Source organism: Triturus cristatus, chromosome 12 (assembly GCF_964204655.1).
Source record: "Triturus cristatus chromosome 12, aTriCri1.1, whole genome shotgun sequence".
In the NCBI taxonomy this organism is placed as follows: domain Eukaryota; kingdom Metazoa; phylum Chordata; class Amphibia; order Caudata; family Salamandridae; genus Triturus; species Triturus cristatus.
Window position 1 is genome coordinate 297,743,026 of NC_140595.1, and position 471,797 is coordinate 298,214,822.

A 471,797-nucleotide genomic window follows, 5' to 3' on the forward strand; every position below is an offset into this window, starting at 1 on the left:
TTTGTGGTTTAATTCCGCACGGTCATCTTTTACTGTAGACCTTTGGCCTTTATGCAAGTGATCAGGATAAAATAGCAGGATGATAACTAAGAAAATACTTTTCATGCAAATACTAATATTTAAGGTACATGTGATCGCGAGCAGGGACAAACCACACAATGGAATATTCTGGCGATCGGGTCCTAGGAACACAGTAAAGTCATATCTAGGTTACAAGCAGAGATCCCCCCCCCCCCAACTTCATTAGCATTTAAATAGCCAGGGCCCCAACTGCCCAAGGCCCAGGCAGTACTCTACCTCCAGCAAGCTGCTGCACCACCTCCAACAGCTGGACCTGCAGGTTCTTCGCCATGCTCACTGCATGCAGTAGGCTATCGGAACGCACTTCACAAAGATTCATTCAGGGGGATGCCAGTCGTGCCCCAACAGCCTCACAGCAACAGGGGGATTCCAAGCCGAAAAGTCCAGGGCTCACAGCAGCGCCAGCCTTGTGTGATCAGTCGCTTCATGCACAAAAATAGCCCAAAAGTCATAGGGCTCCACAGAGGCTGAATTGGAAGGCCTGCTTCTGAGTTGACGGGCAGTCAGCAATTAATTCATCAAGCTGCCACCATACCTACAGTGGGCAAAAGAGCACATTTAGTGCTACAGAGGTCCATTTCCCAGAGCCATCTTGCAGGATGTTTAGCAGGCCAGGGAGTGGATCTCCCTAACTAGTTAGCCATGGTAGCCAGTGGTTGGCCACACTCATCATGCAAGATATAGACCAGAACACTAAGTGCCGGAATATGTGTTGACCTTTTGCCTCCGACTTCTATAGGCATGAATATTTCTAGTTCACTCCAAAGACCTCTCGAACTGCACGCAGAACTGGTCTTGAAATGCCAAAAATATGAACAGTTAGCATTAAAACGATAAAGGACGCCAATTATGGGCTTTTAGGACTTACATCTCGCAAGAGGTACAGCACTGCAGGCACAGATCTGGTGCAATGGATCCCCTCATCAAAATATGAAGTGAATAAACTCACATAATGCACAGTTTTAAAAGGACAACTTTATTATATTAATATACAAACAGAAATAATGGTTTCAGAGACTTTATCAAAATATAAAGGCGAAGGCCGGGAAGTAGAAGAATGAGTGGGTACTGGGGTAGTCTGGTGTTACAACTGAAGAATAATACATCACCTGAAATTACAACAAAAAACATGTAAGGCGGACTACATCGAGATATAGCTATTACATCACTAAAATCTAACAAGATAATAATGGGGTTTATATGCTGAAGGGGCATGGTGCTCTCTGCCTGAAGATGGTGCTTCTATTGTCAGATTCCAGTGGGATAAGGATGAATGCCTGTGCCAATTAGGGTTACAAATGCTAGGTTATGTGCAAATAGTCAATCTGCAAAGGGCGAGGAAAGCATTCCATCCTTGGCGGAGACATTTCAGAAGTATGAGTCTATATTCCCATGTGCTCTCTTGATTAGTGAGGTTGCTTGCCAGCGGGTCTCAGCGGTCACTCCAGTGGTCCCTTTGTCAAGTGCTACAATGGCTGACACCATCCCTGCAGCATAGAGTGGCACAAATCTAAAATCCCAGGAACAGGCAGACATTCCTCTTGTTCGTCCACTATCAACTCCTAGATATAGGAGACAGTAGTGGACTTTTGTGCAGGATGATAAGCAATCATAAGCAAGCCTTCATATTTGTTTAATTTGTGGAAATAATGCTCTATGATGACATCAAACGGTTACATTTGGTGACGAAACAGCCTGCAATATGCATCAAGAAAGAACAAATGACTGGCACCAACATGCTCCGAGATTGTAGACAGGGAAGAACCACAAGCTGAAGATAGGCAAACAAAGATCTCAAGCGACAGGCAGCCACCGCTCATGGCAGGCAGAGACCACTAATGACAGAAGAGCAGGAACCACTAGGGCCAGAAGCAGGTAGGGAAAAGATTGACAAGCAGCCCAACATAGGCAGGAAAATTCTCAAGCAATCAGAAGCATGCAGAACAGTCGCAAGCTGGAATGCTGAATGACCCTTTCGTTCCAGCAGGTTCTTTTGTATCCTTTCTTTGAGAGGACAAGAATTCGGTCTTAAACCACATTGAGTATTTTTCGCTACACAATAGCAGAGGACGGTTGACACTGTATATTTACTTCTGTTAAATGCAGACGAGTTATCTGTATAAAGAACACATCTAACATGCTCGAGAGGATTCTGGACTCAAGACAGGCACTGCTTTTACAGTCAAATACTGCAAAACTAAAAATGGGGACAGGAGATAAAACCACAAGAGGTGGATTCATCTAATCCCACCCATTGTTTCCCAGTCTCTGTTGCAAGTTCTGATTTATTTGTGGTGTAAGAGGAACCCCAGTGGTCCATGGGCTGTGGGGAGGAGTAGAGAAATGGCCTTCAGGGAAAGCAAGGGAGTAAAAAAACAAAAAAAACAAAATAATAATTATATAATAATTCTGCAATAAAACCGGAGCAGTGGTAGGCTCTCCTCAGAAGATCTTCCCTTTCTTTTTATTCTTCTCCATCGTTCTAAAATAATAAGAAAAAAAAAATAGTTAGTCGTTGTGCAGCCAGGAAGACCGGTTTAAAAAGGAGAATCGGTGAGAAACGAAAGGCACTTAAACCTCAGGTATTACAACAGAACTCCCCAAGCAGAATTCCCACCTGGCCCCCTGTAATACTTCACCACTCTCAATAATCCTCAAAATAAATCCAACAAATGCTACAATTAGTCACTACTTGCCTAAACATGCCTCAATTCAGGCATCTACTTCGACAGTGTGAGAAGGACCAATCTCCTTGATAACTAAAATTGGGGGAGGATGGGCTAGCTACTGTATTGGAGCTGAGCTACAGTTGCAGATTCAAAATAATGTTTAACTATGTTGGCTAGTTTTTCCTAAATTTCTCTTCAGAAGTTTTTGACCCTCACCTTCTCTTGTTCCAGTCCTCCCTCTCTTTATCCAGTGAAACCAACTCTTGATGGGTCAATGTGAGAATTCCCAACTCAACATCCTTCACTTTGGCATGCGTTCGGGCCTTTGCTTTAAGGAGGGCCATTTTCAACTTCTTACATGCTAAAGCTTCAGGAAGTGTAGAGCAACCCAAAGTAGGGAGTCGCTTCATTGTGGAACCCTACTAGCTACAGAGCATATGTGAAAATGATACACTGACAACAGATTTTGAAAGTATTTAAGTCTAGTAAACTATAATTCTGGCCTTCACAAGTCCGCACAGCTTTTGTAACCCAATGATAATTAGCACTATTCACGTTGTGTGGTGGAAACACAAATCGCAGAGTGATCCAAAGGTAATGAAGGTGCACAAACTTAGCCAAATTAATTGAGTGATGTTTGGGTGTAGTAATCATAACCTCTTGTGTCTCCGGCTGGGAAAGAAGTTGGTGATAGGAAACTTAAAAACTGCTCTGGGCCTTCAAGAACACCCTGTTGCCTACAATAATATCCAACCCCCCACCCCCAGTACGAACAGGTATTCTGCCTCCCTTAATGCTCCCTTTTTCAGTGACTTCTTACTTGGATGCATCTAGTTTCTGTTGCTCCAAGGCGCGCTGCTGGGACTCCCATGAGGCCTTGTCTTCTTCAAATTGCTTCCTTTTCTCCTCCAACTCTTTGTACTGAGCCTCCAGGTTCTTCTTCATTTGTTCATGCCGGCGCTCCAGCTGAAAAGAGACGCAGTGTCAGTAAAGGGCTTGGGCACATTTGAGAAGTCATGTGGGAGTGAGGGCGAACAGAGTCAAAATAGGCAGTCCAAACAAATTAACACGATGAACATGTCAATATGTCTCTTCTGCCTGAAGTATTGAACGCTAGGATCTTTGCCGATCCTGTGTTGAACATCTCTCTAGTAGAGGAAATAGTCAGGAGTCCGACTTATCTATATACCTCAGCTGTAGGTCGGTGGTCACCTACCCTCCAAGCTCCCACCACCTTAGAATTATTTCGCTGTAATCAAATCTCTTGTCCTTAGAATACCTCCGTTTTGATAAAGATCAAACAGGTGTCTTCGGTCGAAGGCCACTGTGTCTTATTTAAGGGTCACGTCAATCTCTTAAAAAGGACGCGCCCCTGACTTGTTCTGGTCTTAAGTTTCCTAATGAGATTATTCAAGGGCCAAACATTTGCATCGAAAGGCATTGGGGAGAGGAGTAAATTGAAGGGCAAGGGTACGTCACACCTCTTACCTCTGCCTCAGAGTCCTTCAATTTCTGCTTCTTTTCTTTGACCTTCATCTCAAAGACCTGCTCCATTTCAGTTTCCATTTTCTTCATTTTGGAAACGTGTTCCCTTCGCTCCTCCTCCATCTGGGCAAGGGGACTTCTAAGAATTCGTAAACAGTGGAGAACAACAAAATGAAGATTAATAGCTCAGAAAGGCACACTGCAAAATGTCCAAGAAACAATTTATTTAAAAAAATGTCAAACCGCAGTAGGATTGTAACATATACATGGCCCTTCCCTTATGCTGCAAGTTAACTTTAGGTTGACGTAATTGTGTTTAGCTCCAATGTGTTGTAACAGGTTTTACTGTACCTAAACTCGTTACCAGTGTGCAAATGGCAGAGAAAGAAAGACTGACGAGAGTGAGGGCTGATTACGCGGGATTAAGAAAAATTATCATTAATCACTAGAGAAATCTACATTCTCAAATTCATTTCGGCGACACAAAAGACTAGGGATTGTCACCTTACACTAAAGACAAACAAAATCAAATATTTTTTCATTCCCCCCAGAGCTCGTAACTGAGTTTTTACAGAAGGAAAGCGGTTTGGGCCATCAGAACCAGTCTCAGCAACGCAAACGACGTTGCCTATCTCTAATAACGTGTCAACACCCAGAGATGACACAAACTGCATAGCAAGCCAAGGTGCAAGACAACTTAGAGGAAACATTTCCAGTGATAGTCACGGTAAATTGTAAACCAAGTGGAAGGGATTATTCAAGAATAAACCATACATTGAAATTACAGAGGGCGGACAACATCCAAAGCACTTAGAATAAATGTCAGACAGATCTCCTGGAAGCCTGAGGGGGAATCTGGGGTTGACCCTCAGTACCAACTAATTTTTGTGAAACACTAGTCCTAGTAACATTAGATACAAAAGCCTATTTCAGGTCTTTACTTTCTTCCTGAACTTCAAGTGGTCTTATATGTTTATTATCATGGCTTATGGGGAGCATTCACATTTTAACCACCAGTACTGAGAACAAGGTTTCTAACATGCTCTTCGTCTTGTATGAGAAGAAGCACAATCACTATCTTCTGCATAAGATGTGCAAACGGTGACGAAAAATCTCATCTGACTCATTCCAATTTATCAACGCCCTCAGGATTTAATCTGAAGATAGGTATGTGCCGTATGATGAATCGTACCAGAGGCTGAAACAGCCTCTGAGAAGTAAAAATTGTTCTTTTCAGGATCAAACACTAGCTTAGGAATGTGCAGCGCATGCAGATCTACAATAACTATCTGCTGTAGACATTCGGCTCATCCACTACACAAATGGGGTCTTTACTCTGAGAAAAGTGAAAACTACTCATTCCTCATTCCATGTTGAAGCTTTGCTGGAAGAATGATATGGTCGAGTTGGAGTGTCTAGCTGCAACGGTGGCAATGAGAACAATTCCACATTTACAACTGGATTTTAATGCATCTCTGAACTAGGACATGACCGTGTGCAGTGCCTACAAGAGGCAGGAAAGTCTCTCCGCAGCCTCGGTTATGACTGACAGTATGAGAGCGATTAGCATGCTCTCATAGTCCTTTCCTTACAGTAGCACTAGGTTTCTTTCAGTTTCGCTTCTCCACAGGAAGCCTGCCAAAATTCTAAGTTGACGCTGGATGTGCCAGGGATTCAAAGTGATAGAATATTGGCAATGCTCATTTGTGTAGACTCAAGTCTTTAAACCATGTACACTGCTTGCAAGAAGGAGCCTCGCCCTCAAAAAGCTAACTGTTTGTTTTGGTACAGAGCCAGCTGAAGCCTGAAGAAAAGTCAGCAGTTGCTGAAACATTAAATAACAGGATACTGCACAGAAGAGAGTTTCAATGAAAATGCAAAGTTCAGACGTCCTACCTTTACAGACAGAAAATAACATCAGACTGGTGTTCCTGGTGCTGAGCATACCAGCAACTCAGGGACAGCTTCTTCTTGAGTTTAAAGTAAGAGGACCTTTTTCATTGAGCATGCTGCTATGCAACTTTACCATTTTTGGTTGGAACTGTAGTTTTTAAAGAAACGTTGCCTATTTGTATTTTTTTTTTTTAAAGTAGGTGCAAACGTATTGAGATATCTGCTTGCAGAATGATTTCAATAATATAAGACACAAAGCATATATCATGCTAATACTGTACACCTCTTGTAATGCATCCTTTAATTTGAATTTCAAAAATAGTTTTAGTGCACAAAACTAGCAAAAGGTGAGTGAACTGAAACCTGTGACGGGCTATAATGCAGCTATAATGCATTTGCCATTGACATTCGTGAACGGACATGAAAGTGCAAATCAATAAATCTCAGACCAGCTCCAAGTGCATTGTCGATGATATGGTCTGTGAGATCGACCACTAGTGAACACCAAAGTGCATTGTAAACGGAACAGACATGGAGGGTACCAAGTATTCTGAAAAGACAAATGCTATCAACAGATTTTTGGATAATTATTATTATTTTTTTTTTTAAACGGCCTATTTTCGTGCTCATCCTCCAAAAGGCTTGACACCAGGCTCCTATCCAGTGATTAATCGCACAAATGCTCTATAATGGGAGTCATCAGAATGTCTCAAGATGGCACAGATTAAAGTGGAATTGATGTCCCCACTACCTCTGTGACATGGATAATGTAATGGAGAACGTGATATAGCTCTACAACTCGGGCGATAACAAAGCTGTTGAGTCTGTATTCCAACTACTTTCGCAGTCAGAGTGTTCAGCCTGAATCCCAAATGTTCTGCCTCCCCAGTCCACATCTGGCAAATAGTCTGGCCTATAGCTTAGAAGTAAGTCAGCTATGTAGACACTGCACCCTTCCACTCTACCATCAAGCAACAAATATATCAACACTGTCCCAAAACCCTCAAGATCGACGGTAGCTGTCAAATGTTCCTGACTCCAACACTGGAATTTACTGGAAAAAGCCTAGTGCCATTCCAAAGCATTCCCGTTACTACTTGATGAACAATTCATGTACAGCCCTTAACACCATCTGCATTTGATGAGTAATCCTTCCAGTAATTCCTGCACCCCCAGCTTTCAACTTACAACACTACCCAATTCAACAGTACAGTGATTCATACTTGGTGAGTTGTCCCTTAGATCTGGTGCTCTCCACACCGTTGCAGGTGACTGCCGTTAGCTTCTTGCTTCGATAGTTTTCATAGTGAACATTGTTGGTGACATCCTTCAGGTCTTGCATGTGTGTCCTAGACAAAAGAAAGATAGACTGTCAGGTTAGTGACACAAACTCCCTCACATACACCAAACTAGTTAAATAGTGTTTGACTTACCTATGGCTGGAGATATCAAAATAACAGACATGGGAAAGTCTGAACAAAAAAGCTCTATTCTACATGGTTCCTACGAGAAAAGATGGTATCAGCTATACAATTGACTGCCATCTGCTAGAAAAGGAATGCAGGACTAAAGCAGGTTTCTGTGGGGACAGTGTAGGATGGGAGCCATGCTTTAACCAGCTGGTCAGAAGTGCCTGGCTCAAACCTAGAAAGACTTTTGGCTCTTGCTGTACTGCGAGGAAAGGTGTGAAAGCCAGTGTCAGTAGCAGAGTAAAATGCAATGGAAAGACTTGAGGCCTGATCGAGAGTTTGACCGTTGTGAGGGAGTACCCTGTTCACCAACCTTTCAGTCTGCCGATCCTAAGTTAGCCAAACATTCAGCTCTGTCAACTGTACCCTTTTTGGCTTCGTCGATAGAAAGCTTAATCAGACGGACAGACTACTGTACGCTGGCCTTTGGAGTAAGGGCATCACATGACCCTCACTATTTAGAGAGACCGTCTGATGTCCATTTTTAGGTCTCGCCTGAAATAGCGCACACACACACTTGCAATAAATATTGTAACAAGGGACTTGTAGTCTGCCTATTGCTTAGCATTTATTGGCTTCATTCTCACTCTTATTTGCTGCCTTCTAATTTACCAGCATGTGCAGACTTCACTTCCTAAGTGCGCTAATTGAGGTAGTACTTTTATTTTTTCATCTTCCCTGTTGCACTCAACATTTGTAGCTTTGTTTTACTATGCCACACGCATTTCAAGGAAGCCCTTTGCTCCTTTGAAATGGAGGTTTACTGTGACAACAGATAGTGAAAATACATTTGGAAGCAGATACTACTAAGACATGGGCGCAACGTAAGATTTTTCTCAATTTTTTCTTTTCCACGCCTGGGGACAAACTTATTTCCTCAGAATCATAAGAGTGCTGTGCTGACACCTAAAAAGCATTGGCAAAGACAAAAGGTCTCACCTCTGGAACTATTGACTCTACAACTGCTGTTTATTCTTGCCATACAGCATGGGCGCATTTCCAACTTCGGCAATGATTTGTAGCCTTTTTGTATAGCGTGGCTGCTGTGTAGCATGGCTAAAAATATTAATAAAATAAGTAGTAAGATGCATCCAGTGCAAAAAGAAAAGAAAAGAAAAAAAAAAAAAAAACACCCAAAGTCATTAGCCTGGCTGCGTCATGAGCTTTAATATTAGGTTTAGTCACACTGCAATGCATCAGCGCTGCTGTACAGCATGGCTACAAAAAACTGCCAAAGCTAATAGTGCTCATGGGTGAGACCCATTGACTTTGCCAATGTTGGTTTTGATCAGTCACTGCCATGGAAAACCTGGGGGCGTTGAACAGAAAAACTAAAATAATGACCCGTTAAAAAAAAAAAAAACGTACGAGGATAGTGCCTGTGAAACAACAGATCAACCATGGGCTGGCAGGAATCTCTAAATATGGCAGTCCTCTGTATCAGGGTGGCCGAGGTAATGTCATCTGCCACCCCGATGGTCACAGTAAATCCTGCCAAACATTAAATTAGGACCTTAGTGCCAGAAATGTATATAAGGGAGCTTGCTGCATAATATTTCTGCAAGAAAATGGATTCCTGTTCTCCTAGGAGAAGGAGTATTTCGCAAAAGACTTCCTCATGAAAAGGGAGCAAAATAAGCGGGACATTCAAGGTGGAGGACGAAACTGAATGGAATGAGCACAGGTGGTGTGAGGGAATCCATATTCTAGCACCAATAAATCAGCAACTTTCTTATCCACCTTCACTCACCTGATCAACATGTTCCGCAGAATTGTGAAGTCGCAATGCTCGCCATTCTCAACTAAGAGATAAAGTCAAGAGTGAGGTTAGTAAGGCACAGAACAAACCTGTAAAAAAATCTTTTGTATTTGACTCTTAAACCTTGTGTTCGCAAACACAAAAGATTTTACAATTAGCAGGCAGTGACAAACAGAAATACATAGCAACAGTTACTAGACAGAGAATATATCGGGAAAAACGGGGGGGGGGGGTTGAAAAAATAGGCCTCATGGGAAGAGGAGGAACACATGCAGCATAGTGGGCAAGAGCAAGAAAAGAATGGGGGCAATGAGGAGAGCAAGAAAAAGACAAATGAGAAGAAGACCATGAACAATAAAGTCTACATAAAAGAGTAAACGCGCACAGTGGAAGAAACTCTACAGTCTTGCAAAGCAAGAAAATAGCCAACAGATTAAAAAGAAAGAAAATGAATGAACAGATCAACTTAATTTTAACACACTCGCAATACAAAAACTAAATACAACAAAGCACTTACTTTTCAGTCAGAGCCCTTAATCAAAGTCAATCAGGTCATAGTTACAACATGGAGATCATCCAACCTTGCACATGCAAAATGCTTTGCGTCTTTGCAATCAAGCCACCACTGACGAGGAATATACTGACGTCCCTCACTGCCTGCAAGACTAGGTCCAAATACCAACCCTGAGCTCCTTACCTTCTGCTACACCCCAGGGGTACTGCCGGCCTCGAACCTTTTTACCGTTCACCTCAATCACAGCATTGCTTCCAACCACAGCCAATGGCATCCGTTCCTGCAAAAAACGAAAGGGTATAAAGTCAGATACTCCAGAGCACATGATCACTGTGACCAGACAGATTGGAAGTAAGCGATATACAATAATGCTACATACGTAACTTTGGCAGTTTTGAAGCAAGTGTGGATAGGAAGGAGAATGCCAGAGCTCCCCTATAGTTTCCCAGATATTTATATACATTATGCATAGCTGTGAGGGTCATGTATGTGCACCTCAATCTTTACATTAATGAACAAAAAAACACAAATCCTTTGCACATTCAACTCGCAGTACGTGAATACAATTTTTGGGATTCTCAGATTTGAACAATGTACTCGCGTGTATCATCACTGACCGAGGTAGAAGCCTGCTTCATGGAAGAATCTTCTCGAATAGACAGTCTTCTACGGGTCAAATCTCTAAAGAGGCTTCTGTCCCTCCCTCAGCCTGGCCAGACTCCTTCGGTGACATCCCCACGCCCAAGACAGAAATTAAAACACTGGGCTTCTGGTTGGAGCAGGACCTTTCCATGAAGACCCAGGCAGTCAAGACCGCGGGGACATGCTTTGGTCTTCTCCGCTCAATTCGGAAGATCCTCCCCCTCCTGCCCCCCCTGTCCAGGAAACTTCTGGTACAGGGGCTCATATTAGCACGCCTGGACTACGGCAACGCCGCATTCCTCGGGGCTCCTGAAACCACCCTGACCAAACTTCAGCGTGTACAAAATGCCGCGGCGAGACTCATTCTCAACCTTCCCCCCAGAGCCCACACCACACCGGCCCTCAAATCTCTTCACTGGCTTCCGGTCCGCCAGCGAGTGGAGTTTAAGGCCATGTGCATCACGCACAAACTCATCAATGGGGTTGGACCCGCCACCCTCAAAGATATGATTACACCCTATAAAGCCCACAGAAACCTCCGCTCGGACAGCGAACATCTGGCCACAGTCCCAAGATTCAAGAAGTCGCGCACCGGTGGACGCCGCTTCTCGGTCAAGGCCTCCTCCACGTGGAACGCACTTCCTCGTCTGCTGCGTCTGGAACCCAGCCACACACTTTTCCGTAAAAAACTCAAAACCCTCCTCTTCCCCAAATAGTTCCTGGTTTTCGTCCGTCCTGGATTTTACAGTACTATAGCGCGGGGATGCCTTCGGGTCACCAGGCGCTTTACAAATCTCAAAATAATAATAATAATAATAATAATACTAGTAAAAGCCTAGCTAACCTAATTTCCTTAGCACTCAGAGTAAACCGAGCACCCTTGCATACCAGATGAAGTCACATGGGAGGCCTGGGAAATGGATCGCAAAACCACATCAACCTTGAGTTCTGTTTAAAGCACTCAAATGATACTTCCCAATAATCCGAAAAAAAATTATCTTGGGAAACAAGGCTGATAACCCTGCCCCAGATAAAAGTCCAGTAGAGTAGCAAGCAGCTGCTGTGACTTCTGAAGATCTGTCAAAAGGGACCAGGTGGTCTCCTGCAAGAGAGACATTATCAGCAAAAGAAGGATCAACTTCATTCGTCACTGTTGGCCCATGACCGCTAGCCCAAAATCAGAAAATTTCTGCATAATAGCTAACCTCGTAAATGGGATACATGTATAACTATTTTTTATTAAACTCAAAACTTACCAGACGTGAAAAGGTAAGTTAAACTGAACAAGTGCCTTAGGATCTGCAATCCATGTATGTAAAGTAAACATAAGTTTCGAGTGACTGGTTAGAGAAAGGTTTGTCCTTTGAGAGATTCAACTTCTGCCAACGAGGAGTTCATACATTTCTTCTAATTTATCAAATGGAATATGTATCACACAGCAAAAATGATATTTTATCTCTTTTCCTATGGAATTCCAATTGATAATTATTATTTTATTATTTTAACATATATTACCCCCAGCAAAAAAAGGCCTAATCATCGCAGATAAAACCAGGATCCATCCATAAACCAGAGTTGACCATTCCCTCTAAGACCACAGTACAGTCTACAAAGAGCTTTCTAAAAACGTCAATAAAAAACAAACATCAAGCAGCAAGCCGTTAACGGGCGGAAAGAAGATCATGTCAACCTCGTTCTACAAACATCCCGCTGGTTCCAGTTGGAGGTCAACCAAATACAATGATAGAAGTAGAATCGAACATGGGAGCAGGGAATATGAAGACACGCAAACCAATATCTGCCAAATGTGAACTGCCTTCTCTATCAATGCACAAACCATCTGACAATCACAGGGACAGAACCATGCACATACAGACCCAAACCCCTGTAATTCTTTCTCTCAGCTTTGAGGGTGCAGGAGAATTAGCTATGTGGTAAAACTGAAGACAATCATAGAACAGATAGAGTCAAAGAAATGTCCACCCAGGACACCAAATCTCCACGGATATTACACTAGTCTCCACAGTGCAAACTGATGGACTGCGTATTGCTGATCATTGATTGGTCAGCAAGTATTTATCTCCAACGTAACCGATAATATACATCCATTACTATACAGATACTAAACACCATTCAGCATAGCTCGCTCCATGGGAACAGTAAATAAATAAAAACAACAAAATCGAAAATAAGCACAATCCAAACATGGCTATATGGGAAATTAGATGAAATTAGCTATAAATTGTCTCTAAAGTGTAGAAATGTTTGTCATTTTAACAGTGTATTCTGAAATGATCAAAACGGTGAGTATTGCAGTTTTGTAGTTCAAGCTTCTGGGTTTCACAAAACAAGCATTGGCAAAGCCAATAGGCCCCACTTTTATAATGCAAGTGCCAAGCTATTGGCCTTACAAAAAACAGTGGAAACGCAAACACATCTTAAAGTATTTCAAAATGCTACAATGACAGTTTCTTTACTGAACAAAATATGCTATTCACACAAGATTTGAAGCTGAAACAAATGAGTCAGCCATTTGAAGCTTTGCAGCAGCCCAGAGAGCAGATAAATCGGCCTCGAGGATAAGAGACACGTCATTTCCATTTGTTGTTGATTCACTTTAATCCTCAAACACCAGCTGAGTGAGCCAAAACCTGGATTTCATGCTACATGTGGAACACTGAAGACAAAAATTTCTTTAATCAAACCTCAACACAAACATGTCTCTGTGCTTTATGGATGAGCCGTGTGAGATTGGCAGCAACACAGAACATGAGAGACGATAGAAGGGGAAGCAGCACAGCAGGAACACATGCATTCTTATGGAATGCCCAAAGAATAAGGAAAAAAAAAGTAATGCCCGGATGTAAGCCATGGAAATATATAGAAGGTAGGATGCAGGGCAGGGGAGGGACAAACACAAAGAGGAAGGAAAACCATTGAATAAGAAGAAAGCAAATAAGAATGACAAGAAAGCCAACCAATGTGAAACAGGGGGCTTACCCAAAGCCCCACTCCAAGTATTGGCCTTTTATACAACAGGACTTTGACTACAGACAGGTCAAAGCTAATAAAAAGCAGTTGCCCCCCTACATTACCAAACCAAGGATTGAAGTTAGAGTGTATCTGTGACCAATTCGAGCCAAATTACATGCAAGAGTTACAAGGCTGAGAGATGTGGGGAAACAACTGACAGGAAGTCATCCAGGAAAGACTTTCAGCAGGAGAGTCATAACAAGATACCCACCAATGCTCCACTAGTTTAGGTACTTAGACACCATATATGGAGGCGCTAAAGTTAAGAGATTTAAACCATTTTGCATGCAGTGCAACATAAATGTTGTTTAAAAGTGAAGCAGAATGCAAAAGAAATTCCCCCTTTCCCAAACTTTACTATAACAGACTCCATTACAGCACTGTGCAAGAAAGGAAAATACTCACCCTGTAAGCATCTGTTTGAGCAATAGAGTGCTGTAGATTCACATGCTCTGCATACTCCTGCTATCTAGTGTTGGGCTTGGACATTTACAAGTTTTTCTTCAAAGTCTTTCGAGCCACAAAGTATAGTGACTCTTCCCATGACTGGTAATGTGCATAGATCGTTTTACCACACGGCAAGTAGGATGGAGATGGAGCACAAAAAATTAATTAAAATGGCAATGCAATAAAATAAGTAGCAAAAAAGGAAAGTAAAAGAAATAAGGCATCTGCAACAACCGAAGCCTTCTGGGGAGGAAGGAGGACACCATGCGACTCTACAGCACTACATGCCATGAACAGATGCTTATAGGGTAATATTTCCAGTTCATGGCATGTGTAGTTATAGATACACATACTCTGCACAGAATCAAAAGCACTTTCCCCCCCAAGCGGAGGCTAGCCGGAGGATGCTGCAGAAGGTTTATAAGTGTATGTAGTACAACATGGCCCACTTGAGATTTGGGATGTGCTAGGACATGGACACATTCTTGTTTAATAAAGGTTTGTGGTGTGGGCCAGGTAGCTGCCGTACAAATACCAGCTTTTATGTTATTACCCAGAAAAGTCACGGAGGCTGCTTTTTATGGGTAGAATGCAGCCTGGGTACAGCAAGTAGCAGTCTTTTGGCCTTAACATAGCAGGTTTGAACACACTTGACTAGCCAGCGAGCTATCCCTGCTTTGGAAATGGCAGTGCCTTTGTGTGGTTTAGCGTGGGCCACAAAGAGTTTAGTTTCACGAAAAACTTTGGTCCGATCAATACAGTACATGAGGGCCTTTTTTATGTCTAGTGTATGGAAGGCTCTTTCCTCTACTGAATCTGGATGTGGAAAGAATACTGGGAGTTCAATTGAGATACCACCTTAGGCAGAAACTTTGGGTTAGTTTTAAGTACTAGACGGTCAGCGTGCACTTTGAAAAAAAAGATTTTTCCAGCATGAGAGCTTGAATCTCCCTCAATCACCTAAGGGAAGTAACAACAACAAAAAAATGGGACCTTTCAAGACAAAACCTGGAAGGGGCTCAAAAGGGGGCGTCATGAGCCTAGTGAGAACTACATTAAGGTTCCAGGAGGAGGCTAGGGTGGAAAAACCATCTTAATTCCTTTCATAAACGCTTTAGTGACTGAAACTATGCATAATGAAGAATGTCTAAGGTAATGGAAGGGTATGCCAGTCCTGAGCATTGTAAACAAAGTAGGTAGTAGACAATGTCTTGCATGGTGGACTTGAGTGGCTCTATGTACTTGGAGAGGCAATAGTTGACAAAACCCTGCCACTTTGCTGCATAGCAGGCTCGAGTGATGGGATGGAGAGCCTCTGAGGATGGACATGCCTCAGTTGGTATACTGAGATATTCAAGCTCTAGGGCCTCAGGAGTTAGATAACTAGGTTGAGCTGCCTGAGATTAGGATGCCTAACTGTGCCCTGGTGTGGAGTAAGAAGGTCCCGCCTGTTGGGAAGCCCCTTGTGAGGGACTACGGACCACTCAAGGAGGGTTGTGAACCACGGCTGCCTGGCCAATGGGTGAGCCAACAGTATGATGGTGAGGGAAGTCTGCCGCAGCCTCCGAACCATGTATGGAGAGGTAGAGAAGCGTACGCAAATATCCCTGACCAGTTTATCTATAGTGTATTGCCCATAGACTGAGTGCAGAAACCTGGAGGTAAAGCTTGGGTATTTGGTGTCTTCGGCAGTTGCGAATAGATTAATGTAGAGAACCCCTAACGTTGGAAGTAAGAGAGCAGGACTTTGGGGTGGACTTCCCACTCGTGGACTTGCCGCATCCTACTAAGCAGGTTTGTGAAGTCGTCCGCTCCTGGAGGGTATTCCGCTAGCAGATGCACTCTGGTGAATTACCAAACGCCAACTGCTTTGCGCTAACGGCAAGAGCTAGGGAGAGTGTGTGCCCCCCCCCCGCTTTTGCAGGTAGTACACAGCAGTCATGTTGTCGGTTTTGACCAGGGCTGTTTTGTGATGTGCATGGCAGAAGAAAGCCTGAGCCAAATGGATTGCCATTAACTCCAGATAGTTGATGTGTAAGGTCTGTTGAAGGGGTGTTTACAAGACCCTGAACGGTCATTTGCTGTATTTGTAGGGTTTGGAGATGGGACTTCCCCATGTTGCTGATGAAATCTAGATCATGGAGGAGCTCTAAGGTGATGTGTGGACTAGACACTGCTGTTTGCTGTACTCTATCAGCCAGTCGTCAAGGTACGGGAGAACATGGATGCCACTACTGCAAGGCATTCGGTAAAGACTCTAGGAGCTGTGGTTATGCGGAAGGGCAGAACTTTTAATTGAAAGTGCAGTTCACTTACAAGAAACTTGATAGCAGTGATCTTCAGGGTGGATCGGGATATCAAAAATAAACGCCCTTCAAATCGAGGGCGATCATGAGGCTGTCTTGCTGCAATAGTGGAATGACATCCCGGAGCACGACCATGTGGCTTATTAAGGGGCCCGAGGTCTAGTATCTGCTTAAGGGACCAGTCTTTCTTGGGAATTCGAACGTACAGAGAGTTCACCCCTTTGACATTTTGTTCTGGTGGCACAGACTATTGCTTTGAGAGCATGTCTACTTCTTCCTGGAGGAGGTGCTGGTGTTCTGGTGAGGAGTATTTGCAGGAGGGAATGTGGTACCCCTAGTTCCAGGGAAAAACCCTGCTCTACAATCGAAAGAAGCCAGACAGGTATTATAGGATCGGGGGGAAAGGGAGAGTGGGGTCCCTGTTTAAGGGCATCTTCCTTAGTTGCTTCACCTCTACCCTGTTCCCCATATATGCACCCCTGAAATTACCCAGGGAGGGTTGCAACTGTTTCCTGTGGTAGCAGATGAAGGCCCCTCTGGAGGTGGCTTTGGCACCACCATAGAATTGGGTGCAATGAAAAGTCATACAGGTGATGGAGACTGAAGAGCTCCCATTGCTTTGGCTGTGCCAGTGTCTTCTTTTTTCGAGCATCTAATCAACTTAAGGCTCAAAGAGGTGTTCCCCGTCAAAAGAACATGTTGATCAAATGCTACTAGACTTCTGGCTTAAAGCAAGAGACATGGACAGTAGCATGTCTGCGGATCAAGACACTCGAGTTAACGCCTCTAGGGAAGGTGGCAGCCACGTCTAGAGCACATCTGATAGTGGTATTGGCGATGGTTTGCCCTTCTGCTACAATCTCTTGTGCCCATTGTTTGTACTGATTCAGGAGTGCTGGATCAGGTCTACCATCTCGTCCCATTGGGTTCAGTCGTACCCAACTGAGTTCGCGATTGGCCAGAGGATGGCATTTTGTGTGGTAATTAATTACCCTGCAGCATCAATTTTCTAACTTTTTGTCTGGTGGCGGTCATCCTCTGTACCCTGTGGCTTTGCCTGTTTACAGGCGTGTGCACAACCACTGAGGATTAACATAAGGTGTCAGCTCCCATCAGATTCAGTGTGACTATCCTAGTTGACTGGGTCTTTGAATACAAATTCCTTAGTCTGAACCATAGAATGAGGAGTGTGTGAGAGCGTTTCTACCAGGAAGACATCTTCCTCTGTAATGGTGTGCAGGTATACCTTGTGGAAGTTGTCCGGGTTGCAAATCACCTCTTGATAAGAGGTAGTATCGTCTGGAGGAGAAGGCTTAGCAGGGTAGAGGTTGGGGTTCGCTGTCACCAGGGCTCTGGGGTCATCATAAGGGTCTATGTGTTGAGGACTCCTCTCCCCATAGGATGAATGTGTGGAGCCCTGCGGAGAAACAATCGGAGGAGGCCCATGTGGTGGAGGAGGTAAAGCAGGTTAAGAGGACAGCGGACTGATGCACCAATCTTGACGCTTAGGAGGAGGAGCCTCAAATGCCAGCTGCTCCTCAAGGATAAGTTTTCTCTTGCGAGGACAGGTCTCCTGCACATTTGGTGGTAGATTTACTGAGCTATTCCCTGTGTTTAGGGGGGGGGGGGGGGGGGGGTATAACAGTCTTTTGCAGAATGTCAACTCCTCTTGGAAACGTTGCAGAATGGGTAGTTACTGATCCTTCGAGTCAGCCACGGATGGTCGACTGAGCACCAAAGGCTGTTTCAATTTCAAAGCCAGTTTTGACATCAACTGCTGTTTCCACTTCGAACAGACCATTGGTGCTGGCATAAAGACCGCCCAGAGGGCATCTAAGGAGCAGTAAGCACTGAGGCGAGCTGGGTATTGAGCGACTGTCTCAGTTCCAAAACATTATGACAGTGTCAGCCATAGCTGCGATGCAGTGGCATACTGAAGGCGGTGTACACAATTGTGGGCTCGACGCCCGATCCCTGGAGAGGCGGTGGGTGACCTGATGGAGGGTGTTGGTATTCTCTGCTGCTGTCTTCTGACGTTGGCCTGCATGGGCCGTGGGCCTGTTCCCTCAGAGTCAGAGGGTAAATCAGGTTCCAGACTGAAAGCTGCTACCTATTCGAGATACGCCTCTCCTTCAATGTCCTCCCAAAGATGTCGAAGGTGTCGTCGTCTCACAGCCGTTTCATGGTATGTTGAGCAAGCAGATGATCAACTGTTCCGGATGGTCTTTTTTTAATGAAAGGCAAGGCGAGCAGAAAGTCTTGTTATGCTCCGGCGATAAGCAGAGTTTACAAACTGCGTGTTGATCTGTCCAGGAGTACTTATAGTGGCACTGTGGACAGTAACGAAAAGGTGTTTTTCCATCACAGTGCTCAATTTGTCAAGTGCGAAACCCAATAGAACAAGCACAAATCCAATTGAAGGACCACGACAGACAAGAAACGCGATGCATAAACAATTGTATGAAGCTAGCAGGAGAGGAAGACTTGAGGCGCTACGGCGAAGAGTACCACGGACCGTCAACTCTGAATCAGAGCGATGCAAATCAGACCCAAACGACAGAACAATCTAACCATGGAGCAGATACCCAGGAGCATTACTATTCATAGGAGGAGTCACTAAGCTAATGACTCGGAAGAATTCTTCGAAGAAAAACTAGCTGTGCACATCCAAGTCCAACACTAGATGGCAGGAGTATGCAGAGCATGTGTATCTACAGCTACACATGCCACGAGCAGAGACTTTTCTATACAATCCTGAACTTAAGAAAAGCAGAAGCTCACTTTTGCCTGTAAAGAGGGGACTCAACATAAATGTATTACTACTTAATAAAAAGCACAATGCACAGAAGCTGAAATTCACTTGAAGTTGAATTAATTTGAAGGAGAGAGGTGCAACATCAATAGTTTACTATAGGAGTCCAAATATCCAGTACTGTCTGTCTAATACAACAGTACTTCTTTGTCTTATGGAAACTAGGTGGTTCGCATCTTGGGAGGGTAGGATCAAGAAGATGTGGAGGTTGAGCATCGGGGAGCACTGCATGCCTCAGAGACACAGAAGTAAGATTTGAAGTATTTACATTGCTCAGACCATTGAAAACCCTGCATGTTCACACATGTACCCTCAAAAAGTCACCAATACCTTTATCCTTCGGATTACTTTACTGTCTTCATCATCCTCCACTTCTGGAAACTCATAAATCTTTATCTTGTGCTCCTGGATTTCCTTCATTATCTGGAAAAAAATATACAAATTATATTTGTATTTACACAAAGGGAACGCTGGAATATCCTTTAAATAAGCAGGAAGAGAAGGCACTGTAGAGGTCTAGGAGTGAAAACCTTTATGCCTTTGAATGAGCAGCAACTGAATCCCTGTAAAAGGGGGAACATGAACAATGCAACAAAGGAGATCATATGGAACAAATACTAGCACTGTGCCCCAAAACGAGCAGATAAAAAGGTGAGGATTCCACCAGGTTAAGATATCTGCAGGCATCTGCTCCAAGTGGGGTGTATTGTAAAGTTAATATTTAGGTTTTGTAAACTGGTTAGTAAAACTGTTCTGCCAAGCCTTTCCAATTTGAAAATGCAGCCCACAATAGAACATTTACTTGCATTGGGAGTGTTAACCCGTGTGATTTTAGCTGCACAGGTCATGAAAATAACACTATGTTAACTCGCTGTGTGATTTGACAATGTTGAGCACTGTTAGGTTAATGGCAAGCTTTTTTCAATTCAATAATATACTCTGTACTTATGCTTTGTTACTTTATTGGTAGCATTTCTTGGTAAAACACATTTTTTGTTTCGGACTTGCCACTTAGTAGTGCTGACAATTAGTTACTACTATCTCATCTGATTGAATTCAGAAGGCCGAAAAACCAAGCTGCTACCGCAATGATTGAAACCAATAACATATTAGAAAAATACCATTTGACTGTACGGTCATGCTTGCATGTGCAAATGACAAAGTTACTTACCTCCTGTAACAATTATTCTGGTGGATATATTATCCTACTGCAGATTCTTCGGACTGGACTAAGTTTCCACAGCAAAGCCTCTCAAACAGGAACGATGCGGCTCACGACAACACCCAGTATATCAGGGTACAACTGGTGTGCTTGCCTTACTTTGACTTTCTGTGCCATTGCGAGGCGTGGAGAGAGGAAACCAAGACACTAATGACAGCTAGAAATGCAACACAAAACATGTGCATATCTTGGCACCTTACAAGTAACATCACTCTCTCCTTTAGGAAGGAGGGCAGGTGATTAAACAGTAGGAAGCTTATGTATCCATCAGAAATCTATTAACCAGAAGTAACTTCTCCCGATGGATATGTTGTCCACAGATTCTTCACCTTACGAGAGAGTCCCAAAGAAATACCTTCCTATGAGTTGGGATGGAGTAGTGCCAGTTTAAACTAAGCTATGCAACATAGCTCTAGCAAAGTACCCATCACTATGTGTCTGAGACTTAAGCGAGAACATGCTTCTTAAAAGTATGCAAGGATTACCAAGTAGCTGTCTAGCAGATGTCAGTAAGCCACACACCTTTGGAGAAAGCCATGGAGACATCTATGGCTCAAGTGGATTAGGCACAAATGCCCTCTGAAGAATATTTCTTGGCCAAGGCGCTGCAGATCTTGATACAGAGGATGACCAATGCAAAATGTAGTGTTTGGTCGCCTCCTTACTTCCAGGAAAGCACAGAAAAAGCTGATCGACCACTCTTTTCTGACAAATGCAGTCTATGTTGTAAGACTCTGCCAAGTCTGGGGACCAGCCCATAAAGTCGCTCCTCCTCGTTGGATGTGGTTGAGGGAAGAATTATAAACTGAGCCATATGAATAGCAAAAACCAACTTTGGTAAGAAGGATGAGCAGGTGCACAAAAGCAATTTACCCAGGAAGTAAGCTGTGAAAAGGGTGGACAAACTGATAGGATCTGGGAAGTTTCCCCCTAAGCGTTGATGTTATTGCCACCAATAACACAGTCTGAAAATGAACTGGGCACCTGGGTATTAGCTTAACGAGGATGCCAATGAGAAAGTTCAGACTCCTCACCCACGCACACAAGGCCCTCCATGACCTGGGCCCCAAGCTCATCAACACCCGCCTGACCGTCCACACGCCCACCCGCCAGCTCCGCTCCGCCAGCCTCGCCCTCGCCGCCGTTCCACGCATCCGCAGAACCACCGCCGGAGGAAGATCCTTCTCCTACCTGGCTGCCAAGACATTTAACTCCCTCCCCATCCACCTCCGGACAACCCAGGACCACCTCGCCTTCAGGAATCAACTCAAGACCTGGCTGTTCGAGCAGTAACGCCCCCCCCCCCCCCGCGCGCGTCTTGAGACCCTACGGGGGAGTAGTGCGCTATTCAAATTCCATGATTGAAAGTAAAATAGAGATTGAAATCCCACCGAGGAACAATAAACGAAGCAAGAGGCAACAAGCAGAGGAAACCGTTCAAAAAACTGACACTGGGAAGGTTGATCAGGCAAGCACATGAAGGCATACAGGGCCACCAGATAACCCTTACCTGAAGTCGCCTCTAGAGACTCGGAGCACAGGATAAGAAACCACAAGATGTCGGTAAGACAAGACTACAAGGGGTTGATGCCTACAGATCCATACCACTGAACAAACTTATCCCAGTGACCTGCATTGATTTATTTGGTAGCTAAATTCCTGGCTGCTAAGATCTGTGACTAAATCAGGAAGGCACAAGAACTAACATGCACTGCTCAAGCTCTACACTGCAGCTGCAGCATTTGAGAATTGAGGTGGAAAACCTCACAATCCTAAAGCAAGAGCAGTCCTGCTCTCCACAGAAGAGGAAGGGATGGCCCTGTACCTTGTGCCAACAAACGTCAGTCTGGGCTGCTCCTACTGAACTTTCTACAGAATTTTGTACAGAAGCAGAAACGGCAGAAAAACAGCTGATACTTGCTGTACAGCAGATACAACAGCTGGCTTCCTGAGACTAATTGAACATTAATGGAGCCCAAAGAGAAGTGTATAGCACAAAACAGAGGACAATTCCTGTCCTGTGGTGAAGAGATGCACTAACAGAAAAACCAATCTGGAGAGGATCACCTCGGTCACGTTGGGATGCAGCTCCCACTCGTGGTCTTCCAGTTAGGGAGGACAGAGCATCCATCTTTACTTCGAGGGAGTCTTTTAGATGTGGCACTACCCGGAAAATTCCTGGTTGCTGACCCCACTCATACAGGCAAATCACATACCAACATAGGGTTCATGACTAATACGTGGTCTGTTGATATAATTGGATAGTAGTGGTGCCGTCTGACAAAATGAACATGGTACTCCCTGAGACGGAAAGGAGAAATGCATTCATGGCAAGATGGACCACCTACAGCTCAAGCACATGTATGTTAAAGTGTTGCTCTGTAGCCAAAGACCTTGTTTCATTCAATGAGTCATAAGCCACCCAGATGGGCACCTAGCCTGGTGAGGAGCAGCCTGTAACTACAGGTAGCCTGAGCATGGGAAGCGCGGAACAGACTCCTCATCTAAAGGTTGGAGGGGTGCATCCACCAGTACAGATATGTAAGAACATAGTGAAATATCTGCACCTAAAGTGTGAGACTCTCCTGATGCTGAATTTAATTAGACCCAAGACACCACTGACGAGCCCTAATTCACCATCTGGCCAGAGTACCAACATGATACACAAGGCCATGAGACCAAACGGACTCAAAACCTGTAGAACCAGGATACAATCTAGAGTCAGAAATCTCAAAATCATGTTCAAAATATCTGCGCTTCTCTGACAAGGAATCATCTTAATGTGGATTGTGTACAGGATTGCCCCTATAAAGCTTAAAATCTGCCACGGCGAAAGGTGGGACTTTAAGGTGTTGATGATTCTTCTTCTCAAGTTGGTCTTTACCTTCATCTGCTGAAGGAGATCCCTGGCCAGACACCACTTTCACCAGCCAGAAATACATGGATATCTTGCCACTATAGTGAAGTCACCACAACTATAAGCACTTTTACAAAGACATGGCGAGCAGTCGTAAGCCCGAACAGTAGAAATAGGAACTGCTAGTTCTAGGATCCCCGTAAACCGCAAGTAATGCCTTCAGACATAAAAAGAAAATACAGAAGATATAAATAGGGATCCTGAAAACACAGGGATGCCAACCAACTGAAGGACTGTTGTGTGACAAGGGATGGGGGTTTGTCAAGTATTTAAAAGCCTTCCTGCCTACTGAGAGAGGGTAGGAGAGTGCCTGGTCTAGCTGGACGAGTGACTGTCCAAGAAAAGCCCAGCCTCTTCCAGGTGTGGGGACCAACTGAGAAAGCAGACAGCCCTAGAGAGCTAAGCCAGCTATTGCGAGGGACTCTTCTGGTTTCTCTTTGGGATTCCTGGGCTGAACAGCATTAAGGCTTTACAATCACAAGTAGCTTGTGTCAGCTATCAGTCTCTGGTGCTGCACCTGCAAACACCTGAGAAAAGGAGCCATGTTTCTGTTGAAGTGGAGCCTTGCCGGACATAGACACATCGCAGTTGATGAATTGGCCTGGAGGTTATAACTGCCTTGTCTGGGACCCTGTCCCCACTCAGCCGGAAAGGGTGCAACCGGCGAAGACAATGTGCTGCTATGCAGGCCCTGTGGGGCCAGTTTCATCCAGGAATTCCTGCTCTGAAGAGGAAGCCACCACTGAGGCCCCCTACAGTAAGGCGAGGTAAATTAAGGCCAGGGATGCAGACTGCACCCACCACAAAATGTAGTCTGCAACACCCTCGGGCAGGTGAAGCAGAGCTTAGTCTTTGATCAAACCAATGGACAGTATGGGAGTCGATGACTGTCGCAAAGATGTGTGACTTTACTCGAGCCAATACCTGGGGTGAGAACATGTGAACCAAGTTATGCATCTAACCGGTGGATGTAAATGTGACGCAATGTACACCTGTGCCTCATTCAAGCCTATACCTACAGTATACCAGATACTATAGCTATTAGCTTAGCAGAGCAGGGAGAGAATACCGGAAGGGGGGCCCAACTGGAAAGTGTAATCAGGATTACAACAGTATAGTTCCAAGTTCAATTGAACTGAATAGTATTTAGTAATTTAATTATACATAAACGATGAGCATTGGACTGGAAATTTTTATTATGTCTGCCATTTGACTGTTGAGTTTGGAGCTTTTGCCCCCACACTATTTCCCTAAAATCCTGTGACTGCTCACCCTCGGTACTTTGATATTCAAGTGTGCAAGCGTTATTCTTAGCCAGTTTTCAGAGCCATAGTAGAACGCTCCCCTGGACATAGTGGCAAAGGACCACCACTAGAGATGGGGCTCAGTAGCTCCTGTGGGCCTGTGCCCCCTCAACCCCCCAAAACAGGATCTGATATTTCGGAATTCCCAAGGGCATGACCATAGAATCTAGGATGCAGATGGAATTTCCAGTGTAGGGGACAAGACTGTCCGATACGAACGCCATATGGCCCATGGAGTCAAGCTTCTTCTACACTCTATAGGTAGTCACAGGGAGATAGACATTTGCGTTCTGGTTTGAAGACGACGCTGGGACAACCAAATGTCTAGATATTGGTCTGTGAACTCCTGGGCTTAAAAGGATTTCCCACACACAGCCATGGCAGGGTCTAAGAGGGTACTTGAAAGGAAGAAAGGGATCCACCACTTATGAGGAGGGTAAAAAGACATGATTCACATGCTTTGAATTGTTCGGAGATATAGTGGTCAGATATGGAATTTTACCTAGCCGGTGTTCTAAAACCATATCAACCTTCACATTGTAATATAAAGTGTGCCTCTTTATGCTGTAATCAAACAAATGTCAATGGGGTTGGAATATTTCCCTTGTTCAGGATAAATTGGTCACAGATTCAGCAGCAACAAAAGGGACTAAACATATCTGCTCATGCTGCTTGCTTCAAAAATCAAGGAGACAATGGTTTACAAATTACGCATTAAGCACCATGTGGCTGCTTCCATCTCCCGTGGATGTCTGTTAGTTTGCGCCACTAACTGCTTCACCCGTGTGCAATTAGTCTTCTGCCTGGTTGAATATTTGGTAACAGTTTAAAGTACAAAAAAAAATGGTGCACAAGATCTGTCAGCACTTAATGTCAACATTTGAAGAGCTAAAACTTAGTGATAAGAGCCTTCATGGATATTAGCATATAGAATTTAAAGCATGCTGCCATATCCTACACATTTATGCTTTAGACAGCAACATCTAATTGGGCAGGGGGCCTATGGCAGCGACTCTAAAATGCTAAAAGATTTAAATGATTTTCCGGTGTTGAAACCTGCTTAGAAATCAGCTTTGGCACTCGCACACATCTCACCAATCAAGGCTCTTTTGGTGGCTTCTTTTCTTCTCCAAAATCCCAATGTAATGTTTACGGCCCTATGGAAATGAGCCAAGGTGAAAGTATGGATTACTGAGGCTCAAGAGCAGATGAACCTCTTTCGAAGCTGAAGGCGCACAGTGCAATGGGGCCGTGTACGTTTCATAGGGATATCTTTTCAGACATGAGGACCTTCCCTTCCTGGTTTTAGGCATGAAGGGGGAGCACCCATAGTATTTCGTTGAAAAATAATCTTCTTTGCAATTAAGTTTGAAGGACTTGATATTATGTAGGGATTTTTTAAGGCTCCAAAACCTCTTACTTGTCAGGGAACACTTCTCAGACTTATTACTGCTACAATTAACACGAGTCCCTTACTTCTCACAGGCTGAACAGTATGCTCCATTGTGTTCCATGGAAAGTCATTTATTGCTCAGCAGTTACAGACTGTTTCAGAACCCTAGACAAAACCCAAAAGGGATCCTAGTCATCAACATAAACATCCAAATGTGGTAGAAAGAAAAAAAATTACAGTTCACATTCTACCAGACTTTTACCTGAAACACAAACCAATAACCATCACTATGTCCTTTATCAAAACCAAGGAGCATTAAAATGTCAGGAGCTGCAAATTTTCCAATCCTATCATGAGAGTAAAAAAGAAGTCTGAAGAAGGTGCAGAGTAAAAGGGATTCTGTTATGCTCTTCAAGAAGCGCTCCAACGTTTAAGCATCATGGTACTACAGAACCATAAAAATATCAACTGTAGAGAATGATCAGCAGCTACAGGGAGCTAAGCCACATTTTAAGTGCTTCCTAAACAGACGACTGTGAATGACGATAAACAAGTAACGTTTCCCAAACCTGTCTAATAATTTTAACAGGAGCCCTTTATCACGATCGGGCCTTAATATTAGTAGGAATATGCCAAATAAAACTCATTTGCTGATAAAGGGAGGAGTTTGGACTATACTCAATCTAAAGGCACGAAAAGTGGAAGAATGGGAAAAGATTGTCTTATGAATAACTGTTAGAGATAAACTGAACTGACCTCACCAAGGGGCTAATGTAACTGGCTAAATGTAGGGGAAATAGGTTTTAATTTGTTTCCAGCCAGTCACCAGACTTGCCGCCACATTTTGGATTAGTTGAAGCCATCTACAATTTTCTCAGCTGTAAACCTGTTCCCGGAGTCCCATCGGGATCCAGCACAAAGTTATGGAAGACATCCGATTTTCCTGAATCCGCAGCTAGAATGATACATTTTTTTATATTTATATATATATATATTCACTGAAAAAACCAAAGGTTTCAGGGGCGTTCTAGTTAGCTGGACATTTCCCTCGTACAAAACCATTGAAATTCACCCATTATAGTTAGTTCAGCTAACTATAACTCGCGCCCCCGCAATGCACTGCTGATGACATCACTCATGACATGGTCAGTGACATCACTGATGACATCACTGATGACATCACTGATGACGTCATCCATGTGATAAATTAGTGCATCTTCTCACACCCTTTGATATACTCAATCAAAATTTCAAACGTCCATTCTCAAAACCATAGATACTCCAATACCAATAACTACATACTCATTGACTCGTAGATCTACACACACATCCACTCACTCACCTGTACAGTCACTCATTCTTACAGTCACTCAGTACAAGACTATCATATGCATTTATACACCTACATAGACACACCCCACCAATCATCCATAGAGGTACTCTCACACCTAGTCAGTCATGCAAATAATTAATCACACTCCCATTTACTCACCTATGCAGTTATACACACACATGTGCACTTACTCATAAAAATAGTACCACATTCTTATGCTCTTATACAATCACTCATACAAGCACACTCATCCATACAGCCACTCACAATCACATACTCTTGCATATACCCACTTATATACTCTTACACACATATACTGCCTTTCACATATGTAGTTACTCACACATGTACCACTGAGATATACATTCAATCACTAACACACCCATACATACACTCACCCAACCATACAGTCCATCACAGATGCACTCTTGCAACCATGCACCCATAGAATCACCCACTTACACATGTATGCACAGAGTCACACACATCCCACCCACACAAACACCCAGGCACCTATACAGATACTCAGACAACCAATCAATAACCCAGAGACACTCATATAGCTATTCACAAAATCATGCAGCCGCTTATACACCAACAGACAGACAGATACAGACATTCACACAGTTTAGTCACTAGTCTGCAGTAAGATACATTTAATGACTCAATTATGGTCAGTCACGCACCTACTAAATCATCCATTCACACACTTATACACCCACTCATTCTTCCATAGGTTTTTCCCTAAATATATATATATTAAACATATTTAAAATTTACAGAAACACACTCACTGGATGACGTCATCAGTGATGTCATTTCAGATGTCATCAGTGATGTCTCGGACCATGTCATGAGTGATGTAATATGGGACGTCATCAGCAGTGCATTGCGGGGGCGCGAGTTATAGTTAGCTGAACTAACTATAACGGGGGAATTTCAATGGTTTTGTACGAGGGAAATCTCCAGCTAACTAAAAGGCCCCTGAAACCTATGGTTTTTTCAGTTAATTTCTAAGGTTTTTTAAATGCCAATTCCTAACTATAACACCCCTGAAACCTTTGGTTTTTTCAGTGAATTTCAAAGTTTTTTTAAATGCTAATTCCTAACTATATCAGGCCTGAAACCTATGGTTTTTTCAGTGAATTTCAAAGGTTTTTTAAATGGTAATTCCTAACTATATCAGGCCTGAAACCTATGGTTTTTTCAGTGAATTGCAAAGGTTTTGTAAATGACAATTTTTAATGTATTAATTGTTATACTGATTTTTTTTATACTGATTTACTACATTTTTTAAACTATTTATTTTTAGATATTTTTTTTAATTACATTATACATTACAATACAAAATATACTTTCTCAGAATGAATTACTTTAGTTTAAATACTTGGCAAATAGGCAACAGACTTTTAAGTACAGTAGTTACAGTTGTTGCAATGGCCAACCCAATTTCAAACACAAAGCAACATTGAGCTCAATGTGAATTTCTAGTTAAATGAAATTAGTTACTTTATGGATTACTTTTCTAACCACAGGACTGGATCCTAGATTCAGTCATTGGACATCTCCTGTAAATAGTTGAGTAAAAACGTTTTGGTTACAGTAGTTATTTTTAATGAATATTATTGTATTTTAAAAGTGGCCACTTAAGAAATTTTTTCACATAGAATCACCAATGTTATCCTATGGCAGAAAATTCACTTAGCAAGTAAGTAGTGTTATCGTTACTTTTTCTTACTCAGTGGTGGATCCTGGATCCAGCACTGGCCAACCTCCTGTAAACAGTTGAAAGAATGTGTTGGTCATACAGACGATTTTTTAGGAATATTTTTGGTTTGTGAAAATAGACACTTAGAAACCTTTCTGCTGAAAACCACACAATGGATTCCTATGGAAGGAAATACAAGTTACTGGTAAGTACGCTTAGAATTACTTTTCAGAGTCAGTGCTGGGCTAAAAGATGCAGCACTGGGTTCTCTCCTGATTACAGGCGAGTAAATCGGAATTCGTAGTTTGGCTGATTTTAGAGGAGTATTTGTACAATGGTGAAGGAAGGGGGCTGGGCCTGAGGTGATGTGTGCAAACACACCCTGTGGCGCGTTTTAAGTTGGGGAATTAATTGCTCTTCAATCCTGAGGTCCCCTGGGGGCCAACTAGCCCACCAGATACCTCCAGTATGCGCCAGGGGGCTGCATTGCAGAGAGGTGTTCAGAGGCCACGCCCCTATTTACAACACTCCGCAACGCAGCTCCGTGGCGCTTAGTGGAGGTATCTGGTGGGCTAGTTGTCCCCCAGGGGACCTCTGGATTGAAGAGGAATGAATTACACAACTTAAAACGTGCCACAGGGCATGTTTGCACAGTATCACCTCAGGCCCCGCCCCCTACCTTCACCACTGTGCAAACGCGCCCCGTGGCGCGTTTTAAGTTGGGAGATTAAGTCCCCTTGAATCCTGAGGTCCCCTGGCGGCCAACTAGCCCACCAGGTACCTCCAGTAAGTGCCACGGGGCTGTGTTGCAGAGAGGTGTAAAAAGGGGCGTGGCATCATTACACTTCTCTGCAACGCAGCCCCCTGGCGCATACTGCTGGAGGTTCCTGGTCGGCTAGTTGGCCCCCAGGGACCCCCAGTATTGAAGGGGAATTCGTTCCCCCTCTGCCAACGCGCCAGGTGGCGCGTTTGCAGAGTGATGAAAGGAGGGGGCGTGGCCTCATCCCGATCCAGTTTAAAAACAAAATATATATATATATATATATATATATATATATATATATATATATATATATATATATATATTTTTGTTTTTTTTAAGAAGGGGGGCTGTGAAGCTCCCTTTTTCTTATTTTTTGGCCCTGGGGACCCCATTCCCTAGGGCCTGCCCCCTATTTTTTTTTTTTAACTCCCCTTTCTGAGGCCTTAATTTGCCCCGGGGACCCCATCCCCGGGGCATAGCCCTTTTTGGGTTTTTTTTTGGAGGGGGGCTGCCTTGCCCCCCTCCTGTGGCCTCTTTTGGCCCCGGGGTCCCCATCCCCCAGGGCCGTTTAAAAAAATATACATTTTGGGGAGGGGGGCCACGTGGCACCCCTCCCGGGCCACTACTGGCCCCGGGGACCCCATTCCCCGGGGCCTGGACTCCGTTGGGGACCGTGGGGGGGGGTCCCCAATCCCCCCCACAGCCTGCCGGCTCCCCGCCTCCTGCGGGAGACGGCATTGCTTTTCCACATGGGGAGCAGCTAACATGCTGCTCCCCATGTGGAAAAGCAATCTGCTTTGCTATTTGGAAGAGAGCAGGTTTCCCTGCTCTCTCTTCCAAATAGCAAAGCAGTTTGCAATGGCAGGGTGGGAGCCGCGAGGCTCCCGCCCTGCCATTGCAAACAGCAGTGTCCTGGGGGTGGGCACCCCGGGACACTGCAGGAGCCGGCCCTGGGGGGTGGCGGTCCCCAGGGCCACGACAAGGTTTCAGGAGGGGGGCCGCGCGGCCCCCCTCCCAAGTAAATGCCCCGGGGGGTGGTGGTCCTCGGGGCTCCGTATCGGACCCCCTACTTTAAACATGTAGTGCCCTGGGGAGGTGGCGGTCCCCGGGGCGTGTGGGGGGGGGGCTTGAGCCCCCACACAGGTTTTTTTTTAATAAACAAGCCCCGGGGGGTGGCGGTCCCCGGGGCTGCGGTGGGGCCATGAGCCCCCCCGCATACATTAAAATAAGCCCCGGGGGTGGCGGTCCCCGGGGCTGGGGGGCCCCTCTGGGCCCCCCATGACTATGAAAAATTGCCCCCGGGACTTGTAAACGAAGCGCGGGAGCCCGCGCTTTGGTTTTCTTTCCCTCAGCGGGATGTGCGGACCCTACGCGCATCCCGCGATTTAAACAAAAAATATCTATTTATTTTTTGGCCTTGGGGGTCCTTGTGGGACCCCCTGAGCAGGCCTAGGGGGTCAGGTTGTTTCTACCCTGCCCCCTTTTCGCGTTTTGCGATTTGTTTGGGGGGCTTCTTGTGCCTCAGTTCCACCGAGGCACAAGATGGCTGCCAACACTTTCTGATCTGGAGTGTTGACAGGCAATTAGCATTCAGCTCGTGCACGGCAGGGTGTGCGCTGGGGGCGGGGAGGGTCCGCGGATCCTCCTCGACCATAGATATCACTAACTTTAAACTCTAATTTTCTCAGGAACTACTGCATAGATTTACACCATTTAAGCAAAAGGCACGAGTCTGAACTGAGGACTAGCTCTTTGCCAAATTTGGTGTAATTCCGTTCAGCAGTTCGGGCTGTAGCTACGACATGTCCTATGGGAAATTGCATGGGGAAAACGCGTTTTGGGATCCCCCTTTTTTGTCGGCCCCCGCTTGACGAATCAGCGCGAAACTTTCAGGGTAGGAGCGGAGCTGGCCAAAAGTTTGGAAAAATTTTGCGAAGATAAGTCAATCGGCGCCAGACTTATTGGGAATAGAATGTTGCGGATTTCCTATGGAAAATAGGTCCTAACTATAACTATCTACTGGCGACCACCAGTAGAGAATATATTTTTTTTTTAATATGGACATTTCCAGATCGGGCCACTAGATGGCAGTAAAATGCAAATAATGTGAAACCGGCAAAAACTGCCTAATCTTAAATCATTAGCATTGTGTCACGGTAAGAAGTTGAAGGCTTGAAGACAGCATAGCTCCGAATGATATCAAAACAACAAGTTCTCACAATTTGTTTAAAAGAAAGTGTGGTCCCTGTGGGGGGGGGGGACGTGTCAACCTCAACTTCCTTGGTAACCTTACGTAACCATTAGAGAGATTGGTTTTTAGCAAAAATATCAGTTTTTATTATGTTTATGCAATGTCTTACTACCAGAAAGAAAAGACAATTACAGAATACCAGTTACACTTCTCTTTGGACAATTCAAAATAGCAAGGTGCTCCCAACAATGTAACGGCGCAGTGAAAGTCAGATAAGTTACTTTAAAGTGTGCAATTGCTATACAACAAACATGTACAAAGATAGTGACGGACTTGAATACATTGGTTGTCAAATTGTACTCTGAAAGAACAAAATGTTCCAAACCAATTTAAATAGCAGTCCACTGGTGTTCTGTCGACGTTTCAACCCCGTAAAGTTACTTAAAAAGGAGTCATCATCAGGATGAAGGGAGATAAATGGAAGCACCCAAAGGGTAGAGGTACTCCTAATGAGTAGAAGATCCCTGGTGTAGTAATGATTCAATCCTAGAGGTGGGGGTGCAGTCACTCAATGCTAAATGAAACAAGTGAGAAACGCCTTTCCAGTAAACATCACGATTGTGGTAATTGATTTTAGGATCAGGTGGATCAATAGCAGAACTCAAGCAAACAGTATTTTCCGTTGCCGCCATGTCCTCGTAGAGTGCGCTATGACTTTAAATCTCCGGGTCCTGCCAGCTTTGACATGAGAGTAAAATATGCAGGGAGTAATCCATATAGATACGTTTTGCTTCGACAGAGGACAACTTTATTTGAAATTCAAAATGGGAGAAACAACTGGTCCATTTTCCAGATTGTTATTGTCTTGCTATTATAACATTGTAAACATTTTTTAAAGTCAAGTGAGTGTAGGGCTCATTCAGCCACTGTATATAGTTGTGGTTTAAAAAAAGTAAGTAAATTAATATTTTCATTGAGGAGAAAAGATGTAGGAACTTTTGAAATAAACTTTGGATTGGTTGACAAAGTTGCCATGCTTTAGTCAAATTTAATACATGGTGGCTTTATTAAAAAGGCCCGAATTTCTCCTATCCTTCTGGTGGATGCTACAGCCAGTACGAAGGGCGTTTTCCATTATAACATTTGAACAGATGCTTTATATATTGGCTCAAATGGCTCTCTGATGAGTTGGCCTAAGACCGTATTTAATTCTCATGATTGTGGACCCCCTGGTAAGGGGATGATCGATTTTAAGCCAACCTTGCATGACCTTTACTACTCTAGTGGTAAATAAGGAACCCTGGAATTACCTTTGTTGGTGACACACCAGAACAAGTTTCCTTAATCAGGGGATCGAAAATGCTTCTCCCACTGAGTTGGGGTACCACCACCTGCCTGCAAAGCTTCGGCATTTGGTGCTGGTTGGCAAAAAGATTAAATTGGAGTTAGCATGACTTCTGGAATCTTAGATCTAACTGATCTGAGTTCCACTCAATCGTGGCAGTCAATGTATTTCCTGCTGAGGTTCCGCTCTCAAACAGTGGGTGTCCCACAGGACCTAAAGTCTTAACTTTGGTGCTTCTCAAGAAAAGTGTCTGATTTTGATCCCCTTTGTTTTCAGACAGAATATAACAGTCATGGTGCCCATTCTTACCACAGCGTCCTTTTGCTGTAGAAGGGATAAAAGTTCTTTCAGAGCAAGCCTCACCGCTCTTAACACTAGCATATTTTTGTGTAGCTTTTGTTTCTGCAGATACCATAATCCACTTGCAAAGAGATTCTTTAAATGTGCTACCCAAAATTTCGTGGAGGAGTCTGATGGCAAATAAAAGTAAGGTTTGGCCTCGTAGAACTTCTGACCTAAATAGACATTTGCTTCATCTTTCCACCAAAGCATGGCATCTCTGATCCTGCCTGTATCTTGAACACAATCGCTCTAGTGGCCATTTACTTTCTCCACTGTAGGTCTAGTTCTTCTTGCAGAGGTCACAGTCTTAGACGACATTGTGGTATGAGAAATATAGGATAATACGATCCCTAGAAGGACTTTTTCCTTACTTTTACCCAATGCCTCGTGATTATCTCTTAAATGAAGCAACTCAACTTTGTTTCTCACTCGAGAGAGAAGCCTTCAAGCATAATCTAAACCAATCTAACCCTCCAACATACCCCACTACTTTTTCACTCCAAACTAACCCCACTTCGATCCATTCCACTTAGATTCATCCCACTCTACACCCCTTCTCCGCCCCCCACTCTACTTTACAACCCCTTCTCTGCCCCCACCCCTCGCAGCACCCACTACTCTTCCCCCCCTCTCCGCCCCCAATCTACTCTACCCCCCTCTCCGCCCCCAATCTACTCTACCCCCCTCTCCGCCCCCAATCTACTCTACCCTCCTCTCCCAATGTATCACACCCAACTCAAACGTACCCCAATATACCCCACTTCACCCATTATATTCTAGTCCACCGTAATCCACCCTAATCTACCCCTGGTCAATCTACCCCCTTACCCCACTGCATCCAATTCCACTCCAATGTACCCACTCTACTCACTACAATATCCCTCAATCTATCCCACTCCACCTACCCCAACCCACTCTACTTCACTCCTATCTACCTCACCCCACACTTTTAGATATGCTGATCAGCAGCCACACTGGTGTACAACAAGACTAAAAACACATTGCAAAAGACAATAACTCTTGCAAGGGCGAGACCCATTTGCCTTGCCAATGCTGGTTTATATATGTTCATTATTCTTAGAACTAGAATGGATCTCTAATCTATATTATTTTTCTGAACGAGGATAAAACCTGGAGTAGAACGCCAGGTTCCTTCTGTTGTGGGGTGCCGTTTCTACTATGGCTTAACAATAATTTGTTTAGTTCCTGTATGAAGGCTTGCAAGTGCCTGGAGGTGCTACTGGTGGCAACGATGCAATCTACCCAATGGCTGTAATTGACTGTATCTAGTAAAAACACCTATTCAATGCTATTCTTCGCCATGCCTGGAAGAATTTCTGCACCTTTCCTGCTACCAGCGTGGTGAATGAGATGAGCAGTGTGGCTATCAACAATTTCAGAAAAGTCCCAAGACACACAGCCTCCAATTAGCCACAAAGGCTTGTTTTTATAAAGTAAATATCAAAGTCAACATTTCATCCAAACTTAGTTTACTTTAATGAAATCAGTGTATTAAAGCATTCAAATGCTCAACAGCTCAAAAAAAAAAAAAAAAACACAGACTAAAGAAATATCTCCATATTTCTTAGGGTTTCCAAGTGTTTTCATACGAGCATTCTTTATCATGGTGTTGCCAATTGTCAACTTAAGTACTGAACCCTGTCCCCAATGTGTTTCGGGCCTTTCAGATCCTTCCACTGGGAGAATGTACAGTAAACCGATTAATATAAATTGACCACTAATCAAGCATTAAACAAAAACTGAGAGTATTAAATAGTTTGAACCAAACAACCAGAAAGTGTAGTAACTCAACTTTCCTTCTGTAAATGATCTGATACCAGTCTATCTTATCCACTTGTGAGGACCTGTACAGACCAACTTCCAAGCCAATTTGGAATCTAAAAGTTAAGAATTAGTGAAGTCACCACCTGTGTGCAGTGACTTCATGCATCCTGCGTGTCAAATACCAACAAAGCCACAGAGTATCTATGAAGTGAACAAAATACTATCCAAGTGTTGAAAATCGCTACAACTGTTTTATCAGATCAGGAAGGAATTGACCTGGCGGTTCTGGCAGGACTGTTCCTTCTGAACCCGGGTCAAGACAGATTTGCATATGGCTGGGTCCAAACTGAGGCAGCATGGTGTGCAAAACAACAACGGACTGGGATGCAGCCTGAGTAATTATCAGTGGCTGAGATTAATTCAAGCACTCCATCCATCACTTTTATGTATAAATCAGAAGCTACATTGCAGCGTTAAGATCCTTTGAGAACCAAGGATGGAGAATGCCTTATCCTGAGAACACCAAAAGACGAGATGGAATTGCTAAATCTGTGCAATTTGTGTACGTGATGTCCCATACTTTAGAGATGTGTTATGGAGACCATGAGTTATGGAGAGGACAAGACAAAATTCTCGCTGTTAAGGCTACAAATAAGACGCAATAATAAGTTTACTTTTATCACAACATTTTGCAACATAAATCCTACAGCCATCTTTTTCCATAAATAAACGCTTTTGGTTTTACAGGCTTCTGTACAAAGAGGACACCTCCAAGAACTAACAAACAGCTTGATGTGAAAAGTACAACAATTAACTCTGACTTCATGCGCATGCCACGTCTCTTTTGGCAAGGTGCTGCTATCCACAATTAGACAATGAAGCACTTTAGAAATGCTGCTGCAAATCCAACTATCAAAGTCCCATTCCAAGGCAGTTGTGAACTTGCATCTACAGAAACCTGCACACCAGAGGATTGAACCACCAAGCCAGAACAGATTTAAAATTTTGAAAATTGTTCAGAGCCTGTGGATGATACAATGCCATCTTTGAGGCTTAAATGAACAAAGAACAAATTGGGCCACAGAGGGAGGGCTAACAATCACTATTTGGAGGTCAGTGAAGGCAGTAGTGTGGAAGGCAGGCGATGGGCAACCAATCATATAAGCAGAGAAATAAGAGAAGCATTTGGAAGGGACACTGAGCAGCATCACATCGGATTATACCACAAACATTTCAAGACAAATCATGGAGGCAGAGCTCTAAACATGCATGAACGAGAGCAGTGAAATACGAACACCCAGGCCCTGAGGATGGAACACTATATGTGCTTCAGTAAATTCAATGTCATAAGTATTCAGACTGGCTTTTGATAGACTACAGAGCAGGTGGTGAGGTTACCACGAGCGATGGACAGCGTACTATTAACCCCCCCCCCCCCTAAAAAAAACAAAAAAAACAAAAAAAGCACATTTGCAGCCTCCAATAGGCACATTTTAAAAGTAGTAGAGCGAAATCATATAATTTGTTTTAAAATGCATACAATTTTTGAAATGCCTGAAGAGTTAACAATACAAAATAAGCTGGATACTTTTCACAGTCCTTTCTCCAGAGGAACGATGGTTATGATGGACCAGAACAAGCAAACCATAAAAAGGCAGGCACTGGTGGTGGATGGCAGAGGCAATCTTACATTTGTGAAGGCTTTATTTTAGTGGCCATTAAGAGGGATGTGCAAACTCCATTAGATCTGTGCTTTTTAGCAAAGCAATGCTTTAATGAATCTCTTTGGTATTTATTTCTGTTGTTTAATAATAGACGAGTTAAACCCTCTAATGTTTTTCTGATTGGGGACTAAAGATAAGTAAATTTCTAAGAGTGGCATTTAAAAGCATCAAATTAATCAAAATTAAGCAAAGGTAAAAATTGCAATATTGACAAATACTATTTTCAGTTATACACTTAAAATAAGCATTGTTGATACCCGAAAATATTTAAAGAAAAAAAAAAACACCTTAGTAACTGAGGGCCTTTTAAAAAGGTCCAGGGTAGAAAGAAATAAAGTGACTGGTTTCAAAACCCCAGTGACCTAACTCTACCAAGGAGAAACCTATTAAAAGACCTAGAGTGGCAAACCAGAGGTTCTGTGGAAATCTAAAAACACAAAAAATATATAGCATGAGAATATTAAAGTTTTTATGCTGCTCGAGATTCCTCTCCATGCCAGAAATAGATTTAAATCCCCATGACTCTAAGATTCAATACATCAGTATGTCTAGGCGGACAACAGGCCCAGATGTGGGAAGGTCTAACGGGCATGGTAGAGGAAAGGGACGCAATGCAAAAGTATAGTCAAACAAAATGTGACCTACTCAAAACACTTTATAAAAGGAACTCAACCACACAGTTAACACTCTAGAAAGGACACCAGAGTACAATACCACTGTGTAATGATGGGAGGAGGAATAGGGTATGGTGGGGTGAAATATACACAGTGGCAAGGGATGAGACCGTGAGACTTTAGACCGGCAGATGCTTTATGGTAGATACTGTCCAATAAAAAAGCTACTTTCAAGCACTAACTGGATGGCGCTGGACAGAGTAATTCCCCAATACCTGCACACTTTCTCACAGTCTCAATATTTGAGGGTTTTTTTGTTTTTGTAATTGCTCATTCGTGATGTTTTCTCCTATTCTCCTGGCTAGTCTTAAAATTCTCATTCAACGCACACTGTAGAATGTCAGTCGTCAAACCCCTCCAACCTTTATCGGTCCTCCACTATCGCCAGTTTCTTTAAACCCCCATATTCCAATTGTATCCGCACCTCCTCCTGCTCACCTGTTTCTTGAAACATGCACACTCTTCAGGTGTCATTGTATCAGCCTTTGCGATTAGCGGGATGATGTTCACCTTGTCGTGAAGCCTCTTCATAAACTCAATGTCCAACGGCTTCAATCTACAGGGAAAAAAGTACAGAAACATTTCCAAATTGAAAATGTACCACAGACTAAACAACATAGATATATGCAGGATTAGCAATGAACTTACCCGTGTCCTGATGGTGCAATGAAGTACAAGCAGCAGTGCACACGTGTGTCTGGGATCTGTCTACGATTCACACGAGATTCTGCATTCAGGAAGTCCTCAAACTTGCTATCAATGTGGTTAATAACAGGCTGCCAGCTGTGGGAGTGAAAAATATGTAAACATCTCAATTAACAATACTGCATCAATATATATGAAAATTAAAAGAGACAAACTGAAAGAGAAAGTTGAATCATAACGAGATAAGAGGGGAGGAGTTCCTCACTGTACGAGACACACAATCCGAGGACTCACAAAAAGGTGTTCCTAAGGAGCCAACCCCCATCGATAGGTCTTAAAAAGCACAGGGGCAGGATCTGCAAAGGCCTACTCAGAGTATAAGTTGGACACAAAACAACTTAAATAAAAACTTTACAGAGGATCATCCAAATTTACAACACAGTCAGCCAGCAACACTAAATAAGGACACTTAAAGGAGGAAGTCTTATTGGTACATAGGAGATGAACCGGCAATGGATTGGCCTATATAAAAAGAGCCAGAAAGGTAGAGTTAAAATCAATAAGAAACTTCATTGCATGAGCTACAGATATGGGAGACCAGCTGGTGGGGACAATTCCTTGCAGGCCAGAAATCTGATGGCTCACCAGTTACTGTTGTCCACTGCATCACCAAAGCCGGGAGTGTCTACAATGGTTAGCGTCAGCTGAACTCCACCTTCTTTCACCAGAACCTTCGACTGCTCGACCTGCACAAACAAAGTGGGACTAGCATCAGACTTCAATTATCCTCCAGAGAGAAGGCCCTTTTGGTACTAGGTGACCGGACGTGTGGAGCGGAGAACAGTCACTAGACACACGGCAAGAAACTAACACTATGCAAGAGGGTATACAGGTATTTTATAAAGGACAGAAGCCAAATCCAATGGAAATAGATTGGTGCAGGAAAGTGTCACACAGAAGGGCAGTAATGAGAAAGGATGCAGCAACAATGGGACAGCAAATGGTGGTGCACTGGTCAGCCCATGTTTAGAGTCTGTAAGAACTTGTCAAATGGGGGTCAGAATGGGGTCCACAACAAAAAGGATACATTTTACAACTAAGAGTGAGGAGGTGAAGCAAGAAAAGGGGGAGGAGAATAAAGCGGAGGAGAATTAAGCAGAGGAGAATAAAGCGGAGGAGAATAAAGCGGAGGAGAATAAAGCGGAGGAGAATAAAGCGGAGGAGAATAAAGCGGAGGAGAATAAAGCGGAGGAGAATAAAGCGGAGGAGAATAAAGCGGAGGAGAATAAAGCGGAGGAGAATAAAGCGGAGGAGAATAAAGCGGAGGAGAATAAAGCGGAGGAGAATAAAGCGGAGGAGAATAAAGCGGAGGAGAATAAAGCGGAGGAGAATAAAGCGGAGGAGAATAAAGCGGAGGAGAATAAAGCGGAGGAGAATAAAGCGGAGGAGAATAAAGCGGAGGAGAATAAAGCGGAGGAGAATAAAGCGGAGGAGAATAAAGCGGAGGAGAATAAAGCGGAGGAGAATAAAGCGGAGGAGAATAAAGCGGAGGAGAATAAAGCGGAGGAGAATAAAGCGGAGGAGAATAAAGCGGAGGAGAATAAAGCGGAGGAGAATAAAGCGGAGGAGAATAAAGCGGAGGAGAATAAAGCGGAGGAGAATAAAGCGGAGGAGAATAAAGCGGAGGAGAATAAAGCGGAGGAGAATAAAGCGGAGGAGAATAAAGCGGAGGAGAATAAAGCGGAGGAGAATAAAGCGGAGGAGAATAAAGCGGAGGAGAATAAAGCGGAGGAGAATAAAGCGGAGGAGAATAAAGCGGAGGAGAATAAAGCGGAGGAGAATAAAGCGGAGGAGAATAAAGCGGAGGAGAATAAAGCGGAGGAGAATAAAGCGGAGGAGAATAAAGCGGAGGAGAATAAAGCGGAGGAGAATAAAGCGGAGGAGAATAAAGCGGAGGAGAATAAAGCGGAGGAGAATAAAGCGGAGGAGAATAAAGCGGAGGAGAATAAAGCGGAGGAGAATAAAGCGGAGGAGAATAAAGCGGAGGAGAATAAAGCGGAGGAGAATAAAGCGGAGGAGAATAAAGCGGAGGAGAATAAAGCGGAGGAGAATAAAGCGGAGGAGAATAAAGCGGAGGAGAATAAAGCGGAGGAGAATAAAGCGGAGGAGAATAAAGCGGAGGAGAATAAAGCGGAGGAGAATAAAGCGGAGGAGAATAAAGCGGAGGAGAATAAAGCGGAGGAGATTAAAGTGGAAGAGAATAAAGCGGAGGAGAGGGGAGGATGAAGGGGCAGGGCGCATGAAACAAGTTAGCAAAGCCAACAGTTCTACAAGCTTTTCCAATGCTGTTGAATATTAGCAGCAACAAAAAGGCACAGTGGCATGAATACAAATGTACATGTCAGGATGCAACATTCATTCCGCAGGCACATGTATATGTTGACGTGCATGTTCATCACCATAGATGAGTGTGCCTACAGAAAATTGATACGTAAACAAAACATTGGCTCACTTGGAATTCATTTATATGCTTCCACAAAAATGACAAGAAGGAAATGCTATTAAGTAAATCTGGGAATGCCAGTAGTGTTAGGTCATTTTAAATGTTCCAATTGCTTCGTCTGTAAAGTCCCTGTAAACTCTCAAACATTTCAACAAGGCACAGTGTAGCAAGAGCCGACGTTTATTTTTCCAACTGTACATCAGACATTTATTGCGTTTGGTGGCAATGTAGACTAATTTATATAGAGCAAACTACACATCAGGTAAAAAAGGCGTACATGCCAACACAGGAGATGGATCAGATGTAGAGTTTCCTATGCCCCTCGTGTCACATTTTGTGGCACACAACCACAGTCCTCAAGAAATTAGATGAAAAGTAAATCGCCCGAGCCTTGTTTTGACTGAGGAGAAAACCAGTGTACAATCATGCAACGTCTAGCCTGCCAATAGATAAGGCGGGTATGACTCAATTTCTAAAAAAACTGAATTCCATGGGGGGAGTAGAGAAATTACATGTAGTCTTGTGAATAAGGGACTGTGCGTTCCACTTGTCCAGATGCCCATTACTCTTAGCTGATGGTCAACAGAATGGTTATGGGGAAATGCAATTAGTTTATGGGGTATGCATTGTATGTGTTCCTGGCTTTAATTTGATAAGCACTGTAATTGTGTCCTTCCAATTACCTTTGTAACATTCTCTACGGATGTAAGCAATTTACTCTGCCTTGGTTTAATACCGTACCACAAGTATGATTTGGGATCAGAGAACATGAAAATCTTGCACTAGGCACGGATTCACTGCCTGACTGAAAAGCAAGTCATTTTTCTTGGCTATTTTTATTTGCTTTTACACACTGAAATAAAATGTTTAGGTTTCTATTTTTTGGCCTTTTCAATTTTTCAATTTCTCTAATTTTCATTCATTCCTGCACTTCCACTTTTATTTCTAGTATCCCTCTGCTGTTTTTTTGTTCGCACAGAGCATGGCATACCTGCTTCCATAGCAAGCCACATTCCCACGAGCGGCCATCTTTAAATAACTCAGCCCATCCCGGGCCGCACGCTCATGTGACCGGATGGGCTGACAGGGATGGTGCCCTGTTGCCCACGTTTAAGAGTCGGAACCTAGTTGGCTGGATTGTACATCCACCTAACGGACTCTGTTGTAGTTTCTAGGCAAAGGAGGCTGCTCAAGGAACGCCTGGTGCACACAGAGCCGCTTCCTCTTTTTTGATCAACCTCTTGAGTCGTAAGTGATGGTGGAGCATATTTTTCCTATCCTCCTAGCTACAAAATATAATTGGTATAACATTGTGGTGTATATATTTTTCAAGCTATTCTAACACCCCCCCCATCCCCCCCCAGATCTTACCCTCTAAAAAAAAAAATATGGAAGAGCTGCATCTGTACCCAGGGCAAGAAAAAAAATCTCTAAAAGAGTCCTGCCACTTTAAAGGGCATCCCTTCATAGTGGAGGAGGGAGAGCTTCTTCACTAAGTAACAGTGTCCTCATCAACAGATTTTCGCCCTACTCGGTCATCCTGCCTCGTCCACTTCCCAAATGGTTGTCCGGCCGATTCATGGCTTGTAATACTGCGAGGGGTAAGACGACAAATGCTCAGCCAGGCTTCAAGTAAAAAAGTGGGCCATAACATACTTTCCTATTAGACGGTAATGCTCGTCAAAGCATGTGGAGTGACAGAGGTTACCGCACTATAAATGTCTGCTATGGGAACGGGTCTTCGGAATGCCAATGATGTTGTCTTTGTCTGAGGGAATGAAGTCTCAGAGGACCCGTAATTCCCCTGAAATGTTGGGCTTTGAGATGCACGAGACTGCGTTCTTGGCAATGGAAGCATGCAATGTTTTACTGCCTCGTGAAAGGGACGCATGTCAAAATTGATAAAACTGCAACGTCCACTGTTGCAATAAAAACAAAAGGATTGACATGTACAAAGTACAAAAAATTAATAAATATTTTTATGACGATAAAGTCTAAGAAACATAATGGATTAAAGTTCAATATAAACACAGCACCCTACCACTCCCTGAGGCTAAGCCAAATGCTAAACTTGTGACTAAAGATAGCCCCGAGATGAAACCCAATATTAAATCTACCCCTACCAACGCCAATATGCATATTGCTAACCCTGAAACTTACCTTTGTCCCAAACTACAACTGTAAGACGATCTCTAACCTGAACAGCTAAAACGAACCATAATGCTCACCATATGGTCACCATATGATTAGTCCTAGCCCAGAACCCAATGCTAAACCCTGGGCCAAACTAAAGTCCTGACCCAAAGTCTAATGCTAGCCCCAACAGTAATAGTCCTCTGCTGTGATCCGCAAAATGTAATCCCAATACAAAGCTGTGAACCGAAAGGAAGCCTTTTGACATTTTGGCAATTTCAGTTTAAAGACAACTTACTTTAACACTTCCAGGCGTGATGTTTTAGTTGTTTCTGCTTTATTTATAAAGAATGCAAACCTTATAGAGCTTTGGAGACGCTAACTGAATTTGCCATTTTCATGTAAAATCTAAACTCAAAAGTCATCTAGATTGCGTAATGTTTCTTCAGCTGATAGCAGCATGGGGTTTAGGTCAAATCATCGGAAGGATTGCCACTAGATTTGAATGAAACTACATTGGGGCCAATGGAATGAAGTATGTAACCGTCCGAAGAACCACCATGTCCTGGTAGAAGACATGCCAGATTTTCATGATAATTACATTTATCTAAATGTGGAGATGCTAAAAATCTGGCATGGATCCAGCCATGCATGACCGACACAGAATTCTGACCAAGGCCAAAAAAAGATGCAAAATCTACTTAAGCACACTGATGGGAAAAATTGTGAAAACAATGCTTACCACCCGATTAGAAAAAAAAAAAAATATATATATATATATATATATATATATATGAATGATCAAGACAGTAGTTTACTGTCGAAACGCGTAATGCTGCTACTATGCCAAAATTGCTGACAACTTGAGCAATAAACTGCACTGAAATCTTCAACACGCTGTGGTCTGTACCTGTTTTTTCCGGGACTCCGAGATCAGACGGGACGGTGAATAATATATATATATATATATATATATATATATATATATATATATATATATATATATATATATATATCATTGTACCAGACAAATAAAAAAAAAAGTCAGAAATTTGTGAAGCAAAGTTGTTAATGGGGTTAAATTCACAGCCATGGCCAGAACAGCATCACACCCAACTGCCCCCCAGTGAAATTCTTCATAGCCAAACACATGGTGGCTACATTTTACCCAAGATGCCCAAAACAACCTAAACTAGAGATTCAGCATAAACGCCCTCAAGTTCAGCAAATGGCAAGAAAAGGACAAGAATAAGCCCTCCTAGATGGAATAGAAGATCAGGAACCACAGGAAATATCAGAAGATTGCTAAGATAAAGGAGCAGGAGCTGCCTAGCAACAGACCCCTCCTGAAATAAGAGAGCTAGCAGGGTAGAGAAACACTCTCTAGTCATCGTCAAGTTCAAATACGGTCTTGGCTCATCAGGGGACAATAAATCTTACAAGTGATAAGAAGCACTGTAAAGCACCCCCACCTAGACAACCCCACCTACCTTTGGAGTCATTCCCCAAGTATTGTTAGGGTAGCCCCGATCTGATAGTTCTTTGAAAACACTCTGGGAACCTAGCTAAGCCTCAAGGGAAGGGGCCATGAAAAAGGACTAGATATACAATACGAGAAGTGTAGAACAGAAGCCACAAACATTTGCATGTTAATACCTAACCAGACTGGCAGATCAGTAAACATATAAAACCTTTATAAGGTGGTTAATCAAAACAGCGATGGTCTACAAACCACTTCCCTCAAAGGACCTCTGAGCTACTCCGCACTCACCCATTTTACTAGGCGGTGCTCCTCCTGGGCACAAAGCTCATCGTGACCTTTAAGGACAAGTTTCTCTGCCATCTGCAATGGCGAACCACAGACCCAGATGGACAGTTCATCTGCCAGCCACAGCTCCAGTTAGCTACTAACTCTCTCCTTACTCAACTTTCACCCTACAGTCAATTCTAAACAAGAACAGAAGCAGTTGCCCAGCAGAAACCATGAAAGCAAGCATTAGCAAAAGCAATAGTTGTGGCTTTAACGTAGCATATGTGGTCTTCGGGTGTAGCACACACAGCACCAGCGCAAAATTCCCTCTAACAGAACAGATGCAGCCCAGGCATACAGCAGTATACTTGAATATGCACACAGGGCATGGAAGGTATAAGCTATAGAGTAGGCCTGGATGGAGTTTCGTGTACAACAAAAACCTGGCGTTTGTCCCTCCCTGTAAAATCAGTGCGAATGGCATCACGCACAGCGCAAGAGGGCACTGCTTTCTGCCGCTCGAGAATAAGTTGACGAGCAAGGGAAAAAAAAAAAAAAAACTCAGCTAAGCGTAGTTTTTCGGAACTTCAAGGAGTGCGGAAAACTACACAAACTCCGCGAATGGAGCGGAGTTCACCACCCAGGACTACTATAGAGGCATTGTAACTAAACAGAGGTCACTGTTACAGCTTCTCCATCGGACACAACTGTTCTAGAACAGTATCAGCAGGGAAATCTTCAGACACGTTACAACACAGGCAGCAAGCTTCCCCCACTTACGCTAAAAAGGTAAAGCACAAAAAGCATCAGTACAATCTTCAATACCAACTCACATATAAAAAGGTTGAGCACAGAACACTCGTATTAACCGAAGCACAGAAACACAGATACAGCACATGCAACAGCAGTACAAGTTTTCTTACAACGTCCACAACGTGTATGACATTCAGGAGCTGGGCAAGATTAGCTTTCAAACACACGACGTACTTCGCAGTCAGTGGTCCCATAAGCTCCTCTTACAGAGAAAAGGCAGACCTTATGCAGAAGGACTACACGCACCTCTAGCATAGACACCTAAACGCGCAGCATTTAAACACTAAAATACGAAGTAGTTAAGTTCCACAATCTGACAACAAATTGTTGTAAACAAAACGAGGTAAATAGAAAGTTTTCTTTAATTCTTAAAAAGGCAATATGACTATCTTGATTTTAGGCGTCATTTACTGGCACAACCAGGCACACATTCATGTTTTTCAAAGACCAATTTTTGACCTATTTACATCTAGAAATAACATTACCTCTAAAGATAATGTAGTGGCTGATGATTCCACTCTTCCAGTTATCAGAGGAGAGGAATCTCCAATGACAACAATAAACATTAGATCATATTAGTATGATCATCTCCAAGAAAACTGGGGTCTCAGACCTGCAAGAATTGAACCCTGAACAAGCCTATAACAGATTAATGACAGACATTCAATTTAGTAAGAAGAGACTGACCACCAACAGGGTGCGACCTTTTGACAGTGCTAAAGGGCCTTACTACTAAAAATAAGGAGAGGGAATAAAACATATGTAATATATATGTGTCACCATCTACTTTTTAATGACCCTTTGCTAACCAACAGATGTGATGGAAGCAATAACTTGATGTTCAAGGAGAGCCATGCTTAGGGTACAAATGCAACTGATGGAATGCTGTGGAGAATTAAAAAATAGTTTAAAGAAAAAACACAAAAAACAATGTTCTTGCTGGCTGACTTGGCAATGAAATGCCTAAGAACGATTTATGCTATCCAAAAACGAGAGTGAAACACATTGAGAGCAAACCTGAGAAAACAGATCGTCCCAGCAAATCTTGTAAAACGGGGAGCTGAAGCAGATCAGCGTCTGGCCTTTTTGGACTATAGTCCAAGAAGTGAAACAGAGATTGGGAAACTTGGAAAATTAAAAATATTAATGTCTCTAGTCCAACAGAACAGGGAGACTGTTCAAAAGAATATTACTCAAAGCTATATATCTCAATGGAAATACAGGACTGGATGAATACCAGCACTGTCCCCAAAACCATTAACCCCTTCGATGCTGCGCAGATTCCGCCGCTGTGCTGACGGAATCTTGCGCGGGCGTGGTCATGACGGAATAGTTCCGTCATGAGCACAGCTCAACCGTGGGTCATGACGGAACCATTCCGTCATGAGCACCGAAGGGGTTAATAAAATGGTCATCTGAAATAAAAGTCCAGTATTTATAACCATTTATTGGAAGCATGTGTACTGCTAGTCATAAACTACATTCAATATCCTACTAACTCGGAGATTAAACAAAGAAGACTACAAAAATAAAAAATAAAAACATAGACCAACCTTAAATTAGCATTCAGTTAGAATTTACTCAACTGGAACTTTGAGATAACTAAGAGTCTGAAATGTTAGCATTTTTAAATTTTAAGGATTTAACAATCAATCCCAACATGCCTCTAGTCAGAAACCACCTACTTAAGAGTGGCTAGTTAATTCAGGAGCAAAAGAATAGATCCATAGGAAAATATTGAGACATCATGCAACAACGTCGATCAAGAGCTTGGTAACATATGTCCAAACCCGACAGCGGAAAGAAAACAATATAACAATGGAGCCGATGCCCATGGGCACTTCCAGCAATAAGTGAAGTTACTGTATCTTGTAATTTAGACTTTTTTTTTAGAAACACAACTTGCACACATCCAAGCCCAACACTAACAGGAGTATTCACAGCATGTGTATTTACAGACACACATGCCTCTTACTAGCCTCAGTTCCGAATAGACTCCTCTAGCGCAACCCAGCTTGAAGGACATTAAAATGTAATAATTATTCCTATTAATATTAAGTCCAAACAATTCACTGTTTTTTGGTAAAAAAAATACTCGATGTGAAGCAATTTAACTTCACATGCCTGTAGTGACACAATTACTCCCATAAACATCAATATATCTACACATATTTAGTAATATAATGTGCTGGTAAGATTATATATTTATTACAAAATAAAAAGGAATACAGTATTAAAAAATTATCGCCCTTAGTTATACTCAATGTTCTAATTGTTATTTATTAATAAAATATTAATTTTTAAACTTGGACAAGAAGTTAAAACACGGATCGCAAGGTAAAGAGGAAATACACCAGGCACAAAAATGAACTGCAACCCAAACACGCTGGGAAATACTAGCAATAGATGCAAGTCACTAAAAACCAAACAAATCTAATTATAAGAATCTCAATGTGGGCATGCCGATATCATGCGCTACATCAGCTGCTTATGAAGTGCATATGGCCATGTCTGAACTGGGGTGGCAGAGTGGGCTAAAGAACGGTGATGGATCAAAACCAGATCTGTTGACTGGGTGCGAGTGTTTGATTGGTTCTGATGCTCCGTCCATCACCACCCCCTTTTGTACCGCTTTGTTCGCCATAAGTTGGCAGGGTATGCTCAGACGCGAGTCCCTTGCTCACTTTGCCACTGGATTCAAGCAAGCCTGGCTGAAGACGGCTGAAATGCCAGAAACCGGTCCTAGGAAGCTTGTTTCCGGTCCAGGGAAGGCATGGCTTGGCAGTTCAGGCTGGACTGTTCCCATGAGGCATAGGGTCAGACTGATTTGCATATGATCATGTCTGAACTGGGGTGGCAGAGTGGGCTAAAGAACGGTGATGGATCAAACCCAGATCTGTTGACTGGGTGTGAGTGTTTGATTGGTTCTGATGCTCCGTCCATCACCACCCACTTTTGTACCGCTTTGGGAGAAGAGGAACAGCATTCTTTGATGATTTTACTTTGCTGTTATTTTTTCAGCTCCAAGCAAAAATCTTTAGGTTTACCATAATACCTCAGTATCAAGGGAAAGATTGGTAATCCATGCTAAAAAGTTGCAGTCCATACCCAATCATATCTTTTTCAATCTGTTGTGGTTTACGGAGTTAAACAATGAGCTGTAGTCGAAAAAAATACAAATTTGTACACATGGGCCATTTGGAACGTAAAACCTGGAGGGCCACTACATTTAAGGCTGAAGTATTGGAATTTGTGGATGACACATGGCGAAAACTAGTTTGGCTAATGAAAATTACATACTGTTTATACGAATCGTTTGACCCAAGTTTGCAACTTGATAGATTACAGAGACTTCCACTATGCAGATGGCATTATAGAAAGGAGTTTGCTTAACATAGTTTCTTAAAAAGCAGGTAAAAATACTAACTATACACCATGACCATGAGCAGGATGCTACTAACTAAAGCTCCTGAAGAACAAATCTACTACAACCAACATCAAAATATCGTGACCCTTTAATCCACCATCACTGACATGGTAATGGGTTATCCATTTCTTCCCGCAACAGTAGCTGTATTTAAGAATATTCTTTATTTAAGAACAGGGCTCGAATTCCACATACTGCTAATCATAAAGACCGGTTTTGTCATTATGGTCATTACAATAAGCTTAAGGGCTGAAGAATAGAACTAAAAGTTAGTGGATACAGTGCTGTGCTAGATTTAATGACTAGTCTAATATTCTTATCACTATCCCCATGTCAACAAAAACAACCGGTTTTTCGGTCAACAACAGCAACAAGAATAAGTGTGGAAGGCGCTTGGAAAAGCCTTAGGAAGCCCTCAAAAAAGTAGCAGTAGGGGGAGGAGCCTAGCGCGCAACCAAGATGGCCGCGTAGGTGCGAGGCTCCCGAGGACCTCCGTGACCTCCTACATAAATCCTGACAATATCCTGTCCTAGATGAGGGGACTGTGTTGGTGAGCCCGAGCTGAGGTGTCACCCGTTTTCCGCTTCCAAATTGGACCTCGGACACCGGCGGGAGCACCGATTGAGGTTTGCGGCCTTCTCCACGCCGGCCCCCCGGATTGGAGTTGTGGGGCGATCCGGAGACAAAGTGAACAACAGCGGCGGGCAGGGCTGGGCGACTCGCGTACCCCGCACTTTCACTTTCGCTTTTGCACCCTCCTTGCGACTTAGGCGAGGTTGGGTTGCTGGGCGGGGTGCGGTGGTGTGGCCTCGTTGGGGTGCCCTGCCGGCCCGCCGGCTGTGATCCGTCCTGCGGACCTGTGATTGCCCCCCCCCCGGAGCCCGTGAACTGGTTTATCGGCCCTTTCCGAGGTGATTGGCACGATTTGGAGACTGAAACCATGTCCACAAAGCAAGACGGCGACCGGGCAAAGGTGAAATCGACCCGCCGTGGCGCAGCCCATCAGTCCAACAGCATGGACCGCTACACCCTCCAGAAGGGATCTCCCGAGGTGCCACGTAGGTCCCCTGAGGGCCCGACTGATGCTCCTGCTCTGCCCGCGGATCTGACCCTGCGAGATGTCATGGGCGCTATCGCCGAGATGAAGGCCTCGGTGGACCAGCGCTTTGACACACTGGCGCAGAAGATTGACTTGGTCCTCGTGGATGTTGGCCTGGTGAGGGCCGATCTATCCAAGACCAATGACCGGGTCGATTCTTTGGCCCACACCACCTCGGGCCTCACAACGGATGTGGCGGCCCTCCAAAAGGAGGTGCGCCGGCTTGGCCAGGCGAGCGCCCTGATGGATCGTCGACTGGAGGATTCCGAGGGCCGGGCCCGGAGGAACAATGTCCGCATTGTCGGGGTGCCGGAGGGACGTGAGGAGGCGGCGGCGGACCTGTTTGTGGAGAATCTTATTCTCACCAATCTCCAGCCCCGGGGACTGAGTAAATTCTTTGCGGTGGAACGTGCCCACAGGGTTCCCGGAGGAAGACCTAAGGCCGGAGTCCCTCCGAGGCCTCTCATTGCCCGGATTTTCAACTTTCGGGACAGAGACGCTATCCTGCAGACTTCTAGACTACAAGGACCGGTCAGACTCGATAATATGGACGTAAACTTCTATCCTGATTTCACCCCAGCGGTCCAAAAGCAGAGACTTAGCTTTCTCGGAGTCAAACGTAGTCTACGGGACCTGAACCTCAAGTATGCGATGCTTTTTCCAGCTAAGTTGCGGGTGGAGGTGGATGGTGGAGGTGGATGGCCGCACGCACTTTTTTGATCGTCCCGAAGCGGCCGGGGACTGGTTGGACACTTTGTCCGGGGATCGGGGCCGGGGGGGTGCGCGGTTGGAGGGGAGGGATCGCCGGATCAGGACTGAGGGACTAATAGTAGGCCTCGCTCTGGACAACATTATCGTCACTTTTGACTGTTCGTGTAAGTAGACCTGTGGAGGTCGTACGGGGTCTCTTGGGGGCTCTCCCTCCTCCTCTGGGGGACTAGTTAGTTTAATCATCTATGGGGCGACAGGCACACTGCACTTTGGGGGGGCTGTTTGGGCTCATGCAGGGGTGCAGGGAGGGGGGAGTTTTGTTGGGATGGGTGGGTTGGGGTGGGGTGTTGTTCGTTTTTACCGCAAGGCAAACCCTTTATTGTATTGGTGTTTTTAAGGTGCTCTCGGGGGGACGAATGATGCCTTCTGTAGGTGATGGGGGGTAGGGACCTGCCTTTGTTGTCTTGGAACGTCAATGGACTGGGGGATAGGATCAAGCGAGGTGTGGTCCTGCAGTATCTGAAACGAATTTCGCCAGATGTGGTCTTTCTGCAGGAGACACACCTTATTGGTAATTCTTTGTGCCATGAATCGGCGTGGCTATCGTTTGGTGGCCCACTCGGGCTTCACGTCGGGCTCACGGGGGGTGGGCATCATGGTGAAGAACTCGCTCCCGTTGGAAATAGACGAGGTGCGCCATGATGAGAGGGGACGCTACACTGTCTTGGTGGGGAGAATGGAGGGCAAAGTAGTTGTCTTGGTATCAGTGTACGTCCCACCGGGGTTACAGTCTACCACTTTTGCGGACCTGGGGCGTCTCCTCCTTGACCTTCCGGGGGGGCTTCTGGTGGTTGGGGGGGGGACTTTAATGCGGTGGTTTCTGGGACTGTGGATCGTCACCCCCCTAGGGACCTCCCCCAGGCACAGGCGTGGCTGTCCGGCTTCTTAGATACACTGGGATTGGTGGACTGCTGGCGCTTAAAACATCCCACGCAGCTGCAGTACACTTTCCACTCGGGTGCCCATGGTAGCCTCTCACGGCTTGATTATGTCCTTGTCCCTGCGGCCTATGTTGGGAGGGTAGGAGAGGTGCGCCATTTGGCGCAGGGTATTTCAGATCACTCCCCGCTCCTGTTACACTTTGATGTCTTCCCGAGGGGGGAGGGCAGGGTAGCTCCAATCAATGCCTGGTACCTGCGCGACCCCACTATTCGCTCTGATTTGATTAAATCCTTGCAGCGGTATTTTGATGAGAATGTGGGGTCCGTCCCTTCGGCTATCTCCCTGTGGGAAGCCTTCAAGACAGTTCTTAGAGGGGAGGCCCTCTCCTTTATCTCCCATGCCCGGAGGCGCGAGCAGGAGGAGGCCGAAATTGCTGAATTGGAGGGTGATCTAGAGAGTGGGGTGACGGATGCTGCACTCCATGTCCTACAACTTAAGCAGGCGGCCTACAGGGCCCTCGTCACGGAGGCGGCCAGGGGCCTCAGTAGAGAGCAACAGGGGCGACTGTATGATGTGGGTGATAAGGCTGGTAAACTGCTTGCGTGGTTGGATAAAAAGGAGAGAGCGAGTCGTGTGGTCCCGCTGATTGAGAGGATGGATGGTGTGCGTGTCACCGAGCCAGAAGACATTGTCTCTTGTTTCGCGGATTATTTCCACGAGGTGTATTCCCCGGTTTCTCCCTGCTCGGAGGAGGATTCCCATGCCCTGCTTAGGGATATCGCGCTGCCTTCCCTTTCGGCGGAGGACAGGGTGTCGTTAGATGCCGCTCCCACCTCCGACGAAATTGCCCTCGCCATATGCTCGGTCGCATCCGGCAAGGCCATGGGCCCGAACGGCATCCCTATCGAGTTGTATAAGCTGCGACCGGATGTACTGGCACCCCACCTCCGCGCGATGTTCCTGGCGGCCCACTCGCTGGGCTCCCTCCCGCCGGACCAGCGTCTGGCTACAATCGTGGTGATGCACAAGGAAGGGAGACCCCGAGACCGGGTTACATCCTATCGGCCTATCTCGCTCTTGAATGCGGAGCCCAAAATCCTCGCCAAGGTGCTAGCCAACCGGCTGGTCGGCGTGGTGGGCGATCTGGTCCACCAAGACCAGTCCGGCTTTATTCCCCATCGCAACACGGCCCTTAATCTGCGGCGCTTGCACGGGGTGCTCGCGCGTGTCCCGTTTGTGCGGGAGCCGGCCATATTGGCGTCCTTAGACGCCACCATGGCGTTTGACACGCTCGAGTGGCCATACATTTGGGCGATGCTGGCGAAGTTTGGATTTGGCCCGGGGTTCATCAGCTGGGTCAAATTGTTGTATTCGGGCCCATTGGCGCAGGTGGTGGTGAATGGAAGAGTATCGGTCCCATTCGAGCTGGGACGGGGCACGCGACAGGGCTGCCCCTTGTCGCCGCTCCTGTTTGCGCTGGCCTTGGAACCCCTAGCGGAGTGGCTGCGGTGGCACCCTTCCATCCGTGGTCTCCGTTGGACCCCCCCCCCCCCCCCCCCCCGAGTATGAGGACCGCGTGTCCCTATACGCTGACGATATCCTTTTGTATCTAGCCTCCCCGCGTAAATCACTGATTGTCCTGGTTGATGTTTTGCGCTCATTCGGCCGCAACTCAGGCCTTGTCATCAACTGGGCTAAATCATGTGTGTATGTGCTTTCCGGGGAGGCTCCCGTCCTCCCGCGGGGCTGTCCGATCCAGATTGCCTCTCAGGGGTTTCGGTACCTAGGTGTCTATATTACTCTGGACCCGGAGGCCCGCTACGAGCGGAATTTGCTCCCCCCCTCCAGCGCTTGAAGGAGGACGTCGCGCGCTGGCGGCGCCTGCCGCTTTCGCCGCTCGGCGTTGTTTAAGATGATGTCGTTGCCACGCTTCCTGTACGCTCTCCAGAACACTATGGACTTAGTCCCGGCGCGCTACTTCCGTGAGGTGGAGAGTTTACAGCGCCGCCTGTTCTGGGACGGGAGGCCGCGTATTGCCCTGGCGAAGTTGACGCTCCCATGGTACGACGGGGGGATTGCCCTCCCGGATATTAAACGGTATTACTGGGCCTCCCAGCTAGCTGCAATTAATCATGGCCTCTACGGGCCCGCCTTAAACCCGGCATTTGAAATGGACAAGATGCTCCTGCCCGGTGGCGACTACAATCGAGCGCTCTACTCTGGCGCGCCCGACCCCCGCCTGACGGGACCTACGCGTGTCATGGTGCGAGTATGGCATGCGGCTAACGCAGCTATGGGGTGGAAGGACCGTTTGACCCGTGCATCACCGTTGTACGCGTCTGAGAGGTTGGGCTCCCTGTGGACCTCGAAGGGCTTCGAGAAGTGGGACACGATAGGCATCAGTAAAGTGGGGGATCTCTGGACGAGGGGGGGATTTAAAACATTCGAGACGCTGCAGATGGAGTTTCAGCTGCAGGGCAGTGAATACTTTCGGTACTTGCAGGTCCGTCACGCACTGGGCTCCGTCTTCCCAGACGTCGCCTCCATCCCGGAGTCTTCCCCCCTGGAGGATAGAGTGCTAGATGGCCACGTCCCAGACAGCACGATCTCACTTATTTACAAAAAACTGATCAATGACCGCTCGGGCTTGCTGACTGGCCTCCGCGAGGCTTGGGTTGCCGATGGGCTGGAGTTGGACGACGAGGACTGGATTTCCGCGGTGGCCTCTCCGAAGGAGGTGGCCATACCGGCTCGCCTTCGCTTCGTCCAGCTTAAGATACTCCACCTGGTTTACATGACGGGGCCAAGGCTTCTGCGTATGGGTTATGCTGAGGATGGGTTGTGTAAGCGTGGGTGTGGTGCTTTGGCGACTTTTTTGCATATTTTGTGGGAATGCCCGAAGGTGGAGCGATTCTGGCGTGGTGTGCACGAGGTCCTGCGAGTGGTTACGCATGTCGCGCTGCTGCCTGAAGCGAGGAGATGCCTGCTGAATGTGTGGGAACCAACTGACTACTCGGTTCCGCAGACGCGATGGGTGACTCTGGGATATATGATAGCTAAGCGTGACATTGCTCAACTGTGGGGATCCCAGAGGCCCCCGGCGGTGTCGGCCTGGCCTGGAAAGAACACATGGATTGGTGCATGTTCCGAGAAAAGGTGGTGTATGTGGCGAGGGGTAAGCCTGGGACATGGGTGAAAGTATGGGGCCCCTGGAACGCCTACCGCGGGGGTATCTGCGCGCCACCACTGCTGCCTGCTGCCTCACCAGCCCCGTCCCCTTAGCTGACTCCTTTCCCCAGCCCCGGGCACAGGGTTCCCCCAGTCCTCGATCTGTTCCCCTTCCCCTCTTTAGACTCCTGTGGATGGCTGGGGTCCCCCATTTGGGGAGCACGTGCTGTTATTTTCGATTGCGGGTTGCCTTGCGGGTGTGGTTTTTCGTGTTGTTTGTATAAAATGAAACCGTATTGTGGGGTCAGAGTGATGTGGCCCACGACGTTGATACCTCCTGATTTTGCTTCTCTGCAATGCCAAGTGTTTTTGAACGTATGTCATATGCTCCTGTCATTCTAGCGGCCGGCCGGAAGGTTGTAGGCCCATACTTGTATATTCTTGAGATTGCAATAAACGGTTTAAAAAAAAAAAAAAAAAAAAAAAAAGTAGCAGTAAGTGCCTTTCGTTCACCTCGAAAAAATAATTTGGAAACCGAGAAAACCCACTTTTCTATGAGACCGCAGACCCCTTCTATATACAATCTAGGCTACTTCGATATTAAATGAGAAAACACCCTATACATATCGATATCTTTTAAAAATAAAATTGTCTCCTAGTAACCCTGCACCCCACAAAAAGGGAGGAAAATCGCATGTCGAACTACACATACTAAAGGGGAGACAGAAGGAGACCGAGCACAATTGAACTGAATGCTACCCATTTTCACTGCTCAAATGAACGCCAGAAGTTGAGCATCTTCGAAATCTACTGGTGAGAGCTTTCGGTTTAACTTTATTTTTATTGGCATTCAGCGATAATATAACATACATTTCCAGAAATCTGCGCAATGTTTCCACAGTACAGATCCTTTTAGAATACATATGCTTTCTTAACGGGCAATAGATGGGCGCCCCCCCAGTATGGCCCAGAGGGGGCCTCCTATAGTGTCTGTAGTGTCTCTATACATTCTGGAATCTTGCACTGACAGCAATGCCAAAGAATAAAGAAAATACAATGAAAGGAGACCAACCCCCCCCCCGAACTGGTGTGCTTGGGTTCGGCTGATCTAATCGCTATGATCGACGCAAGCAAAAATGTACTGCAGTTTTACTGGGTCTGTGGTTCAGGGCCTGTGAGGCGGAGGAGGCGCAGGTATCTAGGGCATGTGATCTCGTTCATTTCAGTTGACAAATGTGAGAGCAGCGGTTGCCTGATTTCGTTAAAGCTTGTCATGGAGTTGGTAAGAGAGGCCTGTATGCGTTCCATACCTAGAATGTACCATAGCCTTTGCAGCCATCCTAAATATGTCGGTTTTACCTGTGTTCCCCAATGCGATAAGATGTTTTGGAGAGCCGCCACCAATGCTAGCCCCATTGGTTTCCCCTTCCGGGATCTTAGTGGATACGTCAACGGATTAGGCAGACCCAACAACACGTAAACTGGGAATCTCGGGATCTGCGTGTCAAATTGGCAATCTACATCGTCCAGGATCGCTCGCCAATAGCCCGCCAATTCTGTGCACTTCCACAGCAAGTGTAGTAGCGTGCCATCTGCTCAACACCAGAGCCAGCAGGTTGGGCTACGTTCAGGGTTCCCCTTATTAAGACGGACCGGAGTCAAGTACCAATACGTGGCTATCTTAACTGCCGTCTCTCTGCTAGCAATATTGCGCACGGTGTGGGTAGCACAATAGTAAATGTCAGTCCATTCCTTTACTGTGAGGTCTCTCCCCAGTTCTCTCTCCCATCTTCTGTCCTGTCGTGGGTTCTTTTGGGGCTTGAGGGCGTTGCACCTCATAACTCAGATCATTTTCTTATCTGTCTTCTTTGTATAAAGCCATTTTTTAAATTTCGTCAGCTTCTGAGAGGACTTTGGTAGCACCTCTGCATGGAGTAACCAGTGCCGAATTTGCAGATCGTGAAACCGTTCGGTCTCCGGGAGGCCATATTCTGCGCTTGTCATGGAAAGAAAGTATCCTCTCTAGGCCAAAGAAGTGCCCTGCTGACTTGCAGTCTGTCTCTCTCCATCTCGGGAACGCCCTTTTGTTTGCCCCCAGGGAAAAGTCGTCATCAAGAATGGGAGTTATGGGCGAAGGGAAAGAGGACAACCGCTGTTTGATAGCGACCCCGTCCCAGACCCTACGCAGTGAGTGTGTGATGGGAGCCCCTGAGAAGGGGGGGTTAAATCTTCTCGTTTAAGGAATGGGACCGTCCAGAACTATAGTTTGGCCAGCGCTCTATCGTGGAACAGCCTTCTCTTTTCTGATCCAGATCTGTTCCACTCCACCAGATATCAGAGCTGTGCTGCTCTGAAATAGTCTAGGACGTTCTGGATCCCCAATCCCCCCCCTCATCAGGTCGTAAATAGCCCAATTCTTTCCGCAGCCGGGGTCTAGCTCCCGCCCATGCAAATTGTTGCATTACCTGCTGCAGTTTCTGAATAGTACCGGGTGGTGGCCAAATCGGTATAGTCTGGAAAAAATATAGTGCTTTAGGGAGGATGGACATCTTGACCGCTGCCACCCTTCCCAGGAGGGATAGATGGTGATGCTTCCACTGGTGCAGGTCCTGAGAAATTTGAGAGGATAGCTTGGAATAGTTGGGCGTGACCATTAGGGACACCGACGGGGCCAGCTCAATGCCCAAGTAGGGGATAGATGTCATTACCTGTATACCCGCATATGTTGTTCCGCCCGGGGAAAGCGAATATCCTGCTTGACCCATAGGATCATAGACTTCCCAAGGTGAACTCTGAAACCAGAGACCTGGCCGAAGGCCTCTAGTTCCCGTAAAAATGCTGGGACGGAGCGAGCTGGTGTTTCAAGGGAGGTGATAAGGTCGTCTCCATAAAGACTTATTGTGTGCCGTGCCTCCTCCCCCCCCCCCCCCGGACGGGATGCCCAATATGTCTGGGTTCTCTCTAAATCCTCTAAATCCTCTGGGCAAGCGGCTTACCATAGAGGGCAAAAAGAAGGGTCGACAGCGGGCATCCCCGATGGGTCCCCCTTTGTATCTCGAATGGTCTGGATGTTACCCCATTTACCCTAATAGGCGCCAAGGCTTGCTATAGCAACTCGCCACCCATGCTTGGAACCTCTCCCCCAGGCCAAAATGGATCAGGGATTTATCTAAAAAATCCCAGTCTACACGATCGAATGCCTTCTCGGCATCTACCGATAAGAGAAGGGCATCCATATCAGTGCAGTGAGCCTGGTCTATGAGGTGGAATATGCGTTTGGTATTGTCACCGCTTTGCCGATTTTGAATAAAGCCGGACTGGTCGGGTTCAATAATGCCCGGCATGAGGGGACCCAATCTAGCTGCCAGTATGCCCGTAAACCGCTTCAGATCAACATAAAGCAGCGACACCTGTCGGTAGGAGCCGCAGAGGGATTTATCTTTTCGCAGTTTCGGTAGTACGACTATAGAAGCCGCTAGAATGTCCGAGGGAATCACCCCTGGCCCAGTAAAGGAGTTAAAAAGTTGTCTGTAACTGGGCTAGCACTGCGGTCTGGTCCCGGTGACTTCAGTGGTTTGAGACGCGAGATCGCCCCCATTACCTCCTCTATGCGTATGGGGTCTCCCTGCTTTAAGCTCAGCATAAAATGTTAGAAAAACCTGTGCTATCTCCTCATTGCTTTCGGCCATGGTCCCCGAATTAGATTTGAGAGATTGTACTTTGGATTGTAAGGTGCGGGCCCGCAGCTTGCTCGCGAGCATACGCCCGGTCCTGTCGCCCCCTACGTAGTAGGAGTGCTTAAGCCGGAGCGCTGCATACTCGACCCGGTCGAGGTAGAGTCCCACTAGCTGGGCTCGCCCGCTTTCAATTGGCGCCAAACCCTGGGTGCCCCAGTCCTGCTGTGTACCCTCTCCAGCTTCAGAACTTGGGCTGCGAGCTGTTCGCGTTTAGTCTTGCACTCTCGGTTATCGGCTGCAGAAATCGCTATCAGTTCCCCCCTCACCACCGCTTTAAGAGCCCCACACAAGGTGGACATGGAGACATCGGGGGGAGTCGTTTGTGCCGAGGTAGTCTGTGATGCATTTGAGGATCTGCTCCTGCACAGCTGGTTTGTGTAGCATGCCCTCTCCCAGTCTCCAACCCCCAAAAGTCCTACGCGGCTGTGGTACCCACAGGGTCGCTTGTACCGCGTCGTGATCGGATAAGGCAGCCGGCGTAATGGTGACATCCCTCACCAATGTGTTCACTTCTGTCATATCCAGCAAATGATCTAGACGGGCATGTGAGTGGTGGGCGTGGGAGTATTAGGAGAATTACGAGGTGTGGGAGTGAGCTGCCCGCCATATGTCTAAGAGTCCGCTGTTCTGCAGCCACTGCCGTCTCTCCGCGGAGATTGCCCCTGTTCGAGTGTACCTGTGGCTAGACCGGTCTGCTGACGCATCCATAACTAAGTTCAGATAGCCTCCTACCATTACCCATCGCTCCTGTGCACCTAGTACGTCGAACAGGGCCACTTTGAGGAACTTCTCTTGTCCAATGTTGGGCGCATAAATAGATGCCACTACCAGGGGCGAACCCCCCACCCACAGCTTGTAGGCTAAAAGCCGCCCTTTGACTTCCGCTACCTTGTCGCCCACTTTCCCTGAAAAGCATTTAGCCACCAATATGGCCACCCCTGCCTTTTTGTTCTGTGTGGAAGAAAAAAAAATAAAACTGGGGGGAATGCTCTGGACCAGTCCTTGGACAAGCGATGAGTCTCCTGTAGGAGACACACATCCGCCCCCGAGTGCTCGAGATATGACAATATAGATTTCCGTTTGTTAGGGCTATTCAGGCCTCGCACATTAAGAGTGAGAATATGTAGCTTTGAGTGTGTCATGGGATATGGTTGGGAGCAATCAGCGGTGTCTGCCCATGGGCCTTCCCTCGCTGCAAGTCTGTGCCCCCCTCCGCTTGGCCCAGAGTTAGTCCTCTATGCCGCCTACGCTTGTGTGGTCCCCCGTTTAGCAAACCAGTTCCCCTGCCCCCCGAGCCCCCAACTGAAGTTACCCAGCCCCCACCAAGAGTCCAGAGCCCGCAGGGCCTGATCGCGCACATCTGGAAGAAAAGGTAAGCAGGGACACTTCGTGGCTTGAAAGATGAAACACCCCCCCCCCCCCCTTTACTGCACGGTGATTGGCATCAGTCTGCATTTCAATCAGGAACTATCTTGAGACGCTGTATCTTTGAGCACTGACTTCAGCGCTGCCTATCGCTCCTGGGCCATAGCTGCGAGGTCGGGCCCCAGGGAAGATCCCAAGTGACTTCTCTTTCCAACTCTCTGCCAACGCTCCTGTGGCAGCCGCTGACTGGTATTGAGGTGCTCTTCTGGGCTGTGGAATGGCAGGCCCAATAGCTCACAGGCCTCTTGCAGTGATCTAATCTGGTGTAGCCTGCCTTCCCATTGAAATATTCGGAATGGGTGACCCCAGGAATACGCCACGCCATTGTCACACAGGTGAGAGGTCACTTCTCGAAAGTCTCATCATTTCTGGAGGGTGATGGCTGCAAAGTCTTGATAGAGCGCTAAGGAGTGGCCCTGGTATTGGATCGGCTGTTTCTCTCTGGCCTCCCGGAGGATGCATTCCGGTGGTAGTCCGGCAAGAAGGCGAGGTTATCTGGTGGTGGCACCGGGGCCCTCCGTCGCAGTCCAACTCTGTGGTCCCTATCAATGCGGATCTCCAAGTCGGACGAGTCCCCGAGTATCTCTCGGAACATGGCCTGTTGGTATTGGACCATATCTGTCCCTTCTGCGTCCGGTGGGAGACCCCCGTACGCAGATGTAGTTCCGCCGAGAGCAGTTTTCAAGATCCTCCGTATGGACCTGAAGGTTGATGTGTTGTTCCCTCAAGCGGATTACCTCCTGTTGGAGTTGCGTCATCTCCAAGCCAGAGATGAGGTCTTGATCTTCGATCGCGGCCACTCAGTCTCCCACAGTATCCACGTCCCTTCGCATCTCTCACTTCCCTCGCCACTTCGCTTTGTCGTCTCGGAGGGTATTGAACAAGGTCTCTAGAAAAGCGCGAGTAATCGGGGCCTCGGCGCCCTCTGGGTTGGGGCTCGCTGGCGTGGGTTAGCGAGCTTGTCTTTTAATGATCGGTCTTTCTTTGCTCCTTGCGTGGTCATGCCGGCCATAGTTAAGTTGAGTCCCTAGGTGAGTGCCCGCTCCAGCAGTGGCGTAGGCCTGCGTATGTCTCCTTTAGCTCCTGTGCCTGGCGCGTAGTAGGGGTGGTGTCGTGTTCGGTCCCCTAGGTTTCACCACGCTGTTGCCAAAGGCCTCTCATGTGGAGGCACGCAGCGCCTTCCCACATCTTCAGAGGGTCAGTGTTTGGGTGGTCTTCACTTTGATTAGACCCAGGCCATGCAGTCAGCGTCGCTACTCGAGCCCGTTCGTCCCGTATAGCGAACCTTCTAGTTTGGTTAGGGTCTCTTGATTTCCCCGTATTCTGAACGACTGAGAGGAATGCTCCCGCGGTGGTGCGGCTATACAGTGACCGATATGCGGTGTGCTGTCTTTGGGGAAATCGACCAGTTCCCCTCTTCCTGATCGAGCTGACTCTCTGGGGTCCCGAAAGCCCGTGGTCGCCAGGCGGTGGTCCAGGCCGCTGTCCCTCTGCACTAGGTGGATGCCCCCCGATAGCTACCAAGCCCCGGCTGTTCTATCAAGCCTGAACCCCCTCCGTGAGAAATGCCCGTCTCACCAATGCTCCAGCTCCCGGGTCGGTTGACCTGAAGGCGCGGGGCCCCTCTTCCACCTTGGACTCGATCACATTCCACGGCGCAGGACCGCCAGTCGTGCCGCAGGCCCTCTATATAGGCCAGGATTTCCCTTGTGTGGCGGGGCCGCAATCACCGCTTCATGCTTGGGCCCGCCGCTTTTTGGCTGTGCGTTGTCAGAACGCTATGGGGCCTGATTACTACCACCTGAGATCTGCCGCACCCGTCTGGTCTCTTTGGTCTCTCCGCCGCTGGGCACCTGCAGTGCAAAGCCTCCGGCTCCCCTTCGGCAGGGAGTATTTCGCAGCTCCACGGGTGTCTCGACTGTGGCGGGCCCTAATGCTCCCCAACCCGATCTGCCCGGGTCAATGACGGGCCCCCATTGCAGCCAGAGGTATGGTGTATGTCACTTTCTCTTGGACCGCTGCTGATAGCTGTGCTACTAAGCAGATTGGGCGCCAGCCGGTCCTTTCTGGCTGATGCCCACTCCTTGCGGTAGTGCACCGTGAGACCTACCACACCACACACTGTTTACGGCCCCGATCGCCTACACTGCTCTCTCCGCTGTTAAGCTCCTGCAGCGCAGGGTCTCTGGCTGTGCTCTGTCAAGAGCGTGCTCTTAAGTGTGGTATGGTCTCTGGCTGCAAAAGGGCCTTAATGGCGAGTCCCCCAGCGGCCGGAGAGAGACGGTTTGTGCCTCTGTCTCTGGAGCAGTCCCTTGTGAGTACGCAGCTACCTTGCTCGGGCGCCAGCCTATAAATCTGACCGCTGCCCCCCCCCCCCCCTACGCTGCGTACTTTCTCCGCCAGCCGTCCCAGTGCCGCTCGTAACGCTACATGGGAAGCCTGTGTGCCCCTTTGGATCTTCGATGCAGTCTGGGCCCCCAGCAGTGCGGCACCGATGTATCTGTAGCGGGCTGAAGGCTAGCCTCGGTCCCAATGATGTTACAGTGGGGGGCAAGCCAGTCGATACACCTGGCCGAGGCCCCCCGCTGACGGGCCTTCACCTCCACTGCTACTGTCCAGCTACGGATGGCGTGGGCTACGCTCGGCCTTCCAGGCTCCTCTCCGTTGGCCAACCCTAGTCTCCCGCCTCCAGTGCTTCGGCGCTGGATTTGATATGGGCCGCCCGCCCGCCTTCTTTCATTGTAGTGCGGCCGCCAAGTGGCTCCGGGCTGAAGTTCCAGCGCCTGCGATGTTCCCAGCGCGCCACAATTACCTCCGAAAGAGTGGCTGGGTCCGGACTCCATTTCCAGAGTGCTGAGTCGTGGTCCACCACATGGAGATTAGTTGATCTCTCTGGCTCCCCGCCACATTACACACGGATTCAAAACTGCGGGGTGTATTCCTCCTGCGTCTCTGTGCTTTGAAGGAGAGTTAAACACAAATTTGGGCAGAGTTGGGCGCTCGGGAGTGGGGAGTCGAAGCAGAACACGTCTTACCCGCTCGCCATCTTGGCCACACTCCCTCTGGTGAGAGCTTTAACGTTTTATCAAAGTCTTTCTGTGGATGTCAGATTTCACCTTGTGCCTTCGTCATTCTTCCTCACCCTTTTCTGCGTCTACTCCGGGAACACAGTTGTGTATTTTCTTAAGGGTGTTAGACATTCAATTACGCATTTACATGAGCTTTGAATCATAATTAGGACTAGAACGCAGTAGGATTAAAATGTGTAAGAAATTAGAACAGAAACTGTGCGGTCTTGTATGAGCCACAGGAAAAATCATTTTTTGGCTCACAGAAGTGAAATGTTAGTCTCCCCTGTCCTTATGCGGAAATTTTATAACCCTATTGAGCTCTAAACTACGGGAATAAAATACTTGCAAGAACCATCCTCCGTTGGCTGCCAAGGCACCAAGATGGGATATTAATTTGTGGGACTCTACAATTGTGACATTAAGGAGATTAGCTCACTGCGGTCAGAAAGGCAAACAACAAATGCATTCCAAATAAATATAGACACTGACCACAGTCTCACAATGCATACTAGCCAACTAAATCCGAACGCCCAACGTTAGGCAGATGGAAAAAAGCCAGCTGAAACATTAGAATACAAGCATTTACAATGCAATGGTCTCGGCATTAGAGTTATTGGCATTGCTCAGGTCATTATTTTTGTTTATGTTTTTTTTAAAACATTTAAAGAAACGGCATTGTTATTTGCAATGTCAATAGCTTAATCACTCTCAAATGCGAGACCTATTGCATTTGCACCCACAGAGAGCCACACACAAAGCCACCCACACACACACACACAGAGCCACACACAAAGCCACCCACACACACAGAGCCACACACAAAGCCACCCACACAGAGCCACCCACACAGAGCCACTCACACAGAGCAACCCACACACACACACGCAGTCACCCACTGACCTATTTACATTATGTGGTTTTCCGCATTTCTAATGACATACCGGCCTGCCCTTCATTCTAATTATTTCTCAACAATGGCGCACCTGGAGAAGAAAGGATGCAGCCTCTCTATGGTGTTGCTTCCCAGGATTCCTCCGGGCACCTGCTGAAGTGTACAGATTCAGGGCTTGTGGATTGTATAGAGGAGATTTGGTTGCTGTGGCGCGGAGAGGGTGATAACTGCTGCGTGGGGCGCTGGGTGGGGGCAGGTTGGGATCGGAGGTTCAGAACGGACAGCGTATATGGGCCAAGAACGAGCCCAAGGTAAGATGGCTCAGGGAGCGCAGTTGACATCTGCTATAATGTGCAAGGCAAAGGTTCAAATTTCTGCAGGCTGCTCTGCCTGCCGCTCTTTTGAGGCCAGTAATAGGAGTGCAAAAAAAAATTGGGTAATAGCAACACCTGCCTTTTACAGTGCTGAGAAGCAGTGGAACTGTGGTATGGAGGGCTATACATAGCATGTAAAATGTATATTTTTTAATGACCATGCTTCTAGACCAGGATCAAACAATTCAGGTCTTCAAACACCCCCTTTCAAAGAAGTCCAAAAATTTCTGCCAACAGAGATGGCCTGGTCAAATCTCTTCCAGGATTATGGAACTCCTTACCAGCAGCCCTTCGAGGTGAGCTCGCCCTGCTTACATTTATAATTGAACCTCAAGCTCCCTTCATTTCAGTGTGCTGCCCATCCTTCCACCTTCACGGAGGGGAGGGGATGTGGTGCGTCGGCTGCGCTGCCGCCTCTGGTGGAGGAAACCAGAGTTCGAGCCTCAAGGTCGCGTCCACATTCTGTGATTCTAGGCAAATCACTCAAGTCTCCCCGTGCCTGAATGTGTAATGTAAATACGGTGCTATGTAAAGCGCTCCAATACCTTCGGGTCCAGTTCGCGCTATATGAATATGCACAAAAAAAAAATCCCTATGGCTTACAGGTTGCACCGCCCATTTAATCACCCATCCCCCAATCAGGGTGTGCCCCCTGAATATCAAATCAACAGTATTGGTGGTACAAAATATCATACCTGCCAACAAAAATCTTACCATGTGAGGAGGGGAGGGGCATCCTGGCAAAAAGTACCTAAGAGGCACTTTTGAACCCCACCCTGCCCCCAAACCCCTTCCTTTAATAAAAAAAATGGTGTTGATGTCCTGAGGGGTTTACACACCCCTCAATGAATGTCAACTGTTCAAAGCCTCAGAAAACGAGCTGGAAAACCACAATTTACAGCTTTTCCTGGCCAGCGTGTGGCATCGGGTCCTCACTAGGTGGCCGTGTCATGGGAGCCGATACCATGCGGCACCGTGTGAGTTGGCACGCATGAAATCTAGAGGACAGAATATCGAAAAAGAATATCGACAGATAATCTAGATTTTTTTTATACCTATCGCAACATATGCACGCATGCAGTATGTATATCTTAAAGGTACGCAGATATGGAGTAAGGGATAGTAAATTTGTACTTCCCCCATATGCACTTTCCTCCGATTTTGTGCCCCTCGACATTAGAATGCCACCATAGTGTTAGTGTCCATATTCAGCAGTACAATCTCCGATCACGTGCTTAGAAGCTGCCGTTTCTAACTGAAGGAGCACGCTACAAATGCCCAACAGAGAGCTCCTTTCTACACATTTTAACTCGGACCCTGGAATGAATCACGTAACATTTCTCCGGCCTGCACTCACCCATCGGTGATCCAGCCATGTCAAGCTTTGAGCCGTCTCCATACTCGAGGCGCTAGATTCAGAACCGGCAGTGGGCAGTTTCTCTCCTTATGACGCATGTTATTTGGAAGTGGGGTTCACGTACATCTCACTTCTTACAGCTGAGGAAGAAGGCGCCTTCCTGCCTTGTCTGCGCTGATATCTTCCTAGCCACGGGCGGTTTTCACGGCTGACCGAACCGCTTCCAGGCGCAGACACCTCTGGGAGCTCCTCTGTCAGGTCATCAGCCGGACAGACATGTTTGGACGGCTCGTCCACACGTTCACTGGGGTGAACGTGCGAAGAGGCTGGTCTCTGGGGCTGCCACGGTCCGACTGCAGTACAGCTGCAAACAGTTTCAGCTGCAGAGTAATCTGTATAGCGCACCACACAAACGCTGGCAAAATATAGCGCCCGAATATCCTTCAAAAAAATATGGCCCCGTGTGGATAATAAAAAAAATCTACACCCAACGAGATAATGTTTGTCAGACGATATTTCTCCTATATGTGATAGTCTGACGTACAGCCAAAGAAGCCACGTCACTCTCATGGACGCAGTTTCACCAAAATGCCACAGATGCATACATTAAGGGACTTTACCAGACAGGTTTTTTTCCCACTGTTTTCCCACTGGCATTTCGCTGGTGGGATGGAGGCCGGTTTGGAAAGGCCTGGATAAACAGAAGGAGTGGGGGCAAAGATAGAGAAAAAGCGACGAGAGGCGAGAGAGGATGGTTTCAACGAGATATTGGGCCGGGGGAGGGGTAGAGAATGTAGTGTTCGGGCCCGAGCTGTACCTTTGGAACTGGGGAACCCAGGTACAAGTTTCGCTATCTTCTCAAAATCCTGCGATTGTGGATAACCCCCACCCCCTCCAAATACAAAACCAGTTTCGAATCCGATCCAGGGCTTGCTCAGTTTCTTGTCGGTCTTAAAAAAAGAAAAAACAAGGCAGAGCAAAAGGCACACCACTGCCTTTCTCCGAGGCGAAGCAGAAATGCCTCGGAGAAAGGCAGCGCCATTTTCAGATTCGGGGGCGTGTTTGTCTTTTCTCTCCTCCAGCCATTGGCTGGAGGAGAGAATGAGACTTTCTGAAAAAAACACGCCCCTTGATCCGAAAAGGACGGGGCCTAAAGGGAATGACGGACCTCTTCTCCAATGGCTGGCCAGCATTCAAGAGGCCAGCCAATGGAGAACAGGGGAGAAGAGGGGCGGGTTCAAGCCCCTCTTCCCCAAGTCATTAAATATCGGATCGAGACTGCGCAAGCGCAGCCTTCGAGCAGAGACCTAAAAATGCATCAACAGATGCATGTTACGGAGGGCCAAATATTTAAAATATACCAATTTTGGGTCCTAAAATCAAGATGACGACAGAATGGGAGGGGTATGCAGACAGAATTTAAAAAAAAAAAAAAAAAAATGGACAACACTGTCAACAGGGAGACAAGGAAGCCATTTAAACAAAGTTACTAATCAATATACAATGTATGTTTTAATTCAACTAAGGACTTGCTTGATACCAACTGCCGGACTTGTGATGAAAAAATATTTTGCTTTGGAGAAGGGTGGGAGACTTGGAAAAAATCAAGGGAAACTGACTAAGTGAGACAGGTAGGGTGGCAAAAAAGGAGGCTCGAAAGAGGAATAAAAGGTAAGTGACGTATCGGAATGAGTTGCCAGTTGGGGGTTCATAGAACTGCTGGAAAAGTATGGGGAGGGTGATTGTATGTGGAACTAAAATTAGCAAACCTAAACAAAAAACATTCCCACTAAACATCTACCATTAGCGTTTTAGCGTTTTGCATGACATGTTTTGTGCATATTTGTATGGGAAGGCCAAAAAATTGAAGGGGCTTGTCTTTGCTCTGCAACATAAAAAAAATGCTAAACGCAATTACACCCAACTTAGCATGAAAGTAAAACTTTACTCAAGAAAATGCTCTCGCTTGCTGTAAATTGGTTAAAGTAGTTGCGGAACCAGAGTTGGAAAAGTGACTTTTGTAGGCCTCAAATTGAACCAAGTTGTCGATCAGGGTAGTGAATTTGGACCATCAGCTGGTCCACAAACCAACAGGCTGGCCTTTGGCCAAAGGCGGTTTGCAGCGGGAGTTGGGCGCAGGATACCACTGTATGTAGTATATGATCGAAACAATCCCCAAAACGGACGAACAACACAAAGATTAAAGTGTAGTTAAAGTTAGCTTGGGTTAAAACATCTTAACATAGGTTTAACAATTTATTAAAAACAAACTGCTAAATGGTTATGAATTTAAAAAAGAAAACCACTAAAAAGTCACATGTTAAGGTTAGGAGTGCAATCCATTCCTTGCACAATAGACATGAAAACAATAACTCGCACGGATTATGAGCACACGATATTTATACCAAAAAGTAAATCCTAAAAGCAAAATGCCATTAAATATAAAAACACAAACCAATAAATATTACATCAATAGTCATATTTAGAGTGCTAATGGTAATGCGATATGAAATCCCAGCTGTAAGATTGATCACATTTGTAATTGCATCTGTTGCATCAAGGGCGAGGCCATGAGCCCCCCTTAATGAGTTAGGGTCTAAGAAGCTGCACGACTGCTGTAAGAGTTCTGGCCTGTGGTCAACCATAATTTGGGAATATGGCTTTTCCGTTTCAATATGCAAGCATAACTACAATTTAAGACTGGAGTTTTAATTGGATTTCGCAGTTTTTTTCTCTAACACATGTTAAGGTGTCCTAAGCAAAGCTAACCAGAAAGGAGGAGACTGCTAATTAAGTGTCACAGTAACAACAACTGGTTTTAGACGCCTTGAATGATTCTTACCTGGACCGTCTTTTTAATGCGGTGTGAGGGTCCTGGATACTCCTTCGAATAGAGGTCCGTTAGGAAAAGGGAGTTAATGAGAGTAGATTTCCCTAGACCGGACTCGCCTGTAAGGAAAATGGGACAAAACATTATGAGAAGCCAAGTCTTACTCTCCCAAGCATTGAAACAGCATCAACAGTAATGATTCTTTCCCCCAGGTGCCCGACATTATCCAGCTGGCAAGACGACACAATACAATGGGGGAAGGCTGAAAGCACAGCCCTTCGGAGGGAGGAAGAGCAAGGGTTACGGAAACATCCCATCTCCATGGCATGGGATATTATGTTACACGACTTTGAACTACTTGATTTAATACCCCCACTGTGTATCCCTACACCATGACTCACGATGTTGCTCTGTGATCGCCTGCCTCGATTCTCCCACACCCTGAGCTACCTACAACACTACACGGGTAATGTAGGTCCCCTAGCGATAACCCACTAGCTCCCTTAGGCCATTAGTAAAATTAGCATCTTCAGACCAGGAGTACGGGTTTGGCGGGATAGGGAGGGTGGGGGCATAGATAGGATTGTTTGGTTAACTGGAACTATCTATGTGCTTCAAGTTCATGATATTTAGGTGACATTACTTCACGATTATCAAAAATCATAGATATTATTCGATAGTACATGAAATTAGTTTTCGGTCATGATATGTGAACACTGGACGGTGGATTCATGCAATCTTATTGTTGAAACTGTATAAAAAACAAATGACCTGTAATTATCTTTACATTGGATGTGATGTCAAGGTCCTCAATAAAGTATGTTAAAAAAAAAAAAAAAAAGTAATGATTCTTAAGCCTTCCTCGTAGAATGGGCGGCGTACCCATGACCAGACCTTTGACAGTCACAAAAGGGGTACATTGTACCTCTTGCCTGATATATATATATAGATATATATATATATATAGATATATATATTAGTCGCTAGGCACGTGTTGATGCGCAGATAAATTCACACCTTGTAGAAAGATGTCGCTACACACAAATCAACTCAACAACCTTCATATTATATACCCATTGGCCTAGTGGTGCATCATGCATTATAGGAATGCTAATTCACACGAGATGATTGATCACTAGCGGATAAGGAGAGAGAAAAGGGAAACTGAATCTTGAACATCTCTGAGAAGCCCCCCTTTAGACACCTCAGTTAACACAATAAACCCTAAGATTCTGGGTGCTGTACTAGAGAAGGCTGTCCAGGTGACTTCAGATTAGATCTTTCATTGGCCCAGACAAAATGTTCATTTTTAGGTAAATAGGTCTATCACGGAGTGTAAAAATGTGCACAGTTCGTCAGACAAGCCCAAAGGGTGGCAAACAATGCCTGCAGAAAGCACTGGCAAAGCCAATACGTCTGATGTTGGTTGTAAGCTTTTTGGCTTTATTAATGGCAGTTTTGTCACCCCCCCACACACACACACATTTCCAAAAGCAAAACGTTTTTTTAGGTTACTAAATGCAGATATATAAATAATAGTCTCTGGTACTGAAGGAAATTAATTTGTGTGTGGATGTGCTCTTGTGAAAAAAGCAGATTGACATCACTCACAGTCAAGTTCGTCACAGGCTGAAGTGGAGCAAGCCCAATATTGCCCCCTGCTGGAGGAGGTGGAAGAAAAATGTGAATGAAACAACAGCAGACCAATGAATGAAGAAGACTGGCTGAAAGCCTGTGTACGTCTATTATTTAAACTATTTTCATAAAATCAAAAGGTCTTGGCTGATGCTAGATCTGAAAAGGTCTTGAGAATATGCCGTAAACAGTTCCAGAGAAAAACTCCCTATTGCACTGGAGAATTCATAGCACCGTGTTACACCCATATCAATGAGCAACAGACCTTGCCCATGACTGCATGAAAGAATGACAATTCTGGCAGAAAACGCATTTACTCTATTTTGAGCGCGCATGACACAGACACCAGACATTTTATTATTTGGTGGGGTGTAGCTTTTTGAGGGGCAGGACAACTATCGGACTGCTGTTAGGCACTTAACTTTTAGCAGGGTGGAAGGCATAAGTTCACATAACGAATAGACTTTCTGAAAGAAGTAATGCCAATTTTTTTCTTTTTAGAGCAACACTTTGTGTTACAAAAAAGGAGTTGGATGGAATGCTCTAATTAATCTCAGCCACTGGTAATTACTCGGGCCACATCCTAGTGCATCTCTATTTTGCACACCATGCCACCTCAGTCTGGACCCACCCATATGCAAATCAGTCTTGACTTTGCTCCAATAGAAACGGTCCAGTCCGAAATGCCTGGGAAGGTCCACCCTGAACTGGAACACTAGCACCTAGGACCAGTTTCCCCTAGTTAGGGCTCATCAGCCTGGTAGAACTTAGTTCCAGTAACAGTGTGCATAGGACCCACGTCTCGGAAAACCCATCCCATCCCTTTTAGGGACACACTAATTTACGCACACAAAAAAATGTGACGGATGCAATGCTTGAATTAATCTCAACCACTGGTAATCACTTCAGGATGTATCCCAATCCATTGTTATTTCACATGGAAATTTCACATTTTTACCCACTATGGCTACATTCGAAAAATATCTCCAACTAGCCAGGCTTGTACAGGTCAGCTGTCAATTCTTGGTAAGCGTAAGTGTTTAACTGTCAGCCTTCAAACTGTTGGTTAGTGCAGCGAACCCTTGTTGGCCTCAGGCAACGGATAGACACCAAAAAGCTATGTGGATGTATAATCAATGTTAATGGTGTTAAAAAGCACTCTTCTGCATCACAGGGAGAGGGCGACGAGCACAGATGCAGCAGCTGAACATGGGAAAAGAATTGTGCCACAGAGAAACTAGTAATCACCCAAGCTAAGGAGCTGTATCAATATGGGTACTTAGTTGCTGAACGAATGCAAACGAAACGCAAAAGCAGGTGAACACAAACTGCCTGAAAGCAGCATCTGCTTCTGAACAAACCATTCTTCAATAAACACAGACAGCTCGACTCCGGTTATGAAAATCCAAAAACCTTATGAAAAGAGCAAAATGACTTCAAAAGTGCTACAGGGCCACCGGAAGGGAAGATATGCACTACACAAATGCTAGCAGCATAACATGCACCCCTACAGAAGCAAATAAAACAAAACTAAATGTGGATCATACGAGAGTCGAAGGATGCACAGAACTAGTGTGAAAGTCGGGATTCAAAGATGGCTTCTAAAACATTTCAGGGCACTTTCAGGAGGACAAAAGTATAACAAGGATTGACAAGACCAATAGGTTTCGCCTATACGAGAGCTATTGGCTTTGCCAATGGCTTTTAGCCATATTGTACAGCAGAGTGGAGTGGGGTGGGGTGGGATGCAGAAGCGCAAAGATGAGCGAAATGGCACAGGTTAGACTGAGGCGCTAAAGTGGTGTGGAGTGGCGCAGAGTAGACTGCGGCACGTGGAGTGGCGCAGAGTAGACTGCGGCGCGGCGCAGAGTGTAGTGTAGCAAGGCACAGAGCGGCACACAGTGTACAGTGGTGCAGAGTGACGTAAAGTGGTGAAGAGTAATTTGGGAATCGAACAGCTTGAGGGGGGGGGGGGGGTGCTCTGTTTATTCGCCAGTTTTAATTCATTGAAAAATGAAAAAGTCTTAATCCTTTATGTATAATACTTTGTTTATTTCGGATATTTATTTTTAATACTGCATTTACACTGTGTGGAAAGCCGTAAATGAACTGCTAAATTTTGTGCTTTACCTGGGGCTCGTTTCTTAGAGCCTTTGCCTGGACGGATTCTCTTTGTCCTTGTGACGGTCCCGCAGTCTTTGGGCGGGCCGCCATTTTGTGAGGTTAGCACTCTAGCAGCTGAGTGCCTCCATCCACGCCACTCCATAAAGGGCATGCTCTCGTGACCTCGCCAGAGGCAAGCCCGTCTGCGCCCGTCCACGGCCGTTCTGCGCCTTGCGCCATTCCCCCTGGCCAAAATCATATAATCAAATATGAAAAATCAGCTCTGTTGATTTTTCAGCACAAAGGTGAGGGAATCAAATGTCGTCCTATTCACCTTAACAATGTTTCACAGGACGTTCGTTGTCCTGCGTGTTTTGTTTTAAGAAATGGTCCTCATGTTTTCCACCCTCCAAACAACACTGATCACATTCAGTCTGACATACGTTTCGGTAAAAATCGTGCCTTAACGGCTGTCCTACTGAACACTAGATCTCTTCCCAAGCATAGGTATGAACTTGCTGACTTTCTTAATTCACGTATGCCGGATATACTGTTTCTCACTGAGACCTGGACTCACAGTGCCTCTGAACCGGACCTAAATGTGGCCATGCCTTCGGGGTACGACCTATTTAGAATTGATAGGATAGGTCAAAGGGGTGGCTATTGCCCATCGCTCACACATTAAAGCAACTTTCTCTGATATTCTAATTTCTCGGTGTTGGGTGATTTCAATTTTCATTTAGAATCCGCAGATAACGCCGATACTAGGGAGTTGCTGGATCGATTTCTTAGTTTAGGTCTGAAGCAAATTGTCACCAGCCATACACATACGGCCAATCATACCTTGGATGGTATTTTCACTAATCATCATCAGACAAAGTTTGTTAAAACACTACCTTTGCCTTGGATCGATCACAGTGCCGTCTTTTTTGAAGTTCTTACTAACGGACTCCAAAATAGAACCTTGGGTTTAAACAGAACAGAGGCTGTATGCCCCTGGAAACAAATAGGTAGTCTTGATCTTGAAGCTGCATTGCAGTTACAGAGCCCTTTAATGGACTCTGATTTTGACACTCATCCTGACCAAGCAGCAGCGCTTTATTACCGCTGGATTGAACAGGCGGTTTCAAGGCTAGCCCCGGAAACTTGTACACGAATACATAATAGACAGACATCAGATCTTTGGTATAACTAACTTAACGAAAATCTGTAGAGCTAAAGAACGACTCTGGAGAAAGGAATACTCAGAGTCCGGAAAAACACACTATAGAGAGGCGTTCGCAGTATATAAAGAAGCCATAAATGAGGCAAAATCTAAGTATTTTGCTGAGAAAATTATGGCCTCTAAAAATACTCCCCGAGAATTATTTAAGACAGTCAATAAATTAGCCACCTTTGGTAATGTAAAGTCAGTCAGCACAACAAAACTGTTTTGTGATAAACTTGCCACATTTTTTCATGATAAAGTGATCAAAGTCTACGAAGAATTTTCTACTGCCACGAATGCTAGACAAGATGTTTTTAAGATGGATGAACCTAGTATACAAGTTTCTTTAAAAGAGTTTTGTCCCCTTACACAGGATAGAGTTGAAAAAACTATTCTGGCAATCAAATCAGGTTCTCCTTTGGATCCATGTCCAGTTACGGTCCTTCATATGGTTGCCCATACCATAGCCAAACATCTGACACCCCTACTGAATAACATTCTTAACTCAGGACATTTTCCAGTGGATTGGAAAAACTTCTTGATAAAACCTATTTTTAAAAAACCAACTCTTGATCCCTTGGAAGTCGCTAACTATCGTCCTATTACCTGTTTACAATTTCCGTCTAAAGTACTTGAAAAGGTACTAGATGAGGAACTGCGGTCCTTTATAGAATCCAATGACAAACTGGATGCAGCACAACATGGTTTTAGGCCACAGCATAGTACTGAATCTGCATTAATTGCAGCCACTAAAAGTTTACGTATGCATCTCGACCAGGGTGGAAAGGCCATACTGGTAAAGCTTGATTTATCCGCCGTGTTTGATACGGTGGACCACCGCACACTTCTCCAGCAGTTGACGGATATAGGGATTACTGATAAAGCTGCAGATACTCTTTGTTCCTATTTGATTAACAGGCAACAAGCTGTTATGTTAGATGAGCACAAATCTTCCCATTTTGTTATGCCATGTGGGGTGCCTCAAGAATCAGCACTTACGCCTACCCTATTTAATATATATATGTTACCCCACTGGCTAAACTTATTCACTCTTTTGGTTTCAAGGCCATTTGTTACGCGGATGACACGCAAATTGGTGTCTCATTAACCGCCAATCCAGAGACTCTGGCAGAACGTTTTAAACTCTGCATGAGCCAGATTATTTGCTTGATGCAGAACAATTGTTTAAAATTGAACACCGGGAAGACGGAAGTGGTCATATTCGGAAGGGACATTTCACTTTGGAACTCAATTGGTGGCCCGCGACAGCAGGGCCATGCCCCCAGCCCGTAAAGAAGGTAAAAAAAATCTTGGAGTCCTGATCGATGACCATCTTTCCTTATCTGACCAGGTCAACAGCATTACCTCTTCTTGTTTTTATACACTTAAAATTCTTAGGAAAATTCTTCCTTTTATTCCTATGTCTCTGAGGAAAATGGTTGTTACGGCATTGATCCTGTCAAAAATGGACTACTGTAATTCACTCTACATTGGAGCAAAAAAAAGTATGATTCATAAACTTCAGACCCTGCAGAACGTGGCGGCCCGGTTATTATTAGAACTACCCAAATTTAGTTCCATTAGTCTAATTACTCAAGAACAACTACACTGGTTGCCCATATCGGATCCAGTTTAAGTCTATGTGTATATTACACAAGAGTCTGCATGGAACGGGACCCGCGCAGATTGGTCAATACTGTAAGCGGTACACTCCACAGAGATGTCTCCGTTCCGCTTCAGCATATTTGCTTGTGGTCCCAAGAGTAAAGACGTTGAAATGGGGGGGCAGAAGTTTTCAATACTTGGCCCCAAAGCTATGGAACTGTATGCCTCTGCATCTTAGAATTCAAAACAACCTGCTACAATTTAGGAAGAGAAGCGGCGGAAAGTGATGCAAAGTGCAGTCGCGTAGAGTGCTGAGGTGCACAGCAGAGTGGTGCACTGCAGAGTTCAGTGGCATGGAGTACAGGGTAGGGGAATGGGAGGGAAAAGAAGCAACATGGGAGTAAGGCGGATGGGAGGCAATAGAAGTTACAGGTTTGGGAATTTGGGAGGCGGACTAAAAAGACAAGCACTCATAGGGTGCTTGAACGCAAAACAATTAGCTAAAAAAAAACGGGAGCAGTGGATGGGAACAATTCTAGTCAATGCTCCAGGGGAGGGTCAACCAGAAGAGGAAGGTTATGACAGTCACATGTCAAAACAAACGGGAGCAAATCACATCAGAGCAACACTGCAGCTAACAAACGGTAAGCTATGGATGGGCTGTAAAAAAGTCTCGCAAATATGTGATGGATGGAAGGCTTTAATTAATCTCAGCCACTGATAACAATGGATTGGGATGTATTCCGGAGGGTTATTTCCACCTGTAAATTTCCCCTTACTACGACTACCTTCGGAAAAATATCTTCAACTAGCCAATCTTGTACAGGCTGTGTGTCAATTCTTGGGTAAGCATACGTGTTTGACTGCCAGGCTTCAAACAGTTGGATGGTGCAACAAACCAATATCGCCCTCGGGCAGCTGACATCTGCACAAATGTGGCATTGAGAAATTAAGAATCACTCAAGCTAAGTAGCTGAATCAATATGGGAACTTTGCTGCTGAAAGAATTCAAGCACTCCGGAAGACCAGGTGAACACAAACAGCTTGCAGGAAGCATCTACTTCTAAACAAAACATTCTTTAACAACTGAACACAATGACAGACAGACAGACTGACTCCCGTTGATGCAAATCCCAAAACCTTACAAAAAGGGTAAAAAGAATACATAAATGCTACAGTGCCATTGGAAGGGAATACATGCACTATACAAATGCTGGCAGGAAAACATACACCCCTACATAAACAATTTAAAAAAAAAAAAACACATAACTAAACGTAACTCGTAAGCGAGTAAAGGGATGCACAGAACTAGGGGGCAGCTCAGAACTTAGATGGCTTTTTTAAATTATGGGCACTTTTAGTGGACAAAAGTTTAACAAGCATTGGCAAAGTCAATAGGCTGTCTATATGAGAGCGGGAGCCACAGATGAGAACTGAAAGAGTTTTTTGCTTCACCGTAGTAAGAATAAAGTTTAATTTTTTTTAAATTATACAATTTCTATATGGCACACCTGGTCACTGGGAAACTCAGTTTCAATCAATCATACGTTACTTAAAGTGCTGCTTATCACCCGCGAGGCTGTCCAGGTGCCGTGCTGCGGAGTCAGTGTAAGAGCCAGGTCTTCAGTCCCGACCTAAAGTGGGTTAGCGAGACTGAGGGGTGGAGTTGGAGGGGGAAGGGTGTTCGAGGACTTGGCAGCAAGGAGGGAGGAGCATCGTCTGGTGGAGCAGCAGCAGACGTTCGGTACCTGTGTGAGTGTGAGGTGAGCACAAGGCTCCTGGGAAGTTGGTGAAAATTTAGGCAGTGGCTCATGTAGGCGAGTCCTTGGTCGTGGAAGGCTTTGTAAGCATGGGCCAGGAGCTTGAATTGGCATCTTTTCTGGATGGGGAGCCAGTGGAGGTATTCCAGGTGCTGGGTGATGTGGGTCCTATTTAGCAGGTGGAGGATCAGTCTGGCTGCTGCATTCTGGATCATCTGGAGTCTCCTCATGAGTTCGGTGGTGGTGCCTGCATGGAGTGCAGTGCAGTGGTCAAGCTAGCTGGTGATGAGGGCGTGCATCACAGTTTTCCTGGTTCTGACGGGGTGGCACTTTAAGACTTTGCGGAGCACACGGAGTGTGGAAGCAGGTTGAGGAGACCGCATTGATCTAACGGTACAGGGAGAGTTAGTTGTCCAGGATGAAGCCGAGGTTACGGGTGTGGTCTTTCGGATTGGGAATGGGTCCGAGTTCCGATGACCATCAGGAGATGTTCCAGAGGGAGGAATGTCTGCCGAAGATCAGTACTTCAACTTTGTCCGGGTTGAGCTTCAAGGCAGATGTTCTTCATACAGGTGGAGACGCTCTTCATACAGTAATGAAAGTTGGTTTTCGTCGTGGTGGGTCCACTGACAGCGAGAAGGGCTGGGTGTCATCAGCGTAGAAGACTAGGTTGATGTTGTGGGTTCAAACAATGTCCGCAAGTGGCATCATGTAAATGTTGAAGAGGGTTGGACTGAGGAATGAACCTTGAGGGACGCTGCAGACCGTATGCTTGGGTTGAGAGGTGAAGGGAGGAAGATGGATGCTCAGGGTGCGTCCAGAGAGAAAGGAAGCCATACATTTGAGCCAGTTTGTGATTCCGACCTGGTGCAGTCGATCGATGAGTGTGTGGTGGGAGACAAGTGTCAAAGGCTGCAGACAAAGTAGGATAAGGACGGCTGATTCTCCTGTTAAATAGGGTGCGCATGTGGTCTGTTGTCTCGGTGCGGTGATTGGCTCTGAATCTTGATTGGGAAGGGTCCAGCAGGTTGTTTCTCTCCGGGTGTTGGGTGAGTTAATGGTTGATGGCCTTTACCAGTGTTTTGGAGGGAAACAGAAGCAATGAGATGTTAGGGTAGTTCTGGAGCTCGCTGGGGTCTGCAGAGGGTTTCTTGCAGAATGTTCTGATCTCTGCGTGTTACCAGGTGTCAGGAAAGGTGGATGTGGCGAAGTAAGTATTAAGGATGTTGGTGAGCTGGCGGCTGATCTCACCTCTTCCAAGGTTGAAAAGTCGGTGGGTGCATGGGTCTGTGGGTGTTCCCGAATAGATTAGTTTATTACAGTGTTTGTATTCAGCGTGCTGAGCTGTTCCAATGTGGTGGGCCAGTGGTCGGCTGCAGTGGTTGATGGGAGGGTGAGGTCAGTGGGTTGGGGATCAAAGTGTCTGCAGATGGTTGCCATCTTGTTGAGCAAGTGGGCAGCGAGGGCGTCCCACAGTTCCTGTGAGGAAGGAATCGAGTTTTAGGTGCCTGACTCGCAGGTGAACTCTGACAATGGCGTGGTTGGTGCTTGTCTCAATCCGGTCGGTCACGGCCTCCTTTTTCATGGCTTTGAGCTGGTAGTGATAGTTGTGGAGGGCCGACTAGAAGGTGACTCAGTCAGTGTTGTTCTAGCTGGTCCGCCATTTTCTTTCCAGTTGTTTGCATCAGCGTTTCGCCGTACTATGTTCCTGGGTATACCAACGGTCTTGTTTGGTGGATCTGTGCATTCCGGGTGGTTTAGTGGGACCAACTCAGTTGGCAGAGCTAGTGATCCAGGCATTGAAGTTCTCTACTGCCTGGATCAGGTCAGTGGCTATGGTGGGCTGGGTGAAGCGGAGGGTGTCGGTCCATTGGTCCAGCTGCGGCAGGGGGCGCAGAGGCGGTTGGGGGTGGTGCGGGAAGGTCTGGCAATGGTGAAGTGTATGATGGGAGTGGTTTGACCAGGTGAGTTCTGTTGTGTGGCTGTACCAGGTTCCTGCTTTGTGCGTGGGGTCTGTGACTTGCTGCTTGAGGCAGATGAGGTCCAATCGTTCCAGGAGGTCGGTGGTGTTCGTGTCGGTGGCGTCGTCCAGGTGGAAGTTGAGGTCTCCCAGGAATACAACGTGTTCAGATTTGATAGCAAGCGTTGTGATGAATTCCACAATGGCATCGCTGAGGCCGGTTGGTGGTCCTAGGGGTTGTATAGGAGAGGATACCTTTGATGGTGGTTTGGTCCTCTGTGCGGAACTGAATTCAAGTTCTCCATGATCGGCGCAGTCTCGTCAATGGTGATGGAGCAGGTGATTGATTCTTTGTGTACAATGGGGATGCCGCCCCAGTGTCTGCTGGTGAGGTTGAGGCGTTTCATCTTGTAGCAGACGGGTGTTGTAGTGGCTATGTCCATGGCGGATGTAGGGTGAGCCAAGTCTTGGTGATGGTCACGTCAGGGGTGGAGATGGTGTCCCCGGACTTCGGCGTCATGTTTGCAGAGGGATCTGGCATTGATCAGGAGGCAGGGGAGTAATTCCGGGAAGGTCTTAACTGCCGGGGCTGGCATGGCTGCAATGATGGTGGTTGGCGCTGGGGTGGAGGTGAACCGGCATGGGCTCCCGGTGAAAGGTCCAGCTGTGGAGCGAGGCAGCAGTGGTTGTTTCACCTGGGGTCCAGGGGATGGAGATCTACGGCGGAGTACCTGTGGGAGAGCAGAGGACCAGGATTCGAAAGCCGGACAGTGTGCCAGGGCTCATGAGGGATTTTATTTAATTACAACTGATGAAGTTACTAAATAGAGTTACTAAGAAGGAATTAGTGCAATTCTGGCAAACCAAGCTTAAAGGCTGGTAACACCCTTACAACATATGCACTTAAGTATCAAAATAAAATGCTGCAAGAAAGCACAGGTGCAATTTCCCCAGTCAAATTATAATTATTATTAACTGCAATTTCTTTAGATTCCAGGAGGGCACACTACTAGGCACTGCAATTCAAGACAACAGCACCTCTCTGCTCACTCATGCAGTATACCAAAATGCTTCCCAAACAGGATCACAACAATGACAACACTCTGCCAACCATGCGTTCCCCAAGGTAGACATCCATACTGCAAGGCGCTACCTCGAGTGATGGTCTCTTGAGTAGCTGGTGTAGTCCCACAGCTCTAACCAACCCTTTTGGACAGGATGCTTTTCACGTTGGTCACTTACTCAATTGCAGACTCGCCTACTAAATCTAATCAAAAACCACTTCTTAATCCCCTTAGAACGAGGTCACAACATCAATGCTCCTTCCACACTTTGCTCTCCCATGCACAATTTGGTGGCTTCTTAAAATAGCACCCAACTAATCCACCTTGCCCTCATCTTAGTTTTTTTGTTCTTTAAAGCAGTCAGTCCACAGACCGGTCTCTGCTTTCAACTGGACTGGCTGATAATTGCAGCCCGCCGTGCATCAATTTAATTTAAGTACAGTGTTGATTTTATATGGATACAACTTAATTGTTCAGAATGGAATCGGTTTACGATAATACAATAAAAGTATTTTCTTAGAACTTTCATAAACTTCAACTTCTTAGCCTTTATTAGCATTTCATATCACAATGCGGTCTGAAAAACAGATTCAGTGCATAAGAAAGGAATCAACTAGGATTAATCATATTGCGATTAATAAGCAATAAAGGCATATTTGGTAGTGCCTTTAAAATCACTAAAACCAGGCTGCAACGGTCAACCTCCCCAGCCGAAAGCAGAGACTGCTATGTGGATAGTCTGGTACACCTTCTACAAGCAGGAGGGCCTCATCAGGCAGTCTCCCTCTGCTTAAAGTCTGTGGGACAACCTTCAGCCTGGAAGCAGAAATGTGGTTGACAGATCGCATCTGAGTCAGGAATCTGAGACCTAAATAAAAGCCTGGCTCAGGAGCACTAGACAGGGTTAGAGCGGAAGAAGAAACGTCCAGCAGCCCTTTGGCATCAGTGACTTCTCAGGCTACAAAATACATCCAAAACATAGCAAAGTTAGACAATTTGAGTACTATACAGATGGCACGGTATGATCCAGTCTAGAGGCAGACACTAATTGCTCAATGCACTCTGTGCAATTAGCTAACCGCAGGCACAATATACGGCCGGTGCAATGCGGTAAGCCAACTTTTTAAGAGGGCGGTCAGCTGTCGCAGAAGATGCCCATGTTTCTGCCCCGGCTGAAGTACTGGACTTACCCTGTTGTAAGGGCTTACTCCAACAGCTTTACGCAGCAAGTCAAATTCACTGTTTAACCAGGATGGTCAGTGCTGCAAGTGGAGGTTCGAGAAAGGCTACTCTACACTTAACTGAACTATTTGTCACCCTAGTCCTCAATGTTTCGGAAGACAAAAAACATACTTTCCTCTATCTCTTTTGGAAAACATCCTATTGATAAAATGCTAGAAGGCATATTTAATAAGTAAACGAGTCCTTGCATGCTCTCTGCTCTTTTGTTTCTACAACACAGTCCGGTAATGATTAACTTTGAACATATTTAGTGACCTCCTTTTTGTAGGTCCCTGGAGAAAACATAGAAAGTTTAGTACTCTGAGGCATCAATTAGCGATGTGACCAATGGTTTGCAACCCTCCCGGCACCCATCTACTTTAAGAGGGCTGGGTACCATGGAAGAAAACATTTGTTAGGCTGCCTATCAACTCTAGGATCATGATGTACAAGGAATGGGGTATGGCTGCAGCACAAGAAAACTTATTAAAGTATTTCGGTGAAAACTTTGTGCCGGAAATGCAGTAGATGTTGGTACATCCTATATACCAGCCCATCTCCCCAGAGCCTTGGCCTTGAATAGTGCCTAGTTTAAACGTTAATACAATACATGTAAAACTCCTTCCAACCAAGGAAATTCATCCTACGGAAAACTATTCATACATATATACACTGCGGTTAGGAAGCAGAGCCAAAAACTGGAAAGCTGTTCTTTCCACCAGGAACGGTAGCTTCTGCCATGTTTGGAACCTTGGCCAGGACAACATCCCACTTAACAGGTGGTCTCCGACACTGGAAGTCTCTTGAGAAACTGAATGTTGGCTTTGCATCAGTTCTGTAGACATTCAAGGAAACATCCAGGTATGCTGTGAACAGCAGCACATAGCGGGATTGATGCCAGTTGCCGGAAAAAGTGAAGTAGTTCTTGTGACGGTGTTCCCCTCACCCCTACTCCTTCAAGCAGTAGCAGCATAGTCCAACCCATTAAAGAGAACACTTGTTTTTGCACACAATGAGACTTATGCAATCCTTGCCAGCCCACATACTGTCCTGGATAGCATGTGTGATGTCCACTGGTCTAAATGGTTTGAAGCTGTGTATGAAGTTTATGCGCCGCATCAGGCATTTCAACACTTACAATGCGAAGGAGTTAGAGACGGGAAAAAGATTACTAACCCATGGCAAGGAGGCCAATATTATGCATATAACACTAACACACACACACAAGTTTTAGAACATTTAAAAGAGTATAAATGTGTCCCGTCCCCCCCGTTAGCCATCTTTTTTCTTGGTTGCTGCTCCCACATCAAATAAGTTATTTGTATGAACTCACAAGTATGTTAAGGGAAACTTAATTTCTTTCAATTTAATGAGTGGACATGTTAAAGTGAATTATGGTTAAGAATATGTAAAGATGGATTTTATTCACCAGGAAAAAGGTTATACATTGGTATTTTTCTAAAAATGAACGCAATAACGGTTTATATTTTGACATATTGGATGTAGTTGGTAGGTTTCAGTTCTTTTCTTTTTTTCATCAAATAGTGTTAGTTTAAGCTATGTTGGAAGAACTTTTGAAAACATTCCTTTTAATTTGGATTAGATTGCAGATAAGCGCAGCATTAGCATTGAGGGTTAATGTGAGCCATAGAAGTCGCTTAGATCGTTTTTAACAAAATATTGCATATTCCATAATTTATTATTTTTGTGCTGGTGGTATATATGAATTAATGTTATTCAAAATAAGCAGAGGGGAGCAGCGGAGCTAATGGCAGACAGCACAAGCATCTGCTGAAAGCAAGGCATCAGAGGAGTCCAGCGTTTGCAGACTTCTTGCTTGTCGGCAGCGCATGACTCTAGCCACGTGAGCCGTTCGTGCAAAGTTACTGCGCCATAGTGGGGGGGCCTCCCGTTCAGCTCCTACTCAGGGCAAATTAAGACAAATGAAGATATGCACGCAAATTAGACAAAAGGAGAAAGTTTTTTTACCTCAGCACACTTAGTAAAAAAGGCAGGCGGCTAAGGGCATTTATAATTTGGCACCTTTGGTTTGCGGTAGTAGCGTCTAGGACGCCGGCGGACATTTTTAATTAGGCAATTTCAATTATAGCATATTACATTCAGGACAGCCGTATTTAACGTTAGGAAAAAGTTGTTTTTTTCCAGTCAGAGGCATCGCTTGAGGTCATTACTTGAAAGATTGTTTTGAGAAGGTGTGTTTTGGGTAGTGTGGTTGTTGTGAAGTTTGGTTGGAATAATTAGATTAATACATAGTGAAATTCCTAGAATCATCACAGCTTGGTAAGAGGTTAGATGAGTGTATGGAAAGGATGTATGGAAAGGATGTTACCCAAGGTTAAGAGTAAGGAGTCTCACATGGAGGAGGAAGAATTTTGGTCTGTGGAGGAAATTAAAGTTAAAGCTTCAGCTTCCAATAATGCCCTTAAGGCAACAAAAAAGGAATTGTGGAAAATAAAGATTTGACGCAAAAGAATAATGGGAAAGAGGGCCCTCTGGTTAAGAGGAAGAGGGCAACTCATGTGGAGCTGGAAGAGAGAGTGACTATAAAAGTCAAAAAAGTGAATCACAAAGCAGTGACTAGCGAGAGGTCATCTACAAGTGGGGATGTTGAGGTAAGTTGCTCCTCGGATTTAGAGGAATCCGATATGGAAGAAACGGATGTAAAGAAAGGTAAAAAATAAATAATTACATTTTTTTAAAAGCACATAAAGAAAGAGGGACTGTTTGCCCAGCCAGGAGGAAACATGTTTGATCCTCACATGATACAGCACCCCTTGTCTCCTCAGCGGACCATATGACAATATGTGGGGTATTGGGTGAGGTGCAAGATGCCTAAAGAGATCCAAACAGAATGCAGTCCGAGTGTACTAGAGCTTCTTTAGATAAAATAGCATACACTCTAGAATTGGATGCAAAGATGGTGGCATTTTTAAACAAATCTGGGGAAGAACCTAGAAAGACGGGCTTGGCTAATGGCCTGAAAGGATGCAAAGTTAGACTTCTGGTCGTGTTTGGTCCTTTGACCAAAAAAGTTATTTTCAATCTTAACAGGAGTATTTATAACAGGATTTTAAAAAATGATCCATGATTTATAAAGGTCATCATGCAAACTGTGCTTTCTTTGTAGCTGAAAGAATTAAATAATTGTTTTGCTTTAAAACTTCTATTCAGATCAGGTACCGAAAATTGCAATGAACCACGTACCACTCCACCGCTGATACTGCTAGAGTAGTTTAAGTAGGCGTTTTGGCAATTATTTCGGCACTTAATTTCATATTACTCTTTTTGTAGTATTTGCCTGACGAACAAGTTACTTACCTTCAGAAACACCTTATCTGGTAGAGATCGAATCTAGCCGCAGATTCCTTACCTTTGAATTCTCCCCAGGCGCCAGATTGGATCCGGAAGTTTTTTCCAGCAGTACCTCTGCACGACAGAAGGCATCATACAACTCCATAGTGACGTTGACCATCAGATGCAACGTCGACGGAGTCCATATATAGCCCCACACAACGCGATAACGTCAGTTTCTTCGGTAACTACATTCCCCGCCAAAAACGCAGAGCCACTTACAGAAACTGACCATGGAAACAATGTGCCAATAAAGAGCTATCGCTCGCTCTGTCAATACAGACATATCTCCAAGGAGTATCCTAATATCAAGCAGGATATTGTAGGTAGGAATAAATCCGTTCACAGTACAAGAACGATGGGAGGGTCGGTAAGGTATCTGCAGCTAGATCCGGTCTCTACCAGATAAGATAGACAGAGGTAGCCCCTCTGGAAGCATTCATAAGAAACTCATATGGCGAAGACAAAAAAGGAGAACACTGGTAATTGTAAGAAAAGAAGAAAGGAGATAAATAGATACATTCATATGGACAAGGACCCAATTAGGACATGATAATGTCAGAGGCAACAAATGTACTAGCCTGAAATGAGCCACGCAACTAGAAAAGAAAAGTGAGAGTGTGAGAAGCATCACACACAGAAGGAAAAGCATCTTCAGTGACACGGAATACAAGGCCAACTGACCGGTGCAGCTGCAACAGAGAGAGGGTAATATCGTGAAGGAATACGGCAGGTTGAAAAACCTCGCTAGAGAGAATTCAAGACTTGGATTCGTGATCATACAATGCTAACACCAGGAATATTAGAGTAGGAATGCCTCTGAAACATCCGATAGTAAGCTAGTCAGACCGAGGAGGACCTGGCTGGGGTATCGGAGAAGATAGAGGATACATCATGTAACAAGGGCAGAGTACCTAAGAAGCAAAATTGCAAATAATAGCATACAATAAAAGCTGAACCCAAAAGGGTTGCAGAACATACAGGAACACAAGCATGAAGTCCAGTAAAGAGTGTCTCTACAGGAGACAGGGAACAGAAAAAAAGTGCAGGAAGTATAAATCTATTGGAAGAAAAATCCTGCAGAATACCACACATCGAGAGCACAAAAAGCCCTCAATATACCACCGTATATGTAGAAAAAACTACTCCACAGCTTCCAAATGGAAGTAAAGATACAACAAGAGGAAGGAACTCTCAAGAAGAGAGTACGAAATCAAAGCAGGACTGGTACAACTAATCCTGAATGGGCTAGAAGGATAAATATGTTCTGTGTCGGGGGGGAAAAAAAATAGAGAGAAAACCATTAATAAAAGAACAGTCGAAAAAAGGAACCAAAATCCTGATGAGTCACTAAGAGAAAAAAGGAACCAAGGGTCGAAGACCCTCGCTAAAAGAGTTAAACAGCCAGTCCACAGAACAAGGAGTATTTGGTGAGGACTGAAAAATAAGGAGATCAGCAGATAGAGGCCATGGGCAGACCTCAAAGAGCGGTGTGGTAACAAGCAGGGACAAGGTAGGTCTCCAAAGCAAGAAGGACATCGGTCTGGAATGATTGAGCAACCAAAAGAGTACAAGGGTGCCGGTACAAGAGAGCAGGCCCTTGAAATGGACTCGCAGGGGGGAGTCCGAGAAACAGCCACAATCTGAACACGCACCAGCAGAAAAAGGGAGGAAAAAATGTTGTCCCATGGTTATATATATATATATATATTACCTACTGGTTAGGACCTATTATCCATAGGACCTATTATCCATAGGAAATATATATATATCTGTATTTCAGTTGAGGAGTATAATTTTCCGGTTTCCCCCAAAACAAACAAACACCACGGGTACCTAAGAAGGGAGGGGCAAAGCCATCCACTCAGGAATATCAACAGCAGCATGCTAAAGCAGTGCAAGACACACTGCCAGGACACTAGATACCACAGGTAGAGCGCAATACTATGTGTCCCAAAACTCTGGTAGAAAAAGGTGTGTGCGTGTCAGGAAATACTGATTAACACCATAATAAAGCAGAAGGAAAACTCCATGGATCGAAGGGAGTTTGGAAGAGAGCTACACCCTAATAGGGCATAAGTGCAAGGCGAAAAGCACACGCACAATGGTTCCAGTGTTACAATAGAAAATTCCCTATAATGGAAACTAAAATATCATAAGCCTACCAGGAACGTCTATGAAGCATACAGAAGATGTTCTACGAAGAACATGGAACAAGGCAATAGTGCATCTGCACAAAGAAAGCAATGTACCATAATAAGGATTATGTGCATGAGTAGGCGAAAGACGGCTGTGTCAGACTTGTGTTCTTCAATAAAGATTTTTGAAAAAAAAAGATAAGAAAAAAAAAAGATGGATTATGTGCATGAAGCCTGAAGGTTAAAATGAGGCACAGGGTAAACCCGCCAGCGTTACGGCTCCTCTCACTTCTTGGCGGTTCAAGGGCGCTCCAGAGGAAGGTGAAGACCCAAAGATAGTATGAAAAGAATTGTAATATTCTCCCATCTGGGTCAGAGTTGCTCCGCCTCCAGGAAAGGTAGGAAGGCCCGGGGAAGACTTGTGCACCAACTCTTCTACCAAAGATCGGGAGCAGGCTTTATGCAGCGAAGTCGGGGGGTGCAGCGACTTCGACTGCCTGACTCATGACTCACCACAGGACATTGATTGAGTGTGAATCACAGGAACGACTCCTGGAGCAGGCACACATGTGATCCATGGAGCGTGAGGGGCAGAGATTAACGGGAAGCCTTGGAAGACAGCAACATCCGCGCAGCTAGGAGCTTCATTCAATGTTCCTTCAGCGCCTTCGGGTGAAGTTGGTGACACGAGTGGCTCTTCTCAGAGTCAAGGTGCTCCTACAGGCATCACATAGAAATAGAGGGAGGATCTGTGGCAGACATTTATCGACCACAGGACCCACAAGGCTTGAACCCAGAGGACATGAAAGATTGTTCAAAAGCAGACTGATCCGTTCTATGAAAACGTCAAAGTAGGCCTAGAAATGGCCTGAAAAACTGCTCACCAGATCAGTGTTGAAAGTGCAGAAAACAAGAAACGGATGTCAATGCATAAGGGGGGGGGGGGGGGGGGGCTATATGTGGACTCCATCAATGTCACATCCGATGGACGACGTTACTAAAGAGTCGAACGCCGCCCGCAGAGGTACTGCTGAAAATGTTTCCAGGCCAAGCGTCACGCCGGGGAGAATTCAAAGTAAGGAATAGGCAGCTAGATCCTGTCTACCAGATAACGTGTTACCAAAATTACCTTTTCATCGGGCAAATACCACAAAAAGAAAGGAATATGAAGTAAGGTGCCCATATAACTGCCAAAACTTCCACTTTCAGTACTCTAGCAGCATTAGCACAGGAGCGGTACACTGAGGTGCATCGATATTGCTACCTGATCTGAAAAGAAGCTTTAAAGCGAAAAATGCATTCTTTAATTCTTTCAGATACAAAGAAAGCACTGTTCACATGATAACCCTTTAAAATCATGGATAATTCTTTTTTTGTTTTATCCGCTTATAAATACTCCTGGAAAGAGTGAAAAGTACTTTTTTGGTCAAAGGACCAAAAGACATCCAGAAGTCCACCTTACCCTTCCTTTCTTCAAGCCCAAACATGTGGGTGTCCGGGGCTGGACCAGGACACCTGTTAAAAATACAAACAGAAAAAAAGGGAGAAAGGAAAAAAGAAGGGAGATTATATAAACATAATCTATATATGATCAAGATTGCGGTGGCGATCGAAACGCGTCTGGGGCAGACACTCGTCCGTTTCATCGTGGTGATAACATGAATAAAGAACAAGAACCTGTGCTTTTGATTCTTTGGAGAACCTTGCTGGTCTGTACCTGCTGTGTTTCCCCCGCGCTGCCGAAGGTGGGACACTACTTTGGAATTGATTTTTTTTATCCGAATAAAGATTATTGAATTGAATATATATATATATATACACATACATACACACTTAATATTTACTGTTCCTGGAAAGGACCTCCCCATCATGCCCTTCATGGGCTAATTTACATATAATTTTGCTACAATGGTGATGGCCCAATCTGGGCAGGGGGACCATCAATAGGTTTTCAAATGTTAAGGGGCTGCAACCCCCCAGAAATACTTTACAAATATTAACCCTATGTTTCCTAGGGTCGATAGAACATGACCCCAGGAAAAGCTTGTGGTGTATTCAAGCATTCCCGGAGCTAGAGCTTTTGTTCTGATTCGGGACTGCAGGGACCCCTTGTGGTTGGGCTTGAGGCGGCATTGCGTGGCCTGAGGACTGTAAAAGAAAAACTGACACGTCTAATGTTTTAATAGAAACGCATTTTTTAAAACTGTTGATTGATAAACATTACAATACTTGCTATTAGTGATGAATATCTTCAAATAGGTTATTGGAATGTATTGGTTTTAATGACGATTCCCAACATGACAAACTTGTTTTGCTGGTTTTGTATGGTATGTTCACGCAGTCACCTCTTCACAAAACTAACAGATCTGCCTTTTATAATATATTGTCAGTGAAAAAACTAGAAAGATAATAAATAAAAAATAAATACTAACAATAAAATAATAACTATATATATATATATATATATATATATATATATATATATATATATATATATATATAAATATATCTCACTAAAAGCAAAGGTTAAAATGATGTTATAGTTAAGTGAAAATGGATGGTAGCACACCATGGCTTGGCCCTTGTGCTAGGACAGGTGATCCAAAATAGCACCACACACACATTATCCCAGGCACTTAACACAGGATAGCTGACAACCAAAGAACTGCCCTCTGGAGATAAAAGGGAGAGAAAACAGGGGATATTTATCCAGCGACTGAACTGCTCAATGTGCAACTTAGAATCCACATGTCATGCCAGCATCCCCAACTTGACCAAACAGTGTGATCCCAAGCAAACTGCTTTACTTGGCGGTGCCTCATTTCGATTTAGTGTCAAAACTAAGAGCACCTTCTATCAGTTCAAGGTGTGATCAATAGAAAACCTCACCTGTTTCCGGATTAATGATCTTTAATGTTGCTTCAGATAGACTAGCAGGACATGTACACCACCCAAGACAAACTGACATCTATGTTTACTCGTGGCAGCGTCATCAGAGTTCGGGGGGGGGGGGGGGGCTTTTGACGTATATCAATGAAATGATTTAATCTAAGGTACTAAAGTGAAACACATTCAGTATATAACCAAAATTTAACTTGAAAGACTATCATATTTTTGCATTAGGTGTGTTGCGTCATTTACAGGACAAATGTTTGATGGATCTGCCCCTGCTTAGGCTTTTACAGAACAAGACAGAACACTGACATCTTCAGGTAAGGAGCATGCATGCTGCTGAATTTTTGGTTCATTTATTCAAAAGAGCACTGTAAAGCTGCATTGCTAACGGCAAAAGTGTTTGATCTTCCGGAACCAATTCTACTCAAGTTGTGCGCAGATGTGAGCACAACATTGCTTTACTGAGAGGTTACTTTTTAGGATGCATCTTTGATCAAATGTGAAAATGTGAGTTGATCCGACGGCTTCCTTGGATTTCATAACCGACGAGCTGCAAAAACAGGCTTCCACAGAAACCTATTTCTTGTGCCATAACCAATGGTATTTGTAGCCATGTCCAGAGGCCCCACCGCAGCCACTGAACTGACATTTTGGTACCATTACAGTCATGTGTGCTTGGCGTGGTAATGCCCGTGCATGGTGAATCGTGTTCCTTTGCCGCAAGTGCAGACTGATTGTGAATCTGGCTAATCTAATGTATGTGCAGAGGCAGAGACCTGTCCTCCCAGGCACTGAGTCCTGGAGTCGTGCACATAGTGTGCCCACATAGTGGACAGATGACTATTTACCCTGTCCTGGAGCACAACAAAACCCCTGGACCTCTAGGTCAAAGCCCACTGAGCTGCATTCTTCCGTTTCGTAAGGAGGTTATGCACACTAAAGATGCGGACTGCGCTCGACTGCCAACCCTTCATCATGAAAACACGCAGGTACCACAGGCACCAGCCTACTGTTGGAACACAGAACTGTGTTGCATAAACTCAAACACAAGGCCTGGACACCGACCGCCCACAAACACAACAAGAGTAAATATCAAAGTGACTGACTGAACCTTAAACCCGTGGGGAAAGTTATCTGCACCCGATCATAATAATTGGATTTGATAGAGACTGCTGATATAGAGGAAATAAGCATTCGATTGAGTAGAGGAGGCATGGAACGCCCACGTGGGGTGGAAATCGTAATCAGGGGTAACACACTGTATTCCCAAAATGCACTGTGTAAGTATTTAGTTCTGCTTTGTGGCATAAAGTGCATTCTTTCGCAAAAGAGACAAGCATTGGGCTGGACGTTGTAATTATTGTGCCTGTTTATCGAGGACTGCTGAGCTCTTTCTACCCGAGTAGCCTTTGACTGCTTCCCCCCCCCTACCATAAGAGTCAGGCTGCTGCAAAGGCCGTGTGTGTCCTTGGCCCAGTTTGCAGAGCCAGAGTAGGACGGCCCCCGGGTCAAGAGTGGAAAACTACTCCAACCACCACAGATTAAGGGGGCCTGTAGCTACTTTCAGCCCGCCAAGCCCCACCTTTCACCCAAACCTCCTCAACGGGGTCTGACAGTGGCCGTCATTTCCGGCGGACCCTTAACACGCAGAGAGGATTGATCTGACCGGGATTCCATTAGCGTGTGCGCGTGGAGGAGGGGCGCGTTCCAGCTTTAGAGCGCTCAGTGCATGCACTCGGCGTCCAAACCTCACCCTTGCAATCAAAGAGCAAACTGGAAGTAATATGTTAAAAGGGCAGGATCCCTGCAAAAGGGAAGGGCTTCGTGTCATGCACTGGAGTTTTTGGCAAATCACAGTGTAGCGTGGCATTCCCACAAAGCATGAGCGAGCCAAAGGGGTAAAAATAAACACTTGCACATTAATGTATATCCACAAATCCTTTTTGGGAAGCCTGGGAAACCAACTCTAGCAACTTGAGGGCGTGTTTAATCGACGCTGGTTACAAGGAAGAGAAATATTTTTAACTGAATAATTATTAAAAAGTACTATTATTGCATGAAACATTTAACGCATTTAATACAGGATAGGGAATTAAGACAACATGGAACAGTCCTTACAGCAAACACCGATCCCAAACGCATCACGTAATCCTTATTATGACGTTTTTCACCCCAGAATCAAGGCACAAGCATTCTTAACTGTTCAAGGGGTAACGGGAAAGGGGCGGATTCCTGAAATTCTTACACTTGAATGCAACCACAGGAACGTGAAACTTAAAACTACAATAAAACCTACAGCTGTTGGGAGTGACACAAGCCAAGAGCATGCTTCCTGCCCGCACTTAACTCAGCAGGCCAGGAGGAAAGACTCAAATACTGCAGAGGAAGCTAGGCAAAAAAAAAATAACAACCTGAAACGGAACGTCGGGTGAGAAAATGAAAATGACGGGGCTGCTGTAAAGAAATAAGTTTACTCCAGAGATGGGAAAGGCACTATAGACTCGAGCAAGTTGCCCGGCGCTGGCTCAGCTCGATGTCCCCATGGACTCTGAAGACCAAAACAAGCCGAGCTTTCGTGTGGCTCTGCCTGCCACCCACACACTAATCTCACGCGCCCAGAACGGAAGGCACGGTATTACTAGGATTAAAAATAAGAGCGCGAAAAATATACCCATTTAGCCGTTGAATTGCACACTTCGAAACCAGAAATCATGTGATAAATCCCAGCATCCACGCTTGATCAAATGGGCACCAGGCAAATAGCTCTCGTGTTTGATTTGATAGACTAGAATTTTGTGCATGTCAAATTAAAATCTAGACTACCTGTAGGGTGCACATAACTGAAGAAGTACCTCATACTTCACTAATGGCATTGCAAAGATATTGCTTAAAAACAACCACTTGGAAAAAATGCCTCCCAATGCAACAATATAATCTACATAACATAACGTGCATTTGTAAAGTGCACGTTCACCCAGAAGGGTATCTTGGCGCTGAATAAATCAATCATTTGTAAAGCGCACTACATACCCGCGAGGGTCAAGGTGCAGGGGGGGGGGGGGGGGGGGGGGGGGAGGGGGCTGCTACTGGTCGAACAGCCAGGTCTTGAGTGTTCTCCTGAAGGTCAGCAGGTCTTGGGGCTGTCATAGGCTCAGTGGGAGGGTGTTCCATGTTTTGGCGGCGAGGTGGGAGAAGGATCTCCCGCCGGTGGTAGTTCTTCGGATGCGCGGAACGGTGGCTAGTGAGAGGTCGGAGGAGCGTAGCTGGTGGTTGGGGGATGTAGAAGGAGAGACGACTGTTGAGGTAGGTAGGGCTGGTCTTGTGGAGAGCCTTGTGTGCGTGGATGAGGAGCTTGAAGGATATCCTCTTGTTGACGGGAAGCCAGTGCAGGTTTCTCAGGTGGGGGGAGTGATGTGGCTGTGGCGTGGAACGTTGAGGATCAGTCATGCCGAGGCGTTTTGGATGCGTTGTAGTTGTTTGATGAGCTTGGTCGGGGCTCCCGCGTAGAGGGCGTTACCAAAGTCGAGTCTGCTGCTGACGAGGGCCTGGGTGACTGTCTTTCTTGTATCTGTTGGGATCCATTTGAAGATTTTGCGGCGCATGCATAGGGTGTTGAAGCAGGAGGAGGAGACTGCGTTAACTTGCTTGGTCATTGAGAGCGTTGAGTCTAGGAGGATTCCCAGGTTGCGTGCGTGGTCTGTGGGTGTCGGGGCTGTCCCCAGTGCAGTCGGCCACCAGGAGTCGTCCCAGGCTGAAGGGTTGGAGCTGAGGAGGAGGACCTCCGTCTTGTCAGAGTTCAGCTTCAGGCGGCTGGCCCTCATCCAGTCAGCGACGGCCTTCATTCCTTCGTGGAGGTTGGCTTTGGCGGTGATGGGGTTTTTGGTGAGGGAGAGGATCAGTTGAGTGTCTTCGGTGTAGATTATGTTGAAGTCGTGCTGTCGGGCGACGTGTGCAAGCAGGGTCATGTAGATGTTGAACAGTGTCGGGCTGAGGGAGGAGCCCTGGGGTACGCCGCAGATCTTGGAGGCTTTGGATCGGAATGGGGGTGGGGGGGGCAGGAGGCGGAAGCTCTGGGTTCTGCCGGAGAGGAAGAATGTGGTCCATTCCAGAGCCTTGTCTCGGATCCCTGCGGCGTGGAGGCGTGCATGTAGTGTGCGGTGGCAGACTGTCGAAGGCAGCGGCGAGGTCTAGGAGGATGTGCTGCGGTCTCACCGTTGTCCAGCAGGGTCGTGGCGGCAATGAGGGCGGTCTCGGTGCTGTGGTTGCTGCGGAACCCTGACTGAGAAGGGTCCAGGATTCTTTTTTCTTCGAGGTATCGAGTTAATTGTTTATTGACGATCTTCTCGATGACTTTGGCCGGGAACGAGAGCAGAGAGATGGGCCTTGGGTTTTTTGTGTAGAGCGCTGATCTCAGCATGTTTCCAGCTCTCTGGGAAGGTCGCGGTCTCGAGGGAGAGGTTGACGACATTGCGCAGGTGGGGTGCGATGGAGCTGCTTGCTTTGTTGAAGACGTGGTGCGGGAATGGGTCTGATGGAGAGCCGGAGTAGATTGTGCTCATGGTCTTGATGGTGTCATTGATGCTGACGCTGGCCCAGGCTAGCAGGGGGTCGTAGTCGATGATGTGAGGAGAGTCTGTTGTGTTGCTGTCTGTTGGGGATGTCTGGATGTTGAAGCTGTCATGGATGTCTGCTATCTTGCGGTGGAAGAAGGTGGCGAGGGAGTCGCACAGGGCTTGCGACGGCGGGATGTCGGTGTTGGAGAGCTCCTTCACGATGTTGAAGAGCTCCTTGCTGTCGTGTGCGTTGTTGTCGAGGCAGTCTTTAAAGGAGGTCCTCTTGGCAGCCTTGAGGAGGTGGAGGTGGTGGTGGTGGTGGTGGTGGTTGCGGATGGCGTCCTTGTGAGCTGCGAGGCTGTCCGGGGTCTGTTCATTGTGCGGTTTCTTCTCTAGCTTCCAGCAAGTTTGCATGGAGGCTAGGAGTTCTGGGGTGAACCAGCTGGCCTTCTTGCTGGTGACTCTGTAGGGGGGTTTCTTCAGCGGGGCATGGGTGTTGGTGCAGTCCTCGATCCAGCGTCTGAGGTTGTGGGCAGCGTCGGTGTTGGAGGGTACGGTGGGTAGGCTGAGAGCGAGGTTTGCATGAAGTTGATCTTCGTTGATTTTGCTCCAGCAGCGGCGGGGGATCGGCTGGGTGCGGTGGTGTGTGGTGGGTTTCTGGAAGGTGAAGTGGATGCAGCGGTGGTCGGTCCAGAGGAGTTCGGTGGTGTGGTTGAAGGAGACGTGCGGGCTTGAAGCGAAGACTGGATCAAGCGGGTGGCCGGCAAAGTGGGTGGGCGTGGTGACGAGTTGCCTCAATCCGAGGTTGGCCAGGTTATCGATCAGGGTTGTGGTGTTGCTGTCGTCGTTGTTCTCAAGGTGAAAGTTCAGGTCTCCGAGGAGAATGTAGTTGGTGGGGGTCAGGGCGTGCGTGCGCGCTGATGAAGTCGGCGATGGAAATCGCTGAACTGGGGGCGGGGTCCAGGGGGTCGGTAGACTAGGGTGGAGTTAGGGTCTGTGTGGATCTGGAAATGCATGTGTTCGGCGGTGCGGAGGGGGTTGTTGGTGCTAGTCGAGACCCTGATGCTGTTCTTGTGGACGATGGCAATTCCTCCTCCGACGGTGCGGTCTCTGCGGGTGATCTTGTAGCCGTCTGGGATGGCTATGGCGATGTCGGGTGCAGAGGAGTCATTTATCCACGTCTCAGTCAGGAAGGCAACGTCCGGGGATGTTGTGTCGAGCAGGTCCCAGAGCTCGACGGCGTGTTTGCGTGCGGAGCGGGTGTTCAGAAGTATGCATCGGAGGTGGTTGAGGTCTTATTTGGCGGGTGGTTCGTCGGTTCCGAGGCTGGTGTCGCTGCAGTTCCGGCAGGTGAAGGGACCGTGTGCGCATTTCGGGGCGGCTTTGAAGCAGGTGTGGGTCCGTCTGGGGTTGAGAGCATGCAGAGTGCTAGCATTGTAGTGGCGGCGTTCCTTGTGGCGGGTACGGCAATCAGGGGTTCTGGCGCAGTCCAGGCACGGGCGTGCCTTCGGCGCGCCCGCTGCGCGCTTCCGCTGCCGGCATATATGGGGAGGTGGGAGGGAGGAGCAGGTGGGAGGGAGGGAGGAGCAGCGAATGGGCAGTCAGGGGAGCGGGGCCACAGTGGGACGACGAGGGCACAGAAGGCAAAAGGCACAGGTAAGGGGGCAGCGAGTGTTACAGAAGGCAAAACAGGCACAGGGTTACCGGGGCAATGGGGGGGGGGGAACAGAACGCAAAAAAGGCAGAGACACACGGGGCAGGGAGGTGAACAGAGGCAAAAACCGGGCAGAGGGACACGGGGCAGCGAGGGGAACAGAGGGAAAACAACGGGTAGAGAGACACGGGGCAGCGAGGGGAACAGAGGGAAAACAGGCACAGAGTAGGTACAGGCAGCGGGGGGAGGATAGAGAACAGCAGTAACGGGCACAACAAAAACAAAAAACAGTACAGGCAATACAATGAGAAACCAACCTAACTCAGCAGTGGCAAACCCACAGGCGGTGCTGTGCGGCGGGGGAGCGACCTACCAGGTAGGGTCATGGGACGCTCTGAATAACAGATGTTTATTGTTCCCCAACTCCATGGTACTCATTTTATCGACCTCAGGAGGATGAAAGTCTGAGTGGGCCTGCTGGGATTTGAACCTGTGACAAAGAGGTCGAATACAGGCCCCTTAATCTAATGAAATAACGGGAAACACTTCTGTATGTTAAAAAAAGAAATCCACTTTCCCACTTTATCATAGTTTTACATGATGTCTGTTGCTCGAATTACCTGCCAAACATTTTCATGACTTCTCTCGCACATTAGCTCTTCGAGGCAAGTCAAACCCTTATCTCGCCTCTGGTTCACTCCCTCCCTATTAATTTGCTGGCTCGACTAGCTCTTGGTTACTCTAACAGATTTGCTTATATTTGGTCACAGAATGTTCTGGAAGAAGATTTGAGGTACAGGATTAGGATAAAGCTGGCTTGGTAAACATGGCTAGCCGGTGCGGTCTGCGAAGACTGAAAAACACGGTGATCCCATTACGAATTTTTGCATGGTACTGAATAGTAGGAGGAGGTGACGCCAACTCAAAGCTCTCGAGTGGAACCCAACTACACAGTTAGACAGAGTAAGTCCTGAAAAGTGGAACAGGACATGTGTCAGACCAGAAATCAAGAATAAAGAGCAGGATTCAGGGCCAAACATACTTATGGGCTGCACTGGCCCACGGAGACATACTGAGTTGAAGTCTGAGATGTGGCCCTCCAAATCGAGATGTACTATTTAGACGACTCTCCAAACCTTGTGGGTATTCTAAACCAGCACAAGACAAAGTGACAGCATGGCAACCTCTGTCCTGCGAAGTAAAGAGGCTATGAAAACAAAGAAGTGGCTCAATGTAAAAGGCTATGGGTGGAGGAGAGCAAAGCCATCATTGAAGAATAGAATTATAAATCATATGCAATATAGGACAAGTGTATAACACAAACTTCTAGATTTATTCGGTTTCATTTGGTACCATTGTTTCCACATAATGAAAGGGTTTTTTTTTTTTTAAACACAGACTTTAACAGTGAAATTGTCCATCTTTTTGATCTTATTTTAAGGCTCCAGTAAGATTCATCCATTTTGACACATTCGGATGATGACCTAAAGTACCCATGAGTAATAGGGTCGAAATACCGTCAACAATGAAGTGCTTTTAGGGGACTGACACTGTCAGCCAGCATATCAAACCTTTGGCTTTGCCATCAATTGTCTAAAATATCTGTATAGACTAACACTTTTCACATGAAGCGAGACTTCACAGTCATATTTTTGTACATATCTGATATATCAACTCAATAGGCATTAGTGAAACGCTTGCTATTTTGTTAAAGGGGATATGCAGGGTAAGGAAAATAAACATTTTCCCGGTCTTGTATCTCTAACAATCATCAAAAGCTGCTATTCTAGAAAACTGCTTTCAACTAAGAGTTGCATTTTGAAATCATTCCCCGGATGGGCTTTTTAAATCGACTGGAAGCTAGTTCTTCTAGCAGCTCACTGTCAATTGTCTTTCATCTGATCCTACTGATCGGAAGCAATCTGCTGCTATACCGAAGTAAATCAAATATTGCTAAATACAAGAATGAAAATCCCCATAAGCAATACCAAATCAAACATTATTACTTTAACACATGTGTCCAGGTTCCATATTGGTTTAAGGAGGAACCCCATTTCTATTAACACCATTCAAACCTGCTAGACTTTTTCTACTAAGAAAGTTATGACTGGAAAATTTCGATGCTGCACTTTATCTGTCAGATATGATTATCTTGCTCCTTTAAGACAAGATGGACAACACCTTTGGGTTCTAAACATCACTCAGACCGAGAATGGCTAGATTCGCTTTATAAAACTAGTCATTAGATGGAACAGGGCCACAGAGGTTCTGAATGCAACTAAACATCACTGGTGTGTCTCCTTTAAACTTGGATTTAAAAGGGAATGGACAATTTCTTCAAGCCACTGGTGTAAAGAGGTGAAATTACTTTCGACTTGATTGAAAACAGCACCTTGGTTCAACAAGCTCAGAACATTTTAAAAATCTCCGTTTTAGGTCACATGCCCCGACTTGACATATCACCCAACAGTCATCGCACATACTCCGCATCATTACATTAAAAACAGTACTTACCCAAACGCAACCAACACACTTGATACCCCATATTCTGGTCTTACCAGCTTTCAAAAAACACTCTCCACTTGATCCTATCACACAAACTCATTCCATACATACCTTTAAGTGGCAATTTCAAATAGCACATGGTTAATAGTACATATATGCCACCATCCGCATAATAGAGCAACCTAGCCAGATGGTTGAAAAGAAGCAGCCAAATCAATTGCACTGCCACGAACCACAGTAACAGATTTATTGAGGTGATCCTACAGGCTAACAAAAAGCAGAGCACCATCTCATGCAGAAAACACAATTACCGTCCTGAACTGGAATGCACAGGTAGAGAACTCTGCACTCTTGTCAAGTAATGGACAACCATTCACCAAATGCAGACAAAAAAAACAAAAATTGGACACACTCACCTAATCACAAAGGCTCTACAAAGACCTTAACCCTGATTTACCTTCGCTGCTAGGCCTTTCCCCCCACCGTGCTAAGCCATTTTTGGGCTATTTGGGGTAGTGCGCGCTTAGGCCCCTGTAACTTTTTGACCACATAAGGTATCCACGCCAAATTTGCATCCTTTTCTTCCAACATCATGGGGATTCTAAAGGTACCCAGGGTTTGTGGATTCCCCTGGAGGGGTCCCAGAAATTAGCCAAAATACAGCAATTGTTTTTTTTGTGAAAAATTGGAAAAACGGGCTGTAAATGAAAGCGTCTGGGTTTTTCTCTGCAAATGGTAACAAAAACGGGTTTGAGGGGCTGAAATCACCATTTTCCCAGCTTTTAGGGAATGACAGACTTTTGTCAGAAAACCAACATTTTTTACACAGTTTTGCCATTTTTCTGGAACAGCCTATTTTTGCTATTTTTTGTGCTTTCAATCTCCTTCCAGTTAATGGTAGAAATGGGTGTGAAAGCAATAATGGATCCTGGACAGCTATACATTTTAGAAAAGTAGGCAAAATTCTGAATTCAGCAAGGGGTCATTTGTGTAGATCCATCAAGGTTTCTTTACAGAAACTAACAGTTAAATATAGGAAAAATTGAAAATTAGTTGAGAAAAAAAAAAAAAAAAAAAAAAAAGCTTTTGTGTCAACGTTTTCACCTGTAACTTCTTTCAATTATGACAGCTCTTTGAATGCAATATACCGTTACATCCGCTGGACCTTCCTGGTTGTGGGGATATATAGGATTTGTAGGTTCACCAAGAACCTGACGAACCCAGAGTCAAACTGAGCAGCAATTTGCAATGGTTTTTTTTATTATGTTCCGGGTATATAGCAATTATTGTGGGAAAATGAATACATGGAAAAATCGGTATGAAAGACGCCTATGTATTTCTGAAATGGGAATAAATTATAGAGTTTAGAAACAGTACATATTTGCACATTTTTGAAATTGTGAATACTCATACTAGCATGAGAATTATCGGTCACTTTTCAAAATGACTTTTTTCTTTTTTTTACACAATGTCTCATTTGGAAGGCAGAAATGCATCAAAAATCAATAGGTAATAACAGTTGCTTTACAAATCTGAATTACCCTAAGTCTCCCGATAAAAATGGTACCTCACTTGTGTGGGTAGGCATAGTGCCCACAACAGGAAAAGGCTCAAAACCCAATGTGAACACACCACATTTTCACAATGGAAATGTACCCTTTTTTTGCGAAGTGTCTAGCTGTAGTTTTTGAACACTAGCTCTGCCGGCACCTAGGGAAACCTAGCAAACCTATATATTTTGGGAACTAGACACCCAGGGGAATCCAGGATGTGGTGACTTGACTGCCTCCCACCAGGTTCTGTTACCCAGAATCCCTTGCAAACCTAATTTTTTTAAAAAACAAACAAAAAAAAAAAAAAAACATTTTCCCCACATTGCTGTGGCGGAAAGTTCTGGAATCTGCGTGGATCCACAAATTTCCACCCACCCCGCGTTCCTCAAAGTCTTCTGAGAAAAATGGTACCTCACTTGTGTTGGTCGGCCTAGTGCCCGCGATAGGAAACGGCGCAAAACGCAACGTGGTCACATTTTTTGATAGGCAATGTTGATGTCGCCTCACTACGTTTTGGGCCCTTGCCTGTCGCGGGTACTTGGGCCTCCCACACAAGTCAGGCACCATTTTTACCGGGAGACCTGGGGGAACGCTGGGTGGTGGGAAATTTGTGAGAGCCCGGTGATGCCACAACTTTCCCACCCCAAAATGTGTGAAAAAAGTGATTTTTTCAGCTAAAATTGAGGTTTGCAGGGGATTCTGGGTAAGGAAACGTTGGGGGATCCACGCAAACCATACCTCCCTGGAAGCCCCCGGGTGTCTAGCTTTCAGAAATGTATGGGTTTGGTAGGTTTCCCTAGATAGCTGCCGAGCCCCGGGCCAAAAACTCTTGGGACCCCCCCCTGCAAAACCAGGTTGGTTTGCGATAGGTAATTTTGATGTCGCCTCAATAGGTTTTTGGCCCTTGCCTGTTGCGGGTCCTTGACCCACCCACACAAGTGAGGTACCATTTTTGTCGGGAGACCGGGGGGGGGGGGGAACGCTGCGTGGGAGGAAATTTGTGGATCTACCCAGATTCCAGAACTTTACACAGAAATTTGCGGAAAAAAATGAATTTTTAGGCAAAATGAGGTTTCCAGGGGATTCTGGGTAGGAGAATGATGGGGGACCCACGCAAGCCATACCTCGCTGGACTTCCCAGAGTGTCCAGTCTCTCTAAAGGTTTGGGTTTGGTAGTTTTCCAAGATGGCTGCCGAGCCCGGGGACAAAAACCCAGGTGACCCCCCCCCCCCTTATAAAACCAGGTTGTTTTGTGATAGGTCATTTTGATATCGCCTCAATAGGTTTTGGGCCTGGGTGTGAGGAAATTTGTGGATCCACATAGATTCCAGAACTTTCCCACACAGAACTTTAAAAAAAAAAAAATTGAATTTCAGCTAAATTTGAGGTTTGCAGGGGATTGTGGGTAAGAAAACATTAGGGGACCCATGCAAGCCATACCTCGGCTGGACTCCTTCGGGTGTCTAGTTTTCAAAAATGTGTGGGTTTGGTAGGTTTCCCTATGTGCCGGCTGCGCTAGGGCCCAAAATCCACAGGTAGGCATATTGCTAAAAACACTGTGCCTAGTCGGCTTTCTGCCACCCTGGGGGGGGGGGGGGGGGGGGGGGGGTAATCAGGGGGTGGGGGGCTATTGCCCAGATTTGCTTCCAAGGGGGGCAGAAACACTGTGGCTGGTTGAGGGCTACTGGCCCTATCTACCCCACAGGCGGGGGGGGGGGGGGGGGGGGGGCAAAAAGTCCACTAGACACAGGGAGTTTTTTCGGCAAATTTCAATTAGGGTGGGGGCTGCCCAAAACGGGCATGCCAATGCCCCCACCCTATTTAAAATTTGCCTACAAAAAAATCCCTGGCGTCTAGTGGGCTTTTTGCCACCCGGAGGGGGAGATTGGGGGCTACTGCTCCATCTGTCCCCCACGGGGGGCAGGAAGGCTGTCCTTTTTGCAGGGAGGCGGTGGGGGCATGGGCATGCCCGTTTTGGGCAACCCCCACCCTAATTCAAATTTGCCCCAAAATAATTCCTGGCATCTAGTGGGCTTTTTGCCCCCCCCCCCCCCCCCTGGGGGGCAGATTTGGGGCTACTGCCCCATCTGCCCCCCGGGGGGGCAGGAAGGCTGTCATTTTTGCGGGGGTGGGTGGGGGCATGGACATGCCCATATTGGGCAGCCCCCACCACAAATTATAAGTTTTTTAAAATCCCTGGCGTATAGTGGGCTTTCTGCCCCCCTGGGGGCAGATTAGGGGCTACTGCCCCCAACTGCCCCCCGGGGGGGCAGAAAGGCTGTACATTTTCCGGGGGGGGGCATGGACATGCCCTTTATGGGCAGCCCCCACCCTAATAATTTATGCGGGCAAAAGTAAATATCCCTGGTGTCTAGTGGTCTACTGCCCCCATCTGCCCCCTGGGGGGGCAAAAAGACTAAATCACACGGAAAACATTTGGGGGGAGCAAAAGCTCTTGCCCAAGGGGCCACTCCCCCCTCCCTGGGGGTCTAGTGGGTGGATCCCTGCTTAGGGGCGATCCCCAAGCAGGATCCCCTTTCCAATGATACCTCTCCCATCTTTCTACGTGCTCGGGGTGCTGAGATAGCCCCCTGTGCAGATACAAAGTGAAACTGAAATGAGCCTAAAGACTCATTTCAGTTTCTGTGCAAGGACGACAGCGCGACGTGCGCGCTGATCATGATTGCACAGAAACCAGGGAGGGGGCCTTGGGAGCTGGGGAAGCTCTTCCCCAGCTCCCAAGGTCACAGGGGAATAGTAGAAATCCCTCTGCTATCTGCAGCAGAGGGATTTCGTGGCCCTGGCCTCATGACGGAATGGTTCCATCATGAGTACAGGGGCACCGATGCTCATGACGGAACCATTTTGTCATGCATCAAAGGGGTTAAAGTCGGCAGCTCTAGCCGTTAAGCCACATTCTCTAGCGTGACTATTATTTGGTGGGCTAAAAAGAAAGTGCTGCAGTGCCTTTGCAAACACATAGGATGCAAATTTTGAATGGGAAAAAAAAACAAATTCTCGGAGAATGTACTTTCCTCATTATATGGGTTCAGAAGATACATAGAACAGGACTGCTCTTCATCAGGAATAAAATCACCAAACACAATCAACAAAGGAACCTCTAGAGTGGCACCTCGCCTCAAAAACGCAATGTAAAAGGAAAAATCCATGGGTGGCACATCCTTCTCTGTTCAAGCAGCCAAACTACGGGGGTCTCACCCCAACCCTCAACATCAAATCAACGGATAACCACCTTATCAGAAAAAATACTCAAGAATTGGCTCTTCCCCCCACATACGTAAACAAATGTACAGCATAACCCTCTGCATATAAGCATTTATTTGCACTGTAGATACGTACCTATATGTGTACTGTTTTGTATAAACATGCAGAATAATTGTGTTTGAAAAAAAACTATAGCTATTCACTAGTTCTGCTTAATAAATGTACATATTACTGATAGTTACAGTATTCTATGTTTTTAACATTTATACAAGTGACTGGATAAATTAGTAAATCTTTTATAATAACTATCTACAATTGCTTCACTATTGAATTACAAAAAATATATATAATTTAAAGGTCAACAGCACTTGAAAGCTAGAGTTCATTTATTGCATCTTTAACCTTCATACACTACCTTCCTTTATGCATCTATATACTTTACATGCACTTCTGGATTTATATATTTATAAAATTTCTTCTAATTCAGCGTATTCAGTTTTTCACCCTATACCGCTCTCAATACATCCTCTACCTCAACTGACTCATCTCAACACTTTCTACTGATCTTTCCAATGCACTACCCTATGTCTCACCTTATACCTCTATCAATATATCCTCTACCTCCACTCTCATTCATCCAAAACCCCATACCAGTACTAAGATCCCCAAAATAACCCTTTCTAGACTCTTCCCTACTCTACCCCTCCTTGCATCATCTCATACCTCTTACTATTTCAAATCTCCCAAACAAGCCTTTCTAAACCCATCCATCTGACTCTTCCCCCTCCCTTTTACTCATCCCAAGCTTCCTCCTACTGCTACAAGCTCCAAAACAAACAAAAAGAGTTCTAAATCGTTCACTCTTCTATCCCTCCACTATCTTGGCAATCCAAATGAGAGTTACATGTCCACCACTCAAATTAATTTCATATTTCAATATACTAACTCACCACTAATCCTTTATGGGCTCCGGAGTAGTGTGCTACTAGACATAAAAGCGCTTCAACACCCCATCAGGGGTAGCAAGCGCTATATAGGTTTTCACTGAAAAAAACATAGGTTTCAGAGAGGTTATAGTTAGTTGGACATTTCACTCACAGAAAACCATAGAAGTTTCCCTGTTATAGTTAGTTGAGCTAACTAGAACTCGCGCCCCTGCAATGCACTGCTGATGACGTCACATATTACATCATCATGACATGGTCAGTGACATCACTGATGACATCACTGATGACATCTCAAATGACATCACTGATGACATCATCCAGTGAATGTGTGTTTCTATAAAATGTAAATAGGTTTTATATATGCCAAGGTGTATTGAAGAATGAATGGGTGTATAAGAGTCAGGATGGATGATTAAGTAGGTGTGTGACTGACTGCATAAGTGAGTGATTAATTGGGTCTTGCTTAATTCATGTGTTAGCGACTGATACAAACATTCACACAGTTTAGGTTGTCAGTTGGTGTGTAAGCAGTTCCATGGTTTAGTTAGCAACTCAATGAGGATCTATATGAGCTATTGATTGCTTGTCTGAGTACCTGTATGGGTGCCCGAGTGTCTGTGTAGGTGGGTGGGGGGTGCGGCTGTGCATAAATGTGAGTGGATAATTCACTGGGAATATGTGTTCAAGTCTGTATCTGTGAAGGGCTGTATGGCTTGGTGAGTGTGTGTGTATGAGTGTCTTGGTGAGTAAATGGATGCCTCAGTGGTACATGTGTGAGTAAATCCATATGTGAAAGGCAGTATATATATGAGTGTTGGACTGTATAAAGGACTATATGTGAGAGGGAGTGATTGTGAGAGTGCCTGTATGGATCAGTGTGTGTTTGTATTAGTTATTGTATTGGAGTGTAAGTATGTGTTAGTATATGTTTAAATAAGTGATGTGGTATGTGTATAACTGTACAGGTGAGTAAATGAAAGTGTGATTGATTATTTCCATTACTGACTAGGTGTGTGAATAATTATGAATGAGAGGCTGTATAGATATGTGACTGGATATGATAATGCTGTATTGATGGCTGACTGTATGTATGAGTGACTGTATGGGTGAATGAATGGATGTGTGTGTAGACCTAGCAATTAGTGAGTGGATATGTACTAACTGGTATTGGTGTGTTCATGGTTTCGAATATCATAATCTGTATTTTAGAGTGGGTGTATCAAGTGTTATATTAGGGTCTGATAAGGTGCATCAGATTTTGACTTGGATAAGGTCATCAGTGATGTCATCCGTGATGTCACTGATCAGGTCATGAATGATGTAATATGTGACGTCATCAGCAGTGCATTGCGGGGGCGCGAGTTATAGTTAGCTCAACTAACTAACAGAGAAACTTCTATGGTTTTCTATGAGTGAAATGTCCAACTAACTAGAACATCCCTGAAACCTATGGTTTTTTCAGTGAATTTCAAAGGTTTATTAAATGCTAATTTCTAACTATAACGTGCCTGAAGCCTATGGTTTTTTTCAGTGAATTTCAAAGGTTTTTTTAAATGCTAATTTCTAATTATAATGTTCATTAAAACGATCTTTTTTCTGTGTTTTTTTAATTATCAACCCATTCTCAACTTGGTGAAAACTGCTAATCTCACCACTCTTCCATCGACACCTTACGCCAACAAAATTGCCACAAACGAGAGCCACAACTAACGCTAATATAAATGCAAAGTAGGCGTTCCCGTGCACAAACATTTTTTAAAAAAACACTTCCCCATATTTTCAACGACCAGCCAAATCTGCAATGCGATCCAAAAAAGCAGGCAATAAGCAGAGTTAGCAGTAACAAATTAACATCAACCTCTAACTGGTGTAAGGAGGATGAATATCTACTCCGTGAATTGGACCCAACTCACAGCCAGATCTAAAGACCAACACGTGATAGAGCTACTGATCATGCAGGTCCGACACGCAACAAAACTATAACACCCAGCGCCGCCGCCACCACAACCACCAGAACCTCGCCTTCCCGCACTGTGGAAAATGTATTCTTTATCTTGACACTCGCTCAGCCATTTTGTACTCTTTTCCCCCCATCTTGTTTCTGCATACAACAGCTTGTGTGCAGGAATGTTCACCCCCGTTTGCCCTTTCTGTGCCTCACGAGTCATCTGACTCCTATGTGACTTTCCAAAACTGGAAGTTTCTTAGATTTTGCAAAAAGCTACGTTCTTCTTTGTTGGCTGTGGCGATCATTCAACCGTCACATGGAACATCTGCTGATATGTTCTTCACGTACACCTCTCCTGACTTTGTCTTCTTTGTCAGCTCGTGCGCAGAGGGAATGGGGGGGGGGGGGGGGGGAATAAGGGTATAAGAACTATGAAGGCTCTGCTGTGACCAGATTTGCCTCCTCAGACAACTACGGGTGTCTGTTGCCGATGCTCTCTCTCTCTCATGAGATTAAAATAAACGTCCTTTCTCTGTGCTCCAGTGTTGGTCTCGCATGGTTTCTGGACCTGAGGACGAAGGGTGGGTCTGCACCTTTGTGTGGGCCCTCGGGCCCTCCCCCCAAATCCACAGCACCACCCCCCCTACTACCACCAAGCCAGCACAAAACAGGACAACAGACCTTCCCAAAACACCATGCCGCTCAGCCACACAATAGCTGAATGTTGGGAGATGTGGCAACCAACTATATATGAAGGAGGCAAGTCACCCTTCAAAGCACACAATGCCCAGTGTAACGCTGATGTGCTGCACATGCCTCACTATGCAATGCACAAACCTCTCCATGTGGAGATATACTGCTGATACTTGTAGTGTAGTGCACAGGGGACGCAACCATGTTACCTCAGGCAGTGGGGAAGATCTCGGTCACGTAGCTCTGTTGTCCCCCCACCCCCCCTCCCCCCTGGAAGCGGAAGCTGAGTGGGCTGCTCCAACGTAAGCCACTCCAACGTAGCAGTATGAATAAATAGGCCAGGCCCTAGGCGTGGTTCACTTGAGGGAAGACCAACGAGTGTCACAGCGGTAGCCCTCACCCTGGCACGTGGCTGCCACCATAACCGCGGGCCTCCTCGACACAGGCCCCCTGTGAACCCAGCGGCACAGCACCGCAGACTTATGTCTGTACCGACTATTGCCTTCGATCTACACTGCGGATAGCAGCGCTCACCATTCAGATGCAGTGGCGATTGCACATGTTGCAGTCCAGTTCGCAAGACACTTTGCTTCCAGTGCGGCCCGCCCAGACCACGCATCATCGCACGGTGCGCACACGCTGTGTGCTTCAGGTGCTACTAACTCACTGCACCATAAATCATCGCCACGTAGCTGTGCTCCCATCCGGACCGCTGCCTCCGCCCTACACTGGGGTTACACGGTTCACAATTCAAGATAAAGTAGCGACGCAAATTGTGTAAGACACAATAATTGGTTAAGAAGACCACATGCTCCCAATCTGTGCAGCTCAAATCAACGTCACCTCCCTGTGGGCCTTTGCGGACCGCTGCCTCTGGCCTACACTGTGGAAGACCGACGACACGTGGTGCCAACTAACCCTGTTCAACACAAGCTGATCCCACATGTGTAAGTGTGTCCAGAGTCCTGAATTGCAGCGACCACAGCACCAGACTCCCTTCGATCAGTGAGGGGTATTTCCATATGGAATGCTGGCGACACGTGGTGCCACTGAACCTGCACTACGCAGGCCGGTGGGGCCACCAACGTATGCACGTGGCTGTGGGCCCTTGCTTACCGCTACCTCTGGCCTACACTGTGGAAGACCGGCGACAAATGCTGCCACTAACCGTCTTGAACACAAGCCGATCCCACATGTGGAACTATGTCCTAAGTCCTGAATGGTAGTGACCCTAACTCTGAGAGACAATCACAGCACGAGACTCCCTTCGATCAGTGAAGCATATTTCCATATGCAACGGCGGCGACACGTGGTGCCAATAACTGTTCAACACAAGCCGATCCCACATGTGTAACTGTGTCCTGAGTCCTGAATGGCAGTCACCCCATGTCTGTGGCAGCAACCACAGCACCAGACTCCCTTCGATCAGTGAGGCATATTTCAATATGCAAGGCCGGCAACACGTAGTCCCACTAACCCTCTTTAACACAAGCCGATCCCACATGTGTAACTGTGTCCTGAATGGCAGTCACCCCAAGTCTGTGGCAGTGACCACAGCACCAGAATCCCTCTCATCAATGAGGCATACTTCCATATGCAAGAACAACAGCACGTGGTGCCACTAACCCTGTTCAACACAAACCGATCCCACATGTGTAACTGTGTCCTGAGTCCTGAATGTCAGTGACACAAACTCCGTAACAGCGACCACAGCACCACACTCCCTTCGATTAGTGAGGGGTATCTGCAAATGGAAGGCCGGCGACACGTGGTGCCACTGAACCTCCACTACGCAGGCCGGTGGGGCCACCAACGTATGCATGTGGATGTGGGCCTTTGCTCACCGCTACCTCCGGCCTACACTAGGGTCAACACGCCTCACAATTCAGATAGAGTACTGATTCCACATGACGCAGTCCAGTAGCCAAGAAACATTGCTCTCAGTGCGGCCCGTCCACACCAAGCATCATCACAGGCTCAATACTTCTAGTGTCACTAACCCTCTTTAACACAAGCCGATCCCACATGTGTAACTGTGTCCTGAATGGCAGTGACCCAAAGTCGTGGCATCGACCACAGCACCACACTTCCTTCGATCGGTGACGCATATTTCGATATGCAAGGCCGGCGACACGTAGTCCCACTAACCCTCTTTAACACAAGCCCATCCCACATGTGTAACTGTCCTGAGTGGCAGTGACCCAAACTTCGTGGCAGGGACCACAGCACCAGACTTCCTTCAGTCTTATTTGTTGTTCTTTTCTTTAAATAATTTTTTTTAATATGTAAATCTACACATGACTAAGATTCTTCTTTGTCCAACAGCACAGGGACACTTCCAGGCCCAAGAAGGTTGTTGGGGGTATGATGGTAATGTGGGAAGAGGGTAAGTTACCTGCTGATGTGGGGAGAGGCAGCATCAAAGGGGTATCTATCACAGAAAGAACTCCGATATGTTTTCACAAATGCCTAGGACAGATGCCAGCTGACGGACTGAATCACAAAATGGTTTTTCAATGCTGATGTAGTGAGAGTTATAAACAGTTCGCACCCAGGCTCGCAGAGGGCCAGCTGCGGCCCGTCCGCTCGACTCACAGACGCAGTACTACGAGCCATCCGCGTTATTGTAGCTATACCTGCCCTGATCCGTCGTACGCCACGCCACTGCGATTACGTTCCGACGTTGGCCCCACATAGCTACCTGTCGCAGGCGTACTCGCTGTTGGCGTGCAGGTCAGTGGTCTAGTTCTCAACATCTCACGGCCACTCCCTCAGGGCAGGTTTGCACACACACCACACCCATTCCGCACATGCATCACAGGCCATGTGACCAAGCAAATATAATAGTTCAACAAAGTCACATCCTTTATTGCCGGTGCTGACTAGATGGCGGATGCTCCACATGTCTCAACCATAAAGAGTCTTTGAAAAGTTGCGCAGAAGGTTAGTCGCACCCTGATCTGTATAGCCATCAGGGGCCTACCACCCCCTTGGCGCAGACTTCAGATGCACAGGGTTAGTACCACCCAAACCTCATATGGCCATCAGGGTCCTACCACCACGTGCACACACTTGAGTTCCACAGGCTTAGCGGTCCCAAAAGCTGATGTGGTCTCCGCCATCGATTACTCAGGACTCCGCGACATGTGTGAGATCTGCCGGGCCGCGGAGAAGCTGATGTGGTCTCCGCCATTCAGGACTCAGCAACATCTGTGAGATCCGCGGAGAAGCTGATGTTGTCTCCACCATTCAGGACTCAGCGACATATCTGGGATGCACGGAGTTTTGACGGGCACGTGGAGTGCCCACTGCTGCACACTCCGGTGGCACCAGGTAATTATTTGCTCATGGATGCGCAGAGGCGGCAGTGTCTCTCTCTCTCTTCCTTCTATCTCGCTATCTCTCCCTCATCCTTCTCCCTTTCTCACTCCCTTGCTTTCTTTCACTCTATTTTTCTCTCTGGCTTTTTTTTTCCTTCTGTTTCTCTGTGCCTTTCTCCTTTGATATGCCTATTACACACGTCCTTATTTGTGCTTTATTTTCCAGGCTCTGTGGTCGACATCCATGGTCCCCACAGGAGTGTTTTGCCTTCTTGTTTTCTATTATTTTTGTTACACATTTGTTTATTAGTTTATCATTTATATATATATATGTTAATAAAAAAAAACTAATTTTGCAAATGGTTTTTCGTTTATATAGATTTATAAAAAAATAAAGTTTAAAAAAAAATTAATAACGTTTTTGGTTGTTCTCTTCACTGCTGTGTGACTCTTCCTTGTTCTTATTACTGTTATTTGATGGAGTCCACCATGGTGTTAAATTTTGGGGCACTTATCGTGGGAATACTGGTGATGTCTGCAGTTTACACCAGCTTCTGAATAGTGCGTTAGATTTATCTCAACTTTATTTCCATTAAAGTGCTGATAATGAAATGCAGACTAGCCGTTCCCGTACAAAAAGACACGAGGTGCTCCTTTGCAATTTATTCTAAATACTAAAATCCTGTATTGAATTGCACTGAGGCAGTGACTGCACTTACAGTGTACACACAAAATCAATTAAGAACTCTCATTGTATTTATATTGATTGGAAATAGTGCGTCAAGTGCTGGATCTTGACGAGATACACTGCTCCGTTTGTATATTGTTCTGCACATGAAAAAAATCCACATCACAACTTTCCCACCAACTGCAATGCGAAACAAATTCCGGCGATAAGCCACGTTAGCACCAGGTATTTTACACTTGCTTTCTGCTCGTGTAAAGCAAGACGATTACTTGCACCATGAAACGGAACACAGCCAAGAGCCACACCTGAACACCCACAGGTGCCATGGAATCAATGAGCATGATGCAGGGATACCCATGAGGGCCACAAGACTCATCGCAACAACTCCAGGACCGTCGACGCCCCCCAAACCCACATCTGAGCAAGTGTGTCCCTGTGGTCATTGTCTTAGCAGGATAGGCAAGAGCCCTGCAACATCACAGTGTGCTGTCACCTCAGCGTTGGCAGTGAGCCTGGACATGTAGCTACGCATGGATCCTCCTGCATGCACAACTGGCATGTGCTGGTCTGGAGTACACAGGTCAGCGCTGGGGTGTGCCTATCCGGCAAGGGGAACAGGGTGTCTCAGACATGTCCGTGTACAGGAAGTGCGGTAAGTGTGTCTCTGTGTTCTGGTGTGGCCTGCCACAAAGGCCGCAACACTCGATGTTGTAAAGTGCCATGCACCACCTTCAAACGGCACTGATGGTGTAGTTTGAATGTAGCAGAACAAGCGCGAATAGGTATTACAATGGTGTGCCATACGAGTGCACGAGATACAACAGCGCACAGTAGAAAAGTGTGGGGGCTCGTGGGAGGGAGAAGCAGCTGTTTGGCAATGTAACACACAGTGAACTCGCCCATGTGCCACGTGCTGGGCATCTCATCCATGATAACCACGGTCGCAGACATCCCATAACACCAACGACCGGCCTTTGTACACATCCAGTATGAATGCAGCGTGATTTTCACTTCTATGCTCGTTCAGTGGTGTGATGTTGGTGGGTTGTGTGACTTGTGCTCCTTGTTGGTGAGTTTCATTTTGGCCATTGTTTGTCTATACTTGTGCTGTACTTAATTGTGCATGTGTGCCATTCTGCCCATCTCCCCCCGTCCCCCCACTCGCTGCTTCTTCCTCTTCCTGGTGTGTCTATAATTTTGTTGCTCCACACAAACACATGTAAAGAACAAATTAGAATAGTTCCTGGATTCTTTTAGGTTTCAAAACTTCTCTATTGGTTTCCTTTTAATTTTCCATATAAACCGTTTTTTTTTATATTCAACAACACATAGAAGTCAGAAGTACAACGTATTCTATAAACACACTTTCTACAATATTCTACAACACGTGCAGGTTAAAAATTCATGCATTTTTTTTTTAACTTATCGATATTTTTTTGGAACATTTTCTCAAACATTTAACGGCACGTGCAGGTTAAAAGTTCACGATTGTTTCAAGTTCAAACAGTGCCTTCCAAATGCAAGTAGCAGCTGTGGTTCAGTTGAGCAAATTTTATCCTATGATATGTACTCCACGTTGAAACTGCTTTTTCTTAACCAATCACAAAGTTGTTTTTCCACAAAAAAAATGTGCACCCTACTTTTAAAAAAGAATGCTTTCCAACTCCCAATCATATATCGTTTTGTATGGCAAAAAAAAGTACTTCCCGAATCTTTAAACATATCTCTTAGTCTACCAAGGAACTGCATGAGCTACAGACATCTTTCCATACCTTCCAACCATACCTTCAAAATGCTAGTGTGGATCGTAGGACATAGCTATATTTACAGGTGCAAGAGGTATACAAAACACAGACTTAGACCTAGGTTTACAAAATGTGGACATTAAATGGTTTACGCAGAGAAGATTGAAGTTGCACCAATTGCTACCTTTGGTTAAAACCCTCTTTGCATCTTCCACACGCTGACCTCATGATTGTGCATGGTGGTGGAAATGACCTAGGCACATTGACTGGGGTAGGTTTGGAAATGCTTATGAAGGACACCTTTGGACACCTCAGCTCAGCACCATGTGACTCTGGGCAATAGCTCACTTAATATTTCACATAATTTCCAGGCCGGCCTCGAGGGCCTTCCGACCCATAGGGGTGAGTAGTTTGCGCTTTACAAATACCGTATTGATTTGATACACGCAAATTTACCTACGCACTCCCTGTATAACACCCCCTAAGCACCATACACAAGTTACAATGTTCAAAACAAAAGTTCCTCCAAGTAGGTTTAACTACATGCTGACACTACTTGACAGATGTAGCACAGCGGCCAGAGCACATGACTTCACAGCATATGACACAGTTTGGACTCACGCTTTCATCCCTGACTCCAGCAGCACCTCAGCTTAGCAGCATGAGACTCTAGACAATACCTCACATATTTTCCATACCCCAGGACTTTCAAACCAGTAGGAGTCAGTAGTTCGTCCTAGTAGGTATAAACACATGCTGACACTACTTCCACAGGTGTGTTGCAGCGGCCAGGGCACGACTTCACACCATAAGACACACAGTTTAGGCTCACACTTTCATCCCAGACTCCAGCAGCAGGTCTCCTTAGCAGCATCAGACTACGCAACACCTCACTTAATTTCGGTACCCAGCACTTTCAGACCAGTAGGTACGAGAAGTTCGCTTCGCCCCCCCCTCTATAACACACCCTAAATACCCCACAGAGGTTACAGTGCTCCTACCCTCCTCTTTCCCACATTTTTCGCCCTTTTCCCCCCCTTACTCGCTTCAACGGAATCACAAAATGGCGGCCAACACTTCCTTGTTGCAAACACTCGCAGCCAATCAGCAGCAAGCTCGTGCTCGTAACGCCTCAGCCAATCAGATGGCAGAATTCCCAAATATCAATATCTGTAAATTTCGATATTTCTCAAAAACTACTGAACGGATTTACACCAAATAAACAAAAGCGTGCTTTCTAGACCAAGACCCTTCTCCCTGTCAAATTTGGGATAATTCCGTTCACCAGTTCGACCCGTAGCCTTGTCTAAAGTTTCCTATGTAAATTAACATTGAAAAAACACCTTTTGGGACCCCCCTTTTTTTCTCTACCCCCCCCCCCCCCTGACGAATCACCCCCAAACTTTCAACATAGGAGCTGATTTCAACAAAGAATTAGTTTTGAAAATTTCACGAAGATTCATCAATCGGCACCAAAGTTATTGCGAATTAAATGTTGCCATTCTCCTATAGTAACTAGGTCCCAACTATAACTACCTACTGGCGACCGCCAGTAGGTTATTAAGATCAAGCTACCATAGTGCACCAGGATATCGGATCACTCTCAGGCGGGTGCTTATACGCGGCGGTGCCCCGCGCAATATCCAATCTTCCCAAACTCTGAAATTTTGCTCAAAACATAGTACAACACTCCCGGGGTAAAGTTTTTTATTCAACAGACGCGTTTCGGAAATTCCTTCGTCAGTGTCCGAGTTTGGGAAGTGTGGATATACATCTCCACACATATACATATACACACATTTTTTCCTGTTCTCTCTCCACTATACTTCTCAATTCAAATAACTGACTAACATATCCACCGCTCAAGTTACTTTCATATTTCACTACACTAATTCACCTCTAATCCTTAATGGGTTCCGGAGTAGCGCGCTACTCGCCGAAAAAGCTCTGAATGCCTCATTAGGGGTAGTAAGCGCTATATAATTACAAAAAAATAAAAAAACGTATAAAGTAAAAACTGAACATACCTACCAACGTATGAAAATCCTAACCCAGTAAACATCAGACAGATGACCTTCTCACCTACCTAGGATACAGCACGCTGTGTGAATGCGCTCCGATGCCATGTGCTCATGAGAGCTACACAAATGCGATCATATCACCACTCTAAGAGGGGCCCTGCAAACACTTTTCGGTTAACAAAGTGAAATATTTTGTGTTGTCCACATCGTACGTACGCCTTTTATCTCAAGGACAGGGACAACCGATCAATCAAAATTCTTTATTTTGCAAGGTTTCCAATGCATATTAAGTACACAAGATGAAAACTAATAATAAAATATGTACATGTCATAAAATGCATCATGGAGACAATTAAAATCCATATTTAAAATCCGTAAGTTAAAAAGAATCATCGTGGAAATACGAAAGGAACACTCAATAAAGCGTTCTATCTTTGCCATTCTAAAATCTCTCAATATCAGAAACTTCGTATAAAACACGTTTTAACAAAACAATCTACAAAAAAGGGCACAAGACAAGTATGATGAATGTTGTTGGCGTTAGAATATATACATTTCATAAAATGTGCAGATTGCATTTTTTGCAGTGCATTTATACTGCGTCATTCACCCAATGTTAGCGTTGTTTTAAGGTGCTTTGATGAAACTTTTGCAACCGTTTTTAGCAGGATGCTAGGCTTCGGTCTGACAGGAAGTGTGTGTTGGGGCCGAGGGACGGACATGGGTCACAGGAGGCACATCTGCTGCTCACGTTCACAGCAGCGCATCCCTCACCTAGCCAGACTATTTCCGGTTTCCTTTGCAGGTCAGTATACATACCTCCTCCTCCTGTACATGGTCTTAAAAAATGTTATTTTAAAATCGACGCACTTTATTGGAGCAGTGAGAACACGTTATATATCCCTTGAACTGAGTGTTCAACAAATGTACGTGTGGTAAGTTTTTTTTTTTTTTTTTTTTTTTTTTTTACAGTGACAACTGAAAATATGTTGCTTCTGCACAAACACGATATGCAGATATAAATGTGGGAACACAAGGTCATCTGCTACAATGTACAATCACTGCAGGAACAGAGAAAAGAGCACAGCACGCCTTGAGCTAAAGAATAAATCCATGAGTAGTGATATTTCTGGAGGAGGATATACGATCAAGTGAAACATTAACCGTGTTAGCCGTTTCACCCCTTTCCTAAACCATATTCTCACTACAACCGGTTTAAGGTCAAGTAAGGTAATGTCAACTGATTACATCATCTCTGTCGGCATTTGATCACATCTGTCAGAAAAGGAAATTTAGGTATGTTTACAGGTGAAGGGAAAAATATTATTGCCTTTACCTCTCCGGAAGAAAACCGATTTACTTGTGTAAGTGGCAAGGAAATACTTTGTCTAGGTTATGCCTGGGTGTTTGCAATGGGGTGTACCCAAGAGCAGACAGTCTTTTTAGGAATTACTCTATCAACAAACCAGACCTTTTATCATTGGTACAATAACAAGTCGCACAGGCATACTTCAATACGAGGTACTCCAGGAAAACCAGAGAACAATTCCTAAAACAAGCATTTACAATGCAATGGTCTCGGCATTGGTAAAGTTAGAGCTATTGGCATTGCTCATGACATTATTTTTGTTTATGTTTAAGACATTTAAAAAAACGCCATTGTTATTTACAATGTCAATAGCTTAATCACTCTCAAATGCGAGACCTATTTCATTTGCACCCACACACAGAGCCACCTACACACACACACTGATTAAGCTATTGACATTGTAAACAACAATGACGTTTCTCTACATGTTTTAAAAACAAAAACAAACAAAATCAATGTGATGAGCAATGCCAATAGCTCTAACTTTAACAATCCCGAGACCGTTGCATTGTAAATGCTTGTTCTTTTTAAGGTAGGTTACTGCCTAGTGCTGAACAAATGCAGCCTATTACCAAGGAAGTGGAAAAGCTTGCGCCTGAGCAGTAACTAAGGGATTTTGCAACGTGCCAGATTCCACCTATTCTGCAGGGTTGAGGAAAGTAGAATTTTGAACGGGGGTTCATGTCCCACGTCCCAGTCTGGTTATGGCTCGGACCCAAGCCAGTCTGCCACCTTCCATATGCGAGGGCGAGCGTAAAGCACTTGGTAGTTGGTGCCCTGACAGTGCAAGAGTGAATCAGTCTGCCTCGTGTTTCCCTTATGTTCTCACACCTCCATGTCAGCCCAAAACTTTCTTTTAGATACCAGGGACCCTTTTGTTTTTTTGCTGAGTTTTTATATAGCGCGAACTTGACCCGAATCCAATCAGGTATCAGAGCGCCTTACATAGCACCTGTTACGTTACATTAGGACACACAATCATTCTTTGTTAGGCACGGGGAAGATTAAGTGAACGTACACATCTAATTATTACAACTCAAGAAAAAGGACAAAGCAATACATATTATATACAAAATGCATATATATTCTAAGCTACGCTTTATCACGTTCATTTAATTGCCTTGTGATGAAGAGGATGTCCGAAACTAGAGCCTCCCAATACTCATCTATGAGAGTCAATGACACGTAACCCAGTCTGCTGGTGCACCCCTCTTCTCCTGCCATGCACCCCCTGACACGGCCAGCACTCACCCCCGCAGCAGACCCTGCTTCGGCCTTTCCTCCCCGATTCAAGAAGGTTCACATGGCTCCCTGGAAGGCGGGGCTACAGCTGCTTCCCCCGGGCTGCTCGCTCTGCTGCCGGTTGCCGGTGATACCGTTGTGCCTGGCGGCGGCGGCGGCGCTTGCTCGCCCCCACCGCTGGAAGAACCGGGCTAACGGCAACCCAGCACTGCGCATGCGCCCAGACCTTCGCCGCTCAGGACCAGGAGTAGGGGGCGTGGCAAGACTGCCCGACCGGGGTTGGGGGGAGGTGGGGTGAATAACTGTCTGTTTCGAAAGATAAATCAATCAGCGTTTAAAAATCTGCGCTCTGAGGCGGACGTGTTGCTGTTCTCTTGGCGCCGCTTCTATTTTGAGCATCCCCAGTTTATGAAATTTCGTGTTTGATGACGGTAAAGTCGTTGTTCCTTCGCCTTCTATTAATAATTACTTGCACCCCTCCACCCGCCACTGGTATATAAGCGCGCACCTCACGTTAGGGAGCGGCATTCTTGGGTTGCTGATCACAGGAGATCAGGTGAGGGAGCAACGCCGGGACACCACCGCCTTTCTCCGAGGCACAGCAGAAAATGCCTCGGAGAAACGCCACGTCCTTTTCGGATTTGGGGGCGTGTTTTGCTGTTGTCTCCTTCCTGAGACTTCTCGCAAAAAACACGCCCCCCGATCCGAAAAGGACGGGGCAGGATTAGAGTGATGGGACCTCTTCTCCAATGGCTGGCCAGCATTTACTAGGCCAGCCAATGGAGAACAGGGAAGAGGGGCGGGTTCAAGCCCCTCTTCCCCCAAGTCATTATGTCTCGCGAGCGAGACTGCGCAAGCGCAGCCATCGCTAGCCGAGACCTAATACAGGTTAGTAATCCTGCCAGCCATTCCGCATCTTCCACCCTGGCAGAGGGGGAAAATGTGGAAACACATGCAGACTATGTGGGAACGGCACTGAAGATATGGAACACCTAATCTGCTCCAGCATCAAATTAAAGGAGGAAAGGGTAGGATTACTCAAAGCACACTTCAACGAACAAGGGAATAGAACCCTGAGACAGGCTGTGATTGCATGCTTTGACTCCAAGGACCCGCAGTTAAATGGTAAGCAAGTGAAATTCCTGTCACTAGCAGAATCCAAGCAAGGAAGAGCTGCGCCCCGTGTAAATGCAAAAAACACAAAGTTTTAACCTACACAACTGAAAACTTTGAGCACAGACCTTTGAACCTCTTCAGAAGAAGCAAACAAAGGTTCTTTTACATTAGAGGCTTAAGTTTTTAGAATCGTATTTCTCTAGTCTTAGTACGTACGAAACCTTTGACGTGTATTTTTGTAATGGTTTTAATTAACCAAAAAGAATAAAACAAATTACCTTAAGTGGGCGTGCCACTCCAGCTGTTATGAACTACAGTGAAAAATAGCTTTGAAAGGTAGATATGAGACTCTGTATGAACGTAGCATTGATGTAGAATTCAGTAGTCTTCAAACTTTAAGCTGCGCCCACCCTCCAGTATTAAAATAAAAAAATCATTGGGGCCCCCCCAGAATTTTTCAAAATTATTCTATTACATTTGCAATGTTTAACTATGTCTAGACTTATTTAACATTACAGTTATATCAAACCATTTTAAAATGCAATCAAATACATGATTGCCAAACATACTGTCCTGGTTAGCTAGGCCTTACTAACGTGTAAAAGTATTCACAGTGTGATTATCTGAAAAGGGGGCAGGGTGGTTTGAAGAATATTTTGAGTCCCTTCTGTTTAGACACATACTCCCAGCCAGATATAAATGACAAAAGACGTTAGTAATGGCCAATTACAGAATAGCTTACTGCTGATCTTTTGTTTTAAGCTTAAAACAAAGCCCTGCTATCAGCATGATGCTTCTTTCAACCAGAGCCTGGCGTCCCCCTGCATCAGTTAAGGTCCCCCCTAGGGGAGCCCAACCCCCAGTTTGAAGACCCTGATCTAGATTGAGCTGAGTGAGTAGGAAGCTTGAGCAGAGTGAGCAGGACGCTGTACAGGGTCCAAGACTAACATAATGGGTTATTCGAGGGCTAGCTGGTTTCAAAGTGTGAAAGTGGACCGCTAATTCATCATGGTCGAGTGTTTTTTTTTTCTTTTTTAAAAGAGTCGCATCTTCAGCTCTGCCTTGCAACAGGGTTGGTGCAGTCCAGATGGATACAGGATGCAGGACTGATGGATTTCGGGGTGGTCATTAAAGTTCATGGGTGAACAGATAAATATAGACTGTTGCCTTTATTACTTTTGCACTTGAAGATATTTTTGCTGCATGTGTGCCAACAGCCACTGGAGATGGTGAGAGTGTCTGCCTCAGAAGCAGGGGGGGGGGGGGCTGCAGTTGTGATGGTTTGTAGCTAAGGCTTCTGGTTTTAAAGATAGAGCAAGCCGGCCCAGGAAGCCAGTGAAGTTCCATCAGGATGGAGGTGATGTCACCATGTGTGTTCAGGGGCTTAATCAGGAGTGCTGCTGTGTGTGGGATGTCCTTGAGGTGGGGCAGTGTGGAGGCCAAGCAGCAGGATATTGCCACACTCTAGAATAGATGTTGGTGTATGAGAATTTGAATGGCAGTTCTGGGAGGGATTTTCCACTTTTAGTGCAGGGGCTGGCACCAGGTAATTCTACTTTTCTTGGTGGTGATCCTTGCAGGCAAGACTGGTGTTCAGAGTGAATCAAAGAAACATTGCATTTAGTGTAAGTTGAGGTTTGACTACGACAGAGTTCAGGTTGTTGAGCCAGTACTCGCACACTGATATTTGCCACCTCGAATTAAATGTATTCAGTGCAAACTAGCTAGGAAAATTTCACAAGTCATCAATAATATAGACCAATGCCTCAATTACACAAGGAAAGGCACATTCAATACACCCAAGCCTCCTAGCATGAAAACAGCCACACATAATGGATTCGGACACTGCCATCAATTAAAATGAGCAAGTCCAGTGTGCCAATTCCCACCAGTTGTCTGAAGAGTGAACTAGAACACCAGCGCGGCTATAATTGCTAGGCACAAAACTAGTGTGCAAATTAATGAAAATTAAAGCCAACAAGCATTAACAAAGCCAATAGGCAAGGCCTTGACACAAAAGAAAACTTTAAATTACAAACATATAAAAAAAAGGCAACCATATAAAAATAACGAGTAGCCCTGGAGGCTCAGGAACACTTGCCCTTGATACTGTAATGTTTGGAAGCTTTGCATGTGTGATCAAGGCAAAATAACTTCGCTCTCGGAGCACGACAGCCAATAGATGCAGAGAACTACCAGTCTGCCCCATATTGTGGGGGTGGAATCAAATTGTCAATAGCACTTGCAGATCAACAGATGAAGAGGGGTGCCAAAAAAACCCTGGTGAGGAAATGTGTGCATTTTTAGTACGAATGTTTGTGAAAACACTCAGCTGGCAAGACCACCAATGTGGTCTCTAGCCAGACTTAAAGGAAGCCTTATGTTTCTACTGCCACCAGGTCTGAGCCACACAAACATGTACCTGGTTTGCAATAAAATGGACACTGAGCTATGGAAAGACACCTCTCATACATACAAAATCATGACACATACAACAAGGTGGCATGTATGACAAATGCTACAAGCGACAACCTCAAAACAGAGAACAGGGCTGAAAATGTACTTCCATGCCACTTTTCACAATTATAACCTAAAATGCCATTGGCAGCATCAGTAGGTTAACAGGTGGTGTTTTTACACTGGAGAGCTAGAGGCTTGGCACGGTGCTTCTCCAAAAATATAGGTAGTAAATGTTTTGTACAGTTTATTGAATGAAGAATATGTAGGAAACAAGTTTACAATTCATACGTTTTTAAAGTCACAGACTTCTTATGACAATTGTCTGAGGCATAAAACAGCCAAATGGGAGAGTTTGACACATATGAACACTAGGTACTGAGCCAGCTTGACATACAATTTTAGTTATTCTAATAAAAGCTGTCAAACAGAGTAATTCTTGGGTACCTGGTAATTTGTAATAGTGGCCATCTTAGTGCCACAGTGTGTCTACTCAACAACATACCAATCCAAACACCTCAAAATATAGAATCACTGCATCTTCACAGCAACACCAGAGACCGCACTGGCAACTTTAAGTCATATAAAAACATCCAACCTACAGAAGTAAAGCGGACTCCATCCCACAACCCAGTGCTTCATCAGCACCCGCACATCGGTCCTTCAGCACACCCTCCAAGTCTCAGCAAACTAAAGGCATTCCCGCTTTAATTCAACCATGCTTGCACGCATTACTCCATATAAAGATAGCAGGTGACTCGATGGAGCTTATCCAGCAATTCGTCGAGGTTCCTTCCTCAGCCCCTGTGCCCCCATCAACTATCCCATTGGCTATTTAACTCTGGCTGAAGATGAACAAGTGCTTTGTGTGTTACTTTCACTCTGATATTCACATGTAGTGGCAGAGGGAGACCAGAGACACAGAATCTACTCTGCCCATCACAGCAGCCATTCTGCTCCTCAGATGAGCTTGCTTCTACGAGAATTAAAGGTCACTCTGCGAGTGACACAAATGTAGACACGAACATCACACTCGACTGCTGTGGACTGCGAGGATGGTGCTAAGCTGCGTCTGGTTCCAAGCAAGGCAGGGGAGACAGCCTAGTTTCTGCAGCCTGACAGCAAAATCAGTAAGCCTCGAAGCAAAATGCGAATTACTGTCATATTTACACGGTCATTACACAGGCATTACCAAAGCTGCTCCAAAGGACAGTCAAAGCACAGGCACCCCTTTGTATTGAGTTCAATCAGAGAAAGGCAGTTAGTGTCCAAAAGGTGGCCCAGCCAAGCACCTCTTCGAGGGAGCTCAGCTTAAGGGAAGACCCGTCCATTCACAAGATTTTATTAATCAAAGGACTCAAGTGAGCAACCAGTCCATTCCCAGAACATGAGGTTCGGCAAACTGAGGTAGCTGCTTTACAAAAAAAAAAAAAAAAAATTATATATATATATATATATACTTAACCACAAGGATCCACCACCCTTTAGGATCACAAGTTTCATCAGTGGAGTTACAGGTTCAGCCATGTGCAAAGGTAGCATCTGCAGGTAGCCAAGTACCAAATAAGCTAGGCCACTGACCTCAGAGCGAGTAGCCAAAACCTCCAAACACAATAGTCTGCAGCCGGTCGGTCGGGTTGCGTTCTCATCAAAACAAGGTTGGCAAACACTCAAATATAGTTAGCTAAAAGTACAGGTCAATGAAGCAAAGAAACTAAACATTTCGAACAGGATGTAAAGGTTAACCCCCAAGTGTCCTCTGACTCAGAAGTAAAAGGCATAAACAGTGCCAGAACCAGTGGGGAAATTATATGCACTGGTTATCAAATACATTACACTTAACTTGTTTAATCAAACAAGTGACCCTTTTCACTAAAACATCATTTGGCATTGTATGTATACTGCTGCTCTACTTAGTAAACATCACAAGAGTAAATAAAAGTCTACATGAAGATTTTTCAATACGCAAAAAAAAAAAAAAATGTTTTTTTGTGTGTGCTAAAAAACGTTTTTCCTGTCATGCGCTTGACAGGTGCAGTATCCATTCCACAGTGGAATTTTCTGCATTGACAAAATGGCGCACAGAATCGATTGTAAACGACACGTCACTTATTTACTGCTACCAAAAAATGGCACTACAAAGGCCCTGGAAGCCATTCACATGGAACCACAGGGGAGGGGGGGAAAAAGTACAAGTAGGATACCGACGGGCAGTGCAGGGACCCGAGAGTTCTTGAGCTTCTGCTTCCAGACTAGAAAGTCCTTCTCGTGCCACAATTCAAGCTGCTCCTCCTGGCGCTGCATAGCAACGGTTGCTAGACAGCTAAACCCACGCGCCAACCTCTCTTCACACCTGTACTGGCGAGCTGACAATTCCAACAAGGATGCGCTTCGGTCGTTTTTGCAAAACCTGCGGTGTGCTTTTCAAAAATAGCGAACGAGAACAGGCGGACATTTTGAATCACGGCTGTCCCAGGAACGACACGATACGGGGCCACGTTTTGTTAGTCACCCACACACATCTGCGTGCCAGGCCCAGTGTTTGCGTTTCGCGCAGGGACGGTTTACGGAATAAACTTCACAGTTTGGCAGCAATAGTTTACTTTGTCTCATCCGTTTGATATTCACGACTCCCGAAGAAGGCAGGCTTCATCTTTGCACCGGGTTCTGGCCACATCCTGGCTTAAGGTTTTTCAAGTACCTTGAACTCAGAAAGGCAACAAAAAGGCAACAAAAAAATAGCACATTTAGTATTCGCTTAAAAGTAAAATGTCACAAACTGCCTTTTAGAGATGACGAAATAAAAATGTAAAAGCTTCCCCTCTGTAAAGGCTGTAACCAGCTTGTCCCAGCCACGTGTTCACATTCAATATGTGACAACCATGAGCCAATGTTTAGCTCCTGCTCCCAAATCCATATTACACGTTGTCGAAAGTCTCTGTCAAACCAAAGTCACCCAACGGTTAATGTTGGCACCACTTCGGCCAAAGAAAGGAGATAAAAAGGAGGACACGGTGAAATTCATAGAAAAACCCATTCACAAGGGTCTCTAAGCAAGCCTGTGACATTTGATACAGGATGTATGAGACCATTTCCTTTATACGGGGGCGAGAACTCCGATATTAAGGGTTTGTTCAACTCCCTTCAAAGTTCACCAAAGAACTCGACTTGGCTCAAATTTCGTTGTTACTGATTAAGAGGGGCTTCATTTACTCAACAGCCACCATGTAACCTCAGCTTCCACCCCAGCATGAAAGTGTGCCGACCCTACAAAAAGGACCAGTGTGGACAGTGGGAATGGGGCTGACCAGCTCGTGCTACGAAGCCCCAGCTTTCGTTCAACTCTTCATTCACTGCCCACCCAACCCCGCTCGCCCAATCACGTGCTCGGCACTGACCCCGCACATGACCTTCAGGCAAGAGCCGACTGTCTCGTCCTGCTGTCACGGGCTATGGGAAACTGTTACCCTCCCCGGGGAGGCCCCATCTGTCTCATGTCTGCTTCTGGGTTTGTTTCCAGAGGCCGCATTCACCCCCCCCCCTCCTAGGAGGGGGTGGCTCCTTCCAACTTTTGCAAAATGTAAAACAGCTGCATCCCATTACCGGGGCTTCACAGCCTTGTGAGCTGCATGCCTGAGCCAGCGAAAGGGAACGGGGGAAGCGAAGCACCATGAAAGATATCATGTACCCAGTCCCAACCAACAGCACTCCCCCTCCTCGAGCTATCACTAAACACGATACCACCAACGCACGCACCCCGCCCTAGCACAACCAAGTGACCAAGATGTACTCCGACATCTACACACCACCTGGATACACTCACTATAGCCACACCAACTACCTACCGCCAGCCTCCCTCTTCCAGTCAGCCCTCCACCCCACCACAAATTCAAGCGTTTCTTTCCTTGAGCTCTCCCTCCTCTCGATTCTACCACCTTTTGAAGGTCTTTTCCGTATCCTCGTGCAATCACACGCCAGCCCTCTTAGCCTTCACCAAACTCAACTCATCTTTGATAGAACTGCTCTTGTATCAGCTCTCACAGCATCTTCACCAGTATAACCTTCCCCACTCCAAAATCTTATAGCGCACTACGTGAGCCATCAACTACCAGTGGTTAGTAACATTAAACATTCAACATCTCCAGCCATCCTTAACCTAAACACCCTAACCCCACCAATCCTCTTCCCGTGAAGAGGATCAGCTTCCCCACCTTCCTACTCTACAACCAGTCCACTACAAAGGGTGCGCCCTGCCCACCACAAACTCCTCGCTGGTTGGTCTGCTAGCCTGTCTTTACCCTGGCTTTGCATTCACTCTGAGCGGATCTTCAATCCCTCACCACATAGCCACTAACTCGCATCCCCCGCTGTCATATTACCAATCCTCTTCTTACTTCCTCGTTTTATGAAAACACATAAAAGTCTTGGCCGTAACTTACCCACCACCATCAGCGTGAACTCAAATCCTCGCTTTACTGACTTCCGATACACCTGGTTGGGAAGGTTTGCGAAGCCCACATAACCATCCAGATTCCGTTGCTGTTGAGAGAAGAGAGAATACGTTAAAAACAACACATTTACCAACAGGTCCTGTGTGCCCAGTCAGACTCCTTGCACCTCCCCTATCTGCAATAACCTGTGCAACATGCACCTTCTGGGCGAGAGGCTTAGTGGCTTTACATGCTTCAACCAAAGGTGTGAAAAGGCTCATGTCCACGTTCTGCCATGATTAGCAGTGAGCGCGCACGCGCGTCCCCTTAATATACTCAAAAATGTTACAACGCTAATTTTGATCATGACTAGATAGTCTTACGACACTTAAAACTGAACAGCAGTTGATTTATTTACAAGAGGTACAGAGCAAAAAAAGAACAGATCTTCTGCACTGAGGAGTTGCAATCCAGTCGACAACAAACTGGAGGTTCAAAAGTCAATCAAAAATGTATACAGAAGGAAAGGTTCAACATCCAAGTCGTCACCCTAAAGATTTAGGCTACAGTGCAGAATACTGCAACCCCGCCATTGATCAAAAAAAACTAGGAGGATGAAGAAAAATGGGGTAAGCCTGAGGTATCTCATGTAGGAGACGTCCCACCAATGGATACGCTTTCCATTCGGCTAGGGACACAACACATAGTCGTCAAACTCTGCAACAGAGTAAGAATACTAGGGAGAGTCGGACCAAAGAACATGAAATTGAGACACAAACCTAAAAAAGAAGTGTCCGATGGGTTAGGAAAATAAGAGTGAACAGCCTGTCAACAGAAAGAGGGATAATCGCATCACACTGTAGATGATCAACAAGTAAAGTATTCTTAATTTTCAGAATTTAAGCGTATTCCCCTGAGGTGGAAAAAACAGAACCTACCACATTCATCAACACCATATTTACAGGCTTTAATTATTTTTTGGAGCACTGAAAAAATAAAGTCAATATAGGTGGACAGGATAGTCAAGTGACGATGGGTAGTTTGAGTTTAGTTGGATGCCAGGGGATCCCATGGCCAGTATTCTTCTGAACCAACCAGGAGTGGACTTTAGTTGCATACCATTTAGAACAGCTCAATTTTCTGGGATTTTCTCAAACATAAGTGGTTAGTTTCTACCCGGAGCAGTGGCTGCAACTTGTTTCACATTTTGGGAGCCTGCTTTCTTAGAAACCTGTCCCATGTTTTAGCCGCAGGAAACCCATGTTGAAATAGCCTGAAAACACCTATCAAAGATAACTGGCAGGACTGTACTGAGCAGTCACTTTATGTAAGCATTACAGTGTTGTGAGCTGCAATTTGTTAAAAAGAGTAGACTACACAGCGCCAGGAACCATGGACCTACACCTGTTCACCGCTACAACTCCGCCTTTCTCCTTGTACTCAACCCCAGAACCCACACCGACTGCCATCAGGCCTCATCTATCACAACCCACGGACAGTTCTCCTGTCTTCACTGCCCCCAGACCTTCACCACCACCACCTCGGGCCCAACACAACCGACGCCAGCACCGACCACACCCTTAGATGCATCCTCCTCAACGTGCGCTCCGTATACAAACACGCCATGGAAATCTGGAACCTACTCGACTCTCTCTCGCCCGACATCGCCTTCTTCACAAAGTCCTGGACCAATGCCCCCTCTGCCCCGACAACACCGCCATCCCGGTCGGATACAAGATCCATAGGAAGGACCAGCCCAACCATCCCGGGGGAGGCCTCGCCATCGCCTACAAGAGCACCCTCCGTCTCACCACCTCCAGCGAAACCTTCCCCTCTGCCGAACACCTGCACTTCCAAATCAAGACCAGCCCTAACACCACACTCCGAGAAACCCTCATCTACAAATTACCCCAGCCCCGAACTCCCTTCGCCACCATTACCGACTTCATCACAACCCACGCCATCGCATCAACGAACTACATACTCATTGGAGACCTCAACTTCCACCTCGACAACCCCAACTCCACCATCCTCCGCGACAACCTCACCAACATCAGGCTCAACCAACTTGACACCACATCGACTCACAGAGCAGGACACACCCTCGAACCCATCTTCGCTGCAGGGAACAGCGTTCACTTCAGCCACACATCGCAACCACCATGGACCAACCACCACTGTGTTCACTTCACCGTCGACAAACCCAAGGCACCACAACCAGCCCCTCGCCCACCACGAAGGAACTGGAGCAAGGTCACCGACGAGCAACTGAACTCCACCCTTGCCAGAGACACCCACAACAGGGCATCTGACAAAAACACTGCAGCCAGAGGACTCAACACTTGGATCTCCAAATGCGCAGACAAGCTCGCCCCACTACTCAACCCCGGAAAACAGCTCCCAGGGAAAGCCCGCTTGGTTGACCACCGATCTCCAGGAAGCCAAACGCAACTGCAGACGCCTGGAGAAACACAAAGACAACTGATAACTACTCCACCTATAAAGCATGCCATGACGGACTACAACAACCAAAATGAACTTCATCCAAAACAAAATCCTCGCCTACTCCAAGGAACTCTTCAGCGTCATCCAGGAATTCAACAACCCTCGCAGCAAAGTCACAGACATCACCCCGTCCCAAGACCTCTGCGACAAGCTTGGAACCTACTTCCAACTCAAGAATAGGAACTCTACGACAACTTTGTCAACCACCCTAAAGACGCCACAGCCGACCAGCTGGCCCCTTAGAGATACCAGCCAGCCCACCATCTCCAACTGGACACCGATCACGACCAAGGACACCACCACAACCATGAAAGGCATTCACTTAGAGGCCCCCACACATCTACAACAGAGCCGTGGAAACCATCGCTTCTGAACTGCAACACACCATCAAAACCAACTTCACATCAGGCACCTTCACATCAGGCACCTTCCCAGACGACTAGAAGCGCGCAGAAGTCAAGGCCCTGCTCAAGAAGCCCACAGCCAACCCCACTGACCTCAAGAACTAACGGGCTATCTCACTCCTCCCCTTCGCAGCCAAAGAGGCAGAGAAAGCAGTCAACAGGGAACTCACGCGATTCAGCGAAGAGAACGCCGTCCTCGACCCATCCCAATCCGGATTCCAAAGCAACCACAGCACTGAGACCGCCCTACTAGCAGCCACAGACTATATCCGCACCCTCCTGGACCATGGCCACACCACAGCCCTCATCCTCCTCGACCTGTCTGCCTTCCACACCACACACTAATCGGCAGACTTCACGACACCGGCATACAAGGAACTGCCCTGGACTGGATCCGATCTTTACTCACCGGATGATGCCCCAAAAAAAAAAAAAACAGACTACTGCCCTTCCTCTCCGCCCCCACGGACATCACCTGCGGAGTCCCACAGGGGTCATCTCTGAGCCGACCCTTTTCAACATCTACATGGCCCCCCTCGCAGCACTCATCTGACAACACGGCCTCAACATCGTATCCTACGGCGACAACACACAGCTCATCCTCTCGCTCGACAGAGATCGCACCACCGCAAAGCTCAACTTCTAGAGAGGAATGCAAGACGTCGCAGTCTGGATGACCAACAGCTGCCTAAAACTCGACGCCGAGAAAACAGAAGTCCTTGTCCCTGGAGCCACCCCTTCAGCATGGGACAACACCTGGTGGCCCCCAGCCCTTGGAAGCCCACCTATTCCCCTGAGACAACGCCATGAACCTCGGCATCGTATTAGACTCATCACTCACCATGAACAGACAGGTCAACGCCGTCACCTCCAGCTGCTTCAACACCCTCCGCAAGACCTTCAAATAGATCCCCCCTGAGGCAAGGAAGACAGTCACCCATGCACTCATCACCAGCATACTGGACTACGGAAACGCTCTCTACGCCGGCATCAACAAGTCCCTACTCCGCAAATTCCAAGCGATACAGAAAACTGTGGCCAGACTCATCCTCGGCATCCCCTGGCACGAACACATCAGCCAACACCTATGGAAACTCCACTGGCTCCCCATACAGAAGAGAGTCACCTTCAAAATCCTCACGTACGCCTACACAACAACGGACCCAAATATCTCAATGACAATACACTTCCACGTACCCAAAAGAAACCTCCTATTCTCCAATCTCACACTGGCTGAAACTCCACGCATCCAGAGCCAGGGCAGGCGGAAGATCATTCTCCCACATTGCGGCCAAGATCTGGAACGAGCTACCGGCAGACATCAGACACACCCCCTCCCTGAACACCTTCAGGAAGACGCTCAAGACCTGGCTCTTCAGCTGAACAGATCTGCTTTACCCCCCCCCCCCCCCCCCAACAGCGCCTTGAGACCCTCACGGGTGAGTAGCATGCTTACAATTCCCCGATTGATGATTGACAAGTTGTTGTCATCAAAACGCAAGATATGTACTATAGTACACAAGAGCACTACCAAAGCATGTCCTGGATCTGGCAACACCAACCATCAATCTGGCTACCAAACACTCAAATTGATGTCAGATTGAATGTAGAATTATCATGGACTTCGCCCAGTAGGCATTGTGCATGGCGTACAGGATTTTTCATTTAATGCCTTACTTCTGTGGAATTGTTTGAATTCCAGTTTCACATGGTCTTGTGCACCAAGATTGACAGAGTCTAGCAGCCCGATTCTGCGCTTTTGCAACTGTCTATAAGGCTCTTGGGAATTCCTGCGAACAGAACTTTACAATAGTAAAGGGGTGACCTAGCTATTGTCTGGCTCAGGTTCACTCTGTGCTGGGACGGAAGAACAGGGAGGATGTTTTACAGCGCGGAAAACTGGAAGTAGACATTTTTTACCACTGCACTGATCTGCGATTATTGATGGGAGTTCAACTGAGGTCTAGCTCCCTTACACGAAAGGAAGGGGTTCCTTCCACTCGGAAGGCATGAGCAAATCGCACATTAGAAAAAGAACATGGTATTTCACCAAATGGTAAATCTATTCCACTTGTAGAACTGTCACACCATAGAGGACCTCCATAACATCCACTCAGTGTTCTAGAAGATTGAGTTTTTCATATTAATTTAGCAATTTTCATATTTATTTAGCAATTTTCTATATTGCAGACTAGAACCAGAGGTGTCTGAGCAGTTTACATACAATTAGGATGTAAACATGATACAGTAGAGCATAAAAGAGAATACAATGAGCTCTGACACAGAAACTAATACATATCTAAAGAAAAAGGGTACCAAAGTGTACAGGAAAATAATAGGACTGAGTTTGTCTATGGGAGACAAAAAGACTTGAAGCACGAGAGTGTCAGGCTTAAGGGAGCAGTGCCATCAGAGGTATGTGGAATTTAATAAAATACCTTCTTGTCCATAGGACAGGTTGCTAAATAAATCCACTTGTCCTTTAAAAAAATCCACTTGTCCCTTTGTTGCCACGTAGTGCAGCAACAAATTATGGCAACAATCTCATTATGTAAAAGCTCCGATATTAGCCTTTCTGGTTATGCCAGGGATCATACAATAGTAGGATTTGAATTATAGCTATTTCCTTATTTTGCCACCTTTCCACAGAATTACATACTGGGGCTGGAGGTTGTGTTAAGCAATACTTCCAGGGATGGAATGCCCTTTTGAGTCTGAGCAAACCTACTAAAACTGCATGTTTTAGGGTTTTTGACTTCGCTTCTCTAATCTTTTCCCATACTGAGAAAGGTTGGAAATTTACTCCAGACAATGGCAGAAGTAAGACTTCTTCCAGGGTAGGGAAAAAAGTGGTTGGAGGGAAAAGTGAACTTGTAAACTCTCAAAAGATTATCTCATGAGCACATCTACACCTGCATATTTGCTTGTGCTAAAAAAGCAATTCACAAATATTTTCTAGGAGTACAATTTCCAGGCTTTTGTACATTTTTGTGAATTCATATAAGCCATACATCTGCATTATTGCAAGGACATATACCATGGGTGCAGATCTGTGACTTTCTTTAAGAATTAGAACCCTAATTAGGTTTGGAGTTATCCATGACGTTTTGATTTTAATAAAAATCTATCTGCCCATTCATCCATTCATCCATCCATCCATTGACTGGCTTCTACTCTTTCACAAGGAGGATATCTGCACACAAAGTAGTTTTGTTCAGTGCCAGGGACTAATGTGGCAATGTGTGCTTTTTTGAGACCAAAATAATATTATTGTTTGTGGTCAATGTTTGTTATAACGGTGAGGGTCTGGCAGCTCCCAAAAGGTTTTGCACAAATCATAAAACAAGACACATATTGACAGAACCTAAAGGCTAACCACCGTCAGACCTATTTGGATTAGCCAATGCTTGTTTTTTCACGTTTCCCATTGTCTTGTTGAAACTGGTTGCACTGATTTTCCATTATGAATATTTTTGGGAAATACTAGCATGCATCAACACATTTTACTAAAAGATGCTTCAAAGAAAGTTACCTACTATTTCACTTTAGGAAAACCTATTTTTTTCCTAGTTCCATTTTTTGTGGACTTATTATTTTGAAAGCAAAGGATCGTCAATCTTGCTTTCAAGCTTCTGCAGATACTTGCATCTAATTAGAGATCATTCTGGTAGCAATGTTTGTAGCATCACATTGTTAAACTTTGCAAACATGTGTACACATTTTTACACTGGAACAGCTATAGTAGTGCAGTCTAAGCTTACAACATTTCCTTAGAGCACTCACCCTAATAAGAAAGGCTTTGTACTGATAAACCATAAATACAAGTTTGAACAAGAACAGCATTAACATATGGACACAAAAATGACCTTAGCTGCAGACAAGGCCTTCCCTGATCCATAATGTGGCACTGTCAACTGGCAGCCAAAGGGTTTGTGCTGCAGGGGGTGGGGGCCTACTTGTCCCTAGGACAAAATAAAAATGAAAACATGTCGTCCTTGTCCCCAAACAATATGTCTAGGGAGTCAGTCAGGCTATAGGAATTCCACACACCCCATAGAGAGCGATGAGGGAGATCTGTTGAATGTTTCGGAACTAGTTAACCCCGAGTTTAGGAGTGCCATTATAGGTTCCCCTCGCTCTGCTGAGTTTCAGACTCTAGATTATAAGATTTAAAATAATTGCAATTCACAATAACAGCATACGTGCAGAGTATCTACATCCACTTTGGCAAGGAGGTCCAATACAATAGGTGGCAAGGAGGTCCAATACAATAGGTGACTTGATAATAGGAACCTGGAAAATGTGAAGAAAGTCGAATACAAGTCTTCTTTCTCACAAGGCGGAACGAGGACTATAGTGCCTTCGATAACTTCAGCATGTGAAACCTTCTGAGAATCAGAGACTGGGAATCCCAACGTAACTCAAAGGGCTTTTTCATGGTGGAAAACTGCTCTATTTTAGTCACATCCAGAATCATGTTCGTTGTGATGTAGTAGGCAGAGTTCCTACCTGGCTTGTTGCTTTCCTCCTCGGAGATATTCTGCTGGCCGTCTTATCCAGGGTTAAATTGTCATTTATACATTTTAAGCCCTGCTGTGCCTCCCGGTCCCTACTTTACACCGTTTTTGAACCTCAATGAATTTCATTATTCATACTGTGCCTTCTGATCCTCCTGTATAGCCCAAAGCATTCCCTCTCGTGCCAAACCCCTATGAGCTGCCCTTGTCCAGACACCCATGCCTTCATCCTACTCACTCCTTGCTGCGGTCTTCCTCCTGTGCTTACAATTGTGTTCATCTCTGTGCCACCGCATACCCTATGCACATTCCCAACTGCTTTCTTATTCCTTATGCCTTCCTGACACAGGCCCCTCCTGTGCCTGTATGCCACAAGTGCCTCCTTTTGGGTACCACTTTCAATGCTACACCTGCACCAATGCACAGTTCATACTCGAAAAGGATTCACACATGCCTAGACCATGAGCTGAATCAATTATCCATTGAGTTAAGCTGCGAGATTGAAGCTTGCACAGACATGGACCATGTTCTACCTGCTGTGAATATTACTAAAGGAAACACTCATAACTATACAGAAGCCAAACGACTGCTTAGTACATATTTCTTTTAAGTATAAGCTGGCCAAGACAGATTTACCAAATCTGACAAGTATTAATTTCCCGCCGATTTAATAGAATTTCACGGCAACTTTAGGGTTGAGGAAAACCAGGAGCCCGGAAACAAAGCGAAAGACTACAACACTGATTCACCAAACTAGTCAAGCAGTCCACCTGTCATTGCAAGATACTCTAGAGCAGGGTGTGCAACTTGGGTCTAACAGACTGTGATCCATGCCGGGTTTTCAACATATCCACATAAAATAAATCTACATGCATTGAATTTTATATAAGTGGTCTAAACTGTTCATTTATCTCCTGTGCACTTTGTCGTGCTGTACGCAATTATTGTACAGGTGTTTGGTTTCAACTGAACTGGAGCAGAAAAACCTGGAGGATTATGCCTGGCCAACTCAAGAGAACTAGGGCAAGAAAGGGCCACTGGGCTAATGGATAGAGAACACAAACACTGAAAGCCATTTACTGGCTCTTGGAGATGAGCCCTGCTGCGAAGAATCCTCATGGGCAGACAAAAATAGCCCAGCCGCAGAAAAAAAAATCCCCTTTCCCACGACCTAAAATAACAGTAATTGTATTCGAAAGTGCTTTGCATATTTTTCCTGGTGCTTTTTTCCCCCCTTTCGGAGTAGTTCGCGGTTCGGGCTTTGGGTGTAGCTGTGCGGGTTCGCATTTTCCATCCCTCTCAGTCCTTGGTGTTTGGCTGCCTGCGACATTTCCTGCCCCAGTAGGCATGGCTGGAAGTCTGGCTTCGCCGCCCGAGACGCGCCGGGGCCCCTGCATGAAATGAGTGCGTAACCAATGTTACTCAATCAGGCCAGGACAGTATGCGCGCGACCACTTTCAGTTAAAACTGAAAGCAAGATTAAAGGTGGATAGTCGCCCACTCTGCGGGATAACTTGTCCTGCTGCAAACACCAAGCACGTCAGCCTTTTTACCTCAAACATCATCCATTATTGAACTCACATCCGCATTGTTAAATATCACGCGTCACAACAGCTGCCCACACACTGTTTTAGGCCAGGACAATGTGTTGCAAGTTTATTAATCCTTTAATGACGCACTGATAGGAAGAGCTAACTTACTGTGGGTGCATGGGTTTAGAATCAGCACTGTTAAAACTGTAACGGCGGACATCCACCCGGAACACTAAGCCGAGCCACTGGGAATAACAGAACGTTTCGCACTACTTCAATATCCCTGGCTCACGTCTCAAAGGTGGGGGCGGAAGGCCAGTATAATTCTTGAGTTTCAGTGCCTATCAAACTCAGGGCGATCAAAAAACCCAACTCCCCCAGATGTCAGGACACCAAATGTCACTTTTAGGCTAAAGTAGTCACTGTTGAGTTCATCTGAGAGACCCCCGTGGAAGAAGGGCATAGAGTTTGAGGAATGGTCCACCATCCGTGTAGTGTTTTGTAATTTATGACAAGATCGTGCAGCAAGTAGCTCCATCAAACGCTTGGATTAAAATACCATGACCTCTGGATGATAGTGGGAAAATAAAAACTGAGAAATTAGAGGCTGGTCGTATGTATAGATTAAGAATGCAGAGGAAAGGGGGGCGTGGCTTGGACGGCAGCGTGGATGGCTGCTTAACTCCGAGATCCACCGTTACAGAGCAGCAAAATGGCCTTCCCGAAGGGTTTAAATAGCTGAAATCCTTCGGAGATACGTCGGAACCTGCCCTGGCTGCATGATAGTCTTTGTTTTGCCCCGAATGCCGTTTTTGAGGCAGTTTCAGCCCTGTTTTTCTCCGACTGGAAACTACGGGAAAACTAAGATGGCGGCGTTCCGAACGGGGAAATAAAGTTGTAAACGGCACAGAAGGTATCGGGCTTGCCACACGTTATTTTCTTATTACCGGAGGTCTGAGGACACTCGAGATTAAATTCATCTGGACAGTTTCCTGCATTGTTTGGGTCACCCACTGCTTGCCTATATGAGCGCTATTGTAATAGTGCCTACACAGGAGTCTCGGTGCGTAGCGACGATTGCAAGAGCACTGTGTTTACTGAGACTGAGGTTCCTGGAAGAACGACAATGGTTTTGGTGAGTGCAGCAACGCATATTATTATTTAATTGTGCAAATATTTACGGCTCACTTAATGACTGCCTACGGAGGTGGCTCCACACATTGAGAGTGTGCAAGGTACTTTATGTATGAAGTTGCGCACCCTTGCATTTACTTTATAACTGAGATGGCACGTTTTGCTGGGTCAGAACACTGATTATTTCGTGTGGTGTGGGTCTCTCTCTTACGAGGCTCCTATCCTACCTCTATGTAGCTCGCTCATACAGAGAATTGGGCTCCATGTACGTTGTGCCTGACATGCTTCCACCTGATTTCTGGACTCCGTGTTATTGTGCTGCGTTCAGTGGGGCTGATGAATAGTGGAGATTCAGGTATGAGGACGCCACTGGATGTGCCCGTCCAGACTGTAGTGATGTTGTTTTGATGGATTGGGTGCATGTCTTGTCTTACGCCAGCAGAGGTGGATATACCTGCTTAGTCTGCTCCCTGAGATTCTTGTGCTTTGGGATCAACGGATTTTCTAGTATGGCCTCTATGTAGCTATATTACATCATAAACTGGTGGTTGTGTACGCCACTTATCTTACTCATGCTCCTTTCTTGAATTTGGATCAGCCAGGCCACCCCTAGGAGATAATCAGATACAACCAATGTAGGTGTGGCCTATCTCGGAACCTCCAGTCATTAATCAGATCGCTAAGTGACCGTCGCTTTCAGTGACAGATACTACAACGCTACAATCTTTAAAATGTCTGACCGCGATTCCAAGTTGATGCACAAAAGAAACAAAGGCGAACCCTCACAGTCAGAATCACCCATCAAAGTACAGTACATTGGACCTGATCCTTAAAAAGCTGGCTGATGTCCAGGAGTTGGCCAAATCAACCAAACAAACAACAGAGACTATACAGCTGGAGATAACAGCCATTAGAGCAGATATGAACACTGAACAACAGACTTTCTGTAGCTGAATAGAGGATCAGTGATGTTGAGGACATTGTAACCAAGTCATGTAATGAAGCAAAATCCTTGAAGAATGTGTCGTCTATGCTCATGAGACAGACAGCTGAGTTGGAAGACCGTAATCGAAGAGGCAACATCCGATTCCTTGGTGTTTCGGAGGGATCGGAGGAGGCTCTAGGCTCTTGTTTAGCCTTTGAGGATTGGATTCATAAGTTTACTGGCATAACATTTGATCATCCTTTTGAATTAGACAGAGCACACAGAATCCCTTCATTTAAATCCTCATCACGGCAGGGGGTCCGCCCAATCATCTGTAAACCTGTGCGATTTCAACAGGTAGAAGCAATACTTAGCTATGCCCGGAAAAACCATAAACTCATCTGGAAGGGTCAAAAAATTATTTTTACCCAAGATTTTTCGAAGCCAACTGTTGATACACATAGGGGTTTCCTAAACCTAAGGGACAAGTTGAGGAGCAAAAATATCCAGTTTACTTTTGTTGGCCCTACTAGGTTTAAGATCACGGATGGTGGAAGACACCTTTTTTTTCAACGATCCCAGAGACCTTGCGAATTATCTAGAAGGCCCTCCTACTCCGGACATGGATTCATCACAGCTCTCTGCCAGTAAGAGGAAGTCCTCGCCAGGTCCGGCGTAATGCGAGTGTTGATTCCATTGTACCTTTTAACATTGTTCCCTTTAGAAGATACGGTGTATTGTATCTATTCATAAGTAATTTGATATTATGTACACGTCCTTCATTGGTTGTGATGGTAATGGTTTCTATTTAGGCTTGTATATTAGCCGAAGGTTGGTGGATAGTTAGATATTGGGAAGGTCTGCATATGATCTGATTACGTTGTTTCCTCTGGAGTGCGGGTGGACACTCCTGTCGTCGCACCTCCCACATGCTAAGTATTCAGGTTGGGGTGGGGAGGGAGGGGAAGGGGGGTGATTGGGTTGAGAGCGCCCAAGATCTCAATAACGTTTTCACTGATTTTATATTTGATCCTTTGGCTGCTCTCCATCTACTTTTCTTTCTTTTTCTCCTTTTCCTTCATTCTTCTCCTTTCCTGGCTTCTTCTACTCGCTAGACATGTCTGGTGCCCTGGATCCCTAGTACAATTTTCGGGATGTGAATATCTGGCTTTCAAGTTTATTATGCTGTTGAAGATATATGATTTTGATGGCCGTCATATGAGCCCTGCTATGTGGTATTTAAAATATTTGCATTTGTTCCTATGTCAAGACCCATACTTATTGAGTTCACCATTTGAAACCGTTCCTGATGGCCACTAACAAACAATGTGCCCTATCGAGCGATTTGAAGCTAGTGTCTCTAAATGTTAAAGGTCTTAATCACCCTGTGAAAAGACGTAAGGTCTTTGAGTATTTAGCCAAGACAAAAAGTGACATTGTGATGTTACAAGAGACAAAGCTTTCCTAGGATGACAAACTCATTAAATGTAACTGGATTTCGCAAATGGCATGCTCTCCAGCTGATAAGAAGAAACGAGGTGTTATTACCTTGATTTCGAGATCAGCTAACATAACGCTAGAATCCTATACACACGACGATGAAGGTCGTTTTTTGATCACTCACTTGAGGAGAGGCGAGGATTTATTACACGTGGTCAATATATATGGTCCTAACACGGATGATCCCTCCTTTTGGTCCAGCGTTTCAGACAGGTTAGATAGTATACCTCAGGAAGATCTTATAGTAATGGCAGGAGACTTTAATCTACCCTTGGATCCGATAATTGACAGGCAGTCCAACTGCCATTATCAACCCACGAGCTCACACGCAGTACTCACAACTATTTGCTCTAAACTTAATCTCAAAGATCCCTGGAGACTCCAGCACCCAGACACAAGGGATTACACTTTCTATTCGGCCCCTCACAACTCGTACACTAGGATGGACTATATCCTTGTTTCTGGGGCATACACCTGCCTCATCGAGTCTACTGATATAGCCCCAAGGTTGATTTCTGACCATTCTTGCATTTCTCTTAAATTAACGGGAAGTCACAAGGAACAAACTGCTAAAAGATGGCGGTTTAACGACGATGTCTTGTCAGACCCTGAGGACAGAGAGAAGATTGCGGAGGCCATTACAGACTATCTTGGACATAACAAGGTGACTGATACTAATATAAATATACACTGGGATGCATTGAAGGCCACTATAAGGGGGCTAGTCATTGCAATAAAAACAAAAATAAATAAACGCATGAACCAAGGACTACTCCAGCTAGAACGAGAAATTAGAGATTTAGAGACTGCCCACATTGCTTCCTTAAATGATTCTAGTCTATTGCTGACTTTGACACAGAAGAAATACGAGTACAATAAGATATTAAGTGAACGTGCGGGGGTGTGGATTAATAAATTTAAAGCTCTGAATTTATGTGAGACCAACAAGGCAGGGAAACTTTAAGCTTCATACCTTAAACATAGACAAAACCAACATGTCATCTCTTCAATCAAAGATGCCAATAATCAAACTCATACGACACATAATGGCATTCTCAGTACTTTTAAACAATTTTATCAAGACCTGTATTCAAATAATCAGACTTTTGACAGTGAGAGGTGCACTGATTTCCTCCGTGATCTCAATCTGCCACAACTCTCAGAAGTGGATTCTGCCATGTTAGGTATGGAAATCAATAGCTCGGAGATAGAAAAGGCGGTCAGATCCTTGAAAGAGAATAAAGCGCCAGGGCCAGATGGTTTCATGGCAACCTTCTATAAATCCTTTTTAGTTCAATTAGGTCCTACTATGAAACAGGTCTTTAACCATAGTGCCACCACAGGACACACGCCTGACAATGTCCGAAGCTAACATGGTCGTTATCCCCAAGGATGGGAAAGACCGTGTATATCCAAAAAATTATAGACCTATTTCACTTATAAATGTTGATTGTAAAATATATGCCAAAATTCTTGCGGTTAGGCTCAATTCGGTCCTTCATAAATTGATAAGCAATTCCCAGGTGGGGTTTCTCCGGAACCGTTTATCCAATGACAACACACGTCTGTTATGCCATGTATTAGAAAATGCTGCAACTAAAAATGAACCCTCTGTTGCCATCACGTTAGATGCCGAGAAGGCCTTTGACAGAGTCTCTTGGGCGTTCTTGGAACATTGTTTGCATTTCTTTAATTTGGGTAATGATTTTATTAAGATGGGTATGTCACTGTACCTAAAACCGACTGGCCGTATAGCTGTTAATGGGTCACTTTCGGAGGCCTTCCCTCTTTATCAGGGTACCAGACAGGGATGCCCTTTATCTCCATCACTTTTTCTCTTGGCATTGGAACCTCTTCTTCAGGCCATCAAACTCAACACAGATATTACAGGAGTTGAGATCAATGGCGTGCGAGTCAAATTGGCCGCATATGCGGATGATATTTTGATAGTTACAGAACGCCCGGATTCTTCAATAACAGCCCTGATGGAAACAATAGCATTATATTCTATACACTCCGGGTATAAACTCAATAGAGACAAATCGGAAGTTAAACCATTAAACGTGTTTTGCACTAGCGATATGTTGGGGGACTCTGGTTTAACATGGCAATCGGATTACATTAAATACTTGGGGATTGAATTTGGAAACATTATGGACACCCTGCATCAAAATGAGAAGGTGCTTCTAGAGAAAATTAAGAAACTTTTGGATGCCTGGTCCCCAAAATTTATCACGTGGTGGGGGAGAATTGAGACTATCAAGATGATGGTTACCCCTTTAGTTAATTACCTCATATGTATGCTTCCACTTATACTGACTGACTCCTTTCATCATAAATTAGATACTCTTTTAAAATCCTTCCTTTGGCGCGGGAAAAAAGCTAGAATTAGCATTCAAAAATTGAGGCTCGATAAGACGCTGGGAGGCGTTAACTTGGCTGACTTTCGTCTCTACCAATATGCCTTTTTGGCGAAACAATGCCTATTTTGGGTTTCTCCTCCTGTTAACTATATACCAGTGTGGTTGGAAGTGGAAATGGCTCTCCTCAATAATATAAACCACCTTTCGATTCTCACGGCCAATCGTCTTGTCGCCACCCATTCTAGGTCCATCTTTAAGAACACTAAATTAGCTCTCTTGAAAATAGATAGGACCATGGAAGTCAGTATGAAGGGTTCCAACATGGAATCGCTTTGGCTAAACACCAAAATTCTTTATAATGGTAAACCCCTATTCCTTGACTCCTGGTGCAAAAAAGGTGTTCTTTTTCTCCATCAATTGGAAAATACTGCATACCCATTGACGTTCAGGGAACTTCAAACTAGATATCAATTAGCTGATATAGAATTTTATAATTTCCTGAAAGTGAGGGCTGCCATTGCGAAATCCAGACTGTCCCCTAGTTCCCCACATTTGTAACAAAAATTAATAGGCTTGGCCATCAGGTCTCCCAGATCTACAAACTTCTGCGTCCAAAATGGAACTTGCTTTCGTCTACTCAGTTAACCGAAGACTCGTGGTCCTCATTATGGAGTTCAGTTTCACACAATAAGATTTCCCCAGTTCCATCTCAAACTAAATTCTGGCTATTACATAAGGCTTTTTGGACACCGGCTAGGCTGTTTTCCATGGGGATCCGGGAGGATGACATGTGTTGGAATTGTAATCAAGGCAGAGGAGATTTGGCTCACCTTATTTTACATTGTTCTGTAGTGAAACCCTTCTGGGATAAGGTCTACTTATTTTTGAATAAACTATTTAATTGTGTACTTCCCAGGGATTTGCCAACCGTGGTAACTGCTTTTTACAGGAGGATTTGCAGTCGGAGGATGACCGAGCTCTTCTTGATCTATTGTTGATTTCTGCAGTTAAAATGGTACTCACCAATTGGAAAGATACTAGCAAGGCCTCCTACAATTGCTGGATGAACTGGGTCATACACCTCAGGGGGGCAAATAACATTGTCTTGCAAAATTCGCCCTGGAAACCCTCAACGAGGAGAATGTGGTCTACCCTGGACGAATACTTTGCTTCTCATAAGCCGCCATGAACTCTTTATTTTGAACGATAATTTCTATGTGGGCTTTACATTTATGAAAATTGTGCTTGCCAGATATTTGCTGTATTACGCTATGTTAAGTATAGGGCTCGAGGCTCTGGACAGTCTCTGTCTTTTCTCTTCCCCCTTCTGGTTTTCTTTTCCTCTTTCCTTTACTCATTCTATCTTTTCATCCTCTCTTGAGCTGGTGATTAAGAGGTTATTTTATTGTCAAGATGTACATCTATTGCCTGTAATTGCTTTATGATCATTTGAAATACCATTTTATGTACATTGTGATACTTGACCATGTTACCACCTCCTGTTATGATCCTCTTATTTTCTTCTTTTTTACCTTCTTTTTCATAAAATTCAATAAAGATAATTTGAAATTAAAAAAAGAATGCAGAGGAAAACGGAGGAAATGTAGCTCTGTGTAACGAAAAGGGAGAACGAGTCCACCCCCCTGAAGCCTGTGAACAAAGCTCAAAGGGGTCAGCCAAATTATCATTTTCGTCTGGCAAATACACTAAATATTAAAAAAATAGCAAAAAACAAGCAATTACAAGCCTGCATCTTTTAGTTTTCTGGCAAAGTTATGCCATAGACGTTACAAGTAAAAACATTTTTTTATATAATATATTTTTACTAATATTGATTTCGCCACCGAAAAGTGCGGCACATTGTTAAAAATACAAAAAAGCAAGTAAAGATTGAAAACGAAATGGGTCGCGCGCCCGCTGCCACTCCTCCTAGAGGTGGCGCACAGGTGTTTTCGGAGGGCCTTGTTCCTCACGCGTGCTGTTATCCCGTATGCGCCGGCGATACCACTTGAGGGCTCCCCTGGTGGAGGAGGGGTGCTCACGGCTCACATGCTAGCGGACTGGTGGGGGGCCGACGTGCGCACGTTGGGAGACCTCTACCGGGAGGGCGAGCTGGTACCATACGAGACCCTGGTATCGGAGGACGGGCTCCCGCCCGGGGGGTTCCTGCAACACCGCTCGCTGCTGGCGGGCATGACTGCCCGGTGGGGGGATATGACATCGGAGCCCGCCCTGCATCTGACCATGCAATACCTGCATGTCATGGGGAGAGGAGGGCATTTGATACGCTGGTTTGCAGCCTCACTGAGGGAGCTGACGTCCGTCAGCCTGGACCGCCTCCGCGCTTAGTGGGATCTAGACCTGGGTAGACCGCTAGAGAACACGGAGTGGGAAAGGATACTCAAGGGCCCAGTGCGTATACCCCGAAACTTGCGATTCCGCCAAATCCAGTTATTTATCGTGCACAGAGCTTACCTCACGCCGGAGCTAATCAACCGGTACTTTCACCGCACAGATGCGGTGTGCCCCAGGTGTGGAGAGCCGGGGGCGGGTTTTCTGCATATGCTGTGGAGCTGCACACGGTTGGGTGTCTACTGGAGATCGGTCAGTGGGCTGCTGCTAGAGAGTGTGGGTCGTAGCATTCCATTTGACTGGCCTGAACACATATTGCACCACTTTAAGCGACCGCGCAAAGATAAGGTGGCGTCGCGGTTCATCGACCTGGGGCTGGTGGTGGCGGCGCGACTCATCACGAAACGGTGGAAAGCGCATGACCCGCCGCGCGTGCAGGCTTGGATCGCCTCGTTTCAGGCATGGGCCGGGGCTGAGGGGACCGCCATCCAGAGGGAGGAAACATTGGGCCTGCGGAGGGAGCCCATGGCGGACCGCTGGAGGCAGCTGCTGGGGAAGCTCAGGCAACTGGGTGCGGAGGGCGATGCGGAGTCGCAGGGGGCGGCGGACGGCGCTGGCGCGGGTGGGGGTGGACCCGGGGATGCCCCCCTGCAGTGCTGACATGCCCTGGCTACTTCCTGCCTCTCTTGGCGCCACGACACCCACACTTGCATAATGCCGGTCGCAACAGGGGCACGCGCACACACACACACACGGGGGTGCCGGGGGGGGGGGGGGGGGGGGGGGGGGAGTGTGGAGGGGCGGGGGGGCTAGACGACAACCGGGAGGGTATTGGGCCTGTCTGTACAGTTTATGCTGCCATTGTTGGGGGTTTTGTTTTGTATAATCTTTGGGCCTGGCGGGTATTTTGCCTGTTCTTTACTGTCTGAACGAGGCGGGTAGCGCCCACGCATAGTCACGGAACCCAGTTGAGGTATGGTTAATGCCGTTACTCCTGTTGAGACCAATACGAGACTGTCAACGAGACTGTGGCTGGCTCCGCTGAGGGCGGCGCTCGCACGCAAGACTGATTGCAAGTCCTAGCGCAGGGGTTGGGGGTTCTATTGCGGGGCGCTCCCTTGCCTATGCTATCAACTCTCTGCTTGCCTATTGCGTCACATGCCAAAGAATGTTTTTCTTTTTTGTTTACTTTAAAACAATAAAAACAGATTTAAAAAAAAAAAAAAGATTGAAAACGAAATGATATAAAGGAATTTACCTGCAAGCACTGGCACTGAAGTGGACTATGTTTTAGGAGGATGCGTACATGTGCAAGGGCAAAGTACAGTCACAGTGAAGAGAAATACAAAACGGTTGAGAAGTCGTTTTTAGGTCCCGCCTAGCGTTGTAGCGCACATGTGCTGCTCGCCCTGCGAGTGCTATTGTGATAGAGGAGATTTCTGAAGGGGACTTGAAGCCCTGCCCCTCATTTTCATTGGCTGGCGTCATCGTTTATGTAAAATGGTGGCCTCCGATTGAAACGGAGGCTTTTTTGTTTAGGCCCACTCTCCTTTTCGTCCAGCCCATCCCGACTGGATTGTCTGCTTGCAGGCTGTCGTGACTGAATTTCTTATCTATAGGGGGCGTGTATGTTTACGAGTTAGTCTGTGCGTCTGAGCAACTTTTTAACATAGCTTTTAACCGCTAGCAACTGAGCAAAGTTTAAGCCGTAGCCATTTTCTGTCGTATTTCCTGCATCTGCTTAACTGTAGAAGTTGTATTGAGAAGTTACATGTTGTCCCACTTTCTGATGCGAATGTGCACTAGTTTCAAATCTCAAGTGTAAGTTGTGGGAGGCCAGCCCTCGCCGGTACAACTGTGTAATACTAATACACATGTGGATGTCAAGGGGGTTGACTGCGGGGATCGGGTTACAAGGAGCCGATACAGAGTGTATCACGGTGAATAATTCACGGTGATGTGGACGCGTGGGCTCCACAGTGAAGAGAACAGGTACGGCAGAGGGATTCCTGGAAATATAGTAGGTCACCAGATCCTACGTGGGGATAAATCACTGAGCGCCGCCATGATCGGTCAGCCCGGTCATGTGAATTTTGAGGGCGAAGAGCAGAATCACTCAGTTAGCAAGGTCCCGAACGCCGTGTACGTGTTGGTTCAGAGTTTATTCACCGTGATACACGGTCACGGTCCTTGGCCCCTACCTCCTACTCGTCCCCCTGTCCTGAGGAAGACCCCCTTCAAGGTTCACTGTTACCTGGCACTTATTGGGTGTCGAAACATTGACAACCTTCGAACCTGCCAGCACACGCCTCAGTTTGAATACATTCACTATGGCTGTTAATACATGGCTTTATAGAAATTGTTAAACATGCAAGGTTTTGATTGGGGTTCCATGTGGAAGCCAGCGATTTGTGTCTGTCTACAGAGAAGAGTTGCTTGACCAGCACTTTCCTGAATACCTTTAATTCTGCACGCAATCACACTGACCCTCCCCCCCCCCCCAACCACCTTCCCTTTCACTTTTTGGGGCACTAATGTCGTTTTGAACAATAATGCAATGTTATGTAAGACATAACCCCCTGGTCTATTGTGATTAAATAACAGTGTACCCGTCTGACTTGCTTTATGTTTTCTCAAATGTTGTCCCCAATTTTTCCTTGTTTTTAATAAATATGAACTGGGACCACTTCTCAATGTACTAACTCTGCACCTTAGACAGGTAATACATAGTAAAAAATGTTAGATAGCACTTCAGCAATTTCTAGGAGCTGTATACTGCTGGTGTTACAAATATCCAATCTAAGGGTAAACACTGCTCCGAAATGAAGGGAGTGGAATTCGGTGTTGGCCCTACAGAGATTCTAAATTGGGACCTGAGGATCAGAGCAGATATTAATCAACCAAGGCTTCTTGTCTACTTTGCTACACAAGCAAGATCTACTTGTTTCTAGCATGCAACCAGTATTCTTTTGGAGTTTAGCAAGCGTAAGAGCTCTTTTGTGAGCAATCGTGATTCCTAGGCCATGTAATGTCACTTCCTGTGATGGGATGAGTGTCATGGGATCGACAAAGGTCACATGATGTCACTTCCAGTGTTGTCTTCAGGTCAACGGTCTTGTAATTTCCTGTTACTTCAGCTGGGTGGTGAAAGGGTATGGTATGACAACTTAAGCTACCACTGGCATTTTGGCTAAAAGACGTCCATGAGATGACCCGCTGTTCAAAGGTGGTGAGCAAGTTGGGTGCTCTAGCTGAAAGGGCCAAAAGCCAAAACTCAATGCGAAGCAGCCACCGGCAGAAACTACAAGAGGAAGCGACAGACCAGTGCGGCATTAAAGGGATAAAAAATGCAAATGAAAGAAAGGCAGAGTGGCGAAAGAGTACAAAAGGGGACCTTTTTTCCCTACACATCCAAAAAGGATGGCTTGGACATTGGTCGTTAACAAAGATAGTGAAATTAGTTTTTGGGGGGGGGGGGGAGGAGAGAAGGGGGCGCAAATTTGCAACTGGATTATTATGTAAAATACTATAAGGAAAAAACAAAATGAAATACGCATGTAACCAGCTTCCAATCCTAAACTGGTCTGTTCGATGTACAACTTGTGCGCTTGGTCTGAGCTGATAGATGCTGTTTAGACTAAGCAAGCAGTCACACAGGAAGAAGTGCTCATCTTCACCAGGTTAGTACTACGTTACCTCCAAACAGTACAGGCCGAAGGCAGCCGTTTCAAGTACGCAGAAGATCTAAGTAAGGAAGGGGGTTTAAGCAGGTGACCCGGAAGAAGTTATCAATGTGCAATCAGTCCTGGCTATCAGTGAGCAGAATATCCCTGGTCCCCCCCGCCTAAGTATTTACAGTCCCTGCCTTGTGGGTTGGAAAACAAATGCCTGGCTCTGGCCTAGCGTCAGGTCCCAGTTAGAGAATGAACCACCTGACTGCTGCATCTCCCACCATCCTTTATGCAGCTTTGTAACAGAAAAATAAACATGCAGCACCGAGAAAACTGAAGGCAACACAGTATGAGTAGGAACATAATACAACAAACACTGCTTATTTTGCCTTACACTCTTGCCTGACAGCACCACCGTCTGAAACACCTGTTGTTGCCATCTCTTGCTATTCGCTGTTTGGTACATCATTCCGCTTCCTGTTGAGTGCTTGCATTACAATGGATGAAGGACTATTCGACATCTCAAACGTTCACACGTTAAATTATTTATCTTATAGATGCATTGTTCACAGAAATCATCCGGTATGCTAATCCGGTTTTCTATTAGTACGCACCTTAATGAAAATGATGCCTTTATTTCTAAGGAACAACGAGCGGCAGCAGTAGGATTGCTTATTCTGGCCTGACAAGACTACACAACAGCACGAGATCTTGGCCAACCAGAAAAGCAACTAAAACAGCTAGAGTCAGAGAATCAAAAAGGCACTTCTAAAATTCAGAGCAACTGGTGGCGCTAAAGGGATGGCAGAAAGATTGCTTGGAGGATAACCACCAGGCACCATCTTCTAGGCCTTTGGAACTAAACAAGCAACTTACTCTGAGCCATCGCCAAGTTCATAGACCTTCCAGTTCTCGGTCAACAGCAGATGAAAGCTCAAGATTCCAGGTCTGCTTCAGTAACTGCAATACAACATGTGAGAGTTCCTACATGGGCGGAAGCCCTTTACGATCTTTTGCTGTGGCCACAGGCTTTGGGTTTAGTATAAAATAAAGGTCTGAAGAATGCAAAGTTTTAGGACATTAGAGCAATTACTCCAGCATGGTTCCAATAATCAGGAAAATATCCACATATCACCACTGTATGGTCAGATAATGCTTGGGTACAAGATGGCTGGGACCTTAAGAAGGGCAGCAGTGGGGCATGGTCGAGCAGTGCAAGATGGCAGTTACCATTTAGTAGCGCTTCCGCACCCAAACTGAAAATCCTACCACATTCGGACGCAGCCGGCCTCTAACAGATACTCCCTGCAGCTGGGAGCCAGATGGGGCTCCTGGGGGACAACGAGGGAGACATGTGGCCCCAGGACAAGACCTCTTCCGGGGACAGATCCCCGGAGACACTGCAGACCTAAGATGGAAGCCGAGCGGTTCAAGCGCTCGGGCAGCTGAGTGAGGAGACATGACACAATGAGGTGTGGCTATCGGAGCTGCAACGGGCCAGTCTCGCAGCCGATATGACCCTGCGAAGGAGATAAGGTGTTCTTGCTGGGATCGCATCCTACCGCCTGGGAGCACCAAGAGCCCCATGTGGCATCTGAGGAGTGCTGGAGACCCAAACAGAGGGCTGAGCGGGGCCTTGGTGTCGCTCCCCCGAGGCTACAGAGAGCCCACAGGTGTGATTGAAACTGAGGGGCCTTCCTGAGCCAGCGAGAGAGAGGGTGCTGGACAGGCAGCGGCGCACCTGAAAACCACACGCTGGGCTTGCCCCCAGGAGACCAACAACAAAACAATGCTGACAACTGCGGCAAATTTGCCATGCCTCTGGTACAACAGCCACAAGGTGAGAAGATCTGGCCGGCGCCATCGCCCAGCAGACAAAAAGCCTTACTCCAGGACAGATGGTATTCTTCGAGCCATTGAATCCTCACGTCACACCCTTGAGACTACAATTGGGGACGTTGGTGCGGATGTGGCACTACTCAGGCAGGACATTGGAAAACCACGGGACGGGGGACTGAAGCCAAAACTCACATCGCAATGTTGGAGGGTACGGAGTGAGACATGAATCAGATTGTTTAAAAGCGGAGGGGCATACCTGGAGAACTGGTGGTCTGGGTTGGGTTCAAAACGTAGAGAGGTGCTCTCGCCAAAACAACCTGCAGTTCATTGTGCTACCTGAGGGTGTGGAGGGCTGCCGCCCAGAGCACTTTCTGGAGAACTGGTTGCGGACCTTCCTTCAGCCAGACTACCTTCCGCAATGTTTCCCGATAAGAGAGCCCAAAGAGTTCTGGTGCAGGAGGCCCCCTCCAGGGGCAGCCAAAGGCTGATGATTGCCTGGTTTTTAAACTACAGCAACTGAGACTTGGTGCTCTGTACAGTCCGAAAACTGGGGGAGATTAAACACAAATCCAGATGAATTCTTATATTTCTAGATTTCACCAAACTGGTGCAACAGAGAAAAACCTTACGAATCAGTAAAGCAGAAACTGCGGACCATGGTGCTCTAACTGAACAATCTAAAGGTGATCTTCAAGGACAAAGCCATCGTGTTTGACCACCCGACCACGCATGGAAGTGGATAGAAGAATGACCGCTGCAACAGTCAGAGCGTCCAGCCGAAAGGTGGGTACAGCTGGGAGTCCTGGAATTTGAGAGTTAGTTGTGAGGTAGCAGGATGGCAAACAGAGACACACCATGACATGAGCTACAGGGCGTAATCCACATAGATCAGCCAGGCATTATAGCAGCACCACAAATACTAGAACAGATTGCTGGACAAGGTTCAAACCTACTGATAGTTATGTTTCCTGCTTGGGCTGTAAAATCAAAAGAGGAGGAGTGGTAATACAATACATTCATAGGTACACCCCAATCTGGCACTTATGGAGGAGACACACTTGTTGGCAAACAGCTGCAATTGTCTACATAAAGGTAAATGCAAGGTCCTAGCCCATGCATGGTACACAAGGGATTCTAGAGCGGTTGCAATTTTAGCCAAGAAGACCCCTCTTTTCAGGTGAAGAGGAGATGGTTCGACCCGGATGGCTGCTATGTAGCCATAAGGGGCAGGTGGAGACTGAGAGAAGTGCTGAACCTTGAATTGTATGCCAAACACCAACAGGATATATGCGTTTCACCCACGCAATGGGACTGGGTGACATATGGAGAATCCTTCACATGAGAGGGAGACAATAGTCACTTCTCCCCGGCGCTCATGGAACCCCATCAAGACTAGACTATATCTTTGTCCCATAGACAAAGATGTCCTGGGCGAGGGACCCTCATTACCTGGCTGATATCAGAACACTCACCTCTGTGGGTCGCACTGGGTGTTTGACAGCCTGCAGTGCACACGGCTGGAAGCCTGGGCTCTGGGGGACGCACAAATAGTGGAAACCCTGGGAGCCGACACCCAGCTCTACTTCAAAGAAAATGAAGAGTTGGTGGCCTCCCGGTTAACCTGTGGGAGGCGTATAAAACAGTACTTTGGGACAAAGCCCAGAACATACTCGACATAAAAAAACCGAAGTGTAGGGAGGTGAAGAAGCAACAGTTAGAGCGCAATCTCCTCCACCTAGAGCGGAACTGGATGGACACCGGGATGAGGCATCTCGCCTACACCCGGTGGCAAAGCGGGATCACTACCGCAATCATAGACAAAAGGCAGCCGCCAACACAATTTCGGATTCCAGAAGAAACTACATGATATGGGAGACAAATAGGGTCGCCTCCTCATGTGGCTGGAAAGGAGGGAGAGAGGTGGGTGGCAGACAAGGTGACACGGGGGAAGTTGCCAGCTCTGATGTCGACATTGCCAGAGTGTTCACTGAATACTATTATAGACTATGAGGCCTGAAGGAACTAAATAGATCAGAAGATCGAGGAATTCCTGGGAGCAGTGCCAGTCCTGATCTTGAAGGCTGTAGATAGGGACACGCTTGAAGACGACTTGACATTAAAGGAAGTCAGAGAGGCAGTAAAAGTTATGCAGTCTGGGAAAAATACAAACACAAACAGCTTTCCAATAGAGATCTATAAAAGACTGGCTTTCCGCCTTAATCCCCATCTGTTGATGCTGTTCAGAGCAGCATAAGAAGACAGGTGTGTACCACTGGACCTCAACTATGCCATTAATGTAGTGATTCCCAAACAAGGCAAACAGCCCAACCTATGCTGCAGCCCATTTTGCTGCTGAACACCAAAAGTAAGATCGTAGTCAAGCTCCTTGCCACAAGACTGGCCGAAGTGATCACAGAGTTCATGCAGGTGGACCAGTCTGGTTTCATTACGGGGGGGGGGCACAAGACTGAATCTTGGGCACCTACACCTGTGGCTGGATAGGCTACAGGCAGATGGTATACCCAGAGCGATGCTGTTGCTTGACACTAAAAGTGATGGATTCTATTGATTGATTGATGATACCTAGCCGAGACCCTAAGGCATTTTGGCCCAGGTTCTGTAGCTGGGTAGGCCTCTTCTACCATATGGTGTCCACCACAGTGGTATGAGTGAATGGGACGGTCTCAGGAACATTCACCCTCGGAAGGGGCATGAAAGATGCCCACTAAGCCCCTTCATGTTTGTCTTAGGCCTCAAGCTGCTGGTCTGTTGGGTGCAGTGTAGAGCGAGCATCCGGGGCTTTCCCCAGATAACAGACGACACAAAGAAAATATCACTATACGCCGATGATGCCATGGTGTATTTGAGATTTACTTTGAGTACATCATAAATTGGGACAGATCCGTCCACTTTCAACTGGGGGACTGGAGAGTTTCACGAGGCGTGACAGTAAACATTCGATTGACGAACTTGGGCATCAAATTCTTAGGGATTGAGATTACACCAGATCACGAGCAGTTCTTAGAACAAAACCTAGACAGGGTCCTGAAAGATTTCAAGGACAGCGCAGAAAGGCGATGCAAATTCCCACTTGATGATCATAGGGAGAGCAAACCCTTTATAAAATTATCACCCTGCCTAAGCCACTATGTTTTGCAAAACACCCCATGCGCTACCCGCAATAAACACTTCGACAATGTAGATAAAACGCTTTAAAAAAAAAAAAATTAAAATTTTTTTTTTTAAAAAGGAAGAACACCACCCATGCTCCTGTGTGCTTTCTTTAAACCTGTTGGCCTTTATGTTTACTTCCTCCGACACCCACTCCTCCATTGGACCCTCCACTCCCCCGATCATATCTTTTTCCCCCCCTTTTTTTTTTGAGGGCCCGACAGCTGCAGTTTGCTTTCAGGCCACTCCTTTCTTCAAAGGCACTTTTGCGTACATTGTATTAATATTTTTCAATTTACCACCCTAGGAACTATAAATTGTAATAGTATGTGTGCATATACATCACGCACGGCTTCCATATCGTCACGCCAATCTGCTCTTTTAAGAAAAAAACAATAGGTTTGCAGTGGCAAAGCCAGAGGGTGAGACCTTTTGACTTTGCCAATGTTCATTTTTTGAATGTATACCAGGTTATGTGTATTCCTCGTGACATTCCTAACACACTACCAAATTCTTAGGAAATGTTGTGTATCAAAGCCATTGAGAAGCTGAAAATGCAATACAAAACTTGGGCTTTCCTACCTCTCCTTGTGTTTGATCCGCCTCAGGTGGCTAGCTTCTTCACCATCCTTTTGGCTTGATAACTTGTATCTCTACCGATCACGTTTAGGGAACTGCTTTTCATGGTTTGGCTTGCAGAGCAGCTGTTGCCATATAATTAAGTGAGAACCACCAGGACAGTACATGTTTTGACTGGGCAGAAGTTGTGTGCTTCCACAAAAAAGTGCTGTGATCATTTTAATTGATTTATCCAGCTGCCCGAGTTTGAACTTTAAGGAGCGCACACATGCCATTATAATGCTATTAAAATGCCTTAGATAACTAGATAATTGATGGCGTTTTCCTCTGGCAGTAGCACAGATAGGAGGAGGCAACATGGATTTTTAGGTCTGGCTTGACAGTGCATTCATAAGTCAGACATATTGGCACTGGCGGTTCTATTTTGCTTTAGCACTCTATGGGAATGCATGTTTAATCAAGCCCTCTTCCACGTGTGCTGAATCCCCCTTCGATCCCTGCCCTTGCTCTCTCTATGCAGCCCCCTTTGGCTCGTCTGTGGCTTTTCCTGGCCTTCCTAGACCAGTCCTGTTTAAAAAAAACAAAAAATAATAATGGTCTTGTGTGTGGGGGTAATCAAATAACATTTGTTGCCTCACAAATGTAGAAGTGCCTTCATGAGACCACTCAGAGCGACAGGTCAGGTGAAGTATACCAACTACTAGACCTGAAAACCCTGAAGTATCAGGTAAAAGAACCTAGCCGAAGGAGAGATTTTTCCACTCACAGTTTAAAAAAATCAGCAGGAAAGAAACCTTTCTTTCTTGAGTCCCCTCACTCACCAGGGTTTCCCCATGGTGACATGCTTCATCATAGGGAGCATCTCAGTCCTCTACGGACTGAGGCGTGCTACGACTTGCGGAATTACTTAGGAGCACTGTTGTGGAGACTATGTGTAGTGCTGGAAGTGTGGTGGAGTGGACAAGTGTGAGTTTAAAAATACCTAGCTAGTGGGCGAAATAATTTTATTCTTGCTCCTAGTTGGTATGATCTAAAAACGGGGTAGAATACTGGAAGACCTAGCTATTATGGGTTAGGTGCAAGAATAAAATTAATTCGCCCACTAGCTATGTATTTTTAAACTCACACTTGTCCACTCCCACCACACTTCCTGCACTACACATAGTCTTCACAACAGTGCTCCTACGTAATTCCGCAAGTCTTAGCACGCCTCAGTCCGTAGAGGACTGAGATGGCCCTTATGATGAAGCATGTCACCGTGGGGAAACCTTGGTGAGTGAGGAGACTCAAGAAAGAAAGTTCTTTCCTGCTGATTTTTGAACTCCGATTGAGCGGAAAAATCTCTCCTTCGGCTAGGTTCTTTTACCCGATATTTCGGGTTTTTCAGGTCTACTACTGTCATTGGAGGGTGGACCTAGCTTATACCTCTACCTCACCCACTTTTGTTTTGATAGTATTCCAACAACTGACATTAACCAGTAGTTAACCAAATATACTACTTTATTCAATAAAAAAAAAAATGCGGTGCTACCCCTTAAATTAAAAAGGTCATATAAGGTAATGAGTAGTTATCAAATTGTTAGAGGGAAGATGAAGCTGCGTTCTCTCAACCTCACACAGGGATTATGCATTTTCACATTCTGGGGTACAATAATATACCCTAGAACAGACCTTAGCCTTAAGATTTCACTGTCAATCCCTTCAATAAATATGATGGAAGCAAATAGCACAGTAAAAGCAAGACATTTTGCCCTAAAGGTACTAGTCACTGGAGTCCTCTCACTGGACTCCTGAGCCGGATTCACACACCGCAGCAAAACACTCCGCTGACAACCGTTCGGATTTTCAAACCAACTGTTTACGGAAAACGGCAAATACTAGGGTAACGTCAATGTTTGAAAGTTTACACCGCTCATTTTAAAAAAACTAAGTTCTCCATTATTTGCAAAGAGTTGCTGATTTTCTTGAACTCAGACTGCTGCCACAAACAGAGACATGCGTTTAATTTCATTTTCTGGATAGAATCTATACCAGATTTCCTCCCCCCATAAAAGTAGGCGGAATGCAGCAGAAGCAGCCATGACAGTCTACTTCGCACACAACATTTGCATACGTCCAGAGTTAAAATTACAATCGTCCAGTTATTCCGATCTATTGCTAGCAAACCAGAGCTGACGGCTGCATGCCAGCTTTTACCGAGCCACCTATTCAAATGACACAGGGGTTGAACATTCCCCAGAAGGCAAGAATAGAAATGCATTCATTTTTATAAATAAACAGATCAGCACGATTCTGCATAATAATTTGTGGCGGTTCCACAGGATCAGCATAAAGAATGGCCGGTGGAATCAAACCATGCTAAATTCCCCTCAATGTCGATTTGTAAATGCAGAACTGGTGAATTTCTCAGGAATTAAAATAAGTAAACTATTCTAGCATTTGCATCACACACTGGATTTGAAAGTCACACTTAACGCACCTGCGCTTCGCTTTAACCATCCCAGTATTAAAGGTACATACAGAACAACGAGTGATGCATTAACCAGAGGAAAGGGAAGGCATGATCTTCAACATTGGCCATGAATTTTGGTAGGTTCACAAGCAAGAACATAAATATATATTATATTTTTTTTAATACTTAGGCATTTCGCCTACTGGAGTGTTATAGATAATGATTGGGGTCTTGCTGAACGCCTGCCAGGCATCAAAGTCTGCACCTTTAAACATATATTAAAGTTAGTTTCTCTGGCTGAAGGGTATCCAGCAGAGAAGCACTAACTACCTGCATGCCAAACGTACCGTAGAAACGGGATTCGAAGCACTGCAGTGTCAGACATCGTGCTTCATAAAGACTTCAGTGTCGCACTGCAGTATCAGACATCGTGCTTCATAAAGACTTCAGTGTCCTCTCTGAAACAAGCATTTGCAATGCAATCAGTATCGCCTTTGGGACCTTTATGTATTTAGCTATGCAGCACTTTAGACTGGGTGCTGAAATATCTACTGTTTTTTATGATGGAGGGAAAGTAAGCATCAAACTGCATAACACGCCAGGTATGGGAACACTAGAAATATTGCCTTTCAGCCAGAAATTGTATAGTCCAAAGCTCTGCTTTTAATATAAAATCAGGGCCTTCGGTGGTCATATCACTGAAAATGCAAGATTTGACAAAATAATACGGGTGCTCGTGGAAGACAATTTCTATGGACTGGAATCTAGAGAAGGCTTAAGTGATTCTGGTATTTTACTGACCTCTGCTGGTCGTTTTCTATAAAGAAAGTTAAATAGAGGCAGTTGCCTGAAAAATAAAGAAAAGAAAGTCCCTCAGCAGAAAGCAATTCTAGGATTTTACTGACCTCTTCTGGTCGCTTTCTATCAAGACAGTTGAATAGAGGCAGTTGAACAGAAAAAAGTCCCCAAGCGGAAGCAGACAAGTTCTAGTGCTGATCTCCAGAGCCCACAAAGTACATACACATAAGTAAATACTAAAGTATATACAAGAGGTCTCGAAAGCTCGACCTAAAAAGCCGTAAGGAAAGAAGCATTTCATGTGACTGTTCTGCAAATTAAAGATCACTTGGAGTAGGGAAATGTGTGACAAATGCAAGTTCCGAAATGAAGAAGGGTCCCACTAACACGCCAATACACCCAACACAGTGTTAACACCGTGATACTACACTTTACAGGGTTTGTGGAGGATAAAGAAATTGCCGAAACAAAAAAAAAAATAATAATAATAAAACACATGCAGGTGTGTTATGTTCAAAAGCAATATCATTCGCTGTTCACTGTATCAGAATTATATACGATTAAGGGTTTCGGGGAACATTGACGTTAACTGGGTGCAATCCCAAGTTGTTTTGCATCAAAGTTGGTCTGCAGGAAGGAAAAGTACAGGAGAAATAATATGCTCTTTTGAAAATATATTATATATACACACACACATGCGCTTTACAACTTTGAGGTGTTCCCTATGCCCTTATAGTGGACTCAATGCTATGCAGGCCGACAGGTGACCAGGGTTGCGTCCAAGGTAATATCTCCATAAGACCCCAACAGGAGGTTAAATAATCACAAAAAGCTGTGGGATCCACTTTAACTTCAACCTTATGCCTCAATCCTATGCTGCATGCACTGCAGTCCCCAATGAAGGATATCCTGGTACTGATGACAGCCTTGGAGGACAGCTCCAATTATTTCTCCCCAATTGACAGTAAAGGTTAATGTATTCAGTTTGTTTGACATTGCCCTGGCCATCTTAAAAGCCACCTCTCCTGCCTAATTTCTCCAGTGGTAGCAAGGCGACTCTTTGGATCAGAAGAATGGGAGGAACAGATACTTTCCAAACGGCGCAATACAAATGATTCGAGACAAAGTCTGAAGCAATTAATTAATCAAGCCGTTGAAGGTACAAGGCGGCACTTCCTTTCTGTCTAGTCAGATGTGCCCCTCCCCTCCTATGTACCTTCCTAACTCTTCAAGGGGGGGCATTCTTCTCCACTACTACATCACTTAGTTTATCCATGTTCCTTGAAATTTTATGGCAAGACCGGAGGCTCCTATTATGCTTTCTTTTCTTGCTTTATTCCAATAGCAGCAAGATAAAACTACTCTTCCCAGAAGGCTTGGAGAAACAACTACCAGCCAATGGGAAACAAAGAAGCAAATACTGACCAATCACATCATAGATAATAGTATAAGGTGTATCGTGACTGCAAACAGCCCTCTTTTCTTGCTGCTCGCAGTCAAGATAAGTACCTTTTGACATTTACGTTGTTTATATGACTAATGTTAATGAATTATGCTCTTTCTGTAAATATATTTGGGGTTTTCCAGCGAAGCTTCGCTGTTTCTGTTTACCTCGCGCTCATACGCGCGTACATGAAATTTCCCTTCCGCTCCCCCCCCTGCTCTGCACGCTTAGTCTGTTCCGCGCGCGCCCTTCTCACCGGTCGCTGGCTTCCTCAAACCGGTGGCGCAGCGCTTCACACCGTCTTTCAGGTTTTTCGACGTCTCCGCTTGTGTTTTCTCCACACGCTTTATTGCCTCAGCCCTCGTGCTACCGTCCTCTGCTTCACACGCCCCTAGAAGGAGGGGTTTCCTCCTTTTTACACGCCCACACTCCTTTCTGCAATTAACCTTTTATAGTCTGGTTTGTGGCACATTTCCCAGCTTTTCTTCACCATGCAGGTTTCGGACGGGCAAAATGATAATGAGGGTGAAGAGTTTAAAGAGGACTTGAGTTCATTTATTAACTCCTCAGTAGAAACTGCGGTTGAAGCTTCAATGAAGCGTTTTTCAAAGACTATGGAGAATTCCCTCTTAAGTTTAATGACCAAAGCAATGGCCCAATCTGCGGGGGATAGCAGAAAGCTTACAGTGGTACACTACAAGGTTTCTTCTTTGGCGTCAAGAGTGGTTGGTGAGTCTTCCTCACATATGACAGAGGACGTGGTTCCTCCCAGGCCTCCTGTTCAGGAGGGGTTAAAAAGTTTATCTGGTAAACGCAAGGTTAAGTCCAACAACCCGGAGGTACCACAGAAATTGGTCATTTCCACAATTCACGACACAGATGATGATATGGATGACGCCACTGACCTTGATGACATTTTTGATATTGTGGGTCCTTCCCCTCCTAAGAAATTGAAACTCGACGCTTTTGCGTCGGAGCCGGTGCTGGATCCTGAAGGTACCCCTCTCTTTGACCCGGCTTCTATCAGGCATCCTAATTCTACCGAATGGTTCCCTATTGACCATGTCGGAGAGTATATTACCTCCAGACTTCGTCTCCCTTTGGACAAAACTGTCCGGGCCAAATTAAAGTCAGAGTGTCCTAAGCCCTCTCTTCCTTCTCACATAACTTCTACCCCTGCCATTGATCAACCTCTCCTCACTTTCTTCTCGAAGTTTGGTAAGGACCCGCGCAAAGGCGTGGATAAAGCTTGGTCCTCCTGCCAAGACAAACTGCTTGATTTGGTGGGACCACTGGCCCGCATCTTTGATTTAGCTGAATCAGCTCGTCTGGATGGGACAGACCTTAACCCAGAGGAGATTTCGCTGTGGGTCCAACGCGCTTTTTGTCTCCTGGGAAACACTAATGCTGCCTTGACTCATGAGCGCCGCAAGGGTCTCTTAATAAAGTTAGATCCCAAGCTTGCCAACCTTGCCCCCCTAGATCCTGGCGTCAAGGCTGATGGTCTTCTCTTTGGAGATTCGTTAGTAAAGGACTTAAGTCGGTTTGTCACCACCTTTGCCTCTTTGGACAAGGCGCAGCAGTCCATCAAGAAGGTCTTTCCTTCTCGGGTTTTTGGCAGGGCCGGAAGAGGCAGGAGCCGCTCTACCGGCCGTGGTTTCCAGTCCCAAGGCTCCCGTGGTGCCTTCAACTCCAACCAGCAGGATTTCAAGCCCCAGTTTTACCCCCAACGAGGTCGAGGTTACAGGGGCAGGGGCCAACGTGGCTTCCGTCACAACAACAACAACTCCAAACAAGGTGAGTGCAGTTATTCCTGTGGGGGGTCGTCTAGCCCTTTTCCTTCACAGATGGCAGACTCTCACTGCGGATCCTTGGGTTCTCGACACCGTCCAGGGTTATCGTATCGAGCTTTACGCTCCTCCTTTTCAACATGTTCTTCCTTCCCCTCTAGTGTTCTCAACAGAAATGTCACTGCTGGTCACCTCGGAAATACAGGCCCTTCTCTCCAAAAAGGCTATTCTGGTTTCCCCCTTCGATCCCTCCGGCTTCCTCAGCACTCTTTTTCTTGTTCAAAAGAAAAACAAAAAGATGAGACCAGTGATCAATCTCAGATTCTTCAATCAGTTCGTGGTTTATCGCCACTTCAAAATGGAGACGATTCTTCACTTGCGAGACACTTTGCGTCTAAACGATTGGATGGTCCGCATAGATCTCCAAGACGCTTATCTTTCTGTTCCTATTCACGAATCGCACACAAAGTTCCTCCAATTTCAATGGCAAAACGTCACTTATCGTTTTCAATCTCTGCCCTTCGGTCTTTCTTCAGCACCCTGGTGCTTCACAAAGGTAATGAGACCGGTCGTAGCTTATCTACGATCTCTGGGGATCAGACTCATCATTTATCTCGACGACATTCTCCTCATGAATCTAGACAAATCGGCATTATTGAACGATCTCAACACTACACGTTCTCTTCTTCTCGAATTGGGGTTTCTCCTCAATTTAGAAAAGTCCTCTCTCGTCCCGACTCAGAGCATGGAGTTTCTGGGGTTCCGTATAGATTCCCCCCTGGCTTCCCTGTTTCTTCCTCAATCCAAGATCTCCACAATTCACACGGAGATTTCCCAGGCTCTGCGCCGTCCACTCATTTCTCTCAGAACCCTTGCGAGAATAGTCGGCCTTTTATCAGCCTCCATTCAGGCCATCTTCCCAGGTCCCCTCCATTATCGCGCTCTTCAGCGCCTAAAGATCAGGCATCTTCGGCAAGGTCTCGCTTACTCCGATCAAATAGAATTAGATCTCGAATCTCAGCTGGAACTGCAATGGTGGTTAAACCACTTGGAGGCTTGGAACGGCCGAACCATCTTCGCTTCCGCCCCAGATCTTGTATTAGAATCCGATGCCAGTCTGACGGGTTGGGGCGCCCGTTGTGGACCAATATCGACTGGCGGTACATGGTCAAAAGAGGAGTCCAAATTGCACATCAACTGTTTAGAGATGCTTGCAGGTTCCTTTGCAATCCAGAGTCTGGCAAAAGACAGAGTAAGTTGTACCATCCTTCTACGCATGGACAATGTTTCTGCGGTTCGTTATATAAACCATCTCGGTGGCACAAAATCGAAGGCTCTAGCAGATCTGGCAAAAAGCCTTTGGGAGTTTTGCCTTTGCAACAGACTTTTGCTCTCTGCAGAATATCTCCCAGGAGATCTCAACGCTGTGGCCGACTGGCACTCTCGCTTCCTCCGGGATTCCAGCGACTGGAAGCTTCTTCCCTCCGTGTTTCTCTCCCTCTCTCAGTTGTGGGGTCCTTTCTCAGTAGACCTTTTTGCTTCCCGTCTCAATGCCCAGTTGCCTCATTTCTTCAGTTGGCGTCCGGATCCTTTGGCTCTGGCGACCGATGCCTTCCTCCAAGATTGGTCCCTTCACCTCAATTATGCCTTTCCTCCTTTTCTGTTGATCAACAGGGTTTTATCGCAGGTGCGTCGCCAAATGACGTCTCTGGTAATAATAACTCCCTTTTGGCAGTCCCAGATTTGGTTCCCGTCTCTCCTGGAATTGGCGGTAGACTTCCCCGTCCTTCTTTCTCCTTTCCCCTATCTTCTCTCGGATCCTCAGGGCAACCCCCATCCTTTAATGGTCAACCAGTCTCTGACGTTGTCCGCCTGGAAAATTTCCAGCCTTCCTCTTCTGATTTCGTCATTTCACAGGAAGCTTCAGTCTTTATTAGTCGAGCATGGGCCCCTGGCACCTCCAAGGCTTACAAGTCCGCCTGGTCTCTTTGGTCAAGCTGGTGTCTGCAGAAATCTGTCGATCCCGTTTCAGCCTCTTTAAACTTTATGGTTAACTTCTTAGCCTCTGAGGCTAGCTCGGGTAAATCCTATCGTACCATCAATCTCTATAGATCTGCCATTTCACTCAATCATTCCCACATTGATGGAAAACCTGCGGGGGCGCATCCCTTGGTATGCAGACTACTAAGAGGAATTTGTTTTTCAAAACCTCCTTTGGCTAAGTATTCTAGTTTATGGGATGTCAATTTGGTTTTGCAATTGTTTTCTACCTGGCCTGATAACTCTGCTCTTTCATTAAAAATGATCTCAGCCAAACTTACTATGTTATTATGTTTAATTTCCATTAAACGAGTATCTGATGTGAAGGCCTTAGATGTTTCTTCTAGACAATTTACTCCTACTGGTGTAATGTTTCATGTTCATAAACGTACCAAGACCAATTTACAGTCTGTGTTCTATCCCTATTTTCCCTCCAATCCCAAATTGTGTGTAGGCCAATGTTTAAAAGTTTATGAAAGTAAGACCTCTGCTCTCAGGACTTCCTCCAGCTCCCAACTCCTTATTTCCTTTCGTAAACCCTTTCATCCTGTTTCTGCTGCTACCTTGGCCCGTTGGGTTCGTTGGGTCATGTCCCTGGCAGGTATTGACGTCTCCGTTTTCGGAGCTCATTCCACTAGAGGAGCCATGGCTTCTAAAGCCTTTTGGGCTGGCTCCCGTCTGGAGGATATCCTGAAGTCAGCAGATTGGTCTAATGATTCAGTGTTCCGTACATTTTATTGCAAACCTGTTCTTACTGCTTCTTCTATGGTGGTTGATATGCTTTAAACAAGCATAATAGGAGCCTCCGGTCTTGCCATAAAATGTAGATTTTCCTAATAATTTATGACGGAAAGTCCTAATTTTATTAAAGACACGGAGGCGAGTATTATCCCGCCACAACACTTCTAACTGGTGTTCTCCCTCCCCACAGGAACTCCAGCGCTGCCACCGGCATCATCCTGAGGTCCTCATGGGTTCTATCAAGATCATTCCTTCTGATACGGCACCTTCTGTTCTTGGACTGGATCTTCTCTCCGACTCTCCTCTGGTGGTCTTCGGAAAAGAACTTTTTACGTGGACTTTGACTTTTTGCATTTTGTTCTCTGTTTCTCCTTTATTTTTCCATACTCTATGATTGCTCGCATAAGAAAAGAGGGCTGTTTGCAGTCACGATACACCTTATACTATTATCTATGATGTGATTGGTCAGTATTTGCTTCTTTGTTTCCCATTGGCTGGTAGTTGTTTCTCCAAGCCTTCTGGGAAGAGTAGTTTTATCTTGCTGCTATTGGAATAAAGCAAGAAAAGAAAGCATAATACTCGCCTCCGTGTCTTTAATAAAATTAGGACTTTCCGTCATAAATTATTAGGAAAATCTACATTCTCAGGCAATTCCAAACACAGAGAGGGAATGCAGTCTCCAATGGATTCACGGGTGTCTCTTGAACCTCAATTTCAAAGTAGAACACTTAGACACTGCCAAAGCAGGGGTTTCAATCACCAAACTCTTTTTTGGTCTCCACTACTCTCTGGCTTCCTACTCAGAAATATAACACTTCAATTGACATAGACTCATGCACAAAAGGCTTCACCTGAAGCCTACTGACAGGCCTGTCTTGTCCCAGTGGAAGCAGGGCTCCCTAGACTTTGAATCCCAGTTCTGGTCACTAAATCCCCGACAAGGTGGCTAAGGGGTAAGCCGCTTCTGTACCCAGCAGGAGCACTCAACTATGCTTTTCAACGGAGGACAAATTGATTTTTAAACCCTAGCAACATAGCTAGGGTTAATATCAAAGACAGGTACCCTTGAAGTCTGTTAAAAGCCACCACAGAATTCCCACTTCCCAAACTGCTGTTCTACAGATATGCCACCACAGAATTCCCACTTCCCAAACGGCTGTTCTACAGACAGATCTGCCATCGATTTGTATACCCTGTTGTGAAAAAATTCACGAACAGGAATCATTTACAGCTAGCGACCAACTGGGTGCTGGATCCAGTGCCGGCAGGAGCAGTTGCAATAATGACCCCTTGATTACCTTTGTCCCCCAACTTATATTTGCATCCTGGTGGTCCTCGGCAGACTTTAAAAGGAGGGCTCTTAGTCATGCAGATAGATCCTTTCAGACCAACGAAATCTTGGCAAATCTTCTGTAGAGATGTTAGTGGCCTCAAAATGGATCATTTCTCAAACAGTCCAGACCTCAAGTAGCCAGCCTTTTATCACAGTCCATATTCCATGGGTTCCACTGCTACAAGCGTACTGGCACGATTCTCCCTCTTGTGTCCTGTGACTCTTTGGGATTCTTGATTTCTTGAGGAAGGGTGCTCCTTATGGGACTGTCAGTTACACACACTGCGGTCTGCTAGCAGTCATTAGTGGCTCTCCGGCTTCACTATGTGCCTGCACATTGAGAGCTTACAATGGTTGAGCACCATTTTGGGCTTTATATAGTTTATGACTAATTAATGTCAACTGCTTGCTTGTCAGCAGTGATAAGAACAGGAATGAAGCGGCAATGACAGGACTACTTACTAGTAATCTTGACTGCACGGGGCGCTACTATTCCTTGTAAGAAATGCTGCTTGGTTGCCTCCCTCCACATGACTGAGGTCGCATTGATCCCCTACGACTTTTATTGGTTAGCAATGTTCAGGCATTTCTGTAGGACAGTGACTTGATTTGCTTTAGAAGGAGTTGGGTAACTTTCACAGAGGAAGACTGTAATGAGAAAGTAAGATTCAGTGTTCAGTGAGCACAGGGCCCACTTTTGGATATGCTCCTCAACATAGGGCCTCTCACTTACAAAAAAAACACAAGGGCCCATGGATCCAGTGCCACAGCACTCAAGCAGTACCTCGCTGTGCGGGCTAACAAGGCCAAAACCAGTCTGGCGCTGCTTGAGATTCCTTCTGTGAAGGACAGGGCCTGCCAGCTGGACTGATCAGACTTGGTCCTGCACCAGTCGGATTTGCACATTGCTGGTAGCCATCTGGAGCAGTAGAGTGGGCAAAGAAACACAATCAACTAAAGTTCGGCTCTCAGAAATTAACCTGGATTATAAAAGCATCCCACCATAAATTTTTTGTTTTTTCTAAGTGAAACCCCCAAATTGCTCCGCAAACCCAGACAAGCCCAACTACTAAATAGGTTTTTCAGGCAGATACCAGCAAATCACCGACTATTGCAAAATATTTCATTGCCACTTGTTCTAAATACTCCAAAGAAAACACAGCACACGTTTCTTGGTATGATGACACCTGCTACCAAATTATTTGCCACTGCCACTAAAAAAACAAACCGGCTGTGATTCCAAAAGCATGCTCTGTGATTAACTCCAAGGTGGCGGACCCTTTGCTAGGGTCACTCCCAACCATTTATATATTCTATGCAAAGACCAGTGCTTAGCGTGTACACAATATTCACTTAGAACAATTCTAAACCGTGGAAATTTGGAAACCATATCAAATGTTATTTTGTGCAGCGCATACCAGGGTAGCTGAGCATTTATGGATAGCAAAGGTACATAGTTAGGTCAAGAACGTATGCCCCATACAGGACAAGTCTCCAAGAGCAATAATCCAGGGTATCCGTTTCTAGGCAACCTCAGATGCCCTTTGAAGAATAAGCCAAGAGAATGGGTTCCATCACACTGTAGGTCTCAACTTCAAGCAGCACAACATATTGATCCTCAAAAAGGCTCATCGCAAACTCAAGACAGTTTACCCTTAATCAAAGATGCGATGGTGTACCCTGCAACATTCCCAAGTGGAAGTGTATTTGGAAGAGCAGTGTTTGCAGGTCTGTTTTGAACGAAATGGACTCACACGGGGGTGCTGAGCCTCAGACTAGGTTCACTCCCTGAAAAAAAAGTATTTGAGAGTACACATTGTCTGCAAGGTTGGTCTTTCCAAGAGGAAAGAGTGTGCGCTTGAGAGTGATCGTGAGATATCGGAGATGATCAGCTTACTAGACAGACACAGTGGAGCCCTCAGGCATAGGTGGTTCTGAATGCAAACTACTTTGATTAACGCATGTTCCTATGTTGTTCTTAGGGTGTTCTAATATACGCTTGTTATTACTATAAAACAACAGTTCTTGGAGAAACAGTCACTGAAAATATACATACAGATACACAAACGGCAACTTATGCTTACATGGCCCCCATAGGGGCAAATGTCTGGATGGGGCAGGTCAGAATCAAGCCCCAAGGAAGAGGATGTGGATAGAGCTCCGAGGGGTAAGTAGAGTGGCATGTCTTGATATAGCACGAACAAAGGTGGGGTAGAAAAACATTTGTGGGTACAGCAAAGAAACACAGGTCAGGATAGAGCACCCAAGACAGGCAGGTAGGGTAGAGGAAGCAGTAGCTAACAGAAGAGGGGGCAGGTAGTGCTAAAGCAGCCAGGTCGTCGCAGAACTGCATGTCTGGTTAAAGCAACCAGGTCTCCGGATACAGTCGTCATGTATTGTGGTAGCACCCAGATAGGCAAAGAAGATAAACAGAGCACAGGGCAAAAGGTCACGTCTGTCCAACAAAGAGGAGCCAGGGCAGAGAATCGGGAGAGCGGAAGGAAGTAGCGGGGGTTAGGACTAGCCCGGGAGACATGTATATGAAATAGAGAAGCCGAATAGAGCTTGCAGGAGAGGTCGGTGGAGATGTGGTCTCGATAATCCAACAGAACATATGGGAGCGATCGTGCATTGATATCCCATAAGGGGGCGTGTCTGAATTGATAGCACTGGTGTGAAAGGGCAGGTATTGACAGATGGGGAATGGAGAACGCTGCTGGACGGGACGGCCTGCTAAGATAGTGCGGAAAGAGGAAAATGTACCGTTAAAGATAATCAGAGGTACAAGTACAGTTACAGCGCCGGGAGTGGAGGTTTGAATAGAGATCTCCTAGCGCCGGAGTGGCGGCGGCCCATCCCAGCCTAGATCCGCCCGCCTATCCCACCCGCCACTCACCGCGATGGCAGCTGCCACGGACTCGGGTTTCTCAATCATACTGCAGGCTGGGCTACGGTGCGCGGCACCGCGGAGTCCGGACCGCGGTGCTGGTTCCGATTCGGGAGTTGTCGCGTCCAGAGAGGATGGGCGGAGGCGCGCGCAGGCTCAAGAGGAAGAGGGGAGCGCACGGTGACAAGTGGTCCGCGAGACAGACGTACGCACACGCACGCCAGAGGAAGTGGGCGTGGTCGTTTCTCCAATGGTAACTGACGATTGGCCTGGAAACAGGTCTTCGGAGGCCTCTTTATGACGATAGACGAGACTGTTTCATTGATTCCAGTTCGCGCCTGCGCCCTGGCCAGTGAGGTACACTGGGAGTTGTAGTTGATATACCAAGCTCAGTGAGGCTGTTCTTGCTATTAAAAAAGAGGAGAAACTGTGCATGGGTTGAAGCGAAAGCAACTTCTAGTAGCGCTTTTACTTTGGGCGGGGAGAGGACATAAGAGGAGAGAACACAACACCAGTTAATGTCATAATAGAGGTATTTCACTTTAGAATAAATATCAAGCCTAAACATTTCCATTGCATTGCAAAGTTTTTACGGTTTTACATTTCATATAGTTGGGTGTTATGTATGTATAAAATAGTTTTAATGTTAGTTCTCGCGGACAGCTCGTGAAGTGTTTATTATGCTCGTGCTTATGTACTTATTGTTATTTGAATGTGTTGCTCGTGCGTGATTCCAAGTCACAGGGGGGTTCTATTCTGTTACTGGACTTGGAAGCAGGCTGGGAAAGGAGGCAGTGGGAGGTCTTCTACCACCTGCATTGGTGTTTCATTTGACAAATAAACTGCTTGCAATTACATGAATCTTTGGAGAATTCATAATTACAGTGGGCAAACCATCACATTTACAGGCAGGGGTTTCAGTGGGATGAAAGAACTGTGTGGAGGGGGTCTCTCAAAGCGGCGTGGTCGAAGGAATTAAAGGCATGGCTTAAACACGCCTAACCTGTGCTTAGCATAGTGTGCCACAGGGCTAACATTTTGCTTCTTCTGTCATTGCATCCACATATATAATACATCACGTAACACTACACCTGCAAAATGCCAGGACTATTGGCTTTGTCATTGGTTGTTATTTGCATAAGATAAATAAACAACAACAATGGCTTTGTTCTGTATAATATTGAAAATGCTTCAGTTCTGAAATGAGACTGAAATAACTAGAACAAGTCTTTTTGAAGTTACATCAAAGGAAGGGAAGGATGGTAGTGCTGCAGAGTTAAGATTTTTTTTCACCCTGAGGGGAAGGTCAACAAGCATGTGCAATGCAATAGGTCTCGCATTACTGATAGTTTGAGGTATTGGCTTGGCAATTAATAATTCAATGCCAATAGCTCACACTTTCAGTAATGCGAGACCTAGTGCATTGCAAATGCTTCTTTAGTGAGCCAGGAACCAGCATTGTATGTCTCAGTGCAGTACCGCAAGGTGCTCCTAAAGGTCCCGAGACCTAGTGCATTGCAAATGCTTCCTTAGTGAGCCAGGAACCAGCATTGTATGTCTCAGTGCAGTACCGCAAGGTGCTCCTAGAGTTCCCTTGTGAGCAAGGCACCAGCACTGCATGTCTAGGTGCAGTACCGCAAGATGCTCCTAGAGACCCCTAGTGAGCAAGGCACCAGCACTGCATGTCTCGGTGGAGTACCGCAGGCAGCTCCTACAGGTCCCTAGTGAGCCAGGCGCCAGCACTGCATGTCTAGGTGTAGTACCGCAAGCTGCTCCTAGAGGTCCCTAGTGATCAAAGCACCAGCACTGCATTACTAGGTGCAGTACCCCTAGCTGCTCCTAGAGGTCCCTAGTGAGCAAGGCACCAGCACCGCATGTCTCGGTGCAGTACCGCAAGCTGCTCCTAGAGGTCCCTCGTGAGCAAGGCACCAGCATCACATGTCTAGGTACAATACCGCAAGCTGCTCCTAGAGGTCCCTCGTGAGCAAAGGCACCAGCACTGCATGTCTACAAAGTTGGAGTTATTGGCATTATAAATGGCAATGTTTTTTACCTAGCAAACGCAAGGAGATGATGGAAGTAACGCTGAAACTATTCAGACTCTCACCCCCAGTCACAGATCTGGGTTGAATCCATCATCATTCTTTAGCTCACTTAGCCACCTCAGTTCAGACCCAGTCATATGAATCAGTCTTGACCCTGTGCCTCATGGCTTTCAGCGGTCCGTCCATCATCTCCTTGTGTTTGCTTTATTCGCCCTTAGTTGGCAGGGTATGCCCAGACGTAGGTCCCTTGCTCACATTGACACTGGATTCAAGCTAGGCTGGCTGATGAGGGCTGTTAGCCTGAAACCGGTCCCAGGATGCTTGTTTCCGGTCCAGCGAAGACATGGCTTGGCAGTTTGGGCTGGACTGTTCCCATGAGGCACATGGTCAAGACTGATTTGCATATAGCTGTGTCTGAAATGGGGTGGCGAAGTGAGCTAAAGAACGCTAATGGATTCAAGCCAGATCTGTGACTGGGGGTGAGTGTCTGAAACTTTCAGCTCTCCGTCCATCATCTCCTTGTATTTGCAATGTTTTTACCTAGTCATGTTACAGGGTGCAGTACCATAAGTGGCCAAAAGGGGATCTTTTTTGGTCACATATGGTAATGCACCTTGCAGAAGATATGCCCATAATGCATTACATGCAAGACAGTACTACGAGTACATTCAAAGAGCGATATCCATACATACAATTAGTATCTTTGAAATGTGACAAAATAATTATTACATTAATTTTGGGTTGGGTTGTACTCTGTGTGGGGCTGATGAAGGGAAATTTATAGACAGTTTCATATAAATGTGAGATGTTCTAGTGAGTGAAGTAACCACTGCCAGCCTAGCTTAGAACCAAGTGTGTATCCTGCTTGATGCATTTTATGAAAATAGTGCCTTGAGGCTGTATGTAAAACCTAGGGAGTAACAACATATGGAACAGGGGCTGTCCTCATAGAAGGTTACAAGAAGAGACAAGGTGGTACTAAGGAGGGACTACTAAGCCTATTGACCAATGAAAAACCACCATTTACAAAGGACAGGGACAGGAGCCAATAATAAAGATGGGCGGAAAGTGGGCGGAGCTTTATGCTCATATCCTGAATACAGCATGTCACTTAAAGACAGCGCAAGCTCTGCCTAGGCGAGACCTAAAAATTGAGAGTCCAATAGGGACCCGCGTCAGCACCTGCTTTTTAAAACTGCCGGTGCTGAGCACTGGCAGGGCGCGGCCCACTTAAAGCCCTGTTTACAGGGATATCCGAGTCAGAGCCGTGCCTAGAGTCTGGCTTGGCTTTAAGAGCACGTGCCCGAGCTTAGTCATGACAATTGTTTGTATGTATTGCTTACTACCCCTGCAAGTTTTTGAAATATTTGGTAAGCCAATCATGCAACAAATATCACGTAAACATATGATAAAGTCTCCGCAAAATTGCGAAAAGTGAATTTCTTTAACAGGTAGAAGTATTTCACCTTATTACGTACGATTATATCCGGTGCTTGAAGTGGAAATACAGAAGTGCAGACACTCCTTGTCCCAGATTACCTGCTTGCTGCTGAGAAGTGCTGGTACTCTCATATTAAAAACACTGGAGCAATGCTAAGAAAAGTTGGTACTATCCCTAACAAATTAAAGAAGTGCAGGTAATGAGTACCTGCCCATTTAAAGCACTGATTAAATCATAGGACTGCAAGGCATATGCAAAACGAAATCATTTACAAACCAACATGAACTTAGATTTGTTTTTAAACAAATGTTATTGGAAAATGTTCATACAGTGCTTACATCCGCCATCCAAGAAGTGTCATATATCATTAAACAATGCAATTAGGTTGTGGAACAATATGTAGATAAGAAAATATGAAATGAAAATCCTAAATCTCAACAGGGATCGACTAGTAAGCGGCTTCTTGGGGTCGACAGCTTGATCCACCCATTCTGCAGCAAACATACAACAACTTTCTGTTATAGGAAAACCCTCTTCTCTGCCCCTACCCCGCCAGTTGTGCCTCGGCCCATTCCGTACCCCTCAGAAAGCAGAGGCCACCTCAAATCTGAACAGGCGGTACTATGAATATTTAGTGCCCCCTAACCTCAGGATAATACTACGATGTCAGACCACCTGCTGGGCATCCCTCAGGGCGACTCCAAGCCCATGTCTGTTACAGTCATTATAGGGAACCAAGCATCTCATCAGGGGAAGGTGGGTCTGGGTGCTGGAGCTCATCGACCAATGCCTCCCACGCCCTGGCCACTTCTATCGATCCAAGGCCTCTCTTGGCCTCCCGGAACAGCACCTCTCTCTCGTAACCCACCTATGTCAGCAACTCTTTTTTCCAGCACTCCACTCAGGGACCTCTTGGTGCTTTCCAGTTCCTAGCAATCTCCCTCTTTGCTAGGAGAAAGGCTAAATCTTGAAACCGACTCATGACTTTATCCTTGGCCATGTGTGGGACCCAACATAAGAGACAATGACCCCAAGTACACAGGACTTCCTTCTCTGTGAGCTCAGCTGGTACCCCTGAGATCTCCTCACAATATTTTTGGAGCTCTGGGCAATTCCAAAACATATGAAGGAACTCTACCTCCCTCACCGCAGACATTTTGGCTCGCCTATCACAAAGTGTCTGTTAACCCTCCCAGGGGTGAGGTATGCTTGGTGAAGCACAAAGAAATGAATAAGCTTAACCCTTGCATTCCAGGAGACCTTGGGTATACATTCCAAAATGGATGTCCAATCTTTCTCCAGTATGGACACCCCCAGATTCTCCGCCCAAGTGACCCTAAGATTATCTAGAGGTAGTAGTGAGTCATCCCTCAGTATTTTATATAGACAAGTGACAGTTTTAAAGGTCCCCGAAGAGGTGACCAAGTATTGACAGCTTTCTGCTTGTGTGTTGGTTCTGCCATGCTCGTCCCCCAGTGTCTGGGGACTGTTGTCGTCGCCACACCATGAAGAAGAAAATGGCCCTGTGGTAGGTCATATTATGATCAGAACTCCTCAATCGGAAGTAGCATATCAGCGTAACAGAGGAAGGTTCACACCGTTGTTGAGCCTCGAGTGTAGACCAAAACTCAGTGCTAGAGCAGAGAGCCTGCAGAGACCTCCCCACATTACTCTCCAGCAAGTCCATGGGAGCATGATACACCGTGAGCCCCCAGGTAAGGCAAACATCTGGACTCCCATTTTAAACTCCCTAGTGTTGCCGGGGACTCCCTTGCCGCCAGTGTTGGAAAGATGCAGGACTTCTGGCAATTAACATGTGGGTCTGAGAGGGACCCAAAAAGCTCCAGTAACTGGTGCACTCCAGTCAACTCCCTAACCATGTCATGCAGAAATAGCAAAAGGTAATCCGCGTATCACGCAATGTAATGTGTTTGTGTGTCTACTGTAATACCCCCAAAAGGACCCCCCAGCCCTGGCATTTCAGTCCAGAGGCTCCATCACCAGGGCAAACAAGCATTTACAATGCAATGGTCTCGGCATTGGTAAAGTTAGAGCTATTGGCATTGCTCATTACATTTGTTTATGTCTTTATTTTTAAAACATTTAAAGAAACGGCATTGTTATTTACAATGTCAATAGCTTAATCACTCTCAAATGCGAGACCTATTGCATTTGCACCCACACACAGATTAAGCTATTGACATTGTAAATAACAATGCCGTTTCTTAAAATGTTTTAAAAACTAAAACATAAACAAAAATAATGTCATGAGCAATGCCAATAGCTCTAACTTTACCAATGCCGAGACCATTGCATTGTAACTGCTTGTTCTTAATGAATGGTTGTCAACTAAGGCCCTAATGACGTTGCTCGGTCTCAAATTGTTTGGTTTGCACCTAATCGCCATGTTGGAATTTCCATATTATCCAACGTTCACTGGATGTCAAAAGTGAAACACGCTTTGCCTTGATTCAATTTGAATGAAAGAAAGTGCTGTTTTATTTCCTTAAAAAACACAGCACTTCCTATTAAAATGTTAGTTTTAGCAACATCGTAACATATCTCAAAGCAATTACAAATAATTAAGAGCATCGCAGAGACCTTGTTTAAAGGGCAAAGGGCCTGTGCACAAACCCACCTGTATTATAAAGAATATAATGATCAATACAAGTGAATGTTTACCGATTTTGGAAATGTCGCTTTCTTAGGGTTTACTAACGCTAGCTGCTCATTTTCCAGCCAGGCTAAGGAAAAAGGGGAGCATGTATGCATGACTGATAACAAAAAAAAAAAAAGAGACACAGTGAGCTGTATATACTCTGACAATGGAGAGAGAGTCACAGGGCAATCTTAGGAATTTATACTTCTATCAAGAATTAACTGAAAAGTGTTCCACCCCCACCAGGGTAGTTTGGTTTCTGGGGAGAGGGCACTTACATAATTGCGTTCTAAGGCAGAGGGTCCTCGTGTACATAGGGTTATGGGCTAGAGGGCCCGGGTGTATTGCTGTTTGCCAGACACAGAACCCTCAAAGAGTCTGGGTTCTTTGTGCTGCCCTTCGGGGAGGATATGGCTGTGAGGTTTTCAAATCACAACTGGAAGGAGTAAGGCGCACTGGTAAGACTTCTTTATTGAGGTTTACCAACCGGCCCTTTCATAAGCACGCAGTAATGTTTACGTTTGACCTTAACAGAACCATTCGTGAAAATGGAACATTGGTGTTTTCTAAAACTATTTGTCATTGAGAACAGCTGCTCGAGGCTGTTGCAAGGAAGACCGAGAACGAACACTCTTAGATGCTAAACAAAGATTCTTCTACTGACGCTGCTTCTAGCAAAACACTGGTGAGAGGCAAGTCCATAAGGAGGGAGTGCAGCACAGCAGTTTTGTTTGTAAGCCACTGAACCCTTTACTTCCCATACACAATCAAGACAGAGACACGCAAAGAGGGAGGTTTTGCAACCAAGATTGAAAACATGGATTTTCACCCACCAGCTGGCTTTAACCCTTAGTTACTAAAGCATTTCTAGCACCAGAAGGCCCCGTTGCGGATACAGGGCACTCTACAAAACCCCAAAATAAATAAATTGAACAATCCTCTCTACTAGGTGGGCAATGCCGACCTCGCTGAATGGTAGCGGAGTAGTGGTGAGAGCTCTAGCCAGCCACTAATAGTGGGCTTCCTGTGCAAGAACGATACCCTAAATGGCACTGGGCATTCATACAACCTGGTGTGCAAAGTAGGTGCGGCGCAGTCAAGGGCTTACAGCTACGGGCAATATGCGCATATATGTCACCTATATATCCGTTGAGGTGGCCAACTCACCCCCTCCCATGGCCACTGTCAATTAGGTCCCTACAAAGAACCCAGAATCCCTCTAAAGCTACTTATTCTGGATGCAGGCCACCCCCAGCAAAAAGTACGGAGCTTTCGAATGTAGTTTATATCCCTTTACACAACTCTAGACAGAAACAGCACTCCCAACGTTGGACTCTCATGATTGTCATTCATGAAATGACTCGAACAGACCCTTCCCATACTTGCTCACTGCACGCCGCCTGCATTATTTCAGTAACAAATCCGATGTCCTTGCCCCTTCACACACATGCCGAGCATGTATTGTTCGAGTCTCTAAACACACCTGGGTCTTAGGAAATGCCTCCCGACTCACAGGAAACAGGAATTAGATGTATATGAAAGTGCTGAAGTTTACAGCGACCTATTTCCGAAGTCTTTCATACAACCAGTGTCAATGAAGGTGCGCGCAGCGCACATGCTAAGTAAGCATCCTTCCGAAATCAAAGGGAAGTAACTTTTATGCAGTGCCTGGGGTGTTCGATAATCAGGGTCGAATTCACAAAATGTGTGAACCCGTCTCGGACTCAAAAACACTATTCTTCTTTTGCAGGGCTGCAGGAAATGCGAGCAGCCTAGTTTGTAATATTCGGTGTGGTTGTTGGACCCAGTAACACTTAACTTGCGAGGAAAGCCATTGAAAACGTGCCATGGACGAATGCCTAATATTGCTGCTGAAGGTATGAATGAATAGCGGACAAACGAAGGAATAAGTGTTTGGCGAAGTACATAGACGGATAAATGAGGGACTCGAACCCACGTTTGAAGCAGGATTATGACGATTTAATGAGGTAACGTAAGAGATGTACCGCTACACGGGTGTGGGTACAGGGGGAGAAGGGGGAACAGGTGGGTCGAAAGAGGGCAGGGGAGAGATCGATAAGGAAAGAGGCATGTAAACAAAGGCAGACATGAACGACTGGGTGAATTCAACACTGATCAAAAGAACGAATACGCGAACTGGATGGCTTAATGTGAGAGCAAACAGCTTAATTAACAAGTGGACCGCTGAATTACTATGGGTACAGACGATTTATTGGTTCAGTGAGTGAACAGACAGGAGACCAGGCGAACCGAGGAGCTGAACACAGGGTAGAGTCGTGAATAAATAAAAGATCAAGCGGTGCAAACAGTCGCAGAAGGTAACCTTATGTGTGTACGCACGAAAAGATCGATACATAAACGTATAGGTGGATACGCAAGTGGATCAATGGAGTAAATAAGTGTTGTAGCAAAGTGAAGGATAAATTAATGGGTGGACACAACAGGTGAATAAACGGGTGCTTGGATAGAAGGATTGGTGGGAGGACTGAGTAACTGGGTGGATAAATTAAACGGGTGCTTGGATAGAAGGATTGGTGGGAGGACTGAGCGCACATGCTAAGTAAGCATCCTTCCGAAATCAAAGGGAAGTAACTTTTATGCAGTGCCTGGGGTGTTCGATAATCAGGGTCGAATTCACAAAATGTGTGAACCCGTCTCGGACTCAAAAACACTATTCTTCTTTTGCAGGGCTGCAGGAAATGCGAGCAGCCTAGTTTGTAATATTCGGTGTGGTTGTTGGACCCAGTAACACTTAACTTGCGAGGAAAGCCATTGAAAACGTGCCATGGACGAATGCCTAATATTGCTGCTGAAGGTATGAATGAATAGCGGACAAACGAAGGAATAAGTGTTTGGCGAAGTACATAGACGGATAAATGAGGGACTCGAACCCACGTTTGAAGCAGGATTATGACGATTTAATGAGGTAACGTAAGAGATGTACCGCTACACGGGTGTGGGTACAGGGGGAGAAGGGGGAACAGGTGGGTCGAAAGAGGGCAGGGGAGAGATCGATAAGGAAAGAGGCATGTAAACAAAGGCAGACATGAACGACTGGGTGAATTCAACACTGATCAAAAGAACGAATACGCGAACTGGATGGCTTAATGTGAGAGCAAACAGCTTAATTAACAAGTGGACCGCTGAATTACTATGGGTACAGACGATTTATTGGTTCAGTGAGTGAACAGACAGGAGACCAGGCGAACCGAGGAGCTGAACACAGGGTAGAGTCGTGAATAAATAAAAGATCAAGCGGTGCAAACAGTCGCAGAAGGGAACCTTATGTGTGTACGCACGAAAAGATCGATACATAAACGTATAGGTGGATACGCAAGTGGATCAATGGAGTAAATAAGTGTTGTAGCAAAGTGAAGGATAAATTAATGGGTGGACACAACAGGTGAATAAACGGGTGCTTGGATAGAAGGATTGGTGGGAAGACTGAGTAACTGGGTGGATAAATTAAACGGGTGCTTGGATAGAAGGATTGGTGGGAGGACTGAGTAACTGGGTGGATAAATTAAACGGGTGCTTGTATAGAAGGATTGGTGGGAGGACTGAGTAACTGGGTGGATACATGGTGGCTGAACACTAAATCAAAGATTCGGGGAAGGTGATGGAGTGGACGAGCTCGTGGGGTTCACTTCATGTCTAGCCGCCCCGTACCTCCCCACGCTGGTAAAGCTTGCCGAGGGCAGCCCTGGGTGCCAGGAAGTCCCGGTGCCGCAGATTCTTGGCGCTGCTCTCCTTGAACCACATGCCGGGCACTGGAGAGGCGCCACCAGGACGTAATGCGAGGCTGAGTGCCCTGAGCGTATCTGACACTCGGAGGCCCTTGAGAAGCGAGTTTCCGCCCACCGACTCCATTGTAACAGTCCCCTGGTGGCCCGGGAGCGGCTGCGGCAGCCGTACGACTGGGAATAGTGGAACCGGTAACTATAGACCTGAGAGGCTAGAGCGGCTCACCCATAGAGTCTGAGGGTGCCCAAGCGGATGGAGCCCATGAAGAGGCGAGAGCGTCTCAACCAACTGTATCTCAGGACACCAGAGCGAATAGAGTCCGGGAGGAGGCTAGAGCGTCGCACACAACGGAGTCTCAGGTTCCAGAACGCACAGAATGAGAACGTAGCGTAGCGTGCTTGTCACTGATGATGTGTCTGGGCTTTTGGCCAATCAAAAGCCACGTTTTAATATTTGTAATCGATTCTACGTCCCCGGATTCTACTACTTCCCCGGTATACTTTTACATTATTTCCTCTGCAAACCTTACTACGTTTTAAATAAGGGGATCGTAGAATAGGAAGTGACTTGTATTATATTCTTAGCTCTCGAAAGGAGGGAATGGAAGAAAACGTGTAAAGGGGAGAGAAAGCAGGGCACCACCGCCTTTCTCCGAGGCAGAGCAGAAATGCCTCGGAGAAAGGCATCGGCATTTTCGGATTCGGGGGCGTGTTTGTCTTTTCTCTCCTCCAATAAAGAGAGGACTTTTCCCTTGTTGATATTTTTCAAGAAACAATACGTTGTGTCATGAGAGAAGTATTTTATATCTAATGTTTATTTTGTTTTACTGCATTTATATAAAAGAAGAATATTTAAAACCACATGTTTATCTATACAAAAAATACAATTAAAAATCATTACATGTTACATGCATTCGATCATATCAGTTAAAAACATATTACAATACATGTCATATGCGTTTCCAAACAATGTGAGACAAATTATAAGAATCCTTTTATGACCAGCATAACAAGGAGACAGACGAACAACAAGATTCAAATTACTCTTTTCCTGTGCATATCAAAAAAACCTCAAATACAGCTTTTCACACATTAATATATTGGTGCGTTATTGAATCTGTATTGGGACTTTGATTTATGCAGATCCACTGCGTCGACGCGTTTCGATGGTTTTTAAGGATATGACCATCTTTATCAAGACCAAAATTTGTGCTGTCTCCGAAATACGAGAGATTCCTAAAACAGATCAAAATACAAACAATTACTTTTACTATTCAGGTTTGTTTTGTGTCTTGACCCTAGGGTTTATTTTATATAAAAATTGGCCCAATCTGGATCATATCTTTGACATTATCCTTGATAGGTTATAGTTAATACAACAGTTCAAAATGGTAACCTATTCTATGAATGTTCTCTTTTTTCTATATTTGAACCAAGGGATTCTGTTGTTATAAGTTTATTTATTCTATGTCATTGATTTCTCCTTGTCCTACATAGGTTCCCTTTTTATAATCTTCTAGTATGATTTGGCAGGTCTTAATTTCGTTATATGCTGTTCCTCACCTCGAATAAGCGAGACCCTTGTGTTAGCTCCTGGTTCAGTGGACTTTGAGCAAACACCAACTCTCCATCTATTTCTGTTCCGGTATATGTTAGTTAGCTAGTCGCCTATTCACTATAATGAAAGGAAAATATAACTCTAGTTAACTTGCGTTTCTGTTACTACGCTTGCTGAGTCCTGCCCTTTCCCTCATTCTGTTAACAGGGTTACCTTTTTAGGCGGTATTGGAGGTGTAAGTCGTGAACCTTCTTTCTCCTTAGAATATCAGGACCAGATGGTCACACCAAAGGAATTGGTATTATTTAATTTTCTTCGTTATCGGCAGCGTGTCTATAATTAAAAGAAAAGAGCGGAGGGATGTCTTAATAAGTCTACTCCGTCTATGTCCGTCATACTGTTCAGGACCCTACGATTCATTGCCTGCTCTTACCTCAATTGCGCTTTCATATGTCCGTCGTGTTTTCTTACTGGATCGGAGCCATCTCACTAACTTTTTCGGCCGTGTCTTATTTATTTTGTGTAAGGTAGATTCCTATTGGTCTGAAATCAACACGTGATACTGGTCGTACTTGTGAACATTTCTAAGCCGCGCCGTTATTGGTTGTTCATTAATACAGCTCACCTGGTGTGTGTTCTATCTTGTGCCTCATAGAGGTATTCAATAATTGGGGCAGAGAGGTCACATGAACACGCCCTTCCCCTTAGTGGATTTTTTTAACTTTTTCACTGTCATTCCTCGTGTGAACTTTATTGTTACAAAAATGTCAACAAAATGTTACCACGATCAAGAGACTTGTTTTTGTTAAACTTACTGTCACTTCTTGAGCGTTACTTACAACCTTCTCTTTCTTAATAAATGTCATATTACCGCATCTTTTGTGAATTGCTACTTTCTGCTCCTTAATTTTTAGTATAGAGTTTCTGTTTATATATTGCGTGTTATCCTGTCAAATTTTTGACCTTTTTGTTTTCTTGTCCGATTTTTTGATCTTTTTGTTTACACGAATTGTCTAAGGGCTCTAATTGAAATTAAAGATATTTTTCTATCTTAGTGCTCTGATAGCGATTGCTACTCTCCATCGCATTTTGACATGCATCTTTTAAACGTATAAATGCTGCAGGAAAAACATTTTTTGTTACTCTACGGATAAAAGTTTCATCCAATCTTCTCTTGAATTAAGGCCTTTTTCTACAGTATTCAGGTAACAAATAAACCATTGTTCTCTCTTCTTTCTCATGTAATCTATATTGCCTCCTCTCCTGTTTGTCGTGATCTTTTGCAATATAAACCACTTGAAATCGTTACAGTCATGGTTGTTTTTTACAAAATGGTCTACCAGAGGAGCATTTTCTTTTTTGGTTCTCAATGCAGATCTGTGTTCTAACAAGCGTACTCGCAGTTCTCTACCTGTCTCTCCTACATAGCCTAACCCACATGGGCAGGTTAGGAGATAGACTATGTTTTTACTGCGGCAATTGTTTAATGTGGTAGAGGTTAGATTTTTTCCGGAGAAGATGAAGTTTCTCCCTTCAGCGCATTGTGCGCATATTGAGCATGAGCCACACTTGTAATTACCTCTCGCTTTGTTGCCTTCTACTGTATTTTGTCTCTCTAGATGTCCTGGATATGTTCTCACCAAAGAATTTCTTATCGTTTTGTTTCTTCTAAATGAGAATAGAGGTTTATTGAGGTGATTTTCCATTTCCTGATTTAAAATCATCCAATTCCTATTTACAATATTTTTGATTTTGTTACTTATGTTCGAAAACTGGGTAACAAATACCACTCTTCCAGCTGCTTTGTTTTCCTTCTCTTTTTTTGTATCTAACAAACTGTCTCTATCATAGAACCTGGCTCTTTTTAGTGAGTTCTTGATTAGTTTTTTGGGATAACCTCTTGCTTCTAATTTGGATTTCGTAATCTCTGCATGATGGTAAAAGTCTGCGAGACTTGTGCAATTTCTCCGCAGTCTTAAGAACTCCCCAAAGGGTATGTTGTTCTTCTGTGCCTGGGGATGGTTACTCGTATATTTGAGGAGGGTGTTCTTGTCTGTCGGTTTGGTAAAGAGTTCCACCTGTAGTTCTCCCTTCACCTCTTTAATCTTTATATCAAGGAAGTTGACACTGTCCTCACTGTAGTGAGCCGTGAATTTCAAGTTGGGGTCTCCTAAATTGAGCCATTCCAAAAATTCCCCTAGTTCTGTGCTGGCACCGTTCCATATAAAGATGATGTCATCTATGTAACGGTGCCAGCACATGACGTTCTCATAAAACGGGGCGACCTCATTGAAGATGTTCCGGCGTTCAAACTCGCCCACATACAGGCAGGCCAGACTGGGAGCACACGTGGCTCCCATGCTGGTCCCTTTGGTTTGTAAATAAAGATCTTCCTTGAATAAAAACATGTTGTTTTTCAACACTGTGCGGACACATGCCATAATAAAGCCTTTGTCACCTCCTCTTAAGTTCTCATTTGTTAGGACTGTTGAGACAACCTCTATCGTGTCCTCCTGAGGTATATTAGTATACAGGGCTTCAATGTCCAGGGTGACCAAAATTTGGGTCACCCTGTTGAAGCCCTGTCCCTCAAAAATGGAGATAGCATGGGCCGTATCTTTGAGATACGATCTCTGTTTTTGCACTATGGGTCTAAGGAACACGTCTACATATTTGCTTAGTGGTTCCAGCACTGAGCCAATGCTACTCACTATAGGTCGCATTGGTGGATCTAGTGCATTTTTGTGGATTTTTGGTAATCCATAGATGGCTGGGATTACTGGATGTGTGTTCATTAAAAATTTATATTCATTTTCACAAATCCAGCCTTCTTCCTTACCCCTCTTGAGGAGAGTACCCACTTCTTTTTTTAAAACTTCAATTTTGGTAAACTTCATGGGCTGGTAATGTTCTTTTACCTTGAGGAGTTTTTTCATCCTGTCGTCGTAATCTGTGGTGTCGAAAATTACGACTCCACCCCCTTTATCTGCAGGTTTTATTGTTATTTCCTTGCAGGTTTGTAAGGTCTTAAGGGCTTTTCTCTGCTCCAATGGCATATTATTTTGATAATTATTTTGTGTTTTTGTATGGACGTTTTTAATTTCCATTTCTACTATTTTCTCAAAAATCTCCACATTTTTATCCACCTGTGCCAGATTCGGTGTAAACGTAGATTTTGGTTTGAGTCCAGATACATTGGGAGGGGATACATAGGTTTTATTCTCAAAAAACCTATTAAGTCTTATTTTACGAAAAAACTTCTTTAAATCTCCTTCTAACTCAAACATATCTTGTTTGTTACTAGGTGCAAAACTAAAACCTTTCTGTAGAACTTCTTCCTCATCTTTACTTAGTGTCCTTTTGGAAAGATTAATTATCGGGAGTTCATTTATCTCCAATATTGCTTGTTCCTCGTAGTGAGGTATTCCTGTCCTCCATTTTGAGGTAGATGGTTCCTCTGGGGTTCCTGTCTGTTGTACCCCCTGTAACCCCTGCGCCCCTGATTCTGGCGTCTTCCTAAAAAATTCTCACGTTCGAATGAAGGCATTCCCCTGTTTCCCTGTGGTCCCTGTTCTTCTTCTTCGCTACTCGAGCCTGTCGTATCTGAGAATGTAATACGTTTTTGCCCTCCTCTAGAGTATAAGGGTCTCTGCATTTGAGGTCTTTCCCATTTTAAATCTTTTTTGTTGTCGAAGTAATCCTTACTGGTATATGGATATACTCCTTCTGTGCTATATCTCTCTATGTCTTTTCTCAACTTTTTTGTTTTTTTATTCATTAAATATTCCCTATAGCTTTGAGTTTCCATTTCCAATTCTTCCATTTTCTTTTTAGCTTCTTCGAGGGCTGTACATTGTTTAAATTGTGTTTCTTGCTCATCTATTTCCCTCTTTTCTAAGTCTATCAGTTCTTGTGCTGTTTCTATAATTAAAATAAGCCAATCCCGACTGCATCTGTTGGCAATATGTGTCCAGGTCTCGATGAATTTAGGATTCTCTATGAATAGGCCAGGTTCATTTCTGACCTGTAACCCTATCGGAATTACACCTGCTTTTCTAATTCTGCATGCAGTTCTGTGCGGATGAGTTTCTTTTTCAAATTGAGGATTTTAACCAATTGCTCATGGCTTGAATTATTGAAACTCCTTGAGTTGCAGCTACGGGGATTTTGATTTATTAATTTGTTAAATTGATCCTCCGTAAAGCCGAATGTTTTTAATCTATCCATGATAGAAGGCGTATACTATTTGGAAATGATAGACCAATATAGACGCCAAAAAAGGTTGTTTAACCAAACGACCTCTCCAACCAACAGGTTGTGCAATTAATATGGGAAAAAAAGAGTTTGAGAGGAACCCCTTGAGACTCAAGGGAAATAGGGTACTTTAGACCAATAAAGAGAGGACTTTTCCCTTGTTGATATTTTTCAAGAAACAATACGTTGTGTCATGAGAGAAGTATTTTATATCTAATGTTTATTTTGTTTTACTGCATTTATATAAAAGAAGAATATTTAAAACCACATGTTTATCTATACAAAAAATACAATTAAAAATCATTACATGTTACATGCATTCGATCATATCAGTTAAAAACATATTACAATACATGTCATATGCGTTTCCAAACAATGGATAAAAGTTTCATCCAATCTTCTCTTGAATTAAGGCCTTTTTCTACAGTATTCAGGTAACAAATAAACCATTGTTCTCTCTTCTTTCTCATGTAATCTATATTGCCTCCTCTCCTGTTTGTCGTGATCTTTTGCAATATAAACCACTTGAAATCGTTACAGTCATGGTTGTTTTTTACAAAATGGTCTACCAGAGGAGCATTTTCTTTTTTGGTTCTCAATGCAGATCTGTGTTCTAACAAGCGAGTCCCAATACAGATTCAATAACGCACCAATATATTAATGTGTGAAAAGCTGTATTTGAGGTTTTTTTGATATGCACAGGAAAAGAGTAATTTGAATCTTGTTGTTCGTCTGTCTCCTTGTTATGCTGGTCATAAAAGGATTCTTATAATTTGTCTCACATTGTTTGGAAACGCATATGACATGTATTGTAATATGTTTTTAACTGATATGATCGAATGCATGTAACATGTAATGATTTTTAATTGTATTTTTTGTATAGATAAACATGTGGTTTTAAATATTCTTCTTTTATATAAATGCAGTAAAACAAAATAAACATTAGATATAAAATACTTCTCTCATGACACAACGTATTGTTTCTTGAAAAATATCAACAAGGGAAAAGTCCTCTCTTTATTGGTCTAAAGTACCCTATTTCCCTTGAGTCTCAAGGGGTTCCTCTCAAACTCTTTTTTTCTCTCCTCCAGCCATTGGCTGGAAGAGAGAATGAGACTTTCTTTAAAAAACACGCCCCCCGATCCGAAAAGGACGGGGCATGATTGGAGTGACGGGACCTCTTCTCCAATGGCTGGCCAGCATTTACTAGGCCAGCCAATGGAGAACAGGGGAGAAGAGGGGCGGTGTTAGACCTGTCAGCCCTTTGGCGGTTCCTTCCTCATTTTATTATTTTTGTCCCTTCTCCCCTCCTCATTTTTTCTGTCTACCTAACTTTTTAGGTGCTAATGTAGAGGTTCTGGGCGCTTTTCTCTCACTACCTGAGGGAAAGGCGCAAGGTGCTCCTCTGAGGGAAACTAGGGAAGGGAGGTGAGATTCTAAAATGGTGGCACCAACTGTCACCTCAGCACCTGGACCATGACTGCCATGGGGGTTTCCAGAACTTTCTGGGCCCTTCTGGCAGGTCAGGCCCAAGGTGATAAATAGAGGTGGCAGGTGGGCGGCCATTTTAGAAGAAAGTGGAGTAGCCAGTTAGCCAGGAGTAAGGCACCTGAGGAGGGAGGTGGTTGCACTAGTCAAGGAGGGACAGGTCTCAGGGCCTGCGGAGTTTCCCTGGCCGGTGATAACACCCCCAACCAGCTGACCGGTCCCTGGAGGCTGCCAGCGATTTCAGTTACCCCAGCCTTGGTGGAGAACACAAGGAAGAGCAAAACCCTGAACCCTTCATGCGGGCGGTGAGCCATTGCCAGGGCCACCCCCTTCTAACGCTGTGATTGCCAGGACTACCCTTCCCGGAACCCAAGGAAAGTTACAAGTGCCGGGCCCTGAGAGCTCCATCAGGCTCAGCTATGGTGTGAGACGACAGAACCCCTCCCCCCCCTCTTTCTTCAACCTTCCATCCCCCTGAGAGCTGCCTTCGAAATCGGGCCGCTACCCTCGTACCAGATCGCGGGACTGCCTGGTGATCATCGGCGGTGATCTGTGGTGAGGAGTGGCCGAGGAACAGGGACGGCACCAGTGACAGCGGGGGTAGGAGGGAGCGACGCGTCAGACAGCCGGGTAATCCCTAGTCAGGAAGTGCCAGCCGAAGAGCAGGGAAGCCGCAGGCCGAGTCACCTGACCAGAGCGCCGCCCCCCTGACGGTGGTGTGAGAGCGGAGGCTGCGCACACACAGGACGCGCTGCTTCATAGTGGTTAGGCGGGAGCTGTGGGACGGCCGACGAAGTAGACTTCCTGTCAGCTGACTGGTGAGCGAGGGGCTTGGCCTCCGGGGGCGGAGTAGGCGCCCCGTCGTCAGCGAAGGAACGAGCTGGTGAGAGGAGTTCTGTGTGAAGAGTTTATTTCCCCCCCCTATTCCCAGCTGTATGCGAGGACACACCCCTCTCCTCCCGGCCCCGTAACTAAGGAGGAGAAGCCTGTCCTGCAACGTGGTGAGCAACTGGATGGCAACCTCCTGTGAACAGTAAGCGGGGCATCGCTAAGCAGGCGAAGGGGTGGAACGGTCTCTGGTAGCGTGTAAGCGGAAAGCCCTAGGGAGCGCTTGGTAGTGACTGGCAGTATAGCGCCACCTTGCACGTGACTCCAGAGAAGGAGTAGAGGAGACGCAGGTTGCTGGGAGAGAGGGGTAATGTGGAGCTGCTCCGTTGAAGAGCTGGGTAGCATTGTATAACGGAACAGTAAGGGGGAGAGTAGCTCATTGGTTGCCAACAACTGAACTAAGGCACTGTAACCGAGAATAGTCAGGATAAAGAAGGGCATAGTGGGTAACTGGGGGTCCAGCTTTGCAGGGGTTAGTCAACCCCCCCCCCCAGTAACCAGGAGCCCTGACCGGTAGGAATATTCCTGGCCTGAGATTGTTCTGGTACTCTCTGGAATTGCCGATTTGATTGTAAGATGTTCTTAATGAAAAGTTTAATGTGAACTGAACTGACCAGTTGTGCCTCCAGATATTGGGGAATGTTAATTGTGGAAGTGAATTGAAATGTACCTGTGTTTTAAAATTTTTAAACAAAACAAAAGAACATTAGATGAAAAGTTAATGATGATCTGTAAGGACCGGTTGTGTCTTAAGTGTTAAAGTGAACATCTGATTTAAATAAGATAAAGTCTTGGAGTAATCTTCAAAGTTTATTCGGTGTAGTGTCTTTATTTTTGGATGGCGCTGCGCAGGATTGCGAACTGAGTAGGATGGAAGCACGAGAGGCCAAATGGAGATGTAAGTCTGTTGACCTGAGCCAAGCTACCCCTAGGACCTAGGTCCAACAAATTGGTGCTCAGCGGTGGGATCGTTATTCAGTGCTTGCATCCGCTTGGTAGCAGTTTTGCGCGCATCACCACCTACACTGTATTGTTTTGACTGGAGTTTTCTCCAGATTGTTTCTTAATTGGAGGTTTTTAAAATTGTCCTGTGGATTTTTCTTCTTGAGTAAAGTTCTTGTTAACTGTGTTGGGGTCCCATCTGGCAGGATGGAATTCGAAGTGGGTAGGCTGGAGGAGTATACAGCGGCCCAATTGAGGGAGTTCTGCCAGGAACGGGGGGTATTCTTTAAGCAGGGGGCGAAGAAGACAGAGCTCCAGGCAAGTTTAAGAGCCTGGGTTATGGCCCACCCTAGCGGGAAACGGGAAGAAGAACCAGGACTAGATCTCCAAGAAGAACCGGAAGTCCTTCTTCCCCCTGGGAGCGGAAATATGGACATTGGGTCCAGGGCCCCATCAAGAGTGGGAAGTAGTGCCTCAGGGGGGAGCCTGTCCTCTGCTGACCTAGTTGATCGGAGGGAAGAGAGACAGCTTAGAATGGATCTGGCCCGGTTGGAAAAGGAGAGGGAGGAGAGGAGGTTCCTCCACGAGCTTCACTTAAAAGAGTTAGAGCTCAAAGCCCTTCAACTTGGAACCCCCAGCAGTCCAAATGGTGGCAGCATACAGAGAGAAGTCCCGAGAGAGTCCAGGCCCTACTTGCCCAAAGATGTGGTTGCTAGCTATGGTATAGGGGATGATATTGTAAAATGGCTGGCTGCCTATGAGGTCTCTCTAAGAGCCCATGGGGTCCCCGAAGCCCAGTGGGGGGGTGGCCTGTATAGGTATATGCCTCCGGTGGGGAGGGATGCCTTGCTAGCGCTAGAACAGCCAGACCAGACCCGGTACCCCGTTATGAAGATAGCCCTAGTGAGGAAATTTGGGTTGACCCCTGAAAAATTCAGGCAGAGGTTCCGGGGTAGTCAGAAGTTGTCCACTCAGAATTGGGTGGACTTCTTGGACTATGCCCGGAAAGCCTTAGAGGGCTGGGTGCAGGGTAGTGAAGTCAAGGACTATGAGGGACTGTACAATTTAATCCTAAAGGAGCACCTCCTCGAGAAAAGTTTTCCAGAGCTGCGTCAGCACCTAGTAGACAGCAAGCTCACCAATCCCAGGAAGCTTGCAGAGGAGGCAGATATCTGGGCCAGTACCCGGGTATCCTCAAAAGGGACTGGAGGGAACTTCCAAGGGGCTGGACAGGGCGCCCCCCAGAAGAAAGGGGGGGAAGACAAAAAGAGGGAGTTCTCTAAAGGCCCCAAAAAGAGTTCACCAGGGAAGGGAGTAGGATTCCCTCCTAAGGTTGTTCCCCACAAACCCCCTTATCCTGACCGTGGTCAGCAGCCTAGGGTTGTCCGATGTTACGAGTGTGGTGAGGTTGGGCACTATAAGGGGGATGCCAAGTGTCCCAAGAGACCACACCCTCCCATTGGAGGAAAGACCCCTGGGGTGGCGAGTGTAGTGCTCGGGGAGGAGTTGCCCCTAGATAAGGGAGGTGAGTGGGCAGGGCTAACCCTAGTGTCCTTAGGGGATTGTGAGATGGTTCCTAAGACCCAGATGCCCTCGAATACTACTAAGTACAGGCAATGGGTCACCATCAATGCCCAGAGGGTGGAGGCTCTGAGGGACACAGGAGCCAGCATGACTATGGTAAGGAGTCAGCTGGTGTCCCCAGAGCAGGTGGTCCCCAATGTAGTCCACCCGGTTGTGATGGCTGACAACCGAGAGGGTCACTATCCGGTGGCCCAGGTTCCCTTTGAGTGGGGAGGGGTTGCGGGTCCTCTACGAGTTGCGATCAGCCCTGCCATGCCGGTCGACTGCCTGTTGGGAAATGACCTTGAACACTCGGCGTGGAAGGAGGTTGAGTTCAGGGCCCACATGGAAATGTTGGGGACCCCTGAGTGGACGTGTGCCCACACTCGGTCCGTGACCACCCGTAGAGGGGATTCACAGAGGTTGGAGCCTGGGACAAAGGCCCAACCAGCTGCCGGAAAGGGTAGACGGGGACGGGGAAAGCCTGCCCCGGCATCTGACCCTCCAAAGGTGGATGGGGCAACTAAGGTGGTCCCGGAGTCTACGGAGGGGGATGTAACGTCCCTGGAGGCCTTGCCTACCCCTGCAGACTGGCAGGTGGAGGGAGGACCTACTAGGGAAGAGTTTTGTCGGGCCCAGAAGGAGTGCCCTACCCTTGAGGGTTTACGGCGGCAGGCCGAAGCCCAGGCAGCGGGTAACGATTCAGGGAACTTCCATATATACTGGGAAGATGGACTCCTGTATAGCGAACCCAAGGCTCCGGTGCATGGTTCTTCCCGGGCCTTGGTAGTTCCCCAGCGTTACCGAGCCTTCCTATTAGGACTGGCTCACGAAATACCCTTGGCAGGACACTTGGGACAAGACAAGACCTTTGCTCGACTTGTCCCTCATTTTTACTGGCCTCAGATGAGGATTACGTCCGATACTTTTTGTAGGACGTGTGTAACCTGCCAAGCTAGTGGGAAAACAGGGGTGAAGCTGAAGGCTCCCCTGGAACCACTGCCTGTCGTTGGTACCCCCTTTGAAAGGGTGGGCATCGACATTGTCGGGCCATTGGATCCACCAACGTCGGCCGGTCACAGGTTTATCCTGGTTCTGGTGGATCATGCCACACGGTACCCAGAGGCTATACCTTTGAGGACCATTACTGCACCTGTGGTGGCACGGGCCCTTATGGGAATTTTTACCCGGATGGGATTCCCCAAGGAAGTGGTGTCGGACAGAGGTACCAACTTCATGTCGGCATACATGCGGGCTATGTGGAAAGAGTGTGGAGTTACCTACCGGTTCTCCACTCCTTATCACCCCCAGAATAATGGTCTGGTGGAAAGGTTTAACAAAACCTTAAAGGGCATGATCCGGAGTCTGCCCGAGAGCCTGCGGAGGAAATGGGACGTCCTCCTACCTTGTTTGCTGTTTTCGTACAGGGAGGTACCACAGAAGGGAGTGGGCTTCAGCCCCTTCGAGTTGTTGTACGGGCACCCTGTGCGTGGACCCCTCAGCCTGGTGAAGGATGGATGGGAAAAGACTCCCAGAAAACTTCCCCCGGATGTGGTGAGCTACATGCTGGCATTTCGTAGCCAAATGGCTAGGTTGTGGAAGCAAGCTTCTGAAAACCTAGAAGCCAGCCAAACGGTCATGAAGGAATGGTATGACCGTAACGCTCACCCGGTGGAGCTGGAGCCTGGCCAGAAGGTGTGGGTGATGGAACCTGGAGAGCTTAGCGCCCTCCAGGATCGCTGGTCAGGCCCCTTTGAGGTGGTTGAGAAAAAGGGCAAGGTTACCTACGTGGTAGATCTTAAGACCCCCAGGCAGCCCCATCGGGTGCTCCATGTCAACCGCCTCAAGCCTCACCAAGAGAGACCCGAGGTCACGTTAATGATGGTGACTGATGGGTCAGAGGAAGAGGAAAGTGAACCTCTTCCTGATCTGTTTGCGTCCCGAGAGAAGGATGGATCGGTGGAGGGAGTGATCCTTTCACCGTCACTAACTCCTGAACAACGGAAGGACTGTCGCCAGGTACTGGAGCAGTTTGCTTCCTTGTTCTCCCTTATTCCGGGAAGGACTCATCTGTGTACCCATGATGTGGACACAGGGGACAGCCCACCTGTGAAGTCCAAGTCCTACCGACTGTCGGATAAGGTGAAGGCTAGCATCCATGAGGAAGTTACCAAGATGCTAGAGCTAGGAGTAATTGAGCCTTCAGGAAGTCCCTGGTCCAGTCCGGTGGTACTGGTACCCAAAGCTGCCCCACCGGGCACTACCCCAGAACTCCGGTTCTGTGTGGATTACAGGGGACTGAATTCAGTGACAAAGACAGATGCTCATCCTATCCCGAGAGCGGATGAGCTCATTGACCGGTTGGGAGCTGCCCAATATCTCAGTACCTTTGACCTCACATCTGGGTACTGGCAGATTTCCCTGACGGATGGAGCCAAGGAAAGGTCAGCCTTCTCCACACCCGAGGGTCACTACCAGTTCTGTGTGATGCCCTTCGGGCTCAAGAACGCCCCTGCTACGTTCCAGCGATTGGTGAACCAGGTCCTCTCTGGAATGGAAGCCTTTTCAGTTGCGTACCTGGATGACATTGCTGTCTTCAGCCGCAACTGGGAGGACCATCTGAGTCACCTGCAGGCCGTTCTTCAGGCTTTGCAGCAGGCAGGTCTGACGATCAAGGCCAGTAAGTGCCAGATCGGGCAGGGGTCGGTAGTGTACCTCGGTCACTTGGTGGGTCGGGGCAAGGTGCAACCCCTCCAGGCCAAGATCGAAACCATCATGGCCTGGGAACCCCCCAAGACACAGACAGAGGTTCGGGCCTTCTTGGGCCTCACTGGTTACTATCGGCGCTTTGTCAAGGGATACGGTACCATCGTAGCCCCCTTGACTGAGCTCACTTCCAAAAAGCACCCTCGACGGGTGATCTGGACCGAGGGATGTCAACAAGCTTTTGACACCTTGAAAAAGGCCATGTGTGCGGCACCTGTTCTCAGGGCCCCTGACTTCGCCAAGGAGTTCATTGTCCAGACGGACGCGTCGGAGCACGGTATTGGAGCAGTGCTGTCGCAACTTAATGATGAGGGTCTAGACCAACCGGTGGTTTTCCTATCTAGGAGACTACTCCCCCGGGAGCAGAGGTGGAGTGCAATTGAGAGGGAAGCTTTTGCGGTGGTGTGGGCTCTGAAGAAGCTGCGGCCATACCTGTTTGGCTCGCACTTCCTGGTTCAGACCGACCACCGGCCCCTCAGGTGGCTGATGCAAATGAGGGGCGAAAATCCCAAGCTGTTGAGGTGGTCCATTTCCCTACAGGGGATGGACTTTAGGGTGGAACATCGCCCAGGAGTAGACCACGCCAATGCTGACGGTCTCTCCAGGTATTTCCGCCTTAGTGAAGAGGACTCCCAAGGGGTTGGGTAGCTCTCCCCACTTTCAGCTGGGGGGGACGCGTGTTAGACCTGTCAGCCCTTTGGCGGTTCCTTCCTCATTTTATTATTTTTGTCCCTTCTCCCCTCCTCATTTTTTCTGTCTACCTAACTTTTTAGGTGCTAATGTAGAGGTTCTGGGCGCTTTTCTCTCACTACCTGAGGGAAAGGCGCAAGGTGCTCCTCTGAGGGAAACTAGGGAAGGGAGGTGAGATTCTAAAATGGTGGCACCAACTGTCACCTCAGCACCTGGACCATGACTGCCATGGGGGTTTCCAGAACTTTCTGGGCCCTTCTGGCAGGTCAGGCCCAAGGTGATAAATAGAGGTGGCAGGTGGGCGGCCATTTTAGAAGAAAGTGGAGTAGCCAGTTAGCCAGGAGTAAGGCACCTGAGGAGGGAGGTGGTTGCACTAGTCAAGGAGGGACAGGTCTCAGGGCCTGCGGAGTTTCCCTGGCCGGTGATAACACCCCCAACCAGCTGACCGGTCCCTGGAGGCTGCCAGCGATTTCAGTTACCCCAGCCTTGGTGGAGAACACAAGGAAGAGCAAAACCCTGAACCCTTCATGCGGGCGGTGAGCCATTGCCAGGGCCACCCCCTTCTAACGCTGTGATTGCCAGGACTACCCTTCCCGGAACCCAAGGAAAGTTACAAGTGCCGGGCCCTGAGAGCTCCGTCAGGCTCAGCTATGGTGTGAGACGACAGAACCCCTCCCCCCCCTCTTTCTTCAACCTTCCATCCCCCTGAGAGCTGCCTTCGAAATCGGGCCGCTACCCTCGTACCAGATCGCGGGACTGCCTGGTGATCATCGGCGGTGATCTGTGGTGAGGAGTGGCCGAGGAACAGGGACGGCACCAGTGACAGCGGGGGTAGGAGGGAGCGACGCGTCAGACAGCCGGGTAATCCCTAGTCAGGAAGTGCCAGCCGAAGAGCAGGGAAGCCGCAGGCCGAGTCACCTGACCAGAGCGCCGCCCCCCTGACGGTGGTGTGAGAGCGGAGGCTGCGCACACACAGGACGCGCTGCTTCATAGTGGTGAGGCGGGAGCTGTGGGACGGCCGACGAAGTAGACTTCCTGTCAGCTGACTGGTGAGCGAGGGGCTTGGCCTCCGGGGGCGGAGTAGGCGCCCCGTCGTCAGCGAAGGAACGAGCTGGTGAGAGGAGTTCCGTGTGAAGAGTTTATTCCCCCCCCCTATTCCCAGCTGTATGCGAGGACACACCCCTCTCCTCCCGGCCCCGTAACTAAGGAGGAGAAGCCTGTCCTGCAACGTGGTGAGCAACTGGATGGCAACCTCCTGTGAACAGTAAGCGGGGCATCGCTAAGCAGGCGAAGGGGTGGAACGGTCTCTGGTAGCGTGTAAGCGGAAAGCCCTAGGGAGCGCTTGGTAGTGACTGGCAGTATAGCGCCACCTTGCACGTGACTCCAGAGAAGGAGTAGAGGAGACGCAGGTTGCTGGGAGAGAGGGGTAATGTGGAGCTGCTCCGTGGAAGAGCTGGGGGAGCATTGTATAACGGAACAGTAAGGGGGAGAGTAGCTCATTGGTTGCCAACAACTGAACTAAGGCACTGTAACCGAGAATAGTCAGGATAAAGAAGGGCATAGTGGGTAACTGGGGGTCCAGCTTTGCAGGGGTTAGTCAACCCCCCCCCCCAGTAACCAGGAGCCCTGACCGGTAGGAATATTCCTGGCCTGAGATTGTTCTGGTACTCTCTGGAATTGCCGATTTGATTGTAAGATGTTCTTAATGAAAAGTTTAATGTGAACTGAACTGACCAGTTGTGCCTCCAGATATTGGGGAATGTTAATTGTGGAAGTGAATTGAAATGTACCTGTGTTTTAAAATTTTTAAACAAAACAAAAGAACATTAGATGAAAAGTTCATGATGATCTGTAAGGACCGGTTGTGTCTTAAGTGTTAAAGTGAACATCTGATTTAAATAAGATAAAGTCTTGGAGTAATCTTCAAAGTTTATTCGGTGTAGTGTCTTTATTTTTGGATGGCGCTGCGCAGGATTGCGAACTGAGTAGGATGGAAGCACGAGAGGCCAAATGGAGATGTAAGTCTGTTGACCTGAGCCAAGCTACCCCTAGGACCTAGGTCCAACAAATTGGTGCTCAGCGGTGGGATCGTTATTCAGTGCTTGCATCCGCTTGGTAGCAGTTTTGCGCGCATCACCACCTACACTGTATTGTTTTGACTGGAGTTTTCTCCAGATTGTTTCTTAATTGGAGGTTTTTAAAATTGTCCTGTGGATTTTTCTTCTTGAGTAAAGTTCTTGTTAACTGTGTTGGGGTCCCATCTGGCAGGATGGAATTCGAAGTGGGTAGGCTGGAGGAGTATACAGCGGCCCAATTGAGGGAGTTCTGCCAGGAACGGGGGTATTCTTTAAGCAGGGGGCGAAGAAGACAGAGCTCCAGGCAAGTTTAAGAGCCTGGGTTATGGCCCACCCTAGCGGGAAACGGGAAGAAGAACCAGGACTAGATCTCCAAGAAGAACCGGAAGTCCTTCTTCCCCCTGGGAGCGGAAATATGGACATTGGGTCCAGGGCCCCATCAAGAGTGGGAAGTAGCGCCTCAGGGGGGAGCCTGTCCTCTGCTGACCTAGTTGATCGGAGGGAAGAGAGACAGCTTAGAATGGATCTGGCCCGGTTGGAAAAGGAGAGGGAGGAGAGGAGGTTCCTCCACGAGCTTCACTTAAAAGAGTTAGAGCTCAAAGCCCTTCAACTTGGAACCCCCAGCAGTCCAAATGGTGGCAGCATACAGAGAGAAGTCCCGAGAGAGTCCAGGCCCTACCTGCCCAAAGATGTGGTTGCTAGCTATGGTATAGGGGATGATATTGTAAAATGGCTGGCTGCCTATGAGGTCTCTCTAAGAGCCCATGGGGTCCCCGAAGCCCAGTGGGGGGGGTGGCCTGTATAGGTATATGCCTCCGGTGGGGAGGGATGCCTTGCTAGCGCTAGAACAGCCAGACCAGACCCGGTACCCCGTTATGAAGATAGCCCTAGTGAGGAAATTTGGGTTGACCCCTGAAAAATTCAGGCAGAGGTTCCGGGGTAGTCAGAAGTTGTCCACTCAGAATTGGGTGGACTTCTTGGACTATGCCCGGAAAGCCTTAGAGGGCTGGGTGCAGGGTAGTGAAGTCAAGGACTATGAGGGACTGTACAATTTAATCCTAAAGGAGCACCTCCTCGAGAAAAGTTTTCCAGAGCTGCGTCAGCACCTAGTAGACAGCAAGCTCACCAATCCCAGGAAGCTTGCAGAGGAGGCAGATATCTGGGCCAGTACCCGGGTATCCTCAAAAGGGACTGGAGGGAACTTCCAAGGGGCTGGACAGGGCGCCCCCCAGAAGAAAGGGGGGGAAGACAAAAAGAGGGAGTTCTCTAAAGGCCCCAAAAAGAGTTCACCAGGGAAGGGAGTAGGATTCCCTCCTAAGGTTGTTCCCCACAAACCCCCTTATCCTGACCGTGGTCAGCAGCCTAGGGTTGTCCGATGTTACGAGTGTGGTGAGGTTGGGCACTATAAGGGGGATGCCAAGTGTCCCAAGAGACCACACCCTCCCATTGGAGGAAAGACCCCTGGGGTGGCGAGTGTAGTGCTCGGGGAGGAGTTGCCCCTAGATAAGGGAGGTGAGTGGGCAGGGCTAACCCTAGTGTCCTTAGGGGATTGTGAGATGGTTCCTAAGACCCAGATGCCCTCGAATACTACTAAGTACAGGCAATGGGTCACCATCAATGCCCAGAGGGTGGAGGCTCTGAGGGACACAGGAGCCAGCATGACTATGGTAAGGAGTCAGCTGGTGTCCCCAGAGCAGGTGGTCCCCAATGTAGTCCACCCGGTTGTGATGGCTGACAACCGAGAGGGTCACTATCCGGTGGCCCAGGTTCCCTTTGAGTGGGGAGGGGTTGCGGGTCCTCTACGAGTTGCGATCAGCCCTGCCATGCCGGTCGACTGCCTGTTGGGAAATGACCTTGAACACTCGGCGTGGAAGGAGGTTGAGTTCAGGGCCCACATGGAAATGTTGGGGACCCCTGAGTGGACGTGTGCCCACACTCGGTCCGTGACCACCCGTAGAGGGGATTCACAGAGGTTGGAGCCTGGGACAAAGGCCCAACCAGCTGCCGGAAAGGGTAGACGGGGACGGGGAAAGCCTGCCCCGGCATCTGACCCTCCAAAGGTGGATGGGGCAACTAAGGTGGTCCCGGAGTCTACGGAGGGGGATGTAACGTCCCTGGAGGCCTTGCCTACCCCTGCAGACTGGCAGGTGGAGGGAGGACCTACTAGGGAAGAGTTTTGTCGGGCCCAGAAGGAGTGCCCTACCCTTGAGGGTTTACGGCGGCAGGCCGAAGCCCAGGCAGCGGGTAACGATTCAGGGAACTTCCATATATACTGGGAAGATGGACTCCTGTATAGCGAACCCAAGGCTCCGGTGCATGGTTCTTCCCGGGCCTTGGTAGTTCCCCAGCGTTACCGAGCCTTCCTATTAGGACTGGCTCACGAAATACCCTTGGCAGGACACTTGGGACAAGACAAGACCTTTGCTCGACTTGTCCCTCATTTTTACTGGCCTCAGATGAGGATTACGTCCGATACTTTTTGTAGGACGTGTGTAACCTGCCAAGCTAGTGGGAAAACAGGGGTGAAGCTGAAGGCTCCCCTGGAACCACTGCCTGTCGTTGGTACCCCCTTTGAAAGGGTGGGCATCGACATTGTCGGGCCATTGGATCCACCAACGTCGGCCGGTCACAGGTTTATCCTGGTTCTGGTGGATCATGCCACACGGTACCCAGAGGCTATACCTTTGAGGACCATTACTGCACCTGTGGTGGCACAGGCCCTTATGGGAATTTTTACCCGGATGGGATTCCCCAAGGAAGTGGTGTCGGACAGAGGTACCAACTTCATGTCGGCATACATGCGGGCTATGTGGAAAGAGTGTGGAGTTACCTACCGGTTCTCCACTCCTTATCACCCCCAGACTAATGGTCTGGTGGAAAGGTTTAACAAAACCTTAAAGGGCATGATCCGGAGTCTGCCCGAGAGCCTGCGGAGGAAATGGGACGTCCTGCTACCTTGTTTGCTGTTTTCGTACAGGGAGGTACCACAGAAGGGAGTGGGCTTCAGCCCCTTCGAGTTGTTGTACGGGCACCCTGTGCGTGGACCCCTCAGCCTGGTGAAGGATGGATGGGAAAAGACTCCCAGAAAACTTCCCCCGGATGTGGTGAGCTACATGCTGGCATTTCGTAGCCAAATGGCTAGGTTGTGGAAGCAAGCTTCTGAAAACCTAGAAGCCAGCCAAACGGTCATGAAGGAATGGTATGACCGTAACGCTCACCCGGTGGAGCTGGAGCCTGGCCAGAAGGTGTGGGTGATGGAACCTGGAGAGCTTAGCGCCCTCCAGGATCGCTGGTCAGGCCCCTTTGAGGTGGTTGAGAAAAAGGGCAAGGTTACCTACGTGGTAGATCTTAAGACCCCCAGGCAGCCCCATCGGGTGCTCCATGTCAACCGCCTCAAGCCTCACCAAGAGAGACCCGAGGTCACGTTAATGATGGTGACTGATGGGTCAGAGGAAGAGGAAAGTGAACCTCTTCCTGATCTGTTTGCGTCCCGAGAGAAGGATGGATCGGTGGAGGGAGTGATCCTTTCACCGTCACTAACTCCTGAACAACGGAAGGACTGTCGCCAGGTACTGGAGCAGTTTGCTTCCTTGTTCTCCCTTATTCCGGGAAGGACTCATCTGTGTACCCATGATGTGGACACAGGGGACAGCCCACCTGTGAAGTCCAAGTCCTACCGACTGTCGGATAAGGTGAAGGCTAGCATCCATGAGGAAGTTACCAAGATGCTAGAGCTAGGAGTAATTGAGCCTTCAGGAAGTCCCTGGTCCAGTCCGGTGGTACTGGTACCCAAAGCTGCCCCACCGGGCACTACCCCAGAACTCCGGTTCTGTGTGGATTACAGGGGACTGAATTCAGTGACAAAGACAGATGCTCATCCTATCCCGAGAGCGGATGAGCTCATTGACCGGTTGGGAGCTGCCCAATATCTCAGTACCTTTGACCTCACATCTGGGTACTGGCAGATTTCCCTGACGGATGGAGCCAAGGAAAGGTCAGCCTTCTCCACACCCGAGGGTCACTACCAGTTCTGTGTGATGCCCTTCGGGCTCAAGAACGCCCCTGCTACGTTCCAGCGATTGGTGAACCAGGTCCTCTCTGGAATGGAAGCCTTTTCAGTTGCGTACCTGGATGACATTGCTGTCTTCAGCCGCAACTGGGAGGACCATCTGAGTCACCTGCAGGCCGTTCTTCAGGCTTTGCAGCAGGCAGGTCTGACGATCAAGGCCAGTAAGTGCCAGATCGGGCAGGGGTCGGTAGTGTACCTCGGTCACTTGGTGGGTCGGGGCAAGGTGCAACCCCTCCAGGCCAAGATCGAAACCATCATGGCCTGGGAACCCCCCAAGACACAGACAGAGGTTCGGGCCTTCTTGGGCCTCACTGGTTACTATCGGCGCTTTGTCAAGGGATACGGTACCATCGTAGCCCCCTTGACTGAGCTCACTTCCAAAAAGCACCCTCGACGGGTGATCTGGACCGAGGGATGTCAACAAGCTTTTGACACCTTGAAAAAGGCCATGTGTGCGGCACCTGTTCTCAGGGCCCCTGACTTCGCCAAGGAGTTCATTGTCCAGACGGACGCGTCGGAGCACGGTATTGGAGCAGTGCTGTCGCAACTTAATGATGAGGGTCTAGACCAACCGGTGGTTTTCCTATCTAGGAGACTACTCCCCCGGGAGCAGAGGTGGAGTGCAATTGAGAGGGAAGCTTTTGCGGTGGTGTGGGCTCTGAAGAAGCTGCGGCCATACCTGTTTGGCTCGCACTTCCTGGTTCAGACCGACCACCGGCCCCTCAGGTGGCTGATGCAAATGAGGGGCGAAAATCCCAAGCTGTTGAGGTGGTCCATTTCCCTACAGGGGATGGACTTTAGGGTGGAACATCGCCCAGGAGTAGACCACGCCAATGCTGACGGTCTCTCCAGGTATTTCCGCCTTAGTGAAGAGGACTCCCAAGGGGTTGGGTAGCTCTCCCCACTTTCAGCTGGGGGGGACGCGTGTTAGACCTGTCAGCCCTTTGGCGGTTCCTTCCTCATTTTATTATTTTTGTCCCTTCTCCCCTCCTCATTTTTTCTGTCTACCTAACTTTTTAGGTGCTAATGTAGAGGTTCTGGGCGCTTTTCTCTCACTACCTGAGGGAAAGGCGCAAGGTGCTCCTCTGAGGGAAACTAGGGAAGGGAGGTGAGATTCTAAAATGGTGGCACCAACTGTCACCTCAGCACCTGGACCATGACTGCCATGGGGGTTTCCAGAACTTTCTGGGCCCTTCTGGCAGGTCAGGCCCAAGGTGATAAATAGAGGTGGCAGGTGGGCGGCCATTTTAGAAGAAAGTGGAGTAGCCAGTTAGCCAGGAGTAAGGCACCTGAGGAGGGAGGTGGTTGCACTAGTCAAGGAGGGACAGGTCTCAGGGCCTGCGGAGTTTCCCTGGCCGGTGATAACACCCCCAACCAGCTGACCGGTCCCTGGAGGCTGCCAGCGATTTCAGTTACCCCAGCTTTGGTGGAGAACACAAGGAAGAGCAAAACCCTGAACCCTTCATGCGGGCGGTGAGCCATTGCCAGGGCCACCCCCTTCTAACGCTGTGATTGCCAGGACTACCCTTCCCGGAACCCAAGGAAAGTTACAAGTGCCGGGCCCTGAGAGCTCCGTCAGGCTCAGCTATGGTGTGAGACGACAGAACCCCTCCCCCCCCTCTTTCTTCAACCTTCCATCCCCCTGAGAGCTGCCTTCGAAATCGGGCCGCTACCCTCGTACCAGATCGCGGGACTGCCTGGTGATCATCGGCGGTGATCTGTGGTGAGGAGTGGCCGAGGAACAGGGACGGCACCAGTGACAGCGGGGGTAGGAGGGAGCGACGCGTCAGACAGCCGGGTAATCCCTAGTCAGGAAGTGCCAGCCGAAGAGCAGGGAAGCCGCAGGCCGAGTCACCTGACCAGAGCGCCGCACCCCTGACGGTGGTGTGAGAGCGGAGGCTGCGCACACACAGGACGCGCTGCTTCATAGTGGTGAGGCGGGAGCTGTGGGACGGCCGACGAAGTAGACTTCCTGTCAGCTGACTGGTGAGCGAGGGGCTTGGCCTCCGGGGGCGGAGTAGGCGCCCCGTCGTCAGCGAAGGAACGAGCTGGTGAGAGGAGTTCCGTGTGAAGAGTTTATTCCCCCCCCTATTCCCAGCTGTATGCGAGGACACACCCCTCTCCTCCCGGCCCCGTAACTAAGGAGGAGAAGCCTGTCCTGCAACGTGGTGAGCAACTGGATGGCAACCTCCTGTGAACAGTAAGCGGGGCATCGCTAAGCAGGCGAAGGGGTGGAACGGTCTCTGGTAGCGTGTAAGCGGAAAGCCCTAGGGAGCGCTTGGTAGTGACTGGCAGTATAGCGCCACCTTGCACGTGACTCCAGAGAAGGAGTAGAGGAGACGCAGGTTGCTGGGAGAGAGGGGTAATGTGGAGCTGCTCCGTGGAAGAGCTGGGGGAGCATTGTATAACGGAACAGTAAGGGGGAGAGTAGCTCATTGGTTGCCAACAACTGAACTAAGGCACTGTAACCGAGAATAGTCAGGATAAAGAAGGGCATAGTGGGTAACTGGGGGTCCAGCTTTGCAGGGGTTAGTCAACCCCCCCCCCCAGTAACCAGGAGCCCTGACCGGTAGGAATATTCCTGGCCTGAGATTGTTCTGGTACTCTCTGGAATTGCCGATTTGATTGTAAGATGTTCTTAATGAAAAGTTTAATGTGAACTGAACTGACCAGTTGTGCCTCCAGATATTGGGGAATGTTAATTGTGGAAGTGAATTGAAATGTACCTGTGTTTTAAAATTTTTAAACAAAACAAAAGAACATTAGATGAAAAGTTAATGATGATCTGTAAGGACCGGTTGTGTCTTAAGTGTTAAAGTGAACATCTGATTTAAATAAGATAAAGTCTTGGAGTAATCTTCAAAGTTTATTCGGTGTAGTGTCTTTATTTTTGGATGGCGCTGCGCAGGATTGCGAACTGAGTAGGATGGAAGCACGAGAGGCCAAATGGAGATGTAAGTCTGTTGACCTGAGCCAAGCTACCCCTAGGACCTAGGTCCAACAGGCGGGTTCAAGCCCCTCTTCTCCCAAGTCATTATCTCTCGCGAGCGAGACTGCGCAAGCGCAGCCATCGCTAGCCGAGACCTAAAAAGCAAAGGCGACAGAGGGCAGCCCAGGTGAGTCCCACGCTCCACACTATAACCACTCGAGATAGCTCGACTCGTCCAAACTCTGGCTGAAGGTTCTGTATACAATACTTTTATCCTCGCTATAAATCCCTGTTGCAGCCCAAAGCAATTCATTACACCATAGAGGAAGGCCCATTCCAGGCTATCAAAATCCTTTTCAATCCTTGTCCACCAAGAAGACACTGGAATCGTATCACCACGGAACAGCTCGCATCAACCCTCTCCCAGAACCAACCCACCAGCACCACCAACCCCAACGTAGCCGCCAACAACCTCACAAACTGGATCTCCGACTGCGCCAACCTCCTGGCCCCCCTGAAGACTCAAGCCAGCACCAACAACCACAAGAAAAACTCCTGGTTCACCCCCGACCTCAAGAACTCCAAGAAAGAATGCCGCGCCCGCGAGAAGACGTGGCGCCTTAACCAGACCGAAGAGAACATGTCAGCTCTCAAGGACGCCACCCGCCAACACCACCGCGCCGCACGAAAAACAGCCTACCGGAACAGACTTGACAACAACGCCCACAACAGCAAGGAACTATTTGGCATCGTCAAAGAGCTCTCCAACCCGGAAGCAGAAAACAACTCCATCCCTCCCTCACAGGACCTCTGCGACTCCCTCGCAACCTTCTTCCACCACAAGATCACCGACATATACAACAGCTTCCCGACCGCCGACACAAGCCCCCCTCCGGAACCCGCCACTGACACCACCACCATCCTCACCTGGGACCCTACCACCACCGAGGAGACCACCCGCATAATGAACTCGATCCACTCCGGATCCCCATCGGACCCCTGCCCGCACCACATCTACAACAAGGCCGACGTCATCATCGCACCGCACCTCCGAGACGTCATCAACGCCTCCCTCACCGCCGCCACCTTCCCGGAGAGCTGGAAACACGCAGAGCTCAACGCCCTCTTAAAGAAACCTACAGCAGACCCCACCGTACTCAAAAACTTCCGGCCCATCTCTCTCCTGCCGTTCCCCGCCAAAGTGATTGAGAAAATCGTCAACGCTCAACTCACCAACGCCCTGGAAACCAACGACTCCCTCGACCCCACACAGTTCGGTTTCAGGGCCAACCACAGCACCGAAACCGCTCTGATCGCAGCAACGGACGACATCAGAGCCCTGACCGACAAGGGAGAGACCGTGGCCCTCATACTCCTGGACCTCTCTGCAGCCTTCGACACGGTCTGCCACCGCACCCTGATACGCCGCCTCAGCAACGCCGGCATCAGAAGCAAGGCCCTGGAATGGATCGTCTCCTTCCTCTCCGGAAGGACTCAGAGAGTCCGCCTTCCCCCCTTCAGATCCACAGCCACGGAGATCATCTGCGGCGTACCTCAAGGATCCTCCCTCAGCCCCACTCTCTTCAATGTCTACATGACCCCCCTGGCGAACATCGCACGCAAACACGGACTCGACCTTATATCATACGCCGACGACACCCAGCTCATCTTATCCCTCACTAACAACCCCACATCAGCTAGGACCAGACTACATGAAGGAATGAAGTGGCGAACTGGATGACAGACAGCCGTCTGAAACTGAACACAGACAAAACGGAGGTCCTCATCCTCGGCCCCACTCCCACCGCATGGGATGACTCCTGGTGGCCCCCCGCCCTAGGCAGCACTGCCCAACCCACCGACCACGCGCGCAACCTCGGCTTCATCCTGGACTCTTACCTCACCATGACCAGACAGGTGAACTCGGTGACCTCGGCATGTTTCAACACCCTCCGCATGCTCCGCAAGATCTTCCGCTGGATCCCCACTGACACCAGGAAGACCGTCACCCACGCCCTCGTCACCAGCCGCTTGGACTACGGGAACACCCTGTACGCCGGCATCACCAACAAGCTGCAGAGGAAACTCCAACGGATCCAGAACGCTGCCGCAAGACTCATCCTGGACATCCCTCGCCACCACCACATCTCCGGACACCTGAAAAAACTCCACTGGCTACCCGTCAACAAGCGGATCACCTTCCGACTACTCACCCACGCACACAAAGCCCTTCACAACCTCGGACCCAAACTCATCAACAACCGCGTCTCCTTCTACACTCCCCCGCGCACTCTGCACTCCACCGGACAGCCCCTGGCAGCTGTACCCCGCATCCGCAAAGCCACCGCCGGAGGAAGATCCTTCTCTTTTCTAGCAGCGAAGACCTGGAACTCTCTGCCCAGCCACCTTCGCGCCATACCTGACCACCTCTCCTTCAGAAGGCAGCTCAAGACCTGGCTCTTCGAGCACTGACCCCCCCCCCCCTCCCAGCGCCTTGAGACCCTTGATGGGTGAGTAGCGCGCTTTATAAATGCGATTGATTGATTGATTGATTGATATCCATTGCAATACTCTCCGCCTGTCTCCTGTCATATAAGCTATCCTCCAGTAGTGCAAGGAACCTGCGGATGTTAAGTGCTGTGTTGCCGCCCGGGATAAATCCCACCTGGTTTGCATATATGAGTGTGGGCAATTGGCCAGTATCTTATGAAGTATTTTATAACAGATGTCCATTATCGATAACAGGCGGTATGCATTTTTGACGTGAACTGGTTTTCCTGGCTTCAACAGCGGCATTATAAGGGCTTCTCATGTGGAGAGCGGAAGCAAGCCAGTGCCCCTAGCAGTGTTATAGAGCTCGACCAGCTTGCGGGCCAGGTTCTCAACATACACTGAGTTAAACTCCACCGGTAGCCAGTCTGTGCCATGAGTTTTATTCCGGGCCATGGACATTATGGCTGCACAAACCTCTGGGAGTGAAATGTCCCCGGCCAGCTCCTCGGCATCTTCTGGGGTAATTGTAGTGAGGGTCAAAGGTACCAAGAATGCCTCTACAGCGACGGATGAACAAGTAATAGAACTGCGGTACAAGGTGGCATAATAGTTATAACATTCCCGGTTAATGTACTCTTGGCGGTGGAGCTTCGTACCCTGTTCGGAGTCTAGCTCCACAATAACTGAACCCCTTTTTACTGGGTTGGCAAGCCACACCAAGAGTGAGCCAGCCGGCCCCTCTCCGCCTGTGCCCTCACCATATAATTCTTATAGTCAAACTTACGCAATCACTCCACCTGTTCGGCTACTTTTTCTTGGCACTATATAAGGTCCGGTTGTAGGTCTGGATGACCCAGTCTGTGCCTCGTCTCTACAGCTCATAGGGCCTCCTCGGCCTCCGGGACTTATAACAACAATTTCTGACGGACCGTGACTGATCCAGAGATGCATTGACCTCTGACCACTGTTTTAAATCCGTCCCACTCCACTTGGGGAGTGGATGCAGACCCTGTGTTTTCCTCAAAGTAGTGACTAATAGCAGTGTCTACTGTATTTCGGAAAACTTCGTCTTCTAACGCTTCTGGACAAAGCACCCAGGATGTACAGCCGGACTCTCTACCAGCCTAGGCTTACCAATAGGGGGTTATGAATGGAGATGGTCTGGGAGAGGTTATGTTCTGTTACATATTTTTTTGTAAAGCGCTGCAATTACCTGGAGGCATCTCGATGCTGCAGGATAAGGAGAGGTGCATACCTATTAGTTGTTAAAGAACCAGGTTTTGAGAACCTTTCTGAAGGTTAGTAATTCAGGCAGATACTTAATGTGCAAAGGAAGGGAGTTCCAGAGTTTCGTGACCCCTACTACAAAACTTCTCCCGCCCCAGAAGAAAGCCTAAAGGTCGGGACGACGATATTCAAGGCAGTGCTTGAGCGTAGCTGCCTTTATGGCTGATACCATCTGAATCTTTCTTTGAGGAATTTGGGGCCTGAGTTGTGTAACGCCCTATAAGTAATGCATAGGGCCTTAAAACTCACTCTGTGTTTTACGAGAGCTAGTGTAGCTTCTGGGAGGCGTGTTTGACTGACAGAGTTGTAGGAATTCCCAGTAGCAGTCTGGCTGCTGCATTTTGTATAACCTGAAGCTTGTTGGCATATTGGAAATGTGGATTCAGATATAATTTGTTGCAATTATCAAGTTTGGCTAGAGTGAGCGCCGTTACTACGATTATTCAAAGAGATGGGGGGATGAATGGCAAGAGTATTTGATTATCTTAAGGGTGTAAAAGGATGCTGATGTGGTTGCATTCACGTGTACACCAAAAGCATGTCTGTTATGTATAATAACACCTAGGTTCTTAACCTTGCTATCTGGAACAGGTAGGGCTTTCAACACGGGAGGCCGGCAAGAAGATGACCAAAATGAAGTATCCTTCCTGAAGAGAAGTACCTCTATCTTGCTGGAATTCAACTGAAGACAGTTGTGATCCATCCAATCATAGATGGCTAACATGCGGGTATTAAATCTCTGACAGGTGTCATTAAAAGGGTCAGAGAAGAACACAACTATTTGGGTGTCATTGGTGTATGAGGTTAGGGAGAAACCAAATGATTTAATCAGCACTGCCAGGGGTGTCACATATACATTAAACAGAGTCTGACTTAAGGAAGACTCCCTGGGGAACGCCTTACTGCAGCTCAAAAGAATCTGACTCGGCTTCCTTCAGGGGAACCGTTTGCTCCGTTCCAGTAAGGAAGAAGCTAAGAAGGGACTGTCAGGGTTTGAGGGCCAGGGCGCCTACGTAGTTACGCAGATAATTCCAGTGGAACTACATGTCCCAGCAACCCCAGACAAGGGGAGGGGCGAAAGACTTTATCAACACGAACAACGCGTCAGGACGTTGTTCGTGATTCTGGAACCTGGGAGCAGCCGACGGCTTTCGAGCGGCTGTTCAACTTTCTGCTCTTCAGGTGTTGGAGGAGAGCCTCGAGACTAGGTGAACCGTTCCCGGTACTGCCCTGGGTGATCGGCAGGAGTTCCGAAGAGGGCGCAGCGGAGCAGGTCTCATCGGCGTCGCGAACTGCGGGACGGAGCATGCGAGGTGAAGAAGCCGGTGATTCTAATTTTTCACCGTAACCCCGCTGCACGCGCAGCATTGCGCGGACACCAGCAAACAGTTGCAGGTAAGCCGTGAGGGATTGCACGGCGGCCCAGACAGTGGCAAGTGCCTATTCATACTTTGTGTAGGATCGTTCCTGGTTATAGCTGGATTCATGTTTACGGCCATCTGGCAGCCATGTAGGTGGAGCCGGCCATTTACTTTCTTTTGGGAGTTTTGATTTCATCGGCCCTCTGGCAGCCAATTAGGTGGAGCCGGGCCCAACGCTAATGGGGTACGAGACATTCTAAGAGTGTGGCGGACATTGGGAACTTACTTTAAGAGACAGAAAGTGATTCCTCATCTGACAAGTAGAGGAGCCCTGACAAAAAGGGTTCTCTCGTCTTCTTTCTTTGAACCTCTCCTTCCTTCATCAGTTTCTGGATAAAAGAGAGTGGGGGGTAGGAGTTGGTACGTATGTGGACGAGGGAGTGTGGAATTCTTGTGGGCGTGAATCGTTAGGTGATCCAGTGTTAACCTTTTGCACCTTTTGGTTTTGGCATAGATTCATGCGCAGCAGTCTCTGAGAGACGACTGGTATCTGCTAGAGGAACTATCGTCAGGGCGACGCCTTGGCAGGTAGGAGGAGGAACTAGTGAGACCCTATGAGAGTAGATAGCATGTGAGAGGTTATTAATTGCATGTACTTTGTTTTTCAGGTGTCCCTTCCCACGCTGCCCCTACCCTATCCTTCCCTCGCCTGATCGCCTCAACACTCTGGGTGTCTTGAATCAGAGTTTGGGGATGTCAAGAGGTAGACCCCTTTGAGCATCGCCCTGATCCTGAGGAGAACCGGAAGACCGTGACAGAATCACGAACCCACGATATCTTCTCCTCCCGGTCGGGGCTATTCACAAAGATGGCAACGCTCGAGGATGTGCTGCAAGCCTTAGCTGCGGTACAACAAGAGTTGGTTGCGTCTCGAGCTGAGACAGCAGCATTGCGGGAGAGGGTGGATAGACAGGCTAGGAACCCTTTTCACGCTGCTGCTGGTCCGCCCCAAATTCAGGTCACAGTACCTCCGCCCATTCCTTTGGCTAGTCCCGAGAGGTATGCGGGCGACCCCTTAAAAATCCAAATGTTCCTGACCCAGATCACGCTTCACTTCTCATGTCATCCGTCGTCGTTCCCTACTAATCTTTCTAAGGTGGCTTTTGCGATCTCGTACCTGACCGGGGCCGCCGCCGAATGGGCGGTTCCTCTGGTTAGAAACGACGATCCGCTACTGACCGACTGGAACGCTTTTCGAAAAGAATTCGAAAGGGTGTTCGACCGCAGGGCTACCACTCTAAGCGCAGACAGAGAACTGCTAGGATTACGTCAGGGCAAGAAAGACTTGGTCACGTATATGACTACGTTTAACCGGCTGGTGGTCGAGACGGCCTGGCCCGAAGAAAAAAGAATGGCCTTGTACTATCAAGGTTTGAAGGATGACCTTAAAGATGTGCTGGCGCAGATAGACCCCCAGCCCACGAACTGCATGGATTTAATCAATCTCACGCTACGCCTTGATCACAGGTTATCAGAGAGAGGGGGGGATCGGAGAAAAGGCGAGAGGTCAGGAGTTGGAGGGGATCCGGACAGCCGCGCCCCGAATGTCGTGCGGGAGGCTGGTCCTGAACCTATGGAAGTAGAAGCAATCCGACCCCCATTGTCTAAAACCGAGAGAGAAAGTCGCAGAGTCCTGGGACTTTGTATGTACTGCGGGAAAAAGGGACACTACGTGAGGGAGTGTCCCCTAAAGCCCAAGAAAAGAACGACTGGATTCGCGGGGAAAAGGGTGGCCATCACAGCAGTGGAAACGACTGCCAGTGGAGGCGCACATCCGACAGACACGGCAGAAATCGAGGTACGTGAGACGGAATGGAGATTGCCGTCGCTGGCGGGGGGCGAAAAATTGACAACAGAAACCCATATAGTACTACCCATGCTCCTTAAGAACGGTCCAGCCACACATCCGGTTCTCGCAATGGTCGATTCCGGAGCCACTGGCAACTTTATGGACGATGGGCTGGTGCACCGGTTGGGGTTGGTTCGGGTCCCAGTGACCAAGCCTGAGACGGTGTTAGCTGTGGATGGAACACCATTGACCTCCGGTCCTATCACCGAGCAGACGGAGGCGGTGGAATTGGTGGTCCGAGGCGAGGCTCAGGACCACGTGGAAAACATCACTTTGAATATAATCGAAGCCCCACAATACGAGATCATCTTGGGGATGCCGTGGTTGTGGAGGCATAATCCTACCATAGATTGGAGACACAAAACCATAAGTTTCACCTCCAGAGATTGCATAGAGCAGTGTATGAAAGATAGGGGGTCCGTCTCCCACACGCTCGCCCTAGCTCAGACGTGGCAGGTGGCCACGGCGGTCGAAAAAGAGATCGAGCTACCGCCAGAATACGTCAGGTATAGGGGCGTATTTTGCGAAAGAGAAGCGGAGACCCTGCCGCCCCATCGCGAATATGATTGTAGAATCGACTTGGTGGATGGGGCGGCTATGCCCACTTGTCGGGTGTATGCCTTATCCGAGCCCGAGACCAAGCACCTGCGGGAATATTTAGATAACTTCTGTGCATTGCGGTTTATTCGCCCGTCCCGCTCACCTGCTGCTTCTCCTCTTTTCTTTATCGCAAAGGCAAACGGTGATCTTCGAACGTGCATAGATTATCACATGCTGAATAAAAACACCATCAGAAATCGGTACCCACTGCCGCTCATCCCCGTGTTGGTGGACCAGGTGAAAGAGGCCACCATTTACACGCGACTCGACCTACGAGGGGCCTATCATCTGGTCCGCGTCCGCAAGGGGGATGAATGGAAAACCGCGTTCAAGACCAGATTCGGTCTTTTCGAATATTTGGTGATGCCGTTCGGGCTTTGTAACGCCCCGGCAGCGTTTCAATATTTTTTGAGCAACGTGCTGAAGGACTACATCGACAGATTTGTCATCGTATATATCGATGACATTCTGGTTTTCTCAGTCTCCCCAGAACAACATGTGAGCCACGTCCTACTGATTCTGAGAAGATTGCAAGAACAGCGCTTATACTGCAAGCTTAGCAAGTGCGAGTTTGGGGTCACAGAGGTGGAGTTCCTGGGAGTAATCCTGAGTCCCTGGGGTTTTAGGATGGCTGAGAGAAAGGTGAAAGCTGTACAGGAATGGCCGGTGCCGCGCTGTGTGAGAGATGTACAGTGCTTTCTTGGCTTCTCCAATTATTATCGGAGGTTCATCTCTCATTTTTCTCAACTAGCTTCTCCCATCACTAGGTTGTTGAGAAAGGGGGCCGTCTTCCTATGGACACCAGAAGCCATGGACGCTTTCATCCATCTGAAAAAGGCATTTTGTACCGCCCCCATCTTGCGACACCCGCAACCCGATATCCCATTCATTGTCGAGGCTGATGCCTCCAACATCGCTGTGGGGGCGGTGTTGTCTCAACGAGACAAACTAACCGGACAGCTACACCTGGTGGCTTTTTTGTCGAAAAAACTAAGTCCTGCGGAACTCAATTACTCAGTCCCAGAAAAATAACTATTGGCCATCAAAAAAGCCTTCCAGGAGTGGAGACACTACTTATGGGGGGCCCATCATCCGGTCACCGTGTACACCGATCACAAAAACCTACAATACATGAAGACCACCAGGCTTCTCTCGCAGAGACAGATGAGATGGATGTTATTCTTCGCAGAATACGAGTTTGTAGTTACGTTTCGTCCCGACTCAGATAACCGGAAAGCAGACTCGTTGTCGAGACTTGGAGAAAGCGAAGCCGCCCAGCAACACCCTCTGGAAGCTATCGTCCATCCTGAGAAGGTCCTGTGTGTGATCACAGCGGAGATGTTCGTGGACCAGGTCAAGGACAGCCGCTCGCTTGTGCGGTGGCAGCGCTGGGCGAAGCAAGACCCCTGTCGGGTCTTGAAACACGGAATACCTCTCCACAAGAACAAGTTGTTTCTACCCACGCAAGAGCTACGGGTACAGGCTTTCAACTGGTGTCACAATACGGTGCTAGCAGGACACCCCGGAAACCAGAAGACCCTCCATCTGGTGCAACGACATTTCTGGTGGGATGGCATGATCGCCGATGTAAAACACTGGGTGTCGCACTGTGAGACCTGTGCTCGGGCGAAAGGAGAACACAGCAAGGCTAGAGGGAAATTGCTGCCGTTGCCAACACCGCCACAACCCTGGCACACGATAAGTTTGGATTTTGTTCTCGGCCTACCCCGGGACCAAGGGTTTACCGCCATCTTGGTGGTGGTTAATAGCCTGACGAAAATGGGGCATTTTATTCCCTGCAACAACCTTTCCACGGCAGGGCAAACAGCGCAGATGCTCTTGACGCAGGTGGTGCGTTTACACGGCCTCCCCCGGGTTATCGTTTCCGATAGGGGCCCCCAATTCGTTGCCCGCTTCTGGCGCATGTGGTGCAAGGCCCTCCAAGTGAGTGCCGCTCTGTCCACCAGTTTTCACCCGCAAACTGATGGGCAGACCGAGCGCTTAAACCAAACTCTCACGAAGTATTTGCGCTGCTTTTCCGAAGACGCCAAGGACTCCTGGGTTTCATTGTTATGGTTGGCAGAGCTGTCGTACACCGTTCAGAGCCAATCATGGCATTCATGCCTCTACACTGCCGTTGGTCGTTCCAAGAGAAGTACAAAACCAGCCCACAGTGATGGAGCAAGTCGACCGCCTCCTACAACTCCATACGAAACTACAGGCCAACTTGCGGCGAGCCAAGCAACAGTACAAGAAATGGGCCGATCGCCACAGGCACGAAGGGCCTAGTTACCGGGTGGGAGACCGCGTATGGCTCTCCACGAAAAACATCAGGTGGCGCAGTATATTCCATCCCAGATACATTGGGCCCTATACTGTGGTGCGGAAAATCAACCCAGTGGCTTATCAGTTGAAACTGCCTGCTTCCCTGCGAATACATCCCGTGTTCCACTGTGGACTCCTGAAACCAGCAAGGAACGTCAGAAGCCGAGCGACGCCTCCAGTAGTGCGGGATGGCCAGTTGGAGTACGAGGTGAAACGAATCCTGGACTCGAAATTTAGACAAGGAAATTTGTGGTACCTAATTTCCTGGAAGGGGTACCCGTCCGAAGACGACTCGTGGGAACCCTGCACGAATGTACACGCCCCGCAGGCGATACGCCTGTTCCATGCCCACAATGCGGGGAAACCAGGGTCAAGGAGGCGCTGGGGTGGGGGGCGTACTGTCAGGGTTTGAGGGCTAGGGCGCCTACGTAGTTGCGTAGATAATTCCAGTGGAACTACATGTCCCAGCAACCCCAGACAAGGGGAGGGGCGAAAGACTTTATCAACATGAACAACGCGTCAGGACGTTGTTCGTGATTCTGGAACCTGGGAGCAGCCGACGGCTTTCGAGCGGCTGTTCAACTTTCTGCTCTTCCGGTGTTGGAGGAGAGCCTCGAGACGAGGTGAACCGTTCCCGGTACTGCCGTGGGTGATCGGCAGGAGTTCCGAAGAGGGCGCAGCGGAGCAGGTCTCGTCGGCGTCGCGAACTGCGGGACAGAGCATGCGAGGTGAAGAAGCCGGTGATTCTAATTTTTCACCGTAACCCCGCTGCACGCGCAGCATTGCGCGGACACCAGCAAACAGTGGCAGGTAAGCCGTGAGGGATTGCACGGCAGCCCAGACAGTGGCAAGTGCCTATTCATACTTTGTTTAGTATCGTTTCTGGTTATAGCTGGATTCATGTTTACGGCCATCTGGCAGCCATGTAGGTGGAGCCGGCCATTTACTTTCTTTTGGGAGTTTTGATTTCATCGGCCTTCTGGCAGCCAATTAGGTGGAGCCGGGCCCAACGCTAATGGGTACGAGACATTCTAAGAGTGTGGCGGACATTGGGAACTTACTTTAAGAGACAGAAAGTGATTCCTCATCTGACAAGTAGAGGAGCCCTGACAAAAAGGGTTCTCTTGTCTTCTTTCTTTGAACCTCTCCTTCCTTCATCAGTTTCTGGATAAAAGAGAGTGGGGGGGGTAGGAGTTGGTACGTATGTGGACGAGGGAGTGTGGAATTCTTGTGGGCGTGAATCGTTAGGTGATCCAGTGTTAACCTTTTGCACCTTTTGGTTTTGGCATAGATTCATGCGCAGCAGTCTCTGAGAGATGACTGGTATCTGCTAGAGGAACTATCGTTAGGGAGACGCCTTGGCAGGTAGGAGGAAGAACTAGTGAGACCCTATGAGAGTAGATAGCATGTGAGAGGTTATTAATTGCATGTACTTTGTTTTTCAGGTGTCCCTTCCCACGCTGCCCCTACCCTATCCTTCCCTCGCCTGATCACCTCAACACTCTGGGTGTCTTGAATCAGAGTTTGGGGATGTCAAGAGGTAGACCCCTTTGAGCATCGCCCTGATCCTGAGGAGAACCGGAAGACCGTGACAGAATCACGAACCCACGATATCTTCTCCTCCCGGTCGGGGCTATTCACAAAGATGGCAACGCTCGAGGATGTGCTGCAAGCCTTAGCTGCGGTACAACAAGAGTTGGTTGCGTCTCGAGCTGAGACAGCAGCATTGCGGGAGAGGGTGGATAGACAGGCTAGGAACCCTTTTCACGCTGCTGCTGGTCCGCCCCAAATTCAGGTCACAGTACCTCCGCCCATTCCTTTGGCTAGTCCCGAGAGGTATGCGGGCGACCCCTTAAAAATCCAAATGTTCCTGACCCAGATCACGCTTCACTTCTCATGTCATCCGTCGTCGTTCCCTACTAATCTTTCGAAGGTGGCTTTTGCGATCTCGTACCTGACCGGGGCCGCCGCCGATTGGGCGGTTCCTCTGGTTAGAAACGACGATCCGCTACTGACCGACTGGAACGCTTTTCGAAAAGAATTCGAAAGGGTGTTCGACCGCAGGGCTACCACTCTAAGCGCAGACAGAGAACTGCTAGGATTACGTCAGGGCAAGAAAGACTTGGTCACGTATATGACTACGTTTAACCGGCTGGTGGTCGAGACGGCCTGGCCCGAAGAAAAAAGAATGGCCTTGTACTATCAAGGTTTGAAGGATGACCTTAAAGATGTGCTGGCGCAGATAGACCCCCAGCCCACGAACTGCATGGATTTAATCAATCTCACGCTACGCCTTGATCACAGGTTATCAGAGAGAGGGGGGGATCGGAGAAAAGGCGAGAGGTCAGGAGTTGGAGGGGATCCGGACAGCCGCGCCCCGAATGTCGTGCGGGAGGCTGGTCCTGAACCTATGGAAGTAGGAGCAATCCGACCCCCATTGTCTAAAACCGAGAGAGAAAGTCGCAGAGTCCTGGGACTTTGTATGTACTGCGGGAAAAAGGGACACTACGTGAGGGAGTGTCCCCTAAAGCCCAAGAAAAGAACGACTGGATTCGCGGGTAAAAGGGTGGCCATCACAGCAGTGGAAACGACTGCCAGTGGAGGCGCACATCCGACAGACACGGCAGAAATCGAGGTACGTGAGACGGAATGGAGATTGCCGTCGCTGGCGGGGGGCGAAAAATTGACAACAGAAACCCATATAGTACTACCCATGCTCCTTAAGAACGGTCCAGCCACACATCCGGTTCTCGCAATGGTCGATTCCGGAGCCACTGGCAACTTTATGGACGATGGGCTGGTGCACCGGTTGGGGTTGGTTCGGGTCCCAGTGACCAAGCCTGAGACGGTGTTAGCTGTGGATGGAACACCATTGACCTCCGGTCCTATCACCGAGCAGACGGAGGCGGTGGAATTGGTGGTCCGAGGCGAGGCTCAGGACCACGTGGAAAACATCACTTTGAATATAATCGAAGCCCCACAATACGAGATCATCTTGGGGATGCCGTGGTTGTGGAGGCATAATCCTACCATAGATTGGAGACACAAAACCATAAGTTTCACCTCCAGAGATTGCATAGAGCAGTGTATGAAAGATAGGGGGTCCGTCTCCCACACGCTCGCCCTAGCTCAGACGTGGCAGGTGGCCACGGCGGTCGAAAAAGAGATCGAGCTACCGCCAGAATACGTCAGGTATAGGGGCGTATTTTGCGAAAGAGAAGCGGAGACCCTGCCGCCCCATCGCGAATATGATTGTAGAATCGACTTGGTGGATGGGGCGGCTATGCCCACTTGTCGGGTGTATGCCTTATCCGAGCCCGAGACCAAGCACCTGCGGGAATATTTAGATAACTTCTGTGCATTGCGGTTTATTCGCCCGTCCCGCTCACCTGCTGCTTCTCCTCTTTTCTTTATCGCAAAGGCAAACGGTGATCTTCGAACGTGCATAGATTATCACATGCTGAATAAAAACACCATCAGAAATCGGTACCCACTGCCGCTCATCCCCGTGTTGGTGGACCAGGTGAAAGAGGCCACCATTTACACGCGACTCGACCTACGAGGGGCCTATCATCTGGTCCGCGTCCGCAAGGGGGATGAATGGAAAACCGCGTTCAAGACCAGATTCGGTCTTTTCGAATATTTGGTGATGCCGTTCGGGCTTTGTAACGCCCCGGCAGCGTTTCAATATTTTTTGAGCAACGTGCTGAAGGACTACATCGACAGATTTGTCATCGTATATATCGATGACATTCTGGTTTTCTCAGTCTCCCCAGAACAACATGTGAGCCACGTCCTACTGATTCTGAGAAGATTGCAAGAACAGCGCTTATACTGCAAGCTTAGCAAGTGCGAGTTTGGGGTCACAGAGGTGGAGTTCCTGGGAGTAATCCTGAGTCCCTGGGGTTTTAGGATGGCTGAGAGAAAGGTGAAAGCTGTACAGGAATGGCCGGTGCCGCGCTGTGTGAGAGATGTACAGTGCTTTCTTGGCTTCTCCAATTATTATCGGAGGTTCATCTCTCATTTTTCTCAACTAGCTTCTCCCATCACTAGGTTGTTGAGAAAGGGGGCCGTCTTCCTATGGACACCAGAAGCCATGGACGCTTTCATCCATCTGAAAAAGGCATTTTGTACCGCCCCCATCTTGCGACACCCGCAACCCGATATCCCATTCATTGTCGAGGCTGATGCCTCCAACATCGCTGTGGGGGCGGTGTTGTCTCAACGAGACAAACTAACCGGACAGCTACACCTGGTGGCTTTTTTGTCGAAAAAACTAAGTCCTGCGGAACTCAATTACTCAGTCCCAGAAAAATAACTATTGGCCATCAAAAAAGCCTTCCAGGAGTGGAGACACTACTTATGGGGGGCCCATCATCCGGTCACCGTGTACACCGATCACAAAAACCTACAATACATGAAGACCACCAGGCTTCTCTCGCAGAGACAGATGAGATGGATGTTATTCTTCGCAGAATACGAGTTTGTAGTTACGTTTCGTCCCGACTCAGATAACCGGAAAGCAGACTCGTTGTCGAGACTTGGAGAAAGCGAAGCCGCCCAGCAACACCCTCTGGAAGCTATCGTCCATCCTGAGAAGGTCCTGTGTGTGATCACAGCGGAGATGTTCGTGGACCAGGTCAAGGACAGCCGCTCGCTTGTGCGGTGGCAGCGCTGGGCGAAGCAAGACCCCTGTCGGGTCTTGAAACACGGAATACCTCTCCACAAGAACAAGTTGTTTCTACCCACGCAAGAGCTACGGGTACAGGCTTTCAACTGGTGTCACAATACGGTGCTAGCAGGACACCCCGGAAACCAGAAGACCCTCCATCTGGTGCAACGACATTTCTGGTGGGATGGCATGATCGCCGATGTAAAACACTGGGTGTCGCACTGTGAGACCTGTGCTCGGGCGAAAGGAGAACACAGCAAGGCTAGAGGGAAATTGCTGCCGTTGCCAACACCGCCACAACCCTGGCACACGATAAGTTTGGATTTTGTTCTCGGCCTACCCCGGGACCAAGGGTTTACCGCCATCTTGGTGGTGGTTAATAGCCTGACGAAAATGGGGCATTTTATTCCCTGCAACAACCTTTCCACGGCAGGGCAAACAGCGCAGATGCTCTTGACGCAGGTGGTGCGTTTACACGGCCTCCCCCGGGTTATCGTTTCCGATAGGGGCCCCCAATTCGTTGCCCGCTTCTGGCGCATGTGGTGCAAGGCCCTCCAAGTGAGTGCCGCTCTGTCCACCAGTTTTCACCCGCAAACTGATGGGCAGACCGAGCGCTTAAACCAAACTCTCACGAAGTATTTGCGCTGCTTTTCCGAAGACGCCAAGGACTCCTGGGTTTCATTGTTATGGTTGGCAGAGCTGTCGTACACCGTTCAGAGCCAATCATGGCATTCATGCCTCTACACTGCCGTTGGTCGTTCCAAGAGAAGTACAAAACCAGCCCACAGTGATGGAGCAAGTCGACCGCCTCCTACAACTCCATACGAAACTACAGGCCAACTTGCGGCGAGCCAAGCAACAGTACAAGAAATGGGCCGATCGCCACAGGCACGAAGGGCCTAGTTACCGGGTGGGAGACCGCGTATGGCTCTCCACGAAAAACATCAGGTGGCGCAGTATATTCCATCCCAGATACATTGGGCCCTATACTGTGGTGCGGAAAATCAACCCAGTGGCTTATCAGTTGAAACTGCCTGCTTCCCTGCGAATACATCCCGTGTTCCACTGTGGACTCCTGAAACCAGCAAGGAACGTCAGAAGCCGAGCGACGCCTCCAGTAGTGCGGGATGGCCAGTTGGAGTACGAGGTGAAACGAATCCTGGACTCGAAATTTAGACAAGGAAATTTGTGGTACCTAATTTCCTGGAAGGGGTACCCGTCCGAAGACGACTCGTGGGAACCCTGCACGAATGTACACGCCCCGCAGGCGATACGCCTGTTCCATGCCCACAATGCGGGGAAACCAGGGTCAAGGAGGCGCTGGGGTGGGGGGCGTACTGTCAGGGTTTGAGGGCTAGGGCGCCTACGTAGTTGCGTAGATAATTCCAGTGGAACTACATGTCCCAGCAACCCCAGACAAGGGGAGGGGCGAAAGACTTTATCAACATGAACAACGCGTCAGGACGTTGTTCGTGATTCTGGAACCTGGGAGCAGCCGACGGCTTTCGAGCGGCTGTTCAACTTTCTGCTCTTCCGGTGTTGGAGGAGAGCCTCGAGACGAGGTGAACCGTTCCCGGTACTGCCGTGGGTGATCGGCAGGAGTTCCGAAGAGGGCGCAGCGGAGCAGGTCTCGTCGGCGTCGCGAACTGCGGGACAGAGCATGCGAGGTGAAGAAGCCGGTGATTCTAATTTTTCACCGTAACCCCGCTGCACGCGCAGCATTGCGCGGACACCAGCAAACAGTGGCAGGTAAGCCGTGAGGGATTGCACGGCAGCCCAGACAGTGGCAAGTGCCTATTCATACTTTGTTTAGTATCGTTTCTGGTTATAGCTGGATTCATGTTTACGGCCATCTGGCAGCCATGTAGGTGGAGCCGGCCATTTACTTTCTTTTGGGAGTTTTGATTTCATCGGCCTTCTGGCAGCCAATTAGGTGGAGCCGGGCCCAACGCTAATGGGTACGAGACATTCTAAGAGTGTGGCGGACATTGGGAACTTACTTTAAGAGACAGAAAGTGATTCCTCATCTGACAAGTAGAGGAGCCCTGACAAAAAGGGTTCTCTTGTCTTCTTTCTTTGAACCTCTCCTTCCTTCATCAGTTTCTGGATAAAAGAGAGTGGGGGGGGGGGTAGGAGTTGGTACGTATGTGGACGAGGGAGTGTGGAATTCTTGTGGGCGTGAATCGTTAGGTGATCCAGTGTTAACCTTTTGCACCTTTTGGTTTTGGCATAGATTCATGCGCAGCAGTCTCTGAGAGATGACTGGTATCTGCTAGAGGAACTATCGTTAGGGAGACGCCTTGGCAGGTAGGAGGAAGAACTAGTGAGACCCTATGAGAGTAGATAGCATGTGAGAGGTTATTAATTGCATGTACTTTGTTTTTCAGGTGTCCCTTCCCACGCTGCCCCTACCCTATCCTTCCCTCGCCTGATCGCCTCAACACTCTGGGTGTCTTGAATCAGAGTTTGGGGATGTCAGGAGGTGGACCCCTTTGAGCATCGCCCTGATCCTGAGGAGAACCGGAAGACCGTGACAGGGACAGTGCAAGTCCCTTCATCCCGATACTATTAAGGCAATCAACCAACAAACTCTGGTTGACCGTATCAAAGGCCGCGGACAGATCTAAAAGAATAAGCGCGTCACACCCCCCTTTGTCCAAAGTCTGTCTTATTTCCTCTCTGCAGAGCAGTTTATGTGCTATTGAAGCTCCTGAAACCGTATTGTGTGTGTTGTCCAGGATCACATGTGTGAATTAAGGCCATCAGTTGATGATTTAAAGTTTTTTTCAATTAATTTAGCAGCAAAAGGAAGTCTTGATATGGGCCGATAGTTGTTAGGGTCACTGGGGCCGAGGCTAGATTTCTTTAAGAGAGGGAGAATAGATGCTTTTTTCCATCATGTTGGAAAATGAAATGTGGAGATAATTTTATTGAAGATTGCCTTAAGATGGTTGGCAATGATCTCCGGGGCCATTGCATAATGAAGGCAGGACAAGGATCAATTGGTGAGCCTGATTTGGTGCCTTTAATTAGAGTAATGAGTTGTTCATTGGTCAGAGGAGTGAACTCCAGCAAGGTGGGATTTGCACCCTTGTGATGGCCCAACCTGATTTCTTCAACAGAGGGAGTCACAGATGAAGAGAACTTGTTAAAAATTTGTTCCACTTTGTTTCAAAGGTGAGAGGCCAAATTATTACAGAAGGAGAGACTGACTTTTCAGGAAGTGTTGGAGGGCACCTTGGAAAGCTTCTTTACTGTCAAAAAAAGTTCTTTAACTGATTTGTTTGCTTTCTGTATTTTCTGGTCGAAATAGAGGGGGTTTTCCTCTTTGATCATAGTTTTATAGACTGCAATCTCCTTGTTTTATTTAGCTTGTCCATCGTGATTGTTGTCTATCCTCCAGAGCCTTTCATACCTCCTATATGTCTGTTTTTGTTGTTTCAGTCTTTCGGAGAACCGCTGGGCCGATGGTTTACAACGTTAAGAAGAGATTGTTTTCGCAGGGACTAGTGAATGGGCAGAGGAGCAAAGCCAATTGGTGAAATTAGTGGTAAGGTAATCAAGATCATCAGCCCAAGCAGGCTGTGAGTCAAATAATAGCATGTTGGACAGGTCAGTATCAATTTTGGTCCATTGGCGATATGTATATGAAGACCGAGATAGAGTGGAGACTGGTTTATTAAGATTAAACAAAAAAGAATGATTATCTGACCAGCCTAAAGGTAGAACATCCGCGATGGTCAGTAGCGAGTTGTTGGTAAAGACCCCATCCAACAAATGGCCTGCCCTATGAGTGGGCACTTTCACCAATTGCTCAAGGCCCAGGCATGACAAGGTATCCAACAGGAAGTTAGTTGTATTGTCAGCCTGTGCCTCCAAGTGGAAATTAAAATCACATAAGAGAGTAAATCTGGATGAGAGCAATCTGGGTTCTATGAAGGAAGTGACCTCATGGTTAAAAGCATTCCTTTGACCAGGCGGGCCATAAACAAGCATACCATTCCATGTTTGAGTGTTGGATAGTTCAAAATTAAAAGACAATGCCTCAGACACCTCGTAGGGGACCACTTGAAACTTGGCAGAGAGATAATCTCGATAAACTATAACTAAGCCCCCACCTTTTTTTGTGTATTCTATCAGCCCTGAAAATATTATAGCCCTGTGGGATGGCTGAGACCAGTTCAGGGCCAGATGCAAGGTCTGCCCAGTTTAGAGAACTATGTCAGGTTTGTAGTGATCGAAAAACAGGCAAAAATCTATTTTGTGTTTAATAAGTGACCTTGCATTAAGGAGGGCACATGCACACGTTCCGAGTTTGGATAGACCCTGTGCTGAGCCTTTGAGCTTGTTCATCGAGAATATGAGACTGGGGACAATGCCATAATCATAAAGGCTTTCCGTGAGTATGTTTCAGCAACGGCAATTTGAGTTAGGGGAGGTGATCAATCTATCCGTCTTAACTTTGGTGCAATTAGGGCTTTTACTGGCGGAATTCAAAGCAAGCAGGGCCTCTCAGGAGTAGCATCTTCTTGAGGGGGCTCAGGAAAACAGCCTGGACGTATGGCGCTAAGCGCAGTCCAGGCTGTTCAGGTATTCTGAAGATCGAACTAAGGCACGCAGGTCAGGCTTACAGAGGAGAGCATCCAATATAACATGCAAGTCATGCACATGAAAAAAAAAGAATAGTCCTGTTCTCCTGGGTGGTGCAAGTGCCATGAGTCACTCAGTCCCCACTCCCTCTGCCAAGCTGGGGAATCTGGCAATAGCGGATGGGATCGATTTGAGACCTGGATCAGCCACACAATTATAATCACCCCCCAAGGTAAGTGAGCCCACCAGATGAGGGGCCAGTATTCTAGAGAGTTCCGCGAAAAATGTCTCCTGATTAATATTCGGCCCGTAGACACTACCTATAGCAATATCACGTCCATCCAAGCGCCCATACACCACTACATAATCACCTGCTGGGTCTATGAGATGGCCCACATGTTGAAAAGGGACCCCTGCACATATCCCCTCTTCTGTAAGCGGAATAAGAAGTGAAGTAGGCCTGCCCTCTCCACCTGTGCTGAAGCACTGCTCCTTCTTTGGCTGTTAGATGTGTTTCCTGGAGGAGTGCGATTTGGACCCCTTGTCTGTTACGATATAATAAGCCTTTATGCCTCCTAGCCGTAGTATGCATCCTCCTTATATTCCAGGAGAGAATTTTATAATTTCCGGGGGCTGGCATTGAAGAATATAATGATAGAGTGGGTGGCACCAACTCAGGGAGGCATCACACCCCCAAGGACTACCTGAAAACCTTCAAGAAGCTGAATCTATATCCAGAGCACGACTTAGCAACACCCCCAAAACAAAGAACCAATGAATGCCCCAACACCCGCACCCCAGGACAAGCAGGCACACACCACCCATCCAACAGTAAACCAACGCATAAGCAGTTGTGGGAGCACCCACCAAAACTACAAGGAATAAAAAGCTTACGAGAATGACCATCCCAGCACTCCCACCCAGGCTGCCCCCCCCGACTGAAAAAGGAGTAAAGAAGTGATTACCCATGGAACTCAACAGTGATGCAAGGTAGACATAGATTAGATTATCAAACAGATAACTTGCAGTAGACAAGAAATAGTGCTCCCACAAGTATTATACTTCAATCAATCAATCAATACATCACCAGCTTCAAATGAGTTCATAAGCAGTACCAGGGGTGATCTTTGAAAGTTCATTATAAGAGTCCTCGGAGGAGATAGTGCCCTGGGACATGTCCGAGTCCTGAACCCTATCAGCCCCCACCGAAGGGGCCGGGCTCGTGGGTTGCCACTCATCGCTGCCATCACTTCTGCTGCTTGCTGCTCATATTGCAGCCTCCTCAAAGAATCATACGACTGGACATGCGCCCAGTGCAGTGCTAGGCTTCATGCAGGGGGTAGCAGCCAGGGGAGGGGCACCTTGTTCCTCGGATTTCTTCGAGGTCCTGTGGTAGCATGTTGGATCCCGGTGGAGGGGTTGCTCCACCACGTAGACACAGGTCAAAGAAGCCCGCAGACCCACTCGGGCACCATCTTGCATGCACTGGCATGAAGCATGCCCAAATTAGTGTTCAGTGAGGGTCAGGAGCCAGGATCCGGCCACAGCCCCGGGGGCCAATTACCAATGCCTCCAATATCTGTGGGTTTGCCACGCCTCACTGGGCATTCAGCGCTATCAGGAGCATCCCAGCCGGATTTCACCTCCTGTGAGTCACGCGGTCCCAGGTCACCTCACTAGGTCCACGGTTCCTTCAGATCCCGCAGGCTCTGAACCGGGTCTGCAACCCGCTGACGTCCCAACAGGTGCTGGTCCCTTCCCACTGTGTAAGGTGCACTGCCTCTCTAAGGCTAATAGTCAGGCCCAGCCGTTGCAGCACTCACTGGGCAATAATGTCACTGCTCCCAGCGCTGCGTACTGGGCCGCCTCTCCCATTCGTCAAGGGTCCGGCGGCTCGGGGGACCAGTTCACAAGTTCCCCACCACTCGGTGCACACCCCCACTGCACCTCAACAAAGTCCTCAGTGGGCGGCAGAGCCCAGCTGCAAGCCCGGGCCGGCGCAGAGCTTAGCACACAGCGGCCACCATCTTGCCGAGGCCGTGACACCAGGAGCCGCATCTGCAACAAAAGGTGTACAGACAGGTTTATTGCATATGTCAGAGTAATACACCTGGGAGAGCGACGTGCTATAAGAAAAGCACAAGTCAGTCTCAACTTACACACACTTCGAGTCTAGTCTTATAATAATAATTTTGGCTAACTTCCATAACTCTAATACAATATGAACAATAGAAAAAACTTACAGCTTTTCCGTTATGTCCCACCCAGATTACATACATTTCCTGCATTTTCCCTGTGTTCGTGACTTCTCACGCCACACTTACAGACTACAATTAGAACATTCTTGTTGCTTCGAATTTTCTGTTATACGTATTTAACACAGGAAATTTCTCAGCAAGCATACAATGGGAAGAAAAACCACTTAAGCCAGACCGCATTTAGACCTTTTTTTGAAAGCAGGCTGTGGGTTATTTCCAGATCAAATGTGCAACTTAACATGCACGTTTAACCACACATTTTAACAACATTATACTGTTTTTCTTTTTTTTACATAATATTTCACAGGTTGTGGGCAAGTGACAGATAAAACAGAATAATTAGGGCCTAAATCTAAATGAGATTTTTGATTCCTACCAATCCCCTCTCTAGTCCTTTCTTCGACTACTTCCTCACTACCCCTGTGCATTTCTTCCAATTCTATATTTTGCATCTCTTTATTTCTTATTATAGGAAGCATACCTCCCACTTTAGCTGTAACCCTCAACATGCTAAGATAACCTGAAATACTAGGCACATCAATAGCAACAGAACTATTATAGGCAACAAGGCCTTAGGCAACCCCGACATCCAGTACGGCAACCAATCAAACCAGCCAGTGAACCACTCATCTGGAGCACCCCTTCTCTCTTCATCTGCGTATGCAAATTATGCAAAGTCAATTTCGCCTGAGTTAGATTTCCTTCATCTTCATCATTTCCAGGTATGAAAGTACAGCATATCAAATTCATTTTTCTACATATTCCTCCTTCGATTTCTCTCATTAAGTCTGTCTCATCACCATATGCTTGATTGAATGCAGCTCTTCTTTAATTGCATTAAAGCCATCTTCAGTAGCATTTATTGCTTTCATCAATTCCCACCAGGTGATTTGAAGCCAGCAAGCAGTTGTTTTTGCTTGAAAAATAGGTATCAGACTCCCAAAAAAGCATCATTGAACAACCTATACTCTTTGGGCACATCCTGCCACACTGAAGTTTCAAAGTACTCAGACATCCTTTTACTTCTGTGATGATGCAGCAACGTTGATGCTTTACTCATGGAATGCAAATGCAAATCTTTTATTTCTATTGCTGGTATTACCATAGATGGGGAATGCAAAGTTTCCAGAGAGCAGATTCCACTCCAGTCGGGGGGTAATCGAGTGTATATTCAAACTCAACACTGCCAGAAAAAATCCATAAGGCTGGAGGTACCGCCCTGCATATTGGCATTGTAAATAGTTGAGCTGCAATTGAGATTCCGTCCCACTTTAACAATCCCATTTTCCTGAAAGCAAAGAAAAAATCTCACTACTTTCACAGCCAGCTTAGGATGATGTTTAGTTCCAGCCCAGGTATATCTCTGTATGTTTTCATCCCATACTTGCTGACATGATGCTTTTATATCATCAAATCTCAAATGATTTTTTGTTTCTGTGCCATTCCATAAATATATGGCCCCACATGAAATCCTAGCTCCAGTAAACCATTTATTATTGGCAAATACTGATGATTCAATACTTAATACTGGCCTGGCTGCGCAATCTGTGGGCAGTGGTTTGGCAGAATAATTATTACAGGTGGATGGTGGATTAGATCACCCTAGAAAACCTCGTTCCAATACTGCTTCCTCCCAATTTCCATAACTATATTTCTGCCCTGCTCCCTTCATTCTGGATATCTCTTTCATTATCTCTGTTTTATCTCTTAAAGTTGCAAAATTTCAGGGGTTGTATCAAATCTAGTTGTATTAACTCTGGCAGTCATAGGACTAACATGAGTTGGCTGTAACTGTGCTTTTATCCTACACAAGAAAAGGTGCAATAAACACTGTCATATTTATAGGCACTTCTTTTGGATACACTAAAGGTGGTGTTTCTATGGCATAGGGAATTAGAGAACATACATAACTATCATTTTGTATATTGGTACCTATATCATGCATGCTTTTATACCAAAAATTATCAAGTAAAGAATCATGCAGAGGATGTATATCTGTTTCATTAAAAACAGCTCTACGAAAGCATAATATTTCTTCCCTATGGGTGTGATCTTTTGCATCTACATAACACATAATACAATAGCAAATTATCAGAGCAATAATCATAACCACTGAACTCATTATACTATGAAAAATATCATTTAACTGTCTCTTCATTGTATCATTTATTCCTGGACCCTTGCCTCCTCCCCTCTCTGCGGGAGTGAGGCCAAAAATGGAATAAGGTCCGTTACGTGCACCCAGTTCCGCATCCCCTCCACTTTTACTGCTGTTGGCGTGCTCTGTGTTACTTGGTAGGGGCCTAGAAACTTGGGGTCTTTCCATGTTCTCACGAAGTTGTGCACTAAGACCCAGAACCGATGCTGATGGCTGTAGACTAGGGCAGGGGTGGTGCAGTACTGTCGGCCTGTTGCAGCTGAACCTGTGAATAAACCTGTACAGCTTTTGCTAAGGCAGACATGTATGCATTCATTTCTTGCCAAATTCTTTCTGATGCAGATTTAGTATCATAACGAATCATTTGATTTTGTTTAAAAGAAAAATTAGAATACCTACCTGTTACGACTTGGTGGGGGGATCCTTTGAGGGGGCATTTCTCAATGCATACAGAGCAAGAGGAAGGCAGTAAAGCCTATTCTTTTTCAGTGTCTCACACATTTTTGACATTTTGCTTTTCAATAATTCATTCATCCTCTCAAAAATATCCAATACTCTCTGGGTGGTAAACTGGTGTTCCACTCCTAATAGCGCAGTAATTTGCTGAAATACTGGTTAGCAAAGTGTTTTCCATTATCGCTGCGTATCGCCGCCGGAACCCTCCACCTTGGTATGACCTCTCTCACCAGGAATTTGGCTGCCTGGTCAGCATCATACCTGGAGCAGGGTCCTGCTTCAATCCATCTAACAAATACTGATATCCATTACATTTTTGTATCATATCTACAAAGTCTATATGTAACTCTATGAAAGGACCTATTGGTCTTGGAATGGAGGATGAAGGCATTTTTGGGGACCTCTTATTAGAGTACTGATAACACATATGCCATGAAGCTAGGAATACATCAACTAATGGTCCTAGATTAAGGATAAACCAGCTTTTATTTAATTCATCCATTATTACTCTTTTAGAATTGGGTGTTGGTAAATGAAGTTGTCAAAGGGCTGTTATAAGTAGTGACTGAGGCATTATAACTTTACCTGAATTTGCTGATCTATAAAGGAGATCTGGAAATCCAGTCACTCCCCCTCTTGATTTCCAGATATCGTTCTCATGTTGTGGTGATGAATTTTGAATGTCTAATAATGCCTCTGTAGAAATATTCTCATAGTGTTGTATCTCAACCTCATCATCTGCATCTAAAGTGTACATACTGCATGTTTTCATTGCATATAAACTAGCTTCCTTTGCTGCTGCATCAGCAGCTTCATTTCCCTTAGACACCAAATCTGTTCCTTTTGTGCGTGCCTGGCACTTAACCACCGCTACTTGACATGGTATTTGCAATGCAGCAATAAGGTCAGCTAAAAGATGTTGGTGCGCTACTGGTGTCCCATCAGATGTAAGAAATCCTGGCCGTTCCCATCTCTTCAGTCCTGAATGAACTGTGGAAGCTACATATGCTGAATAAGTGTATATTGCAAAAACAACAGTTGATGGACAGAATGCAGAACAATGTCATACATTCACCCCAGTACAGAGATCTGGGCCTAAATCCATCGTTTTTTTGCTCACCATGCCATTCCAGTTGGAACCCAGCCATATGCAAATCAGTCTTGACCCTGTGCCTCATGGGAACAGTCCAGCCGAAACTGCCAAGCCAAGTCCTAACTGGACTGGAACCAAGCATCCTAGGACCGGTTTCGGGGTTTCACCCCTCTTCAGCCAGGATAGCTTGATTCCAGTGGCATGGAGAGCACGGGACTCACGTCTGAGCATACCCGTCCCACTCGGGGTGACAAATGCAAAAACAACAGTTGATGGACAGAATGCAGAACAATGTCATACATTCACCCCAGTACAGAGATCTGGGCCTACATCCATCGTTTTTTTGCTCACCATGCCATTCCAGTTTGAACCCAGCCATATGCAAATCAGTCTTGACCCTGTGCCTCATGGGAACAGTCCAGCCCAAACTGCCAAGCCAATCAGTGTATATTGTTACTGGCTGACTCTGACAAGCCTGTAGGGCTGTTATCAATGCTTTTAATTCAGCCACTTGGGCTGGCATGGGTAAGAGGTGCAATGTGTGTAAGGTATAATCAGTAGGTGTACCAATAGCCTCAACAACAGCTGCACCTGTATGTCTTTTGCCTGTCTCCTGGTCTATCCGTGAGGAACCATCAATAAACATTTGTCAGCCATCAGACAAGGGTTCCTCATGTGCCAGGTCCTCCACCAATGTTACCCTACAGTCATGATCAGTGGACTCTAGTGGGTGCACTAAAAACGTTGCAGGACTGACTAAGGGTACTCTCTCAATGCAGATAGAAGAGTTTGACCGTTTTACTTCATAACCTGTCGCTCTTTGCGTGATTAATGTACTTTTACTTTTCTGCAGCACAGCGAATGGAGAGTGCTCGACATACAGTGTCACAGGGCATCCTGCTTTAATAGTACTACTCTTTTCTACTGCAAAAGCTGCTGCTGCAAGCGCTCGCTCACAAGGAAAGTGACCTTTCATTACTGGATCTAATCATACACTAAAATAGGCGATGGGTTTGTGACCCATCGGGTATTTTTGAGTAAGGACTGATATCATGGAATCCTCTGTGGTAGCAGAAAACAGGAACAATCTCTTTGTATAGTCTGGAATTGCTAGCACTGGGGCTGAAGTAATTGCTTCTTTCAATATCTGAAATGCACTTACACTGTCATCGCTCCACTGTGGGCCTGTGTTGTCAGTATTAGCTTGCTTCATTGCATATAATAGTGGCTGTATGATGGTAGCATTATCAAATACCCCCTGACGTGCAAAATTACAAAGGCCTAGAAATTAATTTCTGCATGTCTTTTACTGTCTTGGGCTGAGGCTGATCACGTATAGTTTGTATTCTAGAACCTGCTATCTTTTTGCCTTCTGCAGACAACACTTTGCCAAAATACAGCACTTCTTTTTGCACAAACTGTAATTTTTTCCTGTCCACTTTGTATCCTTTAGTAGCAAGTAGCGTGAAAAGATTGACTGTGTCCAAAACACATTCAGATTCTGTTTTACTACATATTAGTAAACCATCTACATATTCGAAGACTGTACTGTCTGACTGGAAATTTAACAAATCATCTCTCAATACTCTATTAAACCCAGATGGAGACTCACAATAGCCTTGTGGGAGTCTAGAGTACTGGATTTGTTCGCCATCAAATCTTAAGGCTGTCAAATAATGACCGTCAGGATGTAAAGGTATGCTCAATAAAGCATTCTTTAGATCCACTACAGAAAACCATTTGCTGTCACTTGGTATATTAGTCAATATCACAGATGGGTCTGGCACTATGGGGTACTCTGCTAATACTATAGCATTAAGGGGGCGAAAATCCTGAACCATCCTCCAAGTATTACCTGTAGATTTTTTTACAGGATAAATTGCGGTGTTACAAGGTGATGGACAGGAATACAGGACTCCCTGATCCTTCAGTCTTTGTATTGTTCCTCTAATACCTTCTTTTGCTTCTTTAGACAGTGGATACTGTTTTACATGTGACAATTGTGCACCGGGCTTCAACTTTATCTTAAATGGTTCTGCAGATAGTATCAGTATTACCTCATGTGGAGCTGATGTCCAGAGACAAGGCGGGACTGCTGCTACTGCTTCAATATCATAGGAGGGGAATGGCACAACTGGTAATGTGGTCTGTGCACGGTAAACATGCACTAACAAGGGTGCAGTGTGTGTATAAACTATCTTAGTCCTGGTGGGATCGTCTGAAAAAAGTTCTGAATCAGAAATGTCCCGTGGTCTCAGACCAGGCATAAGAAAAATCAGGACCTTCCCTTCCAAATCCCTCCATCATTATCTGATGCCACCAGAGATCCCCACCTACTGGATATTTCCATGCACTCAAGGTAAAGGGTATTTACCTGTCCCAGTTCATCACCACCAGCTTGTCTCCTGAAAATTAGTCTAGGTGGCAATTCCATCCATGTCCCTAAAAGTTTTTCCTCTTTCTTCAGAACCGTAAATACTGCATCTGCTAGCAATTTATAATGCAACGGCTCTGCCCTTCCAACCACATTTCCCTCTGGTATTCTTTGCAGATGTATCTCACATTTCACTTGCCTTGGTATTTCAAATGTGATGGACCCATCAGAGGAAAACCTTATTGTCGTGTTTAATTTAGACATGATATCCCTTCCTAATAAATTTGCTGGTGAATTTGGAGACTAAAGAAGACACTCCTGCGTTACCACTCCTGCCACTTCTATGGGCACATGTATTGTGTATGGAATGCGCTGTACTTCACCAGAAAAGCCCTGCGTATCCATGGTGGCAGAGGACAATGGAACATTTCCTTCTGAGAGGCAAGATTTTGTTGCTCCTTTATCAACCAAGAAAGCATACCTCTTTCCCATTATATTCATTTCTACCATTGGTTCTTCCTCTGGGTCTAGTGTCCTAGCTACCACAGAACAACTGGGATTCCGGTTGTATGATAAAAGAGGTTTCCACCTAAAACAATCACCCCCCCTTGTCCTTGACTCCCTGTGCTCACCAATGCAGTAATGGATTGGTGATACATGAGTATCTAGGATAGTGCGGTCTTCACAAAGCAAATACATAAGGACTGCTTCTTTAGTGACAAACTTGCATCTGTATCAACGGTGATGCACATCAAATTGAATAATTAGGAGAGCGGCAACAATATTGAGTGCAAAAGGGTCGTTAATTACAATTTTCATATCCTATGTTGAAGAAATAGTGATAGTATCCCCTGGGTGTAGAGATACTGGTCTGTTACCTGGCGGGTCCTGATGAAGGTGGTGCTCATCCTTCCCTCAAACCACCGAAACGTGTTGACCAATGCTATTCAGATCCTGCTATATGCAGTTACTTTAAATGGTCGTGGAGATTGAAACCATTTCTATGTCTCCTACTTTCCAGATATATGTAGTTGTGAATGAAGTATGAGTGTAGTTAAAGAGGTATGAATGTATGAAAGTCTGTTGGACTGCCTTTGTTTTGTTGTTTCTCTACCTGGGGGTGTATAATGTTGATATATGAAGATGTCATCATATTGTAAAGTGATGTGTACATGTTTATAATATTTATTTGAGATGTTTAAATGATAAAAGATAATATAAAAGTAATTTTGATAAAAGAAAGAAAATGAATAAGCAGAGTTAAGAATTACAAATGTTCAGATGTTTTTGGATTTTGTAATGGCTTAATTGTATGTACAGCCCATGTTAAATTCATATGTGAATCGTAGAAAAGAAATATAGGTCACGAGGGAGTATTCTTAGTGTGTTTTGTTGCTTTTCCCCTCTTCTCCCTGACCTCAAAAAGTGTTCCTTTTAGAGGGGGTACCTTTATCCTTTGCATAGTACTCACCAATGCAGTAGTCTGCACCTGATGCTGGCCTCCTGTCTGTTCAACAGGTGCCGGTGCCCCTCGACCAAGTACATTAGCAAATTGCTGTTGTGGCATATAAACCTGTGGTAGTGGAGTTATTTGTTGTTGAGGATAGGGGACATACTGATTAGGACCAGATTGAGGGGATGGCCCTGAAGTATTTACATTTGTCTTCCCCTTCCTCTCCCTATTCCTATCACTCCCTGCGCTTCATCACTCTTCTTAAAGCGGCATTCAGCAATAAAATGTCCAATGTTATCACAGTAATGGCATTTAAAATTTCTTCTTCCTTCCTTCCTCTGTTAAATAGATGAATCCTTAAAGGAAGACAGAAGATGAGGATATTCTGTCTGGATGTGTATTCTTTAGTTTGTAGGTTTAACAGCTCAGCCACCCAACAGCCTCTGGCTCAGCTCAGATCAGTCTCTCGAGATTCCACTCATGAGCCAGGGCAACACTACAGTTCTAGAATACATAGATGTCAGCACAGAGGGATATATATGATGAAGTAACATTACAACACATCTCCCTCTGTTACACAACAAAATAGGAGAGAAAATGGAAATAAAAAAAATGTGAGTGAGAAAGGAAGTAATACAACAAAACAAAGGTATACAACATAGTCATTCAAGTATGAAGGAGGACGAGTCTCCCTTTTAGATCTCTTTAAAACTCCAGGAACACTTTTGTCACAACCATCATGAAAATGATTACCCAAGTGATCCTTCTTTCCCCATACAGCAACCCTGACTAGATTCAGAACTCTATGGTCAGAGGTTCTCACAGCATTATCAAAAACTTTAATGACTTTCAAAGGTCTTGAGAACTTAGCACCAGAAACACTAAAAACAGGTTTTGATCATGACAAGATCACGAACAGCAACCTTGGTTGACTTGACCGCATGCCTCACATCATAATTTTCTTTACTTTTCAAACACTTTTGATCTTCTTTCTCCTTCCAGGAAACTAAATCAGGAACACCACGCCTGTCAGATAGAAATTTATTGACCCATGGTGGTTCTAAGAAAGTGTCAAGTTGTCTACTACGAAACAAAAGAAAAGGAGTTTTACCTGTAGTAGAGTGAGGCGCAAAGCGATAAACACCAACTCTCTTTGAAACCACCTCCTTCCAATCAAGGCAGTTTTGCTTCGCTAGTGAAATGGTTTCCTTTATAACTCTGTTAAACCTCTCAACAGTACCATTAGCCTAGGGGTGATATAAGGCACATTTCTTGTGAACAATCCCACAATTGATAAGAAATTCCTCCATATCCTTAGAGACAAGTTGGACACCATTATCTGTCAATAAAGTTTCAGGTATTCCTTCTCTAGAGATTAATTTTTTAAGAAAATCAATAATAGTTTTTGTGTTCACATTTCTTACAAAAGCTATTTCCGGCCACCTGGAGTAAAGATCCATCACAACAATTACATAAGTATCAGACCCATCACCATGCACAGGTCCCAAAATATCAATAGCTATGTCTTTCCATGGACCACTGGGGTGAGACCTCATTTCCATCGGTTGAGTCCTGATCTTTAGACTTTTCTCACTAAGGGGACATTGGACGCATTCCCTAACAAGACGCTCAACCTGTATATCCATACCAGGCCACCAGTAGGTAGAGCGTGATGGAGCAGGGGAAATAAAAAAAAATGTTTGTACCCCTTCAAAGTTAATGACCTCATAACTTTAAAAACACTAACTGTTTGAATGCATGTATTAATGAACAAATGCACCTTTAATTAGACACTACACACAGGAAACTAACTGGCATTGCAAAAATCTAATTTATTTACAAATGTGAAATTAAATTAACATAGGTTTGTGATTTGTGTAGAAAGTAGACGTAAATTGCATGTATTTCGTTTGTAGTAAAATTATATTGTGGCAAAGAATGCAGAGGGTAAGTAAAATGGCTTTAAATGTCGCTTATGCTAGGTAACATCTAACACGGGTCATTAGAATGGTGGGTGGTAAACAGAAGGGCTTATTTTCTATGTCTCATTTCTGCTATGTTGTTTTCATATTAGTTCCGTTCGGGCCTGCTAGGCCTCGCTTAGAAAATGGCCGCTGTCGAGAGACGTGATTGCGTGCGCCGAATGAAGATGGCCCTGCGCATGAGCAGAGTGGAAGTTCCAGTCCCGAGTGTGTGGTCTATGCCCGGGTTGAGAGATGTCAAGGCCAGGCTGACCTAAGACAAGAGTTGTGCCAAGAGTTTAGCATGAATGCATGGGAACGGATGGGAGACTCGAACTCCAGAAGATGAACTAATTCATGACTGTCGAATAATGTTGCAAATATATTAACAAAGTTAAAGGACATTTGGACTTGATGAATCACGAGGAAAACTGTATGAATGAATTGTTTGCGGAACCAGTTCAAGCAAGGAGGACAATGAGGTGACCATCACCACCCCTCCAATGGACCAATCAGAATGAATGTAGCCCCTAAAACAGTGGTTCCCAAACTTTTTTGACCCATGGCTCCCTTGACCTAATTGACAGTTGGCCGTGGCTCCCCAACATTTTTTTACGGGTGGGCTGGTGGGGGGGATGTAAGCCCGACCTCGGGAGTACTTCCTGTTGTCTTCCTTAAATTAATTGGGATGCAATGATGGTAGTATAATCATATTTGTAACAAAATACGAAGATAACAGCTGTTTAATAAAACTTTGTTAAGTGTGAAACGATACAAGATTAATAGCCAAATATGTTTCCATGTAACTTTTATTAACCACACAACAATAGTTCGCAAATTTCTATATAATAAAATATCTTTTCAATGAACAGGTAAAACAGAGTCCGAAATTCACCTTACAAATCCTAGTGAGATGGATGTGCTTGTTTTTCCTTACATAACTCCTGAAATCTTGGAGTTATTTTTGAGATTGCAACACGCATTTCTTTTTCAAGGTGAATTTTTGCCCTATATTTAGACTTTATCACTGCAACTGCTGAAAAACCTGCTTCACAAAGGTACGAAGTTGCAAAAGGGATCAAAACATGCAGGGCTCTCTTGCTAATCATTGGATATTCATCTCCAGCTTGGCACCAGAACTCAAGCAGTGACTGAGACTGGAACCTTACTTTCAATGTTGAGTCACTTGAAACATCAATAAGCTGTTCTGCTTCCTCATTGTTGAAATGCTGAGGTATCTCAGCGTTGAAGGGGTCTCTCACCCATTTTATTGGCTCCACTTCATCCTCTGGAAAATATTTATCAAGGTAAAAACGCAGTTGAGATAAATACAGAACAAAAACTGTCCTCAGTTCCTCCTTTAACGCCATCTCATTCTCCTGCAGGAACTGGTCCAATGAAGGAAAACATTTATAGTCACCTTTGCTTAGACTGCTTTTCCAAAGGATCACTTTCTTCTTAAAGCCTGAAACTTTGTCTGACAGTTGCAAGATGTTAGTATTATTGCCTTGCAAGGACTTGTTCAGTGCATTCAGTTTTTCAAATAGATCAGAAAGAAAAGCCATTTGTATTAGAAAGTCTGCATCAATAAACTTGTCAGCAAAACAATGTTCATCGCCATGTAGATATGAGTAGATTTCATTCCTCAGTTCATACACCCTAAGCAGGGAGTTACCTAGAGACAGCCACCGAGAACTGCTATAGAACAAGAGACATGAGTGTTCCGCACCCATGTCCTCACACAGTTTAGCAAAAAATCTTGCTTTCAATGGTCTTGTTTTAATATAATTTATCACTTTGATGACAATTTTCAGAATACCATGCAGTTCTTCACTGAGGTTTCCTGCTGCCAGTGCTTCTCTGTGAATTATGCAGTGTGTCCAAACAGCATTAGGAGCTTTAGATCGTATGCGAGCTTGAAGTCCTTGGTAGCATCCTGCCATTGAACGGCCCCCATCTGTACAAACTCCAACACATCTCTCCCAGTCAATTTGATTCAGTTGCATGAAATCATCCACAACCACATACAAGTCTTGACCTGTGGTTCCACCTTTGATTTCTTTACAGAACAACAAATCCTCAACAATTTGTTTTTCGTATAGAAACCTGACATAGCAAATAAGATGGGTGTCTTTGTGGTTGTCTGTTGCCTCATCCAACTGGAGTGCAAAGTCTTTGCCTCTTAGATTACAGATGAGCTGATCGTTAATATCTTCAGCCATATCATTTATCCTCCGGCTGATAGTATTATTAGAAAGAGGCACTTTCAGCAGCTGTTTACCCGCATCTTCGCCGATCATGATTGTTACCATCTCAACAGCAGCAGGCAAAATCAGCTCTTCTGCAATTGTGTGGGGTTTTTTACTCTGTGCAACTAGATAGGCCACTTTATATGAAGACAGGAGGGCGTTACTATTAGTTTTGGTTTGTTTTGAGAAAGTGGACTTTTGTAGTTTGGCTTCTGCAACTTTTCTTTCAAAAAAATCCCTTGGCTTTCCGACCACATTTGGGTGAAGACTTTCAAGATGTCGCTTAAGTTTACTTGGAAGCATGGATTCCAGAGCCAAAACTTTTAAACAGATTGCACATTGAGGACGGTCCTCGTTATTAACCCGAACACAAGTGAAACCATAATCCAAATACCTGTCATCGTACTTTCTGTACTTGGCCTTTCGTTTCCCGTCGTCTTTTTTGTCAGAAGAACCTGCAACTTCACTTTGCTCAGATGAACTTGAACTTGGCATTAGAAATCTCTTCATTGTCAATCACAAAGATGGGAATCAGTTCCTCTCGTCTTTCTATCTGTAAAGTCCCTGGTCGTCGTTTCTTTTCCTTTGCTGAAGTATTTCCAGGTTTCTTCCAGGTGTCATCCACAGTCTCCACGGAATAATAAGCCTGAAGTACAAAACATCCAGGTAAGACAAGTATAAGTAGAACTAAAGTTATTCTCTGCCTAATGATGGATCTATTATTTCTGTTAGTTTGCAATAGTAGCCCATGATGATGGTGACCATTTGGACTTATTATTCTTATTGGTACCCCGCACAGACAGAAAGAGCATTCAGTTTTCTAATGAAGTCTAAGGTCAAATAAAATGGCAAATTGTAAGTTTGCTGCAATTTGGCCCAGCGGTTGGAACCAACAATAGAAAACATGAGCAGCTCTGACTTAGTTCATATAAGCAAGGTTTAAACCAGCGTGAAATCAAATAGAAACACATTTGGCCTCTTTGGGAATGAAAACCTGAGGCATTGATGCGCTTTTCTTTAAAGACACAAATGTCATGGATGGGTGGAAAATAATTTAGAAAGGCTGCCTACTGTGCCAGGAGGAATAAATGCGGCTTTGGAAGGCTGACTTGTCCGTATTCTCCTCCGCAGAACCATTTAGCAGGCTCAGAAATGTATAAATCAGTACGCGGGTATAAATGATAAAACAGCACAGGATTCCTGGGTGGTCCAGCTTTAGAACTGGTGGTGCCCAGTGCGACAATGTTTGCGCCCCACAGATTCCATCACTACCACCCTTTAGCAGTGCCCCCCTCAAGTCTCCATGACCACTCTCTCTCAGATATATTGAATCAGTTATATAGTGCCACCTATACCAGTGTAAGGTGTCAGGGCACTTATCACACACACATTACACAGAGCAGAGACAATCAATCATATGTGTGTAAATTAGTGTATAGGAAATGTTTCATAAGCCAGAGGACTACAAGGTAAGTCACAGGTCATCCATACTGGTAGACAGTAAGTGTGGATTTTAACATTCTACACTGCTTTTAACCAAAAGATCTGACAAAGGCACTGACCTATTTAAACTAGCTTCACTGTGTGACGTGCATGGTACACATTCTTTGCAGCAGGCACATTAACACATTCATGGTCAGCACTCTCAAATAAACACAAGCAGGAGCAGCACCACACATATGCTCATAGAGTTGTGTTATTCACAGTGCACATGTTCTACATTATTTAGGAAAAACAGGACTTTGATGGTTCGGTTTATTTACCACTGTGGGTGATATTTAATGGAATGTCTCCAAATCCAACTTATTTGTGGCTAGTACACAAATGATTTGCTGTAGTTCCCTTTTGAACTAAGAGGGTATCCAATGTACGCCAGGGAGGGGCGGGTGTTTACCAGATTTTGATGATATCTACATGAAATAAATTGCCCTACAATGAACCTACATGGAACTCATTTACATATCTAGTGGTTTTCTTTGAAACTTATCGCAGAGCCAGTCCTCCTGAACCTCTGTTGGACCTCAATGCTTTAAAGTGGGACTGTCCTTGTTTGCGTGTTTAAAATACAAAACCACGAGTTAGAACCAAACAAGGCCCAGCCTTTACCCAGCGCCCTGCTGAATCCGACTACAATCGGTGCAATAAATAATATATAAAGAAGGTGCATCTTAAAAATAGTAATGCATAACATAAACAAGTACCTTAAAAGCGCATAGTAGTGAGTGCCACACAAGCCGTCTCCATCTGAACCTCAATCAAACAGCAATGTAAACAGACCTGAGTAACGACCCATCTCTCTTTAGTGGTGAAGTTGGAACTTTCCCCGAGAAGAACAAGCCATCTCATGTAAAAAAGAATTACCCCCTTTATCAACTTTGAATTTGCTTTAGGGAACAAAATTAAAGTTGTGTGCAGCACGGTGTAAACACGCACAGGAACCAATAGCACCTGCTATTGGTTTCATGTGCTTTAGAGAATATATATTTTTAACATGCCACACTAGTACAGCAGAAGGCAGGAGTGACACATTAGACGCGGAGCTGAGTCTTTAAAACATTTGAAAGAAACTTCAGGAAAACTGAAATGCTCAGGACGTAAATATGTACTTCCGGAGCTTAAACACACATGGGAAATGCATAGGCTGGCAACCACAGAGAAAAAACAGCATGCCTCCTCCTTCTGTTGGTACGGTCTCAACTAAAGGACATCTACACAGCAATAAATACACCTGTCCCATATTACTGGCAAATAATACACCATGACATCCCAGAGAAATAACACATCTTTTGTGGACACAAGTACATACTGGACTTTTCGAGCCTCTTCTTACAATGTTAACTCAAAAACTGGAAGTCTCAAAATGCAGTGCTCTGTTAGTAAAAATACTATGAATGGCTGAAGATGTTTCACAAGAAAAGGAACTACTTTAAATATATTTAACAATGCAAACATTACAACCATATTCATTTTTAAGGCTTTTAAAAGTGCAGTCAAATACATGACTGACAGCATGCTACTGGTGGACCGACAATTGGCAGTGCCTGTGTAGTGTTACCCTTCTGCCCTAAAAGTGTCCACAAAGTAATGTTTTCCTATCAGAAATGAGCGGATGAGGATGAGGTATTGGGAGGTGTTTGAAGACGCCCCTTTGACACCTACTCCCAGCCTGGACATGACTAAAGAGAATCAGCCATGCGGCTCGTCTGCACCATTTTCTTTGTCTAAATTGCAGTGATTTTTCTGTAGGATGTTTATTTGTGCGCCGCAACCGGTCCTAGGATGCTTGTTTCCACTCCATATTTTTCACTGTCACCCATGTGCTTTGCCCTGCCCCCCTACACGTTGCACTCCCTGTTATTTCTGCTCCTCACCCTCCACTCTCCATGCTGCTTCCTTTCCTTCGTGCCCCTCATGATGCACACCCATGATTAAAAAAAAGCTTTATTGTATTTTTTTTTCTTTTTATTTGTCGATCCAACTCAGGCAATAAAAAAGAAAAAAAAAGCTGCCTCATTTCTTAAGTGTGCGAAAGCATGGCTTTCACGTGCCTACAAAATGACGACAAGGCCAGCATCGTAGACTTTTTGTTTTTCTTATTTACCCATGCTGCACACTATCGGGGATGCTGTCAATCATGGCGAAAAACCGTGGACAAAGCCAATATGTGTCAGAGGAGAGACTCGTTGGCTTTGCAATGCTTGGTTCATTTTACACGTTCCCCTTCAATGGCCTTGAACCCCAAGCGTGGGTCGGCACAGTTCATTGCTGTTTGGAAGCCATTCGGTCGCCGTGGAAAGGGGTAACGCAGACACTGGGGTAACGACTTAATTATTGTCTCACTCATATTAACTTCACTCTTACCTTGGCTTATGTGGGAACGGCAGAAGACGGCCGGCGGTAGAAAGCGGCGGGCGGCAGAAGACGGCAGCAGTTACTCCTCTCGAACGCCAGAGCTGCCTACGTATGGCATGCGTATGCCAGTAATGGAGACTACCTCCAATGCCTGAGAATGCACGTACGACGCGTATACGTACGTACGCACGTATCGCGACAGTACGCCTCCAGGAACAGACCATGTTTTGCCTTCAGCTCGCTCTCGCTTTATTTTTTCAGGTGGGTCGGGACATCGCTTCATTTTTCAACAGGACATCGCTTCATTTTTCAACATTGTGGTCGCGGCGCCCCTGGCTCGTCATTACGGCGCACCGGGGTGCCGCGGCGCACAGTTTGGGAACCGCTGCCCTAAAAGGTTTCAATTTTGGGTATAGCAAGTTAGTGAAAAGGGTATAAAAGAGTTTGTGCTTACAATGACGTGTCGCACTCGCTTATTCTACATCGATCAATTCAACACAACACACTGTCTGTTGAGACGATTTTTCCTTCCGATGCTGAAAAGACTTTGACAATTTTGGACTTCGAACGTTGATGGGGAAAAGGAACGAGACCGTCGCGGGATTCTATCCTGGGAGGGAATACGTCCGAGGAGGTTAGAGGGATAGTCAGTCAGTTTTGGGAACCTATACTGTGATCTTTGATTCATGTTCTGGTGAATCATTCTCGTCATCGCCCTAAGGCTAAGGGTAATGAGTATTTTCCGTTTTCTATCCAATCTTATTTAAATGCTTATGAAAATAATGTCTAGAATATTTGTCTAATAAAACTTTACTTATTCAATTTATTCAATTAATCTAGATAACATTTCATGCTAACTCAAAACTGAGTCTGTGGTTATTAGAATTAAAGTTATTATCTATAATTGTTAAAAGGTTTTAATTGTGAGCTGGACTTAATTGCCATCAACTGCTTCCTACTAGTTGGTCCATCAACCGAAATAGCGGAGTACCTTGATGTTTAGAACCGACAATTCCAAAATCAAATGTATATAATGTGTACATAGTTATTAGTTAGGTAAAGTTTTAACAAGGTACCCCGTATGCCTTGCAGCTCGTCTACTTATCACTGATCCAGAAAACTGAGTGAATGTTTGTTTCGGTGTCATGGGCCCCACCAATGAACAAATGGTGTAAGGGTTTTTCTTTGTTGGTGTCATAAGGAAAGGTTTTATAATAGCCGCGCTGCATCAGTTTTCTTGGTAGCAGAGTTATGGTTTCTATAGGTCAGTTTAGGGGATTATTGATTAATAATTTTCTATGTTTAACACTCCATGTTGAGTTTGTGTTACGTTATATGTAGTCGGAATTTTGAAGCATCCGGGAATTAGGAAGTGGATTTATTGTGACAAGAGAAGTCACATGGAATTGTGAATTTTCTGATTTCAATTTGGTGATAACACAGGACTGTGTTATGTTAGGGAAATTCATGTGTGAATTGCGTTGAGTGGAATAGCAACAGGTTTTCTTGTGAAACTCTGGCCTTAATTCTTAGGAGCAGTATAGTCTCCACATGTGTTTTATCCCCAGAGAAACGGGTTTACCTCTTGTTTGAGAGAAGGGTAAGGTAGAGGGAAGTGCTACACTTATCGAACGAAACAGTATTCTTGAATGTTTGAATAAACTATCTCTTTTGTTTAGAGAAACAGACAATGGAAATGTGTTTTACGTTGTAACTAATCGATTTAGTCAAACAAACGAGTTAAGAATTTGTGCCGATAATTTTTGTAAAGGAGGGGTCAGCAGGAGTAGAGCTGACGTCAACAAGGACCGCGCTGGGATTGGCCAGTCGTGGTGGAACGTAAAGCTTTCCGATTGGTGTGTTAGTGTGATTCGCGCTGGGATTGGACTGTCGCGGAAGTACGAGGAGCTTACTGATTGGTGCGTTATTGTGCATAGGTCAGTGTGAAAGTGACGTAGAGCTTTCTGATTGGTACATCAGTGTGATTCGCGCTGGGATAGGACAGAATAATTGAGCAGATTAAAAGAGAGTTGTGTGAATTCATATCGACAAACAATAGTGAAATATGGCTTATTACGATGAGTGAGGTAGAGAGAAACCGTCATGGTTTGCGAAGTTAAAGAATCTTTTTAAGAAAGACAAAAAGGTTGTAACGAGGGAAGGAGAAGTGCTTCCTCCGCCGAAAACACCAGCATCTTATATGCTGTTGAAATATAGTTATCATACTTGTATTTGGTTTGAAAATTGGGCAAAATATACTCAAAATGATGGAGCATTGGCATTTCCAGAAACTGGTTCGTTTAGCACAACTGTACTTCAAAATTTAAGAAGCAAAATGATGAGACTTGAACCGAGACCTAGACCGACACAATTTGAAGCCCTAGGTGAATGGGAAGATGAGATGTATGAAAAAGAGAGACACAGAGGTACAAAGGATTATAGTTTTATTTCTGGAAGAGTATGGGGTTTGAGTCATGAAGACAGGATGAGACGATGGCGGTACGCTAATATGACGGATGGTATGTTTCTTGCTAGAACAGTTGAGGAGGGAACAGGGAAAAAGTGTACAGAGAAAAAGAAGCATTTGGTACCAGAAAGGTGTGGATATGGAGCCAGTGATACAGATGATGAGTTGCTGGAGGACATATTAAATAAAAGACCCCCTCCATATCAACAGGCTTCTGCGGTGGTGGCACCAAATGTACCGGCAATAGAAACTGTTATGAATCAAAATATAGAACGATTTTCTGATATAAATAGTCCATTTAATAGACAGAAAGTACCACAGACTGTAGAACCTGATAATCATAATGCGTCTGAACTAGCAAGAACAACAAAAGAATTGGCTGAAAAGATAAAAGAATTGACAAAGAATGTAGAAGCTGTAACTGTGCCAGTAACTATAGGTCCAGTGATACCCGTATTTGAAAATCAAAAGATAGATGAACATTCCTTAATGATTCCCTTAAATTCCAGTATACAAAAAGTACGAGAAAAGATTTATCCAGAAGTTTGGGAGACAAAAGATTCAGTTCGATTAACTCCACCTATGGATTTAACAATAAATCAGAGTCCAATAGATAAATTTCCTATGGGAGCTGAATCCGCAACTGAAACACCAGAAAAAAGTGTGAATAGAGTAGATTTAAATACGACCCCTGTGGGTCCAACTGCGGAAGAATTAAATGAATGGGTCAAGAATTTGCAGAAGAGAGATACAGAACCACAACCTTTGGATGTAGTAAGATTAAAAATAGACATGGAAGATCTGATTCTAAGGACTATTGGTACAGATCAGTTAAAAACATATCAGGATGATGAATTTATTAAAAGTATTACTTGGAGAGCAAGGAATTTGCATGAAAAATTGGAAGAAACAGCAAATGAATTGGGAGTAGATTTTGCAAAAGTTAGAGGATTACAGAAACCTTACAGAGTAGATTTTATTGAGAAAGATATAGAAAATCTGAACACTTAAGGACGGTTAACACAGATAAAAGAACTAATTGTGTTACTGAGAAAATGGGGAGATGTAGACAGATGGAGAAGTAGGTGGATAAGGAGAAAAGAAGGTACGTCTGATAAAGCAACATTGGCTTTCCCAGTAAAAGAAAAAGAACCAATAGTAGTAGAATGTCCGATGAGAGAAATTCCAGGAGGAGGTTATGTACATGTCCCATGGTCCAGACAGGATATATTGTCATTCACAAATGATTTTCCAAGATTGAGAGAAAAGCCTGTAGAATGGTATAGACAAGTGGAAAGGTTTGTAAAGGTTTAAAAGGTATTGTGGGAAGATTTGGATGGATTGTTTGAGATTGTTGTTACTGCTGATTTGTGGACAGAATGTAAAATCACAATTGATTGGCCAAAGGAAGAATATCCTAGAGACGCAAACACAGGAGCTCCAGGTCCAGAAGTAATGTGAAAATACGAGCAGGTAATAACATTTCTGAAAAATAATATTCCTCCGAGAGAAACAGATTGGGTGAAGATCGATAGAACAACTCAGAACCTAAGGAGTCTGTGCACGCTTATTATGAAAGGTTGCTTCTAGTTTTTAAACAGTACAGTGGATATGAGAGTTTGAGTGAGAAAGACATGAGTCACTTTGTATATCGATTTGTGTATGGTTTGAGACCTGAGATAAGTGACATGATTAAGCAGCATATGTTGTGTTGGCAGTCTTGTACAGTGGATGAGGTACTAAGGTATGCAAAATATTGTAGTGATGACATTGAGGCCAGACAACGTAAGCTCAAAGAAAAGGCAATGTGGGCACAGGTGAAGGTTGCAGAACAGCAAGAAGCCCAGATAATTAATCAGATTAATGAAGCAGGGCAGACCAAAATGAAACCAAACATTGGTAAAGGAAAAGGTCAGATAAATATAGAAGAAGCCAAAAAGAAATGGCCATGTCATAATTGCGAAAAATTAGGGCATTGGAAAAACGAGTGTAAATTACCTCCAAAAGTTAATACTGAGAATAAATCAGTAAATCCACAGGTGCAGAATGAGGTGAGTTACCAACAACCGCCACAGCAACAGGTAGTTACTCAACAGAGTCAGGTGCCGCAGCCACCTCTCCCAAAGAGTGTAAATCTTCAAAGATACAGTGCAGAGGCAGGATTCTACGGTGGAGAGCAGGTAACAAAATTGCCGCGCGCAGCTGCTGTTTCACAGTATTGGCTACGACCGGATGGAAATTAATCGGATGAAAGCTTATGACGGTGCCTAGGAGAAGAAGAGGAGTGCGTGCTTGGCGCAACTCTAGAGGTAGATCAGTCAGGTCCATTTGTGGATGGAAAGGTGAATGGTGTAAATGTTATTTTCTTTGTGGACACTGGTGCTACCCGTTCTACTGTAAGATCAGTTGAAATTACAGACCTTCCTCTCTCAGGAGAATTCATCCAAGTCGTAGGTGTCTCCAATAGACAAATTAAAGCCCCTCTTACAAAACCAGTAGAGGTGGAAATTGGTCCCTTTAAAGATATGCACCGTTTTGTAGTGTGCAATTCCAGTCTCGTAAATTTACTTGGACGCTATATACTTTGTAAAATGAACTGCACCATCTACTGTACCCCAGATGGTATTGCTTTTCAGACATCAGATGATGATGTTCTGTATAAAACGACTATGTCAGCACTTGAACCAGAAAAATGTGATACATTTCCTGTGTTTGATGCAGAGAAAATCCCTACTGAATTGAAAGGAACAGTGAAGACTGATGTATGGGATTTTACGGGTGAAGATATAGGTCTAATGAAAGGAATTGATCCTGTAAAAATTACTGTAAAAGAAGAAGCAATTTACCCGAATACTCCACAGTACAAATTAACACCTGAAATTATTGAAGGAATAACACCAGTGATTGAGAAAATGATTGAACAAGGGATTCTGAGGAAAATAATGAGTAGCCCATGTAATTCACCTATAATGGGATTGAAAAAATCTAATGGAACCTACAGGAGAGTACAGGATCTGAGAAAGGTGAATAAAATTGTTGTCCCCTGTTGTCAAATTGTACCAAACCCTGCTGTAATATTGTATCAAATTCCACATGATGCAGAATGGTACACACTTATTGATGTGGGCCATGCATTCTTTTCCATTCCATTACACCCTGTCAGCCAGCCATTATTTGCCTTCCGGTTTGGCGAGCGTATTTTGGCATGGTGCCGAATTCCTCAAGGGTAGACTTAAAGTCCTTCCATTTTTAATCAGATTCTGAAGAAATCACTAGAAAGTTCGAAAATGCCCGAGAAATCTGTTATGGTCCAGTATATTGATGACCTATTGGTGACATCAAGGACCAAAGAGGCATGTATTACTGACACAATTGCATTGATGAATCATTTGGCAGAAGGAGGACATAAGGTGTCCCCATCCAAGCTGCAGTTCTGTCAAGTTCGCTTTCAAGGCCTCTTTCTGATGGAAAAATCCGAAGATCTAAGAACGGCAAACTCATTTTGCTGGATTCCATAGTAAAGTTAAGAAAGTTATTCTGGACATTGAGCCAGACATTGAAGGCACTGAGTGATAGGGGCCTTGAAAGCGAACTCTACACCAAACCTGTGTCTAGAAATTCTCTTCTCACGTATGATAGTTTCCATCCTAAGGCACTCTGGGCAGGCCTGCCCTTCGGTCAGTTCCTTAGGTTGAGAAGAAACTGTTCAACCAATGAGAATTTCAGGAAACATGCTGATGTATTGTCCCGTAACCTCCGGGCTAGGCATTACCCCCAGAGACTTATACGACAATCATACAAACGAGCTGCAAATAACAATCGCGAAGCTCTGCTAGAACCTACTGTACCTAAAGCTCCACTTGAGAGGTTGACCTGTGTTAACACCTTCAGCACCCTATCCAACCAGATTCAAAAGATTGTGCGAAAACACTGGCGCATTTTAAACGTAGGACAAGAGAAATTACCCCCTCCTTTGTTCTCTTTCAAGGGAGGCACCAACTTGCGCGACACATTGGTCCATACGCGACCGAGGAATTAAGTGATTCCTTCATCTAATACCCTTTGGAACATGCCGCCCGTGCAGGGACATTATCCCTGTGGTAGCTGTGCAGTGTGTCCGCAAACCAAACACACAACTGAAATCAATATTGGAATTGCAAAACCATGGAGACAAACCAGACACGCTAATTGTAATAGCGAGAGAGTAATTTATTTAATTACGTGTCCATGCTAGAAGAAATATGTGGGCATGACGACTAGAAAGATGAAGCTGAGAATTATGGAACACAAAAGCACCATTAGGTACAGGAAACAATCTACTCGCTTGACCAATCACTTTCTAGAGTCCAACCATAGACCTGAAGAACTTCTTTGGACCATTCTTGAGCAACCATATATTCCTCCGCATGTCACCGACATGTCTAACTTTCTTTTCAAAAAAAGAACAGCGCTGGGTGTTTAAGTTACACAGTGACGTGGATGGGCTCAATGATGCCATTCCCTGGCCTCTCGTGCAATAGAAATGTATACATCTAACATGATTGTGAGTCCTCCATAAGGTATCACTATATTGTTGCAATACCACTTACAACAACACACGTAGTTACCATGTCTATGAGCATTGCTTTAGATTGGTACGATTCAGCACTATTAGACTACCCACCATCACTCGCTTTGTGTTCAGAGCCGGGGTTGGGCAGGGCTATTGATTGTGTTCTAAGTTCTTTGCTATAGGCACCTCCAACATATATTTCACGATGTACTATTATGGGCAATTTAGACTGTCACACATACATTCGGTTATTAACTAGGGGTGGATGTGCAGTACCTCCAGTGTGCATTACATGTTCAATGTCGCAGTCATCTACAGCGTACATTTCGCGATGTACCTGTATGGATGAGTGTACTATTACACCTACATCTGGTTATTAACATTGGTTTAAGCTGGATACATGCGGTGCCTTTAATGAGTTTAGTGATCTGCATTATAATACATACTTTAGGTTTTTAATAGTGGTGCAAGCATGATATATGCGGAACTCCTAGCATGCATTCAGCGCGATATCATCGCGAATGTATGACACTTTGTTTCATTTGATTGTTATTCGTCTTTTACGTTTTGGACTGACAGCTACATGCACTCTTGCACAGCTTTGAATCAGTTTTTCAACATCATGTCGCTGACTGCTTTCATCTTTCTGATGCTTTTTCAACATCTTCTGAACATTTTTACTGGGACTACATTTCCCAAAGGTCCTTGCACTCGACGCTTCAACATTTACGTTTTAAGAAATAGCCGTTTATTTACTTTATTACGTCATGTGACACGCTGCCGCGCTTGTCATCGACGGCGTTCCACAGGTGAGGCCACTTCTCTCCAAGCATAAATGCCGCGCTCTTGCCTGTCCGGTTACCACTTGGAGCAACCAGGAAGGACGCCCGGGGTAATGATGGACAGGTAAGCGTAAGCGGCTTGCTGGTGTTATATGCGCGCACATTTTCCTGCACTCAGACCCTACCGCGTGGGTGCCCTGGCGTGCATTAGCACAATCTTCTCTGGTGCAAGTAATTCTTACTTTGGGCTATTGTACCCATCTTTGATGCTTTTCCCTTGCTCACATTGATTTTCACAGTGAGAAAAATACTGCTTTAAGCATGCAATAACTAGTGTTGTTGCCATAGATGTTATAACTGATGCATCCTCACTACCCATTAAACCTTATCCTAAAAAGTGGGTAGCACCATAATTGGATTTACCATTCTACCAGCTCCCTTCCCACTGCCCACATTCGTTGTTGTGGCCATGCAGTTGGTAAAGTGAGGGTTGTTACACAACGTTTTAAATATGACAGCCTTTCTGAGTGACTCCTCTCCAGTCCATTTTCTTCATATTAGTAGAAGTACCATTTAGGGGTAGTTCCATTTTAGAACTATATGCCTGTGCAGTATTAGTTCTTTCTTCATTTCTTCTTTTCACAGAGCGTTGCCTCACGCCCTGAGTTGTTACCAGGAGCGGTGGGTGGTATCCCCGATTTCATACGGGTAAGAAGGTCGATTGTAGGCCTTGTTTACAGCATTTATTATTAAGTCTGGATGTAAAACTGACTGGTATGACACTTTACACTTTGTGAATGTGTACTTTTTTCTTTTTCTGTTCTTTCTCAACAGGTGATTTCCAAGTATCCCTGTAGTGTTTCCTACAAATAAGTACACAGGTATACGGTTGGTTGTATCGTTCCACAATACTTTAAATGTGACAAGCTTCACTCATTTATTAATTGTTGCAGTAGTAACACACTATGGTCCTGAAGAAAGCCATGATCACATTCTTGATCTAGTTTGGCTGAAACATGTAGACCGCATTTTTCACCAGCGCGTTCGTTAATTTGCTCAGACCGCGCCTTTACTGCTTTTTAACCTTGACACCTTGAGATCTCCAATAAACATATTTCTTCTCCTGGTAGTCAATTTTAACATACACTTCATTGACACTGCACTACATACTGTTCACCACACTATGTGTAGCTTCATCGATCTTTAGGAAATCTAGTCCTCTGTGTACATCTTAAAACATCTGTGAGCTCCTCCTTTGACACTTGTAAGGAGTTGTAGCTCTGAGAGAGGGATGGGCGGAAAGTAAATCGAGGAGGTCTTAGGTAGGGCTGAATGATGGCTGCATTTATTAACAAAAGTTAAAAAAAAACAAGTTCAAACAATAGGAGGATTGTAGCGGATGTGGCTTGGATGTCGTCTTCTTCCGTTAGTCTGGTGGTGGGTATTCTTCTTTTCTTCATAGGGCGATGTTGGCACAACCCCGGAGTGCAAAAGAGAAAGGAGAGAGGACAATCAGTATGGCTGTTTGGTCTGTTTAAGGCTAACGTGAAACAAGTCACGTTCCACCACTTCAGGATTTATGCAACCACGGAGGGAGTGAAGGGGTATAGCAGGCAAAGAACCCAGGAAGACGTTTTAGGGGGGAGGGGATTCGCAACAGAAGGAAAGAACTCAAGAGTAAACCTCCTTTCTTTGGTAGTCAGGTCCGTCTAAATGGCCAATACTCTTTTAGTCGTCAAGAGCTTGCTATTTTCTTTAATGTGGGCCCCTAAAGTTCCGCGGGGCTAAGAAAAAGGCATTAATTCGTGCAAATCGGTTGTGCATAAAGGAGGTGCTGTGCAAGGGGTTTATCCTCCCTCTTGAACATGAGTGAGTGAACTGCAACGGAGAAACACATAAAAAAACAACGGGGGGGGAAGGAGGGGGTGAACGGTAGAGGAGCATGTGACCACCACACTTCCCTGGGTGCTCTGAGTCTCTCAGACTCGCCTCCCCCTTCCCTATGCCACTATCCCCGGCCCCGTTCCACGTACCGCTGGGGCCACAGCTCTCCGAAGCTGTGGCGGCGTTATGGCGTCCTCCGGGGGTGTCCACCACTCTTTGGACCACTCCTCCCGCTCGGCGTCGCCTTTTCCTCTGTATGGCTGGAGCGCTTCGTCTGCTTCTCGTCCTGGCTCTTCACAACCTGGTCCCGTCACCACTCCAATTCTCCGCTCTTCTTCTTCCGGCACTTTCCTCTTGCGTGCCTCTGTCTCGGCGTCTTCCTTGTTTTCAACGCAAGGATCCGCCCCTGCAGCCCACGACGTCTTCCGCCATTGGCCAATGCCTCGAGAAGGGCGTTCTTGGTCCTGCGAAGGAGAGGAGCCGAAGGGGGTTAACTCTTTCTGTGCTGGGCTCTGGCTAGCGAGAGGTATCGTCGTTATTCTAGGGGTTTTAGCAGGGGTCACGGGCGGGGTGATATCCCGGTGATATCCCGGTCTTCCTCACAAGCTCCTTAACTGCACTAGATTGCAGTTAAGAGGAGATCCCAAATGATGAAGCATGCCACCTCGGTGGGTGATGGGATCCTGTCCTCTTTAAGAGGACTCCCTTTATAGTTTATTGTCCTGTTGAGTAGTATCAGTCAGTTTTTCACACTTTTTTCCATAAGAGACCCGCGGACTCTTTGTTTTTGTAACTTTGTTTATGTCAGTCGGGGGTATTAATATCGGATCTTTATAGCCTAAAGCTGGAACATCAGTGTCCACTGAGTCTGTTGAGGTAGTGGATTCCTTATCTTCCACTGACAATGATGGATACATACCCTGACGGCATAAGGGCCCTTTAATTATCTCAGAATATGTCAGGGTTGGTGCAGTGGCTTCTTCATGGGAATCCTGACTGAATATCTTCCACATGTCCAACGATTCCTAAACAAAGGTCTGTCAGGATTAACTACATACACATCTCCGTTTGTAACAGTTGTGGATCAATACACAAGGACTCGATGATCGCCCTTTATTCCTACCTTATTTGGCCGCTGCAGACGTCCCCCAGACCGGTACCCCTGTCGTCCATAAAACATATCTTTCATCTCAATGGGCGTCTGTCATCCTCCTCAAATTGTGCATGACTAAATTAGTTGTCCGAAGGGGAACCTCCCCAGCGGCAGGCCGGAGCAAAGGGGATCTCTTGGCTGGCTCTGCCACGATGTCCGGAAAAAATCCTTTAAGCAGTGAAAATAATTTAATCACCACATCTGCAACAAAAGGGAGTACAAACTGGTTTATTGCATATGCCAGGTTAGTACAGCTGGGAGAGCGACGTGCTATAAGAAAAGCAAAAGTCAGTCTCAACTTACACACACTTCGAGTCTAGTCTTATAATACTAATTTTGGCTAACTTCTATAACTCTAATACAATATGAACAATAGAAAAAGCTTCCTGCTTTTCCGTTATGTCCCACCCAGATTACATACATTTCCTGCAGTTTTTCCCTGTTTTCGTGACTTCTCACGCCACACTTACAGACTACAATTCGAACATTCTTGCTGCTCCGAATTTCCTGTTACATATTCAACACAGGATGTTTCTCAGCAAGCATACAATGGGAAGAAAAAACACTTAAGCCACTCCACATTTAGACCTTTTTTTGAAAACAGGCTGCAGGTTATTTTCAGATACAAATGTGCAACTTAACATGCACATTTAACCACACATTTAAACCACATTATACTGTTTTTCTTTCTTTACATGTAAACGATTCTCAGTTTGTGGGCAAGTGATAGGTAAAACAGAATAATGAACACAATAATTAGAGCCTAAATCTAAATTAGGGTTTTGATTCCTTTCAGTAGAAAGAGGTATGACAAAATGAGCAAGTGGAGAGGAGAATGCCTGGCAAAAGGACAAGGGTGAGGAAAAGCAGGAGGAGAGAGGGGTACCATGGAACGAGAAAGACAAATAAAACAGGGTGAGAGGAAGAAGAGAGAAAGGAGAAAGTAAGAAGGGACATGAGACGATAGAGGTAGTAATAGGTAGAAAAAGAGGAAAAGGTGAGGTTACAAGAAATAAGAAGTAGAACAATAGAATTAAATAGGGTAGAAGTTAAAAGAGATAAGAGGAAGAAGATAAAGGGAGGAAAGATATGTAGTAGAGACGAAGAGGACAATGAGGGATCGGGATAGAAAGTTACACAAAGAGGTTGGGAACTGATAGTTAAGAGAAGAGAGACAGTAAAATGAGAGATCAGGGTGAATGGCCAAGGACTGAGCAAAGCAGAAAGGGTCTCCTTAGATTGGCGGTCTTTAACAAGAAGGAAAGGATATAGAGGCTCTCATACAGCCAGTCTGTATTCTTCTTCTTGCAGGCCCGAAGTAGGGGCCTGATATAGAGAGGTTGGGTGATAACAGAGGGTCTTCCAAACTCAGGTGGAATGGCGACATCTAGAGAAGAATGCATGGATGGAATTTTCTTCACCATAGGGATAGTGTGGGAAAGGAAATACCACAGGTGGATTTTCCTTCATTTATAGGACTTCCACCAGATATAGGATGATTTTTTCATTACCATTCAGCTCTAATTCAGGCCCCGGGTCTGTCCAACTACAAAAGTAAAACGAGGACCCAACACTTTCACGGTTCAGGTTAGAAGCTTGTAGAGCTCAGTGCACACAAAGACAAAGAACTCTTGCATACTTACGGGAATGGTCAACACCTGTAAATAGTGAAATTCACCACAGCAGACAGTCAGTGACTGGGACCCTCTATGTTTTTTATACAGGTCATGACTGTCACTTTCCATCCATCGTGGCCCAAAATCTTTCTCCAGCAAAGAGTATCACCTATGGGAACATTTACATACCACAGCTGATAGGTAGCCCATCCCAAGTTAGGAAAAGGGATAACTTTTCAGGAGCTTTGCAGCTGGTTTAATGTTGTTTCTAGAACATGACATTTCTCAAAAGATGTAATTATTTTATATTCATCGCATTGCTATAAAGTGTTGCATGTGAGGCATTGGCATGTTACACATAGGCAAACTGCAAACTTGGAAATGTCACACATAAGCAACTTGAAAAGTTGACAGCTATGGAAACATTTGTCTAAATGCACACTTTACACTAATTCTAAGAGCTGCAGTCTACTGTCTGGAATGCACTTGCTGCTGTATGGATCCAGCTGCTGTCTGCTGATGGAATGCAGTTGTGGGACACACATGTATAGGTCAGGCCACCACCTCAAGACTCCTTTGACAAGTGTGGAATTTTGTGAAGTGTACTTCATAGTATGTGCTTGCATGTTGTTAATTTTATCGCATAGCTCAAAAGATAAAACACTAACGCCTGGTTGGCTCTCAAGTCTTCTATCCCACTAGTCCCCCACATATAAATTCCCAACATCCCTTATGTTTATTAGACCTGTGTCATAATGGCTGCAATATGTCAAGAAAGGCTACCCCTAGTAGCACATGGTGGTACTGACATGGGGCCCCCCCACCTTGATATATTATGTGCTTTCTAGGCGATGTTTTGGTTGTGGCAAAAGGTGCTCCTTACTGACGTATCATGAGTAACCTGACTTGGTGCCACCCCTGGCATGACAGTGTCCATGGCATAAGGTGACCACACCTAGCATATTGCCAGAATCTTTGATGTTATTATGGACTTCACAAGAATAGTGGTGGACATCCTTGACATTACTGCTGACATCCCATGAGTAGCGATTGATATCTCTGGCAAATGTAGGCACTCATTACATCTGTTTGTCAACCTAACAAAAGGTGGGCATTCATGATATTTTCAGGTTACCACTAGTAAACAATGGTTTATTACAAAATATTGTTGCCAGAATATTGTCTGCCACAAGTATTTGCCACATTGGAGATAATAATAGAAAATCTACATGCAATGGGCCGATATTTTTGTAAACAATATTTGGGACACAATATTTATGCCGGACAATATTTCTATATCAAATATTTTGGCTATGATTGGTATCCTTGATATGTGATTGCTATACATGGGTATATGAGGCTGACTTTGTCTTTGTGGACCAGTAGTACATGTGAGTACTTGATGAAAATTGAAAACTGCTATTTGGTGGTCAAGCCAGTGGACTTAACTGATGACCTTGTGACCAAAGATTATTTTTTAACAACATCTAAGGTTTTCTTAGTGATAACTACATTTGTTTAGCCCAAAAAAGAAGTTTGAATTTAGGGGAAAAATGTGTGTTTTTCAAGAAATATCAAGCTGATAATTTGAACTAAAAGGATTGCATTACCTTAATATATTTAGACACGGGGTTCAACAAACTCATGGTCAGGTTGAGTCAGGAATTTAAATTGCTGATGCTATTTCCTCTATACCAGACATCAGTTGATGCTATGGCAGTCGTTTTATGATTCACTCATTGGTAAATCTTACACTTACATTGGTAAATCTTTCTATGACATCATGTTACATTTTTTTCGAGAGCGCACGTAAACCTGGAGTAGTCGTGGCGCTAGCCTAACTGAATCTAATACCTGATACTCACTGGGACTTGAAAAGCCATGTTTTGAGAGCTTTCCTTAAAGGGAGCAAGTTATTAATGGATTTGATGCGAAGGGGTAAAGAGTTCCAGGTTTTGGATGCATAAATCAAAAAACCTCCTTCTCACCAGGAGGTGAGTCTGAATTTTGAGACTGTAGCATTTTTGCCTGTGGAGGAATCTAGGTGGTAGATACCATTTAAATGTATTTTTCAAGTAGTCCGGTCCTATTCCGTGTTGTGCTTTGAAAGTGATGCAGAGGGCCTTAAAAAGCAAATCTCTGTCTAACTGGTAGCCAATGCAACTGTTTGAGTGCCATAGAAGCAGATTTAAATGTAGGAATTCCTAGCAGCAGTCGAGCCACTGTGTTTTGAAGGGTTTGCAATTTATTCATATGTTGCTGCTGCATGTTTGTGTAGAGGCCATTTTAGTAGTACATTTTTGAGAGAACCATGTATGTGACTACTGTTTTCTGAAGATCTGAAAGAATGTAGGGGAGAATCTTCCTCAGGGTCCTAAGAGTATAAAAGGAAGCGGATGCAACCGCATTTACCTGCGCACCAAAGGTAAGTTTGTCATCAGTAGGGTACCCAGTTCCTGAGACCACCACAAAGGGGACAAGAAGGAAATTTGGTTACCAAACAGGATGAAATCTATTTTCCCGGAGTTTAACTTCAGGCAAATCTTGGCCATGCAGTCAATGACTGCCTGCAAACCGTTATGGAATCTGGTGTCCGTGTTCTGCTCATTCTTAGTCAAGGAAGTTATTTTCTGAGTATCATATGCATAGGACGCGAACGAGAAGCCAAATGATCTGATGAGATCGGCCAAGGTTGTGACATAGATATTAAACAACATGGGGCCTAACAAAGAACCTTGGCAAACCCCACCAGGAAAAGAAAAAGGTTCAGCAGTGAATTAATTAAGTGTCACTGATTGTTCCTGACCAAAAAGAAAGGATCTCTGGAGGGTACGAGCGGTTCCTCCCATTCCGGTGGCCTGGGGGAGGCAAATCAGCAGCTCATGGTTGACCGTATCGAAAGCTGCTGATAGATCTAGTAATATAAAGCCGTACTCCCCCCCTTGATCAATGGCTTCTCTGATCTCTTCCATAGCCATGATTAAGGCCGTCTCGTTGCTGTGGCCACTTCTGAATTCGTACTGACTAAGGTCCCGAAGATCGTTATCATGTATGAAGGCTGCCAATTGTAGAGTCTTGATTTTTTCTACAATCTTCGCTGGAAGAGGAAGACGAGATCTACATCAGTAACTATTTGGATTGGTTGGACTGAGAGTAGGCTTCTTTATCATTGGGAGTATTGACGTTATCTTCCATTGCATCAGAAAGAAACCAGTTTTAAACATATGGTTGAAAATATCAATTACATTTGTGGCAATAGTGTCAGGTGCTAATTTGGCCACCATTGGAGGACACGAATCCTCGGGGGACCCCTACTTCATATTTGTAATCAGCAGTGTAACCTGCTCCATTTTGGGGTCTGTGAATTTCACGAAGGAACCAGACTTGGAGATGAGCCATGTGGTGAGGATATGGGATTCACTGTGTACATTGCTAAGTTAGCATAAGTTAGTATATGATTGGCAGCCATGTTGCCGCTTTTACACACGTTTCTACATGACTTTGTTTTCTCAAATCCTCTGCTTATGCCCACTCATTTGGGAACCATCTGCCTTTCACGTTTCTTGCTGAATTCTATGGTCTTCATCCGCACAGCGTGTTCAAGGTCAAAAAACAATGTGCTCTGTTAATCTGCCTTAGTTAGTCCCACGCATGTTAGACATAATACTACCACAGCTGTACTGCTGAAAATCGAGTGCTTTTAATATGGCTTTGCAGGCATGTTAGGCACTCGAAGAAAACCTTTCCGAGGAGAAGAGCTGTGTTTGTCTGGAGATGTAAATCTTTGCATCTAAACCTGGAGGTATGGGGTCCCCCTGACAAAGCCCAGAGGTCTTCTATAATTATCATAAACTAGTTCCTAGCACGGGGAGGGTGGCAAGGCTCATTAGGCCTTTTTTCCACTAGCTTTATAAAATGATATCCCCATTCATATTTTATGGAATTGTAACAGTGCTCACTATATTGAGTTTATGCATTTTGCTGCTAGTATTGGCTTGTGTACTGCATTATAGAGCACGTTAGTTAAAATAAACATTTTAAACTATATTGTGTCTCTGATTACTTATGTTGTGGACTAGTATGAGTGAGTTAGCAAAAGAGTGTTCTTGCTCCCGCGATTACTGAGAGAGTCTGAGTTACATGTTCTAGGATGTCTAATCATTGGTAGCTTCGCTGCAGTACGTAGAACGAATGCGACACTATAGCTAGTCGGATTGGGGTACCGGGCACTAAGGTGGGCTGTTGGTACACCAATGTACACCAAGGTCCTGGTTTCTTGCGTGTAGTTCTGTATATGTGCAGAATCCCTGCAACACTGGGTGAGAGGCTGGTTCGTCTAATGAAGAAGTTTCAGTGGAAGAGAATCTGCTGTATACCGCTTCTACTTTGTTTTGAAAGAAACTGGCTAAATCATTGCCGAATGATTGGCTGCTGGATTGTTGCTGGGAGTGAAAGTTAACTTGTGAACAGTTAGATAAAGTTCTTTCACTGAGTGTTTTGCAGCCTCGATTTTTGGAGTAAAATAGGAGGGTTTTTCTCTTTCAAGCAGTGTTTTATACTTGGCTATACATTGCTTGTGAATTTTTTTCTCAGACTAAAGGTAGTCTTTTCTGCATTTACTTTCCGTCCTTCTGCACCATTGTTTTAGGATTCTAAGATTTTCATTAAACCATGGTGCAGATGGTTTTTGACTCTTTGGATGGGACATCTTGGCCGGGGCCAATGTGTTCACCGCTGCACCGATCTATGCTGAATAATTGTCAACTGGGGTATCTACGTCCTCTGTCAATATAGGCTGAGACTGCATCAAGACCTGATTAAACTGGTCTGGTAGTATGCTATGCCAGGTTTAAGTGCTAAGCGTTAAAAAAGGGAACAAGGCTGACACCCACTGTTGTCGCCCAGTCTTTCTATAGGACTTATCCGTTGAGATATTGGGTAAAGTTATATTTCAGAAATTGGAAGATTGGGCAGAACAAAATGCAATCCTTTCATACATCCAATTTGGGTTCAGGAAAAAACTAGGCACGGAGGAACAGTGTCTAAATTTAGAGTTGATAATCAGCAAATATACCAAGGCCACAAATGGTTTTCCCTATCTGGGCATCATGGACTTGAGTAGTGCTTTTGTTTGTTTGTCCCACCCCAAACTCTGGAACATCATGAGATCTATTGATCTGGATAACTCTAGTATTGTTTTGTTAAGCCCATTATACCAACATGCCTCTGCCCAAGTGTATGATGACCCAAATGGGGAATACTCAAAGTCCTTCAAGATCAGAAGGGGAGTTAGGCAGGGCTGTGTTTTGGCTCCTTTCCTATATAATGTCTACATTATTTGGCCTGGGAAGAGCCCTCCTTCAAACTAATGCTGACATGCCCAAGATAGGTCTGCGCAAAGTACCAGCTTTTCTGTATGCGGACGACGCTCTGCTATTCTCTATAACTTCGTGGGGCCTTCAGAAGCTGCTGTATACTTTTGTCCATTTTATGGAGTATCTGCATTTGAAAATAAAAATAACTAAACGTTTTACTACAGTGTGTAGGGAGAGAATTCCTAAGCCCTATAAATTTACAATTGATGGTGCTATAATACCTAAAGTTGATATGTTTTCCTATTTGGGTGTGCTGTTTGATCGCAAGGGTAGTTGGGCATGCCTCATCATTCTAAAAGAATAAACTACGAAAAAGTATGTTGCAGGTGTACTTAGATTTGCTACCCAAAAGGGCACCAAACCACTTAAAAAAATGTGCACAATCTATTCAAGAAAATGGTTTTTGACAGCAACATATGGTTTCGGTATCTGGGGATATTCAGATTCTCATAGCCTTCAGACAACAGAGAACAGCTTTGCTAAGAGGCTAATAGCTGTTCCCAAAAGTATTTTTACTACCATTGCCCATAAGGAACTGCCTCTCCCATTTTTGGAGAATATTATTAAAACACACCACTTGCTCCTAGGGCATAAAATCTGGAACACAACAGAAAAAGGGCATTCATTGTAGACTGTTTAGCTCTTGATAATGCCATGAAGATGCCATGGCTAGCCTATATTAGAAAAATACTCACGGGTATGGGTGCAATCTTGAATACAATGGACTCTGGGGATTCTTCGAAGACTCTAAATTAATTTATGAAAAACAATCTAAGATCTGTTTTGTAATGGGACAGAGAGTGAAATGAATACAGTAAGATCACTGTGATATACCATGAATTATTAGTTATAACCACAAATATACAGCCATACCGTACATCATTAACTAACTCATATGACCGTTTCCTATTAGGTTTTCGGCTTAATGTGATACACCATCTAGTAGGATGTCTGACAATAGGTCACTGGTCTACCCAAGTGTCTGCCTCTGTGGTGGTGTCTCTTTGCAAAGCACTATGCAAATTGTACAAATATCTGCAATCCAGTTGTGTAAAGCCTTTGATTCAGAATTTTAGACAATGTAGGCCTGCTTTTATTTATTTACAAAAAACAGAATCATTAACTATATGTGTTGCACTGATAGATTTTTTAAGAAGCCCCTTCAATTAAGGAAGATAATGCAATTTGAGTCTTAAAATACTCGAAAGGACACAAAAAACGATTTTAAAAGTACATATTTCTTTAAATCGATTATTCATGGAACACCTATGTTTATGTTGAAGTTGATCATATTAGGCTAAGAATTGTCCAACAGCAAGCATTAGACAAACGGGATTCAATGATTTTGTATCTTAAAGTGTTAGGAATGTATTATATTATGGGAAATGTATTCTTATGATATATAAGTTTATGTATTCTTTTATGGTTTTGTCTCGTGTCTGGAAACTGAATAAACAGAACTGCTCATATTCAAGCAACAAAGAGTCCAGAAGTGTCTCACTGATGTCCTAAGGATAGAATGTTAGCATTCTAGTTGTTCATTAGAACTCTGAGGAGAAGCTAGAGTAGAGCACTGGAGAAGCAACTGACTACCTGCGGAAGATGAGAGGATCATATTTTCTCACTGGGGAGAGCACCTTACAACTCAACACAATTCTTAATATGGCACCACCAATAAATGATTTATATTGTGAATACGTTTTTTATAACCCATTCCATGTGTTTTTTTTTTTTTACACTAAACGCAAGGAATTCACCACATTGCCCTTTAATAGGACACATTTGGCAGAACCTTTTTACAACAAAATAAAATCCTATAGGTATGGTTATGGAAACCATACACCTAAATAATACAATGAAGCACACACTCTCTAACAAACAATTGTGTGACTTCCCGCCCAAATTTTAAAGGTCTGAATTTTAAATGTTATCCGGGGGAAGGGGGGCAGTACTCTCAGATAGTTATTGACTGAAGTAGCGCCTCAGACGCTCCGACATCAACCCTGTTAATAACTGCCCAAAGTAATTTATGCAAAGTGGGTGGGGTAAGCGGGCAAGAACAGCACAAACAGGTATATATTTTTACTCAAAGACAAATGAACTAAAATAGTGTGACCTGGCTTTGCATGAAATTCTCATGCCAAAGGGAGCCAATCGCAAACAAACAGCAAGCGGAGTAGGGTATGGTATCCCTACACATAAGCTGCTTAATTACACATCGTCCCCATCTTAACATGGGTGGTTGTCCTCGTCTTTACATTTACCTGGTACACATCTCACACAAGATACCACTAGGACACCTTTGCGCAGCTGTGCGTGGCCTAGCGTTGTTATAAAAAAACATAGCTTTTTGCACAGACTTAGCCAATGACATTATTGTCATGGGCCGATTAATAAACAAGGGACAGCACAAATCTTAACCATTCACGCAATGTAGCACATCTGATTTTCATACAGCGCTGCGTGCATGTTAGTAAATCTGGGACTTAATTTCTCCAATTTATAACGTTAATTAACTCTACAGATGTGCCTGCTTCATCCCTTTAGGAGCACAAGATTGATAGCTTCTGGTATCAAGGCCTAGATTTACTGGCATTGAGCTGCTTGGAGTACTCAGGCGCTGCTATACACACAGCTAGTAAACCTTGGCTCTGAGCCAGTTACTGGACAATAGCATATAGGTTAAGTAAGCTCTGGTTACCCCACACAGTGTGCAGGGGCAGAGCTACCACTAGTGCAGCGTGTGCAGTGGCACCGTTGACTGACCAGTCCCACTGAACCCCATTTATGGCTGTATTTTCCTACCCATCCAGGGGACGGGGGACTATTCTCCTTGCTCCCCCATGGCACCTTTACCCACACCACAAACCGTATGCTTCTGTCTGTGAAAGCATATTTAGCATAGCAGAGAAAACACAAGAGAGGCTCGCAGCCCGTTATGAACTGCAGCAGAAGGGCGTGCTGCATCCGGAACATATGTCGAGCATATGCAGACCATCCGGACGCAAGAAACGACATGCGCGGCAGGGCCGAGCACCACGAGCGTGGAGAGCTCGTGCACATTCCAGGCGTCTTCAGAATGCCATAGCTGCAGAGAACTTTACAAAGAACGTAACATGGGTCAGTGTCCCCTTCCGCGTGACGTTGTCCGGTTTGCTGATATTCTACGAGCCTGCACACAATAAAAACAGCACTCACCTTGATTTAGTTAAGGAACGCCCCACTGGCATTTTTAAGATGTACAGTTTAACTCAATATTTTTACAGAAAGAATATATATTTTTGGCAACTTGCCCTTCCCCTAATTTCTGGGCTGTTTTAGCTTGCTAGCTGTGCCCGTCAATGCTGTGCAGAAACATCACGCTGATTTCTCAGGACTTATGTGGCTGTGGGCTCAGGCGGCCCTTACTTAGGTGACCCAAATGTCTGCGACTGCTAGGGTGTTGTTCCCTAGCTCCACTTGCCCAGCCTTAAAATGCAGAGCTGCTACCTGTGCTCTACATGTGTGTGAGGAAAGGTGGCACTGAGGACTGCGCCCAAACATACAAGTAATGCGCCAAGTGAAAATAAAACTTTTCTTTGAGAATGTGACTTTTGTCCTCATGCGAGTCCCATACAAACAAGTGTTAAAAACGCCATTAGGTCAAGCTGGCGTTTTGAGCCCGGACTAAATAATTATAAAAAGTCTGCTGCAGTGAAAAACAAAACAAAAAAAATGTTTTCTGTATGCAGTTATCTGCGTCGAGATAGTTAATTTAATTCAAAGCACTTTTGAAGCGTAAAATAGTTCCTCATAAATTACAATGCAAGCACTCCCTATGAGGCGGAATAATACACCAGGGAGCCTGGAGCCTGGAGCCTTTGGACGGAGCCAAAGCACCCAGAAGTATATTTTAAACAGTTGGTAATAATTGGTTTTGCAGATAGCTATGCTGTCAAGCCAGATCTCGCACTGAGAGCTGGAGAGATGTCATTTTCAGCAGATCGTGTAAATCACCCGACTGACTGAAAGAATTAACTACTTGGACTTTTGCCAAACCTCTTTGACTCTTGTGAGGTCAAACATAAATCGACCCCGTTTTTTGGAAATAGAAGCATAATACACGCGCAGTGATTAATGACTCTTGCGCAGGGCTACATACACTCCTCCGTCCCGAAGAAGACCCGCCGTGACGCTTATTAAAATTTTTTGCACCTTACATAGGGTCGAAACGTCGACGCATACTAAGAGTCTACGCAACGTTTCAGTTCAAAAGCCTATTCACATATGAACAGGAGGCGTATGCGATCAATCATATGGACTTTACCAAAAATCGTACTTTCCCAACTATTCCTTTATCTGTTATACTAAGTGTACTAAGTATATTGTCTGTATTTACTTCTACATGTCACCCCTCTTTCACAATGCTTTCAATTGTACCATTGTAGCCCAATTTATTTGTTACTTCTTAAAATATTGATTGAAACTTTCGCTTGGGTGTTGTTCTTTTCTCTTCCTGAATCATGGATACATGTTACATGTAATGTATTTATATTGTGAACATCCCAAAGCAATTGTATTTCCCCGACAGAACCATTGTAGCCATATAATACAAATACCCAGGTTCTGAGGGACACAGGGTCACCCCATTATTTTTCAGAATTGTCAAGCCAGATCTAGCAAGCATTGGCAATGTCAATAGCTCTAGCTTATGATTGAAAGTGCCTTGTGTGTCATTGGTTGGATTAGATACTCAATAGGTCCTCATAAATGTAGTCTGTCACTCATCTTTATACTCATGTTATCTTATCTGTATTGTAAGGTGCACTATCCGGGTGCTGAGGACGTGTATGTTCCCAGCCTTTCCGAGGTATGTTAGTTAATTGAAAAGCCAGGTCTTCAGCTTCTGTATAATTCAAGAAGGGAGGAGGTGGAGCTGATATGGAGTGCGGGCCGTTCCATGCTTTAGGAGAAATGTAAGAGAACACCCTTCCTATCTTCAGGTAGGTGGGGCCTACGTTCTGTAGTGCCTTGCATGTGTGTGAGGAATTTGAAATGAGCGTGTTTGTGTATCGGTAGCCAGTGGAGGTCCCTGAAGTGGGATGTGAGTTCTGTGTGGGAGGTTGAGGATGAGTCAAGCTGTCAAGTGCTGGATGATTTGTAGTCTTCTGGTGAGGTCCTTGTGATAGCGGCATAGAGGGTGTTCCCGTAGTCCAACTTGCTGGTGACTATGTCATGAGGGATTATTTTTCTGGTGTTGCTTGGGAGCCATTAGAAGATCTTCCTCAGCATTTTCAGATTGTGGAAGCAGGATGCATTGACGGTGTCGACTTGTATGGTCATATCCAATTTGCTTTAGTTAATGATTCCGAGGTTCATCATGTGGGTGCTGGGTGTGAGTCTAAGTTCAGCCAGCCACTAGTTAAAGTTCAGTGGTGAGGAGTTCTTGCTGAAAATCACAACTTTTGTCTTGTCAGTTTTGAGCTTGTGACAGTTGGCTTTCATCCAATTAGCGACTTTGATAACACAGGTGGTAACTTGTTTCCAGTGCTGAGGGGTCTTGTCTGAGAGAGAAAGTATTAGTTACGCTGTAGACGGCATAGGAGGATGTTGTTGTCATGTTGTGGATATGCAAGAGGGATCAGGTATGCTTTGAAGATAGTAGCGCTCAGCGATGAACCTTGAGGCACTCCGCTGATTGTGGGCTTCCAGGGAGTGAGGTGCCAGGTTGACAGCTTGGGTTGTATCCATTAAGAAGAGGCAGATCCAGTGGAGAGCACGTCTTTGGATGCCAATCTCATGCCGGCACCGAATGAGGGTGGGGTGTGAGACCATGTCAAATGCCGCAGAGAGGTCCAGGAGAATGAGGGGGTGCCGTGTCTCCTCTGTGAAGGATCATGCGTATGTTGTTTGTGGCAGCAGTGAGTGCTGTGTCTGTACTCTGGTTAGACCTGAATCCAGACTGTGTGGTGTTGAGGCTCCGGTGGTAGCTGAGGTGGCAGATGAGGTGTTGGTTGATTAGTTTCTCTAAGACCTTGGCTTGGTATGCTAGGAAGAAGATATTCAGTGACTAAATATCGAGGGACAAAATATCGACTATACAAAAAATCGACTCTAAAATATCGAGGGACAGAATATTGACTCCCTATCTACAAACAGTTAAGTACTAAAATATCGATTCCAAAATATAGACTGTCAAAATATAGTTAGCCAAAATATCGAATTTTTAAAATGTATTAAAAATAATATAAAATTAATTAAATATTAAAAACAATTAAATAAAACATACATAATATAATATAAAATAGCTTAAAATGTAAACATAATATAAGTTATTTGAAAAAAGTCGAGATTTTGTTGGATACTGAGAGCGTAAAAATTACTATTCCCACTCCAGTGAGTGCAACAGTAGGGAAAACGTTGGATAGCGTAGGGGTAAAAATTACTATTCCCACTCCAGAGAGTGCAACAGTAGGGAAAGCGTTGGATAGCGTAGAGGTAAAAATTACTATTCCCACTCCACTGAGTGCAACAGTAGGGAAAGCGTTGGATAGCGTAGAGGTAAAAATTACTATTCGCACTCCAGTGAGTGCAACAGTAGGGAAAATGTTGGATAGCGTAGGGGTAAAAATTACTATTCCCACTCCAGAGAGTGCAACAGTAGGGAAAGTGTTGGATAGCGTAGAGGTAAAAATTACTATTCCCACTCCAGTGAGTGCAACAGTAGGGAAAACATTGGATAGCGTAGGGGTAAAAATTACTATTCCAACTCCAAACAGTGCAACAGAAGGGAAAGCGTTGGATAGCGTAGAGGTAAAAATTACTATTCCCACTCCAGAGAGTGCAAAAGTAGGGAAAGTAATGATTTAAATTAAATATAAGATGACATTAATTATCAATACTGATAAAAAGTTAATTAAAAATAATTACCAATTAATAACAATTAATTACCATTTAAAAATATTAATTATCAATTGATAAAAATTTAATACCAATTAATAATAATTAATTACCAATTACAAATTAATTATCAATTATCAATACACATAAATAAAAAAAATTATATTTACTTTATTACAATTAATTTACTTCCCACCCAATTCCCCTACAAACCCACAACCCACTCCCAATAATAAAAAATACAATTCACATTATTATCAATTAATCAATTAATAAAAATATTTTTGCAAATAATAAAAATTATTTAGCAATTCATACAAATTATTTACCCATTAATACAAATGTATTATCAATTATTAATTAATTATCAATGAATTATCAATACACAAATAAAAAAATAATTATTTACTTTATTACAATTAATTTACTTCCCACCCAATTCCCCTACAAACACACAACCCGCTCCTATTAATAACAAATACAATTAACATAATTAGCAATTAATCAATTAATATAAATTAATTACCAATTAATAAAAATAAATTACCAATTAATAATTAATTATCAATTAATTAATTATCAAAACATATAAATATAATTAACATTTAATTAACCATAATTAAATTACTTCCCACCCTATTCCCCTATAAACCCACAACCCGCTACGGAATTAAATTACGCAATAATTAAATTACATAACATTCATTTGTTTAAATAAATTAAACATACATTACAACAATAATACATCATTTTAACACATATACTACCATACATAACACAAGAAAAATTCGATATTATGGTAATCTATATTTTAAAATTCGATATTATAGTATTCGATATTTTTAAGGTCTATATTTTGGTAATCTATATTTTTAAGGTCTATATTTTGGTAATCGATATTTTGTACCCCAATTTCGATATTCTGACCTATCTATATTTTGTAGAGTCGATATTCTGTCCACTCTATATTTTAACTTCGATATTCTGGGCAGTCGATATTTTGGAATCGATATTTTGGGTGTTTACCGGAAGAAGATGGGTCTGTAGTTGGAGAATGTGGCTGGGTTAGCGGATGGTTTCTTACACAGGGGTGTGATTGTGGCGTATTTCCAGGTGTCCAAAGATATGGCTTAGTTGATGGAGGCGTTGAGGCGGGGTGCTACTGCTTCACTGTGGTGGGGCAAGGATCAGACGGGGCGCCTAAGTTGATGGTCATCATGATAGCGGTGCTTACGACTGTAGTGATGGTGGGCCATGAGATCAGGGTCATTCTTCGCCTATGCTGGTAAGATATTTATATTTGGAGGTTTTTTATAGCGCAAACAAGACCCTCGCAGGTATCTGAGCACTTTACATATGTTAAAGAACAGAGGCATATACACTTAATATTATAATAGTCGAGAAACACTACAATATATGGCAGATCCCCAATGATCTGATGAGATGAGTTGCTCTGGCGACAGGATCCAGTTGAGGGTTGAAGTTGTTGTATATGGAGGTGATTTTGTTACAAATGAATTCCGAGAGTTTGTTGCAAAGGTTTTGCAACCGGGTAATGTTGCTGGAGGCAGTAGGATGAGAGGTAAAATCTTTGATGATGGCAAAGATTTCTTTACTACTGTTTCTGCCAAAGTAAGTTTAGTCTGCAAAAGCCGTGTGCTTGCTATTCCTTACATGGTGGTGGTAACTTCTCTGGGCAGATTTGAAGATGTATTTATCCATGGGGTCTTGACTTGTTCTCCATTTGTGTTCCAGTTACTTGCAGTTACGTTTTGTCAGCCTCAGTTCCTCCGTGTACCAGCTGGCCTGTGGTTAGGTTCTTGCATTGGGTTGTGCTTGAAGGAGGATGGAAATTGGTCATGCAGTAATCCTGTTGTTAAGATTCTTGTTGGCTTTCAGCAAGTTGCTGGTGTGCTTGGGCCGGTTTGTAGAGAGGGCGGAAGCCCAGTCCTCTTCTGTGATACTCTTCCAACTGCTGCGGACGGGTCCAGTAGTGGTAGGCCTGAGGTTGTGCAGGATGGGTATGCTGAAAGTGACAAAGGAGTGGTCTGTTCAGGTCATAGTTGCTGCCTTGTTGACTGTGATATTGCTGATTGACGGGAAAATTGGGTCCAATAGGTGCCCGTCAGAGTGGGTGGGTTCCATAACGTACTGGATGAGGCCGACGTTTCCAAGGTTTCCTAGAAGGATCATAGAGTTTGGGTTGATGTGGTTGTCTAGGTGAAACTTAACGTCTCCTATAAGAATGAAGGTTCTGGCATTGATGATGAGGGGTGCAACGAAGTCCGTGTTGTGGCAGGCGAAATTGATGCGGGGTCCTGGTGGTCTGTATATAAGGGTTTGTGAAGATGGCGACTCAGCCTCCGGGCTTATGCTGACAGTCTTGCCTGTTGAATTTATAGATGGCGGGGATGTCTGTAGCGATGTCTGGCGCAGAGGTTGGGTTTAGCCATGTTTGCATGAGTAATAGCAGGTCTGGAGTGTTGTTGTTGAGTAGATCCTATATCTCTGTGGCATGTTTGTGAACGAGCGGGTGTTGAGGAGCATGCGAGTGTGGCATATTGCGTGGGTGGTAGTTAGTCTGTGTGAGCAAGAGCAGATCACTGGTTTGTGAGTGTAAATGAGTGTGGTGCTGGGTGTTGGCACGAGAGTGGTTAGTGTAGGGTGTGTGAAAATGCATGAATAAGTGCAGGAGGCGCCTGTGAACTCTCCTTCATGTTGTGTGATGTGTTGTGGCAGTAGTGCAGCGAGCAGCAGCCTGGGTTGAGAGCACAGAGAAGCACCGCAGGATAGCAGTGGGTTGGGGGAGTTGGCTAATTACGCCTCCGTTCAAGGCAATAGTATAGAGCCGTTTGCAGGAATAACACAAACAAGCAGAAGGCATTTGTGGCACTTGTGTTTTTTGCAATGTATTTTAGGCAAGGTATGTCCTCATGTCAAAAATTGACACAAGGACCCATTTCATGCTAAAAGATAATGCTAAAAGATAGATTTGCATTTTATGTAATTTTGTGTAATTTTCCCCAAATTTCATGAATTTACGCAAAAGCAGATTATGCAAATTACGCACACTCCTACCAAATACCTGCCATCAGGCTTTAGCAGCGAGCGTAATAACGATCCACCCTTAAAAACTTAGTGCCTTTAACAAATGCTTTTGACATTAAGTAAGTCAGGCCTACTTGCTTTGTTGACTCGATTCCGGATCTTTATTCGGGTTTGAAGTAAAACCATAAAAGCACACATAGCAATTCAATGATATATAAAAAACACTTCATCATAGCAACATTGCATCTGTCATATTAAAACACTAACAGTAAACGCGGAGTATGACACGATTCATAAAACATTTCAAAGTTCATGATCTATAAAGTACACAACGATAGCGGTATAAAAACTGGAGTAACAAAATCACTAGCAATAAATGCAGAGTATGACACAATTCATGGAACGTTTCAAAGCTCATTGTCAATAAAGTGTTTAGAAATAGAAGTATAACAACTACAGTAGCAGACTGTTATTCCAGCCAGCTCGTCATAAAGTACCAATTCAATATATTACGTTTAAAACAGTCCCATAGTGTCATGAAGTGCTAATGCAGATTTGTTTGTTTACATTTATTTATTTTTGAGTTTTTAGAACTAGCTATCTTCGAAGGGATGAGCGCTTTACATGTTATGTATATTTGTTTCCTCGAGATACATGTGGGGAAGGGGTTAGGTTCAAAACAGTCATAGAAAAGTGTAGAACAGTGCAGCATTAAGATATTTAAAAATAATCACAAAAAAAGTAGATACCAATACAGCATTAAGGTAATCGTGTGGGAGACAGATTCAAGACTGAACGAGTCGGACAACCACCTCGACAGATCTAGTTGATGTGGGTAAGGTCCTTGAGAAACGTAGATCATCTTGTGCATGTGTAGAAATAGTTGTTGAGCAGTAGAGAGTTGAGGTCCCATTTGAAGCAGGAGAAGAAGGGGTTTCAGAAGATCTTTAGGGAGTGCGATACAAATCTTAGGAGCATTCCCTGGAAAAGAGCACGCCTGCGAGGATTTCTTCTTCAGATTAGGAAGTATGAGAAGAAGAGAGTTGGAGCTTCTCAGTGCCAGGCCTCTTCCTGCTTGAGAATGTTTGGTTTCAAGGTTTTTGGGGTTCTTTGTGTGAAGGGCTTTGTGGGTGATACAAGCTGTCTTGAAGATGCATCTTCCTTCAATAGGAAGCTAATTGAGACTCTTGAGGGCAGGTGAGATGTGATCAAACCATTTGATTCTTGTGAGGACCCTGGCATCCCCATTGATGACTGCTCTTAGGGGTACAAGGTGACTTTTCAGAGTTCCTGTGATGATGGCATTGCTATAATTGAGTTTCAAGAGGACTAGTGATTGTACTGCCATTTTAAGGTTGTCAGGGGGGATAAACGGTTTGATTTTCTTGAGGTGTTTTAGTGTGTAGAGCGCTCCTTTGGCTGAGTCGTTGAAGTGCTCCTTCATTGACATGTTTTTGCCCAGGGTGATACCCATGAACTTTGCAGAGTTAGCTAGTGATAGAGAACAGTTTTGTGCGTCCAAATTCCTGAGCCATTCTTGGATTGGTAAAGGTTGTTTTTTTGGGGGGAGGCCTAAAAGCTTTGTTTTGTTGAGGTTCAGCTTTAGGTGGTTGATGTTTAGCCACATTTGTATCCTAATTAGTGTGGCATTCAGATGCCAAATGTCACTGGAGGATTTAGTCTTGTAGCAGAGTTGAGTGTCGTCAGCATATAGGTGATATTTGACCCCTGCTTGGTTTAGAATAACTGTGAGGTGTTCCATGAAGAGATTGAAGCGGGCTTGCGAGAGGATATAGTCCTGAGATACACCTGGTGGACCTGGTGCAGGCTTCAAGAGACAGCTGTTGATTTTTATTTGTTGCGAGTGATGTTGCAGATAGGATGTGAACCTACTCACAACTGTGCCATTGATACCCATGTGTTTTTTTGAGTGTCTCGAGAAAGGCTGAGTTATTTACTGTATCAAAGGCCGCAGATAAATCGACTGGGATTAGGAGGCCGGAGTTGCCTTCATCTAAGGATCTGTGAATGTCATCTGCGATATTGAGCAGAGCAGTTTCTATGCTACAAGCTTTCCCGAATCCTGATTGGAATGTGTCATGGAGGTTGAATTCGTGTGTATATGTTGGTTGGGTTGTATTAGGACACACCTCTCCATCGTTTTGGCTAGGAAAGGAAAGTTAATGATAGGTCTGAGGTTATTGGGGTCGATGGGGTCTGCCCCTGCTTTTTTGAGGATGGGTGTGACTTGGCCTTGTTGGAGGGAGTCGTGTGCATGGGCTGATTAGAGAGAGGCATTTATGATTTTAGTATAAAACAGGGAGATGTTGTGATAAATCAGTCCCCCCCAGGATATTGGAATTTCGAAATTGACAAAAGAAATCACGAAATCGGCTCTTTTGTAAAAATCCCACCATTTTTACAAACGTGCCCACAAACATTGGCACTCGAAATAAATTGAGGTTGATTCTCCTTTTATTGGTTCTGCTGTATGCTGACCCAATAAAAGGAGGGTGAGCAACAGGTTAGCAGGCAGCAGGGGTGTTAGGTTTCTCTGTCATCTGCTTTAAAACGTATATGGCTCTCCTCCTGTGCTGACAGGCCCACGCCCTTTGTTTCCTGGGATCTGCTGTCCCGTAACCATTTTGTTGTTGTTGCTTTATATAGCTTGGTTTTACATGAGCTTCAGTTACATTAAATAAGTCGTTTTTTTCGGAGCTGGTGAGGTTAACTAATTTGCCCAGAATCACAGGATGTTGAGCCGATGCCGGGACACACACCTAGCACCCCAGAGGCAAAGTGGTAGCTCTGTCCACAATGCCACATCTTCCCTTCTAAAATGCCACCTCCTTATGTGCCTTCTCTTTCCCATGATAACCAACCCCTTCACCTAAAATCCCAGGACCCTCATGGCACCCCTCTCCTCACCGCAAAAACCAAAGAAAATGATGGACGGAGTGTTGAACATTGCAAGCACTAACCCCCAGTCAACTGATCTGGGTTTAATCCATCACCGTTCTCAAGTTTCCTAGGACCGGTTTCTGGCATTTCAGCCGTCTTCAGCCAGGCTTGCTTGAATCCAGTGGCAAAGTGAGCAAGGGACTCACGTCTGAGCATACCCTGCCAACTTATGGCGAACAAAGCAAAAACCATAGAAAATGATGGACGGAGTGTTGAACATTGCAAGCACTCACCCCCAGTCAACTGATCTGGGTTTAATCCATCACCGTTCTTAAGCCCACTCTGCCACCCCAGTTCAGACATGGCCATATGCCCCTCTCCTCACCTCCACTGCCCTCTCACTCTCTCGTCACCAGTATACCTAACACTCCATTTGCCCCCTGCTGCCCTGTACATGCACCTTAGGAATAGTGGCTGTCCGATGCCAGAAAGAGCAGAGTTTTTAAGTTTAGATCTGCACTCACTGGCATCAGACACCCTCCTGTTCCCAGGCACGGTGCGCGTACACACTCTGCCAGGTCTCCAGTAATGACTGAGTGGTATTTTCGTGACAAGCACATGTTTTGCCTGCTGGAAAAATACTGCAAATTTTGGGGTTTGGGATCGCACATTTTGCTTTTTTTGGCCGCAAAATTTGCCATCCCAGGCCGCAAAATCATAGGTGGTCTGATAAATGGGCCCCATTGAGACTTAGCATCGATAAACGCAGTTGCCATACTCAATTGAACCCATAAATGTCCTATAGACGTGCTTTGCCATAACCTTTAAGTTGAAACAGATAACCTCAAAGGAATCTAACAAACTTTTACCAGTGAACCAGTAAGGCCCAAAGCCTCTAACATTGGCTTGAAACTATAACCAACACAGGTCTACTGAAGTGCACATAAACTGGCAACCATCATGAATACAGTCATATAATTACAAATATGTAGAAAAGTACAGTTTGCTAAACAATATACAACCTATCTCGTGGACCTAACAAGGATCATCTTAACTTCCCGGAGTGTGTAAGAGTAGGTGACCAATACCAAAACCCTTGCCTACTATGGTAATCAGTGAGATTACTTGTAAACAAATACCTGTCTAAAGCCGGAAATGTAGTGTAATAACAATCCACTGGTAGAGGCCTATTGGTTTTAACAAATGCTGTTCGCAATAAATAATCCAGGCTTACGGCCTTTGCATTAACGGTTCTTAATAGACCAGCCCTGTGGCATCTGGCATAACTTTCTCTGCGCACTAATTAGGCCCGTAGGTGTTATCATTGGCTTATCACCATAACAACTCATGTCTACTATACTGAGCCTAAGCTTTCCCACCAGAAGGCAACCATAGGGCATACTGTCATAAAATTACAAATCTATACAAAATGTCAGCAGGCAAAACAAAATACTATCTCTCCTAAAAGAAAAAATAACTTCTGTTTCAACGGTTTGTTTGGATTGGTCACCAACACCAAAACCCTTGCCTAATATGGTAATCTGAGAGAGAACCATGAAACATAATACCCACCTCCTGGTTTTACCAAAATGTAATAAAAATCCACCCTTAAAAGTGTATTGCCTTTAACAAATGCTTTTCATAATAAGTAAGACAATCTACTGGCTTTGCCTTAATGCGTCATAATAAACAGATTAAAGTTATAGAATTTGGCATGAGTTTTCCCCAGTGTAGAGATAAAAACTAAAACCTTTACCATTGGTTTTATATTTTAACCAACACAGGCCTATTTAAGAGCACATAAATAGATAACCATCGTGAAGACAGGTACAAAATTACAAATATGTAGAACACTACAGTTTGCAAAACAATATACATTCTCTTTCAATAGGGTCTAACAAAAATCATCTAAACCCCCATGGTGTGTCATACAGGGTGGCCAATACCAAAACTCTTGCCTACTACAGTAATCTGTGAGTTTACATGTAACAAAATACCTGTTCGTGGTCTTTAACACAGTGTGATAACAACCAACTGTTGAAGTCCAACTAGATTAAAACAAATACATTTCACCTTAACAAAGCTAGGCCTACTGCCTTTGTCATAAGTTTTCATAATAAGCAGATCAGACATATGACAATGGAAATAGTGTTTCCCAGTGCTCCATCCGTCCTATAGCCTGTCACCACAACCAACTCAGGACTACTGTTTTAAGCGTACATTTTCCCACAAGGCAGCAATCGGGTACAAAGTCCTAAAATTAGAAAGGTATACAAAATTACAGTAGGCTAAGAAAAATACAATCTCTCCTTTGAAGGCCTAACAAGGATTCTCACGAACAAAATGTTTATATACACATTTGTCACAAGGGTTCACTAACGCCAAAATCTAAGCCTACTATGGTAGTCTGTAAGGTTCCATGTGACAAAATACCTATCTGTAGGTTTTAAAACAGAGTATTAACAATCCACACTTTAATGCCTATTGACTTCAGCCTATGTTTTTCACAGTAAATACATGAGGCCTATTGCCTTTTTTGTAACATTTCAAAATATACAGATTAGGCCTATATCAATGATAATTGGTTTACCACTATAATCAACTCAGTCCTGCTGTATTGAGTATAAGCTTTGCCACAAGCCAAAGGGTTCAATACAAGCACTCTTTTTAGTGGAAGCACACAACTTCGGTCAAATCAATCCTGTACTCAGGAACCAACATATGAGTGAGGCCTAAGACCCTCTCTCAGTAGTACTCTGACAGATCTTGTTTGTTGATCACATAAGGTCTGGCGATATCGCCGTGGTCAAGGCAGATCTAAAAATGCACCTGAGTTAGTCTAACCCTGAGTATCCCATACTGCTCTCAAAAACACAACAGCATTTTGAAGTCTAAATTTAATGTTGAAAAAGGAGGGGAATCTATGCTGCTGATAGAAAAAAAAAACATTGTAAATTACTGTTTTAAGACACTAACAGCATTAAAGTGCCATATGTGTGCCTTGAAAGCCAGCCGGGGGCCTATGCAGGTAAGAGTGGTGGAGCGGTGGGGCTGGGTGGGAGAGATTTCGACGGACGATGACCAGGGAAAATGAAATAAATAAATAATATTCCCTCCAGATCGTCCGTCGAACCCCCCCCCCCCCCCACCGCCCCACCCATCCGGCCCACCGCTCTTACCTGCACGGGCCGCGGCTGTTGAAAGCTCAAGTTACATTCTATTGTAAACGTGATAGTTTATGAGTGTTGGTAATACTTGTCTTAGGAGCCATACTGCTGCTGGCTTATGTAGCTGTATAAACAAACCAAATAATCACAGCTGCATGGAGGGGAAGCACTTTTTCTGTGGAAGGACACAACTTCTGCCCAATCAAAACATACTCCTGTCCTGCAACATGTGGGCCAATCAAAAGCCCCTCTCTGTAATACTCCTGAAAACTCTTTTTTTGTTTGATCACATAAGTTCTAATGACAGCTGTGCTGTTAAAACAGACGTTAAAAGGTATTCTCCAAGTTGCTAATGTGGAGACTTCTCAATACCAGTTTAACCTAGCTTCGTAAAATCTAGTTGTCTTTTTTTACTTATTTCTGTGGACTTTTTAAATACTGATCAACTGCACTGAGATGTGTTTTGTTGCCTCTAAAAGCCTGGAATCCAACATGGTGCTGCCCAATCCATTCTTCAGATACTCACTAAGAACATTTACTTCCCAGGAAGCTAGATATTTTTCCAGAGTATTTGTAATGGATAACTTAGTTGTCAGATCTTGGTGCTTCAGGATTAACCTAATTGATATCTCTGTTGTCACAGACCCGAACATATGAAATCTGTGTAATTAGAGGGATGGCTTTGGCATGTCCAAAGTCAGGGCTTGTAAGTAGTGTGCATGTAAGCAGTCGCCTTACTGTCCAAAGCCTGATCCTGTTAGATCACTAATCCAATCAATGGTTCTGTAATATAAGCTGTTAGACTGTAAGACCACCTATAACAGAGAGCTAATACAAATTATTTTTATAGGACACTTACTCCTTATCTTTGCAATTTCTAAGGGCTGTATTTAATGGGAGTTTTTCTCCAATGTAATGGTTTCATATGTAGACGAGACATACTTTTTTTCACAGCTTTACTCTCGCTTAGATGTGGTGGCACCTCATTTGTGTTGCATTTTATCTTTTCTTTGTATATCGGGGGAACTCAACCTCCACTCCTCTTCACCTTTTTTTGGCCTAAATACTTGCTTCTGCCAAGTGCTTGAACCACTGAACTATTTTTTAGGTCTCCCCTAAAACAGCGCCTGCGCTGTTACGTGTAAGACATTTCCTTAAAAGGGACTTAGAGCTCCCCCATTGCATACCATTTGTTGGCTTCATCATTACTCTCAGTTACCTGATTCTCTTTTGGTCAGCACATGCTGGCTTCGCTTTCTCTTTGTGTCTTTATCCCTCCCCTGGAGCATGGCCAAAGTCCTGCTTCCTTGCAGCACCCTGTGTCCTTCCACTACTTATGCGCTTTTGGAGGTACTTAAAAAATATTTTTTTGTTGCAGCACTCCATAAGTGTGCATGTGTTTGCAGGCTGTCTCCCCTCTCCCATCCCGCTCTGCGTTTCGCTTGCCCTCTTCTACCTCCCCGTCCCTCTGCATGTTGTACAAAAAGGAGTGTGGGAAAAAGCAGGAGGTTAGCCCAGCCGAGGCCAATCCCATTTTACGTAAAACAAGCACATCACTTGAGGTTTGTGGCAACCAAGCTTGCGCATTATTTAATTTTGTCATTGTTATAGTCAGACAGAAGAGGAACATTTACAGTGACTGTGGGACCCCAGAGGTCCCATGACGCCCCTAAAGCAACCCACTGGCTCACCACCTGCTATCCCGAAGGTATGATTTCGCAATTTCCGAGACATTCATGTGCCCCTGCCTGAAGGCGCTATGTTGAGACAGAACGTGTGTAGACCCTTGAGACAGAACCACCTTTTTAATAAGCAGCACTTTGTCTACAAAATCTGGAGCTGATCATTGAAAAGGTACAAGTAAGACTACAAGTCCCATGTTACATTGTGCTGCTGATGCATATTGCAAGCAGGCTGATGCTTGCTGGGGTTTGGGCTGAAAAGGCAAATGTGGTATGAGATAAACTCTCCCTGATGTTCCTGAGATGGATTAAGAACAGGATCCCGCTTCTGGGGGCAGAATGTGTTTAGGAGGAGGAGCAGTTATATATATCTATCTTAATATCACTAGCTTTTATATTATTTATTGTTCTGTATGGCACATCTGCCATTAACAGGGACTTGTGGCGCTTTATGTCTCATTGTTCAAATTTGACAAGGAAATGATGTCATCTGTGAATTATTCTGTTTTTGTAGGCTGTCTTTTATCTACAATTCCTTTTGCCTGTTTAAAATTATATTTCATGAAGGCTTTTGGAAAAATATTGCTGGGACTTGATTTGTTTGTGGAAATAGAGGATCATAAAATTTAAACAAACTGCAACACACACCCCTCAGACACATGAAATGCAAACACCACCTACGCACACCACCCAATCAATCATTTAGGATTTGTATAGCGCGGCTAATCATCCAGTGAGGGTATCCAGGTGCTGAGAACACTTCTGCCGGGGTGGAGGGGGGGGGGGGCTTCAGTTGACCAGCCAGGTATTGAGTCCTTGCCTGAATTCCAGCAGAGCGGATGAGGTATGGAGGTGAAGTGGAGGTCATTCCAGGACATTGCGGTGAGGTGGCAAAAGGAGCATCTTCCCCTGTAGCTGCAGTGGATGCGGGGGCTGTGATCGAGGTAGAGAGAGGTGGAGCACAGGTGTCTGGAGGGAAGGTGGAAGGTCAGGCAATGGTTGATGTAAGCTGGTCCCTCGTTGTGTAGGGATTTGAAGGCGTGGATTAACATCTTGAACTGACATCTATTCTGAATGGGGAGTCAGTGGAGCTTCCTGAGGTGGGAGGTCTGGGATGAGTCTGGCCCCTGACTTCTGTAAGGTCTGTAGTCTCGAGGATGTGTGAGGAGATTCCTATGTAGAGTGCATTGCCATAGTCCAGTCGGCCGGTGGCAAGGGCTTGGGTGACGGTCCGTCTGGTGTCGATGCATAGCCACTTGAAGATCTTACAGAGCATACGAAGGGTGTGGAAGCAGGCTGATGAGACTGCATTGATGTGTCTTTTCATGGTGATCTTACTGTCCAGGATGATGCTGAGGTTGCAGGCGTGGTTGGGAAGAGTGGGTGAGGATCCTAGTTTGGAAGACCACCAGACGTCATGCCACAGGGAGGTGTAGTTCCCGAAGATCAGCACTTCTATCTTGTCTGTGTTGAGTTTTAGGCCATTGTCTTTTATCCAGTCGGCGATGCAGGTCATGCACCTGCGGAAGCTGGTCAGCGTGGCGGAGGGGTCTTCTGAAAGTGAGAAAATGAGCTGGGTATCGTCGGTGTAGGATATGATGTTCAGTCCAAACGTTCTGGCGATGTTGGCCAAGGGAGTCATGTAGGTGTTGAACATAGTGGGGCTGAGCGATGAGCCTTGAGGTACACTGCAGATGGTGCTCTTGGGTTTCGAGGTGAAGGGAGGAAGGCGGATTCTCTAGGTTTTTCCGGTGAGGAAGCAGGTGATCCATTTGGGGGCATCTCCCTGGAATCCAATGTGGTGAAGCCTCTTGATCAGGGTGTGGTGTGATACTGTGTCGAACGCTGCTGGAAGCTCAAGGAGGATTAGGGCCCCCAAATTTCCCTGATGATGGAGAGATCTGATGTTGTTTGTGGCTGTGATCAGGGGGGTTTCTGTTCTGTGATTGGTGCGGAATCCGCATTGAGATGTATCCAGAAGATTGTTGTTTTCCAGATGTTCTGTGACTTGGCAGTTGATGGCTTTCTCGAGGATTTTGGTGGGAAAGAGCAGCAGCGAGAAAGGGTGGTAGCTTTTGAGTTTGTTGGGGTCAGCGTATGGTTTCTTGAGTAGGGGCTTGACTTCTGTGTGTTGGATATGGTGAAGATGGCGGTGCATTCGTTCTTGATAGTCTTGTTTCCGAGGTTAAAGATGTGGTGGGAACAGAGGTCCATGGGCGCTCCTAAGTGGACTAAGTTCATGGTTACTGTGGTGTCTTAGATGGTAAGCTGGTCCCAGGGGGGGAGCAGGTGGTCATGTTTTTCATTTGTAGGGGCAGGATGGTTGAGGATGTCAGCGGTGGTGGGTTGGGTTTTAAAGTTTCTGTAGGTGGTGTAAATCTTGTAGTGGAAGAAGTCTGCCAGGGTGTTGCAGAGTTCCTGGACAGGGGTGACGATGTTTTCGGTGGTTTAGGGGCTGGAGAACTCTCTCTGACGATGAGTAAGAATTCTTTGCTGTGATTGGAACTTGCTTCGATGCGGTCGGCCAGGAGTTGGTAGTATTGGTTGTGGGATTTCTTGAATGTGGCTCAGTCTGTGGGCTCCATGCTAGTGTGCCATTTCCTTTCGAGTAGTTTGCAGCCATGGTTCTTAGTTTTGTGGTGTACCCGCGGGAGCTTACTTGGACGACCTCTTGGACTCGGTGAGTTTAATGGGTGCGACTGTGCAGTCAGTGATCCAGGTGGAGAGGTTCTTGACAGCCTGTTCAAGGTTGGTTATGGTGCATGGGCAGGAGGTGTTGAGGCCGTCAGTCCATTGGCTCTCTAAGAGTTTGTTCCAGCTGTAGTGTGAAGAACTGGTCAGCTTGAGCGCTGTGCCAGGGGGGTCCCTAGCTGGTGAAGTGAATGGTGGCATGGTATTTCCAGGTGAGCTCAGTGACATGGCTGTACTTGACTCTGTCGCTGGCCATGAAGATGGGATAGTGTGTGTGTCCTGCAATCTGTGTGAGGTTGGTGACCAGTTGGATGAGGCCGATGTCATTCATGCTCTAGAGAAGGTTTGCGGTGTTGGTATCGTTGAGGTCCTGAGGTGAAAATTGAGGTCGCTGAGAAAGATGTAGTCTTTGCGGTCTATGCCAAGCGGAGTGATGAGTTCAGGAATAGCATAGCAGAAACTCTGCAGAAAGATCCTGGAGGTCTGTAGGCAAGGGTGCCTCTGATGGTGGTTGCCGTTGGTGCGCACGTGGAAGTTGAGGTGTTCCGTGAATGGTGTGATGTCATCTGCGGTGGTGGTTCAGTAGATGGTTTCCTTGTGGATGATGGCGATTCCACCTCTGTGTTTGTTGATGAGGTCTGGGTGGGCTATCTTGTAGCTGTCGGGAGTAGCTGTGGCGATGAAGGTCACGGATGCGGGGTTGAGCCAGGTCTCTGTGAGGAAGATGACGGGGTTGAGGAATGTGATGGTGTCCTAGATCTCTGTGGCGTGCTTGCAGAAAGATCCTGCGTTGAGCAGAAGGCAGTGGAAATGGTCTCGGGTAGTCGTGGTGGTGGTCGCCGTGTATGATGGTCTTCCAGTGTTGCAGGAGAAGAGGCAGTGTCAGCAGGGGAAAGGTCCTACTGTGGATCGGGGAGAGGTGCAGCAGTTGTTTTTGTGTCAATCCTTGTCCAGGCCTCAGAGCTTGGCGGCAGAGTAGCTCCTGGTGGTGGGAGAGCCAGGGTTCCTTGCCCTAGGTGCAATTCAGACATGGAGGGGCACAGACGGGCTTGCCTGCTGCGCGCATCCACTGCGCAGCAGCACTGCAGCCTCCATAAGTAGGTCCTGGGAGGAGGGGGGTGCTGAGAGGGGGAGGGAAGGGCAGGCAGGAGGTGGGAAGAGGGAAGGTCACCGCAGGGAAAACAGCAGAAAAAAGTGAGCGGGTAGCAGGGGAGGGACGACAAAAACACAGGCACAGCAAACAAATACAGTAACAGTCAATCAAAATAACATATGTGAACAACAGACTTAAAGAGGACTGTGAGGGGCTAACAGTACCAATATCAGAGATACTGTGGTAAAAGAAATTAACAAGGGATAACAGAAAGCAAAAAATGCAAAGTAGATATTGGCTATGCAGGGGTAAGCAAAAGCACAAAGGAACAAAACGTTGGCAGGCGAAGGGCAGGACAGTAGCAGCGCGGGGGAGCTGGCAGGAGGACCTGCTCAATGAGGCCATGCTGCGGCTTCCATAAGTAGGTCCTGGGAGGAGGGAGGGGTGCTGGGAGGCGGTGGCCATGGCAGGCAAGAGGTGGGAAGCAGGAGAGTCAGAGCGGGAACAATCATTGGCATAGCCAATAGGTCTCGCCTTTGGGATCTTATAAGTGTTTAGTTATCCAGCACAATATCCTTGGTGCAACAACATCAAGTGTTGCATGGCTAAACACTTATAAGGTCCCAAAGGTGAGACCTATTGGCTATGCCAAGGCTTGTTTTGAGTGAGTGGCTCGTGCAGGTATGCCACTGTGAGGTAGAGATGCTGCAAGTGCTTTTACAGGAGCCCCTGTGACATTGCGCCTCTTCAAAATGTATCTTGGGTCTGGTGTAATACTTCTAGCCCCTATTCCCATCTTCTCGCACCCACTGCATCCTTAAATGTCCCATGTACAACTGAGGTTGACACTCCTATTACCCCTGCCCTCCAGTTACCCTTTACCTGTCATGGGTGGTGGTGGTGGTGGAGGTGGACGTGGTGGTGCTGAACGTGGTGGTGGTGGTGGACGTGGTGGTGGTGGACGTGGTGGTGGACAAGGTGGTGGTGGACGTGGTGGTGGACGTGGTGGTGTGGTAGACATGGTGGTGAGGGACGTGGTGGTGGTGGACGTGGTGGTGGTGGACGTGGTGGTGATGGATATGGTGGTGTGGATATGGTGGTCGTGGTGGACATGGTGGTGGACGTGGTGGTGGACGTGGTGGTGGTGGTGGACATGGTGGTGGTGGTGGACGTGGTGGTGGTGGACGTGGTGGTGGTGCTGGACGTGGTGGTGGTGCTGGACGTGGTGGTGGTGCTGGACGTGGTGGATGTGGTGGTGGTGGATGTGGTGGTGGTGGATGTGGTGGTGGTGGACGTGGTGGTGGTGGGTGTGGTGGTGGTGGTGGACGTGGTGGTGGTGGACGTGGTGGTGGTGGACGTGGTGGTGGATGTGGTGGTGAACATGGTGGTGGTGGACGTGGTGATGGTGGATGTGGTGGTCATGGTGGTAGACGTGGTGGTGGTGGACGCGGTGGTGGTGGACGTGGTGGTGGTGGACCTGGTGGTGGTGGACGTGGTGGTGGTGGACATGGTGGACATGGTGGTGGTGGATGTGGTGGACGTGGTGGCGGTGGATGTGGTGGATGTGGTAGTGGATGTGCTGGTGGATGTGGTGGTGGTGGATGCGGTGGACTTGGTGGTGGTGGATGTGGTGGTGGACGTGGTGGTGCTGGACGTGGTGGTGGACATGGTGGTGGTGGTGGTGGTGGACATGGTGATGCTGGTGGTGGGCGTGGTGGTGGACAGTGTGGTGGTGGACATGGTGGACGTGGTGGTGGACGTAGTGGTGATGGACATGGTGGTGTTGGACGTGGTGGTTTTGGATGTGGTGGTGGTGGATGTGGTGGTAGTGGATTTGGTGGTGGTGGACATGGTGGTGGTGGACATGGTGGTGATGGACGTGGTAGTGGTGGAGGACGTGGTGGTGGTGGACGTGGTGGTGGTGGTGGTGGCCTTGGTGGTGGACGTGGTGGACATGGTGGTGGTGGATGTGGTGGTGGTGGACGTGGTGGACGTGGTGGTGGTGGTGGTGGTGGACATGGTGGTGGACGTGGAGGATGTGGTGGACGTGGTGGTGGTGGACGTGGTGGTGGTGGTGGATGTGGTGGTGGTGGCAGACGTGGTGGTGGAGGACCTGGTGGCGGACATGGTGGTGGATATGGTGGTGGTGGACGTGGTGGTGGTAGATGTGGTAGTGGTGGTGGACGTGGTGGTGGTGGACGTGGTGGTGGTGGATGTGGTGGTGGTGGACATAATGGTGGACATGGTGGTGGATGTGGTGGTGGTGAACGTGATGGTGGACGTGGTGGTGGACGTGGTGGTGGACATGGTGGTGGTGGTGGACGTGGTGGTGGACGTGGTGGTGGTGGACGTGGTGATGGTGGATGGGGTGGTGGACGTGGTGGTGGATGTGGTGGTGGACATGGTGGTGGTGGACATGGTGGTGGACGTGGTGGTGGTGGTGGTGGACGTGGTGTTCAAATAGCTGGCATATTTGCCGGTAGGATCCATACAGCATGGTGATACAGGACATTTACTTCAACAAAACTTCCACCGTATGAGTGAAATATCGGATGCTATTTAAAAAGACACATAAGAATGAAACGCATTTCAAATATTTAAACTGTTTGAAAAATTAAGGGCTTTCACTTTTAATTTCCCCAAAGGGAATTGATTAAAAAGTGCTGTCAGTAATAAAGTTAAATCAGGAAATCGGGGAGATGAGTCATCCGCAAGATGACACAACAAGGAATGCACTTGAGTGAGAGGGGGAGCAGGAGGTGAGCCCGGGAGTGGTGTGTGCGTGAGCGAGCAGTCTGCTCATTTTCAAGCACTGCACTCGTGCTTGTGGCGCGCCCCTGCTCACTCCCGCAAGGTGGATGCCGCCACAAGCACGAGTGTGTGCTTGAAAATGATCAAAGCGACGGCTAAAGGCCCTCCTAGCAGCGCATGCGCGCTGCGTAGGCGAGACCTAAAAACGGTGGGAAAAAGCGAGAGGGCGGCGGGGGAAAGGTGGTAAAAACACAGACCTATCAACAGATATAGTAACAGTCAAAATAACACAAGAGAACAATAGACAACAAACTTAAATAGGACTATGAGGTGCTAACAGTACCAATAACAGAGATACAGTGGCAACAAAAGTGACAAGTTATAACAGAAAGCAAGAACTACAAAGTATATATTGGCTATGCAGGGGAGACAATTTTAGTGGTAAGCAAATGCACAAAGGAACAAAACGCTGGCAGACGAAGGGCAGGACTGCAGCAGCGCGGGGGAGCTGGCAAGAGTACCTTCCAGCTGCCGTGTCATAGCATCTTTAGTTTTGGTTTCCTCTTTAGACTTGGTGCACAGCATCGATAAAAATCATTGGCAAAGCCAGTAGAACCTATTGGCTCTGCCAATGCTTGTTTCTCATTATTTCACGTAACCTGTTTCCCTTTTAGGTTCTCCTCAATGGCATTGTGCGGTGTCACCTTGAGGCAAAATATTGTGTTGAGGTTTCAAGAAGAAGCAATTGAGTACCTGTTGCTGTGAAGGAGAGTACAACAAACGTATTTACCAAAGCTCACAAAGAGTCCCCCTTCTACACATTTAGTCATGGTGTGAAAGAAAGAAAAAAATAATCACTCTACCAGGGTGAATGAAAAAATGAATCACTCTACCAGGGTGAATGAAAAAATGAATCACTCTACCCGGGTGAATGCTACTCACAGAGACAGATATTAGCTTATTAGCAGGCAGTACTCACTCCTACCAGCTCCTCAAATGCACTGCCAGCCCCTGCCACCATGGCCTTCAGAAACACCCAACCAGTTAGCCACCACCTGTGACCCATAGGTTTGCAAACTCATCCTCCCCCTTCCCCGGTCATCTGAGGCACAGGTGTCCACTCCAGTCACCTGAGGGAACCCGTCTGCCCACTTCCTCTGCCCACCAGAGGCTCACCCATCCATCCGTCCCCTTGGATGCCAGAGGCACACCCATCCACCTCCTGCCCAGGTCTCCAGGGGCACAGCCTGTGCTCCCACAACCAGCGGCACATTGGTCCACACCCTCCCACTTACTGGCTGGGGCACATCAAGCCACCCCCTTCCTCTTACCAGCAATGCTAATTCGCTATTGGCTGGAGCAGCTGCTGCCGTCCAGTTGTATGCTGTATGCTGTCTGCTGACATGCAGGAGAGGAGAGGCTTGCAGGAGCTGGGTACACCAGGGAAATCTTGATTGGTGTGTGTGTGCATAGCAGAGTGTATGAATGCATGTTTTGCACACCGCCAACCCCCTATAAAATGCCAGTAGTAATTCCTGGCAACTTGCATACATACATCCATGGTATGATGCCCACCCCTGGTAAACTGATGAACTCACATAATCGTAATTGCATTTATAAAGCATTTACTATCCCAAATGAAGCACTGAAATGCTTAGTGTCAAACCGCACACTACTCAGGAACCCACGCTTAGTGGTAGTTACGTGGTGGGTTTGTCTAATTCTTCTATTTAATTTTTTGGTAATTCTTGTGAAATCTCATGCATTTACTCCATGTTTGTGCGATCTAGGAAGTGAATGATTTGTGTCATATGTTAGTTGTGTGAATACAACTGATTGAGAGCAGCTTGAAATGTGATTAATGAAGGTCCATGGAAGTCTTGAAAGCATTAGGGTGAGGGTGCTAGTGGAGAAAAAAGGATAGATTTGATTGTCTTATTTATTGTCTAGCAGTAGGCATCTGTGGTATGATGCCTGTCCCTAGCAAAATGCTTGCCCTCGCATAATTGCAGTAATACTTAGTAACATGTGAGCACTGATGGATTGAGTCCCAGAAAAATGATGTCTTTCACATAATGGTCATGTTTATTGGCAACTTTTGGGCATCCACAGCATGATACACACCCGTAGTACGATGTTGCTATTCTGTAATGTTGGTGATACTTGGCAACAAGTGAGCATCCGTGGCATCTCTTAGTAAATATTTGGCCCTGCCATAATAGTGGTAATTCTTGGCATATTGTAGGCATCCATGATATGATATGCCAGCCACAGGCAGAATACTGGCCTTGGCATAATGGTGTTTATTCTTGGGTACTGGTGTGCATCCATGGGACAATGGTACCCACCCATTGCATAACCATAGTACTGCGGTATGTATTGGGTATATTGTGGGCATCCATTGTACAATGGACCCTAGCCCTGGTATAATGCTCACCCTGGCACAATGGAGTTAGTTTTTATAACATTGTGGTCAATAGACAGGCAATAGAACATATATAACCTCTCGCAACTTGACTCACGTCTATCAGTAATCTAACTTTCCAGTCAGATAACATAGGTGGAGCACCTATACAACTAGATTTCAAAAGATTTTGACAGCCTCATTCCCCTCAAAACATCCATGCAAACCATCGAAATAATATCCTTTTATTTTGTCTTATTTTTACTGAGTTGTAATTTATACATGGCTGAGGACATCTCTTACCACAGTGTTTAGAATGTTGCATGTATTTATGTTCTGACCCCCATGCTTGGTGTTGTGTGTGACAGAGCCAGGATTCGAGTGGCAATTTGTACATGGCTTGAATCCAGAGGATGAAGCGGCATGTGTAGGCTCTGTCGTTATGACAATAAACCATCGTGTCCCCTTACCTGGTGTCACCGTCTTGTTCCCGACATAATAGACCCTTCAGGAAAAAGACAATAAAGATAACTAAAATCAATGCACTCTAACACCAGTGGAGGAACTCTGACAATATGACAAAAATTGTCTCCAACAACTCGACAGGATCAAGATATTCTACATGAAAATACACAAAAAAAATCGAAGGCCAAATGCCCTATTAAGGTACTCAAAAAACCTGCATGTAATTCCAAAGTCCAGAGTACACCATCACCAAAAACCTCCAGTCTCGCACTTTCTCTAATTCCCTCTCAGACCACACTGTTTCAAAAGCAAAGACACTGGAACAACACCTCAGGAACAAGATCCCTGCTACCCAGCCCACTCTGATCAAGTTGAAGAAAACCATACACACCAAATGCACACATTGACAGACTTCAGAGCCTGGCTTATTTAAATCAACTCTTGAACTCCCAATCCCAGACATTGGTCAAGGCAAGGGGCCTAGCCAGCCAGCTCACCATCAGATCTCTGCCCCACTCAATCAATTAAGGTCTGTAAAGCGTGGCTACTCACCTGTGAGGGTCTTGAGGCACTGGGGGGAGGGACTGCTGATCTGTCTGCGCTAAGGTCGTCAGTCAAAGAGCCAGGTCTTGAGGTCCTTCCTGAATTGGGTCAGCGGCAGGGATTGCCTGAGGTGGGCCAGCAGGGTGTTCCATGTCTTGGTGGTAAGGTAGGAGAAGGATCATTAGGCACCCACCCCTCTGACCTCAAGATCGCCTACTTCAAGCCACTCGTCAAGGAACCTAATCTAGATCCAGAAAACCTTAGCAGCAAAAGACAAACCCAGTGGCCTATTATTAGGATATTGATGGAGAGAGCAACTTTCATCCAAATCAGTTATTGCCTAGAAGAAATCAAACTATTTTCATTGCATGAAATTGGGGCCCTGCGAAAAGCACTGAATCAACCCAAGATTCCATCTTTGATGACCCGAAGGCCATAGTGGACAGAAACTAAGTTGCTACCATCTCATCCATTTACATCAACTCCATTTAGCTCTAATTCTGTTGAGCTACGAGGACGAATCATTGCACCTTTCCTCTCTGGTGCCTAACTCAGCCTGTTACTGGATCTCATCACGTCTTTCAATTTAAACTGCTGCAACTACAGCAATGACATTCAACACAAACTTAGGTTAAAAAAACAGACAGCTCCTGACTCTTCAGGATTTGACATATGTTGAACAGTAGATGCTAAGTAACCACAGTAAAGGGAACTCTTATAAAACATAGACCCTAACCTGCGGAGAATGGAAGAACTGCCAGCCTACAACTCTCTGGCCCAGGAGCTTGGAGCGACATTGAAGAAAGAAACATGATCGCAATCATAGACTCCAGCTTTTTACTAGTTCCCCAATTGAATGAAGTGCCTTATTTAGCGTTTAGTGAGACAAGAATGCTGCAATAAATTGAAACAGAGGTTTTCAGACTATAAAGGCTAGTTGGCTCGAGTCATCGTATATGTGTGATCTAGCTGTCTGTCCACCTCCAGACTACTGGTCACAGTTTCAGTCACGCCACCCTGTTTAAAATGGGGCGACCATCACTTATTTTTCCTTCCCTGGAACACCCTGTGAGGCAAGAAGGAAAATGTGGAAATGTCCCTAACATGTAGGGAGAAAACTTCCTAAACATCCAAGATGTTTCTCTTTTCCTTTTAAGCAACACTCCTCCCCCAAGCCAATCCCGCCCTCCCCAGGCCGCAATTTGCGGGTTTGTTACTGAAAAGGAAAAGAGAATATCGAGCCGGCTAAAAACATGGTAATCAGTTCAGCATTCAAGTGCATTGTAAGAGCATCCAACAAATGAACAGATGCACCTTCATCGTAGCTCCTGCACTGTCAGATAGCCCCCTATACTATACCTACCCCTTGTATTTTTAGTTTGAAGCCTGCCAGACAGCCCAGCTGTCGGGTTGCTAAAAACTTCTTGGGGGTATTCTGAAAGCTGACCTAAGAATGCATTCTGCCCATTGCTTACTATTGGCTTTGTAGTTTGTAACTCATATTTGCTTGCATTCTATTTGCTATCAATTGTTTTAGGCTGTCCAGTATGTCTTTCTCCCTCCTGTGAAGCATAGTCTGTTTACTGTACTCTTCCACAAGTGCTCGTTTTCTGCAAACAGGCCTTTACATTTTGTTCTTATCTTTTTTTTTTAAATATCTTTATTGAACAGAATAAGAATGAAAACACATGTGTATCGTATAACAATGCTTCATCTGCGCATTTTTCGGCATTTAGTCCAAGAATTGGTGCCCAACCTACAAAGGTCTGCCTCTCCATCCATGCATTACAACAGTTCCAACGTAGGCAATGAATATAAGCGAACAAGACAAGCAATCAGCACTGCTAATGGCAGGCACTGTCCTCACAGTGAGCAGATTAATATGATGCACAATTCAACCCAACCCCTTCCCCCCTCCCCCCACCCACAAACTGACATTTTGTTCTTATCTTGTCTCATTTGAGGTACATTTAAAGACAGAGGTCAAATGTTAGGCTCTGTCTTCCGCGGAAACTTGGTGTTTACTTTTCCTTCTCTGACTTTAAAGTGAGAGTATTTATCTTGCAATCTGGGAGTGTAAACGAAAGGCTTTTTTTGCACATGACAAAAATCTGTAAATGAACTTTGAAAATATTTCAGAATATATCAGAATTAGGAAAGAACAAATGAAGCACAATTTATTGTAGTTCTGAAGTGTGCTGGAAAAAAATATTTGAATACGATCAAAACAAATCAATACACTAGGTGATGCCATTTTCACACATTATTGTTTGTGGACTGTATAGTTTTGTCAGTAAAACTGTAAATCTGTGCAAATGTAATAGCCATTTCAACTGAAAATGTGTTGTTTGTAATGGCAGCGCACTACCAAAACATGCCTTCTCAACTCTACGCTGCTTCAGTTTACTACACTGTGTTGGGCTTTATGCCACTCTACATGCCTCCGCTCTATGCAACTCCACTATACGCCACTCTAATCTACTGTACTCCTCTCTACAACACCCCATTCTACGACACACTGCTCTACTCCACTTTATGACACTCTGCTGTGCGACACTGCAGTCTAACCCACTCCACTCTATCCCACTCCTCTCTATGACACTACACCACTCCACTCTACGACACTCTATGCCACTCTACGACACTATACACGACTCCAAGCCACTCTATGCCACTCCACTCTACGACAGTCTACTCGACTCTGTCCCCCTCCACTCTGACACTGTTCATCACTCTGTGCACTCCACTCTACGACACTTGGCTCCACTCTACGCAACTCCCTCAATGCCACTCCACGTCACTAAGCCCCATGCCACTCCACTCTACGCCACTCCAAACAATGCAACCCCACTCTACGGCACTCTATGGTACAACACTCTACCCTACTCTAAGCCCTTCACACTACACTACTCCTCTCCACTCGCTCTAACCCACCCTACAACACTCCCCTCAACTCCACAACACTCCACTCTGTGAGACTCCATGACACTCAGTCCTCCGACACTCCTCTCCACGACACTCTACGCCACTCCATTCTACAACACTCTAAGCCACTCCACTCCACTAGCTTTTAGCCATGTTGACTAGCAGCCATGCTGGTGTACAACATGGCGAGATTTATTGGCTTTGCCAGTGCTTGTTTTGCCTTAGCCTTTGGGCTCTTGATATCGTTAAAGAAAAGAAGCTTAGTTCTCTCACAATTTTCACTGTGCAAAAATTATCCGTCATGTGGTGTGCCCCCGGGACTCACGGTTCACACACGTGCAGGGCTCGACGCGTGGTAATAATAAGTAAAGGGATGATCTCGGGTCGCTCGAGGTCAAAGAGCTCGTAATACCTTTAAGTGAGGCGTCAGCGATGCGGCCCAGTGCTACCGAGAACGTCTCTTCTCTGTGTGAGAAGCCTGGCGCTTACTCGACTTTAATGAGATTTCAATGGTGGTCTCTGAAAGCTAAATCAGTCACAGGGGCTGTGCACCACCTATTGGTCACTTCTGTGAACTACAGGATGTAAAATAGACACAAAGTGACTCAAACCATTCGAAGAAAGAGCGATTGTTGCTGCGGGGCACGTGAGACTAGCTCGCGTGTTGGGTGTGTATGAGAGGAAGCGTGGTTGCAGGGAAGTGTGTATAGTAGGATTCCTCATCTAAGGAGGCGGGAGAGGAACATGGCCCTATTGCATTTGCATCTTTCCTGTCCTTATTGAAGACACGAGTGCAGTCTCTCTCCATGCCCGTCTCAGGAAGCGAGACCAAATTATAGAACTGAATGCTGAAAATGGCGTCCGTCTACAACCTGTTACTGTAATTTTATACTCCAACGGTCATACGCAGGGCCATCTTAAGGATTGTGGGGGCCCTGGGCTAAACGTATTTTGGGGGCCCCTGGTCAGGACAGCTTTGAATTTCCGGTCCAATTTCAACTCTTTCATCCCCTCTTTGGCCAGGTCACTGACAGTGCACAGGCACACTCATCCACATTCTGAATGTGTTTACATCTAATATTTAGTGATAGTGACGTATGTTTTCACTGCTGGAACACAGCAGCAGCCCACTAACATTACTGCAATAAACTCTGTGACATCTTCCCATTCCTCATATCTGAGGTCCTGTTTTGATCTAAAATAAAAAAAAATATATGGATGCTACATGAAACAAACAGTTTTTCTCTGTAAAATATCTGTAAAAGACTCACACACACCACCCACATTAAATAATAAACTAAAGGAAAACGGTTTTCAAAACAATCTGTTTAAGAATTATTCAAGACCATCAGGGCAAGTCTCTGCGGAACAGAGTTGGCTCTAAAGCCGGAGGGGGGGGGGGCTGAAAGGCTCGGGCCCTGGGCCAGAGCCCACTTTGTCTATGCCTCAAAACGTCTCTGGTCAAACGTCTTCCGATAATGTAATTGTGTGCCCTATTTAATGGCCTGTTCTTATTGTCTAATGTTTCTTTTAAGGGAACAAGGGTTCCTATTGCCTACTATTTTTAAGGCTTTACTGGGAGAAACAATTATGCCCAGACTCAGTGTGCATAAAAAAATTTATTTAACAAAATGATTAAAAAATTGTCGGGGGAAATCATTAAACATAATGGATAAACAATGAAATCAGCTAAAATGACTCAGGCAATAATGTGTGTGAAAGTCACTAGGGTGCATATGGCGGGCCGCGAGCCCTGCGTTCAGGGCCGTGTGCTCATAGCAAAGAGCTGTGCTCTTGCTCTTTCTTTCTGTAGGCCTGAGGCTCCAGAAGGGTGCCTGTGGAGGGGCTGCACCCTCTCTAGCGTGCAATGGCTGTTTGTCACTGCTCCCCGTCTTTAACCTGGGGGCGAAAGCTCGCCTGGCCTCTGGCCCCGCACACCCTGTCAGTGCCGGCTTCTCTGTATATCTAGCAGACTATATTGATTATCCTAAAAGAGACTGCAAGATTCGCCTTTTTCTGCATCCGTGCCAGACAGGCCCCAGTGAGAGAGAGTCCACTGAAGTGACCACTGCACAGGCTACAAGTAGATGGCATGACATGGTCAGGTTTGCCAGCAGCAAGTCCAGTTACTATTGGCAAGTGTGTTACCAGCCCATCAGGAGCAGGGAAGCCTCCCAACCCAGCCCCACACTCTCAACTGATCCACCAAAGCAACAGACCACCCACAGTACCAAGAGGAGCGTTTTCTGCCAGGGTAGAGAGTGGCACCACCCAGGGGTGTTACGCAGCCCACGCGATGCAAGGTGGCCCCCAACCCACAAGGGACCCCACTCCACCCAAGCCCAATGAATATCTATGAGATATGGTAGACCCGGAGCCCCTTTTCATATTCCACAGGTGAACCCCATCGCTTTGCGTTACACTGCTGATGCCACCAGCAGTAGGTGATTTACTTTGATGACTGTTTTGTTATTACTTGTGATCTGCCCCTGCCACCTCTCCTCTCAGGGCACACTCCAGACGTGCAGTGGAAGAAGAGAGGGAAGGGTGTCGAGGGAGACAGGTGGATTTCCTCTATAAGGAGATGTAGGTGGGGGCGGGGGGCTCATCTACCAAGACTGGGCGAGGGGCCCCTTCAACAGCAGAAACAGAGTGGGGCTCCTATGCCTGGACAGCATCTCTCCTCTAATAGAGACGGGCACAGCTTTAGGCGTTGGTCCTACTTCACTTTTCAGTCTTTTCTATAAAGCGCTACATTTATAATAGAAAACTCTAAACCAGGGTAGCAGATTGGAACCAGCATGGGACCGAAGGAATAGGGCATCACAATGGGGAATGCTATAATGGTGTAGAGAGGGCATCGGCATGGGACAGATGTTTTCTAGAATGCAATAGGCTGGGTAAATGGGCACCAGCAAGAAGGCCGAGACTGGGCATCATGAGGACCTTGTAAAACCTTTGATGTTTCTCTCTCCTTTTATCCTTTGAGTGGCCCTCTCATTGCCTTTAATCCTATTCATGCCTCCTTTTTCTGAGCATAGCCTACAGCTAGTCGCCTGCCTGCTCTCATTGTATTGCTGCAGTTTCCCACACCTCACTTAATAGATCACAACCTCTCCTTCTTTGAAACCAAACGCCTGCAGCCCAGTGGCATAGCTAGGCCTTATCCCGCCCGTGGCGGCCCCTATGTTTGCCGCCTGTGGCGGCTCAATTAAAGAGCGGGGGAGCTGGCGATTCTTGTGGCCGCCGCCCCGCGATGGCCGCAGGTAAGAGTGGCGGGGGGTATGTAACCGCCGTCCCCAAAGCACGTCCCACCAGTCACTACCTCTATGTCCCATGTACTACTCATGTGGTGAACCCACCCTCCGAGACAGAAAAAAGAACAGGAAATGCTTGAAAAAAGTGCCCCTCCCCTCTAGACACTGTACCCTGCATTCCTACTGGAATACCAAGCTGCCTCCAACATCTGAAGGTCTCAATATCCGTGAGGGCGGGAGGGACAGCTGAACGGGACGGGAACAAACAGGACTAAGAGTAATGAAGATTACCGGTAAGTAATTATGCACCTTTCTACAATTCACTTAGACCCCAGTGTTAACCGCATATAACTATTAATTTAATGTATTGCAAAGAGACTTGAGTGAATGCACGTAATGGTTTCCTTGAGAGCACAAGACTATTCACACTAACCAATGGATTAACTACTAATCTTGGATTTCAGAGGAGCGTGCTACTCACTCTAAAGTGCTGAAACACCTCGTATGGGGTTTTAAGTGCTATATAAATACGATCACAATACAATGCAACGCTGCATAGCATTTACACCGCAATTAGGTGCACAACACTATGCAATTTTGTGCAACACACATATTGCACTCCTTCTCCATGGAGAACATAATGTAACCACCAACATCGCCACTTCACCCCAGTGAAACCTGTGCACAGCAAGAGGCGAAAGACGCAAAAACCCACTCCCCTGAAAGGCTGAGCAAGTCTGGTAAAACCACAGTTCTAGTTAGCATCATGGTCTGAAAATAAGCACTGGGGGAAAACGTGCATGTGCGCCAAACAACTACCCTATCACTACCCTCCTTATACATTTAGTCCATTTTTAGGTCTCGCCTGACCCAGCGCATGCGCTGGGTCAGGCGAGACTTATTGAGAGGGCTCCAAAAAGTGCTACCAGGCCAGCCTAGAGCTACAGTGCATGTGCGCGGGCGCGCGCGCCGTGCTTTACCCCGATTACTTTCACTTTCGCGGCAGCACGGTCGCTTTGATGTTTGATCGTGATCGCGATCACTTTCGCAGCCGCAGGGCCGCTTTTCATAGCCAATAGGTCTCGCTTTTGGGACCTTATAAGTATTTAGTTATGCAACTGTTGCATGGCTAAACACTTATAAGGTCCGAAAGGCGAGACCTATTGGCTATGCCAATGCTTGTTAAGCCTTTCAGGCAGCCTCAAACAGGATAATGGGTCACAACAGCCCGTGCCTAACTGGTAATCAATATAAGTGCAGAAGCTAAAGATTTCCCCAGGAGCCCACTGCTGTCGTTGCCTAATGCAGTGGTAAGGAATACTTTATTTACACAATCAAGTCCATTAAAGTGCCAAGTGCAAGTGAAAGGTACACGAAGAGAAAGTCAGCAATACAATACGCAAATCTAGCCATGTTTGTTAAAAAGTAAAAAGCATACAATATTAAAACGGTGTCTTTAAAAACGTACAGTTTAATGGTTAATTGCATCACCTTTAAAAGTGAGGGTATTAGTAAGATGATATGATAGTCAATGCAATTGAGTGATGAGACGGTATGCATTTTTCAGACATTTCAATGGTTGGCTAAAAGTAATGCAGTGGTTGTCGAATACCAAGGCGGCTTTGATCCCATGTTGTTCTTCACGGCCCTACACTTGGTCTTCAGATCAATGTTTTTGTATCTGTGCTTCTCCTTTTGAGGCTGTTTTCCTCCCATACTCTGTTCCATTACAGCCTTTCTCTCTCTCCTCTCATAGCCTTATGATGAAAACTAAGTCCTGATCCCTATATTGACAGCCAGTGCCAACCACCTGCACCGATGGTAGTACAAACCTGTTTTCAGTATAGAAAGCAATGCACATTCCTCCCAGGCTACAGGCTCGTGGCCAACAAAGGTCCCTGTTGGTCACATGTAGGCAGTATATAACTGCATCCACTCTCTATCAAAGTTCACTCCTGTAACCCCTGCAGTGCCAACCTGCTCACCTGGTTCATTTCCTATCAGTAATGTTACATATTGATGTATTGTCTGAGCGCAGGCTGGAATGGAAGCTAAAAGCAACAGTGACAAATGTTTCAATCACAGCCTCACATGGCAAGCAGTGAGTGCAGAGAGTAAGGAAGTCTCTGGAAATTTAGGGAGACTGTCACTCTTTTTTATTTTTTCTTACGCGCAAACGTTTCGTTTTACAGCATGCTTCTCCAAATAACTTGCCTAAAAAACCACAGGTTTGACATACAATTCTGAAAAGAAATTCTGGAGTTTTTGTAACACTTAAAAGTCAGCCACAAAGCCCCCGATCGAGCTTTATTTCTCTGTTGAAGCAAATCACGCAGGTGTCTATGAGAAAACGGCACGCTGACCCTCTCTGCGAGGGCTGGACTGGATACAAAATCAGCCAGGGTAAGAATGTTCAAAGCCGCCCCACACTGCAAGAAGCTGTGACTACATTAAGGCCACGTGGGCTCGGTGTGTGATTGGGTGATGGCAGCCCATCCTGCTCTGAAACCAGCCCTCTGGCCTGCAGCCTACCAGGAAATACCAGACCAGCAGACTAGCCAATCCGGCCCTGCTGTCGGCTAGTGTCAGAGTTTCATTGGATAAGGAGTCATCATCCCATTGAGCGTAAAAGCAGCCCTCTACCACCTGCCTATCGCTGGGTGGGAGTGGTTCTTTGTTAAGTATGGCTAATGTAGCCCTGTTTAAGGGCAGTCACGGTGGTTTCCTATGTACTGCCTCCGGGGTGTTTTCAAATGACGGTACCTTGACCGACTCCTGAGGTAGCTTCTTAGTAATGAGACCCTGTGAGACGTCTTAAAACTTAAACCGCTTGTTTCTTGACACTACAGTATGTTTTTGTTGCACGTTGAAAATCCCACTGCCCAGGTTTATCCAATGACAAGGCCCAGTGAGTTATGCTATTTTCTTTTGTCCAGTTACTCTTGAGTTACAAGTGTGTGCATACACTACCAGGAGAAGGGTAGCCATGATGCCGGGCCACCCTTTTAACTGATCTACCTGCTGGTGCAAATACATCCATGGAGCATTAAACGCATCCACACTGTGTGCGGAAGCCTGAAGAGCCGCAGGCTTGTACGAACCACATTGCCATGTCACCATATGATGCAACGGACAAGACCTCCCAGTTGCCACCACTGCGTTCAAGCTGTCTACTGTGGCCCTCTGCCACCACTTGAAGCGGTGCAAACAGGAGAGAGAATGAAGCCTAACTGGTAGGGCGGTCGATCTCTAATCTGGGGAACCAGGCTCGAGTCTCGTCATGACGCTCAACATTCTGTGATTATGGGCAAATCACTTAATCTCCCTGTGCCTAGAAGAAAAATTAATGTATCCTTGTGTAACGCAACTGGTGCTCTTGTAAAGCTCTCTGATATCCGATACCTTTGGGTCCAGTTTGCGCTATATAAAACTAAGAAAGAAAAAACACCAGTCTCTTAGCACAGACACTGAATACTGGCCAGTCTGCCCGTGCAATGTTCTTGGTCCTAAACTTTCTTACTGCAAGCCTACTTTAGGATAAGCATAGACTGCAGATGGTTTGAAGCAATACAAATGCCTTCACTGACTACTGCATTATGGAACCAGCTCTTGCAACTGCTAATTAGCTCAATGAGATGAGCACTGAAAACTCATATCGTATTTAGAAATAATAAGATACAATGAACCTAATTTATCCCATACAGAGTCGGAATTAATTGATTTGATAATGCTTAATCACGATTATTAATTATTATTTACATGAGGTCCTGCAAATTGTTTTCTTAACCGTAGCATGTAACAAATACCAGTCAATCTATGTAAAACCTAATTTACTACAGAATCACTCATCAGTGAAATTAATATGTACATATAGTTAAAACACACACAGAAGATAGTGTGCTGAATGGCACCGTCTTAATCATTGCGGAGGAAGCAATGCAAATCTTCATCCACATTTAATCCATTAGGTTGGAAGGTAGCTAACTGTATACTGAATTTTTACACAAGCTGCTACGTTTCTGCTCCCAGTTCCCTCTAAATTGGTTCATGTTCTAGCAAACTACAACAATGAATAAACTCTACTATGAATTTGATGAACATGTCCAGCAAGTGAACAGCGGGCACCATTTTCAAGTAACTTTAATATGTTCAGTAATCAGCTGATTATCCTGATTAGAATAGCAAGTCAAAAAGCCAGAGTTTTACATCCTGGCTTATTCACTCAATAAATTCCTTTATTACTGTTAATTAAAAATCTTTTCAGGTCAAATGCACTAAGACATTTTGCTGTTGCAAAGTGTCAGATGCACAAAATTGGACCTTTTGCCCCCGCAAAATAGTGTTTTGGTATGTACCAAACCCAAATTGCGATTCAGTAACATGTCACACTGCTGACCCCGGCAGACGACCATCTCTGTGATTGCAGAGAGTCGTAGTGGGTCGCAAGTTGTGACCTACCTCATTAATACTCATAAGGTAGGTCAATATTATTGAGGTAGGTCAAATTGGTACCCACTAAGATTTGATATTTTGCAAACCGACCTATTAGTACATAGGCCGGTTTGCAAAATACAACACGGGTCGCAAAAATACTGGTTGCAAATTGCAACCAGTATTTTGCAACCAGTGTTTAGTACATCTGGCCCTTCAATTCTTTATGTAAGTCTTCTTCCGAGCCTGTGTCCGGCCTTTTTCCGAATTGACTGGACTTTTCGGTCTAGCTTGCATATCATATGCCACCTTTAAATGCTCTTCTTCTAAAGCACAGGTTCTCTTCAACAGTACTTTGTGGGTGGCAGCTTTGTGTCAAAAGTACTGAATTTGAAGCTGTTAATTTCCTCAAAAAGGGCAAATTGAGTACATTATTTAATGCCCTGATACTTCGATCAAATAATCAATATTTTGGCTAATACATTTCTGAGCCCGAAGCCTGCTATTAAATATTTCAAAATATTTGTATGCCAATCTACCTGTGCAAGTTACCCCCTCCCCCCAAAGATATGCCGATGGTTGGGAAACACCTGTTCGCCTCCTTCAGTTCTCCCACATTGTGTGAACCAGGTGCTGCAGCCCAACATATATGTTCATGAGCTTGGTTCCTGTACATTTTCTGTCACTATTTGAGATGAGACACTTGTCCCTGAGAAACTTAGGGGCATATATTCACAAGGAGTTAAGGCCACCAGAACATCACTTTTTGCAAAGTTCTGGTGGTGTTAAGCCACACTTAATGTGGCTTAACACCGCCTTGTAAATAATGCCCCTGTTTGTGCAGCACTTTGTGTGAAAGGGAGGTGCAGTGGGTGTTACAGTGGGCGTTCCACCGCAACACCCATTGCGTTTTGACACTACCCCATATTTACAAGGTATGGGGTAGCGCAAAAAACATCGCCAGGGAATTACTGGTCTTAAGCACGCGATACGAGGAGAAATATATAATTTCTTCTCATATTTTTCCATGTGTGCTGTATTCTGCAGCACACATAGAAACAGCATTTCGCCTGTAAAGATTGTTTATGTGCAGGAAGGTGGCCCTTCCTGCACATAAACAATCACCCCGGCAGCACAGCACACATAGAAACAGCATTTCGCCTGTAAAGATTGTTTATGTGCAGGAAGGTGGCCCTTCCTGCACATAAACAATCACCCCGGCAGCGCAGTCACCCTTGCAACATGGGGCAAGGGTACCTGCGCTGGCGCTAGGCAGCTTCTTTAGCACCAGCACTAGGGGCAACACGGTGGGGGGGCGCCACATTCTTGTAAATACGGCCCATCCCTGCGTTTTGAAACTGAGGGTGGCATTACTAATTTTGGCATAACACCGCACTCCGCCAATTTCTAGTAAATATGCCCCTTAACATTTGGGCGTGCATCATACTTTCTGCCATATTTGAAAAGGTTATGTAGCGCTTGTGAGCCTGAAACTCAGGACAGTGGCGCTCTCATCCCCCAGAAGATGAGCAGAGCAGCTCCTGGTTGGGTATTGTTTCAACAGAACCGAGCACGTGATTCAATTCCATCTGTGTTTAACCAGCAGCTCTCGCTTGCTTTGTTTTTAAAGCCACTAATCCCGCCACGACAAAAGCTTTACAATGCCAGGCACTGCTTTACAGGCTTTCAGACTCAGGGCTGGCCGGCCCGACTGATTATATTCAATCTGGAAAAACCTGATCCCTCGCTCTCCAGAGGAATCATTTCTATACCTATTCGTCTGGCCTGGGAGGTGTATTACAGTGTGCTTGTAACTCTATTCAGCCTCTCCGCTGTGAGCTCGCCTTCTCCGAAAAGGAAACCCTTTCTGTGGTGACGGCTGCTCTCTTTTTCATAACGCACCGCAGCGATTTCTCGTGAGTCACTTCCGCCCCCGCTGAGGCCACTCCAACAAAACACCTGGGCTGCTCAGAATGTTTTATTTGAAAAATAAATGTTGTGCTCCAACTCACCACAGGAGCTGGCGCTGAGTCAGGTAGTTTAATCTCAGAAGCCTTTGTGACTGGGTATCGCTCTTGGGCAAGATAGCATAACCAGACACACGAGCAGTGCGGAAAAGCCAGCGTTGCATATTTTTGTTGTTTTGCAGATTTATATAGCGCGAATTCGACTCGAAGGTATCGGAGCGCTTTACATGAGCATCGGTTACGTTACACATTCAGGCACGGGGAGATTAAGTGAATTGCCCGGAATCACAGGATGTGGACGCGACCCCGAGGCTCGAACCCTGGTTTCCAGCACCAAAGTCTGCAGTCTAGCCGACGGACCACATCCTCTCCTCTGCACTTACAAACAGCGCTACACAGTACTACCGTACAAAACTACCTGGCATGCATAAATGCAATAACAATCATTAGTACAGACAGAGGCGCAACAAGAGCCACATTTCGGGGGGGGGGCTAAGAAAAAATTTCGGGGGGGGGGGCTGAATATTTTAAGCCATAGGCAGAGTGGAGCTTCAGGGGCTCTTAGAAAGGGTGAAACAACAGCGAGACCTCATTAACATGCAAATGGTCTTTTAAAGACCTGTCAAGTGCTCGGGTGCGGCTGCTTTTTTGCCCGGGAAGCTGTCTCATCCCGGGCTGCCACACACGACGGGGGGGGGGGGGGGGGGGGGGGCGGGCTGAAGCCCTGTGAGTCCAATGGGTGTTGCGCGCCTGAGTACAGACAGTGAAATATCTGTTGCACTGGTGGAAAATAAGTGCACAGTACCTGCAGCCCTTAAATCTTCCACAGGAGCGAGGATATTCCACCCACTCCCTTTGTAACAACTCCGAATGTGTGCTACTGTCGGACAAGGGCAGCTGTATACCAAGGAAGAGGGGGCTGGGCGTAATAACTTAATAAGTAAGGCTCCCAGTTTTCCGTATACTGATTTTTTCAGATAAAAACAGGCAGAAAACAATGTGTTTCTTGCCTCTATTTATTTTTAAAAGTGGAAAAATACTGAAAATTGTATTTTTTTGTGAAAGACAATGCTGTCTTTCATGAATTCAAGACAAAAGCTAAGCAGATAGACAGAATGGGGAGTTTCAAAACAGGATCAGATTTCCTCATATACAGGCATATGTTAACATATATTTGTAGTATAGCACAAATATACACCTGTGGGTTTAGTGTTTTGTTATATGTGGCTGCCTAATTTGCCAAAACACAAGAGGCATCCACCTACGAGTGCACGGATAAGAGTTAAATAAATGTGGAAATGTACCCGTCCCTTTGACAGCTCCATTTATTCTCAAAACACAAAATAAATAGGGATAAATACCAATAGGATGGCCAAAAAATAAATATGGAAAAATACAGACAGAAATGTTTAAAAAATAAATACCATAAAACCGGGAGCCCTTTTAATAAGGAAACAGATCCGCACAATTTCGGCCTAGGGTCCATACACGGGAGAAGCCGATGTTACTGTTTGACTCCTTTTCTCTTTCATGACGGGAAGGAATACCCGTATGTAATGAGCATAATACACAATAAGTGTCATGGATATGTGTAGCGAAAATAAATTCTTTGTGTAGTAGTGTGTGCTTTTTGTACTGATAGTGCTCACCAAAGTAAGGAAAGGAGAGTGGTTCTTGCCACGATAAGCAAGTCCAGCTCAAAGGTCCTAGCGAGGTACAAGAGTTGTTGACTCCACAGCTCTGGAAGTATCAACATAATCAAGGTCCTAAATCCTGGGCAGGTCAAGGAACCAAAAACTGATTTAAGTCCAAGGAGACATAAGAAAAGTCCTTCCAAACTGAAAATGTCCAAGGGAATCCTCCCAGAAACACGTTTTGAAATGATAACAACAATCCAGAGTTTCTTTTGCAGTGTATGTTTTCTCAAGTTTGATCTTATACCCAATCATGCACTGCGCACTACGTTGATTTTTTATCTATCTATTGTAGGATTTCACCACAGGATATCTCCGGGGAGAAGTCAATCCACAAAGCCCAGTTACCATGAGCGCTGTCACAGGAACAGCGAGCATCAGATCCAAGGAGTGATGTGGACGAATCACTTCCAACAATGCAAAGGTAAGAGGAGCTTGACCGAGAAGCGCGGATGTATGACGTTACAACGCATACATTTACATCGCGGTACATTACAACGCGGTTTTTACAACGCAAGTCGTTACAACGACTTGCGTTGGAGGGCGCTGGACTTAGGAGTAGTATAATTTACTATTCCAACTCCAGTCTACGTACAGTAGGGAAGGTGTTGGATAGTAAATTATACTATTCCTTGTCCTAGAGCGCCATCTAGCGCAAGTCGTTGTAACGACTTGCGTTGTAAAGACCGCGATGTAATGGCATTGCGTTGTAAAAGTTTTGTTGTAAAGGTTGTTTACCGAGAAGCGCAGCCAAGGAGCAGCGAGGCGCCAGGTGCACGGAGTAGAGGTGTAGAATTCTCCCTATAGTGCACAGGTACGGGCAATTAGACCAGGAAGCGTTGTTGCAGCACCGTCGCAATGTCGACAACAGCCGATCCAGAATTGGAGCACGACAGTCTGCTGGTAAGAGGAAAAACTTACAAGGAGACTAGCACTGCACTGATAAAGGAGAAATACTTAGGTAGTGTGTTTTTTGAAAGGAAGTTGATTTTAAATCTTCTGCTTTGCACTGGTTTTTAAAAGAAAAAACACTTTTTACAGTTGGCTGCCTAGCACTGAGAAAGAAGGGGAAAACTGCCATAGAGCACAGGAGCACTTACAATAGCATACTCTTCCCATAAAGACATCAGTCAGGTCGGCGCTCTAGCTGTTAAATTACCCCATCCTTAAATGACAGCTGGGGCATGCAGTGGGCGCGCTGCTGGCACACCGAAGGTGTTCCAAAAGCAAGCCCGTTTGCGCCCAACCTCGCCCGAACAGGACCAGGAACCCCACCCAATGTTCCACAAGTAAGGTAGTGTTCACTTCCCAGCAGCTACACACACTCAGACCACCGCCCTCTTACACCTCTGCCCTCCTCTAAACCTAGAAATCTGGGAACTGTTTTTCTCAAACTGTAACTTTTCACTGGTTAGAGCGAAGGAAAGAAGTCCTGAACTTCTTAGGCAAAATAGTTGCTGGAATATGTTCCTGATTAATTGTAGGTTGCTTCCTCGCCAAAAAATAGAGCTGTCCATATTGATAGAGGACGAACTGCCAGACCCAATTTTCCTTACGGAAATGAGAACGCCATACCTGACATTAACCAAATACTCCTCAAAGGGTATTATATGTACAGGAAAGATTGTGTAAACAGAGTGTTCGGTGGCATTGCAATAATCTTAAAAGATTCCTACAGATCCACGTCCAACTCCCTTCCCATTCCTGAAAGCTGGAATCTTGTAGTCACAAGAAATCTGTCACCCACCTGCACCTTCTTGGGAGTACTAATATACAGACCTCCGGGACTCTGTTCCAAGTTCACGGAGGCCCTCCCAGACAATTTGTCTAGCCTGGCACTCAAAAAATCAAATATTACCCTTTTGGGTGACATCTATATACATTTTGACAAGATTAACAACCCACTCGCAGCAGGGAAAATACATGGCATGGACACTATTCAACTCACATAAAGAGTTGAAGGCCCTACACACATCAAAGGACACCTTCTTGATCCATTTTTTAGCAATGACCACAAAATCATTATAAAAAGTCCCCGTCGTATGCTTGGTCAGACCTTTTTTAATCCCTTTCACACTTGATAAGTATTCACGATTGGGATAAATATACCCCAAGAATCAACCGTAGATGGTCTAAACTGAATACAGTGGCATGGACTTCGTCCCTAGACTCGACCAAACCTAATTAGAAGAAACCCCTGATTCTGTCACCATGAAATTCGAAAAAAGGATTCCACAGTCTCTGAATGAAAATATCCCAATAACAAGATCAAAAAGGTCAAAAAAAGCACCCTGGTTTACCTCCTATCTTATTTCCTTGAAAAAAAGAATGTAACAAACTTGAAAACAAATGAAGAAAAAAATCCTGAGGATCACCTTAAAATGACTCATCGAACTGCAATTAGGAATTATCAAAGCATCATACTTCGAAACCAAAACGAGCCAGGCATTGAACGCCCCTAGGGAATGTTTTAAAGGTGTGAAATCCCTGACCACTCCAAAAACCGGTGATATTCCCCCCACCAACTCAATAGCACGCTGCAACGAATTGCCAACTTTCTTTCATAAAAAAGTAGCCCCTATTTAGCTGCCTCTAGAAAAGAACATAATTTTAAATACCCTCACATCAGAGAAGATTATGTCCAACACATCCCACATTGGCCTGCCTCTCTTCCCCCTGATCACCGCAGAAGAAGTTCCCACTTTTCTCAGCAAGGTCAATACAGGGTACCCGCTTGACCCCACACACACTGTCACAAGGAGCTCCAGCCACCTTCTCCATTATATTGGAATTCTGTAACTTGTGCCTATCTACTGGAATAGTGCCATCTAAGTGGAAGCATGCGGTGGTCAAAACCTTGCTAAAAAAAAACCACAATCTCAACCGCATATGTCCAGGGAACTGTAGGCCAATCTCCCTGCTCCCAGTCATAGGCAAGGTGCTAGAGAAACATGTCAACCAAACACTGTCTACATTCCTTGAAGAAAATCATCTACTGCACACTTCTCAGATGGGATTCCGTACACAACACAGTACGAAAACTGCCCTCCTTGCAGTAACAGAGGAATTCAAAATGCTGCAGGACCAGGGAGGAACAGCTGCTATTATCCTCCTGGAACTAATTGTAGCGTTTGACGCAGTTGACCATGAGACACGTCCGTTCAGAATGGGTGAAGACAGAATAAAGAGCTCCACTCTTAATTGCTTATCTCCTTTTTGAAGGACAGATCTTTCCAAATTTGTGAGAATTCATGTTACTCAGATGTCCTTCCCTTAAAGTGTGGGGTCCCACAGGGTTTAGCCATCAGCCCCACACTTTTTAACCTGTACATGCGCCCTTTGGCAAATATTGTTCAGGAGTTTGGGCTGTCAATGGTATCATATGCCGACAACACACAATTGTTTGTCTCCCTCACCCCTAGAAAAGGCTCACAGTACCATCAGATGTCTCCCTCCTTGGAAAAAGTATCCACGCACATGGTGAACTGCTGTTTGAAACTGAATGTGGAAAAAACAGAGCTGATGATTCTGGGGAACCTTCTTGACCCCCTACCACCTATAGACTGGCCAGAACATTTGGGCAATCCACCCATCTCCTCCTCCCCTATGAAAAGCCTTGTGATGTGACTGGACAAGTCCCTTTTCATTGACACAAAGGTCAAGAAACGTGTGTCAACTTGTTTTGGCATCCTCAGAACACTCTGTAAAATCCTAGACATTATCCTGATTGTTTCCAGAAGAATTGTGTTCCAATCCCTTGTACTCTCCCGTTTGGACTACGATAACTCTCTGTACATAGGCTCTCCGAAATATGCCATCAAAAGGCAAAATGCTACAGCAAGGATACTCTACAAGGTTTGCCTCAGCAAACAGTGCTCTATCTTCTCTGCACTGGCTCCCCATTGAGACATGGATAAAATGTAAAACACTCGGGCACATAGAGGGCTTAACGCCAAAGGATCCACTATGATAAGGGCACTCTTGACACCCCTACTCCCTCAAAAGGGCTTTAAGATCCTCTACGGGTCAATTCTTGAAGGTACCTAGAATTCACAAGACCAGATGAGGCGGCAGGTCCTTTTCATAGCTCACCCCCAACTTTGGAACACGCTCCCCATAGAATAAAGATGCCTAAACAATGAATCACAGTTCAGAAAAAGACTAAATGTGTGGCTATATCCACATCAATAGACCCCCTGTGTTTCTGTACTTGTCCCGAAGCAACGCTACATCATAGCCAGTGCTGGGATGCCTACGTGTAGCAATGCGCTTTAGAAATCCACATAGCAAGGGGGACAGTCCTCCTCACCAGCCAGGAAGCCAAGCACCAGTTTGGAAGAACTTGGCACACTGTATAAATACTCGCCACTTGCGCCTCTTCCGCACTGAACGTCAGTCACGTGATCGGCCCGAAAACCCGCAAGATCTCGATCGTGTGAGCTGACAAAGGATCAGGGAGCAGGGGAAGTAGCGCTGTAATAAGGTATAGTGTGAAATTATTCCCAACAAAGTCCTTCAAGTGGAATCGGGGCACAGAGACATGGCTTATTTGTATAGTGTTGCAGAGGGCACATATAGCGCAAATTTTATTAGTGGTAATATACACAAGTCAACCACACATAGGTTGAAGATTCAACAGTTTTATAAGCAAAAGTGTGGGAGAAGAGGACTGCTGCAAAATCTCAAAATAAGAAATCTGAAAACAACTGACAACGCAGTGACTATTTACATAAAACAATCTTGCTCAAAGAATCCACACACTACAGATGAAATTCCCAACATACACACACCTTCTCTTGCCCTGATTCCCGCAAGCTCTCTTCTTCCTTTACCCCATATGTCCAATAGTGCCCCTGCTGCTTCCATACTTCTTCTTCCTCTCCCACAAAAAGTAACTCCTTTGAATTATCTATGTGTGATTCTTTTGCCCCTTTCCATCCACGTGGAATGAGCTGTTGCTCTTCTATCGCTGCTGTTGCCTCTTCCCATCTCCAGTGGTGAATGCCTGTTCCTGTTGCTTCTGCCTTTGATATGCACCCATCTAGATTTGCTGGGGCATTCTCTTACTGCTACATTTGTGTGGCCTTTTTAGGTCTCGCCTGAGCCAGCGCGCATGCTCTGCTCTGCGAGGCTTGTAGTAAGGACTTTTAAACTCGAAACACACGCTTGTGCGTGTGCTTTTTTTTAATCTCCTGTGATTGGCCTTTGCATGCGTCTTTCTAAGAAAGACGCAAAAACAACAATTGATGGACAGAATGCAGAACAATGTCATACATTCACCCCAGTACAGAGATCTGGGCCTAAATCCATCGTTTTTTTGCTCACCATGCCATTCCAGTTTGAACCCAGCCATATGCAAATCAGTCTTGACCCTGTGCCCCATGGGAACAGTCCAGCCCGAACTGCCAAGCCAGGTCCTCCCTGGACTGGAAACAAGCATCCTAGGACCGGTTTCGGGCTTTCAGCCCTCATCAGCCAGGATAGCTTGATTCCAGTGGCATGGAGAGCAAGGGACTCACGTCTGAGCATACCCTTCCCACTCGGGGTGACAAATGCAAAAACAACAATTGATGGACAGAATGCAGAACAATGTCATACATTCACCCCAGTACAGAGATCTGGGCCTAAATCCATCGTTTTTTTGCTCACCATGCCATTCCAGTTTGAACCCAGCCATATGCAAATCAGTCTTGACCCTGTGCCCCATGGGAACAGTCCAGCCCGAACTGCCAAGCCAGGTCCTCCCTGGACTGGAAACAAGCATCCTAGGACCGGTTTCGGGCTTTCAGCCCTCATCAGCCAGGATAGCTTGATTCCAGTGGCATGGAGAGCAAGCCTGGCTGAAGACGGCTGAAATGCCAGAAACCGGCCCTAGGAAGCTTGTTTCCGGTCCAGGGAAGGCATGGCTTGGCAGTTCGGGCTGGACTGTTCCCATGAGGCACAGGGTCAGACTGATTTGCATATGGCCATGTCTGAACTGGGGTGGCAGAGTGGGCTAAAGAACGGTGATGGATCAAACCCAGATCTGTTGACTGGGTGTGAGTGTTTGATTGGTTCTGATGCTCCGTCCATCACCACCCCCTTTTGTATTTCTAAGAAAGACAGCACGCAATTGGCCCAAGGTGGGTGCATGTCCCGCCTTCTTTCTCCCCTGGCCTAGGGTGCTCGGGAGTGAGCATCAGCGCAATCTGTTTCCTATTATCGCGCCCGAGACTCGCGTTCGCGTTAATTGAAAACAGATGGAGCTCGTGCTGGCCCTGGTGCACTTTTGTTACAAACGTGGCGCTTTCACTTTCACCGCCGACCTGGCACGGTGGTGGCATTTCCTCGTCGTTTATGACAGGGCAGCACAAACCAGCTCAAATACTCTACTCAATAGTGCATTATGACCTTTGGAACGTCTTACAGTGAGGTAACCATAGTCACTATTTCCGATATTGCTGCTGGTGGGAGTGGTAACAGAAGCCTCATATGCTAGCGAGCGTCGCCGCATTTTGGCAAGTTCCAGAACAACTCCCATAAATATGCAGAATAATAGCTGGTCACACATCCTGCCCTTCATTGCCCATTGCTCCATTAATGCGATCCATTTTGAATATGTGGTACTCTCGTTTCTTCTTTACTCATTTTTGACATCTTTCCCTGCGAGCCTCCAGCTCACTCCTCTCCTCGGCTCTATCTCCACACCACCTTTACGACCCTTCTCCTTCTGCTCCACTTCGCACTGCACCGGTCTCCGCCCCCCAGTTTTTCTTTCTGGTTTCTATTCACTTTGTCCCTTCTATACATTTCAATATATATGAACACCTACAAAACTCCTGTGACCCTAGGATGCATTCATTAGTTTGGGAGTTAGAAAGTGCTACATGCCTCACAAAAGATCCTTCGTAGTCGTAGCGCTTCCTAACCGGCTTACAGGAGGATGATAATTAGTAACAAATCAGATTGGGAAAAGGGGAGTCTCCTAATTAAAGAGCACTGTGTTTGAGCTACTTGACACACGTTATCTTGCTCTCACGTCCTCTCTGTTCCCTGATCTTATCTCTTGCCCCGTATCAGTCGTCAGCCTCCCCTTCTTCCAAAGAAGGCTTCCTCTTCTACTGCAACCCCCTCATGATCCAGTTATTATTTTTCTGCAGTACACTCACATCCTCATATGTAGTCTGTCAACTTTTACCATGTTTAACAAATTGTCACGATTTGAATGTCTCTCTTCAGCGAGTGCAGCCCATAGAGGGGTATCTACATTTATAGGGAAAGTCCTGCAAACAGAGATGCATTGCTGCCAAATTGATATAGAAGGTCTTTTTGCCCTGGGCATATTGTTTAATTGGTATAGAATGAATGACTATAGTGAGTGTAGACTCCCCTATAAAGGAGATCCCGACCTGTTGACAGATCTTTTTCCAATTACTCTTATCACAACATGGCAGAATAATTATTGGTCCCAAAGGCGAGACCTATTGGCTATGCCAATGCTTGTTTCCAGGTGGAGTTGCATGCCAATCCTTTGGTACCAAAATTGCTGATCCCTTTCTATGTGTCTTCCGATCTTTACCTCCTTCTCATCCTCTCTTCATAAGCAGTGGTTACCTTCAGCCTTAGGTGCATTCCAACCTAACCCTTGATTTCACCACTACCCCTGTCTATTTCTCAGGTGGGTTTGCCATCATATGTGTGTAGTTCTCCACTTGTTTATTGTGCAGTCCCTCTTTTCCTTGTCTCCGTCTCCCTCCAGCACCACACTGCTTCCTTTGTTTCAGGATATATTTATACTTGTGCTAAACTTCCGTCTCTGACTACAGGTTGCTAGCTTCCCATGGGTCTTTAAGGGGGTATATCATTTCTTTTCAGATGATGAGCCATACTTTAGGTCCATTTTCAGAACTTTTTCTTTTATAGGCAACGGTTTCTTTCTTCTTCCATTTGCAACATGGGTTCTATCTGGAGATCTTTGAGGTTGTGGGCCTTTCCATTTGAACGTTCTCATTTTTCTGGCCTTTCGCAGCTTGGAGGAATCTTGTTTATGTTTCACTTCGAACACTCTATACAAAGCTTTCAGCATGCAGAAAATAACCGATCCAGCCATAGACAGGAAAGAAAATAGAAGAAAAACAGAACTCCTGAAGACCTTATGATACACCATGCAGGCGGCAGCTCATCACATTTGCCAAACACAGTCCATATCAACACCATCAGTGAATTCACCAGTGTAAGCAGAATGATACCCCCTGTCAGCCCCACATATTCCTCACTCCACAGAAAAGTGCAATTCCATCAACCTTTTCTTCAGGGAAAAATACTGAATATCTGATGGCACATCAACAGCACCAAGACTGCGCCATCTCTGATGCGCAACTCTTCCCATTGAACCCCACAATGGTCATCCTTCAAAACCCTATCTCTTGCAGTTCTTGTTGACATACTCCACTCCTCTCAAAGCCACTCCTTATGAAGATTATGTTTTACCCTCGTCTCTCTTCAAAACTCACTGGGAACGCTCCCCTAAACCTGCTCACCATTGTCAATACCCCCTCACTCAAGGCATCCTGTCAGAAGCTCTCAAGATAGGCCAGATCCTCCCACTTCTAAAGAAACCTTCAACAGAATCTGATGATCATGCCAACTGCCAGCCAGTCACTCACCCACCTTTTATCAGCAAACACATTGAAAAGCAGTTTATGTTCAACTCCAAGATCACATTAATGTTAACCATCCGCTGCACCACTGCCAGTCTGGCTTCTGATCACACTGCAGCACATAGACTGCAACCTTACACATCATAGATGATGCCCTCCTGACTTCAGAAGATGATGACCTCTACCTCTTAAAATTGCTGGATATCTCAGCTTCCTTCATCACAGTCCACCTTCATACGCACCCTGAATTCTAAAGTGGGATTCATCGACAATGCCCTTCAAGGCTTCTGTTTTTTTCTTCTACCTTTCCAACCAACTCCAGTTTGTTTACATTGGCCTTCCAGTTCCCGAAAGATTTATCTTAGCTGCTGAGTGTCCCAGGGTTCCATACTGGTTCCTTTCACCTTCAACCACCATGAATCCTCTTGGTGCTCTACTCACATATAACAGCATTAAGATTCAGCAATATGCTGATGATACACAACTCCACCGTAAAGTCTTCTCTGCTTCCGACATCCAACGCCTCAAACATTCCCTGTACGTCATGCAGACCTGGATGTCCAGCACCTAATTGAAGCTCAGTCAACAAAGGCGGAATTCTTGTTTTTTGCAAAGATCAATAAATAGTGCAAACTTGGCTCAATTACATGAACTTAGATGGCTTCGAAGCCCAACATTCACTGAATGCAAAGCCACTTGGATTCATCCTGGACACCAACCTTACCCTCATGGAACACGTTGCCAAAAACAAAGACAGCACGGTACAAGCTCTCTCTTCTAAAGAAAGTGACTTCAGAACTGCTGTTTAAGCCCTCATACTCTCGCATCTGGATGGCACAAATGTCCTTCTCCATGGTCTCCCATAGTCCTCACTTGCACCTCTTAAGGGCAATCTACACGCCGAAGCATGTCTCATCCAGTGCCTGAAGAAATATGATCACATCATCTTCAACCTGATGGAACTGAATTGTACCTTTTCCCAGCCTGCATCATCTTGAAAACCAGCTGCATCCTTTACAAAGCAATTGTGACCAGCATCCTCGCTTAACTTGCAGGCAAGCTCACCATCTCTGGTCGTTCTTCTCACACCTTCATTCAGGACACCAGAAGCCTGCAGATTAAAACATGTAAAAAAGAAAAAACAATGCAGCAGCTCTTTCCATCTGTGCACCCAAGATCTGGAACAAGATCCCATATCCATCAGGACCGCCTAGCTCTTCAATTCTGCTCGAATTTAGGAAATAGTTGAAGATGCACCATTTTCAAGAACACTACATCCCAATGCATTAACCGTCAACTACTCATCTACCTCTACTCATCTACCTCTCTCTTATCATTCACTGACTTTCTGCTCGTCTTTGACCTTGTACAGTGCTCCGCTGCCTTTTGTCTATGTTTACGCTATAGAAGTACCACATACATACATACTGAACAATTTGACCTATACTTTTTCAAATAAGCATATGGATTCATATTTTTCTCTGCTTCTCCCTGTATTCCAGCTGCACTAATGTTTCTTCGGCTTCTCAGTTCTATTGAAATGAACCATGGGATACCTGCAGCCTTGTGATTTTTACATGTGCACAAGTCTAATTTATTGCCTTTGCCTTTACAGATTTTTTTTTTATCCACTGCCAAATAAATCCTTGCCAGGGAAGCTTTCGGCTCATGCTGAGTAGAGCTCAGGTTAGTCCTTATCAGCGAGTCAACTATGGCAAAAATGTGCAATGTCTGTAAAGCTTTTGGATTTCAATAAACAAATCCTATATACTAACCTCATGCAGTGGAATCCCTTGTCACTTGGCCATTCTGTCCTTGAGGGCGCTCTCTGCTACAATGTGTTTCAGTCCGCTAACCGTGGCGTGCAATGGATGCGATTTACGACCGAGCCAGTACGATGCCCGCGTCAGACAGCCTGTGCGAGCCGGAGTGTCCGGCTCGCAAAACGTCCGGGTGGTTGCCTTTGGGGGTTCACGTCGGACCCCCGTCACCCGCAGCCCTACGACTCGGACACAGGGGGAGAGCCAAGGGTCCCCCCCAACACAGGCATGTACGGTGCGGATGGCACTGACGCGTATCCACTGTAGGGGGCGCCCTTGCGCGAGACGTACCCATTCAGTCAATGGGGGGAAACATCGTTAACATCGCAGTCAGTACACCGCGATGCTGTTACATCGCGGTCGTTACAACGAACGCGATGTAACCACGCGATGCCATTACAACGCAAGTCTTTACATCGACTTGCGCTAGATGACATTTTACTATGCCTAGGTGTCAAAGGTCATAGGTCAGGTCTGACCTGACCTATGACCTTTGACACCTAGGCATAGTGTGCCTTTGGGGCGATGCTTTTACTGCAAAGGGTAAAATGTTTACAACTACGCTGCAGATTTACCCTTGATTATTATTTTTCTATATCACTTTGCACGTACCTCTCTTACCCTCAGTAGACCCTCCATTCACACACCCTCATGCATCATCCGGCAGTCCTAAAAAGATCTCCGACAAAGTGACCCTTCGGGGGACCCGTAGGGAATTGCAGCGCCGGCCCTACGAGGAGCAATGCCCGATGATGAAGCATGACATCCCTTGGGATGTGTGAGGGCACTAAAAGACAAAGATAGATCTTTCTTTCTCCTTCTTTATGGGCTCTCGTTCCTAGGATTCTTTCTCCTTTTTTCTTTTTTCCTTTTTTTATATGGGTGACTTTTGCACCCCGTTGCATGGGTGACTTTTTGCACCCTGCTATAGGAACTGTGTCCTCTTGTTCTTTATTTAACGCATGGAGTGAGACATGCTTCGCTGAAGGTCCGGCACTAGAGGCCTTTCACAAGGTGTTATCAAAACCGGAACCTGTCCAAAGCAGCCTGATCATGTATAGCCTGCCGGACCCCGCTCCTACTGCCGGGAGAGTGCTGCTGACCCCGTAGACGTCCAGGAGTCACTGCCTCTGGTTGGGGCCGTCTGCAACAGTGGGGCCGGCGCTGCCATCTTGGAGCCCTGTGTGGTGGTCCCGACCTGGCCAAGATAACTACCAGCACTGCCTGCTGTTCCTGGGCGACGATGGAGCCCTAATGCCCTGAAGTTTAAGGCATACACCCCTGCAGTAAGACAGGGCATGCCCACGCTAGGTCCCTACAGACCACTGAAATAACCACAGGGAAATGAAACCACAACCTGACCTCTTGAGCCACAAGCTTTTTTTTTTTTTATTGTTTTTTTTGCAATTTCCATTTCTCCCAGGTTTATAGAACCTCCAGGGTATTTTCAAGGATTCTTTACTGCCAGACTACTCCAGATACGTCTTTTCCTCACCAATCCAATAGGCACTCATACGGCACAAAACTCATGCCTATAATGAGAAGCATCATCAATCTCCTTCTTCCATTCCTAAGGGTCTCAATGTCCGAATTTTCTCAACAACAGTACGAGAAGGACTAGCGCAACCTCGGAACCCACGAACTGTATACACATGCAGGATTGCTCCAAATGCACAGTATGTTCGCGTGCATCAAATTCTTCTTGAGTACATACATAAGGTCGCATCCCCATGAGAACACAAGGGATCTAAACATACTTTAGTTTTTTTCACATTTCCAATATAGTGGCCCACTAAAAGTTCCCCAGCCCTGAAGAAGACATTGACCAATAAAAGATATAAGGCCATACTCGAAGGTCGAAACGCTTTGGCATACACAGTAGTGTGGCCAGGAGTTATCAGCAATCATAAAAGAATCAATTATCTTATAATAGGGGAGGAGCCTGGCGCGCAACCAAGATGGCCGCGTAGGTGCGAAGCTCCCGAGGACCTCCGCGACCTCCTGAATTAATCCTGATTATATCCTGTCCTTGATGAGGGGACTGTGTCTGTGAACCCGAGCTGAGGCGGCACCCGTTTTCCGTTTTCGAATCGGACCCCGGACACCAGCGGGAGCACCGAGTGAATGGTTGCGGCCTTCTCCGCGCCGGCCCCCCGGATTGGAGTTGTGGGGCGATCCGGGGACAAAGTGAACAACAGCGGCGGGCAGGGCTGGGCGACTCGCGTACCCCGCGCTTTCACTTTCGCTTTTGCGCCCTCCTTGCCCTCAAGCGAGGCAGGGTTGCGGAGCGGGGTGCGGTGGTGTGGACTTGTCCGGGTGCCCGGCCGACCCGCCGGCTGTGTGTCGTCCTGCGGTCCAGTGGTCACCCCCCCCCCGGAACCTGTGAACTGGTTTGTCGGCCCTTTCGAGGAGATTGGCACGACTTTGGGAGTGCAGACATGTCCACCAAGCAAGATGGCGACCGGGCGAAGGTGAAAACGACCCGCCGTGGCCCGGCACATCAGTCCAACAGTATGGACCGCTACACCCTCCAGAAGGGATCTCCAGAGGCATTGCGTGCGTCCCCGGCGGGCCCGACTGAGGCGTCTGCTCAGCCCGCGGATCTGACCCTCCGGGACGTCATGGGCGCCATCGCCGAGATGAAGGCCTCGGTGGACCAGCGCTTTGATACTCTGGCGCAGAAGATAGACTCGGTCCTTGTGGATGTGGGCCTGGTGAGGGCCGACTTGTCTAAAACAAATGACCGGGTCGATTCCCTGGCCCACACTACCACGAGCCTCACAACAGATGTGGTGGCCCTCCAAAAGGAGGTGCACCGGCTTGGCCAGGCGAGCGCCCTGATGGACCGTCGATTGGAGGATTCCGAGGGTCGGGCCCGGAGGAATAACGTTCGCATTGTGGGGGTGCCGGAGGGACGAGAGGAGGAGGCGGCAGATCTGTTTGTGGAAGAACTGATCCTCACCCGTCTCCAGCCCCGGGGGCTGAGTAAGCTCTTTGCGGTGGAACGCGCCCACAGGGTCCCCGGAGGAAGACCTAAGGCCGGTGCCCCGCCGCGGCCTCTCATCGCCCGGATTTTTAACTTTCGGGACAGAGACGCTATCCTGCAGACTTCCAGGCTACAGGGACCGGTCAAGCTTGATAATATGGACGTGAATTTCTACCCTGACTTTACTCCGGCGGTCCAAAAGCAGAGACTGAGTTTTCTCGGAGTTAAACGTCGCCTACGGGACCTGAACCTTAAGTACTCAATGCTTTTTCCAGCTAAGCTGAGGGTGGAGGTGGATGGTCGCACGCACTTTTTTGACCGACCCGAGGCGGCTGGGGACTGGTTGGACACTCTGCCTGGGGATCGGGGCCGGGGGGGTGGGGGGGGTGCGGTTGGCGGGGAGGGCCCGCCGGATCAGAACTGAGGGGTGAATAATAGGCCTTGCTCTGGACAACATTCCTGTTACCATTTACTGATCGTGTATGTTCCCCTCCTATGGAGGTCGTACGGGGTCTATTGGGGGCTTTCCCTCCTCCTCTGGGGGACTAGTTAGTTTTTCATCTATGGGGCGACAGGCACACTGCACTTTGGGGGGGCTGTCTGGGCTCATGCAGGGGTGCAGGGAGGGGGGAGTTCTGTTGGGATGGGGGGGCGGGGGGGGAGTGTTGTTTGTTTGCACCGCAAGGCAAACCCTTTACTGTATTGTTGCTTTCGAGATGCTCTTTGGGGGACGACTGATGGCTTCTACGTATGATGGGGGGTAGGGATTTGACTGTGTTGTCATGGAATGTTAACGGACTGGGGGACAGGATTAAGCGTGGGGTGGTCCTGCAGTATCTGAAACGCATTTCACCAGATGTGGTCTTCCTGCAGGAGACACACCTTATAGGTAACTCGTTTCATGCCATGAATCGGCGAGGCTATCGCTTGGTGGCCCACTCGGGCTTCACCTCGGGCTCGCGGGGGGTGGGCATCATGATCAAGAACTCGCTCCCGTTGGAGATTGATGAGGTGCGCCATGATGAGAGGGGACGCTACACTGTCTTGGTGGGTAGAATGGAGGGCAGAGTGGTTGTTTTTGTATCAGTGTACGTTCCGCCGGGGTTACAATCTACTACGTTTGCGGACCTGGGGCGCCTCCTCCTTGACCTCCCGGGTGGGCTTCTGGTGGTTGGGGGGGACTTCAATGCGGTGGCTTCTGGGTCTATGGATCGTCATCCCCCTAGGGACCTCCCCCGGGCACAGGCGTGGCTGTCCGGCCTTTTAGATACACTGGGATTGGTGGATTGCTGGCGACTAAAGCATCCCGCGCAGCTGCAATACACCTTCCACTCGGGTGCCCATGGTAGCCTCTCACGGCTTGATTATGTCCTTGTCCCTGCGGCCTATGCTGGGAGAGTGGGAGAGGTGCGCCATCTGGCGCGGGGTATTTCAGATCACTCCCCACTACTGTTGCACTTTGATGTCTTCCCGAGGGGGGAGGGCAGGGTAGCCCCAATCAATGCTTGGTACCTGCGCGACCCCACTATTCGTGCCGACTTGATCAAATCCTTGCAGCGGTACTTTGAGGAGAATGTGGGGTCTGTCCCTTCGGCCATCTCCCTGTGGGAGGCTTTTAAGGTAGTTCTCAGAGGGGAGGCCCTCTCCTTTATCTCCCATGCCCGGAGGCGCGAGCGGGAGGAGGTAACCCGGGTGGAGGCCGAAATTACTGAACTAGAGGGTGACCTGGGGAGCGGGGTGACGGATGCCACATTGCATGTTCTACACCTCAAGCAGGCGGCCTATAGGGCCCTCGTCACGGAGGCGGCCAGGGGCCTCAGCAGAGAACAACAGGGGCGACTGTATGATGTGGGTGATAAGGCTGGTAAATTGATTGCGTGGTTGGACAAGAAGGAGAGAGCGAGTCGTGTGGTTCCTTTGATCGAGAGGATGGATGGTGTGCGTGTCACCGAGCCGGAAGCCATTGTCTCCTGCTTCGCGGATTATTTCCGCGAGGTGTACTCCCCGGTTTCTCCCTGCTCGGAGGAAGATTCCCATGCCCTGCTTTGGGACATCGCGCTGCCCTCCCTTTCGGTGGAGGACAGGGATTCGCTGGACGCTCCTCCCACCTCGGACGAAATTGCCCTTGCTATCCGCTCGGTCGCATCTGGCAAGGCCATGGGCCCCAATGGTATCCCTATCGAGCTGTACAAGCTGCGACCGGATGTACTGGCGCCCCACCTGCGCGCGATGTTCCTGGCGGCCCGCTCGCGGGGTTCCCTTCCGCCGGACCAGCGTCTGGCCACAATCGTGGTGATCCACAAGGAGGGGAGACCCCGTGAGCGGGTCACATCCTATAGGCCTATCTTGCTCTTGAACGCGGAGCCCAAAATCCTCGCCAAGGTGCTAGCCAACCGGCTGGTCGGCGTGGTGGGCGATTTGGTCCACCAAGACCAATCCGGCTTTATACCCCATCGCAACACGGCCCTTAATCTGCGACGCTTGCACGGGGTGCTCGCGCGTGTCCCGTTTGTGCGGGAACCGGCCATCTTGGCGTCCTTGGACGCCACCATGGCGTTTGATACGCTCGAATGGCCATACATTTGGGCGATGCTGGCGAAGTTTGGCTTCGGACCGGGATTCATCAGCTGGGTCAAGTTGTTGTACTCGGGCCCATTGGCGCAGGTGGTGGTGAATGGACGAGTCTCGGCCCCATTCGCACTGGGACGGGGCACGCGACAGGGTTGCCCCCTGTCGCCTCTCCTGTTTGCACTGGCCCTGGAACCCCTGGCGGAGTGGCTGCGGTGGCACCCTTCCATCCGTGGTCTCCGCTGGACCCCCGAGCATGAGGACCGCGTGTCCCTCTACGCCGACGATATCCTTCTGTATCTCGCCTCCCCGCGTAAATCACTGATCGTCCTGGTTGATGTTTTGCGCTCATTCGTCGCAACTCAGGCCTTGTCATCAACTGGGCGAAATCCTGTGTATATGTGCTTTCCGGGGAGGCTCCGGTCCTACCACGGGACTGTCCGATCCAGATTGCCTCCCAGGGGTTTCGGTACCTGGGTATATATATTACTCTGGACCCGGAGGCCCGCTACGAGCGGAATTTGCTACCCCCCCTCCAGCGCTTGAAGGAGGACGTTGTGCGTTGGCGGCGTCTGCCGCTTTCGCCGCTTGGCCGAGCGGCCTTGTTTAAGATGATGTCGTTGCCGCGCTTTCTGTACGCTCTCCAGAACACTATGGACTTGGTCCCGGCGCGCTACTTCCGTGAGGTGGAGAGCCTGCAGCGGCGCCTGTTCTGGGACGGGAGACCGCGTATTGCTTTGGCTAAATTGACGCTCCCGTGGTACGATGGGGGGGTTGCCCTCCCGGATATTAAACGGTATTACTGGGCCTCCCAGCTAGCTGCAATTAATCATGGCCTTTACGGGCCCGCCTTGAACCCGGCATTTGAAATGGACAAGATGCTCCTGCCCGGTGGCGACTACAATCGAGCGCTCTACTCTGGCGCGCCCGACTCCCGCCTGACGGGACCGACGCGTGTCATGGTGCGTGTATGGCACGCGGCTAACGCAGCTATGGGGTGGAAGGACCGTTTGACCCGGGCGTCACCGCTATATGCGTCTGAGAGGTTGGGCTCCCTGTGGACCTCGAAGGGCTTCGAGAAGTGGGACACGATCGGCATCAGCACAGTGGGAGATCTCTGGACGAGGGGGGGATTCAAAACTTTCGAGACGCTGCAGACGGAGTTTCAGTTGCAAGGCAGTGAGTACTTTCGGTACTTGCAAGTCCGCCACGCGCTGGGCTCCGTCTTTCCGGATGTCGCATCCATACCAGAGTCTTCCCCCCTGGAGGACAGAGTGCTGGATGGCCATGTCCCAGACAGCACGATCTCCCTTATATATAAAAAACTGATTAACGACCGATCGGGCCTGCTGACTGGCCTCCGCGAGGCCTGGGTTGCTGATGGGCTGGAATTGGACGACGAGGACTGGATTTCCGCGGTGGCCTCTCCGAAGGAGGTGGCCACCCCGGCTCGCCTTCGCTTCGTCCAGCTTAAGATCCTCCACCGGGTTTACGTGACGGGGCCAAGGCTTCTACGTATGGGCTTTGCTGAGGATGGATTGTGTAAGCGTGGCTGTGGTGCCTTGGCAACTTTCTTGCATATTCTGTGGGAATGCCCAAAGGTGGAGCGATTCTGGCGTGGTGTGCATGAGGTCCTGCGAGTGGTCACGCGTGTCGCGCTGTTGCCTGAAGCGAGGAGATGCTTGCTGAATGTGTGGGAACCAACTGACTACTCGGTTCCGCAGATGCGGTGGGTGACTCTGGGATGTATGATAGCTAAGCGTGATATTGCTCAATTGTGGGGATCCCAGAGGCCCCCGGCGGTGTCGGCCTGGAAAGAACACATGGATTGGTGTTTCGTGAAAAGGTGGTGTATGTGGCGAGGGGTAAGCCTGGGGCGTGGGTGAAAATCTGGGACCCCTGGAACGCCTATCGCGGGGGTATTTGTGAGCCGCCACTGCTACCGGCTGCCTCACCAGCTCCGTCCCCCTAGCTGACCCCCTCCCCCGGCCGTGGGCATGTGGTTCCCCAGTCCCTGATCTGTTCCCATTCCCCTCTTCAGAGTTTGGCGGCTGGTTGGGACCCCCCACTTAAGGAGCGCGTGCCGTCACTTTGGACTGCGGGTTGCCTTGCGGGTGTGGTTTTTTGTGTTGTTATGTTTTGACAAAAGGAAACCGTATTGTGGGCTTGGAGTTATGTGGCCCGCGCTATTGATATCTCCTGATTTACCATTTTGCACCGCTAAGAGACTTTTTCTGTATGTATGTCATATGCTTCTGCCACTCTAGCGGCCGGCCGGACGGTTGTAGGCCCATACTTGTAACTATTTGAGATTGCAATAAACGGTTTCAAAAAAAAAAAAAAATTATCTTATAATAAAGGGTGATGTGAATTATGACTTCACTGGGCAATAGTTAAAGATCTCCAACCACCAAAGGAAAGGGCCAACTAGTACCATCAGGAATACACAACAGACGGCCAGAATATGTACCCCACATTTACTAATAGTACGAAACACTAGTCTTAATTGTTTCATGTATCTTTGATGGGATTGAATATATTATATGTTCAACACTATTTAAGGACAACACAAGGTCACTTATGTTTGTTGTTTGAAGTGATCAATAATAATGTATGTACATGTCTATGCAATTTATGACGTTATGTATATTTATTTGTCTCATTAAGTACATGTAAATGTTCCTTGGCTTACTAATCAAAAAGAATAACATTCAACTATACACATTTTCCCTTGTTTTCTCTTAATTTTGGGGACTACAGAGCTATATAAGAATTTGACACATGGCAAAATCGGGTGTCCATTCTTTAAGATTTACAAAATCCACCAGCAGTCATTGACTGACAATCAGAGAAACAATGTTGATAAGTTTTCTCTGTTAAAAAAAAAACATTTGGATTGCTGGTATTGGGGGTTTACTGAAACACATAGCTGGCAGAGATTGGCGACGCTGCAGGAACAAGACATAGCGCTCCAAATGAAGCAGGAGGATCTTGGAAATAGGAACCATCGAAACAACATACGAATAAGGGGGGTGCCGAAGGGGGCAGAGGGCAGCGATATTATGGCTTTTACAGCAGAGCTCCTACACACAATTTGTGGAGACGATGATGCTTCCCCACCAACTTTAGATAGAGCGCACCACATGACCCCTTCCCTGGGACGCTCAGAATCTATTCCAGACATTCTGATGCAAGTTAATTGTTTCACTCAGAAGGAAGCTATCCTAAAAGCAGTGCAGCGCAAATCTGATCTAACATTCCACGGCTACACTATTCAACTATTTCAGTACCTCTCCCTCGTCATCCTACGTCGCTGCAGGGACTTTCACCCAATCACAGATAAACTGCAAGAACTCAATATTCAATACCTATGGGAACACACCTTTGCAATCATGTTCAGTTGGAAGGGCAAAAGACTATTTATCTGATCATTAACTGAAGCCAAGCAACTTCTTGGACTACAGACGGACCCGCCCGAGGGCACATCATCACCTCCCTGTCTCCCCTCTAGAGAACCGTTGCACCCCATCTGGTCCCAGGTGCTACCCCACTGTGCAGACATGGCTCATAGGACGGCGACAGCCCATGACACAATGAGAGACATCATTCAATGCCTCTGCGATTTGAATGGGATGCCACCCCGGGCCCCTTTGTAACCCTGCACTTCTTCCTGTAATGGCACTAAAGAGGGATGTTGCATGGAATTTGACTAGCTGGAGAGACCCCTGCCCTTGGTTCTTCTTGCTGGGCTTCAGTGTGATGTGCTCGTGGAACCCTCCATTGGGCCTCTTACCAGAGCGTGGGCCTAGTCTGGCGCCAACGTGCTGGCTCGCTCAGCTCTCCCTGGCGATTATGGTCCATGACTACCAGGCTCACTTGCTCAGATACTACCTCAAAGAATGGTTCCGGCTCTCGATGGCTGCGGGAGTCTGGGGCCTGTAGATGTCACCATTGTTGTAATGTCTCAATTGTCCTGTGACAGGATGTCCCTCTCTGGACCTGATGGTAGAACTCTGTTGCTGGTCACCCCCTCTCGATTCACGCCTTTGGAGAATGACCTCTTCGCTGTGACTGGCGTACTCAAGTGCTGGTCGCAGCCGCACTTGAATGGAGCTGTTAGTCCCCGTTGGCCCTATAAAAGTTGTAGTTCTTTTACCATTTTTTTCTGTTTCGGGTCGATTAATATACAAGGGATCACTCCTGCACTGCCCAAGTGCCCACACGCTAGCCGTCTAACGGTCTTTGCCTCCTCAGCCTTCTTACAAGTTCCCCCACTTCCCCGAGTCCACAACACGGCCTCGTCCTTGACTCTGTCTCTGGCTGAGGCACACACCCCTGAGGGAGGTTCTATTATATTGGGCAGTGCCTCTGCTCTCCCTTGACATTCCCGCCCACATAGGTCTACTGCCACCGCTTCGGATTCCTCTTTCCTGCGCAATGACCACTCTTTAACACAGTAAGTAACTCTCAATTAACATGAGGGCCTTGAACTTCTCTAACAAGAGAAACCAAATATGGCATAATCTCCTCCTCCATGACCCCGACATTATTTCCCTCCAGGAGACTTATCTTCTGAAGGGTGACAGTACACACATGCACCACAAGAATTACCCCCACCACTTTAGCGCGCATGCAGCCACTAGGACAGCAGGAGTGTCCATCCTGTGCATGGTGGCATTTTGTACGCAGATACTTAAGACGGTACAGGATGCTAATGGTCGCTATGTGAGACTCACCACGCAACAGGGCACTCGCCTCCCTATGTTATTAAATGCCTATGCCCCCAATAAGACGCAAGACCTTTTCTTCAAAGACCTGCTGCGAGAACAGCTAGCCTCCATGAAGGGCAATATTATTATGGGTGGCGATTTGAACTTGATGTGGGATCCCCGGATGGACCGCGCCCCCACTTCCTTCCAGGGTATGGGTGCAATGTCTGCAGTGCTCAAAAAATATATTGCAGAATTTGGTCTTAATTATGATCAGGAATTACAGTTTTTTTTGGGTGATTAATAATTGTATCATCCCCTGTTCAATTCGATACTTTGGTCATCTGTATACATCACATATGAGTATTATTTTTCTTTAATATGCATTTGGTCTATGATTGGGTATGCATTGGAGTTTCATGACTATAAAACTACAGTTTTAGTTTAGTCGCAATGTAGTTGTAATGATTGGCAAATTCGGCTCTGAAATTTCTGTATTTATTATTACACTTATTGAGTCACACATGGGTTAGTATCATAACGAATGTGATAGTGAGATTTTGTCATGAATATTAGTACATGACATATATCGATATGCCAGGCGTGTAGCGAGCCGACTAATATGTGACGATGGTTACACAAGTGAAGCTATCAAGGTGCATGTTGTCAAATCACCAGCTCTCCTTACTATAATGGATTAAGAATTTTTTACAGAGGGATTAAGATATTATATTGACCTAAACCACTGGCACACAGTTACATTTACACTTATGCGAATATTGTGTGGCTTCAGTGCCGATCGTATGGTCTATAGACCATTTAACTACAGCGCATAAAGTCTTTGCTCGGATTTCTTTTGACGAGCTGATTAATAAGGCATTACTGTTGCGCTAGTTAATTTTATTTTGTTCTATGCGGTCACACCATTAGCTTTACTTACTTTTCGACCATTTAACTATGGCGCCCAAAGTATTTGCTCAGTTTCCACTACATGTTCAAACAAGGCGCCTTTTTCAATTCTGCTGCTAGTCACCTTTTCTATTACTAATTTTTGTTATATGATTACGGAAGTGGCCGGCAGCAGCGCCTGGTTCCTGTACTCGGGATCGCAGAAGCCGCATGTTAGGTAAGCGGGATGACGTTTGGCGCGAGTATTTTCTCTTAGGTTTGCACAGCAATGGATTAGAACGGTGCTAATCTAAGATTCTTTATCTTTAGGTCACTTACTGCGTTGAGTGGACGACTTTTATTAAGGATTTGCTGGCAATCGGATATTTTGTTACTAATACTGTGGATGTTTATTAGGGCAAGTCGGAAGGAACTTTTTTGTAGCCTATGATTAGGTGCGTTTGCGTTATCTTAGTGTTACAAAATTCTATATATTATTGTTTCAGGTGCTCTTTACTTAGGCCTTTTACTTGGATGGCCACCTTATGATTTTGCTGCATCTCGGTTGTGGTATTGGAACGTGTGATTATTATCCAGTCTCAACAGATATTTACTTGACCTCATGAGTACCATGATTGACTGTGCCTCATGTGTGACGCAACGACTAATATTGAGTTATTTGCACTATTGTAGGTTTGCAGTTCTTCGAATAATTAAGGTACAGACATTTCTTTTAAAACTATTTGCAGCATGAGACTCACACGGGTTGGTGAGTAGTTTCTTTAGAGGTATTTTTTCGCTGACCCCACCGCTGAATTGTGTTCCTCATAATTATTATTTTATCTAGGATTTATGTCTCACACTGATGTTTCAACATTATGTATTCATTGTGACTCATACTTTTGCCTGTTATTGAACCGTTTATCTTTTTGCTCTGAGTTTTAAGGAACTGTGTGTTATATCTTCTGTGTGTTTTTTGCCGCCATCTTTCTATACATTTGTTATTTGTGTTACTTCCAGCCCTGAGGAAGTCGTATGGGTTAATCCCCTCCAAACGACGAAACGCGTTGGGGAGTGGAAGAATTTCGCTAATAAACTAAGAAGAATTTAAGCTTTCGCTGCATCTGATTTATTGAAATATTTATTTATCTTATAGCGTGTGCATCAACTCTATTTTGCATTTCTATCAATCTTGTATTGAGCACTGTGGGATCTTGGGTGTTGTTCTCATTGTTGTTGGCACCGCTGTGAATTTGGTTCTTACATGTCTGATACTGTGTAATATTGTTGGTAGCGCCACATTGCCTTTCACACCCTGAGATTTGTTTGATATTGCAGATATGTGCCTGGTGGATGCTTGGAAGTACAGGCACCCTGACGCTCTTGAATATTCGTTCTATTCGCACATGCACGCATCTTATTCTAGAATTGACCACCTCTTCTTCCCCCACTCCCTGTTACGAATGCTGGATACTGTCACCATCTCAGACATTTCTATATCGGATCACGCACATGTGGTAATCATTTGGGGAGCTGGGATGGCTCCTCACAAGAGTCTCAGCAGTACTGGCGATTCCCTCCACATCTCCTTAGAGACCCCCTAGATGTGGATGCGGTTGTGCTCTGGCAGAGATCATAGGTCTTTCCATTCTCCTCCTGCAGGGTAAGTTTCCACGCTTCCAAAGGGAGTGGGGGGTGATTCCAATGCTCTTAATCTCAATCCCATTGAGGTGACAATACTTCCATGGCATCCTCAGTCGATCTATGGGGTCAGGTTAGATGCAGTCCTTGTTGCTCCTGCTGACCTACGGGTCACCGCTACTCAAAGTTCACAGGCTCTTGCCCGATCCACACAGCAAAATTATTCCCAGCAGCCCCTCCTGACATACAGGGTTGCCACACCACTGCCACACAAGGCTTTGGCCCTTACTGCACGGAGCCCTTGCCACAGTGGCCCTCCCGGCATACAGGGTTGCCGCTACGATATCACACAGGTGTCGTCCCTTCTCTGTAAGTCAGTCTTTTCCACGCTGTCCCTCCTGACACATGGTCACTGCAACAGGGCCATACAGGCTTCTGCCTGTACCACACTGCCATCTTTACATGCTATCTTCAAGGCTGCGCTCTTTTGGTATACAGGAGTCGACGACTCAGGTCTGCATATGGTCAATGACCTGATTGGTGGAGCAACTGTCTCCTTGCACCTCGAACTGGAAGTCTACTCAACAGGGTTCCCCTTTGAACCTCTCTCGCTCCAGTGCTCTCCTACTCCTCACAGGGCACACTGGGGTTGGCAAGCAGGCAGGCTGTGGTGCTCCAGGCTCCAGAGCTGGTGATCATGGTTTCCCTAGGTGGTGTCCCATCACCCAGCAGGGAGGCTAGCAGGCTTTGGCCCCCAGTTCTGGTCACGGGCAGAAGTCTTGCAGAGCTCCCCCCTCACACATATACTGTCTGGCTGCTTGGTAGATGACAATTTATGAGGCCTCCTCCACACCTTCTTATAGTCCATTTTTAGACACCAAATGTGAATTAGGTTCTGGGTCTAGGTAGTTTTATGTTGGGGTTCTTCTTCTTTTGAAGTACACACTTCTCCTCTCGCTCTCCTTCTTCCTCTTAAAAATCTGTCTGACACAGCATGAGAGATTCCGAAACTGATAGTCTGACAACACTGGCTAAGGGAGTGACTAGAGTTCACACATGGATGTCAGACACACTGATATGTGGATCAGAAAGTTAATCCCGGGCTCCCAGCCCCACTCTTTACGATTCCCTTATCAGTGTCCAGGCCACTACCTTGTGATCTTTCACTGAATTAAAGAGCACCCTTTGAAGTGTACTGGGGAGCCTTGCTCTCACTCTCTAGTTTGTCCCACCCAGCTCACAGGAATGCAGTAACACACAAATCTGTCCGGGGGGATTCCTCTACCTCCTCATGTCTTTACCATGCAGCCCTGGGCTTCCCAAAATGGAACCCTGGGTCCTCCATGTAATGTACCATTACAGGCACAATGCACACAGTGTATGTACACAGCACACACACTGTCCAGCACTGTTACCTCCATGTGTTGTGCCATCACAGGCACGCATTCACTCGGCTCACACATTCAATCTGGATGCACTGCTCAGTACTGTAGACATTCTGTGCTCCCACTTAAAGGCACACATGCAACCAGCACTCACATTCACCAAGTGCACGCTGTACAACACTTCACCCTTCATGTACTGTACTCCTCACAAGTACACATACGCCCAGTACATGGACTCACCACGCATGCACTACATCCTTTATGTACTGTACCCTTTACAAGCACACACAAACCCAGTACATGCGCAGTGGCATAGCAATGGAGGGGGGTCCGCTCCGAGCAGCATGAGTTTTGGGGTGGGGACCGCCCTTTTCTGCGGCCGTTGCAGGAATTGCAAGCAACCCCTCCTCGCTCTCACATGTGCCCGCCGGGTGGCAAACTCAGCCGTGGCGGCAGAATGGCTAGCTACGCCACTCTACATGCGCTCACCATGCATGGACTCCACAGCACTGCGCTATTGCTATAGTGTACCCTTGCCAGGCACGTATACATCCAGTGCAAAGGCACCGCTTCTGCACTACGCAGCACTTTACATCTAACTGATGTATGCCAAAGTGCCACCACAGCGCTTTTGTTACTTAACTCCTGGTGAAGGCAGCAACCTTCCACCACTATGAGGGTAGCGCTTTGGGCGCCCCTTCCCGTCCAACAAGACACAATCAATAAGACAGGCCTATGTCATGTCCCACACACATGATTCGTGTTTGCCCAAGACAACAAAAATCAGCATTAGGGATCCAGACAACAGTACAGTTGGGCAGTCAGGGCAGGGGTACACGTCCCTTATCTTGCTGAGGACCTTTCCGTCCAATCAGCCTGTAACTTCTAATGGTCCTGGAGAGGCCTCTGGGTCCAAGCCAGTCTGAAGGAGCGAGGGGCACAGTTAACATAACTGTGCCCCCTGATTATGCATGTATTTTACCAGCATCGGATTGGGAAGGCGGGCAGTCGGGCATTGGCCGATGCCTATGGGTCGCCAGTGGGCCGGTTTTTGGCAACCGGCCCACAGAGCCTTATTGTCTTCCCCACCAGGCCACTGTAAGGCAGCATCATGAGCAAGGCGGCTCTGAGGGGGTTGCTTTCAGCAGCAGCCCTAGGCCAACATTGTTCTGTCCGCTGCCGACTTTATCTTGTCCTCCCATGGTGCCGGCGTGGGGCCGCAGACGCCCAGAAGCAATGTCCCACTCCCCTGCTGTGGGCCATTATCACCTCGGCTCCCCTGGAGCAGCAGCAGCTCTGTGCTTTTCTTCACCCCTTCCCTGCCAGTCCACCACCCTGAAGCTACAGGTGGCTGGGCTGGGGTGAGTAAGTGAATGGCCCTGTTGTTGGCACCTCAGCTACAGTGTCTTTCAGGCCTTGGTGGTGGGGGTGGTATGTTTGCATAAACCTCGCTGTGAAGCACCTTTCTTAGAGTGGAACATTTAGATAATGTAATGTTAGGGTCAGAGCTGCCGAATGTGGAACTATGGAAATAGGTCGGAGTCCGGGCCTCACCTCAACGTCCTGTGATTCTGGGCAAATGACTTAATTGCGCAAGGCTTAAAATAAAAATGAATTTGATCTTCTGTAATGTAACTAGTGCTCATATAATTGCGCCCTTTGGCCGAGTTTACGCGATATAAACCTACAATAAAAAAACATAACCTTCTGTTTGCTCATTTTTTTAAGAATCTGCAAAGGCTGGAACTTAATGAGAGAGGATTCTTTCTTCAACAATAAAAAAGTCTGTATTCCTTCTTAACGTGGCTTTTCTTCCTTTGTTTAGTTTTAACTATCAGTCACGGATCATTAAAGAAGCTTTAGACCATATTTTAAACTGCTTCCACCTTACGTTTACTGTTCAAACTTTAAAGTAGATATTGATCATGGGAGAAAATACCAGCTTTGGGTCTTTTTCTTCATTTTCGTACTGGCAAGGGCATTAGAATACTGGTAATGCTGGTTAAAAAAACGGGCAGGCGGCAAACATAGCCATATCAGGAGTTGTGGCCTTTGAGCCACTTTATTTCACATCGCCTGCCCCGCCAAAATGTACTGCTTCTAGTTCTCACCAATGTTTCTGGCTCAATGAGCTCTAAAATACACAATTAATCAAACATTTCTCTAAAAATGACCATGATGAGACTAGCCAAATGCTTTTTCGTGAATGGGCGTTATCCAGGAATATGGGCCACTTTTTGGGGAGTGCCCGGGCCGAATTGTGATCCCAATCCGACCCTGTATTTTACAACCCAAGCAGTGACAGACAGGCAATGTATTCTGGGGTGCATTAGCCCCCCCGCTTTGCATTGGAAACACGAGGACCTTCAACAGAGGCTGAGTTTTGCAAAGCACCTGGAGGAGCGTTACGCCATCACACCTACTCATTATTTAAAAACTACAATACTTCACAAAGCGTGCAGTCACCTTTTAAATATATAATATGCTCATATGCAAGTGTGAAGAAAGGCACTGTACTTGGTGCAAAATGTAGCAAAAATAAATAAATTAGGGATGCGACAGGTGTAACGAAAATTGAGGGGGCCTCCCTGCAAGGTACGTAGAGGGCCCCCCTCCGGGCTCAATCAGGAGTTCTGCGGTCAGAGTGCAGTGCCGAGGGCCCCCCCTGGAGCTTGGCCCCTCCGCACCGCGGGGGCTGCGTGGGCCTGTGTTACGCCCCGCAGCGATAATATTTAGAAGTACTGTGAAAATAAATGTGAGCTGCCCTGAGAAAATCGCCTCTGGCACTGTGCCTGGACCACAATAACATTTTCAAAACCCCGGATATGGGATTCCCCTCCCTATTGTCTCTCTCATGGAAATCTGCTTATCTGCAGGCTCCTATCTCCAGACCTTCGACCTTTAACCTCAAACTACATCAAAACTAAACTGTATCTGTTCCTTATCTCGAACAGCGCACGGTCTGTTTGTTCCCGCGGGGAGACCACACAAGGCTGGTCAAAGGCGTGTGTCGTCACAGTTTGGTGCTGGCTGGTGACTGGGACGGCTTCCTGACCAGCCTCTGAGTGACACAGCCTGTCACCGTCCCCTCCTCCCAAGGCCACCTTAAAGGGCCAGGCGCCGGGCCTGCTGCCACAGTCCTCATAAATAGACAGTAACGTGTCCGAATGTCAGGTTTAGGCTGCATTGCTGGTTTCTTCTTCACTCTATCCATCTCTTTCCACCTTAAAGTAACATTTAATATATATGTGAAGTGTAAATTGAAGGTATTGTAGATCAACAGTCGCACTGTACTTCATACCACTGGCGTGGTCTTTCTTGGGCGGTGGCGTAAGATGCGGTCCAGCTTGGAAGCTATATATGGTTAATTGTGTGTATGTTTATACTGTGATCTTTAATGGCGCATAGCCTTCTACACCGGGATGTGATATATGATGTCATCTTTTGTGACCAGCCTTCTGTACAGTGCACGCCCGCCATTTTGAATTCTGGGCGCGCGTGGCATCCAGTTCTGGGATGTTTCATTGAGTGAAGTAATGGTGCTCTGGCGCCGTAGGTTTGGTCAGTCATACTTTTTGTTTAATTTAAAGAGCTTAGTGATTGTTGGTGCTGCTTCATTGGGATGGATGAAATGTGTTTGCGCTTGAAAGGGACGGTTTGCCCATTTCTCCTGCCTGACTTTGCGCTCAACCGTTTTTGCATTCAAAGCTTTTTTCCTTTCAATGTTCAGTTTTTTAAACACTTTGAAACTGCCATGTTTTTTTCAGTAGTCCATTTCCTGATTTCTCAGCCATGGAGTAAACGCAAGAATAGTATTCCTCTGACTGCATGCTCCTCTGTCTTGAGGAGACTTCTCGACACTCAGAGGGTTTGAAAGGTTGTTCTGCGCCAGATCCCCTCGAGGGTCACAGTGCACTCTATAAATCTGCTTAAAATAACAACCGTCGGCAGTAACCCTGCACTGGGCTGTTCAATACAAACGCATATAATTAGCCGCAGGGCCGAACAGATCAGAGTGTCCAATTGCATGGAGTCAGAGTTTTTGAACGTCTCTTATTGCAGTGTATACCTTCCAGAGGTAAGTCGCAGTCGTGCACCAAGGTTTCATTTACAACCTCATGAGAACTGTGTACATATAAAAAGTGTCAACATTTTAAGTGCTTCTTCTCCCCATGGATCATGGAGCACTTTTTTTATTGGATTGTATCTACTCATTGAAGGATTTTTTTTTGTAGTGTGTCTTCTTGTTAAATCACACACCTGATTATTGAATAAGAATTGTTCTCACCTTAATTGCATCTTTGATCTAATGATCCAGTGACCGCCACATGAATCGACATTGGAGGGAGCCGCTGATGTTGATATCTATCTATCTATCTATCTATCTATCTATCTATCTATCTATCTATCTATCTAGATAGACAGACAGACAGACAGACAGACAGACAGACAGACAGACAGACAGACAGACAGACAGACAGACAGACAGACAGATAGATAGATAGATAGATAGATAGATAGATAGATAGATAGATAGATAGATAGATAGATAGATAGATAGATAGATAGATAGATAGATAGATAGATAGATAGATAGATAGATAGATAGATAGATAGATATCAACATCAGCGGCTCCCTACAATGCCGATTCATGTCATCTGTCCTTCAATTCAATATTCCGGTCTTCTTTCCCTTTTCTATTTACCATCTTTAGTTTTTCCTTGCTCACCCATGCTCTTCTATTGAAGCTGAATTCCTCCATTGTTAATTATGAGGTTTTGTCTGCTGAGTTGCAGACAGAAGAGGCCCATAAGGTGCCCCATCCCTGCTGTAGCTGTCAAAGTGGCGGGGTTCACAATGCCCTTGAATAACGCAAACACTTTAACGAAACATATAAGATCAATTTAATTAAATTACATTTTAAATTAAATATTATTTAACCTCTTCAGTGCAGTTGCGCTGTGCCCATGACGAGACTATCTCGTCATGAACCCCACCCACTAATGCAACGCCCGGCACAGGAGGGGGAAAGGGTGTGGCACTGAAGGGGTTAACATATATATATATATATATATATACACTGCACCACACTTCTTGGTCCAAAAAGTTACGCACGGACACCTTGGAAGGTTGCAAGAATGTAGATTTATTGACTGCAAACGCAACGCGTTTCAGCTTTCGCCTTGGTGACGGAAGCATGTATTGTGAACCCCCCACTTTGACAGCTACAGCAGGGGTGGGCCACCTTATGGGTCTCTTCTGTCTGCAATACAGCAGACAAAATCTCATAATTAACAATGGAGGAATTCAACTTCAATAGAATAGCATGGGTGAGCAAGGAAAACACAAAAGATGGTAAATAGAAAAGGGAAAGAAGGACTAATATTCTAAAAGAAATGTGAGGAACGTTTTTCTTTTAACCAGTGTTTGACATTTGTAAGGCATTCTGGGTAAGAACAAGGGATGGCATCCCAACAAGCCACACACTCTTGTGTACAATTTTCAGAAATGTCTGGAGTTAGTTGGTTTCCCCAGGTCGAGCCAAACCCAAGCCCCAATACTGTCGCTTCCCACATCCACAAAAACAACCTCATTCCAAGAGTCTTTCTTGTACTTTCCACAATTAACGTCCTTGGGCCTTTCCTGCCATTGACTAATACCTTATGGCCTGGTGTTTTCATCAGGAGTAGTGCGGGAATACATGGTAGGACATTTGCTATTATCTATTGAATTTCTATTGTATTTCTTTATATTTTTGGCTTACTTGTGTGTCAGTTTACACAAAAACAGTTTGCAAACACTTCCTCAGAATCCCCTGGCAATATAGTTAGAGATAATTTGAGGTCGTGGGTACAAATGTACTATAGTGCCGGACTGAGAATGTTGGCTACGTTTCTTAAAAGGTTTTATACACGCTGCTTCTAGTCACTTGATTTTTTGTTGTCAAGGCATGAATGTTTAGTACTCAGCCAAAAAACATAGTATCAAATGCCCGATTGCTGGGATGGACATCATGGGCTTTTGAACAAACTACACATCTACAGGTAGTGTCTGTCAGATGTAATAGTGTATTAAGCTTTAGGATCTGCCTACTGGACACAAATTAGAGGTAAAAGCCAGTTGACCCATTGCTGTTTTTCACCATGATTCTGTGCCCGAGCAATTAGCAAGGCACTGTTTGGATTTTTTCTTAGCCTACGAAAAATCCAAGCAGCATCTGGATGTGGCAACTACAATGTCTTAAAAACACAAATGTCATGTTCAGTGGGCTCTACCAGGCAGCCAACAAGGGCTGGTGCACAACACACAGGTCTGTACCCCAACAAGGAGCCAGGCACACTCTGGATTTTTTCTTGGCCTATGAAAAAATCCAAACAGCCTCTGGCTCCTTGCTGGGGCACAGCCCCATAGTGCAGTGGGAGCTCCTGGCCAGTTTCACCTGCCCTCTTTCCAACCTCCGTCCCTTCCACCAACAGAAACAACTCCTCCTGTAGCCCCACCCACTAGCCTGAGCATTTTATGAACCTGGAAGGGATTCAGGAAACCCTCTCAGGCCCATCTGATATATATGTGACATCATTAAAGTTGTCACATGCGTATTAGTCAGCCAGCATGAAAGAGATCACCATGCAGCCTTGTTCAGGAGTTTGCTGGTGTCTAGAAAGGACCCAGAACTGGCAAACTCCTTCTCTCCCTCTTGCCACCCCTACAGTGAACCGTAGCATGTTGCCCATCAGAGGACAAAATAAATATATTTAATAATGTCCTCTGAGTGTAACAGGGATGACTTACCTGATTTGGATAACCCCCGTACTGGGAAACCTTGAAACAAAGAAAGGAAACAGAATCAGGAAGGGGAAGAATGACCAATCAAGGTAGACAATAAATAGAAAGGATAGAATAAGTGTAGAAAGGAAGACATACTAGAGCAACATAACAACAGAAGATGGACTATTGGATTTTGAACAGAAGGGCACAGAGAGAAGCTGAGGGAGTCGGAACATGGAGGATGCTGACAAAGATATCCACTGGGACACAGGAGCATTGACACCAGAAGCAGTTAAAGCCAGACGCTGGGAGTACTTCCCTGCAGCCAACAGAGAACTTCGCAGCCAACCCGAGGATGACAACACGAGTGAGGACAGAGAACCATGGATCACTGACATAATGTCGATGTATACAATATTGAAACACAAAAATCTCGAAAATTAAATAGTAATAACAAAAATATTGGCTTCCTACACTTAACTACAAAAAAACACAAATATCGAGAACACAAATATCAATGTTAAAAATATTGATTTTTATCTATATCAAAAACAAAAATATTGGAAACAAAAATATTGGTACCTTTAAATAAACATTTAAAATACCAAAAATATTGATTCACACACCATCAACTACAATAGTATCACCAAAATAATTATATGACTTCAGCCATAGATGTATAATCACAGGACCATGCCGGTATCCAACAGTCCACCTATTGGGTCCCATGTACACTGGCTGCGGGAGTGTCCCCTTTCCACTATTTTCTTTACGATCTCATAAACATAGACTACTGAGCGCCACTAGTCTGACCAAGTAGGATTTTCTGGAGTCCGCAGAAGCCAGGACTCTCTCTACAGTGTTGCCCGGTGCTTCAAATATTATCAATTTTGGACTTACCTTCAGCACCCATCCAAAGATACTTGCAAGCGTTTTACCCACCAGGAGCCAAAAATGGGTCAGGGCCTAACAGGTAGCAACCATATGGATCGTCCGCATCCAGACTTCCACATCTTCAACACCTAGATTTTCTGTTATTGCTAATCTTCGCCAGTTTCTTAGGTGAGCAATAAATCCCGTGAAGAGTAAACAGGTAATTCTTCATGAGAAGGGCAGATTTAACTGTGGAATAAAGTAAGTTAAAAGATACTTGCCAAAGATCCTGTAGTTCCTCTTGTAGCATGAAGTCTTCGCATACAGTATGGAGGTTTCATGTTCTTCTCGACTGCCTTTGTTAGGTGTGAATACCACTTAGCTACTTCCTTTTTCAAGGCTTTAGTATCATACAACTCCATATCAATGATGTCAAGAAGCTCACAGTTTTTCCAGTCTTTCACCCTAAACCTTTTCGCCAACTGATAATACTTGAATCTGGACATGCCCGTTCTTACAACATAAACATATATGAACATTTAACAATTGCACATAATGAGGAGCCTTTCTTTTTACATGAAGAGAAATTAATCCTAATATCTCTACAGCAAACAACTTATTAAAACTTAGTTAATGTCAAACCTGGATGATGGATGGAACCTTCAAAATGTGTCCCAAACCAATCACTCAGATATGCACCATACATGGTGAATATCCCTTTTATATATGCCTTGCTACCAAATAAGCAAACCGCACTTACTATAACCTTTTTAACCATATAGACCATAAAAGAAATAACTACCACCCCCAAGCAAATAATCATAGACTTTGAGCAAGCCATGATTTAAACTATTATAAAAATATATCCCCACACAGCCATATAAGGCTGTAACTATCATTTCAATCAAAGTATATGGAGACACTGCCAAAAATCAGCACTAAGGGGCCGATTCCGATCCGGGTTGGAAAGCACTCCGACCGAGCCGGATCCGGAGTGTTTTCCGACCGAGCCGGAGTCCTGCAGTCCAACCGAGCGAGTACGATGCGGCCGTATGCTGTCGAACTCGGTTCGGTCGGACTCCCATAGAAGTCAATGGGAGCCGGTCGTACGACGCGTACATGGGCTAACATTGACTGAATGGGTACATCGCGGACAAGTGCCCGGCCTACAGTGAGTACGCGTCGGTGCCATCCGCACTGTACATGCCTGTGTTGGGGAGACCCATTGGTCTCCCTCTATGTCCGAGTCGTGGGGCTGCGGGTGTTAGGGAGTCCGACGCGGACCCCGACTCTGGGAGCTTTTGCGAGCCGGACACTCCGGCTCGCACAGGCTGTCCGACGCGTGCATCGTACTGGCTCGGTTGTAAATCGCACCCATTGCACGCCATGGTTAGCTTCCGACCGAGACGTACGGAGCGGTTCGGACCCGGAAACGACTCGGTCGGTGAATCTCACGTAGCTCGCATCGTACTTGCTCGCTCGTACTGCTGTATGAGTCGGCCGGAAAACACGCGTACGGCTCGTAGATTTTCCGGCCGGATCGCGTTCGGTGCCCTTCCGACCCAGATCGGAATCGGCCCCCAAGTGTAGAATATTCTACAAACAGCCAATTTGCCTTTGAATTGAACAAATGATACCACTAGCGGTTGTCCCTGTCACAGAAGTAGCCAAATTACTACAATTTACGAATAGAAAGCCCTTTCTATGAACAAAATGAAGACAAATGTAGTTCCCCTAATGGACTATTTCGAAGGCAATTGGGTGCGCAGACTGCATCGCTCTGAAAATAGACGCCAACCCAAATTCCAAATAACATGGTGCATTGTCTAAGACAACACCTTGGCACAAGACGCCAAAACAAACAATGCTGTGGAAGGATGGCAGACCACCGTCTAATCCACACTAGGAATAAGTCAACCTACACTCTACAAATTTATTGGAGAGTTATAAAAAGAGCAAACCTACCAAGAACTATGAATGGAGCAATTTGTTAGCCAAATTTCCCCTGAACTTAGCAAACAAAGCAAAATAATGTACAACATGCTACAGCTGAAAGCCAAACTCTTCTTAAATAACAAAGGAGTAGATTACTTAGAAATGATAACCAAGAGCATATTATAAAATAAATAGTAACATACCAAAGTCCCCAAAAGGTTGGAAAAACTAGACCAACATACCAAACCATTTTTTAAATCAAATAATAAATATAATATTTTATTATAGCAGTCAAACAATTAGTTAAAATCCCATTGTTAATAAAGACTGATATAATAAAATTATATATACATTTAAAAAAAACATTTTACCCATAATTTTGACATGAACAATATAATATCATATTTCCCACCCAAAAGAAATGAAATAAATGAATCTTACTGCTGCAGATATTTCTTTGTATCCACATAATAAAAAACAGTATTCCACCAAAAATTTGGTAAATAATATTCAAAAATCCCCCCAAAAATGCAAACATATGAAATAATCAAATATCATTCCCTCAAAGCCATCCAAAGTATTGATGATCCATAAAATAAAAAGCAAAAAAGTTTCAAGAAAGAAACAATCTAGGATACCTGAGGAAAAAGGAACTCAAAGTTAAAACTATTGGTTTATTATAAACTAAAAATGATTTCCTTTAAAGAAAAACATTAACTCCAAATGGCCATAGGACACGTTTGTAGAGAAAAACCTGCAAAGTAAATTAAAAAAACACCAGCAAAACACACTATATTCCCCCAAAAAATATACATAAGTTAATCATCAAAATATAACTAAAATTACACAATTCAACATAACATAGTGATAAATTACTAAAGTAGTGTATGCAAACCCAAAACTACAGACTAGAGAAAAAACTAACAGTAACACCTCTAAATATACAAAAATACAAACAACATTATTAGTAACTTCTAGTCCTCCCTCAGAAATCCCCCTACCCTCAAAGCTCTTAAAAATTCCTTAAAAAAGGACTTACCTGTTTCAACGAAGAGTAGCACCTTACCGTGGTCCCAGGAAAATAGACTAAAAATAGCAGAAATAGATTACAAAATACAAGGTAGTACAAAAATAGCATTACCAATAAATTAAACTAAAAAAGACTATCTCCCCATAGAAATGAATGGGAAATATTGTAAAAATGTTAATTAAATGCAGACAAATCATATGTAAACAATTATTAAACATGCAAACATATAAATAACAATGTTATAGAAATATGAAACAATTGTAAAGTATGAATTAAATAATAGTATATAACGTATGCAATTATGTAATATATACCAATAAAACATGTTAAAATAATGTTGAAAATATGTATAAAAAAAGTTAACAAATGTTAAAAAGGTGTAATGCAATAGAAGATAAAAGTTGGAAATGTAAAATATACAAAGTCTTGACATTTACTATTCCCACTCCTATCTAAACCAATTTGGGGAAGACGTTGGACATTAAAGGGGTGACATTTACTATTCCCACTCCAGTCTACACCAATTTGGGGAAGACAGTGGACACTAAAGGGGTGAAATTTACTATTCCTACTCCAATATAACCATATCAGGGGAAGGTTTTGGACTCTAAAGGGGTCGCATTTGCTATTCCCATTCCAATTGAAGCAAATTTGAGAAAGTTGTTGCACACTAAAGGAGTGCCATTTATTATTCTCACTCCAATCTACACCAATTTGGGAAAGGCATTAGACAATAAAGAGGTGAAATATACTATCCCCACCCCAATCTGAACATATTGCCTTAAGGTGTTGGACAGTCAAAGGGTGACATTTCCCATTCCCACTCTAATCTAACTATATTGGGGGAAGTAGTTGGACACTAAAGGAGTGACATTTACTATTGCCACTCCAATCTAAACCAAGCTGGGGAAGGTGTCGGACACTAAAGGGATGACACTTACTATTCCCACTGCAATCTATACCAATTCGGGGAAGGTATTGGACACCAAAGGGGTGACATTAACTATTCCTAATCCAATCTGAACAATTTGGGGAAGGTGTTGTACACTAAAGGGGTGACATGTACTATTCCCACTCTAATCTAAGGCTATTTGAAGGTGTTGGATGCTTAAGGGGTGACATATACTATTCCCACTCCAATCTCAACCAATATGGGGAAAGGCATTGGACACTAAAGGGGTTCAATTTACACTATCCACTTCAAGATATATAATTTTACACAAGGTATTACAAATGAACATTTTTACATACACAATCAGCACTCCATAGTTACTATTTTTTATACATAAACTTAACAAAAATGTTATATAAAACACACTAATGTAAACTACAAACCTTTATATACATATTTACATTTTCAAATATAAAATGTATATTTTAATTACTATTTTATTCCATATTACTATTAAAAATTAACAATGTTGAAAATATTCGCTACCATTCATAAACGTTAAATAAAAAACTGGAATTAAAATCATAATACAAAATTAACACTCAGACTAAAAAAAGTTTAAATATATTTTATATTTTAATTTTGTTTTAAAATTCCATTAAAATTACAATTTTAAAACAAAAAAGAAAAAACAATTACACAACGTAATTTTGTTTTAAATATATAAAATTTTAGATTTTAACACAAAATTTTTCTTAAATATTCTACTTTTTTCTATATCTTAATTAACATCAAATTAAAATATATGAACAATATAGCAGCTGGATCTGCCGTACAATTGTCCCTGAAAGCAAGTTGGGTACTGGCTTTAACACTCAATTTTAATCTCAGAGCCGCAAATGTTAGGACTCCATCTGATAGTCTGGCAAAATTACATATGGCCAGCTGTAGTAGATATGGAAGTGGTGGATAGACTAGACAGTGACCATCATGCATTAACCCTAACTCTTAAAGACCACTCTAGGCTAAAACCTGTGTTGCAGGGTACTCAGGATTTGGGGTGTCTCTCTACATCTAACAACCAGAAAAATATCTTGTGGAAAAGGTTGGAAAAATCCCCTAGCTCTTGAAGAGTTGGAAACGAAGTAGAACTCCTCTTTTGCCTCCCTGTCCATTCCAGGAGTGAGGTGTTGAGGCTGTGCCACACTGAACTTTTCAAACAGATCAAGAATTTGCTGGGAAAAACACCAAAAGGGGAAGTGAGGAGGTTCAAGATAAATCCCTGGTTTAATAGCACCTGCAGGTTAGCAAAAAGTGGGCTTTTAGTGGCAGTACAATGTAATATGCGCCACAACATTATTAACTGTAGGGCTAGGTATAGGCAGGCCTTGCTGAGGGCGAAGAAGGAGTGGGAAGAACAAATGTGGCTGACCCTTAATGCAGCCATGATTTCCAAACATAGTCATTCTTTTTGGCGCATGGCATCAACATGTTCAAATGGCCCACAAACCGTGTTGGATTCGTGCGTTCAACCTGATGATTGGGTTAGCCATTTTAGCAAGTGATACGCAAATAGGGGTGCAATAGATGAGGATGACAAAATGAGTCAATGTGCTTCTGCTCAAGTGGACGTCAACCCCCTTGTTTTTACCTTAAATGAGACACTGAATGCCCTCAACTCTTGTATTCCTGCCCTCGCACCAGGTCCGGATAGGTTCCCAAATGACCTGTAAAAAGCAAACACGGAGGTGTGGTGACCATACATAAATATTTTATCAAATGCCATTTTGTAGGGCCTCAAGATTCCATCCTTGTGGAAGCTTGCAGAGATGCTGCCAATATATAAAAAGGGAGACCAGGCAATCCGGGAGCACTATTGTTAAATTGATTTGTTACAAAAACGTTTTTGTAAACAAGTGCTGACTCACCTACAGGATTGGATAGCTGAGGAGGGTATCCTATATGACCTATAGGTGGGCTTTAGAACAAGTGTCAGTACCTTGGATCAGGTTTTTGGGTTCTCATGTTTATGCTGGCATGAGGTGTTATTTCATTGGGGGGAGCTGTATGTTGCTTTTGTAGATCTGCGTACGCATGTGATCTTGTTCCACAAGACAAAATGTGGAAAGTATTGGAAAGCATGAGTAGCCCTCCCTCTCTTTTGAATGTCCTGGTGAGACTCCATGTGGGAAACATGGCACAGGTCAGATGGAGAATGGACAGGCAGTTAACAGACCCCTTCAGGGTGGTTCAATGTGTTAGACAGGGTTGTGTTTAACCCCCACCCTGTTCTCCCTGTATATCAATGGAGTGATTGATAATCTTAGTACAGAGGGGTGTGATATGCTGAGCCTCGAGAGAGGAGGGTCCCGGTCCACTTCTTCACTAATGGCACCCCATTGATTTCTAAGACATCTCAGGGACTCCCCTCGCTCTTGGACCTCTTCTTTTTATTCAGCGCTGAGCGGCGACTTTAAAGCTCAATATAGCCAAAACTAAATGTATGTTCTTTTCTAGGACCAGAGAATTACGCTGTAGCAAGCAGATTCCAGTGGGCAATACGCATATTGATCGGGTGTCTACCTTTGATTATCGAGGTATTCGTATGACACCCAATATGAGTTGGCCCCCCAGATCGAAAAAAAGATACATTCAATGCTTATTCAACAGTCCACAAATTTGATGAAGGTTCATTGTAAAACTTCCTTCAGGAGGGTGGCTCCTGTCCTGGAGATCTATAATGGTAAGGTTATCAGGTCCATGTTGTATGATACAGTAATATGGGACTATTCAAATTCACATAGCCATGCCCTGGCGGAGCATAGGTTGTGAAGGTTTATATTCTCATTTCCAATGAGCTATACCCTTATACATGAATCTTGCTCAGAGTAAGATCCTGCACAAAACTGAATGCAGAATGTTAATATTTTGGTATCGCTTGTGGACTACAGCTGAACTTGAATCTTATTGAGAAGGTGTAAGATACCTCATGGCTCACCCGGGTGTAGCACAAATTCCATGGTTTCATGCCATTAAAATACTCTTGCAGAGGTTGAGCCTTGACATTTATTGGTCTTCCCAAGAGTTATTGTGCTTGCTGCCTAGATCTAAGATTTAAAACTTATACTGGGACGCTGCAGCCTTGGATATAGTGACCAAGAGCAAATGTAGCCCTACACTGTCTTTCATGGATTTTAAACCATGCATGAGTTGGGAGGTAACTATTGATTACATATACCGTACTCTGGTGTGTAAATGATATCTGCAGTTTAGATATGGCATTCTCCCGGTTATATCTTTTACTTCAAATTGGTCTGCTGAGAGGGATGGAGACAAACAATGTCTGGCATGCAAGGGGGGAAAAGAATCGCTGGAACATATTTTTTTTTTCAGTCTCCAGTACAACAGGCGTTGGGCTAAATGGATAGTCCCCCTTTGCAAGAATCAAGATACCAGGAGTCACCAGGTTGCTTTTAGAATCTTGAGTACCAGTACCAACACAGCGCCTTGAGACCCTCACGGGTGAGTAGTCGCGTTCAACAAATACTGATTGATTGATTGATTTACACACAGGCCCCATGTCTTTGTCAATCTGTATAAAACGCTCAAAGTGCCAATAAAATGTGGGAGATGTGGGGTCAACGTGACCCACATCATCTTAGTAAAGAATGGAGGGAAGGGATCTGTGGAACCGATTTTGGAGCCTATTGTTTTGCTCTCATTCATAATTAAATCCTGTATATATAACGGGTTCTTTTTACTCCTGTACTCTGTTTTATGATAACAGCTGGTCTGTTTCTTTTATGTAATTTGTATCATGTTTTATATTTGTTGTACTTTTGTTAATCTGTGTGATCGAAATAAAGTATTTTGGCTGACATATATAAATAAAATTAAAATACAATAAAAATATTAATAGAACAAAAAACGTATTAACTTTAAATTTAAAATGTACATTTTGTTTTAAATACCCCCACCCTTATCTCCTTGCAACCCAATATACTGCTACTAAAAAAAGTAGTCAACAATTAATTATATACATTATTACAAGAAAGAATACACATTTCAACAATTGCATAACTTAAAAATGATCTTACTAAAAAAACTAATAAAAAATAAACATATGCAATCAAACACATTAGAATAAATTATATTTTAATTAACACTTACAAAAGATATTTTATATAATGATACTTTCTTCATTGATATTTTTAACAATGATATTAAAAACAACACTAAAAATGAGATTTTTACCTTCGATATGCCTGTGGACGGCATTTTTTAACTAGACAAGACCTACTCCAAATATTAGTGTAGTCCACTGACCCACCACAAAGCCAGACATCTCACCATAGTCCAGGAGGGCTTTGGCCACGCCAGGTGCGTGATTTTAGCAGGGAGTGGGAGCTTACCACCAAATAATTGAAGGATGCGAAAACTCATACAAGGTTTGTGACAAAACTTCATATTCTTAATAATCAGCCTTAAAGTATATTTGGTATAGTAGCAAAATAGGGTTATTATCCAGGCAACTATTTTAATATACTTATATATAAAGATCAATATTGGAATATTTCATTGTCATCGATGTATATACAAAAAGCTTGATTCCAAGTAAATCTCTCCTATAGAACTATCTCATTCATACACATAAATGTACACACATAGTCAAATGTAAAGACCACCACAGCAATAGAAGTCTTAGTAAACACATCAATCAGTGGCTGGCTTGAAATCGACCAATGTTGGTTTCAAGCCAGCATGGCTTAGGATGGTTGTAGATGAGGCAGAGTAGTAATGAGAGTTATTTTGGCTATCGTTTTTTTTGTCGGTGTACTTAATGCTATTGACATTGTTGATCTGGTCTGAGACATCTTTTTCTGTGGTGACCTTTACATCTTAATACATTGTTGCAGTGGGAGTGGACATATATGTGCTGGAGTTATGCCTTGACATTCTTCGCTCAGACTTTGGCTGTTTAACATGAATGTAATTCATTGAAAAATCACTACCGATTCGCTAGCAATTGCAGTTGAACTACTCTTACTATCAATGTTTGTTGTTTTTTGATGTATCCTGATGAAAGTGGTATAAAGTATTGCCAATTCATTCTAGCTGGGACTACTGGTCATAACCACACTGTATTTAAGTATATAATAATGATATTGTTTCTATTTAAACTTATATACTTTGAGATTGATTATTAAAAAAATATTAAGGGCCTGATTAGGATGTCGAGGCGGTCCAAAACCGCAATTACAATGGTGCGATTGCAGACTGCCATTTCCCTACGGGAGCTTGTGCGGTGGACAGAAAGCGGCTGCAGCACAAGCTCCCATAGAGAAATGTGAGGTGCCTGCCACATGGTGTAAGAATTTGCAGGGGGCACCATGGGTGCCCCCTCTGCCCCCAACTGGATTCCGGGAAGAAAGGGGGCCCTGCTAGGGGCCCCCAAAGTCACAGACCGACAGGCTTTCCATGTCGGTAAGCCTGACATGGAAAGTCTGACGGAAACCGACATCATAATCCCGACGGTGGAAACGCCGTCTGTACAGGATTATGTGGCAGGTCCAAATGGCCATCTGGCTCCTTGAGCCCGGCAGAAGCCAGTCGGATTGACCAGGCAGTTTCAAATTCGACCGCTGTCATTGTAATACGGCGGTTGGATTTGAAACCTTGGATGCTGTTTGGAAAGCCTCAGACCTGCAGTCGGTGCAGTCCGACCGACATCCAAATTAGGCCCTAAGTGTAGTAACAGACCAAGTTTGAGTTTTCTTACCCTCAGATTGTTTGGTGGTAAGATGTGTTTCTTTATATATTTTACTTAGGTTTCTAGCCACTGTCAGTCTTTTCAATGGCCTCTTATGGGAATATAGATTTATTATCCAAGCAAATAGGGTTCTGGTGCATTTTTCCTGTTGATCCTGCAAAACTCAAGGTCCTTTGCATTTTACATATGTGATGCGCAATCTACTTTGGGATTGCTAAATGTTAAGTTTACACAACCATATAGGCCTTACTCTAGTCACGCAGTTCAAATACATGGTTCTACATACTTATATATAGTCATATAAGTATCCTTCGATAGAGTCTGTATAGTTTGGATATTCTAAACTTTACATTAACGTACCTTGACAATAAATATTTATATTTTCAAAGTGCATAGCTATGGCAGTAAGCACAGCAAATCTATATTTTTTTCTATATATACTTACCTTCCCAATGTTTTAGTTGTCAATATTCTGGCTGCATTTTTGTATCACAGTATTATGCGATGTTAGATGTATTACCTGTCTTAAGTATCATTATTTGCTGCTACCTCCTTCTCCTCACGCCAAGAGTGCCAATATTGGAGGGGAAATGTGGTTTTGCACAGTATTAGGCTTTATTGGGAAGTGATTTGGACAAGTAGGCGGAGTGTCATTGTCAGTTTCTCAACATATCTTTCATTTTTCCTGTGTGGTAACTGCCCAATAAAATAGATTTAGTCCTGTTGTTTTGAATACACAGCACCATTTCACGTGCGCGGAATAGTATACAGAAGTGAACGTTTCTATGATTCACTGAATGGATCAAAAGTTGCTAGAACCTCCTTTCAGACTCAGGTCTTCTACTCCCTGAGTCTCTATGATGCGTATCACAGGGGCATTACCTGATCATACTTTACAGAACTAGTAATCAGAGGCTTCAATTATGACGCCACAAGATAAACAGTCAACCCCTTGCACAATCTAGTCTGGTAGTTTTGAAGATTATCAGCAGCAAATATAATTTATCATCACCATTAATTTCAATGTCACAGAAAACATTTTCATATTGTTTTTAGTCTTTGAACTGTTCTCCCTTCTACTAGAGGACAGTGGCTCTTTTAGAGTTTGAGAGGCTGTCCAAGTTCTTGAAGGAAGCTTGGCATGATCTGTGCCATCTGTGGCCCCCGCTTCGAAAGCTGTCCTCACCGCGAACAGCAAGTAACTTTCCATGAGCCTCATCATGGTTGAACTCCCTCGGTCATGTCTGTGTGCACATCTGGACGTCACCTGTGAGCACCTATCTCTTATACATATCTGTGTGTTCTGCCCTATGAATCTATCAGATGCCAGCCTCTCCTCCTAGGTAGGGAAGGGCCATGATTTAACACCAGCTTGCCAGACCCTACTGAAGTGAAGACAATGTACTAGCACACCTCAACTTCAATAAACAGTAGTGGTAATTGTATACAGCGTATGATACCAGAGTATAACGGACTTAATATAGTCTGACAAAAATTCTGTGTTTTAAATATTGATTACAAAAATATCAACCAATTGAAGTTAATATTTTATCAGTTTTTTAAAGCAATATTTATGTTAAAGAATATTTTTTGTCAAAAATATTCATACATAAAACAATGTATATATTAGTCCCACCACCTGCAATATACATTTCCTGATTCTTTTCAGGATCAGAGATATCCATTTCCAGCAGGTCAGCCACCTATATGATGAATTAGGGCCTCTTCAAAAAAATAGTAGGACTGCTGAATGCATATTAACAAATGGTATGCTGTTTCTGATCTTTCATTGCAAATCTTATTCCTGTGAGGTCTCTCTGATTACTATGGCGCAGGAGCGTTCCATTATCATTGATGATATCTGTCAGAACTGTAGTCTGTCCTTTCATCCTGAGTCCCCTGCTCGTTCCTAGTTTAACTCACTTGTTGCCCTGTAGTCTGTAAATATAGTGTAATAACATAAGACTGCTTCTGATTTCCTTTCCTACCACAAGAGATTATTATATCCTTGTAGGAAATTGGGTTATTAGTCGTGTGGCCTGTACAAGTAATAGGTCAACAATTGTCCTTACTGGGAACCAAGCACCCCATTGTAGCTCTTGACTCTCTCAGGGTAGCGGTGTAGAGCAGTCCAAGCCCTACTCAGGGACGCTTGTGTGGGCTAGTAATCACCATTCACTGACATGCAATAATAACACTCGATAAATGATTGTCCACTGAGTACTTTTTCTTTAGAAAAAGGAGAAGTACATTTATTACACAAACAGACACACACACTATTAAATAATACTCAATCATTTACAAATATGTACACTGGCAGATGGAAGATACCATGTATGATATTGTTTAAATCACCTGTGACCCCCCAAAGAGGTCACACAAAATATCAAGTGAGTCTAGTGGCTTTCGCATGGCTCAAAAGCAACACACCACATGTTAAAATCATCATTGTGTACCTAGATGCAATTATCAAAAATAATACTTCAGTATGAATGCACTTATAAAGAATAATAAAACATATAATCTGTGAGCAGTAATCATGGACATCATTATGGGACCCAATGAATCATTTACAATCCTTATGGTGAACCAGTAAAGCATTTGAAATCATTATGGAGAATTTGAAATTACAAAAACTTGTATCTGTGTGCTTTTTATACATTTTATACAATCAAACTGCATTTACAAAAGCAGCCCGAGAGGGTGTCTCATAGTAACAACACTACATTGAATCCATACACATGGCCCCTAGGGAGGTGCACCACTCCCAGCTGTAGAGCACAAACCCCATCCTTGGGAGTACTTGAAAACCTAAGGAGAATCCTGGGGTGGTGAATGTTTTGGAGTCCTCCCAACTTAGGGTGGGGACGCCTTAAAGTTGTCCTGGGGAAAGCCTGCGCCTCCCTGCGTTCGTTGTGGTGACTTTGTCATCCTGGGGCCACCGCAAGGGGAGAAACCACTGGCAGTAGGGCAAAAAGCACTCCAAATAATCCAGCACCACAGGACATTATGGGGCGCTTCCTCACAAGTGCAGTAAATATTATATCAGCGGCTTTCCCCCTGTTCCGGGGAGAGTCGCATCATGGGTTCCTTCTTGTTTTTTTAGAGGGCTTGCACAGCATTTCTGGTCTGGAGGTGCCTGGTTCTACCCGGCTCACCCCAAGCACAGTGTTTCTTATGTTGGGGTATAGGTCGGGGAGCCCACCCCTAGCTGTCCCCACTGGCTGTGGCTGTCCATGCTGACAACACTCCAGTGTCCCGACAGCAGTCTTCTAGCCTACCCGCTGTTGAGGGCAGGCACGTGTGGCTGTTGCTGGTCTTCTGCTCCAGCCAGTCATGGGCAGGGTGGGCCGGCCACGTGGGGTAGCGCGGGGCATCCCCCTCCTGTCCTCCTTACACCGGGACCCAGGGATGGGGTCATGTGCCCCTCCCGCTTTCGCTAGGGAGGGGGGAGTTAGTACTCGAGGGTCTGGAGATGGGGTCCTGATCCCCTAAACAGGAACCCATCTGGGGATCCCATCCCAAGAAGGAACCAGAGAGCGCCACACATGCCCTCTCTCCCAGAAGTAAAAGGGCAGCTTCTTTGCACCAACCCCCAGGCCCTGCTCCAACCCAGGGGAATTCACCCCACTTGCTCCGAGGCAGGAAAAGGCACACAACTTTCGAAATTCGATAACTCTGACCCTGTTGGGCTGATTTGGACACTCCTGGGCTCATTTTACTCCTGGTGGCAAGCTACATGCACTAGGGGCATATACAGCAACCCTTCTCACTGTCAAAGTTTTACAGTTCTCAAAAGAGCTGGTTCTCCTAGTTCCCTGCGCCACTTCTCCTCCAGATCTTGGTTTTTGGGTGCAGAAAAGTTCAGGGCTTTCCCCCAACTGGTCCTCTGGGGATGTAAGGGAACCAGACTTACTGGCTCTTGGGGAGACCCACTGGTCCTGGGATCAACTGGGCATAGTCCTTGGTCCTGAGTGGGGGTTTGAAGGTTCCTCATTCCAGTTCTCCATGCTGGTCCCACGATCCAGCAGTGTAGGTAAATCCACAGGCAAGAGTAGCGTGTCATCCTTGTGCAAGAGTTTTTAAAGGGGAGAGGAAGGTTCCAGAAGTGAGGCACCCCTGGTCAATCATAGGGTGCCATATCACCTCTCCACCCCTGCCCCAACCCTCCTGCACAGCATGCTGGTATAGTTCAAAATGGGGTCATCCAGGAGTCACAGATCAAATCAGCTCCTGGGGTCTCAGCTTCGTCTTTCACTGACATCACTGCCAAGGATCCTGCTCACCAGTAGCACAAAGCGAGCTCCAGTTGTTTGGGCACTCTCCTTTGTTCAGTGGACTTGGGCAGGCCCATCACTAGTTTAGTGTGACAGCTGAGTTATTGATGCTGATCAGTCAGCCCCACTCCTTTCCTCTTCAGGAGCTGGGAGAAGTACTGTTAATTGCTGCTTTTTTGTGGGGCGTCCTTTGTTCCTGCTGCTGAAGAGAAATGTAATTTACTGGGCACAGCAGGGTGACAAAAGGCTTGGGCTCTGATCCGGAGATGAGCCAGGAAAATATGAAAACTCTGGTTGGCCCATAAGATATCATTTTGGAAGTTAAATGAATAATTTTCCCGCACAGGTTACATCCCAGTTCAATACGTCAATGGTCTCTGTAGGCCAAAGCAGAGTGAAACTGTACTCTAAGGCAGTTATCTCCCTATGTGTATAATGAGTGTCACTATAAACAAAACAGTAACTCACACTGACATGTGCACACGTGTTCAGGTGTAACCAACCAAGTGCCCCTTACCCTTGCTGCATTTTCTTAAAAGGATACTGGTGGTAAACACACACAATCTGTATGCCATGTGATTACAGTGGGTAAGACAACAGACTCACCCATAGTAACAAGCATTTGCAATGCAATAGGTCTCGCAGTTACACAAGTTAAAGCTATTGGCATTGTAAATGACAATGCCTTTTATTTATGTTTTTAAAACGAAAACAAATATAAAAGGCATTGTTATTTGTAATGTCAATAGCTCAAACTCGCGTAAATGCAAGACCTATTGCATTGCAAATGCTTGTTTAACTCTGCAGCAGTACCACCCTTTGCTGCCTTTGATTTAACTTCAAAGAGACTCGTTATAGTTCTTTCACAGTCTCATAATTTCAGACCTGACGCATTTTCAATATGCTGTATAACGAAGCGAAAGTTGTTGCTTATTTAGCTTGTGCACCTAACAACTATTGGCATAGCCAATAGTCCTGGCTTGCTGTAGGTGTATTGTTACTTATTGTATTATTTATCTGGATGAAGTGACAGAAGCAGCAAATTTACCAGTCGGGCGGCACACTATGCTAAGCACAGATTTTTTAGTTAACGTGCCTTTAAGCCACACCCTTAATTACACCAGCCACGCCCCTTTGAGAGACCCCCTAGTTTTCTCATCCCACGTAAAGCCCTGTCTACAGCTTAAAAAAAAAAGGTAGCCGGTAGCAAATGTGTTTAGTATCAGTTTCACAGACCTTTTTGGTCAGTGCTATGCATGCATGGGTTAGCTTACATGCCACACTGTATGGACTAACACATGCTGACAGGATGCCAAAATACCCCGACTGCTCCAAAATTCTAGAAAATATTAAAACAAACCATCTTTATAATTTTAAGTTATGTAAAACATAGCGCTGATACGGAGTCATTTATGTGTGTGTTTTCATTGGAAATATTTTTCATTGACATCAACACTTCTCACATTTTCCAGGTTGACGTTCCTTGTTTCCCTTCTTCAGTGAAAGGAATTCCGTAAAATCAGGCTGCACTTTTATAAAAGCGTAGGCTCGGCGCTGATTTCCAATTGCTGGCGAAGCCCTTACATACCACTTGATGTTGGCAGAGCACGCATGTTTCCCCCGCCGCGATGGGCTCTGCTGCCCTGTTTATTAATATTATTGATTAAAAATCTGCAGTTTGTCAAACCGTCTTTTCCCAATCATCCGAGATGAATGGCCCTTGACTTTAATGGTGCTGTAGATTTAAGCTCCCACTGGCCTTCCTGAACTTACTCACACATTAGTTTGCCAAATGTAATTTTGTTTCCCCTCTCCCCGTTTCCCGAATTGCTAAATTACTCACCTCCGTCTTGCTTTTTGTTTTCTTGCACCAGCCGATACCGCTGCTGAAACAAACAAGCAACGCTTTGGTTCACTGTAAGAGCCTGGGGACAGTTGTGAAATTAACAGGGATGAAAGGGGACAGGAGATGTGCACGCGTACGGAGTGCACATTTCCTGTCCCCCTTCAGAGGAGACGCCAGAGAGGAGACGCCATGCGCGTGCACATTGCTTGTCCGTGCGCGTACATGGTTTGTCTCCCTTCCGAAACCAAACCGACAACAATAGTCTCGCCAAGGCGAATGCAGCGCATGCGCTGCGTTCGCTAGGCGAGACCTAAAAAGACCAAAACCGGGTAATCTAAAAAGCAAAAAATCTGGGCGTACTGATTTGGTGGAAACCAACTGCAACAATCCTGCACACCATCCACCTTCAGTCTTATTCCACTCCTTCATGCTTTCATGAGCTATCTTTCTTCCTTAAGTCTGGGAAAAAATAAGAACCTATGGCAACATCAGGTGTACAACACAGATCCAAGCCATTTGGTTGACTAAGTGTTTGTCACTTCAACATTCACACTCACACATGAGTCAAAGACACTTTGTGGGTCAAAGACGCCTCAAAATATAATAACCAACGAACCAGAGCAATAGAGAACCGTCCATCAGAAAAATTTGAAGCAAAGGGCAATGCCATTTGGCACACACATCCATGCTGCTGGTGCTCCAGACGATCAGTAACAAGATCTAGCTTGCCATTATCCAATATAATCCATCAAACAATACCCAAGAATGTTGTAACTTCGCCAGCATCCATCAAGTATGAGTCATTGCTAAATAATAGGCAACACAAAAGAATAAATTGTCAGCAGACTACTTTGTTCTTGTCAATATTACCCAAGAGCCGCAAAAGGTATCAGGTTCTGAAAGCACTACGGGAATATACTGGGTATAGCAAAGTACTATACAAATGAACAAAGTTTCTAGGCTGCTGTAGAGCGCTCCAGAAAAATCTATAAATCCTTCGATAAAGAACTCAGACTTATATAAATTAAAGAAGGCCTTGGAATAAAGCAAATTCAGTAAACATTGGACCAAAAGCCTCAATCCATATTCTAGAAGGAGCCATAGTAGTCTAGTATGTTCTTCAGGCTTGGCTACGCCTGAACTGTCGTATCAGAGCCGATAAGCGCAGAAGTACATCATGCTTACCTATGTGCACTAAGAGAACCCCTTGTTCACCTCTGTGATTTGTCTATCCAAACATACTGTCCTGATGAAGGTGGTAGTAACTTACACCTATCGAAACGTGCATCGACAGACAACAAGGGAATCCCACATATGACAACACACCAGTGGACATTTTGTTTTTTGAATTGATTCTCACCACTGTAGTTACGACTCAGTGCTGGTCATTCCAAACATTTGGAGTTCCCTGGATATATTTCTTCTTTTTTGTGTATGAGTGTGTGGTGTGTATGAGACATTTATGGCAGATAGTAAGAATGATCCTTTGGGGTTCATAATAATGAATGTTATTGTAATTTTGTTATTATTCGTTTGGTATTTTTGTAAATTTGTACTCGCTATAGTAATATGAATTATTTTTGTATCATGGTTGCTCTACTGATTGTAAAATGAACTAATGTTTTTATATGTAATTAAAAATGAAATTCCAATAGACAATAAGTATCTAGAACGAGTGGTTTTTGTCATACTCGCTCTCCACGAGAGCCTAATGGAGGCCGCTTAGCAAATTATTGTAGGTCAGACAAGAGTTTTTTTCATTGTTAATTGTTTTTCCCCCTTACTCTTGGACCTCATACGTACTCTAGGTGTTACCTTTCTCTTATATAAACTCCTAATAATGAGCCATATGTTACTGAGTTTGTGGGAAGAAAGATCAAAGCATAGAAAGCATTCAAAGCTACCATTCAGTGGCAAAATCATTGAAACACCACGATCACATCAGTGCTAACCATCTCCTGCAAGATAACCAGTCTGGCTTTACGTCATGCTGCAGCATGGAGACTGCTACCTTACACATCGAAAACAATGCCCTCTTTACCACATATGAAGAGGACCCCTGCCTCCTGATATTGTTGGACCTCTCAGCTGCCTTCGACACAGTCGATCATCTTACCCTCATACGGCCCTGAAGTCTTGAATCAGATTCACTGGTTCTCTTCTACCGTTCCATTGAACATCTGTTTGTCCACATGGGCACCTCCAGGTCACAAAAGATCACTTAGACCTGGGGAGTCTCCCAGGGTTCCATAATGTCTCCTGTCATGTTCAAGCTCTACATCAGAGCTTTCCAAACTCTGTGTCGGGACACAGTAGTGTGTCGCCTGCCATGTGTTGGTGTGTCGCTGGATGATGCATAGCTGCCAAGGTTTCAGATTGCCATCATAGTTCCCTCTACAATCAGCACGCACTACAAAGGATTCCACTGCATTCAGTAAATACTTCACGGGTGCCTCTGAAGTGCGGCTGATGGTGATGCTGCTGCGCTTCCAAATGCATTTCTAAAGACGTGTTTTTCGTCTTTAGAAATGGTAATGGGGGACGTTTAAATACCTACAGGGCTGTCATTAAACAGCAGGAGACAATTCCCAGAGCTTTCTCTGCAGCCCGAGTCCGTTTGCCATGTCCACAGACCTCTGGCTCCTCCACCTTTTGTTTTCTCCTTCTCTGTCTGGCTGTGGCGTCACACATGCTTGTCTGAGGCCTTACCAGTCGGTATGCTGGTTGGTCTCATTTCAGCAGCCTCTGCTATTTTTTCTGGCCATTCACCTCTGCAGTACTTGTTAAACTTTTCTGTACTAGACTTTTGGTTCTCGTTTACAAAACGCAAATAAAATATTTGGAAACAAAAAAGAGTAAGAAGCACAGCTAGAAGTCTGTGCTGATCTTGGAGGCTGGTGCTCTTTACCTGAAATGTTAGCTTTAGAAAAAAGAAGACTAAAAGGGTAACCTGATTTAGTCCTTACTAGACTCTACCTCACCTGTAACATCTGTACTTTGAGAATCCCCCCCCCCCCCAACCCCCTTAGGTGGTTCGGGCTAGCTCGCTACGCTCGCTACACTGCTTTACCGTGTCGCGAAATGATGCATGTCTAGAAAGTGTGTCACCAACATGAAAAGTTTGGAAAGCTGTGCTCTACATGGAGCCGCTTGGTGCTTTGTTCATGGGTAACACCATCAAGATTCACCAATATGCAGATGATACACAACTCTACGTTACACTACTTGCACATTATCCAGACCCGGGTGTTCAGTGCCTACTTGAAGTTGAAATCCAACCAAAACAGAATTCCTGTTATTTGCCAAGAACAACAAACAAGGTGCAGTGCATACTTGGCTTAATGACATGAACGTTGACTGCTTCAAACCCCCATCTTTCACCAAATAACAAGTCACTTGGATTCACCTGGGCACCAAACTCACCCAAAAAGAACACATTGCCAAACAAACGAAGACGGTCTGCTACCAGCTTTCTCTTCTAAAGAAAGTCAACATGTTTGTTCCAGAAAGTGACTTCAGAACTGCTGCTCGAGCCCTCGTACTCTTGCATCTGGATGATGGTAATGCTCTTTTCCATGGCCTTCCAGACTCCACATTGGCAGCTCTTAGGGGCTTCCTACATGTACCAGTACATCGCATTCAAGTCCTGTAGAAACAGGATCACATTGCCCCCATCCTAACGGAACTCCTTTGGCTCCCTTTGCAGGTCTGCACTTTCTTCAAAACCAGCAGGCATCATGTACAAAGTCATAACACTCAACAGCCCCACTCATCTTGCCGACATGCTGTACTGCTCGATTTTCCCGGCCTTTCCTTGTGTTAAAGGGTGACTAGTGTGACTTCAGTCTCTTTCCATCCAAGTCTAAGGGTTAGAGTAGTGAATGGAGCCTATTTACTAGGCACTTTGACATGATCCTGTGCTCTTCCCCATAGATCAGGGCTTGCACACATAGCCTAGGGGATAGATTCGTTAGTATTAGGGATAACCTGTCCTGTAGTGAGGGTATTTCATGGAGCCGTGCTGAATTCAGGCCTGGTAGGCCCTAAACGGGAGAGACTCCATCTTTCTTTCTGCTCCGGCAGCTTGAGATGCTTCTAGGTCAAAGGCAGTGTTTTAGTTACGAGGTGTTATTCGCTTGAAGAGAACCGGTTCAGGCCGGCCCTTATCGAAGGATTGTATTTTTCTTCATGCCGAAGACACTACATCAGGCCGGCCGGCTGGGAACGTGTCCTTGGCACGGGGAGGTACAAGAATTTGGTGGGCGGTAGGTTACGGGCTGGAATTTTCCATGAGAGAATGCACCTCCATATTAGTGAAAGTCTGAGTCAGATACTGGCACTTGCTTGTAGTCCGTAAGCGGCACCTGGCCGTTAGCAGCAAAGCTACTACTTATTTCAGGGAAGACAGATGACAAACTTGAAGGTGAAGAAAAACCGAGAAATAGATATTCCAAAGGGAAGAGAGTAGCCGATGAGGAAGAGGTCCCAGTGACTCGGAGAGGGAGAAGGGAGTAGATCCGTGACTGCGGAGGTGTGACTTCCAGGCGAAGCCGAGGCACAGACGAGAAGGGAACCTAGATGACCATTGAGTGCAGGCTACATACGACCAAGGTGATGTCAACCCCTTTTTATTAGAGTGTACAACTTAATCTTTCGCTTTTCTTTGCAGGTTATAGTATGTATTATGTTCTGTGAGCGTATATGTGGTAACTAAATAAAGTATATAGTTTGTAGTGAACCAACATGTGCTGCGTGTTCTTGTATAAGAGGGTAGCCTATTCTTCTAGTCAGCTGTGACTTGATATGAACAGATGTTAACCCTGATCAGGTAAGTGGTAACTGAATAAGGGAGAAGGGAGCCCCTCGAACTGGAGAACAGGTTGTGCTCAACTAGCGGTCTTTGTGTGGTCTGATACATAGTAACACTGATTCCCCTGTTGTATGTCGTGGTAATAATAGGATGAGCTCGTGCTAAGGCTGCCGTCTGGGCAGGAAGTCCTGGGTCCGTTTGGGACCGCGAGGCTGAAGCTGCCGTCTGGGCAGGAAGTCCTGGGTCCGTTTGGGACCGCGAGGCCGCCACTTGTCTGAGGCTGCCGTCTGGGCAGGAAGTCCTGGGTCCGTTTGGGACCGCGAGGCTGAAGCTGCCGTCTGGGCAGGAAGTCCTGGGTCCGTTTGGGACCGCGAGGCTGAAGCTGCCGTCTGGGCAGGAAGTCCTGGGTCCGTTTGGGACCGCGAGGCCGCCACTTGTCTGAGGCTGCCGTCTGGGCAGGAAGTCCTGGGTCCGTTTGGGACCACGAGGCTGAAGCTGCCGTCTGGGCAGGAAGTCCTGGGTCCGTTTGGAACCGCGAGGCTGAAGCTGCCGTCTGGGCAGGAAGTCCTGGGTCCGTTTGGGACCGCGAGGCCGCCACTTGTCTGAGGCTGCCGTCTGGGCAGGAAGTCCTGGGTCCGTTTGGGACCGCGAGGCTGAAGCTGCCGTCTGGGCAGGAAGTCCTGGGTCCGTTTGGGACCGCGAGGCCGCCACTTGTATGCTGAGGCTGCCGTCTGGGCAGGAAGTCCTGGGTCCGGTTGGGACCGCGAGGCCGCCACTTGTATTATAAGCTGAGGCTGCCGTCTGGGCAGGAAGTCCTGGGTCCGTTTGGGACCGCGAGGCTGAAGCTGCCGTCTGGGCAGGAAGTCCTGGGTCCGTTTGGGACCGCGAGGCCGCCACTTGTATTATAAGATATATATATATATATATATATATATATATATATATATATATATATATATATATATATATATATAATAGGAATTCCCTGTCCTTAGGTGGTACATATATATGTGGTTATTTAGGTATAAATAGGCCCTAGGGAGGGGGTAACGTTCTGGTTTGGGTTAGAGAGGCTCTGTTGAGCGGGTTCTATCTGATCCGAAAACCCAAGCAGAACATTTGGCGTCACGAACCGTTTACGAAACCTGTGTGCGTTGTGATTGTCTTGTGTTTGCTTTCGGCGCGTGCGTGGTTTTCTTTGCATTCTCTTTTTATATATTTGCGTGTATAGTTTTTTTTTCCTCTCCTCTCCATTTCTTTTCTTCTTTCTTTTTCACGATGTTTTCTAGAAAATCTAAATCTACTTTTAAGTTGCCCGTTGATATTCCCGGATGGGATTCAACGCCTTATGAAGCCTTAGCCCGTGAGTGGGCTGACTCTACTGGTTTGAGTGAGAATTGGAATTCTTCTTTGGAGCTGGCGGAGCCGGCTAATGTGATTGCTTGTTTGCAGAAGGCACCCGTATCGAAGGGTGAGGAGATTCCCATTTTGGGGCGCAGAGGTTGGATTGTTCTGTCTGCGTATCGGATTCTACATGAGAGATTGTTGAAATTACAGATCTCTCTTAACCCCTTCCATGCGGGGCGGATTGCCCCGCGGTGCTGACTGCTACCTGCGCGGGCGTGGTCATGACGGAACGGTTCCGTCATGAGCACAGCTCAACCGTGGCTCATGACGGAACCGTTCCGTCATGAGCGTCGAAGGGGTTAAAGATGTGGAAGCGCACTTTGTTGAGATTCAGAATTCTCATACTTTGTTGCGGTGTCAAAATAAGTTGCTTGCTGATAAACTGGAGACTTACCAAACGATTGCCGAAAGGGCGGCTGTGCGGATTGCTCGTTATAAATACAAGAACAGGCGCGGTCGGGTTTCGACGCGAAAGGTGCGTCTAGTCGTGGCGAAAGCCGGACTGGATTGGGATCCTGATGAATGGGATGGTAATATCTGGAACTCGAGTGATTCTTGTTCCTCGGGTGAGGAGTCTGCCAAGCGCGAGTCTTCTCGTTCCCGTCATGAGTGTAAGTCTACTTCTCGCACCTCTGATGGTGCACCCTGTGATTACGCTCGTTCTTCGGGTGGGATCGATGCCTCTTACACTGATTGTCCCTCTACAAGTACTGATCGGGCTCCTTGTGATGCTCGTCCCGCGGTCTCTGCGCATCCAGTTTTTCGTCGGAAGTTGCAGCAGTCTCCCAATGCTCCGCAGGGTGTTTCTTTGGACTGTTTGGAAGACTTTACGCAACAGGAAATTAGTGATATTTTGCAGCGATTTAGGCAGCGGACTGGTGAGGCCTTACTCACATGGATGGTGCGCCTTTATGAACTGGGCGCTGCTGGTATTATGCTGGATACTGGCGATTGTTTGAAGTTTTGTTCTTTGAGTTTGGATTCTACTGTGCAGGATCATTTTCGTAACTATAATGGTGGTGGTCAAATTTCTTTGCTCCAATTGGCGACTGAGGGCTGTAGTCTGAAATACCCTACTGAATCTGACTGGCCTGTTAATGACAAGCCGTGGTATACCCTGCGTGACGCTGCGCAACGTCTTAAGGAGGAGGTGATGAAAACGGCTATTTTTCTGGGTACTGCTGACAGGTTGCTTGATGGGATGTTGACGTCTTCTGTGCGGAATCGTATTATTCGTTCTTCTCCTGTTGCCTATAAGCAGGTCATGATGACTTTATTGATTAATCAGACTGGTAATGTGTTATCTACGGTGTTGGAATCGGTGCGCCAACTCGGTGAGTTGGGTGAGTGGTTTAAACCTGAACGTCAGTCCCGGTCTGACACTCGTACTCCTGGTGAAAATAAACTTACTAGACGTGATATCTTTTCTGGTCTTTTGGCTGATGGTGTGCGTAGGGAAGACATTGACGGTGAGACTACTACTCGTTTGTGGGAGTTGTTTCGCAAACGAGGCTTGGATCGAAAGGAGGGCGCCCGGCGTGTTCGGACGACTGAGTGTGATCGTGGTTGTTCTGACGGTAGCGGTGATGACGACCGCCGTGGGCGCTCTGATCGTCGTGATGATCGGCGTACTGTACGTGATGTGTCCCCCCGTCGAGAGAGAGACAGGGAGAGAGAGGGGGAAAGAGAAAGGGGGAGAAATGATTATGCTTACAGCAAGCGTAGAGATGATAGGGATCAATCCCCTGAGTTGAGGAGGAGAGAGGATCGTCACAGTTTGGTCGATCGTAACCCACGGTACAATACTGAAGACTTGAATCCGTTCCGTACGGGGAATGGATATGAACAGGAGGTACCGATACCTAAGAAACGTGAGAGTCTTTATCCTGATTTGTCCTGGTACACAGAATGCAGTAAGAATGACTAGGAAATAGGTCAAGCTCCGGTACACAGATGGGCTCACAGAGATAATAGACCCTATGTAGATATTGATATTTATTGGAGACATCGTAATATCCAAAGGGCCCGAGCATTGGTAGATACAGGAGCGGAGGCCACTCTTATTCATGGGAAATCAAAGAAGTTTACAGGACAGCCTTTTACTATTACCGGATTAGGTGGAAAAGAAACCCCTGCAGTTCAAACTTTGCTTGAAATGAGAATAGGTAGAATCCCTAGAAAAGAATATTCTGTATTAGTGGTGCCACTCTTAGAATTCATAATTGGAATTGATATTTTGAAGGGAATGACGTTGCATCTTGATGATGGGTGTTACCAATTCGGAACGTCGCATTATATATCATCCAGACCTATACGGGTTGGTCGTTTAAGAATGCCCCCCATACAAGTTCCCCAGGCGACCAAAGTGGTTTGTCAGAGGCAGTATCGTATTCCAGGTGGTCATGAGGAGATTAGTACCACTATTCAGGAGTTGGTGGATGCAGGTGTTATAACTCCAGTTACTTCTGCTTGGAATAATCCTGTTTGGCCGGTGCGTAAGAGTGATAATTCTTGGCGCATGACTGTTGATTATCGAGAATTGAACAAACACACGCCCTCTTTGACTGTTGCAGTACCGGATGTTATTACTCTAATTGAAAGAATACAAAAGCATCCTGGTACATGGTATGCATCCATTGATATTGCTAATGCCTTCTTTTCTATCCCAATTGCCCCAGAGTGTCAGGAACAGTTCAGTTTTACGTGGAACGGGCGTCAGATGACGTTTAGAAGTCTTCCCCAGGGCTATGTGCATAGTCCTACGATATGTCACCGGCTGGTGGCAGAGCATTTGGCTGAGGTACCAGTTCATCCCCAAATTCAGATATGTCATTATATTGATGATGTTTTGATCCAGGGCGAAACACAAGAGGATGTTCAGACACAATTAGACAGAGTCATTGAGTGTCTGCGTGAGAAAGGTTGGGAGATCAATCCAGATAAATTACAAGGTCCGTCCCAGGCTGTAAAATTTTTGGGTATTAATTGGCATGAAGGGCACCGTGAAGTGATCCCTCAAGTTAAACAGAAGATTCTTGATTTTTCAGTTCCGAGGAATAGGAAGGAAGCCCAGAGCTTCATTGGTTTATTTGGTTTTTGGCGCCAGCATATTCCTCATTTGAGTCAAATATTGGCCCCCTTGTACCGGGTTACACGTAAAAAGAATGCATTTGAATGGGATAAACCACAGCAAGATGCGTTCAGTCTGGCAAAAGAGGCAATTCAACATGCTCTGGATTTATGGCCTGTACGTGATGGTGATGTGGATTTGAATGTGTCTGTACAGGGCCCTTATGCAAATTGGAGTTTGTGGCAGAAACAAGGCAGGAGTAGAGTACCGTTAGGTTTTTGGACCAAAAAGCTACCTGATGCTGGTGAGCGTTATACACCCTTTGAGAAACAGTTACTTGCTTGTTATTGGGCTTTGGTGGATACCGAGCAATTGACTTTGGGACATGATATATTCTTGCGTCCTGAAATTCCTATCATGCAGTGGGTTCTGAGTTCACCGAGAACTCACCGAATTGGACATGCTCAAGAGGCGAGCGTGATTAAATGGAAATGGTACATACAAGACAGGGCACGTGTGGGCCCGAAAGGAGTTGCTTCTTTACATGAGCAGGTGGCGCGAGCACCGTCGACTGAGATTGAGAGTGAGTGTTCCGTACCTTTAGCGCATGAGTCTCCTGTTAAATGGGGTAAGCCTTTTGATGATTTGTCCGCAGCAGAAAGAAATCATGTTTGGTTCACAGATGGTTCAGCGAAGTTTATAGGGACGACACGGCACTGGAAGGCGGTGTCCTATAATCCGATCACGCAGAAACTGCTGAGCACAACTGGTGAAGGGAAGAGCAGCCAATTTGCCGAGCTTTATGCTGTTTACCAAGTTTTGAAACAAGAGTTACCTGGTACATGTCATATTTTCACCGATTCCTGGTCCACTGCCAATGGACTGGCTGTTTGGTTGCCGACTTGGCATTCCCATAATTGGAAGTTACACTCCAAGGAATTGTGGGGAAAAGAGTTATGGCAAGAGATTTGGGAGATGCTCCCACAGAGTACTGTTACAATCTTCCATGTGGACGCTCACACCCCAATAGACTCCCTTGACAAATTTTTTCATAACATTGCAGATGAGAAATCTAAAATTGCTGAGGCAGTGGTGGACAGGCAAGATTCTGATATTGCGGGTTTGGCGAAATGGGCACACCAGAAGGCAGGACATTTTGGAGAGAAGGCCACTAGCAGGTGGGCTGCTGATCGAGGAATTTATATTCCCCTAGATCTAATTAAAAATGTTATTTTACACTGTCCCGTTTGTCAACATATCAGACAGCGTAAGGTGCCCCAAATTGTTAAAGGTCATTTACATCGCGGGAAACTGCCCGCTCAAATTTGGCAGATTGATTACATCGGTCCACTTCCCATGAGTAGGAATTGTCAATATGTTTGCACAATTGTCGATACATATAGTGGCTTGCTGGTAGCCCTTCCATGTAAGCAAGCTACCCAATTGAATACCATTAAAACATTAGAATTGATTATGATGTATTATGGTGTGCCATTCCAAATTCAATCTGATAATGCATCCCATTTTCGTGGAAGATTGGTACAAGAATTCTGTGCGGAAAATAATATTGAATGGATATTCCATATCCCATACTATCCACAGGCCTCGGGTCTTGTGGAGAGGTTGAATGGCCTGCTAAAAGAGCAATTAAGAAAGTTAACAGATGACAAGTATAAAAATTGGCGAGACTTTTTACCCCAAGCACTATTGATTTTGAATAATCGTCCTTTTTTAAATGCTGAATCTCCACTTATGCGTTTGTTTCCCCCGAATGTTCAGACTATGCCTAATGAAATCAGAGAAACTGTGATGTATTGGGAAATTACTCCCGGAGCTCTGGCTCCATGCAGAGCGACCCCAGGGTCGGCAGGTTTGGACTTGCATGCCATGGATGACACCGTTTTAGAAAGTAAGAATCGGGTCATCATTGCTACTGGTGTTGGTATTCATATACCACCCGGGAATTTTGGATTGATCGCCCCTAGATCGGGGCTGGCTGTAAAAGGAATTCAGGTGCTTGGAGGAGTAAACGACAGTGACTATCAGGGAGAGATTAAGGTGCTCCTGCTGAATAGCAGTGAGGTTGACTTACTGATACACCGCACTGACCGAGTGGCTCAATTACTCATTATGCCTGTTTTCAGTGGTGAAATAACGAAAGGCACTGCCCCAACTTTGCTAACTGTACGAGGCCAGAAAGGTTTTGGCTCTACGGATAACCCTGGGGCCAGGGTTTGGGTGCAGTCGCCTAAGAATCCCCCTGAACAAGCAGAGGTTATTGCCACCGGTCAGGACAATACCATTTTGGTTATGAGGCCAGGGAAAGATAGCTGGGAAGCGGTCCCAGCTGACAAATGTTATTTACGAGAATGATTAATGCCTGTATTTGGTTCTCTTTCAGATCATTCTTTGGACTGTTGCTGCAGGATGTGTCGGCGTCATACTGTATTTGGGATGGTTCGACGAGAGAGGAGGGATCCCGTCAACCCGGGATGAATTGAGAACCCGAGGGTTGCGTTCCTTCAATGCGTGGGATTCATCATCAAACTTTTGGACACTACTGGCCAAGAGAGTGACTGATGCCCCTCACTTCTGTTTGACACCGATGAGATCTGTACATGACATTCTGGCGACTTGTCTAGTTGCTGTCCCCGCCTCATTGGAGACTTTAGTTCATATTTTTAATGTTTCAAAGGCTCGTCCCAATATTCTCCTAGGTGATTTTGCTACCCATGTATATTGCCCCTTGTGCACTGAACTGCCGAATGAGCAACTCCCCATCCAGTCCCAAATAATTACGTATAATATCACACGAGGTGACCTATGCTTCTTTCTTACATGTAATCCTAGTGCAATCTCTGAATGTCTACGCCTAAAACTAAAAGGCGCCACTTCCTTTACGTCTCATGAACGGACTTTGTGCTTTCAAAGGACACCAACCACATGTGTTTCAGTTCAGAACAATATGACTTGCAATAGTTTGGTAGTTACCCCCAGTCATTATCGTACGATGTTACTACCTGCCGGATGGCTTTTCTCATGTGGTAATACTTCCTGGCCATATGTCCCTGCAAATATTTCCGGAGGCCCTTGTGCCATTACGAGACTCAGTTTGTTAATGTTTTCATCACACCCGAATGCCAACTCTCGTGTGCTTCGAGATACTGTGATGTTACAGGAGGATTGTGACTCATCTTTGCATTTATTTTCCAAGTCTGAATATCTTAGCCTAGCTGTTTCAATTATTGGTGTTCCTGCTTTGGCGGTTTATAATGCCAAATCCATTGGGAAAATGGCCTGCTGGATGGTGAAATCTATTAATCATACTTCTACAGTCTTGTCTGACTTGCTATTAGACGCCCAGGGTGAACGTAGGGCCATTTTGCAAAATAGAGCAGCCATTGATTATCTTTTGCTTAAACATGGACATGATTGCTCTGACTTTGAAGGCCTCTGCTGTTTTAACTTATCTGATCATACACAATCTATTCGTGCACATCTGGATAAGTTGCATGACTTGACGGAAGAAGTTAGAACACACATTGATCAGGGCTGGTTTGACTGGCTCTTTAATTGGTTACCGGATATACACATGTTACGCCAAACATTAGGTGGTATTTTGATTGCTGTCGCTGTTTTGATTGTTATCTGTTGCTTTATTCAGTGTATTCCTTCACTACTTCAATTCTGCACACTTGGTACTAGACGTAGATCAGTTAGCTTTGTTTCATATTATTCTTCCACAGATGTTAGCTCTATTTAATGAATGTATAATAGACTGATGTCAAGGGTGAAATGTACTGCTCGATTTTCCCGGCCTTTCCTTGTGTTAAAGGGTGACTAGTGTGACTTCAGTCTCTTTCCATCCAAGTCTAAGGGTTAGAGTAGTGAATGGAGCCTATTTACTAGGCACTTTGACATGATCCTGTGCTCTTCCCCATAGATCAGGGCTTGCACACATAGCCTAGGGGATAGATTCGTTAGTATTAGGGATAACCTGTCCTGTAGTGAGGGTATTTCATGGAGCCGTGCTGAATTCAGGCCTGGTAGGCCCTAAACGGGAGAGACTCCATATTTCTTTCTGCTCCGGCAGCTTGAGATGCTTCTAGGTCAAAGGCAGTGTTTTAGTTACGAGGTGTTATTCGCTTGAAGAGAACCGGTTCAGGCCGGCCCTTATCGAAGGATTGTATTTTTCTTCATGCCGAAGACACTACATCAGGCCGGCCGGCTGGGAACGTGTCCTTGGCACGGGGAGGTACAAGAATTTGGTGGGCGGTAGGTTACGGGCTGGAATTTTCCATGAGAGAATGCACCTCCATATTAGTGAAAGTCTGAGGCAGATACTGGCACTTGCTTGTAGTCCGTAAGCGGCACCTGGCCGTTAGCAGCAAAGCTACTACTTATTTCAGGGAAGACAGATGACAAACTTGAAGGTGAAGAAAAACCGAGAAATAGATATTCCAAAGGGAAGAGAGTAGCCGATGAGGAAGAGGTCCCAGTGACTCGGAGAGGGAGAAGGGAGTAGATCCGTGACTGCGGAGGTGTGACTTCCAGGCGAAGCCGAGGCACAGACGAGAAGGGAACCTAGATGACCATTGAGTGCAGGCTACATACGACCAAGGTGATGTCAACCCCTTTTTATTAGAGTGTACAACTTAATCTTTCGCTTTTCTTTGCAGGTTATAGTATGTATTATGTTCTGTGAGCGTATATGTGGTAACTAAATAAAGTATATAGTTTGTAGTGAACCAACATGTGCTGCGTGTTCTTGTATAAGAGGGTAGCCTATTCTTCTAGTCAGCTGTGACTTGATATGAACAGATGTTAACCCTGATCAGGTAAGTGGTAACTGAATAAGGGAGAAGGGAGCCCCTCGAACTGGAGAACAGGTTGTGCTCAACTAGCGGTCTTTGTGTGGTCTGATACATAGTAACACTGATTCCCCTGTTGTATGTCGTGGTAATAATAGGATGAGCTCGTGCTAAGGCTGCCGTCTGGGCAGGAAGTCCTGGGTCCGTTTGGGACCGCAAGGCTGAAGCTGCCGTCTGGGCAGGAAGTCCTGGGTCCGTTTGGGACCGCGAGGCCGCCACTTGTCTGAGGCTGCCGTCTGGGCAGGAAGTCCTGGGTCCGTTTGGGACCGCGAGGCTGAAGCTGCCGTCTGGGCAGGAAGTCCTGGGTCCGTTTGGGACCGCGAGGCTGAAGCTGCCGTCTGGGCAGGAAGTCCTGGGTCCGTTTGGGACCGCGAGGCCGCCACTTGTCTGAGGCTGCCGTCTGGGCAGGAAGTCCTGGGTCCGTTTGGGACCGCGAGGCTGAAGCTGCCGTCTGGGCAGGAAGTCCTGGGTCCGTTTGGAACCGCGAGGCTGAAGCTGCCGTCTGGGCAGGAAGTCCTGGGTCCGTTTGGGACCGCGAGGCCGCCACTTGTCTGAGGCTGCCGTCTGGGCAGGAAGTCCTGGGTCCGTTTGGGACCGCGAGGCTGAAGCTGCCGTCTGGGCAGGAAGTCCTGGGTCCGTTTGGGACCGCGAGGCCGCCACTTGTATGCTGAGGCTGCCGTCTAGGCAGGAAGTCCTGGGTCCGGTTGGGACCGCGAGGCCGCCACTTGTATTATAAGCTGAGGCTGCCGTCTGGGCAGGAAGTCCTGGGTCCGATTGGGACCGCGAGGCTGAAGCTGCCGTCTGGGCAGGAAGTCCTGGGTCCGTTTGGCCGCCACTTGTATTATAAGATATATATATATATATATATATATAATAGGAATTCCCTGTCCTTAGGTGGTACATATATATGTGGTTATTTAGGTATAAATAGGCCCTAGGGAGGGGGTAACGTTCTGGTTTGGGTTAGAGAGGCTCTGTTGAGCGGGTTCTATCTGATCCGAAAACCCAAGCAGAACACATGCTCACCAGCTCTGGTGGTTCTTGGCACACACGCAGCCAGGACACAATCAGACTGTAGACTAATAAATGTAAAAAAATAAAAAAACAAGACATCAGACCTTTACTAGCTATGCACCCAGGATACCTTTGGGTCCAGCTAGTGCTATAAAAAAACTCAAATAAATAAACAAATAAATATGGAATAATGTCCCCATATCCCTCAGGACCGCCATCAACGCTACCCCAATTTAGTAAAGAGTTGAAGACTCACTTCTTTAAAGAACACTACAACATTAACTGTCCACATGCCAGCTTCCTTTCTCATTACTCATTGACTTTATGCGTGTCTTTGACCATGTACAGTGCTCAGCTGCCTTTTAGCTGGCTTAACCCTATAGAAATACCATATACATTCATCAAAGCACAATAAAAAGAAAGTAGCCTGCTCTACCTCTTTGACTTAAGAAATTGTGTACATTATTCTTATTCTCTAATACATATCCTTGATTTAATCAGTTTACATAAAACATGAATATTAATATATATTTATTCATTTCTGTAAAGCATCCTATTTGCATCACAATAATTTCATTTTTGTGTCCCCAAATCCATTATAAAACAATGTACAAACACTCCACTCTCACACTTAACACAACCTACCACTAAAAACATATAGATAAATAATTCTGCCCAGGTCTATAAATAAATATATGATCCAATACGGTGATTTATAAGACCAGCTAACAAAATCTAGCCCCAGCTCTCACTGAGTAAGCTATCAGGTCACACATGTTTCGGTGCGAACGTTGTTATAAAGGACACCCTCAGTTCCTTACCTGCTTATTTCACAGGCATAAGCCTTGTGGAGATGTTTCTTCCAATTTGTTTGGGTGTTCTCTTTAATCCTTGCACCATCATGGTGTAGGATACAGTGCTTAATTTGAGCTAGTGATTGCCGGTGAGGACCAATGGCACCTATTTTTCCTCATCAGATATGACAGGGCGCAAGAGTGGGAAAAACACGCAAATGGGAAAAAAGGGGGAGGAGAAATCATGAAAAACCGACATAAAGAGAGAAAGTAGGGGCAGCAGCGTCTCGTATTGGAATAAAGAGGTTTTTGGTGAATTGAAGACTATGCAGCCTTGGTGCGCCGATTTTTAATAGCACTGCCGCAGTAGAGCTTTAGGCACCGGAACTCATTCTTTTACAAATTAAGTACCGATGCATGCCGATAACACATATGCTCCTTCTGTATGCGGTCAACATGGGGCAGAGGTTGGAAGCATTTTGACCAAGACCAAGAAGTCCAATATAGTAATCCCATTGCAAGATGTCACCTTCTTAAGCTCCCCAGCTAGGATTTCATGGTAAAAAGGGTATCATCAGATACTAGACCATGTGTGGAAATGTTTCTGGTTTTTCTTCATCACTGGGTGCATTGCCCAGCTCCTCTTCTCTATTGATCCCATTCGTTTTACACTTTTGTGGCTTCTTTATTGATGCAGTTGTTAAGCTGCCTTCTTGTATTTCCTGGTTTGTTTCATCTTCTCCTGGACTCTTCATTGCCTGTCTTACCCTGCATGTGCTCCTCAGTTCCACCCAATTTACTGCAATGGTTAGTTCTGTTTTAGTGCTTCAGTATTCCCCCATACTACTTCAGTCCACTGCAACCAGTTATTTGGACCAAAGGGTTTTTATGCTCATTTGGCTACTTCCTTCTCACCTAGAAATCCCTTTTTGTAGATACTTGAAGGACTCAGGGCTTTGCATCAATGAGCCTGCAATATGGATACTGAAAAGAGTCTCCCTTTACTTGGAACTTCAGGAAAGAGAAAAAGGACCAGCAGTTGTACCCAGTCCCTGACAAAGGCCTTCGCTTTCTATCATTTCTCTCCCGCGCTATACTCTACCAGTCCATTGACACAAATAACATCAAGCTTCTATTTGTTGTATAAGCGAATGTATTGCTCAATAAAAAAAATGCATTTATCGGTCTATAGCCAACCCTGTTGCTTGGAAAACTGAGCAATATCACCCATGTGCAAATTCAGGGACACTTTTTCCATTATTCACTTCAACTCCAAAATCTATGCAAAGGCTTCGGCCACAATGGTAGACAAAGTGCTTTGTTGTCAAATTAATCAATAAATGAACATTAATTGAATTCGGACAGCTGCCCATAAGGGTGTCCTGGCACTGGAGGGAGCAACAGGTGGAATAAGATTAGTTGACAGTAATCTGATGGAAAAGGTAGGTTTTAAGACCTTTTCGAAACTTTATGTGGTCGATTTCAGATTGCCTAAAACGAGTAGAGAATACCATATCTTAGATTAGGAAAAGACTCTGCCTCTTAATCCACTTTGTGCAATTTGTGGCACATGATGAAGCAGAGCTGCGGAGGAACGGAGACCCCAAGGAGGCGCCTATGACATGATTTTTACTTAGTGTTCCAACATGGCACAGCCGTCAGTTGCACATAAATTAAGCCACTAGTTCTTATTTAGTAGCCTACTCAAGGGCTCTCACAACCTTCTCGTTAGTTTGGACCATTTGACAGCAAGGCGGACCCTTTTATAGCCAATCTTAGGTCATTTTAGAGGTTTTTGCTGCTAATGGTTCAACTTCTATATTTAGAAGGGAGATCCTACAAAGTGGGTTGCTCTTGCGCTTCTATTGTCCTACTTATTTGACCCCTTTTTATGTTGTATTTATTTATTGTAATATTGTACTTTTATGGTCATTGACTGAAATAAAGTTTACATACACTGTCATTGACATGATTTTTGCTTTAATTAATCCCGGGCCTATTTTGTGGAAACCTCTATGGCAGGTACTAAAGGTCTTGAGATGAACACGCTCTTGCACTGGGAGCCAGTGCAAATTCCTCAAATGGAGGGACAATGGAGGCACAATATGGTAGATCCAACTGGCCTCTAGCTGCAAAGTTCTGAATATGCTGAATAAGAGATATGGCTTTTTTGGGCAGGCCCAGAAAGAGACAGTTGCAGTAATCAATGTGAGAAAGATTCAGAACCTAAACCACAAAATAACGAGAATCAGTGGGAAGTTATAGAAGCGCATTACACAGCATACAAAAACAGATAAAAACAGGTAGAGTTGAGAAATTGAGCTAATAAGTAAAAGAAATTGAGACATCAACTTATATTATCAGACCACCTATAAACAACATTGGCTATATGGAAGACGAGCACAATTACACCCTGTGGAAGAGTATCTTAAAGCAAAAAGTCATTCGACAGAGATGAGTGTTCTTTCCTACTACATGCCCTGACAGACATGGCAATTGGAGAGCCAACCTTTTATAGACGTATGGTGCCCTCGTAAGCTATCATTTAGATCTTTATCAAACACGTATCACCCACCCCTTTTCATTATGCGGCGTCCCACGTTAGAGTTACCCGGGGAATGCTATCTCACCCTTACTATTTGCTTTGTCAGTTGCCTAACTTTATGTTCCACTTGCTCTATACAAGGATCAGGTCATTCAGGAATGTTGGCAGATCAAGAGAGAATAATATTTTCATTATATATGGTGAGGTTCAATATATGCTATTTACATGCTGCTTTGAGTTACACACCTATTCAATTGATCATAGAAGTAGTTAGATGCTTCCCGCCCCGCTGTACGCACCAGGAAGTTCTAACTAAAGCTAGCTACGTCTATCAAAAGACCCCACTCTATAGCCAATGGGGTCTTTTGATGCTTAATGGACAACTGTATCGTAGTGATTAAAGGCTGCAGGATTGGACCAGAAATTTAAGTCATGCGTGCAAAAAAGAAACAGGTTTAGGGGCAGGCTGCTGAAAACTGGAAATGTACAACTTGATACGCACCCCAAGAAGCACTTAATGACAAGTCACGCACAAGCTGGATACACAAAGCAGAACTATTGATCGGTTACAATCACTCTCAGGTACCTATTTGTCGATTACCGAAAACACAGTTTTTTCGGTTTTCTAGTGTGATCTACACACCGCTACTGCTTTTAATGAGTGCATGTTAAAAGATACCATTCCTTTTTAGACTTTTTCTTTGGGTCTGTTTGATGTCTCATCAGTATATATTACTTTTCATCATCCTGTCAGGCTTAAAAAGGCATCTCATTGAGAAAACTGCAATTTATGTTGAAAGGTGGGTCTGGAACCAATTCCTTCTATAATTGTGTTGTTGTAGTAACTTTATTCGATATAAAAATATCATAAAAGTATAAAACATTATAAAAACAATCTTTAAAAGAAAGAAGACAAGGACCCACTACAACGTTGGTTCCCCCGTGTATACAGCATAACATTTTTAACAATGTCTGATACAGCATAGTTCATTGACATCAGGGAACAAGGTACAAAAGATAAAAATGTCATGAAAAAGGGGGAATTTAGGGCTGTAAATGATGTTACTTTACAAGCAGAAAACTAGGGGGTAGGCAGAAGGGATAAAAATATTCGCAGTAGATGTTTAGTATTTCTTAAGAAGTCTCTGCCTTATCCTCCAGGCTCCCCCCCAGAAACTTTGCAGTCCCGATTATAATGGTAATTATAATTGTGTTTTCAGACAATGTGTGTTGCTCAGTCTTTTTCAGTATGTTTTGACTCGACTGCACTTGTTTTCCTATTGGACCCATCAATGAATACGCTTGGAGAATGTATATTTTCATTATAGCTACGGTGTGTGAGATCTGTATTTTATTACTAAAACAGTAGAAATGTGTTGGAGCATACTATGGTCACATAAACAAAAAAGCCTTTGCATAACAGCAACATAATGTATTGTAAAAAAAGATCTGCTCCATAAAGTAATCGTCTAACTTTTGTTGCCTCAATACAAAGTGTCCTGTGGGATACACTCATTAAAAAAGTGTGAGAACTCCTTACAGGAGCACGAAAAGATGAACTGTAGCACATTAACAGTCTCTCGGATTTACCATCACTTGTGTATATCACAAGAAACAACGTACAAACAGAGAAGGGCCCTGCTGGTGTGTCCTGTACTTTCCTTCTAGCTTCCCCCTAGCTCTCTCTATGCCTTGACAGTGACCAAGAATGGTGCTACTTTATGTCCTCCCTATGTTCTCCCCAAGTTAAGTGAGGTTCAACTCAAGGTCCTACCACACATTCAACTGCTAAAACCGTGCCTATTAATCATTGTAAAGACTTCATTTGATGTTGTTGGAAATTAACTTATTTTGAATGGTATTCCCTCAGATTTTAGCCTTGATTGTTTTTGTTGTCCATGGAACTCTACACACGTTACTCCCGATATGTGCTAACTAGTAGTAAAGTGCTTGTTCTTCCCTTTATACTTAATGAGATTGGCAACCTTCTGATTTGCATATTTAAGTTACTCCTAAATCCCTAGTTTATGTTACCAAGTATACCCAGGGTCTGTAAATTAAATGCAGGCAGTGGGCTGCAGCACTCAATTTGCCCCCCGCTGCAGTAGCCCTGTAAAACCTGCCTCAAGGTCTAACATTGTAGCCTGCCTATTCAGTTTTAAATGTGTATATTCAACCTGTCAAGATAACGCTTTTTGACAGGCCTAAACCTACATTTTAAAAATGTACAAGTCACCCCTAAGTTGGCCTTATTACCCTTAAGGCAGGGTGGTTGATATTTAAAATGACGACATGTACTTACAGTGAAAAGGCCCTACAGGCTATTTTCTTTGTAGCAGGGTTGGCTGTTTCATAGGAAAGCAATGGGATACAATACTAAGTTTAATTATTGTTATCTCCAGCTGTGAAACAGCTACAAATACATTTTGGGGACTTTTTAAAATATTTATTACAAGCCTAATTCACTAGTGAAGTTGAATTTGTAATACATATTTTGGAAAGGTGGCTTTTAGAAAGTTACCTTTGCTCTTCTTGAAGTCCCTGGGAGCTAAATCAGCAATTTGCTCTCCTACTTCTGTAAGACAGTAATTACCATTTGAATAGGCATGAATGAGGGATGAACTAGCTCCCAAAAGCAAAAAACAGGCCCGCTTGAATGGGCAGAGATGACCCATCTGAACCTGACAGAATATGCAGATTGGGACTGTGGGGATCATTTTGACATTAAAGTATCAAATCCTGCTTAAATGTAACATATTGCTTGGCAGGTCTGCTGAGGTTTTTCATATGACTCTTGGGGCGTACTTCAAAGAGTCCTCCCTTGTCACAGGCAAATGTTAGCTGATAATTGGGCAGGGCCCTTCTTGTGTCCCCCCCAGCCTGACTGTCCCAATCCCAGGGGGCCTCTGTTTGACATTACAGAGTCAAAGCTTGTTTGACAGGTCTGATGGATTTACATATAACACTTGGGGCACACATTAAGGAAGGAGGCAGGATGTTAAAACAATTTGTTTGTATCCATTGTCTGGTTGCTGAAAACTCAGCTTTGTTCTACCAGATTTCTGTCTCTTAAGTTGTTGTGGGTACAGGACCTACCTCAACTGGAGTTTAGTTATAGAAGTGGAAGGACACTAGGAACACCATAGTACATTGCCTACACACACACACATAAACCTCAGAGGCCAAGTTTAGTATGGCTGATGACTTCGGCCATCTTCAAAATGCCGAAAGTGGGTAGGGTTAGCCCCGGTAACCTATACTCCCTTGGTTAGAGCACCGGCAGGGGTCCTTCCCGCCCGCTAGTTCTTACCAAGCATAAATGTGGCATCCCCAGGCACCCACTTCAGAACACTTTCGGGACCTTTGGAAGAGCAGTAAAGTTTACAAAAAGAAAAAACAGAGCAGAAGAAGTCTGGACCTGCTCTGTGTGACCTGAAAAGAGCCCTGTAGACTGGACCTGATCTCCCTCTTATACCAGGACTGGACGTACCTGCTGGCCTATGCCTGTCACCCTCTAAGTCTCTAAGTACCTCTTCTGTGCTCCTGTGGGGCTTTAGAAGTCTACTCCTGAGGTGGATTGGGGCCCGAAGAACTAAAGTCAGAAGGTAAAATCTTTTACCAGGACAAGCCTGGTTGGAGTATCTGACCCGTGCTCAATCTTGGTCAGCATCAAAACGCTCCTAGGTCCTGGTCTACTGCAACAATTGACTGCCATTGGCACTTTGTGCTTCTTGGCGCTATTTAACTTAAAACTTTAAAAATTCTTATATCCTTCTCCCCTTATTGGATTTTTGTCATTTTGGTGTCATTTTGTTCATTGGATTTTATTGTATTTTTCAAATTCATTTCAGAATTTTTATTGTTTTGCATTTCGACTTTATTACATTGCCTCTAAGTTAAGCCTGTCGGCTCTGTGCCGTAGGTACCAGGCGATTGAGCTCAGGTTTATTTAGTGCCTCTAGTGGTTCACCATGAAAAGGTCTGTGATGACCACTTCAGGTAGGTACTTACCACACTCAACTAATAAACCAATTTCTTACAGATGTATTTTGGCACTCAATTAAAACCACAACGTTACTGGTGCTTTTGATTATGCTGATATGTTTCATCAGACAACACCACACCCTCCTCCAACAAACAATGCGGTGTTCCAGGTTGTGGGCGATCCATGCAATGAAACAATTAACCGCAACTATTCAAGACAAAATAAATAAGTTAAAAAAAGTATTGCCCCATTTTGGACATTCATAAAAAGTGTGGTTGTCCCCATGGAGGTTACCAGGGAAATATTAATAATGTTTTTCCATTTCATTTCTGATGTTGTACATATTCAGGAATAACATAACCATGCCCCTCACTCTCTAACTTAGAATCTTAAACATGCTGTCAGCTGTTGAATGTAATTTATGTTTTTACTTTTATTCAGCGCGAATTCGACCTAAATATATTGGAGCATTTTAAATGAGCACCAGTTACATTACCGAAGGACACATTCATTTTTAGGTCTCGCCTGACCCAGCGCATGCGCTGGTCTGGCGAGACTTATTGAGAGGGCTCCAAAAAGTGCTACCAGGCCAGCCTAGAGCCACAGTGCATGTGCGCGGGCGCACGCGTCGCGCTTTACTGCGATTACTTTTGGTTTTGCGGCGGCACGGCCGCTTTGATGTTTGATCGTGATCGCAATCACTTTCACTTTCGCGGCCGCACGGGTGCTATGCATAGCCAGTAGGTCTCGCTTTTGGGACCTTATAAGTATTTAGTTATGCAACTGTTGCATGGCTAAACACTTATAAGGTCCCAAAGGCGAGACCTATTGGCTATGCCAATGCTTGTTTTCTTAGGCATTGGAGATTAAGGGATTTGGTCAAAATCACAAGATGTTGAGCAGACACAGACTGGAACTCGGTTTCCCACTTCCAGAGTCAGCAGCTCTGGCTGTTATGCCGCATCCTCTCCTACAAGTTCTATGGACCTCTCTCATAGCCATATGCCCCCTTACCACCCAAAAATGGTAATGTTTTGAAAAAAAGAGTGAAGCTACGAGTCCCAGAATACAAAATGCTGTTACCTTAAAAGCAAGTCAATTGATGCAGCAGGTGCAGTGGCACCGGGACCCAAATATATACTACAGTGGCGTAACGAGATTTTGGCCTCTCCCCCCTCTCCTTCTGCCTCTTCCCTCCTCATCCCCCTTCTCCCCCCTCTCCCCCTCTCCTCTCCTCCTATCCCCCCTCTCTTACCCATCTCCCCTTTCCCCCTATCTTCCCCCTCTCCTGCACCCCTCTCTCCCTCTTCTGGAGTCAATCATGAGCTCATAGGCCAGGGTACTGTGCTGGTGGGGCCCCCTGGAGCTCGGGGGCCGATGTTATGCCAGTGTTTATGTGTAAAAAACAAAGAGTGTGCCTAATCGCTGTGTCATTGGCGACAAGGAGTCTCGGGTAGCCTTAGTTACAGGGGCGGACCAGGCAGGACTGTGAACACACCTGTATTCTCCTGTTTAATGCTGAGCCTGCGGTCTGCATTGCAATGGTTACAGGTGCGGGCCAGGCAGGACTTTACCTGTGTTCTGTTGTTTTGTCTAGCGATGACACTGTGGCAGCAGTGAAAGGGTTACAGGGCTGGACAGTGGGATCCAGTAAGCACCAGAGTCACAGGGGCTGGGCAGGCAGGCATACCCGTGCTCACCTGTTGAGCCTGTGCCTGGCAGTGAAGCAGTTACAGGGGAAGGGCGGCCAGCCGGGGACACACCCTCGCTCGGTGCAGGGACCACTGACGCGGTGTCACACGGCGTGTGCCCGTGTCTGCCTGCCACTGGCACGAACACACCCGCCCGGGCTGGACCCACAGAGAGACCTTGCGGGAGCGGGCTGACCCCGAGGCCGCGCTGGAGCCCCCCCGGGTCGCGGAGGGTGAAGAGGCGGCACCAGGTGAGAGCTGGGTTTGTGGCAGTGAGGTGCCATGCGCCCACGTGCACACCAGGTAATGTTAGCGGGTCAGACACCGGTCAGAAGGGCACTGGCCTGGGAGGGAACACTGGAGATTTCCTGACAAACCCGCGCCCCTAAAAAGCTGGTACGGCTGGGGCGGACTCGGTTACAGGTGATTGACTGCTTTTTCCTGCCAGCCTGGTCGCAATCCCTTCAGATTGGTTTCGACGCCGGTTCACGGAACATATTCCATGTTGGGCGACATAAGAGCGTGATTTGGAAGCGAAGGTGCGTTGTCTTTAGCCATATTATAGAGTTCATGACTGGATTTTGCATATAGCTTGATTTATTGATTTATTTGTTTATATGTGCCTTTTCATGAAGTGCGGACATTACCCGAAGGTGCTGGAGCCCTTTACTGTAGACGTATGCCGATAATTCATTGCAGAGGGTTGAAAATAACCACATACTCCCAGAAATAGTTGCACGAGACAGGAGGCGCTCCTTGTAGGGCACCGAGGGTAGTTTAGTTTCTCGGCTCGCTTGATGTTGTTATTTGGAGCCCTCCCGCTTCATTTGATACAGCGCTGGGCTGCGGCCCGGCGAGCCAAGCACACCACGAACCCTTAGAAAGTGTTACTTGACACGTAGCCGCTGGCCGCCCTCGCTCGTCTCATAGCGTTTACGTTTGCTTTGGATACCATTGTTTCATAGTCCTTTCTCTCTGCAGAGGCCCCAAGCTGCAACGTGCAACCTACTGCACGTGTGACTTGTGTTTGGAACCACACTTTACCACTCCAGCCCCAACTGTACCATTTCAACTTTAAAATCTACCACACCACAGGACATTCTACCAACGCACATCACACAAGAGCACACCATATAACACAACGCTGCACCACGAAACCGCTCAAACCATTATTCACACAACAAACCATGCATGGCCGGCTTTAGGGCAGTGTGACCGGTGCGGCCGCACCGGGCGCTGACGGGGGGGGGGGGGGGGGGGGAGGGGGGCTGTGCTTGGTAATAACTTATATTGAAGAGATGAGGGACACTTTTGCCAGGTGACGCCCTATATCACAATATTACACCACAAAACCACTCAAACCATCAATCATTACATCACAACATTGCTTTACACCATACTCGCACCGTCGCGTCATATCACACTACAGTGCAATGTCCACCGATTTACATCACCTAAAGTGAGAGCACAGAATGCCAAACCAACTTTCAACATAACGTACATTACAATACGCCACACAATGCTACATAACGCCACACCTCCTTGTATCACACATTGCACCATACCACAACAAAATAGACCATAACTCTCTAGATAACAAGATATGACAACACACCACAATGTACAATACATCACCGAATCCATGATCAGACCTCACAATAGCCCCTGATAGTGAAATGCCACACCACACTGCACTCCAAAACACCACCTAAACCCACATTATCCTATAATCACTGCTTTAAATGAGCAGGTATTCATAGTTACCCAGTATGTGCATTTCTTTTATTTGAAAAGGAGAGTACCTGCATTGCTGCTTTACTTTTTCTTAAGTGAGCTCCTGCACTTCAGTCAATCAATCAGAAATGTATATAGCGCGGCTACTCACCCGTAAGGGTCTCAAGGCGCTGGGGGGGGGGGGGGGGGGGGCTGCTGATCCATCTGGGCGTGGAGGTTCAGTCAAAGCAAACAGGTTCTATGGGATACAGCATACATGCACCTTTGTATTTCCATTTCAAGCACTGTAGTAGTTACTACCCGTAGTAGAATGGGCTGGTAGACTGGTCTAATATCTTATTTTACTACAGGAACCCAAGGATCATACCACAGCCGGAGCAGTGCCAGCACTCACTGTGGCCCTACAAATGGAATTGAGACTTCCCACTTCAAGCACTGTAGTAGTACCCGTAGTAGAATGGGCTGGTAGAATGGTCTAATATCTTATTTTACTACAGGAACCCAAGCATCATACCACAGCCGGAGCAGTGCCAGCACTCACTGTGGCCCTACAAATGGAATTGAGACTTCCCACTTCAAGTACTGTAGTAGTACCCGTAGTAGAATGGGCTGGTAGACTGGTCTAATATCTTGTTTTACTACAGGAACCCAAGGATCATACCACAGCCGGAGGAGTGCCAGCACTCACTGTGGCCCTACAAATGGAATTGAGACTTCCCACTTCAAGTACTGTAGTAGTACCCATAGTAGAATGGGCTGGTAGACTGGTCTAATATCTTATTTTACTACAGGAACCCAAGGATCATACCACAGCCGGAGGAGTGCCAGCACTCACTGTGGCCCTACAAATGGAATTGAGACTTCCCACTTCAAGTACTGTAGTAGTACCCGTAGTAGAATGGGCTGGTAGACTGGTCTAATATCTTATTTTACTACAGGAACCCAAGGATCATACCACAGCCGGAGGAGTGCCAGCACTCACTGTGGCCCTACAAATGGAATTGAGACTTCCCACTTCAAGTACTGTAGTAGTACCCATAGTAGAATGGGCTGGTAGACTGGTCTAATATCTTATTTTACTACAGGAACCCAAGGATCATACCACAGCTGGAGGAGTGCCAGCACTCACTGTGGCCCTACAAATGGAATTGAGACTTCCCACTTCAAGCACTGTAGTAGTACCCGTAGTAGAATGGGCTGGTAGACTGGTCTAATATCTTATTTTACTACAGGAACCCAAGGATCATACCACAGCTGGAGGAGTGCCAGCACTCACTGTGGCCCTACAAATGGAATTGAGACTTCCCACTTCAAGTACTGTAGTAGTACCCGTAGTAGAATGGGCTGGTAGACTGGTCTAATATCTTATTTTACTACAGGAACCCAAGGATCATACCACAGCCGGAGGAGTGCCAGCACTCACTGTGGCCCTACAAATGGAATTGAGACTTCCCACTTCAAGTACTGTAGTAGTACCCGTAGTAGAATGGGCTGGTAGACTGGTCTAATATCTTATTTTACTACAGGAACCCAAGGATCATACCACAGCCGGAGGAGTGCCAGCACTCACTGTGGCCCTACAAATGGAATTGAGACTTCCCACTTCAAGTACTGTAGTAGTACCCGTAGTAGAATGGGCTGGTAGACTGGTCTAATATCTTATTTTACTACAGGAACCCAAGGATCATACCACAGCCGGAGGAGTGCCAGCACTCACTGTGGCCCTACAAATGGAATTGAGACTTTCCACTTTGCTATAAGCACACATAGGCAGTCAGCTACATTAGCAACAACTGTTGTTCTGCTGATCTCTAAGTTAGATACACAGTGCCACCATGGGGCTGACTGTCATAAGAGTGTTGACGATAAAATTGTCAGTGCCAAGCACCGGAAATCACCGGCTCAAATTAAGCACTGGCTCCAAACATGTGGTGGCTGACTTGTGACAGCTTTTAAACCTGGAGGTGATGTGGAAGAGTGTGAGATATAGGATCTCTGCTGCATACACATACATTCCATCTTCTAGAATGTAGAGCTTTGTGTATAGTGAGTTGGGGGAACAGTCACTTTCCAGTTTTCAGGAATTCTAGATAATAAATCTATTTGTGGTGTGAAGCATGTTGTATGAATGAATGATAGAATTTATAGAGCGCACGGCTATTCGTGGGAGTGTCCTGGCGCTGAATGTTTGTGGTATATTGCACATTACTGTGACAGACTTCCCAACCCCCTCTAGGTTGGCAGAACACAGCAGTTGGTAAAACTTGAGTTTATGTTGAAGCTCTGCGGATGCCTGTGGGTGTCCATTCAGTGGCACACATTCATGTCAGCACTTTTGATTGTTGATTGGACCAAACCAAGAAAAAGCGTCTGCGAATAATAGGATCCGATGAAACCCTCAAGTTGGCCGCCTCAAATGCAGTTAAACAATTGCCAGCAGTGATTCACCAGAGATAAGCCACGGTCTCTTCAGGCACGTGAAAGCAGGAGAGACCGATGGCGCTGGGTTGACTCTCCGCGCGAAAATTAAAGTGTTCAGCAAACGGCAAAGTATGGCATTTGTGCATGGCTGGCAGAAGTGGGGGTGGCCTTTGAAATGGAAAACGCTGAAAACACGCCAGCCTGTGGGACGAAACCCGAGCCGGACATTGGGCATGTGACATATCTCCAGACAGCCAGCTCCGGCTCCAGGCCAGGGACGAGGGCTTGCTTCTCCGAGGTCAGAGGGGTCTGATAAGACTTACTTATGACGTGCAGTGACTCCATGAGTGACATTAGGCCTGGAGCTGTGCTGAGTGGCTTTGTCGACAAATAAAGTCCACCACATGGACGGTGATTCACAAACTACGGGGGATAGCGAAAAAGGACAGTGATATATTACCCAAAAACGATGGACTGGAATGCGTCTCAAGTGTACGTCAGTGGCTGAGATGAATTGAATAATTCATCCATCACGGTGTTTGTATTTTTTTATTTGTATTTTAATTATAGGTGCGACGGGAATGCCCAGACATGGCCCCTATGTTTCCTGTGCGACAGGACTTGAGCTATACCTCACTGGTGATGCTTAAGTAGGCCGAAACCAGTCAGGTAAAAGCCTATTGTTCCAGAAAATGAGAAATGTGGTACACAAGAGGATACTGTTCCTGTACTCTGCTAAGTTCACTGCCCTCAAATTCAAGAGAACAGTTTGTGAGTGGTTGGTTGTTTCCAGTTACCTACTGTCCAGCCTGGCGCTAAGTGTGACTAGCTCTTCCAGTGCACGTTTTTTCTTTGATTTCTGGGATTTGTAGCCTTTTGTACACCATTAGAAAATCAGGACTACAAGTCCCAGAATGCAAAGAAAATGCTTGGGGGTGAAGCATCCAGTTATGCATGGACCTTGAAAATTTGACCGCTTTGCACCTTAGAGTGGACTTAAGATAATTAAAAACATATGTGTGATTTGTAGCATTGTGTACACCATTAGAAAAACAGGACTACAAGTCCCAGAATGCAAAGAAAATGCTTGGGGCCGAAGCATCCAGTTATGCATGGACCTTGAAAATTTGACCGCTTTGCACCTTAGAGTGGACTTGAAGATAATTAAACATATGTATTTTGCCTCTTGTACACCTCTTGTTCCCAGCCCGTGTCCTCGGCAGCTCCATGTTGCAGTAAGTGTTCGGATAACATTCCTGCATTTAAGAGCTTTTAAAATATGGCGCCACTGCAAGGGTGCGATTAGGGTAGCACTGAGCTGTTTGTACAGTACCATGAAAGGTTCTGGGTTGGGGCTGCTTATCTTGACCCTGGGGAAGGGTCGCTCTGAATGATCTAGCGTTAAAACATAGGCCAGCTCCAACAATGATTAATTTGTACCGGTTGTTGCAAATGGTGGGTTCAGGCGCTTATTTATTGGGACGGGGATTAATTTCCCTTCTTCGGATTTTGACTGGGAGCAAAGAAAAAAAGCAGCAAAGAGAGAACAAAGATGGAAGGGCACAACTGGAAAGCGGTGACAAAGGGAGAAAGTAGCGATGAGAAAGAAACTGCAAGAGGGAGAGGAAGAGACAGGAAGTGGAAAGTGAAGAAAGAAAAAAGCAATAGTTGGACCCATGAAGTCTACTGTTCTTGGCGATCGCTGGCGCCGCTCTGGGCTTAAGAAAAACTTTGGGCCTGTGCCCTTTTTTCACAGAATTAAATCACTGGGCGCGGGTTTAGTGACGTGACTGCCAGTCTTGCTGACTGTGGCATAATATGTGCAGGCTGAGGCGCCCTGAGCAGCGGTTGTCTGGGCCTACCGTGAAGTCGGTTCGTTTGAAATTGTGAACAAATATTTGGGTGACAAATGGATGCAAATGTGGACTTTGGAGAGCTGAGTCAAGCAAATTCTACATAATAAGTCACTGTTCACCTTGAATAGGAGCTGAAGCCAACTCTCTCTTGGTGTCAGCGAGGGAAAGGTTACCATTTGTTTTGCAGTTTTATATAGCGCAAACTCGACCGAAGCGCTTTACCTGAGCACCGGTTACATCACACACATTAATTTTTCTGTAGGCACAGGGAGATGACGTGATTTGCCCAGAATCATGGGTGGTTGAGCCGACGCCGAGACTCGAACCCAGTTCCCAGGTCGGCAACTCTGCCCATTATGCCACACCTTCTCCCCTAGGTAGAGTAAGGGATTGGGTGTGGCTAAATGGTGTTGAGTTTATTGGGTGTGATGTGAGTAAGTGGGATTGGATGTTGTGAGTATCCAAGGTCAGATGTAATTGGCATGCCGCGAGAGCCTGTTGCTTTGTATAATCCGTGTGATTGGTCTGGTCTTTGTAAGTGGGCTCCTGTAATCAGTGTACCACGAGTGCATGCAAGTTAGTATCACTGCTGCAACGCGAGTACATGTCATTGGCCCCATGAGAGCACATTGGGGGTCTCTGTACCATGCGGTTAGTTGGCTCATGTAATTGGTGTGATGCGACTGCAAAGGGTTACGTGTCGCTGGCATGGTATGAGTTGTGTTTTCCATTGACTGAGCTCACAGCTGGGAAATCCATGCCTGCAGTACACACTGAATACCCCCCTCTGTCAAAGCACACCACTCTTACTCCACTCTTTACAGACCCGAAGCGATCCATCAGCCGTCCCTCCTGTCACCCACCAACACCAGCAAACACAAGGAGATGATGGATGCAGCGCTGAAACTTTTCGGACACTCACCCCCAGTCACAGATCTGAGTTGAATCCATCATCGTTCTTTGGCTCACCTCGCCACCCCAGTTCAGACACAGCTATATGCAAATCAGTCTTGGCCCTGTGCCTCATGGGAACAGTCCAGCCCGGGCCTGCAAGCCAGGTCTTCTCTGGACCGCAAACAAGCATCCTGGGACCAGTTGCGAGGTTGTTTTCCATTGACTGAGCTCACAGCTAGAAATCTAAGCCTGCAGTACACACTGACTACCTCCCTTTGTCAAAGCACACCCCTCTCACTCCATTCTTTGCTGACCGGAAGCGATCCCTCGGCCGTCCCTCCTGTCCACCTTCAACACACCAGCCCTAAGTCAACCAGGCACTTCGTCTTATGCAAGACTGAATCTCTTTCTCTTACGGGTTTGCTGTACGGGAGATCCCTCACCCTTGCTCTGCCAACACTGACACCCTCCATCCGTACAAGGTACTTGAGGGTAGGTCCTTTAGGGGTCCCAGAAAGCACGGTGTTGTATCTTCTTCAGTGAGCATCTGCTGTGGATGCTGTTGATACAGTGGGAGTGGCCGCCCGCCCGCCCACTGAAACCCGTTAAACAGTGGGTCTGTCCAGGGCAGCCCTCCTCAGGGTTAGAAGTGATTGACTTCTTTCAGGTCTATATTGGGTGGAATCAGTGACTGTGGTGGGATGGCCAGTGTATGAGATCAGCAACCCTCAGAATCACTTCTTTTTAAATTTATTTATTTTACGTCTCTATTGGATGAAATCAATGTCTTCATGTGGGATGTCCAGGGTTACTGGCTGTACTGATCAGCAATTTTGCCCTTGTATTTTTAGGGCAAAACCCCCTTCACGAATGGTCTGAGCCCTGTTTTAAATGTTAATTTATGATACGCGATTTGATACATGAAAAACAAAGAGGCGAGACATTTTTTTAAACATTAATTTTGATCCGGTATTGCAATTTTGCAATGATTTTAAGTAATTATGCAAATAAATGCATTCATACTGATCAGCAATTCTCAGAATTGAGTAGTATTGAATTTGTTCCAACAAATTCAGTAATTACTAATTTTAAGGGCGATTTCATTAAATCCTTTCAATTATTTATTTCTAATTTGAAGGAATGCTCTACTCTGCAGGCAGTAACCTAGGACATCCTGCCTGCAGTCATCGATTTCACCCAGACTCTGCCTCCTAAAACTAAAAGGTTGCTCCTAACAATCATTGACTAACCCAGTGGCGGATAAGACGGATCTGGCAGCGACGCCTCTTTTGAGAAAGACCGAGTTCATGCTGGCACTGTCTAGCATTAAAGCACTTCACCTTCAAAATGTAACACCACTCCCACCAGTGCTGGCTGGTGGCGCCTGGTGCGACAAGGTTTGTTGGCACTCCCCAATGACAACCTCCGCCATGGAGTCCCTCACCACCACCCTTTAACAATGCCCCGCAAGTTTCTATAACCACTCTCTCTCAGGTGCGTTTAATTAGTTATAAAGTGCCACTCATACCAGTGTAGGGTGTCGGAGCACTTTACATCACACACACTTCACAGAGACAATCAATCATAAGGGTGTAAATCAGTGTATAGAACATGTTACGTAAGACGAAGGACTACAAGGTGTAGGAGTCGCATGTCATCCATACTGGTAGACAGGATAGTTTAAGAGTGCTTGCTCTGGAGAAGCACAAACTCAGAATTGAAAACTTAACACCATGGTTGGCGGTTCTCTTTAGTAATAAGAATCGGCTTCTTCCAAAATGAACCCCTTTTGCAACATTAATCTATGCTCTAATCCATACTTTGCGGTGTGCATGCAGTTCTTTGATGACAGTTAATAATTCACTGTCTATATTATGATTTGAATTTATAAACTGCAAGTGACAAAAGGATCTCTCAGACAAAAGCAGTAGCCACTGACCTATTAACATTATATGCACTTTGTGCTCCGCATGGTACAGGTTCTTTGTATCGGCCATATTAAGCCTCTTTGCTATTTTATGATCAGTCAAAACCTCAACTAGACAAAACTCCGAGCTCTCTCCACGAAGAACATTAATCACCAGTTATCGTGACGTATTTATTGTTGGAGAAGTGTGGCTCACTGGTTAGAGTAGGCAGACCTGGAAGCAGAGGTCAGCCCGGGACCAGGGTTCAATTCCCGGCTCGGCTAGGTCTTGAGTCCATAAATTGTCCATGGACTTGATAATTCTCGCTCTAGTGCATACTCGATTCATGGGTTCACACTCTGCGACTCTGGGCAATAGCTTGCTTAATCTCCACAATGGCCCCTCGCGGCGGGATGCCTGGCTTTCACCTTGTGGATGCCCTGCTGGGTTATATCACAGGGGAATACCAGGACGGGTTCCCTAAGCAAGCGCTTAGAGACTGGTTGGTGATTTGCGCTATATAAATATCTGCACATTTACATTTTGCCTGTAAATTGTTGGAGGCCTGGAACGAGGCAGCAGGTGCTTTTAAAACCATAATATACTTACAAAAAATGGTGCCTCCACCCAAAGTCAGCGCCCTGCGTGGTGGCATCAGTCACACCACCATAGCCATTCTTCAAGTTATAGACGCCATCTTGAAAATGACTATTGCACAATTTTGACAGACACCATAGAAAGGACCAGTACATGATAAAATGCCCTTGAAGCCTTGATGTCTAATAAATACCCCTTGAGGCTGAGCCATAAGGAGGGAACCAGTGGCCATTGACTGTCATTCTTGTTAGATCTGATTCATGATAGAGCATTCATTCCCTTGAATTCAATTATATAATTGTTTTAAGTGAAATAAATCATGTTTGGTTCATGTGTTTGTCTTAGCTGTGTTGAGGCATGAATACGCTTTGTATTGGACTTTACATGTACTTTTCAGCTGCTAAGATGGCGCTGTAGAAGCTCAGCACATTTTAGACATGCCCCACAGGCTCACTCCAGCATTAATGTGCAATATTATCTGCCTCCCCAGGGCCATGGGACAGAGCCTGCGATGTCACCAGGGAAACCACAAAGGTATGCCACGCTCACTGAAAAAGAAGAAACGTCCGCTCAGCGCTGCCGGTCCTACCTCGGAAACTTTACTGGGGAACTGCAACCAGGTGAACCTCAACATGGCGTCTGAGGAGGAGCTAATGACCCTCCCAGGTGTCACCCGGGCCATGGCGCACAGCATCACTGTGTATCGCCACCGGATCGGCGGCTTCCGGAAGGTGGAGGACCTCGCCCTTGTTTCTGGGTTTGGGGCGGAGAAGATGCAGCAGCTGCGGTCTGAGATCTGCGTGGGCGTCGTCACCAGGCGCCCCATGCAGAGCTCCTGTTTGGACTTACCTTCTTCCACCAAAGTGAACTTGAACACGGCCAGCATGGCGGAGCTCCTGCGCTTGGGATACCTCTCGGAGGAGCTTGTGCACGCTATCTTGTCCTACCGGACTGGTCACGGGGCGTTCAGGCGCTTGAAAGACCTGGAGAATGTTAATGGTGTGGATGAGGCACTGTTGAAGCAGATCGAACCCCACCTAACCATATCCTTACCGCGGCCCGCCACAATCCATGCGGACCTCAACTGGGCTGATTTTTCTCAATTTTGCAGCAAGGACCCAAAAGAGCGGCTGACTGTATCAAATGGTCCCACCATGACCAGTGGCCCACATGTATGCCAGCCCCCACAGGTCTTCAGTGGTCTCTATGGTGGAAGGCGTGTTGTGAGGGTGGGCAGCTGTATCCTTCAGGGTCTGACGCTGGCGATGGTGGAAGACAGGAGGCTCAGAGAAGAGCTGTGCCTGGCCCTGCTGGAAAACGGGTGAGTACACGGTGGGAATTCATTGCAGAGGGAGGAAGGACAATAACGGCAAAATGTCTGAATTCGCTCCTAGATCAATCCACAAATGCAGAGATTTGTCACAATGGTGTGCTTTCTTAAAGTTAACTTTGCGATGTCTACAGTTTTTTTTTTAGTTTAAGTTTATTGTTTAGTTAATTAAAACCTTAACAATTATAGCATAAATTAATACGGAGCACAGGGAAATTGATCAAATAAGACAATTAACTTAACTTTACATTAAGCAGAATTATTCATGGGGAGAATGGACCAATGTAAGGCTGTGTTGTAAAAAAACGAATACATAATGCTAACAAAGCTAAAATTACCAACATCGACCACCATTTGTTCCTATTGCACCTTGTGTATGAGGGTTGCTAATCCATGTACAAAAGATCAAATTAATCCATGTGAACGGCGCAGGGGTAACCTGGGTTGCATTAAATGTAGTAATAACTAAAATGCCACATATAGTTATTTACTTACTAGTCCTTACAGAACGTGATAAAACTTTACGGTAATTTTTAAGACTTATAAAACCTTGATTGAACCTTAAAAAATGTTTGTGCCCAGTGTTCAGCTCAAGGCTAGCCTGGGTTTCCGTGATTACAAAGTGCATTGTGCTGTCTGAGATTGCCACAAGGGATCAGACGTCCTTTCTTACATAATGATATTAAGGTGTGGCCTTTTATTTTCCTCCTGGGAAGACTACAGTGCCTCAGTGCATTATATCATTTGGTTACCAATCCCTTGCAGAACCTTGTAAAACTTCACAGTCGATTGTGAGACCTGAGAAACCTAGTTTAGCCATTTAAAGCTATTTGTGCCTCTTGTTCTGTTCAGGCATATTGGTCGCCCAACACTTGTGTGAGAGCAATGCTGAGAGTACAATTAAAAGCTGGTGTTAGTCTAAGGTGTCTTCTGCGCTAAATAACTAATCGTGCTATGCCAATGATCCTAGTTATTTCGTTTCTAGCCCCTAGCAAACCGTGTTAAAAATTCACAATCGATTGTAAAACCTTATTTAAACAGTTACAACGTTTGTAGGCTATTGGAGTAATCCAGGAACAAAAGAGATTACCATACTAATTGTTGTGCCCAACTAGCTCTTAGGTAAGGGATGGGCAAAGGACGCAATTAAAGTTAGTCTTTGTAGGCATCGCGGCTTGTGCTTGATGGAGCAGATATTTCAATGTCGTCACATATTTAGCCCATCTCCTCAGTGCCGTAGGTGACCTGCTGTTAAAGCAGATGAAGGATGCCTGCGTGCAAGGCCGTACTCCCTCGGCCATTAAAACTGGTTTTAGCAAAAGTCTCCGTTCCAGGTCTAATGCGGAGCAGCAGCACAACAAATGAACCCATGTTTCTTGGCTTTTGTGGGAATATAGCCCTTTAAATCGCATGCTTTTACAATGCATGTGATTATAACGCGGTTGTTACAACGACCGCATTGTTACATCGCAGTACCGTTACAACGCAAGTCGTTACATCGACTTGCTGTAGGGGGGCGCTGGACTTAGGAATAGGATAATTTAATATTCCAACTCCAGTGTGCGCACTGTAGGGAATGTGTTGGAATAGTGAATTATACTATTCCTTAGGTTAGCGCGCCCCTTACAGCAAGTTGATGTATTGACTTGCTTTGTAAAGGTACTGCAATGTAACAACGCGGTCGTTGTAACAACCGCGTTGTAATCACATGCGTTGTAACGCATGCGATGTGATGGCTGTTTCCCCTTTGTGGCATAACCTGCAGGCTTTGTTAATGCCCAGACCAGGCCACGGTGGGTTGAAGTCCCAAATAAGAAGAACAAGTAATCTCATATAGAGTATCTGAGCTCGAGTCATTGCATTAATTGAGTCTAGGAAATGGGGCTGTGGTTTCCCCACTTTGTAAGAGTCCCGTAAAGGCTGCGAAGTCTACTGTCAAGAGTTTGTCTAGGCCAGTGGCTGATACATTTGTCATTTAAGTGCTACACAAATTAGCAACAAAACCTGTGATTAACACAAAAATGAATACCTGCAGGACTGGTTTATTGAGTGTGTCTACATGAACAAGTGGGGGTTGCTTAGTTGGATGTACGTGTAAGTAATTAGGAAACAGCAAGTCAGTGAATAAAATAAATGAGCTGGGAAGTGAGCAAGGTACAGAGAAATAAGGGTCCCATTTACAAGAGGCCTGAGCTGATGTAGCCGCCGTAGCATCACTTTTTTTTTTACGCTCTGGCGGCGCAGGCCTCTCAATCATATCCATGAGGCGACGCAAAGCCTCCCTGCGTGGCTACGCATGGCCTCATAGATATGGAGTAAGACAAAGCAGCGCAAGTCTTTGTCCTGCCTTACTCTGCGTCAAGGAGGTGTTCCATTAGCGCTGCGGCGGGTGTTCCCATGCAACACCCATGGATTTTGACGCTGCCCCAGATTTACAAAATCACGTAAACCTGGGCAGCGTCAAAAGCTTACATCTCCCCATTGGAGGCGTAACGAGGAGAAATAAGTTTAATTCTCCTAATTTTTTTCTCTCTGTGGTGTATTCTACAGCACACATAGAAGTAGGAAAAAGCCTCCATTTATGGTTTTTGTGCAGGAAGGTGCTCCTTCCTGCGCGAAAACTATAATTCCTACAATGCAAACACCCTTGCACCATGGTGTTGGCGCAAGGCAGCCCGAACTATGCCAGTACAGTGGAAAAGAACAGGAATGCCCTGTATCTCCTAGCTCCAGCACATTACTGCCCTTTACTTTTGACGCAGGGGAGCACAGCAAAGTGACTTGCTGTACTGCCCTGAGGCAAAAACTCGTAAATAAGGCCCTAAGTTTGTTAGCTGGGGATGTTTTCTATCACAAATAGACTGCCACAGTTATGGTCTGTTGGCTATTTGATAAATTGGACTCTGCTACAGATGGGAAGGGCTGTCATAAGTCAAGTTGCAGCCATGTTTAAGAAAAAGTTGTGCAAGTAGTCGTAATTTAAAATGGGAATACATAAAAAAGGCTGGTTGCCCGATTAAAGGGCCAGTGGCCACCTTGACGACGTTTTTTTACCCAAAAATCAAGAGGTGTGTGAAATTTTCAGGCGTTCTCATGAAAACACGGGTCACTTGGCTCGGAATTTGCTAATGCAAGCGTTTTATCTCTACTGTTGTGGAGGTTTACCTTACTGTTGAGCGCAAAACTGAGCACCAAGTCCACCCCTTTAGCACTTGACCCGAGGATAGCGTAGTTGAGCAGTCCAAGGCTTGGTCTGGGAGGTGGTGTTGGGTAGAAACTAGAACTCAATGAAGTATGTCCTATCAGTCAATAATCCTTCAGGTTGTGCTTTTACTTAAAAGGAAAAGTACTTCTTCTAACGCACAACCCAATACTGTACATAAACATCAGAGGAAAACAATTGGTGCACTGGTAACCATGCAATGGTCACTGTAAGGGGGAGCAGCCAGAACACACTTAGGCTGTTCTTCAGTGGCAAGGAATCCTGTAGATGTAATCAAGGCAGGGCACAATGCCTCATGGTGAAAAATGCTTGATTGCATTAGCAAGACACTCCTATGGACCCCCCGTCTACACCTCCCAACAGACCGTAAGTAGGTAAAAGGTCCAAAGTTTAAACTTCTGTCCAAAATGTCTCCCACTTGCAATTTACCTTCTGTACCTTTTTAGTCCTCTTCAAGTGAGGCTTGCTTTTACTGGCTTCAGCGGGGGTTGTACTGCTCCTGGTGGCATGTTCTTCTAGACTGCCAACTGGGGGAGACTGCATTGACTCTGCTGTGGCCCGAACTCCGCTGCTGCAGTCTCTGGTGCATAGGCGTGCGTCTCTGGTTGAAGAAGGAAGCCAGACCCAGTTGGAGGGGGAAGATGCCTTTACGCGCTTTATTCACGGTTAAGTGGGTCTTCAATGAAGGTTCTTCCTCAGGCCCAAACACAGCCTCTCCGCTGTAACCGAGTGAAGAGTCTTCTCTGAGTCTCTCTGGAGATATCAAAGGAGGTCCATGTAACTGCCAACTACAGCATGCATTCTCAAGTAAGCTCCGACCTTCTCATATTGCTTTTTGTTCCTTCTAATAAGGCCACTGAAATACTTATGTGATTTTTATTTTTTAACCACAGTTGCGCTTCCCTGCCGGGAAGTGTCCCTCTATGTGCACTGCCTGAATCCAAAATGGCTAGTTTAATCAAATAATCCAAATGTTGGGTTTCAACATATCCTTTATTGTGAGTTGAAATGATGTACTCTCAATAAATTCATGGGTAGTTCACACAATGCTTTTGAGTCCATTATCTAGAATACTATGAATCAAATTTGCGTCAGCCCCAATGCAGTTCGGGCAGATAGACCGCCCTTTTTCAGAGGGTAAATTCCTAAAAAACGAGAAGGAACGAAATGGGACGACAATGTTCCTAAAAACCAATGAAAATGAAAAATGCACGGTGAACTTTGGTGTTATTTAAATGCAACCGCGACAGTGCTGTCGGGTGAAAAACACAAGTTCATCGTGCATTTTTCATTTTCATTGATTTTTAGGAATATTGTCGTCTCATTTTGTTCCTTCTCGTTTTTTAGGAATTTACCCCTGAAGAAGGGCGGTCTATCTGCCTGAAATGCATTGGGGCGAACGCAAATTTGATTCATAGTATTATGGATAATGGATAATGGACTCAAAAGCATTATGTGAACTACCCATGAATTTATTGAGAGTAATCATTTCAACCCGCAATAAAGGATATGTTGAAACCCAACATTTGGATTATTTGATTAAACTAGCCATTTTGGATTCAGGCAGTGCACATAGAGGGACACTTCCCGGCAGGGAAGCGCAACTGTGGTTATTTTCACACACCTAGGTTTAGGGGACGATACCTCAGTGCACGCCCTTAAACTTGATTAACTCTTCAAACCGCTCACGTTAACCTTGAATACCACGTGCGTGATTCAATAGCCTTTGATGTAATTTTTATTTTTTAGGCATCAAGGAGGCACAGGTGCTTTGTTTTCTTTGGGGAAATCCTGGGGTGATTTCTGGGAGTGGCGAGTCATCAAAGGTGCTTCTGTTTCTGGACACGCTTTGGTGTCTCAAGGACTCACTAAACAGCCTGGAAGTGCAGATCTTTTTTTGGGTTGCATTGGCCTGGGTTCTGCTGTTTCTGTCTCTGCTCATCACACGCCCCTTTTTCAAAGCAGCTTGTGCTGAGTGCAAGGTTACCTCCAGTAACCCTCCTCAGCTGTCAGTCAGCTCCTTCTTTCATGACAAGCCCAAAGCAAATGTTCTCCTGGCAGGTTATAGAACTTCCAGAGGCCTCGTCCCAAACCTGGTGAAGGTGAATTCGAGGCTCCTCATCATAAAGCTGGTGAAGGGGAGTTGGCAGCTAGCGAACCCCTTCCTGGAGCAAAAAAAAGAGTTTCTGAGTCTTTTCTGGCATGGGACCCGAGATTCCAGTTCATGAGAAATCTTGGCACAGTGACTGGGGGTTTCTGTCCCATCCATATACCAAATTTGCAGACAGAATTTGTGTATTCCACTGTTGCAGCTCTGGGGTCGGTTTCAGGTAGTTTTTGCCTTTTGTTTCTAATTTCTCCCAGTATGGTCTAGACATAGTCAACAGGAAGGTGTGCGAAGTTGGGAGGTCCTTTCCAGGAAAGGCCCAAAACAAGTATACAAATGGGGGAGAGGTTTTCCCACTTCACTACTTCTCACTGTGGTGGGGGTAACACTTCCAAGGCCAATGGAGCAGAAAAGAGCATGGGGTTTCCCTACAGTTCAAATGGACTATTTGACTCCTATCCCCAACACAACCCTAAAGTATAGTCCACTACAAGGGGTCTTAGAAATGCTGTGGAGAAGCTCTGCAATTCACAGTACCGATTGGGCTCTCACTCCAACTTTCATTTTAGGGAACACTCCAGAGCACACGCACTCCATGCACATACTTAAGTTACAAGCATCTTCATCCATATTCTATAGAATAGAGTGAAAGACCTGGTTTATTTATTTATTTTAGTTATAAAGTTTTATATAGCGCGAACAAGATCCCGAAGGATATCAGAGCGCTTTACAAAGGAAGGAGGGAAGGACATAAATTCAATATTGACAACAGTAAGAATACAGAACAGGAATTCTCGCCTAAATCCCAGACAAATAAACGCCTTAATCCCAGAACAGGTTGCATAGCAGTCGCAACCTAATTAAAAAAACACCAGGGAGGCCAGCAGCCAACCCTCTCTCTAACAGAGGACAGGAAAAAAGGGCTGTCCTGCCACTGCTGTCTGTATCTACAACCACTGGAAGTCCTGCACAACCCAGTGAGCTGATGGTAACCACACTCAGAGCCCGCTTCTGGGTTACATTTTGTGTCACGCGGGGGCTGCAGCGCACAAGCATGATTTTCCTGTGTGCACAGACCCCAAAAATCTAAACTCAACAACATTTCACTATAGTGAATTCGAGGCAGCCTATCATTCTCTCCAGCACCAAGCAGCAGATCTTTTCAGTCCCACAGAAGGGCGGGCGCAGAGCACACACTTTCAGATTGAATAGAGAAAGCAACCTTTCTCGCCAGGAGGTAGCCATGTTGAAAAAGCATAGTGAATGAAAGATCTGAATTGCATAAAATTTAACTGGAAGATAGTTCAGTGACAAAATGTCCTTTGTACTTTTGGTGGACAAGAAGGTGGCCTTGCCTCATTCTGGAGACCTTGCATCATGTGTTGAGGATGGAAGAGAGTCAAACTCAGAAATGTGCACTTGTGTAATTGAGCCTTGAGGGCATTGGCCAGCCTCAAACTGACGTGGGAGAGTCAGGAGTAGAAAGGTCCTTTCTCCATATAAAAGCGCACCGTTTGGTGGCAGGAGTCACCTGTTGGGGCTAAAGACATGGATGTGTCAGAAAACCTACTCCGGTTTTTCTGAGCTGCCACATTTGGGGGGGGGGAGGGTGGGGGGGGAGTGCCTATACCAACTCCATGGAGAACTCACCACAAGATTCCTAGTTTAGGTAGTGGTAATTTTGGTCTGTTGAAGCACCTCCTCACATTTATCAAATGTAATCAGTTGGTATAGAGTTTTTTTGATGACTCCTTGTTTAAATGAAGTTTACTAGACGGCGGGCATCATCTGCGCAGTTGCAGAAGAGAATGCAGTTGGGAATACAGTAACTATAAAAGAAGTGATGAGTACAGAGTGCTACAAGATCTGAGGGGCTTGAGAGGATGCTCTTGGTCTGCAGTTGGTAAGTGGAGACATTTCTAATCGATGTAGAGCTTGGCACTGGACGTATTTGTTTGCAGGGTTGAAGCATGGTCACCTGTGTTGAACGTCTCTCTTAAATCCTGTAGTAGCAGGGCCTAGACAGGCCACCTTAATTGATGATACTTCTGTTCTACTGACTTAGGAAGAAAGTTACATTAATGAATGAGCATAGAATGGATTAAAGAATGATGCAGTCGACTGGTTACTTTAAGAACCAATTTCGAGCAATGTGTCTGTAGGTTGACTTATGCGACCCCCACTTCTAATTATAGATTTCTACATCTCCTGAAGACATAACAGGAAAGTGGTAATACTGGCCCTTCCTATGTGATGGGCTAAATGCACTAAAGTTCTTTTAATAGGATGGAAAAACCTTAGGAGATATACCCAGGTGCATCATCAAAGCTGGACACAACATTTACACCAACATCTTCTGGCATCCGCTCTTACATTTAATTTATGTGGGTAAAATTGAGAAATTACCTAAAATAGTGATGGAATGTGTGTATAGCTCATATGAAAAACAAGTACTCACAGAAAGTGAACAGGTGATCTAATTCCAAATATATATAATAGGTAAAGAGAAAAGATGAAAAGGCTGCTATGTACATGAAATAGAGTGTGGACGGAGTGGCTACACTGCCGGTTACGGCGTTAAGATGTCGCTGTTACTCCTGACGAAGGAGTATCGAGCCCGAAATGCATTGGGTTTATGTGAATAAGGCTGCCCAGGATGAATAGTGTTTCCCTACGCGGCAGAAAAAGGCCCGGATGGGCGTTTCTCAGCATTTGAAAGCATTTAAAAGAATTAGAAATCACGTTACCTTTAATGTAAAGAGAATGAAAACGGATTATCAGACTTAAAATGGATTCATTTGAATATTTCATGACTTTGCTGTGCGACTCGTTGTCGGAGCGAAACGACGCACCATAATATATGGAATTATCATCCAGTGCCATTGGGACAAGGCTTGATACCAATCTGAATGCAAGAATTCTGCCATGAGCGCTCTTCTAAAACAGTGCAACATGAGTACTGGGTGTGCATTCAATCATCGCCATTGAGATGTAATGTAATGCACACAAAGGTACAGACCAATGATTTACTGATAACTTTGATTCAGGATAAGCTCAACAGCACCCTAATACAATGAATTTTATTTATTTGTTTTATTTGATGAGTTTTATATAGTGCTGGCTAGACCCGAAGGTATCAGAGCGCTTTACATAAGGAAACAGCGTGTTAAAAGTTACAATAATTTCACATTAATTACAGCATGATAGCATATTCAAGACAGGAGTTAATAAAGGACACGAAAATCAGGACCCAAAAAGACCAAGGAGAACTGGGAGTCCACATGAAGGAGACAAGAGCGGAGAAAACGATGAGACAAATGTCCGAAGTCCGGTTGGATAGGTGACGGCCATAGCGGTGTGCCAGTGCCATTCTCCCTTATAGCTGTCGGTGCAGCTACACCGAGAATCGGCCAAGTGGATTCGGACTGGGCCAGATTAGAGTGAAGATCAGGAAGTGACCGAAGATTTAGAGTCCATAGACGGGCGAGAGGAGATAATGTACCAAAATGTCTTAAGCATAGTACGACCATTGAATATAATGTTCACAGAACACACCGTAGACTTAAACAGCCTACCAGAACAACTAAATCATTCCCAGTCTGAATTCAAATTTTCTTGATGCATAATTTAGAAAACCTGTCACATAATTTGTTCCTTGTTTCCCGCATACTGCCAGTTTATAACTTAGAGCTCTTCCAAATGCTACAAGCCTGCTCATTAAGGTACTAACAAAGAACCAGTGACACCCTAGAACTCGACTTAAAGAGAACCAACCAATGACGACAATACCACCACCTATGTTACTCTTAAACCTACTGGTATCTAAAAGTCTGGTTTGGCCAACATGTGTAAATCCCAGGAGCTGAATGCATGTCTTAAGGACATTTATTACAGAGGGGATTTCTGCATACTGCACTTTCACTTAACCAGTGTTTACAGAATGCGTTTGGGTGGATGGGCTAGCAAGATTCATTATGGAAGAAATTGGGACATTATGGCATTATTATTATTACCCCTTATCAAACGAGTAGTCGTGGCTCTTGCCAGCATCCACTCTGAACAAGTTTACGTTCTGCTGCCTGCGATAGAGAAAACACTTTATGATTCCGGATATAGTCATTTGTCCCAAGCGGCAAAAGTTAAAGGGAAACACCCAGTATCCCAACCAGAAATCTCGTATGGACCAATCAATGGAAACAGTATTTCCTTTGGCGTGATTTGTTAGTAACCAATTCTTGCCAATTCTTACCTTTTGCCACTGTGAACCACGTGACTGGGCTCGGTGTTGTTTGATATAAACCAGAAACATTAGACTCAATGAAAATTATCAATATACAGGGCAACTGGAGAGCATTCCACATACATCTGATTTGCAACATACACTATTTACTTTTATTTCCCAGTAAATTATTTGAGCATGTATAAATGTCAGATGCTACAGCATATAGTGCAGGCTTCAATGTGATCTCTGCTCATTGTCGATATAATAACAGAACTCTAAATACTACAAACCTTTTCTCTTATTTAAGGGTGGTTGCAGGTGAAGTCCTCGAAAAATCATTCAATAAAAATATTAGTTTACGTTTGACTCTAACAGTACCCCTATAGGTACCATTGTTTTACTTCGATCACAACCTGCAGCATGGCATGTGGAAAAGGTTGTGAGAATTTTGGGGTAAAATTGATTTGGGCTGTAGAAACTTCAGAGGCTAGGACCCTCCTAAGAAACAATCAAAATGGATCAGATGGTCTGGATGGAGGAAAGAATCAATGTAAGTCGTCTTCCTGCTTCCACACCCTCCACCTCCTTCATAAGACCTTCAAATGGATCGCCCTCGAACACCGAAAGACGGTCACTCACGCCCTGGTCAACAGTAGACTAGACTACGGCAACGCACTCTACGCCAGAATAAACAAAAACCTCACCTGCAAGCTACAGAACATCCAGAACGCCGCCGCAAGACTGGTCCTCAACCTGCCAAAACACTGCCACATCTCCCAGCACCTGCACACACCAAAATGACTCCCCATCGAGGCAAGAATCACCTTCAAGATACACACCCACGTACACAAGGCCCTCCACGGCACTGGACCAGCATACCTGAACAGCCGACTCAAATTCCACACACCCCCAAAGGACCCTATGATCAGCCCAGCTCTCCTACGCCGTGGTCCCCCGCATCAGAAAGACTAGATCGGGAGGCCGATCCTTCTCCTTCCTCCTGGCCAAAGAATGGAACGCCCTTCTGCTCCACCTCAGACAGACAACATCGCTCCCCATCTTCACAAGAAACCTCAAAACGTGGCTCTTCGACAGACACCCTCCATGATGGAATGGAAACTGCGGCCCCCCTACCCCTAGCACCTTGAGACCCTTACACGTAAGTAGTCGCGCTTTACCAAACCCCTGATTGATTGATAGAAGAGTCAGTGATCAGGGCAGATACAAGAAGACTGGTGGACACACAGACTAAGTGAAAAAAACAGAGAGGCATGGAAGCTTGCAAGCAGAGAACTAAAAAATGGAAGGCCTTAAATGAACGTTAAAGCAGTCGCAGGCGCGACTCCTCCTCCTTTTTCAAGAAAAATAAAATAACACCAGGTTATTATTATTATGTTTTTCCCAATTGGCTCTCCAGGTGCGGGTGGGGTGGGGCTTGGCTGCCCCAAGAGCAGGGGAGGAGGAATGATAGGCACCCCCCCAAGTGCACATGATGGTTTGGCCGGCCATCTTGGCCTGGCCAAACAGTCATGCGCACTTTGCATATTCCCACCAGGCTGTATTGCACAGCCTTGTGAGGAATATGCACAGGCTCCCTGTTCCCATCTGAGTGCTGAACGACGGCGCTCAGACCAATCGCTAAGCTGCTATCAGCAGCATCATGATTGGCTAGAGGAGTCTGGAAGCCTGGGTGCTTCCTGTTTCGGCGTCGTGGCAGGAAGGACGGAGAAGAGGCGGCCGCCAGTAAGGTAAGTTTAATATTTTTTATGTTTCTGGTTTTATATTTACCCACCCTCCCCCCTCCCTACCACTGCTACCCCGTAGCAGCCGCGACTGAGCATTCGTAAGAAATGGACCTTGGTTCAAGCATGTCCTCTGTATGAGTAAAGATCTGCTCCGCAGAGGCAATACACCTTAATACAAGCATGAGAAGACTTTACGTTTATCAACCCCGACATTTTTCAAATGCAATACATGGGGGTGTGCATGAGTAGCTTGCCTCTTATTCAGTTTGGGTCATGCAATGTGCATCATGCCTCTGTGGTGTTCATCACCTTGCTGCTGCTCTGCTCCAGGCTGCTGAAGTCCAGTTTTGGAGTTCCTTTTCTGATGTATTGTCGTAAGAGTTAAGACTGTCATGCTGCCAGAAAGAGTATACTAAAGTATATAAAAAGTGATGGATAGAATGCTTAAATTAATCTCAGCCACTGCTCAGCACTCTGGGTCGCATCCCAGTCCATTGTTATTTTTCCCACATCCCCTCGGTTTGGGCCCAGCTGTACCCAGCTGCTGAGCCCATAACTAGGGTGAAACCGGTCCTGGGTTGCTCATGTTCTGGTTCAGGGAGCACCTGGCTTGGCTGTTTGAGCTGGACTGTTCCCTCTGGAGCAGGGTGAAGACTGGTTTGCATATGCCTGGGTCCAAAGTGAGGTGGCATGGTTTGCAAAATACCAGTAGCTTGGCTCGAGGTGCAAGCATTCCTCCAGTGAAATATGTATGTAAATATTTTGTATGACAACACCAGCTATGCGACAATACAAATAAAGAAACTAAGACATGGAACGTGCAAATTGGGTTGGGTTAACAAGACAAACAAGCATTGGCATAGCCAATAGGTCTCCTTTGGGACCTTATAAGTGTTTAGCCATGCAACTGTTGCATAACTAAATACTTATAAGGTCCTAAAAGCGAGACTATTGGCTATGCAAAGCGGCCATGAAAGTGATCGCGATCAAACATCAAAGCGGAAAGTGAAAGTAATCGCGGAAAAGCGCGGCGCGCACGCCCGCGCAAATGCGCTGTAGCTCTAGGCTAGCCTGATAGCATTTTTTGGAGCCCTCTCAAAAAGACTCGCCAGACCAGCGCATGCGCTGGGTCAGGCGAGACCTAAAAACTGTGATAAGCAGCATGCCATAGAAATAGAAATAATAAAATGCTTGCAAATGCCATAGAAATAAGAAAAAACGCTAGCGGAATTAAGAGGAGATGTAAACAATTTAAAGCTGCTGCCATAATCATAGCAATCAACTGTTCACCCCGTGTCCATGGAGAATAGAGAAATACCTCAAAATGACAAAGTCCCAAGCTTACTGAAATCTAGAAACCAGGGTGGGTCAACTCACCAATGAACGCCGTAAGAGAGGTGTTTGGATTTGGGTCCATCAAAGATTTTATCTCCAGATTTAGAGTCTTTTTCTGAAATAAAAACAGCCAATCAGATCAAAGCAGGAGGGTGACGCAGATCCACATATTCCAAATGCCAAAGATATATAATCATAAGAATAATGGGTAGAATGGCTCCATCTTTAGGATTTGTCAACACTTTAAACCTTTTGCGGACTAACATAGACAAAGGAGGAGTTTGGGAAGGGCGCTACATTTGTTACTTCTCTGTTAAAATTGTTACACTTAATGTGAGGAGGTGCTGGCAACTGGCTTTGCAGTGTGATTCACCCTGAAAAAGAATTACATATAGGAGAATAAAATATGGCGGCAGACACATTGTATATGTTATACTTAATTCTCCATGGAAGATTTATACTGGCACTGGCATACATTTAAAACATAATTTGAACGTTACAGGATGATGTATTCTTCTGACTGAGTTTAAGATTTTATTTAAAAGCAGACCAGCAGTCACACGCTATTAATGTATTAGATTTGGATGGATGGAGGTGTTACACAGGGGGAGTGAAAAATAACAATGCAATACAAGATTGCTAAAGAGACAAAATGTGTTGATTTTTTTATATTAAAGATTTTTTTATCGTGTAAAATCTATTGTTCTTTTCCTTTACCACTTGCTTAATGCAATACTAAAAACTCAACAGCTCAGTCAATATAGTTTTTGGGTTGTAATTACTTGAGAAGCATGGCTCGCGTGTGGTGTGTTTTGTGTTTGTGGTGCACATTTCAAAATATAGTACTAGTAGCTATGCAGTCTCCATCACCTGGGCATTCTTTATTGGGTTTGGGAGCAAAAAATGTCTGTGCAGACCCATGGTTGTAGATCTCCTCCACTTACTGCGTATGGCCTCCGTATTTAGCAGTAGATGTACTGAGCGCATTGTGCCCAGGCCTCCATTGATTTCCCCATACCTGGATGATAGAAGTGTTAGTGGTGCCACCTTAGTGCATCACTCCAACGCTGCCACCTGGCACCCAGCCCTTCAGTAGGATGCAACCTTGTAAGTTAGGTGGGGAACCCCCTCAGTCTTCTCCTCCCCCAAGTCTCCCCCTTTTCTGTTTTTCTTGAATCTCCTTCACAGAATCCAGTCCAGAGGACTGGAAGAGATGGTCTCTGTTGAACAGAAGTGGGGAACCATATATAATGCCAGTGCTGCACACTTGCATTTCTTTATGCCTGGTGCTGTGCGTCCCCAAGGTTGGTAGTGGATGGTTTGTAAGTGATACTGTTCCTTCCTAATACACCTGTATCCAGTATTCCTCCAAAGCCTATATTGCTGGGAAGGTTATTAGGACTGAAGAGGTCAAACAGGTAGGGGTAGTATGTGGTTTTAGGGATCATCCAGACATTTTGGTACCAACTATGTTGGGTAGAGCAGCCGTCAATCATCTGCGTTGATGTTAATTGTAGCTGCAGTGCTACGGAAGTTGATGTGTTTCGACTGATCTGACACAACGTGGCAACAGTACCAACAACAATTATATTTGACTCAATATATGCCAGAAAAGTTCTGTCTGCCTTAGAAGCCGGGCCCTTTCTTGCATGAGAGTATAAAGCTGTAGGTATAGGTTACTTAGCAGGTGCCAATGGACTTGGCAATTGACACAAAATAATGCCTCACCTCCTGTTTACCTCAACAAAAATAAACCTGTCAGAATCGTTGAGATTCTTTAATACGGAATCAATGTACCTGTACTGCTTTAATAGCCTAATGCTCTCTGATCAGTTTAACAAATAGCCATCATCTGGTTTGAAAGTAGTTATGAAAGACTTGATGTCAGTTTGTTTTATGGACTAGAGAAAACTGTACTACTGAATTTGCTTAGATGGATACAACATTATTAAAATAAGTATGTCAACTGAAAACTAGAGCCTCCGATTGTTTCATTCCAGGCTTTGGGATGTTTTTCTTCCACTACAAACCCAGGGGGACTGAGCCTGTTCTGGAACATTCTCTTGTGCCTCTGTGTAGATCCAGTCACTGCTTCCATTAATACTGTAATGTCCAGCAGCCCATCTGCAGCAAGATGAATCACAATCGTTGTTTATCGTCACCTTGGCGTTTGATGGTCCTTAAGAGGTTAACCATTCATTGACTTGTATAGGGATAAGAAACACAACTTGTATACAGGCGACAGACCTATACAGTCCATACTCCCTTGCAAACAGTCTCCTTTGAACAAAGGTATGGCAATAGATCAACTTATTTTTGCTGATAAAACTGCGCCTTTACCCGTGGCTCAGTTACATTTGGAACCCTCCAATATGTTATGCGCGTACAAAAAAACTTATAGGTAGGACTATAAAATTTAAAAGTAGATTTTGGCCAGCAGACTTAATTTGATAATTAGTGTTGTGGTTACCACGTGGCAAAATAAATGTATTCCCAGGAGAGACACTACAGCCCACACTAATCTAGCTTCAGTTCTTATTGATTTGGCTGAAACAACATCTCGCCCTATGTACACGATAGCCCTAGTTCCTGAAAAAGCATTTCACAGGGTGGAATGGCCATTTCTTTAGAGGGTACTTGGGCAGTTTGGACTCTCAGAAGCTGCAATAAAATGGTTACAGGCCATTTACCAGGACCCATTCAAGATGATGTCAGAGAGTGGAAGATTTTCTAGTAGATTCAGAATTACTAGAGGGACTAGACCGGTCCACCCTCTGTCATTCTGTCAATATGCTTTATATGTGGAACAGTCCCTGAATATTTGTTGATCACCCTGACATCCCACCTTTAGACTCCCACAGTTGGAAGGTAAGCGTAGGAAGCTGGCTCTGGAAATGGTATACCACTAGGTGGTTACCGTGCACAGTGTCCAGAGAGTCCCAAAAATTGTACAAGGCTCAATGTAAATTCCAAAGTGTTTTATTAGTGGTTGTGCCAGTGACCAGCTTTAGGCCTAACACAGAGGAGTGTAAGACATTTATTGCACAACATTGGCCAATGACTGACACAGGACTCAAAAAGGAGATCTATATAAATTTTATAAAAATAAGCGTTGTTTGCGTTTTATTTTAAGACCAAGATCTTCTCAATAAGGTAAGTATGTTTTTAAATAAAAATACTTTTCACTTTCAAAAGTTGACTGCAATTTCTGAACAGTTCCATGTTAGCCTATGGAGGAAAACAATAATGTGGTTATCCAGATAAGTATCCATCTTACAGTTGCAGTCTTCGGAACCAAAGGTCAGCAAGGATCAAGGGTCAGGTGAGTACCAAAACTGCACCATCAGCGGCACAGGGGCGGTCGGTTTCAGAGGTCAAAATTGGAGTTTGGACCATTGCCGTTTCAATGGAGACTGGGGGTGCTTGAAGCCACACTGTTAACAGGTATGTAAATCGATTGCAGGGGCCCATCTTTGGTGGTTAGGACTAGCCCGGGGGGGCCACAAAGCAGCACCAAACATATACCACCAGTGGCACAGGGGCGGACGGGTGCAGGGTGCAATTTCAGCATCGGATGCCTAGTGCTTTTCAATGGAGATTTTTCTTTCAACAAACAGGCTGCAGGCGTCGCACCGGAGGTTGCAGGAGGTAGACCAATGATGGCAGAAGTAAGTAGAGATGTAGGGGGTCATAGGTGCACCGTCGATTCAGCTCTCCAAGGCCCAGGCCAGGTTGGTGGGCCACCTGGACACGGGCTGTAGGTGTCTTGTGCAGAGAGGGCAGGACTATTGGATCTGGAGGGCACCGGGGTCCTTTGTGTAGGTTTCTTTAGAACAGAACCACTGCCCTCTGGAGTTCTGGTCCTTGTCAAAGTTCAGGCAGTCTTCCTTGGGTTTCTGGAAGTCACTGGCTGCGAAGACCACCCAGGGAATTGACTGCGGTTTCGTGCATTTGGAGTTAAAGAGAAATTCTGTGGAACCATCTGTTGCGCAACCTGTGAATCTCACGATTTATCGACAGTGGCGCTCAATATTTCCCTGATGAAGGGCTCCCACAAGCCCAAAGTGCATCGGGACTAACAAGTTGGAGTACAACTTCTTCGCTTCTCCAGAAACCTTATAACACAGATACCATGTGGATTAAACATACATAAAAAAGATTTTATGAAAATCCAATAAATTCAATCCTTGAACACAGATCAACTTGTTTTACACTTGATTAAATATGGATTAGTCCAACTATTGGATACTATGCTCTGCACTAAGGGGACGCCAACACTGGGGTGGCGCTAACTGTATATTTCAAACAACGCTTGTGGATCGGTGAGCGATACCCGATTTGCACGCATTACCCTCTTGAATCCTTATAATTGAACATTGGAACCGCCCCCTGAAATCTGGTGTGCATGTACCACCATCCTATAACCATCTGTTTTCTGTCATCTCGTACATGCTGAGAGACATGTATACTTTCCTAGATTCATTATGCTGAGATTGTTCTCTACCGATATATTTTTCTATGACCTCTTTCTATATATCTGACTATTCACATCCAGCGCCACTTTCTTGTGAACACTACCATTCGCCTCTTTTTGACTACCTTCTAAGGCAGATACATATATAGAGATTCATTTTTCTCCAAGTCTTTGGTTACCTGTGCCAGGGTTGCCTCTCCCTCCATTGGACCTTAGTAAACTTATTGCGTTTGTTGCCCTGAAGAAGGTTCACCTCAGATTAAGGTCTATACCGAAACGCGCGCCAGCGCTTCTGTTAAGAACAGTTAGATCAGGACCACTACTGCAATTGAGCCCTTTTGATTGTAGAAAATGTGGGGCATCCTACAGCTATACACCATAAATGATTGGAGACATTTATATAATATAGGATTTATCTAGATTTTTCTTTTTTTCTGGTCTGCTGATAATTATTGTGCTGTTGATCTTGTTTAAGAATGTTTTTGTTTGAATGCTTGAATTCTGGGTGGTTTGTGTATGTCTGATTAGAGTATATGCAAGTTTGCGTGAGATATTTTTCCTGATTGATGCTTCCTGGTTTTTTGTGAATCTTGACATTTATGATTTGTATTATATAAGTATTTTTCTATTTTTGTCAATTATGTGTTATATTGTTGTTTGCATTGTATCATTGTTTTCTAAGTTATGACACTATTTATATGAAAAACAAGAAACAGAAAAGAAAACATTTTGTAAAAAATTATTCTTTGTGTTATAGAAATCACTATAAGGGAGTGCTTCTTAATGTGGCATGGTGGGCAATTATGCAACTTTTTGTGCTCTTCAATGTATGATCATATTATTAGAATTGTATTTATTCATCAGGCAGGAATTGCCTTTTTTTAGTGCAGGACAGGCATCGTCTTCTCGCAGCATCTTTGAAGCTGGAGACAGGCTTGTAGGGCTAGGGCCTAGTCAGTAGTCTTCAGGCTTCGCTGCACAATGTCTTCTTCGTCCGTCTTAGGTTGCAGGCAACCAGTTTCAAGTTCTGAGGGAACCTCCGAAATACTGGATTTAGCGGGCGATTTAAGGGAGTAGCAGGTAGGGCCAATGGGCACCTCGCCTGGGGGATTACACCCTCTATGATGCCACCCTCCTGTGGGAGGGAGCATAGTCCTAGCCCTAATTAGATGAGTCCCCTCATCTTCAAAATGGAAGGGACTGAAAAGTGTGCTTAACTTCGCCTACTCCACCGGAGGGGTGGAGTTGGCAAAGGTGGGCACACCTCCTATTCTTTCTAAGTTTTCCTGCCAGTTTTCCCGCCCAAAGTGGAGGTGGAAACCGGGGGCTGCCATCTGCTGCTAGCAGCACTGGCTGGGGGTCACATTACAAAGGCAGCAGGCCTTTGAAGCTTCCACTTTGAGCACTGTGCCCATCCTGGGGAAGGAGGTGTGACACCACCCAGGATGTGCATTGTTTCTGGTCCCAGAGAGCAGAGGCTCTTCACCCAGGGGTCCAGAAACGTGTGTGTGTGTGGCAGGCTGCCTAAAGCCAGTCACTGAGCACACCAGGGTCAGTAGGTTTTCAGGGGGCACCTCTGAGGTGCCCTCTGAGTACATGGTTTAATAAATCTCACACTGGCATCAGTGTGGATTTATTACAAGGAGTTGTTTGGTACCAAACACTCCTGGTTTCAGTGAAGCCACCCTGCTGCTTGAGTTGTCGAGTTTCCAGCTAATGTACTCCTCATGGCTTCCCTGGAATTTACAATATTTAAGAATTGACTTAAGTATTGTAGGGGCATATCTACTCATGCAGATATACTCTCACCTATGGTATAGTGCACCCTGCCTTACAGCTGTAAGGCCTGCCAGAGGGGTGGACTTACCTATACATTCAAGCAGTGTTGGATGGCATGCCACCCAGGCAGGAGGCCATGTCGACATTGTTGTTTTTTCACCTCCCAGGGGCATGCAAGCTGCAGGGGCTGTGGCATGGTCCTAGTGAGGGGGTCCTAGGGGACCCTCTTCAGCTTCCACTTGCTAGGAGCTTACAGAGGGCAGAAGTACCAATTGTGGATATATTTTTCGGGAAAGAACACTGGTACTGGGAACCTGGATAGCAGGGACCCAGTACTTTACAGTCAAAGTTGCATCAGAAGCCAGGCAAAAAGTGTGTGGGGGGGGTACTGCCACAGGACTCCATTTTATCACAGTACGTTTATGGCTTATGAGCATGATGTACTAATTATTACAGCACACTTGAGCGCTGTAGTAAGTATGGAAAGAAATATGGATACAAGCTAAATTCTGAAATGACAGAGTTAATAAATGTAGGGACCCACAAAACACACACAATATATATATACAGGGAACAGGCCGGAACTTCAGACTAACTCATACTTCTAAAGCTCTGAGAGAGACTAACGGCAAGAAAAATTCTTATATCTCCTCATTAATAAATAAGTGGGTGGGGCTTTCTCGCTGTATTCTTGGAAGGGCTAAGAAATTTAAAATGACCATTCTGCCAGACCTTTTGTACTTGTTCAGGGCACTACCATTTTATCTGTCTTCGTCAAGCAAATAGATTCTGTAATTCTATCCTTTATATGGGGGCATTATAGGCCTAGAAGATACTTAAGGTACTCAGAACTGCCAGTGCAGAGGTGGTATGCGCTGTCCCTAGTTTCCAGTTCTGCTACTGGGCAGTGGTGTGTAGTTAGCTAAATTGATTAAGGATCAGGGTAGCTCTCCAGTGTTTGGGGAGGCCATACTGGATACATTTCCTAATCTAGCATGGGTAAGGCACGCTTATCTCAAGCGACACCCCAATAATGTTAAATAGAATTGTAGTTTGGATCACAGCACTGTATGGAAGGGTATTTTGCGATGCTTCAAAACTCCTACATCACATGGGTATACTCTAGTCAGTGACATTAAAGATGCTAGTATCCAGATCCCCTGTACTTCCAATTGGGCTAATGTACAACTACAACATCAGTTATGTGTTGATGGTTCATTTAAAGCCTTCCAGAAAATGAGGACTCAGTTTAGTATTCCTGAGAATTATTTTTCCAATAGCTATCAATAAAGGTGACTTTGAATAAGAAGCACAAGGGTTTGGTACCCCATTGTTTACCACAGATATAATGGTATTCAAGATGGGGGTGAGGGGGAGGTGAGTCATCTAAGCCCCAGGGGTGGGTGGTAATCATACACATGTGCAGGCTCATCCTACGAATGATTGATTTGGCTGAAGCCAAATGCGTATTTACCAAGCTGTAAAGTGTATTGAAATGGAGCTTAATTTTCTCCCTAATTAAAAAAAAAAGCTGTGCTTTTACCGGTGGCTCAATTAAATTTGGAAACCACCAATATTCCATTAGCGACATGTAACAGAGTCGTTTAAGAACAGACACCTGTCTGAACTACCCAACCCCCACAAACAGGTAGCTTCTTTCTTTACACATCAAGATGTTTTTTTCTGCCAGGTTTTGTTGTGTGCAGTCAAAAAATCCAGCCCGCCCCCATCGACCAAACTCCAGAAGAGACTCCAACGCATACAAAACGCCTCCGCACGCCTCATCCTCGACATCCCCCGCCACAGCCACATCACTGCCCACCTGAAGGACCTACACTGGCTTCCCGTCAACAAGAGGATCACCTTCAAGCTCCTCACCCACGCTCACAAAGCACTCCACGACGCCGGACCAGCATACCTCAACAAGCGACTCACCTTCTACATCCCCAACCGCCAGCTCCGCTCCGCTGACCTCGCCCTCGCCACCGTCCCACGCATCCACCGAACAACCACCGGCGGCAGATCCTTCTCCCACCTTGCTCCAAGACCTGGAACACCCTCCCCATCCACCTGCGACAGACCCAGGACCTGCTGACCTTCCGGAGACTCCTCAAGACCTGGCTGTTTGATCAATAGCTGCCCCCCCCCTCACCCCACAGCGCCTTGAGACCCTCACAGGTGAGTAGCGTGCTCTAAAAATGTTTGATTGATTGATTGATTGAGGTGGTACAAGGATGACCAACCGTCCGTAAATTTCACGCACCCTCTGTCATTTTGGTGTGATGTTCGTTGTCCGTAATCATTCCTTTTACGGACGCCTTTTGTCCGTCATTTTGGACATTATTTATAGCGTTCCTTGCGAGAAGCCCCAAGAAAGTAAAAGTTCTCAGGGGCCAGCTCGCTCTTCTCTGTTGAACTCCACAGGCTGCAGCAGCCCCTCCCTGAGGCCCATTGTCATTCCGACTGAGGCCGATTATCCCCTTTAGAATGACAATGCGCCCGCCTTCTGCCTTTAGCATATCATTTGCCAGTGAGATGTAGTTAGTGATTACAGAGGAGCTTTCCCCAAACAGAGTACTGTGGGGAACTTGCCCCCTTGTGTAATTTGTCAATGTTGTACACAGAGTGAACAGGGCAGGAGCAGTGACAGGACAGAAGAGGCGACAGGAAAGGAGAGGTGATGGGACAGGGGAGGTGACCGGGCAGGAGAAGTAACGGGCAGGAGAAGTGAGAGGGCAGGAGAAGTGAGAGGGCAGGAGAAGTGAGAGGGCTGGAGAGGTGACGGGGCAGAAGCAGTGAAGGGACAGGAGAGGCGACAGGAAAGGAGAGGTGATGGGGCAGGAGAGGTGACCAGGCATGAGCAGGAGCAGTGACCGAGCAGGAGTTGTGAACAGACAGGAGCAGTGAACGGACAGGAGCAGTGAACGGGGCAGGAGAGGTGGCGGGGCAGGAGAGGTGGCGGGGCAGGAGAGGTGGCGGGGCAGGAGAGGTGGCGGGGCAGGAGAGGTGGCGGGGCAGGAGAGGGGACGGGGCAGGAGAAGTGACGGGCAGGAGAGGTGACGTGGCAGGAGAGGTGATTAGGCATGAGCAGGAGCAGTGACCGGGCAGGAGCGGTGAACAGACAGGAGCGGTGAACGGACAGGATCGGTGAACGGACAGGAGCGGTGAACGGGGAAGGAGAAGTGACGGGGCAGCAGAAGTGACGGGGCAGCAGAAGTGGCAGGGAAAGTGAGGGGCAGGGGAAGTGAGGGGCAGGGGAAGTGACGAGGTAGAAGCGGTGATCGAGCATGAGCAGGAGTACTGACTGGACAGGAGCAGTGAACGGGCAGGAGCGGTGACGGGGCAGGAGAAGTGATGGGACAGGAGAAGTGACAGGGCAGGAGCAGTTAATAGGCATGAGCAGGAGCAGTGAACGGGTAGGAGCAGTTAATGGGCAAGGCAGGGGAAATGACAGGGAAGGAGCGATGACGGGGTAGGAGAAGTGACGGGGCAGGAGAAGTGAATTTTACTTATGTTCCTTGCCTATTTATTTATAAACTATTGCATGACATATTGCAAAGCATACCTGTTGTCCTGAATTTTGACCTTGTGTCCTGAATTTTTGTCCTGAATTTTGATCCCTTGTCCTGAATTTTTAAACTCACCATCCTGAATTTGCACACATGCCAGTTGGCCACCCTAGGTGGTACATTCCTGCTTAGCCTCGGGTGCCAACTGGTGTATCTGTCCGGCCAAAACTCCATGTGATACAATATTCCAAAAGACCAAAAGCAAGATACAGGGCAGACCTGGATTCACGAAGAATGAGACACTTATTAAAGAAACCCTTTAAATCAGTAGGACAGGAGGATGACCAGGCCGCTGTGTTCATGTGATACACCTGTGCAGGAGTGTTCAGCCAGCCCTCTCCGCCTTCGGACAGGCACTGCCTCCAGCTGGCCACACCCGTGCTGTGGGTGCTGCTGCCGTGCTGTTCCATCAACAGTCTGTGCTGTGAAGTGCCTTTGTTTGTGGTTGGAGTGCAGTGTAGTATCTCCTGGGGTGTGGACATAACAGCTGCTGTTTGGTAAAACATTTAAGAACCAATTCTTGTCTGTCGTTCCACACTATCTTGCATGCACAGTGTACATGACTATTCCTTATTTACATGCATACGGGTGCTGAAGGGTGGGCTCGGCAGTGTATCATGAAATAGGGTACCACGTTCTGTATTTTAGGATGTGGGTGGCCTAACGGCTAGAGCTGCCGACTCTGGAGCTGGGGACGCAGGTTCGAGTCTCGGCGTCGGCCCAACATTGTGGGCAAATCACTTAATCTCCCCGTAGCTAGGAACAGCGCCTAGAGACCATCACGGGTGATTAGTCGCGCTATAAACATCAGAACAGGATTACTACATAGCATCTTGGTTTCCTTCTGTTAAAGTTCCTTGCCTCGGCTGTCCAATTCATGCCCCTCTAACTGGCAGATCGTTTACAGCTCTTCGCGGGATCTCCAGTCTCATGGTCCGTTTCATTGAGGGTTTCCATGTTATAAACCGCTCGTAGGCTCGCCATTGACTTCATTTTACCTGGGCTCTTGTTGTGGATCACCTGAGGATATTATGGACATTGTGGACGCTGTGCTGAGTGGGGCGCGATTTTAATCTTGCACTTTTCAGTCCGGGACTGCGAGGACCAGGCTGCTTGGCGGCGTCACCAGCTGTCTCCTCTTCCCGGCCCCTCCCCCCGCAGGTACATAACGCCTCACGGCCCCCGCTTCGCGGGTGCCGCTCGTAGGCTCGCCATTGACTTCATTTTACCTGGGCTCTTGTTGTGGATGACCTGAGGATATTATGGACATTGTGGACGCTGTGCTGAGTGGGGCGCGATTTTAATCTTGCACTTTTCAGTCCGGGACTGCGAGGACCAGGCTGCTTGGCGGCGTCACCAGCTGTCTCCTCTTCCCGGCCCCTCCCCCCGCAGGTACATAACGCCTCGCGGCCCCCGCTTCGCGGGTGCCGCTCGTAGGCTCGCCATTGACTTCATTTTACCTGGGCTCTTGTTGTGGATCACCTGAGGATATTATGGACATTGTGGACGCTGTGCTGAGTGGGGCGCGATTTTAATCTTGCACTTTGCAGTCCGGGACTGCGAGGACCAGGCTGCTTGGCGGCGTCACCAGCTGTCTCCTCTTCCCGGCCCCTCCCCCCGCAGGTACATAACGCCTCGCGGCCCCCGCTTCGCGGGAGCCGCTCGTAGGCTCGCCATTGACTTCATTTTACCTGGGCTCTTGTTGTGGATCACCTGAGGATATTATGGACATTGTGGACGCTGTGCTGAGTGGGGCGCGATTTTAATCTTGCACTTTTCAGTCCGGGACTGCGAGGACCAGGCTGCTTGGCGGCGTCACCAGCTGTCTCCTCTTCCCGGCCCCTCCCCCCGCAGGTACATAACACCTCGCGGCCCCCGCTTCGCGGGAGCCGCTCGTAGGCTCGCCATTGACTTCATTTTACCTGGGCTCTTGTTGTGGATCACCTGAGGATATTATGGACATTATGGACGCTGTGCTGAGTGGGGCGCGATTTTAATCTTGCCCCTTCTGTTTATGCCTCCAGCGCCCACCCCATGCTCCCGGTCAGGGAACCCTTTTTGCCATCCGAGGTGTTGCTAGCTATTAGTCATCTTAACCCCAAGAAAGCAACAGGCCCAGATGGGATACCTGGAGATCTCCTTATGGAGGCCCCAGAGTTATGGGCTAAACTCATTGCAAAAATAATGAATCTCATCTCCCATGGTTACCCTGTCCCAGTTTCGTGGAAGGGAGCGGAGGTAATCACGGTCTTTAAGAAGGGTGCCAGAGACGACCCTGCCAACTATAGACCAATCAGTTTGATTGATGTGTTACAGAAGGTGGTTGGCAGGGTAATTATATCTAGGGTCGGCACCTGGATGGAAGAAATGCATGTGTTGTCTCATCTCCAAGCAGGGTTCCGACAAAAGGTGGGCACGATGGACCAGGTCTTTCGCTTTTCCGCGATCTATTGGAAGTCGGTTACTATCAACAAAGGTAGCTTATACCTGGCTTTCATAGATCTTAGGATGGCCTTTGACCTGGTACCACGTGAGAGGCTGTGGGAGGTTTTGGAGAACATGGGGTTTCCTGGTCCCCTCTTGAGTTTAATTGTGCATCTCCATGAGGGGAATTATGCCAGGATCAGGTGGGGTACCCAAGGGGAATTAACTGAGAAGATCCCCGTAAAGAGGGGTGTACGCCAGGGATGTGTCATGGCTCCTACGCTGTTCTCTCTTTTTGTGAATGGAGTGGTGGATTACTTAAGAGAAGAACCAGCTGACGCTCCATCCCTGGCAGGTGTTAAAATCCCCACACTCCTCTTCGCCGACGACACTATTTTAATTTCTAAGTCGCCGTCTGGCTTACAAAAGCTTTTGAATCGCTTTAGTGCATTTTGCTCTGACAGAGGTCTCACTATCAACACTCTAAAAACTAAGCTCATGGTTCTAGCACCTTCACCCAGATTTAGAAATAACCTTTTACTTAATGGAGAGCCCTTGGAGCTGGTAGACTCATATGACTATTTGGGCATTAGGGTCAATAGTCGCATGAGCTGGAAGGATCACTTGGCTAAAATGATGTTAAATTATAAAAGAACTTCTGGGGCGGTTATGAGAGAATATCGCAAATCTAAGAGCAAGCCCCTTTCACCGCTCCTAACTATTTACGAAGGCCAAGTTCTCCCGTCCGCTCTATATGGCTCAGAATTATGGGGGTTTGAAAATACTGCAGAGCTGGACAGAGCTGAAAACAAGTTTTCGAGAGATGCAGTAGCCCTCCCAGTCTCCACTCCCCTATTTCCTTTACGGGCTGACATGGGCAGGCGCCCCCTTAAGGATCTAGTGCGCTTACGCCCGTTACTTTTCTGGGTTCGTATGCGCAGGACAAGGGAGCTCCAGGATTACGCTGCTGCCCTAGATGAATTAATCCAGCTAAATACCAATAATAGGATTAAGTGGCTGAGCAACTTGAAGCGGTTGGTGGTGCTCTTGGGTTTGAGCGACTCATGGGCAAACCAATCACCTCCGCCCAAGATGGTGATTAAAAAGCTCTACTGGAATCTAGTACAGCAGGAGACACTTTCTAGTAGTTCTGTGGGCTCACTCACTGAGCGCTTCTTGTCCTTTAAGTGGTCTAGGAGCTTTGAACCATTCTTGGATTACATTGAGCAGCCTTTAGATAGATCTCTTTACTTGAAGGTTAGGCTCGGGATCCTCCCAGTAAACGATTATACCTCGGGGTGGAAAAAGCATGTCGGCAAAATGAACTCATGTCCAGGCTGTGCAGCCCCTACAGAGTCAGTGGCACATTTCTTTTTTGCTTGCCCAGCTTACAGGGTTGCCATGAGGATTTGGTTAAAGCCGTTATGTAAGAATTTGGGCGGTAGATGCCACGTATCGGCCCTGCGGATACTTAGCACCGATACCTCTTCGATTGCCATGGTCTGTGGAGTCGCAAAATTTTTGGGCAATGCTTGGCGATCCCGCATGAGGTGTTGTAAAACCCATTCTGGCCCACTTATGAGTTAAGAGTACTTGGTTAGGATTTTCACCATGTTGATATGCGACTGTGCTTACCCTTAAGTGGCCTAGTGCTTAATTGTGTTTTATTAACCTTATGTTTGGAAATTTTACATTGTATTGTGTTGCTATTTGCTCTTTTATGATGAACCTTCATCGAATAAAGAATATTTGAGAATTTATAAACCGCTTTTTAATAGTTTGGGTGGCAACCCGTCCGGGTTTGTATCAAATCATGGAACCCGAACTTGTCCTTTTCAGTTTTTGTGATGCTGACAGTCAATATGGCAGCGTTAATTTAAGCACCTTACATTGTGGGCTCTGGTCTGTTACTCCTTTGAGAAATAGTACATTCTACTTGCGAAGAATGGGTGTGTGTAGTGCTTATTTAAAAAAAAAAAAAAAAAAGAATCCCCAATTGCGTGCAGGGCGAAATGTTTTTCTTGGGTGCTTGCCGCTGGTGCTGCCGAATTCCGGGGTTGGCAATTACAATGGGACAGTCTTGATTTCCCCTCCTGCCTCTTTCTTCCATCCTTCTACACTTCCTCTCTCTTTTTCTCACTCTTGCGAGAATCTTTTTCCTCTCTGCTTTATCCGTTTGTCACGGTTTTCTTTCCTGTCCTTTATGTCTTTTCTGCCTTTCTCTCTCTTCCTCGGGATCAAAATCTGATGATAAAAATTAAGCCCAGGTCCCCAAAAATGAGTGCTGGTACCCAGCACCTGCAACCTCTGGCACAAATTAAGCACAGTGTGTGTCAGCTGCAGTGGCGCCCGCTGCAAAACGCAAATGGAGTGGGAGGGGGATAATAATAATAGGGAGAAAAAATAAAACATACCTGCCGCCAACGCCGGCTACCGCCTCGGTGCTCCTCTCTCCCAGTCACTGGAAAGGTCAGGCTCCCCACCCAATACAGACTCTGCTTTCATGCTATGAGAGCTGCACCAGGATTGGTCTGAGCAACCTGGTCTTCCGCTTAGACAGTACCTGGGAGCCTGCAGCTTTTCTCCAACTCGGACGTGAACACAGCTGGTTTGGAGAAATAGAAGTGCGCATTTCTGTTTGGCCAGCCTAAGACCGCCAGCCAAACCTACATGCGCACTTCTAAGTGCCCACCACTCCTCCTTTTCATGACCCGGCTGCGCCCTACACAGGCATGCCAGCCGGAACCAGTCATAGAACAATAAATCATTTTGGTTTTATTATCATTTTATTGTTCTGCGACTGACTCTGACCAATGGGGCTATGCTACCATTACGGAGGAGCTGCCCCATGTCTGCTCTGTGCTGCAGCTGGTAGTGGAAGTCATTATCTCTAGGGTGCTTTTAATCGGCCAAAATAAACGTTGCTGTTATGTATTCATCCTACATTCCAGCATAAGCTTGGCATAGCAATAGTAAAATCACGGATGGTAAACCTCTTTTCTCATGTTAACTATGGACTGCACCTCTGTCGGCAACCTCTTCGGGCAAATTGTATTTTCAGCAAATCCCAAAGTCAATGAGTTGTCAGTCCTGTGTTGTCAAATACACATATTTCCAGGCAGTGCTCTGGCTTTCCCATCCTCTCTGCACCATTGAATTTTTGTTTTAACATAGAAGGCCTCAGACTCCTTATTCCAGGGGTGTGAAATGCTGATCCATAAGGGCTTGCTCATGCCAGGATTTCAGGAAAGCCAATGCATATGGAACTTATTGACTTTTAGTTTCATTTTTAGGTCTCGCCTGACCCAGCGCATGCACTGGTCTGGCGAGACTTTTAGTGAGGGCTCCAAAAAGTGCTACCAGGCCAGCCTAGAGCTACAGTGCATGTGCGCGGGCGCGCGCGCCACGATTACTTTTACTTTCGCGGCCGGACGGCCGCTTTGATGTTTGATCGCGATCCCTTTCGCGGCCGCACGGCCGCTTGGCATAGCCAATAGGTCTCGCTTTTGGGACCTTATAAGTATTTAGTTATGCAACTGTTGCATGGCTAAACACTTATAAGGTCCCAAAGGCGAGACCTATTGGCTATGCCAATGCTTATTACCTTTTGTTCCTTTGTGAATCTCCTGAAAACCTGGCATAGATCCAGCTTTGGTGACCGTCTTTCAATACCTTTAAGTCCCAGACACCCAAACTCCGCATTTTCCCAATACGTTCCCACCTGGGAACGCCACTTTGGCAGCGCTTCCCTCCTGCTAACTCGACATTACGTTCCATGTCTGTACCAGCACACCTCTCTATCAAGCAGACCCCTTCAGGCGCCATCTTGATAGCACTTTTCTCTGCAGCAAGATGAATCTACTACAAAGTATTTCTCTGCAAGCAACTCGCCACCCTACTACTCCTCTCCTCCGCATTAGGCCTCAGTTGTCTTCTCCACTTCTGACCATGTTTGACAACGTTCACTGCATTTGTTCACTCAGTTTGTAAATCCGTCAAGGGCCCTTTCTGCACCAATGTCCATATATCCGCGAAGCTTGATAGAGTGCTGTTTGTCATTTGGAGTTGCTTCAGTGCGCTGACAGGTAAAGGAAGTCCAGATTGATGGTTGGAAGCGGAAGACCAAATCCTCTCCAGTAGGACACATAACCAAGGACCCAATTTATATGTTAACAGGCGGTCTGTTTTCCCGCCAAGGCTATAGAGTAAATTACTCTGTCGCCCTGGCAGAGATGCCGCCCACTAAATTTAGAAATGACCGCCAAGCTGGCAGGTGTTTCTAAACATTGGCAGGAACTGTCATCACGGCCCTTCCTTTCAATGCTTTTCGCAGTTTGGTAGAGAGCCCTGTCAACATGATGAAGCCTGGCACCAAACGATTTTTGTTTTGTTTTTATTTTCAAAAAGAATATCTTGTTTTGGAAATGTATTTTCTTTCTTTTTAAATAAAAAAGATTGTGCCCCTTTTCGCCATGGGTATCACTTCCCATGGCGAGGGGGGAATTTTTTTTTTTTTTACTGTCCCTTACCACCAGTGTTTGCCTGGCGGAGACTGATGGAAAATAATGTCTATATGTCCACCCATCCTAACTGGGCGGACAGACATATGGCCAATTCTCTGACAGCCCTTACGCCGTTGGGCTATTGGAGAAGTTTGGCTACAGCAGGGATGGAGTACTCACCGCCATAGACAAACCTATGGTCTGCCCACATATAAATTGGGCGGGCAGACGACTGTGTTGGCAGCGAGGGAATTTAGTTGCTGTCAGCCAACATATAGATCAGGGCTTAAGTTGATTGTATTGTAGTTGCAACTTCTGTTCTATGTTGAAACAAGTTAAAACCTAGTCTGAAAATCTGTCTTCAGGAGTTTCCTGAACCTAATCTAGCTAGGTTCAGTTCTCAGGTTAGGATTATGAGTGTTCAAGACTCTTGGCTTCTGTGCCTCAATCATCTGCCTCTGGGTTTCATTTTCTTTCAGGATTGTTGATCAGCTGGGCGGACATAGAGCAAACTTCTCGGGTTGGAATGTAGCGGGTTGCCCTTTTCCGCAGGTATTTCCGCCCTTTATCCCAATAAGTTTCAAGAGTGGTGCATTGTAACGGGATTTAAATTTTGCTGTCTTTTGGGACGCAGTGAAGTGCCTTAATGTGCTTCGATGTGGTCCTGTTTTCAGAGGTTATGATCTGTTCTGGCTGTTTGGTTCTCAAATCTTTAGGGCCCGGCAAAGGGTTTTTTATGGAGACCAAAGTAGATGATGGTGCAGTAGTCAAAATGTGCCAGGATAAGGGCTTGCCTCATTTAGATTCTGTGGTCAGTGCGAAGGAGTGGAGGATTTTCCACAGGAGAGCTGCACGTTCACGCCCTTTGCCACTGCATCAATTTGGGAGGTGTAGGCAAGGACAGCATCTGAAAGAACTAATGCATTCACCATTTTTGGTGCAGTCACCGAGGGTGTTCTAACTGATGTATGCCAGTCAAAAAGAAGTGATTTGGGTTCAGAGCCTCCGATTCCTAGGATCTCGCTCTCTCTCTTCCTACTATTCATGCAGAGGACGCTCTTCTTCATCTCTTGTAATGCAACACAATACAATCATGAGAATATTGGTTGGCTTCTCTAAACCATTTTGGCAGTGGAAGTCAATTTGTGTATTGTTGATGTATATTTGGAACTCTGTAGTGCCTCAGTAGGCGTGCCAGGTGGTTTTGGTGGAAAATAAGGCATACAAGAGATGATCCTTGAGGGACCCCATAGATCTCTGGGCATGTGATTGATTTGATTGATCCAATTTTCAAATTGAGAGAAGACTACACCCATTGATTGAACCACAGGTCCTGAGACGCCCGCCCATTGTTTGAGCCTTTCCAGCAGTAGTGTAAGCTCGTGGTGTTGGAGGGTGCAAACAGAGCAAGGATCCCTAGAGAAACTTTGTTATCTGGGTTCAGAGAGAGGAGAAGCTTTTCCCTCTCATTGGCTACGGTCGTTTTTGCTGCTCCTTACACATCAGATTCTGGATTGAGAGTCATAGTGTAGACGGTTTAGTTTCACGTACGGTTTATGTATGCAAGAATCCTGAACCCTGATTTGTGGTAGTTTGTTACGTGGTGGTTTTGTAGCCAGCTGAAAAGCACTGGGTATGATATCAAAATGTTTATAGTAATAATAAACTACTGTAAAATCCGTTTACTATGTGCAACTAACAACTCAGACACAACTGCCACCCAAATACTACTGCCTTCATTACCTGTTGTAACCAAAATGCATGCTGCTTCCATTCCATGTGCCTTAAGGACCCCCAATGCTTAGTCTCTTCTGCCATCTGAGGCCATCTTCTGTTGATTTCAATTTGATGGTGCCCGGTTTTTGTGTACATCTTTTATGACCTCAGCACCACCACCAGCTTAGCCATCTGGCGCAACATAGCCCCTTGTTTGACTCTTGCTAAATTAGTGCCTATTTACACTTGAAGTCTAATTTAGAGGAGGGCTGTAAGAAATTGGGTTACTAGTTGCGAAGGATATGAGTCGTTCACAAGTAATAAGCCAGCAACTTTCTATTTACTGGGAACCAAGTATCCCACTAAAGCACTTCCCACTCTCTGTGTAGTGAAGCAGGGCAGTCGAAGGCCTACTCAGGGGAAAGAGGGGGTGTGGGCTAGTATCCACAGCTCATTGATACGCACCAACAACACTCAATAAATCAATGTCCAGTCAGTGCCTTGTCTTATAAAAAGGAAAAGGACTTTATCATGCAAACACTGCTGAATACTATGCAGTAATTCACAATATCTACAAATAGACAGGTGGAAGTAAGTTTTGTGACACTCGCAGAACAGTTGGCACCCCAGCAAGCCATAACCATAATACACAGGACGCCTACATACCTGGAGACAGTATCACAGGGTGCAATTATAATACGTCACTCATACTGGCTTTGTCTGGGGGTCACTGCATTAATAAAAGCAAAGATCCGCAATAATAATGCAGTATTAACACAAATTAAATCAATATGGATGGTACCATCTTGAATTACTCTACATTAAAACATATACCATTGTATTGCCAATATCTTAATTTTTTCAACAAAACATTATTAAAACAATTCTAGGTGTACATGAGTCTTTTTTCTATTTTTACTACACTTCCACTGCGGGTTTAGGGCCAACCAACAGGGGTGCCAACATTGAAGAGCCTAAGTACTGAAGTACAAGATCCAGCAGTGCATGAAACAAGGCACAATTTCTCCTGGGGCCATCAATCTAACCCCGTGGGAGACTTAGGACACTAAATACAGAACGCTGAGAGATATTATAATGGGGGCTACCACACTCCTGGTATCCCCTAGAACAATTTGACATTTGTTGGGTGGTACCTATGCCTTTCCTGGGGTACAACAGCAGAAAGATATGCACATTTTCCAGCCCTTAAAAGGGCATATAAGGCGCTCCTTTGCCCAGCAGCTCAAAATAGCAAATTAGCGACTTCACCGCCTAAAAGAATTGCTTTTCTCTGCATTCTTTGTCAATGTGCAGCTTTTCACCATGCTTTTCTTTTTTCAAATGTGGCCTTGCACTTTGATGGGTCATTCGGTGTGCGCTTACTTCTGTGTAGTGCAGAGAGCCAGCATTCTCTCGCCTGCCTGTGGTCTGGTCCTGCAAGGCTGGCTGTGCCTTCCAACTATCCCGCACTCCCAGATACAGAAGCAAAGGAGGGCAGCCAGACATCTTGCGGGCCTGCAGCCCTTTCTGTTCTCTTTTGTCCCCACGGAAGATATGATTGCACCTGACCCTTTGGGGTGGAGTCACCAGGCTGTAGATGGGTTTGGGGGAGGGGTACCAGACACACACACACCCCAACCAGGGAAAATTAATTATTGGAGGTTGTACCAACTAGGAGGGGCTTGGCTCTCATCAGGGGCATGCGTCTTTAGGAATTCTGGTAGAACACTATTTGCTCATTTTCCACCCGGGGGACTGAGCTTCTGAGGCAGTTTGCTCCAGACCTGCAGAGCTGATTTTTCATGATTTTGGCCTTATTTTGTTCCTGGTGGGTCCGCTTTTTCTACTAGGGACATTTCCTTCAGGCCTTCTGGCCTCTGAAGGTTACTTTGTATTGAGGAGCTTGCCTTTGCTGCTCAATTGCCAAACCTGTCCTTTGCCTGGGCTCCTGAGGCTCTTTCCTGCTTTGGGGGTTGTCCTCTACAGCCCCCTTCACAGCCACCATATAAAAATCCCTCCTTGCCACACACTCTAGGTCTCATTGCTTTGGCCATCTTGCAGAGGTACCTGTGTCAGCAGTGGGGTCCGAGCCAAACGTCTCAGGGGAAACCTCCAGCCACCTCCCCCCAAGCAAGTGGATTCCCCCTAACGTTCTTGAGGGACTGTAAGGGGTCCAACAACACTTCTCCTAGAGAGACCAATTCTAGTCCTGTGTACTAGTTCAGTCCATCTTCTCAGTGAGGGTCAGATGGCTTCTCCTTCCAGCCGGTCATTCTATTACTATTGCTACTCCCATTCCCAATGTCTTCTCCAGTATGTCTCCCTTGTACAGGGTTTTTAAGATGGGGGGAAAGTACTGGAAGGAAGACACCCATGTTGTATCGAGGGGTGCCACATAATCACTCACCCATGCCCCAGCCCTCCTGCACATCATTCAAAACATTTAAAGATGGTGAATTCTAGTGGCCTATGAGAAGATCTTCCCTGGGAGCCTCAGCCCACCTCTCACTGACACCGCTGCCAGACACTCCCCACTAAAATGTCAGAGGGGAGAACCTCCTGTGTTTGGCTCAGGAGTTCTGGCCTCCCTCCTTTGTTTCTCTGAGCTTGCACATGCCAGGTGCAATGTAAAGTGTTAATTAGCACATGCAGATTTCCTTCCTACCTCTTCCCTTCTCAGGAAATGGGCCTCTCAGTGTTAATGGCTTTATTGAGTGGGGAGGCCTTTGATCTTCCTTCTGGCCAGCAGAGTAAGTAACTTTGCCCACTGGGTGGTGTGGGGGAAAACTGGGGAGGTCAGAGGGCTGCAATATGATTATGCTGAGCCAGGGAAATAAGATTATTCTCAAACTGCATAAGGAATCCAGTTATCACAAATGTGACAGTGGATTTGCCCTCGGGGTAGATGTTTACCCTTAGATCCATGCGTGACCTGTATCAGTAGGCCAAAGTATGGCAAAACGGTCAGGTGGCATAGATTTTTTCCATAAAGTATAATGCAGTGAGCACACAGCCTTTCAGTAAACATTAAAGACCTACACTGCTAATGCCCACTCACATTATAAGGCCCACATCAGGTCATCATCAGTCCCTGAAAGGTTCCTTCTGTGACAGGCTACTTGTGCACATACACCGGGCTGAGAAGACTGCAGTCTCACATGCTCAGTCTACATGCATGTGCTGACATGTTTGCGTGTAACCAGCCCAGTGCCTCTTTCCTAGCTGTGCAATTGCAGCCTTATCTTAAAAGGCGGACACTGGCAGTTAGCACTCTCAGTCCATTTCTACAGAATTTAAAGTGAGTGAGACTCTGGTAGTGAGATTCACTCACAGTAAAACTTGAAAACCAGATAGTCAATAAGCGAAAAATCCAGGGCAATTAAATGGGAGGAACCTGTTCCCTATAAGGGCGAAAATAGAATTTCTGCGTTAAAACCATGAAAGTACTGTCCACTCTTCTGTGTTCCTGTGCCCTTTAATGTGGAGAGGGGAAACTGATGGGCCCGATGGTGGAGCCTTCAAGAGTACAGCATCGGAAGATAGTAACACCGTCAAACGATGTCAGACCAGCTGCACAGTTTAGACTGACTGGTCCAATGCCAATTTAGGCAGTGCCATGTCTATGGAAGACCACAGTGTAAGCAGGGTGTTCTTTTACAGAAAGCCCTGCAAAAAGTCTCTGGTGATATCGGTCCCCACTCTGGATGGACTCCCTTATAACCTTTACAATGGTTCTACATGTATGATTGTGAGCAAACTTACCATGACGTACTTCAAGGCGAGAGGAGTTGGCCTAACGGCTAGGGCGGTCGACCTCGAAACTGGGGAACTGGGTTCGAGTCTCGGCAATGACGCTGAACATCCTGTGGTTCTGGGCAAATCACTTAATCTCCCCGTGCCCAACAAAAATGAATGTGTGTCCTCGTGTAACGTAACTGGTGCTATGTAAAGCGCTCTGATACCCAATTCGGGTCAAGTTCGCCTATTTAAAACTTTGCAAAAAAAATAATATATGAACTTCAGGATTGTTTGCGGTCAGATGTCCTATATTAAGCATGCCATGAAGGCAGAGACTGTTGACAGTATTAAAATGTAGATAAATTGGGAGGCGGACAGATGAGCATACCTACTGGAGTGTTTAGGAGTGAACAGACGATGCAGTCAAGAAATGTTAATACAGCACAATGCAGCTACTCTTTCGGCCACGTTTTAAGCATCCTTATCAACAAGATACTGAGCCCCTCGTAAATGATGGGATTGGCTCATCCAATTGAAATACTGGCATTAACTCTTGCTTGCCTACATTCTTGGTTCACTTTGAGTGTAAAGCAGAGTGGGGGACAGTGGTCATCTGGGTCTGCTTGTGGTGAGTGAAATTAGGAAATAGTTCTAATAGACTTACAGCCTTCATGCAGCTTGGCATTATCAGCGTTTCCTGCCATTCCCTCTCATTCTGTCTTGTCATTACAATAGAGAGGTTTAGCTATTGCTAAGAACCTCAGCAGGAGTCAGTAACCGCAATTATCTTTAACGGTAGCATTTTAGTATCAAATCTATGCTAAATGAATTCAAAAGTGTAAACCTATCCAAACGAGATCTTCACCAAGATGGCCTCTGAAAGCAACCCCCAGGTCATCCAGGAAATGTACTGCCTCTTAGGGTACAGTCTTGTAAAAGGATAAGCATCTAATGCAGACAGGGGGAAGAATAAATTATTCGCTGTCTCATAAGTGTATGATCTTCTCCCTAATGTGACTTATGGGGTATAGTTTTGATAGGCATAAAAGATGGACTCACCTGCCAAATGGAGTTAGTTGACAGGGATTTCAAAACAACCAATCTAGTGGTTTCAGTCACCAAAATCTCAAGATAGCGGTTATTACCTCATTTATATGTGCAGCCATATTGTGGAACTTCAAACCAGCGGCTGCTATGATCAGTCTTTTTTCACCAACCTAAATTGCATTTTTTACTTGTCGCATCATTTTGATTGTTGATTACCTAGATCACATTTCTCATTATGATTGCTAAGTACATATCAGTATCAAACCACCTATTAATCGCTTGCTCAAAGTAAACACATTCCTCATTTAGACTCCTCATATACCACATTTTTATATCTGTTCTTTCTATAAGTATATTGAGTTTCCCCCTGAAAAAAAGACAAATCACAACATTCATAACATGATATAGAACTGCTGATTAACACATTTTTGCAACACATACACATAAATTTATAATTGAGTAAAACAGAAAGTACAATTCCTTGGAACGTTCCTGGTTCCCTGTTTAGGTGTAAGTTTTCATTGGGACATGAAGCTCTAGGGATCGAATCCAAGAAACTATCCCATGTAGTAGATTATTATTAAGTTAGTAACTGTGGAGAGCCTAAAACTATATGATAATCGTTTATTTAGGTCTTGCATTAGCCAAGACCTTTTCATTTTACCAACATTATCTGCATGATATACTTGCTTATAGGGGCTTTCAGCCAGTCCTCTTCGTCCATTAATCAGTTGTGCCATTCACATTTTTCTTCCACCCACTACAGCATACAGCGTGCAGAAATGGGTGAGCACACTTGGTCCATTGGCTAACTTCATTGTGAGTGACAGCATTCATACCTTTCAGAAGGGGCCAACCACACAAAATAGTGCACTCAAGTGCCAGGGACTAGTATGCCAAAGTGTGCTTTTTCAGACCCAAAAATATTTTTGCTTTTAGCATTTGTTTTGATTGATGAGGACCTGACTGCTTCTCCAAAAATAGTTTTGCAAAAACCATGATAAACCAAGCTTTGAGAAGGTCAAATGGCTAGCGGCCAATACGAGACCTATTGGCTTTGCCAGTGCTTGTAGGTTTTCTTTTTTTACATTTTGCTTTACAGTTGCCGGGACTTTCAGAAGAGGTGCTTCTCCCATCTCATCCTCAGAGTTATTTCTTTGAGGTCCCCGTCCTACAATTGGCAATAAACTTCAAAGTTAAGATATGCAGCCATGTGATGGGGGTAGATCAGTATGGGAAACGCTTACCGGTTGGGGGAAGGTCTGGGCAGAAGGCACAGGATTGGCTGAAAAGCTAGAAAGAACTAAAAATACAGTTGGGAGTGAATAGCGAGGGAAGGCATACAATGAGGAAGAAAAAAAGATGGACAGAAAGGAAGGCTTAAATAGAGACGCTTTACATAAACAGGAAGGGGAGTTACGAGAGGAGGAGCTGTAGACATGTTCTGGAAGGCCCAAAAGGACAGAGCCACAAAGCTGAGAGGTAAGCAGAAGGAGCGATTGACCAAGAGAGGCACAGCTCATCAAGAGTAGAAATGATTAAGCAGATGGATGCAGGAGTTCATGCCCTGCACAGGGAATGGAATAAAAGAGCAGCCCATGGGGGGAAGAAACAGATGAAGAGCCGGGCGTCTGGTCAGAAGAGCGGTTGACGCCTCTAGGGACAGCTGACGCAGAGGAGCCTGCCACAATCCAGGATGATTGTGGCCATGCCAGGTGGGTATTGGGACCAGGAGGGAAGTGGGAGGAAAGACTGGAGTGTAAAGGATGTTCAGTGCAAATTCAAGCTTTCCAGCTTGAATGAGTATCCCTGCCTTATTATATTGGGCATAAGGACATGAAACTGCATATATATGTATACATATATGGCATTGGGGGTAGGGTCCCAACACCGTTAATAACCTGGACTATAACCCAAATGCCTGATACCTTGTACAATTAAGGGGATTTTTTTATTTCTCCTATGAAACAAAAAGGGATTTAAAAAAGCAAACCCGAAAAGAACCGTAAAGAGCCTATATAATTTTTTTCATTACAGCACTCTTTCCCCTTTCTTACACTTGTATCTTTGAGTTTAGCCCAAGCGGTATTCCCTGACTATATTTCAGATAATAAACACTGAAACCTAAGAATTGTTCTGATGTTGCCTGGCTATTAATCCTACCCCCTTCACAAACTGGTGTCAGAAGTGGGATTCAAATATCGATGCTGTGATCCATTAGATTGTGGAGGATCAACAGAAACTTGAGTAGCCCTTGGAGAGATTGTTCCACACCTCCCAGCAGGAAAGGGAAACATTTCAACAAACCTTACAAGTACAAATCCAACAGATTAGACAGGTTTCCCAAAGCCAGGCAGCCGCCATAGAGAAATTGGCGGATGCACCGTGACAACAAAGAGGACAAGTGCCTTCCCCTTTGTGGTATTGCAAAGGTATACTGCAAGAGAGGACCCTGATATGTTTTTCTTCAACAACTTTGAACTCATAGCCCAAAGTGCTGCCTGAGGACAGTATCTAGCACCACTGCTAACTAAGGATATATAAGCTGCCTATCAGGCTGCAAATCCTAGGATGGGGACTCCATATGATGACATTAAGAAAAGCATTCTAAAGAGACGGGGCATAGATGATGAAGCATATCTAATTATATTCAGACAGGAAAATGCAACATCTGGGGGACCTCTATGAGCCCTGTTTTTCAAAGTTATGGATTTTGCTGACAAACGGTTAAAATCTGAAAAGGCTTCAAAGAGGAGATATTAGAGAAAAGTTATCTAGAGCAATTTCTAAATGCAGTTAGCCAACAAATGCAGAAATGGGTAAAATGACATAGCAGACTCCCGCTAACTAAAGCCATTGTGATTACTTAAGCCTTCATCAGAGCTCAAGAAAGAAGAACTTGTAGAGAGGACTATTCTGTGGGAGGGAAACCAATGAGAATAGGAAGTGGAGTAAAAACAACCAGTAGGGAAAAGACTAGAGAATCCGAATAGGACAGTGTCCAGCAAAAATCCAATACTGCAGCAATGCCCTAAATACTTTGATTATTGCAAATGAGGACATATCGCATGGTTTTACCTACAGAAATGAGAAGAGGAACCTCTCGAGGTAGGGGTTGTTATAAGGTCAATAGTCTATACTGGAAAGTCACTATTCCAATACCACTACTCGGTCTGTGTAATGGTTCCCCAGTAGAAGCCCTACTGTATACTGGGTGTAAACAGTCTGTAATTCAGCCACTGCATGTAGATTCAGAAATATTTCTTCCAGACAAAATCATTAAATTAAATGCATACATGAGAATAAGAGGAAGATCCACTGGCGAGGGTTATTATCCAGGGAGGGATGGATAAACCAAAATGTGTTGAGTGGGAGTAGTGGGATGGTTGCCAGAAGCCCTGATATTGGAACCTTTTAAAAGGATAGGAATGGATTTAATAGGACCCCCCCCTCCTATTGTAAACAAGCATTGGCATAGCCAATAGGTCTCGCTTTTGGGACCTTATAAGTATTTAGTTATGCAGCACAATATCTTTGTTGAAACAATATCAACCGTTGCATGTCTAAACACTTATAAGGTCCCAAAGGCGACACCTATTGGCTATGCGATTATCCCACGCCAGTTACGTGCATTTGTGTGTGAATTATTTAAAGGAGCCTCAAGTTTCCAAATTCCATGCATCAGTGGTTCCCCGGTCTTCTTTGCATTCTGGTACCGCTAGCCCTGAAATGATCATGGATTAAGCACAACTAATGCAAGAACTTAAAGGAAAAGCTCGCATTGGTCGAGCTGCTTAGACATCTAATAATTAGGAAGTCAAAAAAGTAAGAAATGTCAAGTCTTTCCCTCTATAAACATTTTTTTTAACTTTTAAAGCGAGGAGATGGCTTGCAACGCATCATGGTTTAATACGTTAGAAAAACAGTTTGTGCACTCATTCTAATAAAGTCGTTCTTAAAATCAATTTATCAGCTTTGGAACGCAGACCAGGCACATGCTACTTTGAGAAATATAAACACTTGCGCAAGCGCATGCACTCTTGCTTGGTTCTCCTGCGTTAAACGTTAAGCCCACCCCAGTCCGGCCTCAAACAACAAAACAAGTAAATGTCGTAGCATGCACGGGAACTTACCAGTCATTCAAAGGGTGCAAAAAGAATTATCTGATTAATTCGGAAATCGAAGAGATTTTTCAATGGCGCTGCATAAAGTGAAGGGTTGTTCCTGCATCGCTTTGTTTTCTTCCACAAGACTCAGTCCCAGGTGACTGTTTGAAAACAGGGACAGCCAGTCGAGCAGAGACCTTGCTACAACACATGGACAGTTTTGTTTCCACTGCAACAATACAATTCTCCAAACCCCCTTCTGCTGTAGGTAGCCCCTGTTCCCCCTCCTCCATCTACACAAACACACAACTTATTGAGAGTGACCCGAGGAAGGCTTTCCTGTCTCTATGACGACGTAACATCATATTACTTCCGCAGCAGCTGCAATGGCGCCCGCAGCTTAAAGGGGAAAGGTAACAAACAGCTGATCGTTGTCATGAAAGAAAGAAAAGCGTTTTCGCTACCACACGGGAACCTGCTCTGTGGGAAGCACGTGAGTGGTGCGCGCGCAGCAGTGATCGCGCTGGAAGGGAGGCAGATGGTGGCTGCGCGCGTGAACGCAAGCGCTAGGCCACCAAAAGCCTGTGGCAGCACTTTTAAACACCCACACACTAAAAGTCTCGCTAGACCAGCGCATGCGCTGGGTCAGGCGAGACCTAAAAGGGAACATACTTTTGTGTTCTGTTGATTAGGCAACAAGAGATCTTGAAGCCATCCCATTAAGACAACCCAATACTGTACAAATCACTAATGCCATGATGGATATTTTTTCTAGAGTAGGTTTCACACAGGAAATCCTCACAGATCAAGTTAGTGCATTCATGTTCAATTTGATGGCCCAAATATGTATGCAATTCAAAATTAAACAGATTCACACCTCAGCATACCATCCTTAAATGGAAGGCTTGTTAGAGTGGTATAATTCAACCCACACACTCTCTCGAAAGAAACTACTGTAGTTGAAAAAGAGATTGGGATAGAATACTCCTGTTGAAATTGTTCACAAAAGATCTCAAGAACAGAAAACAAAAGGGTTCCCTCTTTTGAACTTCTCTTTGGGTGAAAACCTAGAACCTTACAAGACATGGCCAGAAAGGTATGGTAGAATAAACCAGATACCAGGAAGACTGCTGGAATATATTAGTCAATTGAGAGCCTGCCTAGAAACATTATGGTCTCAGTACCTATGTAAAATATTAAGGGTCTGCTGAAAGGCCAAATGGAAGACACCTGAACTGGTATGACAGCCCCCCATCAGAACCGAATATATCTTTCACTTTCCAAAGCTTTTGGAACTGCGAAATAGGCGGCATTTAAATCCATCTTCACCAACAAATCCAATTACTGCAAAACATATCTCAAAAGGTGAATTTGTTTCATCTTGAAATGCCCGCAAGTCACATAATAAATGAAATGTTCAAGTTTATCACTGGTCTCCAAACCTTCTCATCCTTTTTCACTAAAAATAAGGTGCTCGCAAACACGATCTGATCCCTGCTCACTTTAACTATTGCATTGTTTGCCAAAATGTGTTATATTTCTCCTGTTGCAGTTATTCTCTGCTCTTGCGGGAAACTCAACTCTTTTGTTTCTCTCATTTGGAGGAGAATTGAATTCTATCACAGCCTGAAACTGCCCCAATGACCCATGGATTGTTTGTAATGTGTTTGCTTTCCTGTAAAAGAGCATTTTAATCTGCCTCCTACCTTTCCCCGGGTAAAACCAGAAACAATCTTCATACTTGCCTGGTCCTAAAGAATTACTTTAACTTCCCTCTTCCTCGCTCATACCTACTTCTGCCTCCTCTTCCTCTTTGGGGAAAGAAACCCAATGCCCCTAGATTTCCGTGGAAAGATCTTCTTGTCTGACCTTACTGGGTCTTGTAATATCCTCAGCTAAAAGTTTGCCCTCTCTTTCTAGCCCTTTTATATAAATTAGTTTCACTGAATTCCTTTCTCAATGAAGCTTGAGCCTTATCGAAGGCAGTACAGGTTTGCACAAACTTCCTTATGGATTTCTTCATCCCTTCACCTAAGAGCAGGCCCCTAACTTCCTCATTAGATTCCTTCTTTGCCAGGTAACCTAGTTTGGGACTAATATGCATTAACATTGATTTCCACCTCTCAGCTATGGGGCTTGCATTCACATTCCCTAGAAAGTAAATTTCTGTCTGGCTCCAGTCTCTTTATAAATTTAGATCTTCATCACTGTCTCTGATGTAAGTTTCTTCACCTAAATCAAAGATTCTCGCTTGTCCCAAAACATCAAGTAACGTATCCTCACACTGGTTTTGAGACCTCTCTAGCCCATTCCTAGGGTTTCTACCTCACTAAGAGGTAGGTAATAAGTTTGGAATCCAAAGTATGAGTCATAGTTGCTTTTTCATCTATAACAGGGCATGAACACTCCGCCCTCCTTACGTTCCTCTGTTTTTCAAAATGCTTTCTCATCCAGAACCTAATATATTCTGACACATGATCAAGGAGCCACCAATCTCAACTTCATGGGTGTCTAATGTCCTTCAGATCAAAAAGATTCTGAACCATAGGATCCTTAACCACCTTTTTTTTAATAAATAGCCTTCATGTTCGCTCTGTATGCAATTTTATTACCCAGTAATCTTCATAACTTAGATCCAGGATGTGTTCATCCATATCCCTCTCGGTACCCTTCAGACTTCATGTATGTTGCAATGCCCTCTCTTGCGCACAGATTTCTTGCTCTCTTTGTGTGCTGCTTAGGACACCATTGTCTAGTAAGTTGCTTAGCACACCCTTTCCCCTTTCTTCAGACATTCCTGAAGCTCTTGGCTCATTCGTATGCTTTCTTTTGTTAATGCATTTTCCATTTCTAATAGAGAAGGAAGACAGACTTAAGAGAAACTAGGAGGCAAAGAAAGACAGACAGAAAGGAAGGACTAAAGAGAGATGCTCTACATAAACAGGAACAGGAGTTACGAACGGAAGGGCAAGAGAAAAGACCCAGAAGGATCAAAAAGAGTGACCACATGTGGAAGGAATGAGTAAACCCATGAGAGGCGCCACTTACTGAGAGCAGAAAGGAGGATACAGATAGAAGCGGGAGCAGAAGGCCAGCAGAGAAGATAGATGAAGAGAGAAGCCTGATGGGGAAGAAACAGACGAGGAGCCAGGCGTCTGGTTAGAAGAGTGATGGACACCTCCAGGGATGGCTGATACAGAAGAGCCTGCCACAACCCAGGAGGACTTTGGCCAAGCCAGGTGGGTGTTGGGACCAGGAGAGACGCGGGAGGAGGGCTGGAGTGAAAGGATGTGGAGTGCAAATTCAAGCCTCCCAGCCCGATGGAGTATCCCTGGCTTAGAATACCGGGCATGAGGACGGTAAACAGCAAATACATGTATGTAGATACGGTGTCAGGGTGGGCTGCCACAACCGCCGATAACCCGCTCTATAACCTAAAAGCTTGATACATTGTAGCATTAAGGCGATTTACTTATTTATTCATTGAATGTATTTATTGTTTTCAAAATTTCCCCTACCAAACAAAAGGGATTTAAAATACAAAAGGACAAAAGAAAGCAACCTTAAAGAAACAAAAAAAAATTTTTTCCCATCACAGATGTTTTTTTCATTTCTTACACTTGCCTGAAACTATGTTGTGTTTCCCCGAGGGAGCCTCCTGAATGGAGGTGCTAGGGCCTTCCTGGAAAAAAACAAGACAAGATTACACAAAAAGTGAAGTTTTGGTTTTCCTTCTTGTTTCCTTGAGTTTATACCAAACTTTATGCTCTGACCACATTTCAAATAATAAATACTGAAAGCCTAAGAACTGCGAGGGCATCCCCTGGTTATTCATTCCACCCTCCCCAAACCATTATTTTAACATTGTTTTTAGTGCTTAATGCTTGGTCTAAAGTCGGTGAAAAGTTACAAAAAAATAATCAAAACTTTACTTTCCATTATCTAATAAAAGCTGCTGTGAAGATACAATAAGTCGGAAAGAACTGCTCATCCGCACCAGGTCAGTAGCCACCACAACAAAAATACGCCCGGATCAGGTTTCCTACCTTAAAGAGGCCGTGTGCCTCGACTGAGTTCAGGGCTATTTTGGTACATCCCGTCACCACATCCGAGATGGGCTGGCACTCTGCCTTCAGCCATGCAGCTTCATTACACGCCCTTTCTCTGCACTGGACAGGAGTTTCGGGCAGGGTTTACAGGAGGCGCAGCGGGAGCTGGACAGAGAAGGAGCCGGGCGGTGATGGTGTCAAAGTAAACAAGAGGCCTGACTCGACCATCCGCCATTTTTAGCGGGTAAAATGTACGCCTGGTGAGAAAGAGATACGTTTATTAATTACACTTTTCAGTGATGACTGGAAGGTAATTGTTAATGTAACACATGTTTATTAATCAGATCCAGAGTCTGGCGTATGTTAAGATATTGCTATAAGGAAAACTCCTCCCCGTGAGCTATGATACTGTTGAGCTCAGCCCCTAGTATAGAATGAGCCTCTCACTGCGACGCATCCAATACCAAGACAAGGACCACTTACTACGTCATACTCACACGCCACAGAGATGGCAAAATAGACAAGGGACCACTGAATGAGATGGCAACATAAAGGGATCACTGAATGCAAGATACAAAATACCTTCCTTGTTGACAAACGGCCACAGACAGAACAACGCAGGCATTAAACTACAGGGACCACCCTATACACCAATGAGAACGTTGCAACCCCCTCAACACAAGATGGAGGTTCAACTCAAACGGAAACTATATAACTGCTCTCAACATAATCTATTTTATGATACACAAATGCTTACATCACACCTATAGTATTCCTTATCCTATGCAAACTGTCTTCCAATCTAGCTGCAGTACAGAAACAGGGGTAGTCACCGCTTTAGTCGCATGTTCCACCGTCATGGCCCAGTCAGCTGCACTCATTTTGCAGAAGCCGTTTGTGGTGTTTGAGTCGTTAACCACTGGATCCTCAGAGCAGCTTACGCTATTAGAATTCATGGGATTGTACTGGCCTGATTTTGAGACTTCCTGTATACTTGAACACAGAAGGTTGTGTTCCCATTGTTCCTGTCATCAACACAGATTCAGGCAGTGTGTACCCCAGGCCTCCATTTCACCCCACTTCCTTGCAATCTATATGCCGTCCCTCCGAATGTCCTACTCAAGACATCCCACGAGCGGATCCCACCAACCCTCACAGCTGTTGGGTGAAGCAAACGCACACATCTATTTTGTTACTCAAACAGCATTCTTATCAGTACCTTTTTCTGTGGGACACGGGCCCGCAAGGGTTACTGGGCACAACCGTTATGTGTAAGGCCTTTTACTCCCGATCTCCTGGTGCCCCACCTACTACGGATCCTGTGCAACTGGGCCAAGTACCCCTTCTGTACTTGAGACTCAGTGGTAGCTGCAGACAAGGCTCTCTCGGGGGGAGTGTAGATACTGGTTAGTGAACACGACTCATAGCTCAAAGGGCACACAGAACAAGCAATACTGCAACCACTCTCCATGGGGTACAGCTGCTCCTCGTCTGGAGGCAATTGCAGGTTAGAAGACAAATAGGAGATCATAGGATGATCAGAAATCTCAGATTCACATAGCACAATATCATAAACATATGGTAGCTGTGGGTTTGTTATATTCAATTAATGATTATTTTGTTTATGATATTGTGCTATGTGAATCTGAGATTTCTGATCAATTATTAAATGTTACTTGAATGTGCATTTTTTCAATTGAATTTATTTAGATAATACTAAGTGTTATTATTTGTGCTTTTCTGATACATTTTTAAAAAAAATAGGAAAAAGAACAAAAAATGAATAATAAACATGAGTTTAAAGTAGCTTTTTGTATCTAATTTGATGTATTTAGTGTCAATGATTTTTTGCTGGCCGGATAGAACCTGAATAGGTCTGATTTAAAGCAATATAGGTCCACAAAGAGGTCCCTTGCTGGTTTCTCTTTTGTTCTTTCCCCCTTCCTCTTAGACCTAAAAGTACCTTGAGGGGGAGCCTTTTCCTTCATAGAACCCCTAAAAGCCTTCCATGCCTACAGCCTCAACTCCAGAACTCTCAATCGTGGCACGCTATAAGCACCTGCAGGGGACTTAGTTCAAAGTATACACTATACAAAAGTAATATGCTACAAGAAAAAAATACAGAAACACAACATCCTGAAAATTGTTAATACTCTTTGGGAAGATTAAGTAAAACGTGAAATATAAACCGGAACCAAATTGCTGTCATGGATTACCTTAACGTTTTTCACATTAATTGTTTAGAAATCGGTTAGTGTTTTTGGCAGTAGAGTTAAGAACATGAAGATGGGACTCGAGGGACCCATTTCAATGTCCGTTTTTAATTACTACCGGTTCTGATACCAGAGGGACCCGGCACACTTAAACCCTGCCTGAAAGAGACCAAAAGGAGCCTTTATATTCTAAGGGGGGGAATCTCTATAAAATAACTAAACTAAGAAAGATGCTTGTATAGGGAGATGAGGGACGAGGTTTTGTCCTTTCCTACCTCGTCGCAGGAGCACTCCGCGCTCGCACTCCACGCTCCGCGCTCGCACTCCGCGCTGTCCCTCTAAAGCACCTCAGCTTAAATTCCCTGAGGAGCCGAGCCGAAGGTAAAGTTCAAAGTTGTAGCATGACACACATTGGAAGAGGAGGAAAAGAGTGCTGCAGGATTAAAAGAAGTCTCCTCTTGCAGTTGGGGCGCACAATGAAGGCAGTGGGGGTACCCTGGGGGGTTTCAGTCCTGGAAAAAATGCAAGCAGGGGAGGGCTTCAAGTGGGATGAAAAAATTGGTGGGGGGGGTCTCTTGAAGGGGCATGGTCAATATAATTAAGGGCGTGGCTTAAAACATTTATGCTAAAAATCATCTGTGCTCAGCATAATGCGTGCCCAGCTGGTATTTTGCTGCTTCTGTTGTTGCATCCTCATATATAATACAACAAGTAACATTACACCTACTACAAGCCAGGACTATTGGCTTTGTCAAAGGTTGTTAGTTGCGTAAGATAAATATACTACATGCATATATACAACTATGGCTTTGTCGTATATAATATTAAAAAAGCTTTAGTTCTTGTGCAAGAGGTTGTGGCGTATTGGCTAGAGCTACCAACTTTGGAGCTGAGGAAGCAGGTTTGAGTCTCAGACTTGGCTCAACATCTTGTGTTTCTGGGCAAATCACTCAAGCACCTGTGGCTACCAAAAAATAAATGAATATGTCCTTGTTGGTGCTCATGTAAAGCACTTTGAGTTTTGCAATACAGAGCTGCAAAAAACATAAAAGTTACAATCCAAAACAATGAACTGCTGCAGAGTGAGGATGTTTTTTCCATTCTGAGAGTGAGGGTGAAAATGGAGAGCCCGATCGGGACCCGTCTCGGCGCCTGCTTTTACGAACTGCCGTTGCCGAGCACCGGCAGGACCTGGCTAACTTAAAGCGCAGAAATAGAGGATGGGGTAAGCCTGTGTCCCTCAGAACCTGGGTATGTATGATATATAAAGAAGTGGTTCTGTCGGGAAGGTATCAATTGCTTTGTACAAGTAAAATCAATGTATCCACAACATTTGATTTTTTGTGAAGTAACTATGATTGTTATGCAAGGTTCAACGTCCCTACTGGAGAACCAAACTGTAATGTTTTAACACACCACAAGGACAATTCTTTTTTAGTCAAACAAAATGTTTGTATTGCACATAAATTACTGAACATGGCTGTCAATAAAACAATACAAAGTAGGATAATAAAGGGATTAAAGTGCAAAAAGTAACTTTGTGGTGATACGTGAAAAATGTGCTATACATATATTATACAAAGAGGCAACACTTAGGAGCAACAATAGTAATGTAATACTGTCCAATGGTCTCAATGCATGAATACACGACCCTAAAAATGACTTTGTGTTGGGGCCTGTGCAACTGCGTGGACTAGCGTGACTGCAAAGTCAAAGCTTAACGCCTTAACCCCGGTGGAAATTCCGCCATGGTGCGGGGCGTTCTATTGAGTGGGCGGGGCCGCGTCGGCCAACGGACCTGCGCAGCACTACCGAGGTAGTGCTCGCGACGACCATTGGCCGACGGGCGCACTTAAAGGGTTAATCTCGTCCTTCTCTCATAAGAGGACGCCTGTCTTCTAACAAATGCACCTGCTTGTGGTCGATAAATTGTGAGTTCGTGTCACTTTCGGGTGCCACTTCATTGAGTAATGCGAAAGGATCAGGCGACGCTTTATCCCGCCATGAAACTGTTAAAGAAATGTAAATGAATGTGTTGTTTTTACTGTCTGTAAAAGAAGAGGGAAATAGAGAAATGTTTGTGCACGTCTGTATACAAGAATAAACACAAACTGGCCCAATAAAAATGCAAGGGCCTTTGGGGGGATGCCAGACTGACTGTAGGCAGCAGTAGAAAAGATTCGATCAGGAGCAGTAGGGGATGTGAAAGAACAGTAGCGTGCGCATGGCATGTGCGCACTGTCCTGGGGGTTCCCACCCTTCACACCACCAATTTTGAAAGCAGCACATTTGACAAGTTTTGTGGTAGGTAGGGCGTAGCTTACATTTACTTCCAAACATACCATGAAGTTTTATGTTTACGATCAGTACAGGCTGTTTCATACGCAGAGATTGAATACATTCAGTTCCATGCCTTGACAACGAACATAATGTTGGCATAATACATCACACGTGTCCTATAGATCCATCCTTCTTCCGGATCAGGGCTCCGTCGCCAGGACATAATTGTATAAGTGATACTTAACCCCTTCGGTGCTCATGACGGAATGGTTCCGTCATGACCCACGGTTGAGCTGTGCTCATGACGGAACCATTCCGTCATGAACCCGCCCGCGCAAGATTCCGCCAGCACAGCGGCGGAATCTGCGCAGCATGGAAGGGGTTAAGTAGGCACAAGACCTGCAGCTGAGGTGTATATTTACAGAACCAGTAACCAGGGAAAGGGTGAGCGGGACTGGGTGTGATGGGGAGAGGCAGCAAGACAGAGGGTGGGTGAGGTGTACAGAGTGCATGCGGGGATTGGAGGAACGACAAAGAAAACAAGCATTTGCAATGCAATTGGTCTTGCATTTATGAGAGTTTGAGCTATTGGCAATAGCAAGAGCTTAAACTCTTGCAAATGCGGGTCCCATTGCATTGCAAATATGTTTGTTTACTAGCGCCCATGCGGTGCTTTCACATTTATAGAAGCACTGCCTCTTTATTTAGACAATCTGCGTCTAAAGAAAGGGGTGTGGCCTACATTAAAGTGAAACCGCAGCATGGGGCGCTTTTACAAAAAAAAAAGCATTCGTTTGTCAAGTTGACAGTTTTTTTAATTAAAGTGCCCATGCTGCGCTTTCACTCTAATAGCGACCGCACACCTTTCTTTAGACGCGGCTTGTCTAAAGAAAGTGGTATGGGCTCCATCAATGTGAGAGCACCGCATGGGCATTAGTAAACAAACAAAAAAAAAATAAGTAGTAAACGTGGCCTCTATAATTGAAGCGGACCGCGCAGCTAAAATAAATGAAGAAAGAAACGCGGCCGCTATAGTTAAAGTGAACCACCATTAGTAAATAAAATAAAAGCTGGCGGTGTGCTGCGATGTAGTGGGTGGAATAGGGGCAAATCATTAAACAAAATAGTGCTCACAGCCAAGATAAAGCATATCATGTAACAAGACAAATAAAAGGTCCAGTTGTTATGGGAGGTAACAAATGCTGACAAGGGGGTACGAAGGAGGGAATAACAAGCCGAATAACGGTTTAGAAGCCAGCGTTTAGCGAGGACAATGACACAAGCCAATTAAAAATTTGGGCTGAGACTGAGGGGCCATTCAAAGCCATACTCCAATACTGCATGCCTCGCAGAAGCACATGCGCTGCCCAGGCTCAACCTAAAAGGGGTGAGACTGGGAGAGAAGGCGGTACACTTCGACAGCAGCACACAGCAAGAGGCTAGAGAGCACTACAGGAACTTAGGGCAAGAGGGTGCATTGTGGAAAAGAGAGACCAATTTAAATCAGAGAGAAAGGGAGATACAAAGCGCGACCGCACAGAAGGTGTAAAACAGAGGAGATGGATGTGATACAGGAGAAACTGAGAGGAACAGGCCACTTGGGTAGGGATGAGAGAATGTGGGAAATCTAACCAGCTGACTCCGAGCCCATCAACTCGCAAGGCCGAGTTCTGCCACTCCCAGCTTGGCTTTCTCTGAGCTCCCTCTCCCATACTCCATGCTTGCGTCTGTAGCGGAACATACAAGCGCATACTCTTGTCTACGAGAATCATGGTCCTTGTGTCCATCTTCTATCTGAATTTTATTAACTAGGAGCTTGTAGTTGGAACGGTTCCAGGAGTCCTACTGAAAACAATGTAACTCCCACAGAAGTATATACATAAATCTAACTTTTATACACAGGTATTTTCTTAGCAATGGGAAAAAATGGTCTCCAGGAGTTTTTTGCGGCATCGAAATGTAAACACTATTAAAATCTGTTTTAACAATCAAAACCGGTTTCCTTATTTTTGCCTGACTGAAAGATGCAGTCATAAAAATAGCATTAAAAATGGTCAGACTTTGCCTATGGAAGAGATATTGGTTTTGCCAATATGTTTTGGCTATGTAGAACACCAAAGTGGCTGCTGTTCAGCATGGCTAAAAGTTAGTGGGGTGAAGGAGAGTGGCGTAGAGTGGAGTATTGTAAAACGAAGTAGAGTGAAGTATTATAGAGTGGTGTAGAGTGCATGGAGTGGTGTATAGTAGAATTGAGTGGAGAGGAGTAAAGTGGAGTAGCGTACAGTGTTGTGGAGGGAGTAGAGTGTCATAGAGTGGAAGGGCATAGAGTGGAAGGGCGTAGAGTTGAGTGGCGTAGAGTGGAGCACATGGTCAGTTGAGTAGATGGTCATGGAGTGGTGTAGAGTAGAGTTGTGTGGCATAGAGGGTGTTGCGCAGAGTGGATTAGAGTGTCGTAGAGTAGAGTGGTATATAGTAGACTAGATTGTCATAGAGTAGAGTGACAGAGTGGAGAAGTGTGTCATAGAATCGAGTGGATAAAAGTGGCATGGAATGGCATAGAGGGACTTGCATAGAGAGTCGTAGAATAGCATAGAGTTGAGTAGAGTGCTGTAGAGTGGAGTGGCATAGAGTGGAGTAGAGTGTCAGTGGAGTAGAGTTTAATGGAGTAGTGCATCATAGAGTAGAGTATCAAGGTGTGGTGTGTACTAGACTAGAATGGAGTGGAGGGGCCTAGAGTGAAGTGGTGTAAAGTACAGTGGTGCAGAATAGATTGGTGTAGAGTGCAGTGGCATAGAGTGCATTGGTTCTGAGTGAAGTGTACAGTGGATTGGTGTAGAGTGCAGTGACGTAGAGTGGAGTGACGTAGAGTGGAGTGGAGTGGCGTAGAGTGAAGTGGTGTAAAGTACAGTGGTGCAGAATAGATTGGTTTAGAGTGCAGTGGCATAGAGTGCATTGGTTCTGAGTGAAGTGTACAGTGCATTGGTGTAGAGTGGAGTGACGTAGAGTGGAGTGGAGTGGCGTAGAGTGGAGTGGAGTGGCATAGAGTAGAGTGGTGCAGAGTAGAATGCAGAGTCCCTCATCTCCCTGGATGACAGACACTCAGCAATGCTGGTTCTATTGGATCTATCGCCAGCATCCTCTCTCACGTAGTCTTAATTGAAAGACTGGGAGAGATTGGTGTTGGTGGGGAAGCCTTGGGTTGGCTGAAGAATTTTCTGAGTGACTACACCCACACAGCGCATCTAGAGTCCTTTGTCTCTCAAACCATAGCCTTGGCCAGGGGAGTGCCACGGGGATCTGCATTAAGTCCCACTCTTTTTAACATCTACATGGCACCACTGGCTCAAGTGATCAAATCCTATGGTTTCGAGGTCATCTTATATGCAGATTTTATCACAATGGGACCAAATCTTGAGTCTACTAAATTAAGATTCCGAGACTGCATGAATAATATCGCCACGTGGATGCAGCAAAACTGTTTGCAACTTAATGCAAGCAAAACAGAGATTGTACTGTTTGGTAAGGCTCACTCTGTATGCTCTGAGGATTGATGGCCTCATAGCTTGGGCGTAGTCCCAACTCTGAAGTCAGCAAATAGAAAGCTAGAAAATATGAGTTACAAATCACAAAGCCAATGGTAAGCAATGGGCAGAATGCATTGATAGGTCACCTTTCTGAATGTCTCCAAGATGTCTTTAGTAAACCAGACTGTCTGGTAGGCTGTGACCTAAAAACACTTTGTAATAGCCTTGTGAATCACAATGAAATAAACACTGAAAATCGGAAAGCTTAAATATAACAAGACCTATTGGTATTGGCACTGCTAATGCTTGTTTATCATGAATGTCCTACCTTTTAAATAATACAATACACCATACCAAATTGGTTGTTTAGGACCTACCATAGGGATGACTTGAATGTAGTAAAAAGGGAAGTTTAGGTCTGGCAAAAGGTTTATTTTGCCAGGTTGAATTGGCAGTTTAAAACTGCGCACAGGCTGCAATGGCAGACCTGAGACGTTTTAAAGGACTACTTAAGTGGGGGACACAATAAGTGCCGTAGGTCCACTAGTAGCATTTAATTTACAGGCCCTGGGTACAAGTAGTACCACTTTACTAGGGACTTATAAATAAATTAAATGTGCCCATTGGGTGTAAGACAACTTTAAAGGAGAGAGCACAAGCACTTTCACACTAGTTAGCAGTGGTAAAGTGCACAGAGTCTTAATGCCCAAAAAACAAAATCCAAACAACAGGAGGTGAGAAGGCAAAATGTTTGCGGGAAGACCACACCAAAGGCTAACAGGTCTAATTTGAGGGTATATACAATGTAGTGGTGCAATTTCTCTGTTGATTCAGTTCAGGACTTGGACACCCTCAAGCTGACCCAGTCAATTTTGAGTAGTGTTTGTCCAAGATGCTGGGCGTGGTTGAATGAGTTACGTCACACACCCTCATGCCTCATGGAAGTGCGACAGCAAATAGTGCAATTTGGGTGGATACTAATTTTTTATATAAATAATGGTTCTCTGGATATAGGAAAATGTTCCATTTGAACAGAGGTTCGGCTGGAGACAGTTTAAGTAGTGGTGAAAAGTAGGAAGAGGAACTGTTTTTTGACAATTCTCTTAGAAGATTGCCTTCCTCACTGAGCTCTTACTTTCCTGTATAGTGAAAAGACATGTTCCCCAACATCATAACAGCTGTATTTAAAATGACCAAAATGTCCCTGCATTTGACTAGAAATGCTGATCAATTCTTTAAACTTTGCTTTGGGGGGATATAGTAGGTAGGAAGTTAAGATTCTATGACCTATGGTTTGTAGGGTTGCCACCTCAGCTTGCTTTTACCAGCTTTGCCAATGTTTTTCTACGAAGGCCAGCAAAAAAAGGTGGCAACCCTAATGGTTTGGCACATTATTAATAAAAACGTTTGCACGATATATATATTTTTTTTAAGTCAGTTTAATGTATTTACCTTACAGTATGTTCAGTCATGTGCATTCCTAATTCCTTTCCCATGAAGGAATCACTTTTGATGTCACCATTGGACCTTTGAAGTATTATGAAAAATCTAGCCACCGTGCTAGTTACCATTTTATGGTTGGTCTGTTGATGGTGACTAGCTAACCTTTTTCTGTCCTTTGGATCTGCTAGTTACTGGATGAATGGTTTTATGAGAGGATTACCCAGAGACTTGCTCATTGGTTGCGTTTTCTAGGCTACCTACAACGCCAAGCATGTTAAATGACTGGGCGCAGTGGTTTGAGGTTAAAAAACTGTGCATGGGATTTTTCTTGTGTTTTGACAATTGTTTGCCGTCTCCTCTCTTTGGGTATGTGGATGGTTTGCCTCCATTTTACTTCTCTTGATTCAGAATTGTTAATGTTCAATCAGTTTCATCGGCCCTGATGAATGCTTCAGTGAAAGAATGTGGTGAAACCGAAATGGCTTAGGCAGTCCCATAGACGATGCAATGATTTAACTGGATCTGGCAGAGATTTGATGAATATTGCTGGACTGATACTTTCTGAGAGCGAGGAGTGTGTAGTACGAATAGTGATATTTTTGATAATTTTCTGTAACATAGTGTGTTTACTTCGTTTTTGGATTGTTATTTGTGCATTGCAAAAACATCATGGTTCTCGCCATTTGGATAAAATGATGCTAAGTTATGATTAGTTCTGAATCCCCTGATCTGTGCTGTGCTAATATTAGGGTACTGTGGTTGTCTTTGTGCTTTGTATTTTTAATGTGTTGGTCTATGTGTGCATGGATGGATCCATGCGGGCAGTTTCTTTCTTTCTTCTTTGGTTCCACATTTGTCAACGCAGTCTCTTCAAACCACTGGTTATTTTTCACCCCGCAATATGCAGCGCTGCCTCAGCATGTATGGCTGTTACATTTGTACCCCATGCACCATGATGATGCCCACCTTCAACAATCAACCCTCTACTTCAAGCCCCCAAGACAATGACTGTTCCTTCTGTGACTGGGCCTTTTGTAGCAACAGGAAGGGCTTGGATCAATCTCCCACTCTCGGCTCAAGTCACTTTCCTCTTTTCTGGCTTTTTCCAGACACCTGAAGACTCTGCTTCTTAATTATTGAGTATCTATTGGAGTCTTGAAATCCATGGGTTCCTTTTATTTTTTCTCTGTACTGTGATCATTTTTTATTCATTAGCGCCACGAAGCTTTGGTGTACATAGCGCTCTACGAGTATTGAATAAAATGTGGATTACAATATCTACCTCCATATCCTGTGTCACTGCGATCACATCGATAAGAGAAAATCCTATTGACTTTGTCATGGTATCCAAAAGGTAATACTATATTCTAAATATGGCAGGATTAAGGTTTACAGAGGTATGACTATTAGTACAGCCCTCGTTCCAGATCACTTTTATCTTAGCATGTTGGCTAGCTCTTACGCATCACTGATCTCTCAATATAGCGTTGCTATCAGGCTGACAACGAGAATGCCTTTCTTCTTTTCATTATTTTGAACAACAACGGTAGCTCGAGAATTCAAGATAAGAAGGCGGAATGAATTTACACTCAATCAGTACTATATTGAAGGGACTTGTCCAGCCGGACAGAGGTCAAATATTTACTTATAGATAAACAAACATTTAAACATTCGTACATAAAGTGGGACACAAGCCTGTGTCCTGTTCGACCAACCTAGAAAACATGCAAGACAAAACAAAGCAACAGGGGGCTCAGGAAAAGCTCATGGTTTGTTGTGAGCAAACAGTAAACAATTTCAAGGAAACAAATCACGTAGAACACCTTTACACTTTCAAATAAACAATTATGGGCGTATAAGGTGTTATTAAAGTGTCGACGGCGTTTCGATCCATTGGGGGAATACACGGATCATCATCAGGGCAATGGGTATTATGCCTGTGTAATAGAGCCTGAATGTCCCACTTTATGTACTAATGTTTAAATGTTTGTTTATCTACCTATAAGTAAATTTTTGACATCTGTCCGGCTGGACAAGTCCCTTCAATATAGTACTGATTGAGTTTATATTCATTCCGCCTTCTTATCTTGACCCACCGTCCATACTATATTCTGTTTGATGCCCCTGCACTGCTCTCACAAATCAACCCGAATTTATCGACTACATTTTTAGCCTACAATTTCAAATTCTTTCACATTTACAGAATGTGTGACATTTTTGACATTGCATTTGGCTTCTTTATTTATATACACTTTATTAATCTTTTAATATTGTTTAAATTTATAAGCAGTCGCGAATCCCCAGTGGCCTTCGGACCACAGGTTAAGAATCGCTGGCCCCGATCACTGCTATGTTTGGTGACATTAGGAGTGTGAAATGGGTAGATGATCTGGTTGATAACCACGGTTAATGTTATGGGGCACAGCCAGCTGTGGCTATTTTAACTGACTGGTAGCCTAGCAATGGGAGGTTGATTTCCTATGTGCCGGTGTGTCCAGTTGGACCTACTGATTGGCCGGATGAGCGGATAGACATGTCTGGAGCCAGAATGGTCTTTGAAATAGATGAGTGGTTTAAGAGATGCCAATAGAAGATGGTGCTTCTGAAGAGGCAGGTGTTCTGCACCCATGTTGAGTGCACACCTAGGAAGTACCTAGCCTTGGAAGGACAGCCTCCACGATGGCGTGGAACATATTAAGATAACAAAAGTAAGACTTGAACTAAGTCTATTGTTAGCCAATGGCGAGGAATACCTCTGAGCCGTCTGATCCCCTGAACACTCTCAAGGACATAATTGGCATGCGACATAGAACTGAGGGCTCAGTCGGGGAACCATAAGCAGGCCAGAGATCCAGGCCAACATGAGGGCCACCAAGGCTACTCCCTCTGTCTGTCACTAACTTCTGACCTGGACGGGTGCTTGCACACTCATGACCATTCTGCCATCTAGCAACCTGGATGGTCTACGGTCAGGGCCAGATGAATTATACAATTCTGCATCAGCTGTGTTTTCTGCAAAATTATGGATTTTCCGCTTAATTCATCATCTGCTGCATAATCTGCAGATTGGAATTAAAAAATAGATTCTAGCTCAAACTAATCAAGTGTTACTAAAAAGGCAGCGACACATGTTGACGCGCAGTCTGTGCCGGACTGGGAACCAAAACTGGCCGTGGCAAAGATCTTGGCCGGGCCCCCCTGGGAGCGGCCGAGCTGTTTGCCAGGGCCGGTTTCTGCCGATTTTGGTACAGGGGCCGAATTTGCAGCAATGCTGCAACATCGGCCCTGTAACAAAAACGGCCCCCAAGGGCCCAAAATCGCCCCCTAACCTAGCAGCCCACTGGGGAAACACCCGGTGCCTGCTACGGCCAGTCCGGCCCTGCGCGCAGTGGAACTGGTACTACTGAACTAAGAATGTTGCCCAGACAGTAATAACGTGTAAACATGACTAAATCATACTATCACAAAACATGCCACATTAAGCTGCATAATCAGCCTTTTCTTCCCTCCTAATTCAGTCCTCCCCTGCCGCATAGCTGATTAATCCCAGTGGCTCTATCCTGTGGTAGAGCATCATGGGCAGTCTGATGCATTAGTTCTTTTAGAGAAGGAAAGGGGAGTACCCTCACATGAATTTATAGGCCAGAACTGCCAGCCATGCAGGACTGTTACCAATCCCATAGCTGGCGGGGCGCCCTAGGTATTTCACAGGCACTAGGGCGTTGGTGACTTCTGGATCCCAATGAGAGAGAGCAAACTCAGGGGGTCAAGTGGTATCTTGTTCCAAATGATGGGTTGCATGGGGATTGGCACTCTTCCTACAAGGTGACAAGGTCTCTTCTGGAAGTGGAGAGACCATTTACAGGGATGTTGCCTGTTGCAGTCTGCTTGTAAAGACCTGCAGGTTAATTGAGTTATTTCTTTCACCATTTCTTGACCAGGATTACGTTACTAGCAGTACAGGATGTGCTGGAAGAAGCAGCTCTGGAAAAGGTACGGTTGTGTATTGGAATGTTCTCATTGAATGTGGTTTGGAGATGTGCAGAAAGTTTCAACAGGTAGGAACTTTAAATTTAAAAAAAATTACATTTTAAGATGGTAGGTTTTTCCGGATGCTGGCTGTTGTGTCTGGTGGGTTAGTGGACTAATGCGTCTACTGTAGGGGCCTGCGTCCGACCGCATAGTCACAGGTCCAAATCCCGGTGTGTCCTCTCAGCCTTTCATCCTTCTGAGGTCAACAAAATGAGTACCATTGAGTTGGGTAACAATAAACATCGGTTATTCAGCGCCAAGAGGCCTATGGGTGAACGTGCGCTTTACAAATACATGTTATGTTATGCTATGTTATAGGCTGTGGGTTAGTAGTAGCAGAATGTTTGAGGTCTGGCTGTGAGACACTGAAGTTAATCTGTAGTTTATCCCTAGAGAGGTGTAGGCTGGGATTAAGTGTGTTGAGTTTATGAACTGGGCCAGCAGCCATTAACTGGTTAAGTAGTAACTTCACTAATGAGAGCTATATGTTTGCTTGTGTGGTGTGAGTGGCTGAACTTCCCATTGGTACTGGTGGCGAAAGAATTGTAGCTCCGGTTCCCAAGTGCCACTATAGATTATGCTAAACAGATTAATTCTAACTACAGAGCAGTACCAGCTAACTTGGTCATGTTACTGGATGTTACGTGATGGTAAATTGTGTGTTGCTCAGTATGAGACACGGTTGGGTTGGAGCCGTAGTAGATATCCCTCTTGTGTTGTAGATAATGCATTATTGATCATTATTTTATGGTACAAGCCTGATTGGACCAAGGCTTATTCACCCATGGTGGCTGCTGATCATACAGAAGTAGTAGCCGACTTGGATCGGCTCTCTGATGGAATTGGGTAGTTGAGGCTATTTTGGAAATAAGGAAATATAAATTGAATGTGGGCACACATAGGTTCCATAGCAGGGCTGCAGAGTGGGCATATAGAGAAACTCATGCCAATACTACTGTAACCTTTAGACAATATGCTGTATACGTGATTCCTGAGTGCGCTGAATCAAATTGCTTTGCTTTTGAATCCAAGTTCTGTTGTTCACCGAGTTAGTTTGTAAACGTGGGTGGCTCTTGATTCATGAAGCTGTTTGGTGGAGGACATACTCCATGCCCTGGCGTGTCTTCGGATTCACTGTAGTAATAGTGCACTGGCTGGGTTTAGGAATGGGGCTTATTGTCATCACTGGAGATGGTGCATCGAGATATTGATCAGCGGATGGCAGCACGTTGATGATCTATCATTCTGCTTGCAGCTTTGCAGAGAGATGGAAACCCCTTCGCTCCCCACCGTGAGGGACTGGCCAGGTCCGCGTGGCAGCTGGAGATACGTTATCCCAGATTGCGAAGATGAAACTCAGGTACTGTTGGCAATCCACTTCATTCCTCGACTGGACCTAGGGTGGCACTTAAATGCCCGCTGATGGATGAGTACACACCGAACGAGGGACAAAAGAGGGGAGAGTCATGCAGAGGGAGTGGTGTAAAGGAATTTCGGTAGACTGTCACCCAAATGTTTTATCTTTCAATATCCACCCCCAAGGGACATCAAACAGTGGATGCTACTCCTGGTACCAAACTTTACCACGTTTGTGTAATCCGATGCAAAACACCTACTGTCCCTTGGCCCGTACCACTCCACCAACCCTCATTTGGAAAGAGTCACACCCTTCAAACTCTGTTTGCCACTCCCAATAATGCAAATGACTCCGACAGACTTCACCGGGATCACACTTAAATCTCTCTCAAAAATAATTCACCTCCATTGATTTTAATAGGATTGCCCTATCAAAATATCTGAATGTACCCTAGTTGTAAGCCTAACAGCTGAATGAAATGCTGTGCCTCAGTTCCTTAACAGTCAAAAAACTAAAACTGTACAAAAAAAACCCAGACTAGCCCCAGAATTCGTTGCTATCTTAAAAACTTAATATTTACATCTGATATGTGGGAAAGGGAAAATTAAACGAAAAGCGAGACTTGGGAGGAGGGAAATTAGAGTCGAGGATACATTAAGAGTGAGAACAGAACCCGTGATTATGAAAATATAAGGAAATAGCTCTTAATTTGCAGATCTTTAAGTGCATGGGCCCATAGTTTTCGTTAAGAGACCGCACTCCGACTGCCTTAATCTTGATTTCCCTCATGCTTCGCCATCCTAAACTTCCTGTCTCATTGCTTTCCTCTTGCAGGTTCTTTTTGATACTTTCTCCCTCCCTCTGACACAATTTCTCTTCATTTCCTACATTTATCTCTCTTTTCTGTCTTCCTCTCTTTTGATCTAGGACAATGTCTGTTGTGCCCTGGGACACAAGTAGACGCTGGTAGCCAAGTAGAGTTCATAAGTACCTTTATTCAGTAGCTGGTCCAAGCGCTCTGATACCTGATTAGATTCGGGCCAAGTTCGCGCTATATAAAACTATGCAAAAAAAGTACATCAAGATGGTATACAAGTACATCAGATAGGTAGTCCAGGTAGACAGGTGATGTAAGTCAGCCTGGTAGTCAGCCCTTAGTCTCATGAAACAGCAGCCCCACCAGGAGCAGCCTGCCTGCTGCTCAGCCCATCTCGAACTGTCATTCCTCACTCACACAGGCACCCAACATTCCATGCATCACTGTATTCCCAACATTCTACTCTAAACACACACACTGGCTGAGCAGCAGGAGAATAGAAAACTACACAATATAAGTAACCTATGCAGGGCATAACAGCCCCCCCCCTCCTTTTAAAATGAAAAACGAAAATTACAAATGCAGGTGAAGATTAAGAGAAAAACTATACACAAAAACAATTACAAATGCAATAAACAGTTCAAATGCAATAAACAGTTCAGAACCCAGGGATGTGAAATTAAGTAAACATCACGAGAGGGTCAAAGCCATTCGAACCAGAAAGAATGGATAGCTTACAACAACCAATAAATTGAGTAAAATAACCCATCCTCTCCCAATAAAATAAAATGAGAAAACTTCGTTGCGTATGGCCAAGGGCATAAACACACCCCACAACTCCGATCCCAACTGCAAGGGAACAAATGAGTAGACAAGATTCCTCACGTAAGGAAGCCTACGTACAGTGTGAAGATGGGGCTAAAAACCCATCTTTCACCCCTCATGTGAGGGACAAGCACTTGGGACTGGGACCCATAAAGTCATCCCTCCTGTAAGAGTCTATGGCTTTAACCATGTATATGGGACCGTAACCAAGTCTCCAACTCGTTGTCAAAAATATGTTGTGGCCTGTGACACAAGTAGTGTAGCGTTCATAAGTACCTTTATTCAGTAGCTGGTCCAAGTACATCAAGATGGTATACAAGTACATTAGATAGGTAGTTCAGGTAGACAGGTGATGGTGATGTAGGTCAGCCTGGTAGTCAGCCTTTAGTCCCATGAAACAGCAGCCCCACCAGGAGCAGCCTGCCTGCCGCTCAGCCCATTTCTAACTATCATTCCTCACTCACACAGGCACCCAACATTCCATGCATCCCTGTATTCCCAAAATTCTACTCTAAACACACACACTGGCTGAGCAGCAGGAGAATAGAAAACTACACAATATAAGTAACCTATGCAAGGCATAACAATGTCCGATTGTGAAAAATAAGCACCACTCACTTACAACGGGCGCCTCTTCCCGCCACCATCACAAATTAAGTACTGTTTTTTTTCTTTTAAAAAAAGTCAAGAGAAAGCGAGATGGTCCAGGGTATGTGGGTTGGCAGTAATGAGAAAAAGAAGCGGGCAGGAAACATGCAGTGAATGATGTATAAACCTAACATTTAAGCTTTATATTTGATTTTTTTTTACCAGGAAGAGAAGCGCGCAGCCTTCCTGTGGGACAGCACTTCCGGGCTGGAGCTAGTCAGCGTGGTCAACGTTGAGATGGGGAAGCCGGGGGCCGAACAGCATCCACAGGAATGTCAACCATTACTAGGGCATTTCAAGGTGAGATTAAAATCCTTTCACTTTTTACCAGTACCCAATACCTCGTCAGAGGTTTAAAATCCATCCACGTCTGAAAGTGCTCCACCCTGTCTCACTCATTTACATTAACACCGAAGATGCCAAAACACAAACATTTTATCAACGGAAAAGAGCATGATCAATCGTCTGCTTCACCATTGCGCCACCACGTGGCCACTTGTGGAATCACTACTTTTTTTTTCTTTTGCAGTTTTATGTAGCATTCTCCAAAGGCTGCATTGCGCGCCTGCAACACATATATATATATTTTTTGGGGGAACATATTTTATTGAGTTTGAAATGTAACCATCACAGCAGTTCCAAAATAATAGTATTACAAACAATAAATCAATATCATAAGAACATACCTGCTCATTAAACCTCTCCGCACCCCCCCCCCCCCCCATCACCCTGACATTTAGTGTCATACGTACAAATGTCATGAAGGCCACATTGGCCATCATACCCCGGCCCTGGTAACTCAATCTCCCCTCCTAGAAAGCTTGGAGTTCATCCTGAAGTGTGTTGTGAACGGGACAAATTGGTGCCAGGGCTACACCCCTGTAATCTGCCCATTTCTTTCATATTTTGGGGTGTTTTTGAGGGCAACCTCTTGCCTGGCAGACCTCTATCTCTAAACCCATAGTGTTCCATTCCCCGCTTTTCGGCTACCAGCAACGGGGCACTTCCGCCTTCCACTCTGTGGCTGTATCACGTTTCGCGAGGGTCAACCCCAGGTACAGAAGGGACCATTTATATCTATTCCCACCTAGGTCATCCGTGAGGTGCAGAAGGGTTATTCTCGGGTCCCTCGGAATCTGCCAAGATGGAACCTCACTCGGGAATGCCAACGATTCCCGCCAGATATGCCCAATGCAGAGCAGCTCCACACTGTGTGGAGGAATGTGCGCCCTTCCGCACCACACCGGAGACAGGCTACAGAGGAAATCACCCCCATGCACCACAGCCATTGGCGAGTAAAACATACTCTATGTAAATATTTAAATTGGATAAATCGGAGCCTGGCTGCATTGGCTGCCTCCCGTGGCATGCCCAGGACTTGCATCCAGTCATCGTTCTCCAACTCCCCAACATCTGCCTCCCATGCCACACAAAGGGCGCCAAATGGGTCTGGTTGATTAGAATTAGTGTTTCATAAATGTTTACTACTTTATGGTCCCCCCAGGTCCCCAGAAGAAGTTTGCCCTCCGATGGATTCAATTTAGGGAGTGCAGTCAGTCTGGCAATGTAGAGGGGCAGTGCATGGCAGACCTGAAGGTATCTGTGGAATTGGCTGCGATAGAGTTGATATTGTCTGCAGGGTTTGGCATGATTTGAGGACTGTACCTTCCATAGCCTCTCCCAGGGTAGATATCCCGATGAGGTCCCATTTCCGGAACCCCACTAGAGCGGCCACCTGTGGAAGCATGCTCCCCTCCCATAGTGGCGTCTGCTCAGTCAGCTTGCTCCACCATTTCAGTTGTCGGAGCGAGGAAAACCATAGGTTCAGTACTAACCGTGTCGCCGGGGGAAGCCGTCCCCACCGTACAGATACGCATATGCCGGGTTGCCCTGTACCACCAATAGTTTTTGATAAGGAGGTGTGCTGCCGTGTAGTAGGCTTCGATATCTGCAGCGGCGATACTTCCACAGTAGGAGGACTGAAAGCCCTTGTTAAGTGTGAAACGAGGGGTGCCCCTGTCCACAGGAACAAATTGAGAATGGAATTCAGTTTGCGAAACCATTGTCGTGGGATGGGGAATTCTGCAGTTGGTAAAGGAATCTGGGTAGGGATACCATCTTAAAGATGGCTGACTGCCTGGTCATGGTCAAGTGGAGCACCAACCAGATTTGTATGTCCTCTCCAAGGTGGGTCAGGAGCAGCTCTACATTGTGCCTATGCTGCTTTCTTTTCTGGGGATACAAAGACACCCAGGTATTTGAATCCGTTGGTGGCAATTCTCAAACCCTAGGCCCACTCGAGTCTCTCGGGGTCAGTGCCCAGTGCAAACACTGACTTTTGACGTGTTAATGTAAAGGCCACTCCGAATATCTGCATAATCTGCAATATCCGGGGTCCCATGGAGTCCGGTGCTGCAAGGAAAAAGAGGACATAACCAGCGTATGATGGTATCCTATCTGACGGTCCTTCACCCCATTTGAAACCCCGCACCTGAGCGTCCATCCTGACCCACACCGCCAATGGATCCATGGCCAGAGCAAACAGCAGGGGGAACAGGAGACAACCTTGCCGCGTGTCCCACTGTATGGGGAATTATTCCGATCTGGACCCGGCCACCCGCAGCAATGCCTTTAAATCTGTATATAAAAATCTGAAGTAAGCATTGAATCATGGGCCAAAGTTGAGACGCTGGAGGAGCAGGAATAAATATTTCCAACTCACGCAACTGAACGCTTTGTCGCTATCCGCCAGAAGATAGATCTCTGGTCCGCCCAGCTTTTCTGCCAATTCCATTGCATTATTTACATGCTGATGTTGTGGCAGGTCGCCTTGTTGGGCATGAATCATGCCTGATCTGGGTGGACCAGGTCTGGGATATGCTGTATCAACCTATTTGTCAATGCCGTAGCCAATACCTTGACCTCCAAGTTGAGTAGTGAAATTGGGTGGTAAGAGGAAGGGTCATTCATCAGCCGGTCTGGCTTACTGAAAACCATGATCTCTGCATGGCACCAGCCCTGTGGCAGACTGGCCTTGGCTGTTGCGGATGCAACCACCTCCAGCATGTGATTGCAGAGTTTAGGCATTTATGTTTTAAAGAATTCACAAGGAACCCTTTGGACCCAAGGGCTTTGTTGGCATTCAGTTCTGTCACCACGAGCGAGAGCTCCTCCCCATGAGTTCAGTGTTCAACTGTCCACGGGCTGCATGGAAGAGAACCCTGAGCGGCAGGGCATTTACAAATTCCTCTATCTATGTCTTGGCCAATACCTCCCTCACAGCATATTACTTTCTGAGATGGGAAGCACAACTTTGGAGGACCCCACTCAGTCCACCCCAATGGATCCCCGGCATACCAAACATTGCCTAACGATTTGGGAAAAAGAGCTCTCACATGCAATGTTGCGCGGTCAAATTTATTAACACAACCCTTAGACGTGGAAGCGTTATACACTAACATTCCCCAAGATGCCACACTGGCGGTTCTTGATCAGGCCCTTCGTAACATCGACCCATGGACATCACCAACTCCGATCACCTTCATCTGTGACTGTGCGACAATAGCACTTAAGGAGAACTTTTTCGCTTTTGAGAATAACCTCTATCACCAAACACAGGGCACTAGTATGGGGAGCACCTTCGCGCCGAGCCTGGCCTGCCTATACATGGCAAATTTTGAAGAGGAACACATCCTGACAGAAACCAACCCATATAAGAACAACATCATGTTATGGCGCAGATATATCGATGACATAATCATCTTCTGGAAAGGGGACGAAGAAACATGTCAGACCTTCTTTACATGGGTGAACACACTCAATCCTTACCTTAAATTTGTAGGCACACAGTCTTCAGAATCAATACCATTTCTTGACCTACTGATATCCCTTAAAGAAGGACGTCTGATGACCACTAACTATAAAAAGCCCACGGATAGGAATAGTTTACTCCTATTCCAAAGTCACCACCCTAAGGCTCTAAGAAATAACTTACCGGTTTAGCAATTCCTCCGCCTGCGCCGCAATTGTAACACCATTCTGGAATTTGAAAAAGAGGCAGACACTCTAACAGAGAACTTGACGCAAAGAAAGTATCCCAAGAAAATCATCAAACAAGTGCGTAAAAGAGCCAGAAATAATCATAGAGAAGCTCTACTGGAAATCAAAGAAAAAACCATCTCAGAGACACTAACATGTGTAACATCCTTTACCCCGAATTCCAACAAAATTCAGAGGATAATTAAGAAACATTGGAAGATCTTGGAGACGGGGGAGTTTCAACCAGGCCCAAAACCTCTCTTTGCATTTAAGAGAACACAAAATCTGAGAGACATACTAGTCCATACACGCCCTAAGAATACTATCAAGACCCAACCAACTCTGTGGAACCTTCCCCCGGTAACTGGCCATTATCCATGTGGGTCATGTACAGTATGCCCACTGACTAGCGCCACCAAGGAAATTGATCTGGGACTTGCAAAACCGTAGAAGCAACTACACCATACCAACTGCAACACGAAAAACTGTGTGTATATGATTACCTGCCCCTGTGGCTCAAGATACATTGGCATGACTATGAGACCAATCAAAACACGAATCAGTGAGCATAAGAGCACGATTCGGTGCAAACGCACAGCAACAAAACTACAAAGCCACTTCCTGGAAAAGAATCACTCCCCTGAGAGCCTACGATGGACTATCATTGAATCCAATCCCAAATGGTCAGCATCCACACTGTTTAGGCAGGAACAACGATGGGTGTTTAAATTGAAAAGTAATAATGGGGGACTGAATGATGACATCCCCTGGGTTGAATTATCTCGTTAGTGGAAAATCACGAGATGATCTTAGCCAGTATGTTACATTGAGCACCACTACTCGATGATCCACGAGATTAAGCATCATTGACACAATGTTGTATGTCTACTGCTGTATCAGTTATCATGGGTAATTACTATTTACATGACTATTCCTATCTGTAGAGTCATCGGTCCATGATCATGACACTCATGATATGATGTGGTATAGTTCCCCACATAACCAGAAGAGCAGCCTTCTCACATACTCAAGCTCCACACACCAAGACAACGGGGCGGTATCCTCCCTTCTCCCCCTCTGTTTTCACCTTCAACATGTCCACACACACAGGATCACCACGGGAACATGACTTGACCTGTGGTTCGTGGTACAGATCGTTTTGGATTATTCCCCGCATGTGGGCTCAGTACCTCTGAGTCCGTATGTGGACTGAGTACCTCTGAGTCCGTATGTGGACTGAGTACCTTTGAGTCCGTTTTTAATAACACTCGGGTATATCCCACTTTATCCTTTCCAGCGCAGCGGTAGGAATATCGAGGAACGGGATCTTCCCTTCTCGCACCCTCCGTTAGTAGTCACTCACGTCCCGTAGGTCCGCCCATTACCTTTCCAATATGGCCGCTGCAGTTACTAGCCGAGCACCCGGCGAGCCTCCTACGTTCAGCCCGTCCCGCGGCCGTGTTCGCAGAGACGTCATCACCCGGGGACTCGTTCCTACCCGGAAACACTATATTAACCATTGGCCAGTGCACACTGATGTTACCTGCTGAACCACCGCACGGGTAGGTCTCCCCGCTACGTAAGGCTACAAGACTATGTAAGTTTGAGCACCTGCCACTCGGGACGCCCCAGCAGTTTCCTCCATTCAGGTACCAGTTCTGCTCTCTTACCGAGTTAACTCTTTTTACTATTTGCAGCCTTACTACGCGGCTCACGCTGACGGAGCCCACCACCGAATAGGAGGGGGTAGGCTTGCGCCCGCGCTTGATGTTTTCTTATGAATGCATTTTTCTACTTCACCACCTGATCCACTATTCGTGCACTTAGCAGCCAGGTCACACCGCGCCAGTTACCTCACTGGAGTATTCTCCACAGCCACTGCATACGACCGGCATTTGCACCACTTCGTGAGATCTGAGCCTAAACTTGGTTGTTCAGGCGCCGCAGCATCGTACCAACCATCTTGACGCGTTTGCTGCACGCCTGCACTTACTAAGCACCATTTCAGTGTTGTATTTCAATGTGTTACCATTACCTCGTGTGTCGCACTCCATTTCTTGATATCACCTTCACCCCTGGACCTTATGTCCGTTCAAACTGGGGAGTATCCCGACCACCTAATTAGCATGACCACTGTATAAAACTCGGTGGGTTTTCATGCACTGGGCACCATAGCACTGACTGTGCACTAGTGTCTGAGTTATATCAATAGCCTTGATATATCACTACTTTTGTCTTTTTTCCCCCCATCCCTGTTTTTTAACCCCCCCCCCCTCTTTTTTTATGTCTCCTCTTAGGCTGTGAACATGAATTTCGTATAATAACGGATTCTGAACACCAATTGTCAAGCGTACCAGACCTAGGTAACGGATGGGATTACGGGTTGTCTCTTCCCGAACCCACCCTTGTAATTTTCTTCTCTTGGTCCTGACGAAGCGCTCCTGGATCCAATAGGGACCACCTAAAAGCGCGAAACATGTTGACCTAATCTTTCTTACAGCACTTTTTGTTATTACACTATACGGGTTGAGAGAAGTGGGACATTATTTTGTTTAGTTTCCCCTCTCATAATAAACACTACCGTGCATCTCCATCCCCGTCAAGTTTTTAATTTGAACCAGGGACCTCCCAATTAAACTATTTTTGGACCCTGTCTCAATTTTAATACCTGCACTCACTAGCACACCCCTACCCACACACCCACACTCACAAATGCAGCAACTCCTAAAAGAACTCCAACAGAGAGCCCCTAACCAAGGGCCCGTGAGGGACTGCAGCGCCACCCCCACGAGGAGCAATTGTGCCCAATGATGATGCTAAACATCCGCAAGGGTGTGTGAGGGCACTCAGTATCACAACAAGGAGTACCCTCTCCTCACTCTACACACTCACTTTGACCTTGGAGACATCCTTTACTCTCTACAGCCTATACTTTGGCTACTGCTATCTCTTTCTTTTTATAGGAACTGTAAACCACCCATGGAATAAATAGGAGGTATGACTTATACATGATTGTCAACCTTTGTTACTTCAGGGAATCTGCCCTATATGTCCTAGGCGCCAAGGGCCCGCCACTCACAGCCGGGTCGTCTAATATTAGCCTGGAGCCTCTCCATGTGGAGCGGGACCTATTGCGGCGTTTCACCGGGGTTTTAGCAGTCTTGATCCCTTGGTTGTTCTGGGAGGAGTCTGAGGTAAGGTGCGGAGAGGTGTGTGGTTCAATGTGAACCTTTTCATTAGTCCACTGGAAGGCGTCCTCCGGCGAAGAACGTCTGCGATTGATACTGCACCTTAACTTTCTCAGGATATAGTATCCTATGTTGAATGTTTAGGATGCATACATTTTAGGTCTAGCCTAGAGATAGCCTCATGTTTTATCAAAAGATTTAATACAAATAAATAAAAATACATGGGCTGTCTGTCAGCACTCTTCATCCTTTGACTTTCAAGTGTCATTCATACCTCTCTTCCGTCTGCTACCACATGTTGGATGTGCAAGTGGGTCAGCCCACTTGATACATTGGCTGTCTTTCACTGAGAGTGACCATGGTATTTTCCCTGCTCACAGGTGCACAGCTGTTGGAAAAGGAGTGCACTTTAGAGCCTGAGCAGCTGGGATGCTCCTTTATTTTTTATGTTGTTTTTTTTTGCATATGTCAGCAGAAAATATATTTAAAGAATGTGCACTTGCCAAGGTCAGACCTTGCCAGTGCTTGGCTAATACCATGTCCGGTTGCTATGCCCTTCTTACAATACAAAATGGACCACTGGGGGTCAAAGAGATCCATATCTGGAAACCAGGCAGATATCCTCTAGGTCACATGGCTTGTTTGCCCCTTAACTGGGTCTGCGGCCCGAGGTTGGGACCTCTGATGTATATGAGCCCATCTCAACCAATGCAGGTCTTCAGCGTCAACGCGATGCTCTTAAACCAAGATGAGCATAACTTAAAAGGCCGGACCGCACAACTCTAACCTGTGGGATTAAATATGGAGTCTGAATTCCACTCGTTTAACCAAGTGCTACATAGGGCAGGTTTCTCCAAGAAGGGTACCAGTTCAAAGATAGAGGAGTTTCTTATCAGCGTCATCTGAGCAGTCAGGTTCTCACCTGAAAATGAAAGAGACACGCGTAAGAGTCTGGCTATGGGACGAGTCGCTGACATCCCACATTCACAGTGCAAAATGGCAGATTGTTTATTCACAATGGCAGCTCTCAAAAGGCCACATTACAAACGGTCTCCTCAATTCCAACAATGAGAAAATTTTGCAGAAACACCTTGATAATTTCCAGAATACGGGGTCACTGGCATAGAGCCAAATGCCCCCCTTACAAAGTGTGCGATAAAGCCTTTGTGGGTCAGTCTACTCATGGCTTCTGTGTTCAGCGATAAGTGTGCCACCCAAAATTCTCACTGCTTTAGTGGCAGTTCCGCTGTGACTCACTGCAAGTGTCCGTGTTTCTCTTTGGGGTTCTTTCCCACGGTCTACGTGCTTTGCCTTTGGGAGGCATTTTTATGTGAAGCTGAAAAAAGGTGATGAAAATATGAATATTGATATGTGACTTAGGGAGCACGTACTAGTGGTTTGTGGTTAGTCGGGGATAAATCCCCGATAATGGTTGCTTTATTTATGTTAGGCGATTTGTAAAGTTCAACATTAATTGTATTGGTGCTCCAGAGGACTCATCAGACAGACATAACATATCTTGACAAAAGTCAGCTTGTATCTCTACCTGAACCGACTGGGGTTTTAATGTTTTGCTGGACTTTATGTTTAGCGTTTCCACGCTTTGGCACCCAGGACTGAAAATAAACACCATCTGCTTCTAAGTCTTTGAATTTTTTTAGTACAACTGCTAACCCAAGAGCACCTGTTCGCCATGATCTCCTTGTGTTGCCGAACGAAAGAAAAGACAGCGCGACTGCTGTTGGCAGTATAGTATAGAGTTTATAATAAGCGCGCGGAAGGTCAGTCAGCTCCTTGGAACTGGAGTCTGAACTTCAACTTGCAACGTGGCTGACAGTCTCTTTTATACTTTCGTAACCACAAATACATCATACATTTGCATATTAAATGTTTGCGTAAGCACAACATTGTCTCTGAATACCAAAAGCTCATACTTTCTACAAAAACATCTAATCACGTTTATGGAATGCAACTCAAAGGCACATGTTAATGTTACATTTATCCACCACCACTGCACTATCGGTGTCCTTGGCTTGTCTTGTGCTTTGAAGCCTAGCAATACTCTACTCCCTACAAGTCTATTGCTCGGCAAGGCCTAACCTCCCACTTTTTCTGTGCTGCCATATCTGCATATTTTCTCTGACGTGTTCTTGCACTGTGATATGTGACTTTTCATTTCTGATATGCCTAATTATATTTCTCTATTCTACTAAAGCTTGAGTCTACTTGCTGCCCCCCCCCCCCCCCCCAGGTCCTGACTCATCTGTGCTTTTTTTCTCTATTCTGCTATTATAGAGAGTTTAGGCCTGTATTTCTCCTTCAACACGTACATCGCTTTCTGATGCTGCTTGTATTGACATGAGTAGGCCTTCTTCATTTTCTACATTCATTATAACACTTGCCACATTTTTCTGCAATAAAGGCTGTGACTTTCCTTTTTAATGTCCTATGAATAATGCATCAGGACTGTTGTTCAGTGGTAACAGTTTATAAGGAAACAGACCCTCTCTCTTTGAGTTCATAAGTACCTGAAACTAAAAGGGTTTGTATGTAGCAAGTTCTGTGTCTCTCTGTAGATCGATTTTTCTTTATTCAGGTAACGGATTGAATTGTTTAGTTAACAATTATTAGACCTGGAGGAAAATTTGGTTTCCTGGCAACAATAAAAGCTGCAAATAAACTTGGGTAGTAAGCTGATGAAAACAGGTACAGCGCTCTCAAAGTAGAAGAAAATGAGTATTCGCATGTGAGTAATTGAAATGCCTTGAAGGTCGAATACTGGAGTCAGCATGACCACAGACATGAACCTCACGTCCCCGCCTAACCTGTATATCTTAGTATGTCCATGGCGCAACTAACTGCAGGAAGTTATCCGTGTATGACAATTGTTTTCGTGTTATAAATGATGAAGGGAAGCATTTTAATAGACAATTAAACTTCAGCTACATTTTGTCTGAATTCATTGATTTCTGGACTGCTGGTTTGTAGATGTCAACATCTGTGACCTGTACTTTTGCACCTCTGAACAATTGTTTTGTCTTCCATAGGTGGAAAAACTGGCCTTCAAGCTGTTCAATGTTCATATGAAATCTTTAGAGCAGATCCCAGAAGCCTCCTCCCACGTGGCTAGTCAGCTAGAGTCCCTGAGGTCCCATCTGGAAGGTGAGCAGAAGGGTTTGTGACTTTCTCCTGTGGTTGTTACCATATGGGATTTGTTTTCAAAGGAAGAGTGGACCTGACAGTGTCCCAGCAGAGGATGTTTAGACTTGTTTTGTATCCCTCTTTCCCACCGAGACCACTCCCAAGGTATGATGTAATGTTCTGTGCATTGACAGTTGGAGGCTGAATGAGCAAGGAAGATATTGTCTCTGCTGATGGTAACTATGCTTTCACTTTCGGTAACCTGTGTACTGTGGTTACTTTAATTAGGGTTGAGGGCTATCCATGATTTCCCTGGAGCGCAATCAACAGAGGCCGAGTTGACCATTGACTCTTGGCAGTGGGTTCCTTGATGTTTGTTGCACAAACCCAGCTGCTCCCTGTCTTTTGTTGGCAGATGGCCCACAGCTGTTGGCGCTGGGAGTTTTCAGAAATGGGTTGGACGTGAAAAGCTTGAGCTTCCTGGAAGATTGTGGATTCAGTTGCTGCATCCCTTCTAAGATCTTCTCTAAAGACACAGAAGATACATTGTCACAGAGGAGCGGGCCTACTGAGGTCACATCCACAGAGAAAGGAAGATCTTCTGGCCCAAACAGCTCATCAGGAGGGTCCAGGACTCTGGGAGAGGCTGTAGGCCAGAAAGGTTCACCTAATCACGTCAGCAGTAGAGGCACCTCAGACACTCTGCTGAACAGCGTGTGGTCCAGCAGCACAATTCAAGCCTTAACTACAGGTAACGGAGTGATGATACCTTGGCCGCCGCCCTATAGGCTCAACTTATGTTACAGTATCTGTGGAAATGTTGAGTTATTTGAAAGGAAACACAAGGAAGTAAAAGAAAAAAGATCCATAGAACTTCAACAGGGAAATAAGAGGGGACATCACAGAAAATGTTTCCCACTCTCAATTTTAGTTACCTGTCTTTTATATATGTTGGGCTGTTATTGTCCTACCTTTAATGGATTTAAGAAAACGCTGGAACCAGAGTTGGGGAGAAAAAACAAGATAAAGGTGACCATGGTGGGAAAAGGTATAAAGTATAGGGAAAATACTATGTCAGGCTGATTAGCGGTGGTAGATTGAGCACAAGATCAAAAGACCCCAGAAATTGAGATAGTGGGCAGAGCCATGCTGCAGATGATAGGCTAGAGTCACAGAATCAAAGTAGGAAATGCGAATGGGTGGTCAGTCATCGAGGACAGGGTAAGAAGTGGGCAATAACTAGAGGAGAAAAGAGAGTAAAAACAATGAGAGCGATTAAGCCATAAATGTGAATGTAGAACAGGGTGTCCACTTCTGGGCAACAGAACTGGAGATACGCCATAGTTTCACTTAGTGTAAATATTTCCAATTTAGATTCATTGCATGTACATTTATTTCACGGAAGTCAAGAGAATTTAAATTGGTTCCAGCCCTTGTGGATCACCCCTAATGTAGACAATAGGTGTCAAGATAGAGGGTGGAATTGGGGGAGGGCAGGGAGAGGTTAGTAGATCTCTAAATGGTGGGTGGAATCTAAAAGGGAAGAGCATCAATATGGAGACAAGATTAGGAAATATGAGGCCATTGCAACTGTTTAACTTATCTTCTCTTTCATTGCAGGACGTTGGGGGATCATCCAAACTGGGCTGGAAATCCCCCAACCACTAGGGGATCAGCTACACCACCCAGCCATTTCACACAGCGAGCTCCTTTGGGTGGAGCTTTACAAAAGTTGAGCCACTCACAGACAGGTAAAGTGGCAGGACCACCCAAACAACCTGTTTAAGTGGGAAGGCCCATGGATCTGGGATATCCTTCCCTGACACCTGCAGGGACCAGCGGATGCTTCAGTAACTGGGAGGAGGACCTGGAGCTCACTGCATCACCCAGCCAAGGATTGGCCAAGTGTGTCCACATTTTCTGATGTGCAAAACAAGCAGGTGGCTACCATCGCCCAGGCACAAGAGACTAGAACAAAGTTTTAAAATGGAAATAAACTATTTTTTTAAATTAAATATTGCATATTTTAAAGATGAATACTTTCTATTGAGTAACCGATAGAACTAACAATAAAACCAACAAGGGCTGTGACATAGGACTGTTCTGCCAAATAGCAACATCTGTTGGTGGAGCAGTGCCCCATTAGACAGGCCCTGGTCTGAATAAAACAAGGTGCCTTCAGGCGAAGAGTTCCGCTTCATTCACAGAGCAGGCACTGTATAGGCATAGGGGAAGAAGTAAGAGCATGGGTGAAAAACTGAAGTCTAGGATGGATGGAGAAAGGGAGACCCTTCTGTGCAAGAGAAGACCGTGTGGTCCCTCTGTAGAGGAACTGCTCCCTCAGGGGCCCAGAGACAGGTCTTTTCTCTGCTAAAGGAGTCGCAAACAAGTGAAAGTAGGGTAGCAGACCAACGGCCAAGGGATCGAGTATACAAAGCCCCCTAAGGATAGGGCTGACACGTAAGAGTAGGGTGCATGATTGAAACGACTCCAAAAGAGGACATAACTTCTCTACAGAGCTCAACCCTGTGGGAGGAAGAAATGGGTTACTCTGCGGCAGAACTGGTGGCGCCTTACTAGGTAACCTTCTACTTCGCTAGGGGAGGAGTGAATATGTAAAAGTAAGGGAGACCAAAAACCGAGGGATATTAAATGTGAGTGCTGACTGGGTAGGGATGGTGTGTAACAGTACAGACCTCAGCTCATCCAGCCCAGGATTGAGAAATAGGTAGAACATCCGCACAGGCCTTCCATTCCAGGAAAGGGAGCCTCCAGGAAAAAGTCCATTGCTGCAGCACTGAATAAAACAAGGGAGGTATCTTCAGGGCAGGGCTCAGCATCCTGGTCGGTAAGCAGTGACCGTGTGATAGTCTTTGTTCAGGACCCAAGCCTATGACTGAGAAAAGAAAGGACCTCCACATCAAAGCCCAACTAGCCTTAGGACTAAGAGAAGAAAGGATCCCACATCAAAGCTCAACTCGCCTTAGGACTGAGAGAAGAAAGGACCTCCACATCCAAGCCCAACAAGCCTTAGGACTGAAAGAAGAAAGGACCTCCACATCAAAGCCCAACTAGCCTTAGGATTGAAAGAAGAAAGGACCTCCACATCAAATCCCAACTAGCCTTAGGACTAAGAGAAGAAAGGACCTCCACATCAAAGCCCAACTCGCCTACTGAGAGAAGAAAGGACCTCCACATCAAAGCCCAACTCGCCTTAGGACTGAGAGAAGAAAGGACCTCCACATCAAAGCCCAACTAGCCTTAGGACTGAAAGAAGAAAGGACCTCCACATCAAAGCCCAACTAGCCTTAGGACTGAAAGAAGAAATGACCTCCACATCAAAGCCCAACTAGCCTTAGGACTGAGAGAAGAAAGGACCTCCACATCAAAGCCCAGCTCGCCTTAGGACTGAAAGAAGAAAGGACCTCCACATCAAAGCCCAACTTGCCTTAGGAGTGAGAGAAGAAAGGACCTCCACTTCAAGCCCAACTCACCTTAGGAGTGAGAGAAGAATGGACTTCCACATCAAAGCCCAACTCGCCTCTACCCAGCAGACCCCTTATAATGGAACTTGCAGTGGGATTCCCAACAATTATGACAAAGTTTACCCTCTTTAGCAACACCTGGGAGAGGCTCCAGCTTCTGGGCTTGAATGTCCTGTTTTTTAACCTCCTTGTTCTCTGTTTTTGAACCATTCATGTATCCATGCTTCTGTTGCATACTCTACACCTTACAGCTATTCGCTGATAATTAAGGGCTGGATGTAAAAAGGGATTTTGCAGCTGCAGACACTGAATTGGTAAAATCCAGGGTTTGCAACTGCAGAAACCCTGTTACATATACACGAACTCCATTTTCCAATTCAGAAAAGATTTTACAGATCACAGTTTGGAAGAGCATGAGTCAGTAACTTATGTATCAATGGTTTGCAACCACAATTCTGATTGCAATCCATTGATCAGTTATTGACCCCAAGTTGGCTTTGTAACTGATTTGAATCTCTTTCTCTTTGGGATTCAAAGTGGCAACTTTGGGGGTGGGTGGGGAAGGGGGCTAGGTAACCATATTCAGGGGGCCACTGCAAACTCTCACATTCACTCACATTGTGTCGTATCACGGAAAGCCCCCACAATAGTTAATAAGTACAAGATAAATATGACTACATTATTTTAATATATTAAAATACTATTTTAAAACTGATAGAATTAGAGGTCAGTTCTGAGTACAATTTCAAAGGTTAATATACATTTAGTTTGAAGTGACTTACCTGGTTACTTTGTCCATGCTCACTATATCACAGAATGTTGTCTTGATTTCGACATTTAAAAGGTTAGATCAGAAGGCACAGGCTTTCCCGAAGCAATCCGTGATGCCAAACGTTGCTAATAGAGACTCACACCAGAGGAGTTGAACACCACAAGGGATTGAAGAAGAAACATGTCCATTGCACAGCACTTGGTTTGAACAAAAGGCAAAACAATCTTTGGTTAATATGTTTCGTGAAAATTAGCAACGTTTGTCTAGGGAGACACTAGTACAAAGATAAAAAATTGGGCAAACCCAAGTGAAAAACAAGCTATCAAAAAAGCAAAAGGTACTAGATTTGGGGTCGTAGTATTCTCTTTTTTTAAAATTTAATTCAAATTTGCAACAGAGAATCAAATGTGAAATTTGAAAATGTGCATCGACCGGAAATAGCCTGTTTAATGTGTTGTGGGTACTAGTGGACTACAGGCTATTAACAATTTTGCACTTGAACACCCAAGTTAAAAAATAATTTTGATACATCATTTGAAAAATGAATTGGTCCAACGTTGGTGTTCCTAGAAAATAAAATTAATTTTCTATGAAGTTTTCACCCTGATCCTGTAAAAAAAGAAATTAAGAATTAGAAGTAGATGTTTACCCTCCCCCTTTTGTTAGTATAGTATTGTAGAATCCATCAGGATTGCTAAAAGAGTCTCCTTTGGAGAAAGAAAGGAAGGCTTAACTTTGGCAGCATACCTTTGGAAGGCCATGCTGAAACTCTCTCCTCCCCTCCTCTGTAGGCAATAGAGTTGTTTTCATGTGCTGCACTCCTGTAGACTCTACGGCTGCTCTGCATGAATAATGTGCTGCAACAGGGATTTCATGTTAGATGCTTTTGTGGTGTTTGATTTGAAAGATTCTAGATGTTCCCTTACCATCTTTTTATGCTCTAATATCTGTGGAATTGCTCTACTGGAGGTAATATTAATCTGCTTAACATCATTAACAAAGGATTTGCTTGTTATATGCACGTACTTTACAGGGTAAGTCAGGACAGTTTTCACCTGAACCATAGTCTGTCTGTCATTGCTATTACACATAAGTGAGGCTTTTCTGCTTCCCTTGAAAGTGGCACAAAAGTTTATGTGCTGTGCTTCTATGGATTATTTTTAATATATTCCCAGACACCACACTAGATCCACAAAATTCTAAAATACCTCTCCTGCGCTGATACTAGCATTGGCTCCATCAGTTACTGCTGGGACATGAAATGACAGGAGCTATATAGTGCTACTCCCACACACTGACCATTCCACGAAAAGTTTTTGAGAGCCCTTGGAGGCAGTGACAAGATCAGCTGTAAATTGGCAGTTTATACGCTGTACAAAAATCTAACTTGGAATTTTAACATTCAGATGACCATAACTAGGGCACAAAACGGGGAGGCGGGCGAATCGCTAAGCAATCCGCAGGAAGAGCATTACCAAAGGCAAGTAACTTATTCTTGAGATGGATACTTCTACTTGCAGAATCTTCAACTTTTAAATTGATACCATAGCATTTCCACCTCTCAGATGGTAGATCAGAGGGAATGAACAGCAGAAAGTCCGAAAATATTCAGTTAGCAAAATAGTCCTCCTTACTCTATTCTGACTCCAAGCAATAATGCGTGGTGAATGTGTGAAGCCCATATCACTGCACATCAAATGTCTGTGATGGGCACCCACCTGGTCAAAGCCAAAGAAGTTCCCATGATCTGGTAAAATTAACACTTATCCCTTCTGGTTGTTTGCTCTTGACAAAGGCATAACGCATTTTAATACAAAGCACAATCCACTGGGGTTGGGTCCTCCTATGGACTACTTCACCCTTTCTGTTGCCTATGTATCCTACATAAAGGAGGGTCATTGGATCTCAGATCCTTAGTTCTGTTAACAGCAACTGGACACCCTATGAGGGTCCAGAGTTTGTAGCCTCGCCTCCTCCTTGGAGAAACCACCTTTGTAGAAAGCTGCTTTTGTTCTCAGTACCAGCTTGTCTACATCAAAACAAGCGAAGGGAGACAGGACAAACATCACTGACACGATGAGCACCAAAAACACTGTCTCAAATGTGAAAAGCTGCAACTAGTGGGCCAACAAAAGCACAAAGCTCAACACGTTGGAAAGATGAGCATTGGGGGGCTGCATTGGGTCAATAATCTCATTCGCATACCAGGTAAGAAAACAGTTCCACTACCTGGCATAAAACGAATTGTGGAGGGGCAATGTGCTGTCAGGGTGACATTGATCACCCCACGCGACAGAAGAAAAGAACTCGGCTGCCCCTGCTAAATCTCTAGGCATGAAGGTGGAGGCTCTGGAGGTTTGAATTAAGATCTGCTCCTCGGACTATGAGAAGCGGTCTGCTCTGGGTGGGAGCTGGTGCGGGAGAAACAAGGAGTCTCAGAAGGTCTGTATACCACATCCTTGTCTGTCAATTCGCAGCAACCAGAATAGCTTGATGAATTGGTTCCACCAACTTATTCTGTCACCAGGCTTGACTAGATGGCCAAAATTGGTCCCCTAGAATGATGGTGTGTTCAGAGTAGTTTCCAATATCCTTAATTAACATAGCAGTGGTTTCTGTGCTTGTTTGAGGTTTGCGATATTCTATTCTATGAGTCTTATAAAGCTCGTAGCACTCGAAGGCCTCCCAGCGATAGATAGGAGAAAATGTGTCATTATTTGCTTTGTTTGCATTCACATACAACTATTTTCACTTTTGACTCAACGTTGTTTTCATATATTAATACTACTGAATCACCCATTTTGTCCTTTGACGGCGCCAATACACCCAGCAAATAAATTGTTTTCTGATGGATGCTTTGATTTTACCCTACCTCAACTTAGAAACACCTTGACAAATGTTCCGGAAGTAAATAGGAAGTAAGTAATTTACATAAATTGAATTAAGAGACCCGTGGGTTCACCGTTAGACATTTGTCCTGCAAAAATCCTGACAATAAGCCCAAAAAAAGTAAAGGACCTGGTCTCCATATTACATCTCTCCATCAAACAAGGCTTACTTTTCAATCGGCTAAAACAGATCAAATATGGAGTTCCTCATGGATCAGTGCTCTCCCAGTTAATGTTCAACCTGTATATGCTCACCCCTAGACTCGCCTATTAAAATTAGAGCACTACCTAGTCTATTTTTAAATAATATCTATGCACTTTACAGACCAAACACACCCAACTACACCTCACGGCCCTACACTTGCACTTCACATTACGGCTTGGGAACAAAAAGATCTCCGTTAAAGAGCTCCTTGAAGGGTGCTGTTGGGCATTGCAGCGCAGGCCCGACAAGGAGCAAGCCCTATGATGAAGCATGACACCCATTCGGGTTTGTGAGGGCTCTAGTTCCAAAAGGAGCAGACTCATTTTCTATCCTTTGGATGTATAGAGCTACCGATCTATATATTCTGTCTTTATCTTAAAAGAACTACATACCTTATTGATATGATTTGATATGAGCTTTCTCCTATAGTGTGGGGCTCATCACATTTTTAACTGTCCCTCACTGCCAGGTTTTACCTGGTGGTGACATTAAAAGTCATGTGATCCGTTGCGATGGGGTACCCTTGCTGCCAAACTCCAAATCAGACCCTTATTTTTTTAAATCTTTAATCCCACCTTCTGCTTCTAAGGCCTTTTAAATCCGTGGTTGCTTTTACTTCTATAGCGCTACTGAGGTTTGGAAAATGTTCTCAGACATATTTAACAATTGATCAATAAGGGTTGGTAAAGCGCAACTACTCACCTGTGAGGGTCTCAAGGTGCTGGGGGCGGCTCTGAGTGCTGGGGTCACACAAAAAGCCAGGTCTTGAGGTCCTTTCTGAGCTGGGGCAATGTGGAAGATTGACGGAGGTGGAGGGTGTTCCAGGCTTTGGCTGCGAGGTAGGAGAAGGACTTTCCTCACGTTGTAGTCTTGCTGACGCGTGGGACGATGGCCAGTGAGATCTGGGCTGATCGGAGGTGTCTTTTGGGTGTGTGGAAGGTGAGGCGGCTGTTCAGGTATGCGGGTCCGGTGTTGTGAAGGGCCTTGTATGCGTGTGAGGAGTTTGAAGGTTATTTTTCTTTCGACTGGAAGCCAGTGGAGATTGCGGAGGTGTTGGTGATGTGACTGCAATGGGGTATGTGGAGGATCAGTCTGGCAATGGTGTTCTGGACAGTTGAGTTTGCGAAGAAGTTTGTTTATTCCGGCCTAGAGGGCTTTGCCATAGTGCAGTCTGCTGCTGATGAGTTGGTGCGTGACAGTTTTTCTGGATTCGGTTGGGATCCATCTGAAGGTCTTTCAAAGCTTGTGGAGGGTGTTGAAGCAGGTCAAGGAGAAGGCGTTGATCTGGCGGTTCAGTGTAAGTGATGAGTCTAGTTTGATGCCGAGGTTTTGTGTGTGGTTCATCGGGCTGGGGGGATTTCTGAGGGCGAAGGGCCACCAGGAGTCGTTCCATGTGGAGGGGGTGGAGCCAAGGATGAGGACGTCTGTCTTTTCTGAGCTTAGTTTCAGGCAGCTGTTCTTCATCCAGATGGAGACGGCTTTCATCCCTTCTTGGAAGTTGTGTCTCATGATGTTGGTTCCGTTGGTGAGGGAGAGGATCAGCTAGGTGTCATCGACTAATGAGACGATGTTGAGCCTGTGGTTCCTAACAATGGTTGCGAGGAGAGGCATGTAGACGTTGAAGAGGGTGGGGCTGAGGGAGGAGCCCTAGGGCACTCCACACTTGGTCTCAGTCTGTTCCGAGAGGTAGGGAGGGAGTCTGACCCATGAGTTCTGCTGGTGAGGAAGGAGCGGATCCAGTCGAGGGCCTTGCTGCGGATGCCAGTGTTGTGGAGTTTGGTGGCTAGGATGCGGTGGCAGACTGTCTCGAATACAGCTGAGAGGTCCAGGAAGATTAGAGCTGCAGTTTCCCACTGGTCGAGGAGGGAGTGGAGGTCATCGGTGGCAACAAGTAGGACGTTGTCGGTGCTGTGATTGCTTTGGAATCCAGATTGGGAGATGTCTAGGACATTGTTAGCTTCGATGAAGTTTGCTAGCTGGGTGTTGACGGCCTTTTCGATGACCTTGGCTGCAAAGGGTAGCAGGGAGATGGGCCCGAAGTTCTTAAGGGCTATCGGGTCCGCGGAGGGTTTCTATAGGAGAGGTTTGACTTCGGCGTGTTTCTAGTCGTCAGGGAAGGTGATGGTCTTGAAGAGCAGTTGATTGTCTGACGTAGTTCGAGTGCGATGGCAGAGGCAGCTCTATGAAAGATGTGGTGTGAGCAGGGGTCCGGTGCTCCGGAGTGGATGCTTTTCAAGATGTTCTCTGTCGTGAGCGGGATCCACTTGAGCGGGGTCTGTTGCGTGGCTTTGTATGAGGGGGAGCCTGGAGTAGTGAGGTAGCGTTGGTTGTCATAGATCATCTTGATCTTGTGGTGGAAGAAGGTGCGGAGTCTGTTGCAGAGGTCTTGAGAGGGTGGGATGTCTGTTGTTTTGCTGCAGGGTTTGGCGAATTCCTTGATGATGGAGAAGAGTTCTTTGGTGTAGTGTGGGTTAGTGAGGATTCTGTCTTGGAGGAATTTCTTCCTTGTGGATTTGATAGATGGTGGTGTGCAGTGGTGGTTGCTTTGTATGTGGTGCAGGTTTCCGGGGTTTGGTTGTTCCTCAATGTCTTTTTGAGTCGTCTACAGGAGCATCTGGATTCTTGGAGTGCAAGGGTGAATCAACTTGCTTTCTTGATGTGTCTTCTGGTGGCTTTCTTGAGGGGGAGAGTGTTGGTGCAGTTCGTGAGCCAGCGGTGGAGGTTGCCTGCTGCGGTGTTTGCGTCTGATGTAGTCAGTGGTGGGGTGCTGACAAGGGGGGAGGCAAGTTGGTCTTTAGTGACTTTGTTCCAGCTTCTGCGGGGGAGGTGGTAGGCGTGCTTGTGTATGGTGGGGTTTTTGAAGGAGAAGTGGATGCAGAGGTGATCTGTCCAGAGGAGTTCTGTGGTGTGACTGTAGGAGACACTGCTTCCTCCGGTGAAGACAGGGTTGAGTGCTTGTCCCGCTGTGTGCGTGGGGGTGGTGACTAGTGGTTTGAGTTAAATGATGGCGAGGTTTTCTAGGAGGGAGGCGGTGTTTGAGTCATCATGGTTATCCAGGTGGAAGTTTAGGTCTCCAAGTAGGAAGTAGTTTGTCGATGCGAGGTCGTGGGGTGCGATGAGGCAGGTGATGGCGTTGGTAAAGGGAGCGCGGTCCGGACGACCTGTAGATGAGGGTTCCGCGGAGAGTCGTTTTGGGGTTGGTCTGGATCTGGAAGTGGAGGTGCTCCATGAGGGTCGTTGTGTTATATGAGAGTGGTCATGCGGAGGGTGATTTTGTGAACAATGGCGATGCCTCCTCTTGAACGGATGGAACAGTCCTTGCGCAAGATCTTGTATACATCAGGAATGGCGGTGACAATGTCGGGTGAAAGTTGGCGTTGGTCCAGGTTTCTGCGAGGAAGGCGACATCAGGCGAGTAAGTGTTGAGGAGGTCCCAGATTTTTATGGCGTGCTTGTTTAGGGAACATACGTTGTGGAGGATGCAGCCAAGGGGTTTGTGAGCGGTGATGTCCTGTAGGTTCAGAGATGCTGGTGGGGTACGGAGGTGGGTGAAGGTGCGGCAGCAGTGTAGATAGGTGAAAGGGGTGTGGTTTGGCGTTAAGAGCTGGCAGTTGTTGCATCCAGGGTTGAGATCGTGGAGGGTGCTGGAGTTGTAGAAGTGGCAGGTCAGAGGACCAAAGTCGGGTCGCGGATAGGCTTGCCTTTGGTGCGCCTTGGGCGTGGCCCCACAGCGGATGCCATTAAGTAGCGATCGGGAGGAGGGCGAGTCAGTTGGGAGGCGGGAGCAGGAAGGACACACTGGAGGGGGTAGGGGCCGCGGGGGCAGTAGCAGCGGGAGGAAAATGAAGGAGAGAATGAGAAGTGAAAAGTGACAGAAGGCCAAAATGAAGAAAAGAGAATAAGAGGGCACAAAAGGAAAGAGGCAGAAGAGGAAAGTGCTCTCCCACTGGACCACCAGGAGGGATGAGGCGCAGGCAGGAGCCGGAGGGTGGAGGAGGGCCTCAAACACCCTGCAAACAGAAAGCTCAGGGGGCAGCACTTAATGATGGAGCAGCACGGGGGAGAGCATACACACTGACCAGATCAGTGGTTTTGCTCTTTTTGCCACACAGCGGCTGCCATTAAATGGGGACCGGGGGAGGGCGGGTCAGCTGGGAGGCGGAAGGACACACAGGAGAGGCTGTGGGGGCAGCAGCGGCAGGGTAAAAACAAAGGAAAGAGTGAGAAGTGAAAAGTGACAGAAGGGCAACATGAAGGAAAGAGAAAAAGAGGGCACAAAGGAAAGAGGCACTGGACCACCAGGGATGAGGCGCAGGCAGGAGCTCAGGGGGCAGCACTTAGTGGTGGAGCTACACGGGGGCGAGCAGTCAAACTGACCAAGTCAGTGGTCTTTCTATCGCACTTTAGAGACTTTTACACTTTAGGGAGGCCAGGCTGCCCACAGCATGTTGACAATCAAGTATTTGATTGTATTTTTAAAAGGGACGGTAGAACATAACTGCAATGTATTATTAGTCAAATAGGTTTAGAGCTGAGCAATAATTTGAATTATTATATTTATTCCATGGAAAAGATAGATTGGAAATGGTGGATATGGGCACGATACCCCGAGGCAATGGATAAGAAGTAGATTATGGGACTAGCCTCTTGCATGGCAACCTCCTCTCCATCTTAAGGGTAGTAAATGTTTTTCAGATGATACACATTCCATTGCGTCTCCTTGATGGCAGTACATAGAAGTTTATTTTGGTATCTGTCATACACCACTCTCTCTCTTAAACCAGATAAAAAACAAAATTTCGGTAGTGTATTTTAATCTTTCATTTTATTGTAAGCATATGTGCAATAAATAAAAACGTTTCCCAACAGCAAGAGGCTAAATATTGCAGAGACTCTCTCATGACAAGTGCAGGAAGCAAAGGAAAACAGTTTGAGGTTCCAAAGGATGGGGGGGACCCCCAAAGGTTATGGAATAGCTTGAAAAAATGCCTCTAGTCTTACACTCCATTGAATCCTTAAACCCAAGAAGTATAGTCTGACGTTTGGTCAGTTCTTCAGAGGGCTGATAACTTTTTGGTCAGTTAGGACTTGATTTTTTTTGTTTTTAATCTGTTTTTATTGTTTTATAAAGCCACACACAGCAATCAAATATCAGTGAATAACAGTGTACCTTGCATCGTATCATCAATGTCTGTGCTCCCACATTTTTACATGATAATCTATGTTTCCTTCAAAATCTGACACAATATATGTTATTTCTCAATAATCGTCCTGTCGTACCATACCTATATTAATAGGACCACATTTTCAATACTGTTATGTCTACTGTTTAACAATGTAAGCCAGAAAATGAACAATAAGCCAACCCGATCAAACTCCCTCCCCCTGCTTCCGGTGTGTCCAAACTTCCAATTGCAGAATCTAATATGCACATCAGATTCTTTGAATCTCGTTTCGGGATAGCTTGGGGACCATACCTACCTATCGCCATGCGTCCCACGTTATCACATTCACTCACCACAGGACTAGGCCCCTACTACCTTCCCTACTCCAGGTCCGATCAAGGGGAACCCTCTGGAGCCTCCTCAGCAGGGCCCACCTCCGAGTCAGTTTCAGGTATTTGTAGTGCTATCACTAATGCTTCCCACACCCTGGCTGCTTCCAGCTCCTTCTCATTATTAGTACGTATAGTTGCTGCAATCTAACTGTACTTTTGGCCCATTTGAGTAACTCCGATTTCCACTTCCCTATCGTAGGCCTCCGTCGCGGCTTCTAGTGGGCCGTGATCTCCCTCTTAGCCAGCAGTAAGCCTAGGTCCAGAAACTTGCTTGTGATTTTTGTCTTAGAGGTGTGTGGAAACCAATGTAATATTCAGGTACCCATGTCAGTGTCTATATGGCACTCTGTAATGCCACAAAGCAGTTCGACTACTTCCTTCCAATAAGTTCCCAATTGTCCACAAGTCCACAGCATATGTGGTAACTCTGCCCCCTCTAGGCCGCAGCGCGGGCAGTTGGCGGTATCCATCCGGAAAGATCGATTGATTCTGGCTAGGGTTAAATAAGCCCTATGCAATATAAAGAAACGTATTAACTGAAACCTGGCATTCCGTGTGCTCTTCCAGGGCCTTCTGCTCAATTGAGCAACACGTTGCTTCCGGTATTTCCTTCCCAAGATCCTCCTCCCATTTTCCTCGTAACTCCGTCAGTGGGCGCAGGCCTTCTGTGGTCAAGCGCCTGTAGAGACATGTAATCGCCTTAAACGTCCCTGCAGCCATCACCATGTATTGACACGTCATTGAAGTCTGGGGTTCCGAGAGCCCTTCCTTCCAGTGGCGCTGTATAGCCGAGATCAGAGCTGCATGCAGCAAATAGTCCCCTCGCGGCAGATCATACCTTTCCTGTAATGTTTGAAAATGTAGTAGCACCCCATCTTCATACAAATCCCCCATGACCTGGATTCCCACCGTTTCCCAGTCTGCTAATGCGACCAATCCCCCCGTGTGGGAGGGCAGTGCACATGCCCAGGGGAATCTCCGGTGCATATGGGCGACTAATGTTGACTCTGCGGTGGCTCCGATTCCAGCATTGTCTTAATGTCCGCTCCTCGGCAGTGAGCGACCCAAGGTGCAAGGGTTGTTGTAACACAGTAAATGAGAGCATATGCCGCAGGATCCACCGACCCTCTTGGCCCTCTGGGCCCCAAAATTCTCGAGCCACCGCCTGTGTAAGCCACTGCAGCTGAGCCTCCAGGTAATAAAGTTCGAAATCCGGTGCCGCTAGCCCCCGTCCGCTCTGGGTTTCATCATGGTAGGTAATGCCACCTGCTTTCTGCCATTTCCCCATAAGAAGCCGCTAACCATGGACCTAATCTGCCTAAAGATTGCCCCCGGTATCCAAATCGGCAATGTCCGAAAATAATATAGCAGGCAGGGGAGCGCCACCATCTTCAGGAGCGCCACCCTTCCGGCAACCAAGAGCGGCAGAGCACTCCAAAAAGTCAGGTTCCCTCGCAGCCCACGTAGGGCCCTTCCCACTTTCCCTTCCAGCAGATCTGCAGGGGCATGATAGATATTGGTCCCAAGATAGGGCAAACACGATGGTTCCCACCGAATTACCGCTACTCGATCAGGGCCTCCTGCTATTGGAACCACCGGGAAGAGACAAGTCGTCCCCCAGTTAACCCCCAGCCCTGACATTTCACCGAACACCCACGGTAGGTGCATCGCTCCTTCCAGCGCCACCCCTGTGTTGGCCAAGTAAATTAGTAGATCATCCGCCTACAGGGATATATATTGTTCAATGCCCAGCAGAGTCAAGCCTTGATAATGACACCCCAGTCTAGCCTGTACAGCCAACGGCTCAACAGCTAACACAAATAACAGCGGGAACAGCGGTCAACCCTGTCGCGTTCCTCGACCTACTGCACAGGGGGAGGATATAGTCAACCCTGTCCGCACCCAAGCTGTCGCATCTCTATACAATAATCCCGTCCATCTCACAAAGGCCTACCGAGGCCAAATGCACGCATAGCGTGGTACAGATACGGCCACTCCAGACTATCAAAGGCCTTCTCTATGTCCACCGAGAGTACCGCAGCACTGGGAGCGTATGCGGAGGAGGGGCTGTAGATTAACGGCTGTGTTCCGAGTTGGAATAAAACCCGCCTAATCATGATGTACCAAGTGTACCATATGGGGCAAGAGCTGAGTCGCCAGATTTCTGCTTAATATCTTATAGTCGGATGTCAGCATGGATAACGGGCGGTACGCCGACCTATCCATCGTATCCCTTCTTGGTTTTGGAAGTGGAAAAACAACAGCCTCTCTCATAGAAGTTGGAAGCCTCCCCACTGCCAGGGTCTCTTTATAAATCCTCACCAATTTTGGAGCAAATATGTCAATATAAGTTAAGTAAAACTCAATAGGTAGGCCATCTGAACCCAGTGTCTTATTATGCGCCATGTGCTTTATGGCACTCCGTATTTCCCCCAGCGTGATGTCCTGCCCTAGCAGCTCCGCTTGTTCCTCCTCCAGCCGGAGCAGTTTTATACCCGCCAAAAATTCCTCCAGTGCATCATCAGGACCCCTGCGCGACTCCTATACAACCTGTCATAATATTCTAGAAACAGGTCATTAATCCCTCTCTGGGTGTAGACCGGAATTCCCAACGAACAGTTCGGCGCCAGTATAGGTGTACCCCGGGGTGCCGGGTTAGCTAGCCAAACCAGCAGCGTACGCGCTTTGTCTCATTCTGCGTGCGCCCGTGCTAGGTAAGCTCTATAATCATAACAACGCAACCTCTCTATCTGACTCGCCATCTCCTCCCTTGCCCCAATAGTTCATCCCGCCCTTCTGGGCGCTCAGGCCGCTCTCTCTCTGCCCCTCGCAGTCGAGTTTCTGCCACTTCCACTTCCCGTAGCAACGTCTTCCTTACACCCACCTGTTTGGCAATACACATTCCCCTCACCACCACCTTAAAAGCGTCCCACTCTATTGCTATTTCAGATGCCGTCCCTTCATTCTCAGCAAAATATTGCTCAATGCCCATTTCTATAGTAAGTTAGGACTTGACCAGGGAACACAGACAAGAATCCTCTGGGGTTCAAAGTGAGACGGATAGCCTTACTGGGGTCAGTGCAAATGCTGGTGAGGTTTGTTTCAATGTCGAAAGAGAGTGGGCTTTAGGGCCTGGAGCTACTGACAGAGACCAGGCAAAGACAGCTTTACCCAAGCTGATAAGATCCCAATAATGCCTAAGCCCTCCCAGCCACAGGAACGTGAGACTGCTTGATACAGACGTCGAGATAAGTAAAAAAAAAAAAAAATAGTTGAATGGCAGTCATTGCTGAACAAAGCGACTGTTACCATTATGGCAGAGGTCTTTTCATAAGCATGTTCAGTGCTGGGAAACAGTCTGTCTTAGGGCCTTAGGACTGGAGAGAAAGCCTATTCAAGTACCAAGGGAATGGTATATCAGAACCTTGTGTCAGAGTTTAATTTGAGGCAGTGGTTTCCAGTGCTTGGCACCAACATTTAATTCTCAATAGCGGCAATAATGTCAGTTCACCACATGGTGGCACTGTCTAATTTTGAGATAAGCACAACAGTGTTTAATACTTCAATATACATTACAAATTAATATTACCTGTCACCCACACCATTCTTATAACTTTGGGCGGCCTGGAACAGTCTAAATTGTCACATTTGTGGGAGTACTACGATTAGTAGTTATGTTGGCAATGTCACTGGTAGCGCTGCCAGGGGCAATCAGTGGTGCAACCTGCAGCGGCTTTCTGAGAACGGCCCTGACTCCGAGGACCTTATTTATGAGGCCCTTACGCCGCCGGTGCCTCACTTTTTGTGACTCTGCGGCGGTGTAAAAAATGCACCATGCTGCGCCATATTTACAAAGAAGATGCGTCACTTTGTAAACCCATGCGCTACATTATTCCTGTAACAGGTATAATGTATGCAGGGTGGGTGTTCCAATGCAGGAAGGCTATGTAGAAGTGACGCAGTCAAATCTGAGACTACAGCATCAGTGCGTCAAATCCTTACGCCTGCTTGTAGTTGGCGTAAGGGGTGATGTAGTGCCTTTCATACGGGGCTTGCCCATGTGAAATGACACATTGCTGGAGTTGCGTCTGTTTACAGACACTCTTCAGCAATGTGCCATTTTTGCGCCTACATGTACATATCTGTAAATCCTTGTGACATCGAGCACCCAACAGTAAATACGCTGCATCCGTGGTGTCGCAAGGATGGCGTTATGAAAAGTGATGCATTGGTGTTTTCCCGCAGCGATGCAACACTTTTCATAAATGAGACCCTTAAATGTTTTACAAATTAAGCACTGCCTTGCATAAATAAAGCCAGGGCAGGGTTAGTTGTAGGGCTAATCACTGCGGATAGGTACGCGCAACAACCAGGTTCAAGAAGATTAATACTTCGATAATCAATATTTTGTGTGCTCCTGGGGTAACGTCTTCCATTCAAAACGTAATGTAATTGAATCTGATATAAGCACATCCTGTGAAGAGATGTGTTCCCCTGGGCACTACTCATGTCCTGAAAATAGGCTGAACCAGGAACTGTTTAAGTTAGTTGTAGATAAGTCATATAAATACACTGGTTACTACCACATTAGGCAGGACATATAGATAAGCAACCTCAGAAAGACTTCAACACATAACGTTTTGTGGGTCATTCCCAACCACACTCCAAGATGTCTGCCACGGTCATCAAACGCACTAACGTCCTACGTAGATATAGACTATCAACCCACGCGTTTTAAACCTTCATACACATGTACTAACTGATTCACCATGCCGTAAATGGGACAACCGATGTGAATAGTCAGACGACTGGATCGTAAGTTTTATCACAACCTATTTTCATGATTTCTCGGTTTTATCTGTAACACGCTATATGCAAGCACTCAAACAACTAGGCACAGGAGTGCGTTTGATATGCACATCTTTTAAGCTAAACCATGGGTTTACACGTTTTCGCCACACATAAGCACAAGCTTGCTATAGCCTAGGGAAGCCATTTAGAAACATCTTTGCAACTGTTCGAGTATCTTGACAGTATCATGACTGCACCTTAATCACTCGAGATGCTAGATCACGTTTTCTTTTAAACGGGTATACATTAAACAGCACGGTCGCACTACCTGATTGACATATACTTGTTAAAGTCTAGCGAGCATCGCGAATGCACCTTATTCACTTAAGGTGTAACATCACGTTTTCTTTCACACAGGTGTACATTGTATAGCATGGTCGCACCACTTGATTGACAGCCCAACGAGGCAGTTTAGAGATGCTTATTCTTTTTGTATGCACTTGATGGAACTCTATGCACTTTATGGAACTTTATGCACTTCGTAGTATCACTAAAACATCACGAGATGGATCCTCAGAAGATAGTATCATAAAAAGCACGTATATGGTTACACCATACACATTTTTTGTCCCCTCATAGTATTATACGTTTATTACAGGATTGTTCCCTGACGAGGGTAATAGCCGAAATGCATTGGATACATATCAGGATCCAGTCATTATAATACAAGCTTCGCCATTTGAATTGAGTATGTGAGAAATAAAGAAGAATCACAAGAATCTCAATAAAGTATGGATTGAACCTTCTTTCATTTGTTGACTCATAACTTGAGGAGCCTACTTTCAGGACACGAGTAGTGCCCAGGGGGGGCACATCTCTTTGTTGTAGGGCTGCAAGAGTGTCTGTCCAGTGCTCATCAGGGCCAGTAGAATCAATCAATCAGTGATTTGCAAAGTGCACTACTCGCCCGTTAAGGTCTCAAGGCGGGAGGGGGCAGCTCTATTGTGGTCATTCGAAGAGCCAGGTCTTGAGGACATGGAGTGTGTTTCCATCCAGGAGTCTGCCACAGGGCCCACGTAAGGTCACTGAAAGAACAGGAAGTAACAGAGCCCCAAGAAAAATATAACAGTGTGGTTTGCAAGGCTTCTAAAGAATATTGTACATAGGATCTTTAGAAAGGCAGATAAAGTGTGTTCCAAAGTTGCTACTACGTTGCAAGAAGGTACTGCGGGCATGTATTAAAAGCCTTAACTAACAATGAGTTTGTTATATGGCTTGAGGAAAACCAACTGGTGCCAAACAACATGTTACTTATCTTCCGTAACCCTCTTTCTGGTGGATACTATATCTAACTGCAGTTACCTCACCTTGTGAATATCCCCAAGTGCTAGACTGGATACGAAAATTCAAAAAGTAGTGCTTCTGCACACTAGTAGGTGTGCTGTGTGGCACTGCACCACCGTTGTTCTGCTCCGGAAGTGACGAACGGAGCTGCATATAAGCACCATCCATGAGTGCTGACATTTGTTTTGTTAATAAGTTGGTCCACACCCTCAGATGCAGAGGCCAACAGATTGAAACAACCAATGTATAGATTACTAAATTGGGACGTTTTAGATGACAAAGGAGACCATCCCATAGAATGGAGAGGAGGGAGGGTGGTGAGGAATCTGCACTTAGAGCATCCACCTAAAAGAGTGTTACCATAGGTAACTCGATACTTCTAACAACAAATTCTTCACCTAATGAATAGATACCAAAGCAGTACCTCCCAAAGGGATGGGTCCATGGAATGGCTCAGATCAAAAAGTCTTGCAGTACAGAATGGGCCATATACCCTTTCTGTCAGACCTAGCTGTCAAGGGGGTAGTGCTTGGGAACATGTGCACTGAAGCCCAATTAGCAGCCTGACAGCTATCCAGGATTCTATGGTGGTAGATGGCTTAGCTTTGGTGGAATGAGCCCCTGACCTTCTGGAGGCTATTTCTTAGCCAATGCGTAGCAGATCCTAATAGAGAGAACTATCCATCGGCAGATGAAAAGAATAGCATGGCGATGCAGAAACGAACCACCAGATAACCCCACAAAGAGCGGTATACCCAATGTTCCTTGGTACGATTGATTTAAAAGCTTAAGGCTCTCTTGGGGTCGAAGGGGTGACATCTCTTTTCCCTTTTTTGAGGGATGAGGCAGCACAAAGAAGGTCAGAAAAGTGACAACTTGTCTGATGTGAAAAGGAGTCCCCGCCACCTGTAATAAGAATGCTGTTCGCGTCCGTAACACAAGTTTGTTCAGAAAAAGGGTGGTATGGGAAGGCTGGAATGAGCAGGCATGAAGCTCACTCTCACAACGTGCTGATGTTATTGCAACCAGAAAAATGTTTTTAATGTGGGAGGCACAATGGACAACTGCACTGGCTCGAAAGGGGTACACGAGAAAAGTGAGGACCAACTTCAAGTCCCACTGTGGCATCACAAAGGGGTTTGGCAGCAACGTAAATTGCAATTTTTTTTAGAACAGGCATCACAATGGGTGATTTGAACAAGGATGGTTTCCCCGACAAACGTCAAAAGGGCTGAAAAATAACCTTTAACAGTGCCCACTGCAAGTCCTAACTGTGCCAAAGAGAAAACAAACAGAAATACATCCAACGTTTTGGCCTGCAACTGGTCCGTCTGGAGGGTGATGCACCAAGCCACAAATTTATCCCAGTGTCCAACATACACTGATTTTGTGAACTGACGACTGGCTACCAGGATCACATAAACCACTTCAAGATGAAGGAGATCAACTACCATCGCTCAATCTCCATGCATGCATACTGCATAGGCCCGAGTCTAAGATTCTGCCTTGCTGTGGTGACACGGGTGATCCTCCTGAAGTGGCCGCCTGATTTGGGGACAGATGCTCAGGCTCTGTAGTCCCAGGTACTGCACTTTCGTGGCCCAATCCAGAGCCACAAGGACAACTTGGGTCCAGCCATTACTGACCTTCAGAAATTGGGGCAGAGAGGCAGCGGCAGCAAGGCTTACAGGAGTCCTGTGCTCCATTGCATGCAGAATGTGTCTCATAGGTAGAGCATTCATTCTTGGGAACTCCAATGTGTAAAAGTGTTGACACTGCATTTTCTCAGCAGAGGCAAAGACATCAAGCCAGTGTTCTCCTCATTGCTGAAATACCCTGTGCACCAGCTCCAGGCGTAACCACCATTTGTGATCTGCTAGGTGCCGTCGTCCGAGCCCGTCTGCTCTCCTGAATTGAATGATTTGCCTGCAGCTCCAACAGATTTATGTGAAGGCGGAACTCTGTAGAAGCCCAGAATCCTCTGATCCCCACCTCTCCCAGATGGCCTCCACAATCCAATAGTGATGCCCACGTCACCACCATCAAGTCAGCATTGGGCAGGCAGTAGGGTCTGCTGCTTGTCCCATTGCAGTTGAGCAGTCGCCTCTGCAGATCTTTTTCAGTCTCCTCCAATACATGGCTGGAATCCAACAGGTTCCCCTGATACTGGGCCCACTCGGCATAGGCAGGTTCTGCAGTGGGATTTGAGATCCCACTGGAGAATACATATATGCCATTCGGCATGGTCAGCAAGCAGGTTAAGAAGCCTCAGAGCTTTTCTCACCGAGACCCAGGACAGAGTTTGAAACATCGGGATGTTAGCCCAAATGTCCTAGACTCCCTGGTCCGAAGGAAAGGCCCAAAAGCGCGCCCTATCCAGGATGGCTCCGAAGAGGGGAGCCTCTGTGAAGGTGTCTGGAGTGGCTTTGGCAGGTTGACTGAAAACCCCAACGAGGTTTGCCAATATCGGGAAGTGTCTTAATACTGCGGAGCAACCCAGAATCCCTGGGAATCGGGGTACACAATTATGAGGAAACAACAATTACTTTGGGAGAAGTGCTATGCATAGGAGTCTATGTCCAAACAAGGCTAATACACAACTGTGTATGATTAAACAGTACTTTAATTGCTGCATGGTCATGACAAGAAAATAAATAAAAATTGACAGGTGAATATAGTGCGCTGGTGATCATTCAAAAATGAACAATTTATTAACATGCTGAATATTGCAGTACAACAGCTCCTTGAAAAAGAGTCATTATTTTGGGTACAGTTCAATCACTAAAGTGTTTTGCTAGTCAACACATTATTGTGCTGACATCTTGACCCACTGTGTAATTTAATGCAGGGCCTTCATCAGGACAAGAGGAAGCAACCTCCCAATCCCAGAACCAAACTAATGGACTATCTCTTGTACTGCCTGAGAAATGTTTGCAAATCTGCTCTCACTGACCACCTGTGGTTCTTGTTTGTATTTGTTCTTCAATACGCACTGAGGTTGAATCCTAGAGACAAACAGAGGAAATCCTCTGTTTCTCTCCTGTTTGGGTGAAGACCTTGCCTTAAATTACACACTGGGTTGAAACGTCAATGCAATATCATGTTGACTAGCAAACAGTAACTACATTTTTGTGCATTTTTCAAAGAGCTATTATTCAGCATTTGTAACAGATTGTTAATTTTTAAGTATCACCAGTAAACTCTATTCAGCCATATCAG

General features: G+C 45.7%; 3 protein-coding genes and 2 long non-coding RNA genes across 6 annotated transcripts; 3 read left to right on the forward strand and 2 right to left on the reverse strand.

Moving 5' to 3' along the window:
• Window positions 1-1,036: 1,036 nt before the first annotated feature.
• Window positions 1,037-165,378, reverse strand: LOC146775913 (septin-7-like). The gene is made up of 13 exons (XM_085636941.1): window positions 165,101-165,378; window positions 125,124-125,223; window positions 68,701-68,807; window positions 39,102-39,202; window positions 38,460-38,594; window positions 38,250-38,367; window positions 19,441-19,533; window positions 10,054-10,150; window positions 9,348-9,399; window positions 7,352-7,477; window positions 4,239-4,374; window positions 3,571-3,716; window positions 1,037-2,563 (listed from the first exon to the last, which is right to left on the reverse strand). Exons 1-13 carry the CDS (start codon window positions 165,137-165,139, stop codon window positions 2,524-2,526), a joined length of 1,290 nt encoding a protein of 429 aa, XP_085493067.1. The 5' UTR covers window positions 165,140-165,378; the 3' UTR covers window positions 1,037-2,523.
• On the reverse strand, window positions 112,144-120,434 carry LOC146775914 (uncharacterized). The gene is made up of 3 exons (XR_014972071.1): window positions 117,991-120,434; window positions 113,312-116,049; window positions 112,144-113,101 (listed from the first exon to the last, which is right to left on the reverse strand). It is a non-coding gene; the product is annotated as an uncharacterized LOC146775914 (long non-coding RNA).
• LOC146775915 (uncharacterized) lies at window positions 156,879-161,265 on the forward strand. The gene is made up of 3 exons (XM_085638982.1): window positions 156,879-158,097; window positions 160,153-160,262; window positions 161,062-161,265. Exons 1-3 carry the CDS (start codon window positions 156,894-156,896, stop codon window positions 161,263-161,265), a joined length of 1,518 nt encoding a protein of 505 aa, XP_085495108.1. The 5' UTR covers window positions 156,879-156,893.
• LOC146775916 (uncharacterized) lies at window positions 165,367-229,476 on the forward strand. The gene is made up of 3 exons (XR_014971935.1): window positions 165,367-165,623; window positions 216,314-216,419; window positions 229,326-229,476. It is a non-coding gene; the product is annotated as an uncharacterized LOC146775916 (long non-coding RNA).
• A 137,882-nt stretch (window positions 229,477-367,358) lies between these two features.
• LOC146775917 (endonuclease/exonuclease/phosphatase family domain-containing protein 1-like) lies at window positions 367,359-451,551 on the forward strand. 2 transcript variants are annotated; one of them, XM_085636942.1, is made up of 8 exons: window positions 367,359-367,506; window positions 377,155-377,985; window positions 435,432-435,483; window positions 436,778-436,882; window positions 439,335-439,469; window positions 449,443-449,557; window positions 449,952-450,287; window positions 451,157-451,551. In XM_085636942.1, the coding sequence occupies exons 2-8, from the start codon at window positions 377,159-377,161 to the stop codon at window positions 451,270-451,272; spliced, it is 1,686 nt and encodes a 561-aa protein (XP_085493068.1). In that variant the 5' UTR covers window positions 367,359-367,506; window positions 377,155-377,158; the 3' UTR covers window positions 451,273-451,551. The 2 variants fall into 2 exon arrangements, with proteins under 2 accessions (XP_085493068.1, XP_085493069.1); XM_085636943.1 differs by having other exon boundaries at window positions 367,390-367,794.
• The last annotated feature ends 20,246 nt before the right edge of the window (window positions 451,552-471,797 follow it).

Bases quoted from the DNA above. Each gene is read 5' to 3' on its own strand.
- LOC146775915 (XM_085638982.1), top strand. From the start codon at position 156,894: ATGAAGCGTTTTTCAAAGACTATGGAGAATTCCCTCTTAAGTTTAATG. The intron at 158,098-160,152 runs GTGAGTGCAGTT...TTAACTTCTTAG, and splicing joins CAACAACAACTCCAAACAAG to CCTCTGAGGCTAGCTCGGGT. The intron at 160,263-161,061 runs GTATGCAGACTA...CCCTCCCCACAG, and splicing joins CTGCGGGGGCGCATCCCTTG to GAACTCCAGCGCTGCCACCG.
- LOC146775917 (XM_085636942.1), top strand. From the start codon at position 377,159: ATGGGACAGAGCCTGCGATGTCACCAGGGAAACCACAAAGGTATGCCA. The intron at 436,883-439,334 runs GTACTGTTGGCA...TTTTTTTACCAG, and splicing joins ATTGCGAAGATGAAACTCAG to GAAGAGAAGCGCGCAGCCTT. The intron at 450,288-451,156 runs GTAACGGAGTGA...CTTTCATTGCAG, and splicing joins AATTCAAGCCTTAACTACAG to GACGTTGGGGGATCATCCAA.
- LOC146775913 (XM_085636941.1), bottom strand. From the start codon at position 165,139: ATGATTGAGAAACCCGAGTCCGTGGCAGCTGCCATCGCG. The intron at 4,375-7,351 runs GTATGAATCACT...ACGAATTCTTAG, and splicing joins TCTAAGGGACAACTCACCAA to AAGTCCCCTTGCCCAGATGG. The intron at 3,717-4,238 runs GTAAGAGGTGTG...GTCTCTTTTCAG, and splicing joins TGAAGGACTCTGAGGCAGAG to CTGGAGCGCCGGCATGAACA.